We start from the raw sequence: 576,716 nt of genomic DNA, 5'->3' as shown, positions 1-576,716 counted from the left end.
GTTATAGCATTTTTAATTTCATTCTGGCTATTTTTTACTTCTTTTATCTCTGCAGAAAGGGATTCTAATCTATTATCGACTCCGGCTAGTATTCTTATTACTGTGATTCTAAATTCTGGTTCAGACATCTTGCTTGTATGTGTGTTGGTTAAATCCCTGGCTGTCATTTCTTCATGCTCTTTCTTTTGGGGTGAATTCCTTCGTTTTGTCCTTTTGAAATGAGAAAAATAATTGAGGTAGAAAAATTGAAATAAAAAAATAAAATTAAAAAGTATTGAAATTAAAAATTAAAACACACACACACACACACACACACACAAATCCAATAGATTATGCTAGATCCTAGGTGTGTTTTGGTCTGGGTATTGAAAGTGGTTTGACAGATTAGAGGAAAAAAGGGGGAGGAAGGAAATAATTGAGAATTTGAAAAAATGAATACACTGATGTAGACTAAAATGAGATGATTGTGGTAAAATAGAATTTGAAAAAAATATACACAAAAGTAAATAATGTAGAAAAAAAAATATTTTTAATAAAAAGTAAAAATAAATATGAATTTTTTTCATTTTCTGTATTTAAGAAAAAAGAAAAATGAAAAAGATAAAGAGATAAAAAAGAAAAAAATCATTTGAAAATTTGGAAAAGTGATTATACTCTAGTAGACTAAAATAAAACAATGGAAGTAAAATAGAATTTGAAAACATTTACACAAAAGTAAAAAGTATAGTAATAAAAATTAAAGAGATTTTTAATAAGAATTGAAAAAAATGAGTCTTTTCTTTTTCTGTATTCAGAAAAAGAAAAGAATGGTAAAAGAGAAAAAGGAAAAAGGAAATAGAAAATTGAATAGATGAACCTGTTAACAGATTGAAGTAGGACTGAAATTGCTTCGTTTTCCCCTAGAGGTCAGTCCATGTAGCTCTTTATAGTCCATAAATTAAGCCGACAGTGAGACTCATGTTCTTGAAGAGCGAAGTTGGCCCAGTTGGGCGGGGCTCAGTGTAACAGCTCTGCTCTCCACTAGGTGGTGTTGCTAGCCTACTGGGGCAGATTGTTGCAGGGCTTGTAACTGTATGTGCGCATGCGCAGGAGCAATGAAAATGGCGCCACCCAGCTACCCAGTCTGTTCTTCTGGATCAGCAGTCATGCACCTGTCCTCCGTCTTCAGCTCTCGTCCACTCCCCGCTTTTTCACTCTCCATGACCAGGTCCCAGGCAGCACCTCTCTCCCAAGCCTTGTCTAAGATGTGGCTGTTTTGCCCTGCCCCCTACTTCCAAAGAACTGCGGCTTTGACCCATTCCGCCCCTCTGCAGGAGGGTCTCACTGAGCAATGGCCGAATATCAGCTGCACCCAGGTATACCCGCTGGGCCCTGTTGTTGCCAGTGCCCCAAGGCTGTGGCCAGGTGCCAGCACGTCCCAGAAAATGTTCACGAGACAGTGTAGCAACAGCGTCTCAGGGATTATGGAAAATCACAACACACATCTGGCACCAGGCTTCACCCTTAATGACCTTGTTCCAGCACCAGAGAATGTCGCTGCCTTCTGGGGTCTGCTGGGACCAGGTGGCTTCAACAGTCTCTACCAAATGTCCTTCCAGCAGTGGAACCACTTTTTCCATTGTGTCCCGAGAACCTCCTGGGCCCCACTCTGTTCCTGGGGATTTGCCTTTCCCACCAAAGCACTGCCAGGTATAGAGCTGCGGAGTTACAGCCTCTGTGCTCCCTTTGTTTACAGGGAAGTCTTAATGGAATTTAAACCCTCTCCTTTCTCCTTTCTTCCTTTTTGGTTTAGTCCCTGTGGCTGTTTCCAATTTTCTACTTTATCTCCAGCTGCTTTTCGGGAGCGGTGCTTTTCACATATTCTCACCCCTTCCCCAGTCTCTGTTCTCTCTCCACCCACAAAAGCAGTTCTCTCCCTTTTGGGGCTTCTTGCTCCCTAAGTTCAGCTCTCCATACCACGTACCTGCTGAATTCTGTGGTTCAGATTGTGCAGATTGTTGTGTTAATCCTCCAATCAGTTTTCTAGGTGTGTAGGATGGTTCAGTGTTGGTCTGGTTGTATTTTATGGATGCTAGACACACAAAAAACTTCCATGCTGTTCCACCATCTTGGCTACTCCCTAAAATTCTTTTTACCTCATTTTTTTAAAAAATTTTTTTTCAACGTTTATTTATTTTTGGGACAGAGAGAGACAGAGCATGAACGGGGGAGGGGCAGAGAGAGAGGGAGACACGGAATCGGAAACAGGCTCCAGGCTCTGAGCCATCAGCCCAGAGCCCGACGCGGGGCTCGAACTCCTGGACCGTGAGATCGTGACCTGGCTGAAGTCGGATGCTTAACCGGCTGTGCCACCCGGGCACCACTTTACCTCATTTTTTAGAGATTCTTGTATAATTAAAATTTTTCTTCCTACATGTTATAGACTCATCTTGGGGGAAATACTCCTTTCACTATTTTCAGGGAGAGAAACAGATGTAAAATTCTTTCTACTCCATTTTTTAGAGATTCTTGTATAATTAAAAAAAAATCTTCCTTAATTTCCCTAAATCATTGCTTATGTTTTAATTTCAATGTCTTGTTGACTTTTGCAATCCACGAAATACAAGAATCTGCTGAAAAACTGACCAACAAAATGAATTACTGGTAACAATATTTTGATTCATTTTGTTATAACAAAGATTTCATTTATGCTTATTGTTGCTCACCTCCACAAAAATCAGTCAAAAAGAAGTCAGGTGATCCTGTTTATTTTGATAAAAACCTATCTGTAACTTTAAAATGTCAGCTGTATCACTGAGTGGTCATACTTGGTTGAGTTTGGGTGTTGGGATGCCAAGAAACACAACACTCTGAAAAACAATTGGAAAATGTCATGAAATATTTTAAAGGCAAATGAAATGGCACCTGTGCACAACCAAGTGAGGATAAAGATTCGCGGAGCCTCTCAACTGTCCCAGTATAGCTTCCGTCTATACTTGCCCAGCTAAAGTTACAGAGCTTGGTGTGAAGGCAGACCCAAAGCTGACTCTTTAGCTGCTCTGATTGCTGCCTTTGGAGACAGAAAAAGTTAAGAGCCTAATCATTCTCCCTTTTAAAATGTAAGCAAGGGGGCCCCTAGCTGGTGCCTAGGTGGCTCAGTCTGTTACGTTTCTGACTCCTGATTTTGGCTCAGGTCATGATTTCACAATTCTTGAGTTCTAGTCCACGATGGGCTCTGTGCTGATAGCACAGAGCTTGCTTTGGGATTCTCTGTCTTCCCCTCCCCTACTCAAACTCCCTGAGCTCACTCACTCTCTCTCTAAAATAAATAAACATTAAATAAACAAAATGCAAGTCAGATCCTGAATCCCAATCCCCCTTACCTTATTAGAATGCAAACCCGAGTTCCCCATGACTTTGCAGGTGGGTACCTCTCAGACATCATCTCTTATCCCTCTCCTACCTCCCACTATAGCTTCCACAATTCTCAAACATAACAGGTAGGTCCCGTCTCAATGACTTTGCAATTGCTATATCCAGTGCCTGGAATTCTTTTCCTTAGTTACAGCTTCTTAGTTTGCTTCCTAAATATCCTCAGTTCTCTGTGTCACCTTATTAGAGAGTTATTTCTTGAACATACAGTTTAAAACAGGATCTTCTTGCTCTCGATCACTGTTAGGTTCCCTTGCATTATTTTTATTAATAACCTTAATCAGCACTTGCATAGGATGTATTATTTGCTTATTGTCTCTCTCTACCAGAATTGAAAGCTCCAGGGGAGTGGGGACTTTTTATTATGGTTTTTCCCAGAACTCTGCCCCTGGCACGCCATAGGATCTCAAAAGACTAAAGGAATAATTAAACGAAATCAAGGCATTTCTTTTTTACTTCAAATATCCAAAGTGATCAACAGAATGGCTTTACTGCTTAAGGACCAGGAAATGGAGGTGAAGGATAACAAGGTCAGTGAAGGAAAAACTTAGGAGAGCATCTCAGAAAGAGGAGACATCAGACAGAACCTGTGACTTGGGTTCACGCAGAAAGAATAAACTTGGCAGGTATGCTATGATCACTATGTTAGTTTTCAACTTGGTGGACAATTTTTTTCATTTACTTGTATTGGCCCCCTGTTTCCTCTTTTGGAAAGATTTAAGCTTTATAATCCTGAAATTAAACCGATACCATCTCATTCTTAAATAGAAGCACCCTCAACAGGCTTTGATTAGCTCTGGAAACCCCTATTTAGAAAAGTACTTTTGTGTGCTATTTTTTAATACAGCACCCATGTAATGGCTTTTAACTTTTTAATATAGAAAATGCTTAGTGGAATAGATCTAGAACAATCTGTTCAGGAAAAAGAAATGATAAGCTAGCTAAGAATAATAATGCAAAAGATAGAATGTGGTGATAGCATGCTATTATTTGCTTAAGGATCTCTGAAAATCATACTTCCTTCATTTTTTTTGTCAAGCCAAAAATATGCCTACCATTATCAGTAACTGCTTATCTCTATTTTGTATGTTTTTATGAGTAAGAGAGCTACCTTCTGACTTGCTGTTCTATTTACATTGTGCTGAACTTAGGGTTTTCAATCTTCCTTTACAGAAACAAAGAGTACTGGTATAGATTTCTGCTTTTAGGTTTTTATCCTTTAAGGCCGAGGTACATACATATACACAATGAATTAGTTTTCTCATAAAATGTAATATGTATTTCATGTTCAAGCTTGTTCCTTGTTCTTTAACATTTTATACACTATCTTAAATGTATAGGTTATCAGGAGCTTAATAAAAAAAAGTGACAAATTTTCCTGAGTTAAACGAATGTCATAGACCTATGTATTAATTTCCATAATTTAAACTACATATATCTGGACCTCCTCACTTTGATTCACTGGATTCTATTTTGCAGTATCATGATTGAAATGAGCTTTATTTCCATCATGATTCACCACCATGAGGACATTTAAGGGCAAATCTTATTTCTGATTTCTCTGTAAGGCATGATAATACAGAGTGAATTACAATCGATTGAATTCTAAACATAAAACACACACAACAGATACATTTAGGTTTCAGATGCGCACAAATTCACTATGCTTAGAGTTCAATGACATTTTAATGTTTTCTTTTAAATGAAAAAATTACAGTCTTTGAATTTTTCAACACTAGATGTGTTGGTAATGTCCTGGTCACTTCTGTCTCCAATCAACTTTTATTGTATGACTTGTCCTTACTGTAAGGAAATAACTTATTTTTGCAACCACAGTATTTAAGCTACAGCCTGAACACAGATTGGATATTTGGTGATCCTGCTTGAGCTCTGCTTTGCTAATTGAATAATTTCCTTATTATTACAAAACTCAGTCTGTTTCATGAGAAGGGAGTATATTTCTATATCTGTTAAGTGAGAAAGCATTAAAAAAACCAAACTTAGCCCTGATGTTGAAATTCTTTCTAATTAAGGAAAAAGAAATGGCCTTTGTTATAAATGTTCTTAGTTATTTTTTTTTTAATTCAAGTTCTTGACTGGAATTAAGTGCATTTTAAAATAGTAATAGAGTAAAAAGACATAGAATGGACATTAAGTAATTCTATTAAATCTAGCTACCTTTATCACCTAATGCTTTTAAATAGCTTTCCTCTGGCCAGAAACAAAAGAAAATTATTCAATTTTGTTCCCATTTTTTTCCTAGGGAGAAATTTCTTCTAGAGTAGAGAATACTACATAGATAATGTGTCCTAGAGCCTTCAGTAACAATTATTTGTGTGCCCAGCTTAATAGTCAGTTCTAATGCCCAGCTCACTTTTCCCTTTCCAGTTGTTTAGATATATTTCATCAATTTTACCTCAAAAGAGGTATAATATTAATAGATTCAATTAATTAGCATTTATTGTACCCTACAAGGGACCCCCCCCATAAGGCAGATGCTATTATATCTCCTTTTTATACAGAAGAAAATTAAACTTCAAAAGATAAAAATATGAGGGTGAGTGGAGTAAGCAAAATTTTAACATGGATCTGTCTTATTTTAAGCCTACAATTAACCATTTGTTATTTCTTAGGGAAAGGAAGTCATATGTATTGATTCCCTTACTTGGTGTCACGTATTATGCAAGCTAGATTATGCTGTTATTTATTCCTCAACATAGAACTACCTAAAATGAATATTTGATAGAGCTATTGTACAGAGGGGCAGTCTGTGTTCCAGGAATCTGAATTCTCCTCCCTTAACTATACATGCAATCTTAGGAAACACATGTAGCCCCTTCAGGAATCAATTATTCTCTAAAATATGATATAGTCTCTATCTACGAAACTTAAAATATCTAGGAAATTCCTCAGCAGTTACTGCCTTTGCACCTAAAGTCTCCTTCATAATCCAGCTCCTTTGTCTTGTGCAGATTCCCTGGGTGGGAACGAAATAGAATTGACAATTACATCTTTTCCCCAACCCCAGTGTCAGTCTCTCATTTTGGTAAAACCCCACCAAACCCCCCTCCCCTTAACTTCAGGGCTCTGGGGAATACACACGTGCGCATGCATACACACACACGTGTGTGTGTATACACACACACACACACACATGGATCCTTCCTCTATAAAAGTTTGAGATGCACGTTCAATATAATATCCAGGTTAACTTCCAGCTTTTGTTACTAGTTCTATGCTTGATTCTCTAGAGACACCCAGATGCTTCAACTGAGGTAGTTTATTTTTGAAGTGGATATTGGCAATGACATCTTGTTAAAGAAGTGTCCTTGTGTGTGAACCCCCAGCTGAAGAAACAAAATGAAGAAAAGGGATTAAGAAATTCTGGAAGCTCAATGTCCCTAAAGGCAAATTTGCAGAAATGTCTGTTAAGAGAGAACAAAATCACAAGAGGTTTATACTCAATAGCTTTGCTTTCCTTTTCTGCTTCTGTGAGGCAGAAGGCATGATTTAGCAGAGCCAGGAACAGGGAACTTAAAGTAAATATTTCATCTTGCTCTTTGCAGAGAAGTCTTCCTGTGATGTAGGAGGGATGATAGGAGGAGAAGCCAAGAATGACATCCAAGATTGACCTTTATGCCTAGCTGTGCAGAATTCTAGGAATATTTCAGGGCATGTTCACAGGTAGAAGAAAGGACATAAGAGGAAAGAGAAAAGCTGGAAATGGAATAAAAGGTAGAAAAAATGGAACTGTGAAGAAAAGAAAACCCTTAGAAATTATAGACAATGTAGAGAGCCTAAGAGAAGTTAAAGTTGGTTAAACGGGGGTTCTCTTCTCCACTCGGGGAAGGAGGGAGGGGTGTGGAGTTATAAAGAGGAGTTCTGATTCCACCAGCAGTAGTTACAAATTTAGGAAAGTTTTGCTTGTGAATCTGGAGGTGAGGAGTTGGAGGTGGCAGGGCAAGCTGTGTCCGGTGGTCCAAGAAATGTTACCGAGACATCGAGGCCACCTGGTGGCCAACTTTCATTCTAACTGGTTCCTGTTTCAGGGGGAGAGTTCCAATAGCTTGTCTTTGTTGTTTTATAATAAAGACCTGAAGAAATGAGGTCACTGCCATTGCCTTCCCTGACGACCTCCCATTTATGCTCTCTTCCAAGGCTCCTTTATGGGGAGGGGTGGTGCTTATCTCAGTTAGGTACTTGTCTTTCACAGAAGAGAATAGAAAATCTCTTCATGAGGATGGCATTTGGTACTTTCAGTTACATATTATAGGATTATTCCTGTTTATAATTGATCAGGTCATCTTTAAGTTTTTAATATGCCTATTTGATTTGCAACCCCAGGCGGAGTTAAGCACTCAGTTTTTCTTAAAAGACATTCAACAACCACGTGGCAGAACTTCACTTTTTTCCCTTCACAGTATGATTTAACAATATGTTTTCTCATGACTACTCGGTGCTAAAGGAGTCAGGCAAGTGACTCTGTGTCCCACACTGAAGAAATTTTACTTTGAGAGAAATGGAAAGAGGAGGTAGAGAAAAAGCGTAAAAGAGAACTCCTTGCAACTCAGATCTTTATTGCCTTGCTCTCCAAACCTTGGGACTCAACAAGGCTGTGGATTCACAGAGCTGCTGATAGTATATAACAAGCTATGTCTTTATTCTTCCTCCATGCCTTCATGTTGTTAATGGGAAAAGTCACCATGGTTAGTGGAAAAGTTTGGGACAACCAAGTTGATCTCAAATAACCAACAGTACACTCATTCCTTAAAGCACTGGGAGTCAGAGGTACAGAACTAGGTTAAACTGATGTAGTCACAGGGTCTGAAGGCACACTCAGTTCTTTTCCTCTGTGATAACTGGCTCATCCAACTAATTCATGAAGACAGGATCTGCCTCCTGAATTCTGACCCTCCAACACAATCACAGCATAAGAAGATGGTAAATATATATAAATTTTTATTTAACTTCTTGCTTCTGTCAAAATGTCCCTCTTACGTTAAACTTTGTTTTTATATTTAATAGCTCTATTTGAAGAGTGCTTCATGGGCCCCCTTTTCCCCCTTAATAAATGGAAGAAGTGTGTAATTGTCAAGAGAAAAGAAAAGTATAGATGAAGAAGAGATACATAGGATTGGGCTCACATCCATATATCCCTGATTGAAGTCGATAGTGCCATTAATGTGTTACTGTTGATTTCTAGATATAGCCAGTTATCAATTCAAATATGAAAGGACCCATGTAAAGGGCAATAGTATGACTATATCTTTGGTAGACAGCATTTCCAAAGAGATGAAAAGTAGTGTTGCAGCGTACAGAAAAGTTTTGAGTATTTGAACTCTTCTGCTTTCTTATCTAGTCCTTCTGCAGTGTAAGGGAGGCCCCACTTCATAAATTTTACATTATTGGTTTTTTATGTCTAGTATGATTTGCTTAATATTGTCCTCAATACTCATTTTGTATTTGGCTATATTCTAGGCAATACAATATATAAAATGACATTTTTGATGTTAATTTTATAATTCGTACTGAAATAAACTAATATTTTTTTTAAAAAAAGGCTACCACTCAAAAGTCAAAACCAGAAAGTTGAAGGGGGAAAAAAACCCAGTTTTCTGTAATGTTCAGTATTTCTCTCTCCCCTTTCTCTCTCACTCTCGCTCACGCGCACATAACAGCAATACATTCTATCTCTTATTCTACACTAAAAGTTTAGGAAAGCAATAGTTGAAAGAAAGTAAAATGTAAACAATATAATACTTCAAAGAATTCAAAGCACCTTTGTATACAAACTTCCACTTCTAGCCTGGATGGAATAAGAACTAGGTTCAGCCTCTGGTTATAAACATAGAAAACTGGATAAAATACAAAAAACAAACAAAAGACCACTTCTAACGTTTATTTATTTTGAGAAAGAGAGAGTGAGTAGGGGAGGGAGAGAGAGTCCCAAGCAGGTTCTGCGCTCAGAGCCCCTAGGTGGGGCTCGATCCCATAGCCACGAGATCATGACCTGAGCTAGAAACAGGAGAATGCTTAACTGACGGAGCCATCCAAGTGCCCCAAATATTTTTAGACTTCAGGCAACAGGCAACCCATGACTGTGACTTTTAAGAGGTGGGAAAAATTGATGTCTTACAGTCTCCTTAGCTTCCTGCCTAGAGGCAGTTTCTGCCCACCAGGGAGCAGAAACCCAGAATCCAGTGGTCTTAGGGAGTTGAGGAGACGGAAATGGGAGCTCAGAGAGGCTGAGGTGGCTGGAGATTGCAGGGTAGAGTTACAGAAAGGAGAGTTATAATACAAAACGGCTCCAGATATCTGTATTAGAATCACTGTGAATCTTGTTTGAGCACTAGCCAGTGCCTGGGAGAGTAAACCTCCATGACATCAGACAAAGAGCAATCTGGTTATAAGCAGAATAATTCCTAGAGCTCAGAAAAGCTGGGGTATCATTTGAGGACCAACCAGTCATGGTAAAGAGTCCTCAGTAATCACTTGGTGGCATTCCATGGAGATCCCAAAACATCATACCTCAACAGTAGAGCTAAATTATCTCTGGATCAGAAGAACTGAATACCTTTTCTATCAAGGCTTGAAAACAAGACTCAGTGCAATCAAACTGGTCTGCCAGTTAACTGACAAAATATTCTTTAAAGAAAGACAAAAAAAAACCCCGAAACTCACCAATGTAACAATCACAATGCCTGACATGCAGTCAAAAATTAGACTGAGAAGCAGGAAAAACGGACCCCCTAACCAGGAGAAAAAGTTACTTAATAAGGAGAATATAAGCTTCATGAAGAGTGAAGTCAAAACTATAGAAAACAGAACCCAAGCAACTTCATGCTCATATTTCACTTTGGACCTGACACAAATCAATTAAGTCACAGTACAGTATTAGTTAACCCTATCTGATAGATGAAAAAACTGAGTTGCAGAGAGTAAATGAATTGCCCAAAGGATACAGGCCCAGTAGTTTTTAGAGTCAAACTAGAACCTGGGTGTCCTGAATCATTAATGTTCTTAAGTAGATGGTGCCATGAACATCAGTTAAAGGAGACTGTGTGGATGGTAGCAGACCATAACACCTTTTCCTAGATCATTCATAGGGTAAGGTATCCAGAAAAACTGAAGGTGTATGTATATGCTGTGTGTGTGTGTGTGTGTGTGTGTGTGTGTGTGTGTGTGTGTGTGGTATGTACCTGTGCGTATGCATTGCCACTGTGCTGGGTAGAGCGTATGATTTGACACGATAATTACTCTTACTATCATAAAGTACATTTACCAATGCCGTATTCATACCTTAGCGTTATTACCACCCTAATAAAGATGATTATTCCCGTGGAACTAGGACGGAGTCTTCCCCAATGCTAAAGGCAGGGTTCTAAAACATTACTCTGAAAACATGACAGGAGAATAAAGCTTTTAGTTTGATAACCAAAAGCCACTCATATGAGGCAAGGTCGGTATAACTCAGGAAAGAGTTTAAAATTAAACCTGTATAATTTAGACTAAGTAAGAGGGTGACTATCAGGTGTGTTAAAGGCTACTGTAATTCCAATGCTTCAGAGTAGGAAACTCTTCTGGTCAGTATTGAACACTTTTTTTTTTTTTTTGCCTATTTTGTTTATAACACTTTTGAGTCTTAAGTTCTATGGAAGGGATGCAAACTTTGGAGTTTCACAGTGGTTTTCATTATGTTATACTGTACTCTAAAATATATAGCAAACTTACTATCGTTCTTATGTTACATTTAGAGAAGTATCACAATGCTCTCTTTTTATGCCGTACTCTACAGTATTTACCAGCTTTGTATTCGTTGCTGAGTTAGGTTACATTTAGAGCACAGGAATGGAAATGCCCCAGATGTGCAAGGGACAATATAAGGCCCCACTAATTTGAGAACTTTCACATAAACACATATAAAGCATATTGTGTCTCTTCTTTCTCGAAGATGCACAATGCCTGTTACCCCATAGTAAACATTCTGCCGAACTGTGCAATAAGTTTTCATGCATCGGCAAACTTCTCAGACCTTGTTGGAGTCTGATTTTGAAAAATGACTATTAATAGCCTGCAGGGATACTATTCTCCAGAACCTATTTTGAGAAAACTGTTCAAGATGCTCACTTCGGGGGTGGCTGGGTGGCTCAGTAGGTTAAGCGTCTGACTGGTAGTTTTGGCTCAGGTCATAACCTCACAGTTTGTGAGTTTGAGCCCTGCATCAGACTCCAAGCTGATAGTGCAAAGCTTGCTTAGAATTCCCTCTCTCCCTGTCTCTTTCTCTGTCTCAAATACATAAATAAAGATGCTTACTTCAAAGCTTTGGTGCAAAATAAGACCTGTGGCATAAAAACCCACATTTATAACTTATTAATTATTTAATCTTGCCAAAACTCGGTTTCTGTATACAAAAAAAGGAATGCTAAGTGTCTCAAAGATTTGTGTGAGAATTTAAATTATAAACTTCATTCCAAACAGTATCTTGCACAGATTAAATATTCGATAAATATTAGCTGTAACGGCTAAGATTCAATGAAATAAAATTGTTCAGAAAAACTTTCTAGTTAAGAACAGTGGGTTATGAGGGCAAGAGAACTTTGGAAAAATTCAGAATGAAAATACATATCACTCAAATGTTCAAAAGAACGGGTAATGGGTTAATTTTTGTTCACTTGACTCTTTTCACATCTCAGCTAAGTTCATTGTACCTCCCAAGGTAGTTGGCTCTCCCAGTTTTAAGAAGATCTCTACCAGTCTTTTGAGCAAAGTAGATTTTTCTGTTACACGAAACCATAAAATCTGTCACTTTGAATAGAAGTAGTAAATGACCCCGAAGCAGTAATAAAAAAGAATGTTGTAGCTTGAAATGTCTGTTTCATTTACATTTTAAATGTTTTCAAAACACCTATTTTTAAAAATCTTAAAACCCTGCATTAAATTTCTCTGAAAATTAATCCTTCAGTAAAATGTTGAGTGTGAATCTAGTGGTTGAGGATGCCTTTCACTCAACTCTTTGACTTTACTTGACATTGGTAATATCCAGGAAATAATCGTTTGAATATTTGAAGCCACAATTTATGAAGTGGCACTAATTCACATAGAGGGCAATTTTAAGATACTTCTTTTCTAATAATAGAAAAACAAAAATTGCAGAGAAATTTGCTGCATCCTTACCTAAGAACAGCATGTAAACATAGGTAATTAGAGTGCTATTTGCCAGAAAACCTTCCAAATTGACTTTCTTCTTAAGAATAGGATTGTTCTTGGGGCACCTGGGTGGTTCAATCGGTGGGGAGTCCAACTTCAGCTCAGGTCATGATCTCGCAGTTTGTGGGTTTGAGCCCCGCGTCGGGCTCTGTGCTGACAGCTCGGAGCCTGGAGCCTGCTTCGGATTCTGTCTCCCTCTCCCTCTGCCCCTCCCGCCACTTGTTCTCTGTCTCTCTCTGTCTCTCCACTTCATCTTAGCCAAAAGGCTGAGAAGCAATCTCTGTCTATCAAAAATGAATAAATGTAAAAAAAAAAAATTAAAAAAAAAAAAAGAATCAGGTTGTTCTTAAGGGCACCTGGGTGGCCCAGTCAGTGGATGCCAGACTTTGGCTTAGGTCATGATCTCATGGCTGGTGAGTTCAATCCCTGTGTTGGGCTCTGTGCTGACAGCTCAGAGCCTGGAGCCTGCTTCAGATTCTGTTTCTGTAGCTCTCTGCACCACACCCCCCCACCCCCACTCATTCATTCTCTCTCTCTCTCTCTCTCTCTCTCTCTCTCTCTCTCTCTCTCTCTCTTTCTCTCAAATATAAATAAATATTAAAGAAAAACAAATTTAAGAATCAGATTGTTCTTACAAGATTAGCCTTAAACCCAGATAAATTTATATTTGGCCTCAACTCCCCAACTTTCAGACTAGGGATTTGAGCAAGTTGTGACTTACTTGTCTTACCTATAAAAGGGTAATTATGCTGCCTCCTATATGAGGCTGTGGAGGTGAGAAATAAGATTATACATGTAAGGCTTCTAGCAGAGAGCTTAGCAAGGTGTAGGCATCCACTGGGTTTTAATGATGTCCCTTCCCATCCATAAGCTAGCAACATGAAATATTTTTAAAAACACATTCTTTAAAAATCACGTTATGACATCTTTTCATTCTTTGTCATCACATAAATGAAATGGAAAAAGAATATCCCCATATCTTTTGTGGCCATTCTGTAAGCAAGCAAAATGCTTGTCTACCTACCTCGGTCAAACACTCCTTCCTTTGGAAGTATTTCTTCACTCCCAGCCCTGAGTGAGTCGATCATTCCATCCTCTGGATCCTGGTGGGACTCACTTCTTCTAATCATTGGGTTTACCCTGTACTTGCCCTGTCATTGATATTTTTATGTCCATGCAATTCTGGCTGGCAAAAAAAAAGGGGGGGGGGTCATTTATAAGGATCATTTTCTAGTTAGCCAGTTCTCTGTTCATCAGAACTCAAATGGCCACTGTAAGTATATTTTTTAATTTTGTAAATGTTCATTTATTTTTGAGAGAGACAGAGAGTACAAGTGGGGGAGGGGCTGAGAAAGAGGGGGACGCAGAAGCTGAAGCAGGCTCCAGGCTCTGAGCTGTCAGCACAGAGCCTGACACGGGACTGGAACTCACAAACCATGAGATCCACATGAGATGAAGTTGGAGGCTTAACCAACTGAGCCACCCAGGTGTCCCGGCCACTGAAACCATATTAAATGTAGTTGCTCATCCTGGAAGCCAGGGCACAAATTTTATGCAGACTGTAATATAAAACACCACACAAATCTTTTCTGTGATCTTGGATCACTGCATGTTTTTATGAAAATCTACCTGGTCTGGTTTATAGACCACTGGGGAAGAGTCGAATCAGGCTACAACCTCTTTCTATACCATTGTGTGAAGAGTGATGGGCTGTCCATAATGCAATGGCTGCAGGGGCACCTGGGTGGCTCAGTCGGTTAAGCATCGGACTTCAGGTCATGATCTCACAGTTAGTGAGTTCGAGTCCCGTTTCAGGCTCTGTGCTGACAGCTCAGAGTCTAGAGCCTGCTTCGGATTCTGTGTTTCCCTCTATTTCCCTGACACTCCCCACTCCTGCTCTCTCTCTGTCTCAAAAGTAAATAAACATTAAATATTAAAAAGATAAAACAACTGTAACACACAGTAAGATATACATGCTACCTTCGAACTAGTACACACACACGTTTGTACATGCATATTACTGGAGTAAAAACTTGACAACATGGTACTTTCTTGTATAACATTTGAGGGATTCTGCTTCAATTCTGTTCTCTTTTACCCCATTTGATTTTTTTTTTGATACTGGTTATGGAAATTAATTTCATATCATCTCACAGAATTAGAGAGTGCTTAAAGGCATATGAAGTAACATTCTCCCCTCCTCCAACAAATTTTAGTAGCATCTTCAATAGATGCCTTACTTTGGTAATGGTCTTCTTAATAAAATACCTGGATGTTGAAATGTTAAAAAATCAGATAGTAGAGGGGCGCCTGGGTGGCTCAGTCGGTTAAGCGTCCGACTTCGGCTCAGGTCATGATCTCGCGGTCCGTGAGTTCAAGCCCCGCATCGGGCTCTGTGCTGACAGCTCAGAGCCTGGAGCCTGTTTCAGAGTCTGTGTCTCCCTCTCTCTCTGACTCTCCCCGCTTCATGCTCTGTCTCTCTCTGTCTCAAAAATAAATAAACGTAAAAAAAAATTTTAAAAAAATAAAAAATAAAATAAAAAAAATAAAAAAATAAAAATCAGATAGTAGAAATAAAAGGCAGCTAAGATGTCTCTTTAAATGAGAAATACTATGCATCAAGGCCATAGTTTTCAAAATCATGATGCTGCCTTCTAATTTTATTCATGACTAGTACCATCATGGCCACCAGACATCTCCCACCCACATTACACCAATTATACGTTTGTTTTTACAATGAATGGTCACTTCATAAACATGATGCACGTAGGTACACTTTCTGTGCTGTTCTCCACAGACAGCTGGGGAGGAAAAGTCTGATTCTTTACACAAAGTCTCCTTGTTGTCAGTACCTATGGTCTGTAGTTTCCAGACAGGGTGTCACCCCAGCAGTTGGCAACAAGGTATGGGAAAATGTCAGACTTTGCTTCTCAAGTTAAATGAAGTATGCTGCTTAGTGCAGTTCAGTGCCTCGATGGCTTTGTATGTGGGCTTACCGATGATGGGACAAGAATATCTTCCCAGTGTCAAGGGGGCAAATAGAACTTTGTGTGAGAAAAGATTAGATGCATAGCAGAAGGTAGTAGAGAAAGATAATGTCTGAAAAACTATCAGTGTCCTTCCTGAGCAGAATTCTAGGCTCTATAGAAATCGCATGATGCCTTTTCAGCTCTATTTCTTTCAGGGGAGCAAGAACAGCCTATACTTTAGCCTGATGACATTTTCCTTTAAAATAGTCTAACTCTCTTTGCTCCGACTTTAGCCTTGTGATAGAATGATTTCCCGTGTAGATGATTTCTAACGTAGACATTCTTTGTGGAAAGAGTACGATGAACATTCTAATTCCTTGGTAGTTTTTTATCGGTATAGGTTGACGCAGTAAAGTCTTGGCTTGTAAATTGAAGACCACAGATGTTGAAAGAAGGTAAATTTTAAGAGCATTTGGAAAGTTTGATTTTAACAGAATTAATAGATTTACAGATCTGGAAGCTGAGAACCAGAGGATGATGTGACTTTCCAAAGCCATGGATTATAAGTTCATCCACATTGAGATAATGTTCCCATACTAGATTACTCCACATAAATGGAAATAATTAACTCTTTTCTCACATCAGATTATTTCAGTTTCATTGGGGGGGAAAAAGTGCCACTTCTGAACATGAAAATCTGAGATCCACTGCCCCCCCACGCCTGCCATTAAAACATCAAAGGGTAGCCAGTAGGCACAATTTGAGCAACCAGAATTTTCCACTGGGGTTGGAGAAATCTGAGTTCAAACCCAGCTGGGTGACATTAGGAAATTTGTATAACTTATCTAAACCTCAATTTTCTTATTTTTTAAAATGGGAATATTAATACTACATTAATTATACCTAACTCATAGGGTTACTATAATGATTTAATACATATGCAACAGGTACCCAGTAAACGTTAGTTATTAAAATACTTCATATGCATTATGTCTGCATTCCCTATACATGTAAGTCTGAGACTAGGTATCAGTTATTATTTTGGAGCCCAGGTTTGAAGGGTGGGTGGGACTAAATTCTCTACTGTAGCAGTTCTCAAAATGTAGCCCCCAGAAGAGCAGCAGCAGCAGTCCCTGAGACCTTGTTGGAAATGCAGATTTGCAAACTCCATTCTAAACTTCCTGAATCAGACGCTCTTGCAACGGAGTCCAGGAATCTGTGTTTTCAAAAGCCTTCCAAGGGATTCCGGCACATGCCAAAGTTCGAGAGTCCCTGGCTTCCTAAAATCCGACAGAGTGGAGGTAGAGATGGGTAACAGGTGGTGAGATCAGATCAAGGAATCCGATTTGAAGCAACTTCTAATCCAAGAGGACTAGGCAGCCATTACAAACCAGCTGTGGAGCAACCAATAGTCCCAAGGTGGGGAGGGGTTGGGAAGACAAAGAACGATGCTTTATTTAGGTCAGGAGACATTCTGTCTCCAGGCACTTCAACACAGAATAGGTGGGGAAAAAGATAAGGGCTTGTAGTTGAAACTGCTATCCCAACTTACCTTAAATCTGTTAATTCTGTTAAAATCTAACTTCCCTTAAACAGATTCTACATAGAACCACTATTTTGGGTAAATCACAGATCCTGTCAGACTAGAAGTTTGTAGAGCTAGGCTTTTGTGCCTAGTGATTTAAAACTGTAATGCTTCTGGGGCGTCTGGGTGGGCTCAGTTGGCTGAGCGTCTGAGTCTTGATTTTGAGGTCATGATCCCAGGGTCCAGGGATCCTGTCCCATGTTGGGCTGCGTGCCAAGTGTGGAGTCTGATTAGGATTTTCTCTTCTTCTTCTTCTCTCCCTCTCTTTTTACTCCTCTGTACCTCTCCCTTGCTCTTACACTCTCTCTCCAAAATAAATAAATAAATAAGTAATCCTTCATAACTTCCTTCTACATTCTTGGGATTTCAACAGTTATTCTTAAAAAGAGACTTTACATTTCTCAGCTCAGTAACAAGGGCAGAAATACCCCACTTTGGCCTGGTTCAGCCAAATCTGGTTCAGATTATTGGCCAAAGATGCAGCAACCACAACAATCAATAGTGGCTTAATTTTTGAAGAAAAATGCTCAAAGGGGATGCCGTAAAATTATGTGCCCAGCTGCATCCCCTGGTAGGAGCATTGGTGTCATTACTCCGTGGTCCCCAGACATGTGGTATATTTACACTTTGCCATTTGTGCACAAGCAGATAATGTTCTGCATACAGAAAACAGATCTTCTGTCCATTCTGCACAACACTGCATGGTTACTCTAGTGAAGTTCTGTTCACTAAAATATGAACCTAAAATATGCAACTTCCTGCAGACAGAATTTAGTCCCAACTCCTTTACCCAAAGGCTTGAGCCCTGGCCACCCAGTTCTGTCTCCCACTGCTTTTCAACACAGTCTGTGGATAGAGCCACTTGAGACTCCATACATTTCCATCAGCCCTCTGTCCCATTCCTATGCTGATTTTTTTCTTTTCCACCTAAGTATTTTCTATCCTAATCAAGCCACATCCTTGATTCTCTTCAATTAATTCACCCACCCAATCAGTACTCACTGTGTGCATAATCACTATGAAATACTAGTTACTGAACTGGAGAAGTCTTGTTTCTGCTTTGTTTTGCCTCACAGTCTAGCGGTGGGAGACAGACAAGGTGACATAAAGTTCCAATATGGTGTGAGAGGTTTATAAGCTCCTTGAGGACAGGAACTCTGTCCTGTGTCAGGGATATTATGCAACAACCCCTAGCACTCCTATGCTGCCCGCATAGCTAAGACTTAAATTAAGGTTAATATTGAGTTGAACTGATATTGGACAACAGTAAAATCCTATTTGAATTTGTCCTTTGTTTGGGAGGAATAGCAAGGAAAGTAGAATATGTAAGGAAGGAATGTCTTTTCTGAGAAATTGTGCAATTACATGAACTAAATACAAAGGGGATATAAAGATAATGAGAAAGCATTTGTGGGCTGACTCAGGAGAACCTCAAATAAGAGGTTCTCAGACAGAAACAGGAATTCCCAGAAAGCATGGTGGAGGACAGTCTCTCAAGTCATTCTTTCTGGTTTGGAGTCTCTGGCTGACCCTACCCTATTCCCTTGAGGGAAACCCACTCCTGACTTCATCTGTCTTACCCCATGACCAAAGATCTTTGACTTTCAAATTGCTTCTATCATTTCTGGAAATGCTCAGTGTCTCTTGCACAAATGCAACTTGATGTTTTGTGGCTTTATCGGCCACACTGTTGACTGGATGGTAAGAAATTATATTTTGCACAGTGGCTATTGTCACATTAGAGGTCCTTACTTTCTATGATCATGAAAATGAGTACTAAGATTCCCAGGACTTAGAAATCAATGACACAAACACATTTTCATTGAAAAGGAAATAAATTCTCTTCTGCATACCCTTTGTCATGGGATCACATTTATTTTCCCTGTGGATTTTCAGATAAAATAGTTATTTAAGGACATGTCTTGAGGATATGCTAAGTTTACTGGTATACAAAGTAGTTACAGGAAATGATTATGGCATTGATACTGTGGATTGTGCTAATGCAGATTATTTAGGTCTCATGGAATTTTGTGGATCTGATGGACTTGGAAATTTTAATTTTGTCAGGTAACTGGCGAGGATGATTTTTCTATATAAGGAGGTAGGCTGGATTTTTCAGGTCAACTGGAGTTCTGTTTGCAGATTCAAGTAGAGATACCACCTTCCCCCAGAAGTGCTGCCTTGTAAACAAGCAGAGTGGGTGATGGTCTTTTTAATGTGGTCAGGATGAGAAGGCCCACATCTCTGGGATTATCTTCTACTAACAGTGTGTGCCTTGAATTCTGTAGTTGGAGGCTGAACTCTTTATTTGGAGCTCTCTGGTAACAGGACAGACCCAACTTCCAGGGTAATTTGAAGTATAATTTGTTACTGGCCACCTACAGTTTTTGTTAAAGGAAAAGTCCATCAATGAGGTATTGTAAGGAATGAAAAAATAGACATTAATTACATGCTTTTTATGTATATGCCAATCTACATTTATCTTTCTTAATCGTTAACAAAAGTCATGAATTATATACAGTTGCAAGGCTGGCTATGAAATGCTTCCTTGCAAACTGGAAAAGGCTCCTGGAAACCTGGAAAGACAAAGTAATAGGGCACATGGTTTAGTGAGAGGAGCACAGGCTGGATTTTAGTGTTAACTCACACATTTTTTTTTTTGTGGTACACAAGCTTCCCAACTGTTCATGATCCTCTAGAAGTAGGTATTATTACCTAAAACGAGAAAATAGAAGCTTGGGGTTAGGCTAAGTATCTTTCCCAAGGGCAAATAGCATAGCAAGTTAGTGGTAGAATCAGGATTTGAACTTTGACCTATTAGTTCAAACTTGTAATTCATTTCTTCATCTTCAGAATTGGAATAAAATGATATTTATCTTACATGATTGTCAAGAGGGGTTAAAGAAGATAATTTATATATATATATATATAACTTACATATATATAAAGAAGATAATTTATATATATATAAATTATATATATATGTTATATATGTTATATAAGTTATATATATATGTTATATATATATATATATATATAAGTGTTTTACACTATACCTACTACATGATATTATATTATAGTATGCTACCTTCCATACATGTTTGGAGTGGCAAGGATATATATAAATTATCTTCTTTATATATATATAAGGATATATAAGAAGTGGCAAGGATATATATAATTATCTTCTTTATATATATAAGTTATATATATATATGTGTTATATATATATAAGTGTTTTACACTATACCTACTACATGATATTATATTATAGTATGCTACCTTCCATACATGTTTGGAGTGGCAAGGATTAATAGCTGGTTCCGTAACCTCTAGTTTTGGAGATACCTGAGGATTTTCTTGTTGGTCATTCCTCCTTGTAGGATTAATTCAAAGCCTTATTTATCTATACCATATCCAAGATAAGTGAGAATCTGTCCAATGACGAAGTCCTAGACCAAGCACTTACACTACCTCATCCTTGAGATGGTGTAATAAGTAATGTGAGCTGATAAGAATTCAGGCAGTCATTTGCATAGGTGTGAATGGGGAAGGAACCATTCAGCTGTTTTCTTCCCTGAGTTGAAGGGTCCTTATTTATTCAGTCTGTCTCTTGTGACCACGTGTCCCAAATATAAAATGACTGGAATGTCTCATGACTGGGGATCATGAGACCTCCACTCCACTGTTGCTATGCATGCTTTGTTGTTTCCTGTCTTATCTTGTATACTTAGGACTGAGTGATGCCCACTTGCCTTGAGAGTTTGATTGTCATCTGAACCCAAGACCACCATTTCTAGTAAGGCAGTGTGGCATTAAACTACTGTGCAGAGTAGTTTATGATCATGAAACCTCAGAAGACAGAAGAGGTCAGAAGACAGGAACAGAAGAAAACCTCTCTGAGGGGAGAGATAGGTCCTCAGATACACTAAGAAATGCTCTGTTAAGAAAACAGAACCATGCTGGCTAGAGGGAAGCCTAACAAGGAAGCCCTTGGGACCCTTAGCTGTGCATAAGCAAAAGGCATTTAGCCCAGCAGACCCTTACAAGGGCCACTTTTATGTTGGCTGGATCTCAATTGCCAACTTTAAATCTTTGTATTTGAGAGTGTTCAAACAGTGGAGATAGAAAGCAATATTCATTATCTGCTTACTCTATACCTGAAGTTGTCTTTGGTGCAATCACTTGATAGTATCAAAAATCCAAAGCCAGATAAACCATTTTTTTAGGTGAGAGTGCTGAAGTTCAAGGGCAATAAGTATATTGCTCAAGGGAGGACAGAGGAAAACATAGAGTTAGTATTTAGGCCTATGTTGACTAATTGCAAAGTCCTTGTTCTTCCTATTTTACCATACTACTTTAAAAATCATGATGTCATGATAAGGATATTAACTTTTGCAGATAGTGTGTTTTATCCAAAATATCTATACTCTTGTATAGATAGTAGTTATTAAGTACTTACTTTGTGCTAGGCATTGTGCTTTTAAAAATGTCTCAATTACTGCTCATGACCTACCTGAGAGGCAGATCCCACTAATCACTTTTCACAAAGAAGTTACTGACCCGGAAAAGTTAATTATCTTGCCCAAGATCACACACACCATGAAGTCACACAGCTAAATAATGGTGAAGCCATATATACAAAAGCATCCAGGATTCCTTCCACAGTTGGAATATGAATTCCCGTAGGGCTAGAACCACATTATGATATATGTACACCTCCCAAGGACTTTTAAGATAGTGGACACTTAATAATGGTCATTGAATGGACCTTCTATAGCTTTCCCAGGAAGAAAAAGTCTGAAAATGGGACTGGTTCACGATATGTAACAGAAAAAGACTGGAAACAACCCAAATGCCACCAGTAGAGTATGGATTAAATAAACTGGGATGCTCAAATAGTGGAGGTACTGTGTAGGCTGACAGAAATTAGGAACATTTCTCTACATTTTAAGGGAGCTGTTGTCAAGATATATTGTTAATTAATATTTTTAAAAAATCAAGTTGTACAAGAGTGTGGATAGTGTGCTGCCTTTTGTGAGACAGGCATTTTGATATGATATTTTAATATGATTAAAACAAAACCTAATAGGGGTATGTGGTGACTCAGCGGTTAAGCATCTGACTTCAGCTCAGGTCATAATTTCATGGTTTGTGGCTTTGAGCCCCATGTCAGGCTCTGTGCTGACAGCTCAGAGCCTGGAGCCTGCTTCAGATTCTGTGTCTCCCTCTCACTCTGCCTCTTCCCTGTTCTCACTGTCTCTCTGTCTCTCTTTCTCTCTCTCAAAAAGAAACATTAAAAACACACACACACACAAAAAAAAACCCAAACCTATAAATACATTACCCATAAGGGAAGGAGAAAACAGAGGGTAGGGGCAGGGATAAAAATTAGATTTCTCTAAAACTGATTATACCTTATTTTATAGTTCTGAAATTAAAATCATGCTTATATTTTACACAATTGAACAAAAGTTGTATCAAAATCAACCCCTAAAAATAATGATTATAAAAACTTGAAACAAATGAATGACACCGTATATTGAGTATGTGGCAGTGACATCGGGAGAGTTCATTTCAAGTGGCTATAAACCATAGTGTTTTGACTGTACATTCTGTGGGGGAAAAAAAACCGCAAAGAAATTTTAAGAAGCATTCAGGAGGTTGGTTGATACTGCAAGTATTTTTATTGTTATTTTGAAAGCATTGTATATATTGAACTAAAGCAAATAATGAATTATGTTAATGTTTTCAGGAGCCAGGATATTTTCAGAGGAAGGGAAATATGATTGAATATGAAACCAAGGAATTTAAGTAAAAACGCTGGAATCCTTCATTTGGATTGGTGAAAATATCACTCTGAACTTAGGAATGAGGTTTATTTTTCTAAAATAATACGTACTTTCTCACTTGTTTTGTTAAAAAAAAAAAAAAAAAAACTAGAAGCAGTGAACACCTGGAAACAATGAACACTCCTGGTGCCCAGACTGTGGTTTAAAAATATATATTTCCATTGAAAAGAACCAAGACTTCTCAGAACACTGCTGATTCCAGGTCTCAAGCAGGAAATGTACAAAATGTGTTTTGACCATATTGTTGTGTCTGAAAAGCAAACGATCACAAAATCCGGGTGGTGTCAAATGAACACAGGAGCAAACCTGAAGGAACCCCCATCGGCTGGTGTTGGGAGGGCTCAGGAAACAAATATTACTTGCTGTGAATTGAACATGTTAAATAAAATATTGAAAACTCAATGAATTTATGATATTAAAAAAAAATTAAGGGCACCTGGGTGGCTCAGTCGGTTAAGCGTCCAACTTTGGCTCAGGTCGTGATCTCACGGTTCGTGGGTTCGAGCCCCTTATCAGGCTCTGTGCTGACAGCTCGGAGCCTGGAGCCTGCTACGGATTCTGTGTCTGCCTCTCTCTGCCCCTCCCCTGCTCACGTTGTCTCTCTGTCTCTCAAAACTAAATAAATGTAAAAAAAAAAAAAAATTAAAACCCAGTGGTCACCCTTGGAGTTCACTAGGATACCAACTCATTGTGCTGAAAATTGATTTAAAAAAAAGTCTAGAGCATTTATTCTGCCTTTTCTCTAAGGACCAGATTTTAAGGCAACCAAACAGCTGATAAAAAACCGTTCTCCTTCACAGAGGAAGGAGAAACTATAGGCTTAAAACAAAGTCTGTCTTTGAAATTCCTAATAAAGTAATAGATTCAGGCAATGATAATTAATGACTGCTAATCAGTAGGTGGAAAGTGGGTGGGGATGAGGTGGGGTTAGAATAGATGGATGGGACTAGCGGCCTGAACCCAGGGATCTATCTGAGCATTACTGAAAGTGTGGCATCCAGACATTCTTTCTTTCTTGATATGATATGATGGGAAGAATGTAGCACCAAGTAGAAGAAAAAAAAAAGACTGAATCATTAATCGTGAACTTGCAAGAAACATGGCAGATAAACATGTTGAAGACACCATGAAGATAGAGTCAGCCAAATCCAAAATGTGAGAAATTGGAAGACAAATGACCCAATTTCTTCAACAAATACATGGCATAGAAGGGAGTGTTAGAGATCAAAAGAAACCTGAGAGACATATGAATGAAAAGTAACATTTGGTTCTCATTTATTCTGTGATTCAAACAAGCCAAGTATCAAAATACATTTTTTTGAGAAAATTGAACACGGTCTGTACGTTAGATGTTAATGAATAATTTATTAATCTTGTTAGATATGGTAATAATGCTGTTGTGTTAACATAAGCATCGCTGGCAAGAGATACATATATACTCAAGCACCTGCACGTAAAAATGTTTTGCTACCTGGGATTTAAAATTCTCTCAAGAAATTAAAATTCGGGTAAGCACAGGGAACGATGAAACAAGAATAGCAGAAAGTGAATAGTTGTAAGCTAGTGAAGAAGCCCATGAATTCATGGAATCTCTTCTTCTGTGCAATGTATGAACCTCTCTGAAATAGTTTGGTGCCTTTGGCTATTAATATGAATGTAACTTTGTATAGGGTTACTATCACTAAAGAAAGAAAGATGCTTTCACAGGGATTAGGTTTTTGCCGTGGTTTGTATGTGTGTCTATAGAATATTAACATGTCCTTGACGACACATTTGCAATCATTGTTAGTACAGTTATACAATAATCTTTTTTCTAATTTTACTTCTCCATATTCATTCCTTTGAGAAATAAATTTGAGTAACTGCTATGTGTTAGTCACTGTCCTAGGTACCACAGATAAGGAAGTGGACTTGAGGTACAAGGTCCTTGCCTTTGTGGTCATTAAACCAACAGATAAACACAATTATTTTAAATAAGAGATAAGTAGAAGGGGGAGTTGGGAGGGGTGTGCAGTATTAGGATAGTCAGAAGAAGCCTCTCTTGGAAAACTAAATTTGAGTGGAGTCCAGAATGATATGGAAGCAGCCAAGTGAATAGATAGGGAAGGAGTTCCCAGCAGAAGGCATAGCAAGCGCAAAGGTTCTGGGGGGAGAAATCTAGCTTAGGGTGTTTGGGGGTGCGATGGGGGGGCAGCTGAAAGAAAAAGAATGTTGGAGGGTGAAAGAAAACAGAGATGGGACCTTAGTGGTGTTACATGAGGTTAAGGAGAAAGTGAGGGCCAAGTGGATATGGTAACCTGGCATCTCTCTTGGCTGACATGGTCTGCCTGTGCCCTGCTGTCTCGCTGTGGTGACCAATAGGACCTCTTTCCTCTCACAAGTGTCCCAGAGCAGAATCCAAGTGATCTGGTCATTCTGCTTTGATTTTAGACTCTAAGTGAAACCATGATTTTTGACTAGAGAAGACGGGATTAACGTTTTGAAAGAGCACTGTTAAGTGTTGATACAAACTATCAAACAATTTGCCCTTGTTTAAAATACTAATACAGACGAGATGACCTTTGGTTTACTGGGCCAAGAGAGGTGATTTTCCAGGTGTCCTCCCCACTTGTTTTCACATGGTCACATAAACACAGAAGTTACCAAATAAACATGGACTAGATGCAAACACACATCCATTTACTTTTTTCTTTCTCAAGGACCATGGAAAACTATAGAAATAATATTTTGTAAATTTCCTTCTACTAAATGTTTCTCCTTCATTTATATCTATAGAATTAAATCAGTAGCTTAATCCTTTTCAGAGAATATGGCACATCCACTGTTGAGGTGATATGAGAACTTAGTTCTAGTAGCATTAGATTAGGAAGAAGCCATCCTAAATTCTAGATGTTTGACTGAAATAATCAGGGTATATCTGTTAGGTCTCAGTTTTACCAACTACAAAATGGGGGTGGAGAGTTTCTCTTCAGATCTGCCACTTTCAAGATAGGGCTATGGATAATGACTTGAACATAGGAGCCAAGATAATGAGGGTGGGGGGAAGTGAAGGTAAGGGGCAGGGGAGGAAGAGGAACTGGATGGGGAGGAGGCAGAAGAGAAGTAGGAAGAAGAAAGGAGAGAGGGGGAGGGAGGAGAGTGGGGAGGAAAGGAGAGAAGAGGGGGAGAAATGGCAGGAAGGAGAAAAGGAGAGGGAGAGAAAAGCTTGGGAAGGGATTTGAGATTGAGGCTTAGGAAGTGACAGAGATTTTAGTTGCACACAACAGAAATTAATTTGGTTTCTTTAAACAGAAACATACTTTATCCCCAAGTGAGCTTGAAGGTTTTAGCCAGGAACTGACTCAACTTTCCACTGCCCAACATCAAGCCAGGCAGAAGTGGTCTTATGTAGACACTTAAGCCACCATTTCTAGGCACAGACTCCGAATCACCTACAGTGCTGATACTCAACATGCTGGAAGCTGACCCAAGGTCTTGTCATCCTAGCCTGAAGAATGCATTTTGCATGGTGGTTCCCACACCAGCATCCCCTAGGATAGCATCTCATTGGCATATGCCTGTGTCCTGGCTTCAGGAACACTGAGGAAGTAATTTTTCAAGTTGTTTTCAGGGAGAAGGTCTCTGCCTCCCACCAATACTCATAAGGAAAATTCTCCCCACACAAGAAGAAGATTGGATGCTAGGCATAGCAAAAATAAATGACAAGAAGGCTAGATTGCATTCAGGGATATATTAGCTTAGTGGTAAAAATGTATTGCTATAAAAATAGTAACACAATAATCTAGAATTAGGTAACAAGTGTCTCATTTATGATATCTTCAAGGGATCCTTTAGTCTGGTGTCAGGGAGAGGACAGAAGCCAGCAAACCCCTTCCTCGTCTCCACAGCAAGACTGAAGACACCAAAGAGCTCTTTAGCTAAAAGCAGCTCTAGAAGACCAAGGCCGGAAGCTCAAGTTAGGCGGGGAGAGCCCCAAGGCTCTGGGGCGCTGGCTCAACTTCCACTTTAAGTTTCTTGTCCTGAGAGAAACAGGAAGCACACTTCCTTATCAGCCAAAGCAGAATGAGTCCTTGTAGAGAACCCCCACCCCTGAGAGTGAACTTTGCCCTGCCCAAATATGGGTGTGGAGCATGTTTGTGCTCTAATGGAATCATTTACAGCAACCCAGCTGGGAACCCCAAATCTCATGTCCTTGATATTCCAGTCTGCAGTTCCTTTTTGCCAAGCCAAAAGGTGACTTCTAGAGGCAAACATCACCATAAAAACATTTTCAAGGGTACAAAACCAGACTGACTCTCTGACATTTTGGTGTAGCAATTTAGTCATTGTGATCTCGCCACTCAGAATAATTTCTCTAGACCTAAAACTCAATTTTCTTTTAAAGTAATTTATAATCATGGAAACCACACAGATCCCTGAGGTCAGGGAGCCACGGAGAGACCACATCCTTTGTTTTCATTTCTCAGCTCCAAGTATCTTAAGCTGCGCATTGTGCCTGGTTCCAAGATGTACAAATCATCCCGAGTGGCTGGGTTGTGTAAGAATGTTTCAACTGGCATGGTGCCTGCTCCATCAATACAAATGGCCTCGCTGTTTTCTCATTAACCAAATGATGGTCCTGCATGGCTCTCAAGAAACCATGTCTATCCCTGAGCTGGAAGAGGAAGACTTGCAAACGTGTTGCGCTTGAGAATCGCCTGAATATGAAGATTGGGTTTTGCGGGAGCTGGCCCTCTTGCTCTGACACCTGGGAGCAACTTCATGCAAGGGAGGGTCCAGTGGCTGAATATCGAACAGTACATGCTTTATCAGAGCACCTGCTCTCATTTCCTCTCCAATGACAGATTGGGCAGCACCCTTGGATTAGCCTTTGCCTGCCTCCAGCACAGATGTTCTCTCTCGGACACAAATATGAGCCTCTCCTTCCGCCCAGAGATCGGTGTGGTTGCCTGACAGCCGTTACAGAATCTCTGGATGTGCACATAAACAGTGGCTTGAGTCACACCTGGCTGTCCATTCTTCTGTAGAAAAGTATCATATGTGTAGAGACTTAGCACAAGTCCAGTAATGACAGAGTCGATGTCAAATGCCAGCAGTTTAATGAAGGTGTTACATGGTATGGTTTATTTCTGAGTTACAGTTCGCTTGTTTTCCCCAATATCAACCTATGCAATGAAGAATTCCCTTTGAAATTTAGAGATTCATCCTTAAAGGGGATGGGAACAGGCCACTTATAGCAAAAGAGTTCAGGTTTGAATTGTGTGGGTTGACTTTGGGGTTTAAAAGTTTAAAACTTTGGGAGGAATTTTCATCAAAAACCTCTTGTATATGTGAACATTGAGCTAAATTTAAAGATAGGTGAAAACTCCAAATTTTCTTTCTTTTTTGTTTTGTTTTTTCTTGGTTTTATTTCTTGATTTGAGTTTAAAAAGCTTGTTTGGAAATGTGTACCTTGGCAAGTCCAGGGAAGTCTTGTATTGGCTAACAGTGAAAAAGATTAATGCTGAAGATGTTGAGCACTATTACTTTACTCTTGGAGCTTGCTGTGTGACTTAAGCGAAATCAGTGACCTTAGAATGACTACTGTTTTATTGTGGGCAATTGTGGGATATGACATATGGGAGCAAAAGAAAGAAAGGGGGAAGAGACTGAGAGGCAAAGAGAGAGAGGTGGAGATTGAGAGAAGGAAGTGTTGGCAGATATTCCAGAATGGCAGTATGGGAGATACTCTGTTTCAAAGATGTCTTCATCCTTGGAAGGCCAGGTAGGACCAAGGGAGAGTCCCTAAAGGGAGGAAGCATTCACTGTCCACCTTGGACCAAGCCAAGCCTTAGGGAAGAAAGGTTTTCTATTTGATCTCTTTCTCCAACACAGCTGAAGTGGTTACGTGAAGTCTAAAGAACTGTATTTCTTGGAAAAAGAGATGGGAGTCAAAGTGGGGTGTGGAGCAGCCTCCACTAGAGTCTAGGCCTCTTGCTCAAGCAAGAGTTTTTCGACAAGTCTGGTTCATTTTTTGAAGGTGGGATAACAGCAAGGGATTTGTTCCTGAAAGTCAAACTAGTAAAATTGTGTGTGTTCGCCAGGAGTCCTTCATATACCAAAAGCAGAGCACCAGAGTCCCAGCAGGAAATCAGTAGTTTGGGTTCTTGGCCTCAGTCATGTCTTCAGCAGGCAGGTAACACGCTTTTGGCAACATGCGTGCCTTAAGTGCACCTGCCCTATCTTCCAGGGACTTGTGTAGCAACTATTACCAACATAGACAGAATTCTTGATTGAGTAGAGAAGCATCAAGGAAGCTTCTCACCTCGTGATCTGTAGGTATAAATATATATCCAGAATGGAAGCACACAGCTGAAATAGAGCATGTCCTTCCTGAGTACATGACGCAGATGTTGAATGCTGAAAAAAGGCTGCAAATAAGAAGTCAGAATCACAGACATGTGGGAGGGGCGACACAACCCCTTTTATTCTGCAATGAATACAAACGGGTAAAGGATTTGCTTTGCCTCAGATGCGAATGCCAGTTCTTCTACGTTGATATGCAGTTGTTTGTTGATTTCTGTTCTAAGCTCTAATAAATTTTCAGAATGTTTGGAGTCCCTTTAGCTTTAGACTGTGTGGTGTAACCAGAGGTTTCAAGATGAAGGGCCTTTTGTGTCTTCCTTGACTCACCCTATTTTAAAGAAGCCAAGCTAACATTTTAGAATTGGGAGATTTTATCTAAAAATCTGGATTTCCATCTTCCCTTGAAAAATTGGAAGATAGGGAAACAATGAACTTACACGCTTCCATGTGACAATGATATCTTGGACTGAGAAGCAGCTGACCCCATTAGATAGGACATGAGCTTTCTAGGACAGGACAGATTTGATCACTTGTTCTGTCCAACACTGAAGCTGGAGACAGTTATCAATCATTACACTAGTACAGTCAGGTTTTTGTTGTTTTTTCTTTTCTTTTCTTTTCTTTTCTTTTCTTTTCTTTTCTTTTCTTTTTTTCTTTAGAGAGGACAAAAGCACGTGTGAGCAGGGGAGAGGCAGAAGGAGAGAAAAAGAATCCTAAGCAAGCTCCAGACTCAGCATGGAGCCCAACATGGGGCTCCATCCCATGACGCTTGGACCATGACCTGAGCTGAAATCAAGGGCCAGATGCTCCACCAGCCGAGCCACCCAGATGTCCTTGTTGTTGTTCTTTTAGCACTCGAAATATTTCTCTGCTGCTCATGTCTCTCTCAATTATGGGCTAACAAATGCCATGCCATGCCAACTCCCCTACCTGTTTCAAGAAAAACAGAGAGTATTTTTTTTTTCCAGGGGAATTACAAGATGGTTCTACATGTTTAATAGACAAGCCTCCCCTTCACTCATTTTTCACTTTGGTCCCTGCAGGCATTTGGGTTTTTTAAATCCTGAGGCAGAGTTTGTCATAGGTTGTATTTTATCCTTAAACGCCCACTGCGCCCTGGAATGACTACAATCAGATAAGTTGTCAAGGTGGCATAGAATATCACCGTGGGCAGGAGAAAGTCATACCCAGCACTCAGGGACTTTGAATGGGTTTTGAGTTTCTTCATGCCCTTCGTAGTCCCTATATCTTAAATTACAGAAGTGTGTTTACATTTTAATGGGGCATAGGAGTCCAAATAATACGGGCTCAAAACAGTGAAATTTTCGACTTAATACGTAAAAAAGAAACTTACATTGTCCTCACTCAATACCCGTGTACTTGTGCCCTTAGCATTTGCACTGGGTACTTAAGTACAGAATAAGAAAATGGAAGGATGATGCAAGATTTTCCATTTTCACGTTAATGAAAGTGTGGCGTTAGTTTGTTGGTAGAGTTGAGTCAAAACTCCTTCGACTACAACTTCTCTGAAAGGTATGGGATGATACACCATTTCAATTGTTAAAATTTTTTTTCTGTAAGAGTTAAATCCTCTTGTTTCATGCCATTGTCCAAAAGCTTTAAGCATTTTTTTTTGGCCACGTTAAAATGACTATATAGTATATTCATTATAATTTTACAGCCTGGAATATAAATAACTCCCATGTAATCTTCTCTGATAAAATATTAAAGAGATTTAGATTAAGGTTTATGTTGGCTCTGCCCACCAGAAGATGAGCTGGGAAGATCAAAGGGGACTTTTAGAAGTAGGAAAAAGACTAAAAGGCAAGAACATTCCCTTTCTTATTGTTTAAAATCTTAAGTTAACACGTGAGCCATGAGACAGTGTATTTGTGTGTGTGTGTGTGTGTGTGTGTGTGTGTGTGTGAGAGAGAGAGAGAGAGAGAGAGAGACAGAGAGACTATGTGCCTTGTATCCATGGCCATTATGTGGAGGGGGTGCCTGTGGATGTGAGGCTGGGTCAGTGCAGTACTTACAGCACAGGTTATTTAGCCCCGTCTCCAACAGTGCCGCGTGTATATTGCTGTTCATCTTGGAAATACATGCACTAGCACGGGGTTCTGTTTCTGCAGTGAACTGTTCATATAATGTATCACTTGTCTCCGCCAGACCAGTAGAGTGACTGCCTTCCATTTTCTTCTGTAGTGAGTACAAAGGGTGGCTTTCCTCCAGCCTCTTTCTTACTCTTATATGATCTCATTTGCTTTCCGTTTTTCTTGTTTTGAAGCTTAATGCAGATTAGGCCAAAGACAATGATAGTGCTATATGTGCTACAAAAGTGTGGACAGAAAAACATACATTGTGTTAGAATGTAAGTTTACACAAAGACTAGCAACTTCAGGAATTTGGTTAGTTAAGAATTGGGGGCAGGCCAGCCAAATAAGGGTATACAGTCTGGGTAGGGCCCTCCACCAAGGGCAGGGGTTGGGACTGAGACGCAGCCCTGCTTTGCTTACCCAGTTCCCTAAAGCAGGGTACTTGAGAGAAGAGAAGCCTTTTTCCTTTGCATAAGGGTGTTTCTGTTGCCTAGCCATTTCTGGGGACGGGCTGCATATGCTCAGAGGGTCACTTTTCTTACTCATCTTTCCAGAGGGAGCTCTTTTTTTTTTAATGTTTATTTTATTTATTTTGAGAGAGAGAGAGAGAGAGAGAGAGAGAGAGAGAGAGCGAGCAGGGGAGGGGCGGAGAGAGATGGGAAGAGAGAGGACACCAAGCAGACTCCACTCTGTCAGCACAGAGCCCAGTGAGGGGCTGGAACTCATGAACCATGAGATCCATGAGAACCACAAAAGTGCCCTGTAGGCTGGAGGTGTTCCTTAATTAGTGAAAGTCCTTTAGTATCTTAGGGGACGCCGTTGACTGCACACCACCTTGGGGAACGGGGCTGATGTTGACATGAAAGTGCATACCTGGAAGAAAAAGGAATTCTGAAAGATAGTATTGCTTCAGGAAATGTTTAGAACACTTAGTGATGGGGCAACATGGCATGTTTGGAATATGTGGCCATAGGGATTGTGCTGTAATGATCACACACAGCCCTGAGTCCGTGAAGGAGTCCCCTCTGTGCATTACAACCACTCCTCACAGCCCTCCTGTCGTGTTGTCTCCCATCAGCCAGCACTGTGCCTCCCGTAATAGGGGACATCTGGACCTGGACAAGGTCCGGGAAGAAATGTGCTCCAAATTATATGCTGAAAGGTAAAAAGATTGCAAGTTGGATCCTGTGAATTAGGCAGTCGCTGCTACTAATAGGTACTTTTAAAATGTAAAGACTGCTTTTTGTGATGAAGTCATTCTGCAAAACATTATCAGGTGAATGGGAAGGAAAATGAGAAAATGCTCCACTGTCTCCACCCCCCATCAAAATTTTGGTTCTCAGTAGTGTCAGTAACCTTCTGAGGATTCAGAACTAACGTTAACACCTGCCTCAGAAAGTGTAAGCGTCCAAGTGTCCTTTTCTCATGTGCAGGTGACCCAGCTTTCACATCAGTATTCTCAGTGGCTGGAAATACTCATGCATGCCAACTTTATTTGGTATGCTCTAGAAACTAGGATGGGGAAGGAGGGGATTACAGAGGTTCCAGACTGAAAGCAGGCCCAGTCTTTCTGGGGACACTGGCCCAGCTCTGGTCATCTGTGCCAATACTAGTGAGGGCTGTTTGTCCTTCCTGTGTACTTCCTGGAGTACAAAAATATGGCCAAAAATCAAGGCAAGTTTTCTTCCGAATCATACAAGTGCTTCTTTGAGAACTGTTATAATAGCTAAAACAGTCCAAGTCCTAAAATGGGTTTGGAGCAGAAAGCTTCTCTGGAACAGTGTGTTCAGAAATGTGTTTTTAATTGTAAAACTGACCACCTACATCTTCTGTCCTGTCCTGGGGAAGCTGAGGAGGAAGGGGTGGGTCGGGGGTGTTGAGGGGGGTAGGTGACCTGGGAGAGGACAAGGGAGGGACAGACTTCCAACTATCACAATGCTCAAAACCTGAAGAAAGACAGGGACTAAAAGATCTATACGAGTATGTGTGTGTATGATGGGAAGTGTGGATGTGGGTGGGAATTTTAAGGGGTAAAGTTAAAAAGCAACCTGTAAAGAACATTTTGATGTCAAATGGGGAAATTTGAATATGGATTTTATATTAGCTAATAATAGAAAATTATGACATTTGTGAAATGTGATAATATTATTTTGAACATATAAAAATAGTCTCTTCTTTAAAGACGTAAACTAATGTTTTTTGTTTTGGAGTTTTTAGGGTAGAATTTCATATATGCAATATATTTTATTTATTTATTTGAGAAAGAGCATGAGCAGAGAAGGAGAGAGGGAAAGATAGAATGAATGAATGAATGAATGAATGAATATCTTAAGCAGGCTCCACATTCGGTACAGAGCCCAATGCAGCGCTCAATCCCATGACCCTGGGATCATGACCTGAGCCAATTTCAAGAGTCAGACACTTAACTGATTGAGCCACTCAGGTACCCTTGCAATGTATTTTATTTTGTTTTGTTTTATTTTATTTTATTTTATTTTGTTTTGTTTTGTTTTGTTTTGTTTTGTTTTGTTTTGTTTTGTTTTATTTTTCTTGCAGTATATTTTAAATACTTGCACAAAAAAAGTAGTAATCAAAACAAATTAGGATAAAAAACAGGCTTAATAAAAAAAATGCCAGTTATTAAAATGTAGATAACTGTAGCATAGTTGAATTTTGTAACAATATGTAGATACGTAAACCAGAATTGCTAAACGTTTTAGTAAAGTAAATTATATCTTGAAGAAAGTACCGTAGGAAACAGCCATCTGGCAAAGGAGTTAGCAGAGTATAATATCTTTAGGCATGAGGGTTCTGGTCTACAACTCCCCACACCCCGTGCTTTGCCCCAAGCAGCGCTCACAGCGGTGGATGTCTGTGAATGAATGGATGAAGCCATCAGGACATGTCTGGCTCTACTCTCAATCCCTTCAGCCAGCAACCACATCTCATAGGATCTTTCACACATCCTTTCCCATCTTGTTTCACCGTGTCAGTTGTAAGTGAAGTTTCAAAGCTCTTTACCTCTGAAAGCAAAATCAGAGGTGCTGCTGAGTCCAAAGAAAAAAATCTTCCTCCTGGCGTTGTTCAGGGGACGTATAGGTCAGGATTCTGTGGGCAGAAATATTGATAATAAGGCCTCTTCTCTGTTTGGGCTTCTTACGCACCTCTAGAAAGCATATATTCTCCATGAATGAAACTGCTTGTTAATAAGAATTGCACTAAGCCTCTTATTTTAATTAAATCCAGCATGTAATGGTTTTCACCTGAAGAAAAATCAACCAGAAGGTGGCATTGAACTCACTCAAGTCTCTGTCCTTCAGCCGTACTACAAGTAGTCTAGTAAGTCTTTGTCTTTCTTCCTTCTTTTCTTCCGCGGGTATTTACTGACGACCTAGTAGTGTACAAGCCCACTGCCAGATTTTGGAGGGGAAAAAAAAAGGAGCAAGACACATGACCTTTGCTTTCACAGAACTTAACGTGTGCTAAGTGATTCTGCCAAAATGCAAGGTATCATTTGTAACACTTATTTCTGACCCCTCATTCATTCCTATATTTTTAGTTAGCTTGAACCTTATATTTTGTAAAAATTGGAAATGTTTTTATTGAGGTTAATTCTTTCTTCCACTCCCAGTTTCTGGCCACTGGTCAGAGCAGAGGAGCCAAAGTATCACAAGATGAGCTGCTGCTGTTGTGTTTCTGGGCCCTACAGGAAGTGGGGGTTCTGGATGCAGCCCAAAGAAGCCACTCTTTTGTAAGTCTTCCAGATGTAGCTTTGCAGAAGAAATAGATTGATTTGAAAGCTGTGGTGACCAAGGGACCACATCACGTATCCAGAATGAGCCTAGAACTGTAGAGTCTTGCATTAAACACATACCAGTACAGAGGGGATTCATTACAAAATCCTACTTTTCGTTGCCATTATTATTTTACTTTAAGAATGTATGGAACTTCCCTGAATTAGAACTCCTATCCTTACCCTAACAGATGAGAGCATGTTGCATTTGAAAAATCAGGACTTGAAACACACTTAATACATCCTCACTTTCAATACTCCGGTCTCATTTGTGACCATCATCCTCCATGGTCCCTCTTTGTAGAATTCAGTCCAATATGACTCCCCTGGGCAGGCCTGTTGGTTAAACTGTCAAGGATCTGCATCACAGTTGTTGCTGTAATATGCTCCCTGTGGTCAGAAGCCCACTGCATTTTCTACAGGCCCAGTATGTATATGGTGCTCAGTGGATGCTGAGGGGATTTGCACGTGCTAAGGCTTTTACACGTGCATGCTTGTCCTTGATGATATATAGGTTCATAACTTTGCAAACAGTTACATAGTTCTATATTATACATGTATATTTTACATGCACATTCATATAATAGAATGGAATACAGGGGTACCTGGATGGCTCAGCTGGCTAAGTGTTCGACTCTTGATCTCAGCTCAGGTCATGATCTCATAGTTTGTTAGTTCGAGCCCTGCATTGGGGTCTGTGCTGATGGTCGAGAGCCTGCTTGGGATTCTGTTTCTCCTTCTCTCTGCCCCTCACCTTCTTGTGTGTATATGCATGTTATCTCTCTCACACACAAAAAAAATAAACTCAAAACAATAGAATAGAATAGAGCAATAAAAATGAAGCTGTGTAACAATGTACATTTTTCCTGGTGGTCAGAATTGCATTCAATTTTCCTTATGTACTGGTAGCAATGTGGTATTATTTATGAATCCTCTAGGAAGTTGTTAGGAAATTCTACAAGAATTTTTCATGAATCCTGAGGTCACAGACTGCACTGGAAATTCTAGTACATGTAGTGAACGGGAGAGAGGAATTCCTTTACTCATTATGTGATAAAGTGACCTTGTTAAGAAGTTTTAATCAAGAGTACCAAGTGTAAGAGTTTTACTTTCTATCCTGAGCTTAGTTTTACAGGGTATAATTTGTCAGTGTGTTGCTGTTAGTTCATCACCAATAGTTGTAATTAAGTTATGTTAAATATTGACAAAATAAATTACATCACCTCTGTGGGGGCAAGGAGAAAAAAGTATTATTCAAATTACGTTTTATATATTATCATTCATATTTTGTCTTGACTTCTCTTTTCCAATTCTTGATTGTATATGCCAGTTAGCATTTTTAAAGATACTTCACTTAAGACTGGAAGAGAATATCAAAGGATTGAAACTCTCAATTGCCTTTCAAATTTCATTTTTATTCATGTTTGCGGAGTAAAAGATGGCTAAAAGTGAAGGATGGGAGTGAGGGAGAGGGAGATGTAGGAAGTGCGGAAAAGAGAAAAGGTGGGAACAAAGATGGCTTCTATCAAGAGTAGGAAAGCATGCAATTCTTTTCTCAGGGAGCTTCTTTGTGACCCCAGATTTTTTTTTTTAATTTTTAAAATATTTATTTATTTATTTTGAGAGAGACAGAGACAGCCTGAGTGGGGGAGGTGCAGAGAGAGAGAGAGAGAGAGAGGGAAAGAGGGAGAATCCCAAGCAGGCTCCACACTGTCAGCATAGAGCCAGACATGGGGCTCAAACTCCTGAAACCGTGAGATCGTGACCTGAGCCAAAACCAAGAGTTGAGTCAGAGGCTTAACGGACTGAGCTGCCCAGGTGTCTTCCCCCACTCCCCCAGACTGCTCTCATCATATTTTCATTAACACAGTAGCTTGAAAAGGATAAGAATTCACATCTGAAACTGACACTTGCTTTCTTGAGTCAATTCAGTGGCTGGGACCTAGGTTTTATACTCAGATAGCTCACCCAGATGAGCAGCCAGTTTCCTGAATATTGTATTGAGGACTTGACTTCTCTCTACATCACCTTTGCTCTTATATATCATGACTCAGATGACCAGGAATTTAAAGTTCTTCACTATCCCAATAACAAACCTGACTTGCTCACAAGTCCTTATTTCCACTCTCAGATGACGTCCACTATTTATACTTGAGGATAACTCAGTCTCTTTCTGTTTACAACAGCGTCTTGGAGGCAATTGTATAGTCACTTCAGGATATCACCTACCCAATTGAAGCTGGACCTCCCAGGCAGAGCGGTTTCCTTCTCAAGGGTTTGCTCTTCCTTTTCCCAGTGTGGTATCTGGACAAGGAGAGAAACTTCACAGGAGCAAGGGTAGGGGCATCTCTGCCCATTACTCTTTTGTCCTCGCTGGCCTCTGCCCAGATGATGCATTCTGCTGTCGCTCTAAGAGTTGCCGTCTCCTTGCCATGTATCTGTTGCTGACCTGCGCCATTCTCCTCTTCCCCCCTACATCCCACAGAGATGTGCAGCAGTATGAATAATTTGGAGAAGAAAAAAAACTGACATAAAATTTTTAAATTTCAGCTTACCACAACTCATTTGGGTTTAGTTTTATCCTTCCCACAAGTTTTTTTTTTTTCCTTTCTTTTTTTTTTAAGCAGAGAACAGATGGCTTCTATATTGAGGGGATGATAGAAACAGGACCCTCTTATTTTCTTGTTTAAATATCAACCAACAGAAAAATGCTAGTGTTTCTTCCTGTAAATAAATCAAAGTTATATTTGTTCCCTAACCAAAAAAACTGTAAAGCATTTAAGAATTGTTTACAATTATACTCATAATTACACAACAATGCATATAAAATACACTACTTCACTTGCTCAGTAATATTTATTGAGGCTCTACTATGTCCCCCGGGACATTAAGATAAATTAGATCCCACCCTTACTGAATTACAGTGTATAGGCAGAAAACAGTTGTCAAAAACACTATTAGAATAAAATATAATGAGGGGCGCCTGGGTAGCGCAGTGGGTTAAGCATCCGACTTCAGCCAGGTCACGATCTCGCGGTCCGTGAGTTCGAGCCCCACATCAGGCCTGTTTCCGATTCTGTGTCTCCCTCTCTCTCTGCCCCTCCCCCGTTCATGCTCTGTCTCTCTCTGTCCCAAAAATAAATAAAAAAACGTTGAAAAAAATTTAAAAAAAATATTAAAAAAAAAAGAATAAAATATAATGACTGTTACAATAGGGGGACATATAGGGCTGACAGAGCCCTGGGCAACGGGAGCACAATTTGAAATTAGAAGGCCAAATAAGACTAAATCTCTCTGTGCTGACAAGAAAATAGCATGTGAGAGGCCCTGAGACTAGAAAGACCATACAAGAGAAACCCGTTGCCTCGTCACAGCTAATGAATAGTTGGAAGCCAAAACAGGACTGGATAGAGGCCAGCACAGGACCCTAGGGGCATGTTTAGGATTTGGGAATTAATCCCAAGGGCGTTGGGAGACCATTTATTAGTTTTAAGTCAGATGTTTATTGAAACCAACAATCTGGCTGGAAAATGCTTTAGATTGTAGGAGGTCCTGAGTGGCTATGGGAGATCAGCAATTCAGGTGACCGCTGATGGCAGGAGACAAAAAGAAGAATGTATGGATTCAGGAGTCATTCAGAAAGCAAACTCGACAGGACCTGGTGATGGGTGAGATCTGAGAGGGATGCAAACAGAAGAGTCCGTGATGGCCCCTATTCCTCCCTCTGGTACATGGTACACCATGTAAGGGAATGGCAGACAATCAAGAAAGAAAGAAAATTGGACATGGGGAAGAGAGAACGAGTCCTGTATTGGCTATATTCATTTTGAGGAGTCTGGTGGTATCGATGTGGTTATTTCCAAGAAAGAATGGGCTGCATAGGACTAGCACTCACTAAGGAGAACTGACTTGGAAGTGCTTGTTGAAATCATCCCATATACTTGGGAACTGGGAACAGATGTGATGGTCTAGGAGGAAGATAAAAAACTGAAGAGGCCTAAAATCAAGGCCTGGGGAAACATGACATTTAAGGAAAGACTTTGAGGGGGAAAAAAGGCCAAAATGAGTAAAAGAAGAGCATCAGAGAAGCCAAGGAAAGAGAGAGGGAGTGGTCAAGTTGTCCAACGTTGCAGAGAAATCAGGTAATACAACTTTCTAGAAATGACTGTTGGCAACTTTGATGAGAATTTTGGTGGGGTGCTATTACCAGAAGACCTTTTCAATGAGATCTAGTGAAGAAATGAATGGAGAAGGGAGTGGGAAAATGTTCACTGTGGGTAGCCACTTATGGCTGTCAATATGCTGTGTTGACATCTGTTCACACGGCTTAAAACGCTTGCCATGGATAGAAGAATGCAAGCTCTTACAGAAGACATAACCTGACAGGCATTCACTGGGCCCCACGACTGGGCGCTGAGGCAGGCTGAATCGGTAGAGACCATTTCTCTGAGTGCAGCCAGAGAGAAATCTGGACAAACGTTGGGCTTGTCTTTCCCTTCAGCCTCCCGGCTTGAGTATTCCCAGGGCTTGTGCGGGCGCTGCTTTCACACTAACTGTGCTCTTAATGCTCCACCTTTGTGCCAAGCGTGTTTCCCAGCCAACCTCAGAGCCAGCAGCTGATGAAACACCAGGCCAACTGGGATGTCTAGTAAGTCCGGCTCTTTATGGCCACAATGGCAGCCCTTCTGGCATTGCCTGGGGCTTTCACTTCATTGTCATTTCAGCAAGTGAAATAAAATTCTAAGTAGTCTAAAGTTCCCAAATAGAAACTGAGCCTGCTTTGGGTTTGCAATGAGGGCAGACTTTTCAAGGGGAGCCTGACCACTTAAAATAATTTCTGAAACAAAGTCGGCCTAAATAGAATAAATAATTGTGTCCTTCCATATAGATAGTTTCGAACTGCCTTGACTCTATCATGACCAAAGATGTATAGGATTGTTTTTAAATAGTCTCCTAAGGCCTAACGTGTTTCAGAGTAAATGGCCTTAAATACTGGTGTTCAAAAAAAAAAAAAAAAAAGATCACATCTAAATTAATCTGAATTCCATGAGGGCTTTTTACAAGTGACCTTTTGCACATGTGAAATGTCTGCTTTGTTTTTGCATTTTTAACAGCCTGTTTGAACTAGATGGCAGGCCAGCCCTTTTTCTTGGGGACAGCATTACTGTCAGGCTGGCCCTGCACAACCGTAGTCTTTCAGTCCGACACCCACACTCCTCGCTGAATCGCTCTCCTCAAAAACAATGAGGCAATTCATTGTCCAAGTGTCCTCCAGGGACAGAAAACATCAGTCCTGAGCTGAAATCTTCAAATAAGGGAGGCTTTCAGTGTTTGTCTAAAACTCCCTTACCCACCCGCAGAAACAACAGAGACCATTTGCCGTCTGGGAGAGTGGATTGAGGGAGAAGAGAGGAGGAAAGGAAAGCAGAAACTGATATTTATTCATCTGATTCTCTAAACTAAACTCCAAAGCAGTATTAATCACGGGCAGAAGCATGTCTTGTTCCGACAGTACATGTGACAGTTGGCTGTGGGGCTCTGGACTGCATTTGAATGGAGTGGAGGGAAGTCCCAGGGTGTCAACACTTCTTCATGCCTTATCATGTTCAAAGTGGATTAACCTTAGGGAGTAGTGGATCTGTTTCTGTAACAAGTTGCAAAGGCTAATTGTGCCCTTCCTGCACCACACGAAGGAAGGTATTGCTGCCATTGAATTAGAAGCCTTAATGACTCAATGTGCTGAGCTTTCTTCATTCCTAGTATGGGGAGGAGAAAAACTCAGCACTCAGGCTTGCTTTTTTGGAGCGCCCAGAATAGGTCATACACATTTCCCAAGCATTTAGGCTCCATTTAGTCCTGAATCTTAGTTTGTGCTTCAGTATACTAGTTTATTATTATTGCCTACTATGTGTTTATCTTTTCCACGAGACAGTGAACCTCTCACGTGAAGAACGTACATTTCCTTACGTGTGATCCACAATTTTATCCTCAGCGCTTGTGTTGGGAACTTTATAGGTGCTCAACAAATAGTTGCTGACTGAATGAACATTTTAAACCTTCTCCTTCTGGAAGAACCTAGTTGATAGTTGGCACTAAGCAGATGTTAATAATCTGGAAATACTTTTTTTTTTTTTCCTACTTGCCTACTGATGTTTACACTATTTCCTGAGGCCAGACGGGAAAGGCGATCACATTTTGTCATTCTCTGTAGGAGAATGACTGACTAAAAAACAATCACTTGGTACTTCATAAGTCTGAGTACCATTGTATTCACCTTTTTCTTTTTAATCAACCGCCTTGAGACATGTCTTTACCTGAAATTTTCAAAGCAGAAAGGACCTCAGAGTTTGCCTAATCCAACTAGCTTGTTTTGCCTGTGAGAAAACTGAGACCTACACAGATCATATGACTCGCCCACAGTGTCCTGGTGACAAAGCCAAGACTAGAATTCAGGTCTCACTCCCAGGGACTGTGATACCAGGGGCCCACCTTTCATTTGCACATGAATAACAAGCACTGAAGCATGAAATCCCTCCCCCAAATCCCCAAACTGCAAGTCAGGACAGAGCCAGGGCTAAAAAAAAAAAAAAAAACAGCTTATGATATCCTGGTTCTAATGAGGATCTGTGCATTTTCCCTATGTCTTCTGTGAATACCATGCACACCGTATTCTGTATGTGGTTCCCATGATGAATTAGAGAACTGTGGAATATCAGGGTTGGGAGGGATTTTAGGTCCCTCTCGCTGGGCCACACCCCGCCTTAGTTTTGGCTGTTACACCTCCAGGGCCTGGACTCTGCCTGCACAGCTTCCTGTTCTCAGCGCGTTGTTGGACAGATCTAATAGCAAGTTCATTCTTTAGACCACACTTATATTTATGCTACTCTCCCTTAATGGTTCAATTTGTATCCTTTGGGACTAGGGAGAACAGATCAAAGCCCTCTTGAGTATTCCAGAACAACCACGATGTGACGAAATTACACTGTCTCCTTGTCATCTCTCTTTCTGGGTAAATATCGGTCTCCTGTATCCTTATTGTCATAGGAACTAGGGGACCCAGTGGTAGATACAAGAATGACTCAAAGCCATTTAGTGTATGAGGCGGACACCGTATTGCATCGGCTAATTCAGGAAATTATGAGATTAAAAAAAAAGTGTGGATGACTGCAGAGAGCTGAGGAAGCAGTCATAAGATTGACCAAGTGTATGTACGAAGCACTGAAAATTGAACATTTGGCTAACATCTTCAGTTTCCTGTGGCTTCAGAGACAGAACCAATAAGGCCTGATGTCTGTCTTTAGTTAGCCACCAACTTACCTTTTAACAAAACAAAAGGGCCTGTAAACTGGAATTAGAACAAGGGTGGAGAAGTTTATTCAAATTTTGCTGAGCATCCAAGTTGAGGGTTGAGCAACAGCCAAAAGAACAAATCTGTAGAGCAGAATAAGGCATTAGGGAACTCTTTTATACTTTGGGAGAGAAAATAAGGTATGAAAAGATCAGGTAATTGTGAACTTTTGTAACTGTGTACAGAACTTCAACAAAGGGCAAAGTTTCTTCCTCTAACTCACCTCTCCCGAAGTCTAAACGTATGATATCACCGGAAGCATTATTTGAATGATACGTTTTCATTCAAAAATACAATTAAAGTAGCCGAAAGAGATAAGATTGCTTTCAGTAGGGTAAAAAATACATTGGATCATTGCCCCTTTTGGAATTTTTCTTCAAAAGGAAAATTGTTTCCAGGCAGTCTGGCTACCACTCCTGATGTCATTCCTTCTGAAAAAAAAAAAAAAAATCCATTTTCTTTTTCTTTCTCTCCTAATGTTTTGGACTCCTAATTCATTTTAACGCAGTTTTTGATCACAAAAGTAAAGAAATGATGAGGCTCACTCTAAATCTAATTCTGGGGTGAAGTGAAGAATGTACCTGCTTTGTTTCTGGAAGCAAAAATAGTCAAGTCAACAATCTTGTGTACATAGTTTTCATAATGGTGTTCTCCATTTGTAGGAAAATGGCAAATATTTCAGTCTCACATCTTAGGTTACATTTAGATGATATTCTTTGTAAATGGTAAATCAACTGTCTGTACTAAGGTTTTTTTTTTTTTTTTTAAGATTTTATTTTAAGTAATCTCTACACCCAGCATGAGGCTCGAACTTATAACCCCAAGATCAAGAGTCACATGCTCTACCAACTAAGCCAGCCAGGTACCCCAAGGCTTTCTCTCTGTCTTTTTTTTTTTTTTGTCTTTATTTTTTAATGGACTTCATTTCTTAGAGCAGTTTTAGGCTCATAGAAAAATTGAACGGAAAGTACAGAATTCCCATGTACTCCCTATCCCCACACATGTACGACATTGTGCTAGAGTAGTGCATTTGTTAAAATCAATGACCCAGCACTGACACATCATTTTGCTTTATTTTTAAACTGTGCTGTGCCATTGAGCACTTTGGGTAGACTCCTAACTCAGACTGTGGAAACAGTCTGACTGTATTAGTAAAATTTTATATTCCAAAATATTCAATGTTGTTGCTTACCTTTATTAAAATTAAATGGATCATTACCAAGAAACATCTAATAAAACTGAAGTCTGATGCTCAGGTAGTTCAGATTTTTCATTTTTTTAATCAGATATCTCATACATTAAAAATCAGTTATTGTTGTCCATCACATCAACAGGCCTAAAAAGAAAAATCATGTAAGTAGATGCAGAAGAAACATTTGACAAAAGCCAACGCCCATTCATGATAAAAACTGAGTAAACAAGAAACAGAGAAAAACTTCCTCCATATGATACAGAACATATACAAAAAATTTCCTCAATATGATATAGAGCATCTACAAAAAACTTAAAGCTAACATCGTACTTGGTGAGAAACTCAAAGCTTTCCCTCTAAGGTTAAGTACAAATCAAGGATCTCCTCTCTCACCACTCCTTTCCAGCATTATACTGGAAGTTCTAGGTAATATAATTAGATAAGAAAAGAATATTAAAAAGATATAGATTGAGAAGGAAGAAATAAAACTGTGTTTGTTTGCAGATGACCTGGTTGTTTATGTAGGAAATCTAAAAATAATTGACAAAATAACTCCTGGAATTGACAAGTCATTATAGCAGGGTTGCATAATACAAGGTTAAACTACAAAAGTTAATTACATTCCTATATCCAGCAATGAACACCTAGAATTTGAAAATTTACATTAACCATTTACATTAACACTTAAAAAAAATTACTTGTGTATAATTAAGTAAAACCATTTACATTAACAGTTTAAAAATTACTTATGTGTAAATCTAAGAAAATTTATAAGATCTATATGAGGAATACTTCAAAGTTCTGATGAAAGAAATAAATAAATGCAGAGACATTCTATGTTCATGGATAGGAAGACTCAATATTGTCAAGATTTCACTTCTTCCCAAGTTAATCTATACATTCATTTCTATTCTAATAAACATTCTAGCAAGCTATTTTTTTGGATATTGACAAACTGATTCTAAAGTTTATATGGAGAAGCATAAGACTGAGAATAGCCAACACAGTATGGAAGAAGAAGAACAAAATGGAAGGACTAACACTACCCAACTTTAAGACTTACTGTAAAGCTACAACAATCAAGACAGTTTGGTATTGGTGAAAGAATAGACAAGTAAATCAATGTAACAATATAAAATCCAGAAATAGACCCACGTCAATATAGTCAACTGATCTTTGACAAAGGGGTGAAAGCAATATAATGAATTAAAAAGTAATCTTTTCAACAAAGGGTGATGGAACACCCTGGACATCCACATGCAAAACAAACAAACAAACAAAAAAGAATTTAGGCATAGACCTAATACTTTTCATAAAAATTAAAACAGAGCATGGACCTAATTGTGAAATGCAAAACTATGAAAGTCTTAGAAGATAACATAGGAGAAAATCCAGATGAGCTTAGGTTGGAAATTAGTTTTTTAGATGCAACACCAAAAGCATGATCCATGAAAGAAAAATTGATAAGCTGGAATTCATTAAAAATTTCTGGGGTGCCTGGTGGCTCAGTTGGTTAAGCATCTGACTCTTGGTTTCAGATCAGGTCATGATCTCATGGTTTGTGAGTTCAAATGTTGGACTCTGTGCTAACAGCACAGAGCCTACTTAGGATTCTCTCTCCTTCTCTGCCTCTCCCCTGCTTACTTTCTCTCTCAAAATAAATAAACTCAAAAAATTTTTTTCAATTAAAAATTTATGCCCTGCAGAAGATAATGTCAAGAGAATGAAAAGATAAGCCATGGACTGAGAAAAAATATTTTCAAAAGATGTATCTGGTAAAGGATTAATATCAAAATATATGAAGAACTCTTAAAATTCAACAAGAAAACAAACAGACTAATTACAAAAAAGACCTTCATGGACATCTCACCAAAGAAAACCAACAGAGGGCAAACGAACATATGAAAAGATGGTCCATATCATATTTCATCCACAAAATACATATTAAAACAATGATGAGATAACCCTATACAGCTAATAGAATAGCCAGACTCCAGAACACTGATGACCAACTGCTGGGGAGGATGTGGAGGAAATCTCACTTGGTGGTGGTGGGAATGCAAAATGGTACAAGTACTTTGGAATACAGTTTAATGGTTTCTTACAAAACTAATTATATGCTTACCATGTAATCCAGCAATTCTGCTCATTGGTATTTATCCAAAGGAGTTCGAAACTTATGTCCACACAGAAGTATGCACAAGGATGTTTACAGTAGCTTTGTTCATAAGTGCCAGAACTGTTAAGCAGCCAAGGTATACTTCAGTAGATGAATGGATAAAGAAACTGTGGTATATTCAGACAATGGACTATATTCAGTGCTTAAAAGAAATGCCATATAAAGACATGGAGGAACCCATGCATATGCAGGTGGGAGTATAAGGGGTATGTGGAAAATCTCTGTACCTTCTCCTTAATGTTGCTGTGAACCTGAAACTAATCTAAAGTATCAATCTGCTTTTAAAAAGGCAATTCGTGTATCAGTGCCGCTATGCTTGTATAGTTGTGTGTATGTAAAATATGCTAATGATGTAATAGGCAAGTATGACCAGCTGTAACTTTTTTTTTTCTTCCCAAAGAGGATTCTATTTCTAGAATGAAGAGGCATATTTTAGAGTGGAAAGAACTTGAACTTCCAATTAAGGTGGACATGAGTTTGAATGTTAGTTTCAACCCTTAGTTGGTAGGTGACTTTGGATTAATCACTTAGCCCTGCTGATCTTCAGCTTCCAATCTGTGAAGTGCGGATAACCAAACCTACTTTGCAACGTTGTCATGGTGAGGATTAGCAAAAATGTATATAAAGCCCATGGCATAAGCAGGCCCTCACACTGTTAGGTCGCCTGAGGGCACTGACTCTGGAGCCAGACCAACTATTTGATCTTGGGCAAATTATTTAATTTCTCTATGTTTCTGTTTCCTCACCTGATGATTGTGGTAACAACATATACTTCATGGAGCTCTTGTGAAAACTAAAAAAAGTTAGCAGTCAGGTTATGTAAATTCCTTACAACAATGCCAGGCACATAGAAGTTAAATAACGTCCAATGTAATCATCAGTATATCATCGTGTAGTGGAGATGTCTAAAGGGATGAAACTGTGTCCATCATCTTCATACCCAGAGAAAGATTTGTGTCAGTGTTGCCCACTGCCAGTCCAATGCTGGACTTTTCTTCATTTCTTGTTTTTCACCTGCCTTTGAAATCTAGTATGTTTCTTTAAGTAGTTTAGGTCAGTTTCTTCATTTAGAACTATACAAAGTGTACTTGTTTGAACTAATAAAAATTTGTCTTCCCTAATTTCCACCCCCTACCCCCCCAACAGTGGTTAACATCAAACTAAAATACTAAAATTTGTTTTGCATGTACCAGTGTCTTGAAACTGGTTAGAAATAAGACTTCCAAGTAACCTCTAAAATGGTCACATTTTCTAGTGAGCTATGATACTGTGAAAAAAAGTCATTAGATCTGGTGTTAAACACACCTGAGTTTAGTCCTTATTTGCTGTGTGATGTGAGGAAATGTCTCTAATTCTTTGTGGTCTAAGTTCATCATATGGAAAAGGCATGATTGTGGAAAAATGAAGTAATGCATCTATGATAGTTCTGTACATTCTGGAGGGACAAAAAGAGATGTATACCTGATCATAACTTTTGGTGAAGAGTCTAGTAACATTTACAGTTCTTGAAACAACCTGCTTGAGTTCACATCTTGGCTCTGCCGCTTACTAATCTGGTGACATTGTCAAGTTAATTTAACATATTTATGCCTTAATTTCCTCATCTGTGAAATGGAATAGCAATGGTACCTACCTAAGGGAGTTGTCGTGGGAATTAAGTAAAGCCAATCGCACAAAGATTTTAGCATAAGTTCTGCTAAAGCAAGCTCTCAATAAATGTCAGCCACAATTATCATTTTTAGGATACATAATTTAAACACATACAATCACTGGGGCGCCTGGATGGCTCAGTCAGTTAAATGTCCAACTTTGGCTCAGGTCATGATCTCCCGGTTTGTGAGTTCAAGCCACAGCCTGGAGCCTGGACCCTGCTACGGATTCTGTGTTTCCTTCTCTCTCTCTGCCCCCCCCCCACTTGCATTCCATCTGTCTCTCGAAAATAAATAAACATTACAAAAAATTTAAAAAAATACAACCGCAAGACAATAATATAATGTAAATGCTAAAAATCAGAGAATAGAAACATCCAATGCCAGAATGAGAAACACTGGCAAAAACATCTACATTTTGTAGAAGAATTCCATGAAGAATATGCATCCCATTCAAATTTTGATGTGCTAAACCAACTGACTATTGCACCTCTCAGAAATTTATGAATTTTCTGCATCTAGAAAACTTTGCAATAGTAGAGTGGTGTTAGATAAGTTCTCAGTCTCTTGGAGCTCAGATAGGTGTCTTTTTAAGGGTGGAAGACAAAGAGAAAACCCAAGCTCTGTCTGGGTGGGATGATTTTGAAGTTTGCTAAAGTGAGAGCTGTGGAGTCCTACTAAATGAGAGTCACTTTACAAACAGACATGAGATTAGAAAGTGACTTTTATGTCAAATATTTTTAACTCAACACAGGAAATAATTATTTAAATTATGTTGTAAAGAAATTAATATGCTGGTTTCCATGTAGTTAGGAAACTGGAGTTGTTCTTCGACCAGTGGTTCTTCAAGTGGGATAATCTTATTCTATGCCATATGCTATGAAAGCAAACAAGAGAAGGCAATAGGAAACAAAACAAAACAAAAAACCCACTTTTATGTTCAATTCTTTCCAGTATTCAGTATTTTACTTAGGGTTTTTAAGTGAAAGATGCAGATTTTTAATGTTTCTACTCTAATGGTAGTTAGCAGTTAGTCCCTTTTTTGTGGCATCAGATTTATAGCCTGTGTTCATGCTTCAGTAAATCCAGAATTTGAACATTTTACAGCAGGCTCCCCTTTTTCCCTTAACATAAAGATGATCGTCTCTGCAGCTATGACAGCTGTCAAATGGAAAGAAACCTGGGGACTCTGAGATCATTGTGGCTGAAAAGAAGTTGTTTTTTCCTACTAAATACCGAGAAGTATTAATCAAAGAATCACTGCATTTGAAGTAAATCAAACGGTCTGTATTGTTGTGCGTGTCAGGCTACCGAATTTTAACAATTTTATCTCATGTTATTTTGCTTGTAATTTTTAAACCCTATAAAAGGAACACATAGTTCCCATGAATATTTTTAAATTACACAATACGTAACCTAGAAATAATGGCTCAGAGAACAATAAGTTAGGTAAACTAAATAGAACTGAGACTGTACAGAGAGTAGTAACATCCATCCATAGCCTCACCAGATTAAGAACTGTGTCACCCATGCATGATCATGTACCTCAATCCTTTCCCCTTTCCCACCTTCCGTACCACTAATTTTTACTTCTCTGAACACTTCTATGTATGTTCATATTCCACAGCAACTGACACTGTTGCTTCAGGTGCTTTTAAGCTGGATGTGAATGGCATCATGAGTTCTAAGCACATGTCCCATTTTTCCATCTTGAAGTTATTCTTTGGTGCTCTTAAGTACTATTCCATGATTTCACTCACAGGTAATTTACATATCGAAAAATGTGTACTTTCCTAAGTTCTTCATATTTTACTAGCTATTGCTTTGTTTTCTTTCCTCATAATACACTGTTAATTGGTTAATACTTTTAGTAACAGCCCTCTGTCTCCTAGTTTGTGGCTCTCATGGATATTTTAGGCAGCCAAATAATGCAGGTATTGAAAAGTTTCCTCTTTTCCTTTTCAATTTCTGTGTCTCTGATTTCACTGGAGTTCCTTCTTGCTCAGGCTAGGACTTTGATTACAGTTTTGAAAAGGAGCTGTGGTAGACGATAGCCTTTTCTCATCCCTCAATTTAATTGCTTTTGCTTCAGAACTTTTCACCATTATGCAGGGTTTGTTTTCTAGAGAAATGAGGAGAGATTTCTTCATTAACTGTTGATTTACTAATAGTTAATTGTTCTTTTTACATCAATTTTGTAAGTTGTCTTTCAAGACAAGTATCCCTTTTATAGGTATTCAAATGTATTGACATTCGCATAGTATTTGATGGTTTTTAAAATCTCTGTCTATGGTTCTGCCCTCCTATTTTGGTTCCTTCTATTATGTGTTTTTATCTTTCTTTTTTTTTTTTAACAGATTTTGCTGGACATTTATCTGTTATTAATTTCAAAGAACCTGATTTTTATGTTGTTAGCTATTTTTATTTTTTAAAATTCATTGATTTTATTTGCCTTTATCTTTACTATTTATTTCTTCAGTTTACTTTAGGTTTAACCTATTTTCAATCTTGATTTTTTTTCTTAAATAAGGGTATTCAAATCCATTTGAGGTTTTCATCTAAGAACTACTTTAAAGTTGTATTCTCAAGTTTTGATATATTTTATATTCGTTGTTTTGTTGATTGTAAATAGTTTAAAATTTCCGTTATGATTTCCTTTTGCTTAACTCATGAGTTACTTTTAAAATACATAATTTAAAAAATTGTCATTGTTTTCCTCATTATTGATTTGCATGTTAATCACATTATGATAAGGAAGCAGTCTTTATATTAATTTTTTAAATATATTAATACTTTTGAAAACTAATAAGTGATTATTTTTGGTTAGTGTCTAAGTGTGCATAAAAATAATTTAAATCTTCTATTGGTGAAGTCATGGATCTCTTTATTAGAATAATTTCCTCATTGTGCTGTTAAGCCTCTATATTTTTATTAATATTAATTTTATCTTTTGCTTTTTAAACAGTTGTGTTATATTTTCCCACCATGATTGTAAAATTTGTCTATTTCTACTTACAATTATAGAGGTTTATTTGGATCACATATTTTGAGGGTATGGTTTCAAGTGTGTTCAAGTTTATCATTATCCTAGATTTTCATTTGATTTATTGTATCAGGTAGTGCCTGTCTTTATTCCTACTAAATCAAACACTACCAGTTTGATTTTTTTTTATTTTTTTCGACATTAATAGAGTCATTAACTTTCTTTTTTGTCTCAAGATTGCATCATATATATTTTTCAATTGCTTTCCTTTTCGTTTTTCCCTTTTTTAGGTATGTTTCTTGTAAGCTACATATAGCTAATATTTAAAAACTCCAAACAGAAGACTATTTTTTAATATAGGAAATTGTACTCTTTTTACATTTATTATCATTGATTTAATTTATGGTAATTGATTTATTACAATTACAAATCAATTTGAATTTTTCTACTTGTATTTCTATCCTCTCCTTAGTATATTCCACTTTTTTTTTTATTATTTTTTGAATTTAGAGTCCTGCAAGTTGAATTCTTAAGACCTTCTTTAGTTCTATGCATTTTGCTTCTTCCATTTCTTTTTCTTTTTTTTTTTTTAATGTTTATTTATTTTTGAGAGAGAGGAAGCAAGCGCGTGAGACAGCATGAGTGGGGGAGGGGCAGAGAGAAGGAGACACAGAATCTGAAGCAGGCTCCAGGCTCTTAGCTCTTAGCACAGAGCCAGACATGGGGCTTGAACTCACAAACCACGAGATCATGCCCTGAGCTGAAGTTGGATGCTTAACCAACTGAGCCACCCAGGTGCCCCCCATTTCTTTTCTTTTTCTTCCTCCTCTTTTGTTTTCTTTAATGCTTTCCTTTTAAAAACCCAAATATTTTTTTCTTACCTTAAAGATTTTGCATTTTCTAGGATTCCAATTAGTTGATTCATGGACTCTCTAAGTTGGTCTTTTTCATCTCATTTTTTTCTTACGTTTTGTTCTCTATGGTAAAAGTTTTGTTGGGTGTCCTTCCCTAGCTCTTCCAGTTACGTTTGTAGTGTATCTATGCAAACTCTCTTTGATTTTTGTGTGACTCTATCTACTACATAATGGTGGTCGTTTTTATTATTATATTCTTTTCTGCTCTCTAAGACATCTTAGTGCCAGTTTTTGTTTTGATTCCAGTCTTGTGTGTGTGTGTGTGTGTGTGTGTGTGTGTGTGGTTGGTTCTTTTGCTATGCCTGTTGATTTTTGGTTGCCTGCTTCTGTTTATGACCTAAGCCTTGGGCTGCGGTTCTTCCGCTCTGGTAGGTATAAGTGTCTCTAAGGAAGCCCCTCAGGGCAGAACATCCCTACAAAGTCAGCATATAGGGCCTGGCACGTGACTGGCAGTGTTTGCTTTAAGGTGAGAGGGGAGCTGGTCAGCTTTCTCATTTGTGACACTAACACTCACACTAACATTTTGGCTTTTGCTAATTGTTCCTATCTTTCTTTAGATAAGGCTTCTCCTTTCCCGTGGAGGAAAATGAGAGGCCTCTGCTCACTTAGATAGGAACAGAGGAAGAAAAGGTAGTAGCTGACTGGTGAAGCTGTTCCTTATGGGGACTTTTAATCCCCTGGTTTGTCTTGGCTGCACTTGGCTGCACTCTGTGGCCCCTGGTGGGAGCTCCCTCTATAGCATGTTCTGTACTGTTTGCATTACTTTTCTGTCATGCTTCAAAATCCTTATTCTTTCCTCTTTGATGACCCCGGCCTAGGTTACTTTCAGTGTTATGGGTTTCTCATTTTGTTTTTTGAATACTTCTATGTTATCACCGATGGGATTCTGACAGGAAGGAGAGCTGGTGTGTGCTCAGTCCACCATTCTGAGCTTCTTTCTGTTATCATCATTCTTACTACTACTTTTGTAGCATCTAAACCCATTTCCCCCTGTTTGCACCTGCGTGCACAGAAGGAAAGAAACCGTCTCTTGTTTTAGGCCCTCAGCTCTACATTAGTTCACAAGGCCATCTGTTTTTACTGCCCTGGGCGCTAGACCACCTGGGATCCCCCCTACTCTCTCTGTCCTTCACCATGGAAATACCTTCATCTCTCTAATCTTTCTTTTTCATTCTAGTGCTACCTCCTCTTTTGCTTTTTATTCTCATCCCAGCTTGTCAGAGGCTGACCCTCCTTCCAGATTTTCCAAACACTAAAAACTCCGTGAGGTCTGACTCCTATCTTCTCTTTTCTGGTGCTGCTGTGACAGAGGTCATCAACCATCTCTGCTTTACCAAATCCCAGAGACAAATTTGAATCTCGGTGTGACCCTGTTAATGACACCAGACAGTCATTTTCGCCCTGGGGCTTCGAAGCAAACCACTGATCCACCAGTGGTCCTCCGTCCTGTCCTCTTTTACTATTTTTTCCAGTTTCTCTCTGAAGCTCCATCTCCTACTACTCCTCACACTTTGTTACCCTGAATCCATTTTGGGCCAATTGTTCTTAAACATTTTGGAGTGCCTGAGTATTTTCACGCCTTCATCCCATTTCATTGTCATAACTTTCACTTGGGTGCTGATCTTCCTAAGTGACACCTGATAATAATATCACTGATAAAATGTATTGTTGCTCATCCTGGGCCAAATCCAATGCCAAGCATTTTACATGTATTATCTTATTTATCCTTCGTAATAACCCTATGGGGTATTATGATTTCCATTTTATGGAAGAGAAAACCGACACTTTGTAAGACTCAACTTGCCCACGTTACACAGCTAGAGGGTGAAGGAACCAGGAGTTGGATCAAGTCTGTTTCACTGGAAGGTTGTACTCTTATTCTCTGGGCTGTTTGCCCTCACAGCCCACCTCATTTTTTTGCATTCATATCATGGAATTCTTAGAACTCCTTGGCCACTAGCATTTGTTGATGCCTGAAACGGGCCTGATTTTCTGCACTGGTCTGTTTTTTCTTAAAAAGTCACAAGTTTTCCTTTACACATTTCTTGTAATTCAGTGAGTCAACACAATCTCCGGTCTTTGTTTGCCGTTTCTCCCTCTTCTTTTTTTTTTTTTTTATAGGTTTTGTTTTTTTTAAGTAATCTCTATACCCAATGTGGGGCTTGAACTTACAATGTCCAGATCGAGAGTCACATGCTCTACTAACTGGGCCAACCAGGTGTCCCGCATCTCTCTTTCTTAATAAACACACATACTCATAGACCTTTTCTCCTAGGCAAGTCATGTTTAAAGTGCTATTAACTTAAAAAAAAACACCAGTTGCATGGTGCTTGCAGGCCAATAAAGGTAAGAATTAAAATGGTGATGGGGGGCCTGTGTGGCTCAGTCACTTAAGCATCTGACTTTGGCTCAGGTCATGATCTGGCAGTTCACGAGTTCAAGCCCTGCATCGGGCTCTGTGCTGACAGCTCAGAGCCTGGAGCCCGCTTCAGATTCTGTGTCTTCCTCTCTCTCTGCCCCTCCCCTACTCATGCTCTGTCTTTCTCAATCTCTCAAATACAAATAAATATTAAAAAAAAAAAACAGTGAGACAAGTTTTAAAATTAATTTAGATTTATGCTTTGGTCCTTCACATCCCATGCTTTCATGAACAGAAAAGAGAGAAAGCCTCTCCAAGGACCTTGAGAAACAAGAGAGCACATCGAAAGTTTCCCATGTAACATTTTCTGGCAGCAATTCTTTTTCAACCGCTTGCTGCTGTTGCTTGGCCCCTGGGCTCTGTGTCAGGTTGGCCGCAGCATCCCCGTCTCTTAATAGGGAATCTCAGACTGCGAGACGTATTTGCTCTCTCCAGTTCCCAGATTAAATTGACTCGAAAGTCACCAGTAGCCAGTGTTGGAAACTCTCGGGAGCTCCACCTGGATGCCACCCTCCCACAGTGAAAAGATCCTGCTGGGCTTTCTGGGCCAGCTGTAAGCAGTTACTCATGCCCTTGACCTCTCCGTCTCCGGAAGGTGCCCAGGCCTAACTCCAAAGGGACCTAGAATCAGACCAGCTAACTGCATCACACGTATGTTTTGTCTTTCTGTTCTGTCCTGGGCCCTTACCTATGCCTTTCTTCTTTTTGTTTGCCAGCCCACAGTGGGTAGCTGTGCACTGTATCACTCCTGGGGTTTCCCATGTACTTGGACTACAGAGAAAGCAGCACCCTCTAGAGCTGTGCACTGGGCTGGTCTCTCTCAGAGGGCTGGTCTGCCCTGAACGGGAAGCTTGGTGACCGTCTGTGAATTAAGAAGTGGAGAAGACTGTGATGGTTCTCTGCTATGCTGCATGACATTTTGTAGAGTTCATTTTGTCAAGGAATGTGAATTACTTTAAGTGGACATATAAGGCTCCCATTTTGACAGTAGCTTTATTAGATATACCTGGATGGATGGAATCATAACAGTAAATGAAATGCTTGAATTTAGAAATCCTCTCTATTAGTCTTTAAAATACTCCCTCATGTTAAAAAAAAAAAAAGGTATATTTCAAATTCAAAAGTACAAGCACTCTGATCTTGTGGGTGAAATAAGACTAATTATCAGCTCATACCCCAGAGATCAGAATGGAAGATAAGTTTCATATTTCTTTGAACACTGTTTATTGTTTTAATGAAAATCCATTAGAATTACATACAGAACTATATATGGTGATAGGTCTGTAACTTTGTCCTAGATTTTTTGATAAGCAGATGTTCATTTGAACAGCCAATGTTCATTCATCAAGTCATCCATTCATAAATGTATTCATTAAAAAAAAATTATTGAACACAAAGCATAAGAGACTAAGAATGATCCCTGTACCGTGGGCACATCATGTGCTTTACTTATCCTGGTCTGTGTTTTACCCCTGAAGGGAAATAGCTGGGCGAGATTAGGGCTTTTCTCACTATATCTCTTGAAACACAGGCAAGCCCCTCAATAGCTATTCTAGGTTAGCTTGTTGGAGGAAAGTCCTTGGAAAAAGGACCTACTGTCTGTTAGCATATATTTGAACGTCTTGCAAATGTGCATTTGATTAGGAAGACTTGTTTTCTTTTTCTGTATTCCCTTCAGGCCTGTGCTTGCTCTTTCAAATAAAAACGTATGAGTGGGTACATGGCCACAGCATCCGTGTGCCAAGTTCAATTAAATGTTAGCTCAGGCTCAGATGCCTCTGCCCTGTACATGTGTTCACACTGCCTCGGAGTCATTGTGCAATAGAGCAAGTGAGTGAGCGGGAAGCGTGCCAAGTCACGATAACATCTTTTACAGGTTTTATCAGAAGGTTTTGTGAGCTTCTTGTCTGACTTTCATTTTTGTGAAGGGGAAGGTGAGCAGATGGCAGATGTTGTAGGGGATTTAACTTTGAGATAAAAATGAACTACCTCCTGTGTCCAATGTCTAGATTAGAGCAAATTGAAGAATATTCCTCAAGGGTGAGGCAAAGTGGCAAATAAAGATCGCTGCTTGCAACGGCATATCTTTGTAAAATTGTGTACCTTTAGCAAAACAGAAAAGTAATGAGATATTGGGAGTGATGTGACTGCAGATGTCACCCATAGTGTCACTCCAATATTCAACTTCTTGTGTTCATCAAAACTGGCCCACTGCTCTCATTTAGTGATATGGAAATTATAAAAGTTACACGTTTGGATACATTCAATATCTTTGTACTAGAAAAATAGCAATTCTGGCTGTTTTAAAAAACTGGAGCCCTCTGTGTGATTTTTCTTGAAAAAAAATGATTTAAAAGTTTGGAACTAAGTATGAAATAGATCCTTTTATATGGATAATTTAATAATTTCTTCTGATTTTCAAGAATTCCCTAAGCTTAGGTGTGTGTTTGCAAGAAGTGAATGAATGGAAGAATGTCCCCATTACTGTTACACACCAGGCAAAAACAGTAGAGCAAGGTGGCTTTTTGTTGTCACTTCTAAAAGTTTGGTATGGTAGCAAAAAAACAAAGACAGAAAAACCAGTGCGATTATCATGATTTACAAAGGAATACTAGTGAGCACCAACAATTACATCCGTGACCCTAATTGACACATAGTAGCTCCTCATTAAGTAAGTGTTGAATGAATGAGCATTCACAAATGTAATTCCTAATGGGATGAAAAGGAAAAGCCAAAAATACAGCAATCAGGGTTTTAGAGGTGGTTTATTCAACCAAAAATGAACACAATAAGAATCCATATCGAGAATTTTCAAAATATTTGAAAATGAAGTGAGAATAACAGTGAGTTCACTAAAAACCTTGGGATTTTTTTTTAGGATATCCAAAATAAAGTTTCATATGTAAAGACAAGTTTTGAATAGCTAGACTATAATAATGATTATGTTATATATCTAGTGTTGGACCAAAATAGGACATATCTGAAATTAAAGAAAACCCCAAACACTTCCTATTTCAGAGTTGAGTTAAGGAAAGAAGGGATGTAACAAAATCTACAGATGAAGCAATAGTTAAATGTGATTACTTGCATTCTGGCATAATGTAGATAGTAATCTCCAGGAAGGCTATTGGAGAAAAAAAATGTATTTCAGAATTGATCATAGAAGAATATCTGTAAGGAAATTGAGGTTATGGAAATAAATAAAAAGAAAATACCAATTTATAGTGAGTAGTTTTCCTCCCTTGGGAGAATTAACCTTTCCAAAAAGAACCAGTGAAAGATGAATAACAGAGGCACTGATGGAAGTTGGGGGAAACATTTATCGCATCTTTAATAAGTAATCATAAAATTTATGGCTGTAAGGTGTAAATGCAAAATTCATCTATTTCGAAGTCTTGCTTTTAGCAAATAAAGCAGCTTCATGCCCATTTTACAGATGAAACTATTGAAGTCTAGAGAGATTTCTGATTGGAAAAACAATAGGGCAGCTTTTGAATGTAACATTTTCTTCTTCCTCTTCTTTTATTATTTTTATTTTTTGTATTGTTTAGAGAGAGGGAGAGTGAGTAGAGGAGGGGCAGGGAGAGAGAGGGAGAGAGAGAATCTCAAGCAGCCTCCATGATCAGCGTGGAGCCCAATGTGGGGCTCGATCCCACCACCGGAGATCATGACCTCAGGCAAAATCAAGAGTGGGACACTCAACCGACTGAACCACCCATGTGCCCCTCTTCTTCCTCTCCTAATTTGAATTTTATTTAGAGAACTGATTGTCAAAATGTGATTATCAACAGCCATTAAAAATGTCAGGAGATTGCTTTATCGTTTTGTCAGCTCTTGCAATCTTTTTTAACTTAACGTTAGTTAGATAGTATAGGATGTGCTTGGTGGTTATCTGTAATTTTGCAGGAGTGTTCTATATTATCACTCCATCTTGCTGTGACCCCTCATTTCCCTTTCAGGAGTCCCCTGCACCCCTTTTACTCTGTGTGGTCTTGGTGGCAGTTGGTGTCAGCCTCCCACAGTGAACACCCCACGTGCCAGATCTCCCTTTTCTTCCTGTATGCAGGGAAACAAGGAAGAGTTCAGTGCCTTGCCACGAGGCCCTTCACAGCTCCTGGGGTCTTTCCTGTTTATTGATCAAAGCTGCTAGCCTCCCCTTCTCTGATTCCCCTGTAGTTTATCAATAGATTCCCTTTACCTTAACTAGGTTAGCCAGAATCATCTTTTTTTAATGGTAATTTATTTACTTTGAGAGAGAGACAGTGCAAGCAGGGAAGGGGCAGAGAGAGGGAGAGGGAGAGAATCCCAAGTAGGCTCTACACGGTCAGCGCGGAACCTGATGTGGGGCTTGATCCCATGAATCAGGAGACCATGACCTGAGCTGAAATCAAGAGTTGGACACTCAACCAACTGAGCCACCCAGGTGTCCCTAGCCAGAATTGTTTTATGATGCCTGCAACCAAGGACACTAAGAGTCACAATATTTGTTTGTAGAAAAGACAATGGTCACCTTCTCAAAATAAAATTAATCCTGTATATCTTGGACAGTCTTTAGTGATATTTTAACCAAGTCACACATTTTTTGAATAGAGAAGCAAGGTTTTAAGAGTGTTGTTGGCTAAACTGTGTCCCTCTCCAAAAAAAATATTCATACAATGAAGCCCTAACCCCCTGTTCCTCAGACTATGAGTGTATTTGCAGAGAGGGCCTTTAAGGAGGTAATTAAGTTAAAATGGGGTCATTAGGCTGAACCCTCATCCACTATGACTGGTGTCATAAGAGGGGATGAGGACACAGAAACATCAGCCAGATGTATGCACAGAGAGGTGACCGTGAGAACACATGGAGAAAAGGCATCTGCCATAGAAGGAATGTTTGTGTCCACTCTCCAACTTCATTTGTTGATACCTAATTTCTTTTTTTTTAAATTTTTTAATTACATTTCTTTATTTTTGAGAGGCAGAGAGAGACAGAGCATGAGTGGGGGAGGGGCAGAGAGAGAGGAAGACACAGAATCCAAAGCAGGCTCCAGGCTGCAGGCTGTCAGTCCAGAGCCCGACACGGGGCTCGAACCCACAAACTGTGAGATCATGACCTGAGCCGAAGTCGGACACTCAACCAACTGAGCCACCCAGACCCCCTCTTGATAGCTAATTTCTAATGTGATGGTGTTTGCAGATAAGGCCTTCCAGAGGTGATTAGATCATGAAAACAAAGCTTTTGTGAAAGTCATTAATGTCCTTACAAAAGAGACTGCAGTGAGCCCCTCTGTCCCTTCCTCCATGTGAGGATACAACTAGATGACAGTCCTGAAGAACCAGGAAATGGCCCCTGACCAGATACTGAATCTGCCAGTATCTTGACTTTGGACTTGCTAGCCTCCAGTACTGTGAGAGATAACTATTTGTTGTTGAAGTCACCCTGTCTGTGGTGTATTTATTACAGCAGCCTGTGCTAAGACAGTGTCCATCTGTATGCCAAGGAGAGAGGCTTCAGAGAAAACCAAACCCGCTGACACCTTGATCTTGGACTTCTCACTTCTAGAACTGTGAGAAGATACAATTCTATTGTTTGAGCCCCCCAGTGTTTGGTATGTTATTATGGAAACCCTAGTAAACTAATACAAAGGAGTAATATGGCTTATCCAACTTTATACTTTTAGCCATGGCAAATGTTAGACCCAAATCCAAATCTAAGAAGTCCCTGTTCAGTGCTTATGCTGATCTATGAATGCAGCAGGAAGCTTGGGTTCTGTAGTTCATGACTACCGTCAATGTTATTTTGAGCAGTATGTCAGTTAATTATGTGATTGACTAGCAGTCCACTTAAAACTTCTGGTTATGCTTACCAATCTGTAAAAATGGCTAAATCTGAGACTGAATGCAAGAATCACTTATTAGTGTCCACACACACACACACACACACACACACACACACACACACAAATGGCTGTCTTTTTTTCAGATTCTCAGCTCACAGGGTTTCTAAAAGTCTATTAAATCTGGATAGAGATTTGTTTTTTAAAACCCACATTCCAGAGTATGATTCAATGGGTCTTGAGAAAAGACCACACTCATTTGTGATTTTAAAAATAAATTACACGCTAAGCTTTTACCAAATAGTTCTACAGCTTCTGCCAAAGTCCATAATCAATCTTTTTAACTCATTTTGTAATTTAAATGCTGTTAAGTTACCAGAGGAATAATGCTAAATATGAATACACAAAAGAGAAAGGAAATGTAGCTTAGCCTTAATTCAGTGGAAAATGAGGGTGAGTAAAAGCTTCTCTGGGGGAATAAATTGATTCAGTTAAGTCTTAGTTAAATTAATCCCATTAGAGAACCAAACACTCTCCAGTGCTCTGGAAAAAGTAACTTTCTAAATTGTCCTCTAGCAATTAATATAATATAGGGAGGTAAACACATGTGTTTACTCATAGTTTTATCCATTTTAGTTCAAAGGAAGCTTAATCAAAATAACCTTATAGTTAGTACTGTCCTAGAAAGAAACTCAGTATCTGGGGTATTACTGTCAGATGAATCACCCTCAGAAGTTTATAAAAAGAAATTTCCCTCAAAGCCATCCTCACAATTGAGGAAATAACCTCATTTAGTCTCTTACCAAAGAGAGTCTCTTAATTTTCCCAAAGGTACTTCAATAATGAAGTGCCATCAGTGGGACAGGTGTACTTAGGAGAAGAAAAGCAGGACTTTTCTTCAGTGGATTAAGTGGAAAAGAGAAATGTGGCCATGCGATGCCTTGACAATTTCTGTAGGAATTTTGAATTCATGAGGACTTGAACATAGTTCCCCAGAAAATCAAAATGGATGATGTGTCCTGATGTACATATGAATGTAGTCTCCTTGGAAATTAAAATTAAAACTTAGAAAGCAATACCATTTAAAATAGCATCAAAAATAGGACATTTTGGAGGATAAATCTTACAAGTTTCCTCAAACTTTTTGACACCTTTCTCTTTAGACCTTTGTTCTTCATCCTCTAGAAGCCTTGTGACGTGGTTCAAGACTGAGAGAATAAAAATGGCTCCATGGATTCACTCACAAGTCAGATTTGAGAAACTGAAACGGAAGAAAGTGGTTTTGTAAGGTGCAAGTTGTGTTTTTCATGAGCTGCGGGAAGTTTGAGAATGTTACACAAGGTAGGCAGTTAATAGGTGTAGTAAGTCTGCCTTCAGAGGACTACCAGCCCCACAGCAGTTCACTGGGAGCCAGCGGGCTCCAAGCGTGTACCTTTTAAGGGCCCTTTCCTATTTTTCAAACCACTCTATTCATAAGCATTACTAGAAAAACCATTTCCGGATCAGTCAGATTCAAACAGAGGTCTCTTTTAAACATTTTTAGCCATTTTTATTCTCTCACGTTTGAGAAACAAAAAACAAAAAACAAAGACAAAAAAACAGAATTTATGCTGCTCAATAGATCAATTGAGTGAGGTTTCTCCAAGCTTTTTATCACCTTTCTTTTCATACCCCTGTTCTTCATCCTACAGCAGCCTCATAACCTGGTTCTCCTCTTATTTTACCAGCTCAGGACCCCAACCAGGTTCAGTTGTTTAAATAGAGCCAGGCCAGATGCCCAGGTGGCTCAGTCAGTTAAGTCTCCAATTCTTGATTTCTGCTCAGGTTGGATTTCACAGTTCCTGGGTTCAAGACCCGTATCAGGCTCTGTGCTCACAGGGCAGAGCCTGTTTAGGATTCCTTCTCTTTCTCTCTCTCTCAATCTCTCTCTCTCTCACTCTCTCTCTCACTCTCTCTCTCTCTCTCTGACCCCCCCATGATCACTCACTGGCTCTCTTACTCTCTGGCTCAAAACTAAAAACAAATCAAAACAAAATTTAAATATAGCCAGATCACAACCCTCCTCCTCCTCCTCCTCCTTAGCTTCAGGCAATTTTGCTAGCACTGCCATTTCCCTTCTACTACTTGTCCTTTCCTGCCCTCCACCTAGCCCACCTACCTAGCCCTAGTCATAAACCAATCCAGTATTTTAAGTGCTTGAATTCTGGGGGAGAAAGCACACCACCATGTGGCTTGGTGCAGCTCTGGATGCCCACACCCGCCTGGGCTGCAGCCCTTCTGGCCAACCACTCATGTGTTTCTAGTGAGTAGCCCCTGCTGCCTCTCACAATGGCAGGTCATAGCCATCGGGGAAAATTCAGCTGTCTGTTGCCTTCTCTGTTGCCCTTACACCCCTCCTCCCTCTATGCAAAAAGGATACCAAGAAAGTTGGGGTGGACTTTAATTCAGGGTCAAATATTTTTTTTTAATCATTATTTATTTATTTAGAGAGAGAGAAAGCATTCGAGTGAAGGAGGGGCAGAGAGAGTGAGAGAGAATTCTACCCAGGCACAGTGCTGTCAGCCAGGAGTCTGCCGCGGGGCTGGAATTCACCAACCATGAACTCACGACCTGAGCCAACATCAAGGCTCAGACACTCAACTGACTGAGCCACCCAGGCACAGGGTCGAATATTTGAATTGGCAATATCTTATAGTTTCCTGGGCTTTGATCACTGGAAGGATGCTCCAGGAACTGTGCCAAAACACAGGAGAAGAGGAGGAACATTGTTGATGCTAGGTGGGAGGAGCTGGTCTGGAGGGATTACAAAGATAAAACCTTCCTCTACAGCCTTGAGACTACAGGCTTCTCCAGTGAGGGAAACAGGAATGCAGACGCACGGAAGCTTAGACACAAGCATGTTTAGGGAGTTGAGCAGTGAGAGCAAAGACCCGGACAGTAGGAAGAGGGGCAGGAAGAGGTGTGGCTGCAGTAGGTGGTGCCAAACTCAGAAGCCTCCTTCATGCCAGGCGAGGGCATGTTCACCTCATCCTAGAGGAATGGCTGTTCAAGAAAAGTTCAAAAGGATGCACAATAAGTTTCTTTCTTAGAGGAACAGGTGACAACCATAGGACGACAGAGTGGGAGGCTGGTGGCAAGCAGCAGGACTGGCTACAGGGGCATCAGGCTGGTGCAGGCACACAGGGCCCACCACCCTGTCCTCAGAAGGCTTCCTAATAGAGATTTAAGGCTTTGTGGTTGGTGCCCTGATATTCAAAAAGATAATGATAACTTGAATAATGGATTATATGCAGTGGGCTTGCCGCCTCATCTCCTATGCATCCTTCTCCTGCCACCTCCCTGCCTCCTGGGGTTCTCAGCAGCCGCCTGCTCCCCTGGCCTCTGACCTCATGAGCAGCACTCAGCCTATCCTGCCAGGCCTGGCATTGTTGTCCCCACACCTCCACCTGGCTTCCTCATTCCTGTGACCTGGGTCGGGGGTGGGGAGGTGGGGGGGTGGGGGGGAGGGGGGGTGTAAGGCACAGAGGTGGGGAGGTCAGAGGCAAATGTCTCAGGGCATTTTGGAGCTGGACAGGGCAGCCAGGGTCACTGCCCCGAGTTGGAAGAAGCAAGACATGTTCAGCAGACATCAGATGGGGTGAGCCTCTTGCTCACTCCCAATCCAGGTACCAGGCAGTTCTCATTGTGGAGGTTGGAGTCTCTTGAAGGTCACTTATCCACGGTGAGGAGGCTGAGAAGGAAAGGGAGATGCCTAGCTTGACCTCTCTGCCCCTGGCCAGGCACAGCTCATTCCATATTGCCAGCGGCATAGGGCTTGTGGTGTGTCGGAGGAGGGACCCAGCAGCTTAAGGGGGGAGGGCGGCGAATGTGTATGCACCCAGAGGTGATGGTGGGGGGTAGGGTGCCTGTGAGGGTCAGTGTTGGGCCCCGGGAAATATGACGTTAAATAGCACATCTAAAACACCATGGTGAGTCAAGACAGACCATGAAAGAAAGAATCATGCTTTATATTTTAGTACCTTTAAAGGCACATTTTCATTTTGCATTGGGCCCCATGCATTATTTAGCTGACCCTAGGAGGAAACTGGTTTCCCTGTTGCTGTGGTCCAGGCAGGGCCAAGAGTCAGAGGAATCGAATGATCTTCTCCCTCTGCAATATGTCTCCTGACTCTCCCGGGCTCGGCTCCTCCGATACTTTGAGAATGCCATTATGCACGCTGTGTTATATTTAGAAGTTCTCAGTCATTTCACCTTCTTCCACTAAACTACGTGCTTCTTAAGAGCAGGAGATTATTTTTCTGACTAAAGAAGGTATGATCTCAGCCTTCAAAGAGAACAAAATAATGAGTCCTTAAGAAGAGTTATTGAATAACAGAAGAGTGAAGATGATGAAGGACATCATGGAGGAGTGTGTGTGTGTGTGTGTGTGTGTGTGTGTGTACATGTGTCGGTTTAGGAAATACTTGTAATCTAACAGTGGGTCAGTGGAATTAGGGAAGGTCCTGCCTCACTTATGTTAGAAGTCTATATTTTAGTTTTGTCCTGATGGTAGGTACCTAATCAGGGAGCAAGTCAAGATAATTAAGATGTTAATGATAAAGCTTCAGTCCTTCCTTCTTGTGGGTTAAGAGAAAGTCCACTGTAAGAGTGCTTGACAATGTGGATTCCATATTTGGCCCTCCGTCTTGTTTATGCCCAAGTGATGATCTCTGGCCGGGCTACAAGTGCCAGGCCCTGCGGAGGTTAATGTGTGTCCTGCATGGAGTGTTGGAAGGCTTATTCTGATCTTCAGAAAGATGCCTGGTGCACAGAAGGCCCTACCTGAGTTAACTAGTGGAGATTCTCTGGCACACAGATGGCACCACGTTAGATAACTATGCTGTGACCCCACCACCCTGCCCTTTGCTCCATAAAAGCTGGGAATTAAAGTCCCCAGATTATGGTGGAGCATCATCTGCCTCCATCATCTGTCTGCCCACTGCCCCCTGTCAGTAAATTACCCTGAAAAAGTTGTATAAACTATACGGAGTGCTTTGTCTTACTTTTTTGTCTTAAAACGCCTTCTCAGTCTGGAGGATACTTTACTGATCCACCTGCCCCTTCTTACAGTCCACATAGCTTGAAAAAAGTTCATGTTTTATTTTTTTATATTTTTTAATGTTTATTTGAGAGACAGACTGTGATTAAGGGAGGGGCAGAGAAAGAGGGACATAGAATCTGAAGCAGGCTCCAGGCTCCGAGCTGTCAGCGCAGAGGGGGATGTGGGGCTCGAATCCATGAACCATGAGATTATGACCTGGGCTGAAGTCGGACACTCAACTGAGCCACCCAGGTGCCCTGAAAAAAGTTCATGTTTGAGGAACTTCTGGGAGGAAAATATGTGCTGCCTTCATAATCAACCCAAAAAACAGAAAGCTGAGGGAAGAAAGGGAGGAGGATTGTCTCTTTTGAGACGAATATTTCATTATTTTTGTATTTGGGATGATTATTATCTTCCTATTACTTAGAATTTTAAACAATTAAGATACTACCTCAGCAACAAGCATAAAATATTCTGACAAATTAGTTCCTTTGCTCAACACATTCCCCGGAGCCTTATCACTTATTTTGTGGCATTAACTAGTTTCCTGTTGAACCAGGAAGGATATCCAAATGGATATCAAGAGGATTTCATGTCAGTAGACAACAAATAGTAAGAAAAGGACAATATTTGAAATTCTGGTGTAGTTAGAGAAATAGAGAAAGACACAAGGAGGACCCAGGAAATTTTGCCGGCAAAATTTTTTTTGGGCCGAAGAGAGTATGGCAAAACCTCAGAGAAAGACACATTAAGTCGCTGTGCGTATTGGAACCCTAAGGAGGAATGGAAAGGGGTGAAAACACTGTTACAGAGCCTAAAAACCATTTCCTGGTCTCGCTACTTATATCTGGGAATCTCCTATACCATAACTATTGAGTTTTTTTAAGTCATGTGGCAACATGTAGGAAAGATACTAATTGCCATGGATACATAACAACTCTGTGACTTTGGGCAAGTTTTGACCTCTTGAATCCTTGATTTCCTTATCCATGAAAAAAGACTGATGATAATAGTATTTGCCTCATAAATTGCTCTTAAGTGGTAGAAATAATTAAAGCATGTAAAAGACTCAACTCAGAGTCTGGCATGTGTTAAACACTTATCACATGGTATCTATTATTATGAAAGGCAAGAATTAGTGAGAAAAATCTCAAAATTGCTTTTTTTATGGAACCGAAACTGTAGGTTTTGAGTCAGTTCTGTAATGATTAAAAGCGAAATGGTTCCACTTTATTTTCCAACAGCTGTATATCTATCTTCCTCAACATTTTTTTTTTTTTAATTTCCAATAGAAACTCAGTAACGATATGCAAGTTCCTTTTTCTCTGAGGCTTTGTGTGTATGTGTGTTCAGGGAAACAATATACTTGCAAGTATTTCTGACTTATTTTTCAACTAAATATTTACACATTTATCTTTCTTTTAAGTTTATTTCTTTTGAGAGAGACAGAGAGCATGCAAGTGAGGGAGGGGCAGAGAGAGAAGGAAAGAGAGGGAATCCCAAGCAGGCTCCTCACTGCCAGCTCAGAGCCCAATGTGAGGAACTCAGGAACTGTGAGATCATGACCTGAGCTGCAACTGAGTGAGATACTTCGCCAACTGAGCCACCCAAGTGCCCCTACACACTTATATTTTAAATAAACATAATAAATGGCAATAGTCTCAAACAAATGACAGGATTTTTTTTTTTTTTTTTTTTTAATGAAAAAGAGGAAGGATTGGCTTTCAGATGTTCAAATGAATTTGACCTCACCAGGCTGTGGTCTCTCCAAACAAGTCGTTCCTTCCCGGGTCTTTGACTTTGAGAGTGTTCTCCAGTGAAGCCCTAAATGCAAGAACTTTAAGACTCATGCCTAATGGGTGTGTCTCTTAGAGGGAGCAGGTTATAACTGAAAGCTATTTATAAAGAGAATGAAAACAGTTGTGTTTCATGACTGCTATTGTTATTTAGGGGTGGCAAAATCAGATATCAGTATTGTGCTTGGAGAAAGAATGGAGCCTCTTCTGAAGTGTCAGGAGAGCTACTAGAATTTTAAAAACACCTGACCCAAATTCTTGCAGAACTAAATTCTTTGTTCTTCTGTATATTATAATTAAAATGGAAGTTGTAAACTTTCCCAAAGGCCAGTGTAAAAACTGATGTTTATCACTATAGCTACAAGTGACAAAAGGCTGTAGTTTATGGAAAATAAAGGCAATAGCCTTCCTATATGCTTTTGTGATATTAACTAATTAGAAAAGGGAGGGGTCTTATGTTATATTTATTGTATTTTCTAAATTACCCGTGATTTTTCAAAATCTGTTTTTCTTTTCATCACGACGATGAGAGGGCTGTGGTTTTCTTTTTCTAAAATGAATGTGTGTTTATTGCTGATGTTTTTGTAAACACAGAGCTGAGGGCTGGGATCCATCTTCTTGTAATTCACTAGGTGCAGGCTTTGTTGTCCTTACACGGAGTGCCAAAACTGACATCACCATCCTGTTCTCCTAGAACTCCAGCTGGATGAACTGTGGGGCATGTGCCCTGACCTCATGTTCAGCATCAGGGTCAAAGCAAAGAGAGGTCTGACAAAGATTCTGTTGTAAGCCCGTTATGGAAATGCCACGATGATGCTCTATCAAGCTCAGTGCACGTTGCACCAGCTCCCACCCCTCTCCTTCCCAGTGAGGTCCTGTCTTAAGCTTTACAAAATGCAATTCAGAAGGGTGACGAAGGGAGGAAGAATGAGGGGGAAATGTCAGAACAGTCATTATTCTTGTTACATCTAAAGTGGTGAATCTTATTTTTCCTGTTTATATAATTGCTGCTGTCTAAGATTGTTGAATAGAACAGATCTAAATGTCACATTACATATATGTTAATGGAAACACATCGTGTCCAAAGCATTGGCTGTGGAAGTAGAAACCAGGAGTTCTCTAACCTCTTCAGACTCTGACTGCTATATATTATTTGAGGACCCCTTAACACATGCTAACTCTGTCTCATTGGTTGCCGAGAGCTTATCTGTCTGTGTATAGTGTCAAGACAGAGGAAACTGTGCCCTTGGAATCCTTCCTAGCTTCAAAAGATACAGTGTCAGAAAGAAAAAAAAAAAAGAAAAAGAAAAAAAAAAAGAAAAAAGAAAAACTTAGAAACAAGCAAAGAACAATAACTGAGTGTTCTGTTAGGGTTACCTCTCCCTTTGTAGTCATCAAACTTTTACAGCTCTGATAATACAGAGAATTTTATCTTTAGAAATACAGATGTATTGTGTATGGCAGAACTTAATTATTTCCGGGTGGATATTGACAGTTTCACATCTATCTGAATATTCATTTGCACATTCCTGTATATAGAGAGGACCTCTATATATGTGTACTAAGGTTTCTTCTTTGACTAGGTTGGGACATATTCTTGGTTCCCTCAGTAATTAATGAGTTAGATAAAATCTTTTACATGCATTTGCTTTATATTTGTATGACAATCATGATTTTACCTTTTAAAATAATCCTTTAGCAAGAACTTTAAATAGTTGATAGGCTCTCCATTCTTTCTTTGCATTATGAATTCGCAGGTAGAGAAATCCACCACAAATTTAAAAATGTTGATTTGCTTAATAGATTTTTTATTAAATATTTGTGTCTTTGGTATTCAAAGATAGTCCTAAAGATAATGGGGTGATGTGCTAATATGCTTTGCACTCTGCCAATCTGGGATCATTGGTCCATAAAGATTTGAGGTTACCTGGCAGCAGGGGTCAGGGCTGGGGATACTGTGAGGAACTCTGGCTAAAAGTGCTGGTGAAGCATTCAAGTCAGTGTTGCTCTGGAAAGAAAGGAAGCCTCTTAAACTTAATGGCGAATTAGGCTAGGTGAATAGCTCAGATAATTTTTAAATTGGTTCAATTGGATTGTAGCAAGAATGCTTCTCTCTCTTTCCTAATATAATGCCGCCCTAAATGGTTCCCCACATTACTGTTTTGTCTCATGCTTGACTCTGAAAACAGAGATAAATATTTGAGGAACCTTAAAACCAATAAAATAATAATAGATGTCATTTATTGGAAAGCCGTATTTATAGACACTTTGCATTTATTATCAGAGTTATTCCTCACAGCAGCGGTCTCTGGAAAGTATTATTATCTATATTCTATGTGTGAGAAAACCAGTACTCGAAGAGACTAACCTGTCCCAAAGTATCCATCTAGTAAGTGGAAGAGCAGGGATTTGTACCCTTTTTTTGCTCACCTGTGAAGCCACTGGGTTTAGCCATCATGCAACATGGGGTCTGTGTTGCTGGGCTCTCGAGTTCTACTTTCTGACTCTGAATACTGGTTTGACTGCTTCAGCTCCCCCCAGTATCGCAGGCATTTAGGAGATGAATAAAAGAGTATCAGAGAAGAAGACTGAAAGGGAAAGGTCTGAAATACAAGAGGAGAACCATGACTGAATGTGGTCACAGAGGGAAGAAGGGAGAGAATTCTAGGAAGAATAGAATGATCAACTATATCAAATAGTATTAGGATGTCCGTTAATATAATTAAAGTGAGTTTGTGTCAAGCAATATGAAGTGATCATTGGCAATCATTGCCAGAAAATTTTAGCAGAGTGGAGACAGAAACCAGGTAATAGTCTCCTAAAGGTACATAGAATGTGAGGATACAGGAAAAAAACATTGAAGACACAAGGGAGGGAGGAGATGCTGATGAAACCCCCTTGGAGACCTTACACAAGTAGAAAAGACCGTGTAAAGGAGGGACAGATGCAGGAGCCTAGACATCAGAAGGGAAAATACCTGGGAAGCTTCAATTTCTTTGTGAAATAGGAGAGACGTGTGCTTTTCGAGAAAGAGGGTAGGATGTAGGGGCGGCAGGGTAAATGAAGGACAACCAGTTTGTGTATGGTTTTGATTTGTCACTGTGAGGAATGCCAGAGACTACTCATTATGAACATATAAATAGTTGACCAGAGAGGGCTGCAGGCCAGCTGTCACTGGGCATCTGGAACAGTGACTGCATGGTGGTGTGATTTCTCCAGGAGGACTTGGGATCCCAAAATATTGTATTGTATTAACATTAGAGGTAGGAAAGTAGGTGAAGTGTGGAAGTGAAATGGTAGTGGTAGTAAAAGTAGTTCAAGTGAGACAGGAGAAGAAGGGATGTGGTCTAGGTGTATTTATTCATTTATTTAAAAAAATTTAATGTTTATTTTTGAGAGAGAGAGACACATACACACACACAGCATGAGTGGGGGAGGGACAGAGAGAGAGGGAGACACAGAATTTGAAACAGGCTCCAGGCTCTGAGCTGTCGGGTCAGACACAGGGTTCGAACCCATGGACCGTGAGATCATGACCTGAGCCTAAGTCGGATGCTCAACCAACTCAGCCACCCAGGAACCCCAGTCTAGGTATCTTTAAACAACTGAGCCTGGTTGGGGTCCTTAACTGGTACTACAAATGGAGAACCAGTTCTGAGGGCTTCTGTAGGAAGAACAGGGGCGATGATGGAACATCTTAGCTCAGATTTCATCTAAAGTGCAAGGTGAGGCATGCACAAGACAGTGCTGATGAAACAGTGAAAAACTCTCTCTATATCTCAACCCTGAAAATGCTAAAGGAATAAATTATTAAATACTAATTTTTCATTCTAATTGAAGCCATTTTAAATAGACTTCCCTTCCAGCTGTTTCTGAAATAGCATTAGTGTCTAGAGAAGTGATAAAAAAGGAGTGATCTGTAGGAGTTTCTGATTATTTCTTTCTAAATTTTAGATTACTGCTAGCATTTTAGTCTGGGCTTTGTTTAGAGGCAATGCAAATTATCTACCCCACACCAGGAAACGTTTAAATAATTCTTGCAGGTGATGTCTTTATAGAATCTTCCAGAAAGTATGAAAGAGTGAGAAACCACCATGCAAATCTCAATGAATGTTTAAATTTGGAGATGGATAATTTGTTTTATTTCTGGACTTGAAGAGGGTAATAGAAGTACTAGTTTTCTATTGATGTAGGGAAAAAGAGCTCCTTTCCAGTCACATCTCTGATTCTCATGTTAATAGACGGTAAGAAACAAGGGGGAGGGGAGTAATTTTGATAACTAAATAAAATTAATTTACTACCAGTTGTTCGATTTTTGTGTGTTCAGTACTTTTTAGCCCAGTGTTACCTAACTTATGTGTTTAAAAAAAAATCATGAAAGCTTAAAACAATTTGAAAGTAATTTGTTGTTAGTTAAGGAGAGGAGATGCGCTCTCTTCTTTATTCTCGTTTCAGCCCTTGAATGACTCCGTATTAATTCATTTTCTGTTAATAGAGCCCATAAATAAAACAAAATCTGGAACTTAATATTTGTTGAAATCAGCCAAGAAAATGAGACATTGGATTGGCTTGTCTTGAACTTGCTTACATTCTCTCCTCCTTGAAGAAATATTAAGTTAAATCATCTACTTGGAAAGCTTGTAAGAGAATCTGAAGGGAGAAAAGGCAGCAGGGATCACAGTGAGTGTTAATGACGGACCCTCTGAGATAGACTTGGCAGTGCTGTCTGCAAATCCATCGTGAGTCATAAGGCTAATGTATGTACACAAGCCTATTAGGCTTTTGTCTCTGTGTCAGGCTCAGCATTTTCCTTTCCATTTTTCTATCTGGAAATACTATTAGTTGGCTAATGCACCTTGCTAGAGAGGCAAGAAAGACCTCAGGGATTTGGGATATGATAATGCCTTTGATCATGGCACAGATAATTTTTCTATGCACTTGGCCTCAAGTATAATGGCCTAACCCAAAAAGACTAACTTTTGAAAATTATTCTTTTCTTTTCTTTTTTTTAAAGTTTATTTATTTTGAGAGAGAGAAAGCATGTGCGCAGTCACACATACATGCGTGGGAAAGGGACAGAGAGAAAGGGGAGAAAGAGATTCCCAAGTAAGCTTCCCACTGTTGGCACAGAGCCTGACATGGGGCTCCAACTCATGAACCTTGAGATCATGACCCAAGCCGAAATCAAGAGTTGGACGCTTAATCAATTGAGCTACCCAGGAGCCCTTGAAAGCTGTTATTTCCAAGCTTTTATTTTATCTCAATATCTTGAATTATGGTATTATAATTTTAATCATCTGTTTCCATATTCAAACCCAAATGAAGAGGAAAAAAAATCCAAGAATCATATCAGAGCTGAGAAAAGTTAGATGGAATTTAAGAGCGTTCTAAATACTTAGTCATTTTTAATTACTTTAGTAAGGGGTGCCTGGGTGGCGCAGTCGGTTAAACGTCCGACTTCAGCCAGGTCACGATCTTGCGGTCCGTGAGTTCTAGCCCTGCGTCGGGCTCTGGGCTGATGGCTCAGAGCCTGGAGCCTGCTTCTGATTCTGTGTCTCCCTCTCTCTCTGCCCCTCTCCCGTTCATACTCTGTCTCTCTCTGTCCCAAAAATAAATAAAAAATGTTGAAAAAAAAAAGTCTTTAATTACTTTAGTAATACTTTTGTAATACTTCATTTTTTAAATTGTTTCGCAATATTTTAAAATTAAAAAAAATTTAAATAGGGCATTCCTTTTCTTAACAATTTGTTTTTTTGTTTTCTAATTAATCTCCAGTGTGTGTGTGTGTGTGTGTGTGTGTGTGTGTGTGTGTATAGTAACCACCTGGGCTGAACCGTACTTTAGGTCAGAACTACATCAAGAAAAGATGGTTTTCTTCATTTTCTGCTTTCCTCATTATTAAACTTCTTCTTGGTACTCCCTTAGATGCAAATGTTATATAATCTTAAATATCTTAATACCACTCTTGAATTAGTATATTTGAACAATAACATATTAATATTTTATTTTTTGAGAAAACCTATGTGTTCCGGAAAGTTCTATTTTAAAGATTTCTCAAAGTTTATTTTTTTAGCATTTTCTCTGTGTGGCTGCCCCATAGCCAGGCCCCTAGCAGCTGACTGCTGTTGGTCCTGATGCAAAATGTCAGGTCATTTGCTGGGAGTCAGGTCAGTAGGGCGGGGGGACTCTGGAAATGAATTCAGAGCCCTAGAATGCATGTTCTCATTTTCTCTCATGTCCTCTATTTCTCAAGGCTTCTAGGTACAGACTCTCAGAAAAGAAGAACCCAGGCACTCCTGGGAAAGCTCTGTCTCATCATCTCCCTCCTTTCAGCTGCTCTCTATGCAGGAATTAACCTGTTTTGTGCAGCTGAGCTGTGCTAAATGATCCATAAATCATGAGACACAGCTGGGGGGGGTGGGTAAAGAATTCTCTTGCATTTAAAATGCTTGCAAATAGGTCCTTAAGAGTTGTCCAGAAGACAACTGGAATTAGTTGCATATATATGTATGTGATATGTATAATATATATATATCATATATTATAGATTTTATATATATGTATATATACGATTTTCAACAAATAAAATTTTGCATATCTCCATTTTATTACCACATCTTCAGGGTTTGAAAATCTTCGTCTCCCTTTCAGCAAAATTCCTGGTGTTTAGGAACATATGAACAGATCCCAAGCTACTTTCTACATAAAAACATATTAGAGGCAGAACTGAAAGACATTTTACAAGCCAAGACCCAGCCAGGCCCTGGAGTTCTCTGTTACTCTTTTCACCGTTGATAACATCGTCCAACCTGAAGCTGCTTGGAGCTGCGTTCAACAGCTCTCGTTTTTCAGTGTGTGATGTTATCAGCTTTACCAGGGAAGCCAAAGCCAACAATGAACACTCAGGTCTCGGGAGACCAAATCAGGATGGACTGTGCCTAGACTCTTCTGTGAAAATGTGCGCATCTCTAATTACTATGAATTCTGATTGGTTTGCCAGCAAATATTTGTTGTTAAAATTGTTTACAGGTGATTTCCATCACTGGTTTCAGGAGAGCAGAGACAGGTGGGACCAGCACAGTTTCTGCCGCCTTTAGCAAACGCTTCTGTGATGAAAGATGACAAAAAGTAATGCAACAGCCTGATTCTCTGGAAGGAGCTAGTCACAATGCCTAAGGGAAAGCATTCACTAACTCTTTTCTCATGAAAATTAGCCTTTGTTCAGAGCAGGAGAAGAACAAGCCAGGACTTTTACTGAGAGGAGTAGTAAATCAAGCCTTGGGCAACCCAAGGAACAAAGTTACAAGAAGGGCTCACCTCCTCATTAGGGCCTGCGACACTACCAAAAAACAAATCATTTTCTCCAGTCCTGGCTCTTTGCAGAAAGTTAATCTACTATTCCAATAACATCATAGAGAGTAACATCAACCTGGATTGTAGAAGAAGGTTTTAATCACCTGAAATTTTCTTGCGAATTGGACAAAAAAACCTTTCTCAGTCACCAAGTAGATAGTAGCAGAGACAGAGCTCAGCCCCCAAAGCACCACCTGTTATTGCCACAACAGTACTCTCTCTTTTCCAAATACCTACCACAATCAGATACACTGAACCAGTCAATTCATTACTGCTGGAAATAAAGAAGTAGCAAGCCACCAATCCTTACTTGTAACTTGAAACATTTAATATGACATCTGGGTATAGACTGTGTCTCTTTTCTCTTAATTCTGATATCTGTTCTTCCCTTCACTCTAGATTCATGTTTCATTTTAATGGGGTTCTCTGCAGCCCACATTTTCCTGTTTAAAATTTGCCGCTGACAAGTAATTGTGTATAAATGTAATAACAGGTATTCGTTGTGACAACTGCATTGAAATAATTTTTATGACAAAATTACTTCTAAATTATTTTTTGGTAGTGCATGGATTTTCAGCTTCGTATTGTATAATTTATACACGGAATTGGATTATTCTGTCATTTAAAAAACAGGGGAACAGGAGACAGAAGGAAAAGATCAAATAGATTAATTTAAAGAGGTTACATTCATATGACCAGAATAGTTTTTTTTCCCTCTATGTAAAAAAACACTTTAATGACGTTACTTCTCAATACAAAACTCTAACGCTTGGGGGCGCCTGGGTGGCGCAGTCGGTTAAGCCTCCGACTTCAGCCAGGTCACGATCTCGCGGTCCGTGAGTTCGAGCCCCGCGTCAGGCTCTGGGCTGATGGCTCAGAGCCTGGAGCCTGTTTCGGATTCTGTGTCTCCCTCTCTCTCTGCCCCTCCCCCGTTCATGCTCCGTCTCTCTCTGTCCCGAAAATAAAATTAAAAAAAAACGTTGAGGAAAAAAAAAAAACAAAACTCTAACGCTTGAATCTCTTTAAAGTACAAACTATTTATATTGTCTTCAAGTTCACTATGTACATGCCCACGTATCTTCCCTCAACAGCTCTGCACAATTCGCAGCGCGAGTATGCCTCAGACCTTTTGTCCTCTTTCATTTCGTGCAGTTTCCTTCCTTTGCAGTTCTCCACGTTCCTCTCTGACTATATGTGTCCTATTCTCCAAGTCTCCCCTTCATAGAGAGCCTTTCTTGCCATTTCTCTCCTCTAAAGCTCTTACTTAGCATAGCTACCACTTATATTAGAGATTGTTAGTAAATCCTGTTTTGTTTAGAAAAGTAAAATGAAGATGAGAGAAGTTAGGTGATGTGACATGAAAAATTTCTGACTGAGCTCATTAAGAACCAGGCTTAGTTTAATTGAGCAAGCAGGTATTGGAGTCTTACAATATGGAAATCATGAGATTTCTAAGAGCATCTGGGATGCCAAGTGAATTAGATAATCCATATCCCTGAAAGATGATTTACATACTTTTGCAACAAGTCACGCTATCCTTAAAATAAAAGAGTAAAAGGTATTGTCTGATATCTTCTAGCTCTAGAAATGAATGTCAAGGGCTTTTTGCAGACTTCAGGAAAAAATTTATATCAACACCAAGGAAAGATGGCAATGGTCTATTTGCAAACAAGCTTGGGAAGTTCACTTTTCTGAGAGTCCTTCCAAATGTGCATATGGGTTCATGTGATGGTCAATTCTATGTGTCAACTTGGCTAGTCCAGATTATCTAGATATTTGGTCAAAAACATCTGGATGTTGGTTTGGAGGTATTTTTTTAGATGAGATTATCATTTAAATCAATAGCCTCTAAGTAAAGCAGATAATCCTTCATAATATGAATGGGCCTCATCCAATCCGTTGAAGGCCCTAACAGAAAAAGATGGATTCCTCCCCTAACCCCCAAAAAGGGCATTGTGACTGTAGCTGCCTTTTGATTTGAACTAAGGCATCAACTCTTTCCTTGGTCTCCAGCCTGCTGCAGATTTTGGACTTGTCAGCCTCCACAACTGCATAAGCTAATTCCTTCAAAGAGGTTTTCTCTCCCCCCCCCCCTATTGGTTCTGTTTCCCTGGAAAACTCTGACTACTATGGCCAAGGTCCCTTTCAGCTCTATCTCCCTGTGATTTATAAATAAAATGGAATTTCTCCTTTGAATCCATGGATCAACCTTGTTTGTATAAAAATCTTTGTCTACATTTATTATTTATAATTAGTTTGCATCCACACTTCATTAGAGAGATGAACGTTTTCAAGATCCTTGATACGTATTTGGGTTATAGAAAATATCATAGGGTTTTATGACATGCTCCCTGCATTTATAATTTTTGAATTAAATAGCACAGAGAAATAATTTTAGAATGTGTGTAATTTGCATAGCCTCATTTATTTTACTTCTCCTTCTTCCTTCTGAAGTCCCCCACAACCTTTCATTCTATGCCTTGAGATGGCATCAGTGCTAGTCTATGAATATCAATTTTTTTCCCCATAGGTCTTAATCTTCTTGCTTGTTGTGGAAAAGAAATCACTGTCTGAAGCCCTTCATATGAGAAATTAGTAGCTCCTAAAATACTGCTGGAGCAAAAGGGAATTTTCCAGCCACATCTGCAGGATAATATACCCTTGCAAACAGTTTAATTCAGTCCTCCTAGACATTGTACTTTTGTTTTTACTGAAAACTGGCCTGAACGCACCCGTGTTTATCAATGCCCTATGCCATGTTTCTCTCTGATTCCCTATTAATAGGGCTTAGCTTCATCCATTCTTTTAATTTTATTCAGCAAATACTTACCTAGCTCCTAGTAAGCACTGGAGATAAAGCATGGACCGGGTAGACTTTTGTCTGCACTGTGCAGCATGCATCTGGGAGGAAAAGGAGAATGTCACTACCAAATGCATCAAGCTTGGGAAACTCAAGTCCGAAAATAAGAAAAAAAAAAAACATGAAAATATATGGAATATGTGGGATTACAAAGTCGGGATGTGTAACAGACTGTTTACTTTCTCTTATGTCACCCAACATTTCATATCTTCCAGGTTTCTGTTGACCAGAGTCGCTGCCCTAACCCCTACTGGTCAGGTTGGAAGACAAGCCTTAAGGATGTTACAGGTAAGCATTTTGGACACAGAGCTTTCAGTGGCGATATCAGTACATTTTGAGAGAAGTGTTTTAAATTACAAAAATAATTATGTGCATTATAAAAACTTAAGAAAATAGAGAATCAGTTTTAAAAAATATAGTCTAACATGAAAAGATGCTCAACATCACTCATCATCAGGGAAATACAAATCAAAATCACAGTGAGGTACCACCTCACACCTATCAGAGTGGCTAAAACGAACAACTCAGGAAACAACAGATCCTGACGAGGATGTGGAGAAACGGGAACCCTCTTGCACTGTTGGTGGGAATGCAAACTGGTGCAGCTGCTCAGGAAAACGGTGTGGAGGTTCCTCAAAAAATTCAAGAATTACCTTACGCCCCAACAATAGCACTGCTAGGAATTTATCCAAAGGATACAGGAGTGCTGATTCATAGGGGCACATGTACCCCAGTGTTTATAACAGCACTTTCAACAATAGCCAAATTATGGAAAGAGTCCAAATGTCCATCAACTGATGAATGGATAAAGAAGATGTGGTTTATATATACAATAGAATATTACTTGGCAATGAGAAAGAATGAAATCCTGCCATTTGCAACAACGTGGATGCAACTGGAGGATATTATACTAAGTGAAATAAGTCAGAGAAAGATATATTATACGTTTTCACTCATTTGTGGAACTTAAGGAACGTAACAGAAGATCATGGGGGATGGGAAGGGGAAAAACAGTTTCAAACAGGGAGGCAAACTATAAGAGACTCTTAAATACAGAGAACAAACTGAGGGTTGATGAGGGGAGAGCAGGGGAGAGGGGAAAATGGGTGATGGGCATTGAGGAGGGCACTTGTTGGTATGAGCAGTGGATGTCATATGTAAGCAATGAATCACGGGAATCTACCCCCAAAACCAAGAACACACTGTATACACTGTATATTAGCCAACTTGACAAAAGATTATATTTTAAAAAGATGAATAAACATTAAAAAATTAAAAAAATATGTATAGTCCTTGGAGAAAGAACCACTCTTAACACTTTATTATAATAAACAATGTAATTAAATATGTATATATTAAAGCAGATCCTTAAAAAAATCAGACTCCCATCCCATATAGTATTTTGTAGTCTCTGTTACTTAAAATTATGTTGCAGATTTCTTTTCCGTCATGAAGTCTTTTTCTCGAACTTGACATTGAATGGCTGCACAGGTGCCCTAATGTACCTGACCCATGCACTACTGTTGGACATTTATGCTTTCTCCATTTGTTTCTCTCATCACTGCATCTCTGATCATTCCCTCAAGATAAAGTCACTGAAGTAAAATTGTCGGGTCAGAGTGAATGCACATTTTTAGCATTCTTTTTTTTTTAATTTTTTTTTTAATGTTTATTATTTTTGAGACTGAGACAGAGCATGAATGGGGGAGGGGCAGAGAGAGAGGGAGACACAGAATCAGAAGCAGGCTCCAGGCTCTGAGCCATCAGCCCAGAGCCCGACGGGGGGCTTGAACTCACGGACTGTGAGATCGTGACCTGAGCTGAAGTCGGACCCTTAACCGACTGAGCCACCCAGGCGCCCCTGTTTTTAGCATTCTTAATGTATACGGCCCGATTGTGCCAATTCACGTTGCTACCAACAATGCACACAGACCCTAAAGAGGTCATATTAAAAAAAAAAAAACAAATGCAAAGCAAAGGCTGGCAGGTAAGATGAACAGGCATGTGGTGCCAGTGCTAAGCCCTGCCAGCCTCCCACACGAGCACTGCTGCCTTTGGAGAAGGTGGTCTCTATTCCAGTCAGAACTGGCTCTGTAGGTTGTCTTTAAGCCCATGTTTTGATGAAGCAGCTTGGAGGTTTAATGGGTATTTTACAAGCAAGATTTGGGCATTCTTCCAATTCTGGCCAGTGTTTATTCAGTCAGCCAAATCACCTTCCTGGCACAAAGCTGCCCAAGTCAAAGACTCTTTTCCCTTGCAGGTGTCTGGGCCTCTGTGTTACACGTATATCGAGCTTAGAAACCTGTCTTTCTTCTGCATTTTCTCTTTTGTTCCAGGATGCAGAGAAGGCATGCTCTCCAGTTCTGTTCTCTTACAGAGCCTCTGCAATCCTGTCAGTCTTCCCCATGGGATAGGTCATTTCCCTGCTTACCACTCTCCAGTGGTTTCCTGTGCTATTTAGAATAAATCGAGAAGTATCCACTCAGTCTTTTACCCTGATCCTAGCAGAGCCCCATTCAAACATGCACTGCAAATATTTTAATCCTGTGTATCTCATGCCTGCAAGGCCTCAAATGGAGGTGCACGGGTTAGGGATCAGAAGTCTCTCTCTCACTATCAGAGGTAACCTTTAGATAATCTTGTGCAAATTTAGCATTGTCCCAGACCCTATGTTTACCTTACAATACCTTAAGGAATTCAATTCACACAAAATTCTTTAGGTTCTTTAATTCTTTTTTAACTTATGTGAAGGAAGTTTTACATTAATTATGCTTTTTTGATCTCATTTCATTTACTATTTACCTACTTTACTCTCTAATTTCTTACATAAGATTAAAAGATAGACTTTATATTTTAAGTATATTGTTTTTAAGTCCCAAACAAGTTATCTGGCACATACACAAGCCTTCAAAACAGATTTAATTTTCTCTCCAGGAAGCTCTCTCTCCCTCTTTCTTTTTCTTTCTTCCCTGACAAGACACAAAATGAAAGAAACCAAAAAGCATGTCAAAATAATGAAGGGGAGAGAATAATAATATTCTTCCTTTTATTATTTCTTAATTGAAGAATTTGCTACCTTGCTTTCTATATTTCCATTTCCAAATTTGATTAATTGGGAAACTCATCACCATAACAGCTGGAGAATATTCAGGGGGCATGAAATTTATTTTTTGATCTGGGTTCTGCCTGCTAATCATCGTGTGACTTTTGGTAGACATCTGCAATACTGTTTTCTTGTAAAAGAAGTTTTAACTTGGTGTCCTCTAAGTCTAACAGTGTCAAGGAAAAATCAGTTGACTTACAAACTCGAGTTATTTTATTATTATTATTATTATTATTATTTTAGCTTTTATTTATTTTTGAGAGAGAGAAAGAGAGTGGCAGCAGGGAAGGGGCAGAGAGAGAGGGAGACACAGAATCTGAAACAGGATCCAGGCTCTGAGTTGTCAGCACAGAGCCTGACATGGGACTCGAACCCATGAACCATAAGATCATGACCTGAGCCGAAGCCGGATGCTTAACTGCCACCCAGGCGCCCCTACACTCGAGTTATGGTACACATATTAAAAACAAAACAAAACAAAACAAAACAACAACCTTTCTGATTATCTCAAAAAATAAAAATTAAAAGACCCAGCTCTCAAAAGTAAGAGTAAGGATCAGGAGCTCTGACAGCACTGGTCCCACGGCTGTGAATGGCAGCCTTTGGCTGGACATGAGTAGTGTCAGCTCCATCTTTATGGGTGTATTCTCTGCATTGGGCCACACCTATTTTTGTTTGGTTTTGGTCATTTATGGCCCTGAAGATGTGAGAGTTTGCTTGTCCTTGATGATACGATCTCCCACGTGCCTTCTTCCTCTGACACCCCCGGGAGACCTCGCTAATTGCCCCATGTTTTTCTTCTTTTCTCTTCCATGTCACCATTTGAGAGAGCCTGGGACTATTCTGTGCTTTCTGGACTACGGTCCACATCATGGGTAAAGACTGTCTTTACTATGTGTACAAGTTGAGGTGAGAAGCTTGAGAGAAAGAAATGGGAGGTGGGGTGGGGTGAGGATTGGTGACTTGAGAGGAAATGGCAGAGTTTTGGCTTTTCTCCTTCATGTGTCTGAACAAGTTCATGTTGACCTTGCATTTAATTTATAAAATGGCACTCAGTTAGAATAGGTTAAAAAATCTGAGTCCCCCTCTAATTTTGGCTGTATTAGGAACTGGAGAATGTTTAATAGCCTTATTATGAAGAGGAAGTACAAAAGGGAGCTAAAATTATATTTATGTATTTGTTTTTTAAGAAAATCACTTGTGTGTATGTTTTGGGGAAAGCAAAATTGCAGACAGATTTGGAAAAGATGATTACTAATCAAAAGGTGGATGGTTTTCAAAAACAAAATGGGAACAGGGGCTCCTGGGTGGCTCAGTCATGAATTCACAGTTCCTGGGTTCGAGCCCTGCATCAGGCTCTATGCTGACAATTCAGAGCCAGGAGCTTGCTTAGGATTCTGTGTCTCTCTCTCTCTGCCCCTTTGCTGCTCATGCTCTGTCTCTCTCTGTCTCAAAAATGAATAAACGTTAAAAAAAAAAAAAAGTCATGTCTTCCATTTATAAATAAATAAATACATACATACATACAAAATGGGAATGACTGGGACTGGCAAGACTGGGGAAAAAACTGGCAAAGACACATTATGCTACACTGTCCCAGCAGCACAAATGTACTAATGGTGAAATTAGACTGTCTGAAAGGAAATGAAGGTCTTATCAGAGGAATGAAGAAAATTTCATTTTTGTCTTCCCCAAGATTATCAGCATCATCTGTGACTGATGACGAAGGACGGCTTAACATCCTCCCTGAGGAATCATTGCCAATGTGCTCTTTGGCCCAAACTCACGTGGACTACATGACAAAGACATAATTTTGCCCTAATTCTTAAAAGAGCAGGAAAACACTGACGTGATCCGTTTGTTTAATTCTAGAAAATCTTTCCCTGAAGTCTGTTTTTACACTGCCAAACTGAGAAGGGATGTCTGAAGGAGTAATTAAAGGCTTGAAACATGAAAGCAAGAGAAAACCTTATTGAAGTCTGGGGACTTAGTGAGAATAATGGGAACCAAGGGAAATTTAGATGGGCAAACACAATGCGGTGAGCAAGTATCTGTCAATATTGTACAAGATGCTCAAAGTTGGTGCTGGTGACAGCCAGTCGGCTCCAGTTTACTTTTGCATAATCTATGCTAAGCAAATAAGCGTTTTATACAAGGCTGCCAGAGGCAAAGTAAGGTCTGTTTGGGACTCTGAGAGTTTGGGCTGTTCCCTCTTGATTACAGATTGGTGTAGGTAACACATTAAATTCCTTTCCTTAGAACTTGTACATTTAGCACAGTTAGATAGAGTTATTATTTGTTATGACCCGAATATATAAACTCTTTTTATGTTAGTTTTATTTTATTTTTATTATTTTTTAATGTTTATTTATTTTGAGAGAGAGCGAGCCAGTGAGTTGGGGAGGGGCAGAGAGAGAGGAGACAGAGACTCCCAAGTAGGCTCCACGTTATCAGCACAGAGCCCATCTCAGAGCTCCAACTCACAAACCTTGAGATCATGACCTGAGCCAAAACCAAGAGTCTGATGCTTAACCAGCTGAGTCATTTATGCACCCCATATAAACCTTGTATTTTAAAATTACTATCCTATAGGGGCACCTGAGTGGCTCAGTTGGTTGAGCGTCTGATCTCAGCTCAGGTCATGATCTCGCGGCCAGTGAGTTCGAGCCCCGCATCGGGCTCTGTGCTGACAGCTCAGAGCCTGGAGCCTGTTTCAGATTCTGTGTCTCCCTCTCTCTCTGACCCTTCCCCGTTCATACTCTGTCTCTCTCTGTCTGTCTGAAAAATAAATAAATGTTAAAAAAAATTAAAAAAAATAAAATTACTATCCTATAATGCTAATTTGAAGGTACATACACTAAAATTCTGTAGGCAATCTCAACTGGACGTAGTCAAAACTGAAGTCATTCTTTTTTTTTTTTTTTTCCCTATTTCACTGCTCGATCTGTTTCCCTTGTCTTTTTACCGGGCCTTCCTCTTCTTTATAACCCATTCACATTTGCCTGATTCAGAGACTGTTTCTCAACCTTGGTAGTTCTTGCGTGAACACACTCAGGTTCATGGCTTTAGTAATATATTTACGCTGCCTTCTACATTGCTAGCTACAGTGCCCACCCAACCCTTGAAATTCACATTTGTACATTCAACTGCTTACCCAACATCTGCACTTTTCTATATCTAATCGTCTCAGTATCTAATAGATAACCTCAAAGTTTACATATTTTGAGAACCATTGACCTAAACTCCAGCTTAGGGAATTTGTTTCTCTAAAACTGCTAGGGATGCAATAAAAACATGCTAGCTATCTATTGAATGCAGTAGTAAACGATTGCCCTAATCTCCCAAATCTGCATCTTACGCTAAATCTGTTTTGTTTTTAAGTATACTGCTGTATATCCAGCTAGCCAAGGTAGAACACTTACAGATAGTCTCCCTTCTTCCTACGGCTCTCGTTCCACATCAAATCAATCAGTAAGTCCTAATTCTACCTGAGAAAATCATCTATAATCCGTTTCTTTCTGCTCCTGCTGCCACTGTGGATTCTTGTCTTCCTAACAAAAATATTTTACTCTCTGTTAGGGACTACATTGTGCCTGTACCACCACCAAATTTATATGTCAAAGCCCTAATCCCCAGTGCCTCAGAATGTGATTACATTTGGAGGGCCTTTAAAGAGGTAATCAAATTAAAATGAGGCCACTAGGGTGGGCCCTAATCCAATCTGACTGTGTCCTTATGAAAAGGGGATATTAGGACACACACAGAGACATCGGTGATGTGATGAACCTAGGAAAGGTTATGTGAGGACACAGCAAGAAAATGGCCATCTGAGAGCCAAAAGAGAGACACCTCAGGGGAGGAAACAAACCTTCCCAACACCCTGACCTTGGACTTCCAGACTCCAGAACTGTGAGAAAACAAATTTCTGTTTTTTTAAGCCACTTAGTTTGTGGTATTTTGTTATGGCAACCATAGCAAACCAATACATCTCCCCTCAGAAGATCCTCTAATTGCCCTTAACAAAACACCGTGTCTCTTCTCTCTTTCTCCTTCCCTATCTGTATGGATAGATACATAAGTATAGATATAGCTCCACTCATCTTAGGTAGGTGACAAGAAAAATACCTGTAAATAGAGATCTGAAGGATAAAACGGGATCTCACCCATCTTTCTGTCCAATCGCTATGCTGCTATGTGATCTTTCTTAAACATCCTAATTATAAATAAGCATGTTACCTCACTGCTTCAAGAAACTTCTGGCTCATTAACTGACAGTAAGTTCCAATGTCTTAGCATTGTATACAAAGCCCTTTACATTTTGTTTTTTCTTGACCTGTTTTTCCAAGTCCCTGTGATCTATAGCCTGAGAAAGAGAACAGAGCAAAAGGCTGAAGGTCAGAGAGTGACAGCGATGAGCGAGGAAGCCACAGGTGATCTTCCCTGTTCTGAGCCATGTGCCAGGCACTATTATACGCCTTTTATACATAGACTCTCACTTCAATACCATGAAACACAGATTATGTGACCTGCTCAGGGTCTCGCAGCAAATGAGTAGCAGAGTTGAGATGTGAGCCCACACAATCCAGCTATGCTATTCTGCCGTTTGCACACTACTCTTTCCAGGATGCTTCAGTTGTTGTTGATGTGTGTAATAAAACATGCTTTGTTTCTTTATTAAGATAGCTCAGATTAGTGTCTATTACCAGCAGTAAGGTAGAGTAAAAACCTTAAATAGCCTAGCTTAAATGTCGCATTATCTAGGGGGGGGAAAGGAGGCAAAGTTATGCAACCCTCCATTTTCTTGCTAACGCTTTCCACTTACCTTCATAATAACCCTTATCAAATCACTCGGTAATTGTTTGTCTCCGGGTTTTTCTCCAACATCTTGTACAGCACATAGTAAAAACTAAAACAAGGGATAATTATTTTTCTTCTCCCATACCCTGTAAACACCTCTAAGGGAATTGCTACATTGTGCTGTTAGTAAATACCCTCTGATATGCACTCTTGATGAATGGCTGACTCAGGTAATTAATCAGAGCACATTGGCAATTCCATGTTACTAGTAATCATAAGTAAAGATTGCATTGCTTGCGGGGGGGGACAGGGTTGGAAATAGAACAAAAAACCCAAAGAGAAATTTTAAGGGCTTTCGTTGGATTATCTGAGAATTCTGCTTCCTGCCTGGAAAACAAAACTATAATAGCTGATAGATTCTGAGACTAGTTTAGGAGGCGTGAAATCAGGATTCCAGAGGACTAGGGATTTCTCTCATTGCATCTCACTTTCTTCCTCTTTCGTCTTATTTTTTTCCAGATTGTACCTATGATGTTCTTAAAGGCAAAAAGGGTGGTTTTTTATGGTTATGATAGATACTGAGGGCCTTGTTTTGCAAACCTGCTAGATAAAGGATTACTAACAACCTTCCTTTCTGCTCATTCTGATTTTGTTGTCAGACTACAAGTTCACAAAGATTGGCTGGGAATTGAGAATTCCTGAAGTTGTAAATAATTTTGAAGCATAGAGGTCCATTGCAGTTTCCATGCTAAAACTTCCAGTTACAAAAACAAAAAACAACAACAAAAAAAAACCCCAAAAAACAAACACAAAACAACTACCCCACCCCAATTCGAAACATGCAGCTTTATAGATTAGTGGAAGCGACTATTTTTAAATGTGTAGAAAGAAAACATAGTAAGAGGAAGAATTGTTTCCTGGAGCTGGTAGAATTTTGTTATCAGCATTTCTAATTGAATAAACCAAAACCCCCTCCAGGTTGTTTTTTTTGTTTGTTTGTTTGTTTTGTTTTGTTTTGTTTTTTACTTTGTATTCCTTGTAAGTATTAATTCTGTAAGAGAAAGTAGGTTTGGATGCTAAAAAGAAGTAATATAACCTGGTGAATTCCAAATAATTTTCCCCATCTTTGTCTCAGAATATACATAGATATCTCATGTATGGAAACATAAGGAAAATATTAGAGAAGGCAATTCTATGAATCCTAAGTATTTTATTTTATTTTTATTAAATTAAAAAAAATTTAAATAGTTGAGTATAGTTGGCACATAATGTTACATTAGTTTCAGGTGTACAACTTAGTACACATCAGATCTGACAAATTTATATATTATGCTATGTTCGCCACAAGTGTAGCTACCGACTGCATTTTCCTGATGATGAGTGATGTTAAGCATCTTTTCATGTATCTCTTGGCCATCTATCTGTACGTCTTACTTGGAAAAATGTCTATTCGGGTCCTCTGCCCATTTTTAATCAAATAATTTGTTTTTTTGGTGTTGAGTTATAGAGGTTCTTCACAGATTTTGGATATGAGCCCCTTATTGGATGTATAATTTGCAAATATCCTCTCCTATTCTGCAGGTTGTCTTTTTATTTTGTTGATGGTTTCTTTTGCTGTGCAGAAGTCTTTTGCTTTGATATAGTCCCGATAGTTTATTTTTCCTTTTGTTTCCCTTGCCTGAGGACACATATCTAGTACAATGTTGCTACGACCAATGTCAGAGAAATTATTGCCTGTGTTCTTTTCTAGGATTTTTATGAGTATACAGGGGGTTGAGGCCTGAAAGTTCTCACGTTTAGGTCTTCAATCCATTTTGAGTTTATTTTTGTGTATGGTGTTAGAAAGTAGTCCATTTAATTCTTTTACATGTGGCTTTCCAGTTTTTCCAGCTCTGTTTATTGAAGAGACTGTCTTTTTTTTCCATTGTATATTCTTGCCTGCTTTGTCATACATTAATTAACCATATAATTGTGGGTTTATTTCTGGGGTCTCTCTTTTATTCTGTTGATCCATGTGTCTCATTTTGTGGCACTACCATACTGTTTTGAATACTACAGCTTTGTAGTAAATCCTGAAATTTGGAATTGTGATGCCTCCAGTTTTGTTCTTTTTGGCAAGATTGCTTTGGCTTAAATTCTAAATATTTAAAGCAGAGGGTCTTACAGTAAGAATATCTGATATCTCTATTATCACGGCTCCATAGATTAATGCACACATTTGCCTGTTATCCCACAAAAGCACAAGTTGCTTTTGTTTTTAATAGCAGATGTTTTTTTTTTTTTTCCTATAACAATTACAAATATATCAAGGATGCTGATACTGTGAATGCTACTCCAGGACAGAGTATAACAAATTTTTGAAGTCTAAAATAGCATGAAAACAAATGTTTGCAAATGTCCTCACAGAAGTTCTTAGAAGACAGGTAAAGACCTCAGTCTCTGCATCCAACAGAATTTCGACACATGGAAATTTTTATTTGGGCAACTGTGACTGTTATTCCTAGAAACCAAAGGGAGGCCTCATTAACCAGTTCAGCCACATTCCCAGAAGCTAGGGCTGCAGAGCCAGGTTCACCCTCCAAGAAATCTCCACCTGTGGGATAATTGGTTCCATAGATACTTGTGTAAAGTGACTGGCTTCAGTTCCAGAGAAAGTACCATTGATTTGGATGACTGTACCTTTCCTGTATCCTTTGGATAAATTCCTAGGAGTGTAATTGCTAGGTCTTAGGGTAGTTCTATTTTTAATTTTTTGAGGAAGCTCTATACTATTTTCTAGAGTGGCTGCACCAGTTTGCATTCCCACCAACAGTGCAAGAGAGTTTCCCTTTCTCCTCATCCTCGCCAACATCTGTTGTTAATTTTAGCCATTCTGACAGGTGTGAGGTGGTATCTCATCATGGATTTTACTTGTATTTCCCTGATGATGAGTGATGTTGAGCATCTTTTCATGTGTCTGTCAGCCATCTGAATGTCTTCTTTGGAAAAGTGTCTGTTCATGTCTTCTGTCCATTTCTTCACTGGATCATTTGTTTTTTGGGTGTTTAGTTTGATAAGTTATTTATAGATTTTGGGTACGAAAACTTTATCCAATTTGTCATTTGCAAATATCTTCTTCTATTTTGTCGATGGCCTTTTAGTTTTGTTGACTGTTTCCTTCACTGTGCAGAAGCTTTTTATCTCCATGAGGTCTCAATAGTTCATTTTTGCTTTTATTTCCCTTGCCTCTGGACACATGTCAAGTAAGAAGTTGCTGTGGTTGAGGTCAAAGAACTTGCTGCCTGTTTTCTCCTCTCGGATCCTGATGGTTTCCTGTCTCACATTTAGGTCTTTTATCCATTTTGAATTTATTTTTATGTACAGTGTAAGAAGGTGGTCCAGTCTAATTCTGCATGTCTCTGTCCAGTTTTCTTAGCACTGTTTGCTAAAGAGACCATCTTTTCTTCCGTTGGATACTCTTTCTTGCTTTGTCAAAGATTGGTTGGCCATATATTTGTGGGTCCATTTCTGGGTTCTCTATTCCATTCCATTGATCTATATGTCTGTTTTTATGCCAGTGTCATACTGTATTGATGATTACAGCTTTGTAGTATGGGTTAAAGTCCGGGATTATGATGCCTTGAGCTCTGGTTTTCCTTTTCAACATTAATTTGACCAATTGGGGTCTTTTGTGGTTCCATACAAATTTTAGGATTGTTGGTTCTAGTTCTGTGAAGAATGCTAGTTCTATTTCTTCCAGTTTTTCTGTGCTTTTTAAGCACAATATAAACACACACCTGTATACATTTTTAGAGTTGAAATTGTATTATCGATGAACTTTTTAATTCTGATTTTTATTACATCATATTATTACCATTTCATCCTTAATCATTCTTCATATTTTAAAAAATTGCTACGTGGTCTAAAGAATGTGTCTCAACATTTGTGAGGAATGAGTGTAGATGTTTTGCCGAAATAAGACCTAGGCAGGCGCCATCAACTGACTGATATATGAAGCATATGCACCCTGTCCTCCAGTGATGATGTCATGCTCTCTGTGACACTGAAAAGTAGCACTTCTGGGAGTCAGTGTAAGTAGATAAAAAAGACACTTGGGGGCCTGGAGTTGAGAGGAAAAGAAAACACTTACAAGGAAGAAGACTGACAGAGAGAGCCAGAAAATCAATGCTTAATGCTTTGTCAGCCAGTCCAAAGTATTTTTGGCATTGAGAGTTCTGTCCATTATTAAGAACTTGAAGTAGTGATACATTTCTGTGAGCTCTGGCATCCTTCTCTACCTACACACTTGAGCAACCTCAAAGAGATTTCCAAGTAAATATGAAGGCAAAGATGGATTATCTTTATTGTGATGGTAGCTAGTATTTCCTGAGTGCTGACTATGTCCCGGGATTTGCTCTCTCTTCTTTCCACCTGTTAACACATTTAACCTTCATGATGATTCCATTACACAATTTCTACTTATTATCCCACTATCCTCATATTACAGAAAGAATAAAAGAGACACAGGGAAGTTATACAAATTGTCCTCAGAAAATGAGATTTAAACGTAGGGGTTCAGAATAGATGTGTATATGTAGTTATTTTTTGTACACATATGTACAATTCATATACTACTACACATATGTGTGTTTCATATACTACAGGAGTATGTATGTGGTTTTCCCGTTGGTGTCTTTCCTAACCTGGTAAAACCTTGCCTGTATTCCCTTCCAACTGCGGTCCAACCTTTTTGTCCTCTGTTGACGAAAATGTGAGAACTGCGCTGATTGTAGCTAGCTTCCTCAGCTCATGTGTTTATCACAGCCCACTGGAAGTGTGTTTTTCTTCACACTGTTCTATTAACAGTTCTCTGTAAGAGCACTAATAGCCCTTCCAGTTGCCATGGAGACTTTTCTGACATTGGACCTCTTTGTAACTTTTAAGAGTTAGTAACTTCTTCCTACATATTTTCTACCACTTCGTTTCTATATTACTGAGAATTCTTGTTTGTTTTGTAATTTTATGGTATTTATCTTTCTGTTTAATGTGTTCTTTCACTTTGGACCCTTTACAGTTGACATTCTCCGGATTTTTATTTATATCCCACTATTTTTCTTACTCTGCACATTTTCCTTGTCTAATAGCATCACTTTTGAAGTGTCCATCTTTCATCTTGATGGGATAATTCTCCAGCCTGTAAATTTCCAAAGCTGGATGCAACTCTGTCCACATTTACTGAGATCTGCTTATGTCAGCAGAATGCCCCCCTGAATGGCTGATAGGCACCTTAAACCTAACATGTGTAAAGCTTGACTCATCATCTTTTTCTCAAAACCTGCTCATCCTTCCATATACTCCTCTATCTATCTCACTTAACAGTACTATATTCTACCGATTACTAACTAGAAAGTTAGCACTGTTTTTATTTTCTTGTTTTTCCTGTTTCTTTCCTAATATTACCCAACTCTTTCCTAATATCACCTACAGACTTACTCTGCTGCCAAAAGTACAGCTTTCCTATGAAACCTTGCCTAAGCTGAAATGGAATGAAGTGAAGAAGCAATTACCATTAATTTATACAGAATTTTTTTTGAGCATTACCAGCCAAAGATAATTTCTCTTAGTCTTTTTTGATACCTTAGGTCACATGTTGCTGACGGATGCACAAAATAAATGGAGTTGAAACACAGATGCTCACAGACACAGTTCAAAGCTATGGTGGTTTGATGATGAGATGCTGAGGATATTTCCCAGGAAAGGAGCTGAGCGGGGCCACTGTCACCACTCCTCAGGGTGCATGTTATCTCTAGACCAGCATCTGCAAAACAAACACTGAGTGCTATTTTCACCTTTTGCCTTTTTCCATAAAAATGAAAATCCTTTTTGGATTTCTCTCAGAGAAAACAGGTACTAATGTAGATCTCTCACTAAAGTAGAGTGGTGTAACTCAAACTTTCAAAAAGCTGAGAGTGCCTGAATGGACTTGTGTCACCTTGACTGGTGGAAATATAGCTGGGCAACAAGGGAATCCATGGTACCACATGTCTTTCTGAATCTCTCAGTGTCTCACTTGTACTATCCCCTCACTGATCTCTGCTTTTCTTTGTGTGTTGGCTACCTCCTCTCTGGTAACCCTGGGCTCACAGCTTCATGTGGAGAGGAAAATGGCACTTTCTCTCCTAATTCCAAATCTAGAAGTGATTTTTTTGGCCAGTTTGTACTATATTTCCACTTCTTGGCCCAGTTATTGTGGTGGAAGTATTGGGTAAGAGGGTAAGAGGCGTTAACAGATTTTGATCCATCCATGGAGTAGCCATTATTGGTGATAAGAGTGGGTGGCTCCAGGGGTGGGATTCATTCTCCAAATGAAGAAGCTGCCTTTTATCAGAAGAATCAGAGAAAGGGGTGTTGCACAAACAAAAAAATAATAAAGAAATTACTTCCATTTCTCTTGTTCATCTTTTCTAAATTATTCTCCTAAATTACTGTTATGATCCCTTTCCTTATCTGTTTGACTCCAAGTCCTGTACTGTCCCAATCCATTTTCAATACAGAGACCTGATCATACATAAGTAAAGAAGTAAATAACTAAACAAGTGCGTATGTGTACATGCACGTGTGCATGCACATGTGTGTGTAACTGTTACCTACCTATAGCAAACCCTACAAAGTTCCATTCTCCTCCAGGTTAAAGTCCAAGTTTCTCCTTATAGCCTCCATGACTTCTAGCCCCATACCTGGTAATTCAGTGTCAAGTATTTTCACTTCTGGTTCTAAACATCATTCTGCAATAATGCCAAACAATGTTTGTTTTTGCTGGATGCAGTAAGTCTTTCCTTTGCTTCTCTGATCAAATTGCCTTCCTTCTGCCTACCACGCCTGTTTTTATATTTCCTCTGCCTGACACTTACTCAGCCCTAAAAGCTCAACTCCTGTGTTTTCTCCTGGATATCGCTCTGACAGGTATTGAAATCCCTTATAACTTGTTGCATATTTGTATTATTCCAAGCAAATTATTATGTGTTTATCATTACCCTCCTCACAATAATGCAAGCTTCCTGATGGCAGGAAACTTGAGTTGAATTACCTTGGTATTCTCCATGCTAAAAAACTGCATGAAAAGTGTTAAACAGCCTAGAAATACTGGGAAAATGAAATTAAGAATGAAAATACTACAAAGTCAATTATATGATTTGTTATTTCTGAAATATCTGGTAGGATTCTACTCTAACACATTTATCAATCACATTTTTACCCACTTAAAATCATGTTACTGTTTCCTAATTACATCTATTATATTTGACACTCAGTTAAAAATCCTTTTATTAAATGGTTTGTTTTGGAAATTGGATTATCTGATTATTTGAATTTTTTGAATAAGTAAAAGATTGCCAGAATCAAAAGTTATTCTGTCTCTTCAGAGAACATTGACCAAATGGCATTTTTCTTTGATTCTGTCATTTAATTATCCCCAAAGTATCATATTTTCATTTACATAATACTATACTTGGAAAAGGTATTCGATATTATATCTCTATAAACAAAATGTTAATATTGGAATTCTTTCAAAAATAAATCCTTTAATGAATCTGTATTCATGAAATTTATTTCTTAACCTCATTTGACTAAATTGGCCACTGTTTTTCCACTTTCTTTTATGATGTGTATCTGACTTTTCTTCCTTTTGTTCATGGTACACTTTCTCTATCTCCTTGGCTTCTCCATTCATTCAATTCAACAATTATTTTCTGAATCCTTTCAGAGAGCTGGTCTCTCTTTCAGAGCCTCTGTTCAAGAGTTACTTTCTCCCTACATGTCCTTGTTTACTCCCATGGGATCATTGTTGTACCCAACAGAGACCTCTCATCTGAGCTCCAGTGCCATATATCCATTTGCCTATTCCACATCTTTACTTGGATTTCATACTGCTGTCTCTGACTCAACATATTCCAAATTCCACACTCCCCATAATTTCTTCCTCCCTATCAGTGAATGGCAACATTGCACAAAAAATATGCAAGCCAAAGCACTGAGAGTCATTTTTATTTCTTCTCTGTCTCTCCCCATCCTGTCAATCACCAAGTCCCATTGATCTTGCCCACTTGCTACCTTTGTGATCCATCCACTTACTTCTTTCTTCACTGCAACTTTTGCAGTCTAAGTCCCCATCATCATCTTTCTGCACTACTCTAATTTGCTTGTAAATAATCCCTTGCTTCTTTTTAAAAAAATTTTATTTAAATTCTAGTTAGTTAACATATAATGTAATATAGGTTTTAGGAGTAGAATTTAATGATTCATTGCTAACATATAACCCCTAGTGCTGCTCTTCACAAGTCCCTTTTGCTTCTTTCCAATCTATTATTCACTCTGTTGACCCAGTGATCTTTTAAAAAACATTTATCTGATTATGTTACTCCCATGCTTAAAACTCTAAATGATTTTCCATTACCTCCAGGACAAGTTCCAAAATATATTTCAAATGGCCTACAAAGACTAGCTTTCCTCTCCAAGCTCATCATTATTTCTCTTCTGGATTCATCTCTGCATCAATCCTGAAAACTTTTTGTTTCTCAAAGAGTGCTCTTTTCTGCTTCAGGGTCTGTTCAGATGCTTTTCTTGTGTTTCTGTTTATATCAAAGGAGAAATAAAATAGCCGTGTAGTTAGAAAACTCATGCAGTACAATAATCTGTAGAACATAAAAACAAGTCTTTCCTCTTCCTCCCACCCCTACCACTCTTACCAAAGCATCCAATGTCATTTTCCTCTCGTATATTTCTCTAAAATATATGTGTGTGTGTGTGTGTGTGTGTGTGTGTGTGTGTGTGTGTGTGTGTTTGGAAGAAATGGGGGAGAAAAGTTTAAAATCTGGAAACGGACTGCCTGAATTCAGGTTCTGTCTCTGCCACAAAGTAGGTGTGAGATCTTGGTCAACTACTTATCCATTCTGTGTCTTAGTTTCCTCATGTATAAAATGGGAAACTAATGGAATCTACCTATAGGTCGTATACAGTTATGATCTCTCCAAATATTAGTAGTTTTCTCCACTTATTTACTGTTTATACGTCATTTCTTTCTTTTGTAGATGTGCTGTTGCTAATATTTCTAGAATAGTATACATAATGGATGTACGTAATGGAGTTATTAGTGGGCATTCTGGTCTTGTTTGTGCCTTTAATTGTAATGCTCTTTGCCATTAAGCTTATTGATGTTGATTGATGCTGACTTTTGGGTTGAGAGAGGTACTATACAATAATAACTATTATTATTTTAAAAGTATTTTTATTCTATCAAGGATGTTTAGGAATAACTGATTTTGAATCTTGTCAGATGTGGTTTGGGACCACTTGAAAGGATCATATATTCCCCTTTGGACCTATTAGCATGATGTTGTTTCACAGAATTTCTAACTTACATACCATTATTGCAGATATTTCAGTCATAACCCACTCACCTTTTTTTTCTTAATCCTGCTGTATCTTTTACATGGTCATAATAAGCTAGAAAATGATAAAATTTATTTGTGTTCCAAAAATCACTTTTAATATTTAATTACTATATTTAATCAACTTTCTGAGTATTGTCTCTTTCTCCTACAGTTTCTCCTTCCTCCATTTTTCTTTGTTTGTTCATCCCCTTTTCCTGTCCAACAACTATGGTTTGTATGGTATCGGTGGCAGAGTCCTCTCCCAGCATAGCTCACAATGGGCACTTAGCAAGTCACTCCCAGTAAAATGTGACTCAAGAATATATGTAAGCACATATACAATATGCCTTTAGCAAGGAAGGTAGGATGTTCTAAAACGATGTAAGATTTGTTAAATGCCTGCTAAGTTTCAGGGATATTGCTGAATTGCTAATTTCAGGGATATTGCTGGAAACACAATTGGTGCTTATGTCATGGTTTCCACCTTAAAGGAATCTTAGGTTTGGTGAGAGGCTCATAGGCAAGTACAATACACTACAATAGCATGTTACCCGGACACACAGGAGGGAAACCACTGTCTGGGAAAGACCTTGGGGTGCCCAATGTTTAGTTGAGTTCTGAAGGACTAACAAAGAACCACTTTCCTGGTTTGGAAAAATTGACAATGATTCCAAAACAAAAGGAATTTGGTATTAAATTCTAGAAAGTGTAAAACATAGCTAATACTCATAATTTTTCCTAATGTCAAATTTCTGGAAGAAGGAAAGTTAATGTTTTGAGCTACCTCATGATAAAGTGAACAAATAATTACCACTTTACCTGTAGCTAATTGGTGGAAGCAATGTCACATGGCATTTTTAAATCAGCCCCAAGTAGCTTTTCTGCCCTAAGATCCTAATTTTAGGGCATCTTTATGTAAATTTTGGAGATAGGGTTCTTTTCATCCTAGGAAAAAAAGAATACCAAGTAGAATGGGAGACTAAATGATATACCATCAGCTGTTAGAGCATATCCAGACAAATGGCTATAAGTCTTGAAGTTACCCGTTGAGGGACGTTAAATGAATTTACTTGAGTACTATAAGTTGGCATTCCTTACTAGCAGCAATGTACTGAGTACTGATGAGAGTGATGGTGGTAATGGAGGCGAGTAGATGGTTCTGGTAGTGGGGAATTTGTATAATACCATCCTTTTGAAAATTGCTTTAATGGATGCACTGGAATTAGAAGTTTGAAGTCATAAGTAACTTTTGGCCTCAAATGATATTGCTAATTTTGTCACATATCTGTAAGATTTTATCAGAAATGACTTTTTGATATCTCAAAACAGATCAAATTTACTCTTTAAGATAGAGTATTTGATACCTGTATAAAAACGTGTTGTAAGCTCCAAAGGCAGTTCAAAAATTGGGGCAATGTCAGCATTATTGGATGAAGTACTTAGCCTCCTGGGATGACTGTTTTGAATAGAAAAGACACTCAATTAGATGCTTCCATAAAATTGCTAGTTTTCCTTTGTGCCCATTTTTCCTGTTTATGTGGTAGGAGAGTCCCAGACTTTTATAGATGGATACATGATCACATGGAATAAAGACTACATTTCCTTATCTTCCATCAAGCAAGATGAGGCCATGTCACTTAGTTTTGATCAATAGAATATAAGCAGAAGTGTCACATGGCAGCCTTGAATCTTCATTAATAGACAATCATCATGCATCCTTTGTCCTTTCTCCTTTGCCTCCGTTGCCTTCCTGTGGGCTGGAATGCTACAGAATTTCTGGAGCTAAAGTAGCTGTTTTCCTCCATGAGGGGACTGTGGGATTGGAGGCCGTATAAGTAGTAGAATAACAAGACAGTCCAGGAACTTAAACATTTTATGGAATTGAACCAAGTACAAGTACCAGACTGCTTGCCTTCAGGCTTTTATGTAAGGAAAATAAGCTCATCTCTTCTGTAAGTTACTGTCTTTTAGGGTCTCAGTTACTCCAAAGGAACTCCATCCTATACGGTCTGTGTGAATCAGTTCTATGGGAGCTGTTCAGAGTATATTATTTTATAGAGTCAAAATGTTGAAAAATAACAGTGAAAAAGAAATATATTTTATCATTTAACAAGCTCTGTTGTCCTTTACAGTCATATCAATGTAGTATCATGTAAATATTAACTCTCAAGAAAATTTCCAAATTGGGAAGATATTTGAGTTCCCTGAGGTTGGCCAGGGAAGGGAGTATGGCAAAGAGAAGGTGCATTGCAGATATCCTACAAACATTAGGAGAGGGCCTGAGGCCTCTTGCGGTCTGTCTGAAAAATCCCAGTGTTGCTCAGACCTCATCTAGGACTTCTGCACAAATATTTGGTGCCCACTGTGTCACAGGTACTATTTTAGGAGCTGGCTCTAATGTTATAACTCCCATGGAACTTACATTTCAGTGTGTGGACCTCGATGATAGATAAGTAACCAAATAAATAAATACTAGGTGAGAGGGGATAGGTGTTAGGAAAAAATCTAAGGCCAGGTTAAGATACAGAGCAGAATTGAGTGTGTGCTGGGGGTGATAACTTGAGAGATCGTCCCTCAGTCTGGAATAAGGTACACATTTAACAACCACATACTTGGGTCCATTGTTTTTAATGTGTTCCACCTCCCGCTCCCTCGTAGGTGAGCACATGTGGACATGCCAGTGACCTCCTCGTTCTGGTCCCAGAATCATAGCCTTGTATCCTCCATGGGGCTCGTATTCTATGATGAGGAAGATGAGTCAGTCTCTCTCTATCTCTCTCTCTATATATATCTATATATAGATATATCTATATATCTCTATCTCTCTCTATATATATATCTATATCTCTGTATCTTTATATCTATAGATCTCTCTCTCTCTCTCTCTCTCTCTCTCTATATATATATATATATATATATATACATATATATATATATATTTTTTCTCCCCGTTTCAGGTTACTTTTTAAGTTCAAGCATACAGACTGACAATAACATTTAATTTATAAGAGCCCAACCTAGGTTCAAATTTCACTTTTCATATATTATCCCAGAGATGATACTTTCAACTTCTCATTACTTTTCTCAACTTACAGCCTATATTTAAGCAGTCTTTTAACAATGGAAAAGTAGTCCTGTAGAAACAAAGCATGGAATTCAAGGTGGGGAAAGAACGACGTGTGTATACGGGTCATGTCTTCCCACTCACTACCCAAATGTCACTGGGCAAGTCACCAAGCTCATTTCTGCATTTGTACAATGAAATGAAATTCACAAGCTTCTACAGTTTAATGAGCTTCTCCCTGTGAAGAATGGGATAACTATAAAACCCTAGACCTTGTCAGTTATTATTGTATTTACTGTCTGCTCACAGACCAGGGCATTTTAGGCCATTGAGATTCCCTGAAGCTCCTGCAAAGACTGTAGGCTGAGAGAAGGGCAGTTTCTGGTAGACAGAGTTTGAGTAAGCACATATTTGTTTAAACTTGTTTCCTTAATTTACTACAATCATTACTCCCTGCCAGTAAGGGCATATTCTCAACGTTCTCTGAATAGTTGTAAATTAAAGGGAAATTTGGAGGGATAAGCTCATCACAGTATTTCATCTTCAAATATATATCATATATTAAAGCAAATTAAAGAAAACCTCTAAACACAAAATTAGAAGGCAATGCCAAACCAGTAGAAAAATTGGACACATATGACAAACAAGGCTAATGATCCTTGTGATAGAGGGAACTGTCAGAAATCAGTAGGAAAGAGCTAAATGTCCTGAGAAAGAAAAGCAAGTATCTGAATACACAACTTAAATAAAAGATTAGCCTACAGGTAGATGAGAAATTTTCATCTCTGTTGGTTATCAAAGAAAGAGATTAAAAAACAAACAAACAAGGTTTAATTTTCTTTATGTTGACAAAGATTTTACAAACATTAAAAAAAATAAATCTTACGTTTTTTGGTGAAGAGAGAAATGGAAATTCTCATACACTGTTGGTGGTAGGTATACAAATTCGTATACCTGGGGAAAATGTCGTGATATGAATAAAAAGTCATGAAAGTGTGCCTACGATCAGAAAGCCTTGAAAATGGAATTCTGTTTAATTTCTTTTAATTTATCTCAATTTCTATTAATTTAGTTATCTATTAATTTATCTAATTAGAAATGATCAAGATATGCCCAACATTTAATGTATTTTGATATCTGTCAGAGTATTACTTAGAATAGGAAATTGTAGGAACAATTTAAATAAGTAACAACAGGGGGCTGACTCAATAAATGAAGCAATGAATAGTAAGACCAATTAATGGTCTGAAATTGTTTAATGAATTTAAATATCGTTTAATGAAAAACATGTTAGAGTGTTTATGCACAACATACGCTCACTAAATGAATACGTGCAGAGACACATTCCAAAAACAATGGAAAAGTAAATCCAGTGTTTTTTCTTTGGCTTGAATTATAAATATTCCAAATTATCTGCAGTGGGTATGTGTTACTTTAGAGTTGTATATTAATCCCAAGGGGCAGAATTTATTTCTCTAACAAATTATTAAAGACTGGAATCCTAAACTAGGGTGGAAAATTCAACTCAACTATGCAACACTATCGTGTTATTTTTTCCAACTGACTTCCCTTTTCTGTTAAACCTTTATGCCTCCTAACCAGCCAATGTGAGTTTGTTGTGGGTCATGGGAGGTTAAACATTTCCAGTGAAATGCAGATAAACTTCTCCTGGTTTAAGAAGTCATTTTTAGATTAATATTATGCCAACTCAAAGATCAGACCATTTCTCCCTTCTCAAGGAGTCTCTCCTACCCATTATCCTTCCCCAGATGTTTTCAGAACGGAGAATGAGGAGGATGATAGATGGGAGGAGGGGGTCTGAGGCAGGCCCACCTATGGACGTGTCGTTTTATTCCACTGGTTTTGGGTATTGCCTCTGTTTTAAAATGTAAGTTTTATTATTTAGGCACAACGAGGCTGAGGCCAACAGACCAGGAGACAAGTATCATTGAAAAGATAGTTTGTAACTCACTATTCCCAAGACAGGGACACTGCATACCATGTGGGGAGCCTCGGGGGGCAGCAGCCGGCTCAGCCATGGGGCAGAGGGAACAAGGGAAGAGTGTGGGCAAGAGGCTTTGTGGTTTCCACATGAAGGAATGGATGGGTGAGCAGGCTTAGGGTTGGCTGATTTGGGTAATTTCAACAGCATCTGGGTGCAGGGGCTGTCCCTCAGTGTTTGATACCTAGCTCCCGGGTGATTAGGGAAGGGGATAGTGGCCTGGATGTGAGAGATCCATAAAGGAGATGGTTCAGGGCACAGATTCTGCACTGGTTGGTGTGCATATGAAAGACACCTTGCAGGCCACCCAAGTCTTTTAGTATCTCTAGAAATTGGTTAGCCCTGGGAGGAATAGTCTCTTCCAGGTCAGGAAGAACCCAGGTGTCAGAAACATGTGCTTAATACAGCCTCCCTAGACCCCTCCCTATTTTACTTCTCCCTTCAGGCCTCCAAGCCACTGCCATCCGCTACCAAAGCACTTGATTCAGTCACAGGGTCCCGGCTCCTGCTAATTTCTTGTCTGGATTTGCCTCCTTTGGTCTCTAGCCCTCCTGGCACTTTTACTTCACCCTGCATGGGCATGTGGCAACCAAGGAATCTTCTGGAATCCCCACACATCCACAGGAAACCAGGGCCTGAACTCAGCCCTCTCTCTGCCTGAACACTCACAATTTTGGTTATTTTGCTATGGTCCAGGGCACACTAGGGGCCCTGCTGTCCCAAAGTCCCAAAGGCAGGATGACATGTGCATCTCTGCTTTGGAAATTCTCTTCAGCTGTATTTTGAGGGAACAGTTATTCAAATCTGATTTCTTGCCTTTCTTCCTCTCCTCTTGCCTTTCCTTTCCCATTCCATCCTTCCCAGTTTATCTTCTCCACACACAAGGCGAGCTTCCTCCTTCCTGCTTTAGTGAAACTTTATTTACCTGATATCCTTGTTCTCCCTACTCTATAAAGGCAACTCTGGTCTAGTCACAGTAGGCTGGTTTTTTATCATGGAGATTGTGAGAAAAGCAAGAGCTAGGTTTTGCTAGTGATTAACAGCACAAGGGTTTAGCATATTAAAATATTATCCTTGCTATAATATGTCCTTAGTAAATGTGACATTCCCACAAAGGACATTCAGCTCATGTATATACCTTCTCCCTTCAAACAATATCCTCTTAGACCCTATTACTCTGATCTCTTTAAGTTCATCTGGCTAAACATGGCACTGTGCAAATTCTCACCTTTCTCCATTGAAAGTTGTTATTCCTTCCCCAGAATGCTTATCTCCTCCTAGTCCTAGCTCAATCCTAATCCCTCCTGGTCACCTCCTTGGCCACTAGGAAGCTTAACCAAAACTGTAAGCACGATTTACCCCCAAATGGCTTAAACTTGGATAAGTCTTGCAACCTGGGGATGGAGGAAGTCAGCAGCTGCCTCAGATGAGAGCCAGCAGGATCATCCCATCCCAAAGCCCCCACCATGCCCCCAACCTCACCCAAGTCATTGTGCAATCTCTGGCCCTCAGACACCTGAAACAAGGACAGAGGTACAAGAGAGCACAGGAAGCATTTTTGTCCCCTGTGATCTTTGCAGCAGGTGGTAATTCCATTCAACTCACCATGGGTTCTCTTTTCGGCTCAGCTATGTTTTCCTTCTCTGAAACGGTCTCTAAGTGTGCCCTAGGCCACTGAGCTGCTGCCACTGAAATTGGAATTCCTATATAAAAATAATTCTTTAGAAGTACAGCGTCCAAGCCAAGGGACTAAAAAAAATGCTTTCCAAGCCTGACCTCTCTTCCACCTGCTTGGTTACCCTACACGTGCTTCTGTACGTAGTTGCTCTCAGGGAATCTTGACTCTCAACTGAAAATGACATGACTTCAGAATTTGGGTCCATTTTTGGTGTGTATATATTCTGACCTCTACATGTTGTGGTTTCAATACTCGCATATTAATATATACATGTAAGATTGCATACTATTATTGTCTGTAACTTAAAAAAAAACTGTCATCGGTATACACATATCTCTAGCCACATCTAGTGAAACTGCATAACATCAAAGCTTAAGAAAAAAATAAATCTCAGAAAAGACTGAATCCATCTGAAGGAACAATTAGCTTGAACCTTGGAATCTTTACATGGTTAGCTATCATTCCAGAGTTAGAGTGAAATGCAGATGTAGAAAGACCAAGAGAATTGACCATCCATGACACTTACTGAGATAGCTACTAAAGGATGTAACTCAATAACAAAACTGAATCCTGATGGAATGACTGGAATGCAAGTAACAATAAAAAGAACAGAAAAATTTGAGCATGTTGGCAAAAACCATACACTTCTGTGTATTCTTAAAAATGTAAAATGAAAGAATTAGTCAATGAATGTTGAATACATTAGCCAATGAACAATTGGCTACCATATGCATATATTTTTAACCAGTTTGGCTTTTGACTTAATTTTGTTACTGTTTTTAATTACCCTGAAATCCTATATTTTTGTAAATCTATCAGTCTCCTCCCTTATAGTTTTTTTTTTTAATTTTGCTATCTTGTTTAGAAAGTCTCATTTACACTCCAAGGTTATAAAAATATTTATATACACTTTCAAAATGTATATTGTTTTTCCTATTTACAAACATTAAGAGGTACATAAATATATCAATGTAGGAAAGAAGATTACAGTTAGATACTGAATTGAGAACAGGGGACATGTTAGATAGAAAATCGTAATCTTAAAGAGAATAAGGCTAAAAGGAGAAGAGATGTCAAAGCCTTGAAGCTCCTAATGAAGACTTTAAGTTTACCTTGAAAGTTGATTGCAAGGGCATCAATTAATTCTTCTGGTATACTGTCGTTCGTCCGAAGAGGAACAAGTCCAGCAGCAATCCTACTGCCCTGATATTTTTAATTAGAGACTGAGAACATCACATATAACAAGACTTTGTGGTTTTTTTCCCCAGATATTTTAGATTGAATTTGTAAGTGCTAGAAAACAGTTTAAACATATAATAGAATTACTGGGTTGGAAAAACTTATGATGACAGCTGATTGAAGCAAAAGGTTAATTTTATTAAAGGCTTATGTAGCTGTCTGCCAAAACAAAACAAAACAAAACAAAACACCAAAAACCAAAACCAAAAATGTCCCTTTTATCTTCAGACTATATTGCACCCTTTTCAGTGTTAACTATAGGCCACTTTCATGCATATGTGGAACTACAGCAAATTAGAATACAGAATATAGGGGAGGATTTTTTCCCAGATTTCTCATGTGTCTCTTGATGTATGGTGTTTACACTGTGGTCTGGAAAAAACACAGCCTTTGAAGCCAGATGGTCCTAGATTAGGGTTGCCAGATTTAGCACATAAAAATGCAGGATTCCTAGTTATGTCTGAATTTCAAATAAATAATGGATAATTTTTTAATACAATTCAATGGGTAATGAATTGGATCCCAGCACCACCTTTCCTGCTGTGTGACTTTGAGAAATTACCTAATCTCTCAAAATTCAATCTTCAGATTTGCCAACTAGGAAGAATAATAGCCGCTTTTTAGGTTGTTGTTAGTCTTGATATGTATGCAAAAGGCTTGAACAATATCTAAAATGTGATAGATGCTTAAGAATCTGTCCCCTCTTCTGAGATTCTATCCAACCACGTGGAAATAGCTGCAGTTATAAATTTATAATCCCTGATGTCAAGAAGTACATAAATCATTAATGATTAATGAATTTTCAGGTTACCAGCCAAGATTTTAAGGCACTGTTTAATTAATTAACTAATTAATTAATTAATACTCATGTTGCCCTTCTTATCTCACAACTAGCATTAATAATCTTCTGGCCCTAGCACTGGGAGGATGTATGGAGGCTTGATGAAATATTTCAATATTAAATTTAAAATGTCCAGAATAGAATTTTTGATTTCTCCATTCCCATCGAATTATCTTGTAGATTTTCCAATTTGAGTAAAAGGTACAATTGTTTATCCAGTGCTGAAGCTAAAATCTAGGAGGAATTTGGCCTGATCCCAATCAAAATACAGGTGGGTTTTTCTATAGAGATGCAAGGAATCTAAAAACAAAAAACAAAAAACAAAAAAACCCAAGATAATTTTGATAAAGAGCAGAGCACACCTTGTATCTAAATCCTGGTTTCTAGGGACACCTGGGTGGCTCAGTTGGTTAGGCATCCCACCTCAGCTCAGGTAATGATCTCATGGTTCATGAGTTTGAGCCCCGAGTCTGACTCTGCCAACAACTCAGAGCCTGGAGCCTGCTTCAGAATCTCTCTCTCTCTCTCTCTCTCTCTCTCTCTCTCTCTCTCTCTGCCCCTCTCCCCCTCTGTCACTTGTGTGCATGCGTGTGCACGCTGTCTCTCAAAAATAAACATTGAAAAATTATGAACAAATAAGTAAGTAAATAAATATTGGTTTCTAATAGCATTCCTTAGCTTTCCTTGAACCGGGGCAGGGTATATACTAGATAAGCCTGGAACATCTTATAGGGCCAAAAGGTCAAAAGTGCCCACCCAAAAAAAGAAAGAAAGAACAAAAGAAAGGAAGGAAGGAAGGATGGAAGGAAGGAAGGAAGGAAGGAAGGAAGGGAGGAAGAAAACCTCAAAAACAAAAATAAAAACAAACAACCAACTCTACATCCATGGGTGTTTGTCCAAGTGACCTAGGAAGCAACTGAAAGAGCTCCCAATAGCCAAAGCTGGAACAAATTGAGCAAGAAGATAGTGTTGTTTTGGATTATAACCTAAATGATAAGATAAATATTTATAAGTTCATACTAATATAAATAAATAAGTGAATAAATAAATAATGAGGGATAAGAGACAAAGCTCACTTGGAAAACAATTCCAAATAATTTATGTAAGATATTTTGTCCTCAAGGAGGTGGAGCCTAACTCCCCATTTCTTAACTATAGGCTGGTGTAATGACTTCATTCCAAAGAGTACAGTCTGGAAACAGGGGAAAAGAATAACTGTCTTAGATCCCTGGTGGGATCTAACAAAAGTTACCCCAACCAGGTGACCAAGGTCATTATAAATGATGATACCATATAAATTACATAAATAAATAAATTATATTGGTAAATTATATGGATACCATATATCCTTGATCTAACATGATGAAAATGGCACTTTACCTCTGTGGTCTTCCTCCTCCCAAACCCATAATTCCAGTTTAACCATAAAATGAAAATCCAGATAAATTCCAATAGAAGGGCATTGTACAAAATTTATAATTAATACTCCATGAAAATGTTAAGGTCATTAAAAATGAAGTCTAAGAAACTGTTCCAATCGAGTGGTATATAAGAGACATGACAAGTAATTGTAATGTGGCATCTTGGAACAGAAAAAAAAAAATTAGGTGAAAGAAAAATTAAGTCAGAAATACTAGGTAAAGAATAAAGGATAGAAAATAGTTAATAGTGTATCAATATTATTCAATAATGGTGGCAGGTGTACCATACAAATGTGTTAATAATATAGAAAACTAGGTGCAGAGTGTATGGGAACTCTGTGTACTACCTTTACAGGTTTTCTGAAACTGTGGTACACAGTAAAATCTATTTAAAAATTAAGAACAAGAACAAAGTAGAAGACGGACACTGCCTGATTTCATGGTTTATTGTGTAACTGCCATAAGCAAAACAGCATACGATTAGTGTAAGAATAGACATGGTGATCAATGAAACAGAATATGGAGGCTATAAATAGACCCACATAAATATGACCAATTCATTTATTACAAAGATGCCAATGTAACAGGGCAAAGATAATCTTTTCAAAAATGTTGCTGGAACACCTGGCCATGCATATCAAAGAAAATAATCTTGGTCATTACTTTATACCATATACAGAATTAACTAGAAAGAGATCACAGATCCATATAAAAGCTAAAACTGTATACCTTTTAAAGAGAAAATCTGGGAAAACATGCTTGAAACCTTGAAGTAAGCAAAATTTTTAGGACAAAAACACAAGCTATATAGGAGAAAGCAATATTAATTGAACTTTACCAAAATTAAAAAACTTCAAAAAACATCATTAGAAACTGAAAAGGCAAGACATAAGTGGGGAGAAAATATTCACTCTGTGTATTTGTATCTGACAAACATTAGTCATCACAAAAATGTAAATTACACACATAGTAGAATGGCTAAAGTTTAAAAAGACTGATAATACCAAAGGTGGACAAAGCAACGTTGAGGAAGTGACATTTTCAAACCTTATTGAATGGGGATATCAAATGGTATCATCACTTTGGAAAACTGTTTGCCACTTCCTCATGAAATAAGACCTATGACCTAGCAATTCCATTCCTAGATTATTTATTCAAAATGAATTTTAAAGTGTTTTCTAAAGAAGACTCATACACAAATGTTCCTGGAATCTTTGATTAAAATACCCAAACACTGTAAAAAGCCACAATGTCCATCAACACATGAATGGATTGCAAATTATGTTCTCTAGCTACAAGGGAATAGTATTCTGCAATGAAAAATAAACTCCAGATCCACGTAACAATATGGTGGAGACTTGAACACATTTAGGCTAAGTGCAGAAGCTAGACTCCAAGAGTACATACTTGTGTGATTCCATTCAAATAAAATCCTAGAAGAGAAAAAACAAAATGAGAGCCACAGAGAGCAGATCAATGTTAATTAATTAAAACTAAAAATTAAAAGGTCAGTGGAAACTCTTAAGAGGTGGAAATATTCTGTAGCTAAAATATTCTGTGGTGATACACAATTACATTTGTCAAATATCATTGGACTGTGCATTTACAGGTGGTGTGTTATATTATGTGTAAACTATACCTCAGAAAGTGGATTTAGAAAGAAAACTATATATACTGTATATTTAAGTGTGCAGTTATGGATCCAAATCACAGTTCTGCTACCTACAGCCTGTGTGACTTTGGTCTTGTCCCTTAAATCATCTTCATATGTCCGTATCTCCAGATGGGGCTAGCACTGGTACTCGTCTTGTTATGGGAGTTAAATGCGTAAATAAATGTACATAAAGTGATTAAAAGCTGCCTGGTACAGAGTAAGCTCTAACTAAGGAATAGCTGTTCTTTTTACTCTTGATTTTCTTTTTTTCTCAACATCCTCATTCAGGAACAATGGTGACAAACCCTATCACTTTTACTCCCAAAGTACATACCGTCTTTCTTCATTTTTTCCTCCGAGTGTACATAGCCCTTTAATTTGTCTCTTCACGTGAACGTTGGTCTCCTTTCTCTGCAAAGTGGTTTTCAAAAGTATGAATGAGCTCATATTACATTCTTGCTAAAATCCTTCAATGGTTTTCCTTGGCACCTCAAAGTTCCAGATTTCTCGACACCCAGGGGCCCTTCCGGAGAGCCTGTCCGTGTACCTTCCACCTCCTCCCTAGTCACCAGGCTCCAGCTCTACTGGACGCTTTTATTTTTCTATTCTTGGAACTCACTAAATTCCTTCACGCCTGGGGCCTCAGCACCAGCTGTTCCCTCGGCCTGGAATGCTCTTCAAGTGGATCTTTGAATGACCGACTCTGATTTTTCAGTCCTCAGCTTGAAAATGCTACCTCTTCAGAGAATATTTTTCAGACAACACACATTTTAAAGGAGTTGCTCCTGTGTGGTCGCCATCTGCCATATTAGCTTTTTACATATCCTTTACTTGTTAAATTTTTTTTATTGTTTATTATTTTTGAAAGAGAGACAGAGACAGAGAGACAGAGAGCAAGCAGGGAAAGGGCAGAGAGAGAGAGAGAGAGAGAGAGAGAGAAGACACAGAATGGGAAGCAGGCTCCAGGCTCCGAGCTCTCAGGACAGAGCCCGATGCGGGGCTTGAACCCACACACCGCAAGATGGTGACCTGAGCCAAAGTCAGACACTTAACTGACTGAGCCTTCCAGGAGTCCCATATTCTTTATTTTGAAACAATCACAAACAGACAAGAGGTGGACGAATGATACAAAGAAATTTTTCCCTAAGCCCCTTGAGAGTAATATGCTGACATGATGCTCTTGTCTCTCTCCACTCTTTCAGTGGGTATTATCCACAAACACGGGCATTCTCCTTTGTGGCTCCAATATAACCAAGTCAGAAAATGAACATAAACACACTACTGCTGTTTAATTGTTTTGCTTTATTCGCCTTGTCCCAATAATATGTTTTATAACGAAAGGATCCGGTTCAAAATCACATATTGCGTTTGTCCTTAGTTGCTTCAAACTGGAAGTCCTTCAGTCTTGCCTTGACTTTCACGACCATATTACAGGCCAGTTATCTTGTAAAATGTTCCACAATGGGATTTGTCTGATATTTCCCTGTGATTAGATTCAGCTGTGCATCGCTGACAAAAATATCACAGAGCTGATGCTGTATCCCTCTCACTGCTTCCTCCCAGGTGGCAAAAGGGTTTGATTCTGCCCTTTACAAGTGATGTTCACTTTGATCACTTGATTAACGTGGTGTCTGCCAGGCTTCTCCACTATAAAGTTCCTTACTTCCCTTTGTAGTTTGTAAGCAGTTTGTGAGGAGGAGCTTTGAAACTCTAGATATCATTTCCTTGTCAGACTTCCAATTTTTTTTCACTTGTTTATATGAACTGATGGTTCCCTATCTTACTCAACATGTTTTCCCCCATTGCTACCGTTACTTATTCTGATGCTGAAACTGTCCCAAGTTTGGCTAGTGGGAGCCTCTCTAGGTTGACTTTTTCCTTTTGACATATTTCAGTCATTGTTGCGGTGTTTCCTGGCTTTATGGCCTGATGAGATGTTCTGGGCTCATTTGTACTTTCCCTGCCCTAGCCGTAGAATCATTTCTTTTTTTTTCAAAGAGCCCTGTTTCCTTTCAGTGGGAAATGGTATTTCTGGGTTCTAGGTATGCTAATTGCTATTGGAGTTTGGTGCCTGAGCCCTCTCAGAAAATACATGAAATACATATATATGTGTATAATACTATATTATTTACATCACAAATATCTGTTATATATCATAAATATATGTATTTCTACACATATCTGTTTATTTCTGTATTTTTCTGCACATATACTAAAAGTGCTAACTTTTTCAATCCAGTCTAACTGATTCGGATTTATTCTAGTTTTCCCAGTTTCCGAATTTATAACTCCCTTCTCCAACAGCTACAAATCTGGCTTCTATTGTTTTTAGTCTATGTTCTCACATGATGAATCCCCTGTAGTAGTCATTCTCCAGGGTCGTCCATCCTGCCTCACTGCTGCGGGTGTTTTCAGTCTGCTCAGGCTCTAATGATCCGTACTACCCTCCTCCACCCTCTGCCCTCCTCCTCTGTCCTATCTGATAGCTTTGGTATGACGGGAAGAGAAAAGAAAGAAGTAAAGGAAGAGGAGGCCTGTTCTAGATTCTTCATGGCAGGCAGCCCAATATAATTTCCCCAGTTTATTTCTTTTCTCCTTTGTGGTATGTCTCTCCCAACTAGAACATCAACTCTGCAAAAGCAAGCAACTTTTCTGTCTGGTTACTAAAAACTTTGAGCTCTTGGAAGGCAAGAGGTGAATATTTGTTTCTTCTACAGCGCATGAATACGGGGTTGAAAGAAACCGTGCCACTTACTTTTCTTTGAATTAGTACCACTTGGGGCTCTATCACAATGCAGATAGCAATCACTTTAATTGCATATTTCATATTCAAACAGGTTGTTCTAGACTTGTAGAGGCATAGTTTTAAATTCTCACACTGTAATTATGTCAACTTTGGAGTTACTGCCATCAGGATAAAAACACTTCTCCTTCTTGGTGTTCAATGATAATAACTAATTATTTAAACCTTTAAGAGTATCTTACCTTCCCCCCAAAATTTATTCAGATACATAGGTTTATACGTCAGTCAATGGAATGTTCAGAAGTTGATTCGATTGAAAATTTACTTTGTGCACCTATATAGTTTCTTTATGTATTTTTCTTCATCTAGGTGATATACATATTGTCATTTTGATAGGATTGTAGCAAAGAAAAAATGACTTAAATATAAATTATTTTCTATCAAGGAGACAAATAATTCATACCTAAAGATGTTGGCTTACTTCTTTTCCTTATTCCTGGTATGATATCTTCCAGAGGGACATGCTTTTGATTTGGAGACATTCTGCATGCCACGGCATGTGTCGTGTGCTATGTTAGTTGCTAAGGTAACTGTATTTTCCTGAAAATACCAAACTAAACAGGAGCCTGAATCATCAGCGTGCAATTTGCTGCTATAATGTTCGTTGAAATTTTCCTTAGCAGTCAAATAAACATGTAATGCTTAGATCATTTGGGGTCCTTTCTCTGACCTCTCCTACTCAGGTTTTGACATTCAGAATAAGCACAGAGCAGTCAATTACATAAAGAGGTCTAAATATTTTCTGAATTAGAACTCACATAAATTCTCAGGTTCCACTAATTAGGGACTATGTGATCATTTCATCTGGATTGGACATATTTTTTCAATCTCTCTGCATATGAATTGGCTAAGCAAAATTGCAGAAGAAATTAGATTGCAAGGCATTTAAGAGGTTAAACTGCCCCTCAAAGCCTTAACCTGTTTTTGTAAACAAATCGATATAATAAGAATTGAATCTTTCTTTTTGAGGCAGAACCCACAAAACATAAGCTCTTCTCTTTAAAATATCTTGGTAAAATAGTATAGAGACTATGTGTGTTGATAGCTACACAAATGTATTAATTCATTTGACAGTAATAATTATGAAAGTATTTTTTGCTGTAATCGGTCTGAAAGTTTTTATTTTTTCCTATAGTTCATACATTTCCTAATTTTGCCTCTTTATTCCACACATTAGCAAGTTTGTTTTAATACATCTTTTATTCAGTGAAGCAATTTAATAAGATATATGGAATTTTACACATTTGGGGACAGTAGTCATGAAACTGATGAAACCACACATTGTTGACTGATTGCTGTTATATGATGCATACCTTAAAATTTTTAATTTCTCTCGTAGCTTTTTTGATTCTTAATGCAGTTTTTATCAAGAATTTCAGCTTCACTTTGAAACCACAAAAATGCATTTTAAATACAAATTTAGGTTTAAGAGAGAGCACAAAAACATGTTTTTAAAAAACAAAAGTTTGGGGCGCCTGGGTGGCGCAGTCGGTTAAGCGTCCGACTTCAGCCGGGTCACAATCTCACGGTCCCGGAGTTCGAGCCCCGCGTCGGGCTCTGGGCTGGTGGCTCAGAGCCTGGAGCCTGTTTCCGATTCTGTGTCTCCCTCTCTCTCTGCCCCTCCCCCGTTCAAGCTCTGTCTCTCTCTGTCCCAAAAATAAATAAAAACGTTGAAAAAAAATTAAAAAAAAAAACAACAAAAGTTTTTTTTCAGGAACATTCTCACACCTGATCCAATGACAAAGAAATCTACCTAAATCAGAGATTTGCACTGTCTCCAGAGTCAAATGGTCAGAATTCAAATTCAGCTCTGCCATTTGTCTGTAGGAGGGCCCAGGCTAGCCAGTGAAAGTATTCATTTCCTCATGAGTACTTTAGGGATTATAATAATGTCTACTTCTTAGGATTGTTGGAGGATTCAATCAGACGACCTCTGTAAGGAAATCAACATGGTGCTTGACACATTATAAGTGCTTAGTAAATGTTACCTGCTATCATTTCTATTATTATTATCACATTAGAATGAGAAATTCATTTAAAGTTTCTTGGGTTTTTTTTTTTTTGTATGTTGAGTGTAATATTTGAGCCTCAGATGTTGTAGATTTCATTAAGTGGTATTTTAGCTTCCAATAGGTGTAAACCTTATCTCACAGCACTTGGTGAGGCATCTTTTGGTGAAAGGATAATACCAGTTTCCAAAAAAAAAACATGAGGGTTTCAACCAAGTTAATTTTTGAGAGTAAATCTTGGCGCCTCCTTTAAAATGACAAAGCTTTCTAGTTTGAATTTGTTTACTAAATATTCCCAAGTCTTTGTCAAAAGGAAATATTAGAACATAGGTTGACATTTGCTTGATGACTCACATTGCCCCTTATGAACTTCAAGCAAAGTGCTGCAATCCAGCATTGCTCTTGGGGATTTTGGAAGTCCATGGGCAAGTATGCCCTGGACAACCGCGATTTTCTGTTTGGTGTTTCCTTGGACTCTTCCTCACTGTCAGCTGGCACTTGTATGCCTTTAACAGTTCTGACCCTGTCTCACCTGCAACAGAGTACTTCGGAAAGAGACCATGTTGCCAAAGGAAACAAAATGCCCAAGCAAGTAGAACATGCGGTAAGTTTATATACCATAGTAAACCAGTTGGACCCAGGATAGCTGCTTTGCTCCCTATAGGGATTCTGTGCCAGAAGGTTAGAGTTTGGAGTAATTCTAGCAACAGGCTAAATGAGACAGTTTACAATGAAATGTAGAGGTCTTGCGTTACTTGAACATAGGGATGGGATATTGATGAATGTGTCATTTAGTGGGGAGGCTGTAAATGCTTGTCAAATCTGCTCTGTCACTTGGAATAAAAGTGAGTCATGTATGTTGCATAATCTGTTTTTCTTGTGAGTCATACTAGTTCTCCAGAAATGGCTTCACCTGCTTTCCTTTGGAAGCTAATCTAATGGTTATTTTAGCTACATTTACAGTTTCTGTATTTTGACTTACACTAGGTAGTCTGATGCAGAAATTAGCTAATTTGAAGCTCCTTTTAAATTTTCTCTTGATAGGGGTACCTGGGTGGCTCAGTCGGTTAAGCCTCTGACTTAGGTTCAGGTCATGATCTCACAGTTCACAGGTTTGAGCCCCCTGTTGGGCTCTGTGCTGACAGCTCAGAGCTTGGAGCCTGCTTTGGATTCTGTGTCTCCCTCTCTCTCTGCCCCTCCCCACTGTGCTCTGTCTCTGTCTCAAAAATAAATAAACATTAACAAAAAAATTTTTAAGTGAATTTTCTCTTGATAAAGGAACTTCTTTTATGGTTTTATTGATTAGATTCTTTGTTAATCGAAAACATTACATATAGAAGTTTATTGTCTTTTTGGATGTATAATTTTATATTAATTCTAATATTTCACTTCTTTTTGGTAATAAAAATGTGAAGATATATTATCCTTAATTTATATGTATTACTCAACCATGTTATCTTATTTTGTCACATCTGTTACTTTTGATAACCAAGATGTTATTTATTTGATTCAGTATTATTTCTATTTATTTCAATGTCCTTAGAGCCTAATTAGTTAATGAAACAAGTGTCCATTATGACCTTCTTTTTAATAATTTTTATATCATTAGTGGTTAGTAGAATGTCTGGAATAGATTAGATGCTCCACGTATGTTCTTCATTAAATAAATGAATGAATGTTAATACCAGGCTTAGTGTTAACTTGGCTATGACATCATGGAGAACATGAGATGCTTTTGTTGTTGTTATTGGTGGTGATGTATGTTTGCTGATCCATCTCTATATTCACTGGTCTTTTTGTAATTTGTTGAAGTTTTATGGGATATGCTTATGTCAGTATGGAGGAATGCAGAAAGGGCTTAGGTCCGTCTGGCTCCCCCATCATATGTCTCGCACCTCACTTAGTATCAGATACATGATAGATGCTCAATAAGTATTTCCTAATCTGGATGGACTGATTCAGAATGCTCACTCTACAATGATGAATGAAGAAGTAGCATTCTAGTTTATTTGCTTCTGGTGAAAGCTATGGGTACCACATTCACCTGACTGCTTATGTTTCCATCTACAAGTTCATTATCTTTGTAATTTCTATGTGACAAGACAAAGACCAACTCTAATTGCTTTCACTATTGTGAGATGACTATGAAACGTTCCTTAACTATATCAGGCTACTTAAAGTATACGGAAGCAAAGCCTGTCCTCACCTACAGCCCTAGTCATTCAGACTGTATCAATCCATGGCTTAGAACACATCCTCTGTTCAAAAATCCAGTCATTTCTGCTAGTGTTTCATGTGTTTAAGATATTCCATCACTAAGGACATTGTTTTTTGATAGCCATATTCTTTGTACAAGTATGAAAACTACAGTCTTCAAGGCCATTCCGGTGTTATCCATGATAGGTCAATCTTATAGTTGACACTTCTGATGGCAAACTTCGAGTTACAGGAATCCCTAATGTCTTTCTTACTTGCTGATTCAAAAAATGACTTTAACAGTGTATAGATTTGTAAAATAATATATTTTAAAACCAACCATCCCCTTGTTGCTTGCTACTTTTCATCCAAACTCAAAATTTTAAACTCAACATCTAGTTCCAGTCTAACATGTCCATGCTTCCTTCTTCACAACCATATTGCTTAAAATACTTTTTGTTAGATGATCACTAGGCGCACAGGGGAGAAGGTATGTACAAATGATGTATCTATGGAGTATATAAGGGTCGGACAAAGCACCATCAATAATATAGATTATAGGAGCTGGGAGAGACATGAGAAAGACTATGGAGAGAGACTTTACTCAACAAATATTTACTGAGTGCTTACTCAGCATAGGCACAGGTACTTGTGGTTCAGGATGAAAAATGGATCCCACATCCTAATCCCTATGAACGTTACATTGTATGACAAAATAAAAGGGTCTTTGTAGACATGATTAAATTGAGGATGCTGAGATGGCAGAGATTATCCTGGATTATCTTGGTGGGTCCAGTATAACCCAAGTGTCCTTATAAGGAAGAGACAAAGGGAGATTTGACACAGAGATGGCATGTGAAGACAGAGCAGGAGATTTGATGATGTTGGTCTTGGAGACTGGACCACGGCAGGCACAAGTCAAGGAATGTCGGCTGCCTTTCCTTGAAGAAGACCAAAGAGGCAAGAAACAGATTCTTCCCTAGAGCTTCCAGAAGGAGCAGAGCACTGCCAACATCTTGTTTTTAGTCCAGTGGGAATGATTTTAGATTCTGGCCTTCAGAACTGTGAGATAGAAAATGTTTTAAGCCACCAGATTTGTGGTAATTTAGGAAACGAATACAGTGCCTAAACATATCAGTGCAGAGAAAAAAAAAGACACAAATATGGCTCTTCACTTACTGAGTGTATGCCTGTAAAACATAGGGGAGAAATTTATACCTACTTATGTACTATGTGCCAGGCAGGTAGGCATTTTATTCACATCTGTTCAGTCTTAATATAGTAGTTGGAATTTAAATGCAAAGCTACACTTGAAGAGTATATGATTGGCTGCTGATAATAGCATTTGCCACTGAGGGCATAGGTTTTGCAGATTTTTTGTTCTTATTCAAAATGGTTATCAAATTTCTTGTTTCTTTAGCCCATAAGCTTAGATTGTCCTAAGGCTATCAACTACTCTGCAATACATATTAAGGAAAATCTAAGACACACCTTAGCCTTCATAAGAAGAAATTATTTCGATTTGCCATCATGTGACCAACTGCAGCCAATCTATAAATGCTCAGAAGAAAGTAGAATTGGTAAGAAGCCATCACCCAAAAGACTAACCCACCACCCCTGGGGGGCTGGAATGGATGAGGTAAAACACCAAGGGTGGCAGCTATTATGTGTTTTCATCAGCTCCTATGCCCAGCCAGGCTGCAGTGCTGCTCTGAGGGTTCTCCTGAGAACATCAACCCCAGGGCAGTTGCCATAAACTTCTGAGGCCACGGGACTACTAGTGATCATCCTAAGGGTACACAGTGGGCAAAGAAAGATCAGAACATAATTTGATCCTCCTGTTCTCTGCTGCTGCTAGCTGTCATCAACCCCTGACTGCAAGCTCACTATCTCCCTGCTTGAACAACACATACCTGTTCCAATAGCTTTCCTTCTCCCAGTGGTTTTCTCCCATATTTGTCTGTTATGTCTTGGGATTTTTATTTTCTTTGTCCAGTGAGATACACAAAAGAGAGAGGATGGTTCTACGGCCACCTCTCCAGGGGAGATTAGACATGTACATCATGGGCACCCAGCTCTCTCATTACCATCAAACCTGCTGGACCCATTGCCAGAAGGTTTGTTTCTTATTGAGTAGCTAAGACTTATCTAGTTTTGTAGGAACCTGCAGGTTTCAGGAGCCATATGACCACTTATTTGTTATCTGTGTGTAACCTGAAACTCCTCTCTTTTTCTCTCTGCTGATTCTAGAAAGCTGGGAGATAGCATGGACTCTTGTGTTTTTTCCCCCTAACTTACAACTCATATGCTGAATTTTCTGTGCAAATGCTAAATGGGTTGGAGGAAAAAGAACTTACTTTAGTTCCACTTTCAAAGCTCAGAAATTAGTGTTAAGCAGACTGAAGCACCTGGACAAGGAGATGAGTACAATATCTGAGTCAAGCCAAATAGACTTTGATAAGTATGTGAACGTTGGGTTGAATCTCATCAAGTCTGAAAAAACACATTGGAACTGGTTGATTCCAAAAAATAGTGCTCCAAGGGCACCTGGGTGGCTCAGTTGGTTAAGTGTCCAACTCTTGATTTCAACTCAGGTCATGATCTCACAGTTCGTGAGTTCAAACCCCACATGGGACTCCATGCTGACAGTGCACAGCCTGTTTAGGATTCTCTCTCTCTCTCTCTCTCTCTCTCTCTCTCTCTCTGTCTCTTTCTCTTTCTCTTTCTCTCTCTCTCCCTCTCCCTCTCTCCCTCCCTCTATCCCTCCCTCTCTCCCTCCCTCTATCCCTCCCTCTCTCCCTCCTTCCCTCTCTCCCTCCCTCCCTCTCTCCCTCCCTCTCTCCCTCCCTCTCTCCCCCCCCATCCCACCCCTGCTTGCACACACACTCTTTCTGTCAAAATAAATAAACTTAAAAAAATAGTCCTCCAAATAGTCTTAGTTCCAGGCTTCAACTTTAGCATTTAGATTTTTAAATTTAGCAATTTTATTTTGTTCAAGTTAGGCAAATCCATTTGTCTTGCTTATCAGCAAATGTTAATCAGTTCACCAAACTTGCAGAATATTAGGAAAAAATAAGATTATATGTGCAAAGCATTGAGCACGGTGCCTGGCACAAGAATTTGATGTATGTAAACCGGGATTATTAAGGGGGGTGGTGAAGATCCAATCGGAATGATGTATACAGGTGCTTTGTGAAAGTTATAAATGCCAATTATTATAAATTTGTTATTCTTACTCTGAGAGGGAATATTCAGTGTATTCAAATGATAAATTCTTGTTACTTGAATTCATGTTGTTTTAAAGATTCAGTCTTGTACTGTTCACTCCATTACATTAGAACTTATTGTCCTTTCTCTTTAGATAAACAATGGTAATGTGTTCAAATTAATCCAGTTGGAATTAATTAAATTAGCCTATTGGAAAAATAACATATCAGGTGCATTTCTGAAGACTCCATCTCAACGTTAAACATTTTCTTAAGAAATTAATACAATCAGCTGATGGTTGGTCTCATCTGACCATCTGGGTTTCCACACTAATTGCTGCTGATGAGTTGCTCTTTCTGTTGAATTTTTAAGTTCAGGTAGAAACAGCATTGTGTTCTTTACCGTTCATGCTTCAGTTCACACTCACTCATTAGGGAGAATTCAAGCAGATAAAGAAAAATTAGCCAAGGTGTAATTTTAGGGTGTGTCCATATACTTTCATTACAAAATAGGTTTAGGCCTTAAAAGTTAAATATTTCTAGATAAACTGAATTAAAAACATATACAACCGTTAAGTACAAGAAATACAATTCCAGGTGTGAGCCTTTTGCTGTAATCAGTGGGTAGCTAAGATCTCTTTCTTGCGTAGGCACAGCAGGTGTGGTCCATTCAATAAACACATTAGCAAATATTTTATGAGTGTTTTTGCGCTCTGCTGTTGATATTGGTGTTGTAGAGGAAACAGAAGACATACGAAAGAAGGTAGGAATTCTGAAGTCATAAGACTTAGCTGAAGGCCTAACTTCACTGTCTATTAAATAGCATATCATATTCTTCAGCTGACAATTAAGGAGACTAATTAACGGAGATGCTGGGATCAAATAGTGTCTGTGAGAATGCTTGGTAAATATCTGGAGATTATTTGTCACAATCATTTCGAGACCTGGGAATTGAAGAGCTTATACATTAACAAAGAAGGCATTATTAAATGTAAGGTAACTTTCTACCATCAAGTGCAAAATTGGTGGTATGGACTACTTCTGGTAACATTTACAACCTGGACCAGAGTTTCATGGAGCCAGTGAAATTTTAACTCATAGTTTTCATGTCTCAGTAAATACCACCTTGGGATCAGGTTTCATATTCTCTTCTCTCTCAGACCCGTATCTGATCCATCAGAAAATCTTGTTGGCTTTATTTTCAAAACGAACCTCAAGTCTTTTCACGTTCTCCCACCTCCACCATTAAGATCCTGGTCCAACTTTCCATCATAGCTCTCCAATAGCTCCCAACTCTCCAATAGCTTCTCAGATATTTAGAAGAAAGTACAATGCTTAGGGAGGGTTGAAGGCTCCCTCTTACCTGCCCAGCATCTGCCTCTGCAACTTTCTCCCCCACAACTCCTGCCTCCATCACCGGCTCCAGTCTCCTTGTCACACTCATTTTCCTGAAATCTCAGTCTTTGTGCTGGCTCTTCTCTCGGACTGGAATGTAGAATTCTACCTTACACCAAATATAACGACACGGATACAAAAGGTAATTCCAGGTGAATCATGAAAAGCAAAACGGTTTACGAGAGGAAAAAACAATCAAGAGTCCAGAAAGAGATATAAGATAATACCGTCATCACCTTGGGTGAGAAAAATTCTATGAAATAGAACACACCCGGAAAACACTAACGGAAAAGATTACAAATTGGAGCGCATGGAAATAAAGAACTTGTGTCCCTCAATAGATACCACGAAGAGAGTGCAAACAGCACATCACCAGCTCTCCAGGTGTGTGCACTTCTCTATATAGGTTTTATTTTTACACACTCACACAGACAGGCTGTGAACTTGGAAGGGTGACTTAAACAACTACCTGGTGGGGTGGACAGTGAAGGGAGAAGTTAGGGACAGAGGGCACACGACCCATCAGGCTACTTAACGCAGAGGGGAGAAGGGCATACGGAGGTCCACGGAGGCAGACACTGTGGCATTGCAGAGAAGGCAGTGAGGTGCCCTCAGGTTGGCCCCCATCTCTGCAGCCTCTGGAACTGTGCTGAAAGGCACACTGCTATCCGCTATGTGTGGCGGGCTATTTTGAGATAATTCAAATGCTTTATACTCCGTATTCTCTTCAACATGTACTTCTTTCTGTAAAAGTGCATTCCAAAAAGCTGATCATCATTAGATACAGTTTTACCTTTTTTTTTTCCTGAAGGATTGAACAAAAGTACATTCTCATGAAATCTGATGAAAATACTAGGTGGTAATCCCACAAGGCTGCTTTTCCATGCTGATTAATTAGTTCAAGTTTTATCATCTTTAGTACATATTAAAACTGCTAGTAGTTTAAGCATTAAATTAATGATGAAACCAGTCCTTGACTTTCTGGTTAGCTTTGGTTGAGAAGAACTCAGTATTTCACACCCATCAGGACTTGGGCTCTAATATTATATCACCATGAGTAAAACATTATACCAAATATGGTTATCTTTCCCTAAAGTCAAGAATTTCAATTTGTTAACTGCTGGAAATAACTCATCATAGTTTCTAAATATCTTGACTGTGCTTTAAAACAAAAACGACTCACTGTAAATATTTAGCCAGTAATTATTAAATAGATCAGCCCAGCATGGCTGTTCCAGCTGGAGGAGGAGAACAGATTTCTTGCTGCTCATATTACTGTATAAACCATTCTTTAAGTAAGGCTGAGAATAATGGTACTGATTATGTCTGCTCCTGGGATTCATTCCATTCTCACAACGCACATGCCAGCTGAAGTCCACATGAAGTCCGAGCTCAAGTGAAGTCTGCAGTTAAAGTTTTCAGGTTATTTCCAACACCTTAAGTTTCGTTTGTAGACCTGCGTAAAGGGGAATATTCCTTTTGCAAATTAAAAAAAAATACAAATAGATAGATACAGATATTTGGTGACTTAGATATGTGGAGTGGTCTACTTCTAGTGTAAATTTTTTAATGTTTATTTTTGACAGAGAGAGAGAGAGAGAGCGCACACATACACGCGTGGCAGAGAAAGAAGGGACACAGAATTCGAAGCAGCACAGAGCCTATGCCGGGCTCGAACTCATGGACTACAAGGTCATGACCTGAGCCAAAGTCAGACACTTATCCGACTGAGCCACCCAGGTGTCCCTACTTCCAGTGTAAAATCTAGCTCATGTGCCAAGGATAGGGCTACCCATGCAAAAGTGATAACTTTGCCATGCCTTGATTACTAATCACGATCTATATTTCTTTGTGTTCAAAAATATTATTCAAGTGCATCCATGCATACTGTCCTCTAAATAACTTTATCTATGCAAAGTGGTTTTTAATGTTATTGTAAGTTTTTCCTTAAAAAAAAGTTATCAGAAGTCTAATATTAAAGGTAATTTACTCATCTGCTTATAAGAATATCCATTTCAGAGACTATTTAAAATATAAAGGACCATAAAATAATGAGCTTAGAGGGTACAATTTATTCTCATTTTTACATTTCTCAAGTATTTCTAATTTTGAAGTATATGCATTATGGATTTTAATATTTACAACATTTTCTTTACATTTACACCATTTTTCTTAAACTTACCAAATGCAGTAGTTACTGCGTTTCTTGACTTTTTTTTTTTGAGGTTGATGTATAATAATTAAGTTTTGTTCCATTCTGCTTTCCAAGAACTTTCCTCATTATCCAAATTTAGGAAATGAAATTTTAGTTTAGACCACACCATCAAGAAGTATCTACTCTTTGCTCTTATGTGACAGATGACTACCCCAAGAGATATGATTCAAGTTTTCCAAACACTTGATCATATTGTAAACATATTCCAGTTTCCAGTTATTTTACTTTGTTTATTAAAAAAATGGATCGGGGCGCCTGGGTGGCTCAGGCGGTTAAGCGTCCGACTTCCGCTCAGGTCATGATCTCGTGGTCTGTGAGTTCGAGCCCCGCGTCGGGCTCTGTGCTGACAGCTCAGAGCCTGGAGCCTGTTTCAGATTCTGTGTCTCCCTCTCTCTGACCCTCCCCCGTTCATGCTCTGTCTCTCTCTGTCTCAAAAATAAATAAACGTTAAAAAATTTTTTTTAAATAAATAAATAAATGGATCGAAGCAGACACATTGTCACATAAAATTAACTTCTTACAAGAAAGGAGGGAGACACTTGATTTCTGTTTCCACAGCCTCACTCTAAGCTGCTATTCATTGGGTTGCTTTGTCCTGGCCTGTGAAAAAAACAATGTGGAAATGGTCGAGGACAACTCATCACTTTAGCATTGAAATAACTCACAAAGAGAGCACCTGGGTGGCTCAGTCGATTAAGGTCTGACTTCAGCTCATGTCATGTTCTAACCATTTGTGAGTTCAGAGCCACACCAATCTCTTGGATCTTTAGTTAAAGCCCCGGCACTATCTCACAGTTCATGAGTTTGATCTCTTCGTCAGACTCTGCAATGACAGCATGGCACCTGCTTGGGATTTTCTATTGCTCTTTCTCTCTCTCTCTCTCTCTCAAAACTAAATAAACATTTTTTTAAAGAAAAATAAATAAGACAGAAATAAAAACCAAAGTGCATACAATGCATCTCAGTGTTCAAAACACTTCTGCACCCATTACGTTTTTAACATGCAGCACATGGTCCTGTTCTAACATGACTGGCATCACATGTAGACAATAATTGCCTGTGAAGGGTGCCTGGGTGGTTCAGTCAGTTTGGCGTCTGACTTTGGCTCAGGTCATGATCTAGTGGACCATGGGTTCGAGCCCCGTGTTGGGCTTTGTGCAAACGGTTCAGAGCCTGGAGCCTGCTGTGTCTCCCTCTCTCTGCCCCTCTCCTGCTCGTGCTCTGTGTTTCTGTGTGTGTCTCTCTCTCAAAGATAAATAAACATTAAAAGAAAAAAATAATTGCCTGTAAATAGCCATCTTGGCAACAGGAAGAATGCAGTAAGAAAAGAGGATGGGGTATGTTGACTGCGTAACATTAAAAAGGTTGTCGGTCCCATACTATCCCAGAGAATTTCACTGAAGAGGTTGAGTCATTTTGGGGATCCATAAATGTGATCCATTCTATCAAAGCCTCTCCACTTTCCCCTGGCTGAGCTTGAACACAGACTTCAGGTTTCCTCTCACTCCCAAGGGACTTAATCTATATTAGAGATAAGACCCCTAAGAGAAGCAAAGGACTGACAAACTGAAGCTTTCCTCCCTAGTACATGGGTGACTTCACTCATCAAACATGGAAACTAAAAAGGAGCAAAGGAGGGCTTTTGCATACCCTTGCCCTTTGGTACTCTGTATTTTCCTTATTCAGTGTTCCTCCAGATGGTACGCTCTTTGACAGGGGTTGTAAAGTGCCAAAGCTTAGCATAGGGCCAGTTATACACACTGACCATTTAACAATTGTTTGAGTTAATAGTGAATGAAATTTTAAAAGTAAATGTAATATTAAAATAAATATTAATATAAATGGATCAAGGAAAAAGGCAATTGTCATTGAAGATATGATGAATCCATAGAAAAAAAGACTATTTTTTGTATATTCAATAATATTAATCATTACAAAATTATTCACATGTAATATTACAAACTATTTTTCTGTAATATTTAATATTTAATAACAAATTTTCTTTAATAATTTAGCAAATATGAAAAACAAATATATAATATTTGAACTATCTTTAAAAAAGTTTTTTTAAACTCCAAATTGTTACTTCTCTCCTGTTATTATCCCCTATGAAAAGGAATTTGGTGGGGTGTCTGGGTGGCTCAGACGGTTGAGCATCCAACTCTTGATTTTGGCACAGGTCATGATCCCAGGGTCATGGGATTATGGGATTGAACTTTGCATCGGGCTCCACGCTGAGCATGGAGTCTGCTTGGGATTTTTTTTTTCTCTCTCTCTTTCTCTCCCTTTGCCCCTTCTTTGCTTGTGCGCTCTCTCTCTCTCTCTGTCTAAAATTAAAAAAATAAATAATAAAAAGGAATTTGGTGATATTTTTTAAATAATTTCCATGTTCATTACTCTTTTTTAAAAAATTAATAATATATCTTATTTCAATGTAACTAAAATGTAAGTAAAAATGTAAAAAAATAAAAATATTAGATTTTTTCATACTGTCTTCAAACCAGTCTTCAAACTTTAAGAAAACATTTTATTTTTATTTGTGTATTCATTTGTTTTCATTTGCTTAATTGAAGAACATTATTTTTTATTGAAATATAGTTGACATACAATGTTCTATTAGCTTCAGTTGTACAAACACAGTAATTTGACAATTCTATACGTTATGAAATGCTCACCACAGTTGAGTATAATTACCATCTTCCCCATATTTCACTGATTCCTTTACCTTCCTCCCCTCTGACAACCCTCAGTTTGTCCTCTGTTTATGAGTTGGTTTCTATTTTTGTTGGGTTTTTATTTTTTAGATTTCGCATATAAGTGAAATCATAGAGTGTCTGTCTTTCTCTATCTGACATTGTACTTACCATAATAGCTTCTAGGTCCATTCGTGTTGTCATAAATGGAAAAATCTCATTTTTTATGGCTGAGTAATATTACAGTGTGTGTGTGTGTGTGTGTGTGTGTACACTATTATCTTTTTAATCCATTATCTATTGATGGACATCTAGGTTGCTTCCGTATTTTGACTATTATAAATAATGCTGCAATAAACATAGAGGTATGTGTACCTTTTCAAATTAGTGTTTTTGCTGTCTTTGGGTAAATACCCAGCAGTGGAATTACTGGATCATATGGTATTTCAATTTTTAATTTTTTTGAGGAACCTCCATACTGTTTCCGTAGTGGCTGCATCAATTTACATTCCTGCCAACAGTACATGAACGTTAACTTTTTCTCTACATTCTTGGCAACACTTTTTTTTTTAAAAGATTATTATTTATCTTGAAAGAGAGAGAGTGGGGGTAGGGAGGGGCAGAGAGACAGATTCCAAGCAGGCTCCACATTCTTAGTGCACAGCTCAACATGGGGCTTGATCCCATGAACTGTGAGATCATGACCTGAACTGAAATCAAGAGTCAGATGCTTAACTGGCTGAACCATGCAGGCACCCCCTGACAACATGTTTTATTTCTTGCCTTTTTGATGTTAGCCATTTAACTGCTATGGGTGATATCCCATTATGGTTTTGATTTGCATTTCCCTCGTGTTTAGTGGTGTTTAGAATCTTTTCACATGTCTGTTGTCCATCTATTATGTCTTCTTTGGAAACATACCAATTGAGGTCCTCTGCCCATTTTTATTTGGATTATTTGGGGTTTTTTGGTGTTGAGTTGTATGAGTTCTGTATATATTTTGAATATTAACTTGTTACTGAAAATATCTTCTCCCATGTGGTACGTTGTCCTTTTGTTTTGTTGATGGGTCACTGTGCAAAAGCCTTTTAGTTTAATATAATCCCGGTAATTTATTTTTGCTTTTGTTTCTCCTGTCAGAGGAGACATATCCAGAAAAATGTAGCTAAGGCTAATGTCCAAGAGATTATTGCCTATGTTTTATTTTAGGAATTTCATGGTTTGGGGGTCTTATGTTTAGGTGTTTAATCCATTTTGAGTTTAGTTTTGTATATGGTGTATGAAATTGGCCGAGTTTTTTCTTTTGCATGTAGCTGTCCAGTTTATATTACCGTATTAATAGAAAGTACAGTGTTTGGACTATTCAAAAGAAGTTTTCATACTAATACCCATTGTTGGTGAGAGTGCAACGAAAGATATCCTTATGTATTTGTAGAAGCACTTGATTTTTTTAATATAATTTATTGTCAAGTTGGCTAACAGCGTGCTCATGGTTTTTGGGGTAGATTCCCATGGTTCATCACTTACATACAACACCCAGTGCTCATCTCATCAAGTGCCCTCCTCAATGTCCATCATCCATTTTCTCCTCCTCCCCACCAACAACCCTGTTTGTTCTCTGCATTTAAGGGTCTCTTATGGTTTGCCTCCCTCCCTCTGACTAATTTTTTCCCCTTCCCTTCCTTCATGGTCTTCTGTTAAGTTTCTCAAGTTCCACATATGAGTGAAAACATATGGTATCTGTCTTTCTCTGACTGACTTATTTCACTCAGGATAATACCTTCCAGTTCCATCCATGTTGCTGCAAATGGCAGGATTTCATCCTTTCTCATTGCCAAGTAGTATTCCATTGTATGCTAAACCACATCTTCTTTATCCATTCATCAGTTGATGGACATTTAGGCTCTTTCTAATTTGGCCTTTGCTGAAAGTGCTGTGTAGCAGCATTTTAAATGGTAGAACCATTTGGGGAGCAATATGATAGGAATCAAGAACAATTTAAATGATATTATTCATCAGGTTAAACCCATACCTGGGTATAGAACGTAAGGCAATAATATAAGATTTGGAGGGAAAATATCAAAAATTCTTTCACTGTAACACTAAAAGAAAGATAGGAAAATGTAAGCAACTTAAATGTCCATCTATGGAAATATAAATTACTTATGGTACACCAAAAGAATAAACTATTAGGCAGCTTTTGAGGATGAGAAATATGAAACATGTACAGCAATAGAGAATGTCTGTATGCTATTGTAAGTAAGAAAAGCAGAGGTCAAGGCTGTGACCACATTGAGATAGCAATTATGTGAATATAAAGCTTGCTTGATGCCAGAGTCCAGAAGTATTTGTGCAGAGAGGAGAACAGTTTGATTATGTAAGTTGCTATGACTGGGAGAATAATACCTCTTTCATTAGAGTTATGTTCATGTTGCTATAAAGTCGCTTAAAACAGCATGCATACCTTCAACGAAAAAGAAGGGAAACTTTCCAGTACTTTCTTCACATTTAAGAGCTGTTACAGAAATGACGGTAGAATGGGCGAGGACTAGATGTCAGGAACCTGAGCACCATCTGTGATCTTGGGCATGCCTCCCTGCACCTCAGTCACAGATCTGAAAGATGAGCCAGTTTAACACGGCTCCCCTAAAGGATATCTGTAGGTGTTTAAGTAGCCACTTTCTCTTTCCAATTAGGTTTGTGTGTAGGGCTCCACAATTTTTGGCAGCACCGCCGTATTCTCTGTTTTTGTAGGAAAGCGCAGTGCGTAGGAAAAAAAGGTCTATTAGGCGAGTCAAAGGATGATGTTCCCTGAATCTTGAGGATGTCATCTAGCAAAAGCAGCATTCTAACAGGAGTAAATGTCGTCAGTAAGAGCTGCAAGATAGTTGGAGACCTGTGTAAAGCTGGCAGACAACTACGGTGCGTGTGGTGTATGAATTATAAAACCACTCTGCAAATGCCTCAAGTCCGGTTAGAGTAGGTGCGTTTACTTGTACTCATTATTTATTTTATTTTATTTTTTTTTACGAAGGAAAGACATTGATACTAAATTAAGTTTATTATGGAGCAGTAGGATTAGTGCATCTCAGTACTGTTTAATGTATACAAGAAAATGCACCTTTTACCACTAAGAATATTGAGCTTAATTAGGACATATTTTTACCGCTTAAGTTGATTGTTAGTTTTAACATAACAGTGTTCTCTAAACTAACAGCATTACAGCCTAAAAACGTATCGTTTGCTTTTAGCTGTAACATGTAATTTGTAGTTAAAATTTTGTTCTCTTTCCTCTTTGAATATGTGATAGCTGATATGATTTACCTTTTAATTGCCTGAACATAAAATATATTTGTTTTTTTCTTTTTTTTAATTTTTAACGTTTTATTTATTTTTGAGACAGGGAGAGACAGAGCATGAGTGGGGGAGGGTCAGAGAGAGGGAGACACAGAATCTGAAACAGGCTCCAGGCTCTGAGCTGTCAGCACAGAGACCGATGCAGGGCTAGAACTCACGGATGGCGAGATCATGACCTGAGCCGAAGTCGGCTGCTTAACCTACTGAGCCACCCAACGCGCCCCTAAAATATATTTGCTAATTCATAAATATGTGCATATATATGTATGACATGTACATATACATGTATGTGCATGTTATATATGTGTGTATATATATATATATATATATATATATATATACACATATATACACACACCTGAGATAAGATCATTTTTAAAGGAACTAAAGAGGTTAGGAATGAAATATTTAAAGGGCACCTTTACCAAACTTCTGTTTTCTGTTATATTCATCTTGAATGAAGTCAAAATTGATCACTATCTTTAGCCAAATAAATTCAGATGAAATATAACCATCCTTTAAAATATATCTCCCAAGTGAAAGGTGAACAACAAAAAGTCTTTTCATCAATTTTAGGTACAGAATGTGCTGGGGAACAACTCTGGGATTAGCATGATTACAGTCTTTCATTACAAGTCAGAGTTGATTAATGTCTCCTAAAATTCCATGTTAACCTAAAACCTTTGCAAAATCGTAGTTCCTAAATGGAACCCTAATGAACCTACTTAATGTCCTTTCTGAATAACCCTTATCAAGTAATTCTGACAACACTGTATTTATATGTTACTTTGTAATTCTACATGGATTTACTTGGAAAAAAAATGGTACTTTCTTTTTCACAAGGAAACTGGGTTAAGCTTCTGTAATGGTTGTCATTCTCAAAAAGAAATTCTGCTTTCTGATCTTATAGTTTATTTTTGATGGTTAATTTAAATTCTTAATTATGCATAGTGTATTATAATTTTCTGATAGAAATATCTAATAATTTCTAATATTAATCCATTATGGTATTTATTTTTCACCAAATACTTACTGCACACTTAACTATACATCGGCATGTACCTTCAATCGTTCATTTACAATGAATCTTATTCCTGTGTAATTTACATAGCATGGGATTTTTATTTAAGATATAATTCTATTACCATAACATTAACCCTTTTAAAGTATATAATTCAATGACTTTTGATATACTTACAAGAGTGTACAACAATTGCCACTAACAATTTTTTCACTATTATTTTGAAAAGAAATCCTGAATGCTTTAGCCATCACTCCTTATTCTCCTAGCCCCATAGTTCTTGGCAGTCAACATCTATTTTGTGTTTTTATGGATTCTTCCTATTCTGGATGTTTCATATAAATCCAATTACACAATATGTAGCATTTCATGTCTGGCTTCTCTTTCACTTAGCGTAGAGTTTTCAAAGTTCATTCACATTGCAGCATATATCAGTAAATATATGCTGAACAATATCCCCATGTATCAATATACCACATTTTGTTTATACATTCATCATATGAATTGTTTCCATTTTTTGCCTACTGTGACTATGCTGCTATGAACATTCATGTGTAAGTTTTTATGAAAACATATGTTTTTAATTCTCTTGGATATGAATTGCTAAGACATATGATAATTCTGTTTAACCATTTGAGGAACTGCTTGACTGTTTTCAAAAGCAGCTGTACCATTTTACTTTCCCAATACCATATATGAGGGTTCCAATTTCTCTCATCCTCACCAACACTTCGTATTGCCCATGTTTTTGATCATAGCTATCCTGGTGGGTGAAATAATATCTCATTATGGTTTTGATTTACATTTGCTTAATGACTAAAGATGGTGAGCATCTTTTCTTACACTTATAAAACATTTGTATGTCTTCTTTCAAGCAATAGCTACTCAAATGATCTGTTTATTTTTAATTGTAATTGTTTGTCTTTTTATTGAGTTGTAAGCATTGATTATATATTTTAGATGATAGATCATCACCACACATATGATATGCAACTATTTTCTCCTATTCTGTGAGTAGTCTTTTTGCTTTCTTAATAGTATTGTTTGAAGCACAAAATTTTAAACTTTTATGGTGTTCTTTAATTTTTTTTATTTTGTCAATTTTATTTAAAACGTCTTTTCTAAGAAACCATTGCCAAATCCGAGATCATGAAAGTTTACTCCCATGTTTTCTTCTAAGGTTTTAATAATAGTAGCTCATATATTTAAGTTTTTGATCCATTTTGAGTTAAGTTTTGTATATAATGTGAGGAGTACAGTTTTATTCTTCTGCATATAGATATCCAGTGGTCCCTGCAGTATCTATTGAAAACTATGTTTTTCCCTGTTAATTGTTCTGGCACCCTAATAAAAAATCAAATCCCCATAAATTCTGGGTTTATTTCTGGCTCTAATTCTATTCCATTGATCTCGGTGTCTTGTCATTATGCAAGTACTACTGTCTTGATTACTGTAACTTTGTAGAAAGCTTTGAAATTGGGAAGTGTGAGTCCCTGTGAGTGTTTGTTGTTGTTGTTTTTCCAGATTGTTATTCTGGGATGGTTATTCTGAGTCCTTTGCACTTTCTTATGACATTTAGGAAGAGTTTATCAGTTGTAAAAATTGCAGCTGAGATTTTGATAGGAGTTACATTGAATTGTTTGATCAGTTTGTATATTATTGTCATGTTAACAATATTGAGTCTATCAGTCTAAAAACATGAGAGAGCTTTCTATTTATATAGGACTTCTTTTATTTCTTTTAATAATGTTTCATACTTTTTAGCATATACACATATGGCATTCATTAAACATATTACTATGTTAAATATATTCCTAAGCATTTTAATATTTTTGGTGCTATTATAAATGAAATTGTTTCCTTAATTTCACTTTTGGATTAGTCATTGCTAATAATAAAATATAATCGATTTTTGTATATTGATCTTATATCCTGCAACCTTGCTGAACTCATTAATTAGTTCTAACAGCTTGTTGTTGTTGATGATCCTTAATATATTCTTTATAGGGGTTCATGTTTTCTACAATTAGAAAAGAAGTTTTACTTCTTTCTTTCTAGTATGGATATCTTTTATTTTTTCTTCTTACCTAATCGCCCTGGCCAGAACCTCCGGTGCTGTGTTGAATAAAAATGGTGACAGTGAACATTCCCTGTTCTGTTTCTGATCTTAGGGGGGACGTTTTGCATCTTTCACCATTACTCATGATGTTTTTCTAAGGTTCCCTTTATAAGGTTGAGGAAGTTTTCTTCTATTTCTAGTTTCAATCATGAAGTGATGTGCAAATTGTCAGTATAAGAATTCTGTTATAAAAGAGTTCTATGTTATAATTATATAACATAACATATATAATTATGTTATTCTGTGTAATATTGACTAAAGTTTCCCAGCTGCTTCCAGGACAGCCAGCCAACTGCCTAATACAAGGTTTTTCCCATTCTAACTCAAGCCTGTCTATCCACTTCACTTGCCACATCTCACTTTATGATCCATAGTCTAGTCATAAGGAATTCCTACACAAAAGGATCACGTGCTCTCACTTAATTCTGGCTCTGCATTGATGGTTACTTGCCTAAAACACAAACTTCTTTCTTTTTCCTTCAAGGCTCAGCACAGGTATCAATTTTTCTTCATTAGATCTTCATCCTATAGCTTCCCAGAGCTTGCTTACTCTGTCTGTCTGTTTATATCACCTCAACTCTACTCACATAATATGTCCAGTTGTCTAACTTCCAGTAGACTAGAGATTTTCTGACATGATAGTCATTATCTGCATGATAGATGGTACAGAGTGGGTGCCTAAATTAAATAAATAATTGTTAGTTTTAATATGAGAAGTAGCCTCTGGACTACTGTGAAAACTGCAGCTTACTTGTAGAAAAGGCTTTTAAAAAAAAACTTCCATTGGCTCATAGCAAGGTAATTCAAACTTTTGGCACTTGAGGATAACTTAATGGGCTTTTGAAACACATCCAAACCACAACATTTGGATACATTTTCAAGGATATATCCAAATTTGAATTATTAAAGCACTATTTTAAAAATTAACATCAATGATAACACAAATTATAAAATAACATCAATTAAAGAGAAAATACCATGTGTAATCTTGCTGTAAGTTATCTATAAATCTTAAAGATAGAAAACTTGAAGGTAGAACCAAGTTCCACATTACCATTCTGTTTTATTTTTATTTTAAATTAGAAACTTCTAAGTCACAATGGCAATATATTAGAGAAGGCAGCATATGTTTGATGAATCTGTAAGACAGTTCTAGATCATGGGGAATTTTAGTCGGACAACTCACCACAGACTACAGACTACTTTTCAGTACCATGTTAGATGTTAAGATACAAACATATCCCCTTGAAGAAGGTATAAGATGGAAATAGAGGCAAATAGAGCCGTGAACCCATTTCATGTTGTATTGCAACAGTAGGTAAAATTATAAAATATACCTAATAAAGGTCATCTCTTTCTTTCTGTGACAAGGGTAAAAAATCATCAAGTATGGGAAAAAATCAGTTATTAATGTGGGGCAATCTATTAAGAAACCCTAATGCATATACTCAAGAGTAAAAGTTGTTATGTTTCCTCCCTGAAGTGATAGGTTCAGGTTATCCAAGACAGTTATAGTATACGATAGTGATTAGGGTTGGGGCTCTGGAGTCAGTTTACCTCCATTAGAAGTCTGGCTTCACTATTTTTCCCCTTGTGACCCATAGCAATTTGTCTATATCACGTTTTTAAAGTGGAGATAATAATGGCTTCTACTTTAAAGGCAGGGTTTTCTTTGCTTACCTCAGATTAGGTAAAAAATGTAATATGCTTAGGATATGTCTAGCACATAGCATGTGCCCAATAGCAGGGTGACTAAGCAGAGAGGAAATGGGGAAAAAATCCCTGTACCTTTTCTCTCAGTCTCCCATCTCCTGCCTGTGCTTTCCAAAGGCCAAAGTCAGTACAAACCAGCTGCAAGACTTGGGGACTTTCTTGGAATTCTGCTTCCCACAAGTATATGTTGTTCATACTTGCTATACATTAGCCATCTGGTCATTGCCTTATTGTTAATGCACATCTTTGCTCTTCTGAGTTGTGGATTCCTTGAGGATAGAGATAATACATTTTCCACAACTGACTCTCAGGGGAACTTTAATAAATAGTATTGAATTAAATAAATACTGTAAGAATAATATATATTCAAATACAGAAGAAGGCAGAGGAAGGAGAGAAAGGCTTTCAGGAGTAGCAATTTTTGAGATGGACAATAAAATATGATTTCTTTTGCTTTTAAGGTAATTATCATTTTTTTCCATAGCTATATGTTTTTTTAAAAAAAACAATACTACATGAATATTCTCTTTTAGTAAAGAAGCATTCAAACAATATAAGCGTGTAAAATAAATAATAAAATTTCCTTTTACTAGACTCCAAATCCCATTCTGCTAATCAAAAATAACTAATTTTAACAAATCAACGTGAATTTCACCTAAATCTTTCCATTGAGAAACACATGTGTGTTTATGTGTGATATGGGTGTGCAAGTATTTAATTACATAGTGTGTATTCTTATTTTATATAATTTGGTTCACACTTTCTGTGGCAATGTTCTGTGTACTGATTCTTTCCTAGAAAATATATCTTGGAAATCTTTCCACCATATAAACAATGCTGCAGTGTATATACATGTATTTACATACACTTTGGAAATAACTTCCATAAAATCCTCTAAAATGGAATTGCTGGGCATAAAGTTATGCACACTACAAATGATAACATAATGGGGAGGAGTCTAAAGTCTTTTTTGTGCTTGAGATTTTCTCTTGTGTCAACTGAACTTCAATAAAAAAAAATCTCTTAAAATATATTCTAGAAACTTCTATCATTTTCTAACAAAATGATAAAGTAAATTAATGTTTTAAGTGACCAATTATCTGTCTACAGAGAATGATTGAAATTCCAGTTAAATAAAGGCGCAAAGAGAGATTTATTGTTGGTAAATTGGTATTTTTAATGTTACCTATTTATCAACTTGTTCCCCCAAAAGGACTTAATGCCCATGTGAGTTTCTAATTTGCAGTATAATGAAGGCTTAAAGGAAAAGATGGATGAATATGGTTACAAAATAAAAGATAGCGTTTACCTAACCTTAACCTTGTTCATAAACAAGCCAAGAACCATGTTATGTTTTCAGAACACAGGGTTGAACTGCCTTTTTGAAAACATTATGAGAAGAAAACAGAGGGCTATGTAAGCTAAAATTATGAATGTCTAGATTGGATTCCCTAAAAGCAGAGCCTAAAACAGAGCTTCAAGTATGTACTTTCTCCCTCTTGGGTTACCTATTCTATGTACGGTGGGGAATAGTCCCTTGCTTCTGTATTCTAAGTGTCCACTCCTGTGAAAGATGCCATTTTTACACATACTTCTTAATTAGCTTATATGCATCAGTTTAGAAACCGGATTTTTTAGTCCTAATAAACCTTCTGGTTTTAAATAGCCCAGTTGAATCACACCCCCCTTTTTTTTTTCCTTTGGTGGCCGGTTAACAAATGGTGTTGTTTCAAGACCATGACCATTTAAAATATAATGCTGAAACACAAGCCAGTGGTCAATTGAAACTTCATTTTGCTGTAAGCAAAATTATTTTTTGCCTCTTCATCAGAATTTTCTTCCTCACAGTGTGTTTGGGTAGCATTTTTATCAAAGAACCGTGAATAGATGTACAATTTCTATAATAAGGTATTTCACTGAGGTGAGATTAAACAATATGGAAGAAGTATGTTCCTGTCCTGTTGGAGGACCCAGGTATTCACAAAGACTGGCCAGAGTCTGCTTTTACTTGAAGAGCACAGTGTTGTACTGTGAGAACTAAATTATTCACTGCAGTAATCATTGCAGGAAAAAGCTGCTAACTGTAACTAATCTTTCTTTCCCTGTGGAACAATGCAAAATTCAACTTTTGCATTCAAAGCAACTGGCAGCAAGCCTCAAATGTGTGGGTTTTACTTTCGCTGTGAATCTCTTTGCAGGCTGTAGTTACTGTAGGACACAGTGTCAATAGATAACAAATGACTTCAAGGAATGATACAAATCTGACTAAAACTGCCCCAGTTTGTGCCACCAACAGTCCCACATATGTTGAGGTTTTGAGTAAGAGGCATGATGTGATTTCTTCCACTCCTAGTCAGGACACAAAATTCAGGTCTCAGTTGTGACCTCTTGACGTTGACGGATGCTAGGTCTTTGTCCTACCTCAACTCAACTGAAATAATATGATAGAGCTATGTATAAGTGCATTTATTTTTCTTTTTGGCAGACTTTCTAATTTTTGCCAAATTTGACTCAATGTGTTTACAACTACTGATGACTAGAATTTAGTTGTAGTTGCTTATTTACTTAGGGAGAAAAACAGATCGAGGAAACTTTGTAGGTAAGGAGCTTTTGTTTAGAAAAAAAAAATCTGTAAGTCTGTTACTTCTATGCCCAAATCAAATATACTTGAAGTATAAGAACCTAGAATGTGAGGCTCACTGAATGGAATATTACTTTTAAAACCTAAGCCTTAAATTTTAGAACATGTTCCAGTGATTCTCAGAAGGCATTCTACACAGGGTTAGCAATTTAGCACCTGACAGTTTCCTTCTGTTGACAAGTGACATATTGAGAAGGAAAGCATCTCCTGGTAAGCTTATCTAGGAACCTATGTTCCTATTTTTTTTTAAATAAATAGCATCCCAAGGAAAGCATTATTATTTTTTTGGATGTATCATTATCGCATACTTACTCGATTATTTATTGTCATAACGTGAAAATTTTCTTCATTTTCCAAATTCTTCTTAGAGAATAGAACCTTAGTGATCTTGCATTAATCTTTTCATTAGGTAATTAATTAGACATGTACTATAGTTCACTTGCCTTTTAACTGTGTTTACTAGGAAGCTCTGTGCCTACTTTTGTACTTAACTATGTATTTTCTTTATCCTAGATTGTCATATAATCATTTTACACATCTTGAGTCTGTCATTACTCTGATCCATCATTTTACTCTTATTCTGTTGGTTATATTTCATTACTACAAATAGTATTTTTTAAATTGGATCAACTAAAACTATGGAGAGGGAAAGAGGATGGTGGGAGAATGGAGGAGAGTGAAGCCAGAAATGCAGCCAAGCTTTTATTTGATTCCTTTTTAAAAGTTTTTGGTCCTACAGATAGTCATTGAATCCTAGTATTCAAAGGTTGCCTGGGGGCACTGGGTGGCTCAATCCCTTGAGCGTCTGACTTCAGCTCAGGTCAAGATCTCACAGTCTGTGAGTTTGAGCCCTGCATTGGTCTGCGTTGACAGCTCAGGGCCTGGAGCCTGCTTCAGATTCTGTGTCTCCCTCTCTCTCTGCCCCTCCCTGCTCATGCTCTGTCTCATTTTGTCAATACATAAATAAACGTTAAAAAAAAATTAAAAAAAGAAAAAGAAAGTTTGCCTGTTGTAGCAAAAAGCACTACCTGCTGCTAGAGGAAATAGCATGGTGCTCGAACATCAGATTGGGCTTTATTCCTTGTAAATGCATAAAAATACTTGCATTTTCTTTGAGTCTCTGCTAACTTGACAGAAAAATAAAATATAATGCATTTGCTTAAAAACAATGCATAACACATAATGGTCATTGATGGCTGAACATCATTTAGATTAATTTATTACTTGTTTTGCTTATACTCCCTGGGCTAAAAAATCACAGAAACATATTAACATCTATTAAATCTGCCCCTGGCGAATTCTTCTGAATTTCAAGTTCTAGCAATAATTGGGTAGAAGAAATGGTTGAGACACCTGCCTCTCTTCCTGTTGGGATTTTAGCATTCACCCCATCTACCATCTGCATTTAGTCTTGAACTTTCTCCCCTGGGCCATCACCTAGCTTTTGCCATTCATTTTGCTTCCCCAAATTAATTTCATATGGCCAAGAGGAAACAAATACCCTTTGCAAACATGTGGAACTTTCTGCTCTGTCTCCTGGCTTGTTTTAGTTAAGGTTGATATTGGTGATCTCTACTAACATCTTTTTCCTGGCAAAAGAACGACTTGTCACTTCAGCCTTGAACTGCCTATAATCTTTTTCTCTGTTAACCTGGCCCAGCTCATGTTCTTGTTGGCTTCAAAGTAGACCTCATTTATAATTTTCCTTGTAACTTTAGTTTCCTCCATCATCACTGGAATTGTTTGCAAGTTATTTCAAAAATTTTTTAATAAGCAAAAAACAAAAACAAAAACCCCACAGAATCTCTCACTTACCTTGGAAGATATAAAAATTTTTGACTGGTTCCACAGCCTGTATCATTTAAAAAAAATATTTACCGCCACTACTTACTATATATAAAGGATTAAATAAAATCTTTAAAACATATTTGAACACTCAACCAGTCAAAATACAGATTTTATTTCCTAATACTTTTGAATTTATGGTGCCTTCTTACTTTTACCGCTTTGAAAAAAAATGTTAACTGAATCTGTAAAAAAATGATTTTCTTTCCTATATGTATATCATCTTTATATCCCTTTAGTGAAATGCTTTCCTTATGATTGCATATTACTGAAATCATGCAGATAATGCTCCCTAAAGCAGTCTTAAGGTTTGTAGACATTGAACTGCTGCTATAAATTTAGTTGTAAATAAATAGTTGTTAAAAATTTAGTTGTTGTAAATTCATTTCAAATTCATCCCCCCCCCCAACATCTCACTAAATAATAAGTTCATGGGTCTCTTTGAAGGAGAACTTGCCCCAGAAATAGATACTTTTTATTAGGAAGGCTTTGAATAAATAGGTAACTATCACATTTGGAAGCCTCTTCTCTAAGGGTAAGATATCCTCCCCGCTGCCAGGAGTCTTTTCTTTCTTTACACTTCACTTCCTGTCCAACCCCATATTTAAGTTATCACGAGCTATGAGCTATGGGGGTTTCCTTCACCACACATCCAGGGCATGGCGGGGTCTTATCATCCTCACCCAAGTTCTCATCTTTCCTCCATTGTTTGATTGAAATGCCTCCTACGTGACCTCTGTGCCTCTTTCCTACCTCCCTTCTACAATGCAGGCTTACCACAGCAGCAAAGCAAGCCCTTAAGAAACATTTGCCAGATCATGTCACTTTCCTGCCAAAACGCTTCTGTGGCCTCCTATTTCAAATCCTCCTATTTCAAATCCAAAGTCCCAGCAATAAGCAATAAGACTTCCATCACTTGGGTTGTCTGCTAGCTTTCCAACCTCTTCCCCCACCGCTCTCCCCTTTGTCCTCTGATGTCTGCACTCCCTGGCCTCCTTCCTGTTGACTAAATGCACTAACGCCCCTAGTTCTTTCACTTGCTGCTCCTTTTACAAAAAAAAAAAACAAAAAAAAAAAAACAAAAAAAAAAAAAACAAAAAAAAAAAAAAAAAAAAAAAAAAACAAAAAAAAAAAAAAACAAAAACATTCTCCTTGAACAACCCGTGGCTCACTCTCACTTCTTACACTTCGCTGCTTAAATGTTATCTTATCAGTGATGCCTTCCTAGATCACTCTGTGAAAAATAAAACAGCAAATCAACCAGCCCCCTCCTCCAACACGGTCCTTCCCGTCACTCTATCTTTCTCCATTGCACTCATCGTTATTTGACATACTGTATGTAGTTACTAGATTACCTTTTCTGCTCTCCAGAATGAAATCGCCATAATAACAGGACTTTGTTTTCTTCTTTGCTGTTTCCCCAGTGCCCAGAACAATGAACGGGACTGTAAACGTCAGTGCTTGATTCTGTATGTTAAGTGAATGAACAGGTACACGCATAGGTCCTACTCTGTTGCAGCATAACATACTCTTTATTGGACGCCAAGACATTCCATTAATTTTGCAACTTACTTTTCGTCCGATTTCTGCAGAAGACAGGCCTCTGGTTTTCCCAACTTCTTCACTGACTTTCTGCCTCAGAGATTTTCTCGGCTTACAAATCAACCAGGAATAGCAGGCGATGTGCTAAAATGCGTAGGGTAACACTTTAATACTTCTCATCAGTCAGATTAGACAGTATGCTAGGACAGGTGGAATAAGCCTATTGACGGGTAACTATTGAACACGTGCACTGTGTTACTTCTGCTAAAATGCGATTTGGTATTATTCATTCCTTTTCATATCTGGTGAGCTAGTCATGTAAATGTCATCTTACTTATTTCTCTCTTTCAGTCACACATGGCCGGATAGACACGGTTTGCATTGCTGAATCTCAGGGCGAGATGTGTGGTAACTTAATAATATCGCACATCAGCATATAAGTATTAGACACCCTCTGACACTGATTTTCTTTAAATATTTGTTCAACAGAACTAAAGGTTGAGGCTGGGTTCCTTGTAAAAAAGAAAACTGAATAGAGTCAGCGTCCAGTCGTTGGCACGTGTAATTCTCCTAAGCCTCCAAATGGCACACAAGTGGGGCAAAATAAAAGTTTTGTTTTTAGTTTTTGCCTAGCTTCTCAGCAACACCTTGTGGGATCTCACCTGTCCCATCCCAAGTAACTTTACAAAATAGTCCTTTTATCATCATATTACATTCACACAGAGTGGAGTTCTATAAATACGCCTTCCCCAACAGAGAACAACGTTTGTTCTGTGCCCTTATAGGTTGGTGCCCTGGGCAGAGGCCCAGCTGACTCACCCCTTAATCTGGCCTGGTCAAGATCTTACAATTCTACCTGCTACTATTTCGGAAAGGAGAAGAACGTTGTTGTTCTCACCTGAAATGATATTTTTAGCTGTATTTCAATTGAATCCAACCTTCAGTTTTGCTAATTAAATAAGCCCTTTAAAATAACAGTAATTTTTGTTATTATCACGGGCAGAACTCAAACTTCCAAAAAGAAATGCTAGAGACTGTGTTTTTTTCCCCAAATCTGAATTAACATTTAAAGTGAAAGAACATTGTTTAACTAAGGATTGGTTAGATAATAAATGAGTCGGTCAGATTTTACTGTGGTTTGTTGTGTTTTGTTCTACATTTCAGTTGCTTTTCCTGTGCAGGTTCTAAGTGTCCTCTGGGATGGCTGTTGAGGAGTTTTATTCTTAGTCCTATGGGCCCTGCGGGGAGGAGGTTGTGAGGCACTCTATGCTGCAGAGAGGTCTGTAGAGACCTTTGTAGACATCTGCAAAGGCAGCAATGACTACCTAGGTTGGTGCCTGGATCGTGCAAGAGCAGGGAAGGACAGCGAGACAGCCAAGGTCCAAACCCATGGAAGCCCAGCAAGCTTAGCAGCTACATTTTTCAGTTTCAATACCACCATTTCCAAGCAATGGAGAGTTTCAAAGCAATAGATTTTTGTCTATTTATGCCTTTCTTGTAATTGGCAGGGAGTAGATTTGATAAAATTGTCTATTTTACCTCTTTATGCCTTAAATGAAGGCAAACAGGAAAAGGAAGAGGTTAGTTAACACCTGTTAGTACCATGTAATTGTGTCTGGTATTGATTAGGGTCCAGATGGAGTCTCTGGGTCCTCCAGTAAATCCTACACCACTGCAGGAGTCCTTGGTACAAAGGTCCAGTGCTGTTTCTCTGCATTCCACGTTCTTTAAAATAAATAAATAAATAATGTTTATTTATTTTTGACAGAGAGAGACACAGAGTGTGAGTGGAGGAGGGGTGAGAGAGAGAGAGAGAGAGGCATACAGAATCCGAAGCAGGCTCCAGGCTCTGAGGTGTCAGCACAGAGTCTGACGCCGGGCTCGAACCCACGAACTCCGAGATCATGATCTGAGCTGAAGTCGGACACTTAACTGACTGAGCCACCCAGGCGCCCCAAATATTCCACATTCTAAAATTAAATTACTTTTGCGAAGATAACCCAAAAGTCGGCTGCCAGCGTCCTTAAATCTCTGAGCTTCCTGGGGCTGCAATATGCTTTAAGATTTTAATAAATTTGCTTCCAATCCCTTCTAATTGAAAGGTAGGAAGACTAGCATCCCACCAAATATTTGTGACTACTTAACAGCTTTCACCTTTCACTTCCACTGAATTCTATCTTTCCACTTTACATTTTTTTCACCTTTTCCACATTTAATCATCCCAATGAAAAGTACCTCACTTCCTAATGCCTTCGGGGAATACCAAGACAGTAACATTATACCACTCCACTTCATTTCTGGGTCAGTTGATTGATTTTTCTCTTCACAAGTTGTTTATTTTCATGCTTCTTTGCATGCCTATTTTTTTTTTTTTATTGGTTGCTGGACCTCGTGAATTTAACCTTTCTATGTCTGAGTATTTTCCACTTTTATTCTTCATGTGGTGATTTGGAGAGTTTGGTCCTTTTGGGCATTGCTTGTGAGCTTTGTTAGATGGGATGAGAACTAAGACTAATATTTTCCTAATGATGATGGAAGACATTTTTCGAACTCTAACCAATGCCCCTAAATTATGAGGTGCTTCTACTTTGGCTGTTGGGTAGAGAGAGGTGCTATTCCTGGTCTTGTATGGTCTCTTTCTTGTGGTTCTTTCCCTGAGATCCCATTTATGTGCTGATCACTATCTTTTGAACCCTTCAGGGAAATCTTCTGCTGGTTTCCAAGATTTTCATTCCCTGCAACTCTCACTACCCAAATATCTGATAGTCTGCCTTGTAAACTCTAGCTGCCTTGGCTCTTCTGGACTCAGTGTTCTGTCTCCTCCATTTGGGATGGGATATTGGGCTTTGCCTGGATTTTCTCTTCCATTTGCCTAAGCCCCAGGCATGAAACTGGGGCAGTTGTAGGACTCACCTTGTTTGTTCCCAACTTGGAAGGATCACTGTCCTTTGTTGTCTGATGTGCAATGTCTTTTGTGCCATTGTTTCATCCATTTTTTTTTTATTTTTAGTTTCAGGCATGAGGGTAAACCCAATTCCTTCTATCTTGACTAGAGGCAGAAGTTCTTTGAGGCTATGGTTTGAAATTAATCTTGTGAAACAACTACTCATTCCCTTATTCACACCCTCTTTACATATAGGAGAACTCAGTTCATGTGTCATTTTTTCTGGTTAAGTTTTCTTAATCTTTCTCTTACCCCCCACCTCACTTCTAGGAAATAGAAGAAACAATATATTGTTTCTTCTCTGATTTGGCATTATTTTATTCTTATAGCCTCTTAGCATTTGTCACATATTTATGTATTCTTTTTCAAATATATATAGATCCTATACTGTTTTGGTAACTAAAATATTAACAAATCATTTTTCCATTATACTATTTTTAACTGCATGAAATCAACAAATTTTACCACAGCTAGTGAAAAAATAACAAAGACATTTAGAAAGTATTTTTTAGTAAAAAATAATGGATCAAGCGTATGTGTTTACCTCCTGAATCCTTGCCAAAGAAACAATAATGAGATGTTAAAAAGGCATTTACACAGTAATCAAGATGGCGGTATGGTGGTAGAGACTCAGACACATAGGTTAATGGAGAAGCAGAATGAGATACACACAAATATACTCAATTAGTTCTTGACAAAGGAGCAGAAGCAATTCAGTGGAAGAGAGATAGCCTTTGCAGTGAATGATTTGATAACAATGATTTCTCATAACATCCATTGGGAGAAAAAATAAGTAAAAACCTTGACCTATGCTTCACACTTTTTACACAATTGGATTCAAAATGGATCTAGAACTATAAAACTTCTAGAAAAGAGTGTAGGAGGAAGAACTACAAAATCTGGGACTGGCAAAGAATTCTCAGACTTGACACCAAAAGCAGGATCTATAAAAGGAAAAACATACACAAGGTCTCTTCAATATTAAAAAACCTTGTTCTCTGCAAAAGACCCTGTTATAAGGATGAAAAGACAAATTACAGACTGGAAGAAATTATTTGTGAGTCAGTTACTTATCTTACAAAGACCTTGTATCCAGAATACTTAACTCTCAACATTCAACATAAAAAAAAACAAACAAAACAGGTACTTGTTGTGATGAGTACTGAGTATTGTATTGTTAAATCACTCTATTGTATACCTGAAACTAACATAACACTGTATATTAATTATACTTCAATAAAAATATCAAATAAAAACAAGCAATCCAATTGGCAAAATGACATGCAGAGACATTTCATCAAGGAGAATATACAGATGACAAACACACATAAACATATTTGGCATTATGAGCAGTTAGAGAAATGCACATTAGAAGTATAATTAGATGTCACTGCATCCTTACCACAAGGCTAAAATAAAAAAAACAAATAATGACAACACCAAATGCTGGTAAGAAGGCAGAGAAATTTAACTGCTCATATATTGCTGGTGTGAATGTACGATAGTACAGCCAGTCTGTAAAATAGTTTGACAGTTTCCTTTAAACCTAATAATGGAGTTACCATATGACACAGCAATGGAACACTTGGGCATTTATCCCAGAGAAATGAAAATTAATCTCCACACAGGAATTGGTGCACAAATATTCACAGCAGCTTTAGTGATAATTGCTAAAAACTGGAAACTACTCAAATGTCCTGCACATGGATGAATGGTTAAACAGACTGTGGTACCATCATAGCATGGAGTACTACTCAGTGATGAAAAGGAATGAACTACTAATATACGCAACAACTTGGATGAGCCTCAAGGAAATTATGCTGAATGAGAAAAAGGTCAATCTTGGAAAGATACATACTACGTGAGTCCATTTATGCAACATGTAAATAATGTAGTTACGGAGATGGATGGCAGATTAGTTGCTGTCAGGATTTAGGGGTCGGGGGAGGGCATGAGTGTGGCTATAAAGAGGTAACACAGGAGAGTCTTGTGATGGTACAGCTGCATTTTGATTGTGGTAATGGTTACCCAAGCCTATATATGTGATAACTTGCATAGACACATACACAAATAAATGCACACATAACTGATGGATTCTGAAAAGCTCTGTGGTTTGTGCCAGTGTTAATATCCTGGTTTTGATATTGCATCATAGTTAACATTGTAAATGTTAACAGTGGGGGAGGTTGAGGGAAGTATGGATAGGACTTCCCTGTACCTTTCTTGGCAATCTCCTATTACTCTGCAATTATTTCAAAGTTAAAAAAGACAGTGACGTATAAGAACATAGAAGAACACACTGTAGATAATAGCAACACAATTTCAAGAATTTGGATTTTTTATAATGTTTTTAATGTTTATTTATTTTTGAGAGAGAGAGAGAGAGAGAGAGAGTGCAGAGGAGGAGCTGAGAGAGAGGAAGATACAGAATCTGAAGCAGGCTCCAAACTGTCAAAACAGAGCCTGACGTGGGGCTTTAACTCATGGACCGTGAGATCATGACCTGAGCCAAAGTCGGATGCTTAACAACTGAGCTGCCAGGTGCCCCAGAATTTCAAGAATTTGTAAGGAGGTGACTAAAGAGCATCTGAGCTAGTCATCACAAAAGAGCTGAAACCTTCACAGAAGTGTTACCCAATTTTTTCTTCCGAGCGACCCCCCGCCCCCACCCCAGCTCTCAGCAGCTGATCACATCAAATACTTCTGAAAATAGTAGACCATGTAGTTCTGAAAGCAGAAGACCTGGTGGAGGTCTGCTTAAGAAACTGGCAGACGCCTGAATTATACTTCAATAAAAAATATCAAATAAAAATAAGCAATCCAATTGGCAAAATGACATGCAGAGACATTTCATCTTTGTAAGAAGGGCAAGTTCCCAAAAGATTTCTGGAGACATTTAAAAGAGGGTCTTTGAACATTGTCGGGCGTGGAAGTATTATACTAAGCATAGGGGTTTAAGAAGATTCAAGGTAGTTTGGAGTACTGAGTATAATTCAGAATTTGGTTCTCTTAACCACCCTTACTCTTCCTTTCTCCCATCTAGGATAAAATAGGAGCCAGCCTTTACATTATTTTTATTTTTATGTCTTAGTCCATTTGGGCTGCTGTAATAAAGTGTCACAGACTGGGTAGCTTATAAATGACATAATTTATTTCTAACAATTCTGGCGGCTTGAAGTCCAAGATGTCAGCATTGTTGAGATCTAGTGAAGGCTCTCTTTTGAGTTGCAGACGTCTGGCCAACTTCTCACCGTGTCCTTACGTGGTGGAAAGGTGAGGGATCTCTGGCCTCTTTTATAAGGACATTAACTGCATTCATGAAGGCTCCACCCTCATGACCTAATACCTCCCAAAGGCTCTACCTCCTAATACTATCATATGAGGCATTAGGACTTCAACATGCCAATTTGGGAGGAAACATTAAGACCTTGATAGTAAATGAATATTATTCACTGCTGAAACAGCAGTGTATGTTTATTGGGTTTTCATTCTCATATGACTTTTTATATTAAAGGTGATTACTACTATATTATATTTCAAACTATTTACCTTTTTATGTAGTTACCACTGATTACTTTTTGCAGATGCTCTAATAGATCTGTTAAATGCCAGGCAATACTTTTCCAAAGGCTCAAATATTTCAAATCGTCTATCAATCCCTGACATTTCAGTTTTATTTTGCTTGCTGATTTTAACTAATGATCTGTCTCCTACGGATATCTATTTCTTGCTTTAATATAAACTAATAGCTTTTTAGACTTAAAATAGTCATGCCAAAAGTTTCGTTTCTCATCTCCTGTGAGGAATGAACTGGTCCCTGAATCCCTTTTCTTTCTCTGTCCTGCTTTCCTAGCTTCTTTTTTATGAATGATAAACCTCAGGAGCTTCCTAGGACACAGGGTATGAGATCCAAGGTTTCAGATTATTACAGATCTGAAAATACCTTTATCCAATCCTCCCATGTGACTGATATTTTTACTGGCTAGAAAATTAGAGGCTTAAAATACTTTTTCATTAGAATTTTCAATACTCTTATTCATCTGTCTTTTGGATTCTAACGTTACTAGTCTGATGAATATTTGTTACTAGTCTGATGAATATTTGTTTTGTGAGTGTTTTAAATTCTACCCTTGAACCCCAGGTGTTCTGAAATTTCTTAATACTATGCCTTCGTGTGGCTATTTTATGTCATGAATTTTACTGGACATTCAGTGTGCTTTACCTTAAAGACACAAGCCCTTCAGTTTGGGAGATATTTTTTGTTTTATCTATTTGATCATTTCCTTTTCTCTCCTCTTCTTTCTCTATGTTTCCTAATTGGATGTTGAGCCACAGAAAATAATCCTCTAATTTTCTAATCTCTTTATTATTATTTTCCATCTCTGTTGTTTGGGTTACTTTATTGAGGCTTGTGACTTGGAGTGATTCTTTTTTTATTCTGTAGTTTAATTTCCAATTTGTTTTTCTCTGCTTGCCTTTCATAAAATAGTTTTCTGTTCTTATTTTATGGATGTGATATTATTTGACCTATGTATCTGTTTTAACTGGGTCCTATTTTTAGAAACGTTTGTTTGTTTTGGTTTCTCTTTGTCATGGGAAAGGATTTCTTATGTATGTTACTCCCTCAGTAAACATATATATGATCGAAGTGCGAAAAGCTTCTAAGAAGCTCTGAGTGGTTGGAGAGAGGCCTGGGGCCGGGGACAGGATTCAACTAGCCTGCTGCACTTACAGTAAACGTCTACGTGTCTTTGGGCAACTCCTAAACATCTAGAGGTCTTTTATCTTGGGCTTTCGATTTTTTTTTTCCCCCACAGACTATCTTCCAGTTTTCTTCCAGACAAACATAAACATGGCAACAATTACTCTAAAAGCAGAGCAGAAGAAAGGGGCTCTGGGTAGAGAAGGGGATGTGTGTAGACCAGTTTTATCATCCTGTTTTCCTCCTAAACCTTTATGCTTCTTTGTGTTCCCTGATTCCTGAAAACTTCTCCAGAGACTAAACTTTTTTTTTCTTTTTCCTTTTAGTGTGCTTGTTTTGGAGGAGCTTTGAGACTTCAAACAGTCTTTGAGTAGTCAGTCTTTAAGACTAACTTCCACTCTCCACACTTACTTTCCCACATACAGAGACTTGGGGGATTTGTGAGGTAAACGAGCTCATTTTCCATCAGAACCCCCTTGTGCGGTCAATTAGCTTTGGACATTCTCTGTTCTGCTATGTCAATTATCTCTCCTCCACCTTATTCTACTTTCAAAAATTTACTCTAATGGTTTTTCTGGAGTTACAGTTTCTTTTTTTCCCTTTGTCCTTATTAGTTAAAATATGTTTCATTATTTAAGCCATTTTTGTGGTGTTTGGGAGAAAGAGGAGATAATCACCTGCAGTCAAATCTTCACATTTAACCCAAAGTCAGCAAATGCATTTTTAAATGTTACTAGATGTATGTTAGCTTCTTATCACTCTGTGTTTTCTTAACCATACATACTAAATGAACATTGATGTTAACTGAACATTATATAGGTATCAGGGGGAAAAGTCCTCATGCTGAACAAGTTAAAAAAAATTCCTGGTCACATGGATGTTCTGGGTAGGGGTCACCAGGGAGGAATCCAGAAATCTTTGGTAGAATCTGCATTGTAAAGGAGCTAAATTGACAAATTACAGGCTCCCTGCCTTGCAAAGCCATTTCCTATTTTTTGCGACAAGCCAGAACTTCATAGTAGGTATTACTCAACCTTGCTTGTAAATTCATAATGGGTCTCATCTACTTAGCATACTGTCATTTAGTCCATACTTAAAATACTAACTGCTACAAGGAGTAAATGGACAATGCATTCAATCGTAGATTGATCTTTGTAATAAGAATTTATCACCTTTTTTTTTCTTAAGGCAGAAGAAGCAAACCCTAAACCAAATTGCCTATGGCATAAATTGAGAGATCTTTCTGAGCAAACAGGAATTTATTTAGACTCCTTTACTTAATGTAGCATAAAAGAGCAAAGCTAATGAAATGCAGGAAATGATTTTCATCATGAATGAACTTGTTAGCCTTGTATCTTTTTCTGAGTTGAATAAGAAATGTAGGCCATTAAGTATTTCACTTTTGGAAACAAAATAGGATATCACTCTTCATATTTTCTATATTCTCCTGTGAGAATCATTTTCACTTTTCCTGAAAGAAAAATTCATATATATGACTCATTGTTTGCATAATGATTAATAAGGTAGTGTAAATGATACTTGTGTTCACATTTGTGGCCCAAGAGAAAAGTCTATTAGAAAGCTGTCCAGTGAAACTGCTTAGAAAGAACTCAATTCCAGTGGATTTTTTATTTATTGGATTTGAATGTATTAGTTTAAAAACCAATAAAAAATTAGGCAATATTTTATCTGTAAAACCAAGAGATAGAGGGCAAAAGTAGGGAAAAAGTGAAGCCAAATGACAGCAAAAGTGTTTTTTTAAACTTTTTTTTTTTTTCAACGTTTATTTATTTTTGGGACAGAGAGAGACAGAGCATGAACGGGGGAGGGGCAGAGAGAGAAGGAGACACAGAATCGGAAACAGGCTCCAGGCTCTGAGCCATCAGGCCAGAGCCCGACGCGGGGCTCGAACTCACGGACCGCGAGATCATGACCTGGCTGAAGTTGGACGCCCAACCGACTGCGCCACCCAGGCGCTCCCATTTAAAGTGTTTTAAATGGGAGATGTAAGGGAACAAAAATTGTGCTGGCCATTAGGCTATCATAGACTGAGGCTCCAGCCAGAAGCCCGTACCCCACAGGGGGAGGCTTATATCTTAGTATGGGGAAATCTTAAGAACCTCCATCATCAGCTCCTAATCTGGCAGACTCTATTGTTGCCACCATAGTAGGTATTTCCACTCTCTCTTCCTTGTTAAGAAAATCTTTACTTATCAGACTGAGATACCTTGATAATAGGAAACCTGAATTTCTCATCAAAGGTGGCCATGATACCTCAGCATAAGGGGAGTTTTTCTAGAGTGTTTCTGGGAAAGAATTTTTCTTCCTGATGAGAAAAAAGTAAGAGAAAAAGTCTTTTCCTGTGCCATTCAACCCCTTGCTCTGTGCATTTAACCTGCAGTAGGGGTGACATGGTCAGAGCTGCTGCAGCCATGTTGATCCCATGAGGGATGGCCCAGAGACTGACTGTTAGCTTTGATATAATTAAGCTGTTGGATCAAGGTTGGTAACTGCTTACCACAAAACTTCTTGTCAGAAAACTAAATTCCTAAGTATTTAAGCCACTGTTTAGGTTCATGTTATTTGTGGCCATTAGCAATCCTAACTGATAATGCCTACCTTCCCTTCTTTGCCACCTTGTTTTGCTACTTTTGTCACTGCTCTGTACTCTAGCCATATAGATGAACTTGCATTGCCCAAGGTATACCTTGCTTTCTCATGTTTCTTTGCCTGAGCCTAGCAGCACCATCTGACTGAATGCCCTCTCCCTTCTATTACCCTGTGAACTTCTATTCACCTTTCATTTAATTGTGTTTTACTTTATGAACTTTCTACTGTGAAAGCTTCCTGTCTGTCCCCAGTATCCTCTCACCAAACATGCTCATCCTTTGTTTACCCACTGCAATCTAAGCAGAATATACCTTCTTTATTGTTCTGTGTGTTCAGGCCACACTGATTTCTTTCTGTTGTGCAAATACACTGCAATCATTCCTAACTTACAGCTACTATTCTTACCTTACAGCTACTATTCCTCTATGCAGATATAGAATCCAGCCAAGTATACTCATGTCCTTTGGATATACTTACATCCTTATATATGAATTCTCTCAAATGCTGAATGAATGGAGGGAGAGAGATGACAGGCATAGAGATTGCACCAACTTTCATTTTTCTCTCTGGTGAAGAACACATGCTTATTTCCAAGAAAGAATCTGTTTCTTATGAAAAAGTAGCAACCCTTGTGAGATCAATTCTTTGTGAAGGAGATTGATACCTCTATAAACCGAGGACTTAACTTTCAGCAAACTTAAGAGTGCACTTATTAAATTTAAGTATTCCTAAGAACACTTTGTTCCCAGAATCTACAAATTAGAAACCTGAGAGGTCAAGCCATTGATTGTTTTGTATTTTAATGGAAGGATCTGTGAACACATTGCTCTCCCAAATATTTCTCTCCATAATAGAGATGGGGACACCACTCAAAAATTTTATGAGCAATCATTTTAGTCAGTGGGATTGTGGGGTGAAAACTGGGAAATAATAATTAGAAGTTTGGTTTCAGTTAAAATTAAATCTAACTCTCCTTAAAAGTTATCAACATAAATAATGTTCAAAATGTCTGTGTGTTGGGGCATCTAGGTGGCTCAATCCATTGAGCATCTGACTTCTGCTCAGGTTGTGAATTCATGGTTCAGTTCTTGACTTTGAGCCAGGAATCTGGGCTTGCTGCTGTCAGCCTATCAGCATGGAGACTTAGGCTCCTCTGTCCTTGTCTCTCTCTCTGCTCCCCCCTACCCCAGTCACACTCTCTCCCCAAAAATAAATAAAGCATTAAAAATTTTTTTTTAAATGTCTGTATGTTAAACAACAAAGATTCAAATAATACAAATCAAACACCAGGAGCAAAGAAGGAAAAAATAAAATAAGAAGGAATCCTACTCATTTGCAGAGACAGAGAAACTGTGAAACAGGAAATGGTTCTGAGAATTCTTTAGCATTTTCCTCTTTGTACAACCTCCTCTAAATACAGTGACCCTTCCTGCCATTAGTCACCCTGAATCTGTCTCATATCAAACATTTATAAGGGGAATTAAAGCAAAAAGCCATTGGTAAGAAAATTTCTTCTTCCTCCTTCCCCCTTTAAAACGTCTGTTTAAAACATTATGTGTTAACCACTAAAATAATCTACTTCAAAACACATATGTGTTTCAAGATAAAACTTGAATCAAATGCAATTTCCATTTGTCGGGAAGTTGAGATTTATACTCCTCAACGTTGTGAAATGTTTAGACAAAAATACATAATATTTTTTAAGCACTAATGCATATGTTGAAGTCAATGTCCTAGAAGATTGAGAAATGGAAAGCTACTTGTGGGCAATCTCATGAGTAAGATTGGATTTGTGAGGCTTTAGAGCATTAAGAGCATTGAGTAATGGGGTAAGAAACCACGTGAGCACTACAAGCAATGTACGTGTTGTGAGAGTGGGATCCTCACAGCCTGATACTAATGAAACCATAGTACAAGTTCAAATAGGTCACTGTGGAAGAGAAGGGGATCTTTTTTCACCACTGGTATTAGAATATAGAAATGCTCTTATGATTTCAGTGTCACCTTTGCTGACAGTGGTGAATCAGGTCATTAAAGGAGCATGTTCATCACCTGGTTGTTGAGATTCTTGGGGTCTGGCTAGATTGGAAGATGTAATAGACTTCACAGGGTCATTTCGTATTCATTGCCTCCCTGTCTTTTTTTTTTTTTTTTGCTTTAAATATACATACGTCCAACATCTTTTGCATTGTTTTCTTAGAGAAAAGTATCTTTGGGGATTCATCCAACAATTAACTTTATGTGTCATTAGGATAAAGAAAGGGCGAGATGACCTCTTTAAGTCCTTTCTGTGTATTTCCAAAGTCTTTGCCTTTTGAAGAGAAAGTGAAGTTTCTCATCTTAAACGTTCAGTAGTTCTACTTATCCTCTGAGTTGCTGGAGCAAAACTGTACAAAAAATGAAAACACATTTCTTCAGATCACATCAGCCAGGTCAAGAGCATTATAGGGTAATTGATTTGGATCTGTTATTGTATTTAGTACATGGATTCTTTTAGCTCATTGCTAAGTGTTACACTGTGTAAAAATGGGGCGGGGAAAGTCTGAAATTTAATCTGGAGAAAAATATTAAAAATAAAACAGAAACATATGCAAGCAAATGAAAAGGGATTTGTAGTTGATGAAAATCTGGACTCATTTGCTGGGCCATGTTGTATTGTTTCTGATTCTACATATTTGTAACGCAGAAGCCATGACAGATCATTTAAGAAACCTGAGAATAAGAAAAATAGTGGAATTATGAATCATATTTTCATTGGCATTCTAAATTAAATTTTTATGTTTTGTTTATATTATGAATAATGCTCATATTCATGGTAACGCATTTTCTATATGAAGTGCCAAGCAAAGAAATTCATCTTCCAAATATTATAAATATATGATTATTTCCATCAAGTTAAATAATTTTCAAAAATAAATGACATTTATTTTCTTATAGGATATTTTATTAACAGAGCATCCTATGTTTCCACTGGTTGGGCAAGATAAATTTGAATTGCCATGATATAAATTTTGTATCAGATTCTTGTGTATTAACATACATGGTTCATGGGGGTATATATTTAGTTTACTTTGATCTCAAAAAGACTTCTTTAAAAACAGAAATTCCAAATTTCAATGCATAATGATGACATTAATGATTGAGAAGTTGAAAACTGTCCATGGTAAAGCACAGACAGATTTTCACATCTATTTATACATATTATAGTTACATTAAAAATTAGTCCTAAGTTTTCATTGGACGGCTCCTTTCCTTTTGTCAAATTAAATAAACCAAAAATAAGATTGTTTTTGATGTTTAAGATAGTCCTTGCTGAGATATGTTAAAGTGAACCTGTTTATTTCTGTAGTAGTTGTTAGGTTTCATGTCAGAACAGAGGCTGCAATGAGAAGAAGAAAATCAGAACTGTCCTATTTCTTGCTCCAGCTTCTCAGTTTCTCCAAAGTATCATCCTATCATCTTCCTTTCCCTCTTTTTTCCATCATTCCATCATGTTGGTCATTGGAAGGGAGGAGAAAGAATTGAAAAGAAAGCAATAAAATAGGACTAGACCAAGAAATGTGAAATTTCACCTCTTTAGAAGTGGAGGTGACATAATTCAAAACTCCAAGCATTCATTTAGTGAGCTCCATATACCAGGCAATAAGAAAAAAGGCCCCATGTGCCAAAAAGGACATTAGTTCCTACTCTGCCTCTCCTCTCCTATCCCCCCAAGCATATGTTACAAACATTCCATATTGCTGGGTCGAGAAGTACCACATTCAGAAGAACGACCAGGAACAGCCTTAGGGAGACAGAACAAATGAGGTGGGATTTTGGCAAGCCCTACCCTCTGCTTTGCTCATGTCCCCTTCCTTTCCTTGGTTTTTCCTCAAGTAACCTGCATTTCCAGAGAGGCCTGGATGCCCCTCAGCTTCCCTTTCTCTGCCTCATTTTTTCATCAACTCCCCAAATAAACCTTGTCTACAGACCATCTACTAATGATCTCCCCACATGAATAAATAAACGAGTTAATGGATGTTAATGTGTTACTGTGTTTTCTAAGAAGAATCTTTGTGGGAAGATGTTAAACCAAAGAAATGGCTAAAATAATGAGATCATAATGAGAAGCTAGAGCACTGATGTTGACAAAATGTAAAAATATATTTCTTTGATTTTGAGGAACCTCTTAAAGCCCAACATACTAGAGGTCACATGCTCTCACACATGGTTAGAGCTATAGAGTGGGGAGCTTTTGTTCTGAATAGCAGAGGTCAGCAAACTATTACTCTGTGCCAAATCCAGCCCCTTGCCTGTTTGCATAGATAATATTTTACAGAAACACTTTCACATCCATTCTTTAGTGCATTGGCTACTTTCATGCTACAATGGCAGACTCAAGTAGTTATAACAGAGACCATATGGCCCACAAATTCCAAAATATTTACTGTCTGGCCCTTCTTTAAAGTTTGCTGATACCTACTCTATGGGAATACCAACATTGAAAACTATAGCACATCTTTTTATTTCTTTTTCATTTCCTTTCCCCACCCCAAACTTTTTAATTTATTCAATTGCAGAACAGAGCAATTCAAACTTTTAGTTTGAGTACTTGGCAAGGAGATGTTACTTAAAGAGCTAAGAGTAATGAATCATGGTCATCAATATCTTCAATTCCTGCTACCTGTACACTATAAATATAATTGAAAGGGAGTTTGCAGCGATTGCCTTGCTTTGGTTATCTAACTCCAAATCAATTCTTCTTGGGTTTTCTTTAATCACTTCTAATTGTCGGTGATTTAACATCCTAGGAATTTACTCCTAATAAAGTACAGAGAAATGCATATTTTCTTCTTATCTTACACCCCTAATGCATCATGTACATAAAGAAGGAGGCATAGATATTTAGAGTTTATAAATATTTTCATGATGATACACAGAGTGTAACAAAAAACCTGGGCCATTGCTATTTTGATTGAACTTTAAAATTACAATGTGGCCGATAATATTTTTAAGTATTAAATTTTCTAGTCCATTAGTAGCCCATCTCCCATTTTTGCATTCCCCAAAGCATGCTTCCCAGAAAGTGTTCTATGTAAGTAGGTTAAGAGATGAAAGGGTGAGGAGGTTAAATAAGCTTGGGAAAGGCGAAGTTAAAATGGATGTCATTTACTGCAGGACTTCTCAGAGTGTTTAGTATGAAAATACTCATTGGTAATTGCAAAGAGAAGGTAGAGTGTGCTTTTTTTTCTTTAAGACATTTATTCATTCACCCATTCAGCAAATGTTTCTTCAGTTGTCTGTTCTTTGTGAACCACTGTTCTAGATGCTCCAAAGAGAGGGGTTCAAAAAGCTCAAGGGTTATGGAAAATGTGACGATATCACATGGATTTAGAAAGTTTGGGAAAGAAGTCATGAGGGAGAGGAACTCTGAAGAAAAGTGAAGTTGTGAGAAGCAGAGTTGTCTAAGGGAGACGCCTTCCCATTACTAGAAATATACGACTAGCAGTTGCACATAGATAGGAGCCAATATGTATTAAATGGATTTACCTGAACCACATGGACTGAAACCATTGCAGGAGCATAATGAAATCCTCCACTTTGAGTGTAGCACCTTGTATAATGGCACATCTGCACACCACACACTAAAGTGTGAAATAGACTTTAGTGCTATTTGTGTAGCACTTTATTATTAACCTGCTAAATACCGAACTATTACCGGAGTTTTGTTGCTTCTACTGGATTTTCCCAACTTTAATTGGATTGAAGGATTTTTCTTCAGCATTTGGTGACTGTCAGTGTCTTTGATCTGTTTTTCTGGAGTTGCCCCCCTCATGTCCTTTTTACTCATTCTAAGGCCTTCATACAAACAAAAATAAAACACTGGAATTTTATTCTCAAGTGTTGGCTCAATTTAATACATTAGTGGTGGTGCCCAGATGTTTTTGCGAGCTTCCTATTGCTAGTCTCATAATTTATCCAAATTGACTGGGGAGTCCAGTGTTCTGTTTAATTGACTGTTCTATTTAAGGAAGAGCTGCTATGCCATACATCCATCTGACTGGGTGAGCAATTTGCATGGGATTAAAATGAAATATATCCAGTGTTGAACTATGTTTAACACATTTATACTCCACAGGGACCTCTCCAGACACGTATTACCAACTGCCAAATCCACATACTTCCTTGGACGTCTAATAGGCATTTCAAAGTTAATGTGTCTAAAACTGATTTTCATCCCCCCTCATCCCCAAACCTGCTTATCCATTTTCTCCACACCAGTCCACTAGTATATTTTGTTGTCTCTGTTTCAAAAATATATCCACTCTCAGATCCCTTTCGTAGCCTTTGCTGCATTCAAATAGGGACCAAACTCTCTCATCTGTCTTTCAGGTAATGGTAAAATGCTCCTACATATTCTCCCTATTTCTTTAAGTCACAACACAGCTCCCACAGTGGTTGTGTTAAGGTTAGATTATGTCAAACCTCTATTCTGAGCGTGCTAGGGGCATTCAATGTAAAACATTATTTTTAAGTGTTTTTTTTTTTAAGTTTTTATTTATTTATTTTTGAGAGAAAGAAAGAGGAGAGAGAGAGCATGCACAAGCGGGAGAGGGTCAGAGAGGGGGCAGATGATCTGAAGCAGGTTCTGTGCACAGCAAAGAGCCCAATGTGGGGCTTGAACTCATGAACCGTGAGATCATGACCTGAGCCTTAGTTCAATGCTTAACCAACTGCACCACCCAGGTGCCCCTAGAGGCATTCAATTTAATTTGCATCAGAAGCAGGATCCTCACAATAGCCTTCAAGAGCCTGCTCCTCATTGTTACCTCTCTACCTTATCTTCCACTCTGTTCCCTCAATCCTTCTGTTCCAGCCATTCTGGCCATGTTGAGGTTCGCCCATTATGCCAGCTTCAGACCTTTGCCCTTCCCTTTCTGTGTCCAGAGCACTCTTTCCCTACATCTGCACGGGTATTGTTTCTTCAACTTCAGATCTTTATTCAAGTATCAAGTTTTCAGTGAGACATTTCCTAAGCACTCTCTAAAATGTCAATAACCCCTAACTCTTCACACATCTTACTCCTCTTCACTATTTTATTTTTCCCCACTGCCACTCATCACCATCTAATATACTATATATTTCTTTTCTTTGTTTATAGGCCGTCTCCTTCCTGTAGATTTTAAGTTCCATGAAAGCAGAGAATTTTGGTTTGTTGTTCAATGCTGTGCCTGGTACGCGGTGACAGTCAATATATATTGAATAAATGATTTAAAAATATGCTTTCCTTAATGATTCAGAATTTACTTTGGATTTTTTTAATGTCTGAGAAATGTCTATTATGAGCATGAATTATATCATGTCATATGCAAAAGCTGTATGATTTGAACTGATCTCAAAACAAGCAGTGGAATTATTAAACAGGCTAAGGAATTTGTGCCAAGTGAGGCAGCTACAAAGTGGCAGAGCTGGCTCCAAATATAGGTCCATTTGATGCAAAAAATGCACTTTCTCTATTGCCTCTTCCGTAATAAAAATTCCAATGTATGGATTATCTACAATGAGCAAAGCCCAGTGAGTAGAAGGCACTTGATACACACACACACACACATACACACACACACACACACACACATACACACACACACATATACTATATATATACACTATATATATATATACACTATATATATATACTATATATATACTTTATATATAATGTGTGTGTGTATATATATATATAAAGATTCTTATATATATAATGTTTCTTATATATATATATAAAGTTTCATATAAAGTATATATATGTACTAATTCTTTTAATCCATAGTAATTTTATGAAACAGATACAAGATTCTCATTCTACAACATAGTGGTTACCAGTATGTCCAAGGTCAGACTACCTGTGTCTGTTTCCAACTTCGCCACTCACTAGCTATGACCTCAGATCAGTCAACATTTCTCGGCCTCAGATGTGGAGTGTTCTCAATGAGAATTCTAAATGAGTATTCTAAAAGTGGGGGGAGAAATTCTGGGTTTTCTGGTTGTTTACTTGAATTCCAGATAAAAATAGCTTTTGGCTATCATAGGGCATGATCGTGCTTATTTGGGCACACATGGCCATAATTTTTCCTTGTTCATTTTTATCACCTTGTGTTGTACACCATCTTTTTAATAACCTTGAGTATTTCTGCTAGCATTGAAGCAATTTAAGGAAAAATACCAAAAATCTACATATATGGCCAGATGAACCTGATAAGGAGTCTGAATAATTTTATGATCCAATCACATCATTAGAAAACTGAGCCAGCCCACTCACTTGCCTTTGTTGCTCAACTGTGATTGTGGAAACAACTTTACTACTCTCTTCTTTTTTTTTAAATTTTTAAATATTTATTTATTTTGAGAGAGAGAGAGAGAGAGCAAGTGGAGGAGGAACAGAGACAGAAGGAGACACAGAATCCAAAGCAGGCTCCAGGCTCTGAGCTGTCAGCACAGAGCCTGAAATGGGGTGCCAACTCATGAACATTGATATCATGACCTGAGCTGAAGTCGGACGCTTAACTGACTGAGATACCCAGGTGCCCCTCTACTCTCGTCTTTGATTCTTCCCCCTCTTCCTCTTCTTCCAACTGGCCTACTCCTTCGCTTTTATTTGTTTTCATAGACTACATTTATATGAGTCCATATTCACAAGGTGCAAAACAGTCCCTAGAGCAACTCTACTTCCTTCCTTCCCCAGTCTTGCCTGTCACCCTACGGTTCACCTCTTCAGATACACCTAATATTGCCAGTTTCTTGCATTCCCTCCCAGAGTGAGTCTCTACGCGACCAAACAAATATATATATTTATTTTTTTCTTTGTTATATATATTTATATTATAGTTATATATTACATGCTCTACAGTCTGCCATTTTAACTTAACTCTATTTCTTGGAAATTGTTTGCTCTTACCATAAAAGAATTACTGTGTTGCTTCATAGGGTTGTAGTGAATTCCTATAATGTTGATACACCATAATTTATTTAGCCATGTCCTTCTAGACAGACATTTAGGCAGATTATAATCTTTTATTCTTACAAATAGTAAATTGCTTTACACATATTTCTTGACTGATTAATCATTTACATCTTAGGCTTAAGGCACCTTGGTAAATGATTTTATAGGTCTCAGTTCACAAGGAACTAGGCATACTTATATTTTTGTATATAGTGCTTTGTATTTCTTTAAAAGAAATTTAATATGACTTACAAAATAAATAATAAAATTTAGTAAATAAATAAATAGAATTTAGTAAAATAAAACAAATAGGTAGAATGAGAAAAAGTCATATGGATCTATATGGAAGGGTCCTATATACTAGCTCTAAAAATTCACCACTCTCAACATCCTTATTTTTTATTTTGATCTCAGTGCTATTCACCTAAAGAGAATGATACTTCTTATTAACAGCATCTTTCAGTTCTCTACTAATTTTAATGACACTGTAAGGTCAAGAAGCAATAAGATGTTATAATTGCCTAACCACGGTTGTATGCAACTGGTGACCCCACTGAGCAGAATTGTTAGTTGATTGGTTGTACACAGTTTATTAACTTAAGATATTCATAATCCGCAAATGCACAAAAATCTGAATGCGGCATAAAATGATAATTTAAAATTTTCAAAGTACGAAGAAAGCAAATGTGTATTCCTCAAAAGTTGACCTTTGAAAATCAAGAATCATTTATATGTTATAGTATTATAAGTATTAGTTGTCATACCTGACATTGCCTGATATCACGCTCAGTGCTTTACGTGATTGCCTCATTTCATCCTCTGAACAACTGTGTGAAGGTGGCATTATTAGCCCTTATAACAGAGGCAAAAATTAAGACAAGTGGTTAATAACTTGTCTTAAGTCAAAGACGTATAGCCTGCAAATTGTGAAACTGGTGTCCAAAGCCAGATCATCTCATTATGAAGTACACAGTTGTAACAAATGCACTCTATCACCACCTCCTGTTACATTCTACTATTTCCTGGAAGGATACATTAGTGTCACAGGTAACTTAGGTCTCCATACACATTATATAGAGGGATCTCTGTACTCTGGTACAGTGGTCCTTTTAGGGGCCTAGAGGAGAATATTAGATATTTAATTCACAGTTATCATTTATCTTTATCTTCCTTTTATCAGGGAAGTGAGGATTTATTAGTATTTATTATTTGCTTATCAATATTGATTGACACTGGCACCCTTGCCAAGTCCTTATGTCAGAAGGTTATAGTCACATATGCAAAACAGCCTAAGGGAAAATGGAAAGAGTTTGCACCACTATGCAAAGGGCTGGAAAGTGGCATCTGCCTCTTCTGTCTCTGTCTATAATAATGAATTTTTGTTTGTGTGCCTGGTAAACAGACTTATCTAATTTAAACTAAACTAATTCTCAGCAAATGGACTCGTGGCTTCAAAAAGCTCCCTGGAAGGAAGTTGTAAATAGAAGTTAATACAAATAATGAAAACAAAGGCAAAATACAAGAAAATGGTAGAGCAAGCCATTCTTCTACTGTTTGTATAAGCTCTTCCTTCATCATATGATGAAATAACAATGGTGATTAATGATATGTCTCAAGGTGTCAACCAAAAAGTTGAAATTATCAAGAAGACCATTGAAACAGAAATTTTCCGTACCGCTGTTAATGAAAAATGTCATCCTAAGTATATGCATTGTCTTTTCCAGCAATTCATGATGTTAAATAGACAGTTTGATTAGCAAACTTTTTAAACTTAAGCACACTATTTATAGTGACAACCAAAAGACTTTTTGCTTTGTATAATTAAAAGTCAATAATTATTCATAATAGGGTTATCTCTTTCTTATAACATTCTATATTTATGCATGTTTTGTATTGAACAAAAATTTCCATAACATCAGACACATCTATAATTTATAAATAAGTTTGAAAATTATGTGTATTAAAGGTACATGCTAAAAATGCTTGGAGATGGGATGAGCAGTGAACAAGTTTGGAAAATACTCCTTGGCAGATGGCAATTTTAGGCTAATAGTAGACCTATTGTATATACCTTTCCTTTTCTATTTGTCACCAGTTGAGCTGATAAACTGAAGCCTTGTTTGGCACATATTCTTTTTTAGGTTTCCCCAGAGTTTTTAAATAAATTTTGAGTAAGCTCAGGAAAATATAGTTAGTCAGTTGGAAAATTATCAAATATATAATGCTCTTTTTGTTAGAAATCAGGCCCTTTGTGGGCTAGTATCCAAAATCTATGAAGAGCTCACCAAACTCCACACCCGAAAAACAAATAACCCAGTGAGGAAATGAGCAGAAAACATGAATAGACACTTCTCTAAAGAAGACATCCGGATGGCCAACAGGCACATGAAAAGATGTTCAACATCGCTCCTTATCAGGGAAATACAAATCAAAACCACACTCAGATATCACCTCAGGCCACTCAGAGTGGCCAAAATGAACAAATCAGGAGACTATAGATGCTGGAGAGGATGTGGAGAAACGGGAACCCTCTTGCACTGTTGGTGGGAATGCAAATTGGTGCAGCTGCCCTGGAAAGCAGTGTGGAGGTTCCTCAAAAAATTAAAAATAGACCTACCCTATGACCCAGCAATAGCACTGCTAGGAATTTACCCAAGGGATACAGGAGTACTGATGATGATGCAAGGGGCACTTGTACCCCAATGTTTATAGCAGCACTCTCAACAATAGCCAAATTATGGAAAGAGCCTAAATGTCCATCAACTGATGAATGGATAAAGAAATTGTGGTTTATATACACAATGGAATACTACGTGGCAATGAGAAAGAATGAAATATGGCCCTTTGTAGCAACGTGGATGGAACTGGAGAGTGTGATGCTAAGTGAAATAAGCCATACAGAGAAAGACAGATACCATATGGTTTCACTCTTATGTGGATCCTGAGAAACTTAACAGAAACCCATGGGGGAGGGGAAGGAAAAAAAAAAAAAAGAGGTTAGAATGGGAGAGAGCCAAAACATAAGAGACTGTTAAAAACTGAGAACAAACTGAGGGTTGATGGGGGGTGGGAGGGAGGGGAGGGTGGGTGATGGGTATTGAGGAGGGCACCTTTTGGGATGAGCGCTGGGTGTTGTATGGAAACCAATTTGACAATAAATTTCATATATTGGAAAAAAAAAAAGCAGGCCCTTTGTTAAAGCCCCAGATTAGGAAAAAAAAAAAAAGACCTATTTTTTTTTCTTCAAATAAGAATGAATGTAGTTGTAGATTTTGTTAGAAATAAAGCCATTAAAACACTTTGGCAGGCTGGTTTGTCCATTACTCCTTTCAGATTCTCTCGGCCCTTCACAGAAACCCAAGTGTCATTATGTAAAAGAGTAATCGACAGTTCCAGTGACAACAAAGATGCGTTAGCAAGTTTTAAAAGTAGCTTAATCAGACTGTACTCTATATTTGCCACAGGACCCAAGCTAATAACATTATTTTGAAACATGAGTTGAACTGCCAGGTTTAATTTAGTTAGAATAATTTATATTATAGAATAAATACTCAGTCATTTGCTAATGTTACTGGAAGTACCTCCTTTTAGCATGACCCCTGCAGAGATCAAGACCTGGTGAAATATATGAGAAAACTTGCATGGAAGTATTAACGACATATCCTAAACAAGTCTACCCTCCAGTAGTCTAGTCGGGTCTGAAACAGCAGTGACAAGGCTATTTCCTGTAGCCTTTCAACATGGGTGTGTACCTGTAGCAGTTAGGAGCACAGTCTAAGTCTAGCAGACCAGGATTTATTGGCTGTAACACCTCCGGAAGAGTTACTTAAACTACCGTGCTTCTGTTCCCTTATCCTTGAAATGCAAACAATAATAATACCTTCCTCATATGGTAGTTATGGAGGTTATTCACTGAAATAATGCAATTAAAGGGCTTACCAAGTAGAAGGTTAGGCATGTGGGTTTATATTCAATAATTATAAACTTATTGTAAATAATTCTTATGGTAAGCATGATCAACCAGTGTCAAATTGTGATGTCGTACTTAGCATTGGGGCTTAATTGTGCCTTATTAGGGATGCAAAATCTTTCACATGTGGTAATATCACAGAGGGTAAAAGACCTCCACCAGGAGATATTAGTTTAAGTAAGGAATGAATAATTTCAAAATAAAATTTCTTAGCATTCAATGGACTATTTCTTCTAAAACTCTCCTAAAATTAACCAACAACTAAAATGATTTATACCCAGTGACATTGTCATGTATAAAAAAGATCTCTTCAATGAATGAAATTTAAAATAACTGGTCTAAATTTCCAAAATGGGACTGTCTTTGTGATGTCTCACCTCTTCGTTTTTGGGTTTTTTTTGGTATGTGTCCTAAATCAATGTCACAATAAAAAGAATGAAGCTAAAAATAAATAAAAGGTCGGGCTGTAGATGTGGGGCTTATTCTTGTTGTTTAAATAATATATCACCTCTCGAGTAATAGAAAAATGTATTGATCAAAATTAATGAACTTCAAAGTCTAAACTATCATATGAAAATATGGATTATAATCTCTTGTAAAATCCAAGTCAATGGAATTCAACCAACTGCCTCGAGGTGGATAAGTTGTATCCTAAGCATTTGACAGGCTTTATGCAATATTTTTAAATAGTGGCAGCAGCTCAATTAACCAACATGGATGGTGACACCTTTGTAAATCTTTTCCTGTCCCTGATGCTTGTGCTCCACTTTGTGTGTGTGTTTGTGTTTAATCATTTTTTTTTCTTATATTCTATACTCTTTTCATTCTGAAAATGAGAACTGGCATTTTTAAGGTAGAAATTTCCAGTGAGAGGCATGCCTCCTTATTAGTTTGAAGGAAACACTGTCCTTGAATACCACACTAAGAGAAGACAAAAGAAACAAAGTTCAACATGTACCTTTCTTCTAGACTTTTTCCTTAATGTGTATCTTATTGATATCCAGGTGGGAAATCTAGAGTGATAAAATATCAGATGTAGTAAATTCCTAGGAATACTAATAGGAAGTACAACAGTATCCCTACCAAAATGCAGCTTTTGTCCTCTTTGTCTTTTAGTTTATATAGAAGGTGGGTGGAGCCTTCCTAGTTTTGCCATACCCAGGTGAAGCTAAGATGATCCCCTTAGTAGTACCACTGGACAATTTCGCATTCTCATTGCCTGGCCTACCAATGGTTTCCTAGCCAGGTTCAGTGCCACTGGTTTCTTTACTCTGTCATGTACCTTAGAAAAAACTAACTCTGGTTAATAGATTTCACTCCCTGCACCAGACATAATAACTTAGTTTTGACTGCTCAGCAGTTGAACGAACGCATCATCTTTTGAAGGAATCTCACAGTATGGTGAGTTTAGTGTAATATGTGGAAAGGTAATGTGTCTTCCCTCCCTCTGGCAGCTGAGAAATAGGTGAGTAACCTATGTTTTACTAACCAAATGTTCCTGCTCACCACTTGGAATCTTGAGTAAGTGGTATAAAAAAGAAAAGGCTATTTAGAAGTTACCCACTTGGGCATCATAGTCCAGTGACTCACACCAAATAACCAACAAGCACAACTCGACTATACCAGGATCTTCCTAATGATATTGTTTTATTTTTATGTTTCCTTGATGATTCCTTTTGTCCAGACTTTCTTGATTCTAGACTATTTTTGAGTCTGTTTACAATATTATTTATTTTATGGGAATCTGTGACATTCTTCCAACAAGTTCCTTTGTTAAATTTTTTTTAATGTTTTTATTATTTATCTTTGAGACAGGGAGAGACAGAGCAGAAGTAGGGGAGGGGCAGAGAGAGGGGCACAGAATCTGAAACAGGCTCCAGGCTGAGATGTCAGCACAGAGCCCAACGTGGGGCTCAAACTCACGGACTGTGAGATCATGACCTGAGCTGAAGTCGGATGCTTAACCGACTGAGCCACCCAGGCGCCCCAACAAGCTCCTGTGTGACTTCAGTGTGATCCACCTATATTTGGTCTCTGTGTTTCTAGATGTACCTCTAATTATACCCCTCAAGAAAAATTATGGTATGCCACACTGCTTACGATCCTTCTGTTCTCTGTCCCTCTGCCAAGCTACCTCCTGAAATTTCTTCTATTCTGCAAGTCCCGACGAGAATTCAGCCATTTCCAATTTGGAATTACTCTCTCCTTTGCCAATGAGGAGGCTACATAATATAGTGAAAGAGAGCCATCGTCTTGGACCCATGTCTGTGCTGTTCTATTGCATTTAATTTGAACTCTACACCTATCTTTCTTCCAGGGTAATATTTCAATTTATTTAAGGTAGTGCAATTCAACAGTTATTTTTTTTTAAATGCACTCATCCAATCAATATTATTCCCTGCTTCTCTAGAGATAAGGCTAGTAAAGCATTCTTTGTGATATAATAATGTTTAATGTATCAAATTTTAATTTTATAAAGTAAAAAGTAACTCATAGTAAGCACTCAGGAAGCACCTGAGGTTTTTGGGCAAAATAGCAAAAAAAGATGAGACTTTTTTTTTCCTCTCAGATTATTTGAAATAAATTCAATCAGAAGTCCACAAGGGTTTGGTATACTTTTTAGTTTTCTGTTAACCTTAGGTCTGATTACTTACATTCAGAAAAGAAATCTAATGAGAAATGACAGTCTATTCTATGAGCACCTGTGATATAGTTTCAATGAATTATTTTGTTACTTAAATTAACCAGGGCCATTTTCTGTTGTTACAACCAGAAGCCAAATCCTAAACTGAGTTTCTGCATAAGATCCTACTCGAAAGCCACCTCGTTTTATCTTATAGAGAAAATCAAGTCCACACTGATTAGTTTGTCTTTCAAAACCACCACACGTGCCTGAAAAAATACAGTCGTTGATGGTGGCACTGTAAGATCTGACAAGGCAACTAGAAATCCAAAAACCAATAATTAGCACTGTCAATCTTCTTTCACAGAACTTTTGTTACCATTTTCAAAGCTAAATGACAGCAAGCCTTGATGACCTTTGCAGGAAGAGGAGATAAATAATAAAAGAATAAGAAAACAGAAGTGTGATCCAATTAGGTGTATCAGGCTATCATTTAAAAATATTCAAAATGCACAATCTCTTAGAGAGTTGATTTCTAGTTATAAAAATTATTTAGTTGAAGAGTGAAGTTTTGGCTCTGTGTTGAGAACAAGCTCATTGGGCCAACTCCCAATCCCCATGTGATGTTGTTGTTATGTCATACTGTGCTGATGTAAAGCAACGCCAGGGAGTGTCTTTAGAAAACTCATTATCATATAGTACTATTAGGATAGTTATTTGCTTCATGGTTTAAAGAAAATGGTTCAATCTCATAGCGCTGTGTCATCATTCTTCTCTACCCAACAAATTCATAAAACTTAATTCCAGGCAGTAAGAGTTGAGTAGTCAGTATGTATAGGGTAGGATAAGATGATGAGTATGTCATCTAGATTATTAGGTTGGTTTTCATCATTTCTTTTGGTTGATTTTGGACTCTCCTTAGATAGAAACCCTATCTTAAAATATTCCAGTTTGGTGAGAATATGATGATAGCCCTCCCATCTCCTGCTTACCTACATTTATGAGGAAGTTAAATTGCTTTGGATTTAACTATTGAAGATTGAAATACCTATCTCTGTGGTTAGCCTAGCTGCAATGCAATTGTTCCTGATGGGCTTCAGTTACAAAACTATTTACATAATATTGTGTGCTAAAGACTGACAAAGAATATATAAAAGCGGAACTTTTTGTGGTATAGTAGGATAACAAGGATTTCTATTCTGCAACTTCTCAACCTGTTTTTTTTTCCCAATACCTTGACTCCCTCTCCAGCAGTTAGTTATCCTTATGAAACTATTAGGGGGATCCATGAGCTGAAGGTCTCAGATGTCTGACTTTGAACTAAATGTCCTGGTTTTAAAATACATATTTATTTTAATATGATATATTTAAATTAAAATATATGTTATTATGTATTACACTATAGACCATACTGTGTTATATAGTATAAATATGCTATTTACATATTAAATATAAATGTTTAATATTATTAAATATATATAAAAATATATACATATATAAGTACCTTTTTAACTAAATAACTTTTTTATCACATGATTATATGACAAAGGCATGAAAAGAGTGAGTTGGGTTGGAAAACATTTTCTTTTCTGAAAGAGAGATAAAGAGAGAGTGCTTGTGAGAGCATGAGTGGGGAAGGGGCTGAGGGGAGAGGGGTAGCAAGAATCTTAAGCAGGCTCTACACCTAGTGTGGATCCTGATCTCAGGACTATAAAATCATGACCTGAGCCAAAATCAAGAACTAGGTGCTTAATTTGGGTGCCCCAAAACATGTTTTAATATAGATTTTTATAAATGAAAATCTATGTGCCTTTTATTATTTGTTCCATATATTTTACCAAGTTTATCTGTTTTTTTCATGGAAACCATTTAGAACTCTAGAAATCAACTGAGCTCATAGTTGAAAGCCACTATGAAGTCAGGAAAAAGAAGTTACATGGCCCTGCAGGGGGGAGCTGCACATCTCAGTTGATTTACTGGTCATATGACCTTTGGATTTGTTCTCCTCCTCTCTGAAGAAATGGTACTGGGCTAAAAGTTTCCATATTTTCCAAAATTTTGTCCTGATAAGGATCACCTAAAGTACTTGTGCTTGTTGAAAGTGTAAGTTCCCAGACTTGTTCCAAACCCACTAAGTCAGAATTCTCAGGACAGGGCTGGAAAGCTGTGCACTTGGGAAACAAAGCATTGAATGACTGTAACAGCCATTCTAATTCAAAAATTCTATGATTCTGCTAGTGCATCTTTGATGGTAAGATATTTTAACTAAAGCTATGGAGTTTTCATTAGAGAGAATGGGAAGGGAAAAATTCTTTACAATGAAAATGATGTCGAATTTGGCATTTTTCATGAAAAATTAAAATAATTTTATAACTATTTAATTAAATAATTTTATAATTATAATTTTATGATGATGAATAGTTAGAAGTTAAATTTTATCTGAACTTACCCACATCTTTTCTTATTTTTTCTTTTATATTTTTTAGTGTGGGTTGCTTTACTTTTGACATTTTTTCTTTCTTTTTTGTTGCATCTTTGCTTTTAAAAATCTGATCACTTATGCTTGTAAAATCCCTGAAAGGGATGCTGTAATCTTTCTTTTAAGTACCACATTATGGATTTTCTGCAAAATTTTGGCAGAAATTTCTCTCTAATTAACAGTAAAGTTGAATTAACTTCTCAAAGGAAGATGGGCCATCTATAGTCTTTACTCATTCAACAAATATATATCATGTGCTGTCAAGGGGACAAGTTTATCTTGGCCAATTTGGGGATTTCCTCTATTTTTGCTGGGTTAGTATTCAGTTTTGAGTTTTGTGGGAACTGGGAAACTGCTACTAGGCTCTAAATGACATCCACTCAAATTAGCATTTTCAGAAGCATCCATTGGCTTATCTGGAACTTAGTTATCACTTGTCACATGTTACCAGTAAGATGTCATTCATTCTTGGTATCATGGCTCCCTCAAGGTTGATTGCTGCTGTCCTTATTTCTTTTCTGCCCCTCCTGTGGGCACAGAGATCTTTCTGCAGCTCCTGAGGCCCAAGAAATCTCTGGAAACTTGTTTGGGGCTCCATATGACTAGATACCCATATAACCTATCCTACAGTCATTTCTTCCTTGGAATCTTGTCCCTGTTTCTTGAATGTCTACCTCAGAAGTAATGTGAAGATTCCTTTTATTCTCAAATCCCACAAAATCACCAGGAATTTTTACTAAAAACTATCTTAGAATGTTGTTTTTCATTTAACATCAGTTTCAAAAGCTATGTAGGTGAGGTATAGATGCAATGTGCTACACTAACCCTTATTTGTAATATGTGATGAACATAAGTATATACTTTTCTCTATCTAAATCCTAATTGTAAAAAAATGCTTTTTAAGTACTTCTTTCTTGAAATGGGTAACTGAATATTTGTTCCCATGAGAACATGAATTGCTAATTGGTTGAGTAGACTTTCTAAAGCTTTATTCGAAATATTTAAATAATTTCATCATAGTTTAAAGATAGCAAAAAGTGATAATATATGCTGAGAGGATAGAAATCTGAAGAATAATCAGGTGGTTTCAGAATAGAGAAAGGAGAAATGAATTTCGCATACAAACTGAATATACAAGTATCAGTTTAGAAACTATTTACATAATATTATTGTCTACCTATAAAAAGGTCACTGGTGTTCTGGAAAAAAATTGAATATTATTTCATTTGTTCTGTGGCTTATTTTGTACTTTGTATAGTTAAGACTTTCCTTTATGTTATTTGTCTTTTTATAAAGATTCATTCTGTCTTCCATGATTTTGTTTTTTAAATTTTCTTTTTTAACGTTTATTTATTTTTGAGACAGAGAGAGACAGAGCATGAACGGGGGAGGGTCAGAGAGAGAGGGGAACAAAGAATCTGAAACAGGGTCCAGGCTCTGAGCTGTCAGCACAGAGCCCGACGCGGGGCTCGAACTCCCGGACTGCGAGATCATGACCTGAGCCCAAGTCCGATGCTTAACTGACTGAGCCACCCAGGCGCCCCCATCTTCCATGATTTTGAAAGTGATTGTTTTACTCTTTCATTTCTTAGAAAGTTCCTTGACATTTCTTTTGAAATATGAACTTTTATTTCATATCTTACATCTTGTTTGTAAGACCAGTTTTTAACTGACATCAAGTTTTTAACTGATCTAAGCAATATAATGAGAGCAACGAAAGGCCACAGAGCAAAAATTGTGTTCCTTTTCTATCTTTCCCTTTAGTTTTCCCCATGCTGAAGGAGACATATTTCTTTTCTTTATTATTTTTTTAATTAAAAAAAAATTACTGTTTATTTTTGAGAGAAAGAGAGTGGGGGAGGGGCAGAGAGAGGGAGACAGGATCTGAATCAGGCTCTGCTCTAACATCAGAGAGCCCAATGTGGGGCTTGAACTCACAAACCATGAGATCATAACCTGAGCTGAAGTGAGATGCATAACCGATGAGCCATCCAGACACCCCTAAGGAGGAGGCATACTTCTAACAATAGCATGTATTCTATTTTTAAACATAATATTATAACATAAGTGCTTTTTATATTACCACCTGGTTTTTTAAAATATATTTCTAATGACTACATAATATATCAACAGTTGCTTCCCATAATTTAACCAGTTCCAGCATTGTTAGATCGTTAGCAATATCCAGTTTTGATACTAGAAAAATTTTGTAATAAAAAGCTCATATATACATTTTTGCCAAAACTGAAGGGGATGATATTACTGGTCAAAGAGAGCTACTAAAGTGTTTTAGGGCTCAATGTAAAATATTTCTGAGCTTAATAACTTCATAATTAAACCATATACTGTAAAGCCTTGGTTTGTGAGCATGATTTGTTCCAGAAACATGCTTGCAATCCAAGCACTTATATATCAAAGTGAATTTCCCCACAGAAATAATGGAAACTCAGATGAGTCATTCTACAACCCCAAAAGAATCACATAAAAATTATTACAATAATATAATACAAAATAATAAAGAAAATACAAAATATAAAGACAAATAAATTAACCTGCACTTACCTTTGAAAACCTTCATGGCTGCTATAAGGGAGATAAGAGAGAGGAGGGTTATTGTGTAGGACAACTCTATCTCTAATGGAATCACTGCTATCTATTGGCTCAATGGAATCTTTTTCTTTTCGTGCAACTTTAACAAGGAACCTATCTAATGGCCTAGAAGGAAGCAAAGCATTCTTAAGCCTACTCTTGTATGGAAAAGCAACAAACTGTCCATAAGTGCTTTGAAGTGGTGAAAAATACACAAGTGCCAGCTGTGGGCACCTTCCAATGTTCTGAAAAATCATTGATTTCCGCCAAACACCATGGCCTGAGAGCAAGCATGTGAGCATGGGAGACAGTCACCCACAATCCTGCAGCGAGGGAGACAGAGACAGACACAGAGAGAGAGAAACCATTGGCTCAGTTGTGATCATGTGACATTCTGTCACATATGACTTGTATTGCAAGACATTGCTTGTTTATCAAGTTAAAATTTATTTGAAATGTTTGCACGGTTACTCGCAACCCAAGGTTTTACTGTATTTTGAAGTATATCAATTTCAACATATACCAACCGGAATACTTTATATGAATTTCACAGATATAAAGTGATGTTTCATTGTTTTAATTTCCATTCATTTGATAACTATCCACAAAAAGGAACTAATAGTATCTCCTACTGAGTAAATTGATACTGGCTTTGTTGATACTTAACATCGATGTTAGTGTAAAAATTCTTGTATAGAAAGGTGAGATACCAAAGGGAATTAAATGCATGTTGAAACAAAGTGTATATACAGTGAATGAATACCATAAAATTATATAAATGGGTTTTGTTTGCTTTGAACTCATTTTTTATATTTGAAATTTTTCCTAGGCAATTTTTCTAGTCAAACTTAGATGATTTTTTGCACTTACTTTCATTTAAAAATTATATATATAATTTTCTATTGCAGCATCTTTTTGAAGTATGGGTAAAGTTCAGGTGATAAAGTTGGTATTATTATGATAATTTTGATGCCGTTGGGATTAGATACCACAACATTGCTGTCCATCACCTTAAAAGTGAACATCTTAGTTTGGCCTTTATGCTAATTTTTAATAAATGCTTTACCTCACAAATTGCCATTTAGTATCGGAAAGCTAAACTGTCAAATGTCAGAATTAGATTGGCTTGACTGCCTAATTAAATACAGATTCATCTGGCAAAGTGTTCTCCTGCTCTCATATTTCACTCTAATATCCGCTCAAATTCAGAATGACCCCTACATGGCCTAAACTTTAGAGCAAAGACAAATAGACAAATATACCATGCTCTCCTGTCAATTCTTGACTTGAGAAAAGAAGTGTCAACTTAGCATGTAAATTGGAAGACTTAAATGGGGAGACAGAAGTATACCCTCAAAATGGGACTGTCCTAAACTGACATGACTCAACTATGGAGGGCCAGAAGTCACCTGTGTCTCACTCTCTCAGTGATCCCCACTTTTTTCAGAACTCCTGGTACAACACATTGGGAAGGAAGAAAAAGCAGTGCCTGTTAGCTCTAAACATACTCCCTTAGTGACATTGTTCAGAAAGTGAGAAGCAGCTGGAGAGGGGAGAGGACGCTCAGTCAGAATACAGGACTCCAGCTCCAACCCTGCTATTCGCTCGTGGCGTGGGGAAAGCAAAGCCACTCCAATTTTCTGAGAGTGAGTTTCTTTCCCTGAGAAATGAAGGAGTTGGTCTATATGAGCTATGTGATGCATCATGGTTTTAAATTTCTGCGATTCTCTGATCATATTTGAACATTTTATTTCTTGAGTGCTTTGACTAGCTTTCTGATATTGTGAAAATCACAGCAAGGCTGACCTTCATGTATGGGCAGAATAAGCTTAGCTGGTTCTTTCCCAGGCTAGCTGAAAGTTGAAGGTACCAGGCAACATCATTGGTCTGAATAAAAATTTATCCTGTATATTATGCGCGTAAGAGGGTGGGTATTAGAGACGGCGTGGAGACTAAAAATACTTTTGAGCTGTCAAAAACAGAAGTTACCCTGTAGATAAGATATCAAGTTGAATGGCACCACTAGTAAGATATCTGTTACCAAGAAGGCCAAGCTCAGTGTTCTGACCACACTCAGACATGCGCAAAGGCTGGTCTCTTCCTCTTAAACTGCTAATAGTGGCGGTGTCTGGGTGGCTCCGTCGGTTAAGCCACCGACTTCAGTTCAGGTCATGATCTTGTGCTCCGTGAGTTCGAGCCCCGTGTCGGGCTCTGTGCTGACAGCTCAGAGCCTGGAGCCTGCTTTCTGTGTCTCCCTCTCTCTGACCCTCCCCTGCTCATGCTCTCTCTGTCTCAAAAATAAATAAATGTTAAAAAATTTTTTTTCAATAAATAAAAATAAACTGCTAACAGTGGAGGCAGTGCCACACAGAGATAAGGCATTTCCATTGGATGTCTTCTTTGTTGGGCTTTGGGCTGACACTGTACTTCCCAAAGTCAATTATATTTTTCAAAATACACAAGTACTTTGCATGTAGGTAAGAAAGCACAAATTCAGTATCTGGCTTAAAATAAGTAGTTTCAACATTTTATTGAAAAGTGCAAAGTACTTCATCCAAACATATTTTTCCTTCCTTTTCAGTGAGTCAGAGTGTCAGGGGGGAGAGATAATAATCAATGTGTCTGACTTACAAGCAATGACTAATCAAGAACTGTGTAATTGCTAAGCTGGCATAGCTTTTTTGAACAAAATAAGGCATTTTTATATTGATAGATATGTTCAGTTTCTATCAGATACAATGAGTGAAAGTTGAGTATTTGTTTTAAAATGAGTATAGAATCTGTTTATAACATGTGAAATTATAAACCACATGAAGAATAGCAAATAGTAGGCTCATCTTGTACCATATTTATCCTGTCCTACTTTAGTAATTGACCTCTACTAGGCTTTTTTTTCCCCATTAGAGTCTATTCCAGTGAGCCATAGAGGATTTAGGAGGATTTTTCAAAATAGATACAGCATATCATGCAAAGAAAATCATCCACTGAGGGCCTAGGGCCTACTGGGGGCTTGGTACTACTTAGATCCCAGAGCATTAAAAGAACACATCATAATAACAATAGTAGTATTGTGTTAAATTAATTCAGGAGACAAATGTCGTTTTATATTTCATATAGAAGAATGAACTTATAATTTTGCTCTTCTGACTAGCATAGGAATGTGAATAATTTAGTTAACCTTTTGCTGCCTTGGTTTCTACTTTTGCAGAACAAGTTTCATAGAGTGAGGTACTATATAAGCTTTTTATGAAGATTAGACGAAATCAGCATGGAAAGCCTTAAAACTGGCACATATTAAGATTTCCATTAACAGTGCCTTTACAATAATATGAGAAAAGCACACATTTTATGGCTAGAGACCTTATAACCTTAGCTTTGCCTTGTGCCAGCCTCACAGTCTTGGGCAAACTAGTATACCTTACTGGATTTAGTTCCCTAATCTGTAGAATGAGTTAAAAATCTCTAGCATGGCCCATCACATCAGCTCTTCTGTTCATCTGGAAGTCCATTTATCTACGAATCAGTTTATCCCATTTTAAAGATTTCCTGGATTTAATTTCATATTTACATAGAGCACTAAACATAAAAACATACTTTAAGGTGTTCATCATGCATTCAAATTTGGAGATGATTGGTAATAAAAACAGATTCAAAAGTAAAAGAGAAAGTCTAGCATGCAGTATTGCTTTAGTCATAATGCATGGAAAGCCCTGACTCAGCACTCAGTATGCGCACTTAGTAGGTGTCAGCATGTGCATAAATTCATGAAAGTGAAAACATGTCATTATATAAAGTGTGTTTAGATTTTTATGCCCCAGAATTTTAAAGTATTTTATTTTATTTTAAATGCTTGTTTATTTTGGGAGAGAGTGAATACACACATATGTGCCTGAGCAGGGGACAGGCAGAGAGAGAGGGCGAGAGAGAATTCTAAGCAGGCTCCATGCGTCAGTGCCCAACCTGACCCAGGGCTTGATCCCACCACTCTGGGATCTGGGATCATGACCTGAACCCAGATCAAGAGTAGAATGCTTAACTGGCTGAGCCACCCAGGCGCCCCTGGAATTTTAAATGTGATTGTATCTTTTAGCACATATAACATTTTTCTACAATTTAATAATGAGGTAAAAATGAAATAACCTAATCAAAGTGGACTAATTCTGTGTTGAAACACTTCTGCAGCTGAAAAGGAAATGGATGAGGGTTTAGCTTAATGATTTCTTCCCCAAAGGCTTCTCTTATATTTATTAACATATCTACAAAAACAAATGGGTAAGAAGAAAGTGAGGAGTCCATTGACATACATTTCTTCGTATCTGCATTGTGGCCTATTGCTTCAAATGGAAGGTTGGGGCTTACGGTGCTCAGTGGCTAAGACTCTATTCAGGGAGGAAACATGCATCATCACACATGCTGCTCTGCACACATGGTGTGGTGTTTAAGGATGTTCCCTTTGAATTGCACTTGATGGTATTACAAATTTCCAAACAAGTTCACTGATTCGAATGGGGGCCATTTCCTTTTTTCATCTTGGCAAGAAACTCCTCAGACCTGTGGATATCCCTAGAAATAGACACAATTAAGAAACATGGTGTTCCTACACCATTGTAACAGAAAGAGCAAAACCCGCCTAATTTATAAGTGTTACATTTCACTGAATTTGTCCAACAAATTATATTCATACGTGATTCTGAATTTATTTTCTCTAAGGTTGATTCTCAAACATTTTTAGAACAGGGGCCACTTCAGCAAGGGCAAGTGATATTTAAGGCTAGTAATGAATGTAATGTACCCTCACTTCTCATTTAGAATAGAACAATTGTTCCTGATATTCTGCTGGGTATGTTATATTTTGTACCTTATTAGATCCTAACCCTAATTCCAGATTTTCTTTCTGCTGATTGATCCAACTCATCACTACCTTGTTATCTGTCACGAAACCCCACTTGGTGGTGATCTCTATTTTACATATTCCCATCTCATGTAGATCTTTTGTTGCTTACACAATGTCCTCAGCCTAGCAGTTCTGCTCCTTTAGAAACACTTACACAAATGCCACATTGCCCTTTGGCTTTGACAACCACAGGGAGCTCTCCTAATTGTTCCAGCTGCAAGGGAGCTTCAGTGAGTTCCTGGGATGCTTTTCTTTGGAAGCTTTATTACAATTTCTACTGCCTTGTCCTTGTACCTCACTTATTTGTGCACACATCTTATCTTCCCACTGAATTGTAAGCCATTGGGGAATAGGAACAATGTCTTCTGTTCCTTTTTTCTAGCATAATCCTGGCATATATATGGGCAGTCAACATATAAATGTTAATTGGTGAATCCTTCAAGCCAACACAACATTTCTTTAAGAATAACTTTCCTCTTGATAAATTTTGATTCTCCTGAAGGGAGTTATTAAAATCTCCCTTAGGGAGAAAGACGTTTTCAAATATTCCTTGCTTATACCATAGGTTCTAATATAATCAGTTACACAATATACTACTTCCCTGTCCAACTACCATTTGTGAACTATGTGGAGACAAAAAGTCAAAATGAGTTTAGAAGAAATGATTCTGAATCTAGCCAGACTTTAAAAAAAAATTTTTTTTAAATGTTTATTTATTTTTGAGAGAAAGAGAACATGAGGGCTAGAGGGACAGAGAGAGAGAGGGAGACACAGAATCAGAATCAGGCTCCAGGCTCTGAGCTGTCAGCACACAGCCTGACGTGGGGCTCGAACTCACAAACCATGAGATCATGACCTGAGCTGAAGTCGGACGCTCAACCGACTGACCCACCCAGGTGCGCCTAGCCAGACTTATTTTTTAGACAATTATAAAATGTGTTTGAAATACTCCATTTTTAAAACACCATGAATTTCCAAATTGGGAGTAACACCAAAGTAAGTATTTGAAAGTGTTCTGCCCTGGATCTTGAAAATGGGTTGAATAGTAGTATTTAGATAGTAGTGTTGTTTTAGCGTGCTCATTTCCAAAATGCTATGTTTATTTTTTTCTTGTTAATTAGAGAAGAAGTAAATGCAACTATTTTCTGTCTCAGAACACTTTTGCCTGTAATTCTGGAAAAATCTCATTATATTTTTGTGTTACAGATTCAAGAATAAATCACTGTCAAAAAAATGGTAATGAGCACATTACCAACTTTGTCACATTTAATTTGGCTTTTCTGCTATCATTTTTCATCCCAAAGAAATAATGAAAGATTTCAAACTCAGCAGAATTCTTTTGCAAAATCAATGATGTGCTTTTTGACCACCTTTTCTGGGTGGTCTAATGATATAAACATCCAGATAGAGTGAGGAGTTCTGGATTTTACTGTTAACTTTTTGCCCCAATTTTTTCTTCTCTTATATATTTTTGGAAATTGCACAAAAGATTTACCCTGTGGTTGAGTTTTCACCAATCTGTGTTATCAAAACAATAATGTCTTATGATTTTATTAAGAGTTTTTACACAAGATGTGATTGATGTTTATATACATTTATCCATGTGTATTATGTTTCAATGGTCCTGTGGATTTTCAGAAATGTTACACTGCTTTACTAGTTGCTTCTTTTTAAAATTATTTTTAAGTAACAAGAAGAAAATGTGACTTTTTCTGTAAAAAAATATTCTCTGAGTATTTTCTAAGATTCTTGCTAATTAAATTCAGTTGCTCACTGTTCCTTTATTATAATAATTTAGTTAAATCTAATTGGGAATGCATTTCTCACACTAGAAAGAAGCAAAAAACTACTAATAGAAAGTTCGAACCAACCATGGTATCACTACTTTAAATGAGAAGTTAAGAGAGAGTTTAGTTTACTTTTCTTTTTAGGGGGGAAAGATGATGACAAACTGAGCACTTTATATTTTAATAAGAAATGCAATTGTTAATCATTTGTAGTCATGTTTAGAAACTGTGTAGAACTTGCTTACTTGCCATGGCTATAGGAAGAGATTTTTTAGAAAGAGTAAGAACCCACTTTGGTACAATGAGTATTTTTTGAAATAGCTAGAAGGGTTTTCAGTAATCAAACATTATAGGGTAAGCTCTATTTCAAAGCAAATTTCTTTATGCTGATAGAGCCTGACATTCTTTACAGAATGAATTTATTTTTTTTTTCAACATTTATTTTTGGGACAGAGAGAGACAGAGCATGAACGGGGGAGGGGCAGAGAGAGAGGGAGACACAGAATCGGAAGCAGGCTCCAGGCTCTGAGCCATCAGCCCAGAGCCTGACGTGGGACTCAAACTCACGGACCACGAGATCGTGACCTGGCTGAAGTCGGACGCTTAACCGACTGTGCCACCCAGGCGCCCCTACAGAATGAATTTAAATACACTGGTTACTTACAGGAAAAATAATAGTGAGAAAATAATTTATGAAATTTGTCACTAGAGACATACATAGTCAACATTACATGACATTTTTGAAAATACTGTCTTCTATATTCTAGAGCTAATGGTTACTTCAAGTTTCATGGACTTCTTTGTTAAAGTATGTTTTGGTTACAAAAAAATGAGAGAAGAAGATAGAGGGGAAAAAAGTATGATATAAAAGTATTCCTAAGAATTGATTAGTTTAAAAAATAACTCTAAAAAAATTATACTAACTCTATGTGTCATTCAATATGCTGTTGCACAGTCTTACGTGGATTAAAGCAGAAGTGTAGCAGAGTGAAACGGAAGAACCATGGTTTTAGAATTCAACAAAACTTGGATGAAATTCTGGCTTTGCCTCTTCTTTCAGTACCATGAATAATGTTATATAATCATAAGAACTTCCACTCGCTAAATAGTGAAAGAGACTAAATAATAGAGCCTGAATTTGGTTTCTTTCTCTGTATAAGATGGAGATAAGAATAATTTCTTTAAAAAGTTATTCTACAAATGAGAGATCACGAATACATTTGAGAGAAAATAGAATACTTGGTATCAATTGTCATGATTATTAAAGACCAGTGGAGAGTTATATTTTTGAACACTTATGTCCCTGTTAATTTCTCTGGTTTTCCTTCCTGGACACTCATGTTTATTGATGGAGACTATTTATCACTTGATAACTACAGATTCTTTCCAAAATTACGTTAATGAGAAGTCAATACAGTAATTTTGATAGTAGAAGGAATCTTATATGCCTGATCTTCAATATAATCTAATTATTACCAAAGTATCAAACACTTTTAAGATATAAAAATACTGGTTAATGATGATAATGTTACATTAGGAAGTCATATAGAAGAAGTACTATTGACTTTTTCTTATCACGTAGCTTTGGAAAACTTACTTTTCCCAGCACACACAGATTTACATTCCATTTTTGCTTTGGAGGATTTACATTTGTACTTCCCCCACTTTTTTTTTATTGATTTTTCAATGGACCATTTTTGAGCCATTGATCTCTTCTTTTGTGAATGGAATGTATTTCATAAAATGTGATGAAATTTAAGAGTAATAATAAAATGCATATCTCACAAATATTAAAAGTAGAAACACATAAATTCATTTTGTGAATTCACATTGGAATTTACATTGACATCCTCTCACACTGAAGGATTATCTTTTCATGTCTCTTCATCATGGGGGGGGGGGCAATATATTGCCAAAATATTGGAAGAGATTCTGCAGAAATCTCTAGATATTCTAATTTTTGGAATTAGAATATTTCCTAATATTTACTAATATTTACTAATATCCAAATAAATATTCCCTATTTGTTGGAACTCTGAATTATTGGAGTCGTCGAAATTTTTAGGAGCTGGGGCACCTGGGTGGCTCAGTTGGTTAAGTGTCTGACTTTGGCTCAGGTCATGATCTCCTGGTTCATGAGTTCTAGCCCCACATTGGGCTCTGTGCTAACAGCTCAGAGCCTGGACCCTGCTCCAGATTCTGTGTCTCCTTCTCTCTCTGCCCCTCACCCACTCGTGCTCTGTCTCTCTGCCTCTCAAAAATAAATAAATGTAATAAAAAATTTAAAAAAAGAAATTTTTAGATGGAATTTGTTTAAGCAGGTAGGACCTCTTTAGAACGTTAATGTTTAGCCATTTAAGCTTACATTTGATTTTGCTATAATTTCACTCACAAAAGAAAAACCAAACTGTTTTATTTTGGAGTTAAGTTTGTAAAAGACATTTCATAAATGTCATGGAGTTTTTAGAAGAGCTTAAACATCAAAACACGAATTATCTATATGGGAAAACTTTTATGAGCGTTGTCATTAAACAGAAAATTCACAATGAGATTTTAGCTTAATTTTTTAAGAAAACACCTATGCTTTTCCACATAAGATACTAACTCATTGACAGTCAGCCATACCTTTGCAATAGTATGAATGATTTCCAGTGGTTGTCAGTGTTATGCCCAGAATTTGTGATTCCCAAAGACCACCAGGGAGCTGAGTCCGATGTAAAAGCAAAAGAGCCTTTATTCGATCTAGCTCGAGCTCAATCCCCTACCTGCACTGACTCAGCGGTGAGATACTGGGGAGACAGAGAGTTTCAAAAGGACAAAGGTTTTATCGGGGCCTAGGGGCAGTTGGTGAGGTAATAGCTGTGGCCTCAGCCTATTGGCTGGGGAAGGGTCGGAGTCCTGTTAGGCAGGTGAGTGGTAGGTTACTCAAGGGGAGGAGGCGTGGTCAAGGTGAAGGACACAGAACAAGATGGAGTCGGCCAAGATGGAGTTGGCCGGCGTAGGCCCGCCTTTTCAGTCAGCAGTTGTTAAAGGAAGTCATCCATATGCTTTTGACTCTTTGTGCTGTGAAATTAGTTGAATAAATATTGTCTTTTCATGCAACTAATTATGAAATGGAATGTAAATGAAGAAATGTAGTTTCTTTTTCCTTTATCTATTAAGTTCTTTTTCTCTTCTTTCTTCCCTGCAAAGAGTTGGAGCTGTAGGTTAAACAAGCAAAAATTAAAAAAAAATAACATCAGAAGTATGTCTCCCAGTGTGTAATTGGCTTGGAGAGTAGAAAACAATAGAAATGTTAAGAGTTCTAAGGTTTTATCTTCTTCCTTGTCCTTTACCCAGGCTGCTCACCCAGTGCCGGAGGCATGGTTCATCCCTGTGGCTCCCGCAACTTCTCAGTCTCAACACCAGAGGCTGGATCCTGTTTCTCTGAAGGTATTTGTACTCAGAAGAAAGCTGGGAGGAGGGATCTATTGATGCGTAGAATGCAGGTCTTTTGGTGTAAGGTCAGCTTCTGAGTTAAAAGCAAATTAGTTACCCCTCCAAATGTCATCAAGGCTAGTCGCTATGTGATGGCAACTTCCTGTAAGCCATTGTCTTTGGCCTTCTATAACTGAAACCACATCAGCTGGAAGAGAGTTAATTTGAACTTTAATTATATTGATGACAAAATTAACCTTTCAGAGAGATGTGGAAATTGAAGCTCTGATACCAGATTCAGTATAAAAATCTCTGTCATTGAAGACAGCTGAAATATTAGCTGAGTAAAGCTTTAGAAGTTACTTCCATTATGATGTATCATAGAAGTAAATGAATTAAGGAGGCAAGTGTCTACTTCAATATTATGCAATTTTTTACTGGAGGCTAGGAAAAAGAAACATATTTTCATTTATCATAATTATGGACAATAGTGAAGACTATTGTCCTAAATGGCTCCATTGCCCAATCTCATCAAGAATCGTGCTACAGGGGTGCTCTGAGAAACAATTTTTTATGTAAGGCACCAGTTGGTCTGGGGTAGCACAATTTAAAGGCCAATAAAAACTAGTCTGACTCTGTGACATTCTGTCATCCAGCCACAAGATGTATTTTATCAGAGGCAGCAAATAAATATCAATAGGATTTGTTTAAGCTGGCACTGAAACATAGTTAGCTCATTTATCTCTTCAAGTTATGCCCAGATCAAATACGCTGAGTGAATTATTATTGAATGTGAACTAAATTATGGCATAACAAGGAAGATCATATTTCCCCAAACATGTAATCCATCACTGCACTGTTAGATACAGTGTACTCCACTTAAAATAAATCCATTCTTCAAGATCTACTCGTTAAAAAGGACTCTACTTAACAGTAAGTGACATATACCAATGTGGGTGGCGGTAAAGAGGAAGCCCAACCCCTGACTTTTCCCATGTTTAAAGTCACATTGCTTAAACATGTTTAAAAATAGAAACTTAACCAAGAAGTTACATTATTCTTGGTTTAGATTTCAGTTGCACTTGGAAACAGATGCATCACCATAGATTGAATTTAAACATGTAGTTTAGAGCAGGGAAAAGGGGGAAAACTGGATTCAGTGATATTTTCAATAAAAAATATGAAAAAAATCATAATTGTCACTAAAATATATAAAGAGAGTCCATTTTGGTTAATACATTCATGAATCTCAACACAATCTTATGGAATCCTAGGGTTATGTGGAAAAGAATTTATGAAACTTAAAGCTAGCAACCCAGTTCTAGAAACGTTTCTTATTCTTTTTTTTTCTCTGACAGAAAATTTCCTTTAAAATAAACACAATTGAGAGATAAGAAACAGTTCTCAATGATTAGCTTTTAATTTATGACCTTTAAGTTGTAAAAGAAACTTTTGACAGGAACTCTATTTAGAGTAGAGAGATTCTGTCTTATCTTGACAGGAAGGAAATGACCCTCAGTCTCCACCTTCCCTGGTGCCTAGCAGAGGAGATACTGTATGTGGAAGTTCTGAGAGTCTGGAAAATGCTATATAAATGTTATATTTGTTAAAAAATCAGACAATCCATAGGGTGCATTTACCATTTTGCGATTCTACTCCCCATGATTTTTTTTTCTTTTCCCTACTTATTCCCAAATGAATCAAAGAAATTTACAAAGCTGCCTGATGCTAATGAATTGCAGTTTCTTCACCTGACACGGGTAAAGGAGCCACTAATTTAACACAAGGTGGCAGTGCAAATGCTTATCTAGCTCTGTTCTTCATGGGCTGTCAATCCAGTTTCAGGATAGCCCAATACAATAATCATAGAACAACTTGACTCCTTCATTCATTCAGAGAACTTTTTTTCAGGGACTTCTCTGTGTGAGAAACTTTTCTAGGGGCAGAGGAATCAGCTACAGACCAAACAAGAAAACAAGACAAAACCAAACAAACTCTGCTATCATGGAGCTTACGTTCCATTGCTTAGGTATTTTATTATCTTCCAGGAAAGATTCTCTCTTAGGTGAAAATACTCAGTTTTTTAAGTGGTCTGCCCTTTCTCTGCTTCTTTCCATGAGATACTAACCTGGCATGTAAGTGGAAGGTATGTGCTTATATGGCCTCATACAAAGATAAAGTCACTAGTTTTTTTAAGGGTTTTTTTTGTTGTTGTTGTTGTTGTTTTGTTTTTTTTTTTTTTAGTGTTTATTAAGTATTGGTCTCAGATGCGATGTCTCTTGTCTATTTAGTGAGACAGTGAGAAAGACAAGTCAGCAGGTAAATACATTACAGTGGGGTTAGCACTGTGATAGAGACATTATAGATAGGGCTACCATAGTGCACCGCCCCAGGAACGCCATTCACATAAACCGTGGTGAGAATAGTGCCCCCTAGAGTTATGCAGTGCATGACCTGTGCAGTTATGTGTGGTGGCCCTGCTAACAGCACAAAAGAGGGATATGAGATTCAGGCCTGGGAATTAGAAGGAACAAACATATACAGTGAGACCCGAACAGTGGGCTGAAGTTAGCTGGATAAAGGTGGAGGAAGGTGAGGAAATTAGGATGAGATGAACAAGCAAAGAATGAAAGAAGTTCACTTGAGCTGGAGCGCTGGGTTAGAAGAGAAAAGAACAATGAGAAGCGGGGAGAAGGAAGGAGGCAAACATAATATAAAGGACCCTGTAACCCTATTGAGAAAGCTGACCTTTATCCTAAGGACCAGTGGGCACCGTTTAAGATTTTAAGCTGGGGAGTATATCAAAGGCAGATTTGCATATTAGAAGCATTGCATTTGGGATTTACACAGTTAGATTTGCTTTTTAGCTGCATTGCAGTGTGTAGATGGGTAGTTAGGAGAATGTGGCAATAATCCGGCCCGAAGCCAAGGAGGCCTGAGCATGGTTCACATTTGGCGTGGAGAGAGAAGGCAGGCTGACATAAATATTTGAGAAGTGGGGCTGAGAGTATTTTGTGGATTGGATATGGGGACGGAGGAAGAAGGAGGAGGTAGGGATAGTGTTCTCTCCAGCTCCCAGTAATGTGTTGGATGGCTGAGCCATTCTCTGAGAGAAGAACCTGAGGCCGGCAGGGAGAGAGGACTGGAAGAAAAGATGGGTTCAGTCCTTCACTTGTTAGGTTAAAGTGACTGGTCGGCATCCAGGTGGAAATGTGTAGGGAACCACAGTGACTCACAGCTCTGATATCCAAAGAAGCATCTGGGACAGGAAGATAGAGTGGAGAAAAGAGGATAAATTTACAGGCGTTAACTAAAACCATGCTAATGGGTAGAATTTCCAAGAGAGAAATGGCTGTACATGTCTTTTAGATTATTGCAATAACTTGATAAAACCTACCCAGAAAATGCGAATATATAAAACATATTTTGCATTTGGCATTTATGAACTTCTGGAACTGGGAGCAATTGGTAGTTTTCATCTGTCTGCCTTTACTGCATATATATGTAACCACAAGTAAGAGCATTGAATTGTGTGTTTTATAAAGGGCGTTTTATAAAAGGCATCATGCTGTCCTCATTTCTTTGACTTGCACTTTTTCATTGACGTAATGATTTCAACACATATGGATCAAATTCACTTAATTAGCTGCTTTATGGTATTCTCTGTGAAAATAAGACACCATTGATCTAGTCTCTTATTGATTGGTTATTTCTAATGCAGCACTTGTATTAGGAGGCCATAATGAGCTTGCCTACATATGGTACCTTGTGCACCAGTGCAAGAGTCTATCCCAGGTATATACTAATAAGTTGCTAAGTCAACACTTTTGAACACTTATTACATATTTCCAAATTGCCCATCTCAGTTATTTGACCAATTTATCTTCCAGTCCACATTATATGAGATTTATTCCACATTTTTCCCAACACTTGTCATTACCAGGATTTTAAATTTTTGACAATCTAATGAATATGCTATGCTTTGCTGTTGTTTTTTAAATTTGGTTTAATTTGAGTATTCATGTTCATTTCTGAGCATAAACATTTCTCATTTGCTTATTGGATCACTTTCCCTTGGATCACTTGGCCTCTCAATAAATGGCTTTCTCCATTTATTGATTATGGTGGAATTTTTATTGATATAAACTATATATTATAAATAATTTTTTATTCCTTATATATGAGGCAAGTAAATCTTTCCATTCTTGTGCTTGTTTATTTTTTATATTTATTTAAGTTACCTTTGGTAAAGCAAGCCAGTCTTTTATGTTACTGTTTTTCTATAGTCTTCTTTTAAAGAAAACTTTTCCATGAGATAAAATTATAAATATAGTCCCTTAAATTCTCTTCTAAATATTACTGAATTTTTGCTTTAAGTTTTGGTCTTTAGGCCATCTGGAATGTCTTTGGGCTAAAAGGTAGAGTTTTGTTTTCATAATCAGAGCAACATTTTAAACAGTATTTTTAATAATAATAATAATTTAAACAGCATGTCCTGAGTGCGCTATCCTCTCCACCAATCTGTAATGCCATTTCTGCAGATTTTAAGATTCTATATATTCAGGGGTCTCCATTGTGTTTCATTATTATATTTGTCTATCCCTCTGCCAATACCAACATTTTAATTACTGCAACTTTAAGTCTTAATATTAAACATAGGGCTTCTTGAGACAGATTTTTTCCTTCTCTTCCAAAATGTATTGGTTATTCTTGGCCTTTCGTTCTTTTGTGTCACTCTACGATTGCCTCATCAAATTCCATGAAATTTCCAGTGTGGAATACATTGAATTTGTAGATGAATGTGGGTACAACTATTTTGTTAAAGGTTTATTTTTTTTTTAGTTTATTTATTTTGAGGGAGAGAGAGAGAGACAGCAAGGAGGGAGGGGCAGAGAGAGAGGGAGAGACGGAGAGTCTCAGGCAGGCTTCATGCTGTCAGTGTAGAGCCCCACATGGGGGCTCGATCCCACAGACCGTGAGATCATGACCTGAGCTGCAGTCAAGAGTCAGACGCTCAACTGACTGAACCACCCAGACTCCCCTAGAACTATTTTTTGTAATTAAAAAACATTTTGAAAAAATATACACTTGAAAATAAGAAGTGCTCAAGGCTCGACTGCTATCCTTGGGGAAAGGGCACATTCCTATTTACCTTTGCACCAATAACACAGTAGTCAACAGTTGCTGAATAAATATTTTTTAATTAACTCTCAGACTGAATAAAGAAATGAATGGAAGTTTCTTTATGTTTTTATTAACAGTGAAGCTAAGTTATATCTATAAGAAATGACTAATAAGGAATAAGGACGGCTTAATTTCTTGGTTCCTTAATTCATTATGATAGACTCCCATTATTCCTACTGACAGTGACAAGAAAATGTCTTGAAAATTAAATTTATAAGAGGTTTTGTCATTTCCTTCTAAGGAAGACTTTGACATACAGGTCATGAATCTGAGAAACAGCTTGCATATATTCGTCCATGCAACATCTTTTATTGGATGCCTACTAAATTCCAGGTACTGTTTTAGGTGCTGAAGATAAAGCAGTGAGTAAAAGAGGAAGAAAAAAAAAATCTCTGCTTTCTTGGGGCTTGCATTCTAGAGGAGGTAGGAATTAAAAACTTAATAAATGATTCAATTACATTGTGTGTTAAAGGTACTGTGTGCCATGGGGAAAAATAAAGCAGGGTAGAGTTGGTGTTGACGGGAGTGCACTTCTATGTAGGAGACAGGGGTAGTCCTCACTGAGTAGATGGCAGTGACCTGGAGGAAGGGACAGATAAGAAACATCTGGGTATAGTATTTCAGGTAGAGCTAGTAAGCAGTGCAAAAGTCAGAGGCAGGGCCTTAGAAGAGTAACAAGGAGCATTGTATCACTAAGCAGAAGTGATCAGGGAGAAGAACAGAAGGAAAGGAGGATTGGGGACATCGTACCGGCTTTGTAGGCCATTGTGAATATTTGACTCCTGGCTGCATAATCCTGCCTTCTAGTGAAAACTGTTCAAGATCACTATTATTTTTTTTATGTTTATTTTATTTTTGAGAGAAAGAGAGACAGAGCATGAGGGAGGGGCAGAGAGGGAGGGAGACACAATTCAAAGCAGGCTCCAGGCTCTGAGCTGTCAGCACAGAGCCTGATGCAGGGCTGGAACCCACAAACCGCGAGATCATGACCTTAGCCAAAGTCAGATGCTTAACTGACTGAGCCACCCAGGCGCCCCAGAGCACTGTTCTTTTAAAGGAGGTTTCATGCTTTGTGTCCACTAGGTCATTGCTTTTACAAAAAAGGTTTGCTCACATTCTCAAAGAATTTTGAAAATTTTTAACATTGTACGTATTTTTAAGTTAACTGGCTTCTAAATCTGTTTCATAATTATTATTTTTTTTAACGTTTATTCATTTTTTGGAGATGGGGAGACAGAACGTGAGTGGGGGACTGGCAAAGAGAGAGGGAGACACAGGATCTGAAGCAGGTTCCAGGCTCTGAGCTGTCAGCCCAGAGCCTGATGTGAGGCTTAGACCCACAAACCATGAGATCATGACCTGAGCTGAAGTTGGACACTTAACCGACTGAGCCACCCAGGTGCCCCTCATAATTATTTTAAATGACAGCAAAGGATACAACTTCTGGTATATTGTAAATACTTAAAGTCAACTGCTATATCACCCTTTGAAATGTGATGGACTCCTACTGCCTTTGCAGTTGGTGACATGGTCACAACATCGTCCTTTTAAATGATACATAAATAAAACTCTTTCCACAGTTGCAAATTTTACATGATCTCTATCTTTTTGAATTGCTGTTTCATTCCAAATCCTCTGTAGTTTTATCTTTATGTAATATAAACCTGTGCTTTAAAGTCTTTTACTGATTATCTTAGCATATTTTTCTACATCAAAAGTATATATGTAAATTGACATTGAAGGCTTTAGTACTAGCAATAGCAGTATTTGCTGTGACCGTAATGCCCTGAGTGTTAAAATATATTTTCAGGATTAAGTTACATTTACAGTAGTAAAAATATATAATTAATCAAAACAACATAAATAGGAAATAAGTTTTAATAGGAAATATTTAACATAAAGTATAATTTCTTACTGCAAGTGGTTTTGACATAAGTGGGTTTCTTCTTGAACAGAGACAGGTTTAGTGGGGCACCTGGGTGGCTCGGTCGGTTAAGCACCTGACTTAACTTAGGCTCAGGTCATGGTCTTGAAGTTCATGAGCTCAAGCCCCACATTGGGCTGTTGATGTGGAGCTTGGCTGGGATCCTCTGTCCCCTTCTCTCTCTGTCCCTCCCCCACTCATCCCCCTCAAAAATAAACATTAAAACATTTTAGGGGTGCCTGGATGACTCAGTTGGTTAAACATCTGACTTTGGCTCAGGTCATGATCTCAGGTTTGGGAGTTCCAGCCCACATAGGGCTCTGTGCTGACAGCTCAGAGCCTGGAGCTGCTTCACATTCTGTGTCTCCCTCTCTCTGCCTCTCTTCCGCTCACACTCTGCCTCTCTCTCTCAAAGATAGATAAACATTAAAAAAAAAATTTAATTAAAAAAATTAAGTAAAAAATAAAAATAAAACTGAGACAGGTTCAGGATCAATTTCATTCCTATTTTTCCTTTTCCGTTTTGTTTGAGGGAGAAGGCAAATGCTGAGAAATGCATTCACGTAAATCAAATACACGGGAATAAAAGGATTTTTGTTAGAGCAACATTCCTCAATTCTTTAAATTCCTTCAGAATTATATGTCAGAATCACATAGCAATGCATCATAAATATTTTCAATGATCTGTCAGTGGGGAATTTATTTGGATGCTCTTTCAAGTTCATTAAAAGCAAATAATTGGTCACTCACATTGCAGAAAGAGTTTTTAAACCGAGTCTTGAGAGCAGTTCACTTTCTAAAAACCAACACCAATATACTGAAATGTTCCTTTGTGTGACAGATTTTTCTTCCCTGAGACAATGCATCATAGTAAGAGTCAAAATGAAGAGTCAAAAAGAGTCAAAATGAAGGACAGTTATAAGGAGAGCAGTTCAAGTGGGAGAAGGACAACTGTAAAAGGGGAAAGGGAAAACGATAATCCTCTTAATTCAGGAATGTTCACAGACAGATCAAATTTAGGACAAAGATTCACATGGAAGATTAGGATCCAGAGTATGAGTTTCTTAAAGTATCTGTGACTTGTTTGGCACCTGGGGAAACATGTAACCCCGGGGCTATGCATATGCCAGATGAAGACAATTGCATTGAATCATCTTCTTTCCATACTGAGGTAAGAACACAATACCAGTCATATCACTTTAGATTATTCTAGAAGTGGGGTAAAGGTTGTCCTAAAGTGGTAGGAAAATGGTGTGAAAGAGTTAATGCAGGAGTAATGGAAGTGATTGCCATCATTTATTGTTACTGTAAATACTGATGTACCATCCCAGAAATACAAATCTAGTAAACTGATACTTCCTGCTAATCAAACATTCCAGCAAATCACAGTGAAAGTTATGCTGCTAATGTAAAATTATTTTCAATCTTGAAGCCAAATGGACATTGTTTCAAAAATTTGTTATTAGAAAAGACTGCGTCCTTTACCTCAACTATTCCATTTATTTTCAAACATTACCTTGTAATGCAATTATGAGAGTAGAAAATATTCTCTTAGACCAAGTATATTCACCATGCTTCAAGAAATCGAATCTAGAGGAAAATGAGAAGCTTTTCTAGGAAAAACAATATTGGAATAATTTCCTAATAGACTGAAACAGAAACTGATTTGTATATCAAATGTAGACAACCTTTTGTTCCCTGGTTCTTCCTTAGGGTAAATAAAATGCCACAGCCAATGGGAAAGCCCGCGTAAAGATACTTTGATATCTCTAGCTAATAAGGTATTGTAATGCATTATCACTCTTCTACACTATATTAAAATTTCATTAAGCAGACCGAAATCGTATCCCTGCCCCCTCTTTTCTTTAGTACCTATAGGAAAACGTAAGTACCTGTATGCACTAACTCTTCATTCCCTGTTGTGAAATTTTGCTGGGTCAGGGTCATTACACTCCCTAGGCACCCTCTACACGCTAATTCCAGCAACCAAGCATGTTTCTTCATGCCACGGGGCATGGCTGCTTGCAGCGATGTGTTAGTGGCCAGTGTTTGTCTGCAGCTACCAAGAACCTCCTGACTCCATGTATACCTGTCATGGAAAAAGAGTGCGAGAACACTGTAGGGGGTGATACAGGGTCTACTCTCTGAATATATTCTGAGTAGATGACAATTGCCTTTCATTACAAATATCCCTGAGAGCAACTGTAAGGATCTTTCAAAACAGAATGACCATTGTTTTTAAAAGCTCTACTCAAACTGTGCTTATCTGTCTGTGAATCTTGACTGTATAATGTGTGTGTGAGAGGGTAGAGAAAGAAAGGAATAGAGCCCAGAGTGGAAGTCCATTCTCCACTCCGTCAAATCCTACAGCTTTCTCAACCTTGTCCTCCCCTGCCACCAGCTAGTCTCTCCTCAAAGAACCACCAGAACGTCTTGCTCAGGAATTCCAAAGTTCTCCTGAATTTTCCTTAAAAGTGCTATTTCTGAGTTTTATGTAGTCATTTTTTTTGAAATTTATTAAAAATAAAACAAATTTTATAAAGCAGCTCCATTTTGGAACCACTTAAGGAATGATAGACCTTTAAAAAATTAAAATTAACTATTTTCTTACTTGAAGCAGAATACTGTCATAACATATATCATCATAACTCTATTATAATAAATGCTACTGTAATAAAATACAAATACCTTAATTTGGCTTATCTCGCCCTTGGGGCTTGAATCCTGAGTCTCTCTCTCTCTAGTACACATCACCATTTTCCCTCACCCTCACAACTTTCCAGATACACTCTCCTCTTTTGATTTCTTCATTGTTGCCAAGGTGCTTTTGTTCTCAGGCCAGGATTATCTCCTTATTCCAGAAATCTACCAGCCATACCTTCACTTAATCCCCACTCTCTTTTATGCCCTTGCTTCCATGCTGGCGTGCCGAAGAACTTTCCCAAACATCCCTTTTAAAAGAGTTTCCCCAACTACTCTTTGTCTAAGGAACTCTATTTCTTTTATATAAATGATGACAACCCGAATGAGTTCACTAATTTGTGTGTATGTTTATCTTTCTCTAAGGGCCAAGGGCCTCATTTGTCTCGTTCACTCATAGATGCTCAGCATGTAGAATCATACATGACCCAAGGCAGGTGGTCAAACATAGTGGTGCATGACTGAATGCAAAATAAAATTATTAGACCGAAGCTACAAAAGAATAGTTGGTGTAAACAGACAAACAAAAATGTATCCAAATTTGACAGTGTATTTTCACAGTGCTCACAAATGTGTTTTACATATATTTAAATCTGTTCTCTTATACAATAAAACCTTAGATTGTGAGTAATTTGTTCTGTGAGTACTCTACAACATGAGCAAACTTCTAATGAATATTAACTTGGTAAACGAGCAATGTCTTGTAATGCAAGTAACACATGATGCTAAATGTCACATCACAACTGAGCCAATGATTCTTCTCTCTCTCTCTCTCTCTCTCTCTCTCTCTCTCTCTCTTTCTCGCTCTCTCTCTGGGATTGTGGATGATCGTGTCCCATGCTCAGTGTCAGGCCATAGTGTTTGGCAGAAATCAGTGATTTTTCAGAATGTTGGAAGGTGCCCACAAATGGCACTAGTGTATTTTTTTTTTTTTTGTCTCTTCAGAGCACCTATGGACAGTCCTTTGCTTTTTCATACAAGAGTAAGCTTAGGAATGCTTTGCTTTATTCTAGGTCAGGCTGCCCACAGATATAGACCCTTTCCTCTTCTGCCTTATTGCCAGTTCCGTTATTTATACTATAGGACAAGAGTTTTTGAATACTGTACTGTAGTCAATATCCATGAAAGGGTATACAATAGCCCCCATGAAGAAAAAGATTCCATTGAGCCAATAGATAGCAGTGATTCCATTAGGGATAGTGAAAGTCATCCTACACAGTAACCCTCCTCTGTCATCTCCCTCACACCAGTCGTGAAAGTTTTCAAAGGTAAGTGCAGGTTAATTTGTTTATTTTTCTTTATATTTTGTATTTTCTTTATTATTTTGTATTCATTATAGTATTATAATCATTTTTATATGAATATTTGGGGGTGTGGAATGAATCATTGAGTTTCCATTGCTTTTTATGGTAAAATTTGCTTTGATACACAAGTGCTTTAGATTACAAGCATATTTCCAGAATGAATTATGCTCAGAAACCATGGTTTACCATATTGGGATATCTGTCTCCTGCTCTGCAGTGTTTATACATGTCTGTCATCAGGATAGCACCTTATGTATGCTGCCATAATGAACATGGCCTAAAATATAGTTCCTGATCCAGCAGTTTAATGGAAATCTATTTGAATGGTCCAGCATTTCATTAGAAAAGGTGCACCTCTACCTTTCCTCATTTCAATAGGCTCTGGTGTCTATTTTTCTAGCTTCATGTTCAAAATATCTATCTAGAGATGGCCTTCTAGGAGGAGCATTGATAGATATTTTCAGAAAGAACTTTGACATGGCATAATGATTTATGCTTCTTGGTTTGAGTCAGGAATTTCAATACCTAACTGCGTTGTGTTACTGTTGTGGAGGGAGTTGTCGTGTTTCTTTTTCTTTCTTTCTTTATTTTTAAACTTGCAAGGCTAACATTAACCAAACGTTTCCTTAATTTACCCTCCCTTATGTGATGAAGTACATAAAATTCAACTTCAGACTGATGGTCTAATGTCCCCTGTGGCTGTTAATAAGTAGAAGGGCATTATTATGGAAGATAGGGGATTTTGCTTGCCTGTTTTCCAACTCTTTTGGAGAACATAAATCTCTCTCCCTCCTCCTGATGAAAAAAACTCATGGCTTTGTCTAAGTCTTCTCATGCAAGTGGCTCTTTTACAAAAAGTGTTCAAATAATTACAGATCTTGGGGATTACAAATTATTGAGTCAAAAATTGTGCTTCTAAAGTAAGTGTTACCTATGCCAGCTTCATTAAATTTTCACCAGGGACTAATAGCTTAATTTGGGCTTCTCTTTCTTTATGTAATTTTGGAACATTGTACTCTTCACGGGGCAATGCCAGCAAGTTGTTGTCATTTTTATTTTAAAACCAAAGGTATTAGTTATTTTAGAAAATCATCTGTCATTAAAGGCTTAGGGCACCTTATGAAGTCATAGAAGAGGTGCTTTTGGGGGGCTCTAAAAGATGAATCTCTGAATGCCATATTACTTCCTAGCAAGTCAGAGGTTCTCAAATTAAAGTAACTTCAGTATATTTTAGGGTTGTTAGCCCAAATTGGCCTCTCACAATCTTTTCAGTAAAGGCTGAAAAATTAACTACATAGATTTCTTTTTTCAGTAGGCTTGTAATATTTTGTATTGTGTTGGTGTCAGAGAAAGATTTTTTTTCACTATGTAGTTGATAATTAGAAGTGTTTGGATTACCAGTATTAAGAGTTTCACTTTTCCTTTCTTTTAAATTTGTAACATCAAAATGAGAAAAGAATATAAATATAAATTTTTACATTTATATATTTATATTATACATATAAATATATATTTATATTATATATGTAAATATATATTTATATTTTATTATATATTATTTAATTTATATATATACTATTTATATATATACATATATTTTTTATTATTTTAGAGAGAGAGCTCACACACTTTTTCATGCATCTACGAGCAGGGGAGGGGCAGAAGGAGAGAGAGAGAACCCCAAGCAGGATCCACACTCAGCAAGGAGCTGTTTGGGGTTCAAACCCATCACCGTTAGATCATGATCTGAGCCGAAATTGAGAGTCTGAAGCTCAACCGACGGAGTCATCCAGGCACCCCTATTTATATTTTAAAATTAACTTTTTAAACACAATACACCTGACTTTACTTACACAATTAGTCATATATGCTAACCCAAGGTAAACAGACATAGGCTATCGTTAATATGACAACAAAGCTACAGCTTTGTTTTTTTTTTAATTTTTTTTTTAATTTTTTTTTCAACGTTTATTTATTTTTGGGACAGAGAGAGACAGAGCATGAACGGGGGAGGGGCAGCGAGAGAGGGAGACACAGAATCAGAAACAGGCTCCAGGCTCTGAGCCATCAGCCCAGAGCCCGACGCGGGGCTCGAACTCACAGGCCACGAGATCGTGACCTGGCTGAAGTCGGACGCTTAACCGACTGCGCCACCCAGGCGCCCCAGAGCTTTGTTTTTTAAAAACGGTTCTTTCTGTGGCTATTTTCATATCCTTTCATTGTACTTGCCAGTAGTTTTGAGACTTTAAGGTATGTGCAAATATATAAACCATAGGGATGTAGAAGTTTTCAAAGTGTTACCAGTTTTAGCATCCAGCCTGAATTGCTGAATCCATCTGCCCTGCCCTTAAGAGAGCCTTTATTATCTAGTTTCTCACTTGATCCTAAAAATTTTCTTGATTTGTGCTCAAAAATCAGGTTTTTTCAGTGACTGAAAATTATTATTTTTATAAATCCTCTTGTAATCCTGTTTTTTTTAATCTTTTAAAATATATTCAACTCTTTAAAAGAGTGGCTAAATTTATATCAGCCATATTTCTATGTGTTCTCTTATGTGATATTAAATGGTTTTTAATTGGTGTGTAGTTTCTACTAGAAACTGTACACAGATGAAGGCTTTCGAAAGGCAACACACAGAGTAACTAGACACTAAATTGTTCTTAAATGACATCTCTATTCCTTCAAAATACTTGAATAAAATTACATATTAAACAATGTCCAAGGTATAGAATTAATACAGTGATAAAAATGCCCATAGTGTTTGGTGCTGCATTCTGTGCTTTATACATGCAATGTAGACAATGACCCTAGATAACAACTATTATCCCCCATTTTCTGGGTAAAAAGACTAAGGATCAGAGAGGATGTTGTCAAGGTCTCACAGCTGAAACCAACCAACATCAAGATACAAACCCAAACCTTCTGACTCTCCACAACATAGTACTGCCTTCCTTATAATTTATTTAATTCCTCTGTTCAAGGAGATCAAAGACCATGGAAGCTTAAAGATAGATAAGCTAGACACTCCTGTCCTATCCTCCTTTGAGAGCCTGGTAAGTAGGAGAGAATATTGTAATTTGAGTGCACTGAGAGAATGAGGGGGAAAGCAATGACTCCAATCGTACAAAAAGAAGGTATGGGGCAACCAATTTAAGAAGTGCTTCTTTGTGCTTGTGAGGTCTTAAAAGTACGGGAGTTGGGAAATGTAAGGTATTTTACAAAATATCTATTAGTTAATATCAGGCTATTATCGATGCTAATTTCATCTCTGTAGGAGTGCTGACCACACTGACTCCATCTTTGGTTCTCCACCTTGTTCAGGCCCATGAAATGACCTCCCTCACAAGGCGCCAAATATTTCAGGCCTCTTGAAAGTTGACGTGTGCCCTGACCAAAATGCTGGAAGACTTGTTCTGATCTTCCCTGTGATGCCTGGTGCACAGAAGGCCCCACTTTAGCTAACTAGTAAAGATCCTCTGGTGCACAGATGGAACCACTTTAGATAGCTACCCTGTGACCTCACCACCCTGCGCCGTGCTCTATAAAGTTGAGGGTCAGGCCGGGTAGAGAATATCAGCAGAGAATGGCTGCTTAGCACAGCCATTGTTTGTTCACACCATCTCTCCTGTAAGTAGCCTACCCTGAATAAAATGGGAAAGGGTACGAAGTAGCTTTCACTGTTTTGCAGTCTCAAAGTGCCTTCTCAGTCTGGAGGATACTTGACTGACTCTCTTCCACCTTCTCACAATTGGTGAAACAGGAGACCAAAAGAGAGACCAGCCTTGATGAGGGAGCTTGAGGCAGACTGAGGGCGAAATACAAGCTAGCACACCTCCCCCTCACCCCCACCCCACAGGATATGTGTGATATTCTTCAGGCACTCTTGGCTACCTAAGGACAAAGGAGAGGAAAGAAAACAAATGGCTAACTGATCAAGATCACAGTCATATAGGACATGGGTCTCCATCAGTTTTCAAATGTCTTGGTAAATTACAACAAACAAACAAACAAACAATGTTATCAGTAGCCTGATCTTCAGAAACCTAATAGGCTCTGTTTCCTCAATATCACCCCTCAACACTGATATGGGGAACAAAGGCAAAAAGGAAATGGCAGGTAAAATTAAATTTCCTCATAACCTGCAGCTCATTGACAAATACTTGAGGTAAATACAGAGTATACCATTTCTCCAGGAACCCCCTACTTTCCTAAAGTTAATGCCTTACTAGAGGGAAAACAATCTTAGCTTGATAATAGCAAGGCCTCAGGTATGTTAGGAGTCCTCTTTAGCATTTCAAAGTCCCTCTGGAGGCTTCCCTTTGACTTTACCTCCCCAACTCCATAGTATAAAACCAGCCATCTTCACAACCCCAGCACAGCTCTTTCTGCCAAGCGGTCCTATACCCATGCTTTAATAAAACCGCCTTTTTGCGCCAAAGAGGTCTTCAAGAATTCTTTCTTGGCCGTTGGCTCTGGGCCACCTCACCATTACCCCCAAACCTCATCAGCACGAGTAACGCACTGTACTGGGAGGAATGCCCATTGTCTGTGTTGGGCGATATCTCTAGCTGGCCATCAACCTTAAAATGGGGACACTTGACCAGGTGTTTTGAGCATTTTGGGCCAGTGTATAGGTATGGGGATGCCCCCAAGATGCCCAAAGGATGGTTAGATATCCTATCGGAGATGATGGGGAAAAGGAAATGGAAAAGGGAAAGTGAACAAACATTCACAAAGGTGGGTTGGCCATTGATCTGTGTGTCACAAGATGTTTTGGGAAGAGTATTATCAGTAAGGAAAGAATTAGAACAGACTAGAGAAGCATTGGCTTTGGAAAAGGATGTGTGAGCCGCGTGTGCCTCTGGTGAGGAACATTATATCTAGAGGAGTCTGGCAGCAAGAGGAACACTTAGAAACTATGGCATGTGGAAAGGCAGGGACCCCTGGGTGCAGACTATGGCACCAAAGTGAGGACTGCTCTATCTGGAGAAAGTGGGGGTCCTGAAGTGTGGAGGAGGATGAATTAGAGGCATGCCCTTTGATTCAGGCAAAAAGACCCAGCCACTTTTGAGCCTGGAATGACCTAGAAGAAATTCCCACCAGTAAGAAAATGACTATGAGGGAATATTACACAACTGAATTAGTGGAGCTAACCAGCCTGTTTAAGCAGAAGGGTCAAGAAGGGGAGGCAGTGCGGGTGTTAAGACTGCGTGTACAGGGAGAGATGGTCTTCTGAATGGGTTTGGGAAGTTAGAAATGGCCTCTGTCACTGCTCAACCTGCTACGTGGCAGTCACGGGCAAGAATTGGGGGTGCTTGGCTAATGTGATTGATTGGATAAATGCTAGAATTAATATAACCTGGCCTAACAAAGGGGTGTTCACTCCCCTCCCTTGTGCTGGACCTCTCTGGAAGAAGTACAAGAAATTATTAGGTGAACTGGGAGTGAAATATGTCACTAATGCCCGCATTTTTGAGGCCAGGATGAAGAATTATTTCTCTATTGCATGAAAGACCAGATCTTACAGTTGGCCCCCAGGGCCATGGAACAGGACTTGCATTATCTATCCTTGACCTTGTGGTTAACTGACCCATTGCTACAGTAACAGCCATGGTAGCTGCCTTAAGTGAAACCGAAAGAATCCATTATAAGGGAAATAAATGGGTTGATAAACAGGGGGAAAACAAAGGATCTTGCCAATGATAAAATGGAAAAAAAAAAAAAGCAAGCCTGTTAAGTTCTTTCCTAAATAATTCTAGCAAGATCCAATATTATCTGGGATGCCAAGAGAAAAATACAACCCAATTCAGTCTTGCTAAGTTACGGCAGGCGTTACCTAAGGGAAAACTTCTTCTCCCTTGAAGGAAGGCGCAAAAAAGCCAGGTGTGTAACCAAGTGCCTCTCTGCTAATAGAGGAATTTCAGGGGTAGTTACCCCCTATCCCTAGAGACTAGGGGTTAAGCCAACATTGCCCTCTAGTGTGTGTAATAGGGAGTGACTGGAGGCCCCATGTTGAATTAACCATGTATTGGTCTCCTCACAGACCACACTAATAGACACTAGAGCTGACTGCACACTTATCTATGGACACCCGTCAAAATTTGTGGGAGAAATAAAGACTTTTGATGGTTAGGGGGAAAAATTATCAAGGTCAAGCTACTCTCTACCTACAGCTCAACAGGCTTCCTTCCCACTGTTTTCCAGTGCCCTTTCCCCCCATTTCTGAGTATATTTTAGGCCTAGATGTTCTATAGGACCTGGATTTAATGACAGTAATGACAGGTGAATTCAGGTTGTGTATCCAAATAGTGAATTCCCTCATTGTGGGGTCATTCCAAATGGGAACCTATTCAGTTTATGGTCTTGGGGGGCAGTAAAGGTAAAACAATATAACCTGGGGAATATAATGAGATTACTGCCATCATTAAAGAATACGAAGAGGGGTGGCAGTAATTATGCTTGCTTAGAGTCCATTCAGCACTCTTAAAGAAACTAAATGGGACCTGGCAAATGACAATAGGCTACAGGTAATTCAATAGTTATGCTGCCCATCCATATATTAGGTTCTCAGCCTTGAAAGGCTCTTACGGTCTCAATCTGAAATGCCTTATGAGAAGCTCCAGTAAAGCACATTTTGAAAGAACCTAAATGGCCAGTCACTATTCTTACTGCACTTAAGAAAATAATTGGGTCAAGTTTGTTAAAACTGGATCTGTTTGGCAAACAACTTAGTTTTACTTTGGCTACCTTTGATAAAATGATGGTGATTTTAGAGAGGGAAAAAAAATTATTTCAGTAACACACCCTTATGGCTGCTAAATTCTAGTTGTGACTAATGGTCCATGAATGTTTATCATTTACTTTGAAAACTAAGCTGCGTCCTGTGTTCTTCTGGTTTCCTTGCCTATCTGGCTATTTTTCTACCTGATGGCTTGCACACTACAGGGTTGACTTTGAAAGCCCACCTGTAGGACCAGCTCCTGCTGTGGGACGACTCTTTCACCCAACTGGCCTAATTTACGTTGTAATGAAATGTGGGATAAAAATCAGTCTAAAACCATACCTGAGAGCTCCAAAATTATGACCGGACAAAGGACTGGGGCTCAACTTTGTACTAGGCAATATCTACAATTGGATGCAAGGCAGTTTCATTCGTTAAATCCTCATCTGCACCCCTTTTTAGCAGGAAGTAGCTAGAGCAGTACATCACCCTTATTCCTCAAGAATGAGGAATAGTGAAAAGCTGGGGTGGTATTAATCCCATGTTGCTGTTTATATTGCTACTGTGGCATAAGGATACAAGTCACCTCCTGATATCTGGCTCTAGGGTCATTGCAGAATAATGGCTCCAAACCATTGTATAGGCCATAAAGATGTTGGGTGTGGAGTGTAGGAGGGTAGGACTCCATCATGGCCTTCCATCTCACTCAGGCCTGTAAAATGACCACCCTCACAAGGGGCTACAAGTTTCAGGCCCCATGGAGGTTAATATGTACCCTGATCAAAATGCTGGAAGGCTTGTTCTGATCTTCTCTGTGATGACTGGTGCACAGAAGCCCCTTCAATAGCTAATAGCTTCTGGCACACAGACGGTGCCACTTTTGATAGCTACCCTGTGACCTCACCACCCTGCTCCATGCTCTATAAAGGTGTGGGTTAAGGTGTAGGCTGGGTGAGAATAGTGGCAGAGAATGGCTGCTGAGCATGGAGATCATTTGTCCCATGATTGCTCCTGTCTGTAAGTTACTCTGAGTGAAACCATGAAGGGTATGGAGTGGCTTGTATCGTTTTTTGGTCTCAAAGTGCCATCTGAGTCTGGAGGATAGTTTACTGACCCTCCTCCACCTTCTGACAGTCTCTCATGTATGTTTTAGAATAGAAAATAGGGTTATTGTCAACTGACTTATTTTATTGTGCTTGACTAAAACTGTTATGTGATTCATTTTAAGATGTAAAATGAAGCACAGTTTTATCTTCCTGATCTTTACTGGGCTCTCCTCTCCCTTTCTCACTGATTATATACTTAGATGGTGTGTGTGGTAGGTTGAATAATGGTCCTCAAAGATGCCCTTGTCTCGTTCCCTGGAACCTGTGAATGCTATTTTATGTGGTGAAAGTGACTGTGCACATGTGATTAAGGATCTTGGGATAGGGAGATTGTTCTGTATTATCTGGGTGGACTCTAAACTTAATCATGACTATCCTTGCAAGACGAAGGCAGAGAGATTTACTTACAAAAGGAAAAGGAAATCTGAGTGCTAAAGCATCATGGTGGCTTTGAAGACAGGTAGGGGCTAAGCGCCAAGGGATAGAGCTCTAGAAGCTGGAAAAGGCCCATGTATGGATTTTCCCCTGAAGCCTCCAGAGGGAGCACAGCCCTCCCCATACCTTGATTTAGTGCAGTATAACTTTTTTTGGACTTTGGACCTGCAGATCTGTAAGTGGATAAACAGGTTATTTTAGTCCACCAAGTGTGTGGTTATTTTTTAGAGGAGCCATAGTAAACTAATACCTGTGGGGTTCAGGAGTGGAACAAGTTCTAAGCTAAGTGATCACTATGCCCCATTGTCCAATCTACAACTCAGTAACAGTTTACACCATGAGAAGTAAGAGTGAGCATTCACCAGGGATGCTGGGAGGAGACAGCACAATGCTCCCTCCTGCTAAATGGGATCTTACAGGATGTGAAATCAGTAAAAGCTGAGGCCACTTAATGTTCTCAGTGGGAAACCTGCATCTATGTGAAGGCAAAGGAGACCTGGAAGAGATGGAGGAGTGGTGAGAGAAAAGAGCAAACAAAAATAGAGAGCAAAGGCGTGGGACAGAGAAGGGGGAGGAGAGAGAGCAAGAGCTACTTCTTCTGTACTTCTTAGTTAAGTGAGGGAATTAGCTCTCTTAAGCCAGTCTGGGCTAAATTTTCTGCCTTTTGCAAGTGCAAGTGCTCCTTTGGACACATATTTTAGGTTTGAGTTGGAGGTTTATTTATTTTATTTTTATGACAAAGGGCAGTTCAATTGTATGGTAATGTGTACTTCACTATGTAAATATAATTAGGGGCCACATCAACAAGCACACCTTACATATTTGAGATTCTAAGCAATAAATATTAGAATTGGCCAAATAACCCTTAGGGATACAGCTGGGAAGACAAATCCTAAGGGAGGGAACTGATTTCATTTGGCAGAATTACAGCTCTATGTAGTTAGGGACCCTTTAGTCAAATTGTGCTGTAGATTTCTCCTACCTTAGGTAGGAGACTTACTATTCACTTCCAAGAAATTTTTTTCTTGCAAATAAAATAATGCTTTAACTACCCTTGTCTTTTTTGTGATATTAAATATCTGCCTAGGAATTTGTTTTGCTACTGCTTATTCAATCCCAGAGTATGTAATGATCATCTTTCGTTTTTCCCCCACTTACCACCATCGTACAGCACTTTTTCTGCCATGTAAACCCAAATACTGCAGTAAAGAATTAAAATGCCACCAGCTGATGATGCATTGAAACCTGCCAAGTTTCTATGGTGAAGTAAATTACTTGAGGTGAAGGTATTAGAGATGTGCCACATTAGTGAATAGACAGGAAAGTTGATGCACAGACTATGCCTACAGTTTTAGTAGAATACAGTCTTGGTAGGGATTTTTTATTAGCCCCAAGAGATGATTGTTTTAAGTAGGAATAGTGAGAATGAAGTTGTAGAAATGTCCAAATAAAATTTATTTTTCTTTAAAGTTTGCTTGAAAACCTATGAGGCAGTCACTCATGGACATCTCTTAATTTTCCCAGATCATTTCTTACTCTAAATTTCTGATGTCTTAATCTGCTTTGCAGAATGTATGATAGCTAGTATTAGTAAATGGCAACACGTATTCCTCCCTGAAAAAGTACAATAAGTTTTTTGTTCTAAGTCACCCATTTGCTGAGACAATTCTTCATAAAAAAGTTTACAATGTAGCAATCTATTTTTTTCTGTCAAAATATAACTGCATATTAATCTAATACACTATCTAGACAAATCATGACTGATGATAATGTGGAGGTATCCTATGAAGAAAGGGAGGAGCCTGGCTAATCAATGATCACACTCAAAGGTGGTTGGTAAAATTACATTTACACTATTTTCCTTGAAAAGATAGAAAAGTATATTTTTACTATAGTACAATTACTCTGGCAGGAGAGACGGGACCCAAAGTAGTTGTGGTCAACTACTCAAAACCATTTTATATCCTTAAAAAATGAAACCTGGCTGTGCTGAAGTGATTTGCTTTCTTGCATTAGGTGATAGAGGTAGATCTTCATGCTTTCTTTCATTAAACAGAGAAATAATATATGGTTTTTCATAATACTTTAAAGTTACCATTGAATTATCAAACGCCAAGGTAAAATTTATCAGGTTCATTTCCACATGGTTTTTTGAAACATTAACTTGTTAGTTTCTGGAAACCTGTTCTAAGTTTGGTAATTAAGAACTCTTTCACTTGGCAATTATGAGTGTAGTTTCAATATTTTTTTTCTGGTGCAAGTTTGCATTATAAATAACTTCAAATGATAAATGAAGAATCTCTAAACCACCTAAGAAATAAAGACCTAATCTATAAAACTTAATCCCCAGTTGACCCAAATACAACAGAGTACTCTTTATATATTAAATAGAAGAGTAAAAACAACATATTATGTGATTAAAATAGTAGCCAATAATACATCACTGACACATGTTGCATTTGGAGACACAATTTTAAAAAATACTTTATGTATAATGACAATCTGTGAAACTACAATGATTTATAATAACAAAATTGATTCCATCCTTAAATTTTCAAAATGCAATTCTTTTAGACTTTCTATAGCTAAATTAATTCAAATTCTTTGACTAATACACTTTTATGCAATCTGAGAAAATAGATAAATCACTTATTAAAAAATGTCAGGGGGTTGTTTAATTATCTTATAGATTAGATATGTATTCTTCACAGTCTCTAGCCGTTTCTATTTGTATAACCAAAGTTGACATCTATGATGATGGACCCTGAATCACTGAATATTGAATCAACAGAAATAAAATTACTTGCTCTACACAGTGTATTAATGTTGATTTAAAAAATAAATCACCAGGGAGCCATTAATGCAAGCAGGTACAACAAATGCAGTACTCAAGGATGAATAGTAAAGTCTATCAAACCTTAATCCTTCTCCCCCAGGGGGTGGGGGGATGGGAGACCATTTCAACTCTTGAAGCTCTTTAGATATTTATTCCAATATTCGGTAATGTTTATAGTGCTGATTTTTCAACTGTTTATATATTGGCTTCTTTTAGGTATTCAAGATTTAGCTCTCTTAAAACACCACTCTATCCCATGTTCTTTTCCTTATTCTCCAAAACTAGTTATACTATATTTTTAAATAGTTTTCTAATCTATCTTTATTAGGTGTATGCAGTTTATCCCCATTTCCAATCCTATCTTTTACAAATTTTCTCATTGAAATTAATAATAGACCTATTTTTGTGTAAATTACTATGTATTTATGGAAAACAATTTTTCCTAACTTTTCCAATGTACATATCAAAGACTAGTTTTTCTAAATATTTGCAAATCCAATAATGTATTGGTGTTACTGATTTTTCATATGCATCCTCTTTGGCATTCACCTATCCTTACTGCTTGAAATGAGACTGATTTCTTTCTGGGTCTGGTATACATCTGTAACACTGGGACTTTATTTACTATCCTCCTCTGTTAGATCACCTCCTTCCCGGATCCCGTGTTTTCCCCTACCCTTGAATGATAGTTTAGCTGGGCATAGAATTTAGGATTCCAAAACATTTTCCTTCAGAATTTTAGGATATTGTTTCTCCTTCTTCAAATAGTTAGTGTTGTTACTGGCAATACCAGTGATGTTCTAGTTTTGGTTTTGTTTTTTTTGTTTTTGCATATATTCTTTTCCCCACCTCTAGAAACTCTTAGGAACTTCCCTTTGTACCTTCTTTTCTAAATTTTCACAAAAGTGTGACTTGATCTTTTTTCCATGCTTTGAGCTAATTCATTAATCTCTTTTATTCTGGGAATTCATGTTCTTAAAATTTTTCCCTCTATTTTCTTGAACGCTTATCATTTGAATGTTGGACCTCATGGTTGAGCCAAATATTCTTTTTTTCTCCTTTTTTATAACTGTCTCCCCTCTGCCCAGCCCATTCAGAGTATATTTCTTTGATTTAACCTTCTAAACCCCCTCTTGGAGTTTTCAATGTAGACTTGTATTACTATTAAATATTTCATGTATTTATTATTCTTTTTGTGGTATTACATTCATTTTTTACGGTTACTTACTGAAGATGTTAGAGTTTTGGAGTATTCCTTAAAATTTTAGATTCTTTAACTATCTTTGTCCTTCTCTTTTATGTTTGCTTTGATCCATCCCTTTCAGACTGAAGGCATTCCTCAAATGGTTGGAGACTCTTGACTATATATTCAGTTTTGAAATTGAGAAATATTTATATTTAGAAATACTTATTTTGGGAAAGGAATAGGGTTGAAAGAAGAGCCTTTTGGATTTGAGACAAGAATTTGTGAGTCACATGTTTAGAGAGTAGGGTTGGGAGTGTGAGGGAAGTTATGAGGGTATATACGCTTCCTGAAGATGTGCTTGCAAAGACCCCAAAGGCCCATCAGTTTATATGTCCTTTCTTAAATAATCTTCATGGCCTCAAACATGACGTTACCCTTTTATTTATCATGCAGTCTCCTAGTTCAGTTTTCAGAGCTGGAGGTTGTCAGGGAGGGGAGAGTAGTTGGAAAAAATGATTTCTTCCCTGTGCAGAGTAAGGGAGAACACCTGGAATTCTCAACCTAGGCTACTCTCCTCCATTCTGTATAGATTTTCAACTTATCCCTTGTTCTTACCCTCTATTTTTGTAGTTGACACTTCCAATAATAATGCTTTTAAGTGATAAATTCACTCCTTTCCTGTGGAAGTTCCTCACTTGAAGTTAGTTTTATTTTCTCTAAGTCAGTTAACATCACTGCCATAAACTTACTTAAATCTTTCATCTTTTAATGTCTCATACTTTATTCTTTTCACCTTTTTTGTGTTAAGATTTTTTTTAACCCTTTAAAACTATTTTAGCAGTGTATTGGAAAGGAAGGAAGTGTCTGCACTGTTTAAAGAAAATCCTCAAAAATAAGGTTAACAGTTGTCGAGTTTTTGTAATACACTTCTGAATACATTGTTACTCCTTACTATTTTTTTTTTTACCTTAATTTCAGTGTAGTTAACATACAGTGTTGTATTAGTTTCAGGTGTATAGTATAGTGATTAAGCAGTTCCATGTTTTACTGAGTGCTCATCAAGATAAATGTAGTCTTAATCCCCTTTACTTGTTTCACTCATCCCCCCCAACCACCTCCCCTCTGGTAACCATCGCTGTGTTCTCTATAGTAGAGTCTGTTTCTTGGTTTCTTTCTCTGTCTCTTTTTCCTTTGTTCAGTTTTGTTCCTTAAATTCCACAGATGTATGAAATTGTATGGTATTTGTCTTTCTCTGATTTATCTCACTTAGCATTATACTCTCTAGCTCCATCTGTGTTGTTGCAAATGGCAAGATTTCATTCCTTTTTTTTTTTTTTTTTTGGCTGAATAATACTCTATTGTGTATATATACCACTTATTTATCCATTTATCTATCAATGGACACTTAGGCTGCTTCCTAATTTGGCTATTGTAAATAATGTTGTAATAAACATAGAGATGCATATATTTCTTTGAATTAGTGTTTTTGTATTCTTTGGATAAATACCCAGTAGTGGAATTACTGGATCATAGGGTAGTTCTCCTTTTTTAAGTTTTTGAAGAACCTCCATACTGTTTTCCACAGTAGCTGCACCAGTTTTCATTCCTACCAACCATACACAAGGGTTCCTTTGTCCCTACATCCTCACCTATACTTGTTGTTTCTTGTGTTTTTGAGTGTAGACTTCTGACAGGTATGAAGTGATAGCTCATTGTGGTTTTGATTTACATGTGCCTGATGATAAGTGATGTTGGGCATCTTTTCATGTGTCTGTTAGCCCTCTGGATGTCTTCTAGGAGAAATGTCTGTTCATGTGTTCTTCCCATTTTTTAATTGCATTATTTGCTTTTTTTTTTTTTAGTGTTGAATTGTAGAAGTTCTTTATATGTTGTAAATACTAACCCTTTAATGCCTATGTCATCTGCAAATATCTTCTCCCATTCAGTACATTGTCTTTTAGTTTTGTTGGTTGTTTCCTTCACTGTGAAGAAGATTTTTATTTTGATGTAGCCCCAATAGTTTATTTTTTCTTTTGTCTCCCTTGTCTCAGGAGACATATCTAAAAAAAATGTTATGACCAATGTCAGAAAAATTACTGTGTACTCTCTCTTCGAGGAGTTTTATGGTTTCAGGTATCACATTTAGGTCCTTAATCCATTTTGAGTTTATTTTTGCATATGGTGTAAGAAAGTGGTCCACTTGCATTCTTTTGCATGTAGTTATCCAGTTTTCCCAACACTATTCACTGAAGAGACTTTTTTCCCATCGCATATTTTTGCCTCCTTTGAAGAAGATTAATTGACTATATAATTGTGGGATTGTTCCTGGGCTTTTTCTTATGTTCCATTGATCTATGTGTCTACTTTTGTTCCAGTACCATACTGTTTTGATTACTATAGCTTTTTAATGTAAGAAATCTAGAATAGTGATACCTCCAGCCTTGTTTTCCTTTTTCAAGATTGCATTGGTTATTCAGGGTTTTTAGTGGTTCCAGAAGATTTTAGGATAGTTTATTCTAGTTCTGTGAAAAATGCTGTTGGTATTTTGAAAGAGATTGCATTAAATCTGTAGATTGCTTTGGGTAGTGCCAACATTTTAACAATGTTTGTTCTCTTAGTCCATGAGCATGGAATATCTTTCCATTTGTTTGTATTGGCTTCAATTTCTTGAATCAGTGTTTTATAGCTTTCAGACTATAGGTCTTTCACCTATTTGGTTAAGTTTATTTCTTGGTATTTTACTGTTTTTGATGAAATTGTAAATGGGACTGTTTTCTTAAGTTCTTTCTGCTGCTTCATTATTGCATAGAAACGCAATGGATTTCTGTGCATTGGTTTTTGTATCCTGCAACCTCTCTAAATTCATTTATCAGTTCTAGTAGTTTTTTGGTGGACTCTTTAGGGTTTTCTATATATAGTATCATGTCATCTGCAGATAGTGAAAGTTTTACTTCTTCTTTACCAATTTGGATGCCTTTTATTTCTTCCTCTTGTCTAATTGCTGTGTCTGGGACTTCCAGTACTATGTTGAATAAAAGTGAGATTAGACATCCTTGTCTTGCTCCTGATCTTAGGGGAAAAGCTCTCAGTTTTTCCCAGTTGAGTATAATGTTAGCTGTGGGTTTTTCACAGTAGGCCTTTATTATGCTGAGGTGTGTTCCCTCTAAACCTACTTTGTAGAGGGTTTTTATAATGAATGGATGTACTTTGTCAGATGCTTTTTCTGCATCTATTGAAATGATAATATGGTTTTTATCCTTTCTCTTGTTGATGTGATAGCACTTTGATTGATTTGCAAATACTGGATTTGTAAATATTTACCCTTGCATCCCCAGAATAAATCCCACTTGATCATGGTGCATGATTTTTTAAATGTATTATTGGATTTGGTTTGCTAATATATTGTTGAGGATTTTTGTATCTATCTTAGAGATATTGGTCTGTAGAGGTGTGTGTGTGTGTGCGTGTGTTGTGTATGTGTGCATGTGTTGTGTAGTGTCATTATCTGGTTTTGATATTTGGGTAATGCTAGCTTCATAGAATTAATTTGGAAACTTGTCTTCCTTTTTTATTTTTTGGAATAGTTTGAGGAGAATAGGAATTAACTCTTTGAATATTTGGTAGAATTTTCCTGAGAAGCCATCTGGTCCTGGGCTCTTGTTAGGAATTTTTTGATTACTGATTCCATTTCATTCTTGGTAATTGGTCTGTTCAAATTTCCTGTTTCTTCCTGCTTCAGGTTTGGTAGTTTATGTGTTTCTAGGAATTCATTTTTCCTAGGTTGTACAGTTTATTGGCATATAATGCTTCAGAATCTCTTAAAATCAATTGTATTTCTGTGGTGGTGTTTTTTTTCTCTTTTTCTCCTCTTTCATTTCTGATTTTGAGTCTTTTTTTTATGAGTCTGGCTAATGGCTTATCAATTTATTTTATTTTCAAAGATCTAGCTCATGGTTTTGTTGATGTATTCTATTGTGTTTTAAATTTTATCATTTATTCTGTTCTAATCTTATTTCCTTCTGCTGGTTTTGAGTTTTATTTGTTCCCTTTTTTAGCTCCTTTAGGTATAAGATTAAATTATTAAAAATTTTTCTTGCTTCTTAGAGTAGGCTGGTATTGCTATAATCTTAACTCCTAGAACTGTGTATGTTACATCCCACAGAGTTTGGACCATTGTGTTTCATTTGTCTTGATGTATTTCTTTTTTAATTTCCTCTTTGATTTCTTGGTTGACCCATTCATTGTTTAGCAGCATGTTACTTAACTTCCATGTATTTGTGCCCTTTCCAGATTTTTTCTTGTGGTTGATTTCTAGTTTTGTTGCATTGTAGTCAGAAAAGATGGATGGATGTAGTCATAAAAGATTGTTTTATTTGATTTGTTCAGACTTTGTTTTGTGGCCTAATATGTGATCTAATCTGGGAAATGTTCCATGGGCACTTGAAAATAATGTGTATTCTGTTTTAGGATGAAATGTTATCAATATATCTATTAAATCCTTTGAGTCCAGTGTGCCATTCAAAGTTACTGTTTCCTTGTTGATTTTATATTTAGGTTATCTGTCCATTGATGTAAGTGGGGTGTTAAAGTACCCTACTCTTACTGTATTACTATCAATTAATTCCTTTATTTTTGTTATTAACTGTTTATGTATTGGGATTCTCCCATGTTGGATACATATTTACAATTGTTATGTCTTTTTGTTGGATTGTCTCCTTAATGATTATATGATGTTCTGCTTTGTCTTGTTACACTCTCTTGTTTTAAAGCCTAGGGTGCCTGGGTGCCTCAGTCAGTTAACATCCAAGTCTTGATTTTGGCTAAGATCATGATCTCACAGTTCATGAGATCAAGCGCTGTGTTGGGCTCTGTGCTGTTGGGAGCCTACTTGGGATATTCTCTCTCTCTCTCTCTCCACCGCTCTCCCAAAGTCTCTCTCTCTCTCTCTCTCTAAATAAAGATTTTAAACTCTATTTTGTCTGCTATAAGTATTCCTTCCTCAGCTTTCTTTTAACATCTGTTTACATGATAAATGTTTCTCTGTCCTCTCACTTTGAATCTGCATGTGTCTTTAGGTCTGAAATGTGTCTCTTGTAGGCAGCATAAAGATAGGTCTTTTCATATCCACTTGGTTACCCTATGTCTTTTGATTGGAGTGTTAGTACATTTGCATTCAAAGTAATTATTGATAGGTATATATTTACTGCCATTTTGTTACTTGTTTTGTGGTTGTTTCTGTAGAATTTCTGTGTTCCTTCTTGTCCTCTTCTCTCACCATAAGTTGACTTTCTTTAAATTATACTAGAATTGCTTTCCTTTTTTTGCATATATAATACTGGTTTTTGATTTGTGGTTGCCGTCAGGTGTGTATATAATATCTTCTACATATAGCAATGTATTAAGTTGATAGTGCTTAAGTTTCAACCCATTCTTTTGTCCTCTCTTCCCCATGTTTTAGGTATATAGTATAACATTTTACATCCTTTTATTTTGTGAGTCCCTTGACTGATTTTTACAAATATACTTATTTTCAATGTTTTCTTTTCCTTCCTACTTTTCTTTTATTTATGGTCTTTCCACTCAAAGAATTCTCTTTTACATTTCTTATAGGGCTGGTTTAGTGGTCATGAACTACTTTAGCTTTTATCTGGGAAACTCTTTATCTCTCTATTCTAATGATAGCCTTGCTGGAGAGTGTATTTTTGGATGCTGTTTTTTTTTTTTTTTCTTTTAGCACCTGGAATATATCATGCCACTCTCTTTTGGGCTGCAAAATTTCTATTGAAAAATCTGCCAGTAGCCTTATGGGATTTCCCGTGTATTTAACTGTCTTTTTTTGCTGCTTTAAAAATTCTGCTTATCACTATTTTTTGCCTTTTTAATCACTGTATGTTGGTGTGGACCCCCTTGGGTCGATTTTTTTTGGCGGGGGGGGGGGATCTCTGTACCTCCTGGATTTGGATAGTTGCTTCCTTCCATAGATTTGGGAACTTTTTAGGTATTAATCCTTCAAATAATTTTTTTACCTCTTTTATCTCTTCTTCCAGGATCGGTGTAATGCTAATGTTTTTATTCTTGATGGAGTAGCTGAGTGCCTTAAGTCTATTCTCATTTTGCATAGTATTTTTCTCTCATCTGCCCAGCTTGATTACTTTCCGTTACTCTGCCCTCCAGGTTGCTAATTTGTTGTTCTGCTTCTTCTAACCTTCTATTTATTCCATCTAGTGTATTTTTTTCATTTATTGTGTTCATCATCTCTAATTGGTTCTCTATATTTTCTATTTCTTTTTTTTTAAGTTGATTTTTATTATTTTTGAGAGAGTGCACGCATGAGGGAGGAGTAGAGAGAAATCCCAAGCACGCTCTGCATTGCCAGCATGGAGCCCAGTGTGGGGCTCGAACCCACAAACTATGAGATCATGACCTGACCCAAAACCAAGAGTCAGACACTTAATGGACTGAGCCACCCAGGGACCCCTTATGTCTATTTTTGAGAAAGAGCCAGGGTGGGGGGGCAGAAGGAATGGGAGACAAAGGATCTGAAGCGGGCTCTGTGTTGACAGCAGAGAGCCCAATGCAGAGCTTGAACTCCTGAACCATGGAGATCATGACCTGAGCCTTAATCGACTGAGCCACGTAGGCACCCCCATTTTATGTTTGTTTATTAATAGTATCCCTTATATCCTCTGCTCTTAAGTCCAGTGAGTATCGTTATGATTATTTCTTTAAATTATCTATCAGTCATGTTACTTAAATCTGTTTCACTTAGTTATCTTGTTGTGGTTTTACCCTCTTCTTTCATTGGGACATAATCATTTGTCTCCTAATTTTGTCTAATTGTTTGTATCTATTTCTCTGTGTTAGGAAAGTCAACTATGTCTCCTGCTATTGAAAGTATGGGCAGGCATACACTTTTAACAAGGTAGCTCTGTTCCTTTGCCAGAGGAGTTGTGCCTCCATCACCAAGACCAGAGCAATCTGAAGCAATCCACAAAGTGGTGAACAGTGCCCATAGCTTTTGCATGCCAGTCCTCTTTCACAGGGGACTTGTTACCATTGCTGATACTCCTCCATAAGAGGTGACCAGCCACTGCTCCCACCAGGACTGAGGCCTCACAAAGCGTGCAGTTGGGAGATGCAGTGTTGGCAAGGTTTGCACTGGTCTTCTTTAGGCAAGGAACTGCAGTGCTGGGACTGAGGCAAGCCTGGCTGGAGGTTCAGGGCTTGGTATAACCAGGTTTGGTAATATAAGCTAGCACTGTACTCATTCCTTTGGTGGCCATATTTATGCTGGGTACAGGAGAGGAAAATGACACCTGTCAGCTCCTTTGTTCCTACAGGAGTTTCCCAGTGACTTGGTTTATCTAGGACCCACTTGGTTATTAGTAAATAACTCTCCCTCCCATTTGTCCCAGGTGTTGTCCTAACTGCTGCTTGTATGCTGTTTCTCCATGGGCTATTGGTTGGGTTATCTCTTTAAGGGCCAAGACTCAGCTTCCTACTGCCTTTCTGGCCCTCACAGAGCTGAGGTCACTGATGTTTAAAGTTCCAGGCTTTAAATCCCTCTGGTTGTAAGAACTCATGAAATTTGGCCCATCTGGTTTTCAAAGCCACATGCTAGGGAGATTCATCTTCCCTGAGCAGGCTCACCAGTGTGATCATCTTTTTCTCTCTCTTCTCCTTGCCCACAGCTCCATTTCTCCCACAGATGGCCCTTGAGTCCATTTAGCTCCCCACTATGTGTCTGCCCTTCCTGCCATATTAGATGTGGCTTCTTTTCTACCTTTAATTGTGAAGTTCTTCCAGTCTTCATTTTGTTTTCTGGTTATTTATATGGAATGTTACCTAAGTGTATTGGTGGGAGGAGGTAAGCTTAGGGTCCTCCTACTCCTTGATTTTTCCAGTACACTGTTACTCTTAATTCTTCTATATCATTCTATAGTTACTTAAATTTAAATTTTTTATTTTGATTTAAAAATGTACATTAGCATTGTAATAAAAATGTATTGAAAATATATTAATGAGAGGTCAAAATATAGATGCTGTTTAATTTATTACATATGACAAATATATTTTGAATACACTAATTTTTTTACAAGACAAAATAAGATATTACCTAAAATAAACATCTCACTTTTGACTTTGCTTTCATCATAAACAGTTTCTTTTATATATTGGCTTTAGCAAAATAATTGAGTTTGCAAATTTCAGGAACTACAAAAGAAGTATAAGGATCCATGTAAAACAATAATTTCTCCCCCAGAAACTGATTTTCACTGTTCCCAAGATGCTTGGAAAAAATTTGGAAGAGTTCTCATTTAGCTATTGGATATTAAATCTATCCTTTTCTCCTCTTCTTCACTCCCGGGGTTCCCTAGGGTGCATATTGTAAAGCAGGGCTTGTTACATCAGACAAAATAATAAAATAGAGGGGATAGAATCTGAAAACTTAAGAAAACAAACTCCTGAAAGTATAATCATTACATATCATAGTGAAGTTTAATGTATGTATACACATAAGCATTTTAATAGCTTTGAATATAAAATGTCACATAAATATATACATAGGGTATATACATATCCTCTTCTATATGTATGTGTACGTGTATATACAGCTAGCCCTTGAATAATACAGGGTTTAAGGGTGCCAGTCCCCTGCACTGTTGAAAATCCTTATATAACTTTTCACTCCCCCGCCCCAAACTTAACTAGAGCCTTCTGTTGACTAGAAGGCTTTCAAATAACAGTTGATTGACATGTATTCTGTATATGTATTATGTACTGTATTCTTAAGCTAGAGAAAGGAAATTAAGAAAATCATGAGAAAATAAATCTACACTACTGTATCGAAAAAAATGCACATAGGTGGATTCAAACAGTTTAAACGTATATTCAGGGCTCTATAGTCTTTCACTGCATCAGTTCTTCACAGGATTTAGAGGATAAAAAAGCTGAAAAGGCAAAGAGGACATTAAAAGGAAGAGTAAATGTCATGAGGGAAGCTTGAGAGGCCAGAATTAACACAGAACGCACAGGGAATAGAACAATATTGCTTTGACAGGAGGGTAGGTTTTAGAAGGGAAGACTTGGGCTGTAGTAGAGGTTTTAAAAATCTCAACCTAATAGGGATAAATGTGAGTCCTCTGAACATAGAAAACACAATGAAAGTCCAATTTGGGGAAAAAATGAAAAATATTTTTGCTGCCTAAGTTTCATATTATCTACTTGTTGTGTTTCAAAAGAAGTAGCTTATACTAGAATTGTCCAGAATCCTTGTTACTATGTATTAATGTAGTAAATCATAAAAATACTTAGGGAACACTTTTATGATACATGCTATATAAAGAGTACACAACTGAATATAGATTCTCAAATACCTAAACATTTTGGGTCAAAGAGCAAGGTTTTAAAACAGCCTTCCTTAAATTTACACAATGTTGGTTTTTCCAAGTAGCTTAAAGTTTAAGTCCCTTTTTTAATTCTCATTATCCCAAGAGATGGGTAGAGATAGAAATTAATAATCCCAATTTACAGACAAAGAAACAGTGCACAGGGAGGCTAAGTGCCCATTGTCACACAGTAGGAGAGTTGAAGCTAGAATCCAAGATTGGTTGTACTTCTTAGACCTTCGATGATATTTGTGTACCAAGGGTTTTGAATTCTAAATAATATTCATTTTTATCATTCCTGCAAAGTCACTCAAATTTAAATTAAACATACTTTGTTAGTTGTCTGCATTTAAAAATTTCTCAAGACATAAGAGTTATACTGGAAGTTCAAACTGCTGAGTTTGGAGAAGCAAAATTTAAGGGCTATTGGAATAATGGAGAATTATTTGGTGATTATTGGCACACTCTGTGCATTGAGGATAAAAAAGGGAAACTTCATTTTCACAGGGTTTACATTAACTATGAAGCCTCAATGTCTTTAATTGCTGTGAAGTAGACATATACATAATACTGACATTCCATTATGGAGAAAGAACAAACACCACCTTGAGATCATGGAGTTGCTTATGCTAGCTGAAAGAGAAGGTAGTCGTGCAATTTTAGGTTCCTTTGTGCCCCATGAAGAACAAACCAAAGAGAACCAATTCGTGAGTCTCTTGTTAGCCTTCTTAATGGGGAATATCATAATGGGGAAGCCATTGGAATGGCTTAGTACCATAATGGGGAAGCCATTGGAATAACCCTCATATCTTCAATATCTTGAGCTTCATAGATCCCATTTACTCATATTCCAGAGTCTAGCAAATAAAATACTGTGTTTTGATGCTTATTTTCTATATGTAATATTTTCTCTTTGTATATTCACTGTTGATAGATGACCTTTACAAGTACTACTTACATATGCATTTATTACTATTCCCCAACTAACAATTTGCATGGCTTTGAAAATCAATTTCTTACATTTTCTTTTTCCTTAAACTTTCTTTCTCTTCTTCTCTATGATGTGGCTTACCCATCTTTTCTATAATGTGGTTTTTCCCACTTGGCACGTCTTCCTGTCTCCTTCACTCATTTATAGGTTTCTACATTTCTGCTGTCCCAGAAGGACTTTATCCCCATAATTAGGACGTTTGGATCTTTTCTTTTCCTTTTAATAATACCCGATGATTTTTTATTTAAACCTCCATCTTGCCTGCTTCTCCCAGATCCATGCCTGTGACTTCTCCAGTTAGTAATCTCAGCCATCTGCTTCCCAAATCTTTTCCTGTAATGCATTCCCTTATTAGGAGGGACTTGATCCTTACATGCTTCTTTTGGAGAACTGCCATGTTTTCCTATATTGGTTTTAATTATGGGTTTTGGGGGTTTTTACAAAGCGTTCAGCATAATAGGCCTGCTTTGCTCTAGTTTTGTTTCCTGTATCTTTTAGATGAATTTTTTTTCTACCCTCATCATCAAACTGAGCAATTTCTGTTTTGGGGGTATTGATGTACTTTGCGATTTTCTGTATTTAACTTGCCTTGTATTCCATTTTAAATTTAGGGTCTTTGTCTTTGTTTCAATGTCTTTATCTCCCTTTTCTACTCTTTTGTCTCTTTTTTGTTTCTATAAAGACCTGATCATTTGTTAGAGAACTACCTTTGTATTATTCCCAAAGATCAAATTAGCAAAAATGTAAAATGCTATGGACTTTCACAGTAAGTGCTCACTATCTGCTCTTATTTTTTATATTTATGTTGGTGACAACTTTGAATAACCACTACACCCAGAGCCACTTGGCTTAGCTTGCTCTATTTTCAAAAACTATTTATAAATTCTCATTATGTTCACTTAGCAATTTCCCATTTATCTTGGATCTTTCTTATATTTTCCATATAATTTACATTGCTCTGTTTGGTTTAACAGTTCTTATTACAACTTCTTGTATAAGTTATTAATGTGTTTTAAAATTCTTCCTGTGTTTTTTATCATTTCATCTTTGTCCTTTAAATAAATTAGAATAAATACACATTTCACTTCTGAACCTTAAATTTTATTTTTTTTAACATTTCATTTAGGAGTGCATTAAAATACTATATATCCATGCCATCTTCCAGGTTGGCCTTTTTCTGTCTGAAAGCTTCTGCAGGGAATCCTGGGAAATAGTTTTTGCAGTAAGTTAAAAGATAAGAGCTTTATCTTTTTCTGTTATTAGAAAGAAAATTGTTTACCTGATTCAAAGTCTTTATTATAAACCTAGTTGACGCACCTTGATACCTCTTAAGGAAATTGTGCTCCTTTTGTCCCCTTAACGTGCCTCTCTGTATTTTACATGCTATCGGGTCAGTCTTTCCTGTTTAGTAATGCCAATGCCCCTGGTTTTCTTTCCTTTGCCTTTTCAGTGATGGTATTGTCATACCATCAAGAAAATGGTAAGATATGTGTATATGTATGTGTACGGGCAGGAAGGCAGGATACAACCCTATAGGGTCCCAATTTAAAATGTACATATAGGTCTATATTCACACAAAGGAAGGGAGAAAATCTTTGAATAAGTAGATGTTAACACTGTGCCATATAGTATGATATTCTGCATCTTTTCTGTGTGTGTGTGTTTGTGTGTGTGACTTACCTGCATTATCTACAGAAAGTAGATATGGGAAGAAATCCCATAACAATCCTGTTCTTGGGAAATTAGTTGAAACATTTTTATTAGAAGTGAAGTACTTCTTTAAATTGAGTTTCTTAATGTCATCATACTTGTAATTCTAATAGTCTCCCATAAGCCAACAGTACCAAAGTCAGTTCAGCCAGTCTACAGAAAGAATTTAGCTGAAGCCATTGAACCAGGAAAAGTTTCCTCTTTAAAAATGCCATCACATCACATAATTCTGGGATGTCAAAGTCTGACAATAATTAAATTCTCTCATTCTTGGGGCGCCTGGGTGGCGCAGTCGGTTAAGCATCCGACTTCAGCCAGGTCACGATCTCGCGGTCCGTGAGTTCGAGCCCCGCGTCGGGCTCTGGGCTGATGGCTCAGAGCCTGGAGCCTGTTTCCGATTCTGTGTCTCCCTCTCTCTCTGCCTCTCCCCCGTTCATGCTGTCTCTCTCTGTCCCAAAAATAAATAAACGTTGAAAAAAAAATTAAAAAAAAATTCTCTCATTCTTTCGTACTGTCACCATGGTATTAAGTTGCATCTTTCCCAACTACATTTTAGATTATCTCTAATGGTAATCAATAATCCTTCTCCAACTTCCTTCCTTTGCAGTCCTTCTTGCTTTATTTCCAAGCTTTTTTTTTTTTAATATTTATTTTGAAAGAGAGAGTGAGCAGGGAAAGGGCAGAGAGACCACCATCAGCACAGAGCCTGACATGGGGCTCGATTTCACAAACTGAGATCATAACCTGAGCTAAAACCAAGAGCCAGACACTTAACTGAGTCACCCAGTCACCCCTCTTTTTCCCAAGTTTTTATTTAAATTCCAGCTAGTTAACACAGGGCAATATTTCAGGTGTAGAATTTAGTGATTCATCACTTATATACAACACCTGGAGCTCATCACAAGTGTCCCCCTTAAACCCCCTCACTTATTTCACCCATCCCCCACCCCCTGGTAACCGTCCCAGGGGTATACCATCCCCTCTGGTAACCATCAGTTTGTTCTCTATAGTTAAGAGTTTGTTTCTTGATTTGCCTCTTTGTTCCCCCCATGTTCATTTGTTTCTTAAACTCCACATAAGACTGAAATCATACAGTGTGTGTTTTTCTCAGACTTATTGTGCTTAACATAATACTCTCTAGCTCCACCCACACCATTGTAAATGACAAGGTTTCATTCTTTTTTATCGCTGAATAATATTCTTGTGTGTGTGTGTGTGTGTGTGTGACACACACACACACCCCACATCTTTATCCATTTCTCAGTCGATGGATATTTGGCTCTTACCACACTTTGGCTAGTGTTGATAATGTTGCCATAAACACCGGGGTGCATGTAACCCTTCAAATCAGTATTTTTGTACCCTTTGGGTAAGCTCCTAGTAGTGCAATTACTGGATCATAGGGTAGTTCTGGCTTTGGAACAGCCATACTGTTTTCTAGAGTGGCTGCACCAGTTTTCATTCCCACCAACAGGGTAAGAGGGTTCCCCTTACTCTGCATCTTGGCCAAAATTTGTTGTTTCCTGTGTTAATTTTAGCCATTCTGATAGGTGTTAGGTGGTATCTCATTGTAGTTGTGATTTCTCTTTCCCTAATGATGAGTCATGTTGATCATCTCTTCATGTGTCGTTTAGCCATCTAGATGTTGTCTTTGGAAAAATGTCTATTCATGTCTGCTGCCCATTTTTTAATTGGATTGACCTATCTGATAAAGGGTTAGTATCCAAAATATATAAAGAACTGCTTCTTTCTATAATATATATGCACACACCTACATAGATGCTTTTTCATTTCAGACTGCTCCATAACCCATTCTGAGACTGAGTTATTTTCATTACATATTGTAACTTTAGATTCTAATTTATCCAAATTTGTAGGCAGTTTATAAATCCTTAAAAATTTCTTTGATGAGCTTTTCTTTTATCATTACCTCCTTTCTTCTTCTCCTCCTCCTTCTTCAGTCTCTCATTGCCCAAAGATTTTCACCTCCTTTCCTGGTAATTCCTTATATCACCATATGCCATATTCCTCATATTCGAATTTTCTCATATAACCTCTTAACAGTATTAATATATTTAATATTTTATATTTCCATCTTTGGGATGTTATATTCATTTTCTTCAGTCTTTACCTCCATCAGAAAAAATACACAAGTTCACTTCCCTCCACACACGTTACTTCTAAGAATCTCTAACCAAAATGGTATTTTGTGAGGTAAGGAGAGTTTGTCTCCTCTCCTCATATACTAGCTGATTTACAGACCTATCTCTTAGTCATCACATCTACTCTGTTTCACTTTGTCTTTTCTCTTCTGTGGCCAGAGTGTCAACTGTGTTACTTCCCCCATCTGTTTATGCTTATCCCATGCCCTTTCCTTCTCTTACAGCTCCACATTTTGTTCCTGCATTTATTCTGAGATGTTCCCAGCTTAGTTCTTTCATTTCCCCTTTCATTGATTGTAACATAGTATATAACAGTGTAACATATAGCATGCTCTTGGGTGAATGCTGTAAGGATGATTTCCATGAAAGCATGATTATATACATACAATTCTTTTTTCTTTTTTTTAATAACTAAGATCGTCAACCTTATCATCCTTCCCTAAACCACTTTTCCTTAGTGTCCAAACACTAATTTCATTTTCACTTTCTAAGTCTATCTTTACCACCACCCTGAGTGTCCCCATGCTGGTAATCCTCTTTGGCTGTCTCTCAATGAAAAGTACTTGGTCAGTAGTTAAGCTCCACTTCCCCTTGCCACAGTGATCTTTCACACATACCTTTTCCCAATCCAAACCCTTACCAGTCTGCCACGTTGACGGGAGATGCTAATCTTTCATGGTATCTTGCTAAAGTAAATTAGAACATACCCCACAGCCAAAATTTCATGCCTATGGAGAATGAACAGAGCTTTTAGCCATGACTGGTTAATGCAATCACCACAAAGTTTTTCCAGCCTTGCTTCCTGCTTTCTCTCCAGGCACTCATTCTCTAAACCAAATTCAATTTCTCTGCTGCTCTGAAGCACACGTCAAATTTCTTATTTCTGGGGACTCAAATTACTGCAAATAAGTCCCTTGCGCTCTTCCCAACTCAATTAATAATTAGGGTCCCAGTAGTAATTACCATGACTTGGGACTGGTTTCCATGATAGAAGCAGAACCTCATAATTTATCTTTGACTGAAAGAAGACTTCCATTTTCCTAGCAGGAATACAAAGATTTTCTTCCTTTCTTTTGTATTTTTCACATGTTTAGTGAAGGCAAAAATAAATGGCACAGCCATGTTTTTCTGCCTTCTGCCTCCTCCTTTCTGCTCAGTTCCTCCATTTTCTCTGTAGATCTTCAATTGGGTGCTTTAATGGGTAGTTAACTATCTCCTTCTCTGCCAAAGCAGTAGGCACCCAGGACGTGCTCTCACCAATCTTCGCGCATGGTTTTCTCCATGAGGCTCTGCATGGCCCTAGGCACAACCCTCCAGCTTGAGACTTTGGAGTTTGCCTGTCACAACTGCCTTTTCTGAAACCCTTGTTCTCCTCTTTTTCCTTTCCTACCCACCAATCACATGCATGGTGATATTACATTGTATACCAGAGATAATTTCTTGAGGCAATCACATCCACTCTGCCCACATATCCCCTCCTAAGAGAAGTGGTTTATCCTTCTCTTTTCTTGGAGTCACTTAGCCCTAGAGGGAGGCTCTGGTCACTTAGCCTGTCCCTTCTCCTCCAGGTCAAAGTGAACTGGACCATGTCAGTCCAGATTGTTTCCCCAGGAATTTATGATTGGAAATAACCCTAGGCTGTGAATGTAGATGTTGCATTATGTCCACATAGGGAAGAAAAAAAAAAACTTACCAACAGAGAAAGGGAAGTAAAGGAGGAAGGAAGAGTAAGAAAAACAAGTTGAATAGAAAAAGGCAAAGAACAGAGACCTCATGGCTTTGGATGAGTAGGAAATGGGCAAAATCCCTGTTTTTAATTCCTATGCCCACTTCCATATAAAGCTCATACTCCTGTACCCTTCCCACAGAATCATAGCTGCTTTTAGTGGATTTGGTTTCTTAAGCTCAAATGCCCCCTTACTAAGATCTATCCCTTAAGGTAAAAATAATGGTAGTATCCTAAGTAATGATATCCATCGTAAGAGCATTTATTGTGCATTCACTATGTACTAGGCACAGTCCTCAACACTTTATATACATGATCACATTCTCATAGATATCTGTGGTATAGGAGTTGCTTGATAGGAACATTGACACAAGACAGGTTTGGCCATGTGTCTGGTTGCACAGCTGTTAAGTGGCCTTAACTGACCTTTGAACCTAAAACCACATGCTATGAGCTAATACATAAACCATTCTAAACATGACCTGGTACGTGTATGCCAGAGTTCAAGATTGCTAACCCCTTTAGGTGTTTTAGTCACTGGATGGGAGCAGCCACAGTGGGAAATTGGCATGGCAAAGAAACGTCAGGCAGGTTCATATAAAGTCTGCTATGCAAACTACAGTGGTTGGATGAAGAGCTTAGACTTCAAAGGAACTTGTTAGAAAAGCAATCCTGGGCTCCACCCCACACCTAAAATTGTATTTTATAAGATCCCCCGAGTGGCCTGTATGCACATTCAAGTTTGAGAAAATGTGCTAAGAGACTCACAGTAAATGTTGCCAATGAGCTAAGATGGTATTTTATTTATCTGGTTACTAGAACGACGATGCAGTCTCTAAGATAAATGTTAAGTGCAGTATCAGGTGTCTAGAACTAAAACTGAAAGATGAAAATCAAAACTAAGATTTCAAGGTTCTGCTAAACCCTGTCATTGAAAATACAAGACTTGATCAAGAAGTAACTATTACCCCACTGGAAGCTTTAGCTAGTCTTTTTTGGTTGGCAGCTACAATAACTGTTTCTGTATTGGCTTTTATTTTATTCCATTTTATTGTTACAGGGGATGGGTCTATTTCACCTTACTATGTTGACTCATTGGCTGCTTTCTTTGGCCACCCAGATAACTTTGCAGAAAAGTATCCAAAGTTTGACTTGTTGTAAGATAATTCTCTGGGCTTAGCTCAGCCTGCCAGCCTTTCTACAGGAATCTAAACTAAGAGATTATTAAAAAGGATACAATGCTCATCTACTTAACATTGGTTCACACTTTTGGCCATGGCTGGGGAAAACTTACAGACTTTGCAGAATTCCATATTCCAAAATCTGAAATATAAGTGACAACGACTGTTATTAACTTTAATCTTGAAAAATGTGTAACACCCCCGACATCACAGATCAATATCCCAGAAGTGATCCAATGGAAGATGTGACTTAACATGAGAAAAATGGGTATTTCTTGACTTGTCCACATTATTTTCATTCACTTGTTTAGAATTTAGCTTATATACTCAAAGTATGGACATACCAGAAGTCAACTTCCAAATATCGTCCCATTCTTATCCTTTGCACTACCATAGAAACCCTCCATTGGTCCATCATGTTGTAAGATTTCAGATATGGGTAAGTGGCTCTAAAGATACTGGCATACCTGCAGACTTTATGGACATGCCCTTATGAAACCAGAGAGGTCAGAGACAAAAAGAGCAAAGGGAGTAATTGTCAAGAAGGGTAATTAGAGAAAGACTGAGGCTACAAGCCACGACAGGAGTCTTTTATTCTGGATTAAGTGAAAATTGTTTTAAAAATATTAAACAGAACTTGGGCCTAGGGCTTCACATGGATGGGGATAAGGGACACAAACATTAAAGAAGTGAATATCAGAAAAGAGTGCCCTTGAATACTCCTAACTTCTGGGAGCAAAATATTTTCCAAAGGACCCAAGACTCAGGGGGGCTGTTATTTTGTAGGTTCCTGCAAGTGGTAGGACTGAGGTGGAAAAACCTGGCTCAGTGTCATCTACCAAATGGCAGACATTCAATAGGGACATTACTCTGACCACAGATCAGGTAGGCTATGGCCTCGCCCCACCTTCCAGACCGCTTTATCCACGCCTGCCCCGTGTAAACCTAAATAATTGAAAAGCAATGCTCTCCGAGATTTTCAAAGGTCTCCACCCAGTTCAGTGCATGTACTTTGCTTTCTATTCTCCCCCCACCCCCACCCCAACACACACACACATAGAATTTCCCCTCCTGCACCTCTGTCTTCCTCTGTCTTTGGTGAGGTCTCTCTGGTCTCTTGTTCTCTCCTCTTCTCATGGTTGGAACAAACTGGATGCCTTCTGTTCTGTGTCCTACACCCTTGCTGTGATTTTTTAAATGAAATATATTTCAGGAACCCTACTCACAAGCACATAATTGACAAAAGAAGCTGGGCCCTCCCCAACACAGTACAACCCTTTCATTCTTTCTCAGTTTGCTCTTTTTCCACTTCTACTCCACCATTGCCCCCTCCTGCTTCACTGGAAGATCTCAACAGTGAATGCCTTAGACTTTGTCCTTCTATTTCTTTCTGCTGTCGTCTTGGGGAACAAAAAGGTCTTTCCTAAGGTATATCTCAGAGGCATGTGGATGGCTCAGTCAGTTAAGCCTCTGACTCTTAATTTGCCCTCAGGTCATGATCTCAGGGTTTGTGAGTTTGAGCCCCATATAGGGCTCTGCACTGACCATTCAGAGCCTGCTTGGGATTCTCTCTTCCCCCTCCTCCTGCTCTCATGCATGCTCTCAAAAATATTTTAAAAAGTGATCACATCTTAGTTACTATACTTAGAAGAATCTCTTAGAGGATTATCTTATCTCCTAAAATCTCATATTTCTCAGCTTCAACTTGAAAGTTGGGAGATCTTATCTTTTGTGCTTAGAAGTTTCTGATGCTTATAGCCTTCAATTACAATCTTTTCAATGATCTTTCCATCCTCAATGATTGTGTGATGATCTGTGACTTTAAAAAAGAGAAGAGATTCCTCAATGATAGTTATGACACTCTTTGTAAACACAAAAAGGGCAGCCTTTTAGTTTGAGTCCAAGGCTCAACAGATCTGGCTTCTCCCTAAATGTCTGTCCTTCTTGTTTTGTATATAAACTGTTGGCTGTTTTTTAAAAGCCTAAGTAAAGATGTAGAACACTTGAGAAGCTTCTGGAACACTCTTGGACTATTATTAGTTTTCTTTGTTCCATCACTGCCCTGTACTTGTGGGTATTTCATCACAGAACAGTGGTCAAATGTACGGGCTTTGGTGAAAGATAGCTTAGTTTAAATCACAGTTTCTACTCTGGGACTATGGATGAGTTACTTAACCGTTCTGCCTTTGATTCACCATTTGAAAAATAGGTACACAATTGTCAATCACAGAAAAATGTTAGGAATTGAAGTCCAAGATAATTCTTTTCAGGTATGTATGCATAGTACTGACTATATAAGAAATAGATATTATTGCTATTATGTTATTATATGGCTATGTACTTTGCATTTCCAACTACATTGTAAATCCCCTGAAGTCAGGTATTTGCACTAATCAAATACAACATAAATTTATACCAAATGTTTGAGGCAAGCCACTTAAAGGTATGAAAAGAATATGCTCCATATCTTTAAGGCATTCATAAGAATCAATAAATATTAACATGGTCTTGGGTTTTAGAGGTATTATTTTCCTTCATTAAATCTAGTTTCATGCATTACATATAATTCGAATACATATAAATTATTCCTACTAGTTCTGAATTACAATATAACAAATATAAACATGTAGTTAGATATGCTGAATGCAAATGCAGTATTGACAACATTTACATTTTGTATGTAATTTTTAAAAAGTCTGTGGTGCACTTAGGACAACTCTCCTCCAAAATCCTAGTCCAGTATTTAATGGTATTTGGACTAACTGTACATTTCAAAACACATTATGAGCTTAACGCATTTGACACAGACTTTAAGTGAGGTTACATACTGCTTATGTTGAAATTAAAAATGCAAAGGAGTTCGGATCTATTGAGTACCAATGGAATTCTTAATGGTTTGGTTTTCTTTGCTTCTCTCTTAATAGAATATCACCCCAATTAATGCCACCTAATCAAACTAAGATGAAAATGTTTGATGTTAAGCCTCAGAATTAGAGAATTGTATCATTTGGAGACTGGAGTAAAAAACTAAAAGACAAATTGACCCCCCTGATTTTGTAGATGAGAAAACTGAGGCCTGAAACATTCCTTTCAATTAAGACTGTTTTCAAAACAACATTCATGCCTCTCAAGTTATTTACTCTAGTTTTATCATTTATTTTCATGCTGTTTAACTCAAAAGACCTGATGGTCCTTTGGAGGAACACATACTCAGAAAGGCCCCTCTGAGTCTTGGTGGGGGGGTAGCGAATTTCCCTTTGTGGTATCAGAGCCAGGGGCTAGTGGTTTTCCTTTGGGTATTTTTTAAGACAACACTATCATGTAACATCTGGAACCAGAAAGATATCTTTATGGTATATATTTTATAGATCTTTTCTTCTTAGATTTTCTTTTTCCTCTAATTAGTAAATGGCTAAGAAGTGCTAGATTCCTGTGTGAGCCCCTTTAAACATATGCTTGAAACATTAGTAATTCATTTTGCAGTTACACTTAAATACAATTTGGAAGTGCGCTGTTTAAAACTTTGATACACTCAAGCCATGAAAACGAGTTTTTCAAGAGGTGTGATACTTAAGGAAGTCCCAACCTACATTGCCAAGGTATTTACAAGGGCTCATTGTGACTAATCACTTTAACCTAAAGGAATAGGATTGGTCATAAAACCCCCAAATCATACCTTAATTACTTGGGAGTTGTAATGGACCTTTACCTCTATCTCTATAAAGCTGTACTTAACATATTTATTTCTAAAATAATAAAGCGCTGCCTCTGATCTTTAAAAGTACTGGACCGGGGTGGGGGGTGGAATTTGGGGAGCTGGTGTTGCCCGTCGGTGGTAGGATTCAAGGTAAAAAGTGCGAAACAATAAGAAATACTGATACTCTGCTTATAAGGTCCTTTTAGAAATTAAGTTACCAATAACCTCAGTTGATTCCAACTGGGTTAATTTAAAAATATTGAAATAGACGCTAAGAGGCAGACTAGAAGGACAGAAAGACTCTCCCTGCCCCCCTCCCAACCCTCCCTCCTTCTAAAGCTCTCACTCTCTCCGAGTAGCAGGTTCCAGCAAGTGCCTGGAATCTAGTCTCTTTGAGGAGAGGAGCACTACCCCAGCAGGGCGTTCCCAGCTGGGGACTGAGAGCTGCTAGGAACCTGCAGACACCTGGCGTGGTTCTTCAGGGCTCTAGAGACTTCTCTCTTGGGCTGTACGCAAAGGCTGCGAGCAGTCAGAAGGGTTTCCTGTGTGTCAGCAACTTCACTTTGCCGGATAGCTGGCGGAAGAGCGAGGGAGCACTCCCGGGCCAATCGCTCCCCAGCAGCCAGTCGGACCCGTGCGCCCCCTCGCCGCCTCTGGTAGCTGCGGAGGGGGAGAGGCTGAGCACGGTCGCTGGGTCACGGTGAAGCTCTCCACAGAAGCCTCTTCTGACTCCAGGCGGACGCCCGGGAAAGCGCTGTCTAACCACGGGTCGGGCTCCGCCAGGCACGCCCCTAGCCTCCCGGGAGCGGTCTCACCCGGGTGCCCAAACTCCACCCACCCTCGCAGGGAGCCCGCCTGCCCCCTGCACTCACCCGAGCGGGGCCTTGAGGAGGGGCCGCGAGCTGCACGGAGGCTGAACACAACACAGAAGCGCACGGCTGTGCGGTGACGCGTGCGCTCCGATGGCCCCCAGAGGCTGAGCACTGGGGGCCGTGGAGGAAACGGCGCAGGGCCCTGAAATGAGCTGCTTGATCGCAAGGTAGGGAGAAAAGAAGATGCCCAACCCAACTTGATCTTTGGGGACAGCAAGCTGGGGAGTGCCTTTGTCCCCCACTGAGTGCGGCACTGCGAGTTTGGCTCGACCTCGGGCACACGCGCTCTGAGCTCTCCGGTGCGGACTCGCGGCCCCTCGGGAAAGCTCAGTCGGAAAGTTGTCGGTGCCCCGTGCGCCCTATTGCATAACCTCAGCACGGTGGCCAGGCAGGGAAGTTGGTGGCCCGGCCGCCAGCCCAGCTTGGTCTCGGCGGCGGGGTGGATTTCATGGCCCGCAGGGCCGGAGCCGGCGTGGGCGAGCCCGCGTGTGCCCCCTCCGGTGGGGATCCCGCGCACCCGCTGCCTTCAGCTCACGCGCTGTTCCGATGCTCGGTGCGCCCTTGGCCGCTGCCGCCCTCTCACCGCTGCTTGCCCCTAGGAGCCGCCGCGTGAGTCTGGGAAGAGAGAATGACCGAGGGGCCGTTGCCGGCTGTCCCCAACGGGACGGACGCTACCTTCCTGGCTGGCCCGGGCTGGCCCTGGGGGAACAGCACGGCAGCCTCCACGGCTGCGGTGGCGGCAGCCTCCTTCGCCTGCTCGCTGACCAAGACGGGCTTCCAGTTCTACTACCTGCCGGCTGTCTACATCTTGGTGTTCATTATCGGCTTCCTGGGCAACAGCGTGGCCATCTGGATGTTCGTCTTCCACATGAAGCCGTGGAGCGGCATCTCCGTGTACATGTTCAACTTGGCCCTGGCCGACTTCTTGTACGTTCTGACGCTGCCCGCGCTCATCTTCTACTACTTCAACAAGACAGACTGGATCTTTGGGGACGCCATGTGTAAGCTGCAGAGGTTCATCTTCCATGTGAACCTCTACGGCAGCATCCTGTTCCTAACCTGCATCAGCGCGCACCGGTACAGCGGCGTGGTGTACCCCCTCAAGTCTCTGGGCAGGCTCAAGAAGAAGAACGCGGTCTACATCAGCGTGCTGGTGTGGCTCATCGTGGTGGTGGGGATCTCGCCCATCCTCTTCTACTCGGGTACCCAGGTCCGGAAAAACAAAACCATCACCTGCTACGACACCACCTCAGACGAGTACCTGCGAAGTTATTTTATCTACAGCATGTGCACGACCGTGGCCATGTTCTGTGTCCCCTTGGTGCTAATTCTGGGCTGTTACGGATTGATTGTGAGAGCTCTGATCTACAACGACCTGGACAACTCGCCGCTGAGGAGGAAATCCATTTACTTGGTGATTATTGTACTGACTGTTTTCGCTGTCTCTTACATCCCTTTCCATGTGATGAAAACAATGAATTTGCGGGCCCGGCTGGATTTTCAGACACCAGAAATGTGTGCTTTCAATGACAGGGTTTATGCCACTTACCAGGTGACACGAGGTCTAGCCAGTCTCAACAGTTGTGTGGACCCCATTCTCTATTTCTTGGCAGGAGATACTTTCAGAAGGAGACTGTCCCGGGCCACCAGGAAGGCTTCCAGAAGAAGTGAGGCCAACTTGCAATCCAAGAGTGAAGACATGACCCTCAATATTTTATCTGAGTTCAAACAGAATGGAGATACAAGCTTGTGAAGATACAAGAATCACCGAAAACCCACTTCTGTAACATGGTAGGACGCTTAATACAGCCAAATGCTTTCTTCCTTCCCCTTTAAGTGTCTAGTAAGTTGAGAGAAAAATCAGTCCAAGAGACCAGGAAGTTAAAAAACCAAGAAAAAACAAGAGAAACACCCACCCCCACACTTAGCATGTTGGGGGTTCACTTTCAAGGCCTCTGTTTCTAACTAAAAGTATGTAAAATAAAATTATACTATCCTAGTTAAACATTTACTTTCTCATCTGCCCTTAGAATTTACAAGCCGTTCTGCTTAAATGCACTGAGTACTAGCCCTATTTTGATATTAATAATTTCTCTAAGAGATGTCAGCTGGGTGTCCCTTTGGTCCTCTAAACATAGGTGGTGGCTGGCTGGGTTTCTTTGGAGAATTGAATAGCAAAGTCACTTCTTTTAAAAACCTAAAAAGTGATTATTTCCCATTTACTTGTAGAAAACTGCTCACTGTTAGGTGTTAAATGTTGGTGTTAGAAGCCTGCATAAATTACCTTACAGGTAAATTGCTTTGGGAACAATCAAAGTTCATGTACGTTCCGTGTAAACACTGAACTCTTAGACTTCCTGTGATAAAGAACATTTATTTGTACCACTGTTGTGCAATGCCTTAGGAGTTTGGGTTCCAGTACAAATGTTCACTCATAGCTGTAAAAACAATGTAAAAAAAAATCACAGATAAATTACAGACCAAGGTTGAGGAATGTTGGACAAGACGATGATGATATTATCAGAGGGAGATGGTTGACAGTTATTCACAATGCAAGGTTGTAAACATTCTCAAATGAGGGAGTGAGGAAAAGACAACTTTTTAGGACGTTAAGTGGTGTAAAGCTCTTTTTTTGCCTCTTAAAAATAATGGGAAAATGTGATTTGCAAAAAAGGCAGTAGGCTTTGTACAATTTATGTTGATAGAATGAAAAGCTGTAATTATTAAATGGATCTTACATCTTCATATTTAAAGGGGAAAAAAACTGCAACTATAGGGGAAAGGGAAACACAGAGAATTGTATCTATGGGCTGCCTAAGGTACCATACCACTGAAAAGTTCTGGAAACTACACATCAGGCTAATAGTTTAAGAGAAAACTACTGGTCGTTTATTTCCTCTGCCAGGCACAAATGAAAGCTTCAGTAATTTTAATAAGTTTTCAATGAATATTGCATTTCTAGCCACTGAATCAGGTCAAATTCTGTATGATGGACAATAGTTAAGGTGAGGGAACACAATTTCTAACTTGTAACAAATCTAGCATCAACAGAATTTCTGTCAAAATTAGCCTCAATGAAAGCCAATCTTATAGCTTGCAACTGTTGGTGAAATAACTTGTTTGAAAGCATTTGGTAAGTAAAGCAATTTGGAGGCTGTCTCCAGGCAAGAAGCTGTGAGATGTAGGGACGGGACAATGGGGGCTTGATTTCAGTTGTTGTAGTGCCCGAGTAGCCTGTGCATTTGTGAGACATTCATAGACTTGCTTCAGTTTATCCAGTCTCGGGCCACTAACATCAATGAAGAAAAGCAGTGTTCAGCCTTGCTAAAAAGTGCTTTTTAAAAAAAAAAAAAAATATATATATATATATATGTGTGTGTGTGTGTGTGTTGGTTAATGCACAGAATTACAGAAGCCGTATCAAAAAGAAACCAGGTAGATGTCCTACCTCCACTGCCCCAATTTTGAGGAAGGAAGTTAGCCAAGGTTCTCTTGGTTAGGATCCTCCAAAGCATTCACTAAGCACAAGATTAATATCACTACACTGACCAAGATGGAAATTTAAAACCCTGTATCAGTCTTGAACTCACAAGCTAAAGGTATGCATTTGTATAGTATTTCCTCACCATTCACTTCAGTTTTCTTTCTTTCAGGTCTTGGGATGCCAGCATGGTTGAATACATGTTCCACACATTGTTTCAGCTCCCAGAGAGCTTTCTTTTGGACTGTGGATCCAGTGAGGTGGCCAGTGCCTGGAAAAGCCCTTTTACTTCTTGGCATGTTTTTTCCAGTGTTTCTTCTTCATACATCACACAGTAGACAATGATAACTTGTGAATACATGCCAAATAGTAACAAGAACGATCTTGCCCAACCCCTTCTAGGCACAAAGAGGTCTCTGGGAAGAATCTGTCCTAATGGTAAAAACATACAGAGGGTCAAGACTATTGGCTAGAGATCTGATAACGTGATGATGTAAGCAGGTATTTTAATGGTAAAGGCAGAAATCTATGGGCGTTTGGATGAAAGCACTGCCAAAATTACCGAACTAAATTTCACACTACAAAACTATTTTAATGCCAAGTTGAAGGTAGTTTATGGCTTACCAGTTGGCATCTTTGACTCTTTAAACATCACTGTACACTTGGATTAAAATGATAAAAAGACAGACCTAGAAGAGATACAGCAAAGGGTAGCTTTCAGAATTAAAAACATGACCTCACCACTCAGCCAACTGTGGAACTCTTGACCCATTCAATACCATTCTCCATGGATTAAAAAAGTTGGATGATATCCATCTGTTGGAACCTCAGGGGATGTGGTAAAGCCTGAAAACTACAGCCAGCCAGAGGTACATGAAATCTGCTACTGTATTTTCCAGGACTCTTTGATTCCAGTCCTTGGCTAAAAATTCTCACAAAGTTCACCAATCATGATGTGGACCTATGACCCATAAGTTTTCTCAATCGACTCCAAACAGTACAGTAAACTGCCTTTGGATACAAGAGATGTCCGTGCTCAGAGCAGCTGGAATTGGACTAGTGAAAATAAAGATATGTAAGTAGTTAGGAATCTACTAAAGCTTTAACTTAGCTGGGCACAGTGTAACTAACATAGTATTTATGGATGAAGCTCACAGTCCTTCAGTTGTACAGATTGGAAAACTTTTTTGCAAGATCAAATATGCTGATGTAAGATTATATTTATTATGATGTATAAGAGGTCACACTCATGTATTTTACATAATGTGTTGCATAGATAAAATGAATTACTGTATAGTATGCTTTTCAAATATCAGTATCTTGAAATGTTCAAGTCTTAAGATTTTGATCTAAAATATGAATGTTTTATGATAAAAGTGGTTAATTTTCTCTAGAAATGCTTTTGCATGTTTACCTTTTTATTTAGGGTTCTATATATACACACAATTGGGTGTCAAACTCTCATAAGCTCAATAGCAAATACAAAATATCTTTGCCAGACTAAGACTTACTGTCTATATTTTATATGACATAGTCAAGTTTCTACTGTCTTTAAAGAACATTTAGAATTGTGCCCCCAAATATGGTTGAAGCTTCCATTTCTAATGCAAAACCTTGTCCTAAATTCAAAGTAGATCTTACGTTTTAGAAGTCTGGAGGAATGGGCATTACAGATATATCAGAATTTAAGGAAAACCTAGGGAAATCGGGAGAGAAAAAGGCAGCTGGTGCAATCAGTTACTGTCCTCAGTTCTGCTTACATTTTTGTGTTGTAATCGTGTACTCTTAATTACTTTGAGATGGAGTTTCTAAGTAACACACTACCACCAAGTTCAAGACTGCTATTTAATGTTTTAGGTGTTCAGTTGGTAACTTGAATTTCAAGTTTTATAGTGATAACTGTGTATGATTTGGCTGCTGAATTGTTACAATTTTTTATTATGTTGTACATTGTATCATACACATCATTACAAATTAATATGAAGGGGAATATATGTTACATATCAAAATTTGTGACTTTGAATTCTAGTATGTTTTTGTGTTTTTGCAGAAATGTTTATTTTTATATTATCTGTGAGTTTAACATAGTTGGACTAGATTTCTTTGTGATTAGTAGTTTCATTGAATGAGCAGTATGGAAACAGTGTTACTTGACATTTTGAGCCTTCTCAGGTTTATCTAAATCAATGGTAGCTTAACATATTCCAGACTAACTGTATGTAATTGTGTTTTTAATAAAAGGAATGTATATTTCCTATAATTTTGCATGCGTGAGTGTACAATATTGTGTTTGTATATGTGTTCTAAGGCATGCAGTAACTTTGTATCTGCTATTTATAATAGGAAAGCTTTGATATGATCACCATCAACAGAATTGAACCTACTATAGACAATTAAAACTGAAAGTCTCAATAAAACTATGAAATGTGATTGGATGGCTTTCATGTTATTATTATAGTGTTAAAACTCCTAAGTTTCACCAAACTTTGACATACGCTATGCTGACTGACACAGTATGTATTTCTTAAGCTGTGGCCTAGGGAAATGTCAAAGAATTCTGGTATAGGCTAATGTATAAGATTATCATTATTTATGTTGAGGAAAAATACAGAATCAATACCTATCTTCATACTAGTTTTAAATGTTAGCTATAATCTTTTCTCCTTTAATTTTTAATCCATGGAAGTGATAATACTAATAATTCTTTGTGGTTTCTGCTTATCCATTAGCCTATATTACCTGCATCTTTCAATTTTATTAAAATATATGTCGAGTCTTGTATAGTGATAAAGTGTAGAGTGGAAGGGAAGCATGATTAAACCATTACCTTTTTTTTTCCTTGGCAGAGAAGGTAAGTGCACAATGGTCCTGTGTTGAGTTTTCTGGTTGTCTGCTGAGACAGGTGCCCCGTCACAGAATCCTGTGGGTAGTAAAGTATAAATTACTTGCGGCTTTAAAGTACGGTTTTAACTCCTTAATGAACTATACTAGAATCTTCCCTTATTAAAATCAGCTAGGTAGAGTTTTGTGGGTGTGTATGTTTATTTAGTGCATACACAGAAATAATACAGAAAGTCATTTTTTTCTGATTTAAGAATTTACCACGAAGCTGTGAGAATGTTTTGATTTTCTTTTTTTTTTTAATTTTTTTTTCAACATTTTTTATTTATTTTTGGGACAGAGAGAGAGACAGAGCATGAACGGGGGAGGGGCAGAGAGAGAGGGAGACACAGAATCGGAAACAGGCTCCAGGCTCCGAGCCATCAGCCCAGAGCCTGACGCGGGGCTCGAACTCACAGACAGCGAGATCGTGACCTGGCTGAAGTCGGACGCTTAACCGACTGCGCCACCCAGGCGCCCCAGAATGTTTTGATTTTCAAAGTCACGTTGGGATTAGAGTCAGAGAACCTTCATTCCCTGTAAGTAAATACTCCTGCTTTTAAATTCTTTTATTTTAATAAGCCAAAAGTTTATGCTCTTTTCAGAATGCTGAGAATTTTGCCCCCAGATATGGTCAGAGTTCCCAGTTCCAAATGTAAAAAAAAAATTCAAAGTAGATCTGTTATGGTTTAGAAGTCTGATGGGATGAGGCATGAAAGATACAACAGATGTCACTACACATCCATACTGATGTTACTCCCATGCTTACTTGCTTTAACCCTATAAGGTTATGCTGCTTTGGGGTGTACCCTGGGGACTGACATCTTCAACTAGCATAGTTGCTGGGACAGATCTGTGGATGCAGTCAGGCCCTGGGGCTGAGCAGCTGACAGTATTGCAGCCCCTTAAAAATAGACCTGGATAAAGGTGTAGGACCACAGGAGTCATGTGGGGCCAGTGAGTACTGCACACAGGGGAAAAATGCACTGCCTTTCCAGATTACCTGATGAGGAAAAACCACCAGTATCAAGGTGGGAAATCCTCAATCCACTGAAACAGAGGCCGTGGAGATGATATGATTTAATCCTATCACCTTGGTTTGATGGTGAGAGTACAGGTTTCCATTCAAAAGTGGAGCAACAAGGAACTCAGGATTCTCACTCCTGCTTGAACATTCCTTCCACATTGCAGGACTCTTCAAACTGTAGATTTTGACCCGTTAGTGGGTGATGATGAGCTCTCTTTAACAAAACAAAACAGACCAGACTCTATTACTCAGTAAGGCTTTGTGATTTTCATTTCAGAAACACATGCTATATTGATACAAGTAACATGTTATTTGTATGCACTTGTGTCTTGGGTCACAGTGGGCATTTGATTTCTTAGAGGTCATTTGATTTCTCTGAGGACCTAGTCAAAAAACATAAACTACACTACTCAGTACAGGTATGGGGTTACAAGAATAGGGTATGAGAGATTTTTTTTTTCAAAATGACTTTTAAATAAAGAGGGACTTGGTTGTTAATTTTGTTATATGTGTCCTCTTTTTACAATACTTCCTAAGACCACATTTGGAACTCCCAAAGAAACAGCATTCAGCTTACATTTTACATCTAAGCTTACATCAGCAAGGAGAGCTATTTGTAGCATAGATACTATAATTGAAACAGATGTATGTAAACTTTGAAGCTTAGCTCTTCATACTAGTCTCAGTGGTATGAAAAGTTAACAGTAAAACAGTAAATGTCCACTATGTTCAAGAGTAGCAGCTTTGCACTCAAAATGTCTTATGTTTGAACCAAATTCTACCACTTATTACTTGTGTACCTTGGACAGTTGCTTACCTCTTCTGGCTTTGTGTTCAATTATAAATTGGGCATAAAATGGCAGCTCAAAGATGTTGGGAGAATTACATGAAATAAAAAAATGCAAGGCACTTCACAATATACCCTCAGTAAATGTCAGGTATATCATTCTTGAGGCTGCTAAGGACTTTGCCACCCCATATGCTGTTTTGTTGCTGTTGTTTGTTTCTATTACTATTTTTATTTCTGTTATATTCTTTCATGCCGTGGAGACTTTGTGGGTCTCCTAGAATTTCTTGTTGTGGACTTGAGTGCATATATTTTCTTTTGGACTCTCCATTGAATATCTGAGGTCAGGTAATAAGCAAGTGTTCAACTTTTTTGATGTTTTGCATTGTGATATACACCGTGTGGGACAAAGATGCAAATCAAAATGTGTGCAGCTAAAAATATATCAACAAGAAGAGTATGCTGACCTTTTTAGCTGGGCTTCACCTCTCAGATTCAGTCTATTTTCACTTGCCACAGTCCAAAGTCTGATCTTCAGTTTTGCAGATACAGAAACTTGATCTCAACAGTTCATCTAGAGTTCACCAACTCTGGAGCACTGACTCACACCAAGAAAACTGACAAGAGAATCAGTTACCAACCAGAACACCAGTTTATGAATATACCATGGCTACATCCCAGTCACAATAAGACATATGCCTGTTGTTCAATTTAATTATAGATCAAAAAGTTGCCTACAGAGCTTAAAATAAAAACACAGAGGTGATATTCTTGAATGGCATTTTCAGTGAGAGAGATAATCTGAAAGAATTGCCTATCCCTGAAGACACTGGTTATAATAATCAGTATCCATCCTGTATATGAAAAAAATCTGCCTCGCTGAAATAGCTTAGCATGTAGATTTCACATTTGCTTATTTTCTCTTAAAATCAATCACCATCATTATTACTACTTTCCTTGCAAAATGTAGTTTAGTAATATCTCCCTGTTGTGGGGTGGTGGTATTTAAGCCTGCAGTGCTTGCTAAGTTGGAGATATCTAAAAGATATGCAGTCAGAAACATACACTATGTCATTACAAATGCCATTCCGAAGTTCAGGACAAAGTTGTAGCAAAAGATAGAGGTTTGGAAATTGTCCATTCACAAATGATAACTACGGGGAGGGGGTAAACCATAGGCCTACCAACATTGGGATGACAGAGGAGAATACTGAACAGAAAGAACTGGAATCCTAGAAGATTCACAACAGCCTCCTGAGGAAATCGGTCTCAGAAGAGAGTTTCAGTGAGGAGGTAAGTCTGTGTCACTTGTTACAGAAAGGACTATCAAGAGTCTATTCGATTCATAAAAACAGTAATTATTTCTGATCACTGAAGTGTTTTGGTGAAGAGATTGAGGAAAACAAATTAGTACTTTGAGGAGAAAACAGAGACAGAAAAAGCTATAAAGAGACATTGCTTGATAATGCCAAAGGGTAAATGTCCATGGGGGAAATTGAAGTAGATGGATGACATCAAAAGGACAAAGGGGAGGAGCACCTGGGTGGCTTAGTCAGTTAAGCAATCGACTGTTGGTTTTGGCTCAGGTCATGATCTCATGGTCCTGAGTTTGAGCCCAGGATCGGGCTCTGCATTGACAGAGTAGAACCTATTTGGGATTCTCTCTCTCCCTCTTTCTCTGCCCCTCCCCAGCTTGTGCCCTCTCTCTCAGTAAATAAAACTTAAAAAAAAAAAAAAAAAGAAAAAGACGAAGGGGAAGGTGTAGTCTAGGGAAGGAGTGGATGTGGGTACTGAAGTTGAACACCATCATAGTAGAGGACAGAAGTTAACTGTGAGGCTAGGGCATTGGCTGGGTCACTAGGTGATAGGAATATTATAGGGCAAAAAGATTACAGGGTCAGATATGAAGGTTGGCGGATGGCAGCAATGAGTAAGAGGGCAACTAGCGGGAGCTAGAATACCTATCCCTTCTCTAGTGTGTAAAGGTGGCAAGATAAAAATGGCCTCTATAGGGAAAATGAGTAAGGGAGATATTTTACTGAGGAGTTGTTAGCAGCTTTTAGGAAGAGATGGTTGTGAGTATAGAAGCTTCCTTTAGAAGGAATTGTGTCTCTAGAACACAGTCCCAAAAAAGGGAAGAGATATATATGGTCAATAAAGGGTAGAAATGGGAGGAGAGGGGAGTGAACTGGAGGAGAGTAGTTTTGTGACAAGGAAACTTGTACCAAAGGGGTCATATTAGACCATGAGGACAAAAAAGGAAGGTTGTGGAAAGATCGAATGTTTCATTAGGGTGTAAATAACCAATATTCCATTAGCAACTTTGGCAATAAGCTTCCCCATAGTCAAGACAGATTGTTCTCAAATTGATGGAATTGGGGAAAAGGGAATGGATTAGCCTTAGGCATTGAGAGCTGTGCAGTGTTTTAAAACATGACTGCAAATTCACTGCCGTTTCTCTAACAACTGTGATGTAGGGTCCCTCTCCTTGGTTCTGAGACAGTTTGTGGTTATTTTGACCAATAGAATATGACTTCTAAGCCTGAGTCATAGAAAGCTACATAGCTTCTGCCTTGTTCGGAACATTCTCTCTTGGAGCTCAGAATTACTATGTAAGAAGCAAACTACCTTGTGGCCACAGGGTGCTAAAAAGAGAGGTGTAGGGGTATAGGTGAGGGGTGTGGGGAGACAGAGCATTCACAAGCCAAAGAGCCTCTAGCCATTCAAATCCTACCAGCCCATATACCAGACAAGTATGTGAAGAAGACTTTGATCCAAATACCCTGCTATTCTAGTCACTCCTAGCTGCTCGAGTCTTCTCAGCTGAGGCCTCAGACATCATAGGACAAAGACAAGGCACCTTGGCTGAGACTTGTGTGAAAACCTATAAGGAAAATAAAACCATGGTTATTTATGTCTTCTGGGATAGTTTGTTACACAGCAATAGACATGGCCTAAGACAGACTATAATGCCAATGTTGTGTCATTTCCCACAGTCAGTGTTTTTGTTTATCCTCAGGTAGGTGTGGCCAGGGTAGAGATGGGGCTGATTTAGGAATATATGGTGTATTCCCAAGCAGGAATGACATTCAATTAACGCACAGGAACAGACTAATGGATGTTTGGTGAGATGTCCATTCAGATTGGTTAAAGTTTGTGCCTAATCATGAGAAAATATTTTTACTATATCCCTTGCCTCCAAAACAGTGACATGAATATAGAAGGTACTTAGATTGGCACAAAAATGTCTGTGAACAGAGAACAGTTAAGAGGTGAGTTTTATCAATCTGTGAGTGTAAAAGGATTTCACAGAGAAGAGAATTTTGGCTGAACTAGAATGGGCTGAGAAAATATATTCATGAAGGCATATGTTACACAGTTGGGTTTAAAGGCAGGATGGAATTTAATATCCAGGAGGAAGAAGGGAAGGTATCAGCCTCGTTTTTGTTTGTTTTATCTGGAGGTTGGGGTATGAAGAAAACAATGAGCAAAGGCAATGGGTTGCAAAGAGGGTGGCCTTAGGTAGAAGAAAGGGAGAAAATAGACTCACTATGGGCTCAGAGGGTGAAACAAGTTAAGGTTAACTAGGCAAAATAACACCGCAGAGTGAAAGAACAAGCAAAGAGGTTTGAATTTACTGTATTAGGCAATAGAAATCCATGAAAAATTTTAAATTCAGGAAATGGCCTTGCAGAGAATCTGGCAAGGGAGGCAGCAACCTCCTAAGACACTGTTGCTCCCAGGAGGGTATTCAAAGACCGGTGGTGGTGGTGGTGGCAGTGGAAGGAGACAGAAGCGTGAAATACTTTGTAGGAAGAAATAACAGCTGTGGTGTGTGAGTGCAATGGAGAAAAGGAAAAGCCAATGATGACCGAGGTTCCATCTGGAGAATCAGGAATAATGGTGTTAATTCTGATGGAAATGGAGTGTTGGAAAGGAAAGCAGAGGTGTACAAAACATGAATATAGTGTGTAAACCTTGAGGTCTCCTCTGCAAGAAGCATTCCACTTATTTTTCTATGCTTCACCTTAATGTTTTGAGCCTCTCTTCGCTAATCTGGCATAGTTGTAATTTCACATTGTTCAGTTCTCCTGCCCTTTTTCTTGAACTTGTGACTTACATCCATAAAGGCATCGAATTGTTGAAAGGAGGGCATCTGGTACACACTGTCATCTCTTAACATTGCAACTCATGAGGTGACCTATGTATGTGCAGTATTCTGTTTAGTCACCCTTGTCGCTATTCACAAAAGCCCTTCATTTCTGGTTCTGTGAGCAGGTATCACGCTCTTCTTGGGATAACAGTGTCTTACCATTGGGATCTGGGAAGGCATGGAGTAAGTATCCCATGAACCCTCCCAGTCCACTTCCTTAGATACACTACAAAGCTATTTCTGTTCAGGGGTTTTATGCCTTCAGAAAAATGTAAAAGGAAAATCTTGAAACATTAAAAAAGTACCAAGGACATGGTAAGCAAAATTATGGGTAAAGAGAATAGATTTTTCTTCTTTTCAATTTTCTAAATAAACTTTGGGACTTAAAGCAAAAATTAGTGTTTGATTTGGTTCTAAATGTATGTAGACAAAATATTTAAGATGATTACTTTTTAAATGGGGGAAGGTAACAAATAAAGAGAGGTAAGGCTCCTATACTTACTTGAACTGGGAAAATGACAACAGTAAAGGGGGAAAGTTATCTTAATATAATAGCTACAATTACAACTTAAAGTAGTAATACAAAACAACACATTCAAAAATAATGTCAATGAAACAAAATGGAGTTCTAAAAATATTCAAGTAACCCACAGAAAGGAAAAAAGAAAACAGAGAAATGAAAACCACAACAAAACAAAAGACAAAAAAAATATGATAGAATTCAATCCTAACCTATCAATAATAACATAAAATGTAAATGTGTCTACTAAATACACAAGCAAAACAGATTGACAGACTGCATTAAAAAAAAAAACAACCTAACTTTATTCTGTCTGTAAGAAACTCACTTCAAATATAAGCAGATTGAAAGTAAAAGAATAAAGGCATATAAACATTAATTAAAGAAACACAGGAGTAGCCATATTAAAAGATTAGAAGAAAGAGCAAAGAAAATTGACAGCAATGGATGTTGTAGAATGATTAAAGGGTAAACCCACCAAGGTATGCACCAAAACAACACTGCAAAATATGTGAAGCAAAAATTGATAGAACTGAAAAGAGACAAATTCAAAAATATGGTTGGAGACTTCAACATCCTTCTTCCAACAATAAAACTACGAGACAGAATATCAGCAAGTACATAAAACTCAACAACATGACCAACCAACAGGTCCCAAGTGACATTTATAACAGAACACAGGCTTTTTTCAAGTGCTCACGTCCTGGGTCATACAACAAACCTCAAAAAATTTGAAAGAACTGACATTATATGGAATGTGTTCTCTGACCTCAGTGGAGTCAAACTAGAAATCAGAGAAAGATAACAGGAAAATACCTAAGCACTTGGAAATGAATGACACGCTTTATTTTTTTAAATTTTTTTAGTGTACCCCTTATATATATTTTTCTCTCAAAAATAGAAAAAGACAGAGAGAGAGGGAGGGAGAGAGGGAGGGAGGGGGAGAGAATGAGAATGAATCAGAGGGCAAACTGGCGAGAAGCAAAGAGAGACAGAGACACAGAATCCGGAGCAGGCCCCAGGCTTTCAGCTGTCAGCACAGAGCTGGACACGGGGCTTGAACTCACAGAACACAAGATCATGACCTGAGCCAAAGTCAGATGCTTAGTTGACTGAACCACCCAGGTGCTCCACTGACACACTTTTGAATAATTTATAAGTAATCCGTGCATCAGAGAGGAAGTCTCAAGGGAAATTTAAAAAAATAGATTGAAGTGAATTACAATAAAAATGTAACCTATCAAAATTTGTGGAATACAACTAAAAAGCATCTAATAAAAAATTACAGAGGCACCTGGGTGGCTCAGTCAGTTAGGTGTCCAACTTTTGATTTCAGCTCAGGTCACGATCTCACAGTTCCTGAGTTCAAGGCCAGCATCGGGCTCCGTGCTAACAGCTTGGAGCCTGCTTGGGATTCTCTCTCCCCTTCTCTCTGCCCTTCCCCCAACCTATCTCTCAAAATAAATAAATAAACTTAAAAAAATAAATAAAAGGCAAGCTTGCCTTAAGAAAAAATTACAGCTAACATTCTATTTAATGCTGAAAGACTGAATGTTTTCTCCCCTAAGACGGGGAACAAGGCAAACTTAGCGCTAAAGCAGTGCTGAGTGGGGAATTTATGACATTAAATTCTTAACTAGAAAATGGTAAAATCCTTAAATTAATAATCAGAGCTTCCATCTCAAGAATCTAGAAGATCCAAAAAGAATAAAAAACAAGAAAACCCAAAGCATTCAGAAGGAAGGAAATAATAAAGAACAGAAATTAATGAGATATTAAAACACACGATCAATAGAAAAATATCAATGAAACAAGAGACAGGTATTTGAAAAGAACAATGTAAATGATAAATCTCTAGTAAAACTGACCAAAAAATACCCATTATCAGTATACTGAATGAAATTAGTTATGGCTGAAATTGTTGCAGATATTAAACAAGTAATATGAGAATTACCAGAAACAACTTGACACACGAAAATTTGGTATCTTTGATAAAACTCATCCCCAAATACAAAGTTATCACACTCACCCAATATGAAATGAATCATTTAAATAGCCCTGTAACAATTAATGAAAGTGAAATTGTAACTTAAACAGCCCCCCAAAAGAAATCTCTAGGACTGGTAGTTTTCACTGGAGAATTCAACCAAATATTCAAAGAAAAATTCATATGTATTCTGAAAAATTTCTTCCAGAAAACAGAAGAAGAAATACTTACCTGTGTATTACATGAAACTAGTGTTACCAATGATACCAAAACCAGACATACAAAAATAAAACCAAAAAACAAAAAAAATATAGAAGAGTACCCCTTATATATATAGTCACAACCATCCTTAACAAAATAGTAGCAAGTAGAATACAAGAATAAAAAAGAATAAAAATATTTTAAAAATATAAAAAGAATTATGACTGAGTGTGACCTGGGATACAAATCTGATATTTATTTATTAAAATTTTTTTTTAACATTTATTTATTTTTGAGAGAGAGGGAGAGACAGAGTGTGAACGTAGGAGGGGCAGAGAGAAAGGGAGACACAGAATCCGAAGCAGGATCCAGGCTCTGAGCTGTCAGCACAGAGCCCGATGCAGGGCTTGAACTCACGAACTTTGAGACATGACCTGAGCTGAAGCCAGACACTTAACCAACTGAGCCACCCAGTCACCCTGCAAATCTGATATCTAAAATGTCATCTATGTCATCATGATACTAACAGACTGAAGAAAAATCACATGATCACATCACTGTTAAGGAAAAAGCATTTGACAAAATACAATATGTATTAATGATAGGAATTCTCAGAGAAATCGGAACAGAAGGGAATTTACTCAACTTGATAAAGAGCATCTATTAACACCACCAACAACAACTACAGCTAACATTAGCAAATGGAGATGGAACTAAACAATGGTAACATGAGGGCTTTTGTGGTGATGGAAATGTTATATATCTTGACCGTGTAATGTCAGTATCCTGGTTGGACTATCCTACTACAGTTTTTCAAGATGTTCCCATTAGAAGAAACTGGGTAAAAGGTACTTGGGATTCCTTTGTATTATTTCTTAGCAACTGCATGTGAATCTATATCTCAAAATAAAAAAGTTAAATTAAAAAAGAGAGAGAGGGGGGTTGGGTGGCTCAGTCGGTTAAGTGTCCGATTCTTGGTTTCAGCTCAGATCATGATTTCATGGTTCCTGAGTTTGAGCCCCATGTTGGGCTCTGCACTGACAGCATGGAGCCTGCTTGGGATTCTGTCATCTCTCCTCTGCTTGCTCTGTTTCTATCTCAAAACAAATAAGAAAATTTTAAAGAGAGACAGAGAGAGAGACTGAAGGAGACTAGGCATATCTAGAAATATGTATCCGTCAACAGATGGATGACAAAACAAATTGTGGTAGATCCTTACCATGGAATGCTATTTAGCAACAAAAAGGAACAGTTTACTAATACATACACCATGGGTAAATCTCCAAAATGCTACACTGAAAAAAAATAAGCTGTAAGAGTACATTCTAGGTTATGTATATAAAATTCTGGAATAGGCATAACTAACCCAGAGTGACAGAGAACAGAGAAGTAATTGTCCAGGGCCAGAACAGTGTAGGGATGAGGAATTGACTACAAAGCTGCACAAGGGGATTCTCGGGGGATGCGTTTGACTGTTTCAGTGTGTGTTGCGGTATCAACATTTCAGTACTCAAGCTCTATACTTAAAAGGAGTACATTTTATTGTATGCATATAATTACTCAATAAAGTTCTATTTAAATAAAAAGAGAGAATAAATAAAATTGAGATATTAGAGTTGATACTCAATTTTTGTTTTTAAATTGGAAGCTGTAGCAAAAGACGAATACTATCAGGAATGTCTTTTACACACCGTGGCAAGATTCAGAGTAAGAGTTTTTAACAGAGACTCTCAAGGCTAGGTAGATTTGGAAGTGATGATAAGGTCATGAGAAAGAGAAGGAGTGAGTCCCTAGGAGAAGATGGAAGGCAAGATCTTGGCAAATACACAGATTTCAATGGCTGGTCTTCTAATAGCTTGGCACTGTTAACCTCAGAGTGGCGTGTACACTGAGAAGCCGGGGGTTAAACAGTCACCTTTGGGTGAGGGAGGTGTGGAGAGGGCAAGGAAAGCAGAAGGCCCAGTGAGATTGATGTTTGCAAATGCATGTAAATTATCCATGGGCTGGCTAGGTTTTAACTCATGGTACCTGTGGAGACAGACAGCCAGGGTGGGACTAGAATGGCAAAGTCGAGCTTCAAACCAGAGCCATATATCAAGAGGAAGCCAGAGAGAGAGAGCTTGCCAGCAGTGTGCTAAAACTAAGGCTAAAATGAAGACATCATGCTAGATTAAAAACTGGCCCATGAGACACAAAGTGACTAGATCAAGAGAGAGTTAGGGGAGGTCAGGAAGAGGAGAGAGTTGTAACAAAATCCATCCTGCCATATCCTGTCACAAAGCTCAGTGGTGACACTTGTGCGGAAATGGAAGCTTGTTCCTTATCAGGGTCTGGCATCAACTTCTCCCTAGTTTGCCAGTCAGCTTTGCATCAAGCAGATAGTCTGTCCACTTTTTAAAAAAATTTTTTTTTCAACGTTTATTTATTTTTGGGACAGAGAGAGACAGAGCATGAATGGGGGAGGGGCAGAGAGAGAGGGAGACACAGAATCCGAAACAGGCTCCAGGCTCTGAGCCATCAGCCCAGAGCCTGACGCGGGGCTCGAACTCACAGACCGCGAGATCGTGACCTGGCTGAAGTCAGACGCTTAACCGACTGCGCCACCCAGGCGCCCCAAGTCTGTCCACTTTACTAGGTTGACTTGTGAACCCATACCTGTCAGTTCATCACTGGGTCTCCATATCCTGGAATGTCATTTCAAGACAGGGCTCATCAAATGCCTGAAAGATGCAAAGAAAGGCTAGACTTTGCATGCCCTTCTCTTTCCCAACCTAATTTCCCAACCTAATTTCCCTTGGCCAAGCTGAGAAGAATAGGAGTGATTTACCATGTAGAAGCTCAGATATAGAGGAATCTAGTTGCCAGATGGGCCATGCAAGATGGAAATTCATCTTATGAATGAGGTGAAGATGAGGAAAATCACAGCATAAGGTCAAGGCTGTGATATGAATGCTTAAGTCAGGGGACAATATTTTATATGTTTAAGAGTGAGACTCAATTGGATTCAAATTCTAGTAAAGACAATTATTAAACATGAGAAATTGGGCAAGATACTTCATGTTTCTGAGCCTCAGTTTTCTCATCCAAAAAATAGGGTTGGTAATACCAATCTCATTGTATTACTACGGGGCATAAATGAGGTCATTTGTGTAAAACTCTTTGTACAATTGCCTGGCACTTAGTGGTCAATGAATGGAGAATGCTGCAGTGTGGGGCTGGGAATCTGGGAAGGGAGTTGGACAGAGGCTGTCTGAGGAGGTCAACAGAATCAGCTGCAGGGGGAAGGAAACCTGAGAGGCTTGGTGTCCAACCAAAAGGACTCAGCTGAGGAGGCCAGGACAGACTACCCAGGGAAACAAAGAAGGGAAGGAGGAAATAGAATGTCTAAGAAACCCAGAAGGAAGTACTGATCAGCAGGAGCAAATGAGGAAAAAGAATGAGCATGGAGGGAGACAAGAGCTGTAGGCTTAGCAATAAGGAAATGATTAGAGTGGAGGGGAAGGCAGCCAGAGGGCAGAGGGTCAAGAAGGAAATAGAAAGGAACAGTGTGTTCTCAGGAACAAAGCAAGAGAACCAGTTGCTGTGAAAGATCAAGTAGCAAAATGTAGTGATTCTGAAGTGTAATGTTGTTGAGTGTGTTTCTTTGTTTATATTGTTGTTGTTCAAGTCTCAATTCTGAAAGAACAAGCAGACCCTGGTTGCCAGGATGTATTACTCCTGCTGCTTCCAAATCCAATTCTGGCAAGCGCAGTCATTCCCCATGGTATTCCTGTTAGCATTCATACCGTACTCATTAGGACTTGAAATCTTTTCAGCCTTGTCAAATTCCATTATATGGCACAACAAATCTTAACTTGTGGATTCTAGTGTTTCTTTTCATATCAATTCAGTTTTAAAATCAACTGCCGAGACAAAGAAAAACAAATATCAAATGACTTCACTTATATGTGAGATCTAAAAAACAAAACAAATGAACACACAAGACAGAAACAGACTCAAACACAGAGAACAAACTGGTGGTTGCAGAGGGGAGGTTGGCAGGCAAAATAGGTGAAAGGGATTGAAGGTAAAATTTTCACTTAGAAAATAAGTCATGGAAATGTAAAGTACAGCACAGGAAATACAGTCAGTAATATTTGAATATCTATGGTGACAGATAGTAACTAGACTTATCCTGCAATCATTGCATAATGTATATAAATGTTGAATAATTTCATTGTATACCTCAAACTAATATTGTGTGTCAACTATAGTTCAATAAAAAGTGAAACAAAATAAAGTATACCACAATTTAAAAGCCCCCCCAAAATAAAGCCAACTGCCAAAAGTAATAATCTTTTGGTGCTCTTATACTGAAGTTTTTCTTCATAATAAGAAAATTATCACCTTACTAGGTGTTTAGTAATTAAAGAAGTAAACCCTTCTTGTACATTTAAAAAAAATTGAAATGATAATACCGGGTTTTTTAGTTCATTTGCATGTAAATTTATAAATTTTTGCATTATTGCAAAATTATTGCAATAGTCCATTGTTTTATATATAGTTACTTCACATCAAAAACATCCAAGCATTTCTTTTGATCTACCTGCCTACAAAGCAATAAAATAATATTTAATACTGTATCTAGAATATCTATATATATCTAGAACAAATATCTAGACCTCCAAAATTTCTCTCTTTTATACAAACAATTATTTGGGGTAAAAGTGGAGTTGATAATAATTATATGCAAGCAATTATTCTGTGAAACAGCCAATTACACCACTTGAGCAATGTGAATTTCCCACAATGCATTTAGCTCCATATTACTACAACTATGTCTTCCAATATTACTTACAATTTAATCTGCTTTGTCATGAGAAACACCCTCAATTAATTATGCTTTCATCTTTTTTTTTCTTAAAAGATTCTTAAAATACTACATTACCACCCAATAGCAGCTGACTATTCAGTACAAAATATAATATGAAACTAAAACAAGCTCATAGTTTACAAATCTATAGCAAATAAGAAAAGCTTACATTGTATTTTAGTTTTGTTGGCAAATTGTACTTGATGCCATTCAGAAAAATCTCTCAAATTCTCTGAACATTAATGTATCTCAGGGATCTCTTTGACCTTTTGGGGAAACATTTTTTTTAAATAATAATTATACTTGAACCTATTTGCCTAAGGTCTGTACATTTTTAACAATGCTATCTGTAATTTACCCTCATTTTTCAGCATTACTCTTCCTTGAAAAATATTGCAAAAAGATGAGGAAATTAAACTGTAAAGAAAATTATTTACACACTTGAAACTAATATATGTCAACTATACTGCAGTTGAACATGTTTTTATTTAAAATTTTTTTAAAGATTCATATATGTATTTCGGTGCATGCTAATTGAGGCATGAGGAAATCACAACTTGAGTGGGCACCATTATGAATGGCCAGAAAGATATTTAGGAGGCATGATCAACAGGATTCACTGAATGTGGAGGAATGGGGAAGAGGGAACAGTCTAGACCTCACATAACGTCCAAATTTCTAGCCTGAGCGATGGATGGGGTGAATGGAGGAGCCATGCCAGGCCTGGGAAAAGGGATGGGGGAAATCCTCTTTTGATTAATTGGGTCTCAAAATAGAATTCTAATACATAAAATTTTGTGTTTTCCAGCCCACTTATTTTCTTTTATTTAAAAGTATTTTGTTGGAGCTCCTGGGTGGCTCAGTCGGTTGAATGTCTGACTTCAGCTCAGTTCATGATCTCACGGTTCATGGGTTCAGGCCCCACATCGGGCTCTGTGCTGACAGCTCTGAGCCTGGAGCCTACTTCGGATTCTGTGTCCCTCTCTCTCTGCCCCTCCCTGGCTTGAATTCTGTCTTTCTCTCTCTAAAATAAACATTTAAATTTTTTTTTAATAAATAAAAGTATTTTGTTATAAATAGGACAAGATTTAAATATTCTGAAGAAATACTGGTTAGAGGGCAATTGAAATGGTCATAGGATTGCTAAATATATTGCTAGAGTCATCTGGTTCAGAATCGGGCCAAGTATCCAATTTTATCAAGCAAAGAAATCATCCTTTATGCATTCAACAGATAGATTTGTGAGTGCCTCCAGCATATCAGGCACCATTCTAAGAGTTGGGACATAACAGGGACGAAACAGACACAATCCCCACTCTCATTCTTTTTATAAATGACTATAAAAATACACATGATGAGTAAAAGACAATGAAGATAAATTCATCTCAGCTCATTACAAGTGCTATGAAGAAAAAAAAAACATGGTAAGCAACATAGTAAGAAGAGAGTGACTAGAGTAGGGAAGAAGAATAGGACATGATGCCTCTGAAGGGTTGGCATTTGACCTGAGCCTTGCATAGTGAGAAGCCAGCTGTGGAGAAATAGGGAAAGACCTTTCAGACAATGGACTTCAGACTTCCTAGGTAGGGGCAGCAATCTGGTTGGAAGAACTTTGAGGGGACTTTTTTGGAAGTGATATTTGCATAGAAAACACGCTCTATTTGCCTACAGTGCATATTAATTTGAGATGGAAGGAGTTGATATTTAAAAAAAAACACACACACAGGTGACTGACTGTACCCTCTTTATACCCACCAAACTACACTTTGCCCTACCAGCAGTCCAAGCAGAGAGAATAGCACAAATCAAGGCACAAAGGCAGAAACTAGTTTGGCTCTCCCAGGGACTGTAACATGTGAAGAAACAGAGGGATGGCTAATAAGAGAACGTGCTCAGGAAGAAGGGGAAGGAGGGCATATCACACCTGGGCCGGTAGACAACAGAAAGGATGAGAAGGTCTAAGCAGGGATGTGATGGGGGGGTGTTTCTGCTTTATATATTAAATCCTCAACTCGTCATCTGGTACAATTACTATTAGCAGTAGTCACTGATAGAAAAAAAATCATTTAGAAAGAAAGAAAAGCAATAGGTTTTTATACTTTCAGTCCTTTTATATAAAATACTCACTGTCTCAAAATGGTCTCAAAATGGCATTTGCTGATGCTGAATGATGTACTTTGACTCATGTCCTGGAGAGATATTCTGTTGGTCATCTATGTAATAATAATACTCTTTAGATGTGTTGAACTTTTTTTTTTTTTTTAAGATTTGTTGAACTCCTGATTAAAGATAACTGGTATAGTTAAGGCCGAGTTGGAAAAACATTTGGAAAACAAACTATATGATGGGTGAAGCTGTGTATTTTCCTGAAGACATTGGTAATTCTCTTCCATGAATAGTACCAAATATCTGATGATATTAAGGGATTTTCTTTGGGGCAAGGTAGGAATATTATATTTTAAAATTGTTTCTTGACTTTTTTACAAATATGGGGAAATCTCTCATCTGCCCTATCAATTTCTGATCCTATGTACAAATAGGGATGAACTGCCTAGGAATGTCATGATGATTTTCTAAGAAAAAATTGGAAAAATATCCAATATAAAAATATTTTTAAGTTTCATAATCTGTAACAAGTGACAACATGATCATTAAATGCAAGAGCTTTTTTTTTTCTTTCATTCTTTCTTGAAAACTCCAAGCCCAGGGACTTTTAAGGGTGGAAAATGTTTTAAAAGTGTGGTTAATACTGAGTACTTAAATTAACTGATTGATTAGACCACTGATTAATTAATTCATTCTATAATTACATACCTACTGCTATTGTGGATGATATCAAAGAAAAAATAACAGTTATTAAATGTATCATCTATATAATCAAATTATTTACAGCCTAGTTGATGAAGCAAAGCAGAAACATAAAATGTTTACAAGCAGGAGGACTGATATGAGGCAGAAGAGATATCACAAGGCAGTACAGATTTGGAATGCCAGATAGCACTACAGATCATTCAGGGTGGTGGGAGCCTTAGAAAGCAGAGTTCCCTTGTTTGGACTCCCTCCTGTCTGGACATTTTCTCAAAGTGCACAGACAGATTTCTTCAACAGTATATAGCCCACTGAGGTCAAATAAGGGTTAAAGTTTACATTTGAACAGCAGAAAATATACAGGTCTTAAGCTGGTTAGTTACACCATGACTGTTCTATAACCTTAAAAGGCAATGTTTTTACACACTAATCAAAAAAGATCTTTCATTTATTCCATGCTCTGTTATTTTCCTTAGTGAACAGACACTTTAAATTGCATACTGTAAAGCTTCTGAAAGAAGCCTTTCAGAAATCTATCATAGTCTTCTCTCCTTCGGATGACTAGATCCTCCCTCAATGTTCTTTCCTGCCGACTCAGAAGGCACCCATAGACAAGCACTAAGAAGATTTATTTAAAAGAAATTTCAAAGCAATTTCTGACCAATAAGCTCCAATAGAGGTATGCATTGTCTAAATTGATGTTTTTTTAATATGAAATTGAGAAAATATAATAGTGATGTTTTGTAACTTGCAGAATTTTAATTTTTTTTAAATGTTTATTTTTGAGAGAAAGAGACAGAGCATGAGCCAGGGAGGTGCAGAGAGAGAGGGAGGGAGACACAGACTTCAAAGCAGGCTGCAGGCTCTGAGCTGTCAGCACAGAGCCCAACATGGGGCTCGAACTCACCAATGCGAGATCATGACCTGAGCCGAAGTTGGACACTCAACTGACTGAGCCTCCCAGGCACCCTTAAGTTGCAGAATTTTAAAGCTACACACTTTATTGTAAAATTGTAATTTTAGCTCTTTTTTCTCCACCTCCTCTCCCACAAAAACTTAGTCCTAAACCTAGGTAGAGAAGAGCAAGGTAGGCATCTGTGCCAGTGGCCCAGATCAAGATACCAGAGCCCAGCAGGCTAAGAGGGCATTTGGTCTGTAGGAAGTTGGCTTGGAGTGAGGTGTAAAACCTAAGGAGGATGAGGAGGGTGTACATAGGAGTGTCCCGACATGGCCCTATCAGGATCAATATAGAGATCTGAGTAAATAATGGTAGGGACCAACTACAACCCATTGAATAATGTAGGAAACAGTAGTCCATCAGGTAGAAATAACTGAATACATTTAAAGTTTGGTGAGAAATGGGTTAGTGACTGAGTTTCAAAGTACCAGCTTACGAAACACTTACCAATTGCTACAAGGAGAATGAACTTTATCTGGAGAAGTTTTGCAGACTCCATCTTAATATGGGCATCAAAGTGAGCTTCTGTAGTAATGGAACCAATCAAAATTGTGTGCCATCTGATAGAATTCACAAAGAACACGGCATTACCTCTGTCATATTCCTGCTGAAGATGCACAACCTGGATCTCATCATGAAGAAACATCAGACAAACCCAAACAGAACATTCTACAAAAGAGCTGGTCTTTAAATTTCAAGTGTCAAGATCATTACAGCAAAGAAAGACTGCAAAGATTGTCCCAGAAGAAAGAGACTAAAAATATCTGCCACCTAAATATATCCTATGATTCTAAGCTGGAGCCTTTTATTACAAAGTCGTTATTGGGACAATTGATGAAGTTTAAATGGGATGTGAGGATTAAAAGTTAATTATGTATTTGTGGTAACTCCTTGAATCCAATGATTGTATTTTAGTTGTGTAGGAAAAACGTCCTTGTTTGTAAGAAATACACATCACAATGTTCTAGGGTGATGGGACATCAGGTTGGCAGTTTGTCCTGAATGATTCAGGAAAGAAAAATTTATTATGTTGTTCCTTTCAACTGTGGCTTGAGATTGTTTAAGAATTAAATTTCCTTTTACAATCAATAGCAATCCTTTAATATTAATTATATACATTGTTGCTATAAATATATTTAAACTTATTCTTCATTTTGTCTTTATAAATGCATAGGAATTTAACTAATTTGAGCCTGTGATAAAGGCATCTATCCAAAGAGTTTTAAATATAATTTTAACTCAGAATCAGAATAATAACTAACATTATCAAGTGGTCATATGTGAGAGGATACTTCCCTATAAATATATATATATATATATATATATATATATATGTATGTACACACACACACATACATGCATATATGTGGATAACTACATATTTATAATATGATGCCCATAACACTATGTGTTAGGCATTATTGTTAGACATAAAATAAGTAAACTGAAATCTACAAGGTTAGTCATACAAGTTGTTAAATGAAAGGAATACAATGTCGTGTGAAAATATATCCCAACTATCTATGCTTATAAATCTCTTTACTTACCAGCCTTTTAAGGAAGCTTGGCTTTCCCTAGAATTGTGCAGGGCCCAGGGCAATTATGCCTCTACAACCACTGTACCCTGCTACTCCCAAATATCAGTGTTTCTAAGAAATCTGGTTAAAAGCTGTATCTAAAGAAACTCACAGTGGAAAGAAATGATACAAGGACAACACCAAGCCTCCTGTAGGTGCAGATATGAAATAACACCCCTCAAATGAGTTACGAATGGGTTGATTTATTCATCTGAACTTTAAGTCTCTTTGCCATAAATGCACTAACATAGCATTTCCCCTAATTAACAGCCTCCCTGATTCACTGTCCTAAACCTAAAGAAGTCCCAGATGAAGGGACCCAAGCTAATCCTCACCTCCTCCTAACCACCCTAATTACCGTAGTGATATGCATTTACAGTGACTGGGGGAAAAGGCTACAAGGAAGAGAAACATTGATTATCTTTGCAACTTCAAGTCTAATCTGATTTAGAAACTATGTATCAGTTTAACTTGAAATAAGCTAAGAATGAAATATAGGCCATAACATAGAGTCTATCTAGAAATTCACATACCAGTAATTGATAGGTTATTTTTTTAAATATACTTCCTTGGGTTATTATTCCTATTTTGAATGTAAGTTTCCTGTGATAATTTTTTTTGATAAAGTTCAGAATAGTTTTATTTCACTAATATAATCAGGAAAAAAAGGTACTTTGCTCTATAGACTGAAAGTGTCCCCCATAAAATTCATATGTTGAAGCTAAATCCCCAGTTTGACTATATTTGGTGATAGGGCTTTTGAAAAGAAATTAAGGTTAAATTAGTTCATAAGGATGGGGTCCTAATTCAATAGAATTGTAGATGTGATGAGAAGAGGCAAAGATTCCCCTCTCTTGTCACAGGCACACACCAAAGAAAGGCCATGTCTTCACACACTGAGAAAGTGGCCATCTGTAAGCCAGGAAGAGAGTTCTTTTCAGAACACAGCCATACCCCCTGACTTCAGACTTCCAGCCTCTAGAACCTGAGAAAATAAATTTCTGTTGTTTAAGCCACTTAGTCTATGGTATTTTGTTATGGCAGCCCAAGTTGAGTAAGACATTTCCCAAACTGACCTTCTACCTATGGAGATAAATTCTGTGTAATTGTATTTAGTACTTAGTATCACTCTCAAAAGCTACTGAGATCAATCCTTCTTTTACCAAATCTTCATATTCCTTATTCTGTTCCATAAGAAACATAAATTTATTTCCTTTTGAAAGAACTGACACAAATTGCTATCAGAATCCTAGCTGATGCAAAAAGCTTCATAGTGCCACAGTTGAGAAGCTGTGCAGTATTTCAGAAGGATGGTTTTAAAGCTTAGAAAGCAGGAGTTACATCTGATCTAGTAAGTGAATTAGCAAGATGCTAATGAGATTAGAGAGGGGATATGCCTGGTCCAGTCGCAACTGAAGAGAAGGTTGGCTAAATTTCCTTTCAACACAGAACATACTAGATTCTGATTCTCAGACACGCAGAGCTTGGGAAGTGGGTCATCTTTTCAGACTGGGTTAGTTTGCCAACTGATTATTTATTACTCAAGTATAATAAAAATGACAAAAAAAACCCCTCAGACTCCAACATTAAGCAATTGACAAGGTCTGTGTGCTAACAGTAAAGACTTACTGTGGGGATGGGTGTTAACGTAAGTGCTCTGTGCCAGATGCCCAAATTAGAATCCCAGCTTAGTTAGACTCCTACTTCTTGTTATTAATCTGATGCAACCTTTTGGAGCTTCAATTTCCTCACCTCCAAAATGGGATGATAGTACCAACTACTAAAGAGTAAATGAGTAAATTCATGTAAAGCCCTTGGCAAAGTCCCTTGCATATAGCACTCAATAAGTGTTAGCTACAGAAACAGTAGGACCAACTCTGTATGTGAGTGCCTACATATGTATAACATGAATGAAACATTTTTTTTTTACAAATTACATATAATTGACTTTATAAATTTGTGTAGATACAGAAAATACTGCTCCTACCTCTATATCTAAAGAACTCATTCCTGTCCTGTAAGTGATTTTTGAAGATGGAATATTAGGGTTAGATGTTGTGCTGGTTGGTCTCCACTTGCCCATCCAGAACCATTCCCCACTCTTTCCTGCCTTACTATATCCCAGGACATTGACCTCTACTCTCTTCACACATGGTTTCCAGCATTCTGCTCCCTGTGAGTTTGGACAGTGGGAAGCACTGATAGGAGACTGGAGGTTGGAAGGAGAAAAGGATCAGAGTGTATTCCTTCTTCCTACCCTCCTCATTTCCTCCCTCCTCCCTGTTTCCTCCCTCCCCCTCTCTCCATTTCCTCCCTCCCTGGCCAAGATTTTAGTTCTCTATGTGTTCCTCCATGTAAGGGGCCACCCCCTCACATGGCCGATACCTGGTCTGTAAATCTTCCTTCTCCTCATCCCTTCTGATTTAGGGGTGGTAACACCATCCCACTGTTTCTAGTCCCTCAGTAAGGAGACTATACCACCCCCCACTCCGGTGTCTGTTTATTAAACATTATTCAATGATTGGGGTTTTCCATCTGCCTTGGGTGCTGACTCTAGTTTGCCTACATATTTATCTAATTTGGTAGTGCTACTGGAGGTCACCTTTAATTGTCCTGTTTCTACATTATATATTCTAAGGTTTGTTAAAAAGTTTTTTTTTTTATTTTGAGAGAGACAGAGGGTGAGCAGGGGAGGGGCAGAGAGAGAGGGGGAATCGCAGGCTCCATGCTGTCAGTGTGGAGCCTGATGTGGGGCTCCAACTCACAAAACTGTGAGATCACGACCTGAGTCAAAATCAAGACTCCAATGCTTAACCAGCTGAGCCATCCAAGTGTCCCTCTAAGTTACATATTCTAATTACGATATACCTATTTAGAATCACCAAATAAGTTAAATGGAAACTATTATAAAAGCCCATATATTTCAATATTTGCTCCCTTACAGCAATTCTTTCTTTGTGTTACAGAGATTTTCCTAAAAAAAAAAAAAAATGAAAGTTATGTAATGGGTTAGTACCAGTCAAGAATAGGTCTGGATACTGACTGAAGGTCAATTCTAAAACAGAATGTCAGAAACACAAGCAAAGCCTTAAAATGGGAGTATAGCATACCCACTGGCCCTGTCTTCAAAGTTAAAGAACCAAACAACTGACTCACCCAATTATTGGCACATCATGGATGACATGAAACTCATAGATCTGTAATCTCCTTATAATAAGTAAGTTATCCCAATCAATTATTGGGTATTTTTCATTTGAAGAAGTAACTTGGATAATACTAGTAGCTAAGCATTTTTGGATTTAAGAAATAGAGATGTGACAGATTAATTATTTTTTTCTTTTTTAAAATGTTTATTTTTGAGAGAGAGATGGAGAAACAGAGCCATGAGCAGGGGAGGGGCAGAGAGAGAGTGAGACACAGAACCCAAGCAGGCTCCAGGTTCAGAGCTGTCAGCACAGAGCTGGACATGAGGCTCAAATTCATTAACTGTGAGATCAGGACCTGAGCCAAAGCCAGACACTCAACCGATTGAGCCACCCAGGCACCCGTTAGTTTTTTTCTTCTAGTATGAAGCCAAGAAGCTGAATTACTACTATCCTAGAAAACTGAAGTAAACACAGTGAGTTGAGGAAATAGTATAAAACTCAAGTATAGACCCTGTAAGAATGTGACTTATCAAATCAGATGGTTTGAATCCTTCTATAGAGTACTTAACAAAATTCAGAAGAGAGATAAGAGCCATGATATTTGAAGACTGCATACCACTTTGGTGGGATTCCGACCCCACCCTTGCCCTACCAACAATGAATAGAAAACAAAATCTCTCTCAGACAGTAGCTAGAAGGACAAAAGAACTTGGTTCAGCTATATTAGGAAGAATCATTAGTATTACTCACATTACAGCAGGAGAAACGTCTAAACAGAACTGCTTAATTATGAGCAATGTGAAATGCCATGGCAAATAGGCAACCATATTGTAGCAAATAAAATAAAATGTGTGGTGAATAAGAAAGTATGCAGGACAGGAATGTAACTTTCAGAGGAAAAATAAAGACCCTACATGTAAAATGAAAAAACAAAACAAAACAAAAAAAAACACCTCAAAGCACAAGAAAACTCATCACAAAGATCTCACTTTAGAGAATTAGTAAGAACACACATTCACGAGCTCAAAGATAAGATGATGAACAATAAAAACAGAAAAAGAGGAAGCTTGTAGATTTAGGAAAACAAAAGTAGACCATAAATATAATCACAGAAATAAATTAAATAAGGCAAAGTATAAAATAGAGTTTACTAAAAATTGAAATAGTGACCTAGAGGAAAGATTTGCGATGATTTTCGTTAATGTACATGAAAGAGGCAAACAAATAAAATAAATAAAGTAACCATAGGAGGGCTAATGGATATTGAGGACGAAGAAAATCCAACATAAGGATATAAAGCACTCCTGAAATAAGGCATCTGAACGAAGAAACGCAGATGCATCCAAAGATAGAAGGATTTTTTCCTAAAATGAATTCACTCAATCTATGTACACACAATGGGAATAGTATTCACCAAAATGTAGTGAAGAGTACTACCAAATGGCCAAATTCAGAGTTATTTTATTTATTTACTTTTTATTTACTAATGAGACACAGAGCGTGAGCAGGGGAGGGACACAGAGAGAGGGAGAGAGGGAGAATCACAAGAAGGTGGTCAGTGTACAGAGCCCTATGTTGGGCTCGAACCCACGAAAACATGAGACCATGACCTGAGCTGAAATCAAGAGTTCAACGCTTAACTGACTGTGCCATCCAGGCACCGCAGGAATGACTTTAAAATAATTGTGTCATTTTCACTTTTCTAACATTTAAGGTAAACATGTTTCATCTGTATTAAAAAAAAAAAAAAGATAGGACTGATTTGCCTAGAAAATTAGATTATATATTAAAGCAGAAATCTTCAGTGTGTACCCATTTCCCTTCAACCCTCCCATGTGTTCCAGCTGGTTCCCTACCACCAATATCCACATTTCTGTGCCCAAGTGCCATCCCTCTCAACTGTGGAAGCCCACTATGTGTCTTTCCACATTGAGTATGACCCAGGAGTGTGGAGAGATTAACATTCACCCCCAACAGCCCTACATCCAGTCTCCTTGATTTCAGGGGGAATCACTGAGACCTATGTTTTGTACCAATTCCCAGAATTTCTCCAAGAGACCAACTCCAGTCACCCACCATAGAACCAAATTAAATAGTGTGCTCTTTTCTGGCTATTTTCCCTTCCCTCATTGTCCCACTCCCCTACCACTGTCCTGTACTCATGTCAAGTAAAGGATTTGCACTCAAATCATTGTCTTAGGATCTTTTGGAAGAACCCAAAGTGATATGTACATCATGTGCCAAGTAAAATAATAAACACTGGGATTTTCAAAAGTGCCAAAATGATTCTGGATGGTGAGGTTGTTTTGTGTAGTTTTTCTTCATTGTAGGTTTAAAATTTGTCAATTATAAAGAAAAACAACTATAAACAAAAAGAGAAGCAAAAGATACAGACTAAAGTAAACACTGAGGCAGACATTATCATTATAAATTAGTAACCAATGACCATAATTAAGCGATACCCTAAGTTATCAGCACATTCTGCCACGTAAAACCATTTCCTTTGTGCAAAACAAATTTTACATGACAAATCTGGAAGGCAGGTACCACTGTACCTAGGTCTGTATCTGCTTCCTTATTTACCTCTCTTCTCCTATCGATTGTTCTGATCCTGTTAATCTCTCGGCATTGTGCTTTCACCTTATTATACCATCACATCTACTTCTGTGCTTTCTAGTGTATTTGTAGCAACACAGTTTAATTTTTAAAAGCAGCCTATATAGAACCATAAATTTGGGAGAATAGTAAAAAATCTTGAGCCCTATTTATTCCAACTCAGTAATTTTATAAATTGTACCCAGAATTGCAATGAGGTTCATTCAAATTTAGCTACTTAAGAGCAACTAGGCCCAGAACCAAACCAGGTCTCCTGAATTCTAGTCCAATTATGTTCAAAACACTTCTTCATTCCAAAGCTCCTTCTAAACCTATTTCCCTAACCAGGTGCTGGTAAATAATGATGTAAGGTTGATAGCAAACAGGCAGGGAGGAAGAAAAAGGCCATCAGAGGCAAAAGCAGTAGGGTAGACCTTAAAAAGAGGAAGATGACAATGGCCTACTCAGGATTTGACATGATTCACTCATTGCTGCTAGACGGAAATGGGTATTGTCTGATGGACAGAAGGGGAATGATTATGCAATGAGTAGCAAGTCTGAACAGGGCTAAACCAAGCACATCCATCCGTGTCTGACCAGTTTCTCTTCTAGGGTAAGGTTTAGCTACAGTTCTTGCCGCAACTTCCCTTCCTCTCTGGTTCCAAAAGTTCAAGCCTCTGCAGTTAAAAACTCAAACAAAACAAAACAAAACAAACACCACTGCAGCCACCACCACCACCACCACCACCACCAACAACAACAACAAAAACAGAACACAACCCACCCTTCAAGCTTTCAGATATTTTCAAATGGAGTTCATAGAAGAAACGCTTTTTCCATCATCTTAATGTTATTCTGAAGTTGGAGTCTTCAGAAGTGATTGCCTGCAAATTTAAGATGGGAAAACAAAATCACAGTTCCTAAGTTTTATGAAGGACAGAGAAAGGCTAAAATTAAGGTATCTCCCATTACCGAATTTTTGTATATTTTGGATGTGGGACTTTTATCTATTTTTTTTTTGAAGAAGAAAAATAGAAATAAAAGTAAAAATGTATTATAGGACATTTAAGGTCAAAGTCATAGAAGTTCACATGTGATGATGGCATGGTTGTAGTTTGCTCCCTGTCGCAATCTTCTAAAACTAAAGTTTGAAATCAAAGTTCTCATGTCATGTGTTCATGATTTATGCTCACAAATTGTTGAATTATGTATTATGTACATGAAACAGTGCTAGTCAATATGGGCAGTTTAGAGATTAGTAAAACTAGATTCGTTTAGTAAAATTAGATTATAGGAGTTTATACTTCTATAGAATATAGTTAGCATAAAAAAATAAATGACTATTAGATTTGCTTTATTAAGAAACTCAAACTTTCATGCTAGAGAAAGTCACATCATCTGATTACATGCAGTGCGCTTCGTATCCTTCCTATTTCCCTTGAGTTTGTTTAAATTCTTTGTTTTAAAGTTCCAGTCTTCATTTAACCAGGTTGACTTGAGTTCAGGGAAGAAGTGAAAAATCCATCTTCAGACAAAAACATTAACAGAAGAGAATCCTTTTTGAGGTCCCCATGCTGTTGGGTGCAACCCATGCGAGGTTTTCTTGTTTTTTGTTTGTTTTGTTTTGTTTTGCTTTGTTTTCTGATGAGAAGGTAAATACTGCAGACCAGACCTCAGAACTTCAAGTCCATATTCATGCCCTACAGGTGAAGTTTTTATTCCTTTCCTCACCTTGAGAAATCTGGGTTTGCTTTTAATGAACTAACTACAGATATTTCTTTCAAAAACGAAAGTGCCTAGTGTGAGTACAGAGGAAGATGTGATTACTTCTATTTTTTTTTTATTTTTTTAATTTATTCATTTGTAGAGACAGAGAACAAGCAGGGAAGGGGCAGAGAGAGAGAGAGGGAGAGAGAGAATCCCAAGCAGGCTCCATGCTGTCAGTGCAGAGCCCAGCGCAGGGCTCAATCTCATGAATTGTGAGATCATGACCTGAGTGGAAACCAAGAGTCAGACACTCAACTGACTGAGCCACCCAGGAACCCCAGAAGTGATTACTTCTAGTTGGAGAATCAAATGAGGAAAGTTTATCAAAGGCTTCAACATTTCAGCTCAGGCTTGGAGAAGAATTTCCACAATGAGTATGTGGGAGGGACAGTCCAGTCTGAAGCAGTCTTACTTCCTGATTTGGGCCATTTCTATGTTCACTAATAAAAGATAAAGCAGCAAAGTACAAAACAGAGTTCCAACCAAAAATGAATTAAAAACTCAGGAACAGAAGAGACTTAGAACAAGCTTTTAGAGTTTTCTGTGAATATGAATTATCCAGGGTACATTTTCCCAATTATCATGGCTGACTTAAAGTTTGGATATTATCCACTGCTTTATTTATGGCACTCCTTCATATTTTTCATCTGACTGGCTTTATAATATCATAGAAGCTCCTGAGTAAGTCACCTTAACTTAATCTTCCTAAAATTTAAATGTGGAAATCTTAAAAATAGGAAGAAATGCTCTTTAGTGAGTATGTAGTTAAGGGAAGGAGATGTTAATAGGTTATTTGAATGATGAGATACAGTGTTTCCTTTGGATAGAAGAGAGCTTTCTTGAAATTTAATGTTTTAAAATTATATCTATCATATGGGATTTTTATTTTATTACTATCAAAGTTTAGCTTTTTGCAATCTTTTCTCCTTATTTGTTGCACGTGTATTGGCCTCCAGTTATGTATAAGGCAGGCCTATGATGATATACAGACTTTCGTAGCTCTTATTATCAGAAAAACACCAAGGAATACGGACTTTACATATATTAACTAATTTGCTCCACCATCCCTATGAGTTAAGTACTTTTATTATGCTCATTTGATAGTGGGGAAAACAGAGGCATAATTGACAGAGATTTCATTGTTAATAATTAGAGGAGCAGAAATTCAAACCCAGTTTTCTTTGCTCTTTTCACCATTGCACAAAAGAGCCTTCTATAAAATCAAGACTATCATTATAATAACTGGCATATAGTTAAACCCGATTTTACAAAATACAAGTTAGCCCACTCCTAATGAATTTTAATTTGTACATGTAGCTGAAATCATAAACTGAAGGAATTTAACGTGATACATCTAAATACCTTTGAAAGGTAAACATAAGCTTAAGCATTTCAAGATGTACACACCAACATTTTAAGAGGTGTCAGTTGATGCATAGTTCATTTACTTATTTAAAGCTGGCAAAATAGTTCTAAAAGCTCAGTTGTTTTTCTGAGCCTTTTTTAGACAATGCTTAGAACATATGCTCTATAATGTGCAATGTAAATATTATTATACATGAACTGTCAACCCTGAACTAAATCCACCTTGCTATTGTAACTGTTTACCTTTGCTCAGAATACATTCACTCTTAACCATGATTAATATGGCATTGAGTTTATAGCCAAGAAAACAACCTTTCAATTAAATGTTGTGCCAATAGAAAACTAGAGATCACTTTATAACAATTCTCTAAGTTCTACTTTCCAGTCTTTACTCAACTGTGTTGCTAGAATTAGAGGAAGAAGTAAAAAATTCATCTTCAGAGCAAAATATTAAAGATAAAAGAATTCTATTTTCTCCATCATTTAAATGAAAAAATAAACAATCCTTTCAGGCACCTGTGTGTTTGACATTGTGTGGACAATATATAGGGAGGAGAGTAAAGTACGTTCCCTTTTTCTTTGGATATTTGGGACTGGGTAGATGCTCTCAACATTAGTCCTATGGTATAAAGTATGTGTTTTGAAATACAGCTGGTCAGACAATTACTTTCACTTTATCTTAACTGATCTGTGGTTTGCCTGTCACACAACCATAGTCACTAGACAGGATCATCTTTTATTGTGTGATACCTGCTTGTGTAAAATATTTTACCCTTTGTGAGATTGGCAATTGCAGTGAATGGCTGTAGCTAATGCCTAACTTCTCATCACCATCAAGGTATCTTCTCTGTGTTGATTCCCTTCCATTTGCTGTCAAGTCAACCCTGCTTTCTTTTTGAGTAATGTAAATTGCCACAGCGAATTGGGAGATACCAATTTCGGTCCTAATTTTGCTATAGATTGTTCAGCTGGCCTCTCGTGTGTGTGTGTGTGTGTGTGTGTGTGTGTGTGTGTGTGTGTGTGTGTGTTTTGTACTTGCTTCCTTCCCTTTGAATTCAAGGTATCTCACAGGAGGATCATCAATCAACTCATTAAAAACTCTCTAACTGGAGAAGTTTCAGGGGCCTTTTAGTAATTACAGACTTGAGACGTGTACAAATTGCAAGCATTTAAACTTTTAAGACTAAATCACTGAACCAAATTAGCATTTATAGGTTCAATATTACAGGGTGAGTTCTGGTGGAAAAACTGCCTTCAGTTCACGAACATACTGGGTAAAACCTCAAAATTCTGAGTCAGTATCAGTCTTTTTATCTAACGTTATTCTGTTCCTTGAAATTCTGGTTGTCAAAAGTACTTTGTCTTCATTTGTGACAAAGACTGAAATATCTCCTAAAAGACAGAAAGATCTTTAGTTCTTCCTGTATCTACTCACAAAGTTGGACAAATACATAAAACTTTATCTTATCATCCGGCTTCCGTTTTCTCTTTTAAATTACATTGCTAGTTCTCTCCCTCTACTACCAATTACACTAAAGGAATCTAAAAGGTGAACAGAAAAATTCCTGCGAGAGAGAATCACTCCAGGGATCTTGGAATCTATTAATATCAAGGTGAAGGGAGACCTCGTGCTTCTCTGTGATATTAGCTTATAACCCTTACCTACAGTCTTTCTGCTTCAATAGAATATACCAATAATTTGTATCATGTATGAAAGTCCATAGTAGAGATTAAAACAATCTACATGAATTTTTAATAACTCTTCATATTGCCCTATTGCAACAAACATTTAAAACATTAACAAACAATCTGAAATGGATACTGCTAGGGACTCTTCTAGTAAGTAACCTATATGGGAAATGATATTAAACCAACTACAAGGCTATAAAAAAAAGTGTACAATATTCCAAAGCTGTGAAAAGTAAATTAGACAGCTTCAGTCTTGGCCCCAACTCTTGGCTTTTTATTTCAACTTTTATACCTGCCTCTGTAACTCTTAATGTTGATAACTTTTTGGATTCCACTCCTGCTATTTTGGAAGTTGTCTCCCCTGCCTGTGTTGAGTTCCATTATCTCACAATCTTGCTCATCTTAACAGGCCAGTCATTCACAGGCCATTATTTTCTGTGAAAATAAGCAAAGAATTTGGAAATTCCCTAGTGCGTCATGGACATTTCCAGATAAATGTCTCACAAGAACCTTAAATTCAAGCTGTTCAAAACTGAACTTGCTCTCCTTCTAAACAAATTCCATCATTCTCCTGACTTCTGTATTTCTGACCATGCCACCACCCTTCTCTTGATTACTCAAACTTCTCTTCCTCATTCTCCTCATAATATCAAGTCATTAGGTTCTACTTCAAATTTCTAACATCCTTTACAGCTTTTCCATTCCAAGCTCAATAGCCTCATAATCAGTTTCCCCACCATTAACTATCATTATTTCAGTTTTATGAACCACCTCCCAAATAATTATTCTAAAGAACAGATCCAATAATACTACTTCCTTGATAAGAAATACTTAATGTTTCTCACTGCATACCAAATTCACATAAATTGTCCTCTCTGGCATTCAAGATCATCCAAAATACATCTGTCACTTACTTACCATGTCTTAAGCACTGATGCAGATGTTATACCCTCACCAAGCTCAACACCCCTATCTTTTCTGAAGAGACCTGGACTTTGGTTCTTAGGTGCCTTTGCTGTTTTCTCACTGATAATGATCATAGACTCTTCTGTTCAGACATTACTCTCCAATAGAGCTTTCTGTGAGAATGGAAATGTTCTGAAACTCTGTGCTGACCAACATGGTAGATAGAAGACACATGTAGCTAGTGAAACTTTGGCATGTGGTAGGGCAACTAAGGAATTAAATTTTTAAATTTATTTGATGTTAGTGAATTTAAATTTAAATTTCAACATGTGTTAATGGTTACTAAAGAATAAAGGACCAGATCCTGCTCCAATCCCTCTGAATTCTCTCCATCCTACATGTAAATGTGAACTTTCTGTACTTTAATGTCTCCCAATGATTTCATTGATTAGAATAATTCCTTCTTGAACCCTTACAACATTCCAGCTACATCTTTTCATAGCTTGTATAAGAGAATATGGGAAAAAAAGTGATTAAAAGTCTGGATTTTGGATGCACAGTCTAATACTCTACCTGTGTCACTTGGCCAATTGACCTAACTTCTTCAACCCTCAGTTTCCTTATTTGATAGTTGTAATCTCATAGAGTTGTTATGAGAATCAAGATTAAGAGTGGAATGCTTATGGGAATGCAAGCTGATGCAGCCACTCTGGAAAACAGTAAGGAGGCTCCTCAAAAAACTAAAAATAGAATTACTCTATGACCCAGCAATTGCACTACTAGGTGTTTACCCATGGGATACAGGTGTGCTGTTTTGAAGGGACACATGCACCCCATGTTTATAGTAGCACTATCAACAATAGCCAAAGTATGGAAAGAGCCCAAATGTCCATCGATGGATGAATGGATAAAGAAGATGTGGTATATATATATAATGGAGTATTACTCAGGAATCAAAAAGAATGAAATTTTGGCATTTGCAACTACGTGGATGGAACTGGAGGGCATTACGCTAAGTGAAATTAGTCAGAGAAAGACAAAAATCATATGACTTCACTCATATGAGGACTTTAAGAGACAAAACAGATGAACATAAGGGAAGGCAAACAAAAATAATATAAAAACAGGGAGGGGAACAAAACAGAAGAGACTCATAAGTATGGAGAACAAACTGAGGGTTACTGGAGGGGTTTGGAAAGGGGGATGGGCTAAATGGGTAAGGGGTACTAAGGAATCTACTCCTGAAATCATTGTTGCACTATATGCTAACTAATTTGGATGTAAATTTAAAAAAATTAAATTTAAAAAAAGGAAAAAAATAAAATCTTAAAAAAAACATATGACACAGACTGAAAAACAATAAAAAAAAACAATTAAAAAAAGAGTGGAATACTTAGCTTTGCTTCACTGTAAGCATCTGTCTGCAAATCACTGATCTATTCCTTAAAATTATGAATGCAGTGTCTAGTGAGTATCCACTCATAACTTAGGATGCCAAGATGAAGAAGGTACAGTTCCTCCATTCTTGGACTCAGAGGCTGCTGTGGAAATGTTTCCTATCTTTCCTTCTGGATTTTGAGCCCTGAAGTGCAGAAATTATGTTAATGTTTATGGTCTACTAAGAGCCTTGTACAGTATCTCCTACAAAGGAGACTATCAATAAAAATTTATTTCTCTACTTAGCTCTTTCCCCTTTTTAACATAGGTAGAAAATTTTGTACTCCAATGGCACATTACTCAATCTTGTATTACAGTTCCTTGTGTGAACATTTTCTCCCTCTTGCCTTTATCCCTTAAATACTAAGTAATCAATATGCATTTGAGGCTACTGGCTGTCTTATTGCTTCCCCTCTCCCATGCTTACTTTGAAATATTTCTCTGAGAAGTAGAATGTCCTCTAGAGGCTTGAGAGTAAATTAAACAAAACTTAAATGTCTTTTTTTTTAAATGACCTCACACCTGTCAGAATAGCTAAAATTAACAACTCAGGAAACAACAAGGATGTGGAGAAAGAGGAATTCTTTTGCACTGTTGGTGGGAATACAAACTGGTGCAACCACCCTGGAAAACCATATGGAGGTTCCTAAAAAAATTAAAAATAGAACTACCCTAAGACCCAGCAATTGCACTACTAGGAATTTATCCTAAGGATACAAAAATACTGATTCAAAGGGGTACATGCACCCAGTGTTATAGCAATGCTATCAACAATAGCCAAATTATGGAAAGAGCCCAAATGTCCATCAACTGATGAATGGAAAAAGAAGACGTGGCACGCGTACACAAACACACACACATACACATGCAGACACACACACACGCACACACACTGGAATGCTACTTGGTGACCCAAAAGAATGAGATCTTGCCATTTGCAACAACGTGGATTGAACCACAGTGTATTATGCTAAGCAAAATAAGTCAGAGGACAGACATCATATGATTTCACTCATGTGTGGAATTTGAAAAACATAACAAATGAACATAGGGAAAGGGAAGGAAAAATAAGATAAAAACGCAGAGGGAGGCAAACCATAAGAGACTCAAATACAGAGAACAAACTGAGGATTACTGGGGGGATGGGGTAAATGGGTGATGAGCATTAGGGAGGGCACTTTTTAAGGTGAGGATTGCATGTCATATGTAAGAAATGAATCACTGGGTTCTAATTCTGAAGCCAATACTACACTGTATGTTAACTAACTTAATTTAAATTAAAAAATAATGTTCTGAGAATTGCTAACACATGGTATATCATTTTAAGTTTCTGTAGATTGCAATGCTCATACATTATAGTTACAACTTCATGTTGCTAATAATTGAGAATAGAGCATATTTCATATGCCTTTTATTTAGTTTACTATATAATAGCCAATGACTATTTAGCATACGCCCATCACAAAACTTACTTGTTGAAAGATTTTTGATGAAATGGAGTTCTTTGCCTACTCATGGGGTTTTTTTTTTGTTTTGCTTCCTTCTAAATTTTATTTTACAACCATAATTTCTATTATTTGCCTGTATAGATCTCATTTTTATTGCCCATATTGAAGCGATCATTTTGCTCTTTAATATACCAAGTGATTCTGAATCAAGGAACTCTGTTAAAGGGTTTGTTCTATTTTATGATTAAAAGTTATTCCTGATTTTCCATCTCATAATAGGAAATAAATTGTGAAATATAACCACCACCAAATAGTTTCTACCAGACAAAATCTCTTTAAATATAAAGGGGAAATGAGATTGACTAAAATTTTAAAGAAGTGAAAGTTATACTTATAAAAATAAATATTGAAAGTCATGTTTCTTATGCTTAAAGCCAGGAAATAAGAAGTATTGAAAAGCTCTGAATATAATTGCAGTCATGATAAAGCATAACTGGATAAGTCTAATTTTCCTTATAATACTTTGTTAATTAGAAGCATATGAAAAAAGACACTTAAACACCAAGTAAGAATTTTAGGTTGAGGTTTGGGAAATATTTAAATTCTTAAAATTTTTTACCATGTCTAAGTTAGGTTTAAACCAGGTAGAATGTAATGAACTTTGAGGTAAATCAGTGGTGCTTTTGTAAAATCCAATTAGTGGTTCATGGACTTGTCTGAAGCTTTGCCTCTTCATTCATATTCTTCGTAGAAGATAATTACACATAGACAAAGCCCTACAATCCATCAGGTCGACATTTGAGAATAAATTGCTATTAAATTACAATGCACTTTTGTCATATTTGCTGTAATACACAGGATTTATGTTGTGTCATAAATTTCTCAAGCTTATGTTTATGGCACTATTCAACAGATTGGATGTTTTCCATGTTATTAACTAGGTGACTTTCCAGAATGTTAGACTCTCTTTTCTAACCCTTAACCACAAAACCCTTAGTTATGTAATAGTACAGAATTAACAAAAATTTGTCATGGAGTGATCATATAGATAAAAGCTGATAGATTTCTGTTTTTAAGTTGCTCTTATGATTCTTTTAATGGAAATGTTTTAAAGGGTATATTTTCACTTAGAGATTGTTGAAAGGTAATTTTTTTTTCCTTGACATGGGAAACTAGAAGTATATAAAGGATATCTTAAAATATTGCACTGAAATTTAGCAGGGAAGTGACTTAAAACAAAACAGGTGGAATTTCACCAAATATATCTACCTCAAAAAACTCTTCATCATCTGTCCAAGTTTTTATGTTAAGCTAGACCCTTAACCATTTATTGAATTTGATTTTCTGATGCATCTATCTCTGCATATTTTCCTAAGCTTATTTTCCTAAATAGATTTAAAACTATCTCAAAAGCTTATGGAGCTTTAATGCTGCAAGAAGAGCTTATCTACTGCTGTCCCCTCCTTTCACAGAGGATAAAATAGAAACAGACATACAAATAAGGCAGTCTGGTCAAAAAATAGATCTTATGTGTGTTACCTCCCACTTGTGTCCTACTTTTGGAGGGTTCTGTTTACAAGCTTTTAGCCTCTCAACTGGTGATGGGTCTAGATTTTGAATAATCTCTTTGTTTGATTTCTATTTTCCTTCTCCTAAGAGCTTACCCTCTGAATACATTTGACTATCACTCTTGAATATTTTTTTCCTCAGTAAAATTACATTCTTCCATTTCTTACAATCAATGCGACAAATACTATTATTTTTCACATTTTTTAAAAAATTTATTGTTTTGTCTCCAAGTTTGTAGCCCAAATTGTATCAGTTAGCTACTACCATTATGTGCTACATAAGAAACTATCCCAAAACTTGGTGGCCTAGAGCAACAAGCATTTATTTTGTGTTCACACACCTGCAAGATGATGGAATTTGGTTGGTGTGGACTGGGTTGGCTGGGCTGGTTGCCAAACTCTAGATTAGGTCCAGATCTACTCTATGGGTCTCTCTTTCCTCTAGAGCTGGCTATCTAAGTATGTTATTTTCACAGCAAAATGCAAGACTGCATCCAACCTCACAAGCACATTGCAAACGTCTGCTTGCTTCATTGTGTCAGCATCCTGATGGACAAAACAAGTCACATAGCCAAATCAACCATCAATAATACAGGAAAGTTATTCCTCCCCAAGAGGCAGATGCATTGGTCTGGGAGGGAACATTTGCTGAACAATAATTTAACACACTAGTTCTGGAACTACTCAAACTATACTGATACAACGTCTTCATCAGGTATATTCAAGTAATTTTCAGTGAATACTCACTGCACACCAGCTGTGTGCTAATACTATTCAATCCTTTGTTTCTGCAACTCTCCACTTTGTGAAGATGTTTTGATCTAAGAACTCAGTAACAACCTCTTGGGATTTCCTTCTAGATGGATTGGATGTACAGAATTGGGTGGAGACTAATGAACACTGGAATCATTTTAAATTCATTGTTAGAATTTCACAAGCAATGTTTAAATTAACTGTTAGGAAAGACAGGACTGGTTTTTGCATAATCCTTCCCATAGTAGAGATTTTAAGAGTGTGAAAGAGAAATGGCCTTGCCCAGGGAAACTGATCCATGTAGGCTGGCTCAGCAGTTGTGCAAGCCCAGAAATACTACACTGTCAGTATCTTTTGTGATCCAATGCCTGCATATCTCACACCATAGTCCGCCTTACATTTTGTCTACACTTATTTCAAATGCATGTGTAATTGAATACCCATTCTACCACTGTTCAATTTTTGGCTCAGTTTTCACTGACCCAAATAATATTTATCACTGATAAATAATGATGTGAGAAACATCTTTGTTTATAGATGGTCTATCTCTGATTGTTTTTTAGACTAGATGAGAAGAAGAGTTTTTCAATGGCAGGATATAACTTCTTATAAGGCATTTGTCACAGTGCAACAAAGTTCTTTATGCATGTTAATCTGTTTTTTTTTGTTTTTAATTTTTTTGCGCTATACAAATGGAATGTAACTTCTATAAATTCTCCTTTCCTATGTGGCCTACTAAATTTGTTGACCTACTTCTATATTTAACTGATAATGATGCTTATCACCAATCTTTTATACCCTAACTTTCCCATTCTTAAAGTTTTAAATTTTAGTCATCTTTCAATTGTCTACACAATAGTTTTAATAGTGTGAGTAAAATGTATTGGAAATGCTTGCATATTTGGAAATCTCTTCTAGCACTCTACGTATATATGAACATTGCTAAGTACAACCTCTTCCTTCATGATGATGTACATGTTGCTCAATTTCCAGCTGACATTAATTTTTAAGAAAAGAAAACTGAGGCCAAGCTAGTTTGTTTTCTTTCATGAGTGACTTGCATTTTCTGTCTGGATGCTTTTAAGACTTTTCTCTTTGCTATTCAAAAATGTCCCTCACATTTCATCAATCATTTCAGATAGAAATAGTCCTCTTACTCCATTCCAGAAAGTAGCATTTAATTACATCTTAGATAATTGCTACTGTTTTAGTTGAAAACAACTCCTTACAAGTAGTTGAACCAGTTTAAAGCTCTTCTCAACTCACAACCCATTCACAGTCAAGACTCAGTTGTTTAGGAAGGGCCTATAGCTATGGCCCCAGGGGCTCTCTCCTCAACACTGAGACCTCTTACTCGGGTCACCCTTCCCACACACTTGTACCTGGGTTCTGCCTTCTGCCTAGCCCTCTGTCACCTTTGCTTCAATGAGGCAGGCTGACCCACATTCTGCTGGAGGCCCACCTTGTTTGCCATCTCACTCTTGGTTCCAGTGCCCAACTACAGCTGAAAGCAGGCCTATAGGAGGCAAGGCCAAGTCTACTGTCTCAGATATTTCTTATTCACGTCAAAAATTCAGACACTCCCATGAACCAAATTTCCTAAATATATACATATGTATGTATGTGTGTGTATGTATGTACATATGTATAGATATACATATACATGTGTATATATATATGTGTGTGTGTATATGTATACATATGTATGTATATATAATATATACATACACACACACAGACACACACACACACACACACATATATATATATAATAAATGGAATCAGTAGTTTTGGTTTATTTGTGTCCATTATCTTCCAGAAAAAATTTCCAAACTATTGAAAAGTTAATTCAGAGAAATAATTGGTTATTTAAAAAAATCAGTTGAATTCCAACAACCAATTTCGTCCACTTACTAAACAGTTGCTAATTTATAAAAAAAAAAAAAGTTTATTATTTTTTTTTTTTGAGAGCAAGAGAGATGGTAGGTGGGGAAGGGGCAGAGAGAGAGAGGCGGACAGAGAATGCCAAGCAGGCTCTGCACTATCAGCATAGAGCCTGACATGGGGCTAGAACTCACAAACCATGAGATCATGACCTGAGCCCAAATCAAGAGTCAGACGCTTAACCGACTGAGCCACCCAGGAGCCACTACTAATTTTTTATTTCAAATGATCCATTTAAAGGGTTCATTTCGTGGGTGCCTGGGTGGCTCAGTCTGTTAAGCATGTGATTCTTGATTTTGGCTCAGGCCATCATCTCACAGTTCCTGGAATCAAGCCCCAAGCTATCAGCACACAGCCTGCTTGGGATTCTCTTTCTCCCTCTCTCTCACTGCCCCTCCTGTCCCTCCTTCTCACAATAAAAATAAACATTGAAAAAACTGTTTCATTTCATTAAAAATTTTCAAATTGCTTTCAATGTAGAGTCACTAGCAAAAGGACCCTAGCAACCACCATAACTCAATAGTATATATTCTCACTGATTATTCAAATATACCATGTTTAAAGACTAGTTTGATTCAATTCTTCACAACTTGAATGTATAGCCTTGGATTCTTGCTATTAAGGGTGTCATTGTAATTAATCAATGATACTTTATATAAACATAGGATTTTAGTTATTAGGCTCAATTTTATGTGGTTATATACATAGCCTCTGTATGCATTCATGAATATCTATGTGTGTGTTTAAAGGAGCTCCAAGTATACTGATAATTTAAAATTTTAAATTTCTTGCCTAAATTTTGCAGTCATGATACTGTGTTTCAGTATTTTAAGTAATCAACTTTCTAAAAATAAAATGAGGGTCACTTAATTTATTCTGTTTATCATGTACATACTTAACATGTATATATATAAGTAACTTTTAAAAGTTCAGTACTTACAATTCCAATTTCCTTAAAGTGATTACATATATGATGTATTAATTATTAAATGTCTTATTATATAATGAATATAATTCCTTTCCTTAGCCAATACAAGTACCAACTATGTACTTTCCTAGATGCTCAGCAACCAGTAGTAAGATGACGAAGTTCCTTCATTCATGTAATTTTCATTCTGGTTTATGAAAATGTAAATATGGGAACAAATGTGAAATTGTATATATAAAAATACATAATTATACACACACACATATAATTTCATTAGTGAAAAAACTATGAAGAAAATCATGTAGACACTTCTCACTAGGAAAATATACTTTTAATCTACCAAATACTCATGGCAAGGAAAAATAAAGGAGTTGTGTTTAATTTTCAGTCTGCTTTGCTTGTAAATGATTTCTAGCTCATTTATTTTATGAGCACTTGGATGTCCAATCTTTTCATTTAAAAATAAATGTTACATAGCTACTCCACTTAGTGTTTTGATACAAATGTATCACTAAAGAAAGCTACCAAACAAGGGAATAAAGCAAGAGTAGAAAGGAATAGGAACGCCTGGGTGGCTCAGTAGGTTAAGCTGCCAGCTTCAGCTCAGGTCATGATCTCAGTTCGTGAGTTCAAGCCCTTCATTGGGCTCTGTGCTGACAGCTCAGCCTGGAGCCTGCTTCAGATTCTGTGTCTCCCTCTCTCTGCCCCTCCCCCATTCACATTCTGTCTCTCTCTCTCTCTCTCTCAAGAACAAACATTAAAAAAAAAAACAGAGAACTTTCTCTGTAATGGGCCTGATAGTAAATATTATAGACTCTGTGGGCCATATACTCTGTTATCACAAATATTCAACTCTGATATAGCATGAAAGCAGCCAGAGACAGCATGCAAATGAATGAATATGACTGTGTTCCAATAAAACTTTATGTACAAAAAAATTTTTTTAAGTAGAAAGGAACATAGAAGAATGACAAAACAGCCATAAAACAAGTTGAAAAAGTGTATTAAATACCTGTCTATAAATAATGATTTAGAATACAAATGGGCTAAATGCTCCAATCTAAAAACACAGAATGGAATGTTAACATTTGGGGGATCTGAGTGAAGGCTATGCAGGGATTCTTTGTACTATTTTGAAATGTCTATGTATTGAAAACAATGCTGATATTAAAAACAAAACAAAACAAAAGGAATGGAGGCTTGAGGGGAAGACAGTGGAGTAGGATGACCCTAATCTCACCTCATCCCACAGGTACACCTAGATAACACCTACATGAGTGTAAATAACCCAGAAAACAACCCAAGACTGGCATAACAGACTCTCCACAGCTAAACATAGAGAAGAGGCCACATTGAAAACTGTAGGGAGAGTGGAGACAGGGCTTGGACAACTGACCTGTGACACTATCCATAGGAGGGAGTGACACTAGAGGCACAGAGATGGGAGAGAAGCAGAACCCACACTGGGAACAGAGGACCCACACTGGAAAGAAATTCCCATAACATTTGGCTTTGAAAACCATAGGAGGATTAACTTTGTGAGTTCTTACAATCTGGGGCCTTAAAAATCAGCTCTTCTCTGGAAGAGCTAGAGGGTGCTAGGAAACAAATTACCTGATTTTCAAGAGACAACAGAACAAACAGCCTAGCTAAGATGCAGGATAGAAGCAGCAGGTTGAAAAACACCTGGGGTATATGGTAAACAGACTTATTTACAAATTACAGAATGCAGGCTGGAGGGGCAGGCATCTTTATGAGACTTCAACCAAGAACAAAAGAGCTGGTAGGTGCCATTTCCATCCAATGCCCCCAAGCCTAGATACATGGACACCTAAGAGGCCCAGCATAGCATAAACACTCTCCACCTAGTTTGCTAACAGCAAGCCTCACCTTCACACTCTTCTGCAGACCGCCCCGCCCCCTCCAAGGCATCCTTGACAGGAGTTCTTTAAAGCTCTTCATTTCCCCTCCTACAGCAGACCCCTGCAAACCTCATGAATACCTTGTACCCTAACCCCATAGTCTCATGCAGGCCCTCTCCATCCAACATGCCCTTGGCAGGAGTCCATCCAAAGTGATACCACAGTGTGGCAGTGGGCAAGTGGCCCTGACAGGGACCAGCACCACTCTAAAGTGACTCCTGCCCCAGGGAGAGAAGATAACTACACATACCGGTCCTACGGCAGCTCCAGCAGTGGGCAAGGGGACAGGCATCATGTCTGACTGCAGGCCCCACCCACCAACTAAAGCTTCTCAGGGGACAACACAGGGAGAGAGTCCTGCAGTTCAGTTTGACCAAAGCTCTGACAAATGCCTGGTCTGACCCAACTCAAGCCTAAGGTTGTCCCAAACTGGCCCATTAACAGCACAGGGACCAATCACTGCCCATAACAGGCAAAGAGAACCATTGGAGATGACTAGACTGAAGGTAAGTGCAGCTCAGCCATAGCTGTAGAGTACATGCAACACACATAGAAGACACCCCTGAAGCAAAACAGGGGACGCTGCACTACAGGGCATGACAGGACCTCTTCTTCATAAGGTTACTATTTTCAAGAGCAGCAGTTGTCACTGACCTTCCTAACATATAGAAACAGACACAGAGAGTTAGACAAAATAAGGAAACAGAGGATTATATCTCAAGTGAAAGTACAGGACAAAATCACAGCAAGTGACCTAAACAAAATGGAGATAAGTAATATGTCTGACAGAGAATTTAAAGTAATGATCATAAAGATACTCACTAGACTTGAGAAAAGAGTGGGGGACCTCAGTGAGACCCTCAACAAACAAAAAACATAAAAAAGAGCCCAACAGAGATGGCAAAATTCCACAACTGAAATTAAAAATATACTAGAGGGAATAAATAGACTAGAGAAAGCAAACAAATTGCTCAGTGACCTGCAGTACAAAGTAATAGAAAACAATCAGCTGAATATTAGAAAGAAAGTATATAATAAAAAATGAAAATAGATTAAGGGAACTCACAACACCATCAAGCATAATAACATTGACATTATAGGGATCTCAGGAAAAGAAGAGAAAGAAAAGAGGGTAGAAAATTTAAAGAAATAATAGCTGAAAACCCCAAATCTGAGGAAGGAAACAGAAATCCAGATCCAGGAGACAAAGAGAGGCACCAACAAAATCAAGCCAAGCAGGTCCACACCAAGACACATAGTTATTAAAATGGAAAAAAGTAGTGATGAAGAATTTTGCAAGCAGCCAAAGAAAACAAAGCAGTTATATACAAAGGAAATTCTGTAAGCCTATCAGATAATTTTTTGCAGAAACTTTTGCAGGCCAGAAGGGAGTGGCAGGATATATTCAAATTGCTGAAAGAAAAAAAACCTGCAACCAAGAATAATCTATCTAGCAAGGCTATCATTCAGATAGAAGGAATGACAGAATGACAGAATTTCCCAGACAAACAAAAGTTAAAGAAACTAATGACCACTAAACCAGCCCTACAAGAAATGTTACAGGGACTCCTTAAGTGGAAAGGAAAGACCATAAGCAGGAGTAAGAAAAGGAGGAAACACAAAAGCAGTAAAAATAATCACATGTATAAAAATCAGTCAAGGGATTAATAAAATTAAAGGATGTAAAGTATGACACCATATACCTAAAATGTGTATGGAGTAAAGAATGGGTACAAATTTAACTGACCATCAACCTAGTATAGACTGCTATATGAAGAAGAGTTTATATACAAACTTAATGGTAACCACAAACCAAAATCCAATAATGGATAGGCAAAAAATAAAGCAAAAGGAATTCAACTATATCACCAAAGAAAGCCAACTCATAGTGAGGGAGCTAAAGAAGGAAGGAACAGAAAAGAACTACAAAACAACCATAAAATAAGTAACAAAATGACAGTAAGTACACACCTGTCAATAATGCCTTTCAATGTAAATGGACTAAGCACTCCAATTAAAAGACACTGGGTGACAAAATGGATAAAAAAGTAAGACCCATCTATATGCTGCCTACAAGAGACTCATTTCAAACTTAAGGACACATGCAGATTGAAACTAAAGAGATGCAGAAACATGTATCATGCAAATCAAAGTGAAAAGAAAGCTGGGGTAGCAATACTTACATAGGATAAAATAGACATTAAAACAAAGACTGTAGGAAGACACAAAGAACACTACATAATCACAAAGGGAACAATCCAACAAGAAGACTTAACAATTGTAAATATTTATGCACACAGCATGGGAGCATCTGAATATATAAAGCAACTATTAACAAACATAAAGGAAGTAAGCCATAGTGATACAATAATATTAGGGAACTTTAACACCCCACTTACATCAATGGACAGATCATCCAAACAGGAAATCAATAAGGAAACATTGGGTTTGAATGACACATTGGACCAGAGGGTTCTAACAGATATATTCGGAACATCTATCCAAAAATGGTGGAATACACATTCTTTTCAAGTGCACATGTAACATTCTCCAGAATAGATCACGTTATACCACAAAACAAGTGTCACCAAATTCAAAAAGTTTGAAGTCATACGATGCCCTGTGTTTTTTCCAACCATTATGGAATGAAACCAGAAATGAACCACAAGAAAAAATCCGAAAAGAACACAAATATATGGAGATTAAATAACGTGCTACTAAACAATGAATGGGCCAACCAAGAAATCGAAGAGGAAACAAAAAAATACATGAAGTCAAATGAAAACAAAAACACAATAGTTCAAAATCTTTGGGATGCAGCACAAGCTGTGCTAAGAGAGACGTTTATAACAAAACAAGCCTATCTCAAAAAGTAGGGAAAATCTCAATAAACAAACACTTGAAAGAGCTAGAAAAAGAAGAACAAATCCCAAGGCCAGTAGAAGGAAGAAAATACTAAATCTTAGAGCTTAATAAATGAAATAGAGACCAAAAACAAAACAAAACAAAACAAAACAAAACAAAACAAAACAAAACCCACAATAGAACAGATCGATGAAACCAAGAGCTGGTTCTTTGAAAAGAAAAGCAAGATTGAAAAACTTTAGCCAGACTTCTTGAAAGAGAGAGAAAGAGAGAGAGAGAGAGAGAGAGAGAGAGAGAGAGAGAGAAGTCAAATAAAATTAGAAATGAAAAGAAATAACACCAAGAAATATGAAGGATTATAAAAGAATATTAAGGAAAATTATATGCCAACATGTAACTTTTCATAGTATTCCCTGATAATTGCTTATATTTCTGTGGGATTGGTTGTAATAATTCCATTTTCTTTCATGATTTTATCTATTTGGGTCATCTCCCTTTTCTTTTTGAGAAGCATGGCTAGAGGTTTATCAATTTTGTTTATTTTTTCAAAAAACCAACTCTTGGTTTCATTGATCTGCTCTACAGTTTTTTTAGATTCTATATTGTTTATTTCTGCTGTGATCTTTATTATTTCTCTTCTTCTGCTGGATTTGTGGTGTCTTTGCTTTCGTTTAGGTGTGCTGTTAGATTTTGTATTTGGGATTTTTCTTGTTTAATGAGACAGGCCTGGATTGCAATGTATTTTCCTCTTAGGACTGCCCACGCTGCATCCCAAAGCACTTGGGTTGTATTTTCATTTTCATTTGTTTCCATATATTTTTAAATTTCTTCTCTAATTGCCTGGTTGACCCATTCACTCTTTAGTAGGGTGTTCTTTAACCTCCATGTTTTTGAGGTTTTCTAGACTTTTTCCTGTGGTTGATTTCAAGTTTCATAGCATTGTGGTCTGAAAGTGTGCATGGTATGATCTCAATTCTTTTATACTTATGAAAGGCTGTTTCGTGACCCAGTATGTGATCTATCTTAGAGAATGTCCCATGTGCACTTGAGAAGAAAGTATATTCTGTTGCTTTGGGATGCAGAGTTCTAAATATACCTGTCAAGTCCATCTGATCCAATGTATCATTCAGGGCTTTTGTTTTTTATTGTTTCTCTGTCTAGATGTTCTATCCATTGTTATAAGTGGGGTATTAAAGTCCCCTGCAATTACCACATTCTTATCAATAAGGTTGCTTATGTTTGTACTTAATTGTTTCATATATTTGGGAGCTTCCATATTCGGTGCATAGACATTTATAATTGTTAGCTCTTCCGGATGGATAGACCCTGTAATTATTATATAATGCCCTTCTTCATCTCTTGTTATGGTCTTTAAAGTCTAGTTTGTCTGATATAAGTATGGCTACTCCAGCTTTCTTGTGACTTCCAGTAGCATGATAGATAGTTCTCCATCCCCTCACTTTCAATCTGAAGGTGTCCTCAGGCCTAAAATTGGTTGGAGCATTTAGTCCATATACATTCACTATTATTATTGAAAGATATGGGTTTAGAGTCATTGTGATGTCTGTAGGTTGGAGCATTTAGTCCATATACATTCAGTATTATTATTGAAAGATATGGGTTTAGAGTCATTGTGATGTCTGTAGGTTTCATGCTTGTAGTGATGTCTCTGGTACTTTGTGGTCCTTGCAACATTTCACTCACAGAATCTCCCTTAGGATTTCTTGTAGGGCTGGTTTAGTGGTGATGAATTCCTTCAGCTTTTGTTTGTTTGGGAAGACCTTTATCTCACCTATTCTGAATGACAGACTTGCTGGATAAAGGATTCTCGGCTGCATATTTTTTCTGTTCATCGCATTGAAGATCTACTGCCATTCCTTTCTGGCCTGCCAAGTTTCAGTAGATAGGTCTTCTGCTAGTCTTATTGGTCTCCCTTTATATGTTAGAGCGTGTTTATCTCTAGCTGCTTTCAGAATTTTCTCTTTATCCTTGTATTTTGCCAGTTTCACTGATATGTCATGCAGAAGATCAATTCCAGTTATGTCTGAAGGGAGTTCTCTGTGCCTCTTGGATTTCAATGCCTTTTTCCTTCCCCAGATCAGGGAAGTTCTCAGCTATGATTTGTTCAAGTATACCTTCAGCCCCTTTCTCCCTCTCTTCCTCTTCTGGAATTCCTATTATACAGATATTGTTCCCTTTGATTGCATCACGTAGTTCTCTAATTCTCCCCTCATACTCCTAGATTTTTTTCTCAGCTTCCTCTTTTTCCATAATTTTATCTTCTAATTCACCTATTCTCTCCTCTGCCTCTTCAATCTGTGCTATGGCCACCTCCATTTTATTTTGCACCTCATTTATCGCATTTTTTTAGCTCCTCATGGCTATTTCTTAGTTCCTTGATCTCTGTAGCAATAGATTCTCTGCTGTCCTCTAAGCTTTTTTCAAGCCCAGCAATTAATTTTATGACTATTATTCTAAATTCTTGTTCCATTATGTCATTTTTGATCAATTCATTAGCTGTTGCTACTTCCTAGAGTTTCTTTTGAGAATTCTTCTTCTGTTTCATCATTTTGGGTAGTCCCTGTGGTAGCTCCAAACTGCAGGGCACTTCCCCTATGCTGCCCAGAGAAACTTGTGTTGGTAGGCTGGGCCACAGTGAGACCCGATGGATGTCTGCCCCTAGTCCACTGCTGGGACCACAGTCAGACTGGTGTGTACCTTATCTAAGGAAAATTATATGCAAACAAATTGGACAACCTAGAGGAAATGGATAATGCCTAGAAACATATAATCTACCAAAATTAAATCAGGAAAAGAAAATTTGAACAGACCAGTTAACAGCAACAAAATTGAATCAGAAATTAAAACAAAACAAACAAAAAAACCTCCCAACAAACAAATGTACAGGATCAGATGGCTTCATAGGCAAATTCTACCAAACATTTAAAGAAGAGTTAAAACCTATTCTTCTGAAACTACTCCAAAAAATAGAAGAGGAAGCAAACCTTCCAAATCCATTCTATGAAGCCAGCATTACCCTGATATCAATACCGATAAAGACACTATAAGGGTGCCTGTGTGGCTCAGGTGGTTAAGCATCTGAGTCTTGATTTTGGCTCAGGACATGAACTCGTGGTTAGTGAAATCAAGTCCCACATCAGGATCTATGCTTACAGTGCAGAGCCAGCTTGGGATTCTCTCTCTCTCTCTCTCTCTCTCTCTCTCTGTCTGTCTCCTTCTGTCCCACCTCCATTTGTGCTCACCCACAGTCTCTCAAAATAAATAAATGGGCTTTAAAAAAAAAGGCACTACAGACAAAGAGCATTACAGGCCAATATCTCTGATAAACCTAGGTGTAAAAGTCCTCAACAAAATATTAGCAAACCAAATTCAACAATACATTAGCAGAATCATTCACCACAATCAAATGGGATTTATTCCCAGGATACAAAGGTGGTTCAGTATTTACAAATCAATCAGCATCATATACCATATCAACAAGAGAAAGGATTAAAACCATATGATCATTTCAATAGATGCAGTATTTTTTAATAGGATTGTTTATTACGATTTCTTCTGAATAGCAAAAATGGTAAGTGAACTGATTCAGAATAAAATTTATTTAGAAATGTAAAGGAAATGGATTGGCTTCATGGCAAGAAAAATGCCAAGTGGAAGATAAGGGACATTAAATAATAACTTACTGTGTCCTATGGTTACAGGCTGAATTGTATACTCCACAAATTCATAGGTTAAATTTCTAAATCACAATGTAATGCTATTTGGATACGAGCAACTTGAGAGGTAATGAAGGTAAGATGAGGCAATGAGGGTGCGGCCCTCATGACAGGATTAGTGGCTTCATGAGAAAAGCAAGAAAGAAGAGAGAATTCTTTCTGCTATATGAACAAACCGTGAGAAGACTGCCATCTTCAAGCCAGGAAAATCCAGCTCTCAGTAAGAACCAAAGTACTTAGGACCTTCATCTTGGACTTCCTAGTGTCCAGAACTATAAGAAATACACATCTATTATTTAAGTCACTCAGTCTATGGCACTTAATTATAGCAACCAAAGGAGACTAATAGATCTACTATTAGTAGATGGTGGAGATGGTGGAAAAACATACAAGCAGGCTTAACCAAATTATTAAATAGTACAATACAAGGATGGTAGGATAATTATTGTGATATTAATTTGTGTATTGTTTCTCCTTCTTGAAATATTAAAAATAAGTTTTACTTTCCTACATATAACCAAGCATAACTTCATATTCTGTTCATCTTCACCAGCTTTTATGTACCAGGGCCCCAAAGTGTAAGTTGTTAGGCAGGCAAAAAAAAACATTACCAGTTAGGTTTTTGTTTTTAAATTACAGAGACACTAGTGGTGGTAGTTTTACAGAGAGGGCAAGGAGTCTGAGCACTGAATACCTTGATCTTGGGGACCATGCAAGTTTTAGGCTGGGGCACTGAATATCCCAGGGGCAAACAGAAAGGACTGCAGGGGCACCTGGGTGGTACAGTCGGTTAAGCGTCCGACTTCAGCCAGGTCACGATCTCACGGTCCGTGAGTTCGAGCCCCGCGTCGGGCTCTGGGCTGATGGCTCAGAGCCTGGAGCCTGTTTCCGATTCTGTGTCTCCCTCTCTCTCTGCCCCTTGCCCGTTCATGCTGTCTCTCTCTGTCCCAAAAATAAATAAACGTTGAAAAAAAAAAAAAGAAAGGACTGCAGCCTACAGGTTCTTCCTCAAATTCTTTCTATTCAGTATGGGCCCTCTTATACATTTATCCAGCCCTGGAGTGGGGAGTGAGACCAGTCCCCTAACAATGACTGATATTGGGTTTCTAATTCACAGTTAAAAACACTCAAGTCAGATTTAACATGATTTAAAAAAAATAAATAAAACAAGAGAATTTTCTTGTAACCAGTAAGGTAAAGCAAATTCATACCACATCATGCAAATTGCATACAAATATGTGAAAAGGGTTTTTAGATGCTCTCCCGGGCATGATCTACAAATTCACCCTAGAAGTTTGGGAATTGTAGGGAGAAACTTCTATAAGGTAGTGTTTCTCAATTCTGCTGTAGCGGCACAGAATTCTCTTGAGAGCTTTTATACTAAATGCCCAACCACAGCCCAAACTAATTAAAGAATCTTTGGGCATGGGATCCAAGCATCAGTTCTGTTTTGCTTTGTTTTTAAACCTCTCCAGCCACTGCAGAGCCAACATGAGATCTACTGACTCAGACTATACTGAGCCATGTGACAGTCAATAGTGAGGCCATAGGACAAGGAGAGGCAGTGAGAGTGTGCATGCTATGGACAGATGAAACTGTATGTGCAAAGGTCTGAGGCATACAATTGAGGAAGATGCTTATGAGGAGTTACAATTTGAGTCAGTGGACTCTGTTGTACATTTCTGGAGAGGTAAGGGAGGTACTGAAGGATGCAGCTAGACAGGCCCAGTAGAATTTTGGCACATCCTTGCTGCCATGCCAAGAAGCTTGGCTTTTATCCTGTGCAGTCCACTGGAACACTGTACTCAACTGGCTAGGGAGTTGTCAAATTGGATTAGCATGTGAAAAGGAGCATTTCAGCAGCAGCTTTGAGAAGGAACTGGAGCTGGAGGCAGATAACACCAGTGGTAGGGAGAACAGTTGGCATTTAAGAGAAAAAGATGGTGCAGCTGTATCCAGAAGTATCCAGAATGGATAAGAAAGAAGTGTGATAAATATTTAGGAGGTTAAATTGATAGGGTTTGGATTGAAAGGTGGCAGACATGAAAATGCATTTGTCAGATCTCCCGCAATGTGTGGAGGGTAACTGACCAGTGCCCCCAGGTTCCAGCCCACCAGATCAGCCACTTTATTCATGACAAGGCCATGATTCTCAATGTTGCTCCTAGCCAATGAATGAACATGGTTGGGGGTACTGATGCAAGCCATTCCTGTAACACGCAAGACTCCTGCAGCATACAGGACACCTACAATGAGAGACTTCAGCTGGAAGACTCCTCCTTCACCAGCTTTAACCTTTGTCTTCCTGCCTTGTCCCTCTCCTTTACAAAGAAGAAATTTTCTTTACAGTCTGAAGGATTTTCCTATTGACTCCTGCTCCCCTCCCTTTATCCTTCATAGGTATTCCCCCCAATAATCTTTTTTAAATTTTTTTAAATTTATTTATTTAAATTCAAGTTAATTAACATATAGACATATAGTGTAGTATTGGCTTCAGGAGCAGAACCCAGTGATTCATCACTTCCATACAATACCCAGCGCTCATCCCAACAAGTGTCCTCCTTAATGCCCATCACCCACTTAGTCCATCCCCCATCCAACACCTGTCCAGCAACCCTCAGTTTGTTCTCTGTATTTAAGAATCTCTTAATGTTTGGGGCACCTGGTTGGCACCTGTGCTGACAGCTCAGAGCCTGGAGGCTGCTTCGGATTCTGTGTCTTCCCCCTCTCTCTGACCTTCCCCGCTCACACCCTGTCTCTATCACTCAAAAATAAATAAACATAAAAAAGATTTTAAAAAAAGAATCTCTTACAGTTTGCCTCCCTCTGTGATTTTCTTATTTTTCCTTTCCTTCTCCCATGTTCATTTGTTGCGTTTCTCAAATTCCACATATGAGTGAAATCATATGATCTTTCTCTGACTTATTTTGCTTAGCATAATATGCTGTAGTTCCATCCATGTTGTTGCAAATGGCAAGATTTCACTTTTTGAGCACAGAGTAGTATCCTATTTTATATATATATATATATATATATATATATATATATATATATACACACACACACACACACACACACACACACACACACCACATCCTCTTTATCCATTCATCAGTTGATGGACATTTGGGCTCTTTCTATACTTTGGATATTGTTGATAGCACTGTTATAAACATTGGGGTGCATCTGCCCCTTCAAATCAGCATTTTTTTATCCTTTGCATTAATACCTAGTAGTGCAATTGCTGGGTCATAGGGTAGTTCTATTTTTAATTTTTTGAGGAACCTCCATACTATTTTTCAGATTGGCTGCACCAGTATAGATTCTCACCTACAGTGCAAAAGGGTTCTCCTTTTTCTGCATCCTCACCAACATCTGGTGTTTCCTGAGTTGTTCATTTTAGCCATTCTGACAGGTGTGAGGTGGTATCTCATTACAGTTTTGATTTGTATTCACCTGATGATGAATGATGTTGAGAATCTCTCTTCATGTGTTTGTTAACCATCTCAATGTCTTCTTTGGAAAAGTGTCTATTCATATCTTCAGCCCATTTCTTCACTGGATTATTTCTTTTTTGGGTGTTGAGTTTGATTAGTTCTTTATAGATGTTGGATACTAATCCTTTATCCAATATGTCATTTGCAAATATCTTCTCCCATTCTGTTGATTACCTTTTAGTTTTGTTGATTATTTCCTTTGTTGTGCAGAAGCTTTTTGATGAGGGTCCAATTGTTGATATTTGCTTTCATTCTCCTTGTCTCTGGAGACATGTCTAGTAAGAAGTTTCTGTGGCTGAGGTCAAAGAGGTTGCTGCCTGTTTTCTCCTCTAGGAGTTTGATGGTTTCCTGTCTCACACTTAGGTCTTTCATCCATTTAAATTTATTTTTGTATATAGTGTAAGAAAATGGTACAGGTTCATTCTTCTGGATGTTGCTATTCAGTTTTACCAGCACCATTTGCTGAGAAGACTGTCTTTTTTTCCCCACTGGATATACTTTCCGGTTTTGTTGAAGATTAGTTGGCCATACATTTGTAGGTTCATTTCTAGGTTCTCTATTCTGTTCCATTGATCTATGTGTCTGTTTTTGTGCCAGTATCATACTGTCTTGATGATTATAGTTTTGTAATGCAGCTTAAAGTCCAGAATAATGATAACTTCAGCTTTGGTTTTCTTTTTTAACATTACTTTGGATATTCAGGGTCTTTTCTGGTTCCATATAAATTTTAGGATTGTTTGTTCTAGTTCTGTGAAGAATGCTGGTGTGATTTTTATAGGGATTGCATTGAATGTGTAGATTTCTTGGGTGGTATAGGCATTTTAATAATATTTGTTCTTCCAATCCATGAGCATGAAAGGCTAGAAAGGTCTGAAATACACAACCTAATCTAACACCTAAAAGAGTTAGAAAAGGAACAGCAAATGAAGCCTACAGCCAGGAGAAGAAGGGAAATAATAAAGATTAGAGCAGAAATACATGATAGAGAAACAAACAAACAAAAAGACCCAATAGAACAGATCAATGAAACTAAAAGCCGTTTTTTTGGAAGAATAAACAAAACTGATTAACCCCTAGCCAGACTTATCAAAAAGAAAAGAGGCAGGGCCCAAATAGATAAAATCACAAAATAAGAGAAGAGATCACACCCAACACCACAGAAACACAGTTAGAAGACAATACTATGAAAAATTATATGCCAACAAACTGGACAGTCTGGAATAACTGGACAAATTCCTCGATACTCACACACTACCAAAGTCAAACAGGAAGAAACAGAAAGTTTGAACAGGCCCATAATCAGCAAAGAAATTGCATCAGTTATCAAAAATGTCCCAACAAATAAGAGTCTTGGGCCAGATGGCTTCCCAGGGGAATTCTACCAGACATTAAAAGAAGAGTTAATACTTACTCTTCTCAAACTATACCAAAAAAAAAAAAATAGCAATGGAAGAAAAGCTTCCAAACTCATTCTGTGAAGCCAGCATTACCCCACTCCCCCAATAATCTCTTTCACATTTTATCCCCTCTTGGTGTCTTCTTCTTGAAAGATTCAAATTAACACTATACTATTTGTGAGGATGTGAGAAAAGGAAGGTTTTAGGATTTTAGCACATTCAGGTACAGATTTCCCGTAGGGAACCACTTATTATGAATCAGAACTGAAAAAAGAGGTCAGAAACACAGGTATACGTTTCAGAGTCATCAGGGGCAGTTTGCACCATGGCCATGAGTGAGAAAATCGAAGATAATAGATAACATGAATGAACCAAGTATAAAGCGAGGAAAAACCACAGAGGACCCTGTGGAGGAGACAGAGAAATGGCTAAAAGATGGGGAAAGGCACACGCACGCACACACACACACACACCATTCTATACACAAAACAATGGAGAAAAAAGTTTGAGTAAAGGTCAAGAGCGAGTAGGGGACAAGTATGTTAGGAAATAAAAAGATTCTCTTGCATCAAGTATGTTAAATAAGCTAAGGGTTGTTAATTGGGGTGACTGTGGAAAATGCCCAAATGCAAAATATTTAAGAAGGAATGGGACGTGAGGATGCCAGGCAAGAGCATTTGAAGAGCTACCGTGTGGAACAATGGGAAGAGGTGGGATGTTAGTTGGACAGTCTGGGTGTTCATGTTTCTTTCGAGATGGAGGAGAAGTGAATGGATTCACAGGCAAGCAGCAAGAAGCCAGAGTATACAGAATTCGAGATAAATGGTTTGGAGTTGTCCTAGAGTATTAGAGGGGATTAAATTAAAAACACAAGTGGTAGAACTAAGCCTCATCAAGCTGAGGTCATGGCTCCCTTTACTCTGAGCCAGGTAGCAGATACCTTTCAAGGTGCAATAGAGGGAAATTAAGACTCTTCTTAGGGCAGCTTCAATTTCCTCTCTGAAGGATAATGCCTAGAGAGAAGGTGGTACTGAAAAGGGAAAAGCTTAAGTGCTTTTTGTAAAGGAGATTTTAAAAGGTGATTGTGGTCTGGGAGTGGCATGTCGATATTTAGGATTTCAGAGCTCCCTAATGATGAGATTGAGAAGGCACACTATAAAAGCTGGAGAAGATGAAATCAGAAGGCTATACTGGATGGCTTGTTCATATGGACATGATTCCCAACAGCAATCAGGGTGGAGGAAAATGCTAAGGCAGCTGCAAAGTTGTCAGTGATAGCAGGATTGTGATTAGGCTGACCAAAAAAAATAAGATGGTTTAAACCAATGGTCTAAGTCTTGAAACACCATGAGCTTCTGCAGAAAGATATAAATTAATAGTCTACCAACAGCAGTAGACAGCTGGTAGAATGCTATCCTTTCATCTCCATCAGGGAAAACTGAAACCTTAGAGAGGAATGGGAAACTTCCCCTTGAGATAATTGCAAAGTATGTCCTCTGCGTAGAACCAGGTTTCAGTTAATAAGTGTTATGATAATGATAAAAATGTTTATTGACACATTATATTCTAGGCACTGCTTCAAATATTTTCATGTTTATTAATTTATTTCTGGAAAGCAAGGGGTGGGGGTGATCTGTGAAAAAGCTGAGGATATTAAAGTATTTGTTTCTGATGAAATAAACAAATTCCAGAAGGTAAAAGGGAAAGAGTGACAAGGTCAGCAATGAAAGGGCAGAGGAACATGCAGAAAAATGTGATAATTAGAACATTAGTTGTATTGAGAGTTTGGCCATGAACAGAGTCTCTAATCTTGTTTTCTCACAGGTATCTCCAGTGGATTCCCAAGAAGGATATAAAATGATAACAAGGACTAAGAAAAGGACTAAGATGACAGTTTATAAGTAACTTGGGTTTCAGCTCTAAAGCTTACATGGAACCCTTCATGTTAATGAGATACAATGGATAAATGAGCCATAATAATTCGTTTCGACTCTGGCTTAAGACCCGGACTAAAAGCAAACTACCATCATCTACTTGGCTCTTTTTTCCATAGGTTTACACTCCTATCTCAGAAAATGATTACAAACGGAGAGGCCCAGGGACCAAATCTTTTCTGTGTTTTGATCTACAGGCTATTTTTAAATTTTAATTAATTCACAGTATTTAAAAAAATCATACTTTACATAATGAAATAGGAAGGAATGGAAAAAATAAAGTTCCAGTATAGTACCAATTGGCTATGCTGAGTAGAAGCTAAGGTGGCCCACTTATGCCAGTTGCCCAAGACTTTTCCAATTTTAGAACTGAGAGTCCAACCCCACCTTGGAAACCCCATCCATCACAGGTACACTGTGACTGTTGAACACTCTTTTTTGATTGATGCAATGTGCTTTGGGGTTCACCAGAATTACTACCCGACCAGCATTAATTTTCTGGCTGGTTTCTGTAGGTTTCAGGCTTTCTAGATTTCGGCCAATCAAAGGCTGATGAACAGGAGGTTTAATTCTCCCGCTCCCAGGCAGTACCTCCCACAACGGAAGTGACTGACCTACTTAAAGAATCTTAGAGGAGCATAGAAAGAGAAGCACTTTATGTAGGTAAGTGGTTATAGAGGATGAATGCTACAGGCCAGTCCACAAAGTTTGTCAGCTTCTAGCCCATTCATTTATTATGCATTAAGGCCCAAGTTCCATAATGGCTTTCTTTGATTCCTCAGCTTCTTGTGGGTGGACCCAGGCAGGAAGAAGCCTTGTTTCTCCATTGTGGTTAGAATCTGCTTCTAAATAGCTAGACTTTTAGAGTTTGGGGGCAGTGGGAAAGAAAAGAAGATACAGATGCAGTTACTTGGTCTGTTTTCCCTTGGAACACTGAGCCTAAAGAATCAGCTTGGAAGCAGAGGACGCTGGCAATTGAGGGCTGCCTTCAGCTGCTGGGGCTGCCATAAGCCTGAAGGTCAGTGTGTTGTTGGTGTTGGTGAAGATGTGATTGCACAGGATTCCAAGACCTGCCTAAAGGGGTGTCAGCTTTGGCTTATGAGCCAAAAGAAAACAAACTAAAGTTAGGGTTCTAGAAACATCCAGCCCCAGGTACTCTGAGAGATTAGTGGCAGTTCTAAGACCTCTGCTTCTACTGATTAGTGACTTCTCCCCATCCAATTGCACTTTCTGAAATATACTGCACTGTCATTATATAGCAAATACAGCATCCACTGCATCATTTAGAAGTAAAAATCTAGGCTTTTACCAAATGGATTAAATGTGACTTTATTTCAAATGAATTCCCTGATGTGTTAAGAAACATGTGGTATTTTAAAGCCATCCTTAGAACCGTCCCTTAAGTATAAGTGTGGGTGCCACCCCTGACATAAAATATTATCAATTGTATAAATAATAATTTGTATGAAACAATAGTTGCTTCAGGTCAAGTTCAAGAAGTCAGGGGATACAGTAGTGAAGTAACAGCATACAAATGCTGTTGTGGCCATGTAATTGCTATGACACACTCTCTTGCTTCCCTAATTCATGGATCTCAAGAGTTTAAGTTTGGCTGCATTTATTACCCGTAACCCTTCCGGCTGTCAGGGAGGCTCTCTGGCCACTTTCAGGATACCTGCCACTTTGGAACCAATGCTGTGGCACTGGACAGTGATTTTCTACTAGGAAAGAAACTGAGATACCATAGTCTACATGGGCTCTCCCAAGGAAATCAAGGGCTCTCCCAAGGAATCAAGAGTACCTTGATTACGGAGGTGATTTTGAGGGAGTGATTCAGAAAAACAGGATAGATAGTAAAACTCACTTCATAAAAATGATTATTTTTTAAGCAAGTTAGAACCTAGAGAGTGACAGGTAATCTATCAATATTTGTTTAATTAATATTTACTGAATAAATTATTTGGCCTTCGGTCAAGTTTCAAATTTCTGGAACCAGTAATCATTTTAGTGTGATTAATCTGAAGTGTGAACAAACTAAAGTTGGCAAAGTGTCTTATTAGAACTATTATTTTTCTGCTTTTTGGAACAACAACAAATCTAGTTGCTTCAATCTATTACTCCTCTAAGAAATCCAAAACAAAGTCCCTTCTCTTTAATATTACTATGTCAGGTTAGTATTTAGCAACAGTTGTGCTATTTTTTTCCCTCTTTTCTCATAATGTCAATATTATTAATGGGAGATTAAGACTAGGTAAAACAGCATCAAAATGACACCAATTGGGGTGCTTGGGTGCCTCAATTGGTTAAGTGTCCACTATGCAAACAGAGCACTAAACAACGAAGGTTCAAAATACATTAAAATAAGCTGTTAGAGGCAAAGGAGATATAACCCAATCTATAATTATAGTTGAGGACTTAAACACCCCACTATTGGCAATTTGATAGAACTAAGGGGAAAATTAGCAAAGGTAAGGAAGAATTGAATAACGCTATCAACCAATAGGATCTAATTGGCATTGAGAGTACAATCCAGCATGCATGAGAATACCCTAGTCCTCTCCAACCCCATCCAGTTTCAGTCACCTGCAGTCAACCATGATCCAGAAGCATGATGTTACTGATGTAACATCAGAAGGCCACAGAGTAGCCTACAGCTACATCACAATGCCTACATCATCTACCTCACCTCATCCCATCAAGTACAGTGTGATATTTTGAGAGCCAGACAGACCACATTCATATAGCTTTAATTACAGCATATTGTTGTAACACTTCTATTTTATTATCATTGCTCATCTCTTACTGTGCCTAATTTACAAATTAAACTTTACCATAGGTAGGTATGTAAATAAAAAACATAGTATATGTAGATAGGGCTCAACACTATTTACAGTTTTAGGCATCCACTGGGATTCTTGAAATACATTTTTCACAGAAAAGGGGGCTATTGTATACATTCTCTTTAAGGGCTCATGGAATATTCATTAATATAGAATATATCCTGGGTCATAAACCAAACCTCAATCAATTTGAAAGAAATGAAATTATAGAGAGTGTGCATTCTAATAATAATGGAATCAAACTAGAAAAACAGGAAAACAACAGAAAAATCTTCAAGCACTTGGAAATTAAACAGTATATTTCTAAACAAGCCATAGGTCAAGGAGGAAGTCTCAAAGTAAACTTACATATATAGATAATTGAATGAAAAGGACTATACAACATATCACAATCTGTGGATTCAGATGAGTCAGTGCTGAGAAGGACATTTGTAGCATTAAATACCCATATTAGGAAAGGAAAACTACATAGGCAACTCAAGTATCTAGTCCCTTTGGCAGTTACACCTTTAAAGATACATTAATAAATTTGTCTTTTTGCATCAGTCTCCCATTTTGTTGGTTCTAAGTTTTAGTGAGAGGCATTATGTAATGAGTGGTTGTTATGATTTAGTTGATATTTAGCCAGCTTCCTCCTGTGGTCATTTCAGTTCTTTCCACAGTTGCCACATAATCCTGAAAATCATTATGGATAGAACTGACATCAGCTACAAAATTATTTTTTCTGGATAAATTCTTAGATATGGCAAGTTGTTTCTTTCTTATTTCAACAAATCTTCTGAAATTCCAGTCAGAAACCTTGTTAATTTTTCCACATTTATCTATTATTCTGGAGTTTAATAGTTACCATTAGGATGGTAATAAGTTTCCATTTCTTTTTAGAGTATGGGTACAAAGTAACTGAATGTGTTTGAGTGTAACTTGAGGTTCAAATACAAATAAATAATGTGATCATTTCCAAAGGTATAAAACCTACAAATTTTTGCAACACACTATCAGCCTGCTATTTACAATGACCTCTTGATATTCAAAAAGATTTAAGACATATTCTAGATAAATCAACAATAACATCTTGATATTTATACCCTGAAGGGATAGTGGGGAAAAACAAAAGGTAGAAAGAACATGCATTTTGGTCTAACATTTGCAAAATCTCCCCAATACAAAGGTATTCTTTTTAACTTTAATAAAGTAGATATTCAAAGCCATTAGATGAAGAATAAACTTGGAGTCTTCATGTAATATTATAAAAAGTGGGTTTTCTCCTAAATAACTCAGAAAATTGCCTTGGCTATTATAAAAGTTCTCTTGTAATGCTCTATTCTGGTCTTTTATGAAAGTGCATTTTCTATATATATGTTCTGGTATTCATTCAGCAAATGTATTCTAAGAATAAAGTTTGATTTCATACTAGTGGAAATTAAAATGTTTAAAGATTATAACACAATATAGAAGGATCAGTTATTAATAAACAGCAACCAAAAAGAAGCCAAATATTATACAACTAAATAGTTGTGAGTGAAAATCCATTATAACAAATAAAATATAATTTTCTGCATAATCAAGATATTTTAATACCCAGCTAGAATGCATTTTAAGAAGCATTCAACTAGATAGCATTTCAACATAAGAACATACACTGTACAAACCCTTCTAGATTGTTTTTCAGCTCAAATTCACAAACACTTACTATGTACCAGTGCCATGCTAAAAACCTTGTGTTTTATATAATTTCATCCTCACAATGACCCTACATACGTAGACTATTATTATTTTGTTAGGGAGGAAGAAACTAATGCTCAGAGAGTTTGTGTAACATGCTCAGTACCACATTATTTGTATTCAATCAAATCCAGGCAGGTAGTTTCCAGAGCATAAGCTGGTTTCTTTCTCCAGTAGAGCTAATACTCTTGATCTGTCAAATAATCCCTAATTTTATTATTTATCAACCGTTCACTACGTTATTTTGTCTAATTCTAATGGAGAATAATTAACAGTTTATTTTAAAAGGCTTTTTCAAAGATGGATTAAAGAGTCTTGTTTATAATTTGGGAAAGAGAAAGATGGTACTAAGAAATAGCACTGGAAACCACTAAAATGTTATTACTAGAATGTTGCATCTGTTCCCAGTAAGAAAGAGTTCATCTGCAGCCTGTGGTTCATGTTAAGTCTGAGAAAAGGAAAATCTTTATCAATTTGGTCCTCACACTGGTTTGGAAAGTGATTTACAGTATACTTCAGTGATCCAGCACCCAGCTCTCCTGACTCACCATCAAGGCTATCTACATTGTTTTATACTAGAGTTTAGAGTTACACTGTATCATTTCTCAAGATCGCTACATTATGCTCAAATTATATAATCTGTGATTTGTGTAAACATTCAGAGATAGAGTCTGTACCAGCTTTTAATAAGGGGGAAGGAAATAACCCCTCTCTCTCTCTCTCTCTCTCTCTCTCTCTCTCTCTCTCACACACACACACACACACACACACACACACACACACACACACACCTATTTAGAGTATAGTATCAGGCTGCTTTTCTATTCCTGTTATCTAGAAATAGCAGAGGGACCTTGGGTGCCCTGGGCAATTCTCAGAGGCATACCCAGTAGAGGTGAATTTGGCTGCCACACACAGTGATTCAACAATTTACCAGGAGAGAATGTGGAGAGATGAGGAGGATTTTTCATCCTAGGTTTGGGTAAGTAACATTTCTCATTGTGCATACATAAAGAGATATCTACAGTTAATTTTGTTCTTTATTCCTTTTTAATGTTTATTCACTTTTGAGAGATGGAGAAAGACAGAGCATGAGTAAGGGAGGGGCAGAGAGAGGGGGAGACACAGAATCCGAAGCAGACTCCTGGTTCTGAGCTGGCAGCACAGAGTCCAATGTGGGGCTTGAACCCATGAACCGTGAAATCATGATCTGAGCTGAAGTCGGACACTTAACCAAATGAGCCACCCACAGGCCCCAATTTTGTTTTTTATTCTAAAGTTACTAATGTGTGTAACTGGCTGGTTTCAGACCAAAAATTCCATTTGCCTTGAGAATATAGAACATGGAAACTGATTTTATAAGCTCATATCAGAACTAAAATTTAAATTAAATGGTGATTATGACAATGTATTTGTATTACATGGCTAAAGACATGAGAATTTTTTTGGTTGTTAGACATGTATTCTATTTAAATCTAATATACATCTGGGAGAAAGACTAATAATTTTGTTAATCCAATTTTACAGAAGGGGAAGAAGAGGCAACAGAATATTAAAGGAAAATTCCTTAAGCCATGCAGCACAGTGAAGTCTATGAGCAACATTGGTCTCTGAAATCAGACTGCCTCTCCAAACAATTCCCGTTTTATTAAAATATCAACTCTTCCTCAGATTGGCCGATTAAAAAAGCAAACGTTATATTAATTCTATTGGTCTATCAAATGAGTCAATGCAGCTGTGAAATGACTCCGTGAAAAAATGACAGCCAGTGGCCTTTCAAAAATAACTTTTTCTGAGAAAACTTGGGGCTTCCCGAAGGTGACTGTAATCGCTCAGGGACATGACTTACTTAGGGGGAAAAAAGTTCAACTCTCAAAGAGGAAAATGGAAATCAGTAGTGCTGAGAGAAAAAAGAAAGACTTTCAAAACCTGATTCTAAATTCCTTTCTGAGATTCACATGAGCACTTTAGCTCTAGAACAATGTTTCCAGAAACACAATCTATCAATAATGACATTTATAGGTCAATTACTATTACCTGGGGAATTTGGCCTACTCTTATTTTACAGTATATCTGCCAAAAGAAAATCATATATGGCATGTTTTGACTTGGCTCTAAGCTTTCTAAAAGACTTTCTTTCTTTTTCAGCTGAAACTCTGAAACCTACCTGCTACCCTTTTGGCCCAGAGCCAGTTCATCACTAAATCTACACTGTGCTGTGCTTCTCTGTATTCCAGCCAGCCTCCTATTTCAGACTTTGGCACAAATAACAAAGTGCTGATAGTGAAGCCACGAAATGTTAAGATGAGGTCATTGGGGAGGAGGAGTGTGGAACTTCTTGGTAAAGCCTGGAAAAGGCCAAATAAGCAGAGAACATTCAATTGCTGAAGAACCAAAAGGCAGATTCCTTGTAGCCACTATGGTGACAAACCATTCTCTTCACGGTTGGTAAGACAACTTCCTGGTCAATAGATTTCTAAGGCCTACTTTCTGTCTCCTAGGAGATAGGTCACTGAGGACTCGCTTCATTATTCATTAATGTATTACTTTACCCATCCCTTGCTACTTTAACCATCCATTTAAGAATAATTTTATTTTTAATATATACAACAGTGCTTGTAACAATTTAATGGACAAATTACTTGGGAATCTTGTTAAAATGCCATCTCTGATTCAGTAGTCTGGGGTGGGCTCAAAATTCTACATTTCTCCTAAGCTCACAGGTGATACCTATGATGCTTCTCTAAGGACAGGAGAGATATAAATCTATTTCATTTCCCTTTCTCCTACACCAGTGTTTTTGACACTTGTTCATAAAAAGCAAATTGTTGGGCCCAACCCAGCCCTACTAAATCTTGAGGTTGGATTGAGCAATCCTTGTATTATCAAGCCCTGTAGGTGATTCTGATGTGTGCTTAATGACCTATAGTTCCTAAAACCTGGCTGTATATTAGAATAACTTAGGGAGCTTACAGGTTGAATTTACCCCATAAAAAGAAATGTAGAAGTCCTAACTCCAGATGCCTGTGAATGTGACCTTTATTTGGAAACAGTCTCCCCAGGGAAGAAGACTATGCAGGGAAAGGGCACAAAGTAGAGTGATGCAGCTATAAACCAAGGAATGCCAAGGACTGCCATCAACTAGCAAAAGCTAGGAGAAAAGCATGCAACAGATTCTTTTCTAGAGGCTTCAGAGGAAGCCTGGCCTTGCCAACACCTTGATTTAGGACTTCTGATCTCCAGAACTATGAGAGAATGAATATCTGTCTTAAATCACTTAATGTGTGGTATTCTGTTACAATAGCCCCAGGAAATTAATACAGAGCTTTGAAAAACAAAAGAATGCATACCCCCTTACCAAGTAAATCAGGATTTTTGGGAAAGTGTCTCTGCATGAGGATTTTAAAATCTCCCCCAAGGGATCCAATAAGTGATCAGTGTTGAAGTCCACAGCTCTAGACATTTTTTAGACTTAAATAGATTGAGTCAAAAACACTATGTGCAATTGTATATCAGTGTAAGATCATGTGTAAGTTTTTTTTTTTTTAATTTTCAATGTTTATTTTTATTTTTGAGAGAGAACACATGAACAGAGGAAGAGCTGGGCGGTGGGGGGGGGGGGTGGGGGGTGGGGAAGAAGATCCGAAGTGGGCTCTGTGCTGACAGCAGTGAGCCCAATGTGGGGCATAAACTCATGAACTATGATATCATGACCTGAGCTGAATTCGGTCAGAAGCTCAACTAAGTGAGCCACCCAGATGCCCCCATGTCTAAGTTTTTTTAAGTATAAAAATCAGTTATATAGATAAATATACTAAGGTAACATTTATCAGTTTGCTTAGGGAAATACTGTGATTAGAATCACCTTATCAATCGCCCATTAATAAGTGGTTCTTGGGCCCATCTCAAACCTAATGACTGGAGTCTCCTGCAGTAGTGTTTGAGTAGTTATCAAGCTCCCTTGAGGTAACCCCTGTGCACACTGACCTTTGAGAGCCATCCATAAAGAGGTGACTGGGTAAGCCTGAACTACTAGGGAGAGCTTTCCTGAAGATGAAGGGCCTGGATGAATGTAGGAAGAGAGCACAAGTGAGCAATGTTATCAGTTGGAACTACTGAGAAACTTAGCTGCTGGATCAAAGGAGCATTCTAGAAGCCAATGAACATCAGCTAGGGCTGGTGAAAGAATGGAGAATTTTAAAATGCAGGTGACAAAGGAATACAATTGGCATTACCCAGGAGCTGAGAATTAAAATGCAGAACCTTGGGCTTACCTCAGCCCTATTGAGTTAGAGACTGCATTTTAACAATATCTCCAAGTAATATAAATGTACATTAAATTTTGGGAAGCATTGTTCTGGTCCAGTAAGAAAACCTGTCAGAAGTTTCTAAGCAAGGACATGATATCATAAAATTATTCATGAACGAGCTTAGCTTAGTGGGGATGTCCAGGGCAAATAGAAATGCTTACAGAACTTTCCTGTAAACATTTCTTCAATGATGGAAATGTTCTATATCTGTGCCATTCAATACAGTAGCCACTTGTGTCTGTTGAGCACATCAATGTGATTAGTGTGACAGAGGAACTTAATTTTTAAAATTTTTATAATTTAATTAATTTAAATTTACATTTAAATAGCCACATGTAGCTAGTGGCTCCTGTATTAGCACAGGCTTGAGGCTACAAATGTGAAAACTAGTTAGGAGGCATTGGTGGCCAGAGGGTTCTCTGGGGCACCTGTGGGTATGACAATGTCATATGGAACCAAGTGTTAGTTCTGACGCAATTTTTATATCTGTTTAGAAAATATAGGCAATCCAATTTTCTATTGAAGAAATGAATTAATGACTGTTTAATTATGCCAAAATTATTTTTCAATTATAGAGGATATAATTATCCTATCTAGGGCTTATCTAGTGCTTATGTCCATTGCTTGCTTCTTTCCTTTCCATTTTACTATTTACATTTCTTAGTTTGTCAATATTGCCATAGGGTCAATAGAGAGAAGAAAACTCATGTTGCAAGAGATCTGAATGCTCAAGGAGAGACACCATTAGTTGCCTGAAATTTTGGGGTTTGTTTAATCAGTTCCAAATGTCTGTTGCTCCCAAAACTCATTGTCTTTTTCCTTCCTAACAGGAGACGTGTGAGTGAAATGTCCTTAATTCTTGTTGGTGGGTTTGTGTAGTGTACCAGTACTGGATTGAGAAGGTATTTGCTTGTAAACGGGGATTAGACTCTCAAGGTTTTAGTAGATTTGTGTATAAATAATTATTGAACATATAGACACAGTCTCCACTTGCAGAGTCCAAAATCTGTTAGGAGGCAAAATGCAAAGAGATAACTTCAGCAAAATATTGCTCTTACAAACAGAAATAATGATTTTGGCATAAAAGAATTCAAACAGGACAGGGAAGACTTCAATGGAAGGAAAAGTTTTGAGCAGAAAGTTGAAAGATAAATAAGCATTCCCCAGGTAAGATGGGAGTGGATTGGGGGAAACATGAGCATCCTAGGGGGCATGGAAAAGGATGGTGGATTTAGGGAAATTCTGTATGTCTGGAACAAACAGTGTAAGAAATTATCTTGATTGATGAATATTTAAGTCAGGAGCTAGATTGTGAAATAAATATTCACTGAGGAATTCTGACTTTATCTCACTGGTGATGAAGGGCCATGGAAGGTTTTCAATGGGGATTAATAACCAGGTCTTTGTGTTTAATATTTTAACATGGACAATTTACTGCAGTGCACAAAACTAGACTCAAGAAGACAAGTTACAATGGTATTGCAACAATCCAGGTAAGAGATGATGAGACCCTAAAGTGAGAACAGAACCATTGGATGGGGAGAGGAATTCTTGAGATGAGTAAGAAGCTAAGAAAATAGTCTAAATATCAAGTAAGATGAAGTTTTTAGCAATTTTTTTAAAAAGCCATCCTCTAATGAATTGCTGCACTGGCAACATAGAGCTGGCGATTGGATGGGGGTGGAATGTGCTTGGACTTGGAAATCAGAGAAGTCTACAGCTGAGACCCAAATCCATCACTTCTCAGATGGGTGACTCATGGTCAGATACTCAATCTGCCTGAACCTCAGTGAACTCAATGTAATTCCTGAGCTGCAAGACTGTTGGAATGTTTAAATAACATATGAAGAATACCTGGCACATGTGGATAGCTAATTAACAATAGCTTTCTTTCCACCCTTTTTTTCAACTCTAAAATCCATAACAATGAGGCTTTAATATATATATATATAAAAAAAGACAACTTTAGTTTTAGGAGTTTGTGTGGTCCAAGACTGTGACATAGAACCAGACCAGCCCTCTTCATGGCACACACTAAATTACACCTATTAATAGACCAAATCCTCCTGAAAAACTGAGGGCTGACTGAACAGTTTCAGAACAACCATTCATAGAAGAGCAAGAGAGACAGAGACATATAACAAAGGGAAGCCCCACCCTCAACTGTGAACTGCAGTGGGGAAGGATAGCACTGAGGGACCCAGAACAGATCCCTCTGTTCTTGGGCACAGAAATTAAGCTGTGGTTTAAAAGAGCAAGTACCCTATCACTAAGACAACACTATGAGTCCACCAAATGTATATGAAGCTGCAGGAACACTATCCAAGTCAGAAGGACTGGAGAATGACATGGTTTATGTTTCCACTCAATGTTAAAAGCCTAGGCCAGAGGAGTCTGGACACCATAATGGGTTGGTCTGGTTCATCACAGCTAGTTTGTGACTTCAGTGAGCCCAGGGTCTGAAAGCCCATGGAAGCTTCTGTGGTACTAGGGCACAGAGAATAAGCCACTTTAATTTTTTTAATTAAAAAACTTTTGAATTTCATTTAATTTTTAAAATTTGTCTTATTTTGGGTTTTTTTGTTCTTTTGTTTTTCTTTTTTTCCCTTTTTCTTTTTTTTCTTTATTTTATTTTACCATTACTATTTACTCTTTTCTTCTTTCTGTAAAAGCCACAGTTTAAAAGAGAGTAACTAACATATATAGCCACACTCCCGCTAGTCAACCAGCAAAAGAACCAAGCACACATAGCCTGCATAGGGGACATCATACACAAGACTACTCCTTCAAATTTAGGAGAAGTAGTCATTCTACCTAATACATAGAAACAAACACAGAAAGCAAGCAAAACGTGGAGACAGAGGAATATGCTCCAAAAGAACAAGAAAAAAATACTCATAAAAGAACTAAATTAAATAGAAGCAATATGCTTGATCAAAAATTTAAAGTAATGATCATAAAAATACTCATTGGGATAAAAAGTAGAAGAACTCATGGAGACCTTCAATAAAGATATAGAAAGCATTAAAAGAAGTAATCAGAGTTGAATACAATAACTGGAATTAAAAAAAAAACAACTAGACAGAGGTGCCTGGGTGGCTCAGTTGGTTAAGCCTCCAATTCTTGATTTTGGCTCAGGTCATGGTCTCATGGTTGTGAGACTGAGCCCCAAGTCAGCCTCTGCACTGAGCATGGAGCCTGCTTGGGAAACTCTCCCTCCCTCTCCTCCTGCCCCTCCCCTGTTCATGCCCTCTCACTCTCTCTCTCAAAATAAATACATAACATTAACAAAACACACTAGAGAGAATCAGCAATAGATTAGATGATGCAGAAAAATGTATTAGTGATCTAGAAGACAGGGTAATTGAAAGCACACAAAATGAACAAAAAGAAATTTTTTTTTAAATATGTGGACAGATTAAGAGATCTCTTAGACAACACCAAGCTAACATTAACATTATGCGTGTCCCAGAAGAAAAAGAGAGAGAAAGGAATAGAAAACTTATTTGAATGATTAACCACTGAAAACTTCCCTTAACTAAGAAGGATATGGACATCCAAGTTCAAGAATCATAGTGTCCCAAACAAGATGAACTCAAGGAGGTCCACATCATCACACTTAACTAAAATATCAAAGGTTAAAGATAAAAAGAGAATCTTAAAATAAGCAAGAGAAACAAAAAGTTACTTACAAAATAAAACTTACAAGGTTATCAGTTGATTTTTTAGCAGAATCTTTTCAGGCCAGAAGGGAGTGGCAATATATATTCAAAGTGCTGAAAGGAAAATATATACAACCAGTAATGCTCTATCTGGCAACGTTACCATTCAGATTTGAAGGAGACATAAAGCATTTCCCAGACAAACAAAAGATAAAAGAGTTTATCACTACTAAACCAGCATATGAGAAATAATAAAGAGACTTCTGAAAATGGAAAAGAAATGGCCATGATTAGACATATGAAGATTATAAATAAAAATATGTAAATTATGAGAATATACACATAAAAATGGAGAATAAAGTAAAAATGGAAGAAAGGGGTGGAAAAGGAAAGTTTTTTTCTTTTCTTTTCTTCTTCAGAATAAATTTGAACTTAAAAGACCATTAAATTAATATAGACTGCTATTTACTTAGGATGTTATATATGAAGTGGATGGTCACCACAAACCCAAAATGTCCACAAAATTTTTGATGGATTAACAAAAAAATAAAGAGAAAGAAAGCCAAACATAACACTAGAGAAACTCTACAATCACAAGGAGATTAAGAGAGAAACAAATAAAAATTACAAAAACAGGGAGAAAACAAATTTAAAATGGCAGGAAGTACACACCTATGATTGATCATCTTTATTGATGACTTTGAATGTAAATAGACTCTATACTCCATAAAGAGACATAGGGTAGTGTGATAGATTAAAAAAAAAAAGACGCATGTATATGCTCCCTACACAAGACTCACCGAAAGACATGTACAGACTGAAAGTGAAGGGATGAAGAGACATTCACCATGCAAATGGAAGTGGGGAAAAAAAGCTAAGATAGCAATACTTATATCAGACAAAATACACTTTGAAACAAAGACTGTAGTAAGAGATAAAGAAGGATACTACATAATGAGAAAGAAATTAATCCAACAGTAGGATATAACAATTATAAACATCTCTACACCCAACACTGGAATGCGTAAATACATAAAGTAAATATCAATGAAAATAAAGAAAAAAAAGTGATGGCAACACTGTAATAGTAAGAGACTTTAACACTCCACTTATATTAATGGATGTATCATCCACTCAGAATCAATAAGGAAACGTCTTTGAGTGACACAGTAGACCAGATGGACATAACAAATATATACAGAACATTTCATCTATAAACAATAAAATACATACTTTTCAAGTACACATAGAACATTCTCCAGAGTAGATCACATATTAGCCATAAAACAAGCCCCAGTAAATTTAAGAAGATTGAAATAATACCATGCATCTTTTCTAATTACAACAGTATGAAACTAGAAATCACAAGATAAACCTGAAAACACATAGATATGTGGATAAACAACATAACACTAAACAACCAGTGAGTCAATGAAGCAATCAAAAATTTTTTTAAATACATGGAGACAAATGAAAATGAAAACGCAATGGTCCAAAATCTTTGGGACATAGCAAAAGGAGTTCTAAAGGGGAAATGTGTGATTATATAGTACTATCTCAAGAAATAAGGAAAAGCTGAAGTGAATAATCTAACTTTACACCTAAAGTAACTAGAAAAAGAAAAGCAAACAGAGCCAAGGTGAGTAGAAGAAAGGAAATAATGAAGATCAGAGCAGCAATAAATGACATAAAAATGACTAAAAATAAAAATAATAAAAAAAAAATCAGTGAAACCAAGAGCTGGTTCTTTTAAACAAAATTGTCAAACCCTTAGCCAGAGTCATCAAGAAAAAAAGAATCCAAATAAATAAAATCAGAAATGACAGAGAAGTAACAACTGATACTACAGAAATACAAAGGATTATAATACTATAAAAATTATACACCAACAAACTGGAAATCCTAGAAGAAATGGCTACATTCCCAGAAACATACTCTTCCAAAAGTGAACCATAAAGAAATAGAAAATCTGAACAGACTGATTACAAGCAACAAAATTGAATTGGTAGAAAAAAAAAAAAAACTACCAAGAAATAAAAATCCAGAACCAGATGGAGTCACAGGTGAATTCTACCAGACATTTAAAAAATATTTACTACCTATTCTACTCAAACTATTCCAAAAAATAGAAGAGGAAGGAAAACTTCCAAATACATTCTTCAAGACTAGAATTACCCTGTTGCCAAATCCAGAAAAAGATACCACCAGAAGAAGAAGAAGAAGAAGAAGAAGAAGAAGAAGAAGAAGAAGAAGAAAAGAAAAAGAGAAAAAGAAAAAGAATGAATCTACAGGCTAATATCCCTGATGAACATAAATGCAAGAACCCTCAACAAAATATTAGAAAATTGCATACAATACATTAAAAAGACCATTCACCACTATCAGGTGGGATTTATTCTGGGGATGCAAGAGTGATTTAATAGTAATCAATCAACATCAACTACCCCAACAACAAAATGAAGAATAAAAACCATACAATCATCTCAACAGATGCAAAAAATAAAAAAAGCATTTGAAGGGTACCTGAATGGCTCAGTCGGTTAAGCATCCAACTTCCACTTAGGTCATGATCTCATAGTTTGTGAGTTCAAGCCTGGCACCTGGCTCTGTGCTGACAGCTCAGAGCTTTGGATTCTGTGTCTCCTTCTTTCTCTGCCCCTCTCCCACTCACGCTCTGTCTCTGTCTCTGTCTCTTTCTCTCTCTCCTTCCAAAATAAACATTAAAGTTTTTTTTTTTATTAAAAGAAGAAGCATTTGACAAGATTCAACAACTATTCATGATAAAAATTCTCAACAAAGTGGGTTAAGGGGAACAAATCCCAGCATAATGAAGGCCATATACAGAAAAACCCACAGCTAACATCATACTCAATGGTGAAAAGCTGAAAGCTTTCCCTCTAAAATCAGGAAAAGACATGGATGTCCACTCTCACCACTTTTACTCAACATAGTACTCAAAGTCCTAGCCACACCAATTAGACAAATAAGAGACATCCATATTGGTAAAGAAATTAAACTGTCACTATCTGCAGACATGATGCTAAAACTAGACAATCCTAAAAGACATTACCAAAAAGCTACTAGAAATAATAAATAAATTCAGTAAAGTGGCAGGATACAAAATAGCTAGAAATTGGTAAGGTGTTTTTACACTAATAATTAAAAGGAATTTTTATTTTTTTTATTTTTTATTTTTTTATTTTTTTTAATATATGAAATTTATTGTCAAATTGGTTTCCATACAACACCCAGTGCTCATCCCAAAAGGTGCCCTCCTCAATACCCATCACCCACCCTCTCCTCCCTCCCACCCCCCATCAACCCTCAGTTTGTTCTCAGTTTTTAACAGTCTCTTATGCTTTGGCTCTCTTCCACTCTAACCTCTTTTTTTTTTTTTCCTTCCCCTCCCCCATGGGTTTCTGTTAAGTTTCTCAGGATCCACATAAGAGTGAAACCATATGGTATCTGTCTTTCTCTGTATGGCTTATTTCACTTAGCATCACACTCTCCAGTTCCATCCAAGTTGCTACAAAAGGCCATATTTCATTTTTTCTCATTGCCACATAGTATTCCGTTGTGTATATAAACCACAATTTCTTTATCCATTCATCAGCTGATGGACATTTAGGCTCTTTCCATAATTTGGCTATTGTTGAGAGTGCTGCTATAAACATTGGGGTACAAGTGCCCCTATGCATCAGTACTCCTGTATCCCTTGGATAAATTCCTAGCAGTGCTATTGCTGGGTCATAGGGTAGGTCTATTTTTAATTTTCTGAGGAACCTCCACACTGCTTTCCAGAGCAGCTGCACCAATTTGCATTCCCACCAACAGTGCAAGAGGGTTCCCGTTTCTCCACATCCTCTCCAGCATCTATAGTCTCCTGATTTGCTCATTTTGGCCACTCTGACTGGTGTGAGGTGATATCTGAGTGTGGTTTTGATTTGTATTTCCCTGATAAGGAGCGACGTTGAACATCTTTTCATGTGCCTGTTGGCCACTAAAGGGAATTTTTAAAAAGACACCATTTACAATTGCACCAAAAAGAATAAAATACCCAGGTATAAACTTAACCAAAGAGGTGAAAGCTCTGTACTCCAAAAACTATAAAACACTGATGAAAGAAACTGAAGATGACACGTCAAGATATGTCATGCTCATGGGTTCTAAGAGTTAATAGTGTTAAAATGTCCGTATTTCCCCCATCTACTGATTTAATGTAATCCCTATCAAAATACTAACAGCATTTTTCACAAAACCAGAACAAATAATACTGAAATTTGTGTAGAGTCACATAAGACCCTGAATAACAAAATGAATCCTGAGAAAGAACAAAGCTGGAGGTACTACATATCAGATTTCAGGATATACTACAAAGATATAGTAATAAAAACACTATGGTACCGGCACAAAAACAGACACATAAGATCACTAGAACAGAGTAGAGTTCCCAGAAATAAACCCACCATTTTATGGTCAACTAACCTATAACAAAGGAGGCCAGAATATACAGTGGGGAAAAGACAATCTTTTCAATAAATGGCGCTGTAAAAAGTGAGATAGCTATTTACGAAAGAATGAAATGGGCAAATTCCTCACATCATATACAAAAATTTCTCAAAATGGATTAAAGGCTTAAATGTTGGACTCAAAACCATAAAAACCCTAGAAGAGAACAGAGGCAGTATTTCTTTGACATCAGTTGTAGAAGCATTTTTCTAGATATGTTTCCTAAGGCAAGGGAAAAAAAAAAACAAAAATAAACTTTTGAAGCTACATCAAACAGCTTTTGTACAGCAAAGGAAACCATCACCAAAACAAAAAGACAACCTACTGAATGGTAGAAGATATTTGCAAATGATAGATCTGCTAAGGTGTTAGTATCCAAAATATAAAGAACTTATACAACTCAACATCCAAGAAAAACAAACAATCTGATTTAAAAATGGACAGAGGACCTTAATAGACATTTTTCCAAAGAAGACATCCAGAGGCCAACAAACACATGAAAAGATACTCAACATAAGTCACCATCAGGGAAATGCAAATCAAAACTACAATGAGAGACTCCTGGGTGGCTCAGGTGGTTGGGTGGCCAACTTCGGCTCAGGTCATTATGTTATTGTCCGTGAGTTCAAGCCCCATGTCAGGCTCTGTGCTGACAGCTCAGAGCCTGGAGCTCAGATTCTTTGTACCCCCTCTCTCTCTCTCTGCCCCTCCCCCACTCGCGCTCTGTCTCACTCTGTCTCTCAAAATTAAATGTTAAAAAAAATTAAAAAAAACTACAATGAGGTATCTCCTCATACCTGTCAGAGTGGCTAAAATAAAAAGAAACAAAAGGTGGTGTGGATGTGGAGAAAAAGGAATGTTCATGCACTGCTGGTGTGTATCTGACCACTGTGGAAAACTGTATTGGCATTTCTCAAAAAATTAAAAATAGAATTGCCATGTCACCCAATAATTCCACTATTGGGTATTTGCCCAAAACAAATGAAAACACTAATTCCAAAAGATACATGTATTCTCATATTTATTGCAGCATTATTTACAGTGGAAAAGATATGGAGGCAACTAAGTGTCCATGAATAGATGAATGCATAAGGAAGATGTGGCATATACATACAGTGGAATATTGCACATACCATATAAAAGGATGAGATGGGCCATTTGCAACAACATGGATGGATCTAGACGGTATTATGACAAATTAAGTCAGACTGAGGAAGACAAATACCATATGATTCTATTCATAAGTAAAATCAGACACAAAACAAACGGATAAAAAACAACAAAAACAAAAACCAGAATCAGACCTATAAATACAGAGAACAAACTGATGGTTGCCAGAAGGGAGAGTTTTGCCATGACAGGATTTCAGTTATGGCATGAGTAAATCACAAGAATAAAAGGCACAGCACAAGGAACACAGTCAATGATATTGTAATAGTGATGTAATGAGACAGAAGATAGACCTGTGGTGAACATAGCACAATATAAACTTGTCAAATCACGAAGTTGTACACCTGACATGAATGTAACACTGTGTGTCAACTATACTTAAAAAAATAAAGAAGACAACTTCTCTTTTTAAATTGGCAGTCTGAAAGCCTAAAATATGTTTCTGGGGTTTTTTTTAATAAGCAATTTATTATTTGTTTTCCTGGTATGATCAGGCCCAGTGCACCACTATTTGAGATCTCCAAGTGACAGCTATGTTAAATGTAACAAAATTGTAATGTTCATAAAGCTGACATATTCCAATCAATATGCGTGTTGGACAAAAAGTTGGATTCAATAAAGCAGTCCAATGCTACATCTATTGCCAAGTGGATTATAAACAATTTCTGATAATAACTGAAAATCCCCAAAGTGAAAAGTTATGTCAAATCAAATGCTGTGCAGAAAGGTTGTTCTTCATCTTCTGAGATACTTTTAGAAATTGCTTTGAGTTAAATATGTCCCTCTGTGTAAGATAAGTAATTATCAAATACACCAATAGGAAAAGGCCGTAAAAGGGAGATTTAGCATTGATGCTTGCTAGCATCACTAGTAAAAGTCATGTTGATGCAAACTTTCTATAGGAGTCCAGGCTGCCAAGAACATTTTTAAATTATAAAGCTAATAGGAAAATTTTGTTTTCATAATATTTATCTAAATTTACTACTGTGGAATATAAAGTAGAAGAATCTCTTGGAATTGAAAGCATAATTCTATAGTTAAATTTGCAAAAACAAAGACTAAAACAACAAAGGAAAGCCTACAAGAATCTTACTTGATAACAGTGCATACAAAGATGTACTTAGAAATAATAAAGGCGAAAAAGTTTAGTCTTCAGACTACTGATTCTGAGCCGGAAATTATCAAACTATATCCAAAATTTTACCAAACACTATGACTTGTAAGGACTTCTTAGGACATGAAACTGACAGTTTTTAGTAACCACTTTGTGCTTGATACTATGAGGATTACTTCAAATGCATTATCACTTACAATAGTCACAGATATCTTATGTGCTGGAGTTATTTTGCATGGGGGAATACTGACCTGCAGAGAATTTAATTTGCCCCAACTCACACAGCTAAAATGAAGTTACATAATTTATACAGCTTAAGTGATTTGCTCAAAGTTATACAGGATTTGAACTCATGGCTACCTAGCATGAAATTTCTGCAATCTTTATTATCCAGGATAAGTTCTTTTGAAGGCTCAGTGTCATCACCTGAAAAATTGGAATAGTGACTATTTCTGGGTGTATTCTTCAGGATTCCGATAGGAAATCAATGTACACCCAAACTAGGCAATTGATGATTCTAATAAAGGGGCTATTTACCAGAGTGTGAGAAAACATATGAGAGAGGGACGATGCCCTGAGCTAGGAATAAGAAAGAGCTCTTACTACTCCTTAACCTTCAAGGGCATGGAAGGAAGGAGGAAAAGTTCTAGAGAGCGCTTCTTGCCATGAGCCAAGGATTTCAAAAGGAAAACAGAGCCAGTGATCCTCTCAATAGATGCAGAAAAAAACATTTGACAAAATGTAGCATCCTTTCTTGATAAACCACGTCCCCCCAAGAAATTATATAGAAGGAACATTCCTCAACATCATAAAGGCCATAAATGAAAGGTCCACAGCTAATATCATCCTCAATGGGGAAATATTGAGAGCTTTCCCCTTAAGGTCAGGAACACAACAGGGATGTCCACTCTCACCCTGTTGCTCAACATAATACTAGAAGTCCTAGCCCCAGCAATCAGACAACAAAAAGAAATAAAAGGCATTCAAATTAGCAAAGAAGAAGTCAAATCTTCACTCTTCACAGATTACATGATACTCTACATGGAAAACCCAAAAGACTCCACCAAAAAACCACTAGTACTGATACATGAATTCAGCAAAGTTGCAGGGTTTAATTTCCATGTACATAAATTCGTTGCATTTCTATACGAAGCAGCAGAAAGAGAAATCAAGGGATTCATCCCATTTACAACTGCACCAAACACCATAAGATACCTAGGGATAAACCTAAACAAAGATATGAAAGACCCATACACTGAAAACTATGGAAGCTTATGAAAGAAATTGAAGAAGACACAAATATATGAAAAAAAAACATTCCATGCTCATGGATTGGGAGAACAAATATTGTTAAAATGTCTATGCTGCCAAAAGCAGTCTACACATTCAGTGCAACCCCTATTAAAATAACACCAGTATTCTTCACAGAGCTAGAACAAACCATCCTAAAATTTGTATGGAACCCAAATAGCCAAAGTATTGTTAAAAAAGAAAACCAAAGCTGGAGGCATCACAATTCAAGTTTTTAAGCTGTATTACAAAGCTGTAATCATCAAGACAGTATGGTACTGACACAAAACAGATCAATGGAACAGAATAGAGAACCCAGAAATGGACCCACAAATGTATGGCCAACTATCTTTGACAAAATGGGTAAGAGTATTCATTAGAAAAAATACTGTCTTTTAAGCAAATAGTACTGGGAAAACTGGACAGCAACATGCAGAAGAATGAACCTGGATCACTTTCTTACTCATACACAAATATAAATTCAAAATGGATGAAAGACAGGAAACCATGATCTCACAGTTTGTGAGTTCTAGTCCTGCATTGGGCTCTGTACTGACAGTGTGGAGCCTTCTTTGGATTCTCTCTCTCCCTCTCTGCCCCTCTCCCATCCACTCTCTCTGTCAAAAGAAAGAAAGAAAAGAAAGAAAGAAAAGAAAGAAAGAAAAGAAAGAAAGAAAGAAAGAAAGAAAGAGAGAAAGAAAGAGAGAGAAAGAGAGAGAGAGAGAGAGAAAGAGAGAGAGAGAAAGAGAGAAAGAGAGAAAAAGAAAAGATCTCTTACAAATATATAAAATGTATGAAAGACCTAAACATAAGACAAGGAAACCATCAAAATCCTAGAGAACACAGGCAGCAACCACTTTGACCTCAGCCGCAGCCACTTCTTACTAGACAGGTGCCTGGAGACAAGGGAAATAAAAGCAAAAATGAACCAGTGGAACTTCATCAAGATAAAAAGCTTCTGCACAGCAACGAAAACAATCATCAAAACTAGCAACCAACAGAATGGGAGAAGATACTCACAAATGGCATATCTGATAAAGGGTTACTACCCAAAATCCATAAAGAACTTATCAAACTCAACTCACTCAAAGGACAATACAGTAAAGAAATGAGCAGAAGACATTAATAAGCAATTTTTCAAAGAAGACATGCAGGTGGCTAACAGACATGAAAAATTGCTCAACATCACTCATCATCAGAGAAATAGAAATCAAAAACTACAATGAGATACCAACTCACACCTGTCAGAATGGTGAAAATTAACAACTCAGGAAATAACAGATGTTGGCGAGGATGCAAAGAAAGGGAAATCCTTCTGCACTGCTGGTGGGAATCCATGATGTGCAGCTACTCTGTAAAACAGTATGGAGGTTCCTCACAAAAATAAAAATAGAACTACCCTACAACCAAGCAATTGCACTACTAGGTATTTATCCAAAGGATACAAAGATGGTGATTCAAAGGGGCACAAGCACCCCATTATTTATAGCAGCGCTGTCAACAATAGTCAAATTGTGGAAAGAGTCCAAATGTCCATTGACTGATGGATGGATAAAGATTTGGAAAGTATATATAAAAGAATATTACCCAGTGATCAAAAGGAATGTAATATTGCCATTTGCAACAGCATGGATGCCAAGTGGAAAAAGTCAAGCTAGAAAGACAAATATCATATGATTTCACTCATTATGTGAAATTTAAGAAACAAAACAGATGAACATAGGGGAAGGGAAGTAAAAATAAGATGAAAACAGAGAGGGAGGGAAACCATGTGTGGATACTGAATAGTCAGACTCATCCACTCGTTCACTAGTTAATCCAAACTTTCTAGCCTTGCAGCATGTTCAAGTCCAATTTATGCCTCCATAGAATTATAAAATATTTCCAGTCAGTAGTCTAATAATATCACACACCATTTTGTAGAACAGTGACTATTAAATCTAAGAATGCCAAGTTGCTAACATGTTGCTACATAGCCTTATTTACATTGCCCAGATAAAAGGAACCTGTCTCTACTCTTTATCCCTACATGAATGGGAGTTAGTTTGATGCACTTCTCATAGTTACCACTCAAGATACATTGTGTGATTTAAGATTGTCTTAGAAGACTGTAATCCTGATGATTTTATTTCCCATTCAGAACGTATGGAGTATTGTCCTTGGAGACCTATATATGTAATGGTGCACTCAGGATGTATTGTGAGTGAACTGTAAATACATTTTCTAAGTCTACTAGCCTGGTAGGAAATCAGATCCAGAACTGTTCTCTTCAGTATGTTTACAGCTGGAAGAGTTCTTCCCCTGGAGAATTTAGAGCTGATGTGTGTATAACGGCCATTTCATACACTCAAGTTTCATACATTGTAAGGAAAAATAGGGCTCCTTCAAGGTTTTTCCTCTGAGGGATTATTGCACAAAGAATCCTCTACCTCTCCAAGATCTGGGAACTAGAAACATTTATCTGAAATGCTTTCCTGCGAAGAATAATGACATGCTAAATCTTATCTTAATATTTAGAATCCCTCAGGTTTTTGAGCTGGTAATAGTCTAGGATTGTGAATATCATTTAGACTTATAGCCTGAATTTTCACTGTTAGTTGTAGCCAGTGATCCCAAGAATAAAGAGGTATTGTCACCAGACCAAATGGGGATGGCTCTAGTCACTCATGACCACTGCTCTAAAAACAATGAGAACAGTCTTCAGAAATGGCTGCATTAGCATTTACTTCGTCCTGTGTGGACTTCAAACATTGAGAGTAAAGTGAAATAATTTTGGAGTTTCCCTTTAAAAATTTCTATAGGTAATTATTTTCCTAATTGAATAATTCTTCAGTAACACTACTGTCACTCACCAAATGCTCTGTTTTCACAATTCAGCTTTTTGTAGAAAATGACATATACTGTCATTCCCATAAATCAGAGCTCCCAACCTTTTCTGAAGAGTAAATTATTTATTCTCCTAAATATTTGACCTCACAGTAAAAGAAATGAGGCTGTTATTCATAAAATCAATAAGTGGGCAGAGAAATGCCTGGGGAAGTGTTTGTGTATAATAGCTACCACTCTGCATTTGACCAGGAAATTGTCATTGTCCAGTTGGGGGTATTGTTTTTTTTTGCTGTGATAATAGATCATATTTTCTATTAATCTTATAAGAAAGTTGTCTCTTTTCCCCTCTTCCCAAAATTACATACCCCACACATCTATCTCCTATTCCTGAGGGGAGCTAATATAATCATAAAACTAGAATGTTAACCTGTGTATCATGCCTCAAGCCTGTCAAACTCCTCAAATGCCTCAAGACTGTCAACTTCCTGTCAAATGATTGTTTATTCCTTTCTTCCAGTAATGGGAAACTCATTACATACTATCATACTCCCCTCCATCTAGACAACTCGGTCTTTCAAATCTCATCCCTATGTTGATTCAAAATCTCCTTCCTTCTTTTGAATTTGTCCTGACCCTTCCATAAACAGAGATGGTTGTCTTCCTCATTGTCAATGCTATATGGTTGGCACTTACTATGTGAAAGACATTGTACTATCTTATTTAATTCTGTCCCAAACATTGGAAGGCAGGTATTGTTATCTCTACTGTGCAGATGAGAAACTCTTGAGACTTTGAGAGGTAAACTAATTTGACTGATGTCATCTATCAAAGATGACAAAACTGGAATTTGTACACAGGCTGTCCTGATATAGACTGAATTTGACATATTCGGTTCCAGAAAAATTCTGTTTTGTAACTCCAAATCCATATACTAGACTCTCATATGTATTTAATTGGAAAATTCAAAGGACTTTTTCATCTTCAATGCAGCTTGACCCCTCCATGACATCCAACACTGTTGACTGATCCCTGACCTTCACCCATCATTGATGTATCAGTTACTACCAAAATGATATTTATAAGCAAGAACTCCCTAATTCCTACTATAGGACTATTTTCAATATGTTTTTATTTAGTTACACATTGGCGGCCCAAACTGAAAACTTCTAGAAATAATTCTGTTCATTCTCCCTAGTCAACACATGTAGAAACCTATGTGTCCTTTGATCTCCTCCTCCTCTCAGTGCTCAGTCCAACACTCAGTTAGTATTGAAGACTTGGCCTAGTTCACCTTGGCTAATGACAAGTGCTCCAGCGGACCATTGAAAGAATATATTTCATGACCATAAGCAATAATATTTAGTCCATTCCTCATACTCTAAGTTTTCACTCTTAGCCAATCTCTAAATATAGATACTTTATATACTTCTCTAGATATAGTCTCTTTACATGGATGTATTTATGATGTAAAAGTATTTTGGGTAGAGTAAAAGGTTTTTAATATTATTTCAATTGGCTTTTTACGATTTCTGCTTGTTGTTCAGCATTATTATACTTACTTTCTCTGCATATGCAGCTATTTAAATAAATGAGCATTTAAATGTTACTTTTAATTTAACTGTTAATATTAAATAGAGAAAGAGGAAAAATTATGCCTTTAAGAGCAGAGAAAGTCTTACTTATTTTTATATCATACTACCTAGAGGTTGTATTAAATATCAAATGTGGGCTGAAGAATAAAAACTAAAAATAAAAATGGTTGAAAAATTAAATAGATTAGAACAACTCTGCTGAGATAAATTCCTGAAATATATGTTTGGTGTATGTTGAACAATAATTTAACATGGAAATTATCCAAATATGAAATAACTTGAAACGAACCCGTCTTCCAATTGTTTCCTCACATACTAGGCAAGTGAGGCAGCCTCTATTATTTGTGGTTCCAGGCTTTCAGCTCATTCATTTTCAGTTAGTCATTCATCTACTGGACAGACAATTATTAACCCCAGGTCTTCAACTAGTTACTTGGGTCAGGCCTTCGACCAGGGACAGTGCACTATCAAGATGAGAAAGCCCAGCAATGCTTCCTGCCTTTCTTGAGCTTATGAGCAGGGAAAGCACACAAATATAAAATTTCACAGTGAAAATTCTTACAAAGGAGAGTTTTATTGCCCTCAAAGAGCATATAATAGTGAGATTTAAACCAGTAAAGGCAGGGTTCCCAAGGGAAGTGAAGAATGAGACATGATCTAAAGAAGGAGTAGGAGGAAGCCCAGGAGAGTCCGGGGAATTGTAGGTCACAAAGAGTGGAGTGGCACAGGGTCAAATGACATGAAGAGGACAGAGAGGTGAGGACTGAAACCTTCAGTAGGTTTAGTAGCTGCTGACCTTAGCAAGAGAGAGTCTGGTGGGGTTTTGAAACAGAAGCTAGATCAGATAGGCTAAGGAGTGAGTGGGGGACAGGAACTGGAGACAGGGTGTGTATATGGTTCTTTCAAAAAGTTGGACTGGAAAGGGAAGAAAGATAACAGAATGAGCCAGAGAAACTTGTGGGGTTAGGAGTGATTGTTTTGTTCCTCAGTCTTGTTAATGAAAGAGGCCTGAACATACATAAATCTAGGTATAGACTGAGACAGTGTCTGAATAGATTCAGAGACAAGTCTTTGAGAGTGTCAGACTTCTGAGGAGCTGGACGGAGAATGACAGGAGAGAGCAGCAGAAGATAAGATCATGTGTTTCATATCAAGGGTATGGGAAGTTTCTGATAGTTTCTATTTCCTACATAAAGCATGAGTGGAGTCATGCAGTCACCAACTAAAATAGGATATCCGGGGTTGGAGGTGAGGGTTAGGCAATGGAGGAGATTTGAAATGAAGGGGTGATAGATGAGAGTGAGTTAATGAAAGGTAGGAAGACTGCCACAATTGAAGGCTTATCTGAAGTTGATAATCCTGAATTTCTCATGGCACACATCTTTATGTCTCAAAATAAAATGTTACTTTTACTCTCCCACCACTAAAAATATGAGTTACATTGTACAGTACCTGTACAAGGCTATCTCTTCAACCTCAAGTTTTTTGAGTTGCAATCTGAGATTCTCCTTTTCTCACTTTAGACTACATTTTTTTCTTAGGAATTTTATTTAGGTTTATAATTTGCAATACCGTCTACAACAGAAGTGTCCATGGACTTGGTGTAACCAGCCAACTAATTTGTTTTGGCTCAAAAAGTGATTTTTAAAAATCTTAAGCTAGTTAGAGCTTATAATAAAATCCAAGTTTCTGTTTTCTCTTAAAAGATTAAAAAAACTGGCTGCACTGACCCCACAGTCCCACATCAACGATCTATTGGAGCAGAGTAACAGCTGCCCCCCTCAGATTGGGCATGCTCTCTCCAGCTCATGACAGTCCCCCCCCATTCATTATTATCCACTTCACTCACTTCCCTTGCCTAGGCAGCAACCATGACCTGTAGACGTTTGAGTTTACGATTCTCAATTTATAAATTCATAACTCCCAAAGATTTAATTTCACCTCAGACAGCTCTTTTGTATTTCAGCTATCAACTACCAATAGTTGACTGGATGGTCTTTGGGTGACTGAAACTCAGTATCTGCAGAGGTAAGTGATCTCCCAAAGTTGTCTCCTTTAACTTATATCCTGGCTTTGTATGACTACTCTGTTTACCGAACAAAAAACCTGGGAGTCTACTTTCCAAGTACTTCTCTATTCTATTTCCTTCCTCATTTTTATTGCTATGACTTAATTTCAGACAATCATATTTCACCTGAGCTATTAAAATAACTTAACCAATAACCTTTACTTTCTCTTCTCTTCCCATACTTCCTCTATACGGCCACAAGATTGATTTTTCCAAGCACGGTATCTTTTCTGGCACATTTATTTGAATTGTAGCAAACTTCTCATAATTTTTTCAATGTGTTGGCATACTTCACATGTGCATCTTGCCAGTTGCTGTTCCCTCAACCTGAAATGCCCTCTGCTTCTGTCTTCTTGGTGAATCCCTATTCATCCTCCAAGACACAGCTCAAATATCGCCTCCTCTGTGAACCCTCGTTGCTACAAAGGTCATTTAGGCAGAGCCTAATGGCACAGCCTTTAATACAGTGCTCAGGAGGGATCTGCTTACATTCAGACCTACCCCAAGTAGACCATGAGCTTGAGGGTAGATACTGCAGCTCTATAATCCAGTTATATTAATTAGTGCTTAATTAATCAGTGCTTAATTCCTGGTCATCTACTAGATATTTAAGAAAATAAATTCTTAAATTCAGAAAAACAGTAACATTGTAATAGGGAAAATCTGCCTAACCTTAAAAGGAAGATTACCAATCTATCACAAACTCTTTAACCTAATTCACTCTACAAAAGTTAATCTTAAGACTCCAACCAAGAGGACGTAACATTCTCTAAAAATATATTTTTTTTGTAGGGGAGTGTTCCTAGTATATGAGAAATGTGGGATCCCTCCATCCTACTATGTATTAAAATAAATTTAAAAATGAAATGTAAAAAAATAAGCTCATAAAAGAAAGAAGAATATATTTAGAAGAGTAGTTATATAATATTGGTGAGGGATTAGCCATTCTGACCATCACACTCAAAGCAGAAAACACCAAGTTAAAAAATGGGTAGCTTTGAAAATGGATAATAAATGGGTAGTATAACTATGAAACTTCTATAATTAAAAAAATTAAATTAAGTAACAGTCAGGAGAAAATATTGAAGACTTTTATGACAGAAGAAGGTTTATTTATATTCTTAATATATAATCAATTGAAAAATAAAAAGTGAGGTCTCTCTCAATTAAAATGCATTAGCTTAAGTCAGAAGAGTTTTTTATATGCTACATGTTTCTCTACTATCATCTCAACTAGTGTTTTGCCAGATATCTGATTCTCTAGATAGCTAAGGTATTTAGGTACTGGTATATCTTTGGTTTTGGTTTTTACTTCTATGTTTTGAGCAGTTTTGTCTGAGACAAAGTTACTGTTTGATACCTTTTGGGAAAAAAGTATAAAAGTGAAGATGTTTAGTCATTTCCCTCTCTAGATACCATGCACACTGTTAAAGGGAAATGAAAAGAAGGAAAATGACACTTTTTTCCTTGCTTCAGTTCCCACCTGCCTGTTATTCGATTCACAGAACTTTGGGGAAGATTAATGATACAGTTAAAAGTACCATTCTGAACATACTTTTTCCTAAAGAAATCTTTTCAGAGCTCTCTTCTCTTTGGAGAAAAGATTGCATATAAGGGAGAAGTTTATTTTAAAAATTTTATTTTACAATAAAGTCGAAAAGAATAAGAGTGAAAATGATAAATGTTGTAATAAACACGTAAGTAAGAGAAGGATGGAATCTTAAGAGTCAACCAGAAATACAAAGGAGCTGTGTCCCCCCTGTTGCATAATTTGTCAGACTAACTTCAGGGTATTGCTCTCAGCTCAAGGTTTGGATTAAATTTGTTTTTCTTCACAGAGTCTACATTTCTCCTAACAGAGGTTTGCATCTATGGAGACAGTTTGGAAACCTCAAGCATTAGGATTCTTATGCTGCTTTTCTCAACACATTCTGTGAAAGGACACAGTCCAGACCAAGGTTATGCAAGTGAGAAAAATAAGAACCAGAAACTAAAAGAAACTATCAAGCCTGATTACGGATTTTTAAATTAAATGTATTGTTCAGATTAATCTGTTCAGAATCCTTTTTAACATTTAGAATTCAATCATGTATAAATTACCATGGATATTATGGTTCCTGATTATAATGTGATATATATTCAATACTGGATTCAGAATAACAGGCAAAGCCTTACAGAAAAGGAATGTAAATGAGTGTGTGGATGGTACCCACTGTAGTCTTACACCTGTCTTCATAGCCTGGAAGGATGAGATTATATTTCTCTCTGGGATATTCTAACCCAATATCTCTCATAAATAGTTGTATTTTTATTCTTGGGACTTAAATTTCGGCATGTTGAGTTTCAAATATGGCTCAGTCGGCTGAGTGTCCGACTTCGACCTTGGTCATGATCTCGTGGTCCATGAGTTTAAGTCCCGTGTCAGTCTCTGTGCTGATAGCTCAGAGCCTGGAGCCTGCCTCAGATTCTGTGTCTCTCTCTCTGGCTACCCCTCCCCCACTCATGCCCTGGCTTTCTCTGTCTCTCAAAAATGAATAAACATTAAAACAATTTTAAGTTACAGTGAGTATGCTAAGTGAAATTAGACAAAGACAAATATCATATGACCTCACTCATATGAGGACTTTAAGAGACAAAACAGATGAACATAAGAGAAGGGTAAAAAATAATATAAAAACAGAGGGTTACTGGAGGGGGTGTGGGAGGGGGGGATGGGCTAAGTGGGTAAGGGGCACTAAGGAAGCTACCCCTGAAATCATTGTTGCACTATATGCCAACTAATTTGGATGTAAATTAAAAAAAATAAAAAATAAGACAATAAAGCAGTTTTAAATTACTCACTGTAAAAGAATAATTTATTCCCTTGTGACTAATTTAGAGGTGAGATTTCACACATCTTCCACCATTTAGAAACCAGCAACCAACATGGAATTAAACCAAGTATCTTCGAGTGGTGAATGCCATTGCTAAAGTTATCATAAAGCCAAAGCACTTTAAAGAAGAGATAAAATTTTCAAAGTGGAAAATTCCAGTTGTAGGAAGTCAACAAATTAGAAACAAGAACATAGGAGCAGAGAAACAAACGCCAAAAAAAAAAAAAGACCAAAAAATTCTAATATCTGCTAAAACTACAGAAGCAGAATATATTCGTACCATTTTGTCCCAACAAAAGAAAAATCTTTTATTCCTTCATACCTCAGTGGAGTCCCAGGTCATTACTAAGGGTAATAGGTTATGATGGTCTTGAGTCATTCTCTGAGGGAGAGAAGGAGTGATTAAATTCAGCATCCTCTACTGGCAAAGCAATTTGGTATGTTATACATCAGAAAATAGTTCTGATGCTTCAGTTATCTGGAAAATTCATCTTTATGAACCAGTTTCCTGGAAGCGCTCAATAAATGGAGCATCATTGCATATAGATTTGTTGAAGGGTTTGGCAAAACCCTTCAAGTTATCCATTTAGAGTAAACGGCTCAGCATAAGCATCCAACTCCACATCTTTTAGTTTTATGATACCTACTGTTTTAATTTTAGGCTTGGAAGATTCAGTTCTTAAACCTTAATGGGATCTTCCTTAAAACATTGTTTCAAGTTTAAAGAATAGCCCTTGAGATTGATTTTGCCTAGAGCTGGGAGACAGAGATGTATGCCATGTTTTCATCAGATGCGGCAGTAACCCGACTTTTGAAAGCCTTACCTGGTAAACATTAACAATCTCTCCCAGCTCAGGGTAGATGTATTTGACTCATATGACTCATCAAACTGTTATTACAGCTCATACGCAGTTTAATTATACTTTGATCAAGGCACTGACTCCCACAGAAGCTAGGGAGGCATGAATTATCATTATAATTCTCCTTGTGAGAAATTGATATGGTTTACTTCTCTATTTCTCCATGACACAGGATAGTGGCTGAAAGTTAGGGAGTGATAAATCATGGAGAAACTGAATTCAGACTCCCATCTCAAAGAATTTTAGTTGTTTTAGTTGTATGATCCATTTTCCTGTGATTTGTCTGTTTCCAGAGCCCAACCTGCTCCTATGAGGAAGGATTACCCACTGTGTTCATCCCTAAAGCCAATATCTGACATTCCATCTCTGATTACTGTCCCCTTCTTAGTCCTCCATTCCTGGAGATTATAGTTTCTTATTATTAATCCATTCTGCCTGAACTTGGGCAACTGTTTCTTATATTTTAATAAGACATATACCATCAAGTCAATGGTCTGACAAACGTGCTATGGTCATGAAATACTTTTCAATGATTTTGTCAATATTTGAACTACAAAATTAAGAAGTCATTAACTTCTATATTAAAAAAAAGCCATTAACTTTTAATTTCTGCTCAAGCTTGTTACTTGACTAAAAACTTCTCATATTAGCTCATGTGACATTCCCATTACTCATTATAATCATGTTTTTAGTTCTTGCAGCCATGATTCTTTTAGTGGCATTCCATTTGGCACCTTTCAAATTCTTCACCAAAAATAAACTTTTGTTCTCTCTTTAGTTTCTTTTTTATTGGGATACATCCCAGTAATTTTTAACTATAACTTATATTCTTCTAAATTTTTGTGTCACATTTCCATTAACCTTTTAAATAATAAAATTTGCTTCAAATAAAATGTTATTTTTACCAACTTGTATTTACTTAACCCAGTAACTTAATGAGTCTGTCTGAAAGGTCTCTGTTTTCCTATTTAGCAACAGTTCCCAAGTTCTAATCATATAGGTTGTTTTTCCAGCTAGTTCCAATCTGCTTCATGTCTTCTTGATACGTCTATTCTTTGGCTTGAATTTAGAGCCACTATTCTTGTTGAATAGCACTGATTTTCTGTCTCTAGTACCCACCTTCAAATTCTGTAGCCCAGGCCCCAGCAGAGTTCTGCCCAAGTGTTCCATTCATCCACTAATTCATCTGCATTAATATTTAACAAATACATGAAATTCTACTATGCTCCAAGAACTGTGCTGGACACTGGGAAAACGTTACTGGGAATGATGGACATAATCCCTTTCATTAGAGACCTTACATTCCAGGGAAGAAGACAGGCCAAAAGCAAGTATACATGAAGAATAATTGGGCAGATGACAAATTTTATAAAAGAAGCAAACAAGTAGCTAAGAAAAATGTGGTAGAGAGTGTTCAGAAATCCTCTTTTTATAGGGTGGCTAGAGATGCCAGTCTCATGCAAGACGACTTCTAGCCATGTAAGGGCATTACAGATAAGGGAAACACCTGTGCAAAGGTCCTGGAGCAAGAGAACATTTGGGTATATTTAAGGCGCTAAAGAAAGCCTCGTGAGAAAGGTAGGAAATAAAGATGAGGAGCTACGGGATATATACCTCAAATAAGTTAGGGTTCTGACCATTGTCATGTGGACTACAGCTCCAGGGCTGAAACACAAGGTCCCTAGGCAAGGAAAGCACCTGGACTTCAAAACCAAAAGGTATGGCCAAATTTGGGGAAAGTATCTTTTCTTCTTCAACAGTGAGAACAACAACAAAAATAGATATCTCAATCAATTATCTTGTCTCTTGTGGTCCCTATGTTAAACTAAGTATCCTTATGAGAAATACTAGAATTAAAGATTTTCAAACTGGAAAGGAATTTGAAGCTTGTCTGCCACAGTGTTTTTATATTATATCATGGAACAGCCTTTTAAAAATAATTTCACAGTTTTATCTAGACTTTGTTTTATTAGATATGGTTATGTTTGGTTCCAGGGAAGATGGCCAAATAGGAGGGTTTTAGGCTCGCCCTGTCCCAGAGATATACCTAAAAAACACCTACATCAGTGTAAATAACCCAGAACATGACCTAAAGATTGGCCTAACAGACTCTCCACACCTAAATGTAGAGAAGATGCCACAATGAAGAGAGTAGGAAGAGCAGAGATGCAGCGGGGAGCCAAAGTGACACTTGGGACCATGTGCAGGAGAGAGGGATGCTGCAGGCACTGAGAGGGGAGAGGAGCAGACCTCATACCGGGCACCCCGAGCACAGGGAGACTTGCACTAGGAAGACTAATTCCCATAATGTTTGGCTTTGACATCACAGGGGATTAATATCACAAGTTCTAACAATCAGTAGGGCTTGACACTAGAACTTTAAAAAACGAGTGTGCTTGGCTCTTTGAGAGCTAGAAGTGACAGGAAACTGAATCCCTGCCCTTAAAAGAGCACAAAAAACAGCCTGGCTGAGATACAGCATAGAAGCAGCAGTTTGAAAAAAGCCTGTGGTATACAGGAGGGAGATTTGTTTACTAATCTCAGAGCATATGTACAAGGGGCAGGGATCTTTGGGAATTTCTCCGAGAACAAAAGAGTTGGCAGTGGCCCTTTTCCTCTCCCACCTCCAAGCCTAGCTATATGGACATCTGTGGGATCCAGCACAGTGTGAACACTCAGCATCTAGCTTGCTCACCCAGCTAACAGCTCATTCTCCTGTGGACCTGCCGCCTCCAACACATGCTTGGCAGGTGTCCATTCAAAGCAGTGCCATAAGCATGGCAGTGTGCTTGGAACAGGAACCAGCACCATTCCAAAGTGACTCCTGTCCCAGGGAGAGGGGAAGATAACCACAGTCTGAGTGGACCCCAGCAGTGGGCTGGTGGCTAACGTTTAGTTTGACTGCAGGTCCAGCCTAGTAACAAAAGCTTCTCAAGGGACAATACAGGAGAGTGCCCTGCAATTTGGTGCTACTGTGTCTCTGACAAACAGCTGGTCTGCACTCAACTCAAGCTCAAGGTGACCCAGATTAGCCCACTAAAAACAGAGGGACCAAACTCTGCCTACAATAGGCAAAGAGAGTGATTGCAGATGATTGGACTGAAGGCAAACACAGGTCAGCCACAACATTAGGTGCACGCAACACACATAAGAGACACTCCTGAAGTGCCAGGTTCTGGTGAACAGGGGACATTACAATGCAGGACACTATAGGACCTCTTCTGCATAAGGCTGCTACTTTCAAAAGTGGAAGATAGAGTTGACTTTCCTAACAGATAGAGACAAACTCAGAGAGTTAGACTAAATAAGGAGACAGAGGAACTGGTCCCAAATAAAAATAACAAGACAAAAATCATGGAAAGATCTAAATTAAACAGAGGTAACTATATGCCTTACAGACAGTTTAAAGTGATGATCATAAAGATACCCACTGGACTTGAAAAAAGAGTGGAGGGTCTCAATGAAACCCTCAATAAAGAGATAGAAAACATTAAAAAAAAAAGAACCAGAGATAAAGAAGTCCATACTGAAATTAAAAATACACTAGAGAGAATAAACAGTAGACTAGAGGAAGCCAGAAGAGATCAATGATCTGGAAGACAAAGTAATGGAAAGCAATCAAGCCAAACAGAAGAAAGAATAATAATAGTAACCAATGAAAAAACATTAAGGGAATGCAGGGACTCCAACTGTAGTAATATTAGCATCATAGGGATCGCTGAAGTAGAAGTTAGATTTGAAGAAGTAATAACTGAAAGGAAACAGAAATCCAGATCCAGGAGGCAAAGAGTGTCCCCAACAAAATCAACCCAGGGAGGTCCACACCAAGACAAATACTAAATAAAATGGCAAAAAGTAATAATCAAGAGAGAATTTTAAAACTAACAAGAGAAAACAGTTACATACAAGAGAGCCCCATAAGACCATCAGTTGATTTTTTAGCAGAAAGTTGGTAGGCCGGAAGGTAGTGTCCTGATAGATTCAAAGTGGCTGAAAGAAGAAAAAAAAAACATTCAATGAAGACTATTCCATCTAGCAAGGCTATAATTCAGAAAGAAGGAGTTTCCCAGAAAAAAAAAAGTTAAAAAAATTTATTACCACTAAACCAGCATTTCAAGAAGTGTTAAAGGAACTCTTTGGGTGGAAAGGAAAGACTGTACGTAGGAATAAGAAAAGTAGGAAGCACAAAAGCAGTAAAAATAAGTATACCTATAAAACTCAGTCAAGGTATTCACAGAATAAAAGGATATAAAGTATGACACCATATACCTAAAATAAAAGGGGGAGAGGAGTAAAAAATTACTGTTTTTAGAATGGGTTCAAACTTAAGTGACCATCAACTAAAGACTTCTATGTGCATAAGATGTTATATAAATACCTAGTGGTAACCACAAATCCAAAGCCAGTAATAGATATACAAAAAATAAATCAATAAAGAGAAAGGGATCCAAAAATATCACTAAAGAAAGCCAGCAAACCATGAGAAAAAAAGCAAGAAATAAAGGGAGAAGAACTATAAAACAACCATAAAACAAATAACAAAATGGCAATAAATATATACCTATCAATAATGGATTTGAATGTAAATGGACTACATGCTCCAGTCACTCTGACACAGGGTGACAGAATGGATTAAAATGTAAGACCCATCTATATGCTGCCTACAAGAGACATTTCAGAACTAAAGACATATGCAGATTGAAAGTGAGGGGATGGAGAAGCATTTACCATGCAAATGGAAGTGAAAAGAAAGCTGGGGTAGTTTATGTCGGACAAAATGGACTTTAAAACAAAGATTGTAACAAGAGACAAAGAAGAACACTATGTAATCATAAACGGATCAATCCAACAAGAAGATTTATGCAAACATTTATGCACCCAACATGAAAGTACCCAAATACCTAAAGATACTAAAACAAACATGAAGGAAGTGATAGTAATATATAGTAGGGGACTTTAACACCCCACTTATATGAGTGGATAGATCATCCAAACAGAAAATCAACAAAGAAACAGTGGCTTTGAATGGCATGTTGGAGCAGATGGATCTAACAGATATATTCAGAACATGCCATCCTAAAATAGCAGAATATGCATTCTTTTCAAGTGCACATGAAACACTCTCCATAACAGATAGCATGTTAAGCTACAAAACAAATCTCAACAAATTCAAAAAGGTCAAAGTCATACCATGCATCTTTTCTGACCACAACACTATGACTAGAAATCAACCACAAGAAATATCTGGAAAGAATAGAAATACAGGTTAAATAACATACTACTAGGGGCACCTGGGTGGCTCAGTTGGTTGAGTGTCCGACTTCGGCTCAAGTTATGATCTCACGGTTTGTGAGTTCGAGCCCCACATCGGGCTCTGTGCTGACAGCTCGAAGCCTGAAGTCTGCTTTGGATTCTGTGTCTCCCTCCCTCTCTGCCTCTCCCCTGCTCATGCTCTGTCTCTCTGTCTCAAAAATAAATAAAACATTTTAAAAAATTAAAAAAATAACATACTACTAAACAATGAATGGTCAACCAATAAATCAAAGAATAAATCAAAAAATACATGGAGACAAATGAAAATAAAAACTTAATAGTCCAAAATTTTGGGGATGTGGAAAAATCAGTTCTAAGAGGAAAGTTTATAGAAATACAGGCCTACCTCAATAAATAAAAATCTCAAATAAACACCAAAAGGAGCTAGAAAAAGTAGAACAAACAAAACCCAAGCCACAAGGAAGGAAATAATAAAGATTAGAGTGAAAATAAAATTGAAATGAAAAATACAATAGAACAGATCAATGAAATCAGGAGCAGGACTTTTGAAAAGGTAATTGGTAAATCTTTAGCCAGATTCATCAAAAACAAAAACAAAACGAGAATGAGAGAGGAGTCAAACAAAATCAGAAATGAAAGAGAAGTAACAACCAACACCATGGAAACACAAAGGATTCCAAGAAAATATTATGAAGAATTATGTGCCAACAAATTGGACAATTTAGTAGAAATGGATAATATCCTAGAAACATATAACCCAAAAAAATTGAATCAGGAATAGAAAATTTGAAAAGACCAATTACCAGCAATGAAATGGAATCTTAATAAAAAACAAAACAAAAACCCTCCCAACAAACAAAAGTCCAAGACCAGATGGCTTCACAGGTGAATTCTACCAAATATTGAAAGAAAAATTAATATCTATTCTTCCCAAAGTATTCCTAAATATATAAGAGGAAGGAAAGCTTCCAAATTCATTCTGTGAGGTCAGCATTACCCTGATACCAAACCCAGATAAAGACACTACAAAAAGAACTATGGGCCAATATCTCTGATGAACATAGACGCAACAATTCTCAACAAAATATTAAGAAACAGAATCCAAGAGTACCTTAAAAAAAACATTCACAATTATCAAGTGGGATTTATTCCTAGGATGCAAGTATGTCCAATATTCACAAATCCATCAATGTGATATATCACATCAGCAAGAAAAAGACCAAAAACCATATAATCATTTCAATAGACACACAAAAAACTTTTTGACAAAGTACAATGTCCATTCATGACAAAACCCCTCAAAAGAGTAGATTTAGAGGGAATATACCTCAACATAATAAAGGGCATTATGAAAAATCCACAGTTAACATCATATTCAATGGGGAAAAACTGACAGCTTTCCCTCTACACTCAGGAACAAGAGAGGGATGTCCACTCTCATCACTTTTATTCAACATGGTACTAGAAGTCTTAGCCACAGCAATCAGACAAGAAATAAAAGGCATCCAAATTGGTAAGGAAGAAGCAAAACTTTCACCAACTGTAGATAACATGCTTCTATATATAGAAAACCCTAAAGAGTCCATCAAAAAAACTACTAGAAATTATAAATGAATTCAGTAAGGTCACAGGATACAAAATCAATATACAGAAATCTGTTGCATTTCTATATACTAATTAAGCAGCAAAAAGAGAAATTAAGAAAACAATCCCATTTACAATTGCACCAAAAATAATAAAATACTTAGGAATAAACTTAAACAAGGAGGTAAGAGACCTATACTCTGAAAACCATAAAACACTGGTGAAAGAAATTGAGTATGACACAAATGGAAAGATACTCCATGCTAATGGATTGGGAGAACAAATATTATTCAAATACCCATACAACGCAAAGCACCTACAGATCTAATGCAACCGCTTCAAAATACAAACAGCATTTTTCACAGAACTAGAACAAGTAATAAAATTTGTATGGAACCACAGAAAACTCCAAATAGCCAAAGAAATCTTGACAAAGAACAACAAAACTGGAGCTATCACAATCAAAATTTCAAAATATACTACAAAAACTATAGGAATCAAAACAGTATGATATTGGCCCAAAAACAGACACATAGATCAACAGAACAGAATAAAGAACACAGAAATAAACCCATAGATATATGGTCAATTAATCTTCAACAAAGGAGGCAAGAATTTGCAATGGGAATAAGACAGTCTCTTCAACAAATGGTTGAAGTAAATTGGACAGCTACATGCAAAAAAAAAAAAAGTAACTGGACCACTTTCTTACACAAAAATAAACTCAAAATAGATTAAAGGCCTAAATGTAAGACGTAAAACCCTAAAAATTCTAGAAGAGAACACAGGCACTAATTTTTCTGACACCAGCCATAGTAACATTTTTCCAGATGTCTGTTGAGGTAAGGGAAACAAAAGCTAAAATAAACTATTAGGACTATGCCAAAATAAAAACCTTCTGCACAGTAAAGAAAACCATCAAAAAAACTAAAAGACAACCTACTGAATACAGGAAGGTATTTGCAAATGGCATATCTGATGAAAGGTTAGTATTTAAAATATATAAAACCTTGTACAAGTCAACACACACACACACACACAATAATCCAATTAAAAATGGGCAGAACATACAAATAGACATTGTTACAGTCAATTAATGTCTAAGTTGATATTTCTATTCAGTCTAGTGTTTTCAAAAATACTAGTTAACATTCTTAACACTGAATTATGGTTGACTGGGACATAAGGGTTAAAGAGAAGGTTTTGAGAGATCATAGGTAGGCAAAACACTTGGAAGGTCACTGGAATGCTAGGTGTGGCAAGCCATGCAGAAGAGACCAACTGACCACAGAACCAAAGAAATTCTGACTATTAATAATTTTATTCTGTGGCTGGCCTAATTACCACACATTATAATTATTTCAATGTATGCATTTTACTATTTAACCATTTCTGCTTGTTCTTTCTTCATGCACCAGTATTCCAAGAATGCCTTGTTTTTTTTGGTATTTATACATGTGTACTTGTAATATAGATAGATATATATAGATAAGTGTATATAGATATATGTATATATGCTTATACATATACATACATGTACACACATACATGTACATACACATATGCATATACATGTACACGTGTGTATGTATACATACATATATATGTATACATATATGTATATATATACACATATCTCTCTATATATATAATATATATTATATTATATTATATTATATTATATTATATTATATTATATATGTTGGTTCTTTTTTCTATTTTTTTTTAATGTTATAGGGATTTTAAAGATGATAGTACTGGTGGACATAGTTTGTGGTGCTTTACAAATCCCGGTATAAAAACAGAGAAAATGGATAGCAAAACCCCAAACTCAAAGAAAACATTTAGAATACCTGGGAAACAAGATGTCCCCATGAAATCAAAACTACAAGTGAGTGGGGACAATCCACCAACGGTCACAAGACCCGAATGCTATCAGCAACTCTCTGCAGGAAGCAGCAATGGGAAGCAACATGGTGTTTAACAACAGAACTATAAAATAGCCACGAGGGATCCACCAGGAAGTACAGTGAGTCCATTTGGGAACAACAGCTCAAACTGTGAAGGGTTTTATCTGCTCCAGTGGCAGGGAGGTGCAAGAGCCTTGTCTCTGAACTCTGACAACTGCCGCACTTGGTTCTCTTCCAGAATGGATCCAAGTCTGAGCAAAATTGCTGAGAATCAAAATGGAAAAGCATACAAGAGGAGAGACAATAGAAAGAAGATCCTGATAAAAGTGGCAGGGGAAAAGAGTCATGGAGAAAGAAATGTCTAACACATATAAGTATTTGAATCCTACCTTCCAAATAGGAATAGCTTTTGATTTCCTTTATTCCTGATGTCACCAACAGCTCAACACTATGCTGGAAACATAATGTTCAGAGGGAGGGTTTTCATAGGTCACACAAGTAGTATTACTCCTCACACAAGTATTACTACTCACACAAGTAGTATTACTTCACATAAATGCATGTCTCCAACCAGTCCTAAGTCTATCACTATCTCCTTTCTAGTGGTAGGCTAATTTATCCTAATGAGCTCTCTAAGAAAGTTGTAATTTGAAGTTTTCTGCCTTACTAAAGTTACCTCTGATCTGAACACCATACTTTGGAAGCTCAAAGCTTTATTTCTGACCCTAAATATGTGTGGCCAGTTAAAATCCAGGAATTGAGCTATCAGGAATTGGCAGATACCCTCAGATCAAAGCAAAGTCTAGATTTGGCTTAACACTCTATGATCAGTCTTTATTCTTTGTCTGGCCTCTGAATGTTTTCATTACTAGAGCTCAGACTTACTTATAAGCTCATTATATTTTACCTAGCATTTTAGGTGTTCTACACCTGGAAGAATTTCTCTGAATATTCACTCTGACAAATTGCTTAAAATAAAAACTGTGTTTATCTATTTGCCATTATGTATCTCATGGCTTTAAACAGATGCCTCCTCAATTGACATCTTAGTCTGTCTGACATCTTAGTCTGACATCTTAGTCAATCTGTCTGAACTCCAGATTCATCTAACTACTCCCAAACTCACTCCACATACAGTCTTAACATTTCAGTAAATGACAACTCCAAATTTTGCTCAGGCCCAAAATCTTGTACTAAATTCTTGTCTCCTGACCTTCTCTTCCACCATTCATGTCATGCATTAGAATCTGTTAGCTCTACCTTCTAAACATACCTAGAATTCTATCATTTGTCACCGCCCTTACTATGACTACCATGATCCAAATCAACACGCACTCTCACCTGGATTATTACAATAACTGGTACCCTTTCTTCTACTTTTGTCTTCTTTCAGTCTCTTCTCAATGCAGCCAGAGTAACAATGTTGAAACGCTAAGTCAGGCCATGTAACTCTCTGGCTCAAAAGTCCCTGGTGGCTTATTGCATGCACATTAAAAATGTAGTTCCTGGGGCACCTGGGTGGCTAAGTTTGTTAATCATCTAACTCAATTTCAGCTCAGGTCATGATCTCACATTTCATGAGTTTGAGTCCCCCATTGGCTCTGTGCATCGGGCTCTGTGCTGACAGCATGGAACCTGCTTGGTATTCATTCATTCTCACTCTCTCGCTCTGTCTCTGTCTCTTTCTGCCCTCCCCCATTCATATGTTCTCTTTATCTCAAAATAAATATCCTAAAAACTCTAGTTCCTTACAAGGACCTATAAGATTTCATCTAATACCTGTCTAATACCATTACCTCCTACTGTACTCCTTGTTTATTCTGCCCCAGACACATAGATCTGTTTCCTATTCTTCAAACACACTAGAAAAATCAGAATCTTTGCACTGGTGTCTCCTAGATCCAAGGTTTTCTTCCACCAGATATATCCACGTGGCTGCTTTCCTTATTTCTTTCAAATCTTTACTCAAATGTCACTGTCCATCCTCCTTAGATGAATCCCCTGCTCTAGCAGCTCAATCCTACTTAGCATGTTTTATTTTGAATTGTACTTAACATATTCTCTCTATACTATATAGTGTAGTTATTTCTCATCTTCCTTTCCCATCTCCCCATACTAGAATATAAGCTTCATAAGGTATGATGTATTCACAGTTCTTAGAAGAGTTCCTGGCCACATTAAAAGCTCTCCATAAATATTAGTTGAATAAATGGTATACGCAAGAAAACATTGTGACACATGCATATATACTTGCTGTGTAAATTTAAATAACATTACCAAAAAAATCTTCTAAAGAGATTATAACTGTAATAATGAACATAGCAAGCATGTTTCTGAAAACAAAACTCGTATTTTAAGTCTTTTCAGAAGCTTCAAATCTAGTTTTAAAAATTTGGGGGTCAATAATTTTGCTAATGAGTTAGAGTATTTCCTCAAGACATACTTGTAGTACTTGGGTCACTCTGCTAAGGAATGGTAGTTAAAAGGGAGTTCTCTGGAGTCACCTCACCTGGGTTGAAATCCTGACTCCTTCATTTCTCAGCTACATGATTTGGGCAGCTACTTTGTACCTCTGACTTTGAGTTTTCTCAGTTGTAAACATTTGTGAACTCTCCACTTAAGTAGTGGTTTTTGTTCTGATCATGTCCTATTTGTTCATCAGGCAATACTATAGCCCTTTGCCATTGAATTTCTTTATCTATAAGGAACTTGCATATTTTCAATGGCTTGTTTGATCTACTGATGATTGGAATTGAAAAGTTATTAGCTGATGTTAAAGGTCATAAGAGGCCAATCGCTCATCTCAAGAAGATAGGAAGAGACATCCAAGTACAAATATTTCCCAGTTAGGAGAAAAGTTAACAGTTGGCCAGTTGACACCTTATCTCATAACACCTTTGATAGTTGAGTCATTTGGTTGGGAAAAGAGGGTAAACTGTTGCAATGAAGAGGGTATTTTAAGTTATTTGTAGAAGTCACTGACTGATGATCATTCTTTGTCAGATTATGCATCCTCTGAGCTAGCAAAACTACAAGAGCTCTTAATAATAGGCTGTGAGAACTATGAATTAAACTCCTCTACAATTCTGTATGTCAGACTTGTCCTTGACTTCTACACATTAACATGGGCACTCAAAGGGCCAAGTCTGCCAACCTGTTATCAGAAACACACCATACAGCCAAATTAATCTTGAAAGACTTCCATCAAACAATACATTTCAAATTATTACATTTGAAACATCTTAAGTAAGACTTAACTTCAGTTTTTGATCAATATTCATTGTACTTTCAGAAAATCAAGATTATCTTTGAAATAAGTATGTGTGGATATTTATTATCTGTTTATTTGATTTCTATCTCAGTTTTCAATCTAGAAAGTTCAAATTATCTCAGTTAATTACTAATAGATTTCCAGGGATATTAGAATACTCCTAGATGATTGCTGATACTTTCTGTCACACAGTATATCATCTATTTTTCATTATTATCCTTCCTGTTGGCTTACTAGCTAGGTTTAATTGCTACATTTTTACAGCAGATATATTAGCATTTTTTGGTATAAATACAAAATGTAGAATACCTTTGAGCAGCTCATATAACACTTGTGCCTTCAATACTGGTTAATGGTTACTGAGATGATCTTTGAAACAAACTTCATTTTCACATGGTAAAATATTGCATAACCAATACCGTTTCTCCTGGCCTGTGCTGTTGGGACTTAACAAGGTGTCACACTTGCTTTAGTGGATTTTTTTTTCAACTTTTTTTTTTTTAATTTATTTTGGGGACAGAGAGAGACAGAGCATGAACAGGGGAGGGGCAGAGAGAGAGGGAGACACAGAATCGGAAACAGGCTCCAGGCTCTGAGCCATCAGCCCAGAGCCCGACGCAGGGCTCGAACTCACGGACCGTGAGATCGTGACCTGGCTGAAGTCGGACGCTTAACCGACTGCGCCACCCAGGCGCCCCGCTTTAGTGGATTTTTTATAATGTCATTGAATATTATTGAGTAAATAGCCTACCCCATCTCTTTCCTGGTATATTATGAGCCACTTTCAACCTGTCAGCTTCTAAGCTATAATCCAATGCACAAGACTGCTGTTTGCCTGTGGGGCATTTTTCAGCATCTAGCTTTATTTGAACTTACATGGACACAATAAGACAACGTTAGCTGCAGGGTACAAAAAGAAGCAAAATACTCGAGCAGTACAGATGAGAAAATACTATTTTGATTCCCTCTGTGTACCTGTTTATGGCCACTAGAGGGGTCTCTATTAATCAGCACAACCTTCCTTCCCTAACACTGCTTAATCCTTAAGATATTAGAACCTGATCTTCCTATGGCTTATTTTCTCCCACTGAAGCATCAGGTTGTACTTTCATGATTTATGGATTTTTGGAAGCAAAATTAGCCACCCCAAACTCCTTTGGCTTAGACAGCAGGACATTTATTAACCTACTGAACTCTGTTTCAATATGTGTTATACTTATATACATTGCAATGATAAACACACATACAAAGACACACATGCATAGCATATACATAGATATATAATCATACACATCAACAAACATGAGATCCCATTCTGATGCCATGGACAGCTGTCAGGATATGGTTTTACTTGCCATCATCTTTTCTGAATCACAACCAAGAAGGTAAAAATCTAAGCTGGTGCTTCGATGATAAGGTGATAAGTTGTATTAGAAAGGATTCTTCCCATAGCAAGTAACTAAACTAGCCTAAACATATAAGCAATCTACTGAGTCCTGTAATGACAAGTCCAAGAATAATGCTGGCTTTAGATAGGCCTTAATTCAGGGGTTCTAATGAAGTCACCAAGGCCCGATTTTCTGTGTCTCTGAACTTGGATATTTTCAATACAGCGCATTCTCAAGTAAGCTTTCCTCTGTTGGGATCTAGATAGCTTCAGAATTTATGTTTCTTCAAATGAAACCCTTGCTATTTGCAATGACATGGATGGAGCTAGAGAGTATTATGCTATGTGAAATAAGTCAAAGACAAAAACCATATGATTTCACTGATATGTGGAATTTAAGAAACAAAAGAAATGAACATAGTGGGAGAAGAAAGAAGGCAAATGAAGAAACAAAACTGATGTTAACTGGAGGGAAGATAAGCAGGGATAGGTGATGGGTATTAAGGAGGGCACTTATAATGAGCACAGGGGGTTGTATGTAAGTGATGAATCATTAAATTCAATACCTAAAATAATATTCTACTGTATGTTAACTGGAATTTAAATAAAAACTTGAAAAAAGAGAATTTATATTTTTTCAGCTTCAAGTTCACAAAGTAGAACTTTTGTCTATTAACAGATAAACATATTGAGACTGCTTACTGTTCAAATGTGGATACAAGTAAATCCCCACATCAATTACTCTAATTACTCAAAATGCTAATTGGCTTAAACCAACCTAAGGCTCACTCCTGAAGGTGAGGGTGTGGAAAACCCTATTCAAACCACATGGCCTGAAAGGAAGAGGTTTCCCAGAAGAAATGGAAGGGTATCAGAAGATGAATGAGTAATTTACTAGAGCCCTGTTCCTGGTAACCACTACCGTTTCTTTTGTTGTCTCAGGCTTATAATTCCTGTAGAGTTGGCATGTTCTCTCTGTCAATATGGTAATGAACCACTTATCCAGTGGTCAATCCAATACATCATCTCTTCTGAGCCAGGATGAGGCAATAGAGTCAGCAGAGAAACTTGGGATGGGTTGCTGCCCTGGCAACAGTGATTGTTGCCACAAATGAGTTAGGGAATCAAGATTACCAAGGAGTTGAATTTCAGAAAACAAAAACAAAAAACAAAAACTTGTCATTTCTTTACAATTAGTTGAACCATCTCCCAACTTTCCCTTTGGATGACTAACAAAAGTCATTTTTATGGTTACAAAGACTCATTTCTACAGAGCAAGATAAGGCATATAAACCATTCTAGGATGTAATGATGGTCCATACTTTGGACTTTGTGTATGTGTACATACTAAATGTGGCAGATACACCTTCTTAATTACTATATTCTTTGGATGTATTTTTACATATATCTCATGCTTTCCTATAATTTTGGCATTGAAATTTGTCACACCAAATAAATCATAATAAAATTACATCTAAGTTAAGAATTCCAGGGGCACCTGGGTGGCTGTCATTTAAGGGTCCGACTTGGGCTCAGGTCATGATCTCATTGTTTGTGAGTTTAAGCCCCGTGTCGGGCTCTGTGCTGATAGCTCCAAGGGAGCCTGGAGCCTGCTTTGGATTCTGTGTCTCCCTCTCTCTCTGCTCCTCTCTTGCTCACACTCTGTGCCTCTCTCTCTCTCTCTCCTCTCTCAAAAATAAACGTTAAAAAAATAAAACACCAATAAAATACCAATAAAGAATAAAACACCAATTAAAGAGTGAATTCTACACATTCATAGACTTCATTTTGCCTCCTATAAACAGTTGGTGACTACGTTTTTGTGTTTAAACCTGTCTGGAGAGAATCTATTATCTGGAAAAGGTAGGTTTGTCCAAAAGCCAAAGGCACTCCCTTTTTAATGTGCCATCAGACCTATTTCTGGGAGAACTACTCACACATACACACACACACACACACACACACATGCACATGCATGTGTGTGTAAATATATGTGTAAATTTAAGAGACTGGCAGGGAGAAATTAAGGATCTATATTTATGTCTTCGCTGTTTTAAGAGCTGAACGGGGGACAATGACAATTATGTCCAGACAACAGATTTATAGATTTAAAACATCCTGCCTTTGTTTTCTCTACCATTTATAGTTTTGATCCTCATAAGACTTTGTGGCGAAGGGGATTTTGGTGAGTAGATGAGCATAAACTTATTATTTCAGTAGAAACCTATCATTATAGAAAGCCTTAACTGGAGCTACTGGAAGCAATGGTACCCCACATTCTCTCAGATTACTTAAGTAACACAGAAGGAGGGAAAACTGGCTTTCTACACAGACTGGAGTGCATTTCATAAATGGAGCCGCCAATGGCTAAGACTGACCCTCAGCCTTTTCTGCATTCAAGTTGGCAGGCTTTGCTAGCTTGGAATGACTCCTGGTGCATGTCATAACCAAGCATGTTTAGCCATTTGTGTAGCTAAGCCTTTGTGTCTAAACCTGTTGGGCAGAATTTTGTTTCTTGGAAATATCTCTGTGTGCCCTATAAACCACACCCTCCTTATTGCACATGTGGAAAGGCTTCTAACAATTACCGGAAAGCTCCTGGTGATATTCTCACACTGGGAGACATGAAACACTGTTAGATGCATTTGAGTAAACATTTTATGAGAGCAGGGATAAAGTTCTCCCAGAAGATTATCTTTGTCAAATTTTGACACATAAAGAAACCCAGAAAATAACCCTCAATATTGTTTGGATATCAAAAGCACATGTCCGCAACTATTCTCTCTCTCCACACAATAGGCCACTTCAGGCAGCCACATCATTGCAGATATTTATGTGGCAGAACAAACTTCTGGACCTTTCTGCCTCTGGGGCCTCATCTCAACCAATCCCTTCTTCTAGCATTCCCTCCAGCAACACTGAACTAGTGAGAATTCATTCTTAACACAAAAATTAGCTTGGGAAATAGGAGGAGGAAAATCACTTTGCCAAGTTCAACCAATTCAATTTTGATAAGCTAAAAGCACCTTAATGATTTATCAGTAAATAAATCCTCGGAAAACATAGATCTATAAAGATAGCACTGCCTTTTTTTTTTTTTTAATTGCAGATGAGCAGAGACCACTTCATTTGCATGTGAGGGCTTTAGACTTTTGTACACAAGCATGGTGTGGATTTTACTAATTCCATTGAGAATATTCACATATACATGATGTGATTTAATGACTACTATGTTTCAGGCACTGGATTGTGAAAGGGGTGGGGGGAAATGCAGAGAACTCACTAACAGAGGAGATGGGCACATGCAAAAAAGTGTAATACAAATGGCACTAGTGATACTGTATTTTGTCATATGCAATGTGTCAAGTGCCATGTGCAGGTAAGCACAAGACTCACAGGCATACAGAAGAGGGAAGAACTTAATTCTGCTTGTGGATAGAGATAAGAGATTTCCAGAAAGTGACTGATTTCAGAGTTGACATTTGAGCTAGCCTTGAGGGTTGAGTGGATAGAGATAAGAGATTTCCAGAAAGTGACTGATTTCAGAGTTGACATTTGAGCTAGCCTTGAGGGTTGAGTCACAGTTCACTAGAAGCAGAGGAGAGATATTCCAAGAAGAGGAAGCAATCAAACAAAGGTTCAGGGACAGAAGTGTGGGCATGGAATTTAGGTGTGAAGGGGCCCTGGAAGTGGCCAGGATAGAGCTGTCAACTTCAAGTAGGGCATAACTATGAGGTGCCTATAGGCCAGGCTGCAAGATATGTGGCCCTGGGAGCATTAGAGAAGTGTCAAAAGCAGAATCCTGTCTTCTATTTTAGAGATTCTTGGTGATAGTCCTCATGGGAAAAACAGTGCTATTCTTCACGTTACCATTTACATCTTGGCTTTTCAGTGTTCCATTTTGTATTTTGAGCGATTCAAAAATTTGTAGATTTGGTGTGGTGTGTGCGCTCTGGGCATCTGCCTGGCTTTCATTGGAGTACCTAGGAAGCTCCTTTCTTTAGCTCCAGTCAGACATAATCTACATCCTCTATTATGGTGTGAGTGGATTTACTCAAAAAAGACATTTCCTTGGAAAATGTTTTATAGTCATCTTATGGCTAAGAAGAAAGACGCCATTCTTAAGGGAGATCTTGAATTAAAGTGAGACAGTTGGTCTACAAGCACAAAACACATTTTGGGTAAAAGAAAAACAATCTGTTTCTGCACTTTGAGTACCCTCTTTCATGGGCCTCTGCTGTCCTGTTGTTGTGATTTGATTCTTCCTACAGAGACAAGGCACTTAGTAGGAAGGAACTCCCGTAGTCCAGACATCTCTTCATTCCTTTTGATGGGGCAAGAAGAATCAGGGTTTTCACACAGAGCTAGAAAATAATACAGAGCCAGAAAATAATAAAATGCCATGTCTATATTGGTCACAGGCATTATATCTATGCCTTGCCAACAGCTATTCCAAAACCAATCTGTCATTTTGCCTTTGTTGGAATTCAAACACTTAATTTCTTAATTATATTTCAGCTATGGTTTTATTTCAGTGCCACTAATGGATAAATGATTCAGACAGTGGAGACGTTTTCATCTCATCACATTGGGAGTAAGGATGACAATACTTGCTAATTCTAACAAAATGAACATTTAAATATGCAGGAAATTACAGCGTGACTGAGTACTTTATAAAGAGAAGACTGTGTTTCAGTCAGAAATAATTGAAAACTCAAAATATTTCTATTTTGTTGCAAATTCATCAATGAAAATATTTTTTATCACATTTGGTTAATACATAGGATACATGTTTCTTCCAGTTCTTTTAGAAAAGTTAGACTCCTGTTGTTGTTATTATTATTATTATTGGAGAAGGTGAATTTTGCTTACCTGTGTCCTAATGATATCAAGGTATTTCTATATTTAGTAGTGTATTGTTGTGGAGGACATAATATGACCCACCATGCATTAAAATGGTCTGTTTTAAGATTCCCCATAAATTCTTACTTATATATGAGAAGATAATATAGCACTACACAATTAGGCCTATCAGAGAGAAAAGTACAGAACTAATATTTGTGAGAAATCAAACAAAGTTTATACCAGATACTTTAAGTATTACATCTCATGTTATCTTTGACCACATTGTGATACAGATAGTATCCTCATTTGCTATTCAAGAAAGTGAATCTCAGCAAGATTAAGAAATTTACACATAGGTACAGTCTACCTGCCAGCAAACTTCATCTTTGCAAAAATTTTTTATCAGAAAATGAAGTAATCAGAGATAAAAATGCATTAAAAAGCATGGTAAGAAGGCCTTATTCTCAAGCAGAGAAGGGCAGGAAAGATAGATAAAATCGGGGCACCTGGGTAGCTGAGTTGGTTGAGCATCAGACTTTGGCTCAGGTCAGAATCTCAAAGCTCTTGAGTTCAAGCCCCACGTCAGGCTGTGTGCTGACACCTCAGAGCCTGGAGCCTGCTTCGGATTCTGTGCCTCCCTCTCTCTCTGCCCACTTGCATTCTGTCTTTGTCTCTCTCAAAGATAAATAAACATTAAAAAAAAAAGATAAAATGACTGAAAAGGTGAGATTGCTAAATACACAATTTAGGATGTGAAAGATGTTCAGAAATTCTTGAATCCACAAAGCCAACAGAGTCTGAAATCAGTGATTTATCAAAAATCAAAAAGCTGACAAGTGGCCATACAGAGAACCAACTCCCAGGGATACCTCCAATTGATTAACAAGCTTTGATTAAACATTTATTGCACACGATGCACTGGGCTGAGCTACAAAGATGGAAAAAAAGTATATAGCACATTGCAGGGAGATTCAAGCCCCTACCTTGGGATGGGACAACCCCAAGCTGTTCATGGATCACCTCACTGCCAGTGTTGGGGTCTTTCTCAACCAGCAGACTTCTTCCAGGGGACCTAGTCTCAGAGCAATTGCCTATTTATTGTACTATGGTACTTAAATATTTTCTAGATCAGGAGTTTCCATAACCCTGTAACAATGCTTATGGTTGTGTTTGGCATATTGGCCCTAATTTTATTCATGTGTTTCTTTGAAACGCATGTCTCTGCAACACAGGTTTTTATTTCAGTGGGCCCCACTAGGACGATTACAAATATGGGTATGCACATTTACTACTGTCCTCTAGTGGATAGAATCACAGACCAGCTTCCCAAGCACTAGTTACCTTCTTGTAACAAATCTGGGAACAAACCATAGAATACTTTCAAAGCTTGGTGAACCTTAGAGAGCATTATAGTATGATCACTACAGTCATTATCTCCTCCAGGGACCTTATAAGCTACTTGGTTATTATTTTCATGCGTGAGTTCCTTCCTCAGAAGTTTAGGCTCTATGGGGGTGGGAAGCCCGAAATCATATCTACAGGAAGGTATGAAGCCACTGGCGGCCAGCATTTAATTTCAAGTCAGAAAACTGGGGAGACAAAATTTGGATTCAAATCCAGGTGTCTTCTCTCACTGCTGTGCGTCTTCCATCAAGCTGCCCCTCTTTTCTTGTCATGCCATGATGTCCCTGCCATAAGAGACTTCTCTGTTAACATTCCAGTACAACTTCTAAAATCCAATTATCTTATGAGTTATCAAAACAACACAAAGTTGGCTTTCATGCCTCGATGTGGTGTTTAAATCTGTTTAATTCTTGATAGAGGCTTTTGAATGGATATGTAGCTTGAAACATCATTATCCAAGTGGGAGGAATGTTATTTCCAAAGCTACCATAAACTTATTTCTAGCATTGAAATGACAACATTACTTTAAACTTCTAACATCCTGGTGATATTTATAGAAACTAGTGAACATGGGTCCATCAGACATTTAAAAGCTGAGTTATGTTTATCCTACCAATTTATTTGTGCTTCAAAATAACAGACAATCCAATGCATTTTTAACCACATGTGTATCAAGACTTGAAATTCTTGGTTTTATTTTTAGCAAGAACATGTAAATACTTCAATTGTCAGGTTTCTTATTTGTAAAGCTTTCTCTCAGATTTTTGTCAAATTTAACAAAAATAAGGTTTTTTAAATGCTTGGCTCCCTTTGTGGAAATCTTAGTCTCTCTCCATCCAGTAATCCCAATACCACCAAAAATTCACTCTAAAATGCAAAATATTTAATAAGCTTGTTTGTCATCATTTTTAATATACTTTTTGTTAAAAGCAAATTATTAAGTGCACTTAGTGTTTTACTAGCTCTGCTTAAGAAAACTAAGCAGCTTATGATTTTAATTCTACTAAAAAATTCAAAGTGGGGCAACCTGGGTGGCTCCATTGGTTAAAGTGTCTGACTCTTGATCTCAGCTCAAGTCATGATCTCACAGTTCCTAAGATAGAGCCCTGTGTGGGGCTCTGAGCTGACAGTATGGACTCTGCTTGAGATTATCTCTCCCCTTCTCTCTCTGCTCCTCCCCAACTTTCACACCCGTGCTCTCTCTCAAAATAAGCCTTAAAAAAATGAAGGGGTGCCTGGGTGTCTCAGTTGGTTAAGCGATTTGGATCAGGTCATGATCTCATGGCTCAGGAGTTCAAACCCCGCATCGGGCTCTGTGCTGACAGCTCAGAGCCTGGAGCCTGCTTCAGATTCTGGGTCTCACTCTCTCTGTTCATCCCATGCTCACACTCTGTCTCTCTCTCAAAAATAAACATTTAAAAACAGTTAAAAAGTACAAAGTACTATGCATAAATTAAGCATATGATTTTATGGACTGTTGGGTTTTCTTTTCCTTTGTCACCTCTTTTTAACAGTATTTACTGACAAAGAGGAGACATGATCTTTTTAATGTATTCTCTAGCATTTACTATACTCGTTTATGAAAGTGTTTTCCCCCTAGTCATTTACTTTCATTAACTACAGAAGTTAGCACAAATCTTAGCTGTTTAAATACTTTATGAATTTATATTTAGTCACATCAGTCCTTGTGAAACTTCATGCCATTTATAATACACTTTAGCGCATCAGGTATTAATACTTGTGAATGCTTACCATCAAAAGATTTTCCATTTTATTGTTTAGGAAAACAGCCAGAAGATAAAATTTGTTCAAAGGTCAGAATATGATGTACTCCACACTCTGTTTCAAATGGAACTTTATAAACTCCAGAAAAGCCAACATAGTATAAATCAATTTTGAAACAGGTGGATTTTTACCCTTTTGCCCTGTTATATCAGCCCATCAAGAATGAATTACCCTCACACCTGAATTTTGCAATCTAGTGAGCAAGCCCATTGTTGGAAAAAGAGCTGCCTGTGACATTTTGTGATTTAGTTCATTCATACATGTTAGCCCCAAAATATTTACTCCTACAAAAAAAAAAAAGTAAAAGGAAATTACATAATATTAAAGGTTAACTTTCTATTCACAATCTGAGACCTTAAATTTTAATCCAGGTGAATGTGTGACCATATGTCTAGATGGGTACCTGTTGCCGAGAGTAATTATTACTGGCCCTTCAATTCTCAAAATTGTCTCGGTTTTAATGGCAAAAGTTTTCCCTAATTTGGGGTAATAGGCTTATAATGTGCACACAGCATGTATATTAACTTGTATAAATAAATGAACTTTTCTACTTCCAGGATAACAGTGACAGAAAATGAGAGCGTGCCATACTCATATCCAAAATGAGAGGTCGAATGGATTTCAGTTTTATTTTTGTCTATAACTCAGTAATATTACTTTTAAAATTCAGTGGAATTGAATACTTCTTTTTACAGAAACCATTTATTCCCTAGTCTTTGGTACATTTTCAAGTGCCAAACATTTAGTAAAAACAAAGTGGAAGATTAAAGTTATCTGTAATCCTATTTCATAAAGGGAGTTCTTGCCCCTATTTCTCTATCACTAGATATCTATTTAAACAAAATTAGGATTGTACTGCTCGTAGTTTTATATCCTTTTTTTCTCACTTATCATATAATGAATATTTTACTGATTAAGTATTCTCTGAAATATAATTTCAATGTCTACAAAATGTTCCAAAGATAGTACACATTGCTGTTTACTTAACCCCTGCCCTAACACTGCTCATTTAGGGGGCTGCCAAAGCTTCCCTGCTGTATAACTGACTTTCTCAGCAGTTGCTTATACAGAACATTAATTAGAGTAAATCTCTCCTTACATTTCCTTGCTTGGGAAGCAAGACAAAGTACATAATATACTTTTAAGACCATTCATTTCAAGATGAAATTATACTGGGATTTTTTCTGATGCTTCAAGTTTTAAGGTTATTCCCGTTTCCTCTGTATTTTTCTTTGCCTTATTGGATAATGTACAGAGAATGATCTAACAGACTTCTCCGTATGGATTCCCCATAGGTATTTCAATCTCAAATGCCCAAGACTGAACTATTACTCCACCAGATGTCTTCATCTCTCCTGTGCCCCGGGTAAAAGGAACCTTCCCAACTGGAACCCTGGGCGTATCTAGCGTGTTGTTGTTCCCTTAGCGATCATTTGCCCTCTCTGTGTGCCCCTGCTCAGGACCACATCATTTCTTGCCAGGACCACTGCAATAGCTTACCAAACTGTCTACCTCTGGCCAAAAGTACGCCTTGTTCATCCTCCTCAGAATCAACACGATTGTGTTTCTGAAACTTAATTCTTAATAATCATGTCACCACATTTAGAATCGTCAGTGACTTTATTGCCTACAAAGTAAAACCTGAAGTCCTTTAAATGGTGTGGAAGGTCGGTCGTGATCGATTTCTTCCTCCTTCACCAGCTTCGGTCTCCTGCCCTTGTGCTGAGTAACGTCAACACTGGCCCCACAGTTCCACCAGCATTCCAAGCCCTCTCCTGCATTTATTTTTCTTTCTTTCTGGCATCCCCCTTCCCCCCTCTACGCCTTTAAAACTCCTACTTACTCTTTAATTGGGAGCTCAAAATGACAACTCCTCAGGAAGGTCTTCATACTTCTCTGATATTCTTAACACCATGGTTTTCGCATACCAATTATAATACCCACTGTTTATATTAAAGTAGTTTACACTTTCATCTTGCTATCAGGGGCCGATGCTTAGCAACGTGATGACACATGGTGGACAAGTAATCATGCATGCCGAATGAATGAATGGATGACACAGAACTGAGGGAGAGTTGAGGACTTGATAATTTAGCTGTCTCAGACATTCAGGAAATAACTTAAGCACATCTAGCAATGTTAAACTCACTGTCTCTGGAAACCACTCTTTCATTTTGAATTGTTATAGGTAAGTGTGCTCTAATGAAAATGTACTGCAAGCCACTTAAAGTCATTTTAAACTTTCTAGTAGTCATGTTTAAAAGGGAAAAACAAGGTGAAATTTTATGACCATCTTATTGAACTCACCGTAACCCTAGATGTCAATGAAAGTCAATATAAAACGTATTAATAAGCTATTTTACATTTTTTATACTAAGCCTTCCAATTACGTTGTGTATCTTTAATTCCCAACCCATTTCAAGTTGGACAGCTTTTTATTTTATTTTGTTAAGTTTAGTTATTTTGAGAGAGAGAGAGAGAGACAGAGAGAGAGAGAGCGAGCGAGCATGCACAGGGGAGAGGCAGAGAGAGAGAATCCCAAGCAGGCTCCAACCTGTCAGCAGAGAGCCTGATGCAGGGCTGGATCCTATAAGATGTGAGATCATGACCTGAGTCGAAATCAAGAGATAGATGCTTAAGTGACTGAGCCACCCAGGTGCCCCATAGGACAGCTACCTTTTAAGTTTTTTTTTTTTTTAATGTTTTATTTATTCCTGAGAGACAGAGAGAGACAGAATGCGAGCTGGGGAGGGACAGACAGAAGGAGAGACACAGAATCTGAAGCAGGCTCCAGGCTCTGAGCTGTCAGCACAGAGCCCGACATGGGGCTCAAACTCACGGACCGTGAGATCATGACCTGAGCCAAAGTCAGACGCGTAACCATCTGAGCCACTCAGGTGCCCCGGACAGCTACCTTTTAAAAAGATATTTGATCTGTATTTTAATTTCATAAAATTTACATTAAAAAAGTAGATTCTCATACTAAGTTGTTGCCAACTTATTCAAAATTTTCCCAATAATTAAGTACCCCTATAAAGTAAAATTTAAATTCATTACTATTGAATAATACTGAAAAGTTCCTCAAATTATGTTCATATGTTCCATAGGCACATGTAGCTAATGGCTACCATAGACAATGTAGTTCTAGATGTTACCTCTCAGAAGCCAGTCTCTCTCATGCGGTATTTTTACTCATCATTTCTACCCTTATACCCTGGGACAGAATTCTATCTCCAATTCACATGTCTTAACAGGCAACTTATAAAGAACAGAGGAGACTTTAAAAATAAGCTTGCTGTATATTTGATAAGAGTACCATTTGAAAACCTTAGGCTTATTTGCCAGATGTTGTCAATTCCTGAGTTATTTGGAATACTATTCAAGCATCTCACATAGTTTATAGGGTATTTATCACAAATTTCTTTATGTCAGGGACCTAAGTTTCTGTCATTCTTTCCAAATTTGCAGATACTTGTTAAAAATAACTAACTTAGAAGATTTATCATGCATATCTTTACTGATAGAGTGGCCTGAAATAAGCTACAGTCCACATGCCTTCAGAAAAAAGAACGCCTGATGTGAAGCGAGCCCCTGTAGACCCATAGTTGAAACGCCTGTGGGTATCTTGGAAAAGATTGCAGATTCGGTTATGTCACAACAGCTTTTAGCCAGTCCTTTGAGACTCAGGCAAACTATCCTTACTTGAATTGAATCTGAAACCCTGAGAGATTGAAAAAGAGGTCACTGTGGAAGCAGGTGGGCTTTGGGGAGCCCTGCTGAGGCAATATTGAAGCAGTCCTCAGTGTCTATTTCTTTCTCCTTCCTTCACCCTTTTTTTCCCTCCCAGCTTGTCCACCTACTTAAGATCCTTCTCTTGAGTCACTGGACAGTTGCTTTAAGAATTCTGACTACTTTTCTAGCTTTGCTAACTTCCAAGGTGGGACCAATTAGGTAATAAAAAACTCAAAAGCAAAAAAGAGAGAAAGAAAAAAACAACAAGAGTGCCATTTTAAACCCCTCTAGTCTCATCCAGATGCGAACAATTTGCATCTAGATACAATTTGCATAGTAGATAAATGATCTACTAGCTGTAGATTGGCTTTTTATAGTAGTGATTAAAAGAAATGGTACAGTATGAAACAGATGCATATTTTTGGCGAGATGCTACCATGAGAAAGACCATGAACCTCAGTAAGGAGATTGACTTTCATGTCATAGGTAGACGAAGTAAAAACAAATTTCATAAATCTAATAACCCAAAAAGAGAAAAAAGTCTCACAGACCATACTTGGATTTTTTTTAGTATTTATTTTTGAGAAGGAGCAAGCGAGTGGGGGAGGGACACACCCCAGAGCCTGACACAGGGCTCAATCCCATGAACCCTGAGATCATGACCTGAGCTGAGTCTGGCATTCAACCGACTAAGCCACCCAGGAGCCTCAAAACAAACTTGGCTTTTTAACTCTGTTCTTAATTCTTTAATTCATTAAGTTTAAAACTATAAACAATAAACTTAAAGAACTTCATTTAAGGGCCACATAGTAAATATTTTAGGCTTGTGGGCCATGAATAGCCTCTATCATCTGGTCTTTATTCTGTTTCATTTCAAAACCTCTTTAAAATGTAAAAAAAAAAAAAGTTTTTAGCCTGACAGCCATACAAAAATAGGCAGGCTGTAGTTTGCCTGCAGTTTGCTCACAGGCCGTAGTTTGCCTGCAGCAGATTTAGAAAACTATTTTGTGCAGATATCAACAGGACATGAAAATTGTGAGCTGCATTATTGGTCCACATTCTGTTCCCATTCAGTGTTCATCATGAAATATTACATGTTCTGATAAGTTAAATGGTATGGCAAGTGAAAAACAATATCTAATGATGGAATATTATTCAGCCATTAAAAAGAATAAAACCTTGCCATTTGAATGACATGGATGGAGCTAGAGAGTATAATGTGAAACAAAGTAAACCAGAGAAATACAAATGCCACAGGATTTCACTCATATGTGGAACTTAAGAAACAAAGCAAATGAACATGTGTGGGGTGGGGAGGAGGAGAGGCAAACCAAAAAACAAACTGTTCACTATAGAGAACAATCTGACGGTTACCAGAGGAGAAGGGAGTTGGAGGAGAGTGAAATAGGTGATGGCGATTAAAGAATACACTTGTCATGATGAAACACATATAGAAAATTTTTAAGCAAGCAAAAACAATCTCACTGTTAACTAGGAAAAAAAAAACAATCTCACTGTTAACTAGGAAAAAAAAACTCAGCTAATATTTGTTGAATGTTTTCCATATGCCAGATAAGTTACTAGAGTTATATTATTTATTCCTTATAATAGCCACCGCACAAGTTCAGTACTATTATCTCCATTTTAGACATGAAACTAAGGCACAGATTAGTGACAGAATTTCTTCAATGTTACACATTTTAAAGAGCGAATATGAAAACGCACATTGCTTAGAATCTATGCACTTTTTCTACCAAAGGTCAAATGGTAACATTTTAGTTTTTACAGCTATACAGCAGGTCATGTTTACTCACCTCAGTCAACAGAGCACAGTAACCGCTGCGAACAGGGATGGCTGTCTTCCAGGAAAACTTTGTTTGCAAAAACAGGCAGAGAGGTCAGACCCTCAGACCCTAACAGTTTTCTGTTACTCGCACCAGGCCAATTCTTCTCGTACCTGAGTGTCCTAAGAATCATCTGACCGTCTTTTAAAGCACAGACTAATTCATTACATCTGGGAAAGGACCTGGGACTGATTTGTTTACACATCCCCAGGTGATGCTGGCACTGCTAATTTATTGACCTTTGAGTAGCAAGTTTCTGGATCATGGTGCTACACTTCCAGGTAAAGCAAGGTTCTTAAGAAGAATTGATTTCTTAAGTCACATTTTATCAATTACCTTTCCAAAGCTAACATTTATCGCACACTTAACATATATCAGATACTGTGCCAAGCATTTTGTGTACACTTCAAATAAACCATTAACCCTGTTGTTTAAGCCAGACGCCTGCATACCATTCTTTAGTGGACTCTTTACCATCCGTCAAGTCTCATGTACTATCCACTGCTTAATTCTACTTCCAAAACATACTTCAACCCATCCTTTTAAGAATCTACCACCAGGGCGCCTGGGTGGCTCGGTCAGTTCATACGTGAGATCAAAATCTCACGGTGCTCGAGTTCGAGCCCTGCAACTGGCTCTCTGCTGTCAGCACAGAGCCTGCTTAGGATCTCCTGTCTCCCTCTGTCTCTGCCTCACCCCTGCTCACTCACTGTCTCTCAAAAGTAAATATTAAAAAAAAAAAGAATATACCACCTCCACCCAAATATAAATCTTAAATCTTCATCTGGACCTCCACAATAACCTCTTAATTGTGTTTGTTGTTGCCAAATATGATCCCCTTCATCAGTGACACACATTTAATGAATGTTCGCTAAATGAATGGGTAGGTTAATGAAACTCTCTGGAGTGGTCTCTCCAGGAGGACAGGATTTTTGCCTTGTTGTTATTTTACATAGGTCTTGAGTGTCTATATGGTACACATTTAGTTAATGTAGTATTAAATATCTCATTTACTATGTATAAAACTCTAAGACTTTGAATACTGATATTATGTCCATTTTATAAATGAATAGGCTCAGTAGTTAAGTAACTTAATCAAGGTCAAAAAACATTAGTTGATAGAGTCATACTTTGAACACAGGTTTTGTTTCCCAAGCATATACTATTAACTTCCGTTCAATGGTATATCACCACACACGGAAAAGTCTCGATTAATAGATCCCTGAAAGCTACATTAGATTTTTAACACATCATTATTTACAACTTATTTGCTGATATTCTTAGCAACTTCTATCATGGCCCATTTCTCTTCTTCCTTGTTTACTGGCTTATAATTCTGTCTTTAATTCTCCAATAATTTGGGGAATACTTTTTGTACATTCAATAATACCATAAATGTTTTGAAGATAAGATGAGTCTTTTGTATAACCCACACCAGGCTTGGAGCAAGCCATTAGGTAAAATGTTTGTTGAAATACCTTATATTTAGCCTTTTATTATTGTGCTTTGCTAGCATGTTGCTGTGACTTCTTAGTAATTTTTCCCAAGCTTCTTCAGTCTTGAGGGAAAATGATCTCTTGCTATGTTCTACTCTAGCTGTTAGAAAACAAAGATGATCTTTGAATTAAGAAATGGGGAGTCTGAACATGTGGATTTTGTTTGTGTCTCAGAGCATATGTGTATTTACTGAGCCTCATGAAATTGGGTCTTTTTACTTCAACAGATAGAATCCTAACTCTTCAGTACCTGTGTATTTTGGCAACTTTGCTTCTGAAGCATCGTTCAGCGCACTCAGAACAACTGGTGCTTAGAGAGACATTAAAGAGATGTTAAATGCTATTTAAGGTTTTGTGGGTTCGGGTTCTTTTTGTGTATAGAAAAGTATGAGACTCTTGAGACATTAACCCTGTTGAGAAGAAAATGGAATATTTGAATCGCATCAGGCTACAATGCTTACTATAAATTAAGGCATTCAGGGCTCTCCCATGAGAGTGGTAGATACAGTGTTACCATGACTATAAACCTATGTTCTACTCCAGCTGGATGGCAGAAAGGCAGGAGGAGGGACCAAAGACTGTTAATATAATTTATGTGATATATAATGTATCCAACAAATGATAATGACATATTTTCCACCTCAGAAATCATTACACTCACTGTGATTCATGAAGTAGTAAAGGCAGGAGGGCTGGCCAATCTGTAGCACATGTGTGGCCATGGCTTCCTTCCATGCCTAGAGCAGTTGTCATTTATTGATTACATTGCATTTTTCTTCCAAGCCCAAAGGGGGCCTCAGAATTAATTTTTTTTTTCAACGTTTATTTATTTTGGGGACAGAGAGAGACAGAGCATGAACGGGCGAGGGGCAGAGAGAGAGGGAGACACAGAATCGGAAACAGGCTCCAGGCTCTGAGCCATCAGCCCAGAGCCCGACGCGGGGCTCGAACTCCCGGACCGCGAGATCGTGACCTGGCTGAAGTCGGACGCTTAACCAACTGCGCCACCCAGGCGCCCCTCAGAATTCTTTTCAACATGGCCTTAAAGCCAGTCACTTCCAAAATTAGTGTTGGCACCACAGGTTAACCCAGAACTATAGAATTATTAGTTGCAAACGGGAAGTGGAAGAGCATTGTTAAACATAGGCAGATACAATCACTGAGCAAAACGAAGCAATTAATCTGTTAATACCTCTCCTTATGCTCTGTGGTTATCAAAGTTGATGGTATGCTGAGCACTCTTAAGCCTGGGAAACTAATACAAATGCTAACGGTTTGAAACTCTCGTTTAGTCACTTATATCCTGTTCCTCATATGAAAAAGTCAAAACTGGTGAGTTTATGTAGGGCATGGATTCTGTATACCAATGTATGCATATGTGTATATTTACACTGAAGTATAATGAAGTATAATTAACATACAGTGTTATTTCAGGTGTATAAAATAGTGATTCAACAACTCCATACATTATTTAGTACTCATCACATAGACATACTGTTTAATCCCCATCACCTATTTCACCCATCCCCCCAGCCGCCTGCCTGCTGGTAAATATCAGTTGGTTCTCCATAGTTAAGAGTGTGTTTTTTGTTTGTATCTATTTTTCTTAGCTCATTTAGGTTCCATTTAAATGAGAAAAGTCAATCATATGGTATTTGTCTTTCTGACTTACTTCTCTTGGCATTATACCCTCTAGATCTATTCAAGATGTCACAAACCCCAAGGTCTCATTCTTTTTTATGGCTGTGCAATATTTCATTGTATAGATACCAGATCTTCTCTATCCATTCATCTATCAATGAACACTTGGGTTGCTTCCATATCTTAGCTATTGTAAATAAAAATGCTGCAATAAACATAGGGGTGCATATATCTTTTTAAATTCATGTTTTCATTTTTGAGGAGTAAATGCCCAGTAGAATTACCAGATCATAGGGTAGTTCTATTTTTAATTTTTCTGAGGGACTTCCATACTATTTTCCATAGTGGATATACCAGTTTACATTCCCACCAACAGCGTGTGAAGATTCCCTTTTATCCACATTCTTGCTGACACCTGTTATTTCTCGTCATTTTGATAATAGCCATTCTCACAATGAAATTATATCTCATCGTGGTTTTAATTTGCATTTCCCTGATGATGAGTGATGCTGAGCATCTTCTTATGTATCTATTGGACATCGTATATAATCTTTGGAAAAATGTCTACTCAGGTTCTCTGCCCATTTTACTTCTAGGTTTTATGGTTACAGGTCTTATATTCAGGTCTTTAATCCATTTTGAGTTAATTTTTATATACGGTATAGGATAGCAGTCTAGTTTCATTCTTTTGCATGTGACTGTCCAGTTTTTCCGACATTATTGAATATACTGTCCTTTCCTCATTATGTATGTCAGCCACTTTTGTTGTAGATCAATAGGCCATATGTGTCTGGGTTTATTTCTGGGCTCTATTCCATTGATTTATATGTCTTTTTATGCCAATGCATATTGTTTCAATTACTATGGTTTTGTAATGTTGTTTGAAATCAGGGAGCATGATGCCTTTATCTTTTTTCTTCTTTCTCAAGATTGCTTTGGCTATTTGGGGTCTTGTGTGGTTCCATATACATTTTAGGATTGTTCTATTTCTTAAAAAATAGCATCAGAATTTTGATAGGAATTGCACTGCATCTGTAGATTGCTATGGGTAATACGGACATTTTAACAATGTTAATTCTTCCAATCCATGAGCATGAAATATCTTTCCATTTATTGGTGTAGTCTTCGATTTCTTTCAGTGTACAGATGTTTTATCCTCCTTGGTTAAATTTAGTCCTAGGTATTTTTTTGACGTATTATAAATAAAATTGTTTCCTTAGTTTCTCTGATAGTTTGTTAGTGCATAGAAATGCAACATATTTTTGTATATTGACTCTAAAAATTCTTTAGCTTTTATTTAAATTCCAGTTAGTTAATACGTAGTGTAATATTAGTTTCAGGTATACAATATAGTGATTCAGCACTTCCATATGACACGCACTGCTCACCACAAGGGTACTCCTTAATCCCCATCACCTATTTAACCCATCCCTACCCACCTCCCTTCCAGTAACCATTAGTTTGTTCTCTATAGTTAAGAGTCTGTTATGTGGTTTGCCCGCTCTCTTTTTCCCCCCCTTTAGCTCATTTGTTTTGTTTCTTTGGATGCCTTTTATTTCTTTATTGCCTTATTGCTCTGGCTAGGACTTCTAATACTATGTTGAATAAAAGTGGTGAGAGTGGGTATCCTTGTCTTGTTCTGATCTTTAAAGAAAAGCTTTCAGCTTTTCACCATTGAGTATGATGTCAGCTGTGGTGTTGTCATATATGGCTTTTATTATGTTGAGGTACATTCTTTCTATACCCACTAGGTTGAGAGTTTTTATCATAAATGGATGTTGAATTTTGCCAAATGCTTTTTCTGCATCTATCGAGATGATCATATGATTTTTATCCTTTATTTTGTTAATGTTGTATTTCACCTTGGTTTGCAGATGTAGAGCCATCCTGCATCCCTGGAATAAATCCCACTTAATCATGCTTTATGATTCTTTTAATGTATGTGTTTTTGAAATGAACTTTTATACATTATATAATATATTCCTTTTAGTGTCTGGTTTCTTTTGTGCAATGCATTTATTTATTTATTGTTTATTTTGAGAGAGTTTGAGTGAGTGGGGGAGGGGCAGAGAGTGAGAGAGAGAGAGAAAGAATCCCAAGCAGTTCCTGCACTGTCAGCACAGAGTACATGGGGCTCAAACCCACAAACCATGAGATCAGGACCTGAGCTGAAACCAAGAGTTGGTCACTCAACTGACTGAGCCACCCAGGTGCCCCTCTCCTATGCAAATTTAGGTATGAACAATTCATTCACTATTTTTCCACTGAAGGCTGGGTTCTCCAAAGACCAATGCGGAGAAGCTTGCATTGCAATTGCAATGGGGATTGCAACATGCTAGTTACTGCTCCATAAGGAGGAAAGAAGATTGGGCAGAGAAAGCAGTTGAACTGTGAAGCAGACCTGACAAAGGCTCAAGTGAAAATTGCCCATAGAGTGGCCTGCGTTGAGCTGAAATGACTAAGCATTTACTCCTCTCCCTTATTCAGTTCCCAGATAGGGGCTGTGCGAAGGGCAAGCCCCAGGCAAAGTAACTACTTGCAATTGAGGCAGATGCTGAAAGAGGTGAACAGGTGGAAGCTGCCTGCAGACTGCATTGTTTGTGACTCATCAGTCAATCCTAGGGCAGGATGTAAAAAAGAAAAAAAAAAAGCCTGAAAACAAATTATCTGAAAGTGGGATTAATATCACACTACATTGGGGTAAGTGAAAGTCTCTTTTTCAAGTTCCTCTGTATATAAGAAACATTTTATAACCTGGATCTTGGCAGCACATCTTGGTAATATATTACCATATTTTTGCTGTGTTATATTACATTCCATGAATCTAGCTTTACAATAGGTCTTGATTTATGACAGTTTAAGTGTACAGGTTTACACTTCAACATTACCTTGGCTATTAAACATTTTTTTTACATCTCCCAATGCATTTTGTTTTAATTTTTTTAATGTTTACTTCTGAGAGAGACAGAACGTGAGCAGGGGAGGGCAGTGAGAGAGAGGGAGACCCCGAATCTGAAGCAGGCTCCAGGATCCGAGGTGTCCGCACAGAGCCTGAAGCAGGGCTCAAACTCACAAACCATGAGATCATGACCTGAGCTGAAGTCAGATGCTTAAAAGACTGATCCATCCAGGTGCCCCTCCCTATGCATTTTAGAATTACTGGCTGCAACAAGCTAGCACCTAGGAGATCTGTCAAGGAAAGGACACAGAGGCTGATGAAGATAATGAACTGGATCTCATCAGGAGATAAACGGAGACACCTGGCACTCACTTCCCTCACTGAACTCCAGCACAACTTAAATGTTTTTGCTGGCTTGCATTAGCAAACTCATTATAGCAGGGTTTGGTTTGCACGGTAAGTAGTTTGTAAGTTTTGTAGCTTGGTGTGGTATTGTTATAATGTATAGGAATATTCAGATAGTCAGAGTTTGTATACTAAAATAAACCTATATTTCATGTAATACACACACACACACACACACACACACACACACTTCGAACTCTAAATTTGTATTTTGTGAGGTATTCCTTACTGTATTGGGAATATAATAAGATGGTGATTAGTAGTACATTTTTTTATTTATTCTGGTAACGTAGCTTTGGTGGAAATTGTCAACAGAATCCTACAAAACCCAAAACAATAATGAACATCGTTAGCCATTTCATGCCTCAGTGCCTACAGCTAAACATGTACTAAGTAAAGTTAATGATGGTGCAGACTGCCTTTCTACAGTGTCATTTCCAGTTGGGGAATGTAATTACATTTAATTGAGTTGAAGCACATTATTACACTGAACCATGCCTCTCTTGATTCTAAATAAGCAATCTGGGGTATTTTGTAACAGTGGAAAAATGCTTTCAATCTGAATAGAGAAAAATTTAGTATGGCAGCCAATGTAGGTTTATCTCCAATTATGGACAATTAGGAAGAATCTTTGGTATTAGTAGAAGGAAGTTCTGACAACTGATTAAAGCATAGGTCAGGTTAAATTAAAAATTTATGTAAAGTACACAAAAAGCTGAGCAAATGATATGAGGGGAAATGTAGAATAGTGAAAAAAAAAGTGATTAGGGAAAATGAAGTCCTGAAATCTCAGTTCTAAAATCACAAACCACTAGCTGTATTTGGAGACTATGCCCAGTTATTTCATCAATGAAAGAGGTGGTCAAAGTGCACCTAAAAGATCTCTTCTCACAAAACTTATTGATGTACGCACAATTCATACTTAATGTGTCCTGAGAAATAGATGACTGTTATCACTTACATTACTCCAAAATACATTATTTGAGGGAAAATTTAAATGTCATGATAGTTCTGTTTTTGGTAAAATAAACATTTGACTCTTCATTTCTTTTGCATTGTTTTTCACAATATCACCTTATTATTTCCTATTCATGATTATGCCAATTGCATTTCACTGTAAGTACACATCCTCAAAGGAGCAAGAATATACAAAGGGGAACATGCAGTCTCTTTAACAGATGGTGCTGGAAAACTAGGCAGTTTCCTATGCACAAGAATGAAGCTGGATTACATTCTTATACCATCCACAAAAATAAACTCAAGATGGATTCAAAACCTAAATGTGAGTCCTGAAACCATAAAGCTCCTAGAAAAAAACATGGGCAGTAATTTCATTGACACTGGCCACCGAAACATTTACCTAGAATGTCTCCCGAGGCAAGGGAAACAAAGGCAAAAACTAAACTACTGGGGTTACACCACAATAAAAAGCTTCGGTACGGTGAATGAAATCCTCCACAAAATGACAGGCAAGTTATTGAATGGGAGAAGATATTTGTAACTGATATATCCAATAAGGGGTTAATATCCAAAGCATATAACGAACTTATAAACTCAATACCAAAAAAAAAAAAAACACAAAACAAAAACAAAGAATCCAATTCAAAAATGGGCCGAGAACCTGAATAGACATTTTTCCAAAGAAGATGTACAGATGTCCAACAGACACATATCAAAGATGCTCAGCATCACTCATCAGGGACATGCAAATCAAAACCATAATGAGACATAACCTCACACCTGTAAGAATGTCTATTATCAAAATGGGGAGAAATAACAAGTGTCATCGAGAATGTGGAGAAAAGGTGGCAATGTAAATTGGGGCATCCACTATGGAAAAGAGTATGGAGGTTTCTCAAAAAATTAAAAATAAAACTACCCTATGATCCAGCAATTCCACTACTGAGTATTTAGCCCCTAAAAATGAAAGCACAACTTCAAGGAGAAATGCCCCCCTATGTTTATTGCAGCATTATTTACAATAGCTAAGCTATGGAAGCAACCCAAGTGTTCACTGATAGATGAATGGATAAAGAAAATGCAGTATATAAATACAATGGAGTATTACTTAGCAAGAAAAAAAAGAATGGAAACTTTCCATTTGCAACATCAGTAGAACCTTGAGGGCATTATGCTAAATGAAACAAGTCAGAGAAATGTAAGTATCATATGGTTTCACTTATATGTGGAATCTAACCAAACCAAACAAACAAAAAACTGAGCTGATAAATATCAAGAACAGACTGGTGATTGCCAGAGAAGAGGGGGAGCTGGGCATGAGCAAAATGGGTGAGAGGGGTCAAAAGGCACAACTTCCAGTTATAAAATAAAAAAAGTCATGAGGTTATATTGTACAGTATTGTGACTATAATCATTATGTATTGCATATTTGAAAGTAGGTTGTTATTTTATTTCATTTTAAAAGTCCTTACGAGGTTCAGAGAATTTAAAAATCTTGTCCAAGATCACACAGCTAAAAAGTGGAAGAGATTGCTCTGATATCCAAATTATTATTTTGTGAATCCATTTACTTTTATCTCCATGCTTTGTAACTTATATTATCCAGTCATCCAATTCAAGTTTGTTTCTTTTTTCTGTTACTAGCAAGATTTTCTCTTGATTTCAAGCTAGGTTTTCAGACCAGGAAGTTTTCATGTTTCTTTTTACTTTTTCTTGATGAATGTAGACACATGTATAAGTTTTGAAACGTTTCCCTAATGAAAATATAAATTTATGCTACCAGCCTCTTTGAGCATTACTCAATGTAAAGCATACTGTCATGAAATTTTTAAATGTCATTTTGAAATGTGGATTCTAGCAGGGGTATGTGCCTTTTAGGAATCAGATAAAACTATTTTAATTATTGATAAAGTACACAATACTACAGATTACAAGGTAGCAACTTTTTTAAAAGTAATATTCAGACTTCAACATACTCTCTCAAGAAGGCTTCCAGTAGATTTTCTAAGTCCGAAGCAGGTAAGAAACAAAGAACCTCTGTCACTCACAACGTGTTACCAATACAATCAAATGAACAAAGTTTAACATAGACAATCCCTAGATTTTGCTTTTTTGCTCATTTTTTTTTAATTTTTTTTTCAACGTTTATTTATTTTTGGGACAGAGAGAGACAGAGCATGAACGGGGGAGGGGCAGAGAGAGAGGGAGACAGAGAATCGGAAACAGGCTCCAGGCTCTGAGCCATCAGCCCAGAGCCCGACGCGGGGCTCGAACTCCCGGACCGCGAGATCGTGACCTGGCTGAAGTCGGACGCTTAACCGACTGCGCCACCCAGGCGCCCCTGCTCATTTGAGTCTTGCCAAACTAGAACAAACAAAACCTGATGCTCATCACCTTTTACTCTTTCATTTACCAGTTTTTCACATAAACCATTATTGAGCTGATCAAGCAACTTCCAATCACAACTTTGCCGTAAAACAATTCTACTTCTACTCAAGCCCTAGAAGTTCATTGAAAATGAAAGCAGTTCCTTCCTATATAACTTAAAATGTTGAGCCTGAAATCCTATTCAAATGTCTAACAGAATTCTTTACTTAACTACTGTACAACTTGGACTACAAAGAGCTTGCATAGATAAATTATTTCACCTGACTGCTAACAATAAGAAACATGAAAATTACAAGTCATATTAAAAAGGAATAAGCTATTGCATTGAAAGAAGAGGCATTAACAGAGCTAGTTTTTAGAAATAGAATATGTTGAAGTCAGGGAATTCCCCCAAAACAAAATGTTGTGAGGAAGCAGAAAAAATATGAATGGGAAGTTGGGGAATAGTTACATGGTAGGACAAAAAATGTAGGAAAAGCTCACAACGGAAGTGACTCAAATGGAATAGATGGTCCAGCCAAAGCTGAGTGTGCATGGATCTCTTCCCCAATGAGAAAACAATACAAACTCTCCAGAAGAACAAAATTAAGGAGACTGACAATATCAAGTGTTGATGAGAATATGGAGCAACCATAACTCTGATACACTGTTAGTGGGAGTGTAAAGTGGTACAACATTCTGGAAAAAGTTCTTGCGGTTGCTTATAAAACTAAACCTATACTTAGCCTACAACCCAGAAGTTACAACCCCAAGTAGTTACCAAAGGAAATAAAATATTGGTACCAGAATATTCACATCTGTTTTGTTTCACAGTAGACAAAAACCAGAACAGTCCAGCTGTCCATCAACGGGAATAAAAATAAACCACTTACACATAGAACAAAATGAATGACTCTCAAAAAACATGCTGAATGACAAAAGCCTTATAGAAAAGAAAATACATACTGTCATACTCTTTCATTTAATTTATTAAAAATCCTAAAACAGGCAATATTAACCTATAATTAAACAGCCAACTAAAAAACAGAATGGCCATGTCCTGGGAGAGATGGAGGAAATGGAGCTTGACTGAGAAGGGACATAAAACAAATGTATAGTCTGAGAGCAATGTTGTGTATCTGGAGAGAAATCTGGGTTGTATAACTGCATGCATTTTTCTGAAATTTATTGAATGATACCCTTAAGATTGGTGCATTTCATTATATGCAAAGTTTATCTCAAAAATTTAAAAAGCCTCTAAGTTAATTTTGAGTGCTGGTTAATGATATGCATGCCAAAGTGATTAGGGGTGAAGTGTACTGATGTCTTCAATTTACTGTAAAATGCATAGAAAATTGGGTCAATGATTAGACAGGGGGATGAAAAGGTGGATAGATATGTAATAAATCAAGCAAGGTAAAATGCAAATTGTAGAATCTAGGTTGTGGATATATGAAGGGTGCGATATAAAATTCTTTAAACATTTTTTGTTTGAAGTTTCTCTTAATGAAATGTGGAGCAAATGCAGAGATTAATTACCCACTATAAAATACTATCACTTCCTCTCCTGCTTTGATGAAGACAAAGACCAGTGGTTTTCTGAAATAGGTAGAGTATGTAGGTCTTGGGTACTGAGAAGAGAGGGCTCAGAAAGTGAAAGCAGATGGGGGCTCAAATTGCAGATGTTATGCACTTGTATAAATAAATTAAGCAATTGCTTAAGTTCTTTGGGCGACAGTCTCCTTCTGTTCATATAAAGATAATACTTTCTACTTCATAGGGCTATTGGGAGGATTAAATTAGATGATAAAAGGAGAAGATGATAGCTGTGTCTTCAAGGCAGATCTGCCTACAGTCTGAAGCATTGTAGATTCCACCCACCATCTGTGAATAAGCCAAGGGCCTTTCCTCCCCCCCCCCCCTCAATCTTAACCCAATTTCCAGCCTCACTCCTTTAAACACAAGACTTCCAGATAAACATATTATATTTTCTAATTTGTTTGAAATGATATTTAGGATAGTAATTTCCAACCACCCCATTGGATTAGTGTATATCCCTGTACATTCTACTTCTAAGAATAAAAATGTCTGGCAAAGAAACATGTATTATTTCTTGAAATAGGGCTGCTACTATACTGTTAAAAGTAAATTATTTTATACAAATCTGGGCCTTGATATAATTATATGCTGTACAAACAAACCTTCAAACACATAAGAGCCTGGATGACAGAATTCTGAACGGACTCTCATGCACATATGTTTGTAGCTTAAATCATCTGGACTGAAAAATCAGCCTATCTGCTACCACCTGGTGGTAGTTTACCCAAATACGAGCTGTAATATTCCTGTATTTAAATAAACACCTGATCAATTCAACTCTCAATCTATAAATCTAAAACGTGTTGCTAACTCAAAACGCTGTGGGAGATCTAATTTTTTAAGCATATTTCCAGATGTTTCATTTACTTTCCTTAACACAGTAAATCATTATCACATGGAAGATCCTTTAAGGTTTTTGTATAGTATTAACCAACCTTATCTCCCCTTGTTTTCATTCACACAATGTGTGCTCCAGCAAAATTATCTACCTGCTGCTTTTCAGTCTGCCCCCCTCAACCCCCAGCTAGCAATGTTCTTTCATGCCCACCTCTGTATGTACAAATCAAATGTTCTCATGTCAACTCCTCCACAAAATCTTTATACTTTATCAAACAGAACATACTCTCTTCTCTGATTTCCTGTAGCAATTCACTGTAGTGCCCATCCTCACAGTAGGTCACACTTACACTGGGTTACAGTTGTTTACGTACTTCACCCAGCTTTTAGGAGATCACAAAATAGAGAATTGCCCCCTAATATTACATACAATTATTTTTGTAGTTCACAAAGAACACAGCATTTTATTTTTTATTGTTTATTTTTTGTAAATTAGTTGTGAAAGAGAGAAAGCAGGAAAGACAGAGTGCAAGTGGGGGAGGGCCAGAGAGAGGGAGACAGAGGATCCAAAGTGGGCTCTGTGCTGACAACAGAGAGCCCCATGTGGGACTCCAATGAACCAACCCTGAGATCATGACCTGAGCCGAAGTCAGAAGCTTAACTCACTGAGCCACCCAGGTGCTCCTAACATTTTAATAAATACCTAGTAAGAGGCAGTTTAGAATCAGTGGTTAGGCTTTGGGATCAGACTGTGTTCAAATCCCAGATTACCAGTAGTAACTTCACTCTGTATTTTTAAAATGGTACAAACATGATTAATTGGAGAGCTATGTGGAAGGCAAGGTATCTGTATTTTCCGAACATCAATAGCTCATAGTATTCTCTTAATAAGTATTTAGCACATACTTTTGAATAAATTAATTAAGAGTGTTCCATAAGACTAATTACACAGATATAAAGAATAATCTCAGCATACATATGTGTGTATATACATACACACACACACACACACACACACACACACACCTCTCTCTCTCTCTCTCTCTCTCTCTCTCACTCATACACACACACACACACACACACACACACACACACACACACACACATTGCACTATAATATTACCTGGACACAATCCTCACATTTTGTGTGATATAGCCAATAGATAAGTAAATCAGTCAGGAGAATCAGATCAAAACTGTGAAAATCCAAATTCCACATTTCAGACCCACATTGTTCTAGCTGAATAGAAGTTAGCTCTCTAGTTATTGTTTTACTGCCTGTGTCTGATTCTTTTTAGGGTCTGTGTTTTAGTTGCTTTTTTTCCCCTCATCCCTGGACCTAATTATGTCTTATGTGGACCTAATTATCTTTATCTGGACCTAATTATGTCTTATGTTTACTTTGTTTTGAATTGTGATGTTCCTGCTTAACTTCCCATCTTTCTATTAGCAGTTTTAAGTATTTGAAAGAAAGGTTTTTTTTTTCTTTTTTAAACACAAATATTATAGAACACTGAGAGATGGGGACATAAGTAAAAACATTTAAGAATTTAAAGACAATGAAACCTTGAGATAAAAGCAGGTGTAAAAATGAGTGAGACATCAGTGTCAGGTTCTTAGGGGTGTTGCTAAATTATGTTCTGTCCAAGAATATTTTATCCAATTGAATTTAATTCAACACATATTTACTGATTTCCTACAATGTGCATCAAAATGGAGGGAATAGAAAGTTAGTAATATGTCACCTCTAACCTCAATAATCTAGTGCAGGAAGTGGAGGGGGGTTAGGAGAATGGCCATATGCAGAAATTTCTACAATATAACGCTAAACGTAGAGGAAAACATAAGAACACCGCAGATGAGATGCTCTTCAGGTTCAGAGCAGAGCACAGTAACATCCAATTGGAGTAATTCGAGAAAAAAACCTTCCTTTAAAAAGGTGACTATTGAACTATGAGCAACAAAATAAATATAGCATTTGATTTTTTCCCCAACAAATAAATATGCTGGAGTCCATACTTATGCCAAGATATATTTGAATACATAAATAAATGAGGTAGCTCTTCCTTACAGACTAATTCTGATTAATAAATATAGAGGGAATGGGGAATATATAAAATCAGAAAACATCACAGTAACAACTGATGTAAGCAAAATCCACTGAGGATGTTAAAATCAGTGGGTGAAGATTTGAGGAGAAATAGCATACTATTATAGTCTCTTCCAAGATATATAATAAAAGGAGAAATAGTAACTGGAGGACCTTGAAGACACCACTCTAAGTGATCAAGGTTGACATCTCTTGTAGTTAAGACATATCAACATCATGTACCCCCTGATATGATGCATTGGAAAGGACACAACATGGCATTTGTGGTATTCTTGCCAAAGATACAAAAATTTTATCATGAAAAAAACATTATATGGAAAAAATTGAGGGAAATTTTATGAAATAACTGATTAGTACTGATCAAAAGTGTCAAGATTATGAAAAATAAGGAAAGACTGAGGAATGGTCACAGATTGGAGTAGACTAAGGAGCTATTCAAGTGAATGAAATGTGGATCCTGGAACAGAATCTGATTTTCTTCTACTGTTTTTGAATTGTGAGTACATAATTTGTGGTTAAGGAAAATTCATTTAAAAAAATTATGTATTTATTTTGAGAGTGAGGAAGCATGGTTGGGGAGGGGCAGAGAATGAGGGAGAGAGAATCCCAAGCAGGCTCTACGCTGTTGGCATAGAGGCTGACATGGGGCTCAATCTCACAAACAGTGAAATCGTGACCTGAGAGGACATCAAGAGTCATACACTTAACCAATTGAGCCACCCAGACACCACTAAAGAAAATTCCTTTGTCAATAGGGTTGAGTTCCTCAAGATAAAGGACCATAGTTCACTTAATGTCTACAGCCCATTAGAGTGCACATGCTTCATATCACTTCTCAATATTTATTGAATGAATGGTGAGAAGGGGAAATAGATACAGCAAGGGGCTGGAAATGAGGAGGCTATTGAACTAGACAGACAAGGAGGGCTGAATTTGAACTGAGGTGAAAGATGATGTGGATGGGATAGCTATGAGAGATACTGTAAAGGTTGCATCTAGAGAACCTAATAGATGATTAGCTTGAGGGCAGAAAAAGTCAAGAAAGTTTCACATTTTTGAGCCTAAAGGTAACTCAGAGAATAGAGGAGAATATAGTATCTTTAACAGAAAATAATCTTAGACAAGTCCCTAAAACCATAATTTTGATGCCCTAATTTTGGCTTAATAATTTTTACAGGCCAATTCATCACTGGACAAAAATTCACAGCTGGGCTATGTAACTCATGTGTATATTATTGGTAAAAGACTAACTCTGATATCAAGAGGCATGGAAAATGATTAGCAAATTTGTGAATTTTCATTCTCTTAGCATTACTATTCCTAAGGATAAGTTTTTTTTTCTAAATACCCTTAATTTTTTTTAGCAGTACCATTATAACTGAAATTAAAATGGATACCTAAAAGTAGGTTGCTGTAACAAAATCCTTAAACATGTGACATTGGCTTTATGACTAGTAGCTAGCATAGGCCAGAACAGCCTCAAGGAGATTGCAAATTGTTCCCTGGGAAGACAAAGGACACTATTATTAAAGACTGATGAAAGCATTACCCACATTATGTAATGACAAAGTTCGGCAACATTCTTACCTATAATAAAGAAGATGAGTATATTCTTTTTTTAATGGTTATTTTGAAAGACAGAGAGGAGGAGGGGCAGAGAGAGAAGGAGAGAGAGAGAATCCCAAGCAGGCTCCTCACTGTCAGCACAGAGCCTAACGTGGGGCTCAATCTCACGAAACCTGAGATCATGACCTGAGCTGAAATCAAGAGTCAGATGCTCAACCAACTGAGTCACCCAGGCGCCCTGAATAGGAGTATATTGTTCATAAAACTGCAAATGTGGCTAGGAACATTTCTAGGCACTATTTTTAAAGTGCCAAATGTTTTCCTTTTAACTGTGTTTGGTAAGATAAAAATAGATGAACTGAAGAAAGACTTGTTAGGTTTTCAAGTAGAATATGGAAGAAAAATTTCCAATCCCAGAATTACTAGTTTAGAAAATAAAATTTGTTGTCATTCCCCAAATCCCAGTTCTCAAAATATACTCAAAGAAAATTAAAACCTGAAGGGAATGTCAGAGCCCAGCCAGTAAAACATGGCCCCAGGGTCAAGATCAGTTCGGGGTATGGTTGTAAGACCCTTTGTTGGGACTTCAGAAAAATGTAATGGAGTACTTTGTATACCATCTGAGCTAGACTACACAACTTCTAAGAAGCTAAGAACATGTCTTACAGACCCTTTCAATTAAAAAATTGGCCCTTCGGGGGGCGCCTGGGTGGCGCAGTCGGTTAAGCGTCCGACTTCAACCAGGTCACGATCTCGCGGTCCGTGAGTTCGAGCCCCGCATCAGGCTCTGGGCTGATGGCTCGGAGCCTGGAGCCTGTTTCCGATTCTGTGTCTCCCTCTCTCTCTGCCCCTCCCCCGTTCATGCTCTGTCTCTCTCTGACCCAAAAATAAATAAAAAACGTTGAAAAAAAATTTTTTAAAAATTGGCCCTTCGGGAATCATAAAGACGTGATCCTTATATTCTTTCTGTTACAAAAAAAGTGGGGAGGGGGGCTTTTAAGACTCTTGAAGGTGCTTTCCCATAGCTTAAGGGATAGAAAAGCCTGCTGAAAGGAGTATACAGGTATTGTTTTTGTCTAATGAAGATTTAATTTGATGCGCAGAAGACCTACGTTTCTTAGAATTATACAAACTTGAGTCAAATGGTACAGAATTGAAAATTGAGGGGTCTCTGGAACCCCCACCAATACCCTCCTATGGACTGGAAGCAGACTGAGAAGCTACTCCACTGTAAATGTAGGCAATTTATTATGGAAAGAGAAGGATGCTTCAGAGGATAGAGTGAAGAGTCCAAGGACCAGGGGGAACCCAAGAACCATAGAACAATAGAATTCACTTGTAGGGAGCAGAACCTCCCTGGAGTCAGAGGAAATGGCAACATGTGCCCAGCTGGATTTGAAAATTGCTATGGACTGGTGACTTCTAAGGGCCACCTAGCTATCTCCCTTTTTCAACTGGGGTATCTATTGCAGTTGTTCTGTGCTTACTATCATTTTTAAGTTAGGAGTGTGGGCCACAGATACTTTGTCTGTTAAAGGTCTCTGCAACCGAGGATCTGTACCTGGAAGAGCCCCATCCACACATGCACCAGATTTAGATGACCAGACTACATCATCCTGGACTTTGAGCTCTGTCATAACAGTATGAGGCTTTGGGGGTTTTAAGGAAGAGGGTATTTTTCATGTAGGGTCATGGACTGTTGGGGTCAGAGGACAAACTGTGGCAGCTACTTTCCAAAGATGGTCCTCAACCATTTCTTCCCTTTTTGAATGCATGTACCACTCTTTATAACAAGAGGTAGAGCTAATTTTCTATCCCCTTGAATCTGGGCTAATCCTGTATCAGGTTTTGACCAAGAGCATGAAGCAGAAATGCCATTCTTAACCTTCCAAGCCCAGTCCTTAAGATCACTGACAGCTTTTACTTTCTGCCTCTTGGAATCCCCCAACACATGGAGAGGTCATGCAGAAGAAACAAGGTATTCTATGGCCTCAGCTGAGTTCCTCAGAAGAGCCTGCACTGCTGCCAGCCATGTGAGTGAGCAGACTTATGTTCTAACTCAACCAAGTATCCCAGGGCTGTGGCCCAAACACCATTCCATGAAACAGAAGAACAATTAAGCTGAATCCAGTTAAACAAAAGAATCCCAAAGATTAAACAAAAAAAATTAGGGGTACTCGGGTGGCTCAGTCGGTTAAGCAACCGACTCGGTTTCAGCTCAGGTCATGATTTCACGGTTCCTGGGTTCAGGCCCCACACTGGGCTCTGTGCAGATGGTGCGGAACCTGCTTGAGATTCTCTCTCTCTCCCTCTCTCTCTGCCCCTCCTGCGTCTTTCTCTTTCTCTCTCTTAGAATAAATAATTTTTTTAAAAATTGTAGCTTTAGGCCTTTAAGTGTTAGGGTGATTTATTATGTAACAATAGATAAATGAAAAAGAAATTGTATTCTGAAATTGGATCTTTAGTCTATAATAGATTTGCAAAATTCAAACACGTTTATTGAGACCTATGTATTCATTTTCCATTATTAAAATCCTATGCAAAGCAAAACCGTAATTATAAAAATTAGCATAAAAGTACAAATATAATAAAATCATATAATAAAATTACTTGTGACCTGCATCTCCCGAACTTCATTCTTCAGTCAAAATATATATAAGCTCTCTTTACACCAGCCTACAAACTATTAGAATTTAGTTATCTGTTGTTTGCACTGTGCTGAAAACAAAAATTTATTTTCCTGAGGAAATTTTACTTATAAAGAAGTTCTAAATTCCTTCATATTAAGTGCTTTTTGCTCATATTTTGTGTATATTTTATATATAGTTTTATATAGTTTACAATGCCCGATTTACGAGCTGGGTGACTAGACTAGATGTTGAGCAACTTATGACATAAAAATGATGTACAACATTACTGTTTAAATTCCGAGTTTGTAACACCTGTATTTCCCCCATATTTTTCAGTTTTCCATATTTTTTAATACAACATCATAGGGTCACCTACCCTGTCGCTCTTGAAGTGTAATGACTCAGGTCCTTTATATCTTCCAGAGCTTGCACCTAAGTAAGCCACAATAGAAAAACACCAGGAGAATGGGATACAATTCTTCTTGGCCTTTTCTGTGCTACCACCCACCAGACATAGGAGAGGTTTTGGCCTAACCCTGTCAGAGAGATCGGCTGCTTTAGAAGTTGAAGAGGCAGAGAAAATTGGCACATGACCTCGCACCAGGCCAGAATTTGCAAGCTCTATTTCCAGGACGAGTCAAACCTAGCTTCAGAAAACAAGGCTACCTGTCACAAAGTATGCCAAGCAAAAGCCAAAGTAGAAGAAACTTTAAATCTAACCCCAAAAGTAAGTTCACAGTGCTAAATACAATGGCCGATGGCCATTTTACTGAACCTATGGGCAGTATTTCCAAAGCCGATCTGTCCATCCTCCTTGAAACACTTTCTCCACTTGGCCTGGAAGATAACCCTCCCTCTTATTTTTTTTTTTCTCTTTCATTGGTCACTGGCTGTTTTATCTCAGGAGAACGTGCTGATTTCTGCTCTTGTCCTGAACTTCTTAATATCCACGTGTCTTAGGGCTCAGCACTTGGTCCTGTGTCTTCTCTCGCTCATTCTCTGTTATCTTATCCAGTTCTGTTGCCTTAAATACTTTCCCACAGACTGGCAATCCCCAAACGTATCCCCAATCTCTAGCACTGACCTCTCCCTGGAACTTCAGACTCTTAACCACCTCCTGCTTGAGATCTGCATTCGGACAGCTAACACGCATCTCAACCTCCTGTGTCCAAATTGAGTGAGAACTTGGTCTCTCTACCAAACTGTCCTTCCCATGTCAATAAATGGCAACAATATATTTCTAGTTGCTCAGACCCAAACCTCAGGGTCCTCCTGGATTGCTCTCTTTACCCTAGTCATCCCATTCAAATCCTGGGCAAATCTTGTTGGCGCTTTGGTCAGAATATATCCAGAATCTGACCACTTCACGCTGTTTTCAAACCAGCATCATCGCTCCCCTGGATTATTCCAATAACTTCAGAGTTGGTCTCCTGCTCCCACCCTGTTCCCTCTACAGTCTGTTCTCCACACAACAGCCAGGAGGAGGCGGTTAAACTGTAAGTCTGTCAGTTCTCTTTCAAAACCTTATAATGGCTCCCCACTTTGTTCAGCCTTAAAACCTTGCATTGGCATTCACGACCCAATGTGGTTTGGGCCATCCATTACCTCTTTGATTTTATATCCTATTGCTCTCCCCCTGGATCATTCTACTTCAGCTGCACAGGCTGCCTTGCTCTTCCTGGGACTTGCCAGGCATTCACTTGCCTCCTTTCTTGGGCACTTGCTATTTTCTCTCTTTGGAAACCTCCTCCCCTAGATACCCATGCAATTGCTCTCTTACCTCTTTTAAGTCTTTGCTCAAATATCCCTTTTTCAGCATGGCTTGTCCCAGTGGTCCTGTTCATAACTGCAACCCACACCAGATTTTGACACTCCCTATTCCTTTTCAAGTTTTATTTTTCTCCATAGCATTTACCACCTTCTAGCATCCTGTGTAAATTACTTCCTTTTTAACTCTCTGTCTTCCCCCAGCTAGAAAAAAAGAACCCCAAAGGTGGAGATTTCTGTTTTGATTTTTTTTTTCATTGATGTATCCTTACCTCTTAGAACAACCTGACATACTGCAGGTGCTCAATAAATACTTGTTAAATGAATGGTGATTCCATGTTAATGAAAGTTCTTTATCTCATTTTTCCCTCATAAATTTATCTACTAGCTGCTCAAGAAAATATGTGGGGAAAAAAATGGTCAGATTTAGGAAAATAAGCCTCTGTCTTTATAGCATCTTATAAAATGCCAAGTTATTGCTGGAAATTTGGTGAGCCACACTGAAAACTGATTTAAAAGAAAAAGAATAAAATATACAATGGAAACTAAACTACAAATGCTGCTTCTAAAATCAGCCTTCAAAATACTTTATATACGTAAAGCCATTCTATTAACAGTCCTGGCCTCTCCTCAGGAAACAGCCTATTCACAGCCTTACACTTTCTGTCTCAAGAGAGTTTCCTCAAAATGATAATGCAAAAAAAAAAAAAAAAAAAAAAAAAAGAAGAAAGAAAATAAAGAAAAAAGACAAACAGAGTTTGACATTAACTTAGATTTTCTCTTAGCAAAACCTAATCTGAGTTTTTTTTTTATCAACTGTTAGTATCTTAACGGAAGATGTTTTAATATCAGGCCATGAAATGAAGGTTAAAAGGCTCTGCAGAAGGCACTAAATGTTAGCTCTTTATTTGGCTTTTCTGAACAAATACTTGATCACCTACGGTGACTGGACCTGAAGACTTCATGTGCCAACTTTGGGGCTCAAATCTCTTTTTCAGGCACCCCTGCACATGGACTACAATACTTTCCATGGATGTCTAGATCAGTAAACATGGCGCTTTAGCATGGAAATCCCTGTGGGGTTCTGGAAGTCCTAGGGGATGAAGAGAGTGAGTTGATGAATAGAGTCTGGGTTTTTCCCAAGGAATATATTCACCCTTAGTGTCTAGATATGTGTGTGCCTTGCTGAGTGGGGAACAGCTGGGTGGCGGTGATATACATATTTATGGTGGTCTTTCCTTTTTATTCCCTGTGGAATAACTTTGGTGAAAGTGTCCAACCATCTAGAAAATCATAATAATTTGAGTTTAAAATGTCTAACATTTGAAAAGTAGACCTTTAGAAAACTTTTCTTTTTGGGGGAAAAAAAGGGGTATCTCTTCAAAGCAAATTACTTGTTTTGATAAAAATACATGTGGGTAACTTCTCATTGAAAACAAGTAAGTGTTGCTCTCTGGCTTCAGACCTTCCTCAGACCCACTTCCCAAATACGCCGGTTCCTTGTGCTCCTGTGGGAATCTCCAGAACTTGTATGCTTTCCAGACCTACATCCCAGGATGCACGGCCTCCCATGGTGTTACCTGGCTGGTCCAGAGTCTCCAGCAACAGCAGTGCTCCATTTGTGGAGCTCTGAATTTTTCCAAATTGACTTTTTTTTTTTTTTGCATCTAATCTGGTTTAACTACTCATTTTTCTTTCTAGGGGTTAGAAAGAATGCTTTTTTTTTTTTTTGGTTCAGTGCATTACATCTGTCAATCAACTTGAACTTTGACAAGGATCTTCTGGAGACACAACTGGGCCTAACCTAAAGGAAGAATCCTAGCACAGGGGATTTAGGTGCCAAGAATTGATGTGTTACAGTGAAAGGAACATTAGATTAGGAGTAAGAAGACCTGGGCTCCAGTCCCAGTGCCATTACTTATTAGCCATGTGGCCTCAGCAAGTCACTTAAACTGTTCAAGCATCTGTTACTATTTACCCTATTTGATGTGCTGGAGTTGAGACTAATATAATAATATATTCAAATAATATTATAGAGTTCTTTACAAACCTAACACCATATTATTGGCTGTATGGATGGATTTGAGGGTGCAGCACTTTTGGTGACCTTCACATCACATTGTCTATGTGCTGCCTACACCACCCACATTTAGAGCTGCACCTATGTACGTGTGTCAAAAAATAGACTTTGAATAACACAAGTGATTGCCATGATCACGGAGGAGCTATTATGAAAAATATTACTTTGATTAAAAATGTCAGTTTTGAGAAGCTTTTAATATCTTCCACCACTGCTCAACTGACATCAATGACATTTCAATATTAGTTCCTAAAAGTTAGTTTTCATTTATATCTTTATTTAACTGAGCTTTGCATACTTCCAATTTGTAAAAGACAATGGCTTTCAGTAATACTTTAGCTCACAAAGAAATATGTTTGCAAATTAACACATCAATTTCTGTATATTCTGGACAGATGTGAACATTTTCCTAATTGTTGAATTCTTGGACATTTTATCATATGGATCCTAATAATACCACGCCCTACTTATAGGACTAAAGAGTACTATTAAGTATTAAGATTTTCTTCATAAATTAAAGTGTGCATTTATTTTTAATTATTTCCAAAGAAGGTTACCATTCGAAATTAGGTCTTCCATAGTAATTCCATGGTAACATTGGGATTTTAATGTCCGCCTCAGAAAGTTAGAGGATTTGTTACAAGACCAAGAATGAATGGCATTCACTCACTCAGCTATTATCTACAGAGCATCTTTATTTATCGGATTCTTTGCCTGACACTGGGCATGTATCAATGAATAAGACAATTAGTTTCGGTATTCACAGAGCTTACATTCTCCACTATAAAAAATATAATCCCAAGTGAATATGTAACCAAATGAACTCTCTGAAGCCTTGGATGAGTAGGTGTGTATTTATGTGTATATACAAATATATGAATGTATGTGTGCACACATAAATGTATTCTATGCTTTCTGAAGCTGAGATCAAGTGTATTTTAGGATAAAGTAGGAGGGGAGAAGGGGGTTATCAGTTCTCACATATAGAAAATATTCCCTTAGGGATTTACAGTGGCAATAAAAGTTATTGAGTCACTATAGTTTCCCCCCATCTCGAAATTCCATCCCCCTCCCTGAGACTCTCAAACCGGAAACCCAACACTTTCTCTCAGCACAATAGTTAATGATGTGTAAGTAACCATGTGATATTGGAGTGAAAGTAACCTCAAGCTCTCATCTTAGAAGGCTTGGATTTCATTTCTTTATGAGAAGGACCTACTAGTTGAAGCACCACTCCCATAATTTAGGATGGTATGTCAGTTTCAGGTTCTTCACTCATCATATAATTGCTATTTGAGTTTTCAGATTTAAATGTCAGCTCTACCTTACCACTTCTCTTCATCTGCCATCTCATTTGCCCCCTTTCTCTGTTTCTAAACCACATGGAGCTCCTTTTCTATCTGTATCATCAACCCTTTTCATTGGCTCTCTACTCCTGATTGCTATAAAATCACTTCTCATCTTTCTCATCTCTTCTTCTGTTTTTACCTCCAGATTTTCCAATGCCTAATATGAAAATGGCAGTTCATTCTCCTGAAGATATGCATTATCAAAATAATGCAACTGGGTAACCATTCTTTAAAGAGACCACTGACCAGACTGTAAGTCCCGGTACCCTCCCCATCTGACATATTTTGGCTGGTTTCAGGGCACAGATAACAAATGGCTCAATGAATGCCAACTCTACTGTAAATAACTCTTGTTAATCTTACTGACAGTGAGAAAATAAGGTTGTCAGAAGGCAAGTTGGAATCCCTAAGAACAAATAGTCCTAAACATATTTTTGAGCCATATTACTTCCCACATTATTTTTCTTAGGCTCAGTTTTTCTTATCATTTAAGCAAATAATTTCTAAATCATACGGTATTTTATAGTTTTGAAAATATTTTCTCATATATTATCTCCTAAGAGATATGGATGATGATGGTCAAGACAATGACAATAATTAACTACATCTATTTCCCACAGCAGCAACTTGTGAACCTGTATGACTTGCCCTTGGCAGTCCGCCTAAGTAGCGGGTTAAGAAATGAAATCCCAACCTTTTAAGATGAGAGCTTGAGATTATTTTCACTCCAATAGCACATGGTGGTGCGCTAGCTATTTATACATCTCTCAGGTCACACTATCTCAAATATAAGGTAACGCATTAAAATCCATCTCTTGTCTAGTAAATGGAATCCACCTTTATTGACCTGTGTTGTATCTGATGAAGGCAGTAATTATCAAGAGGAGAGATGATGGAACCAAGCTACCTGGGTTCAAATTCTCCACTCATCTACTTCCCAGCTGCGTAACTTTGGATAATTTAGACAATTATCCAGTCTCACAGACTGCTTTAGGGATTAAATGATATGATTCATATTAAATAATAAATACTATCTGTCATTGTTATTATTGCAAGAGCTGGTAGTATATCTTCTGTAAGCTTTCTCGAAAAATTAGCACTCAATATGTAAGTCTCTTGGTAGATCCAAACCCATGACAATGTCAAGTAGAGTCCATTGATAATTTAACTGATGTATATTAATCTATAATATAGAATACAATAATTTACAAGTCCATTTTAAAATTTTAGTTAATTAAAAAATCATCTATCCCTATAAAACAAACAGGCAATTTCATATTTTGAAACCAAACGCATAGTGGCAGCCCAGTAAGGATATGTCCAATTTTGTCAAATCTCTCTTTCTAGAATCTTCATTCTAATTATCTCCTAACAATAGGCCTTTGAGGAATTGTTGTTAGGCACCACAACTATTTTGACTATGGCATCCTATTTTATCATGACTCTGTGTTATGCATAGTAATAAACCCATGTGGTCAATTAGGCCAGAAATGGTGACTTGATGTTGACAATGTCGCATGTGTCTCTTCTGGAGTTACTACTATAAATTTATATATGTAATAAAAATGTTTTATCTATGCTAATGCAAACTAAAGATATTGCTTTATGAAATCATTATGATCCTGACTCATCTTCTGATCTGGACTCCAGAATTCCTTAGTTGTATTATTTAGGGCAAGTTGATTTTTCTGAGCTGAGAGTTTTTATCTACAAAATGGAGATATTAACTTTACTAAAATCCCTGGAGAATTACCTCATATTTCAGATTTGATTATGGATGTAAAAAAGTGTTAAAAGCTGTAAAATGATACATAAATATATGGCTTCTATTGGTTTAAATGTGTGCAACAGAATTATTTCTAACATGCAGGTCAAGTTGGTAAGTAGACCTCTTTCCTTTTATTTCTAACTTCCCAAAGTTACAAAGAACACTTTTTCCCCTTTTAAATAAATGCCTTCTGGTGGCATTTCTTTTAAGAGCAAAAAAACGAAGGTGCCTATGGCTGCCGGAAAAAAGATATGGTCATTTTTTTTCTGGCTTTCTTTATCTTTTCCACCCAGAAGGCTAACGAGAAAACTGGGTGCTCATGCTTCATCATGCTTCCATTTCTGCACATTTTAGAATGACTTGCTATCACTCCTGGCTTTTAAAGCCCGAAGTCTACCCTAAAGATCTGACAAAGAGAACTAGAAATATTTTGAGCTTGTGAATAGACTCCCCCAAGTGTTTTCATTTCTTGATCATCAAATTGGAAATGATTGGCTAGACCAATTCAATGTTTTATTCTCTGTGGCACTTAGCTCTATAACCCCAAGGTTCTGGGGAGAGTTTCTATTAATAGCCCTTAGACATTGCATCTAATTTACATTGCTTGACTTAGCAATTAGTTATACTTGTCTCCGTCCTTTAGCCCAAATTTTCAGTCTTCAACTATGGCAAGACGAACATCAAGAAATCATTTTCTGTTAGGATTCAGTAAAAGAGAGCTAACGCAAGAAATAATTGGGTAGTAAGCAGCGTTTGTCTTCTGCCTATTCTTGAATCAGTAAATGGTTTCCTGGAGAAAATTTTGAGTCTTGGATAGTTAATTCTTGATACAAAGCCATTTGCTGTGTCTATACATTTAGTCTTTGAAAGTCTCATTTAACCCCTTGTAGTTCTCCAATTCTGACATTTGGCAACCGGAACTCATGTTTTCAAATGACAGAAAGGGGCCCTGCTCTCTTAAGCAGAAAAGATTTGTATAAGACTTTTAACAAAATTTCATAGAGTTAATGGAAAGCTGGAGACCAAAGTTTGGGAACCAAATAAGAACTAGGATAGTATCAGAGAATCATAAAGAACAAGTAAAATACCGTCTGTTTGTTTGAACTGTCTTAACAGGAAGCTACAAGCTTCATTTGCTCCAGATTCGATGTTCCAGGTAGAAACATTTGATTAGACTTCAGCTTGTCATGTTCCCTTATCACTTTGTATGGCAGGGAAATGCTGAAAACATAGTTGCTTCTTAATAAATGTTGAATTAGTTATGTGGAATTTAAGATACAAAACAGATGAATGTAAGGGAAGAGAAGCAAAAATAATATAAAAATAGGGAGGCGGACAAAGCATAAGAGACGTAAATACAGAGAACAAACTGAGGGTTGCTGGAGTGGTTGTGGGTAGGGTGATGGGCTAAGGATGAGCATTAAGGAAGACACTTGTTGGGATGAACACTGGGTATTATACATAGGGGATGAATTACCGGAATCTACTCCTGAAATCATTATTGCACTATATGCTAACTTGGATGTAAATTAAAAAATAAAAGAATAATAAAAACATAGATAAACCTTGAAAACATTATACTAAGTGGAAAAAAAAACAGTCACATATTTTATGATTCTCTTTCTATGACATATCCAAAATAGACACATCTTTAGAGACAGGAGGTAGACTATTAGTTGCCTAGGACTTGGGCAGTGATGGATTGGTGGGTGGGAGCTAATGTGGGGAGTTTCTGAGATAATAAAAATATGATAAATTTGGTTGTGATGATGGATATACAATTCCGTGATTATACTAAAAGACATTGTAGTGTACCCTTTAAATGGGTAAATTGTATGGTATATGAATAAAGCTCTATCTCAATAAAGCTGTTCTATCTCAATAAAGTTGTTTACAAAAAGAAAAGAAATAGAAAAAAAGAAATATTGAATGAGTGAATGAAGTTATTGGATTTGTAATCATAAAAATATCTTCTGCTTGAGCCACTCCTAGTTGCCAAGACCACATTCTGAATTGCATTTGATTTTGTCACACTTTCAAAGGGCTAATGTGAATCATAAATCATTTTTTTTCTGTCTCAATTCAGTGGGTCATTATAACTAACTCCATTTTATATCAGCCCTTGTTTATCCTCTTCCAGAAGGGAGGAGGCTGGACTGAGCTACTTGATACTGGCAAGAGGCAGTATGTAATTTGTTAACTTAAAAGGTCTCATTTTTATTTTCCTCAAAGGTCTCTTCAAATTTCATAGGAGTAATGGGCACAAGAAGTAACAGGAAAGCATTAAGGAGAACATTCGGAGTTTATTAAGTGGGTTTGGAATAAAAATATGTATGAAGAGAAGCAAGAAGTATCCGAAGTTGATTTTTTTAATGGTGTTTTGCTCTATCTCAGTGAGGGTTCTGGGAGTAGATCATCCTGTACCAGACACTCACCTTCTACCTCAATCAGACTTGCTGTTCACACAAGCCCAAACTGCACCATTTATTTTGAAAAAATATACTAAGCCTATACTGAGTTTTATCCACAGTGACCATTCCAGATGACTGCCCCCTGGTGAGAGAGACAAGACATTTTCTCTTCTCCATTATGTACTATCACCGGGTGAGTTCATTCACTCCTCAGGCTCTAAGTACTATCTCTGTACCAATGACTATCAGCTTCTTATCACCAGCCCTGAAACACTCCACAAATTCAGGCTCATATTTCTAGCTGTCTGTTATCTCCAAAAGTAACATGGCAAAACCAAACAAAAACAAAAAACAAAACAAACAAAAAAGAAAGTAACATAGCAAAGCAAACTCTTGATTTTCCCCCACGTGTGCTCTTTCCTGACCTTCCAACCTCACCAAGTTCTTTAACCCAAAGAAGTATATATAAAGAAGTAGCTTCTAACATCAAAGACAAACTAGATTTTGTCAGTTCTCAGTGTCTAAGGGCACACACTTCTATGCCTGCAATATGACAGTATGATTAAAAAGAAGAAAATAAGGGGTTTTTGAGGAGTAGCATTAAGTCTGTATCCCATGGTCATTTGCCAATTTTCACCCCAATTTGTACTCTATCAAGCAGAAATAAATACATGCCCGTCTATATAAAATCGGTATTAATTTTATGTTTTAAGTTGTTTCTTGGGTGTTCTTTCAATTCAACTATAATTTTATGCTATCAGAAACAAAAACAAAAATTCAATTTTGCCAAGTTAAGATGGAAAAAGTTATAATAATACTGAACTGCCAGAGAAACTGGGGGCTCAGTCAGTTAAGCGTCCAACTCGATTTCAGCTCAGGTCACTATCTCAAAGCCTCTGTCAATCTCAGCTGTGCTTTCAGCACAAACTCTGCTAGGGATTCTCTCTCTCTCTCTTTCTCCCTCTGCCCCTCCCCCAGCTCACGCACTTTTTCTTTCTTTCTCTCAAAATAAACGCTTAAATAAAAAACAAAAAGGAACAAAAAATAACACTGAATTGACATTCAAGAAATATGAAACAGTGAAACTGAGAACTACATGTAAGATGTGAAAATTTCTTAAGAAGGGATAGGCCCACTCCTCTGACTTAGTTTTAATAATATGCCATTTTATGCAGGATTGCTAAATATTTGTGTAGGCGACTTAGAATGACAAATGCTAAAACATAGTAAGTGCATGTTAAAGGGTAATCAAATGCCGTTATCAAGACAGGGTGGTATTGGCAAAAGAACAGACAAAGCAATGGAACAGATATAGAGTCCAGAAATAGACCCACATAAATACAATCAACTCATCTTTGACAAGGGAGCAAACGCAATAGAATGGAGTAGATAGTCCTTTCAGCAAATGGTGCTGGAACAAAATTCACAGGCAAAATAAACAGAGACACAGGTCTAACACCCTTCACAAAATTAACTCAAAATGGGTCACAAGCCTAAATATAAAATGCAAAACTATAAAACTTCAGAAGATGTTTTCTAGGAGAAAACCTAGAGGATCCCAGGTTTAGCAGTGACTTTTTAGATTGAACACCAAAGTTACAATCTGATAAAGAAAGAATTGATGAGCTGGACTTAATTAAAATTTAAAAATTCTGCTCTGTGGGAAAAAAAATGTCAAGAGAATGAAAAGACAAGCCACAGACTGGAAAAAATTTTTTGCAAAAGACACATCTGATCAAGGACTTTTATCTAAAATATGGAAAGAACTCTTAAAATTCAACAGTAAGAAAACAAACAGTCCAATTAAAAAATGGGCCAAAGACTTGGACACCTCACCAAAGAAGACACACAGATGGCAAATAAGCATTTGAAAAGATGTTCTGCATTATGTGTCATCAAAGAATTGCAAATTTGAACAATGAGATACACACCTACTAGAATGATCAAAATTCGGACATTAACACCACCAAATGGTGGTGAGGAGAACGAGAGGAAGGAGCATGGCATAAGAAGAACTCTCATTCATTGCTGGTGGGAATGCAAAATGATAAAGCTACTTTAGAAAGCAGTTTGATGCTTTCTTACAAAACTAAACATACTCTTACCATATGATCCAGCAATTGCACTTCTTGGGACCTACCCAAATGAAGTGAAAGCTTAAGTTCACACAAAAATCTGCACATGGATGTTTATAGCAGCTTTATTCATAATTGCCAATATTTGGAGGCAACCAAGATGTACTTCAGTAGATAAGTGGGTAAAAAAAAAAAAAAAGCTGTGGTACATCCAGGCAGTAGAACATTATTCAGCCCTAAAAATAAACAAGCTGTCATGCAGAGAGGAAACTTAAATGCAGATTACTAACTGAAAGAAACCAAGATGAAAAGATTACATACTATATGATTTCAAATAGAGGACATTCTGGAGGAGCCAAACTAGGGGACAACAAAAATACCAGTGGTTTCCAAAGATTCAGGGAATGGGAAAGATCAATAAAAAGAGCACAAGATTTTTATGACCGTGAATTAGGACCATGAAAATACCCTGTACGATGCTATCAAGGTAGATACAGGTCATTATAAATTTGTCCAAATCCATAAAGTATACAAAACCAAAAACGAATCCTTATGTAAACTATAGACTATGGGTGATTGTATCAATGTAGTTTCATCAGTTATAACAAATGGACGACTTTGTGGTGGATGTTGGGAGGCTATGAATGAATGGGGCAGGGGATATATGGCAACTCTACCTTCTGCCCAATTTTGCTATGAATCTACAACTACTCTAAAAAAATAAAGTTTATTCAAAAATACAAGGAAAAATAAATGTTTAAAAAGTCGTCAAGTAAAAAATTATGATGATTGCCATTTTTACAATTCCTGTTTATTTTTGATAGAGAGACAGAATGCGGGTAGGGGAGGGGCAGAGGGAGATGGAGAGGTAGAACTCCAGGTTCAGAGCTATAGGCACAGAGCCTAAAGCCAGGCTCAAGCTCATGGACCATAAGATCATGACCTGAACTGAGGTTGGATGCTTAACTGACTGAGTCACCCAGGCTTCCAGCCATTTTTACAATTAAATGTCAGTTTCTGTGGTGCTAAAACCTTACTTATAATGATATAAAACACTAGCATGGAAAATATTTGAATGCTATTATGCCCCAAATATAAGCTTTTTAGTAATTCCTGGGCACACTACTTTTTCATTGAAAGTAATCTTAATAATTGCAAGTATTAGATACAGAGAAAAATTTACATTTAGCAGACTGCAAAGAGTCATTATTTAAAGGATGCACAGATCAAAAAATAAAATAATTGGTGGTGTAGGCTTAAGTTAGGCTTCACTACTTAATATTTAGGCTGTCTTATATAGACACAAAAAATAGACAACAAAAAATTTTTGAGCATTTTTATGTGCTTATTTTTTTAAATGTGGAAAAGAAAAAAATCTTATGGTTTTTAAGAGACAAATAGTATGTAAAATTAAAAACCTCATAAATTTTGTATACCTAAATATAAATGGAATCGAATCCCTATGAAAGAAGTCTTCATGCTGGAAGTAGGATTTCAGCTACATTTTTAGAGTTGTTAAGATGACCAGAAAGCAAGAAAATACTATGCCTGCTGTCAGAATTGTCATAGGATATGATTATATGCAAGGAAGGAGCTTCTAGAAAGCAGAGTCTTATCCCCACCCCTGCCTTTTCTCCTCATTCTTTCCTCTACCCATTCTAGGTAATGATTTTATTAGTTTGCTGTTTGGCCTCCATGATTCTTTAGCACAAGAGAATATGAATATGTAGCCTTTTCTTCCCTCTTACGCTCTCTATCCTGGTCTGCATCTTGGTCTTTTTGTTGGCAATCTATGCTGGAGCTCAGCCTGTATCAGTAACTAGATGTGCTCTGCATTCTTACATTTGCCTAATAGTTCACTGTGTGGATAGACTATAACTCACGTAACTGGGTGCTCCCTCAATATACAGTTGGGTTTTGTTCTGATCTTTGGCTATTAAAAATAATGTCACAATAAGCAACCTTATAAATATATGATTTCATACAAGTATAGGTATAATTGTGGAATAGAATTCCAGAAGTGGTATGTCTGGGTCAAAGGTAAATACATCTTCAGACCTAGAGGACATTGCCAGGTTCTCTTCCTTCGGGCCTCTTTCTCCAAAACCTTGGTAATGGAGTATGTTCTCAACCTTGTAAATTTTTGGCAATCTGAGAAGTGAGATTTCAGTGTGGACTTCCTATTTCTCTTATTAGTAAGTGTTCTGTTTTTTTCATTTACTTCTGTGAATTGGCCATCCTTGCCTCTTACCTCTTTTCTATTGATTCAATGGTCGCTTTCTTCTCACTTTCTAGGATTGCTGCATAAATTAGGGAAATTTGTCTTTACATCCAGCGTACAAGATGCAAATATCTTCCCTGGAGTTTTAATATATATTTTGCTTTTGCTTGTAATATATATTTTGCTTTTGCTTGGAATATACATTTTGCTTTTGCTTGGAATATACATTTTGCTTTTGCTTGGAATATACATTTTGCTTTTGCTTGGAATATATACATTTTGCTTTTGCTTGTAAGGTTTTCTTGCAACATGAAAGTGTGTGTGTGCATGCATGTGTGTCCAATCTTTTCTTTTGTGGTTTATGAATTTTGAGCCATAATTGAGACAGGTCTTCCTTACTCGATCAATTTAAACGAATTCTCCCATGTTTTCTTATGAAAAGTCTCGATTAACTACGAGTCCTTTTCAACGTTTATTTATTTTTGGGTCAGAGAGAGACAGAGCATGAACAGGGGAGGGGCAGAGAGAGAGGGAGACACAGAATCGGAAACAGGCTCCAGGCTCCCAGCCATCAGCCCAGAGCCTGACGCGGGGCTCGAACTCGCAGACCGCCAGATCGTGACCTGGCTGAAGTCGGACGCTTAACCGACTGCGCCACCCAGGCGCCCCACGAGTCCTTTTCAGAACATAGAAATAGCGATTGCAATGCCAGTTGAGTCAGAGTCATCATTTCCAATTAACAAGTACTGAGCACTTACAGAGAAGGTATCAAGCACCATTTACATACAATGACTGGTAAGACTCCGGCCCAGTCTTTGAAGTAGCTATAGCCTCATCTTGCTCTGCTTTGGCAAGAGGCAAAGGGCTTTGTTCAGAGAACTTTAAGAGCTCAGATATGTAATATTTAGCCCAATTGGTGGTTGGAAGGAATAATGCTGCTTTATAATTCTGGAAACAGATCATGAAAAAGATTACTTGTGAAAAGGGGGGAAAACCTAAATCAACACCATGTATGAACTGTCCACAGGTTTTTAAATGGATAATTTGTATACTAATTCAACAATTATTTCACATGGTACATATAACCATCACTATAAATGGGATATAGGATAGCTTAACTTATATTATGGATCTTATTCTAAACCTATTTTAGAGCATGGTCTTTGTCTGTTAATGGGCTAGATAATCTTCTTTTGACATCCTAATTCTTTCTCTGATTTAGATTATTTTTCTTTTGAGTTTCAATCTGATTTGTTCCTTCTTTAACAGGAGCCATAACTGTCTATCCTGCATCAGATTTTCTGCTTTTTCACTAGGGAACATTAATGTTCAATAACCAAATTTACTCCTGAACCAACCAGCAAGAGAGGGCAATTTAGCTGCCACAGATTTATAAAGCAGCCATTTCTGCTCATGATAAATGCATAGGATCAGCGACAGAAAATGAGATAGTTGGTAAAGAAAGCTAGTTTCTGGAAAATAGAAAACAATGTGTTCAAATTTAGGCATGTGATGATTATGAAACATTCATGTGTCCAGTATCAGACCTGGATTAGCTCTGCCTCAGTGTCCCCTGCTACGCTTGTCAGGGCTGAAACTCATCCTCCTCAAGGACATTGCTCTGTTCTTACCTCCAAGAGGCCTTCCCCAATCCATCTGCATTCTAGTCCTCCTCTCCCCATTTCACCACTTTATTTGTTGACTGAATTTATTCAGATCCATAATTATCATGTTTGTTGTTTGGTTGTCTGTTGCTTCCCTTCGCTAGGTTATAAGCCCCATGAGAGCTAAGACTAAATCTGATTTGTTCCGTGCTCTATCCTCCTTGCCTGTAACAGTGTCTGGAATGTAATAAGTACTCAGTAAAAGTTTGCTGAATGAAGTACAATACACTGTGATCAGGTGTTTTCCTTCTCCAGATGACATACACTCTTAACTAGCATAAGGCCACTGTTCCCTTAAGAGAGCTCTAATATCTAATAAGATTATGGCAATATCATCAAGTTTCAGTTGTGATAAAAATGTCATCCTGGTAATTTTTTTCTGTATCACCTATGGGAAATCCTGAAATATAAGTCCATGGCTTAAATTACAACAGAAGTTTTTTGTGACAAAGTGTGAATTTAGGTGCTCCTTCAATTTGTCCCATCTCTTTGGGAAAAAAACTCAATAGGGGACAGGTTTTACTCTATGAATAACAAGCAGCATTTAATGACAACAGACAGAATGGGAACGTTATTTATACTGCAGTTACCTGAATTCTCCAATGATAACTTCTACTTAATTGCTGTCAGCTCAGCAATGCAGACTTGGGAGAGCAAGGAAGCTCTGGGTTACTGCCATTTCTGCTTTTTATTTATATATGTGGAAGATTTGCTTAACTTTTTGAGCCCCCAATTTATCATGCAAAGTGACAGTGCTCATTTCTTTGAAATAAATTCCTCAGACAATTTAAGATAATGAATATAAAGGCACAACGTATTTTAAAATATTCTCATGCTTACTGCAAAACAAATCTGAAAAGTTCATCTGCTGACATTTAGATTAGGAAAGAGACAAGATTCAGTTCCATCTTCAGACATGACAGTTAACTTTATGGATTACAAAGTATGTCATTCTAAAATAAACTTTTTCAAATTGATTCTAATGGTTTGTCATGTTTACATTGTTAGTGAATGTCAAAGGCATGATGTAAAAAGGATTCATGAATTTTCCCACAGTGAAGACTTAATTTGGCAGGTGTGTTTGGGCACCAGGTAGGAATAGGAATAACAAATTAGAAAAGATTTCATAGGGAAGGTCGGAGTTATTACAACAGATTTTTTCTGTTAATATCATATTTTTATATATTGCTTGGACTCTCTACAATATGTATTTTGTAATTTTCAAAAGAGAAACAAATTTTAACAAAGAATATAGCATGTAAATTATTCACACAATTTACTTACATAAATGTTTTTAAATTAAGTAATGTTACAAACATTTAAAAATATAAATGCCAAGAATAAAAATAACTCTGCATGGAATCACATATTCATTTTTTTCTTCCAGTCACGATAAGTATTTATCTGAAAACTGAAATGTCTGACAGTTTGTTGTTTTTTTTTTTTAGAAGTTTGTGCACAATCAGTTTTGAACTTGTTACTACAAATTATATAGCTCAGTGCTTTAATCTGCTTCTGTTAATTAGGCCCCTATTTTAATTTCTTTGGTTTCTAGAAGTCCAGGAAAACTATAAACAAAGAAGAAAATGAAGTAAATCCGTAAAAGCTGGATAGGGAATACTTAATCCAAATAAACCTAATATGCTAGAGTTCCAGATGCCGATAAGCCCTAAATCTTCCTGATAATGTGCAGTTTTTACTAAATTTGCAATTTTAGCACGTCAACTTTGACATCCAGCCAGAATTAAGTACTATTTGGAAGCTAACAAAACAGGTAAATCTGCATGGACTCAAGTCAAGCATACTTTTCAGAGGTGGGACATGAAGGATAGGGAAAATGTGGTAGTGCTACTTGAAGGAAAACAGAAGGCTTATCAAAGTAGCAGTCTGTCTAACATAGTGATACAGGCAATAGACCACGGTGGGTGTGTAGGGAGCTGACGAGAGAGCATAAAGTTTCTGAGAAGGACAGAGGTAGACAATTATAAGACGGTTGAAAATCTAGACTAAAAAATCCTTAGATTTCTTCTCAGACCTATTCAATGCTCTAGGAATACATTTTACATAATTTTGCTCTCATTTTATATGAAGCATGTTGATTCACAAAATGCATCCATTAGCCAAACCTAAATTTTAATAATCTAAGAAGAAATCTACAATGTCTCCCACCTTGTATCCTGAAAGACACAGAGCAAAATTTTTCTCTCAGAAAAATCCAGTATCCACAGTGAGAGATGTACCTAGATAGATTTCTGTAGCCACTAAGAATCTAGGATAGTTAGTGTTCATTATTTACTGCTGTAGGACAGAGCACACCAAACTTATTGGACGAAAATACAGTTATTTATGCTGCTTGTGAATCTGCCTTTTGGAAAGAGCTCGTGCATTGCCAGCTCTAGTGGCTGGAAGACCAGAGTGACTCAAGGGCTGGGGTAAGATTATCTGAAGTCTCATCCATTCAGTGTCTGGGGGTTGATGCTAGCTCTTGGCCAGGACTTCCCCTGGGGTTGTTGGCTAGAACGTATGCACATGTCATCTCCCTGTGACTGACTGGCTTCTTCATCGAACGATGGCTGGGTATCAAGAGCCACTAGCCCAAGAGACAGGTAGAGGGAGCTGCCAGTTTTTTGATCTTGGAGACTGACACTGGCACTATGTCACCTATGCTGCATGTTATTAGCCACAGAGCCCAGGATCAAAGGCAGAGACATAGCCCCCCACCTCTCAATTTGAGAATCTAAGACCATTCTCAATTTGAGAATTTAAGACCATTCCCTTAAGAGTAAGAGTTATTCATACCTAATAGACACCACTGTGTTGAAACTGCTCAAGTCTGAGTTACGTGGTGGAAAGTCAAGTGCTTCACTGAATTTGGAGACCCTTCACTTCCAAGCAATCTCCAAAGAGGTGTTACAGGGGCTACTTGACACTTCTGTGCATTAGACATTTAACTGGAGTAATGGAGACTAAAGATGCAACAAGTATTATTTATGTGAATGGCACAGAAAACCAGAAACTCGCTTTAACTCTGAAAAATTTGAGTGCTGGAGCCAGGCTTTACTCTATGCAACCTGCACACAGTGCCAACATCCTTATTCTCTCAGGTATCCAGACTCTTTGGCCAGTAACTCTCCTTCTAAACATTCTGAGCCTCACACTTGTTCCTCCCATTTCTGAGTCTTGATTCCTGGATACCCTGAGGTCATAGCTGCAAGTCATTTCTGTAGACCAGAGAGGTGGAATTGTCACTCAATTCCTTCTGTTGTTCTCCCCTTTCTCCTGTAAGAAACACTTTCCATTCCACCCTCCACCTTCCACAAAGGCATTAACAAGTTTCCTTTTCTGGAACCCTGTCACAAAACTTGGCTCATATTACCCCTCTGACAGTAGGCTCATCCATTCTTCCTAAGAATGATGTGAATGCACAAAGACACACTTGAAGTAACTATGGACTGTACAGGTGAACAGTTCTTCCTGTGCATTATATAGTTATTGTCAACAGTTATCTGTGTATGATCAATATATAACAGTAACATTACTTTTCCTCTTGGCTTAGTCTTTTTGTTTCTCTCTCTTCCACCCACTGACATCATGTATGTCAAATTATTCCTGGACTTGTGTTTACTTATAAAGTTTTTAAAAAATATATTTTTGAGAGATAGAGAGCATGCATGCATGCAAGAGTGAGTGGGGGAGGGGCATGGAGAGGGAGAGGGAGAGGGAGGGAGGGAGGGAGGGAGGGAGAGAGAGAGAGAGAGAGAGAAGGAGAGAGAGAATCCCAACCAGGCTCAGCACTGTCAGCACAGAGCCCCTCTGGGGATCCATCTGATGTCACAAACCGTGAGATCACAACCTAAGCTGAAGTCAAGAGTCTGATGCTCAACTGACTAAGCCCCCCCCAGGTGCCCCTGCTCTAGAACTTTCACCAGCCTTTGGCCTTTTGTATCACTGCATGGAGGCAGATGCCAGCAGACTTCCTCAGTATCATCCAGTTAGCTCATTTTATCTATTTCCTTCACTAAACGATAACCCACACAACATCTTTGCCTTAAATAGTCAGTGAAGAGAAATAAGTGGTTAACAACTTTGACCATCTGATAACAAAGCAGCTAATATGGTTTTATTTCTCATTGCAAAAAGAAAATTTATTGCCTAGAGACACAGAAATAATGACAGTGGAGTCAAGGAAGGACTAGAAGGCTGTCATCAAGTAACGTAGGGGAAGGCTGTCAAGAGAGATCCTGAACGTGGCCTTCTGCCCCTCCCCCTTTATGCCTACAGTCTCCCATTGGGCACCCATCTATCTGTGACTTTATTCTAGAAGGTACTACTGGTAACAACAAACATCCAGAATTATCTAGACCTTCATTCCTCTTTATGAAACTACCTTCTTAGTGCTTTTCTCTGAGTTTGTCCCAAGCCAACTGGCCAGAATATTTCCCATGTGACTTACTTTTGTCTGGTGGCTTCCCTCTTTCCATTTTCTGTAGTTTAATATCATTGGTTACTTTGTAAATAATTTAGTAATGTTGATATTTTTGAGAAGCATTTGATCTTTTACAATATTTATAGGCTTTGGGATAGTAGCAGCAAATGTAAGGTTTTTATTAATGAAGCAGAGAATTTGAAACACCAAAACTAGTTGTTTCATTAAAACTTCAGGGTTCCTATTTCCCTGAGTATGATTTGATTCCCTATCATTTTCATCCTCTGAGTTGTAGGGGGATTCCGTGGCTTCTCTGATGAGCAAGCAGTGGAACCCAGCTGGGGGCAGAATGTGATGACAGGAATGGCAGAGGTCTAGTGGTAATCTCCTCAGGTAAAGGACAGAGCAAAGAAATTGGCAGGTGTCTACAATTAATTCCAAAGCTTTTGTACAAGCTATAATTGAATTTTAAATCTCATGCTCAGAAGAGTCAACAACAGTGTGACATCTATCAATAATTCATTTCTAAAACTTTGTGTAACATATCCAAGAGAGCACTGGTTTGGAAATGAAGAAATATGAATTCTCATCTACTTTTAGTGTTTACTTAATTTGACTTTTAAGTCTTACTATGCTTCAGTTTTCTGATATTTAAAAAGGAGATGCTTCCTATTTTTAGGAGATTCATGCTTATACTTTGAGTGAATTACAAGGCAGTTGGTTATTTTAGTATTTTATAAGTCACTTGTACTTCATCTTTGAATCCATTATTCCTAATAAAAATTCAAAAATAAATTTCTGGGAATTATTACACATGTGTATTTTTTCTTATTTCACAATTGGATATAACACTTTTCCACACTGCCTGGTTATTAAAATTCATAGATAACAAATATTTAAAATTATGATATGGTCAGTGTGTATTATTTGCGGAGGTACAACTATACCATCTATTTGTTGAAGACATCTTATGTGATTGTTAGCAGTTTTATTCACAAAAATAGCAGTTTTATTCACTGGTAACAATTAATGAATTAGTATCACCTGACAAGTGTTGTAAATGAAGGAACAAAATGCAAGTAAAATGGAAAGCATAACTTTTCTTTCAAAGTAATATAACCCACACATTTTTGGCAGAATTTCTTAACTCTTTCTATGATAAAGTTGACTAGTGCTAAAGAAATGTACCTGGATAATATTTATTCTTGCTTCATGGATGTAAGGTCTCTGACTAACTAATCCGTTCTTCCCAAGAACAGGTACAACAACAGAACTTCAAGTAACTTAATACAGTGGTCTACAGAGGTTTTGTATTCTAGTCATTACGCGCACACATACACACACACACACACACACACACAATTATTAAGTGGTATGAATGATGGGTTTAAAGACAATGTCAAGATGCAAATTTAAATACATTTTCTTTTCATGACTCTTGCTATAGCATCAGTGTGGTCCCACTTTTTAAATACATTGATGTTTCATTTTTACTATGAATAAATTAAACTTGTTGATATCTACACCAGATAGAACTGGATTTTACCACCTATGGCAGAAAAGAAAATAGTAAGTGAAACAAGATAGAGATTATTTTCCATCTCACATAAAGTACCTCTGGAGGAAGACAATACAGATTTTATGAAGACTTTGAAAAATTCAGAAATCCAGGCACTTTGCCATTCTCTGCCCTCCCTACTTTGCCCTCCCTACAAGGGCGATGCTTGTCCTCATGTTCCTGTTCCCGTTTAACTGCTAGAGCTCCAGCCATCTATATTTTCATTCCAGACAGCAAGATGGAGGAGAGAGAAAGGTATAACCATTCTCTTGTAGGAAATTACCTAGAAGTTACCACCAACTTTTCAGCAATCATCCATGATCAAATACTGTAGACTTTTCCTAGGTACTAATATGTAAAGTTAAAAATAAGGGCTCTTTTACTAAAAAGAAAGAGAGAGAATAGATATTGGGAAGCCACTAGCAATAGCTAATACTGTGCTTTTAAGCATGTTTCCAAACGAATCGATGTTAAAAAATAAACACACATGTGGGAAGAAATAGATCTCCCTGAAAGCACTCAGTGACCCTGCATCACTCATTACATTTACACAAATATTCATTGATATGCCCCTTAAATATTCACTTTATAAATTTATTTCCCAGTTAAAAATAATGTGCCTGATAATAAAATCACTTTATGTATTAAACAACATTTTAAGGTAGATTCTCATAGTAAAGAATATAGAAAACCACATAGGTCATAAAACTTGTCATGCATAATAAATTCAGACTACAAGAAAAATGATAAAGATCAACCAGATAAAAAGATCATGAATCAATTTCTTACTTGTAAGAAACTGTATTATTTTTTTGGTCCAAGATGGAGTTAAATCTGTGAATGTTCATTCATTGTTCTGACCTCAAATTCAGAGTTCACTAATATTTTGGGGGAATCTATGCATTAGAAACTGAGCAAGATGCTTTCAATTATGATTTCTCATTAAAAGTCACACAATTCTTGGGGCATCTGGTTGGCTCAGTCAGTTAAGCGTCTGACTTCAGCTCAGGTCATGATCTCACAGTTTGTGGGTTTGAGCCCCACATTGGGGTCTATGCTGACAGCTCAGAGCCTGGAGCCTGCTTTGGATTCTGTGTCTCCCTTTCTCTGCCCTCCCTCCCTTGCTCCCATTCTGTCTCTCTCTCTCAAAAATAAACAAAAAAAAAATTTTTTTAAGGCAGACAACTCTGGAAGGTGCTATTAGACTATGTAGCTATTGTAGAAATACAGCTGAGAACTTGGCTACATTGGCCAAGGTCACACATTGGACAAGTAGTAAAGCTCAAATTCAAATCAGACTCCCTGACATCATGTACTTTTTTAGCCCTTGGCCAAACTGCCACTCCAATAATTGATTCTAATGTTGAGCATCTGAAGAAGAGATACACATATAAACCTAATAGATTCAAACTATAAAATAAAATATGAATGTCCGAAGTCTTAAAACATTTGATATGCAATGAACTCATGTAACAAACAGCATCTTTGCTGTGAGTGGCCACAACCCTGAATGCAAATATTGACAGGTTGAAAGAGAGGAAAGCACTTTTACCACAGGGGCTTGAAACAATCAAGAATAAAAATACATTATCTAGTATTTCTCATTTAAGGACCCTGGAAAGTTATATTAAGCCCATAGAGCAGGGGTTAACACACTATATTTGTGAAGTGCCAGATAGTATGTATTTTGGAGTTTGTAGGCCTGTACAGTTTTGACCATGCACATATTCTGTTTTTGTTTTTTGTTTGTTTTTTTTGCAATATATAAAAATATAAAACAGATTCAGGCCATACAGACCCCCCTTGGCTGTAATCTGCCAATTCCTGCATAGAGAAGTCATTATTCTTGCATTCAAAGTCACCGCAAAAAATCAAATGCTTTAGTGGAGAGAAGGTTGAGAAGAAAACTAAACTTCCATCTAACTCCCAAGTGGTAAAGATAATATATGAACCATAATATTGACATGAAGGGCTCCAAAAGAAGGCTTCCTTCTGCATTATTGGGGTGCAATACTGGACCCCTTTAACTCACATCCCAGTGCAAACATAGCAGCTGCTCTTGTGAATCATCCACTCTTGCCTGGATTTACACCTATACATAAACAGTATTCTCCTGTTACGCATAAAGATAGATTCAGACTTGGAAAATTAAGCTACTTACTCAAGGTGAGATACATTTTAAGCAAATGGGTAATACATTAGAGAACTAAAAAGACATAATCATATGGCCATTCTATGTTTCCTAACTCAGAACCTACCTTCTTAGAGTAGTATATCACTTTCCTAGTAAATATGAGTATTTGGGGAAAGCGTGTTTGATTTTCTAAAGATTTCCAAGATCACATTTTCCTGAACTTTCAACTTATTATGACACATATTTCCGAAACTTTTTTCAAGGATTGATCCACTAAGTAAGCAGCTGCTAGAGAACAATCTGATTTATGTACTGAAGCCTTAATCTGTCTGGATGAAGATAATGCAGTCACAACATCTCTTGTTTTTCCTTTATTCAATTTACTGGCAAATCAATAGCTTAGTGGAGTTCCCGTCTGCAAGCTTATCAAACTTTGAAGTTGAAAGGATTCCATTTACTTTCAGATTGGGTGCTGACTAAACTGAATGTTCTATAAGCCTCCAAATTTTGAGCTCTCAATGAGAGTAAATTTCTTGGTACCATCTGAAAAGCTTTTTCTTAGAGCATGATTGTGGCAACAATCAAATGGATTATGGGCTTGCATCAGTCCCCAGAGGTAATTGTTTGATTGTAATGCAAGGTTATTTTAATTATTGCTAAATTCTCTGTGGCTGAAATCACCACAGAGCTCCCACTATTAGCAAATTACTTATGTATTTCATCGTAAAGCTCCCAACTATGGACATTATTTTCCTTACTTTTAAACTGAACAATTATGGTCATTAGTCATGAATATAAAAACCCAATTATGAAGTAATTATACTTCCTATGGTCACTCAATCGTCTCAACTGTGAATCCTGTTTTCTGGCTGTTAGACCTAACAGCCAACCACAACAATGAGCAAGCCTAAAGTAATAATAAAATCAGATCTATAATGCCAGTGAATGTAATTATTCCTCTTGATTCTAATTTGTCTTTCATCTAAATGCAAAGAGCCAAAAAGCTAATTAACTAGTCCCAGAGGTAAATGGCAAGATCTTTCAAGTGGATAGTTCATGGGCTTTTTTTTTCCACCTTTGGAAGCCAACTGCTTTAGTTTCAGAAAATAGGTAGCATACAAGGCATAAATCTGACCATTTATAAAGGACAAAGCAGCAGGAAGCTTATTGATATTCTTCCCTTTTTATTTCCTTCAAGCTCTAGGCTTGACAGCCAGTTTTCCTGAGAATTGATTGCTTGTACAAAAGATGAACTTGAAACATTTGGCTGTTGATGGAGAAAAAAGTGATAAAGTATGAAAGCCTGTACTTATGTGCTGATATTGAATGAAGCTCATAGAAATGAGTTTCAGACTTAGTATTAAATTACATGTGTTGACTTTATGCCCGCATGAAGTAGTCATTTGCTTTAGATTACTATTTCCTTCCTGTGGGGCAATCTTGGGGAGGAGTGAACTTTCGGATGAGTGTCCTTAGAGTTATGGTAATACATGGGACATGGCCAGGGTGACTCAAAGGGGCAAAGCTGGACGTTCATATTAAATAGTCTTCATTCTGTTATTCATGCTAATGACCCCACACAGGAAATACAGACACAGACACTTAGATTTTCCTGCATGCCCATACAATTCCTCCAACCAGAAGGGTAGAAAGCAATGTAACAAAATGCTTCCTATGCAGGACATTGTGAGACCTCAAAATGGAACGGAGGTTGGCTTTTCTGATAATGCAGATTTCACCTAATTCCTACATTTACCTTCTCTTCCCTCTAATATACCCTAACTATAAATCTAATCAACCCAGGTCCTTTCCATATTCCTTGAGGGCATTCAGAGCCTCCTTCCATGTGACCACTGTCTTCTAGAGGGAGTATAAGTAGAGAAAAAATATGGGGCAGGAATCCATACTTTGAGTCCCAGGACAGTCTCTTCATAACTCAGATATTAGGAAAAGCCATTGATTTCTCTGGCCTCAGTTTCTTCATTTGCAAAATGATTTTAATGAGCATTATGATCCTTTAAAGTTCAAAAACTGAGTTTCCTTATCAAGATGTCTTTCGTGCTACGGAACATCACCTCAAGACCTGTTCTCCACAAATTTGTGCTCACATAACCCCCAGTAGACCCCCAATTCAAGGGTCACTTAAGACCTTTCCTCCTTTAAGTCTGCTCTACAAAATCTACCCACCCCTGTCCACATTTCCAACACAAGTCTTCTCTGATTCCCTAGTCAGGGTTAACTTCTCCCTTACCCACCTCCACCTTTTATCCAAGTTATCTCTAAATATGTTTATCATCCCTAGTAAATTATGAAATCAAGAATGAAGGCATGCTACATTTTATATTTGTGACCCTAAGCCACTTAGCACAATGGAACCTCATTAATATAGCCATAGGTAAAATTAATATAACCTTAGGTAAAATTAATTCATTAAAATTTGACCCTGGTGTTATGCATTAGTCAAAAAACATTTATTACATTTTAAAAGATGACTTTTCCAGCATATAAAATACAAACTATTAAGGGAAGATTGAAAACCATAGGAAAGAATGTACAACTGGCTCTTAAACTCAATGATAATAAAATAAATGCAAATTGAAACTCACTGAGATAACCATTTTTATCCATTAGTTTGGCAAAAGTCAGATAGTTTCATAAGATTCTAAATACTCGAGTATTTGTAAAACCACATACATGCCAAGTTCTTTATTGCGGTATTGTTTGTAAAGTCAGGAAGGCTATAAACAAGCGCCCGCCAATAGGAGGCTCGTTAATGTTAGAAAATGGAGGAGGGTCAGTAATGTATCCTCCAGAAAGAAAAGACACTTTAAAAAACCAAGCAAGCCACTCCATACCATTTACACAGGTTTATACAGAGTAACCTACTCACAGAAGGTATCCAGCGGGTGAGTGGGCAGGTAGATGAACAAGGCAGTACTTGGATACTCTCCACGCCTGTCCTCTGCCCCCATAGTCTCTAAAAGCCTGGACCTCAACCCACAGCTTTTATATAGGGAGAGGTATGGTAATGAGGTCACGGGGTAGTTAGTTATCTAAAGTAGCACCATCTGGCAGGAAAGGATCTCTACTAGTAATCTCAACTGGCTCCACCTTTTGGTCAGAGGGGGGAACAGATGGAGAGCCAAAGACGGAGTCGGTGTCGTCAGCGCTCCTACAGTTACATAAACTACATATTCACACAAAGAACTCTAGGCAGCTGTAAAAAGAATGAAGACATTCTATACACTGGAGGGAAGGGGCTCCAAGGTATATTATTACAGCAATAAACAAACAAAAAAGCAAGGTGCAAATCATTATACAGGGTGTGTTCCTTTTTGTGTAAAATTGGGAATAAAGGAATATTTATTTTTATATGCTGTATAGAAGCTCTCTAGAAGGATACATAAGAAGTGTATGGAGTCAATGAAAGGAAGGAAGATTTTTTTGTGTGTATACCTTTTAATTCTTGATGATTTTTGAATGAGATATATATATTTGCATGTAGACGTTCTAGCACCATTTGTTGAAAATACTATCTTTACTCTATTGTATTGTTTCTGCTGCTTTCTTAAAAATCAGTTGACTCTATTTATGTGGGTCTGTTTCTGAACTCTCTGTTCTGTTTCATTGATCAATTTGCTTAATCTGTGCCAATAGCACACTGTCCTGATTATGGAAGAGATTTTTGTTTATATGCATACAATAATCAAAAACATTGAATTGGTTCAGAATTTATAATAGCACTGTAAGTTTATATCTAAGGAGATAATTTCAAGGCTCACTATAATTATGTGTTTCATTTATTTACCAAATTTTACTGAGTGTCTACTCTTTACTACTTTGTATTATATGTACTCTGTATGGTATTAGATGTTAGAGATACAGTGGGAAACACAACACATATGATTCCTGCCCTCATGAACCTTTCAGTTAAATGAAATATGGCTCATTTACTTGTATTATACCTACTTTTTTCTAATATGTCTATGTAATTTTATGGAACTGAATTATCTCCAAAACAAGAATGATGATCCAGATGAATCAGTGGGGTTATGTAGCTAGGAAGAGATATTTTGTAGCCTTGCCAGTCATAATAAGAAAATAAAAGCCCATTAACTCTATTCCTACAACTCCATGAGGCCTATCTGTAAGAAAACAGGCTATAGACACATGGCTCATGGCTCATAATTCCCAAAATCTCCCCAGAGTTAATCACAAAAGTTTTCCAATAGAAACTGGTTCCTAAGATTGTGTCCTCAAAGTCCTCAACTCTAAACACAAGGAATGACTAACCAGGGGACACCAGGCACTATCTGGTTTCTGAAAGACTGAGAGTCACTGATATACATGATATCCACCATACACACAGAACAAAATTACATGCTCTCTAAATGTGAAGAGAGTAGTGAACAGATTGAAGAGAAGGGAAAAAGTAACCTATATATGAATGGAGAATGAAAAACACTAATATTTTGAGGAAATGATTGAATTTTCTTCACAACTTCCTGTGTGAAATATTATACCATGTATTTCCAATGGATTCCCACTTTCTCAATTATACAGTTTAGATGTCACATTCCATTTACACACAATCTTGATAATTTCCTGGGAGACTAATTTTGTTTTATAGTCATTGTATCTCAGGATTCAAAGAGAACTCTTTTGAGTCAGCTGGTATAAATTCCCATTGTATCCAACTTACAATAAAAATATTTTATGATACATTTCTTCTTTTTTCTAGACATCAGGCTAGAGGCGGGAATACAGACTGGAAGAGAATATGGTCTCTATCTTTGAGAAACCCATGGCCCAATGAGAAGGGGGACACACCTGAATCCAAATAATGAAAGCAATGTGGTTTCATTATGCAACTATTAGGGTTTTCTTCTGAATATGTCATTTTTCCTAGAGAGACATATTCCAACTGTGGGCATGGTAGAGGTTCCCATGGCTTATAGTTGGAGCCCAGACTATATGATCCAAGCAGGAAAAAGCAGTCCTCACAACTTATAATTAATCCCCCATTTATGCACGATGGCTATCTCCACTTCTGTCTCCTTTCCACGAGTCATTTTAGGTCTGTAGTGGGCAGACCTACTTCTCACTGATTTTTAGGCCTTATCAGAACCTTGGGTTTCATTTTCTATAGACGTCTAGGTTAGTAATAGTGCATGTATTTCATTTTTAGCTTCAGAAACATGAGGCCCTCTCATCTGCTACTACTTATACTCAGATGTATGCATTTTAAATTTTTATGGTGATTTTTAAGCCTTAAGAAAGAAGTAGAAGTAAACATCCATCATCAGTCTGCCATTTTTATTTAGAAGAGCTGGTTCTTTTCTAAGTGCTAATAAATTATGTTTTTGGTAGCTACTTTAGCACTTGGCCACAATCAACACCTCTTCAATCTTTAGTATAAAATTTTATTTGTTTGTTTGTTGTTCATTTATTTAGGATTTTTTTTTTACATTTGTCAGTCTCTAGCCTTCAGGAGTAGGTTCCATTGCCATAGATCAGTCATTGATTCAGCAGTCTGCCTTAGGCACAGCTTCTCTCAGGTCCTGGGATTGAATTTGTCTAGGCATGAGGACAAGAACTCACATAAGTGGCTGCATATTCTCCTGTAATGTCTTCACCCAGCTTCGAAATCTATTCCCTATTGCCAGTATTTGAGCTGCAATTTCCATTTTTTTAATGTTTATTTATTTTTGAGAGAGAGAGCACAGAGGGGCAGAGAGAGAGGGAGACACAGAACGTGAACCAGGCTCCAGGCTCTGAGCTGTCAGCACAGAGCCCAACGCGGGGCTGGAACTCAGGAACTGTGAGACCATGACTGGAGCCCAAGTGGATGCTTAACCCACTGAGCCACGCTGGTACCCCACTGAGCTACTATTTCAGACCAAAAATCACTCCCCTAACAGAAAAGATGAAAAGCAATGTAGAAATAAAAGAGCTCTACTTACTCTTTGTCATTTTCATTAAAATTAATAATTTTTTAGCCCCAACTAACAGATTATAACTTACTTATTCTCTTGATTTTTTCTGAATATAACTAAATAGTGCATGTTGCTCTTCTAGCACTTTTGGTAATATCAGGTCATTAGAGACACAGTAGTTGGCATGGACTGTCCTGAATTAAGCCTATAGGTTTTGGAGTCTACCTCCATTTGAATCCTGCATCCCTCACTTACTAATTATGTGACACTGAGCAAATTAATTAACTTTGTTTCCTCATCTGTAAAAAGAAGTTGATGGCATCTGTTGCACAAGGCTTTTGTGAAATTCTAATGTGTAAACATATAAAGCACTTGGCTCAGGACCTAGCCATTCACAAAGAGAATAGTTGAGAAGGGTTCCACTAAGAGTGCTTACGGCCTCAGATATCTGCGCATACCAAAGCAAAGAACATGGGAAATACACAAAGCACGTTTGGAACACACGCTATCAAGAGTTGATAAGTAACACTTCATAGGCTTCCTTGAAGATTAGCGGGATTAGATTTATGGTACAATTGTGGTTATGGTAGGGTAGTTTGCTCTATCCAAGCTCTACTTCCTCCTATGAAAATACATTCCTCAATACAGCCTCTGTGCCTGGCAAAAGCTGATCCCACTTTCATCATCAAAGGTGAGCACTGCATAGTTTAAGCCCATCAGCATGTGCCATTTGCCAGCTAAAACCGATTGCCTAGAGTTGGGCATGTGACCCACTCGGACACTGAGACACAAGAAAACGTGCACTGGGGATTTTGAAAAAAATAACTTTTTTCCTTTTACTAGAAATCCACAGAAGAATCCTTACTGTTAGGTGTGAATATGGCCACTGGAACCAGTTGAAAGCCATTTGTAACACTTTAGGATAACTAAGCAGTCCAGTCACTTGCTAAGTTATTATTTGCTAAGCTACTGGATCAAGCCTTTTCTAGAACCTAGACTAATTCTTGATTTTATTTTACATAAACCAATAAGTTGTTTTTAATGCTTAACCTAATTTGAGTTAGGGTCTCTGTAGTTGGTACCAAAAGCATCCTAACTAATACAATAATGTAATAGTATTGTCTCCTCAAAAGAAACAGAGGCAAATAAGTACTGTTTATGAAGAGAGAATGTATCTCTGTGTGTGGAAAACTAAAACTGTATGCATAACAGAGAAGCAGCTTATGTTAGAAAGGACAAAGGAGACAGAACAGAAGTGCTATGTTTAAGTAAGCGATAGGCTGTCCACTCAGAGGAAAGAAATGGACACTTCATTTATGTAACACATCACTATTTCCAGTCAGCCAACTAATAAATATTTCTGTACATGGAGATTCCCAGCTGAGCTTAAAATTACATCCAGGTTGCTAGTTACGTGAGACAGATGACCTCCTGGGGTATACTGTCATGACTTTATTTGAATTGAATGAAGAAGGGCTCCAAAGAGGAGTTCTAAGCAATAGAAGAGGACTTTTGAAATATCTGTCAAGGATAATAAAGGAAATAGATGTTTTTAATGTATTTATTTTTTCTAGCAATGAAGTACAGGGGCAATATGCTGAAGTTACATTTTGAAAAGTTACTGTGTGGAATTGTCAGAAATTTTTTATAGTGTTCTGCTTTATCAGAAATGCAACATCATATAGATCAGAGGTAATGGACATTCTACTCTAATGGCCAAACATAGCTGAGTGTGGGCATGATGTGAACACTAAAGGTGTATAGGGTGCCCTCTAAGTGGGGAGGGCAGTGGCAGGGTGGCATCCAGGGCTGCAGCTGAGTCAACATTCAATAGAGAGTCAAGACCAGGCTAAGTCTGGGGCCAGTTTGGATGGGAGTTGTCCTACAGAAAGGCCAAGGAGAACAACCAGTAGAGATTGTTACAGTAGTCTTATACTTTGACACAGAATTAGAAACAGTTGGATTGCTTGCGAAGTGACTCATGGGTGAGATTACAGAATTGGGGTTTTGCTCCCTCATAAATCTCTCAGTAGTGTCGGGGTTAACAGGACTGAGTTAATGTATGTGAAGAATTTAGAAGTGCACAGGGCAAGCACTATAAGCCGTTAGTTATTAATATTCTTATTGTAGGACAAAACATGCTGAATGTCAGAGAAAGAAAGTCCTCTGGGCTGTAGGCCTGGGCCTGTTATTAGGCTAAATCTTCCATAACCTCATCAGATTCCCTCTCCCTCAGAATTGCCACTCTTTAGCACCGGGTTACTTCTTCTGAAGCCACTAATTCCACAGGCAAAGATATGAGTACAGATAGATGGAGGACCAGGCCAGGAGGGGGCAAAAGGTCACTTATTTTTAAATCTATGAAAGACGTTTGGCCATACACCCTTTGCAAGGCCTCAGATCTTAGGCCTCTTGGTCTTGAGCTGCTGGGAGTGCCCTGAAGGTGCAATGCATTATATCAATCTGGGATTTTTGGAGGGAGCTGTGGGGTAAGAGGTTGTGGGCACCGTGCAGGGAGTTGGCCCAGACCCCAGATCTGAGCCAAAGTAGCAATATCAGTCAGTATCACCTCAGTCCCTTCTAAGGTCCTGGTCCACTGCAGGCTCTCAGGACAGATCCCATAGTGAAAATGGGGTGGTGGCAGACTTACCTTAGCTGGAGCATGTGGGGTATGGAAGGAAAGATAAAACCAAAAGCTGCAAGTTTGGAAGTGCTTGTTCTTCCCTCCAAAAGAAGGGACAAAGCCTGGAAAAAAAGAAGGGTGGTACTGAATGGAGTTTGAGGGACTGTGACCTTTACAGAAGCATTCCACAAGGACGGCACTTCCAGAGAGCTTAATGATTCAAGTGACCATAAAGCATTTTTTGTCGTTGGCAATACATTTGCATTTCAGATAACTAATCATGATGGTAGAGAAAAAATCTAGAAATATTACAAGTATATAAATTATTATACACTGAACAGTCCATGTGATTTAAAGTCAGGATGTCCTGGCCTAGGAAAGAGCAGCCAATAGGTTCAGGGTCAAATTTAAGGAGTGAGAACTCCCCACCCTCACCCCTTCCACATCATCTGCCTATGACTAGGGTGCTGAGGGGCAAACCTTGCCTCCAGCGGTGGACTGGCAGAAGTTGATAAATCCAGCAAACTTGATTCTAATCTGATTTTGACTCTATCCTGAAGGAGAATAAAACCAGGCAGCTTTGATCTAAATGACTTGTTTAGGGTGACGGCTCCATTCAGGTGCTACTTCAAAGCCTATTCCTGGTGGCCCAGAAATCCTAGGGCTCCCAGCTTGAGCCCATTCCCATCAAGGGAGGAATTCTGGGACCTGGTTTTCTCTGAAGTATGTTTCAATTAGCGAATCAAATACCCTATTATTCCCAGGAGACCTCCTAACAAAGAGTGGAACTCTCTAGGAACTCTATGCCCAAGGTGAGAGACAATGGCACCAAAGAACAGATAAACTGCATTACGATCGATAACCCCCTCCTCACTCCCATTTCTTGTCATTTAGGTAGGAGCTTCAACTACTTTTCTCCACTGAAGTTACAGGGACAAAAATAGCCACCTCCCTTTATTTATGTAAGTTGAAGAAGAAATTCAGAGTGGGTTTTCCTTCTGGCTACCACATGCCTTTGGCATAATACCTTGACACAGAAAAACAGTGATGAACTACACATGTAGGATCAGCCATTAGGCCTTCCTACATAACGTAAGTATAATGCAAAGTCATAAGAAGGGCGATGAGGGCCAGCGTTTGCTGGTGGACCGAGGAAGATTTTAGCCGCTTTCTTGTGTGTGAACTGTGGCCGGAGAGAAGCGTTATTTGTGTGAAGCAGTATACCCGACTCCTGGACACTGACACCAATATGCAGAGGTCTGAGTAACAAATGGCTCTTCAAGTAGGGCCCTGGTGAGCCCTGCTCAATCCAGGCAGAATCAGAATGAGGAGAGGCAACTCTAGGTATGGGGAAAGCGGTCAACAAAACCAAGGGCAGGAGTCAGGGCAGGATGAAAAAAGGGAAACAAATGTTGAGGGAGAGGTTTCCAGCAGAGATGGGCCTGGGGACTGTAGGTGACAAGTAGTCCAAGAGAGATGTGCTAAGTAGGGCGCCTGGGTGATACAGTCAGTTAAGCATCTGACTTCGGCTCAGGTCATGATCTCACTGTTCCCCAGTTGGAGCCCCATGTCAGGCTCTGTGCTGACAGCTCAGAGCCTGGAGCCTGTTTCAGATTCTGTGTCTCCCTCTCTCTCTGCCCCTCCCCCACTTGCCTTCTGTCTGTCTCTCTCTCAAAGATAACAAAATAAATATTAAAAAAAGAGAGAGAGATGTGCCAAAAATCCAAGGCTAAAGTCCAGTGCCCAGGGCAAGCTGGATAGAACAGAAAAACCAGTCCTAATTCTTTGGAGAACCCTGGATGAGTTATTGTAGATCCCTTGATTGTGAAGTAACAAACTAGAACCTTCTCCAGGGTTCTATGTGTGTGTGTAACTTGCTAGTGATAAGACCCTTTTGTTATCATTCCACGTAAGTATGAGAGTTACACATAACACATGTGCTTCTGTTGCTTTCTAATTAGTCCATGAACATTAAGGTGTTGGCCTCAATAGAGTGGACATGAGCGATAAGAACTGCCTTTTAAAAAAAAATGTTTTATTTATTTATTTTGAGAGACAGGGAGAGAGAAAGGGAGAGAGAGAGAATCCCAAGCAGGCTCTGCACTGTCAGTGGAGAGCTCGATGCAGGGCTTGAACTCACGAACTATGAGATCATAACCTGAGTCAAGATCGAGAGTCAGACGTATAACCAACTGAGCCACCCAGGTGCCCCAGGGTAAGAACTTCTTTTAGGAGGAGAGTCTGGAGTTCATGATACTTACCCTCACATGCTCAACCTTATAAAATCCCACATTCCCAAATGCCTTATTCCTATAAACTTCCGCCAATCCAGATAGAGGAGAAGCAATAAGGGACATGTACAGTAACCATTTGGAGTCCTCAGATATCGGAAAGAAGACAATAAAATTTAGTGCCCAAACAAGCTCCCTACTATCTCAAGCTTGACACTATGACCCTGGGTAATTAATCATGTAAGCAAGGTCACGATAGAGATGTATGTTCTCTGCATAGGGATCTCAGCTACAAAGTCAAGAGGCTCCTTCCTTAACAGTGAGGTAATAATAAAGTAAATGTGAGTAAGGCCAAGTCAGAACATATCTCTCAGGCTTTGGAAGGGGTTTGTGGCTGTGTCAGGCAGCTGCCGAAGTAACTGCAATTATGGCAGTAAAACAAAGTCCCACAGCTTAGGAGAGGTTTCTAACAAAAAGCAGTAACAAAAACAGTGAAAACTCAAGTGTCCTTAGTCTGTCCCAGGCATTATTCTAACCCTTCACATGTGTGCTATTGACACATTCAATCGTCTCAACACTTCTGTGTGGTAGCACTATCATTATTGCCATTATACAGGTGAGGAAACTGAGGTACAGGAGGTGTATAACCTGCTCAAGGGCACACGACCAGTGAGTGTGACCAAGTCGGGATTTAAACCTATGTAGCCTGGAACTACTGTGCACACTCATATCTGCCACACTGAACTGTCTTACTTGTTCACAGGCCTGATGCAGAGAGAAACACAAATGCAAACACCCACTAGAATTTTCTACAGGTATCGGTCATAAAACTACCAGTGAGATGACTTGGGGGAAGATTACCTTCATCGAAAATTACTCGGGCGTCTGGGTGGCTCCATCATTTAAGCGTCCAACTTTGGCTCAGGTCATGAACTCATGGTTTGTGAGTTCCAGCCTCATGTTGGGCTCTGCGCTGACAGCTCAGAGCCTGGAGCCTTCTTCCAATACCGTGTCTCCCTTTCTCTCTCTGCCCCTCCCCCGCTCACACTCTGTCTCTCTCTCTCTCTCTCTCTCTCTGTCAACAATAAACATAAAAATATTTTTTAAACTATTATTGACACAGCAAAAGAGATGATCATAGAAACTTTATGGATCCCAAGAATATGCCTGGGAAGTTGGAGGCTTTTGAAAAAACACCCATTGGCAATGTTTATAGCGGTGCTATTGACAATGGCCAAAGTATGGAAAGAGCCCAGATGTCTATCGACACATGAATGGATAAAGAAGATGTGGTATGTACACACACACACACACACACACATACATACACAAAGGAGTATTACTCCAAAATGAATGAAATCTTGCCATTTGCGATAACGTGAATGGAACTAGAGGGTATTATGCTAAGCGAAATTAGAGAAAGACCAATATCATATGACTTCACTCATATGTAGAATTTAAGATACAAAACAGATGAACATAAGGGAAGGGAAGCAAAAATAACATTAAAACAGAGAGGGGGACAACACATAAGAGACTCTTAAATATAGAGAACAAACTGAGGGTTGCTAGAGGGTTTGTGGGTGGGGGGATGGGTTAAATGGGCAAGAGGCATTAGGGAAGACACATTGGGATGAGCACTGGGTGCTAGACATAGGGGATGAATCACTGGATTCTACTCCTGAAATCATTATTGCACTATATGCTAACTTGAATGTAAATTTAAAAAATAAATAAATAATAAAAAAAGAAAAAACACCCATTGAGGCAATGGGTGTGTGGGAGGTGTCTGGTGAGCACAGCATCTAAGGTCTCTCCCATGAATTCCACACTCTACAGTGAACTCAAATGTAATTCGCTCTTATCTACTCTCTTCTTTTAGGTGACTAATGGCTCCATAGTACCACAGAATAAAACTTAAATTCCTTGGCATGACCCACAAGGTTCTTTATAACCTGGCCTCAACTATTTCCTAACCACACCTTCCAACATTCTTCCCTTGTATCACAAACCCCAGCCACAATGAACTTCTTGCATATGGCCTCAGACACATCATGCTTTTCATGACTCTGGTTTCCTCATAATGAGGTCCAAAGATCATCAGCACTACAATCAGTTGGGGGTATTTTTACAAATGTTGACTCCGAGGTTCTACTGAAATCTAATTCCTGGGCATTTAGCCAAGGAATCTACATTTTAACAAATTCTCCAGGCAATTTATTTTTCACGTACATTAATATTTGCAAGCCACATCTCAATCCTTATGGTGACACCTCTGTCCTTTCCATCTGCCCCTTCCACGGATCAAATATCATCTCCTTAAGAAAAATTTTTTTAACCTTCTCTTTCCTCAAATAAAATGGACCCTTTACCCCTTCCGTGCCTCCGCTTTACCCTAGTTATACTTGTACCTGGCATTTTCTGGTACTTATTGCTTTTATTTTTGTGACCTATACTTTGATTTCCTTGAGCATCTTAATTCAGTTGCCAACAAGCTTTTATTGAATGCTGGTGGTCCACCAAGGGAGGAAATGGCATGAAGACTCCCGGAGTTTGGAGTCTGATGGTGGACAGGAAAATACAATCACAGTGAAGTGTGCAAAGTGCTAGGAAAAGCAGAAGGTAGGGTGTGTGGAAGCTACAGAGACACGTAGACTGGGGAAGCAGGCCAGGGAAGCTTCTCTGGGAACCAATGTCTAAGTATCAACTTGGAAAGGAATATTTACCCAAGGGAAGGAAGAGAGAGTATGCCAGCTAAAGAAAGATGCACCATAGCATGTGTGTGCGTGCGTGCGTGTGTGTGTGTGTCTGTGCGTAAATGAGAGAGAACAACTCAACATGTCCTCCATAATAACCATATGTATCTATATCTGTGTGTTTTTTCCCTCAACCTTTCTCCTTCATAAATGAAGCCACATTAAACGTATTTACCAGCTTTGCAGAAAATAGATCCTTCCTAGAACTTGTCAGATGGACCCTGGAGCCTCAAACCCAGCAGCTTGTGTCTTAATATTTCTCTCTTTCTCCTTACCCCACACCCTCCATTTGTGTGTGTGTGTCTGTGTGTGTATGAGTGACTGAGTGATGAGTGAATAAATCCATATATAAACAATTAATTAAAGTATTATTATGTAGATGATGTAGACAAACATAGAACAGTATAAGAGAGCGATTTTTAGGGTTAAATTTTCCTGGGTTCAAATTCCAGCTTTGTCAGTTTGGGCTAAAACTTAAGGCAGGTTTATATAATCTGCCTGAATCTCTTCATTTATATAATGTATGTAATAATATTTATCCCATAAGAATATTATCATGATTATATAACAAATAGAAAATGCTTAACATGATGGCTGATATACAGCAGGCATTTTTAAAGGGGTGGTAGTTACTAAGGACTTGACCTCCAAATCTCAGCTACGCCTGTTACTAAATCTGTGTGGCCATGGGTAAGAGAGTGATTTAGTCTACCTTGCTTTTCCCTAAAAACTTATTTCCATCCTGCATGTGAAGATACACAAGACCCACAGCTTAGTGCCTGGCACTCAGAAGGCACTGAATAAATGATTGACAGCTACTGTAATTATTATTACCACTTTCCATTACAAAAATATTTTTGTTTGGCACTTATGCCATATAAATATGTTGTCTACGTTTGAAACATTAGCATTCTGAAAGAAATTAGATAATTTTTTAGCTGTAAAAAAACCTTTATTCTAGAATACTAGAATATTCTAGTTCTAGGATGGTTTCCAAAACCACAGCCAGTTACAGGTGACTACCACAAGGTGGCTCCAGATCATTTCTGTTACGTACCAAGTATTAATTCACCTGTCTGAAAGAGTTGTTTTTCAAGAAATACTGTGAGAACAACTGTGTTTTTGTTTGTTTTACCAAGAAATATGGCATTATAAAACAAACTCTCTTTCATTATTTTCTGTTTTTCTTCCCATGTCCTCGTTAAAGTTAGATACATTTTCAATTTAAAAATAGTTGTTCAGACCCGGCCCTACATATAATTTAATCATTGTTGATGCTTACTTAATCAAATCATCTTGCTATATTGATATTACTGTCTGAAATTAAATTTTTGGTCCTTGGTCATTTAAGCTTGTATGCTATTTTTTTATGAATAATACCAAAATTTTACTTAATTATTAGGGAATATTAGTACAAATAACTTTTTTTTAAGTTTTCACTTAGAAGATTGATTTCAGGACACCCCAATTTTTGAGCTTTGCTTTTCAAAATAAATAAAATGTATGGGGCTTTGAATAAGGTTTTTGTGTGTGTGGTATTTGCTTTCATAGCTCAAGATTCCAAGTGAATCTGGTATATTTATTTAAGAATTAGTATGGAAAGTTACAAGTGCAGCAGAATCATCAGTGTATTTGCTCTTAGTACTGCCTCAGGGGTGCTTTTGCTTGCTCTGGAATTTTTTTCAAGTTGAAATGCTACAACCATTAATTGTAGGCAAAGATGTTTTCTTATTGATCTCCCTGTAGCGTGAGTGAGACACTGACACTGCTGTTAAATCCTCCTCGCAGGCTCACCGCTCCGAGTTTATTTTTAGCATTTTGTTTCATCTAGAAATTGAGTTTTGTGGCTTCTCCTTCCTGGAGACACTACTGGCTTATACTTAGCTTACCTCCAGGACTTCTGGATCAACTGTGAAATGTTTCTGACCCCAAATTTTCACTTTTACTTGGCTCTATTAAGAGATGTGTATCAAGGGCACCTGAGTGTCTCAGTCAGTCAAGCATCCGACTTCGACTAAGGTCATGATCTCACAGTTGATGGGTTCCAGCCCTGCGTCAGGCTCTGTGCTGACAGCTCGGAGCCTGGAGCCCGCTTCAGATTCTGTGTGTCCCTCTGTCTGCCCTTCTGCCGCTTGCACTCTGTCTCGTGCATTGTCTCAAATATAAATAAACATTAAAAAAAAGAGGTGTATCTTATGCCCACAAATTTAATAATATACAATACTTTACATTAACAACTGCCCCCTTCCAAGTGGGGTGATCGGAATGCAACACAGACACACGTGTGCGTACACACTTACGTGCATAAGCACCTTTTACGTGACGTTTTTATTTTATATCTATGGATTGTGCTATCTCATTTACGTCTGGGTTTGCACTTGGAGTCCATGCAGGACCTGTAGAGAAGCCCTGTAAGCCAGTTTGCCACAGCTGTAACCCTTCTCTTCCAACGGTCAGCTTCATTCATCCATATATTCTGACCAGACCCCATGCATTTGACGTGATTCCTGCCTTAGGGATTCTGAATCAGGCCAGGAAGGACAGGGGCACACAGGCAAAAAGGCAGACAGGAAAGAGTTTGTCTTATGAATGGATGATTAATTCATACATTAGAGGCCAGCTTGGCCCTAAGGGCATTAAACAGGACTTTAGGATCTCATGGTCAGAAGCATAAATGAGCTAAAGGACTTTCCACCTGTGCTTTCGTGACTCTCATTTTTCACAGAACTTAGAACAGAAACAGGCATATGTCATATGGAAAACCAGCATGATAATGAACATGAAATGGTTAAATATTAGAACCCAGCGATGGTGTTCTCTGTAGACAACTCAGAGGGCAACGGAGAGTCAAGTTTTTTCATGCACTGGACGAGTTGCTCAGGTTGCAACAAACCTGGAAGTTGTTGGGCTAAAATCCAGAAATGGATGAGACTTTCTCAATGAGGGACCAATCAGAGATGTGGAATGCTACACAAATACAGAGATATCATTCCTGGAGAATAAATAGGGCAAGCATTTTGTTAATATAGCTGGGAGCAAAAGAATGTCATTAAGCCCTGTGAAATTCTGAGTACAGGTAACTGTAGCCATAGACAAACATTACTTAGACACTAACTTGTAGTAATTGCTGATGAAGAGAACATTCTCTGTAACTGGTGATTAAGTCAATGATATAAAAAAAAAGCAGCCTAGCTGGGATCAGTTAAGGATACCAACCCAGAACAAAGAACAAACAAGAGGCTAGAATAGATAGTTTGATCAACTTAAGCGTTTCTCTGTTGTTCACGCGGATGAGTATGTGTGCAGATAAAATACAGTTTTAAAACATACTTTTTAAAAATTTCTTAACATTTATTCATATTTGAGAAAAATAGAGTGTGAGTAGGGGAGGGGCAGAGAGAGGGAGACACTGAGTCTGAAGCAGGCTGCAGGCTCTGAGCTGTCAGCACAGAGGCCAACGCAGGCTAGAACTCAGGAACCACGAAATAATGGCCTGAGCTGAAGTCAGGCGCTTAACCAACTGACCTACCCAGCTGCCCCTAAAACACACCTTAATTAACCTAGAAGAACACTGATATTCAGAATTCTCAACGCAGTCCTTCTTTTAAGTCCATTATCAAATACCTCCCAGATGCATCAATGGGAGAAAACTACACTTACCTCACTGAGATTTTCTTGTCACGTTATTCTTGGTCATGGGTGGCTTATAGCCTAGAGACTCTACACATCAAAGAGCAAAGTTGGCAGGGATAGGATGAGAGGAGCGGCACAAAATTTAAGGTGGCACTCACCCTCAAGGTCCTGCAGGGGCAGAGTCAGCACCTTCACTGAGGGCCACCTTAAATGTTGCATTTGCCTCACCTGACTTGTCCTCCTTTGAGCTTTATAGGTTCTCTCCACACATTTGCCTTTTTCATGAAGTTCAAGTGGGGCCTATTTGGTGTTGTTGCCACTGTTTTCAGGCAAAAGCTTGGCAGGAAACACTGGACTCTTCACCTGCATCTTTGCCAACATGTCTCCTTCCACCACCAGCTGTTCTACGAGACAGAAAGGCAACTTCAGCTGTCTTATTCCACCCACCCCAGCAGCTGCTGGGACCTGTTCCAGGCAGCACACAACAGGTGTGTGCGTGTGTGCGAGCATGAGGGGGTGAGTGTAAGTGTGTGTGTGGTGTATATGAGAGACATGCCTGCCAGGCTTGTGATGACGTAACTCAAATATAAGGTAAAATTTCCCCCAACAATTATAGAAAAGGAATGACCGTATAGATATGGGTCCCTACACAATCTCTAATGTTATGGATCATTTCCATAAGCCATAAAATACTGCCTAGGACAACATGTCAGCTAGAAACTACCCTGCGGTGTCTTTTCTACAATTAATGTCAGTTTTGATGTTTACAAAGATCATATGCCAAAAAATTAGTATTTAAAAAGGCAAGGAGGATGAACAATTTCAATATTTATTTCTGGAATTGAGTTTATGTTTGCAAGGTTTGGAGGCCATCAGATATAAGGCTGTTAAAGATTACTTTAAAAAGCAAGAGTGGTTCAGGGCACGTGGGTGGCTCAGTTGGTTAAGGGTCCAACTCGGTTTCAACTCAGGTCATGATCTCGCACCTTGAATTGGAGCCCAGGATCGGGGTCTGTGCTGACAGTGGGGAGCCCTGCTTTGGATCCTCTGTCTCCCTCACTCTCTGCCCCTCCCCCACGCACACACATGCACACACACCCTTTCTCTCTCTCTCTCAAAATAAATGAATACATCTTTTAAAAAAAAATCAGAAGTGGTTCTTGCATTATGAGGATGAGGAATATAAACCCAGAAGAATAAAAATTAAAATAAAACTATACTAATGTATGTGAATGGGAACGTCTAGTGCCAACATTGCACATACAGTCATAAAAGACTATCTCAGAGCAACTGAGGCACAGGTGATGCTGCTATGATGCTTGGAAAGTATTCTACTGACAGGGGCACCTGGGTGGCTCAACTGGCTAAGCGTCTGACTTCAGGTAGGTCATGGTCTGCTGGTCGGTAAGTTTGAGCCCACATGGGGCTCTGTGCTGACAGCCTAGAGCCTGCTTCAGATTCTGTGTCTCCCTTTCTCTCTGTTCCTCCCCCACTTGCTCTCTCTCTCTCTCTCTCTCTCACAAATAAGCAAACATTTTAAAAACTTTAAAAAAATACTAAAAAAGATGCTAATGTCAAAGATGCATTTGAAAAGGTTGAATTTTTTTTAAAGTGTGAGTGGGGAAGAAAAAACATTTCTAAATTACTGTATTTTAATAATATGTAATTTATTTTTTTTTAAATTTTTTTTTTCAACGTTTATTTATTTTTGGGACAGAGAGAGACAGAGCATGAACGGGGGAGGGGCAGAGAGACAGGGAGACACAGAATCGGAAACAGGCTCCAGGCTCTGAGCCATCAGCCCAGAGCCCGACGCGGGGCTCGAACTCACGGACCGCGAGATCGTGACCTGGCTGAAGTCGGACGCTTAACCGACTGCGCCACCCAGGCGCCCCTAATAATATGTAATTTAAATACATGTGTGAATAAAGTAATAAATTCTGTAAGTAGACAATTCACTGTTCCGCCAACATCCTTTGAAGTTTACATTGTCATAATGGACAAAGGCTTATTTGGGGGAATCTTCTCATTGAAATAAATAATTGTCTATTTTTAAATACATCCTGCTATGTATTATGTGGTATTTCAAAATGAAATTTTATTCTTTTCAGTTCTGTATAATACCATAACTGCTATTTAATATACGTATTTTCAATGTCTTACCTCCTGGGGCTGCATTCTGTGTATATTTCTAAGCACACTTTTCCTAATGTTTTATTTTTTTAATTTTTAAAATGTTTATATTTATTTTGAGACAGAGAGAGAGAGAGGAAGAGAGGGAGAGAGAGAGAATCCCAAGCAGCCTCTGCACTGTCAGCATGGAGCCCAATGGGAGGGGTTAGATCTTATGGACCATAAGATCATGACCTGAGCTGAAATCAAGAGTCAGACACTTAACCAATGGAGCCACCCAGGTGCCCCTTTCCTAATGTCTTAAAATTTTCTTTCCAACTGCATTTAGTCTTGAGTTCATTCTGTTTGTTATTTTGTCTATAATAGTATTTTTCCTTTCCAAAGTTTTTACTTGATTCCTTTACATATGTTATTGCTTTTGGTTTCATAATCTTTATATTAAGACTGTTATATTTTCTCTCTCTGAAATATCTTGTTAAAATCTTAAACATACTTGCTTTAATTTTTCAGATTGTTCTGTTATTTTCACTTTATTCAGAGTGATTATCTACCCCAATCTTTAACTTTCTTGGTTATCTTTTCAGTTATATTTCTGGTGTACTTTGGAATTTTGGTTTTCAAGCTCATTTTTAGGGAAGTTTTTTTTCCTCCCATGTTCTTTACTTGTTTTCTTATGCTGTCTGTATATTTTTAAAATTTTTTTAATGTTTGTTTATTTTTGTGAGAGATAGCCAGAGTGCAAGCTGTGGGGGGGGGGGGGTGCAGAGAGGGAGACACAGAATCTGAAGCAGCCTCCAGCTCTGAGCTGTCAGCACAAAGCTTGATGTGGAGCTCGAACTCATGAACTATGAGATCATGACCTGAGCTAAAGTCAGGTGCTTAATCCACTGAGCCACCCAGGCATCCCATATGCTCTCTGTATATTTACCTTTCCCACTAATACATCGCCTAGACGACTGGGAACACCAGTCCAGACTCCGAGCTTACTCTGAGCTCATCTGTATTTGTATTGGAACAAATATAGATGAAGGCACTGTGTCAGTAGGCAGGTGAGCATGAGACCTGGGTGCCGGATCATCTTGGTTAAGTAACTTTATATAAGCTGTAACCCCAGATGTTGGTCAAAAGCTGTTTTTCTCTTCCTTTCATGGGCTGGGGTGCTCCTTACCCCAGGCCTCTAATTCAAGCAATAGGCAGACTCTGGTCTCCTGATCATCTCACACTGCAGGAGTTAAAATTCCAGCCATTCTCTAGCTTTTATTTCCAGAGCTTCTGCCCCACTACTTTTCCATCAAAGTTACTGATACTGCTTTTGAGCAATGCTGCATCTTTTTAACTTTTCCATTTACGACTGTCACTTTTATGTGTTTAAATGAGGAACAAAAGGGTCTCAGTGATGAACAGCACCAACAAAACAGTTTGGGTGGCATTTTTTTTTAATCAAAAGGGGCAAAAGGAAAAGATTATTTATACCCAAAGCAAATCAAGTTTTCTCCAGATATAATTAAAATCTAGAAACATATCTTATTCACTGCTGTATCTCTAGCTCTTAGAATGTGCTAGGCACACAGTAGGAGCTTAATAAACATTTGTCAACTGAGTGATTTACTGTTCATCCCTAAACTAGTAAGGCAAGCAAGAGGGAAGAAAGAGAGGAATATATAATTAGCACAGGATAGGGTGCTGTTGCCTTTGACTCATAGTCAGTGGAAGTGACAGTGTAAATATATAGGACACAACACACGATATAAGACAATCTGCAATAAATTTCTCAACTGGATCATGCCAGCTGTAAGCACCATGCTATTGGATAAATTTACAAAGTATTTTCAGCCATAATTTTGATTGGAGCATAAAGCAGGGAGACATGTAAATAATTGTCACAAGTTTTCAAATTGGAAGGAGGGTGGTGTAGGGAAGAAGAGAATTATTCCCTGCTTTACTTATTATATTTAGTTCCCTGTGGCCAGAAGGATGTGGTCACAACTTTGGAAAAATAGTGCGTATCTTGTGAAACAGTACAAGGTCACTAAAGGGGACAGTAAATGCCAGAGGTCAATTTTTCAGAGCTAGGTCTTTATTAAATATGTAATTTCAGAAGGTAGAAAACTTGCTTACAGACCTGGGTGAATGCATCACATCACAATTCCTTTCAGAAGAAAGACTTTTATTAATAAGCAGTGTTTCCATGGCAACCATAAAGGCAAATCTCGCTTTGTGTATATTATATCAACACCAATAACAACAGGCACAGGTTGAACAAAAGTGGCAGGGGAGCAGAAGCTGGGGAATTTGGAGCCAGAGTGAGTAAAGAAAATGACAGCTCAAAACCAGAAGCTTGTAACTTCAGACCGCCTTGATTCATTAGTACTGTGCTTGAAGAAAGCAGACTTTAAAAGCTATTTTTTTTCAAAGATACTTCCCCTCCTCCATCCCGTTCAAATCAAAGGTGAAAGAAACTATCATGCCATTTTTTTAAAGAAAAATAAGTGGTTCAAATTCTGTATATTTTTAAAATCAGTGGGCATTGACAAATAAAGTGGATTTAAATTTAAAAATTGATGACTTTGACATTGGCCACACACAAAGAAAACGAAAACCAGACATCTATGCCCAAGCTCAGATAATGAATTAATGCAAGAGGAAAGCTGTACTGTTAAGGGATTTCTTTTCACACTTAAACACATACACACACACACAGACACACACACACAGACACACACACACACACACACTGTATAATGCATGTCCGTGGAGCACAAAGATGTGGTATTACTGAATCACTTGTTAGTGGATGCATTACTAACAATAAAGGCAGTGCATCAGTGAAGGATGGCTGCTTTACTTGATGAATGGAACCTTATTTTTACAGCTCAGCTTACTTTGCGGCTAAAAATAGGTACTATAAAATTTTTAGTTCACTTTTCTTAGGGACGTGGCAAAATAATTTGAATGAAGATAATAGGATTATCTACAATACTTTCTAAGTATACTTTTTATTTTGAGATAATTATATATTCACATGTAGATGTAAAAAAAAATAACACAGAGATACCATGTACCTTTGACTCAGTTTTCCTCCAATGATAACCTACAAAAACATACTACAATATCAAAACTGGACATGGACAGTGATGCAATCCACAGATCTTTTCCAAATCTCCCCAGTTTCACTTACATTGTGTGTATGTGTGTGTATTTAGTTTTATGTAATTTTATCACATGTGTAGATCCTTGGGTCTACCAGTGTAGTAGGGACACAAATGAATTCTATCACCACAAAGATCCCTGGCATTGCCCATTTGTGACCACATCTACGGTCTTCCTACCTGTCACCCTATCCCTCACCACTGACAACCACAAGTCAGCTCTCCATGATTTTTGCCACTTCAAAGATGTTATGCAAGTAAAATCCATAGCTAACCTTTTAGGGTTGGCTTATCTCCACTCAGCATCATTCCCTGGAGATGCATGCAAGTGGCTGTGTGTATCAACAGTTCATTCATTTTTACTGCTGAGTAGTATTCCAGGGTATGGCTGAATTGTTTACCATTTACCCGCTGAAGGATATCTGGGTTGTTCCCAGGCTGGGGCTATTAGAAATAAAACCACTATGAACACTTGTACACAGATTTTTGCATCAATACAAGTTTTCATTTCTCTGGGCTAAATGCCCAAGAGTGCAATTGCCAGGCCATATGGTCGTTGCATGTTGAGTTTTATAAGAAATGACTAAACTGTTGGCAAGAGGGTTTGCCATTTTACATTCCCACCAGCCATGCATGCATGAGTGATCCTTTCTGACATAATTTTAACAAGCTAATTAAAATAACTATCGTCTCACCAGAGCAAGGGAATTAAGACTGTTTGCTATTGCCAGAGGTTTTATGTTCAGTCTGCCTGGGTTCAAATCCTGGCTCTGCCACTTGATAGCTGTGTGATCTCAAATGAGTTATTCTTCCACTCAGCCTCAGTTTCTCTATCTGTAGAATGGGAATAATAATATACCTATCTCATAGGCGTGTTCTGAAGGTACAATTATTGTTGGATTTATTATTATTTATGACATAATTGCAAAGACGTATATATGAGGTTAATGAAAAATACCACACACTTTATTGTGATAGTCTAACAAGGTATAAGAAAAATATTCTGACAATGTCTCTAAGCTGTGATTTAATGATGGTTTTACACATAAATTCTTTCAGACTTGGAATTTATTACATTACTGATCACAGTGAAATAATGGCAAAATATGTTTTCAAATGTAGGACGGTAACAGAATAACCTCTTCAAAGTCATACCAAATTGTAAACCATACTTTCCTAAGCCCGAGGTAAGAAGAAATTAAATTTTATTGAAAGTTGATTGGATGGACAAGATGGCTCTACTGACCAAATGGAAGCAAGAAAAGGAACAGGATGACTGAGGTGCCTCCGTTTCCCCCTGCTAACCCTTTCCAGTTAACTACTTCTTGAGAAAGGCAAAGAGAAGAATAAAGTGTTTACTTTTTTTAAAATTTTTAATGTTTGTTTAATTTTGAGAGAGATAGAGAGCAAGCAGGGGAGGGGCAGAGAGAGATCAGGAGACAGAATCCCAAGCGGGCTCCGTGCTGTCAGCACAGAGCCCGATGTGGAGCTTGAACCCACGAACCATGAGATCATGACCTGAGCTGAAACCAAGAGTTGGATGCTTAACCAACCGAGCCACCCAGGTGTCCCTAAAGGGTTTACTTTTTAATCTTTTACCCCCAAAAAGCCATTTCAAAGGAAATGATTCAGATCTTATCCTAAAAGAGATGACCATTTCAGTTTGTTTTGTGCTGCTTTTGTTTTCGTGTCTGTGTGTGTGAGTGTGTGTGTTTGCTGAGACACAACACAGTGCAAACAGCTATGACTTTCAAGTCTTGCTATTTAGATGTAATCCAAGTAATTGTATATTTACTAAAATCAACACCTCAGATAACTTTGAAAATATTTATCTTATTTTCTTTCTTAAAAGTTTATTTATTTATTTTCAGAGAGACAGAGATAGTGGAGTGGGGGAGGGACAGAAAGAGAGAGGCAGGAAGAAGCCCAAGCAGTGGGAAGAGAATGACATGGGGCTTGATCTCACAAAACTGGGAGATCATGACCTGAGCTGAAATCAAGAGTCTGAGGCTTAACTGACTGAGTCATCCAGGTGCCCCCTATTTCACTTATTTTCATCTTTTATCTGAATTTCTTTTAATAAACTTTTTTTTTTACTTCCAAGAGACCGCACACCAATGGGGGAGAGGGGCAGAGGGAGAGAGTGAGGGGGAGAGAGAAGGAGAGGGAGAGAGAGAATCTTAAGCAGGCTCCATGCTCAGCGCAGAGCCTGACATGGGGCTCGATCCGACAACCCTGGGATCATGCCCTGACCTGAATTCACGAGTCATACGCGCAACCGACTGAGCCACCCAGGTGCCCCTATTTTTAATTTTCACTTCAATTAGAAGTGTTTGTTTTTATTTTTTTGGCGGGGGTGGGGGTGGTTTCATACTTAGATTTGTTTTCCAGAAAATGAAGGTAGACAGCTAAAAAGTAGTTTCATTTAATTATGTGGGAAATACACGTAGTAATTGGAACTCACCATTCAGTGTGGAAAATTCACTTTTGGAATCATCTCCTGGAATCAGGAACCTGAGATGGGAAAAACAAAGTGAATTTGGATTAACATTTATATCACTGTATAAAAATATGTGAGCACCACTTACAATTAACCTCATGCTTATTGCAGTATGGATCCTGTGTGCTGACGTTTGGCTTACTTATGTTTCTGTTTGCATGAAAGAGCATCTGAGAAAGTTATTAAAGCTTAGTTTTGAACAGTCTATTAGGGGCATTCTTGGGGCACCTGGATGGCTCAGTCGGTTAAGCGTCCGACTTCGGCTCAGGTCATGATCTTGCGGTTTGTGAGATGAAGCCCCACCCGGGCTCTGTGCTGACAGCTCAGAGCCTGGAGCCTGTTTCAGGGTTTCTGTTTTCTTGTCTTTTTATTGTTCTCTATATGGAATGTAGCTCCTCCACAATTGAAAGTTCACCAAGTACATTCTGTTGGACTTTTTTCAATGTGTCATTTGTTGACTTTTTTTTTTTTAATTTTTTTTTCAACGTTTATTTATTTTTGGGACAGAGAGAGACAGAGCATGAACGGGGGAGGGGCAGAGAGACAGGGAGACACAGAATCGGAAACAGGCTCCAGGCTCTGAGCCATCAGCCCAGAGCCTGACGCGGGGCTCGAACTCACGGACCGCGAGATCGTGACCTGGCTGAAGTCGGACGCTTAACCGACTGCGCCACCCAGGCGCCCCTGTTGACTTTTTTTAAATGCAGGATTATCTCTCTGATTTATTAAGACAAGACTTGTATTAATTCTCCTTTCTAACAGTGTTTAAACAATTTCTGATTATTTATCTCTTCTATTCCATTTGCCTGTTTGAATGAAGATGTTTTCACCTGCAAGTAACAGAAAAATAACCTCTCAATGGCTTTTGAAAGGAGGTTCTTTATTATCCATGTAACAAGAAGTTCAAGGTAGAGCAGCCTCTGAGTTGGTTAGCTTAGTTGCTCCTGTAATGTCAAAAATGCCCATTTTTTCATCTATTTACTTTGTCACCCTTGATATGTGAAGTCATTCCCCTCATGGCCACAAGATGACTGCAGCAGCTCCAGATATCACATTTTCAGAAACCAATGTCAAAAAGCAGAAAAGAAAGCGTTTTTCTGGATGGATGGATGGATGGATGGATGGATGAGAAACTTTTCTGGAAGACCTCTTCTCTGTGTCATTGGCCATAAACTGGTTACATGTCCAACTCTAAACCAACTTCTTGGATGCAGGCAATGGTACAAAAATGACAAGCTTTCAAGCCAAAAACCTTGGGTGGACTCTGACTGAACCTCTGAGCCTCAGGTTTTTAAGCTACCCAATTGTCTTCTTTGTGAAGATTACATAAATTAATGTATAAACAAGACAACTAGCTCATCAGAGAGATACAATGTGTATTAATCTCCTTCTATTCCTGAAAATGTGCAGAAAGAAAGAAAGAAAGAAAGAAATTAGCAGATAATGCCAAGTAATATGAATTTTAGGGATTAATAGTCTAGATTTGCTGTATTCCATTTCAAACTCTGCAAAGAATTCCTGACATGATTTTGAAGAATCTACAATACCAATGCTTTAATGCAAAGAATTCTAATTTTGTTATTTAAAATCATTTGTAAAAGTTGCACCACACGTTTAAAAAATCTGGGGAGGTGAAATATCTATGCAGAACAAGATATACATGGTCTCTCAAATCCTATAATGTTTGTCTCCATTTATTCATTTTGTTTCAAACAGGCTAACATAATGTTTATACAGGGTGCTGGATGTCTTTCTAGGTGCTGGGAATTGAGCAAAAACTGAGAGGCAAAAGTCCCTGCCTTCTCCAAATCACCTCCAAATTCTTGATTATACGAATGAGTGTTGATTTCTTTAATAAGTTTCAAATTAATGCCTTATCCCTGTTTCATTATACTCATTTCTTTTTTCCTGTGTGGGAAATAAAACAAATTCCAACTCTTTTAGTTGCCTTCCTTCACTTAGCCACTAGATGGCACCCAAAGAATCTATTTCCTTCCAATTGGCAGGAGAAAATGCACAAGTAAAACAGTAACTCTTCCCAGTGTAAAAGGGACAAAATCTCTGCTCTCTGCTCACTTTTTATTTTATTTATCTGTTATTTGGGGAAAGATGCACAGATGTTTTTCATTATTATCTGGCACTCACAGTAAATTTTAAAAATAGTCTTTCAAGTCCACTACAATTTTGTAAAGGCCTTTCCTTCACAATAAGTCATTTCTATTCCTTTATCTTATACAACAGCAGTTATTTATTTTGCCCTTCTCTCTTATTCTGATACATACACTGTTCTGCTTCTTTAGAAACACTTGAGTCATTCTCTTCTCTCGGGAATTAAAGAATTACCAAATGTCATCTTCTACTCCCTGCTGAACATTCCACCACAACTTGCTGTCAAAGAGCATTCTGGAAAATTCCCCATTGCACGTCTGCCTTCCAGCTACTTTGGAGTTTTCACAATACTGATATCTCCTTTAGGTATTCACGCCATGCTGGAATCTAGGGAACCAAAATATGTGTGTTAGCTCTCACGAAAAAATATTCATCATTTCCCAAGCACTGTTCAGGGAAGGGGGGAAAAACAAAACACTGGAAAGAGAAATTAATTTGGCTGTGAATCAAATTCCAACTGAAGGATCACAAAAGTTTTTTTTTCCCCTTCTGTATTCTGTACTAAAACTTGGAGGAAAATCTTTTGCCTAAATAATTAGTTAAGGAATAACTGACAGATGACCTATTAAAATTATTTTTTATGGGTATGATCTTGAAATATAGGGGCGCCTGGGTGGCTCAGTTGGTTAAGCGTCCGACTTCAGCCAGGTCACGATCTCGCGGTCCGTGACTTCGAGCCCCGCGTCAGGCTCTGGGCTGATGGCTCAGAGCCTGGAGCCTGCTTCCGATTCTGTGTCTCCCCCTCTCTCTGCCCCTCCCCCGTTCATGCTCTGTCTCTCTCTGTCTCAAAAATAAATAAAACGTTAAAAAAAATTAAAAAAAAAAAGAAATATATATGTATGTGCATGAATTAATGTGCATTTATATGTGTGTGTGAGAGTACACACACACACACACACAAAATGTTGCTCTTTGTCAACTCCACACAGTGTCACAGTCACTCAACTATAGGAAAAGAGCCCTTCAGGGGGCCCACCTTTACAGGACTTGAATCAGGGTCTTTGATCCCTATTCCTAACCAGTTATTTTTCTTTCCTAAGTATTATGCCCTGAGCTGAAAGCTCACCTTTTTCCTATTGTATACATGCTGTAATTAAGGATGTTCTTCACAGACAAAATCTGCCCTGGACCCAGATGTTGATTCTCCTACTCCTTCTAAATTGCGCAGCCTTGCCTGAGGCAGAGGTAGAGTTTCCATACCCATTTATTTTACACTCAATATGCCCTACATCTTTGCTTCTTTTAAATGTTTATTTGTTTTTGAGAGAGAGAGAGCGAGCAGGGGAGGGGGAAAGACAGAAGGGGACAGAGGATCTGAAGTGGACTCTGTGCTGACATCAGAGAGCCCAATGAGGGGCTCAAACTCACGGACCATGAGCTCATGCTCTGAGCTGAAGTCAGATACTTAACTGACTGAGCCACCCACACGCCACTGCTTCTGTTTGTTTATTTATGCTATCCAAAATATCTGGAGACTGTGGGATTGACTTACACTCGGGTTTTGAACATATTCATTAGATTTAATCTTCCCGTTAGTACTGTTCAAAGTGATCTTTCACGAACTGGCAATCAGACCCTAGTTCATGTATTGGCATTCAAGAAAGGTAGGTCTGGATTCTTGAATTACCACCCTTGGGAAGTTTGACCCTTTGTATGGCTATGGCAGCTAAGTGATCTTCCAGTGCATGGGGAAGGAATTAACAAACTTATGTTCAGTGTAAAGCACTGTGTTGGGTATGCTCATGAACATGGTCCCAGGAGCCAGACATCTTGGACTCATGATTCCTGTTCTACCCTTTATTATTAGCTGTGTGACCTTGGGGAAATGATTTAGTTTTGTGTGCCTCAGTTTCCTCATCTATACAATGGGAATAACAGTCATAAGCTCCTCCAGTTTTGTTGAAAGGATTACCTAAATGAATGCATATAAGGCATTTAGAATGGTGTCTGGAACTAAGAACATGCTAAAAATTATACTCTTGTTTTGACTATTATAGTTATCGCTCAGGAAAAAAGCAAATTTGTGAAAGAGGTGTTATTATCATCATATAAGACAAGAAAACTGAGGCTCATGCAAATTAAATACCTTATCCAAGGTAACAGAGCTAGTAAATGTTAGAACTGCAATTTAAATCCAGATCAGGTCCATCCACGTTGCTACAAAGGGCCATATTTTGTTCTTTCTCATTGCCATGTAGTACTCCATTGGAGAGTGTGATGCTAAGTGAAATAAGCCATACAGAGAAAGACAGATACCATATGGTTTCACTCTTATGTGGATCCTGAGAAACTTAACAGAAACCCATGGGGGAGGGGAAGGAAAAAAAAAAAGAGGTTAGAGTGGGAGAGAGCCAAAGCATAAGAGACTCTTGAAAACTGAGAACAAACTGAGGGTTGATGGGGGGTGGGAGGGAGGGGAGGGTGGGTGATGGGTATTGAGGAGGGCACCTTTTGGGATGAGCACTGGGTGTTGTATGGAAACCAATTTGACAATAAATTTCATATATTGAAAAGATAAAAAATAAAATAAATCCAGATCAGGTGACTTCAAGTCTTGAAGCCCATTTGCCAGGTAAGGAATATTTCTAGTGATAGCTGAAATTACTGCTTCCAAAGGCAAGAATTTTTATCATTGGATACTTCTGACAAGTAATAGTAACAGTGTGATGATGACTTATGAAGCAACTATTCAGCCACCATTTGTTAAACCCTTATTAATACCAGTTGCTACACGTCGCACTATGCATACACTGTTGACTCATTTGATTATCATAACAACCCCCCAAGTTAGTTGTTATTTTCCCTACTTATCAGACAGGGAAATTGAGGCTCAGAGTGGCAAATATCTTGCCAAGCTTAGATAATTGGTATGTGGTGGAACAGGTATTTGAACCCTGACTTTGGACTCTATCATTTGTGTACTTAGCCACTTTCTTGAGCCTCCTTTCACTGCTTCTGGTTTTCCCTAAGGATGCACAGAATAGGGCACTTAGTTCTCTATGTCAAGTTAAACCTCTGGGTTATTTGGAGAAAGAAACAACGTCTTGCCATTTCCTAGGTTAAACATTCAAGTTCCTTCAACAAATCCAGACTGGTCATGACCTCATTTTGAGGCCTTTTGCTACCAAAGTCCCTCTTCTCTGAATATGCCATCTACCTCTTGGTCACTCAAGCTGTGATGTCCTGAGCTGTACCCAAGAAAAGACGGATCCACAGGAGGCCAACTCTGACTTCTGCCCAGAGACAATAAGTGATTCTAAATAAGTCCATAAAGACAATTCACCATCGTTTCAGTATTGTGGTCTGTTTTCTGTTTTCAAATCTAATGTTATAAAGGAGGTCTTGTTTTGTTTTTTAAATCATTTCTACCCTGTGGTCTAAAGGTAGCCTGAGGTAAACCAAAAAATTAATATTTGACATTTTTGAGCTAATTTCTTCACAAGCACTGTTTTGTTCAACGTTAGTTTTCTGACCTAGCAAAACAAGTAATTTTTAAAAAGGGGGAATGCATTTTCCATCCGGGTGGGTTGTGGATAATCAAAGATGGTTTTGGCATATTGATAGTTATGTGACGGATGAGAAACCTGTTTTTGCCTGATATGCATCTGCACAAGTAAAGGCTGAAACATCCAACTAATATAACTCCTTCCATTTCAGAATACATTTTATTGATTTCTCTTCACTTCTTGAGGACAAACAAGTTTCACATCCACATTCCATGGTCTTTGTTTCTACAGAATAAGTGGCTGCTGCTCAGACAATTTTCCTCAGCCCATATGAATTCCCTTAATTGAAGATGTTTACATTTTATATTATGGAGAGAAAAATCTCTGCAATAGGAAGAGTTATGTAGTCTTCCTGTTAAAATTGTTAGCTTCATTATTTTTAAATCATATGCAATTGACTCAAACTGCTTTAGAAATCGTCATACGAATAATGATGAAATAACTCATAGCTGAAAACAAAGAGAGTCATCTTTGGAAACTGGGAAGATGTGTAGTAGCAAAAGATACCAGGATGGATCTAGAGATCTTCCCGATTCTTTCTTATAACCCCTTTCCAAGATGATCAGAGTGTGGGATACAGGGAATTAATCTGTCTTGCTTATCTTTTCATGAGGACTTCCACCAATCAGGGAGAGAAATATATCCAGTAACAGAAGCAGTGAACAAAAATTACACTAGTGGGAAGGTTGTTTAGTCTCTATACCTTATCTAGGCCAACTTCAAAATATCACTAAATAATAAACTCTAAATTACTAATAAAAATCTCAAGAGTTTCTAGAGCGTGATTGGGAATTAAAGCTTAGCCGCCCAGATTCTGACAATAATTTTTTTGTTTGATACTTGAATTCCAACTTGGATTTTAGATTTGTTTTAAAAATTATTTTTGTAGGGCACCTGGGTGGCTCAGTCAGTTAAGCATCCAACTCTTGATTTTGGCTTACGTCATGTCATGATTTCATGGTTCATGAGTTTGAGCCCCACATAGGGCTCTGTGCTGACAGTGTGGAGCCTGCTTGAGATTCTCTCTCTCTCTCTCTCTCTCTCTCTCTCTGCCCTTTCCTGACTCTCTCTCTCTGAAAATAATAAATAAAATAAAATAAAATAAAATAAAATAAAATAAAATAAAATGATTTTTGTATGAGAAACTCCAGGCATCATTTCCCAGTACCAACTCACCCTCCTGAACAGAGTATTTAGTTCTGGGAAAAATGTGTGACTTGACAAGAGCCATTGAGAAAGAGTGAATCCAGGGCTTGGGCAGGCACTCCAGTCTACTCCAGCAATGAGGTATGAGGTCCTGCTGGGAGAACCAAGGGCTTCTGGGAGGCACAGAATTGCCTAAAGCCAAAACCAAGACTTGAGAACACACAAAGGAGAAATAGAAACTGGGACAACGGTGATGTATCTTAAGGCTTTGGAATAAGTTCCACTTCTACCTCTAGACTTCTTGGCTACACGACCCAATGAATTAATTTTATTACTTATGTCCCCTTGAGTCAGTTTTCTATAGCTTGTAAATAGATCAGCTTTTCTTGAGCTTTAGTTTCGTATCAGGTAAAGGGATGTTAATATAATCCCCTTTGTCAGGTATTTGTGGTGATTAAATCAGATAACTTTTGTAAAGTATGCTATGTGCTGACCATGCAGCAACTATTTGAGCCCGTTTCCTTTTCATTTCCTCTTCCCATCTTACATACTTCTGGGCAATGGTGAGTCAGACCAATGCACCATTGATCCAGGGAGTTTTCAGAAAAGGGTGTGGTACTGCATAAAGACTGAGGTCATTACAGGCTACAATTCCCAAGGGCTCTCTCCTCAGGCCTGATTCTACGGTACTATCTTTTCCAGGGAGCTTTAGTGGTCAGCCAGGTCGGTGTAGTTCTGGTGGAGCTACACTGACAGTTCTTTGGGGTAAGTGGTAGAACAAGTAGCTAGACAAACTAGATTTTTCTATAAGAAGCACATCATAGACGGGCAACCTTTAAACACCAATGGATACTCTGTCTTCCTAGAATATAAAATAAATCTTGAGTACAGATTTGACACAATAAATCTTGAGTACAGATATTTAAAGATGACCCTCATTTTTGATGACAAAAAAAATTAGGGAACTACAGATTAAGGAGATGTCCAGTCTAAATTATATTAAATAGTTCCATTTAATTGTGAGGTAATTTTTTCATTCATTCTACAATTGTGGAACAGAGAGCAACAAGCTAGTTCAAATCCTTAGTTGATAGATAAGAGAATGGAGGCCCCAAGGGGTGATTTGCTCAAGCCCCCGACCAACCGAAAGCAGACCAATGGAAGGGCAGTATGTCTACTGTCTTTAGACGAGATCGGGTGCGTTCAGGGTGGCATGGCCATAGACATGTCTACTGTCTTTAAATAGATTGTGCTCCAACCGCCCCAACCCCTGCTTAAGAGCCTCCATTTCACTTTCCATTGCAAACAAACCAAGTGTCTGGCAGACACATACACACCCATCAAGTCTAACAAGCGCAGCCAGTTTTCCCAAAGTTCACACAAGTATCACCAGTGACTCAGCATCAGGTCTCATGAACACATTTTCCTATTGCTGCCCATGGATCAAGCAAGGCTTGTTAACAGGGCCTGTTCTTGGTCAAAGTCGAGAACAGAGTTGGTTTCTCAACCTCATTGCTATTGACATTTTGGCTTGGCCGTTTTTTGTTCAGTGGCAGAGGGTTAAGGGGGGAGCTCCTGGGGTGTGTTGTGGGGTATTCAGCAGCATTCCTGGCTTCCACCTGTTCCCTGCCAGTAGCACTCCTTCAGTTTTGACGGCTAAACATGTCTCCAGATATTGTCAAATGTCTCAGGGCAAGAGGTAAGGACAAAATCAACCCACTGAGAACCACTGCTATGAGAAAAGCCTTTTTGCACTGGGCAGTCCTTAAACCACAGGGTTTAGGTCCTTCTCTCACAGGGTGATCCTAAATGCAGGAAGAGGAAAGATTTGCACACAGACGTGAAGTACACTTGGGATGTGGAATACATTTTTTTCAGGCAAGTTACCAAATTGTCAGGCTTCTAGAGCCAGACTTTATTTCCTTACATGATAGTATTTTAGGTTGAGAGCAAAGACGAAACCTAAAAGAGTCTGATACTTTGTGACTACCACAACAATAAGAAATTGCACATTAAATAAGAAAAAAAATAATAGGAAGATAAGTCCTATAATGCAAGGGAATGACAATAGGGAGTGCACAGGAAGTAAAACATTGAAAAGTGCACATACAGACTATCTCCCTTCAAAGTCCTGGTCCTTCCTTTCTCGTGGCTGTTCTTACAGAAGGAGCACACAGCATTCTTTCTCCCGAGAGCCTCTGCCAAGCTCCATAGAGCTATGGGTGCTGAACTCAGAAAGTGGGATAAGCCATAGAAGAGAAGAAGGATTACAGTGAGATACAGAAATATGGGGAAAAGCAACCTGAGAGGAAGCAGGAGAAAAAATACAAAATGGGAAGTAGGTATAAAGCAAAACTTGACAGAAGATTCTAACCCGAGTCCCAATAAAACCATCGTTAGGGGCGCCCGGCTGGCTCGGGCAGAAGAGTGAGCAACTCTTGATCTCAGGGTTGTTATGTGGAGCCTCACACTGGCTGTAGAGATGACTTAAAAATTTAGACATTTTTTTTTAAAAAAAAAAAAACCAAATTTTCAAAAACGTAGATTTTTCCAGATTGGATGATTTTTGTGGAACTTATTCAAAGTATTTCTTTTAGAAAGTTGTGCGTCAAAACAGCAAGTGTGGGGGCGCCTGGGTGGCGCAGTCGGTTAAGCGTCCGACTTCAGCCAGGTCACGATCTCGCGGTCCGGGAGTTCGAGCCCCGCGTCAGGCTCTGGGCTGATGGCTCAGAGCCTGGAGCCTGCTTCAGATTCTGTGTCTCCCTCTCTCTCTGCCCCTCCCCCGTTCATGCTCTCTCTCTCTCTCTGTCCCAAAAAAAAAAAAAAAAGTTGAAAAAAAAGTTGAAAAAAAAATTTAAAAAAAAACAGCAAGTGTGTTGCTGTGATTTAGAATACTTAACTATGTCAAATTTATATTAGTAAATCTGGTAGAACAAGAAATAATACCACAAACTGTATCAATCCCACATCATCAGCCCTTCTGAATATCATAACGTTCCTGCTGCTATTCCAAGCTGTCCTTGGAGATAGCAGTAGCCCCACCACATACAAAAGGTTTCCTTTCTGCCTTCATAATTGTCCAGGACAACGCATTCTTACATTTCATTTTTAATCATCTAAAGCTTTTCAGAGACTCCAGAGTCCGCCTTCAATAGTGCCATAAATGAGATCCAAGATTTCTAAGAGCCTTATGTTTCTTTCTTCTTGTGGTTGATAACATGCTGTTTCTGCCTTGTACTGGATACCAGATGTGGAGCAGTTAGCATAAGGAGAGGAAAATAAGAAGGCTATTCATGGGAGGGCCAGATTCATAGGAGAGCAAAAATAATTTCCTCAAACCAGGAAGCCTCTTTCTTAAAAACAGTATCCATTTATTTCAAGTGCTGAGATAAGGCAATTTAGAATGATTTTCACTTTGGCACCAAAATCTTAAGTAGAAAACAGTACTAATAGAAAAGGATTGGATGGCAATTCTTGCCAGAGAGAGGGGGGGACAGAGATGCAGACAAAACAATAAAAACCTTCCAACTCAAAAAATTCTTCAGAATTATAAAGCGGGTTATCAATATGCTCCCATATATGGAGAGTTATAGAATTAGTAATGTGATAGTATTTTTATTTATTATTATTATTATTACTATTACTACTGATGTTGTATTATTTTTTTAAAAAGCTCCTGGTTCAGTTTGTGTGCATAAATAATGAAGATGTATAACAATAAAGGCAAGATAATAGAGACCATAAGTTAACTATTTCTGTAAGTACAAAAGCATCTCAGCGGTTCCCAAACCTGGCTACCTATTCAAATCACTCCAGTCCTCCCCTATAGGTCCTTATTCAATAATTCTTAGATGAATTTTGTAACTCTATACTTCTCATGATCTTTCTGGATGATTCTGATGCCTTTTCAGTTTAAAAACCACAGGAGAATTCAAGTTAAGAGACAGTTTTTAAAATACCCATATATTAGATCAGCTGTATTGGGAAGAGAATTTCTAATTTCTAAATAAGCCCATCTCATCCACAGCAGGGCCCTACATGCTCCTTCCTCATGTGCTGTTGACTTGTGGGATCATATAAGCCTGTGCAGAGCTGATGAACAGTGTGGACCAGCACTCTTAGAAAAACACACATGCTCAGCAAAGTCAAAAGTTTGCACACAATTTTTGGGAGTCGGTAGACGGCTGAAGCCCATTAGAGCTACGAACCCGTTTGAATGATTGCCCCTGTGATTTGTGAGGGTTCATAGTTCAGTGGCTTCCCCTCACGTTTGAGCACTTAAGGATAGCCTGTGTGTTTTTTGAAAGGACGCTGCTCCACTTTTGAGGCCAGGGTTAAGAAATAACCAGGAAAGCCATAGGCAGTAATCTGGATTACCACATGAGCCTCTAAAGTGGCCTCTGCCTCTGCTTCATTCCTCTTCAGCCCACAGGTCTGCAGGAGTAATTTTGTCAAAGTGAATTTCTGAGTATATCCCGCCCATGCATGACACTCTTCAAGGTCATCCTATTGCTCTAGAGATGGTTCAAGGTACACTCTGTACTAGTCAAAGTCAGCCTTCTGCCTGATACCACCTTCTGTTGTTTTCATTTGCTTGTACTGCAGCATCACCTAGGATGCATTTAAAAATACCAATGAATGTGCACTACCCCTTGACCCATTACTTTAAAATCTTTGAGAGCAAAGGGGAAAGAATCCAAAGAGGGTTTTAGTATGAAAGGAGGGAAGGAAGGAAAGAAGGAAGGAAGGAAGGAAGGAAGGAAGGAAGGAAGGAAGGAAAAAGAAAGAAAAGTAAAGAAGTGAGGGAGGAAGGCAGAGAGGGAGGGAGAGAAAGATAGGAAGGAAGAAAGAAAGAAAGGAAGGGAGGAGAGAGGGAGGAAGGGAGAGAGAGAAGGGAAAGAGAGAGAGAGAGAGAAAGCAAGCAAGCAAGCAAGTGGGGAGGGAGGGAGGAAGAAAGGGAAAGAAAGAAAGACCAGAGGGAGAAAAACCCAACTCCTCAGGAGACTCAGTTATGCAACGAGAATCATGAGTCTCTACTGGAGTCTTGAATATCTGAATTACTGAATTACTTGCAATTCCAGAACCCACCTTGCTGCATCTGGCCTCTGAGCTTTTTCTGTGTTCTTCCTTCTGCTGACAACAGTTTTCCCCTCCTGCCTCCTTACTAAGCTTAACTGCCATTTCTTATTTCTGAAATAAAAATCCCCTACTCCTCCCCGAACTGGATTCGTTTTGCCTCATATGTGCCCACTGCTCATCTCTATCTGACTACATTCTAAGCTGTTAAACAGTAGTAGAGAGGCTTGATATTTGGGGTTTGTTTTGTTTCCAGGGCTAGAACCAGAGCTGGGCACTAAACCTGGCACATTAAGTAGCCACTTAATAAGTCTTTGTTGAATAAGCAAGGATTCAGATCTGCATGTTAGCATATTCAGATGACACCAGAGTTTAACGATCCTTTACTAGGAAGGACATATGATACCTCATATGATACCTCGACATGGAGACTTGATAGGGTAGATGCGATTGTTTTCTGTTTGCTCAGGTCTACCTTAGAAGACAGTAGCCAGAAAGGGAGACTCCACAAATCTTGGTTTAGTGTTCAAACCTCCCTTTTTACTATCTTTCTATGACTTTGCCTTGGAAGACGCTATTAAATCTTCCTAGCAACTGAAAAAGTTAGAAATACTGTCATTTGTCACCCAACTAACATTAGTTATCCAATATGAGTTATTCCCTGAAATGAGTCTCAGTCTGAGAAATGTGGGTCTGCTTGGTCTGTAGATGGTGACCAGGTAATGCGTGTTAAAAGCTCTTAACTACTCTTGGTCTGAAGTTTCTCTAAGAAGACAATTTGATATTTGTTAGGGTAAATAATTTTGTACTACTGATACCACTCTGGATACTTTATCTTGGAATAGATAATAACAGAAAACTTTAAGCACACTCCGTATGCCATGCACTTTTCCAAAGATTCAACATGTATTAACGCCTTTAATCTTTACAACCCTAAAAAGAAACTTCCATTATTATCTCCATAACACAGATAAGGAAACCGAAGCACAAAGAGGTTGTTTAACTTCCCTAAAATTACATAGCTACCGAACAGAAAGGCCAGGAGTCAAATGAGCCCATGTTTTAGCCCCTCTCCTGGACTGCTATTCAAAAGACAGAAGTACGGTTACAATCTGCTTATTTTATAACATGTGTATTTAATCAGAATCCATACCTGCAGTTGGATTTCAGATTTTTGAAGAAGTCAAACTTCTCACTGGCTTACCTAAATAGAAGCCTGGCTATTGTCTGTTTCGGTTTTGTTTTGTGGAAATAATGTAACAATATGTAACTTTTCACAGGCTGTATGATCTGTAAATAAAAGCCCATGTTTCTGTGGCCTATTCTTAAATTTTCAGATCAAGGAACACTTTTCATTCAATATTCACAACAAAATGTTTCTTCTTCTTCCTAGCCAGAAAGAGACAGTGAGAAAAAGAAAGAAGTTAAAAAAAGAAAAAAAAAAAAAAGTTGAGAATGGAATCTGTAAAACTTTCGGAGACTAGACATCTAAAGAGAATGCCCCACTGATGTTTCCTTTAATTATAAGTTTAATGTTATGATATTTTTGAGGCCCTGTGTATCAGTTACTGTGCGGGATGCTAGGGATTCATTTGTGAATAAAGCTGGCAAGGTCAATTGCTAATTAACAAGTAAAGATATCACAGAGATAATTTTAGATGGTGATAAGTGCTGAGAAGAAAATAAAACAAGGTGATTTGATAGACAGTAAAAAAAAAAGTGAGATGTGAAATGAATCATTTGGAGTAGAGATTAGTTAAGGGTTTGGTTACAAATAAAAGCATATCTCACTTTCTGTGTTGCCTTTTAAGTTTTACATGAAATTAACTTTTCACCAAACTTGAAAATTCTTTCTGCTTTTCATATTCTACACTTGTCATACAAAAATGTCAATCAGACTTTTTTTTATTTTGTTTTGTTTTTGTTTTTACCTTCCAAATACAATCAGATTTGCAATTTGTGGGAAATTTATCTCTGAGATATTTGCTGTCTGTGAGTTTTTCATGGAAATGTTTCTGAATAGAAGTACTTCCCACATTGCCAATCTAACTGGGACCTAAGAATAATTAAGTGAAGTAAAACAAGAGAATGGGGATCTGTGTGTAGATATTGCTTAATTTTATTTACAGATCTGAGCTAATCCTTGAATATCACTGTAATCCTACCAGAAAACAGTAAATAAGAGTGAAACCAGTGGTGTTTCATTTCAATAACTCATGAATTCACAGCTTATATGATTAAAATATGGAAAAGTAAATTTGTACGTGTCTGTAGCTCAATGTAAAATTTTAAATGTACTATCCCGGAGTTTAAGCTTGAAGAATTGAAAATAAATCTGCTGTGATCTGTCTTATCTTCAGTTATTTTATATCAGTATTCCTTCAAACCGTGTTTATGAATCAAAACTACACCTTTGTTAAACATTTGATGTTTGAGCCACTCCCTGAAACAGAATTTCCTTTTTGGGGTGTCTGTTGTTAATTCTGAATGGTACTAGGCAAACTTTTGGCTATATCCAAACACACAGCTTTCACATTGCTCCCTTTTGGAAGATGCAATATTATATATATTTCCTGTCTTTCAAATAATAACAGCAACATTATAAACAGCCCCTACCTTGTCATATCAGGAAGGAATCATTCTCTTCAGTCCAGTAATTACAGCGTGCATTTTGTGAGACAGCCTTTGAAAATGGCTCATAATGCTTCCATTTTTTCCCTTGGATTGCAATATATTGTTGGTCATAAAACCTATGAGTTCTGCCAAAAATAAAATTGCAAATTGAGACTGTAGATGGTTTGCCATCCAATCTGTCACTGTTTATAGTTACTACCATTAATTTTAGTCCATAACTAAGGCTAAAACTCTGTATTGGGCTTCTGACTGGCTGAGTACATATTTGTTTGGTACTTAGACTATAGGATATACATGTGGTACTCTTACATTTGAATGCTTATTGTCTGAAAAACAGAGATCGCTAAAACTGTAACATCGGACGTACCAAAGGTCTATATAATAACATCTTTCGAAGATTCCTCTTTCAGAAATCAACCAGTATCACTTACTAAGATTTTCAGGTTGTAAAATATACCAAGAAATACCAGTTAGGTAATACCTTCTAATTCGGCGCGTTTTCCTACCCACCCAATTATCTGCATCCTACGTTAATACGTTAAATATTTCAGTGCCCAGTCAGGAGTAGAGAAAAGCCAAGACTTGGACCCAGGAATGTGCACTCTGAGTGCCAAATTAGAATATGCCTGAGCCAAGCTGTTTATCCTCAGACTTCAAAGTTAGGAAATGTGCATTGCCTTAAAACCTTTCTAGAATTCAAGATCAGTAAATCCTGGAGATCAGTTTGTGATATACTGGCAGGGAGGTCTGAATGGTAGGTTTTAAAGTTTTACTTATCACCTATTTTTTTAATGTTTATTTATTTTGTACGGGGCAGGGACAGAGAAGGAGAGAATCCCAAACAGGTTCTGCACTGTCAGCACAGAGCCCCAACAAGGGGCTCAAACCCACGAACCATGATATGACCCGAAGGAAATCAAGGGTCCCATGCTTAACTGACTGAGCCCCCCAGCCTCCCAACTTATCATCTATTTAAAAAGGAAAGTAAGAGGGGCACCTGGGTGGCTCATTCGATTAAGCATCTGACTTGGGCTCAGGTTACGATCTCATGGTTCTCGAGTTCAAGCCCCATGCCAGGCTCTGTGCTGACGGCTCAGAGCCTGGAGCCTGCTTCAGATTCTGTGCTTCCCTCTCTCTCTGGCCCTCCCCCACTCATTCTCTCTCTCTCTCTCTCCCTCTCTCTCTCTCTCTCTCTCTCTCAAATAAATAAACATCACAACAAATTAAGGAAAGAAAGAGAGAGGTAGGGGGTGGGTAGAAGAAAGAAGGAAACAAAGGGGAAAAAAAAGAGCTTTTCTTTGGTTGTGAAATGTGAAATTGTTCCAAGCACAGGACAGGTTTCCTTCTAAAAGGCATGCTTGTTTCCCAGATGTCTAGTGAGTTTTCTGTATGGTTTCTGCCCCTCCTGTCCTTAATCTCAGCGCTCCAGTTTTCTCATCTATAAAACTGTATGTGTGTGCGTGCATACATACACGTGCACACCCACACACAAAACATATTTCAATATTCTTATATGGATTAACTGAGACAAGCTATAAAAAGGGGCTTCTTTTCTTCCTTTAGTTTCCTTTCTAATGTGTGCATTTTAATTCTATTCAAACTAAAATGGGGGCGCCTGGGTGGCTCAGTTGGTTAAGCGGCCAACTTCGGCTCAGGTCATGATCTCGCCGTCTGTGAGTTCGAGCCCCGCGTCAGGCTCTGTGCTGACAGCTCAGAGCCTGGAGCCTGTTTCGGATTATGTGTCTCCCTCTCTCTGACCCTCCCCCGTTCATGCTCTGTCTCTGTCTCAAAAATAAATAAACGTTTAAAATATTTTTTTTAAAAACTAAAATGTATCTGTGCATTATTTTGATAACAGGGACCTCATTACAGAATGATACTGAATTAGGAAAAAGAGATTTTGCCATGCTACTCTATCCTAGGACCATTGTCCTCTTGCTATAGATTTCCCAGACCAAATAAGAGTTCTTCACATCAGGGGCCAACTGGATAAATGCCAAATACCTTATGGAGTAACCCTTTCCCAGCTTTTCTGTTTTAAATATGACCTATATATGTCCATGAATTTAAAAGTGATTATTCCAAGGGCTTAAGAATAGTTTTTGTTTTTAAAATAGATAAATCAAATTTCAATAAGATACTGTGTATCAGAAACTTAGCTAGATGTTTTCAAAGTATGATTATTAAGAGAAAATGTATTTTATTATATGAATTCTTTAGGTAAATGGTAGTACCTTGGGATAAGGCAACCCTATCCATTATTATGAAAAATTTTCGATTACTAACTGCCCAAACTTAGTTGATCTGTTTGTACTGACTCCAGCATTTTTTAGTTAATTTAATCTGAAATCAGAATAGAATAGCATTGACAGTTAACAGCAATAACAATTGCAGCTAACGTTTCGAGCACTTACTACGTGATAGGCACTGTCCTAAGCAACTTATGTGAATTATCTCATTTATGCTAACAACTATCCTGTTATTCCCTTTTACAGATGAGACAACCAAGGCTCAGACAATTAAGTAACTGTTGCAGAGCCTTACCACTGTTTTTATGACTTTCTAGAATTAATCCATTATTAAAAATTTTAAGCTATTATCTAGGTATATCTTTGTTAGGAAAACAGTTACTATTCTGATTCTTCACCAGAGTCAAGATAGAGATTTCATTTAGAAGTTGTTTACAGATTCAGAGCAGTAGATTAATCCTTTTATATCCCCCACAGTTATTCAGTTTACACAATTCTATTTAAATAAGAGGCAGATGATCAAATCCAGGGTATTGGGTAGGGCCTCTAGTACATCAAAATCTTTATATGACAGGAAAAGTAAGTTAAAGTTAGTAAAGAGATGAGTCAGTTAGATGGTATTCTTTTAATGCAAAAGTTTTCTCAGTAGGAATAGTAGTGTTTCTCATGTCATGTCTCTTCTGGTTTTACCTTATACATCCTTTGTAAGACAAGGAGCAATCATATAATGTGTAAACTGAGTTTACTTTAGAGAGAAGAGGCCTTTTTCTGTGACTGGTTTCCAGGAAGTTCTAGGCAAACCAAATCTCATTGATACAGATGGAAGTGGTTAGGTTAAGACACTGAACGGGGACAGACAATTTTGTAGTACAGATCTTCCATTCTTCAGGAATTTCATATATTTGAATCATACTTCAAAGACCAGGATGACTTACTGGTGGAAATAAGGCCAGTATTCAGGCTTTCAGTCTCTGTTTTGCCATGGAGAAGGGTTTGAAAAGGCGATGTAACAGCCATCTCTATTGCAATTCACAGAAAAACTCAGAGGATGCTAAGCTGTGCCAAACTTCTTAGAGTCTTTTCCCTGCCCTGATTTTATTTTGTCTGTAAATTGGGAATAGCTCTGATCTACCACAGTGGTGAGCTGAAAAATGGTCAAACGGCTGCAAAGTGAGTCTGCTGGTACTACCACGTGTTTTTATGATAAAAAGCTATCCTGAGATTTCAGTGTTGTTTTCAAAGTAAGCCGGTGTATACTGGTAATTTTCATCACATCCCTGGAGGGAGCATTCTTTGCCTCTAGGCGTCTCTATTATAATTATATGATTATATATAATTATAGGCACCTATAATTCCTGTAGGGCAGCTGTTCTCAAACTTTTCATGCATCAAAATTACCTTGGAGAGTTTGTTAAAGTACAGATTGCTGGACAGCACCTCTCAAGTTTATGATTCAGTAGGTCTGAAGCGGGGCCCAATAACTTCCATTTCTACCAAGTTCCCAGATGCGGCTGCTGCTGGTCCAAGGACCACACTTTGGAGTCACTGCTCTAGAGAATGCTGCAGAGATATATTTGCTGGGGTTATTACAACCATTTGACGAAATCCATTTCAATGAGCCACTAGATTGAATGAATGCCATAGACATGGCTTTGCCCTCTGCACAAAGTGGATATGGGCAAACAATAGAGACACTATTTGCTAAATAAAAGTGGCAGCTCAAAAGAGATTTCATTGTAAAATATTAAGAGCATATCAACACCAAGCCCCTTAGGTAATGAAATAAAGACCATCGAATGGAGGTGGGTTAGGAGTCAGGGTAGAGAGGGAAGTTTCTAGGCTTCAGACTAATTTATTTGTCAGCTCTTTAGTATTTATCTAATCAATCCTAGAAGACCATGTGTCTGAAATTAAAGACAACAGGAAATAAGGTGATATATAAGATTCCAACACGAACTGAGGCAAATGTGTTTTCTGGGGTAAAGGATTCGTCTTTATCTCTGTCTAGTAGGAAATAGCCAGTTGATGACAAGAATCATAGAATTAGTGTTATCATCCAATTTTTTAAATAATTTGGATCTGTAAAAGGGCTCTACTTTTCTCAAGCTGAAAATAGGTTAATTTATGTTCATTTTTTTTTCTTTATAAAAATGTTCTTGTACAGAAGTCTCAATATGGCAGGGTGCCTGGGTGGCTCAGTCCATTAAGTGACCTGACTTTGGCTCAGGTCATGATCACATGGCTCGTGGGTTCAAGCCCCGTGCCAGACTCTGTGCTGACAGCTCAGAGCCTGGCGCCTGCTTCAGATTCTGTGTCTTCCTCTCTGGCTGCCCCTCCCCTGCTCATGCACTCATGCTCTCTCTGTCTCTCATAAATAAATGTTAAAAAAAAAATGAAGTCTCAATATGGTGTTATCCTAAGATCTTTGTAATATATAGTTTCACACAGTTCACAAAGTTTTCAAGTGCATCAAACCCCATATTTTTTCATAAACTCCCCTTGTAATAATGCCTTGAACCAACATCTCTGAAAAGTTCAAAGCTCTTGATATATCTTTATATCACTTATTCTGAAAATACCCTTGGGAGGATGCAGACAAGGTATCATTAAACCCATTTTACAGAGAGGACAACTGAAGTCCAGACTGCTTTGTATCACCTAACAAATTAGTGGGGCAGAGTTAGTTATTATATACTTGTGTTAGAATTTTAATATCCTACCTTCAGTTTGAAGCTACATGTTATGTGTTTTCAGAATGAAAGTATTCTCTTTCTGAATAAAGGCTTTGTAAAATGCCAGGTTACTAAATTGTAACTGATCTATAGCAACTCTTTCTCTAGGTCCTACTATCCACATATTCTTGTTAATTCTGTTCTCTGTTTCAACAAACTTACACATACTTTCCTGGTTTTTATAATGATATTTTTATGACTTTTCTCTTGTACAAAATAGGCATGTAATTTAACAATTTAAGAATATATTAAAACTTAAAACATTGAAATTAAAATCATCTCTTAAACCCATCACTCAGAGATATCCACCAATGCTACCTGGTAAACATCCATCCATTTATTTGTCTATAAAATCCTTTACGACAGAAAAGGATTTTTCTAATATTTTTTATATCAGTCCTATAAGCTGAACTTCTTTCTATGTGATTAGTACTTCTTATGAACTTCCTTCTGATAAGACTGAAAGACATGCATAAAAGTAAACAATCATGAGGTTTGATGAACATTCACGAAGTGAACATCCTTATGTATCAGTCTGAGACCAAGAAACCAGCATTGATAGAACTCCTGCGCTCACCTGCAGTCATGACGCACTGTAAAAGTTAAGCAGTAGTTATTTTTGCCTCATTTGAGCTAGATATAAATGATATATATGCTCTTTTGCATCTGGCTTATTTTGTCCAGCATTGTGTTTATTAGATACAATCGTGCACCAACTCTTATTAATGGCTGTATGGTATACTATCGGATGGCTTACTATGACTTGACCAAGGATGAAAGCAAAAAAAAAAAAAAAAGTCATCTATGAGACATTTAAGCTAATTCTAACTCCTCACTGTCATAGACAAGGTTGTTATCAGCATCCCTATTGGCTTGTTCATATTCTTATACAATCTGTGGGATAAGTTCCTAGAAACGGCAATGCTGGTTGTAAAGATATCACAATGTTAAGATTTTTGAAGAGTATTGCCAGGCAGCCCTTTAGTGTGGTAAAAATATATTTCCAACAGTAACATGTGTGAGAGCCTGTTTCCCAATATCCTCTCCATCACTGCACATTACAATTTTCTTTCATCCTTGTGGTTTCTGAGGGTTTTTGGTCTCAGCATATTCTAGCTATTAATGACAATACTTCTCAGTTCAAGTTCTGAGTTATTTCAGAGAGATAAGGACCAGTTTTTATTTTTCAAAACTAACTTATTCTTATATACAATGATATGCATATGAATTGGGTTTTTTGTTTAGTGTAATACTCTTCAGTTAATCATTCTATATTACAGGATTCTTTGAATATATACAGCCAACCTAGCTAAATATTTCATTTGTCAAATATGTATTGTTCCAGGGTATGAAAGGAAATATAAATACTGTGTTCTTTATGTCTACATTTTAATTGCTTTCTATTCCCTTAAATCTAGAGATTTATTTACTAGTCTAAGTAATAATTATTGTCCCATGCTTTCATAACTTGAAGTTTTCTTCCGATAAGTCATTTTTAAGAACTTTTTTGTTATTCTAAAAGTAATATATGATTGTTTGAAAATGCATATTAATTCAAAAGAAAATGAAAATCGTCTGTATTCCCTCCTCCTTATTGTTTGTTTGTTTGAATGCCTCGTTGTAGTCTTTCTTATGTACATTTAGAGAACTATTGTTCACACACACAAAAAAATGAATTACACTTACTGCACATGCTGTTTCCCTCATAATACATTTTACCTATCCAATCTTCTCTTGACTCAAATAATTTTATTCAATCAATTAGGGTATTATATATTTTCTCCAGGGTGTTCTGTAAACACTAAACAGTAAAGAAGGTGAGAGTTCCTTCTTTAGATGGAGTTGTCTCTTAGTTATTGTGTTTGGTGTTGAAAGAGTCCTGGCATCCTGGCACCCAGGGAGCCCGAGTGAGAATGTGTTTCCTGATGTAATTCTCTAGGCTCTATCTAGGGCATCCTGTCCCCTTAGCTGGCTCCTAGCGCCTCTGCCAGACCAAAAGGAAAGGATCAGCTCCTCCTTCCTTTCTGGTCTTCCATGTACATTTCAGCTTCCAGCCACCAGTCTTGAATGCAGAGATATGTAATTTTCTTAGATCTTTTCTAAACAGGCTACTTCTGGAAAGTAGTAAAATGGCTACATTTGTTTCCCAGAGGGTCAATGTTGTTTAAGCTTCTATTACAAGCAAGCTATGCTTATCAATGAGAAGTGCTGTTTCCATTCATAAAACGTATGAGCTGATGGTCCGATGTTAGTTAACTTAAAAATATATATATGTATATATGTGATCACTGTATAGAACATACAGTTTTAAATTAAGTTAGTTAGGATTTGGAATGAGCCCAGTAATGTTCTAATAAAATATGTGTGCGTGGTGGGAGGCAAGGGGGAAGCCTATTACTATACTTCCATGGCAGCATAATTACTTACAGGAATATTACTTTCTAGTTAACCTATCAAGGAACCAGTGTATATTTTTAGGGTCTTATTATTGTTTGCATCTTACACACTTGAGCAGGTAATCCCAGAAGAGATAACAATTCCCTGATTTAACCTTTTGCCCAGGATAAGATAAGAAAAGTAACTGTTACAAAACTTAGCTTCACCCAGGAGGAGAGGATCAACTGTGTGTGACTTATTCACCAAGCCCAGTCCGTGTTTAGGTATCTCAGAGTACTAAGCATGAGAATATGTGTTTGAAAATTTTGTTGTCTTCATCCTTCAGCTCAGTTAAATCCACAAATCATTAGGTCCAAAACTAAACTTGAGCTGAAAGGTCATTGCTTTTTTCCACCAAGCCATCTAACCTCTAGTTTTAGAACAAGTATCAAACCATCTGCTTACCAGGAGGCAGAGGAGCTCAAAATCCATTAACGCCATATGTATCAACAGAAGTGTGACTTCAGAGCCTCAAATGTTTTTAATTTTTCTCCCTCATTATTATCTGCCAGAAACTTAGTTGGAATGCTTTCTCTTTCCTTAAAATGCATTGAATTTCCATTTAATTATGCAAGTCTCCCCTCTTATTAAGTAATTACGCACATTTTCTCATCTGTGTGTCTATATTTCAGAAGTAACTACTTCATTTTGTTGGCAAAAACAGGAAATTAACCAAAAAGGGGGCAATAAGATTTTATTTTCAATTTCCCTTCTTTCTCCCGAGGGGAACTAACACATCTTCCAATGCATCACAGCATCACAAGATAAAGATGCTGACTCAGTCTCTTAAATCATCCCTGGAGTCTACAGCATAGCGCCTAATGAGAGAGAATTTGCTGTACAAGAAGTTATTTTATTAAATGACTGAAAAATAACCTCTCCTCTTCCAAAATTGCCCTTAGCGAAATAACCAAAGTCTGAAACCAAACCCTCCCATACTTATCCCAAAACACAGGGGAGGACAGACAACACAAATTCAAAAGGATGAAATGGCTACTTAGTTTGAAATTATACTTTGGACATTTCACCAAAAATGCGACATTAACTGTGGCCAACCTAGGGAAGTAAAAATGTTCACCAACCTAAAGACAAACCAAGCACATCTTCAAAGGACAGGGAAGAAAATAAAGCGGGAACATTTCAAATGAAGTTTACGATGATTGTGTCTAATTGAAATGGATGCATATTTGTCTTAATAATTCTTTGCACTTGTGGCTTATAAAACATAAGCATTCTTATCCTTACAACAACACTGAGAACGAGGCAGGAAATAAATTACCTTTCCAAAATGACAGATGTGGAGTCTGTTATTCAGGGAAATCACATGACTTGCCCAAGGTCCAATGGGGCAAGTCAGTGGCAAATCTTCTGATTCTAAATGAGCCCTGCCCTACTGCCTTCTTAAATTAACTGATAGAAAAATGTTTACATAGAAGTTCTTAGAACACTGTAATGACTCAGCTGTACTGTTTGGAACGCAAGGAAGTTAAGAATTATTGGAACATATACTCTCTGTAAAATATTAAATTCAAGTTGTTAGTTTTAGCCTGCTACATCCAAATCTTTCAAAGATGCTTACCTTCACATATTAACCCCAAATATGTAAGTTCTTCTTTTGTTTATGGTAACATTGGTTGATTGAAGTTCCAGCTGATTTTCCTTTTACCTGCTGGTAGAAAAACCCAATGGGAATAAAATAAACAAGATCTGTATATTCTGAACACTCAAAGATAAAACTTTGAAATCATTGGGGCGCCTGGGTGGCGCAGTCAGTTAGGCGTCCGACTTCAGCCAGGTCACGATCTCGCGGTCCGGGAGTTCGAGCCCCGCGTCAGGCTCTGGGCTGATGGCTCAGAGCCTGGAGCCTGCTTCCGATTCTGTGTCTCCCTCTCTCTCTGCCCCTCCCCCGTTCATGCTCTGTCTCTCTCTGTCCCAAAAATAAATAAACGTTGAAAAAAAAAATTAAAAAAAAAAAAACAAAACTTTGAAATCATTAACTGACCATGAAGTAGCATCACCCTGAGGTTTGCAGATTGCCCAACTAACTACAAAACAGCTTCCTAACTTCTCTCCTGCTTCTTCCCTCTCCCCATTCTCTCCCCACTTTATATGGCTGGCAGATTGTTCCAATTGTAGTTACCTTTTGCAAATCTTCCTTTAGCTCACTAAAAAAACCCAAAAAACAAAAAAAAACACACAAACTTTTTATCCTGTTATTCAAGATCTCTGCAAAATAATAATACCTACCATTTATTAAACAACTATTACAGAACAGATAATCTCAAAACAATCCCAGGAAATGCATGATTAGATCAAGTTTAGAAATGGGTAAACTGAGGCTGAGGGTGGTCAGGTAACTCACCCTGAATTGGACAGTGATTGAGGCCTAGCACCAGTGTCCAAACTCAGGCCTGTCTAACTACAAAGACCAGACTTTCTAGATTTGTTTCCGACCCCTGGGACACACATAGCCTATGTTACCATGTTACCATGAGCCTACAGTGCTGGACTGGTGAACATTCCTGGTCCTGTCACAGTTCTGTGCTGTTGCCAAGATAGTTTTTCTATCTGGAATGTTTTCCTCAGTGCTACTGGCTGTAGGGATGCTATTAGTTCTTCAGAACTAACCTCAAACATCACCTCTTCCTTGAAGTCTTTGCTGACTCTTATCTCACGTGAACAATTCCCGTTCTTTGGACACTTTTAGGTCTTTGTATAATTCTTACGGCATTTACCTTATTCTACTACATCAGCGATTTCCTCGTCCTCATTAAAATGTATCTGGCTTCCTCCCCCACCATTCAGTTTACTCTTTCATCTTCTCAGCTGCAAGGATTTTGGTGTGAGCTATTGGAAGAATGGAGATGCCATTTATTTTAATGCATGAAAGTGTTTGCTTTTGGACATGTAGAGGTGAAGATATCCATTAGGTTTAAGTTGGACCTAAAAAGTTGGTAATTGTCAATATGCATAGGCTATGTAAGCCCTAGTCCTGGATAAGTTCTCTTAAAATAGTGGTTCTCAAGCCTGTTTGTACATTAGAATCATCTGGTAAACTTAAAAATCCCAAATCCAGGCCCTACTCCAGGCCAATTTAACCAGAATATACAGTGTAGGATCCAGGCATCAATATTGTCTTAAAACTTCCCTGAATTATATTAAAAAAAAAAAAAGAGGGAGAAAAAGAAAGAATAAATTGCTTCCAGTTAGTACTCAGCTAACAAGTCCAAACAGCTAGGACTTGACTTAAATGTAGTTCATTATAATCAGCAGAATGTTTCTCACGCAGTGAATTTGTTCCACCCTGACAAAAACTTGCCTGAAAATCAGAGTTGGACTTGGGAGTTTCCACAATCCTTCCATGCCATTCTCCCAAATTCTCCACTGCTTAAAAATCTGCAACTATGAATTATTCTCTCTAGGAAGACAGAACACAGCAGAGAATATTGACCACCACTCATTCAACAAACATATTTACGTACTGGGACACTAGTGTTGTTTCAAGAGACTGAAAGATAAGACTTAGGCTCCGCCCCAGGGGCACTCTCAAGCTAGCCAGGGAAGATGGACTTGTAAAGAAATAGGCATAATCAATTGAGCTACATGGGGGTGTAAAAGTAAAATGGTTAGTCTTATTGGTGTGGTGGGGACCAGCTTCAGCTTTGCAGAGGAGGTGAAGCTTGAGCTAAATCTTGAAAGATAAACTTGTTGATATTTGCAGGCCAACAAGGACAGATTGGGGAAGATAACCCCCAGGAAGGGGGGGGGGGGTGTAAGTAAGGGAGCGTAGTACGTTTGGGAAACTGCAAATAATTTGGAGCAGTGAGTGTGTCTGAGTGTGCAAGGAAGGATGACTGAGGGTGACAGAGTTAATTAGAGAAATACCTAAGTAAGGAGGGGGATGGGCTTTATAAATCGAGTTAAAGGCTTTACACTTTCTCCCGGTAGCTTCCTCCTCCAATCTCTTACAGCATGGGCAACAGGAAGCTACTAAATGAAAGCTGCTTAACCAGAATCGAATTTTCCAGCAAACCTTAGAGAGACACTTCCTATCTCCTAAATTACCTTTCTAATCTTTGGAAACCAGGTGTGGTCAAAAGGAATCTAGTCATTGCCCTTCTAGGTAGATATGCAATTTCAGCAAGGGGGGGGGGGGATGGTATCAGCTACACAAGCACTGGGATTCTGTTGTTTGACCCTTTCAGCACCTCCCTCCCTCCTCATCCTTCTCTATTCTCTTTCAGTTGTTGAACAACCACTTGCCCCAGGTGGTCTCTTACCACTGGTTTCAGAGTGATGGCTCCCTCCGACTCAGGGACTCTGGCTGGGAGTAAGTGAGGAGGGCCAGGCAAGCTGTAAGCACTTTTCAAATCACTGGGACCACTCCCTCCACCCCCCTCCAGGGCTGCCTTGGGAAAACTGACTCTGTCTGTACATTTGTGTTAAACTCCATTGCACCCTAAAGTACCACTACCCACCCACCCCCTCAAAAAAAAAAAAAAGTTGGTGACATGTTCCGGTGTGCTAGTAGTATTCAACCCTCAAGGAAGAGGGAGGAAAGCAACAGGTCTCAAGTTCCTCCACCTGGAGATAGTTCCTCCTTTGCAGACAGTGCTGAAGAGGTGGTAGAAGCTGCTGAGGGCAACACCTGTTCAAGACATAAATCCCAGGCTATTCTCTCACAGGCAGTCTTATTGTTTAAAGTGCAATTTTCCCTGCCTTCTTGGGCTCAAATAAGAACGTCAAACTTCAGCTGCCTTGTGGAAAGAGGGTGAGGCCCTTGCTCTTGAAGGATTGTCTCCCCCCTCCTCCTGTGTAGAAACACCTGATATATAGGTTTCATCTCATTCTGTTTCCATCTGGAAGGCAGGAAACCTCTCATTTTAGCCTCAGTCCCGCTGCTTGACTTAGTGATCTTGGCAAGCCACTTAACATCTAGATGCCATAATAGCTTTTTTTCACCAGGAGTAACACATGCCTCTTCCAAACCCTCTGAAATGTTAGATAAACCCAAATGGAGCTTTGTGGAGAAAATAGTGAAAATGCATACACCCGTTGTAATCAACTAATTCATCTCAAAATTGTTCTTTTAAATTTTCTTTTGAAATGGAAAAAAACATATATTTCCTATGAGAAATGGTCTTTTTGGATAACTTTTGGGAATGAATACACCATAATTGTGTAAGGTGTTAAAATATTTGTCAATTCCAAATTAAAAACTGCATTAAAAATGGCAATTTTGGGGGGTGCCTGGGTGGCTCAGTTGGTTAAGCATCAGATTCTTGATTTTGGCTCAGGTCATGATCTCACGGTTCATGAGATCGAGCCCAGGGTCCAGCTCTGTGCTGACAGCGCTAAGCCTGGTTAAAATTCTCTCTCTCTCTCTCTCTCTGCCCCTCCCCTGCTTGCACTAAATAAATACATAAACAAACAAACATTAAAAGGATGACAACTTATCAAGATGATAAGTATTTACTGCTCTTGTCGCTTTCCAAAAGATAAGGCAAAACAGAATTCTGGGAAGACTGAGATCCTGACCAAAAGGTTTGAAAAATATCTGTCTGTATTTCAAACTACAAACGAAGTCATGGCATGTAATATTCCACTAATATGATACAAATGGATGATTCTTACCTTATAGCTCAGACGTGTTTTAGGTGTACTTACTCCTGCTAAAGACAGATCCCTTTCCGAAATTACCTCTCAGAACACAGCAGTCATGTTCCTACAGCTATACAATTAATCTACTTTTTACTCAGACCACACTGAGGCTGTTCTTAATGACAAGAAAAAGGGGCAGAGGGGAGCCTGTCAAATAGGATTATTCAGAGGAAAGAAAACTAAATGGATTCAGAACTGCAACCTATCATTATCTTCTACAAGTTGTACTGGAAGGACTAAAAAACAAAATAGCATTTTATCAAAACTATAAATCTAAGGAGGAGACACGACTTCTGGTCTTTTAAAAAAATATGTTATTTTAACTGCCATGATTACCTGGTAGTTTAAATGGCTCGCTATGAAAGGTATTATATAACAGCATTAGGTGTGTGCATGTGTGTGCCTGTGTGCGTGTGCGTGCTCGTGTGTGTGCTTCCTGACGGCACTAACAGCTCTCTTCACTATCAGGCATGAAAGGTCAAGAGTCACTGGGAATGTCAGATGTTCTCAGCTGGATAACTGATACCTTGTATATGTCTCCCATTCATTTCTAAATACATGATCAACCATTAGCAGACAAATCTTCAAATGACTGTATAGATTCAGGGCTCTTCTCTGTTTTATAGTTTAAGAAACTGAAAAAGGTGATTTGCCCTTAATGTTGTAAAACAATCTTTTTTTCCCCTTTTGCCCTCTTAGACACCTAACCCTAATACTCCCTCCCCTGGATGTATACCACACTGATGTCATATGGCTAAAAAGCCCAGCAATAGAATATATTGTATAGTAAATCATAGCATGTTATCAGGGTCTTAATGCATTACTTTCTTTTGCTTTTTAAAAGAGAAAGGAAGACAACACAAGTAAATTGACCTTTCAAAATAGAACAACAGGCACTTTGGCACCTGTATGAAAACAGAACTAGTACCCTCCCAAATTACATTTTGTAAACATCTACCCTCTCTGTACAAATCGTGATGACCTTGTTGCCTTAAGCCAAAATATGAGTCAACAATAAGATGAGAAATTAAAGTTATATCTCCCAACTCTTTATCCTGAGTTCTTGCCATCAAACTAATTCATGCACCTTCCTAAATGATATTTACAATGAAAAAAAAAAACAGATTGATTTTTGGAATTATTGTAAACCAGAGATAAATCCGGAGATCTTCAGTAGGTCCATGCTGGAGTTGTCCTATAATAAATAGCTGTACCTATACTGAATAGCTTCTCGTACCTATGATAAATAAGTAACTCCAGACTGTTGGTGGCATATTTTGACCCAAGTTTTTACATTTAGCCTTAAGAAGTTCACTCACATGCTCATCACTATAAATCTTGCAAATGTATCCTATAGACTAACCTACTTAAATATGGGAGTGAAAATGAAGGTCCTGACAATAACTTAAAATCTGACTTTCTCAATTGTTAAACGCTGAAGCAGGGGGCAAAAATTAAGCCCCTGAGGAGTTGGGAAAGAAGCAGAGAGTGGAGGGGAAATTTACTGTGTGTCTCTGAAGCAGATTGCTGCAGAAATTTAGTTATCATGGTTTTATAGGGAGAACTAATGAACTTAATTTGGAAAAGTAAAATTGGGAGAAATCAGGCAGATCCACAAATCATAGTAAAGTAACATACATCTTAACAAGTGGGATGCGGCAGGGCTCCATGCCATCTATCGCTCTGATAATGAAATGCCATTTAGGATAGAGTATAATTTCAACAAAAAGTTGAAATAAAGGATGGATGGCTTAGGGAATTCCAGAAGGTGCTTATAGACTTTTATGTATTTTTATTTATTTATTTATTTTTTAATTTTTAAAATTTTTATTTTGAGAGAGGGCACGCGAGGGAGACGCAGAGAGAGAGGGAAACAGAGGATCTGAAGTGGGCGCTGTGCTGACAGCAGGAAGCCGAGGTGGGGCTTGAACTCACAAACTGTGAGATCATGACCTGAGCTGAAGTCAGACGCTCAGCCGACTGAGCCACCCAGGTGCCCCTAGACTTTTATTTTTAGATTGTTCATTTACAGAGTTCAGATCATTATTTGCTGCTAGTTATTTGCTCACCAAGTAGCCAGTCATGGAAAGATAGGAAATAATGGTTTCATTTGAGGGGGGGTGGTGGTGGGTGTGAGGACAGATCATAGAAGCCTTCATTGTGTGTTAGCAGGATGCAACAGGGATCTGAGTGACCAAGGAGACCGAAAACAGGCTGCAGAGCTAGATGACCACTAAAGAATAGTGTTACAGCCCTTCATCCTCCCACTGAAGACTTCAGACTGAAAGGAAAATCTTAGCTGAGAAAAAGAAATCTGAGTCTTTACAGCTATGAGGTGGGTGGGGGCGCTATGCTGAAGAAACACTGAATCCCAATGTTTTAAGGCACCTGATCATTTTAGTCCCCTTCATTATCGTTTTCTAAGACTAAGTGCTCTTAGAACACCACTTGAGGCTGTGTTGATGGTAGACATTTCTTGCATCAAGTGCTTTCCTGGTGACATGGTTTGGGGTTTGTTATTACACCAATCTCTCCAAACAATTTGCTTCAATTTATGACACGGAGTGTTACTTTACTAGCTAATCATGTATGTTCATTCATTCATTCATTCATTCTTCCATTCTTTTGTTCTATAACATCTATACATACAGGTAGGCACTTTATGTACTTGGTTCCAGTAAAATGAAAGAAAATGACAGAGTTCCTATCTCCTCAAAAGCTCAGAATCACAGACAAAATGTTCACACATAATTATAAGACAATGACATACATTATGATTTTCTATAAATGCGTTGGGCCTCTCCCTTCTCTCTCTCTTGTGTGCATTTAAATTTTCATACTGTGTTCTATTGTTGAAATGTAATGCTAGAGCTGATATGATTAAACTAGCATTCAAGTCCTGACACCACCACTTCCTGGTCTTGTGACCTTGAGATTTTGGTGGAATTTAGCCTGTAAACCATTTCACTTCTCAGGGCCTCAGTTTCTTCATAAGAGCTCACACTTAACTGATGGTTTAGTATGAGTTAGGTACCTCATGTGTTTTACATGTATTAATTTATACAGCCTGCACAACCAACCCATGAAGAGCTTGCTAATATAATCCTTATTTTACAGATGAGAAAATTGTGGTACCAATAGGCTAAATAATTCACCAAAGATCATACAGCTTGACAAGTTTTGAACACTGGCCACAGCATCTGTGCTCTTAATCAGTGATATATACAGCCTCTTCAGAGTGCTAACAGTAAGGTTAAAATGAGAATATATATGGGAAAGGGTTTTAAAAAGTTTAAGCATATGAAAGAAAAAGTGTAATTAAAAACAAATCTTTTTTAATGTTTATTTTTGAGAGAGAGACAGAGTGCGAGTGGGGGAGGGACAGAGAGAGAGGGAGATACAGAATCTGAAGCAGGCTCTAGGCTCTGAGCTGTCAGCACAGAGCCTTACGTGGGGCTTGAACTCATGAACCTTGAGATCATGACTTGAGCTGAAGCTGGATGCTAAACCGACGGAGCCACCCAGGGGCCCCCAAAAAGTGTAATTTTTAAAGACTTTTAAATCCAAAACTCTGTTGGAGGAAATCAGCTAACATCTGTAGTGTCCTGCTTGTTTACTTAGCAGTCTTTCCCCTTCCTTGGATAAAGAGCATGTTCATTTCTTTCCTTTACACTCTGTCTCTCTGTAGATTAGGTAGGAATGGTTCTACTCCTGCCTCCAAGCATGAACATACTGAAAGCTGGTTATACACCTGTTCTGGGCCAAAAGTAGTGGCGAGCCAAAGTCAAATCCCAACACCCTCCAAACTCCAAAGTCTTGGAAATGCCTAACCTTAGAAAACACTACAATCAGAAGCCTTTGCTTTGCCTCCTGAAGTCTGTCATGAGACAGCTGCTTGGCCTCAGCTTTCTCAACTAGAGCAGCCCCCCCAAGTTTCTGTTTCACTGATGGCCAAGAGTCAACAAAATTACAGGTCTATATAATGTTGTTTACATGTAGGTTGTGTCCAAAAACAAGGAGAACGTGGACATACTTTCAGGCAACCACATTTTCCAATCACCATCCTCAGGCATGACAGGGAGGAAAAGGGGGATTGCTAGCTAAAGGGCATGTCCCACAATCTCACCATCTCACAGCCCTCTGAAGGGACATAGCACTTTCAAGGTTGGTCCAATGAATGAAGCCATGTTGTCAATGGCTGCAGAATTACAAAGACCAGATCTCTGAGTCTACCTCAAAAGAAGACTGAAAGTCACCCTCTGTTTTGAAGTTCGGTGGGTGTAGTCAGGGTGCTCAACATAGTCTTGATAGCATAGACCTTATTCTGCAATGTAATTTGGCTAAAATTGACATCCACACATACATATCATGATGGAATTCATGACCATTTTAGGCCCACAGAGTTCCTACTCATTTAACTATCTAAAGGGAAAATCATTCCAAAGAGCCAAGACAAGCCAACTTAACAGAGATTTCCTGGAATTTCCTTCCAGCCAGTGGTCCCTTCTAGCTTTATTTTTTTATGATTCAATTACCAGTACCCTGCCATTTGCTCTCATCACCCTCTTTCTCTCACTCAGCTCCCTTCTTTTCTTCAGCACACTTCAACTTGGTAATAGATGTTTTAGCCTCTGTGCCAAGAGCAAGGTTTAAGGACAAGGGCAAAGTTAACCATGTAGCACCAAATAGGATTCTCTGGACTCTGGAAACTGCCATTGCACCAAGTGTACTCGTTCCTCAGAGTGATTATATCATTAGCTGGTGCATGAAAAGCCTATTTGCAAACTTATAGGCTGGAATCCAGTGAAACTGGGAATACAGTATATAGATCCGGTGTTTTGTTTTGTTGTGTTTTAACCTGTAAGATTCCCCAGGCACTCTGCTACATTCCAGTCAGCTGACTAAAAGCAACATCTTCCTTACTTCATTGACTCAAATTCAAGAATTATGACCTCAAAGATCTCAGATGTGGTTTCCTGTATATTATAGCTACTAATACATTAAATATTATAAAACATTTTTTCTATTTTCTCCATAATTTAGGTTGAATTGCTTGCTCCTAAACAATTATTTAACCAAGGGTCTATCTTTGTTCAGGCAAGGCTTCCCTCTGTCGCAGCCCACATAGAACATCTGTATGCAACCTGAACGTTCTCAGTGCTGACAGCCCTGCCTCTCCCCAAACTGTCACCATCTGGCCATCGGCTGTGCGCACGGCTGAGAACCCACGCATGCACATGCGCACACCAGTCTTTTCCCTGGAAGGCTGTGAGCTCAGCATATCTCCCAGATTCTTGCCCAGTGACTCAACTGAATCTAAACTTATTTTTTCCTCACTGTTCTTTCACCTAGCCTTTACAATTATAGTTCCACCTATCAATAAAAACACAAAATTTCCTTTTAATTACAGAAAACATTTTGAATTTGTCTTACCAGCAGATTGAAGGTAAAATATATATACATACATATTTTTTCCATGTGATTTGGTATGTCACATCATGGAAATATCAACAAGTTCTGCTAAGAATTATGATATTTATACTTGGAAAGTAGTCAATTTCAACTGTCACTTTAAAAACAAAAATCTGATAATATTGCTTTAATCGGACACTTTAATTTCTTCACCTATTTTAAAACAATGTGCCTGCTAAAAAAACATAATTCCTTTTGCAGCTTTATACAATTGCTTTTTAAATTGTACATGAAAATTAAAATGCCATTTCTGCCATCTCTTTATTAATTCAGCCACTAATCTTCCTTAAGTAACAGGCATCTGGTTCAATTAATTAATTAGTTATTTTGAGAAACATTTATCAGTGCTTACATTAGGTCAGCATCAAAAGTATAGAGATGTCTTGGGTGCCTGGGTGGCTCAGTCAGTTAAGCGTCCAACTTTGGCTCAGCTCATGATCTCACGGTTCATGAGTTCAAGCCCTGCATCAGGCTCTGCATTAACAGCTCAGAGCCTGGAGCCTACTTCAGATACTGTGTCTCCCTCTCTCTCTACCCCTCCCCATCTTCGTCTCTCTCTCTCTCTCTCTCTCTCTCTCTCTCTCTCTCTCTCAAAAATAAATACTTTAAAAATATATAGAGAGAGATGTCTAAGACATGGAAACTGCTATGGACCTTGCAGGCTGGTAGTTAAGCAAACACATCCAATTCAGCTCAGAAAGTAGAACTATAGAGACAAAAACCCTTCAGAGATTTTTCAACCACTTTGGTCTCTTCTAAGGCAGAACTGAGTGCCTTTGAATTCAGATTTAATTTATTAGTACAATAAGGGCTTTTTGTCCATACATAAATAAGTGCATAAATAATTTTAAAACCCTCTTGCCTCACTGATACAATTTCTTTTCAAAATGAATTTTATTTTTCTTTAATTTACAGGTGATTTCCATCCATGCAGTGGTTCTTGACTTAGGACAGTTGATGCAAATATATGTCAGAATGAGAATCACAAGAGGCGGTTTTTCAATCTTTATGTGATCTCTCTATTCCAGTGCTCACTGACTTCAGTGTGCTCTCTCTAAAAAGATAGATTGCTGGGCCCACCCCCCAGAGTTTCTGATTCACTAGGTTTGGGGTCGGGCCTAAGAAAATGCATTCCGAACTAGTTCCCAGTGATGCTGATGCTGCTGGACTGGAAACCCAGCTTTGAGAACCACTGCTCTTTCCCATTAGACTATCAAGAAAGTGGTTGCATTTTATGAAATCTCCCAAATTACTGTGACACTCATTTCTTACCCATTAATCAACTCTGAACTTTTCTCCACCAATCTCACCAAATCCTTTTTCACATTTGGTGTTTATATTTCTCACATGAAAAATGTCTGGTCATGTCTTTTCTTCTTCTTTTTTTTTTTTTTAATGACACCAGTTTCTGCAGATACAAAGCTACAGATTAGCCTTGATCCTTTACATACTATTGGTTATTTCTTAGTGCAATTCTAAAATAGCATCTGTGAAGTTATTCATCTATATGTCTATCAGGGATTTAGGCAGAGAAAATGGTAACAGTATCATGAACACTACTATGGAAGTTAACAGGTGCCATGTTTACATGGTTCTAAGAGCTCCATATATGTTAGCTCATTTATATCCTCTCAACAACCCAATGAAGTAAGTACTATTATCATCACCATCCTAAAAAGAGAGAAACTGAGGCCCACCGAGGTTAAGAAGCTTGCCTCAGGTCACCCAGCTGGTGAGTGATGGGGCCCAGCCTGTCCAGTTTCAAATCCAGGCACCTAACCACTCTCTTTTCTACTGTGACCTGGAAAGGTTGAAGCTCTTAGTGATATTTTTAAATTTTAAAACCTTTCTGAATTTCCAGAGATGTTCAACAATTACACTATAAGTATATTCTAAATTTAAACAGTCTCACCATGAAGCAAGAAATAACTCAAATATTTTTAAATCTCCTGACTCTTCCTGACTACCCATTCCACCACTGTAAATCAAGAGGGCTCCACTTCCATTTATCATATGATAGATAGATGGATTAATGGCTAGTGGAAAGCTAAGCTCTCCATGAATTTAGGGAAACAAAAGAAAAGAAAAAAATCCTAATACTCTTCAAGTGAGGTTATCAAAACTTGACCAAGGCTAATTAGAACATGTATACAACTCTCCTGTGATATTATTCAGATATGACTTATGGCAGAATAAGGTTTTGTTCTTCCATTTTTCTGTTAAAAAAAAAAAGCTCTAGGGCACCTGGGTGTCTCAATTGATTGAGCATCTGACTCTTGATTTAGGCTCAGATCATGATCCCAGGGTCATGGGATCAAGTCCCGTGTTGGGCTCCACACTGAGTGTGGGGAACCTGCTTAAGATTCTCTCTCTCTCTCTCTCTCTCTCTCTCTCCCTCTGCCTCTCTCCCTACCACACGTTCTCTCTTCCTCTCTAAAAATAAATAAATAAATATAGTTCCTCAGAGAGGAAGATTAGTAAAAATAATAATGTGTTTGCTATTTGGGAGTTTCCATTGAAGATATCCATGAAAAAAACATGTCACATCAATCAACTTATACAGGAAATGTTCCATAATTTACTTTAAGGTGAATCCAAACTCTGGGTAAGTTTTAAAAGGTTGAAGACAAATAATACTGAATTTCACCCCAGATTTTAATACTCAAACTCATCCCTTTTCCCCTGGTTCCACTGTGGGAGCCTGAAGACTGTCTCCTTCCCTCCCACTCCAGGTACCCATCTTGAAGGTTCAGCATGTAGGGTGTTGTTACCACTTAGACCACATGACACTATCTCTTCAAAACATTTTTTTTTTAATTTTTTTTTTCAACGTTTTTATTTATTTTTGGGATAGAGAGAGACAGAGCATGAACGGGGGAGGGGCAGAGAGAGAGGGAGACACAGAATCAGAAACAGGCTCCAGGCTCTGAGCCATCAGCCCAGAGCCCGACGCGGGGCTTGAACTCCCGGACCGCGAGATCGTGACCTGGCTGAAGTCGGACGCTTAACCGACTGTGCCACCCAGGCGCCCCTCTTCAAAACATTTTAACAAATGAAATTCCCTTGGCTGAGTTGTATCAAATATACTGTGCTGGAGTGCCAATGTCTGAAATTGTAGCTTAATTTTGATCTCCAGACAAGAAAAATGTGATTAAAAGATTAAAATTAATGTAATATAATGTATTTTTTAGAGATATTCTTTTACAACCCATGAGGTTTCTTGAAGAAGAGATAGTTATTGTTCTTGACATTCAGCATTTCTAGTTAACTGAATTATAATATCTTAGAGTTTAAAGACAAGGCATGATTTGAATTAATAAAATCACAAACACTTTCAACCACAACTATTATGTTTAAGTGTCCAACAAAAAAAAGTCAGGAGCCCAGATTCTAGACCTGCTTTGGCCACTGGTAGCCATGTGACCTATAGCAAATAATAACCTCTCAGCCTCTCAATTTCCACACCAGGAAAAAAGAATGTATAACCAAATGTGTAGAATATCAGAGACCAGAGGACTACAATAAAGATCGATTGATCCCCAATCTAGGGTTCTGGGCCAGCCAGGTGAATGATGCTTTTCAATAGATGACAATGAGATATTTCCCTTATAGGAGTTCCTCCAGAGACCCCTGGAAGGGGTACAAGGTTACAAATTTGCAAAGGAAAGAAAGTAGATGTAACATGGAAAACATCACTCATAATGAACAACTTAAAAAATATATATATATGTATATATGTGTATATATAGATATAGCTCCCTCTATTCCCATGCTACCAGTAGATCTAGCCTTGCCTTTGGCTTCACTGTCTCTGTTCTCTTTGACAGTTACTTGATGCTTGTAATCTTTCAACCACACAATGCAAGTACAATGCAAAGATCAACTGCAAACTGAAGTCAAAGCCTGGGGACAACGATGATCAGGGGGAACTAGAGAGAACAATTTGATTAAGGACCAAAGGATTAAGGAAGTCTTTGGGCCTTGATTATTTTGCACCCACTATGCCTCACACCACCCCTCCCCCATTCAAAATGACCCTTCTTGCAAACTTCAAAATTAAATGTGAGGTGAAGGCTTGTCGGAACATCAAAATAAAACAACATTCTTGTCACTCTATTATTCTTTGATGTATGCAAGTACACATATACCCTTAACTACAAGTATAACTGAAATAAATAAACTCATTTTCATAATTATAAACTTCAGCTTTCAAGGCAGAATGACCTCTGATTTACATGGACTCACTGTAAATGGCCTTTTTCTGGAATCAATTATCCTTGTATAATCAGCACTGCCTATGTTTTAAAATGTCTGATGGAAACAATAAATTTTACCACAGTCAACCTGCACAGGTTAACTAAAGTATCAAATTTCTTTGCCTTTGGCCAACAGTATACCCACCCAGTGTGGTAATCTTGGATATCTTCTACTGATCAGAACCAGTGATTAATATGTTTCATTAATAAAAATCTGAGAAAGGATTTATTAGTCATTAGATGCAACTTGGTTAGCAAAATTTTCAAAATATAGGGCCCATGGTGAGCGAGTGAATAATAAAGGTGGTCCTTAATATTAATGGGTTGGGATTCAACAGCATACAGCAACTCTTAAATTTTACAGAAGCAGAAACTGAGGCCAAATGAGGTTGCAAGTTGCCAAAATCCCCTTCCAACTCTGAATTTTTATTTGTCTAGTGAATCTACATTCCTAAGCCTTCTATATATTGTAAGGCTTAATAAATCTCACTGGTGATAAGTATATTCAACCTCAGTTCCTCATGGTTCAACTAAAACCCATTTCCTCTGTATGTAAACTCCATTCCATCATACTTTAGGAAAGGGATTGATTAATTAAAACAATCTCATGGCTTGTGTTATAATGGGCTAATGTTTAGGCATGGTTACCTTAGCTTAGTAATCTCTACTAGTAAAACATATTTATAAAAACATTTGTAACATATGCATTAAATTCCCTTCGTAGAACATGTGGCTTTAAATAATGAGGGAAAATTTTGGCAAAAGCATTTTGTGTTCTGCCAAATCCAGGACAAAATGGTTTATGAAATTTAACTAAGGTTAAAGCACTAGTCCCTGCTTTTTTCTCTCTGAATTCTTTGCCTGGAGGACAAAGCTTTTCTTAGTGTATAATATCTAAATTCTCAAAGCAACTTTTTGTTGTTTTTTTCCCTGTTATCTGGAAAGATGTAAAAGAATGTTAATTGAAAACTAAGAAATAAGGAAAATATTCGTTCAAGTGGTTTCATGTTTAGTATCATTAAGGGTCTATTTAGAATCACATACTTAATAATATTAATATAGTTTATTTTTTATGAGTCATCTCAACATTCCCAGAGAAAATTAAAGATTAAAATCAAATAAAAAGGGGCGCCTGGGTGACTCAGTCAATTAAGTGTCTGATTTGGGCTCAGGTCATGATCTAGCAGTTCATGGGTTTGAACCCCACATCAGGCTCTGTGCTCACAGAGCCTACTTCAGATTCTATGTCCCCCTCTCTCTCTGACCCCACTCCCCTGTTTGTGCTCTCTCTCTCTCTCTCTCTCTCAAAAATAAATAACACCAAAGTAAACTTTTTTTTTAATGAAATAAAAAGTACCACCTAACATGCTGCTCTGAGTGACCCAAGCCATTTGGATTATACCCATATATATCTTGAATTCTATTTGACCCCAAAAGACTTTGAGTGGGAAAGTCCCCAACAAACTGGCTACCACGTTATAATGAAAAATAAATCTCAGACCCAGTTTTACCATACATGTAGACAATCATTTAACAAATACTTAATAACTAGCAGCTTCTAAAGCTTGAGGATGTGCCAGCAGAATTCTTTAGGTATTCGGCTTGGAAGTTTACTCTGGATAGATAAAAAACAAAAACAATACCAAAAACACACGGGCAGGATTCTGTCCTAGCTAGGGACAGCCAGTAAACTGCAGAACCCTGAATGGACACAAGATCATCTAGGAGTCCAGCCTTGGGCCCCTTCATTCTGGAACAATTTTTGGGATTCACCAGATTCATACAAAAGTAGAAAAGTGTTTCTAAAATTCCTCAGCGATCCATAAATACCTTTAACATCACCAATGATGGCCCATTTCTAACATTCATGATACCTATAAATAAACCATGAATTTCCCAGATAAAAACCACTTCTGACATTTAGTATGCTAATTAGCCAAGTCTCAGGTGTTGAGATGCAGATAGCTAAAGCACTTGTACCAGTTCGCTCTGAAAAGTGGCATTTTCTGATAAATTGCTTGCCTCCTGTCTCTGGAATCTCTATTAAGGCAACTGACTGCCCTTTGGGTTAAAGCTGAAACCAATGGACACATATATGCTATTATAGCATCTATGCTGGAACATTTTTAAATAGATTACAGATTTCATAAACAAGCCTTTATTATTATTAGGCATTTTGAGATCGCACAGAAAGCAGTAACCAGTGAAATCACAAAAGGAGAAATTCTGTTTCGAATTCTCTTTGCATTTCTAAAGCTGTTGGGTGTTTTCTAGTTCCGAGCTGATTTTCTTTTCAGCATATACATTTCATTTTACCATCAACCTTTACCTCTATAAATTGGTGTATATATGCATGGTAGGGGCTTGAATAGTTAATTTACTTATATGTTAAACTTGGAGTTTATTATATTTTGCCTTAATTCCTGCTGATTTAAAGCACTCACAGCTAGAGATGGTTTTATAAACAGAATGGTCTTTAAAGGAAAAGGAATGTTACTGTGCTTTTCTTTCCCTTTTTAATGCTAGTTGCTAAGCATTAGAATTGTGAAAACTATTTTTATATTTAAAAGCATTTTCATTATCTAGCTCCTATGAATTCCTATGTACACAGAGGCATCTACTGAAATAGCGAACAGGCTTTGACACTGAGTCGAGAGAAATAACCATTATGGCCAGTCTTTTTAAAAAAGCGTATTCCAAATTCGCATTCCAGAAAAGCTAGGAGAGCCAGAAAGAGGCGATTTAAATGCTATTGTCCTTTAAGCGTGTAGTGTTAGGGGCAGTAACCTGACATTCGTCCAGTCATTATGTGTCAGGCCATGTGCCAAGTACTTGACATTCACTATTTTATTGGATACATTCCCAATCATTCTATTAGGGATGGCAGCACTCTACAGTTGTTAAAAAAACAGGCCTTGGAATCACGAAGATCTGGGTTTAAATCCCAGCCCCCATATTATCTCTCTGGGATCTTTACCAATTTGTTTTCTCTGGGCCTCAGATTCTTCATTAGTAAATGATACTATTTACCTTATGGGGCTAGTGCACACGCATATGTGTATGCACACACGTGTGTATTCTAATGACAGGCATATAGTCATCACTGAAAAATGTGTCTAGTTTCTTATTGTTAATGAATTAGCATTTGTAACAAAGAAATATAGGTTAAGTTGTGTTCCTCCCAAATTGTGTAGAAGCTTTAACCCCAGGACCCCAGAAGGTGACTGAGTTTAGAGATAGGGCCTTTAAAGAGGTGATTAAAGTGAGGCCTTTGGGGTGGACCCTAATCCAATCTGATTGGTGTCCTTAAACAAAGAGGAAATCTGGACCCACAGAGAGATACCAGGGGCATACGTGCACACAGAGGAAAGGCCGTGTGAGGACACAGTGAGAATGTGGCCACCCACAAGCCAAAAAGAGAGGCCTCAGTGGAAACCCAACCTGCCGACACCAATCTTCAACTTCCAGCCTCCAGAAGTGTGAGGAAATAAATTTCTGTTGTTTTGGCCACTCAGTTTGTAGTATTTGTTATGGCAGCTCTAGCAAAGAGATAGAAACTATAAACACAGTTATCCATATATTGGACATCAATTTAATTCAATATTTTAAAAATAAAATACTGCATTATCAAACAATCCCAAAGTAGACATAAACATGAATTCTCCTGAGGGAAAAAAAAAAAAAAAGGAATCTTACCTGAGTGACAGAACAGCAAATGGGATACATTTTAAGGAGCCCATGTAAAGTTTATGTAAGTAGAAATGAAATGAAATTTTGAATGAAATTTAATATGTCAGCATTTATTCATTTACTGCATATGTATTTATGAGGCATCTATAGTGCATTCTGTGCTGAGCCTAGGTGATAAATAAACTTTTCACAGTCCCTGCTCTCAAAGAGCTCAGAGGTAAACAGTAAATCATGCATTTTTGTAAAATTATCCCAAACTGCTCAAAAAGGTGGTGAGTTATGAGGTTTCTCATTGCCCAGAGGTATAAGGAGAAGGAAACTTAGAAGTCTACATAGACTTTTCTATGAAGGCATTGATGCTATGAACCAGCCTGGTCCACAAATGTCAACAGAATTATAATAATATTAATCGCGGTATTAGGAATAGAACAACATACTCTTGTGAAAAGCTACAAAATCTTTGCATTTTGTAGAGGCCTCTATTGCCTCTACCTCCAAATCCTTTTTTAAAATACACCCACGTCACTCCCTGTCTACTCCCACCACCCTGTCCAAAGCCCTATTGTCTCCTGTCTGGACAACCTTGCCCTTCTACAGTCCATCCTTCACAGAACAGCGGGGTCATTTAAGTCCTAAATCTGATCATATCATTCCTGTATTTAAACTAGAGCAAAGATTTCCTATTTTCAATTAGAAAAAAAAAAAGAAAAATTCAGGTCCTTTACCTTGTCTGTAACGCCCCCTGTGATCTCACTCCTGCCTACCCCGCAGACCTCATTTTCCAATCACTGTCTTCCACACCCACTTCCTTCTCTTTTGTAAGCAAGACCAGCTTCTCTCCCTTCATTGTAAGGCTTTTTCATTAGATATTCTCCCTCTGCCTGGAACTTCCTTTCCCCAGAGGCTTGCCTGCCTGACACATCTTCTCTGCATTTCAGTTTAAATGTAATCTGCTGAGACGAACCTCTTCTGAGAACACAGTCTAAAGTTACCCACCTGGTACCATATATCAGTCTATTTTATTGTTATCATAGCACTTCTCCTTAACTAGTATTTCCTTATTTGTGTTTTGTTTTGGTTTTGCTGAAGAGTTTATTTGCTTGGGTTTTCTTGTGTCTCTTTTCTGCCCACTCTAGCCCGTCTAGAAGGTGTGTTCCCTGAGAGCCAGGACCTAGCCTGTCTTGTTCATGGCTATATCCCAGGTCCCAAAGTGCCCACCTCACAGTGGGCACTCAGCCAACATCTTTTAGTCAGGGTATTGATGTAGACACAAATGTATGGCAATCTATTCTGGAAAGGTAAAAGGCATTCAGTGGCAGAAAGGACACTTTGCATATTTAAAGTGTGCTTAGTGTGAGGGGCAGCCTGGGTGGCTTAGTCGGTTAAGTGTCCAACTTCAGCTCAGGTCATGATCTCGCAGTTTGTGAGTTCGAGACCCGAGTCAGGCTCTGTGCTGACAGCTCAGAGCCTGGAGTCTGCTTCAGATTCTGTGGCTCCCTCTCTCTCTGCCCCTCCCCCACTCACACGCTGTTTCTCTCTCTCTCTCTCTCTCTCCCTCAAGAATAAATAAACAAAAAAATAATAATAAAAAAATAAAGTGTGCTTAGTGTGAACATGGACTCTGGACACCGTTCACACAATTGCAGTGCATTAGGCTTAAGAGGGGCACTTCTTAACAGATGTAGTTTTAAGACAAAAATAACGACCAATAAACAAAAGCGATGACTACTTCTCAAAAGACAGTCCAAGTACATGGATTCAAGTGCTTAGTTTCTTGGAGATAGAGCCCTTGTGATCAACTGTGCTGCTGTTGAGGGTAAACACCAGAATGATTTAGGTGCTGGATTCCTGTTTGGAAAGAAATGCTTACTGTACACAGATCAGTGAGAGGCAAACTCCAATCCTGAATTCAGTTTTGGGAAAAATCAACATGAAGAGCAGCCTCATCCTTGGCTACTGGTGACAGTGATAGTCTATTAAGTTTTCACTCCATTCATAAAACTGACTAGCTTGTCAAATTTCTGAGTTGATCTGAATTGGATTAAAGGTAAAGGCTTATGAAAATTTTCACATTTCAGGTATTTAATTGATTTGCCATGGGAGACTAATGTGCTAGAAGTCTTAAAAAGACTAGGTTAGGATCTAGAACTCCTGGGTTAACTTTGTTATAATTATTTAATTCCACACTTACATATTGGAAGATACAACTTAGAACAAAATATTCAAAATGCACATTAATCAGCAAGTTGGTTTTTATTCTTCTATATTTTTAGACGTTAAAAATTTGACAATGAACATGGATGGCAGCACTCCACAAGAGAGATTATCTGCAACGAAAATTAATGCATTTGGTAATCCTTTACAAATTTTGCCTCCATTGCTGAGAGACTATTTCATTACATCTAAACAAAAATGTGCAGTTTAAAAAAAAATCTTATTTTTCCACTTTCTATCCTCCTGGCATAAAACATGCCATTCTGATTTAGTATATATGTGCTAGTCACCCTGACTCACCTTCTTCTCTTTACTGGAAAATTCTTTTTAGTGTGCTCTTGTACATTTTTGTTGATTTCACAAACATTTTCTTAGAATCTACTTTATTTTTTAAAATATTTATTTTTATTTATTTATTTAGAGAGATGGAGTGCAAACAGGGGAGGGGCAGAGAGGGAGGGAAACAGAGGATCCTAAGCCTTCTCTGTGCTGACAGTAGAGAGCCCTATGCAGGGTTCAAACTCACAAACCATGAGATCATGACCTGAGCAGAAATCAAGAGTCAGACGCTTAACCCACTGAGCCATCCAGGCGCCCCAGAATCTACTTGAATATGGCATTGTACTAGGTATCGGTTTACTCATTTATTAATTCATTCACAACTAATGAGACTTTTCTTTGTTCCAAGCACATTTCTGGATATTAGGGATAGATAAGATTTCGCTCTGTCTCTAAGACAGGAGCCATCTAGAAAAAAAATCTTACCTCCTCACTCATTGGTTGTTGTTTTCTTTCTTTTATTTCTTCATTCAGTGGAGATTTTTAAGTTTTTTAGCATGATTTATAATACATATCATACATAAATTTATGCTATTGAGGGATTTTTTTTTTGTTTAGATATTTGATTTTGTCTCACTGTCACAGACATCTTGAATATGGAAATTTTAATGTTGCTACTTCTGCTATTTATGAACTGGTGCATGAAAATTTAGTTTTGTCCCTGAACTAATATGACTTTCCTGTGGGTGACAAAGGCAACTCAAGTGTATAAAGGAGTCATGTTCTGATAGCCTACTGTAGTTAGCTATCCAAATCAGAACACATTTCCCTAGGGGTGCTATATTGCAAGCCTTAGTGTCACTCTCAGGCCAGTTTCAAAACCTACCTAACCCACAAGGTAATTCAAATACATTAGTAACAGCACAGGCATGAGTCCTGGCTTCTAGAAGGAAGTCATTTGGAACAGAAGGAAGATTAGAAGCAAATCCTGACTTTCCTAGTCACAGAGACTCCCTTAGGTAATATTTGGAAATAATAAAAAAACAGTTTTTTAGAGCAGGGGTTCTCCAACTTTAATGAGCATAAAAGCACCTGAGGGTTTTGTTAAAACACACCCTCTGCTTTAGGAGGCCCAGGGTGGAGCCTGAGATTCGGCTTTTCTAACAAGCTTCTGGGTGATGCCAGAGTGGGGTCCTCAAACCATACTTTGAATGACAAGATCTTAGATTACCATAATGAGTCATGAGACATCTGTACTTGCAATCCCTCTGCCCAACCCCCCCTTTATTGATGGTTCTCCCAATTTACTGTGACATCCTGTTGTCTCTCCTCTTAAAATATTTCCTACTCCCAAATTAACCAAAAATCCCCCATCTCTACAAATAAAGATTTCAGCTAATGTGTAAGAGATAGCTACCTAATTTCAATCTCTTTATCTTCATCTGACTCATGTCACATTACCCCTAAAAATGTGGATTGATTTTTAAGGGGGGGGTGCCCTAACAATGTGGAGGCTCCAGGTGGGGCAATTTGGAATGTTGTATAAAAATAAAAAAAACAAAAAGCTCAGAGTGCTAAAGGAGGGATATTTTTGAGACAAGTCCTGGCCTGGAGCCATGTGCAGTCATATGCCTCAGGGCTCACTGCCCCAAAGCTATCCCTGTGTCTTACAGGAAGTTCCCTTCCTCTACTCTTAGACTGACAAGGCCTTTGCAAGCAAGCTGACTACTTATTTATTATTAAGCTCTATTTTAAACAACTGGTGTTTATCAAGCATCTACTTTGTACAAGGCACTGCGATAAAGCTGTTACTTGTACATACATAAGCTCTCAGGGGACTTATGGTTTAATAGGGCTGAACTTTTACCTAATTCTTTCCTTAGAGCAAACTAAACTCTGCATCTGTCCTTGTTGACTCTCCTATTTCCTAATATCCTTACACAGAGCTGGCTGTGAACTTTGGAAAGTCACTAGCTTTTGGAGGATTTGGATTTATAGAACCTTCCAATTCAAGCACTGGGGTTCTAATAATATCACTTCTGTGTAACTTTTTTTGTGTCTCCCCCTCATTCTTTCTGGTCTTTCTAATGCCTATGCCCTCACAGACCCATCTACAATGCTATTTTCCCTGCAGTTTATTAGATTTGCTACTTCTTCACAAAGTATGCCCTTATATTGTCCTGTATCAGTCTTTTTTTTTTTTAATGTTTATTTATTTTTGAGACAGAGAGAGACAGCATGAACGGGGGAAGTCAGAGGGAGAAGGAGACACAGAATCCAAAGCAGGCTCCAGGCTTTGAGCTGTGAGCACAGAGCCCATCGCGGGGCTCGAACTCACGGACCGTGAGATCATGACCTGAGCCGAAGTCGGACGCTTAACCGACTGAGCCACCCAGGCACCCCCATCCTGTATCAGTCTTATGTCAATATCTGTGAGATCCAGCTCCTTTGACATTTCAAGTTCAAATTTATTTGGAGTCAAAAATTTAATAACCTAATGTGGTCTCCAAATGTTTTTTTTTTTGTATATTTGACTAGTACAGTATTAACTCATGAAGAACAAAAATGAGAATGAAGAGGAAGAAAAGGGAAATGAGACTAGATCCAGTAGATGCTTACCACACACCACAGGACACACTATTGTCTTAAGTGGGGACCTTCTACCTGCTCGATGATGGTCATGCCACCTGAAGGTGTTTGAGTTTCCCAGCCTCTGCACTAACTATACTCCATACTAAAAGAGGATTGACCAAACAGTAATTTGTTCACCCACTTCTCTGATACACTTTAAAGGAATTTCTGACACTGTCTCACTCTGGTGCCACTATATATGTCAAGTCTCTCATTTTCCAGCATTCGATATCAGAATTTTATCTAGACAATGGTATTAAGATTCTCCAGAGAAACAGATGAGGATATGTACAATAGGATGTATACGTATACAGAGAGAGATTTTATTTTAAGAAAGTGGCTAACATGATTATGGAGGCTGGCAAGTCCACCATCTGGAGGGTGGTCCATGTGGCTGGAAAATGAGGGAAGAGCCAGTGTGGTAGCTCAGGCTGGAAGAACATCTATAGGCAGAAGTCCCTTTTGAGCAAGGAAGGTCAGTTTTTTGTTGTATTTAGGCCTCCAACTGATCGAATGGGACCTATCTAGATTATGGAGGGCAAAAAGCTCTACTTGAAGTCCATCAATTTAAAAGTTAATTTCATTCAAAAACACCCTCACAGAAACATCTAGAATGTTTGACCACATATCTGGGTTCCTTGGCCCAACCAAGCTGACACATAAAACTGACCATCACAACAGGAGCAAATGTCAAAAACAATCATGTTCTATTAAAAATACTATGGAAAAACGTCCTCATGCGTAACAAATATCCTAATGTTTCTCAGGACTGATCTGACCATAGTGACTTGAACATTTTCTTCAATGTGACTGTTCTACCTAGATCCCACTATTTATGCCCATACAACCAGGAATTATCAGCTTTATGAGTGGGAAGTGTGTGGGGGGATGATGGAGAAAGATAGGTAATATAGTCATTTTGGGAAAGATTAATAGATATTTCTTCCTTCCATTATATAATTAAAGGATTTTATTCCAGTTTCTTTCTGGGCAGTCTTCACTCTAGAATTACTAGAAACATTTAAAAACTCTTTAAACTCACATTTCATGTAATAAAACCATAAAGCAGAATTTTTGAACAGAAGCACTCATTCTCTTTTTGTATATATATTTACATATTGAACTCCTAACAATTTCTTATCCCTTCCATGTGAAGAAATTTGTGAGACATTTTTGCTTAACTCTGGGTGGTCCATTTGTTGTTCTGTATTCATTTTGCTTGTGATTTTGCTAATTAAAAAGTATTTAATCTTTAAACTTGCATAAAGTGGGAGAAATGGCCAAGTTGACATCAAAACGCAGATCAAAAGTATTGACTCTCTTATTTCTCTTTAAATCAAGAATGAGAATCGACGTTACACTCAAAATAAAATTATCATAGATTGTTCTTTTACATATTCTGGTGGGATTTTTTGAATAAGATAATTTGGATAAAAGAAATCATTGCTTTGTACATGTGTCAGTTTATACGAAATAGTTATCACAAAGCTAACACTCAGTTTTTAAGTATAGAAGAGGTGATTAGACTGTGAACAATGAAAGTCTATGTTTATCATATTTTTAGTGGGATAAAACTTTGATCAATGACGTAATTAGGAAGTTTGTGCCCCATATACTGGCTTAAAGAGAGATCATTACCCTATTCACAACGGTCTCTTTTTGTAGAGGTCTTATACCCTATTTTGAAGTTCCAACAACTTTACATCTTTATTGATACAGTTTTGCTTAAAAAATTAATGTTTCTGTTTTCACTGATTCATTTGCAGTAAGAGTACGTTTTACACCCTGTGGTAGGAGGGGGTCACACAGAGGACAGTGGAAGTAGGGGAGAAGGCTCTAAAAATCCATCAAGAAATGAGCACAGCACATGAAGATATGAGTACCAGTACTATATGTTTTACCAAACAAATGCCCTGCCTAGGGATAACTGTCTTTCTACAGACCCCATTATATGATCCTCCCATTCAATCCTTGTGTTAGACCTTGATTACTTGTCTGGATCACACATGCATTATAGAAACCAGTGCTAATATGCATAGAAATGTGGAGGTTCTCCGGAAGTTTTATGATAACAAATGGTGCCATGAGCATCTCTCATATATTCATTGCCAGGAAGAAATGCATGGCTTCTTTTAAACTCTTCTCTAGTAATTATGTACTGAACAGGAATGACTTCTTTACATGTCTGCTTTGCTTCTAGACTGTAAACTTCTTGAGGGCAGGAGCTAGACTGTATTGATCTTTGTTGACAGAGAAGCTAGCTTTAGTACACTGCTTGCACAAAAAGAAGTTCCCAATAAGAATGGCTGAACAAGGGGCACCTGGGTGGCTCAGTAGGTTAAGCATTTGAGTTCAGCTCAGGTCATGATCTCACGGTTTATGAGTTCAAGCCCCACATCGGGCTCTGGGCTAACAGCTCAGAGCCTGGAGCCTGCTTTGGATTCTGTGTCTCCCTCCCTCTCTGCCCCTCCCCCCTCAGGTCCTGTTTCTCTCTGTGTCTATCAAAAATGAATAAACATTAAAAAAAAAAAAAGGAGTGGCCGAACAAAGCACTGGATAATACTCTCGTGTACACTCTAGCATAGGTAGTTAATGATAAATGATTGAATAATAAATAACCATAAGAAATAGTATGTAACCCTCAGGCTCAGTTTTTCAGGTTAATTTTCATTTGCAAACACATGACTGAGAAATTGTCCTCTTTTTTCCCCCTTTTCTTTTTTTTTTTAATTCAAAAAATAAAATGTGCTATTTTGAACTTAAAGGCAAAATACTCACTAGGGTTATTATCCCATCCTTCATACCATTCCACCAACCCTGTTTATTCCCACTGGGATAAAATTTGAAAACTCCAAGAAGCAATTTGAAAAAAAGTAACAGGCAATTTTCACGGCTCTAAACTGCATATCAGAGAGTATGATAAGCACAGTAATCAATTAAACCTGATAATAGGGACACAGAATTTATACTATTTTTAAAATAATAATTACATTATATCTTCAAAGCATCCTTTCTTCCTCACATTTTGTAACTTCCTCACATTTTGTCCATTTGTTCAATGGACTTTTCATATAAAGTCCATTAAGTAAAATTATTCCTCCCCTATTGAATATGGGCAGGAAAAATTTTCCTTATTTTCCCAATAGGCCAGATTTGTGCTGACTATGGTGTAAACCAGAAATGGGAACATCAATGCAATAACGTCTCTGCAATGATTAACAGTAAAACTTTAAAACACTCTTCATAATAAGGTTTGGATTAGGTTAAAGTTCTCTTTTCTCAATAAAACTACCACGCCTTATATTCCATTCTACTTTATAGATTTTGTAGAATGAATGCTTTGATTCTGCCTGCGCATCTTTCTCCTTTTAAATAAAGGAGCAATGAAACTCTTCATCCGTGTATTATCAGGGATTTAAGAGTACAATTAATAGTAATAATAGTAATAGTAATAATAATAACAGCTTACACTTGCAAAAGGTTTACCAGATGCTAGCACTGATTTAAGTGCTTTGCAGGTATCAACTCACTTATTTCTCAACACATTCTGTCAGATCAGTATTATTATTCCTCTGTTACTTGTGAGGTCTCTGAAGCATGGAACGGGTTAAAACGTGTCCGAGGTCACTACCAAGTAAGTGGCAAAGCTGGGATTTGAATACAGGAAATTGGTCTCTGAAGTCTATTCTCTTAATCAGTATTAAGTAAAAATTCTAAAATAAACCATATGCTATAAATATCAACACTATATAGGCAGGGATTGTGTCTGTTGGGTTTACTTTTCAATACACTGTCTTACACAGTGCCAGGCACATAGTTTCATAAAAGATTATAAAATGAATGCCAAAGTAATACAGGTACATTGCAGAATATTCATAAAATGCAAATAAGAAAAAAATTAATCTGCAATCCCAATATATTGCGTTTTGGTATGCATCATTTCATTCTTTAATAAACATATGCCCTTTTTTGCATCCATACACACAAAATATCATTCTTTATTATATTTGTAGACTTTTTCACTTAGAATATTTCCATATCAAAAAGTCCTTTTCTGCAACAATAATTCTTCCCTTCTACAATATTAGGTATTCTTGCATGATTAATTTTAATTTATATTTTGTAAATAAAGTCCATCTTGATGGGAAAGTCATGCTCTTTCTATATATTTGGGGTTGTATCGTGTTAAAATATAAGGTATTCTCATGTTTCCCTATCTGTAACACAGAATTTGTTGTCTAAAATTCTAACATTAGTAACATTTGATAGGCAATCTGGTTCTTAGTAGACATAAGAATGAGTAAATTAAATGAGTATACGCACGAGAGTACATTTGTCAACTAGTAAGGATGTGATATCTCTTCACGTGTCTTTGTTTAGATGTTATTATACAGAGGATTTATCTTCTGTTTTGTTTTGATTCTTTGAATAGTTTTGTATTAATTATGTTGTTTTCAATTTACAAATTACACCGTCTTAGTTCTTTTGAGATCTGAATTTAAAAATGCATGTCAAAAGTATGACAGCAAATTTATACTCAGCCTAACACCAGCTAATTTCAAAGCATGGCATTTCTATTCTAGAGCCAGTGGAGTATTTTTGTTAACAAGAGGGATAAGAAGAAGCCAAAATTGATATGCTTTTTTTGATGAAATGTTCAAACATTCAAGCTTCAGTACACTCTGTTACACAGGCATGATGGGTTTTCAGGTCTTTTTTAAATTTAATTAGTTGAAAATGGAAAAGTTAATTACATATAATTATAACTTTGCTTGAGTATAGGACTTCCATAATACAGTAGATAAAAAAAATGGTTCTTTTACTAATAGGTGTGCTGATTTAGTCTACAACATCCCAGGAGGGGTTTTGCGGTAATGTTTTAGATGACTTTATCCTAGCTCTATAGACTTGTCAACCAGCACATACAAGATATTTTTAACTTAAAATAAACAACTATATTTTCTTTCTGATTTGAGTCTTATTTTGTGACTATCTCTTGATAACCCCAAATCCTTTACATATCTTGGCTCCTATCTTTTACAAGCAACAATTTCATAGAAACCTTCAAGGGACAATGGGATTATGGACAGACTTTCTTACTACTGTGCATATGATCAAAAACAAATAAGCATCTTCAAAATAAGATTAGTGTTAGGCATATAGAAAGTTTGCTTCATAAATATACAGGACATTTCAAAAAGTTACCAAAAAATTCACTAGTTAAGACAAATATTTTAAGTACAAAAGATATTTTCCAAACTCAAACAATGTAATAAATCAGTAAATTCAATGGCTTTTTCCTTGATCTCCACACTTCCTAAACTTTGTTATACTTGACTTATTATCTACTATTCTTCTTCCTTTTTTTTTTTCCCAATTCCCACATCGTAGATATTCAACGACATAGCAATTTTGGATTCTTTGACTTCCTACTTCCTGCTTCCTTCTTTCCTTCACTGTCTCCCAAGTCCCTTAACTGTAGGCCATTCCCAAGACAGTTTCCCTGTCTGCACTCTCTCACATGATTTCTCTTAGACAGTGAGACAAACTCTGTCTTGGAGCTATCTATGTGTTATTTCCAGATTTTTCTTTCTTTGATCAGGCCCCTATCACATCATCCAGTCCTTCACTACCTGGATATTCAAGAATTACCTGAAATTTTAGCCAGTCTCAAGTGACATAAGAGCAATCTATAGGAAATCTGGAGGGAGACTTCTAGAGAAAGTGAACAAAATTGGTGTTTTTGGAAGAATAGCAAATAGTTCCGTTTGTTGTAAGTGTGGTGAGAAAGGAGAATGGAAAGGCATAAGATTGGAGCAATAATACAGGGCCACATTATTTGGCATCTGATGGGCTATATATTTTATGAAGCCTTTGGATTTTATTCGAAATACGATACCTTTGGAGGTTTGAGGTCATGGAAGCAGCAGATTCTGTTGACACTTTTAAATAATCACTTTGCTGGGTAAAAAAAATAGCAGGAAAAGCAAAGACAGGTATAGGGAGAACAGCTAAGTTGTATGCCATTGTACACTTCCAGGTAAAAGATTAGAAATGAATGCATAGTAAGAGTCAAGGCCAGCCCACGAATGCCTTCTTAAACCATAATATGGGGAACCTGGGTGGCTCAGTCTGTTGAGTGCCTGAGTCTTGATTTCAAGGTCATGATCTCAAGGTCATGAGATGGAGCCTCTCATCTGGGATCCCCACTGGGCATGGAGGCTGCCTAAGATTCTATCTTTTCCTCACCTTCTGCCCCTCCCCCACTCGTGCACCTGTGTGCACTCTCTCTCTCACAAAAAAAAGTGTGTATATATATATATTTATATATTTATATATACTGTATGTATATAATATATATAATATATAATATATAATGTATATAAATATATACTATATATTACATATATAGTATATATTATATATAATACACTGTATATAAATATATATACTACATATTATATATAATTATATATTATCTATAATATAGTATATAATATATACTATATATTATAATATATATAGTATATATAGTATATACTATATGTATAGTATATATACTATATATACTATAAATACTATACATATAGTATATACTATATATACTATATATATACTATATATATACTATACAATATAGTATAGATAATACTATAATTATAGATAATATAGTATATATAATACTATATATAGTATAATATAATATACTATATACTATAGTATATATAATATACTATATACTATAGTATATATAATATACTATATACTATAGTATATATAATATACTATATACTATAATTATAGATAATATACTATATACTATAATTATAGATAATATAGTATATATAATACTATATATATAGTATATATAATACTATAATTATAGATAATATAGTATATATAATATGATATATATTATATAATATATAATATATACAATATATAATATATATAATTATAATATTATATATTATAATATATATTATATTAATATAATAATATTATGAGTATATTAATATAATATTATGTAATAATATTATAATAAAATATAATATAATATTATATAATATATAATAAATATATATTATATAATATATTATATATTATATAATATAATATATTATATATAAAATTATATAAAATATATATTATATATAATATTATTATATAATATAAAATATATATTAAATATATAATATTATATGATAATATTATATAACATATAATATAATACAATATAAAATATATAATATAATATAATATTAATATATATAGTATATATATGGAGCTATTTAACTTACAGTGAAAAATAAAGAAGCACTATTTCTATAATGGTAATGAAGTATGAAATAAAACAGAAAATAATACCGCTTAATACGGTTTATTATTAAAAGCTGGCTTCATTAAGAGATTTGGAATTAGGTAGAGATTTATAAAATGGTTGTTGGGAACTTCTAAATACTTTCAAGAGCTTGAGAGGGCAAAGGAATAGTTCTTAGTCATCTTTACTCTTACTTTAAAACTCATGACTTTCCCCTGTAAGAGTGTGGGGTTTACTGCCATGATGAACATAGCCTTTGATATTACAAAGGGAAGGGGAGAATCTGAGAGAGAAAAACATGGTAAGAGGTTTTTTCCTGAGGTAAAAGAGAAAGAGCTGGAATAAAGCTGAGAGAGGAATGCAATTAAAGAGGATGTTGTGTACATAGCAAACACCAGCTAAAGTGGAGTTAACTGAGCTCTGAAAGGTGGGAGATAGGAAAGAGGGAGACCACAAAATGTGCCTGGCCCACCTAAGTGGGAAGAAAGAATCAGTGTGAAAACAAAACAGAACAAAACAACTTTTCAAATGACTGGATGATGAGCATCTCACAGTTTGGGGGATGAGAGGTGGGGGACCCATCCAATAAAATATATAAATGGTAAGTTTAGAAGATAGGGTTGTTAAAGTAGAAAAACCTTATGCTGTGAACTAATTATCAAGAGATTGCCCTTGGAGCTAACAAAGACTAAAAGATCCTTCCTGAGATTTAGGGGACAAAAATTATAAATGTGTTTACTTAAACTTCTTTCAATGGTGTCAAGGAATTTCCCACTCTAGAATATATTGAGATATTAACTACATCTATTCAGGCAGGTGATAGTTTTCTGAGATCTATTGGCAAAACACTGTCATGCTTTAATTTGTGAGCACTGTTTACTCTTATGAAATAGGATATTAAGGGGTATATAATTCTCAGTTATGTGTTCTTATAGAAGTAGTCTCCTTTATTATTTGATAATATATTCCAAAGTTTATACCTGCTTATATGTGTGTGTATGAGCAGAAAGATCATGCCACATTATTTCTGGACAATGGTATCATAATTTCAACACGCCTCTATTAATGATTTCACTGGAGTTGCACTTCAGGACTCTACATGTAAAACTGATCATGAGAATTGAACTCGAACCTATTGATATAAGGCTATACTCTATGAAATATCACATGTATTTTAAATGTCACTAATTCATACTCCCTTCAATCTAATTCATTATAAAACAGACAAAAAGATAAGTGCATGATAAAAGAAAAATACATGCATTAGCATTTACAACAGTAAGAAAATCGATAAGGTTTTTAAATAATATACCAAAAAAAAAAACTCTTATATTTTTATCTTCCCTGGCCAGAGAAATTATGTTAACAGCATGCTAGCAAGAATCATCCTAATTTTTGCAAACACAATTTTTACTGCAGTGTAGGCAGGGCCTTAAATACATTTCTCACTACTGCATCTATTTTTAATTTCTAATTCAACATGGAATTCTTAATTCACTGTCTCTAAATTGCAGGCTATTTACAAAGGCTTAGGTGAAACACTATGCTTTTACTGGGTATTTTATTTTTAACTTTTCTCTTCCCTAGGAATAACACAAAATGGACCTCTTTTGGAAATGTGATAAGGATATAGCTGGTGCATTTTTCTTCTGCAATATTCAAAATAGATTTCCTGCATCAGCAATGACAGTGTTCTCTCAACCAAGCAAGTATCAGCCAAAGTACACTCTGAACATAATGCACGCAGGGTTAATCAACCTCAATATATAAAGGGTAAGCTATGTGAAGTGATTTCAAAACAACAAAAAAATTCTTAATAGTGTTTAGATATTTTGAAAAATGTTGGTCTCTCTCTGTCTCTGTCTGTTTCTCTGGAAAGTTTGCATGTCTGGGGTTTAGATTTCTTGTTGTTGTTAAAAAGAAATGCACAACCACTTGGTAATGTGCAGTGTGGCTTTACTTTTACTCATCATGACCTTGAACAACAAGATTCTACCTACTTACAAGGTCCAAGTATCACCCACGGGACAAGGGCAAAGTTTCTTGTACACCATACAAAATGTGCATTTTCATTTCTCCCCACAGACAAGTATGAACTTTGAATAGTTTCCATTGCTCTCCCTGTAACCTCAGAATGACAAGGAAGCAGCATCCTACAAGGAGATGTTACAGTAAATGTTTCTTCAGAAGCTTTATAGTGATCTCTTCCAATAATATAAGCCATGAAACAACAAATACATTATTTATGAGGTGTTAATATTTATTGTATCTTAAAAAGTCACCACAGAAACCCAATCTTTGGTGATTATAGCAAGAATAGTTATTACCTGGGGGTGAAGGTGGCTAGTTGCTGACAGGAAAGGAGCTGAGGGAGCTTCTTATTATCTTCAGGGTGGTAGTTGCATAGGTGGAATCCTATGTACAATTCATCTAGCTATACAGGTAGGGCCAGTGCCCTTTATGTATATATACTTGCTTGGTGTGGAGAACACTGTCACTGCTGATGCAGGAAATCTATTTTGAATATTGCAGAAGAAAAATGCACCAGCTATATCCTTATCACATTTCCAAAAGAGGTCCATTTTGTGTTATTCCCAGGGATGAGAAAAGTTAAAAATAAAATAGTAACAGCTTAGTGTTTTGCCTAAGCCTTTGTGTGTGTGTGTGTGTGTGTGTGTGAGTGTGTGTGAGTGTGTGTGTGTGCACACGTGGGAGTCATGATGTATCATGGCCAAAATTTAACAAAAAAACTTTAGGCTTTGATGAAAATCAGACACAAGTGTATTACAGGGACATATTATTCTGACTCAATAGTCAGTTCTTAATACCAATAAATAATATTTGATGGAAAGTCTATGTTATGTTTGGATAGAAATGCATTAACCGATAGTAAAGTAATATCTGTTAAAGTGAAATCAATTTTCTTTTTTGTTCAACTCTCATTTGGGGACAAATTAGATATTTATTCTATACAGTATCATAGCCTGCATTTCTTAGCCTCTTCTATCCACCTTTTTGTTGTCCACACTCACTCTTCAGCAACAGAAAAGCTATTCTCTTTTCTCAGTAAGGGCGGTCATTTGCCCTTTCTTTAAAAAGGACAAAGCTGAAGCTGAACCACAGAGCAAAACCTTCAAGACTCTAACTCTGCTTTCTGAGCTAGGAGTATTAGGAGAATCTAGGCTGTGTGTAAATCAAAAGGTTTAGGGCTTAGAAAGAGCCCAATGAGTTGTTGTTTTCTTTTTGCTTTTCTGTTTATTTTTTTTTAATATAGAAAGTAAATTGGGCATAAGCTAGGAAAAAAGTTATCACCTATGGGAAATTTTTTGAAATGTCTGAGAAAAAAAATCATCACAAATCCCCTTTAAGTATTTCTGGTTGTTTAAAACAATTCTCATCACCTCTTATTTTGATTCATAGGCCTTGTTCCTTTTTTTCCACATGGATTTGGGGAATTTACAGTTTCAGAAATGTGTTGAGCATATTTTATGAATTGAGTGATCTTCTAACCCAAAACAAAATGAATCCTGCCATGCCAATGTCAACAATCTTCTCTAAAAGATTTTAGAATCTTGTTCACAGAGACAATAAGGCCTTTTAAAAAAGGAATAGCAAAAAACAAAAACAGGAGATTTTTTAAATTTGTGATTTCTAGGGAGAGGATAATGCTCCAAAGTTTTATAAAATGAAGGGATGGGAGAGAGGCAAGCCCTGAGAGAAAAAGCCCATGCTACATTTTAATTATTGGCTATACCTTAACACATTTAATTTTGCCTCTAAAAATTCTGAGGGAAGATGACATTCCCTTAATCACCTCTATCAAGAAGAGTAAAAAGAGGTAATTTTTGTTCAGAAACCTCTGAATGAATTTAGTTACAGAAATTACTTTTAATCTCATCACTGTTATGGTCCTGTTTGTTACAATTACCATTGGTGAGTTTTTATAGTTAGGTAACTGGTCATCCTCAAGGCCACCTCAGAAAAAAATTGGTAACAATAAAATAAAGGCAAACCTCAAAGCATAAGAGACTTTTAAAAACTGAGAACAAACTGAGGGCTGATGGGGGTGGGAGGGAGGGAAGGGTGGGTGATGGGTATTGAAGAGGGCATCTTTTGGGATGAGCACTGGGTGTTGTATGGAAACCAATTTGACAATAAATTTCATACATTTTTTTTTAAAAAAAAAAGGCAAACCTAAGGGCATGTGGGCCCATAATGATTTCTGGTAGTTTACATACACACGTACACACACACACACACACACACACACTCAACTACACTTGAAATGAATATTTCAACCTGCCCTTTTAACTTTCTCAGTCCTAAAATTACGGCTAAAAAATAACCTCTAAGATGAGTTAAATGGTTGAGGTAAGCATGTTTGAATATTCTGACCTATTTCTCTGTAACCTCCAAAACTCAGCTGCTTAAAACAACAGTAAAAAGTTGTTATCTCATATAGAGTCAGGAATTCAGGAATTGCTTAACTGGATGGTTCTGGCTCAGTGTTTGTCATAAGGTTGTAATAAAATGTTGGCTGAGGCTGTGGTCATCTGAAGGTTTGCCTGTACCTACAGTATCCTTCTCAAAGATGGCTGCTGGCAAATTAAAGGCTTATTGTTGGTGGGAAGCCTTAGTGCCTCCCCATATGGACCTCCACAGAGAGTGGATGAAGCGTCTTCCTGACATGACTGCTGGCTTCCTCTGAGCAAGTAAACCAATAGGAAGCAAAGCGGAAACTGCAATGACTTTCATGATCTAATGTCGAAAGTTAAAGTCCACGATCTGAAGGCCCTGAAACAAGTTATCTGCCCCCTCCCTCCCATACCTAGCAAACAATGGTAGAACAAAGAACACTCCCCTTGGAAAAGGGGGAAAACTGGAGGCACAAAAGGGATAACTGGTCCATTAGAGTTCTGAAAAGAGGCCAATATTGGAACTGGAAATTTCCATAGACATTGAATTTGAAATTTCCATATACATTGAACACTCCATTATTTCTGCAATATCCTATTGGTTACAGAGGTTAGACCTATTTGGTGTGGGATGTTGGCCACTACCTCGGCAAATGGCAAAGCATAGAAAACTCTTATGAAAGCTTACCATTTTCAGTTGCTTATGTTTTACGTTAAGAGACTTATAGATTGTAACTAAGTAAACTAGTGTGGCTTGTGTGCTACAGCAACTGTTAATGATACCTAGGCAGTAGTTTTAGAATACCTAAAGGAAGGATAACCAATGCTTAATTAATAGAATATATCCCTTGTCCTAGATGTGTAATTTACCATACATGGGCACTGCTAGCTTTCTGTCTATTGGCTGAACAGCTTCTTGAGAGAAGTTCCTTTATCATGCTTATTAGCCACCAGGAAGAAAAATCTCACAGCTATGACAATATGGCAAGCTGGTTAAGAGCATTGTTTTTGGCAGCAAAAACTTGGAATCACGGACCTACCAGTTACTAATCATGTACCTCACTAATGGGGAAATGGAAAAGATGAAATGAAATAATGTATGTAAAGCACTTAGCACACTGGCTGGTCCAGAGTAAGCCCTAATTATTATTTTTATTACATAAAATTATGGAGGGACACCTGGATGGCTCAGTCGGTTGAGCATTGAACTTCAGCTCAGGTCATGATCTCATGGTTCGTGAGTTCCAGCCACACATCCGGCTTGCTGCTGTCAGCCTGTCAGAACAGAGCCTACTTTGGATCCTCTGTCCCCCTCTCTCTGCCCCTCCCCTTCTTGCTCTCTCTCAAAAACAAGTAAATATTAAAGTAAAATAAAAAATAATGGAAATTATCTGTGTATTTCACTACTCTTCGGGTCAAAGTTTTCCATTTGCAGAATTAGGGGGCTGGACTCAATTTCTCAGGTTCCTTACAGCCTTACCAGCCTACGGTTTTTCCAGCTGAGTTACCTACCACAGCTTTTTTTTTTTTTCATAATAATCACTTGCATTTACACAGCACTTTTAACTTCAAAATCTTTTGGTATCTCTTATCTCTCTTGGTTTTCATCATCACCCTGTGAGGCAGTGGGCAGGGTAGGCACTATTATTCTCATTTGACTGATAAAATGAGATACTGAGGGATTTTAACTTGCCCAAGTTAGTTAGTCCAAGTTGCAAAGTCAAAACTACAGGAATCTGGCTCAGATTCTTTTCTCTAGGCAACATGGCCTGTCTTAGTGTTTAATGTACTTTACTTCAGCCCAGGAAACATGAAAAGCAGTTAAAGAAATGCCCAGAAAAGACCATAGACTTTGAGTATAAATAATATGGGTAGTTTTAATCAAACCCAATGGGAGATAGGATGTGTATTATATCTCATTTGTCCACACCAATCTGAGAAGATCAATTTACTATGCACCTTGACTCCCTCACAACACACCATGATGTTGTAATATGTATTGATACGATGCTGTCATTTCCAAGAGCTGTGTGTAACTTTTTAACCACAGGATATGAGTAATTACTCAGTTCATCAGCTTTCTTCCTTTGCTGTTGATTGTTTCCAGTTTCAGCCAAGGTTTTTACATTAAATGGATTAGCTTCTTGACTATTATAATCGGTTGCCCTATTTGAAAATCAATGGCTAGAAAACATGTCCAGAGGAAATAAAGGGCATGTAGTTGGTGAGCCTAAAATGGATAATTAAGGAGTGGTATAGAGTGACGCTGGAAGTGGATAAAGAAAAGGAGCTGGAGGAAACGTTTTCAGCAGCCTGTCTTCTGCCATGTTCCTTCCCTGAAGTGCGACTCACGCTAATTTACCAGGGCATTGAGCCAAAATGTTGGTCAAATATTGACTTTTCGTTAGCAAGACTATCTGGTCACACCCTAGTTCAGAGTAACAAACCACCAGCACGGTAGGTGAAGCTCCATTACTCTGTATTTAGTCAAAGAATTTACTATCTTCTTACTTCCTGAACCAGAATACCATTTCTATTTTCACAGTATTTATTTGATATGGTCTTCAATCATTGAATTCCTGTGAATGAGACAGCTTTCTTTCTAATCTTAGAAATACAGTAGACAAGATTCCAGCTGAAATTACCCACTAGTTAGGAGAGGGTGTGCTCAATTCCAAAAGAGAATCTAAAAAATTTGAATCAAAAAAGCCTCACCAAGTCACTTCAACCTTCTGAGTGTTGAGCTTCAGTCTCTGTGGAACTTTCTAAAACTTATAGTTATGTTATAAATATATATGCTTATGTAATATACAAATATATTTCTTTTGTAGATAAAATATTTATCATATCAATGTACTGTTTATTATATAAATCTCATGTATAGATCATACACAAGTAGAATATTCATGTGTTTGTATAAAAACAATAAGATCACCCAGCCAACATAGCATTCTTTCAAGGGTTCAGTGTCAAGAAATGATGTGCTGTTGAACGATGGAAAATTTTTTTAACAAGTTATTGAAATGTCTGGGCTAAAAATTTAGTTTAGGTCATAAACTTCCTTTAAAACATTTATATAAAGTTAAATGCCTGTTTATAAGGAGCTCTTGATTCGATTTTATTTTCCCACTGGGAAGTTTGGGTGGAAACAACTCTAACAAGCTCGCCTGTTCTTAAAGTCTTAAAATGAATACTTCCTCAGGCCCAACTGAAATATAGTCAATTTATTTTGAAGACCTCTAGATTTTTTGTTTTCTGAAGAAAAGTTTGGACTCTTTCGACACATGCAAAAAAATGTTTTGTTAAAAAAGCTTTGGGAATGACAAGGTTTGCTCTCTGCTTGTTAGACCATGGGTGTCAGTCCAGGATTTCACAATCTTCTTATGACCTAGCTCTCTATTAGTACCTTCATTGGGAGTATGTGTAAATGGGGGCACAGTATATTCTGCCTCTTTGATAAGGAACAGCTATGTACCTCAAAATGAGTACCCACCAAATTTTTGGGAGGCTTCCCCCAAACCTCAATTACAAGGAAGTTACAAGAAGCCAAATTTCTAGTTCCGCACCTGGGGTCTTTGCCTTGCCTGTAAGCCTCTTGTGGTTGTGACTTACATTGCTTTGACTTCCTTTTTAGCAGTTCCCATTGCACAGTCCTGGGGGGCACCAAACTATAGCTAATAAATGCTTGAAAATTTCATTTGGTTCCCTAGACTGATAAGGGAAGGAGCCAAGAGAGACCTCCAGGCCCAATCACAGTCCAGAAATAGAGCCTCAGGGCTGGACCAGCCTGTGTTTGTCCTGTGACATCACTGGTGAATTTTAGCAGACAAAGCTGTAACATAGTTAAAACGGAGCAAACCATTTTATTTCAGTTTTATTCGAGGTCTAGCTTTCCTGTGATTGCAGGCAGCACTGACAAGTTCTTTACTATTTTTTCTGTCTCACATATAATTTCCTGAGATTGCATGATAACAAAGACAGCTGCATTATTACAATTTAACAAAGTTATTGAAATGTGCTAGAAAGAATATTTTATAACTTTTGTTTCTTTTTTACATTTAAGATGCAAGTTATAAAATATAAATTATTTTCTTTTTGCTCAGTTTTTATTAGCTTCTCATATATTTTTCAGCATTACTTTTTCCCAAAAGAGAATAGCAAAGAAGACAGTTTAAATGACAAGTATCTGTTTTTCACAGTTGTGGCATATGGCCTTCTCTAGAGGCTATGAAATTTGAGAGAATTATTCTCCCAAATCCCTTTCACCTCCTTACACATAAATGACTGCCTAGACCACGTATGGCTGAGTGTTTTCCATTTCCTGGGCATGTCAGCATATCATTCAGAAATGAATTTCCCTTTCAGCCAGTCAGCAAATGTGTAAGGAGTATCTATACATAAACTATTTCCTAGGAAGTAAATGACTAGAACACTTTTCTCTTGACATCTTCTTAAAAATGTTACAGGTCTGTATTGACCAACAAAATGAATGAAATTGGGGCGATTTTATGAGACACAGACGGAAGAGGTCTAAAATATTGTCATTGCTAATAAAGAAGCATGTCTGGCAATGAACAAAACATGTCAGCAGGAGAGAGTGTAATTTTGCATTGATTTTACCACATTGAATAAATTAAAATATAGGGATGTTTAAGCAGAAGGACCTTGGGTAATTTCCACTCTCTTTCTGTTTAGGTTTGGTCTACTGGGATTTGGAGTAAATGTAAATCTGTACTTTTATTTATTTTTAAGTTTATTTATTTATTTTGAGAGAGGCAGAGAGTATGAGCAGGGGAGGAAGAGAGAGAGGGAGAGGGAGAGGGAGAGGGAGAGGGAGAGAGAGAGAGAGAGAGAGAGAGAGAATCCATAGCAGGCTCCCAGCTGGTCAGTGCACAGAATGCAACAGGGACAGGCTGGAACTCACAAACCAGTGATATCATGACCTGAGCCAAAATCAAGAGTTGGACGCCTGACTGAGCCACCCAGATGCCTCTAATTCTGTACTTTAAATTATTTTTTGAGGCCTCTTATTGGAGGCTTCTTATTTTATTTTTGTTTTGTTTTGTTTTGTTGTAGGAGGTTTTGTATTATTTTTTGGCATTAGATATATGCTTAAAATATATTTCTTCATTAACTCCATAAATGAAATAATTGCAGAAAATTGATCAGAAAAAATTTCAGAAAAGAAAATATTGAATGAACTCACAGTCCTATAAAAGATACTACTTTCAAAATTCCCGGGGCGCCTGGGTGGCACAGTCGGTTAAGCGTCCGACTTCAGCCAGGTCACGATCTCGCGGTCCTGGAGTTCGAGCCCCGCGTCAGGCTCTGGGCTGATGGCTCAGAGCCTGGAGCCTGTTTCCGATTCTGTGTCTCCCTCTCTCTCTGCCCCTCCCCCGTTCATGCTCTGTCTCTCTCTGTCCCAAAAATAAATAAACGTTCAAAAAAAAAATTAAAAAAAAAAAAGAAAAAAAAATTCCCTTAAAACTGACATCTGGTAACCATTGTATTTTAAACATATTTGAAATGAAGTCCATCCTTACATGTTTCCAGAGGCTTTTCTTTATTTTCCTTTTAATGGGCAATACCAACCTACCAACTGTTGTACAATAAGTGTTTTGGAACATATTTAGTGTCTTTAGCAATATTACTTTACAAGGGAAAAAGGTGAATTTAGAGAATTGCATTTTTAACACCAATTTAATTAGCTTCATCCTTTTTGCCCCCTTGTAAGATTAGAAGACACGGCATTCCATATAGTCTACTTCCCCTTCCGATTCTGCCCAAATCCTCAGCTGAAGGATTTCTACCTGTAACATTTAAGATAGGAAAACTAATAGGACAATGGAGCCCTCAAGTTGGTGGGGCCATTATGAGCCCAGGAAATATACTTATCCTGGTAACACCACATCTATGAAGGTTGTACATGAAGTAAGAAGCAGAGTCAGAAAAATCTGCTCATGAAGCCATTCAGACTCAACAGAGGCATATCTACTAGGAAAGTAACTTATTGGTTTAGAATAGGGGCTAAAATGTTGGGTGTGCAATTAAAAAAAAAAGATCTCTGAACAGAGCTTGGTAGACTGACTCTCTTCTACTTCTGGATATTGGGGACCCTCAGAGACCATTTCTCCATCTTAGAAATGGCCTGGGACATGCTACCAAATTATGGGTCTCAGGTTGTTTTTCCAAGATTCTAGGGTGTATACCGACTGCGCCACCCAGGCGCCCCTACATTGATGATATTCTTGTACATTTTTTATTGTGATATAGCTTTTTTATGGCAAAGCCCCTGGTCTTAAATGTAAAGTGTGGTGGGTTTTACATAGGTATATACACATGTAACTATCACCCCCAGATCAAGATACAGGACACATCCAGCACTCAGAAAATTTCCTTGAGCCCCTCTCAGGCAATCCTATCCCCAAACGTGAACTTCTAGCCTGAACTCTATTCCCATAGTTGAGATGATCATATTTTAGTTGGTTTGTCTTGATCTCATCTACAAAAGTGTTTTAGTCTCATTTAAATACCAATTTTATTGAATAATAAATTAATTTCAGGAAATTTTCCTGTAAAAGATAACCCTGACCAGACTATGTGGAGGCTATCTAAGTAGAAAAAATTAATATGTTTAAAAACTGCCTTTACAACTTTTTAATGCTGTATCTCTCCCTGGTTTTAATGCTCACTGACCTGCTTGCCCACCCCCTTACCTTGTAGCTATAATAAAATCTGAGGAGGGAAGAATTGGGCTGGTGGGTACATCTAGAGAGAGATAAAAATCAAGAACAGTTGAGAGAAATGAAGGAGAGAAACCTGTTTAGGAAAGTAATTGGTGATAATATGGATTAGGGAGGCAGAGGAGTTGAAGATCTATTGCAGAGACAAATTAGTAAAAAGGGAACTATTGTGGGCAGAATTTAATGATTCAAGGATCCATAGAGCACACCAGTCCCAGTGAGCCAGCCAGTTCATATATTGGTCAATATCTGCTTAATAAATTTTTGTTGACCGCATCATAGGATTGCTTAAGCGCTATAGTATTGTGTTGATTTAGCATCTTGTCTTCTCAGAACTGTCTTCCATGTGTGTTGTCTAAGCAAGCTTTGCCTTTCAATCTGAAACATACTAGAAACTGTTCTCTGGCTAACCTGCTAGCTAAAGCAGGACTGGTTAATGTCGATTGGTCTACTATGGACAAAGATATCCTAATAAGGAAACTTTAGGGCCCCCTTCTTGTAAGCTAATAGAAAAATACAATGATCCATTTCAAAATAATGGTTTAAGTGGTTTTCATATTGAATATATATGGATTAGAGTATTCCAGCTATCAGGGCACCTGGGTGGCTCCGCTGCTTAAGCGTCTGACTCTTGATTTCAGCTCAGATCATGATCTCACGGTTTGTGAGATTAACCCCTGCATCAGGCTTTGTGCTGACTGCACAGAGCCTGCTTGGGATTCTCTCTCCTTCTCTCGCTGTCCCTCCCCCAATCACACACATGTGCACGCTCTCTCTCTCTCTCTTTCAAAATAAATAAACATTTAAAAAAATAGAGTATTTCAGCAGACTATTAGCATATGGTATAAACAGTTAAGGGAAAATATTTTGTAAATAAAAGCACAAAGTATTTTTTGTTTCTCCTTTGGACTGCTTCTTCTTTATAATGATAACATTTCTTCTAAATTCTACTTTTTCAGTAGAAAACTTGCCCCTATTAAAACAAAATTAAAGCAGACTTGGTTCTTTGTAATTGTTTTACACAGAACTCTCTAACTTCCAAATTTATTCTTGGGATGGGCTAGAAATAGCGCAGGTCAAATTGATGCCATAAAGTAGATGCAATACCAAATCTAGATTTTTTAATAAATCATGAGTATCCCAAGCTAATGTAATGAAGTAAGGGTTTGCAAGTAAATCAATCTGATAGTTTCCTCTTCTTAAATTAAAGTTAGGTTCAATGAACATCTTAGTTAAATAGCTAGGTTGAACTTGGTCGAACAATAGGTGAAGTGAACATCTTCAAGAACAACTTGGAAGGAAAGAAAATGTCACAAAAACTTAACATGATCATTCAGAGCCTGTACATGTGTAGGAGAAGAAATTATTCTATTTCTTTGACTTAGTGATTAATGTTTACAAGCTCTATTGAACTACTTCTCTTCCAATGCTTGCCTCTGTAATTACTGCCCAGCCTGTAAACACCTGATGTTTATGAAAAGCACCCCCTCCCCATTTGCCATGGGATGAATCTGACTGTAGTAGTCTAACTTTCGTCAATATCAGGAAGGGATTCTCTTGTATGATCACAGAACTAACGAAAAAGTGGCGAGATCTGATATCTCATAGGTGGCAAGGAGATGGAGGCAAAAGAGAAAGCACAGAAGGTACTAAAGGAGAGAGAGGAAATGTAGATAAGCTAACTCTTCGTCAGAGAAAAATCTTTAAGGGACATATCCTGATGCAAAAAGGAAGTGATTAGAGAAAGTCGGGGTTAGACACATTTAGAAAGAACCTCAGAGGTCCTGAAATCTAACCCCAATAGTCAGTGGGTGTGGGCACGTAAGCAGATTATGTCATAACAAATAAGAACAACTGTAAAGGTCTTCCTGCCTTTCCTGAGCCAGTACCTATTTTGGGGTCACTTTTAGAGCTCTCTTGAGATCCCCTGAGGCAATAGCTTTTCCTTTATAAGTTCTACATTCAGGCCAAAATATTTCCCTCCTTCCTCCATTGACACAGGGGCAAGTGAGGGAAGGGATACATATAATTTGGGATAACCTTCTGGTACCATGTCATTCATAACTTACTAGAATGTTGCCCCAAGGATACAGTGTATGAAGCTTGTTAAAGGAAATTCTTGCAAAGAGCTCAGGTGAAACTGCCCTGCCCACTCCCTGTGACACACAGTGTGGTGTGTGACAGAAACCCAGGATGGTTAGGGAAACCATGACCAAGCCTTACCAAGGCGGAAGCCAGCAGGGAGGAAAACCCCAACGTGTTCCATCAGGTCAGCAGTCAGTTTGGCTATAAACAAGTAAGATTGCAATGTTGTGAGGTAATCCTGGTCTGACTCACTTCTATCAGAACCTCACAGGCCGTTTTCATTAATCTCCCATTGAGCAAATAAAATAGTTTCACAATAATGCCATATTTAAATGTTACGTCTCTGCTCATCTAATCCTCTTCTTATCCTTTCCTTTATTTACTTTCCTTGAAATGGATCCAGTTATAATACAAAGTGACAGAAAAGAAAACAAGGGAGGAAACTGTGTAGTCTTCCTCTATTGACGTCCACCCATCCCTCTACCTGAGACCACTTTCTTTTTTTTTTTTTTAATATTTTTTAATGTTTATTTATTTTTGAGAGAGAGAGCAACAGAGCATGAGCAGGGGAGGGGAAGAGAGAGAGGGAGACACAGAATCTGAAGCAGGTTCCAGGCTGTGAGCTGCCAGCACAGAGCCTGACGCGGGGCCAGAACTCACGAACCACGAGAGTGTGACCTGAGCTGAAGTGGGACGCTCAACTGATTGAGCCACCACGCGCCCCTCCCTGAGACCACTTTCCACAGGAGCAGTTACTTGGGGCAATCAGATAAGAGAGAATAGTTAAAGCACCTTAAAGCTGAAGCAACCTTCAAAATCACTGTATTCGGTTCACTACATTTCTAGATGAGAAACATCAAGGTCCCAAAGAAGAAGAGTAACTTGCCTAAATGACACAGGGAGTTAGTGGAAGATCCTGAATTAGAATTCCAGTCTTTCGATTCCTAATCTCAGACTCAAAGTTTTTAACGCTGAAAGAGGACTCAAAACTTATGGGGCACAAGACTTCTCAAATTCTACTAATTTTTTGTTCCAAGAAAGTCTTTACTGAGATTGTAAACTAGCAACATTGGCAATGCTTTCAAACTGAAAAGGAAGAACCCGTGTTCCATCCTTGCTCCCAAAGCTTCTCCTTTTGGAGGAGGCCATGGGAAGAACACTTTTCCAAAATGACTTGAAAACCACTAATGTTTCCTGATGCTTTTATTTTACTAAAGGAGAACTGTGAGATCTAGTAAGGCTGAGTGATACGCTCACTCTCCAGGATATTCAAGTGGAAAAGTCAGAGCCCAGAGAGACAGCCCCTCAGGTTTTAAGCAATTTAAGAATTCAGAATTAAAGTTGAGTTTTGAATTTATCTCCTTGAGGCCAAAGAAAAAGGGGAAACATGATTCACACTGTCCACAAGGAGAAAAGGTACCAATTGCTTAAGAAGTTACCGTGTACAATGTCACCAACCCTCCTCTCCTCCCTAAAATCAAACCCAGACTTCTCAGTACTGTACATCTCACAAGTTGTACACTCAGCTGAAGTGTGAACATCTGAAGTGAGGGTACAGGCAATCACCCTACCCCTGAGTGTACATATATGTCTTTCTTATGCATTTTAGCTTATAAAATTCTAAGGCCATGAAATATGTGTAAACAAATCAAAGATTTTTCTCAGTTACCCATCATTCAAAAATGACTGGCCAGATTGCTTTTATGAAACTTGGAGAGTATATGTGGGATGGTCTGGTTTCTATTATATGCATACATGAAATTCACTTTAGGGGTCCTAAGAATTGTTCAAATTTATAGCCAGTTACCTTCTTGCAAAGGCTCTGGGTGAAGCTTCCCCCACTGCTTCCCCACTGAACACTAGAGATAGACATGCTCTTTGCATTAAAAAGGGGCTAGGCACAGACAAAACAACCCACGGTTTTATGAACATGCAGCAAAGCTCAACAGAAGCCGCAGGGATACATTTTATTAAACCATGGCCAGTGAGTCACCTAACAGCACCAGGTAGAGCAGCTAATATTCCATATGTTTAAGTGAATATAAATAAAAATCACCTAGGTAGATGCGGCTCTAGCCTTCCTTTAGCATGACCTGCTTCCCAACACAGCTCCACAACAGAGTACAACCCATTAGTCAGATTTCACAGGAACAGGATCAAGTCCACATTCATGCCATTATTTAAGTGAGAGTATAGTTTTCCTCTTCATGAAATTGCCTCCCAAAATAGTGACTCCCAACTATGATGCTGAGACACTATTTTGTGATCCTAAATAGCAATGTTTCCTTGGCATCAAGGTCACTGTACTCCCTAGACTCTATGGGTTTCATAAAGGGCAGGGAAGAGTGGAGCCTGAGTGTGGGTAATGGAAAGACATCTGAGCATAGTCTCATTAGCACATGGGACAGTATATTCCCCACTTAACGTTGGAAAAAAGGGCCTCTGGAAACTTAGGTCTATGCAGGAAATCTCTTGACTCTTAATCCAGATTAAAAGACACATGTCTGTGCTACTGACTCTGGCTAATTTCTAAGGTTAAATTGCTAATGAGTAAGAACTCAAGACCTCTGACATTGCTAGGAAACAGATCAGCTCCAAATAATAGGGAAGGTGTGGGAGTCAGGCCTCTAAATGAGCAAAAAGAGTATACTCAGTGAAAGGCACTGCTAGCCGGGAAGGAATTTTCTTGGACATGGAAACTGAGATCTCTATTCTCTGGGAGTTTGCATTCGATCCACAACTGAAACCACAGTGGAATCACCCACCTTCTATATGGTTCTAGCATGCATCATACTCTGGAAGCCTTCCAGAAATTAGAGAACTCAAAGTAAAATTTAATGTCCATAAATAGTGCTGTTCCTGTTCTATGAAGATACCTTTGTAAGGCGTTTAAAATATTACAAATGGCTTCTTTTGATTATAATAAGAAATGCCCCCCCCCATTCTGCCTCACCTATATAGAGCAATATGGAAATAAAATAAGGCGCTTTGTCCTAGAGGCTGTAGTCCCTTTGATTTATAGTCAACAAATATTTATTATACTTCTCTTAGTATACTTGCTTAGTGATCTGGGCATAATGGAGATAGACAATGTCTTTGTCCTCAATAGGCTTATAAATAAATAAGTGAATTAATAAATTAAAAATCATAATTACAGATTGAATAAACAGGCTGATTAAATTAACATGCTGGATGTTGAAACGGCCTACCTGAAAAGGTGACAAACTATTCCTGTGAAGAGCCACGTAGACAGTGGGTGGACTATATGGTCTCTGTAGCATCTATTCTACTCTTCCCTTATAACCTAAACATAGCCATATACCCTATATATGGACAGCTTGGCGGTGTTCCAATAAAACTTTATTAATAGACCCTAAAATGTGAATTTCTTATAATTTTCACATATGATAAATAGCACTTATTTAACTATGAACTATTTAAAAAGGGTTAAAACCTTTCTTAGCTTGGTGAAGTATACAACGTCAAGTGGAGGGTCAGATTTGGCCTGTAAACATGCCTTGCTATGGTCTGAATGTTTTGTTTCCACCCAAAACTCATGCATTGAAATCCTAATGCCTAATGTGATGGTATTCGGAAGTAGGGTCTTTAGGGGGTGCTTAGGTCCACCCTCATGAATGGGATTAGTGCCTCATTAAAGACAGCTCCCTAGCCCACACAGATCTCCCTAGCCCATTCCAATATGTGCAGACACAGAGAGAAGTCAGCAGTGTACAAGCTGGAAGAGGGTCTTCTCCAGAACCCAACCCTATTAGCACCCTGATCTTGGACTTCCAGCCTCCAGAATGTGAGAGATAAGTTTCTGTTTTTTAGAAGCCACCCAGCCTGTGGTACTTTGTTAGAGTAGCCTAAATGGATTGGCATGCCCTTTGTGTAAACTCCTGACTATGTGATTCAGGGAGAATGGAAACAATTAACTTAGGTAGAGCTCGGTATAGCTTCTCTGAAAAGGTGACATCTCAGTGGATGAGAGGAAACCAGCTGTGGGAAGAGCTGGAAGGAGAGTATCCTGGGCAGTGGAAATAGCAAATGAAAAACCCCAAGCAGTGAAAGCCCAGAATCCCCATGTTGTACTTTGGGGTTTATTAAGGAATGAAATATTTAAGCAAAAAAAACCAAAAACAAACAAACAAAAAAACAACAACAACCTAAAAATAGATGTCTTATTGCACCTGTGGTATTGATCTCCAGTCATTTGTTGATAAATGTTGTCAAAGGGATGGCATAAATAACCATGAAATTTAATGAAACTTCACATTCTCTGTGATCATCTCTGGCAAAGAATGACGAGTTGATTTTTTTTTCTTTTGTTTATGATTACTTGGCAGAGTAAAAGGGGAATCATTCAAAATCTGCATGTCAATTAAATTGAATTATCCTGTAGAAATGGTAGACATTTTTCATTGAATGTTTTTACTGTACGTCTATGTCATTGAGTTCATAACCATATGTTTGCCAGCCAAATGTTATAATTCACTTGGGTAGGCTTTGTACAATGAGATTATGTACAAAGATGAATAAAATATAGTTAGTTGTATATGCATTTAGAAGTCTATTCATCAGTGTTTTACGTATATATAAAAGGCTTTTATGTTACCGCAGACTTGTAACCTGGCCATCTGGATAGTACGATTGGAGAACATCCATAAAAGTGAATGATGAAAAGAAATGTCCAAATACTGTTTTATATAGTGTTTTTTTTTCTGAACCCATATTTCATTTGTGATTTCAAAGCTGGCATAGAAAAAGAAAAGAAAGAAAAAATTACTTGCAGAGACACCTTATGTGGAAGAGAGATGATTATTTCTGTCTATATTTTAAATCCGTGACAGAACTCCAAATCTTACCCAGATGCTGGTAAAGGGGAACATTTTCTTCATTTTAGAAATAATACCCAGTGAACACACCCATCTGTCTGTTGTAAGAAAATTTCCAAGTCACATGTTTATCAAGAGAGCCCAAAGTGTTAGTGAGAGCTAAAACACGCCAAGAACAACAACATCAAATATCAAAGAAATTAGTGGGCAGTAGTTTTTAAAATGTATTTCTGGTGAAAATGGTATGTAGGGTGTCTGTTACATACAAAGTACTTCACAATATCAAATTTATGATGTTAGAACAGTGCTAAAAAAGATGGCTAAGAGATTCATCTCAGATGTGAAATAGAAAAATGTTGGATGAGATCATTAAACACTTGGTACCCGTTTCAAATTTTCACCAGGTGAATAAACATATCTTAGTTTGCAGAACCTTTACCTTTGTTAACCTGTATCATTGAATAGTTAAGGATGTGGCATTGTGTGGGAATTTGAGTGTTTTAGGTTTTACAATGGATTATGACAATCTTTAGATATAATTTTAATTAAATTCAACAATCACTTGTCTTACTCCCCGTAGGGTCCGAAATATGAAGATGAGGAAGAATGAAATATTTTCCCGAGATTTCAGGTCCATTAGAAAAAACAGTCTCAAAGAGCTCAACCTTGAAGCAGAGAAGTTAAATGCTATACTAAAGGGAGAAAGTGTACAGGGAGCAGAAGGAAGGAAATGGTTAATTTTGAAGAAAGAAATCGAGGATGTTTCATAGATGAGCTGGCATGTGAGCTGGGCTGGCAACAATGAGGATACAGGGGAAAGCATCCGGCCACAGCCATTCTCATCCACGGGAAACCACCTATAGGTTTTGGGGCAGGAAGTGCTCCGATCAGTTCGGATTTGTTTCTGTTTTTCACGGTCTTAAAAAGTTGTAAAATGGAATAAACTTACAGAAAAGTACATACCTTATAAATGTTTGGCATCTGGCTTTTTCTGAAACAAATTCTTATATAAGTGACTCTTCTCCTACCAAGGGGAAAAAAAATAAAGCATTAGTGCAGAATCCTGAAATTCCGGAGTCAGGGCTGACTTCATGGGGGTACAACATGAATGAGTGGTGGCATCAGGCTTGGCACTGAGCAGGGTCCCTCGTTTGTCTGAACACTCTACTGTTGCACCTTGAAATTCTTAATAATTTTGAACAAAATACCCCACGTCTACATTTGCACTTGGTCCCACAACTTAAGTAGCCTTTCCTGTCCCCAACCCCTCATTTGGCAACACATTCAAATGTATGGTTTCCCGCCCCCCCCCCCACCCCGGGCTAACCATTAGTTTTTATTTTCTTTATATAGTTTATTTCCTGTTTACACAAGAATGAACAAAATACTTTAATTTTTTATGAACATTTTGTAAATAGTTGGGTATTTGGTTGTGTCTGGCTTTTTTTCACTCAACATTTTGTGGTAAAGAATCGTCATATTGTGATTCATTCATTTTCTCAGTTACATTTCTACTGAGCTCTATCTACTAGATTACACAAGATTGTTTGGCATGAGGGGAAGAGCAAGACAGGGAGCAAAGAGACCAGCAAATGAGAGGCTGGGCGTATTGGTAATTACAGGGTGAGAGACTGGGACCTATAAATAATACCACAGGAAAATCTCTGCTCTCTAGAAACCAGTATTTCAGAACCCTCAGACTTTTATTTTTTTTATTTTTTCACAAATTTTTAAAAATGTTTTTACTTTTAAAACATTTTAAAAATGTTTTACTCAAAAAATGTATTTTTGAGAGAGAGACAGAGCATGAGCAGGGGAGGGACAGAGAGAGAGAGAGAGAGACAAAATTCGAATCAGGTTCCAGGCTCTGAGCTGTCGCATAGAGCCCAACACAGGGTTTGAACTCATGAGCCATGAGATCGGGACCTGAGCCGAAGTCAGATGCTTAACCAATGGAGCCACCCAGGCATCCCAGAACCCTCAGACTTTCAGAACTACTGCAGAGGCAGAGCAAACTTCAATCCAAAGCAACAGCAACAATAAAACCCCGCTTTGGGGCAAAGAAGCAGGTCCTGAGCATCTAGCAACAGATGACAGTGAAGTTAGTTCGACAAACCAAAAATTATTGCCAGCATGCTATGTTGGCCAAAAAATAGAGTATTCTAATTATACACACGTACACACACACACACACACACACACACACACATTTATATGTATACACATATATGGGTGATATATACATTTTTATAATTCCCATATATACTTTTTATGGAATAAACAAACTAAGGTATAGATGTAGCATAGACAAAAAATAAGAAAGCAACTTTTTAGAATTTTTTTAAGTTTATTTATTTATTTTGAGAGAGAGTAAGCCCAAGCGATGGAGGGGCAGAGAGAGTGAGGGAGAGAGAATCAGAACCAGGCTCTGCACTGTCAGCACGAAGCCCTCTGTGGAGCTCCATCTCACAAACTGGGAGACCATGACCTGAGCCAAAATCAAGAGTCTTCAGCTTAAGCAACGGAGATACTCAGGCGCCCCAAGAAAGTAATTTTTTAAAAGGAAGAGGAAAAACAGCAGAGATGACCTGAGGCTGTGTGGCAAAGTTGGCAGGAGCTGTGCCGTGATCCTGGCGTCCGTGATTAGAAATGGATGGAGGAGGGCAAAGGGGCGAGGACTGGGGACAAAGCAAAGTAAGGCCGGATGACTCTGCAGAGTGTGTGGTGAGTGGGCACTTTTATCATGTACCCCTTATATCCATGGTTGAGGGTGTGTTCTCTGAGTGATGTTAAAATCACCAGAAGGCTGCTAGTGGAAGACAGGATCTATTTACAGCAATATTTTAGTTAGTCGGTAGCCCACTGAAGATATATCAGACACTACAGGTTAGCATTCTGGAAAAGACATTCATTATTAAACACTTAACTAACAAAACCATCCCCGGTGCAGTAGAGTGCTAGGGCACTGCTGTGTTCCACAACATGTATTCCATGCTGGCACGAGGGAGAAACAAAAGGCAGAAGCATTTTTAAAAATTGTGCTCATCTGAAAATAAAAAGGAGTTCTGAGAAGGGTGACCATGTGAAAATGGCTACAAACAAATAATATTTGTTGAGTTTCCTATGTTCTTATGCTGCGGGAACTGCACTGGGCAGATATATCCCCAGTTTACAGATGATGCCATTAAAGTCTAAAGAAGCTGTATTAGTTACCTTTCGCTATACCACAGATTATCCCCAAATTTACCAGCTTAAAATAAGGAACTTTCACAATCTCACAGTTTCTGAGGGTCTGGACTCTGGGAGCAGTTTAGCTGAATGGTTCTGGCTCATGGTCCGTCCTGAGGTTGCAGTCAAGCTGTTGGCTGGGGTAGCGGTCATCTGAATGCTGGAAGAGGATGTTAACTTCCAAGTTCACTTTCTGAGTTACTGGCAGGCCTCAATTACTCACAGCAGTTGGAGTGAGGACCTCAGTTCCTAGTCCCACAGGCCTCTCCATAGGGTTGTCTGGATGTCCCGAAGATGTGGCAGCTGACTTCTTCTAGATTGAGAAACCCAAAAGAGAACCCAAGCCAGAAACTGCAGTCTTTTATAACTTAATCTTAGAAGATAACTTAACCTTTGAACTTCTATCATGGTCTATTGGTCATACAGATCAACACTGAAACACTGGGCAAGCGGAGTGACTATTCAAGGGTATGAATGCCAGAAGGTGGGAATAGTGGGAACCATTCTGGAGACCAGCCACCACAGAAATTAATTATCCAGTTTCACATCTAGAAAGTGACTGAACCAGATTGTGAAAATACGTATGTCAGACTAAAATTCTAATGCTCTTTCTATTTTATAGGAGTTGTTGAACACCAGGAGTCTAATTGTTTTGTTTTGTTTTTTGCAGATTTTTGTGTAAAGTTGGGTTACCCAAAATGTTGTATCATATACACAACCAGAGTTGAAAACCAATAGGCTTTGTAAATGTGATTTTCACTGAAAAGATAAGGGATTGTACTTATCTCTCACCAAGTATTTATTGAACAGGCATGAAAAATGATGCGCAAATTCAATTGCCTGAAAAATCCTCAGTTTCTGGAGACCGATCTGATGTTTGGGGTAAACGCTGTAGGCTGACTTACCCAACACCATTCTCTATTTATTTCTCTCTTGTCTCCATCACTGTAAAAGGTGGAAAAGTTAAATGAGAAATTTTCCAGGCTCCTTTGCAGCTAAGAGAGCATTCAATGCAGTACTGGACAAGGAAATTTAAATGGAAGTCTCTTGATGCTTTTGTTTCTTAATAAAACAGAAGGTCTTGGGGCGCCTGGGTGGCGCAGTCGGTTAAGCGTCCGACTTCAGCCAGGTCGCGATCTCGTGGTCCGTGAGTTCGAGCCCCGCGTCAGGCTCTGGGCTGATGGCTCGGAGCCTGGAGCCTGCTTCCGATTCTGTGTCTCCCTCTCTCTCTGCCCCTCCCCTGTTCATGCTCTGTCTCTCTCTGTCCCAAAAATAAATAAATGTTGAAAAAAAAAATTAAAAAAAAAAAAAAATAAATAAATAAAACAGAAGGTCCTCCTTGTACATCCTTGGCCCCGCCCTCCCAGCTCCACCTTCTTCCTGCCACAAAGGCAGACTTGATCTCTGTGTCTCATTTCTCCTTACTGAACTATTGAACTAAATCCGGAAGAACTCCAATTCCAGACTTCTTGCTATGTGAGAAATAAACTTTTATTTGTTTAGCCTCTTCATCCCTTAGTTGGGTTTCCAGTTAAGTGCAGCCATAAGTATTTCTAATTCTTTCAGTGTGAGGCAACTTTAGAAGACATTAAAAATAAAATCAGCAAATCCTGAGGGAAGGAGGGGGGGTTAGAAAAGTTTTGTGGCTTGTTAAGAAAACTTAGTTCTAAACAATTTGCCATGTAACCTAAATTCCTACATTATACCAGCCGAGGGATAGGACAACCACAGTGATGTATCTTATAATTATTATTTTTCCTTAGATTCTAACAACAGTGTGGGAAGTTAATTCTTTGCAGATACTGCTATAAACTTCTAGGGGTATCTCTCATGCCCTTTCCCTGACTGCTCTGTGGGTTGGACCATTTTCCTTTGCTTCTGTGTCAGCTCACTATATTGAAGTCTTTGCTGCAGCTGCAGCTGCCGATGCCCAAAGTGACTGCTTTTTTCTGCTGGTATCCACTGAGGATATGCGCTGCCATAGAGGTCCATCCCAGGACCCTCTGCAGCTGCCGTAGCCACCAAAACTGCAAGCTCTGGCGTCAAATGTTGCAGAAGCTGTGGGCCAAATGCTGCTGGCACCTTACCATCTTAGTGGTCCAGAGACTTTGCTATTCTATTGCAGTCACTTTCCCCTAGGGAGTCTCATCAGGGCAATCCCAAAAGGCAACCTGAGAGGTAGACATTCTATTGGCCAGACATCTCCCTTTCTGATGATTTCTGCTGTCCTTGAATCGTATTTATGAGGCTCAACCATCACTTCTCTTACTTCAGAGTAGTGCATTCACTGGCCTGATTTACTGTCCTGGACCTTCCTCTCCTGGCTTGCACACACCTTAGGTTCAAGCTATAATTCTTGAAAAAAAGAAGAATAAAAGTCACATAAATTTGGCCTGATTTAACTTGTAGCTTTATACACTAGTAAAGTGTATCTGAATTAAACATAATAAAAATAGGCTATTTAATATTTGGGAAAGTACATAGCACAGTCCCAAAGCATCCTAGAGGTCACCTGTTGCTTATAGAGCACAAGTAACACATGGAAAGTCAAACATAGTCTTGCTTGTCCAACCCAACCTCTTCACTCCATTTTAATTTACATTTAATGAAGGATCTTTCCAGAACCGCAGGCTCACCAAGGATAACAAAACTATTCTGTTTTACAAAATTATTCAGCTTACCCAGAGGAAATACAGTGGTATCTGTGGACATTATTTCTATCTTCCAGCCACCCAATATTAAGCCCCTGGGTCAGCCTATACAAAACGTGTTATTCAAGATAGGGCCTTTTACTCCATATGAGGTTTAATGAGAAAGTCGATTTATCAGACATGTAATTTTCAGAAATTCCTATTCCATTATTACAATGAATATACAATTTTAAATGTTGCTTATGCCTGGTATTCTATTCTATCAAATGCTGAGAAGAGTTTAGAGAAAATTTTAGCCTAAAACCATGTCAGCAAAAGTATCTTTTTTTTTTTTTCCTGATAAAGAGTTTGCAGCCTTGAGAATAATTCCTTTCCCAAACACAGTAGGAGACATGGAAAGAGTCAGGGGCAGATCTCTTATAAGCCCCAGGGGAAACTTAGGGCAAAAGAGACGGAAGCCTGGGTGCAAAGTGACAAAGACAGCACAAATGTGTTAATGATGCAGAAGTCACTGCAGGCTTTGAATGGTGCTGACACATCAAAGGGCACTGTTTGCCACAAAGAGGAAGATCATTTCTGGATAGGGACAAAACCATTTGGGAGAATACAGCAGAAGCCCTTGATTCACTAGTTAATTGTGCACACAGGCTGCTGTGTTCTGCCGCCCAGAGGTCATGAACCTGAACATGCTTCATCCCACCTTCTGGACAAACAGGCAAATAACCCCAATCCAGGCTGTCCTCAGGGACTTTGTCAAGAAAGGGACTTCATACATGAGAAACAAAAATTCCCATCAAAACCCACTAAGTAAAAAGAATTCTTTGAGAAATAAATACTTAAGATATTTGTCTCATTCAACTTTTCATTTCTTATCTATAGAACACCAGAAGCCTACATTGAGCTTTAAGTTAAAGGAGCCACGAGAAAACTAGAACTCGTTTTCCACATTTTAAATAATTCTATAATAAAGACAAGGAAACTGTAATAAAACATGATGGGCTTGGGGGGGGGCAGCAATTTGTTATTTTTACTTTATTCCTTCTGCTCTTTTATACATTCCAAATTCATTACATACGAATATATAGATATAGAGATATAGCTATATAAGAACATGTATTAGGATGTATATAATATATATATATATATATATACACTTATCTAATGAAAATAATAACTGTTTTTCTTATTGTGACAGAACACCCTATACAAGTATAACATTTTCTAGACAAATATTCCACTACTCAAAATGAATCATTTTCTGAGCTTAGGTACTCAAGGTTTGATTTTAATTTAGGACACAATAGAAAGAAAAACTCAAGAGACTACGTAGGTAAGGCAGTTTTATTGAGTTCATTTAATTTCCCATTAGTAATGAAACTTTTAATCACATAAGTCAGTGGTTTTTGTGTGTATTTTCACTAAGGTTGGCAAATGGGAGATACTTGGCGATTTTATAATTGTTTATTTGTATGTATTGATACAAAGCCCTCAGGAAACTTAACAGAACCTGATCGGACAGACTTAAGAAGAGTTATTACGATCCTTCTTAAAAAAGAAAGGAAAAAAAAAAAAGCCAAACTGGCATCTTCACAAATTCATGTAACCCAAATTTAGCAGCCTAGCGAATTCATGCTGTGTAGCTGCACAGTCACTGTTAAAAACAGTTTCATTTCTACCCTGATTCCCAAACCTACACCTGACCTCCCTCCTTTCAGCAGGTGCCTTGCCATTTTTATTCAAGGAGCAAAGGTTGTTTGTAACTTGAACTTTTTCAACTGTTTACCCTCTCAACCCCAGTTCAGGTCTCTTGGTTTTTCTTGCCTGTTGGAGAGAAAGGATGTGTCCAGCATTCCCACAAGGGTCCTCAGACTCCTCCTCTGTCCTCTCCTCAGAAACTTCCCTTCAGTGGACATCCTATTGCTTAGATTTCAATCTCTCCATCTTTACTGATGCTTCCTTTCCAATTAAAAACTGAAAGGTGACCATAAAAAATGAAAACTTAAAAACTCTAGGAAAAAAAAAACACTAGTTAAAATGCTTACCTATAGATGGCATCCATCGGCTATAACTACAAACATGATGAAATAAACCTCTACTTTCTATGTTAGAGGACAGGTAGGTACTTATGTTCTTGAGGACTTAGAAGGTTCATATTCTAACAAACCATCTAATTCTTTGAAGGCCCAACCTCACTGTCACAGAAGCTCAGCAGTCCCGCTGTGTGAGCAAAGGCCAAGGAATGGTACCCTTGTTTATGCAACATACAGTGTCAATGGTTAAGCAGTCCCTACCTGGTAACTTTCACATTAGATTGTTTTCTAGAGATGCCTTTTCACATTACGTGCAAAATTAAGTCTTCTTCAGAGAAAGGGCTTATCCTTGGACACTTTGGTATCTTTCTCCAAGATAGCACTGTTTTAGCTCTTCCATCCAAATAAAGGTAGACTCTGCTCATCTTGAAAGTCATTGTTAGGGGCACCTGGGTGGCTCAGTCAGTTGAGCATCTGACTTTGGCTCAGGTCGTGATCTTGTAATGTTGAGTTTGAGCCCTGCATTGGACGCTGTGCTGACAGTTCAGAGCCTGGAGCCTGCTTAAGATTCTGTGTCTCCCTCTTTCTCTGCCCCTCCCCCACTCACACTCTGTCTCTCTCTCTCAGAAATAAACATTTTAAAAACTATTTTTAAAAAGTCATTGTTATGACTCAGAGAGACTGAAACATTAGTATACATTTTTCTAAGGCTCTAGGAAGCATTACATCTCACCAAAGATTAAAATAATCTTTTACTACAAGTGGAGTCTGGAAAAGGAATAAAATGTAATTCATATATTCATCAATACTTATTGAGGGACTCCTATATAAGCACTCTATCGGGTGCCTATATAGACACAGGTGGCTCCAAAGTTAAGCCTGATATGGACTCTGCCCTCAAGGAATTCACATGGTGCTGGGTGACAAGACACAAACATGTAAACAATTATGGTACAAGATAGATAATGATTCATGCTGTGAGGTCAAGACATCTAAGATTTCATAGGAGGAAGTGACCAGCCTTAAAAATGTGTGCATCAGCAATATCCTTACTTCATTTTGAATCCTAAAACCCTAGTGCAAATCTTTCTGTGGAGATCATCTGAATGTAATAAAAAATCACTATTGAAGAATCTCTAATAGAAATTATTTGAATTATGGCACCTTTCTGGTACTGGAGGGGCGGCCAAGATTCAATAATACCCGTCCACAAGGCTACCTAAAGTCCTGAGGATGTGGTTTTCCAGATTCTTCTAGATGGGGCTGTCAGGCTACCCAGGGCAGGGTAGTAATTGCCATGTATTTATGGGACACTGCAGCTTTAAAAGCATGTTTCCATCCATTATCTGTTAATTATTATCCCTGATGACAGTCTGGCACCATGTAAAGGGCAGCCAGGACACCAGGGTTCTAATTCTGCTCAGTTCTCTCTGATGCAAAACGAGAGGTCTGGTCATTTGTTTGTCTCCAAGGTTCCATGTGTAGCTAGGTGGGTAGGGCATATTTTATCATCATTTTATGGTGATGGTTACAGGGAAACTTAAGCCAGTAGAGCTCAAGGGCTCTGCCCAAGGTCCCAGGTAATAATTGATAACCAATTCTTGAGATTAGACCTCAGACCTGTGGACAAAGTATTTTCTACTATATCACGCTCTACTATATCATATCTGTGGGGAAGAGGACAAAGAGAGGCCCACATAGCATTTAATCTATGTATTTAAGTTATAAATCAAGATAATGAACTGTTAACAAAATGTAATCTCTGCTCTCACCCTGGAAAAACACTTCTTTACAGGGACCTGGATGGCCAGGTGTGACTCATGAATTCCTGAACTCTTCCAAGGAAGAGGCTGGAAAGTGACAGGGAAGGAAAGCTGACTCCACTGAGCCCCCTTCCTGCACCCGGTAGGGGCCCAAAGTGCCTGGGAGTGCACACCTCAGCCCCCAGGTCCAAGCACTGTCCACACCCAAACAAAGAGCCACTCCTGGACACAAGATAGAGTTCAAAGGCCCAAACAAATTCTGGAGGAGGGTTTGGTACTATTTGGCCAGGGGATTCCAGAATTCTGACTCCCTGGAGCATGGTCTAGAAGAGGGTTCAAGCTCCTTGACCCCGTGGGAGGGGGCATTACCAGAGAACCACAGGGCTGTAGGCAGAGGTCCCTCTTGCTTGGGTCTACAAGACAGTCTGATCACACTACCTGAAGACTGAACCTAAGAAAGTGTAAACTCCGAGATCTTTCTTGTGAGAAGGTAGTATGGCCTAGTAGTTACAAACCAAGTTCTGCAGCTGCACACCTGGGTTGGGATCCTAGCTTGGCCACTCACGAGCTGTGACATCGCAGTCAAGTTACTGAACATCCTAGGACCTAGGTGTCCTTACAATAGACACCATAATAATTATTATGTAGAGTATACGAGACCTGTAAAACCTCTGGCAGACGTTAAATGTTGGGTACATGTTGCAGGGGGGGGGGGAGCGGTTCTCTTCAGCTGCATTAGGTGAATGTGCCTCTGAGAGATTTTTCTGGAGAATTACATAAGCATACTTACATCCAGGCTCTCCGATAATCAAGGTTAAACCATGCTCTCCACTAAACAGTGGGGGCCAGGGGCAGAGTGGGCACCACCCACCCCACCCCACCCAACGCTTCGGCTGCCGCCCACGTCCCGCCGGATCCGGAGGCAGGGGACTTCATGCAGCAGACGCTGCACGTTGTGAGCTACAGCCAAGGAGCTCTGGTAATGTTAACTCGAAAACGTGGCGTGAGTCACTGCGAGACTAAGGAACTGAAACCAAGCCTTAGCACACAGCCTGCTTCGTCCGTCTGATGCGCAGGGTTACACACCAGTGGGAAGTGGCATCGGGTTTAAAAAAAAAAAAAAAAAAAAAAGCAGGGCACGGAGCAGGGGTTGACGCAGCTCAGCCCCCTCCTACCCGCTTCACTTTGGCGCTCACGCCAACTTCGCTGAGTCTTCTGACAGGTCTTGACATCTCTCCTCCGCGAGCAAAGAGGGAGACTCAGAGCAAGTCGAGACATCTCCCGCGCACCTCCCGTGAGTGCGAGCCCAGCCAGATTTGCAGACCGCCCGCCCAAAACGAAGATGTTTTATAAGGGCAAGCCCGGGCATTGCTCCACCCCTCCCGGTGACACCAACTCAAAGAAGCCCATTTCCACACCTAGTCCCCCCACTTCCCTGCCTGCAAAACACTTGCAAACTTTGCCTTTGCTTGTGGACCAAGAACTGTAACCAGACCTTTCTCCTCCCTTAAGGGACGGTCGTGACTGGACATCGAGAAGTCAGACTCTCTCGAAAACACCAACAAAGAACTATATTTAGCTCTGAGCTCTCCGCCTAAATTCCTCTTATTTTTTCACTCGGAGCTTCAAAACGACTAGGTTGGGGAAGTGGGAGGAAGAGGGCGGAGGAGCAGCAGAGAAAGAACAGCTGTGCCTCCGCCTCTCAACTCAATCTCTATAAATAACCAATCACCAGCCTAGACTACTTTTTAGCCAATGAAGCAACCCAAACTGGTAAAACCTTGGCGCCAGCCAATGGAGGAACAGCTAGGGGTGTGAGATTTGCGCCCCGGAACCAATGGGTCCCGAGTCTCGGAGAGGTAATTTGAGCTGGAGTGTGGGTGTGTGGTGCAAAAGCTTCCTATTTCTAAGCCCGAAAACCTGTTCTGCCCACTGAGCATGCCCTGACTAGCTTCGGGCGCTGCCACTTTTGGGATCGGGTTTCGGTCCGACCTCCGGGTTTCCGCCCCAGCCGAGTGGGAACGTGGGTGGGACCCGCCAAGTCCCAGCCCGCTAGGGCTCCGGTCGCGAGAGGCGTATCCTTTCCCTGTTGGGACAGCATTTCCAGCCTAGAGTTCCCGTTTTCTTTGTCCAGGAGATGAAGCGCAGGGAGGAGTGGCCAGAGGAAGGCCGAGTAGTGCTTCAGAGGCGGAGGGTTTAGGACAAGCTGTGCCTTGGGTGGAGGAAAATGCTCCGCCCTTCACTCTCCTACCCAAATGCCCTTTGGCTTTCCGGCCCTGAGACGCACAGCCTCTGGGGCCTCGGAGAGCGCAGTCCATGAGCTTTTGATAACGGGAGTGGCCAAGAGCACAGCGCACCCCATTCCCGAGGCGGCCCACCGCGCCCACACGCCTCTCGCGCCGCCCTTATGCACGCACCTATCCTCCCACACTTTCGTCTTCTCACCTGAGCCTTCCCAGCACCTCACCCCGCGACACCTACACACTCCCACACATCTCTCAGCCAGCTCCTGGACCGCAGCCTCGCCGTCCGCTCCGACAGACTCAAATCGCTAGCCCCACCCACAACTCCGCCCCCGCCGGGCCCGCAGGAAAACCCGGAGAGGCGGATCCGGCTGGCGCGGCCGCCGGCGCACTGGGCATGCTCGCCAGGGTGGGGAGGGCCGGGCTGCGCGCGGCGAGTAGGAAGCCCTCGCCCCGCGGAGGCTGCGGGAGAGAGCGCGATGGGCCGCGGCGGTGGGCGCACGCTCTACGGGGACTCATGCCACGCGCGTCCCGGTCCGGCGCGCAATTAGCAGCCACCTCCGCAGCCCGCCGCCACCGCCTCTTGGCCCTCCCGGGCGGCCGCGGCGAGGAACTGCAACCATCGCCTCGCACGGGCTGCCGGCATTGTCCTCCCGGTCCGCCGCCAAGGCTGCCGCTGCCGCCGCGGGCTGCTGCGGGGCCCCGGACCCGCGCCCCAGGGACGCGCCGCCGCCTTCGCCGGCCGGCTCCCGGCACCCTGTTTGGTGAATTCTGAGCCTGGCGCTCCCAAGCCACGCTCTCGTAGCTTTTTCCTGCAGAGCCGAGGAAGAGGAGAAGTCCAGCAGCCGAGCCCAGGCTTTCCCCCGCGCGCAGCCCCGACGGGGCCGCGGCAGGCGCGGCGAGAGCGCCGACGGAGCCATGAGAGAGTACAAAGTGGTGGTGCTGGGCTCGGGCGGCGTGGGCAAGTCCGCGCTCACCGTGCAGTTCGTGACGGGCTCCTTCATCGAGAAGTACGACCCCACCATCGAGGACTTCTACCGCAAGGAGATTGAGGTGGACTCGTCGCCGTCGGTGCTGGAGATCCTGGACACGGCGGGCACGGAGCAGTTCGCGTCCATGCGGGACCTGTACATCAAGAACGGCCAGGGCTTCATCCTCGTCTACAGCCTCGTCAACCAGCAGAGCTTCCAGGACATCAAGCCCATGCGGGACCAGATCATCCGCGTGAAGCGGTACGAGCGTGTGCCCATGATCCTAGTGGGCAACAAGGTGGACCTGGAGGGCGAGCGAGAGGTCTCGTACGGCGAGGGCAAGGCCCTGGCCGAGGAGTGGAGCTGCCCCTTCATGGAGACGTCGGCCAAAAACAAAGCCTCTGTGGACGAGCTGTTCGCCGAGATCGTGCGGCAGATGAACTACGCGGCGCAGCCCAACGGCGACGAGGGCTGCTGCTCGGCCTGCGTGATCCTCTGAGGCGCCCACGGCTGCCGCGCGCCGGCCGCGCTCTGCGCACAAAAGCCAAACGCACCCGACTCTAAATGTGATTCCTCTTCTTGCTTTGAGATTGGAGACGACTTTGCATTGGCCGGGGTGTCCCGGGAGCCCGGCTGGCCTCTACGGCCGGCGTCCCCTGCCTCCGCCCTGTGTCCGAAGGGGTGTCCCGTCCTCACCATCCGAGACCCGGTGGAAATGTGGCTCTTGGCAGCATGTACGTTTCTCATTGATTTTGGTTGACGCATATTTCCCCCGTTTAAATAGCCGTTAGGGCTCTGTATTATTGGCAGCTTGACACCAGCAAGCGAAAGTTTCAGCCTGGAAAAAAATGGGGTGGGGAGGAAGAGGACGGGGAGAAGGTGGAAAGGGAGGGGGGATTTTTTTTTTTTTCTTCCAACAGCCCTTTTCTAGTTCCAAGTTTTAAATACATGGAAGGAAGTCCGGGAGAACCAAATGAAGGAGCAGGAGGAAGGGAAGAAACTTTTGTTTTTTTCCTTGTTTTCCAGGAGTAGCTGGAAATTGAGATCGGGTTCCTTTTCTGCCAGCTTGGAAGGGCAACCCTGTGACTGATTGTGATTCTAAGGATGTCTATGCAAAGTTGGATTCTTGTTACAGTGTATCCAATCTGAAGTATGCACATCTGAACTGGGACTGTAAACACTGATGCCAATACAGTGTGGGGTGCCAGAAAGTGTCTGCTGATATTTGTGGAAAAAAAAAAATCTATTTTGTTTACCTACTGTATCAAAGGGGAGTCTGGGGGAGAACGGTAGTATTTTTTTTTTAATCAGCTGTGAAAAAAAATGTTACAGATCTGCACATTTTTTGTGTGTACTATTTGTGTGTGTGTGTGTGTGTGTGTGTGTGTGTGTGTTTAAGTTTAGCCTTTTGTTCTTTTTGGTTGGCAGTGACAGGTTTTGATGACTAGCTCTTTAAAATACAGTACAAAGACTTCAAAAATGTGATTCAGGGCCCCCAGCACCCCTGTGTCTGCAGAGTGCCTTCAAAACTCAGCTGTTCCAGCCGGTGCCAACCTGTGAACTCCCCACCATGTCCCAGAATCTGCTATTCCCCAAACCACTTCCCAGTTTCCTTTCTGTAATCTTCCTGAAGGAGCCAGGACAATAGGGCCTGTTGTTTGGTGAATTTTAGTATTTCCAGCCTTTAAAATGTAATTTCCATGTCTTGCAATGTTTTTTTTTTTTCTTTCCTTTTTTTTTTGTTTTAATTTTGCTTCATTTTGTTCAAATGTTCAGGTATTTAGCTCCCCTTTTATATTATTTTTTAAAAAAAAATTTTGGTTATCTGTTCTAGGGTGTTCCTCCAGAAGCAAAGAGCAAAATTTACTGTTGTGATGTACCAAGAGAATTCCAAGTAATTGTAATTTTTAATTCCAGACACGGCGTTTAATCATTGTCTCTTCGTTTTAAGACTTTTAATACAAATGTCATTTCTAAAGAAACAAACCCAAAACTATTGTTTGTGTTTCTGTGTTTCACATTCAGTGATTTAATAGAGGATCGTGGCCGAGGTGGATAGGGGCAGGTGCATGATGTCCCCCCCACCCCCACCCCATGGAAGTATCTCAGTGACAAGTTGGGTGACATTATTCCCAACTCCTTAAATATGGGAAAAATCATAAAGGTCTAGGAAGCCCTGGGGATATGGCCATTACCATTTACTATAATATAAGCAGGATATTGCATCTGTTCTGCTGACATGGTGCAGTTTACCTCACTATAGTAGGGAAGGGGAGAAACCGGCTGCTAATACTGCCTTAGATTTGGTGACGTCACCATCCACCTGACCAGGCAGGGTAGCGCTTTTAACTTTTCTTTCTTCTCCTTTTCTTCTTTAGCGCTTTTAACTTTTCTTTCCTTTTTCTCCTTTTCTTCTCTTCTTTAATGTTTTGTTTGATTACATCACATCCCAAGTCAAAAACACGTTTGAGGAAGAGGACTTCCCATTCTGAATTCGCACCCAGTAGTGTTTTCTGCAGTACATTTGTATGGGTTGTAGACAGTATCTCAACACTTAAGGTTTTGATTTGAAAATAGATCATTAGATTAAAAAAGAAGAGAAAGAAAAACTAAGACAAACCCCTTACTCATTAAACTGCAGTTTGTGTACCATTTTGACCTGGTGACATTTTCTAACAGTAGGAGGCAGTGTGAGTTTCTGACTCGAGTTTTGTTTTACTTAGAGGCCGCTTTACGAATATAACCTCTAAAGAATAAAAGATATAGAACTAGATATCAAGAGCCCATTATACATCTTTGCTGTGTGAAGTGTAGCTGAAGTCTTCTGAAGGGTCTTTTGACAGATTTATACTGTTGGGGAAGCCAAAAGAAGTTCCAAGCCACAGGCATTTACAAAGCTGTACTAACATCTTGCCTTAAAAATGTGCCCTTGACCAGGTGACCTCTCACTCACTCTTCCAGAGTGGAAGAGGAATAGAGAGTTTGCCTGTGATGGTCCTATGGCCATTTTTTTTTTTCATTCTTATGATCTCCCATAAGTTTAGAATCAGACTCAGTTGGACGGCAGTATGTATACTGTAAATAGAAAAGGAAAACAACTCAAATTTATGTATTGCAAATATTAAGTCTTGCATTTGAGTAAATTTAGTCCTTCGATAGGTCTAAAGTGTTGAGATTTCTGAAGACATATACCAAATACTATGTGAAGGAATTTTTTAAAGGCATTTGGTGACTTTCTTTTTGTTTTGTTTTGTTTTGTTTTTTAGAAGCCTTTTGACATAAAGTGCTGCCAACTATCTAACTTAAGACATGTATATAGTCCTGAAAGGGAATATTTGAACATGGAAGTTGGGGAATGAATTAGCTTGCTGGGTGCATTAATCATCTTCACACAGGATTTAGTCACTTGCATGACTAAATTCTTTATGGGTCTAAGATGCCAGGGCAGAAGATTTTAATATGCTTTTACTGAGTACTGTAAAATAAATGCTTTTTGGATTCTCAATGAAAGCAATTTTGTGTGTGCCTGGAGCAGAAAAGTATTAGTTCTGAGTTTTGTAGCTTCTTCCATTATTTTCTTGACAAAATCGGGAGACATTGGGGGCATTGTTTTAAAGAATATGTCGGTTTATTTGGCTACCAAGAACCCCTTGTAGTAGTATGGTGTGAAAAGATAAGAGCATTTGTTTCCATGGAAAAGTTGGGCAGCCTTGAGAGTGTTCAAGGAAATGAGGGAGCTTGCTGTGAGGCCATCACCTGCCCAAGAGAAACTGGGTGAGAAAGGAACCTTTATCTTGGAGAGCAAAAGTTAACTTTTTAAACTTGACCCCTGCTGCTTTTTAACAGCTTTTCCTTTTGGTCCCTGTCATCCAAGCTTTATGTCATTTCAAAGTATTATTTTTGTCCTTCCTTGGTAATAGTCTTAGAAAAGTTGAAGGTATCATCAGAAGTCTAACATTGTCACGTTTGGGAGTTACGGTTCCTAAGTAAAACAATTTTCCATGTTGTTAACTGTAGAAATAGACTTCATTGAATCAACGTTTTAGGATCAGATCACTTTGGGGTTAGAATTCTTTAAATCTGTGAGACTGCGCACTTTTAACCTTTCTGTAGGAGGGGACCCTAAAATGCTTCATTTTTTTGGCCTTTTCTGGTAGTTTCAAAAGTGTTTTCACCAACATATTAGTGTGCCTTTTGAGTTATAGTTCAGTATTCCTCCCAGTAGGATGGGAAAGTGAGAGAACACTGCTTGTAGCAGCTGGTCTTGAGAAATAGTTGCAAAATGCCTGGACCTCCACTATCACAAAGTGTGTATTCATTTTTACAATAGCTGGAATGAACCATGTACTTATAAAATAAACAAAGACTTAATTTAGAGATCACCACTGTCAGTTAATTGGGAAAAACTTGCTAATACAAATGTCCTTGTGAAAATGTAGCAAATTTTTAAATACTACTAGTAGAATGTGGTATTTTTTATTACACTATTTTACTCAGACTTCTAGGAATAATTGAGTGCATTTGATTGAACATGGTACTAGTTCCAGAAAATATATTTAATAACAATGGATTATGATGGTTTGAGAAGGCTTCAGGACTATCCATCCAGTCCAGAGGTTTTTAAACTTGACTGCATATCAGAATCACCCGGAGGTTAAAACAGGTATTGTTGGGTCTTTCTTCTAGTTTCTTATTTAGTATGTTTCAATATAATCTCATAATTTTCATTTCTAACAAGTTTCTAGGTGATGCTAATATTGCTGTTCCAGGGACCACACTTTGAAAACCAATAAACTAGTCCAAATTCCAAACAAGTGCTACATCAAGAGCCATGTAGACATTTAGGGACAGAGACCCAGGTCATACATTTTAGAGTGCTGCCTACCATAAAGTCACAGAATAATCTTGACTGAAACTTATAGCTGAAGAGGGCATAGACCATTTACAGTCAGACTGTTAAACTGTGGAGTGTGGAATGGTATAACCACAATGCAGATAGAGTGTGTGACCATTTTCATGTTATTATGTAAACAGTTTGGCTGTGGTTTTCAGTGCTAACCTCAGAAGTTGCCTAAAACAAGAAGGTAATAAGAATAGGGGCATGGCCTCAGTAATCAGAATCAACGTTTCTTCCCCTCGAAAATACTGAAAAGAATGTCTTAGTATTTGTTGTCTCTTTGTTTCAAGATTAAAAACCAAGGCTTTTAACTTTCCACATATCCTAGCAAGGATTCTAAAAAGAAAAAGTGAAAGAAATACTAGAGAATTTAAGTCTTCGTGTCGTGGTGAGCACATGTTTGTGTCTGTATGCTTGTACGTAAATACGTGCACTCAGTTTCTTAGATGGACTTTCCAGGAATCTGTTGGTTCATTGTCCTATAGTTACAGTTATTCATTCTGGGACAGCATATACCATAAACTGCCATGCATCTTGTTTTCTTATGCATCCCAATCTTTTGGAACCGTGACCTGTTAATCTGGTTTGTAAATTGGAGGGGGGAGTTATTTGTAGACTTCCTTTGGTTTTAAACAGACACCTTTGAGGAAATATTTTCTCAGAATAGGAGAATAGAAAGTATGTGCTTTTTCGTCCCACTGACTAAACTCACATTTTTGAAGTAAATCATCTGACAAAATTATATGTGGCTATGTTTATCAGGGGTTTGAATATGTTTAGTTGGTTTATTTGTGGCAATGGCGCAAATGTAACAAAAACATTGCTTTTTTTAACAGAAAAGAGAAAGATTAGTGATGCCTTCAGAATACCAGTGACCAAAAAAGGCCTGAGATTATTTCTTGATTGTTAAAAATATCTTTGCAGTGGAAGTTTGTAAACATAGCTGCAACTGATTTATTCATTATTCAACAAGTATTTATTGAGCACATACCATTAGCTGTGGTGTAAGGACTAATGCTTAAATAGGAGGGAGCCAGGCAAAAGAGCAACATAGTCCTTTTATCACGGCCAGCTGTGAAAATAGCATATATTAAACAATAGGAGTATATGCAGAAGTTCAGCTCCACATGCCATCAATTATAATATAATACTGTGAGTCTGTCTGGCAGGCAAGAGAATAGGCAAATTTGTTGAGAATTGGAACTTTCCTTTAAAGGATATATGGATATTGCAAATAAAAATGAATCCCATGAGGTTTGAGTAACTAATAGTTGTTTTGTTGCATGTGGAACTCTGTAATTTTGTGCATCGTTTCCAACTTCCGTTTTGAGGTTAGCTAAATTTGAACATTTAGAAATAGGAGATCAGTTTGCTTCCATATTTTCATGTCAAAGGGAAGAAAGAAAAATGGAACAAAAGACATGAGATTCGTTGTTACTGTTTGTCAAAAAAAAAATTAAATGAGCACACAAAAACAAAATACAATTGAAATTATTTTCTTTACAGAAAGAAGAAATTGTTGGCACACAGTCTTGGTGTTCTTCATGAGAAGAAGATTCAGGGTAGGGTATCTCTTTTGTAGGAGATAATCTAAAAATGTGTGCCAAAGAATTAAGCTGATGCTTTAAGTTTGCTAAGGGTATAGTGATTTTCTACAAAAGCTCTTGTTCTCACGTCTTTGGTACTTATTGGAAGAAGGCAATCAACTCTGAGAAGGAAGTGTTGGGCAACAAGCTGTAAGAGGTGACAATAATAGCAATTATTGTAAAATCATATAAATTGAAGGGAGTTGTAACTATTAACCTCCTGCAGTTTGCAAGATGATTTCTAGTGACTGTTTTATGTAGACTATCTCCTGAATTAACAAGATACTTTTTCAAATGTGGAAATTTAGAGAATTACAGAGAGCAGAATAGTTCATCTGAAGGTACTTCACTGCGTATTTTTTTAATCTGATTATAGGACCACTTACGAGATGCAAATTTATTACTTATAGTTTTATAGCTAAAGCAAAGGTCTTAATATTTTACATCTGACCATTTGTAAAAAGTTTCAAAATTTGGTTTTAGTCATGAACTCAGAATATTTTAATGTTCCTTAATATTATACATTTTAATATAATATTTTTAAACATTCTCTTCAAAGACTAACCTTATATTGAATTATATCTCATTCAAGAAAAGAGCCTCCAAGGAAATCTGTACTAGCATAATTCTATATGAACATACATGTCAACAAAATATGTTTTAAAATGCATTTTAGACAGTTTTTCATTCTACATCCATTGTAAGCGGGTAAGGGAACTGCAGAAGTGTATTTCTAAGTTTGATTTCAACATCGTCTATCCTCTAGTAGAAAAAGGCTTGAGTTTGGAGTTCTTTACTCTGAATTTGGCTATCTTAGCTTTACTTCATCATAGTACTTGCTGTTTTTCTTTGTGTATACCATTCCATTCATCCACGTGTGATTCGTGCAAATGGTTTTCTCTGTCACAAATGTAATCTGTATTAATTGATATAAAAAATCTAAGAACTGATTACCTAATGACTATATAAATGTGTTTTCTGTGTAATAGTGTAAAGAGAGAAGTCTTTTTCACGCTATGTAGTCCAGACTGAAACAGATCCAACGAGTTAGAAAAAACTGCCGACTAAACAGACATTACCTTCAGGTTTGGGTATAGAGCCTGTGTTTCGTTTTAAAAAATAATGAAGGAAGTTTTTAAAAAAATGCACTCAGTCATGGGAATGTTCATTTTAAGGTACTTGGGACTGCCTAAAAATATTTCCAGACTATCTCTTCTTCGTCACTGTTGGGCAGAGGTCAAAAGATGAGAACCCAAATGCATTCTCTTATTTAAAGGGAATCTTTTACCTTGAAAGGCAGGGACAACAATAAACAAAAACCTAACCCAAAGAACAAGACTTTTTCCTACATTTTTGTATAAACCAGCACTTATTTTATTATTGAGGAAGCATAAATAGTGGGAAGGGTGATAAAGTATTTTCCTCAGTCATTTTGGTAGCCTTCAGCAGGTGGTTTGGTACCCTTGACGTTAAGGCAGGAGAGTGTGATGGAGCTGAGAGGGGAATCAACCGCAGGGCAGGCTGATACGGAAGTGTTCCACATCACACCCGCACTCCTGCCTGCCTCCAGTACAGAGCGTTTCCTCCTGTTCAAATTTGTGATTCATTGTGACTCAGGATTTACTGAGGCTTAGTTCTGCTACTAGCCAAGGGTGAAGAAGTCTATGGGATGGCGTGGTAATGCTACTGTAATAAATTTGACTCTAACTCAGGGTTTCTCAACCTCAGGACTATTAATGCTTTGGGCTCGATAACTCTTTCTGTGGAGGGCTGTTGTCCTGTGCATGTTAGAATGTTTAGCAGCATCCCGGCCTCTACCCACTAGATGCCAGTATAACCCCCGCAACCCAGCTGTGACAATCAAAAATCATCTGCAAACATTGCCAAATCATTCGTTGGGGCCAGGGGCATAAAAGCCCCTGGTTGAGAACCATTGCTCTGGACTTGTCCACGTAAAAATGGAGGAGGCAGGCATAAATCAGAGGAGAGAAAGGTTGGACCTATAGTAAACTTAGAAGACTTTCCTTACTCCAAGAAACTATTGTGAAATCCAAGCTTAAAAAAAAGGGGGGGGGATAATCACTTTGATCAGCTCATTAAATCCATATGAAAGAGACAAACACAGTATTCAGGGATTAAGATTTATCGGGCATTTTACTTACCTGGAAGGAAGGTTTGCTCTGGATGGGGTGATAAACTTGGATGGTCAGAGAGCACCTCAGGGCATGCTGACAACTAAGTAGAGGAACCTGGATGTATAGGAGGAATCCTGAAAGGGAGATCAAGGGCAACAGTGTTTTAGTTTTGTTTGGGGTCCCTTAAACCTCCATCGGGAGACATCTGGGAGGTGTTCAGCCTTACTCAGCTTCCTCCACTTCACCTCACAATCTCTTCCCTGTTTATCCAGGCCCCTATTCAACATCTGGACTCCTCACTTTGGGGGAGAAAGGATGTGTTTTATGCATCCTGTCCCTCTTTATTTTGCCTTACTATTCCTCCCTCCCTCCCTCCCTCCCCCCCTCCCTTTCCTTCCTTCCTTTTTCTTAGCTACCTTCAGAATAAATGACCGTGTGTCCAGGGTGGACTCCTGCTGGTTAACTGCACGCACCTACTTGTGTCCAAACCCCTTAGCCGGGCTGTCAGGAAGGAGACGGCAAAGGCAGTGGTGATTGCTTTGTAATGAAGTGCCTCTGGAATCTGGAGTCTCAAGCCAGCACATATGCTTTGGCTGCCAAACCCTGAAACACAGCGTTAAGTATCCTGTCAGCAAGTTCATTAATGTGGAATTAACTCAGTGACCACGGATATTTGATTAACTCTGAACCAGACATGGTTGTTTTTGTTCTTAAGTTTTAAGTGAAATAGGTATTTTCAAACCTGTGCAATATACCCCTAAAAACTTTAAGCAGCCAGCCAATTAGACACCCTACCTGGTGGGACAACTGTGAATCTCCATTTCATAGCGGGCACACTTGGAAACCTACCATTCCTAGTAAGTAGGAGACATAACAGTTTTGTCACTGAGCGAGAACAATCTCCAAGCCCATCAAAAGGCTCCAAGCAGCCAGAAGGGGCTCTGTAAGAAAGGTAGGCAGTAAATGAAATAATTCTATACAATAAAGTACTGTTTGGTGAGAGTGGATGAGTGATTTGGATGCTTTACAAACTTGCTTCCCAAATTTAGGAATAATCTTGTATTAGAACAAATGGTGTTAACAGAAATCCTTCATTCTCTGTAGTATCTTTGTATTAAGTCGAAAACGGAAACATCAGATTTAATTGGCAATGTGATCACAATTTAGATAGAGAGAACAGATTTGGTTTATCTAAATTTCCTGTTTTTCTTATACTTGGTTTTCCTCTTTTATAATCATCTGTGCTGTTCTGCAACATTTTTTTTTCTTATCTCCAGCTTTTATTGGCTTTGCGGAGTGTTATGTTTTCTGTCTAATTAAAAAGTTTATAATGATAGAAATATTCAGTTATGAATCATTATAGCCAGTAGCCAAGAAAATATATGTGTTCATAAATTTAAACACATAAATTAATTGTATAGGATCTTTTTGCAATGTCATTATTTGTGTTTACCTTTTATAGCTTAGAATGATTTTCCAATGCGATGCTTTCCATGGAAAGGAAATTCTCCCTTTTCTTTGATTAATTACCATTTGACTCCTGTTTGAAAAAAAAAAGTAGTAATTATTAAAGTACTATCATGAAGGCTCTCTAGTTTACATTTTGTAGCAAATTACTAACAACTTTTCTTTTTAACCTTTTCCTCAAAGAAGTATCATTTATGAAGAGGAAAAAAAAGCATGAATGGAATTACCCAAAAGTCATACAGTAGTTATTTGGATTTATCATGGCGGTGGTGATTTTGGCAAAATATTTGCCCTCTTAATTACAAGTAACATAATTGATTTGTACTAGCCTATAGGGAAGCATCAAAAATGCATGCACAGTGGGACTATAGTGCCATTTTGCTGTTAACAATTTTGGATGCTGTATAGAGTAATAGCACACTAGAAATAAATAAACAAAATGTTGGCTTCCTAGAAAGTATTTCTGTTTAGTCATTTTAAAATGCAATTTAAAAACTCTATGATGAAAATTTTTCAGCATGATATCATAGTGCCAAACAGTGAGAATTGCCAGTTTTTACATTACAAAAATTTTCCAACCATCCAAATTCTTTTTTTCCCCTTACTTCCCAAGTGTGGCTCATTTTGACTATTAAACACAGTCTTTCATTTGCCAGAGAATCTGAACAGATTTTGTTGTCTGCAATTAATTCAAAATGTCGTTTAAAGTATTACATACCCGGAACCTGATTTTTACATTTCTACTATCAGCATACAAACTTTGTATAGAGTCTGGCTTCACTAAGCAGTAGGACATTCTATCAAAATAATCAAATAAGGAATATAGTAGAGAAAGTGAGCGAATTTTATGATTATTGTCCATACCAGTGCCACTGAAATTTCATTTCCTTATTCAATTTGTGAAACAGGTATTTTCTTGGCTATTCTTTATATGCATTTTAGAACAAAAATAAACTATCTGTAAGCTTGCTATTTTAAAAATTGATCTTTCAGAGTATTTTGGTATTATTCTTTAAAATATAGTTGACCTGATTAGAGCTAAAGCTTTTGCCCAAAATACTAAATCATAGTTCCTATAGCAACCATAATTTACTCTCTTATATAACTCCCTGATTCATGCCATGGTTAATATATGCAATATAACTCTAATTAACTTTCATCTTTCTTTAGATTAAGTGTGTGGTTTCCAGAAATAGAAGGTGGAGGAAGGTGGAGATTGATGCTGTGTTTGTAGAATCTGCAGATTGAGAACAGGAAGATTGCTAAGTAATAGAAGGAGGATTTACTTAGGATTTCAACCATAATATTTTACATTTTGAATCGTGAAAAGAAATTATATTAAAATGCACATTTAAATTCATGATGTGTAGTGCGCATGAATGAAGTTTTTTAACTGATATTATAGATCTTGAATGTAGAGTCTCAAAAAATAATTATCAGAAAACATAGTTAGAATACTGTATTATATAAGATGATGAAGTGAAATATATATTTAAGTAGTTATTTTATTTTCGCTACCTGTAAACCATGAAGAATGCATTCATGTAGTCAATTACATATGGAGCACCAAATAAGCACTGTTCCAAGAATAAGATTCCATCTATGCCTTTAATACATGTAATATGTTTATATACTAAATTTCATTGATTTCCTTCACTAGAAGTTAAGTCTATAAAGGCAAAGACTCATTATTTTATCGCCACTGCCTAGAAGAGATGCTGGCATTCAACACTCAGTATTAGTTGAAGGAAGGAAGGAAGGAAGGAAGGAAGGAAGGAAGGAAGGAAGGAAGGAAGGGAGGAAGGGAGGAAGGAAGTTAGGAGGAAGGAAAGAAGAAAGGAAGAATTAGTCACAAGGGGGAAAGGAAGTAAGTTTGACTAGAACGCTAAAAATAGGTTACAATTACCAGAAAAGGTAGAATACTTAAAAATTCTGCATCAACTGTGGACATATATTATAGAATGAAAACGTGTGGCCTATTCTTTTATTCATTAACCCTGAAAACTTATAGCTTGGAATAAGAATGCTATTATAGTGTTAATGGGACTCAAATTGTCTGTAAAGTTGTCAGGAGCAAAGTCAAAAGAGTTCCAGACAGAACTTTTGGGAAATTAGTATATCTTGTTATAAACCTGTGCCCTGCTTTGCATTCGTTTCCAAATGCAGGTATGCCTTGGTTTATGCAGTGGATATGATTATCAACGAACTATATATAAATTTAATCATATTTAGGGTAAAATTAAGAAACTTACTTTTTAGTGGACCCACCTCTGAATCATTTGAAAACAGATAAATTATTCTAGAATACAGATAACCACTAGCTAAAAATTTGAATTTCTTTTTTTTTTCAACGTTTATTTATTTTTGGGACAGAGAGAGACAGAGCATGAACGGGGGAGGGGCAGAGAGAGAGGGAGACACAGAATCGGAAACAGGCTCCAGGCTCTGAGCCATCAGCCCAGAGCCTGACGCGGGGCTTAAACTCATGGACCGTGAGATCGTGACCTGGCTGAAGTCAGACGCTTAACCGACTGCGCCACCCAGGCGCCCTAAAAATTTGAATTTCTATTATCCCATACTGGATTTTTCTTATGTTAGACATTTGTTTCTTAAATTACTTTATCTTTTTATTTGAATACCTGGAATTTTATTTTTCAGAATGGCAGACTCTTATTATTAAACTTAGTAGAGTTCACCCCAGTCATGTTTGCCTGGATTTTCTGTAATCATCTCTGTGTCTTCCTAAGGCTAAGAAGTTTGCTGAAACTCAGGTCTATCTGGACTTATTTTTCTATAACCGATACTGAATGGAATTGCTTTCTAAGCAATAGTTTCAAAACTTTTCAAGAGTAATTCATTTGAGAGAGAATCTAGAAATATGCAAACTAATAGAAGCAAATTGAATTTTCATACTATAACATGCTAAAAATAATTTTATTTATTACCCTTTAAGATTTTTAAGATGTTTCTTTGTTTCTTTGTGTGTGTCTGTGAAGCTGGGGAGATCCCAGCCAGGTTGAGGACTTCAAATCTCATTGTTCTACCAGCCATTTGCCCCCCCTGAAACCCCTCAGTAAAATGGTTTGATTCCCCTCCCACCCAAAAATATTTCTCTGTGGGAAAAATATGCCATTTAGAAAAAGAGTAATAAGAAGGATATGCTATGTTGTGTCTACCAAAGACTGTTAGTAGTAAGTGTTCTCATTTAGGAAAATAGTTTACATCTAAATATTGTAAATATTATAAACATACAGGCATATCTACTTTAGACTTGTTTTAGGCTTCTTGTTAAATTTTAAAAATACCATATAACTTAACTGATTTAATTCCTTACTCCCAGCAAATGCTATCAGCTTTCTGTTAGCTCCACAAGAGGTCATCCATGTGCCCGGTAGGCTTTGCTCTGTGCCACTGATTCTCAAAGTGAGATCCCCAGACCAGCAGCTTCAGCATTCCCTTCCTAAAAATGCAGGTCCGACCTCAGGCCTACTCCATCACAAACTCTAAGGTTGGGACTCAACAATCTGTGTTTTAGTGCACCCCCCATATGTTTTTATTCCTGGTGAAATTCCAGAACCACTGCTCTATGGGAAGGAAAATCTGCTATGAATGGTGCCTGCTTTATAGAAAAGATAAGACATTAGCATGCATGGGTGGCTCAGTCAGTTAAGTGTTCGATTTCAGTTCAGGTCATGATCTCGCAGTTCATGGGTTCAAGCTCCACGTTGGGCTTGGTGCTGACACTCAGAACCTGGAGCCTGCTTCAGATTCTGTGTCTCCTTCTCTCTCTGCCCCTCCCCCGCTAGTGCTCTGTCTCTCTCTCTCTCTCAAAAATAAACATTAAAACTTTTTTTTAGAAAAGACATATACACAAGTGAAAGTAATAACAAGGCAGCAATAATAAAAGGATGACTTTTGCCATAAAATAGTCATAGGTGTAATTGGGATTTCCGGGGAAAACAGATTACTTTATTTTGGAGAGGATATCCCCAATCATTCATCCACTCATTGAAGCATTCTAGATTCTGGGGCTAAGAAAGACCAAGTCTTCGACCTAACTCATTAAGTCTTTGACTTAATAGGTTATTCTACTTACTAATTCACAGCTAGAAAAACTTTTGAAATCACAGAATCCAACACTCTCCAATTTGAGTACATCAGAATCATTTGGCTGGCATATTGCTAAAGCCCACATCCAGACTTTCTAATATAGTCAGGATAGAAGGCCTTGGAAATAGCATTTCTAACAGATTCCCAGGACATTCTGTTGCTGTTTGTCCAGGTTCTCAACTTGCAAATAACTGATGGAATCGATCCCTTCAAGTTAAAGATGGTAATACTAATGCCCTGAAGTATCATTTGACCAGCAAAGTTAGCCAATGGCTAAAACGGAAATAAAACCAGGTTATCAAGTCTCAATTCATCATAACCTCCAATGCAGACTGTCTCTACCGACGCCCTGAAAGAGGATGCCTGCATGACCTTGCAGTGATTCTAAGAAAAACTACAGGAGTAGAGAACTGATAATTTGGTGATATTTCATCCAGCTCTTGTTTATGCTGTATTTTGACTCCTTATCCAAAATCAGCCATGTTATTTACACCTACAATCCCAATTTTGAACCACCAAGCATTCTATTTTGTGTATAAAGATCTGATCTGTATATAAAATCAACATTTCAGACACAGTATCATTTTTAAAAGGCAATTCTAAAACTTACTAATATTATCTTCCTGATAATAGGAGGTTCCCCAGAACAAAGGTCTTCTATTACAAAAGCACTTTACTCTGTAAGTAGTACCTCTTTAATAGATGACCAATTATGGAGCTAACAAAACTTACCATGTTGGCTAAGAGTTAAGGATTAAAATATGTACTGGGAGACAATTAATGGAGATCACCGGCTATGAGTTCTTGGACTGCCGATAATTCACTTCTATTTCAGAAGCATGAGTGCTTTATCCATAAATCCACGATTAAGTTCTCTAATTCTGTAAATTAGAGAAAATATATTAATCTCCTTTTGAGTGGTGATAAGGATAGGTCTCCCCCAAATTTAATTAATCTACTGTGCATTCTTGAATGATTACAAGAAAAACTCAGACCCCTCAGCACAAATCATGTAATTGCATTTTAAGTGATAATGTGGAAAAATTGAGCATGGATGAAGATAATCTATTTTGAATTGTAATACGGCTTCCTCTGAAAACTTCAAAATCTATTTTTAATTGTATTCACTTTAAATGAAGTCTTGTAGGAAAACTCTTTTGATTACCTGAAGGTTAGCACTGAGGAAGGACTAGAAATGAGGAAGAGGAAGGGCAGCCAGATGGTAGGGCAGCCTCAGTGGATGAATCCTTGTGGATATTAGAGGGATGATTTGCTTAATCCCATTGTGATTAATGGCCTATCAACAGATAAGAGCATGTTTTAGACACTTGTTTCACATATACATACACACACACACACTAATTTCCTACTACTGAATCAATGTTACACACAAAGGACAGAGGAAATATCTCTGTCTCCAAGTCTCTTCTTCCCTGTAGTTAATATCTCCTTTCTCCCATTTTGTCCAGTCGGGTATAGAAAATATTCAGACTCCAATGCAGTTAAATCTTAGGCACTTTCACTTGTCACAGTCATCATCCAGTCCCCCAAATTAAAGAACAGCTGTTCCGACTCTCATGGGTAGGACATGATGAGCCTTATTTCCTACTTCCTGTGGAGCTCCGTTTGAACTATTTCTGATTCTCTAGAACTTCGAGTAATCATCCACTCTTTAAAAGAAGACAAAAACTCAGTATTACTTTCTTGAGTAATTTGGATGACCATTTACTGCTTTCATGCTGAGGAGAACAACTGGTTTCTTTTGTCCCTAAATACTGCATTCTTAGATTTACCTGGAAAAGTTGGTTCAGTGTAGATACCATGTGCTCAGAAATAGCACAAAGTTGTTCTCTCTCTGTGGAATAAAGCTAAATAATTGTGGGATCTCTTTCTTGAAATAAAGTGTTAATGCCTTCAATAAGCCTACTCGGTAGAAAGCTAGCTGTTTTCTAGTGCAGTTGACTCAGTTTCCTGAAATTGGTTTCTTGGGCTCCAAAACAAAACAAAACAAAACAAAGCAGAAAAAGAAAAAAAGAAGAGAAAAGAGAAGGTAGGGTGGAGAGAAGAGATAGTTTAAACTAAAGCTGTAACAGATCTCTAATAGGATTTATTTTCTTCTTCCTATTTCTTCTAAGGGTGGAGGTTTAGGGGAAATTACAGTTTTAAAGTGCCTTTCAAGCTCGATTTCCTAGCATTTAAGTAGATAGAGTAACTTCATCACTGGACAAACTTAATTTCATTATTGATAATCCTAAGAATCAGATGTTTCTAATATCAGTGTACCAAGTTGTTTTACTGTCATGGCTCAATCTTTACCATGCACATAAATCACTCTTACCACCCTCGGATCTTACAAACAAGCAGGTTCAGAGTGAGTAGGTCTGAGATTCTGTGAGTCGGACAAGTTCTGTGATGATGCTAATGCTTCTGGCCATGGATCCCACTGAGCATCTCAGAGTATGTACAGAGCAACACACGAGTGACTTTTATAACTAGGCATCTTGTTCTTTTTCCTATCTGTTTTGATTTACATGCACACAATTTCTCAAGATAAAATAACGTCTCTGGAGTTCACAGGTTGCATTGTAGTAAACAGGATTATGAGAAAAAGCTTGAAAGAGAATTGTTTTTCCCAGTAAAAAATTTGGACTTAGGTGATATAATTCTTTTCAATAATGCGAGCAAGATACTAAAAGCCTGGCATCTCTTAAATTAAGAAGTTTGAAAATGTGTCTAATTCCTAATGATTCATTTTGACTATCCTGAATTCTTCAGTTCTCATTGAGAAATAAATGTCAGTACTTAGAAATTTAGTGTCACTCAAAAGCAGGTTCCATTTTATGAATATTAGTGAGTGATTTTCAGACTAAATTGAATTTTAGAATGTTATGTTTTAAGTGTCGGGATATCAACCAAATATGCCACAATTCAATGCCAGCTTAATTGTTATAATATTCTTTTTTTTTTCCTCTTAATAAAACATCCACTTGAGAGGCACCTGGGTGGCTCAGTCGGCTGAGTGTCCGACTTGGGCTCAGGTCATGATTTCATGGTTCGTGAGTTCAAGCCCCACATCGGGCTCTGTGCTGACAGCTCAGAGCCTGGAGCCTGCTTCAGATTCTGTCTCCCTCTCTCACTGTGCCTCCCCTGCTCACACTCTCTCTCTCAAAAATAAACATTACATTTTTTTTAATGTTTAAAAAAATTTTTAAAAATCAATTTGAAGAAATATTAGGCACTCAGGAGATTTGGCACACCAGTGAAGGAATGGCATATTTAGCATCTAATTTATAATAAAATTGTTGGCCAAAACCTTACAGATGAGAGTAAGTCATTTAGGTTATGCTGTTCATATCTACATGGTGATTTACGTAAAGGTAATAAGCATCAATGAAATTTTACAGTTCTTTTAGAATTACAGATAGAATTTTGAGCATTACTGATATAACATAATTTAAGCCAGTAGAGCTATGGTTATTTTTCATTAATAATTTACATAAACTTTAAGTTTTGAATCTAAATTTAAAATGCTTTGTAATTAAGGAATTTAAATTTAAAAATAACTAGTTTCCATAATAGTTCAGTCTCGCATGGTAATACATAAGTGATACACTGCTCCTTATATTCTCATTGAAAGATGTTTACATTGTAATAGAAAACTAAAAAAAATCTCATTGCTGCATAACATAGGTTTTGCATACAATTGAAAGACACATTTTAAAAGATTTTAATTGTTTTATTTGGGGTCTATTTGAATGTTCATGATTGAATTAAATCTCTCTTAATATAGATATATATTTTCAATGAGTTATGAAAATATTCATTTCTCCCTATATACATATCTCAGCTTTTTATTGAATGAGAAGTTATTTTGTATGTCATTTAAACTTTGGGTGGCTCCTGTGCTGCCTTTGCTAACATTTAAGTGGTCTTCAATTGGATTTCTGGCTGATTTACAGACATATTTATTTATCAACTGCAACGATCAGTTGCAATGGTTTATTTAGCACCCACTACGTGCCAAATAGTTGACATATATAATCTCCTGTAAGTATCAGAATAATTCTACTTGTAGGTAACATTCTTCTTTTTCAAACCCAGAGAAGTTAAGTAATTTATGAGGCTGTCCAGATAAAAAAACACTTAGTTGGTTTTCTAATATATCTGTTCTCCGTCTTCCAAGATTATGTTCTTACTCTCAGGTGCCTCCTGTACTGATGCTCCTGAAATGCCAACTAATTTTAAATATTTACCTACAAAGAATATAAATGTGATTCGTGTCACTACTATTGCAGGAAAAAAAAAGTTATATTACATTCTAATATCAGATCATTGGTATGTTGTGTAGTTTTGATTTTCCCATTCTATTGTTTTATTCTGTTAATTAAAGATACTTATTTTTATTTTTTTTCTCATTATGCAATCCTCATAATAATTGTTTTAAAAATTCTAATCCAATGTTGGTAGTTCATCAGAGGCAACATGAATGCTGCCTCTGAGTCTCTGCCTTGGATATAGTTACTAGCATTTCTTCATGATTTTATTTTCTAGGTTTTTTTTTTACTGTAAGAGTAAAGAATGTTCATTGTAAAAATAATTCCAACATTAATTTATAAGTAAATAGATTCATTTGAAGTATAATTTCTCAAATGAAACCACTATGTTACAACTAACTTTTTTATAATTGTTTCTGCAGTTTCCTCTTCAATACTTTCTTTTTTCTTTAAGTTTATTTATTTTGAGAGAGAGAGAGAGAGAGAGAGAGACATAGCATGAGTGGGAGAGAGGCAGTGAGAGGGAGAGAGAGAGAGATTTGCAAGCAGGCTCTGAGCTATCAGCCTGATGTGGGGCTCAAACTCCCCGACCCTGATACCATGACCCTAGCTGAAATCTAGAATACAACACCTAACCAACTGAGCTACTCGGACACCCCTCCTCTTCAATACTTTCTAAGGATAGAGTTTTTTATCTTGTTTATTTATATAACCAAGGGTGAGCACAGAGTGGCAAGGAGAAAGAATACAGATTATAGCTGATGAAGCTGCTTATATTTTCCTGTTGATTACTCCATTCTGTTCATCTCCATTTAAAATCTAACTCTAACTTGTTACACAATATACTCCAGTGAACAAGGCCTTTTGTAAAACCCTGCCACCATGTTTGGGTAACAGTTGAAAAATGGTGAATGAATTAATTTACCTATGAATTAATTTCTAAATAAATGAGTTTTTACTCTAACATAGATTTTTTTGAAGCAAACAAATCACTTGTCCAGAAAGGCATCTCTATAATTTTTTTTCCTAAGGAAGTTTTCCACATACTTCTACAACTCTTATTCAAGTAATTGTGGCTTAAAGCATAGCTAGAATATTTACCCAGGAGTTATGTCTGCTTTGCAGAAGTAAAACAATCACCTAGCATCATATGGCTGTGAAGGAGAAAAAGGGGAATGCAATCTAGTAAACATTGTTCAGCAAATTACTTTGTTTACTGACTATCAAACACATTAATCCGATATGCTTTTATTCTTTATTCCCCCATTAGTTTGTTAGACAATTGGTGTCATCATCCTGATTGAAGGAAAATAATGTTTGTCCTATGTTCACTTAGGCAAGATGCCCCAATTCTGGCTCTTAGTTTAAATTTACTTCACTGCTTAGGGAATTCTTTTGCATTTATTAGTGGGGCTTTTTACTTTTTTTAACTTTTATTTTTTAAAATTGTTTTAATGTTTATTTGAGAGAGAGAGAGAGAGAGAGAGAGAGCAGGGAAGGGACAGAAAGAGAGGGAGACACAGAATCTGAAGCAGGTTCCAGGCTCTTAGCACAGAGCCCGACGCGGGGCTCAAATCCACAAACCGTGAGATCATGACCTGAGCCGAAGTCAGATGCTTAACCGACTGAACCACCCAGGTGCCCCTAGAATTTTCTGACCTATATCATCAATGGAGTCACTGTTAGTTTCCAATAATTATTTCAATGCAACAGAAGTGTCCAATTGTTAATGCTTCAAGCACAAACCCTTTCTAAAAATGAAATTGAGGGGGTCACCTGGGTGGCTCAGTTGGTTGGAAGTCCAACTTCGACCCACGTCATGATCTCGCGGTTTGTGCGTTCGAGCCCCGCGTGGGGCTCTGTGCTGACAGCTCAGAGCCTGGAGCCTGCTTCGGATTCTGTCCCCCCCCCCCACCTTCCCTAGTCATGCTCTGTCTCTCAAAAATAAAAATGAACTTGTGGGTGCCTAACCATCTTTAACAAAAGTGCTTCCTTGGCCAGAGTTAAAAGATAGAAGTCCAATTTTTTAATAAATACACTGGTAGAGATTTGTAAATGTGATTGGGATTTTTAATTTTATTACAGGAAGCTTTTCATTTATTCTTCTGTCGAATCAAACTGTAATGTGTATATTTTAATTAGAGCATAGCATCAGTTATACTTTAGGTTTAAAAGAGTAACAGGAAGTAGCTTATAAAATATTAATTTTAAGAACTCAACCCATTCAAGCATTTCCGATTTTTAAATAATTGCTGTCAAAGTCAGATAATTCTGAAAGATTGCTGTGCAAATGGCAGACATAACCTGAAATAACACAGTAAGATGAATATTGCAGTTCCAAATACTGGGAAGCACAACCGAATGCATTTTCTTAGTCTGCATGGAGAAATTGTTTCTAATAGCTTTAAAATAGAAGTCTGAAATGCAGGTATATTTAACAGGAAGAGTGGGGTCTAGCTTTTGGAATTGAATATTCACAGGAAAATCTAATTTTACAAAATCTAAAATATGATTCTCCCCTGAAGGGTTGTAATACATCAGTGTATCCTACCTAATTATTTACCATTAGTGGTTGCAGTTATAACAGTTTGAGGAATGGTTACTTTGTTTTCCTTACAAAGCTACAAAGCCAGGATGGGGGTGTTGGAGGGGTGATATTCAAGGCTGGCCATTCTTATTCTCACTCATTTGCATTCTGATGGACTCTCTTGAGAGGAAAAAATAGGAATAGAGTTACAATGAGCATTCCAGGAACTTAGGAGTGTATCTGCTGTGGGAGCATCATTACTTCTCAGAGTTTCGGCAGAAAAAGGGCAGAGAACTATGGTCACAGTGAAAGTTGCTTTTTAAGCTTTATTTATTTTTGAGAGAGAGAGAGAGACAGAATGTGAGCGGGGGAGAAACAGAGAGAGAGACACACAGAATCTGAAGCAGGCTCCAGGCTCTGAGCTGTCGATGCGGGGCTCGAACCCACCAATTGTGAGATCATGACCTGAGCTGAAGTCAGGCACTTAACCGACTTGAGCCACCCAGGCGCCCCAAAAAGTTGCTTTTTAAATCAAAATGTCCTATTGTGCAGAAAACAATGGGAAGTGGGATAAATTTTACATGGTAAAAATAAATGCTTACCTTTCCTTTTGATTTAATTACCAAAAATAGGCTTGAACCATCCCCATTTGGCTCAGAATAAAGAATGGGCCTTGGATAAAAGAAACACCTCAAATTTTTATATACTTTGGGTGAAAATCAACAAAATTTCAGAAGGATGAAGAGGATTTTTAGATGTGCCTTACGCATGCTGCTAAAGATAACAAGAAATATTATCCTTAGCTCTGAATTCTTTACTTTTGAATATATTTTAGAATTTAAAAATTGGGGGAGAATTGTATTACAGACATAGGAAAAATTATCTGGAGTGAAAGACAAAGGAATGGGGCTTTTTATTGTGTGCTTATGAGGGTATGTGTCCATGAACCCACAACTACAGCATCTGAATTAGATTTCTGGAAAAAATGGAATGTGTAGGAGGCCTTTATAACAGTACAGTGACATGACCTGTTGCTTTCTTTTATGAGAAATGACATGTAATTCCAGGCTAACTTAGGGAATTTAGAGCATTATCTTGAGCTGTTTTACTGCTGGAATCTTTATTAATAAGCTTCTCCTTCTATCGTTTCTCAAATACTCAGATTCAGTAGGTGCAGAAGGGTATAGCCCTCACTTTGACTCCATAGGAAGGGCCCCAGCAGACGTATATCAAATCAGGAAAACTCAAACCTATCCTAACAGCTGGTAGCAGGGTTTTCAGAAAAGAAGCACACATTATTTAATTACAGAAGATGATTTATTCATAAGCATTAGGAATATGAAATAAATTCAATTTATGAAGATTGGTTTCTTACTCGGTGCTGTTATGTGCAATAAGATATAAGGTTAAGTGGCTTATCCGCAGTGACTTGACCTTTCTCTTTATTTTCATTATCTTAACGATTTGATTTCATTAAGGAAACATTAAACAAGGCATTTTATGGTGAATACCTCAGGCCTGGCACTTCAGAATTCATCTCTTTGGCTATTAGTTGCAAATATATTAAACCCTACACCAATAACTCCTACAGCATTTAAAATTTTCATTCAACAATTCTTGAAGGTTCACTTCATAGCAAAGTCATTTGTACTTTACAAATTACGAAATTTTATCAATATGTTTTATTTTTGTGGTGGCAGAGGGTAAAGGGTTTAGAAACCTGATTTATTATCCATATCTTGTATTTGTCACTAAAAGCAAGAAAACACATAACATGATCTTTGTCCTTCAATGTTACAAAACAAATGATGTATTAGGAGCGCAGGTGGTACTACAGTCTGTCTTTGTTTTAAAATGATTTCCTACCTAATAACTTATTTGAGCAGAGCTCCTAAGCAAATTTATTTAACACCAGATAAACCCTACCCTAAAATTTATAATACCTACATTGATTCATTTTTTTCCTCCAAATATTCCTTTTCAAAAATTTTAAATAATACAAGAATAAATCTGGTTGGAATCTAGGACTGAGATATATAACCCTTAACATTTTATTAATTACTTGTGTTATTTCCCAGGTCTGCATTGACATAGACACAGATTCAGGGACCAACCCACCTGCAAATTGGCAGATGATAGCAGCAGGAAAAAAAAAGTTGATTTAGGGCTTATAAAGTCATGATGTTAATTTTAAAAAACTGAAATATTTATTAAGCTAACATAATTTTTAAAATTAAATTAGTGTCTGTGGTGCCATCAAGTTTACGTATTGCATTTTCAAGTTTTATTAATTTTTAGGTCACTGCTTTTCAAATTAGCTTTGAGAAAATAATTTAACTTCATAATTTTGTTCATTTATTTGTTTGGCCTTGACCATAGCATTGCTGACAGTTTGCAAATGACCTCTCTTTTTTAAAATATATAATTTTATCAATATTGAATAAAGAAACAATTATGGATGACTCATTTATCTATACTATTTTTTTCCCTTAACATTTAAGCTGTGACTTGGCATTCTATTATATTTAATTTTAAAAATACCTTTTTTTCACATGGATTTAAGTATTAATAACTGTGTTTTTCCAAAATTTTTAATTCATTGACTGTGACTTATGATAGAGTTCATATATTTAAGTATCAATAATTTATGTCAGCTCTGCAGAAAAGTGGCTTGAAATAAGTGATGTGGCATTGTTCTGAGTTGAATTGTATCCTCCAAAATTCGTTATATTGAAGTCCTAACTCCCAGTACCTCAGAATGTGACTGTATTTGGAGATAAAGTCTTTAGAAAGGAAATTAAGTTAAAAATTTGGGGCGCCTGGGTGGCTCAGTCAGTTGAGCGTCCGACTTCAGCTCAGGTCATGATCTCACAGCTTGTGAGTTCGAGCCCTGCTTCAGGCACTGTGCTGACAGCTCAGAGCCTGGAGCCTGCTTCAGATTCTGTGTCTCCCTCTCTTTCTGCCCCTCCCCTGCTTGTGCTCTCTCTCTCTCTCTCTCTCTCTCTCTCTCAAAAATAAATAAACATTATTATTTTTTTTTAAATTAGGTCATTAGGATGGGCCTTAACATAATTTGACTGGTGTCCTTATGAAAAGAGGAAATTAGGACACAGAGGTGTGAAGACACCGAGAGATGAACCTTGACAAGCCAAGAAGAGAGGTCTCAGAAGAAACCAATGTTGCAGACCCCTTGATCTGAGACTTCTAGCCTCTGGAACTATGAGAAGAGAAATTTCTGTTGCTCAAGTCACCTAACCCATGGTACTTTGTTGTGGGAGACTGAGCGAATTCATACAAAATTTTAAGACCATCTTTAAGAACAAAAAATAAAAGATGAGTCACAATGAGAACTGGGATTACAAAGTTTAAACAACATCATTTCCTTGTTTGTTGCTGTTACCTGCATAACCATCCAATGTGAGAGTCAAATAATTTGAAACCCAGATTTGTGTAAGAAGCATTGAGGAAGAATACGAACTTGCTGAAAATGTACAGTGTAACCCAGTCAAAACACACATAGAAGTTGAAATCAGAGACTGATGTAGTGATAATAAAATAATCACTAATGTGTATCATCATGTGTTGCCATGTGCCGTGTAGTTTTCTGAATGGTTCACATGTATCAGGTCTTGTAACCATCACAAGTCTATGAGACCTATATTACAGTTATCTTCATTTTACAGATGAGGAAACTGAAGCCAAAAAAGGGTAAGTGACTCACCAAGGGCATACAAGTACTAAAGGGCAAAAGGATTTGAACCCAAATAATCTAGTTCCAGGATCAATGCTCCGTTCAGTGTCTTGTGTTTCTGTTGGTTCCTCTTGTAGTAGTCTCTGCGAGCTGTGATGAAGTGCCATGACAGAGACAAAGCAACTGCAGAGGAGGACACCTGAACTGTAGCTGTATATGCCCTTCTGTCAGAGAAGACTAGGGAGCCTGCATCCCCCAAGGAATGGTGTAAGTGAGGGGTGGGGCAAGTAACAGTGTCCTGTGCTACCGGGGTCCTTGGGAAAGGTTTCATTTAAGGATAATACAGTCCTGCTTACTTCTCAGTGTGGCGGGTAAGTTTGAGAAGGTCACACTAGAGGTAGGGAGATGAATCACAAATTGTTACACGTGGCCTGAACTAGTGACTGAGTCACCAAAACTAGAAGCAATGATGCTGAGAGTTGCTTAAGATGGCTTTCAAGCTGGCCAGAGAAAAGCAGTGATTTAATCCTTCCCAGTCTCACCATGAAATGTACAGAATCAAGAGTGAAACCTAATGTAAATTATGGACTCTGGATGATAATGATGGGCCAATGTACATTCATAGATTATAAAAAATGTACCACTGGGCAGGAGGAGCCAAGATGGCAGAACAGCACGGAAGTTTTTTTGTGTGTCTCACGTCCATGAAATACAGCCAGACCAACACTAAACCATCCTGCACACCTAGAAAACTGATCTGAGGATTAACACAGCAATCTGCACAACCTGAACCACAGATTTCAGCAGGAAGAGAAAATATTCATTTTTATTTTCAATTTTTATTAAAAATATTCTTCTTTAATTTTTTTCTACTATATTTTTTACTTTTGTGTAATTTATTTTCAATTCTATTTTACTTCTATCATTTCATTTTAGTCCACTTCAGTGTATTTTTTCACGTTTTCAAATAATTTCCTTTTTTTTCTTTTTCTCCCTTTTTTTTGCTAATCTATCAAGCCACTTTCAACCTAGACCAAACACACCTAGGATCTAGCATCATTTATTTGATGTTTTTGTGTGTGTGTTTTTAATTTTTTAATTTTAATACTTTTTTCATTTTAATTTTTTTTCAATTTTAATTTTTCTACCTAATTCTTTTTCTCCATTCAAAATGATGAAACAAAGGAATTCACTACAAAAGAAAGAGTGGGAAGAAATGACAGCTAGGGAGTTAAGCAACACAGATTCAAGCAAGATGTCTGAACCAGAATTTAGAATCATGATAAGAATACTAGCTGGGGTCAAAAATAGATTAGAATCCCTTTCTGCAGAGATAAAAGAAATAAAAGCTAGATAAAAGAAATAAAAAATGCTATAACTGAGCTGCAATATAGATTGGATGCCATGGCGGCAAGGATGCATGAGGCAGAACAGAGAATCAGTGATATAGAGGACGAACTTTTGGAGAATAATGAAACAGAAAAAAGGGGAGAGATTAATGCAAAAGGGCACAATTTAAGAATTAGAGAAATCAGTGACTCATTAAAAAGGAACAACATCAGAATCATTGGGGTCCCAGAAGAGGAAGAGAGGAAACGGGTAGAAGGGTTATGTGAAGAAATCATAGCGGAAAACTTTCCTAATGTGGGGAAAAAAACAGACATCAAAATCCAGGAAGCACAGTGGACCCCCATTAGATTCAACAAAAATCGACCATCAACAAAGCCTATCATACTCAAATTCACAAAATACTCAGGCAAGGAGAGAATCATGAACTATGCAAGAGAAAAAAGTCCTTAACCTACAAGGGAAGACAGATAAGGTTTGCAGCAGACCTATCCACAGAAACTTGGCAGGCCAGAAAGGAGTGGCAGGATATATTCAATGTGCTGAATCAGAAAAATATGCAGCCAAGAATTCTTTATCCTACAAGGCTGTCATTCAAAATAGAAGGAGAGATAAAAAGTTTCCCAGACAAACTAAAGGAATTTGTGACCACTAAACCACCCCTGCAAGAATTTTTTTACAATTTTTTTAATGTTTATTTATTTTTGAGAGAGATAGAGCACAAGAGGGGGAGGGGCAGAGAGAGAGGGAGACACAGAATCTGAAGCAGGCTCCAGGTTCTGAGCTGTCACCACAGAGCCTGACATGGGGCTTGAACTCACAATCCGTGAGATCATGTCCTGAGCTGAAGTCACACACTTAACCGACTGAGCCACCCAGGCACCCCAGCCCTGCAAGAAATTTTAAGGGGGATTCTCTGAGGGGAGAAAAGATGAAAAAATAAATAAGTAAGTAAGTAAATAAATAAATAAATAAATAAATAAATAAATAAATACCGGAAGATTAGGAAGGACCAGAAAACACTACCAGAAACTCCAACTCTACAAGAAACATAATGGCAATAAATTCATATCTTTCAGTACTCACTGTAAACATCAATGGACTCAATGCTCCAATCAAAAGACATAGGGTAACAGAATGGATAAGAAAACAAGGCCCATCTATATGCTGTTTACAAGAGACCCATTTTAGACCTAAACACACCTTCAGATTGAAAATAAAGGGATGGAGAACCATCTATCATGCTAATGGTCAACAAAAGAAAGCCAGAGTAGTCATACTTATATCAGACAATCTAGATTTTAAAATAAAGACTGTATCATGAGATGCAGAAGGGCATTATATCATAATCAAGGTGTCTATCCAACAAGAAGACCTTACAATTGTAAACATCGATGCACCAAATATGAGAGCACCCATTGATAGTAATACCATAATAGTAGGAGACTTCAACACCACACTCACAGCAATGGACAGATCATCTATCAAAAACTCAACAAGGAAACAATGGCTTTGAATGACACATTGGGCCAGATGGACTTAACAGATATATTCAGAACATTTCATCCTAAAGCAGCAAAATATACATTCTTCTCCAGTGCACATGGAACATTCTCCAGAATAGACCACATACTGGGACACAAATCAGCCCTCAGCAAATACAAAAAGACCAAGATCATATCGTGCATATTTTCAGAACACAACACTATGAAACTCGAAATCAACCACAAGAAGAATTTTGGAAAGGTAACAAATACTTGCAGACTAAAAAACTTCCTTCTATAGAATCAACAGGCCAACCAAGAAGTTAAAGAGGAAATTAAAAAGTATATGGAAGCCAATGAAAATGATAACACCACAACCCAAAACCTCTGGGAAGCAGCAAAGGCGGTCATAAGAGGAAAGCATACAGCAATTCAGGCCTTCCTAAAGAAGTAAGAAAGATCTCAACTATACAACCTAACCTTATGCCTTAAAGAGCTGGAAGAAGAACAGCAAATAAAACCCAAAACCAGCAGAAGACAGGAAATGATAAAGATTAGAGAAGAAATTAATGCTATAGAAATAAAAAAAAAAAACAGTAGAACAGATCAATGAAACCCAAAGCTGGTTCTTTGAAAGAATTAACAAAATTGATAAACCACTAGCCAGTTTGATCAAAAATAAAAAGGAAAGGACCCAAATAAATAAAATCAAGAATGAAAGAGAAGGGATCACAACCAACATAGCAGAAATAAAAACAATAAGAGAATATTATGAGCAATTATATGCCAATAAAATGGGCAATCTGGAAGAAATGGACAAATTCCTAGAAACATATACACTACCAAAACTGAAACAGGAAGAAATAGAAAAGTTGAACAGACCCATAACCAGTAAAGAAATCAAACTGTAATCAAAAAACAAGAGTCCAGGGCCAGATGGCTTTCCAGGGGAATTCTACCAAACATTTAAGGAAGAGGTAACACCTATTCTCTTGAAGGTGTTCCTAAAAATAGAAATGGAAGGAAAACTTCCAAACTCTTTCTATGAGGCCAGCATTACCTTAATTCCAAAACCAGATAGAGACCCCACTAAAAAGGAGAACTATAGACCAATTTCCCTGATGAACATGGATGCAAAAATCCTCAACAAGATATTAGCCAATCGGATCCAAGAATACATTAAAAAAATTATTCACCATGACCAAGTGGGATTTATACCTGGGATGCAGGGTCGGTTCAATATCTGCAAAACAATTAATGTGATTCATCACATCAATAAAAGAAAGGACAAGAACCATATATGATCCTCTCAATAGATGCAGAGAAAGCATTTGACAAAATACAACATCCTTTCTTGATAAAAACCCTCAAGAAAGTAAGAATCAAAGGATCACACCTCCAGATAATAAAAGCCATGTATGAACGACCCAGTGCTAATATCATCCTCAATGGGGAAAAACTGAGAGCTTTCCCCCTAAGGTCAGGAACAAGACAGGGATGTCCACTCTCACCACTGTTATTCAACATAGTATTGGAAGTCTTAGCCTCTGCAATCAGACAACACAATGAAATAAAAGGCATCCAAATGGGCCAAGAGGAGGTCAAACTTTCACTCTGCAGATGACGTGATACTCTATATGAAAAACCCAAAAGACTCCACCAAAAAACTGCTAGAACTGACTAATGAATTCAGCAAAGTTGCAGGATACAAAATCAACGCAAAGAAATCGGTTACATTCCTATTCACCAACAATGAAGCAACAGAAAGAGAAATCAAGGAATCAATCCCATTTACAATTGCACCAAAAACCATAAAATACCTAGGAATAAACCTAACCAAAGGGGTGAAAAATCTATACACTGAAAACTGTAGAAAGCTTATGAAAGAAATTGAAGAAGACACACAAAAAAAGGAAAGATTCCATGCTCCTGGATAGGAAGAATGAATGTTGTTAAAATGTTGATAGTACTCAAAGCAATCTACATATTTAATGCAATCCCTATCAACATAATACCAGCATTCTTCACAGAGCTAGAACAAACAATTCTAAAATTTGTATGGAACCAGAAAAGACCCCAAATAGCCAAAGTAATCTTGAAAAAGAAAACCAAAGCAGGAGGCATCACAATCCCAGACTTCAAGCTATACTACAAAGCTGTAATCATCAAGACAGTATGGGACTGGCACAAGAACAGACACTCAGATCAACGGAACAGAATAGAGATCCCAGAAATGGACCCACAGACGTATGGCCAACTAATCTTTGACAAAGCAGGAAAGAATATCCAATGGAATAAAGACAGTCTCTTCAGCAAGTGGTGCTGGGAAAACTGGACAGCAACATGCAGAAGTAGAACTTGGACCACTTTCTTACACCAGACACAAAAATAAACTCAAGATGGATGAAAGACCTAAATGTAAGACAGGAAGCCATCAAAATCCTCAAGGAGAAAGCAGGCAAAAACCTCTTTGATCTTGGCTGCAGCAACTTCTTACTCAACACATCTCTGGAGGCAAGGGAAACAAAAGCAAAAATGAACTACTGGCACCTCATCAAAATAAAATCTGCACAGCAAAGGAAACAATCAGCAAAAACAAAAGGCAACCAACAGAATGGGGAATATATTTGCAAACGACATATTAGATAAAGGGTTAGTATCCAACATCTATAAAGAACTTATCAAACTCAACACCCAAAAAGAAATAATCCAGTGAACAAATGGGCAAAAGACATGAATAGACACTTCTCCAAAGAAGACTTCCAGATGGCCAACTGACACATGAAAAATGCTCCACATCACTCATCATCAGGGAAATATAAATCAAAACCACAATGAGATACCACCTTACTTACCCCTGTCAGAATGGCTAACCTAACAACTCAGGCAACAACAGATGTTGGTGAGCATAAGGAGAAGGAGGATCTCTTTTGTACTGCTGGTGGGAATGCAAGCTGGTGCAGCCACTCTGGAAAACAATATGGAGGTTCCTCAAAAAGCTAAAAATAGAACTACCCTACACCCCAGCAATTGCACTACTAGGCATTTATCCAAGGGATACAGGTGTGCTGTTTCAAAGGGACACAAGCACCCCCATGTTTATAGCAGCACTATCAACAATAGCCAAAGTATGGAAAGAGCTCAAATGTCCATCAGTGGATGAATGGATAAAGAAGATGTGGTATATATATACACAAAGAATGAAATCTTGCCATTTGCAACTGTGTGGATGGAACTGGAGGGCATTATGCTAAGCAAAATTAATCATTCAGAGAAAGCCAAATATCATGACTTCGCTCATATGAGGACTTTAAGGGACAAAATAGATGAACATAAGGGAAGGGAAACAAAAATAATATAAAAACAGCGAGAGGGACAAAACATAAGAGATTAAATGTGGAGAACAAACAGGGTTACTGGAGGGGTTGTGGGAGGGGGGATGGGCTAAATGGGTAAGGGGCATTAAGGAATCTACTCCTGAAATCATTGTTGCACTATATGCTAATTTGGGTGTAAATTTAAAAAAATAAAATTAAAAGAAAAAACTGCTGGGAAGTTGTCAAAAAAAAAAAAAGTACCACTTAGGTACCAAATGTACGTAGTGGGGGAGACTGCATATGTGGGGATATATAGGGCAGGGGATATATGGGAACTCTCTGTAACTCAAAAACATGATCAATTTTGCTGTAAATCTAAAACTGTCCTAAAAAATTATACTGTCCTAAAAAAAAAAATATATATATATATATACTTATATGTGTGTGTGTGTGTGTGTGTGTGTGTATATATATATATATATATATATATATATCTCACTGATTCATTGTTTTTGTATTGATTCATTAGTTCCACAAATATTTATTGACTGCCTACTATGTGCCAGGTACTGTTCTAAAACTGGAGGATAAAGCAGCAAATAAAACTCATCAAATCCCCATTTTCATGGAGATTATGAGGAAGTCAGACAATAGCAGATACATATGTGACACTGATAGCAGTAAGTACCATCAAGAAAAATTAAGCGTCTTAAAGGGATGGAAAGGGATGTGGGTGGTAAGGAATCTTTTGGATGATTTTCAAGGATCTTCTCTTTTGGATATCTTTTCGATAGGTGTTCAGGGAAGGCCTCTCTGAGAAGGTGAACTTTGATAGACACTGGGGAGAAGTATGAGATGCTGAGGCACACAGAAATCTGAGGACAGAGAAATTTAGGCAGGAGAGAAAATACCCTGAGGCTAGGAAAGGCTTGGTGCCTGTGAGGAACAGCATGGAAGGCTTATGAAGCCTGCAGCTCTGTGAGTCATGGGAGAGCATGGGAGACAAAGTCCAGATCATGCAGAGCCTGGCCAGCGGGGTGAAGATATTGATTTTATTTTGACTGTGATAGAAAACCACTGGAGGGCTATGAGCTAGAAAAAAAAAATGATCTGACCTAATTTACACAATGGGGGAACACGAGTAAAAGCAGTCTGGCTATTAGATCCTGATGGCTTGGAATAAATTGAAATTGATGGGAAGTGAATTGAACCCAAGATGTACTTTTAAGGTAGAACCAAAGGGATTTGCTGATGAACTGGACAAGTGTTGAGACCGAGAATCAAGGATGAGACTGACGGTTGGTTCAAATAGGTGAATGGTGACATGGGGAACACTCAGGGACAATTAAGTCTGGGGGGGAAAACTAGGAGTTTGGCTCTGCTATAGGTCAAGATGCTTATTAGACATTCAAATGGAGATGCTGAGGAGGCAGCTGGCTGTATGGAGTTCAGGGAAGAGGTCAGGCCTGGAGATAGATAGTTGAGAGTCATATGTGCATCCATCACCCAGGCTGGGTGAGGGTGTGAAGAGCTGAGGCCTGAACTTTGGGTTTCTCTAACCTTGAGTGGAGAATGGTCCAACAAAAGAGACTTAGGACAGAGACACTAGGAGATAAGAGGAAATCCATGTACACATATGCAAATCACACAGCAGGTCACCTGCTTTAAAAAAAAAAAAAGTCCAAGTTGCAAATACCATAGGAAAACCATTAAAATTATTAACACAAGAGACTGGGATATGTCAGGTTTTGGTGTATCCAGCAATTAATTTATACCTGAAAATAGGCTCCCCAACCATCCTTTTTTCCCCTGTTCTACTCTAGGACATAATTAAGCTGCCATTTTTTTCCTCAGCTACTAGAGAAACTATCAAAACCTGAACCGTTTTCAGGTTTAATCATGGATAAGAAATGCCAACACAAAGAAGAATTCATGAGTATGTGAATATGACAAGTTGTGAATAAGTGAATGTATAAAAACGAAATATGTCTTGACTTACTGGGAGGGCCTTACTATTCATTTTTTTTCTTATTCTAAAACTTTTATTTATTTATTTTTTTAAATTTTTTTTTCAAATTTTTTTTTCAACGTTTATTTATTTTTGGGACAGAGAGAGACAGAGCATGAACAGGGGAGGGGCAGAGAGAGAGGGAGACACAGAATCGGAAACAGGCTCCAGGCTCTGAGCCATCAGCCCAGAGCCTGACGCGGGGCTCGAACTCATGGACCACGAGATCGTGACCTGGCTGAAGTCGGAGGCTTAACCGACTGCGCCACGCAGGTGCCCCTCTAAAACTTTTATTAGTGGTTGCACATAAGAATCACCTAGAGAGCTTTAGAAAATACCAATGACCATCCCAAACCAATTAAATCAGAATTTCTAAGACGTCAACACTTTTTACATTTTTAACAACACTCCCCAGGAGGTTCTAATATGGAACCACAGTTGAGAATCACTGTCTCCATCCATATATCATTTTATATAGCTGTAATTATTATAATAAGTACAATGTTTTTTATCCTTTTTACTTAATATTATATCACAAATATTTCTTTTTTTTGCATAATCTTTATAACTTAAGATTTGCATAATATGGTATTAATATACTATCATATGTTTATTTATTGTGCTATAGTTAAGATTTAGATTGTTTCATTTAATATTTTGAGGCATATTACACTGCATTTAATAATTATTCACCTGCCATATTGTATTCTTAAGCAAAATACTAGAACATAATATGTATATAGATCATCATATTCATATTGCTTTCCAAAACTTTAAAATGATTTACAATCCCCTGGAGTATTTGGGGAATCAGGTTCATCACAAACTCATCTATGTGGAGTATAAAGATTTTTTTTAATTTTTTTTTAATGTTTATTTATTTATATTTTATTAAAAATTTTTTTCATGTTTCTTTATTTTTGAGAGAGAGAGAGAGAGAGAGAGAGAGAGAGAGAGAGAGCACATGTGGGGAGGGGGCAGAGAGAGAGGGAGACACAGAATCCAAAGGCTCTTAGCTGTCAGCACAAGGCACATGGGGCTCAAACTCAGAAACCACAAGATCATGACCTGAGCCAAAGTCTGACACTTAAACAACTGAGCCACTCAGGTGCCCTGAGATTTTTTTTTTCTTTTTTTTTTTTTTATAAAAATCTTTTTTAACGTTTTATTTGTTTTTGAGACAGGGAGACACAGAGCATGAACAGGGGAGGGTCAGGAGAGGGAGACACAGAATCTGAAACAGGCTCCAGGCTCAGCTGTCAGCACAGAGCCCGACACGGGGCTCGAACTCACGGACCGCGAGATCATGACCTGAGCTGAAGTCGGCCACTTAACCAACTGAGCCACCCCGTGCCCCTTTTGTTCTTCTTTAAATAGAGTAATAGATCATGTTAATGAGGGTGCTTTGCCTTGCAACCAACTTAAAGTCCCTTAAAACACAAAAGAGAATTATTTTCTTATGTGACTAAAGAAGTTCAGAGGTGATTTGAATTTGAGCAGTGATAAATGTAGGTCCTCAAATAATGGTTCAGGATTCAATTTCTCATTCTTCAGAGGTCATCATTGCATGCTTCTTGATTGGCTTTATTCTTGGGCAGGGTCATTTATCCTGCTACTGTAGATTTTTTCATAATCCCAGCCAGTGATTGGGATTCATTCTGATTGGCTCTGGCTAAATGCATCATTGTGGCTTTTGCTACTAGAATTTGGAATTCTCATATGCCTCTTTTGGATTCAGGTTTGAGGTTACCACTCCAGAAGGACAAAGATTCAGAATGGCAGGGGAGAGGAGCTCTGGAGACATGCCAGGCTATAAAAAACATGTCTGCAACATAGATTTAATATGATATTTAACTTTTCTCTAAACATCATTCAGGTCAATGTTCTTATATTGTTTTCACACCATGTTTAGGGTGTTGATATAGCAATATGTATGTCATTCTTTTTGAAAATTCATTTATGTAACTAAAGTACTAGAGTAATAGAGTATTTATAAAAAGAAAAGGAAATGATTTTAAGAATCAGGCCTTTTTTTTTTAAGGAATATATAGATACTCCTTTGATATCTGCAGGTCAGGCTTTGGCTCAAATGCTTATTTGTGAAAGTTGAAATGGAGACTCCTACTGTTCCATGTGATAGTTCTTTGGAACATCTTGTGCTTCCATTAGTCATGTCTCTGTTGAATTTTAGGAAGGGGGAATATTCAGCAGCTCCCAAGAATGTTGCTTTTTAATTTGTTAGCGTTTTTTGGCAAAGATAAGCCATAACTTTAAACAGTTCACCACCGTAATTTTAAAGTTTGCAAACCAAACGAGCAGTCATCAATAATGGAAGTTGTTTCAGTAATGCTGAAAATTATTAATCATTTATTCAAGGTGACAGGGTGTAACACTCAGGCCTAAAATATGCTCATCCGAAGGAAGGATGAGAAAGCAATATAGCAATCCCCCCCCAGAACCAGCTTATCATTTATATGGTGTATACAAGGTACAGAGCAGAAAGATGGAATTTATGTTCATTGCTGAGAGCAGTGCATATATGTTATAGTCTAAAATGTGATAAGGTCAAGATTATATCAAATTTTATCTATAGTGATACTGAAACATTTGGTTACATAAAAAATATTGTATACCAAGTTTTATACGTGCTTCTTTTTGTTTTCACCTATTAAAATTAATGTGATCTCTAATAGCAGCATGCCATGTTCCTATGATACAGAAGGTGCATTTTAATGTGCTATATTAATAAGAATACTGCCTAGGAAAGGTTTTTGTTATGTTTTTCTTTAGTGTTGACAAATTGAAGTCATCTGGTAAGACAAAGAGTGGAAACATAGCAAGGTAGAAAACACTTATAATATGACACTGTATAATACTTTGAGATGACGAATCATATTAATTTTTTATGTAGGCTGAAATTACCTGATAAAATATATCTGCTACAGATAAATACACAATCAAATGTATAGATTGATATTCTTAAAAATTGATGTTCATAGTAATTTGGCTTTTAACTTTAACTCATAAAGTTTACCTTTAATTCATTATATATTAAAGGTAGTCCAGAGACTAAAATCTCTAAAAATAATATTGGTATTCATTTACCTAAGAATGAAGACATTCTTCACACTTAGAATTTGTAAAAATGCTTTTGCAACTATTGATTAGATACAAACTTGTCATTACATATTAATTTCTAGATCTTCAAATCATTGGGCCCTTCTACACAATCTGTCCTTGCAAATGTCCCATAGTGGACATAATATTTATAGATGATCTCTACATTTCTATAATTCAAATATGGATTCATTCTTGCAAGTTGTGTTTTCCTTAATTTATTCTTAAAATAAGATCTAGTACTTACTGAGTATTTCTATATGCCACTATTCTTCCAAACAATTTACCTGGATGTTGGCGCTATTTTACAAATAAGTAAGCTGAGTCAAGGGAAGTTAAGTTGACAAACACATAGGTCTTAAGTAAAGGCATTCTGGCTATGGGTGCAACACTGTATGACCTCTCACGAAGCCTTATGTAACCTGAAGAGTAGAATTTCTCTCTCCTTTGTAAGAGTTAAAGTGTTCACCTATAGTGATGTCACAGAGTGGTAAAAGAGCTGTCGAGATGGCTGAAGCTTTTTTCTAGGACCCCAATCCATGAACTTTGAAGGAGATGCCAGGAAGTAGTGAAGTTTTGACTAAATTTTCCCATAAAATGTGAAAACCTTAGAAATTTGTCAATGACTGTGTCTTTTTAAAAGTCAACATGATGGGGCGCCTGGGTGGTGCAGTTGGTTAAGCGTCCGACTTTAGCCAGGTCACGATCTCGTAGTCCGTGAGTTTGAGCCCCGCGTCGGGCTCTGGGCTGATGGCTCAGAGCCTGGAGCCTGTTTCCGATTCTGTGTCTCCCTCTCTCTCTGCCCCTCCCCCGTTCATGCTCTGTCTCTCTCTGTCCCAAAAATAAATAAACGTTGAAAAAAAAAATTTTAAAGTCAACATGAAAATTAATTTTAGTTATTTTTATTGACTCAACGGTAGTAAATCTTAAAGCCTTCGAAAATTTCTCCTAGCATGGTTCTTACTTTGTTGAAGAATCACACAGATGTTATCAAATTTCCTCTGTCTCTCTTTCTTTCTCTCTGGTAGTATGAAATACAATAACTACTAGTAAGCCCAATTTGGTGTCATTGCCTTGATTTGTGCTAAGACACTAGCACAAAATTTTTCCCAACTATTTTTTTTTTATTTTTGGCATCTTCAGTTTAAATATTGACATAGTAAAAAGGCAAATAATGTTTTAGTATTATTATAAAAATAGTTTTGGCTTCATTGAGGCCCTGAAAGGGTCTCAGAGACCTGGAGGCTTTGAAGATCTCACTTTGAGAATCATTGCTCTAAGGGAATATTGTTTATATCACACACATCACAGATATTTGATATTAATTCCTTTAAGTAAACATTACAACAGTGCCTACTTTTCTGCCTTTCACTTACTGTCATAAAAGTTAATGTTTACTTTCAAAACCATATGCATAACTGGAAGAAGTACTTCAAATAACTGTCCAGTTATGCACTGAAAATCTTTTCTTGATATGAAGAAGAGTACATTTTTAAAAAATATTCATTATCTCTATGATCTTGAGCAAGTTGCTCATTTATCTGTGGCTTAGTGAGGCAGTTGGCTTAAATTAGTGATTGGCAGGGAAATACTGTCTCCTGAGGGGTTGTGCAAATATATATATTGTGGCATTTTATTCTACTGAATTTGTTGTTGCAGTTGGGAAGGGGGATCGCTGGCATTCAGTACCCCAGGGTCAGGGTTGCTAAATGACTTCCCAGCCAGTGAGTCCTGCTTAAATAAGTCCCAAATGCCAATAACAATGATACCATCTTTGAGAGAAACACTGTAGCTTTCTATAGTCAAATGGCAAATGCCTTACTCCTCCAGGTGGAATACATTTCAAGGAACAGTAAGTGTTGTGTCAAAGGAGAAGGGAAATGACAACATATTGCTAGAGGGATATGTGCTAAATGGATAAGCCTGAGCTCGCTCTCTGTCCTTGATGGTAGAAGAGTTGAGAATGGAAGGAGGTGAGATTGATGGCATTTGTGAGAACACCAGGCCTTCCTTGAGGCCTTTCACCACCCCAAGCTCTGGGTAGTATATCAAGATGATTAAGTCCATTTTCAAATATGTGATAATATAACTGAATTAAATGTTCCAAAAGATATTGTACTTATGTTTCTTTATCATGCAATAGAATGCAGTACGAACAAAGTTATGGAACAAATGAAACTCTTATTTTTTTTTCCATACACTGACATAAAAAATCAGAATAAAAGAGATAGGTTTACTATTTTCAGATTCATTGAATTTTATTTATTTACTTACTTATTTATCTTAAAACAATCTACATTGTTTTAAAATAGGAAATTTATATTCCAGAAAGGGAATAGACTTTGGAATCGATTCCAAAAAGGGAATCACATACTTAGTGGCCAAATGAAATGGACTCCCAATAAAAACAAACAACTGGAGTTTAAAAGAGTATGGCTGGACCAGATATTTGGAATTTATCTGCATTTTAACATTTGAGTCACATAATACTTCTCAATTATTGAGAACTTATATGAGTGAAGCTCAAGTTTTGTTGCCGTTGTTTTTTAGTTTCAGTGTCTTATAAAGCCCAGCTTTTTAAGTTGAAGTGACTATCAGAAGGGATTATTAATTAAAGCAAGAGGTGTTAACATTTTATGCAATTTTATCATGCAACACTCTTAATCTATCTTTGTGTGTGTGTGTGTGTGTGTGTGTGTGTGTGTGTGTGTGTGTGAGTTAGCTAGTTAGCTGGGAGCTTAAACTCCAGCCTCTTTTCTGCTCTAGTATTGTGGGTTCAAGATCCCTAAGACATTATTTACCAAAGGACAGAGAAAGGCCAAAAGTACTCACTTAGTTTCTGTTTCTTTGGTTGCCTTGGTAAAAGAAGTGATTGAGGAAAAAATTTTAAACCAGAAACTTTTCCCTAATGATTATCGTTTCTACTTATCTAGTATTTAGTACTTTAGATCATGCCCCTCTTACTCCTCATTTTATTAGTTATAACAAACTGACCAATTCAGTTTGCTTTTGAAATCAGAACCAGTAGATTACAATCCTAGCTCTGTTTTCATCAGCTCGGTGATGTGGGCAAGTTTCTTAAGCTTTCTGGGACTCCATGTTTTCATTAGAAAAATAAGTAATGATGTATATTACACAACTATCGTGAGGATTAAATTATTTTCAACTTATAAATTGCAATGCTTAATGCCTGGCAGAAAGTTGATACTTAATAAAATAAAAACTGTTCTCCTTTTTTTAGTTCTTCCTTAAAAAAGTAACACTAATAAACACAACACTTCTGGATACATACTTATTTTAGATTATTTTTACTTTGCCCTAGTTTTGATCTAGCGTTCAATTCCTTTGGAGATCTTATTTTATATTTTGGTAGAGGCTTTCATAGATTTGAAGTTTGGGTCTAGGTAATAATTACTGATGTTGTTCCTCTTCTGAAGGGGAAAAGCTGTGGAAAGAGAGTGTTTTCGAAAGAGATGTAGTTAAGGTGGCTCCATAACTACCTAGGACTTCACGCAGCATCTGACATACAACAGGGCTCTTAGGAAATACTTGCTAAATAATGTGTATATTCCATGTCTGCTGTTCTTTGCACGGGGAACCTCTAAATGTGCTCATGGGCAGGGTAAAGCCTCTTTTCAGGGTTTGGCTCAGCACTGGACATTTTTTATTAACATACTTTTATGTGACTATACAAATTATAAATGTATGATGATAAAACACAAGGAAGAACAAATAAGAGCTTAAAAATAATCTACAGTCACAGTTCTCAGTGTTGTAACTACTTTAACATAGACATGATTTTTAAGCAAAATCAGGACCTGAAGTTTAACATCATATCCCTACATGACTACTTTTAGGGACAAATATATGAGAGCTGGCTACATTAAATCCACACTTTGAAATTCACGTTTTAGCATTAGTGAGACAAAATGAAGTTTAGCAGAAAATTCAAAATGGAAATTTGGGCAGTTTTAAAGCAAACAGAATTCTTGAGAACCCAAAGTTTTCAAAGGATTGACTACTGTTTTTAATAAACAGTAACATTTAACAGTATCTTATTTATAATTTCTTCAAGTCCATATTAACACTACTTACTAAACTATTATTTTTATGAATTACGAAGTTGCCTAATACTTTGAGCCTATTTATCTGGAGGACTGGTTTCAGTTTTCAATCATTCCTAACCTTGAATTGAAGTCTAGAATCCCTCTGCCATAGAAAAGAAACAGAAGGCAGTGGACAGGACACCAAAGCTTCACTTGCTCGGCTCCCAGCTTTTAGCACAAAATCTCTGTCTACACAAGTGGTGTCACTCTTCCTTTCACCTGCTTGTGAATGTGAAGACAGACAGGACCACACCAGGTCAACCTGGTTATTGACTTCCGGCATCTCACTTCAAAGGTGACTGGGATTCACCCAACTGTCTCAGAGATGTGTGAAAACCTTGCCCTAAGGAACTCTGTGGCCAATAATAGGTTGAATTTGAGAGCATTGCTTTGAAAGTTTATGAAGACTTCCCAGGGCAAGGAGAGGTTGAGCTGTGACTCCAGCCCTCTCCACTAGCATTTGTAAACATTCTTTTAAATCCTGTTGTCAAAATTTAAATATCACCTATAGTTTTTCTAACAATAGTAAATTATGAGAAGGAAAATCTTGCCTTTGACTTTTCAACAACACATATGTACCTTTAACATTCTAAATTTGGTTCCACCCTGGTAAGGTCTGCTTGGTTGAATCAACTAAAAACTTGCACCTCTTCACATATTGACTTCTAGAACAGCTTGCATGGCTGTTGGTGTTAAGTGCCTATGTGTACACAAGACTCAAAGAAGAGGTAAAAGCATAATTAGCCTTTATTGCACTAATTCTGTGATTTAAAATTTGCTTGGAGGTTCTCTTAAAAGTTTTCATACAATTGGTAGCTATTTAAGAAAAGCTCAGGTCTGTAATTCTGTGCACTAGGCTTAACGTTAAATTTTCATTACTTTCTGATGCCAATATTGACTATTTTTGTAATTAAATCCAGTTTTCACTTCCCATTCCAAGCCAGGCAATCAAGCCAGACAAGTTTAGCCTTCTCTTCCCTTACTTTGAAAAAGAATATTTGGTGATCCCTCAGTTTACTCAATTATTTTCAAATGCTACGGTTGACTCTCATCCCGTCCCTGTCTCATGAGAATATATACAAAAGTTAATAATGGCAGCAAGAATTGAGGTTTATAATTATAGAGAGTACTGACCCTTGGAACAGCATTTTCAAAATGATCGTTCTTTACTTTTCTTCTAAAGTTAAAGATTCCAGTAAAGAATGAGAATTCTGGCCTTGCTCATCCACACAAAGACCTCAAGAAGAGCTGCTCTGTAATCATCCTATGTGTAAAATAGCCCTCCCAAAGGAACTCCAGACCATCATTGTTCTCCCCTGTTTCTTCAGTAATTGATTCAGGAAGCTTACTTGAAGAATGGGGTTTTCCACTCTATTATCACTACCACCGAATATGTTACACATGGATTGTCAAAAATTTGAATGCAATAAAATGAATAGCAATACATCTACAATGAATATAATTTAGTCCTTCGTGATGTAGAATTTGCAGTTGTGCAGACCTCCATTATGAACATCAAGGATAATTATGTTGTAGCTATAAAAAATATAGGAAATGGACTGAAACAGCCTTCGTCTTTTAATACTCCGCAAGTTGTTTGAAAAATGGAACGCTTCTCTCACTCATTTACTTGTCTCATATATAGGGGAAGACATAGGGGAGTGAGGAATTGGGAGATGATGAGCTGAGGGCGATGGGTGTGTGGGATGTAGATTTTATTTTGTAAATGTATTACAAGTATAAAAGAAATAGCGACAGGAGCCAGCCTCCACAAGTATCCACCATAAATGTAATCAGAGGCAGGGACAGAAAGCGTGACAGTGAGTCGTGTTATATGGTCTCTGTGATGAGACAATGCCAACTTGTTCTCTTCTTTCCTAGGGAGTTCGAGTTGAACAATAAGTGGAAGACTCTCAAGCTTACTCACCAGGTCATGACTTGACGGTTAACTTGATCTCTCTTGTCACTTCCTTCCACCCCACAGGGATTCCCTGCCTCCCTTGGAATTTCGTGCCGGCTAGACTATGCAAAGATAGACACTTTGCAGGGCTATGGTGCAGGGTGTCAGGTCATCTTGAGTCATCCCCAGCTTCCCTTCAGGCCCGCTGATTCTCTTGGGAACGTGGCAGGTGATGAGCCAGTGTGGCAAGGTTTCCCTTCTCTAGATCCCCAAGTATAATTTTTTTTTAATGTTTATTTATTTTTGAGACAGAGAGAGACAGAGCATGAATGGGGGAGGGTCAGAGAGAGAGGGAGACACAGAATCCAAAAAAGGCTCCAGGCTCTGAGCTGTCAGCACAGAGCCTGACTCAGGGCTAGAACCCACGGACCGTGATATCATGACCTGAGCCGAAGTCGGACACCCAACCGACTGAGCCACCCAGGGGTCTCAACTAGATCCCCAAGTATAGAGGGGAGAGCCAGCCTTGCAGCTTCTGGGCCCCGCTTTGCTCTGGGTTAATTCCTCCCCATTCTGTTTCAAAATGTAGTTAGGGTTTATCCACTGTGTTGCCAGAATTACCACTTTTTGGGGGCAGGTAAATCAGGTATTTCTTCTCACAAGCTGCAGCTTCCTGCTGGGTTGAGTCCTCCTGGAAGGCTTCATTTCCTGCTGAATGCCTGATGAGAGGTGCTGCTCACAGTGAGTCCAGTTAATAAATAGCTCCTCCAGCTGAGACCATTTGTCTGAGGGATATTTCCATCAGTTACAATTGGATCCTGAAATACTTTCCTGTCGTATGCTACGGTCTCCTTGAGCACTAGAAAAAAAAACTTTTTTTAAAGCTCTGTAGTTTTAACGATAGGAGGAAGCCTCCCTCTAAATGAGCAAGACTCAGCAGGTCTGGCAGAGCTAACCTTGATCCTTCCTAGCTGGTGTCTTATTGCTGCTTCTTGCGAAGCCTCCTTTCTGTTTTTTAACCTGGTCTCTTCTTTTATGTTCACTTATTTCATTACTTGAAAGGAAATAGCAAGACCTGGAAACTCCAGTCCAGTCATGCTCTTGGACTCCTGTCTTGCCCTGCGGTCTCTTTTGATCTAAATTTCTTTCTCACTATTACATGCAGTAGCTAAGAAGCCTGGGGACTCTGAAATAAACCAAGGGAGTGTATGAGGACGTGTTTGTAAGTGCGTGAAGCCAGGTATGTCTCCCATATCACTATCTGATCTCAGGCTGGCTAACTGCAGATCTTGCGGCCTCCCTCCCCAAATAGAGGTTTTATGGCCACACAGAAGTGTGAGTTCCTACATTTAATTACCACATATGGTGAGTTAGAACATGCTCAGCGCTGATTTCACACTTGCGAAGCAATTGAAGGATGGTCCATTCTTAGATATTTAATTGCCTCACGGCTGGAGAATAGGTATTGCCACAGGCTGGTTTCACAAAGAAAAGCCACTGCCCGGATGCTCTGGTTTAGGCTGGCCTCCTTTTCTTGAGCAAAGACAATGTGAAGTCCAGCCTGCTTTTGTAATACCATGTTTGCTATCATCTGTATTTTTTGCTTTCTCCACTGCCTGTTAAAACACACACACACACACACACACACACACACACACACACACACTTCAAAATTTAAAAGAAATGATATTTAGGTTGGAAATTGACCACACAGTATTCAGGTAAGGAGGACATATGTAGCATTCTACTACAAATACTTATGCAGTTTTATACTTTTCATATGCATGGTTTTATTTGGATTCTTATGAGTGGCTATCTTTTTCTTAAATCTCTTAAATTCATTCAATAAAAATGTTGGCAGCTATAATATGCCAGATACTAGAGTTTTAAATTTCATATCTCATAATTGTTTTTTTCTTATTGACTTTCATATTGTGTATTTAAAATCATTATTTTGAGTTTGTGCTTATGTACTATTTTCAAGCTGAGCAATTTTTACTTTCTTGAAGAATTCCAAATTACAGTTTATATTTTTATTTGCAGTATTCAATGGAATCAGTGATTTCCAACTCACTTAAAATTCTAGGTTTCTAATCAAATTGATTTGTTTTGTAGTATTTTATGTGGTAATTAAAATGTTTCTTTGATACACACTTCAGTACATTTTGTTGCTATGGATTCATTTCTCACATTTACTTCCTAAGCCTAAGAAAAAAAAATTAAAAATCAAGCCCAGAGTATTTCCATTCTGGATGAAACCTAATACTTTTTAAGTTCTAGCTTTTTTTACTTAAACCAGGAGATGAGTTGTTAAAGGACATGATTGACCTCCATGATGTCAACTTCAAAAATCAATCAGGCCAAATACCATTCCCCATTAAAAGAAATGAGGGCTTTTTGAGAATCGCTGATTCCTTGACAGCAGCAGCAGTAAAGGTACAAGATGAACGGGAGATTTTTTTATGCCAGAAATAGGGAAATTCTCAAAAAATGATGAAATATGTCAAAGGTACAAAAAGACAGTTTGAATGAGTTCCCACAGGCCCCATCGAGGACAATTTGGGCATTAAAAAAAAGAGGGGTGCTTGGGTGGCTCAGTCAGTTAAGTGTCTGATATTGGATTTCAGATCAAGGGGTCATGATCTCCAAGTTCACGAGTTTGAACCCCACAACGGGCTCTGTGCTGACAGCTCAGAGCCGGGAGCCTGCTTCAGATTCTGGGTCTCCCTTTCTCTCTCTGCCCCTCCCCCACTCTCGCTCTATCTCTTTCTCTGTCTCTGTCTCTCAAAAATAAGTAAACATTAAAAAAAAAAAAGAAAAAGAAAGGCAGAGGTGCATTAAATTGAATAAAACAAGAATTCATAGGTCCAAACTGATAATAAATACATAAGGAAAAATACAATGCTATTCCTTACTACCTGGTAAACAGAGAAGACTAATAAATAAAACGGAGTTAAAAATTTGCCATTTTGCAACCTTCCCAGTAAAATTGATTCAAGCTAGGATAATCAATAGATTAAATCTAAGGGAAGGAAGTTTGATGAAGAACGAGATATTTACATAGTCTCAAAATATCTCTCCACAAAGTACTTAATAATTATAAAGGAATAAAACAGTGTATAGTGGGGAAACAGGATGCCATCTTAATCAAGTGGATTGACATTAACATCACCAATAGGAGGCAAAGTTACATCCAGTGTTTCCAAATGTGAAACCATGAGAAAGACACATCGCTCGTGTAGCAATCCAACCAAAAATGGCTAATCTGAATTCAATCATCAGAAAACCAAATCCTTAATCAGTATATTAAATGAAATAACTGGGCTGTATTCATCAGAAATGCCAATGACATGAAAGACAAAAAGACGCTGAGGAATATTGCTAAATTATATGAGAATAAAGAGACATGACAACTAAACACTGCATGTTATCCTAGACAATATCCTCAATTGAAAAAATATGTATAAAGGAGATTGAAACAATTGATAAAATTGAAATGTGGGCTTTAAAATGTTGTATTGATATCAAGAGTCTTAAATATAATAATTGTACTGTGATTATGTAAAAAGTATATAGGATATTCAGAATAAAGGGGCAAGACATGTGACCTACTCTCACAAGAGTCAGAAAAAATATGTATATTTTTTAAAGGTTTAATATGTAATGTAGATGGGTGAAAGAGATAAAGAAAATGTTAAAAGTTGGTAAATCTCAGTAATGAGTAATCAGGTGTTTTTGTAGTGTTTTTGCAACTTTCCTGTAAGTTTGAAATGATTTCAAACACAAACTTAAAAGGAAAACAAACAGAAGAGAAACAATAAGCCAACCCATTTTTATAGAATGCTTACTATAGCCCCATTACTCTAAAAAACAGAGGAACTAAGAAACATCAAAGTCTCCATTAGAATTTTTAAATCAAACGTGAGTAAAGTATACTACCTTAGCACATAAAATTATTAATCAAGTAACTCTTATGTAATAATATAGTAAGGTCTGTATTCAAGTTATGTAATAAACCTTCATAAGATAGGAAGGCACATTTATTTATACCATGGACATTCTCTGATCATATGAAACTACAGGGTTCTAAGTTTTTCCTAAAGTCCTGAAGAATCAAATTTATTATCTGGACTTATTATTACTGTATTAGGCCATGTATCTATGTAGTAGGAAAACATTGCCCTAGATCTTGTGACACTTAATTTTTGGACCAGTTCTGTCATTTAAGAGCTGTTTGACTTAATCAAGTCAGTTAACTGTGTGTGGCCTCCGTTTCCTCACCTGTGAAAGGAGGAAGGTGAACTTTAGGATTGCTGAAAGCCTTTTCACCTTGAAAGGCCTATGATTCTACACAGAATGGAAACTATAAGAGCTGATGAAAATACTGGATATATTAAATATCCTTTGATAATCTGCAGTTAGAATGCAAAAGCAAATGGTCAGACTTCTATAGAAGTTACCCATTTTGATGCTAAAAACACTTTTATTTTTCCAAGTGCTCCCATACCTTTCATTTTATATGACATTCATGGGAAAGCTGCTGTGAGATACATAAGGCATATTTCATCAATCCAATTTTTCAGGAAACAAAACAGGCCCTGAGAGGTGACCTTTATATCTGTAAATAATATTAATATTTCTTTCTTGGTTTATCAACTTTAGAAATTTGGATTCACATAAAATGAGACAATTAATGCCCCATATACTTCCCTCCATCTCTGCCCAATTACATACCCCAGCTTTTTACATTGTCAATGTTTGTATCACTTGCGTTCTTCTACATGGTTGATTACTCTGTGTTTTGCCAATAGATTCAGTCAAAAACAATTTTTTTAAAGTAAAAAGCTTTTGGAATGCTATAATAATGTGAGTATTATCACCTAAGGCAGAAAGTAGCATGCTTTGGCCTATAAAGGAGATCTGAAGAAATGGGTGATTTTTGTTTGTTTCAATAAATTGAATTATTTTCTAAAAAATCACTGTAAGACAATTACAAGCCAATCTTAAGAGAAGTCATATAGCATTACTGTGTTCGAAAGTGTTCATCAACACGATCAGGAAATGTGTTTATATTAATATTTGAGATTTATTTAATTAAAGTCACATTATTTCAAAATTCTCCAGAGAAATTATGGACTACTGAGAATATATTCATACCCCCTAAATATCTGCAAATGCCACTTTGAAAAAAAAACTATCCTAAATCATCCAGCACTTTTTATTATTTATGCGTTGTAAAATCCCTTAGCATAAATCTCCAATTCCCACAATATATTCCATTTGTGTATGTGTGTTGGCGGCGGGGGGGGGGGGGTTATGCTTATATTTGGTAACAGTGAATTAGAATAAAGTAAATAAGTGACTTCAATATAGGAATTCTGATATCCTTTAATATTCCAGGGCATAATTTGTCTCATTTGTTTCTAGAACATTTGTATTTTTCCCCCTTTGGAGTAAACCACAAGGGCTAGTAGTTTATATGTTGTGAAATAAATATTCCTGTCTAATACAGTGTGGGGGTTGGGAAACAAGGCCAATATACAAAATAAATCGCATTTGTCAAATGAACATTTCAAATAAAAAATTAAAAAAAAACTATCACAAGCATGGTGGATATATCTGGCACATAGAGGATGCTCAATATTTATTGAATAAGTCTGAAATTTGTCTTTCAAATGCATTCTTTTTGTTTTTCAATAAATTTACATTTCGAAATTAAAAGGATACATGGAGATCTAACTTTGTGTTAATAAATCTGTATTCTTTGAAGAAGAATATTCCAAGTATTAAGGTCAAATTGATTCTTCTTTTTCAATTTACTAAATATCACACAATATTATAGTTTGTTTCCTATTTAGACCATGATTTCTTCATGCATCATGTCAGTTATTTGAAATTTCTAATTAATTTTCTTTTTCTTGTGGATAGAATTAGAATATGTTTAATCTTGTCAAATATCATCCAGTTTATCAGTAAGAATATTTCCTACAGTAATATTTTCCACTTGAGGACTTATTCTTTAGAACCTTCAGATTTCTTGTTACTATTTGGATTGTTGATTTTCTAAGCTTGCTGAACAGCTTTCATCCAATAATTATTTTTCACAAATTTCTAAGTCAAGTTCATTTTTTTCTTGGCTGCCATGACCTTATTTTTCTTGGATTACTTTTTCTTTTGCTTTAATATATATCTCCCAATATTTTTCCCCCAGAAAGTATGCATAGGAGATAAAATTTTCTAAGCTCTCGCATGCTTGAAAATGTCTTTGGACTGGAAAAATAATTTAGATAGGTATATAATTCTAGTTTCAAAAGAATTTTTCCTCAGAACTTTTAAGGCATTTTCCATTATCTTCTAGCAACTGATTTTGTTGGGGAGAAGACTGACACCAGTCTGATTCTCATTTCTTTATAGATAACCTGTTTCTTCTCTCAGAAAACTTTTGGCTCTTATTTTTTGACATGGTTAAGTTTCAGAAATGGTGCCTGTGTGGGGATCTCTGATTTTTCATCACTTGGTGATCCTTTTAAGTTAAACCATTCATTTAGTCAGCAAAGTAGAGAGACTACCTTTATGTACCAAGCAGCCGCAACAGGAGCCTTAGCCCCTCAGAGGTGAGTTATTCAACTTCTTTAGAGAAAACAGCTTTGGTTTGAGCTAACTTAGGGTACACATCACCCCTGCACGTGGATGTGGGAGTAGAGAATTTTGGAAGACGGACTGAATAGCTTTTCTGTAGATATTAAACCAATACCCTTGATTTCTGCTTCACTTTCTTCTGGATTCTTGCCAATTCCCAGCTTGAACTTCCAACTTTCTTCCGTGCAATTTCTTAGTTGTAAATTCCTTGGCTTCGGTTTATAACAATTTAACTGTTATTGAGCTGTGTTTCTGGAAGTGTTGTAGGTGCTTCACATGACTTGGCCAATCCACACAACAACCGTATAAGGGAGGTCCTATAATTATCTACATTTTATAATGAGGAAACAGACTTGTTCAAATTCATACAGATTATGACTGACCGAGATGACATTTGAATCCAGACAGTCTGTGATCCCATCCCCCACACATCTTGGAGAAATATATAGAAATCTTTGAGTCCCTGATCCTGGGATTTATTATGAACTTCTTTTCTTTCACATAGTTTTAAAAATAGGCATTTCTGTGGAATGTGAGATGTGAAGGCCTCAAAGAGAAGGCATGTGTTCCGTCTGCAACCTTTAATTGAAATCTATCCATACTTCCTGAAATGCTAACTATACAAACCCTGCTGGCCAGTCTGGGTCTGTGTAGTTGCTCTGGCTGGGAGTTTATGTAGCACCACAATGGCGGACAAGGGGTAGCCAGAGGCTTACTTCTAGAGGGAACACTGCTTTGGTCACTCATTCCCATTGCTTTAACTACCTTCTTCTGTTATGGCTGGAAAAACCTCGTGTTGACAGAACCTAAAGATGCAGAAGAATTTCCTTACTCCTGGCCCTGCTCATTTCTCTGATTGGTCTGGTCTAGGCCTGGCAGGCAGAAGGCCGATCACCAAGGGAAAGGAGCACGAGAGCGGAAGGAAGGCAGGAGTGAGAAATGGAATTTGTGTGGGAAGCTAGGCTTGGCTCCTGTTCCCTAATGACTGCCCCTAATATGTCATGTGTTGCTCTAGGTATTCTACATCTATCATTCTATCTAATTTTTATAATAACCCTGCAGCAAAGGTATTATTATGGCAGTTTTATAGATTAGGACACGAAGGCTTAGAGAGATTAAGACATTTGCCCAAGGTTACACAGGTAGTATGTGCATCTAGCTTTAAAGTCTGTGTCAACTCCATTCTGTCATGTTTTCTCTTGATGCCTGAGTATTTGGAATGGAACTGGTGTTTGTGCATGTTCACCCTCCCTCCTTCTCTCTCAATACACTCATACACACACACACACACACACACACACAAACACACGCGCACATATGAATTAACCAATTCAACTAATACTTATTGGACAGTTATGTACTAGGTTACTTGGTATAGTCACATGATTGATATACTCCCTTCCATGTGTCAAATCATGCCTCTCAAGCATACCATGATGTAACTGCCTAGGGAATATGGGGACCAGGTATGGGATCTATGCTCAGGTGGGTGGCTGCCTGTAGATCAGGCCTGGAAATGCTAGAGAAGAGTCCTTTGCAGAAGAATTCCTCCTCTGCTACTGGGTCTACAATTCTGACTCAAGGTTCACACTCATGAGGCGAAATATTTTGCCACATTAAGAAGCACAGGACCTTGTTAGGAGCCCTTATCACCTTAGTGTGAATGAAATTATGGGATTTCTTCAAAATGATAGTGCAATGTATCAAAAAATGGTCACAAATTACTTATGTCCCCATAGGCATGTCCCTTTACAAGGAGACTTTTACCATGCCTCTCATCAAAAGGCTGAGTTTATTTCTCTCTACCTTGAAACTTAACTTGGCCAGGTAATTTCCTTTGGCCAGTAGGACATTAGAAAAATGTAGTGCAGAGGACATAAAAGTGCTTGCAACTAGAATTTGCCTACTGCTGCAGGGAACCCTTCTGCTCCCATGTGAATAAGCCTCCTTGAAGATGAGAGGCTATGTGAAAAAAAGGCCTTTGGTGTCCTAGCTGTTCTTGCTGTAGCCTCCGACAAGAGGAGGAGACCATTTTAGATCACTGAGCCCCAAATGAGCTAGCTTAATGCAAAAGAACTAGCTAGATGATTTACAGGATTGTGAGACAGAAATGGTGGCTGTTTCAAGTCACTAAGTTCTGTGGCATTTTATTATGAGGCAACTGCTAACTGATTGTATGTATAAAGATAGTCATATATATTACATATAGTTTATATTATATATTACACCACATATATAGTCATATTATATTGTAGACACCAAGGGAAAGACTGAAGGAAAAAGGCCTTGATTAAATTTGTGCACCCCTGAGGGCTCTGAATGGGTAGAGGCAGAGGATCCCTTGAGGAGAGTGACATACAGAAAAGGAGGAAGGGAATACATTAAAAACAAGCTTCACCCTTCCTCATGATTGATCTTTTTATAGCTCGAAAAAGAAACATTTAGAATGTCAGCACTTTTTCTCAGTGTTAGGGTTTTGCTGTAATTTGAACAATCTAAAAGCAAGTGGACACTTTTGTTTACTTAATAGTCCAGCACAGATAAATAATTTCTCAATATATTCATTGAGTTTCATCTTGACCTAGAACCCTGAGTCTAAATACAGCCATTATCTGAAACTGAAACATCAGAAGGGAAAGCTGACTCGATTTGTTCTCTGTCAAACTTCTGTCACCTTGTTTTAACATCCTACTATGTTAAAGAACACCAGACCCTAATGTTCTGGTTCAGTATTATACCCTCAGTTGGATAATATGCTTTTTCCCTTCTCTGCTCTGGACTGTAATGCTTTCTATTTCTTCTGCAATGTAAATAATCTACTTTGCAATCCGATCATTTGAATAGATGACTGTTGTCTTCAGAAACTTTAAGCTTCAGAGGCTTAATTTATTAATTTTTTCTTTGTTATTTTTGTGTAATGATGGTTCATCCCTACTTTCAAGGATCTTAATTGTCTAAGTAGAGGAGAAAACACATACATCAGTTTTAAAAATACGTGTAACATTGAGTCTTTACAAAATGCTGTGTGAGCACAAAGAAAGAGAAGAAATAATTGCTTTGACTCATTTACCTGTATCCTCCCTTGTCTTCCTGCTTCCACATTTGACCTCCTAAACTCCAATGTGTTCTCAATAGCCAGAGGGATTTATTAGAATATATTAGATCATATCAATTCTCTGCTTTAAATTTTCACTTTGAACTACTGACAGGTATTACAAAACCAATGGAATATGGTGGCTGCCTTTCTCTGTGACTGCACCTCAGTCACGCCAGCTCCTTTCAGTTGGTTGGGAAACCGGGCTTGCTCTCGAGAGCTTAGCACCTTGGAACTAGTGGTGTCTACCTCTGTCTCACTGTCTCCTTCTTGCCATTCAGAGCTTGTGGCTGGATCCCTGACACCTGATATAAGTAACCACTTATCACCTAATGTCATATGGCTCTGCATAACACAAACCAAGGTAGGTAGGTACCTCCCTCCTTCCCTCTGCCTTCCCCCTTTTCCTCCTTTCCCTTGTTCCTTTCCTTCTTTTCTTCCTTTGTTTTTCTTCTTTCCTTCCTTTGCTTTTTTTGCTTTCCTTCCTTCCTCCCTCCCTCCTTCCCTCCCACTCTCTCTCTCTCTCTCTCTTTCAACTCTGTCTCTATGCACTAGAATAAAAACAGTCAGAACCTCCTTCCTACCCTACCTGGTGTCTGCCTTGCAAGAGGTGTTCAGTAAATACTCTTCGAATGTATGAAAAGATGGACAGAATTCTGAATGTTGGAGGATTCACTGGGTGGAATGGGGGAGCAATGGCTTTTCAAACAGAGAAAGCAGCCACTTATTCAAAGGCATACAACAATGAACAATTCATTAGAAGTATTTTGGCGTGGCTGCAACACAGGGTGTGAGCTGAGCTTGGAGAGAGCAAGAAAATAAAAGGAGGTGAACTGAAAGGTTATATATATGTATATATGTATATATATGTGTGTGTGTACATATGTGTGTGTGTGTATATATATATATATAGGTGTGTGTGTGTGTGTGTGTGTATATGTATATATATATATATATATATATATATATATATATATATATATATTTATCTCCACACCCCAATAAATGGTTTTTCAACCTGAGACCTAGTTTCTGCATGAACACACAGGAATGCATATTTCTGACACTTTCTGACATTGCTGCCCTGTAGGAAGAGAGGGAAGTGGTCTTGAAAAAGATAACTGCATTTTGGGATGAGCACTGGGTGTTGTATGGAAACCAATTTGACAATAAATTTCATATTTAAAAAAATGTATCTTTATCAGAATTTATCAGAAGTTATCACTTCATTCCAATAAAATAAGAAAACTTTGCTCTAAAAAAAAAAGATAACTGCCAAAATTGGTCTGCTGTAACAACTCATTTCAGAGTTTTGACTTTGGACGTTTTTTAGGATAATGTTTTCACAGTTTAATGACTGAGTTGGAAGTATATTGCTGAACTCGGCCAAATATGGGAAACATGTATATCACCATTTTGTGTCATTTATTCATTTGACTCTTATAACAAATCCCTGCAAGAGGCAGCTTAATTTATGATATTTATGATGTTTTTTATTCATTTATGATATTGTATGTTTCAGCTTCATTTGTTCACTATTTGTGAGGTTTAAAAGCAATTTTTGGAGACAGGGAAGAAGATTTCATTTGCTGTGATAGCATCCTCATCTGGAAATTGGGAACAACAACAATGCTTATCTCAAAGGGTAGTGGTAACAGTTCAATGACTCAAAAGGTATAAGGTGCTCAAAGCAGTTCTTGGCATAACTGTTAGCCTTTACCATCATTAGGATTATTTGCTGCTCTCATGACGAGAAACATGGTATAACTTTATTGAAAGAATTTTACACTGGGTTCAAAAGCCTACTGTAATGTGTTTACATCTTGCTGGAGAGACACATTCTGCCATTTTGCCACTGTGGAGACATCGCTTGTAATGATGACTAATGTCATTTCTTGCATGCTTTTAAAACATAGTGTAAATGAAAACCACTCAACTGAGTTGTGCCAAACTTTGTATTTATATTTAAAAACAATACAAAGGCGAGAATATGCCAGGGAGATGTGGGGTAAAGGGGAAAAGAGAAATCTCAACAGAAAAAGCATCCTTGAGGATAAAGAGAGTGTACCTTCTCTGCAGCAGTGTGACTGTGGCGGGGAGGGGGGGTGGTCCTGCCTTTTTGATCCATTAAAGGAGCCTACCGCACTGGCCCAGGGTCTGCCCACTCCAGCCCTTCCCTTCTCCCCAGTGCTCTAGGCTGGCTGAGACCTGTGGTTCTGCAACCCAGCTGGTCTGGAGGGCAGGAAGGAAGGGCGGATCGCTTGAGATTTCCTGTCTCGCTGTGAGTCACTGATACCGAGCACTTCTTGCACTTCATTGCCTACTAATCAGAGAGCAGGAATGTGCTTCAGAGTCCAACCCCAAGCATCTCTCTGCATTGTGATTGATAACTGCTCTCCCCCCATAAGCAAGCCCAAGCAGGGTCTGCATGTACCGCTTCAGCATGCACTCCCCTCACTGTGGAGGCAAGAAACAAAGGCTCTTCATTGTGCCTTGAAAGAAGATAATGAAGTCTCTGATAAAGAACATCATATGGAGCACTTAGATGCAGTGAAAAAGGACACTCATTTTGGAGACTGAAGGCATAATTTCCAATTCTGTCCGGGCTGGCAAAGATTGTAAGCCCGTCTCACACCTACTCCCCTTCCATCCCCTGCCTGCCAGCATCGCAAACAAACTGAAGTGGAATATGGGGTTTTGAAATTCTTGTAAGTAAATGCCTTGTAAATAAAAACTTTAAAGTTATATTTGCTTGTGAAGCATCATGTGAAAGGGATTAATCTTTGTATAGCAAGTCTGTCAAGAAGGAGTGATAATAGCTATGCTACACAACTTCTAAGCCTGCTGGGAATAATAATAATAATAATAATAATAATAATAATAATAACTACTGAGGACTTGTTTTACACTGACATTAGACATTAGACATTATTGCTAATCCTTACAACAACCTCCACATGTCCTCCATTCTACCAGCTGTCTTGAAATGGATCATGTATGTGAGCGTGTATGTGACAGTGCTTTGAAAATATTAGTCATTAAACAAAGTTAATTTTATATAAAGGTATAACTATAATTAACCTTAATACAAATTCCAGGAATATTATTTTTAGTTTACAAAGATCACGAGCTTTGGAGTTACACACAATAAGGTTCAAATAATATTTTTGCCCCATAGTATGTGTAGGACTGTTGCTAAGTCTGAGCCTCAATTTCCTCCCCTGTAAAATGGGTGCAATAACCTAACTCTTAGCATTATAGCATTAACAAGGATTATGTTTGGGGACACCTGGGTGGCTCAGTTGGTTAAGCATCCGACTCTTGATTTCGGCTCAGGCCATGATCTCATGGTTTGTGAGATCAAGCCCCACATCGGGCTCTGTGCTGATAGCACAGAGCTTGCTTGGGATTCTCTCTCTCCTTTCTTTCTGCTCCTCTTCCTGCTTGTGCACTCTCTCTCTGCATCTCTCTCAAAATAAGTAAATATTTAAAGCAAACAAAAAAAAAAAAACCCAAACTCCCCCCAAAGATTATGTTTAAAAATTCTACAACTCTGTGTTTGCTACATAGTAGGTTCACCACAAATATGGACTCCCTTCTCTTTTCCATTTTTATTAGAGATAATAGAACCTAGACAAAGATCTTTAGGATCATTAGTTAGGTATTTGATCATTTTTTCTAAGTGCCTGCAGAAATACTGAGGAGGAAGAAGAGCAGGTATAAGAATGAGGAATCACAGAATATAACGGAAGAACGAGTCTGTGGCCCATTTGGGAAATAGTCTGGTTGTTCTCATAAAGTGTTTGTATTAGGGACTTCAAAAAATGTTGTGAAAGAAGAGAAATCATTAAAAATGCATATTCTTTTCCTTTTCATCATCTGATCACAACAATATAAGTTGATTCTAGGCTTGGTAGAGGTAGATTCTAGGGCTTGCAATGAACTCACTGGTAATACAAATGAATTTCAATCACGTGCCAGTAAGTGGCAGCCTGAGAAAAAAAGAAATCCAGCCTCATATATCAGGTTATTCATTAAAGGACAGAGATTAATTTGCACAGTGGTCACCACAGTGCATTAAAGAATTAGATACTGGGATGCCTGGGTGGCGCAGTCGGTTAAGCATCCGACTTCAGCCAGGTCACGATCTAGCGGTCCCTGAGTTCGAGCCCCGCATCAGGCTCTGGGCTGATGGCTCAGAGGCTGGAGCCTGTTTCCGATTCTGTGTCTCCCTCTCTCTCTGCCCCTCCCCCGTTCATGCTCTGTCTCTCTCTGTCCCAAAAATAAACATTGAAAAAATAAATAAATAAAAGAAAAAGAATTAGATACTTACAATATTTTACTTTGTTCACGAAATCAAACTTTTATCTATAAAAGCTGGGGCAGCTTGCAAAATAATTATTTTGGTAAAAAGAGCCCCTTTTCTCAGTCTCTTCCTAATTTCACATTTGAGTGCAGGAAATGATAGTAGTGCCTTTTTTTTAAATATATGTATCAGTGCACTTTCAATAAACTTCATGAAATTCTGTACTTTTTGTGGAAAATTTTATGAATGTAGAGTTTATTAGTGCATTGAAAAGGCTGCTTGTGCTCAGCAATCCTAAGAGCTATCTCAGCAAACACTGGCACCACCTGGTATATGCTGAAGCATTACAGTTTCCTTTCAGGCGAGCTTTGTGTTGACGGGAGCATTGGGTTGTTGTGTTAGGCCTCAAGACCTAGTAAGTAAGTGCCATTCTTTTCTACCGTTTTGGAAACCTCCAACACTGGGTTCTAATTATATCTGCATGACTAAAAATAAGATATACTTTGCAAAGGAAAGACACAAAAGGCCAGAATAAACATTCTTAAATAATAATAAACTTTTTACTACAAGGTTTTTTTTTTTTTATTTCACTGCATCTCCTAACAAAATTCTTACTCTGTCTATACCTGTAACTTCTCCCACTGAAATGGCTCCAATGATGGGTGCTAAATAAAAAACTATCTGACAATGACTACACAGTCCTGATAATTATCTTGTATATTATTGTTTCAGGGGCTGTGAGAGTTGCATTTTTTTTATAGTAGTTGACATTTACTCAGTAGGTATTTGATAAAGAGTTTAAAAGGCATTGTCCAGGAGTATGAGTCTGTGTCTTTAGAAAAGGAGGGTAAAAGAATGAGATGTAGTGTCTTCCTCTTTAAGGAACAGTTTATAAGATCTTAACTAATGACAACAGTATTGGTTGTAGCTTTTATTATTCATGGATGTCCTGAGGATACAACATGAAAGTATTTTAATGCTACTAATATTGCTGAGCTTAACATGAGTTTTCAATCATGAAAAGGGGATTTTCTACTCGTTAGTTCCTTGTGATAGAATTATTCTTAGACTAAAAAATAAGCTGTACATTTTTTTTTTACTTTAGTTATTTGATATCCTTGATCCACACAATGTAGGACCCACATCTGAGGAACAGAGGTTTGGTAGTGAGTCACATGGAAAAAGGCATTTGAATGTTTTTTTTTAATTTTTTTTCATCATTTTTAATTTTATTTTTTGAGAGACAGAGACAGACAGAGTGCTAGTTGGGGAGGGGCGGAGAGAGAGGGATACACAGAATCCAAAGCAGGCTACAGGCTCAGAGCCATCAGCACAGAGCCCGACGTGGGGCTTGAACCCATGAACCGTGAGATCATGGCCTGAGCTGAAGTCGGACACTCAACAGACTGAGCCACCCAGGTGCCCCATCACTTGAATGTTTTTAAGGGCAAAGAAATTTAAGAGTGGTGATATAAAATAGGCTAACTCAACTTGGTCTCAACTCTAAGAAATACTCTTTTTCCTCTCTTCCTCTTAATCTTCCACATGTTATAAAAACTAAATCTAGGGGCACCTAGGTGACTCAGTCGGTTAAGCGTCTGATTTTTTTTTTTTAATTTCAGTTCAGGTCATAATCTCACGGTTCATGAGTTGGAGCCCCACACTGGGCTCCGTGCTGGCAGCACAAAGTCTTCTTGGGATTCTCTCTCTCCCTCTCTCAAAATAAATCAATAAATACCTAGAAGCTAAATCTAGAGAGGTTTGTCATTTTCAAAATAATTGTGTTTAACACAAGAAGCCACAAAGGGTAACTGTGAAAAGTACAATTGTTTTCTTCTACTGGTTTTCCTTTTAAGTTTCCCAAATATGCAGAGCTGACACTTTTTCTGAAGGAGTTAAGATGGCAGCAAGGCCTGGGCCATAACAGACCTGGTAGTATTTAGAGAACTGGAGATCCCACTTTGATCCTGAATTCTGGATCTCCCTTCTACTAGTAACCTTCTACTTCTACCTCTTATTCCAAAGTCCATCTCCCCTGTCAGAGTGAACCTGCACTCCATGTGCAAATGCCCCATCTTCGTGCTTGGCTTTCTGACCACACAGGTATAGTCTTGGTTCCAATCAGCCACATATGACAGAGTCACATCGGGGTGCGTCATTTCTCACACTTCAGTGTACGTCAGAACCACCAAGAGGGCGTGTTGAAACAGTCTACTGGGCCTCAGTCCTGGAGCTTCTGATCCATTGGATCTGGGGTGGTGCCTGACAAGTGGCATCTTTAACAAGTTCTCAGGTGATGCTGATGCTTCCAGTCTGGAGAGCACCCTTAAGCACCACTGCTGTGGAGCAAAGAGCCTGTGGTCGAAAGCTATGAAATCTTGCCTTCATCTGATTTTCTATCTTCCCTCCACTAAAACACTAAAGTATGGTTTTTGTGCGTTGTTTCTTCATTTGTAAAAATAAAAAGGGTTGAGTTGGTAAATTCTTGCTCAGTACTTCTCATTTTTTTCTGTCTACCTCACCTGAAAATTTATGGCACAGTCCCATCAGTACAAAAGACTCATTCCAACAGCCATTTCAAACTGTGAACCTCTTCTCTGACAACATATTCTAGTTTTGTTGAAAGTATTGGGTGGAGGAAGAGGTTGGAAAAAGCACCTTGGGGAGCACCTGGGTGGCTCAGTTGGTTAAGCGTCTAACTCTTGATCTCGGCTCAAGTCATGATCTCATGGTTCTGGAATTTGAGCCCCGTGTTGGGCTCTGTGCTGAGTGTGGAGCCTGCTTGGGATTCTGGCTCTCCCTCTCTCTGCTCCTCCCCCACTTGCTCCCTCTCAAAATAAAGAAACTTAAAAAAAAATTTTTTTAAAAGCACCTCAGTTATTTCTGAATATGAAATCAAATACTTCACAATTAAATTCTTAGATCCAGAGCTTCCCAAATGATGTTTATGAGGGGTTACAGGTATACTGAGATATTGGTTCCCTTGGACCTGAGGCATCAGAGCCCCCCAGCAGTCCATCTTCAAAGGTATTCCTTTACCCTAGTACGCCATTCAAGTATCGTGACTTTTTGTGTACCATGGTATGATAGAGTTTGGGAAGCACTGTTACATAAAATCGTGGGGCGCCTGGGTGGCTCAGTCAGTTAAACGTCCATCTGAAACTCCGGTCATGGTCTCGCAGTTTGTGACTTTGAGCCCCCCGTGGGGCTCTGGGCTGACAGCTCAGAGCCTGGAGCCTGCTTCGGATTCTGTGTCTCCCTCTCTCTCTGCCCCCTCCATCTCTCTCTCTCTCTCTCTCTCTCTCTCTCTCTCTCTCTCTAAAATAAACATTAAAAAAATTTATGTCGCTTTGTTCCTTTACCTGTTCTGTAGATCTGACATTTTTCATTAATGAGGGAATAAGGGCAGCTATGTGAAAAAAAAAAGTCTGATTGCGGTGTGCTAATTTTTAAAAAAAATGTGAGCTGGAACACTGCCATCATTATTGATACATTTCACTTTGATACAGAAAGTTGACAGGGTATGGAAGAGATGATTTGATTTCCCTGAAGCCACCTGCGCTAGAGCTCTCCAGTCTGGAGCTGCGTCTTTTGTGTGGCATCCTCCAGCTGCACCCTGGGCTTTGCCCGGTGCATAACAAAGAATCAAAACACCACCGTTAACAAAAGCGGAGGCCCCTGTACAAGCATGTGCATGTGCTGTGGCTGTAGTTCAAGGATGGAGAGCAGGGAATGTTAAGTCCTTGGGTGAGTCTTTCACATTTCCTGAAAGTGTAGGCAAATCTGCCACCTGGATCTGCATCTTTACTGAAAATTCCATAGAACCCTGGATGGATTACATCATATCCCACCGTATCCTCAGAGACTAGAGTAGTTCTTGGAGCAAAACGGGTGCTCAGAACACGGCTTTGAAAGGCTTGACAAGGGACCTCTACTGTCTGGGAGCCTATATTATTTACACAGCATATAGAAGGAGCCCTAAGATGGGAAATAGCATGGAATAGAAGGAAGTATTTTACTCTCGAAACGGAGCCAACTCATTATTCTAACCAGTTCTACCTCATCAGCTTGCTACAACTCGTTTTCTAGGTGATTTACTTCCTGATTGTTTTTAGAAAAACTGTTCTGTTATCTTGATTGCTAATGAGCCTTCACATGTTTGTCACCCTCCTTTTATATAGATTTTCACAGCCTTTATGCTTGCTAAAATGTTGTCTAATTTATTGCTTACAAAATAGTTAAAGCTGACCCATGAGCTCCTTAGAGAGCTGTTCTCCAAGACCAATTGCCTCCCGCAGCATGAGAAACTACGGTAAAGCTCTGTAGTATTTTATATTAGAGCCAAAATGGTTCTCACGCAGCATGAATAAAATTAATTCATAAAAATTTACCATTTTTCTAGTAGTACCAAACTGATTTTCACTTCCAGTTAGTCAATCAATCACTTTTAGCAGAGGAAAAGTAGGTTACAACATTATGCTTAGTCTTTGCAAAAAAAATAGACAAAATCCAGAAGGGACTGAAGGCTGCTTTAGCTCTGAACTGAAGAAAAAATTTCACTTCCCTGGAACTCAATTCCATTTTATACTTCTTCAAATTTCATTTCTCAGTTTATTACTCATTGCTGATAATTCTGTGTTTGACACTGGTTGGGCAAGATTTTGAAATGGCCAACCATGTATTATTTTCATTTAAAATTGCTTCAGGCTTAAAAGAGATCACTGTTCTTTGACAGAGGAATCTTCCAGATGCACTTTTCAACAGATATGGAATTCCTTTCCTTTATTATCCACATCTGCTTTATGTAAGCCGGCCCTCTCCTAGCACTAGGAGACAACCATCAACTGATAATTTATAAATTTCTACTCTGCAGATACTCATTTGCTTGAGTATTCCTACTGTTATTCTCCTGAGTATTAAAAACAAGTGTAGTACACGCAAGACCACTCTTTGCTAGGGGCACAGTGCCACCAGCAGCACCATCATCCCCAGAGCTTCACCTATAGTGTCCCAGTACTCCATCTACTCCTTGTCCATCCACCTGTCAACAGGATCTTCTGCTCTCACAGGGCAGGGATCCTGTCATGCATTTTTGCATCCTTCCTAGTGTCCACTAGTGTATTGAGCGACACATGGGTATTCAATGAGCAACTGTGGTGTCATGTTGAATATTGAATTAAATATCTGCATATTTCTTGTGCTAATGAAGGAAGCAGCCGAATGTGTCCTGCTCTCCACAGTCTGACAGCTATCCTCGAAAGGAAGGTAAACAAAGATTGCTGGGAAGAAAAAGCCAAAGACCAATGCAAACTAGTACAAAAAAGGATTAGAAGAAAAATGATTTCTTTTTAACCTAGTCCTGTCTCTGCTGCAGACAGAAGACGTTTGGTAAATGTTTGGTAAAAGTTACAACAAACATGGTATCATGTGATTGGCACATGTACCAGGAGAATGAAGGAAAAGAGATTTTTTTGGGGGGGAGGGGGTTGTGGTTAAGCTTGAAGTTATAAGAAAAGGTCCCAGGCTTATTTCATATTATTTCTTTGACTTTGGGACTAGTAAACTTGTATATAAATGATGAAAAGGATTTCTCCAAGCCCATGACTAATTCCTAATATTAACTCAGACACTAGTTTTTATGCACATTCTCCCCTATTGTAAGCCTTGTGAGTGTCATGTGCAGGAAGTAAGACACGCAGACAGCACACAGAGGTTTTCTGTTCACTTGAGAACTATCACATGGGCTTGCTACAGTTCTGTGTGCTTGGGCTCCAGATGCTACAACCATGACCTCATATCCCTCTATATGATGCCCTGAATAGCTGCTGGTTTTTATTTTTATTTATTATTTTTTTTAACATTCATTTATTTTTGAGACAGAGAGAGACAGAGCTTGAGCAGGGGAGGGGCAGAGAGAGAGGGAGACACAGAATCTGAAACAGGCTCCAGACTCTGAGCTGTCCGCACAGAGCACGACTCGGGGCTGGAACTCAGGGACCTGAGATCATGACCTGAGCCGAAGTCGGCTGCTTAACCGACCAAACCACCCAGGCGCCCCTAGCTGCTGGTTTTTAAAAGCTACTTTTGAATCTCCTGGTTTTTATATTTATACCATAAAATCTTTCACTTTATCCATTTTTTCCCCATCCCTCCCAGGGTCTAGTGGAATAATGAGCAAATTGTGGATTTTCAATATAGAATTGAAATTCTCTAATTTAAAATTTAAAGGAAATTTTCTTTTGGGGGCGCCTGGGTGGCTCAGTCGGTTAAGCATCTGACTTCAGCTCAGGTCACGATCTCACCCACCGTGAGCTGGAGCCCCACGTCGGGCTCTGGGCTGATGGCAAAGAGCCTGGAGCCTGCTTCCGGTTCTGTGTCTCCCTCTCTCTCTGCCCCTCCCCCATTCATGCTCTGTCTCTCTCTCTCTCAAAAACAAATAAACGTTAAAAAAATTTTTTTTTAAAGGAAATTTTCTTTTTATTTTGCAAATGTTTATTCATTTATTTTTGAGCCGTGGGGAGGGGCAGAGAGTGGGGGAGAGATAATCCTAAGCAGGCTCGCCAATGTCAGTGCAGAGCCCAACTCAGGGCTCCGTCTCATGACCTATAGATCATGATTTGAACCTAAATCAGGAGTCAGACGATTACCCAACTGAGCCACCCATAGGCCGCTAAAATGTAAAAGAAATTTTGAACTACTACATTTTGTTTCTAGGAGGAAAGTTTTGCATGGTATCTATAGAACAATACTATAACTGGATAATTATTATAAATTAAATATTATAAAATATCATAAAATTGTTAGGAAAAATAGCAGTTAACCAAAAGTGGGCATTGCATACAAACACACTCAGGTCTTGGCTGTTTCCTGTAACATATCTGTCATACTTTTTATATAAAGATATATCTGTAAAAGCATTAACTACATTAAAAAAAAGTATTTGGAATTTGTTGTGTAAAAATGCTTGGGTGAACCATATGGGATCCTTAATTTCTGTTACATTGGCTTTTGAAAAATAAACTCAATCCTTTAAATAATTCTATGGAAATTACATGGTATGTTCTATATGTTGACCCTATAGAGATGACCTTGCTTGTTACCAGCACACAGGATCTGTCGTGTGATCTTACCTTGGAACTGGTCTAGTAACATATTCGTGTCTTGGCACCTCCATTTTAAGGGATAGTTTTTAATAATGAATTTTTTACCTTTATTTCAAAGGCCGCCATTATCACTGGCAAAACTAGAGTATTATATGAGACAGTCATAACTAGAAGTTTGGGACTGAGCAGGGAGCAGGCGTATTCCGTTGTGTTCACAGATCTGATTACCTGCCATTTTTCATATACAGTAGAACCTAAAACACTGTCTCCCAAGACACGGCCTGAGAATCATCTAGGAAATGTGTCAGTCATACAGATTCCCAGGCCCCACACAGACCAACAGGACCAGAGCCTCTGTTGCAGGACCTGGACATCTACACTTAAAATAGTATCCCAAGTGATTATTGTGATCACCAAATTTTCAAACCACGTAGGCTCATACATAACAACTTAAAAATATACAACTCATATTTTGGGAAAAAATATTTATATTTCATTAAGCCTCTCCAATCAGTATACTTCTGTGTCATTTCCTGCTCTCTTTGTCTGCTCTCTCCTCTTGATAAGTCTCATAGAATTTTTGAAGTATAGGTGATTGGAATTCTTTGGTTATAAGCAACCGAAGCTAATTCTGAATGAGTTAGGCTAAAACAAAGTTTACTACATTTTCTGGGGGTAACTCATAAATCTCAAGACTCACTGTTAGGAACAGATCAGACCTAGAGGAGCCCCCGATATGAAGAATAGGAGGGTCTGGTTGTATTCAGTTCCTATGTCATTTTATTCAAATTTCAAATTACATTGGGACAGCACAAGCTTTGCCTAGCTTGGCCATCTGCCCATAACTTGACCAGAGGAGGGTGTATGACTTAGGGCAACTTCTAGAACTGTATCTAGTGACCAAGATGTAGATATCCAAAACAAAATAGCAGTGCCATTACAAGAAGAGTAGAGGAAGATTTCTGTATAGTCAAAAATAGCAGGTTCAGCATAAAACATAAAACTTTAGAAGGCTGAATACAAAGTCCTCATTTTCTTCAGAAGTCAACTAATTCCTGAGAGTTAATCAACAAATACTTAGCACCCCCAAAATACATCAACCCTATATAGCACCTAGTATTCTGTGTCTGGTGCCATATTGGGTTTTAGGGATATAATAAGGAAGTTACTAGAGATCAAGGGCCACAAATTAAAGCAAACGGTAAGTGGGCTAGTTGAGATGGAATATGTTTATAATAGAACTTCTCTAATCAGGACTAAGTAGGGAAGAGCCTGTGTAAATGGACTGTTGTTTCCATTCACTAAGGACAGTCTGGTAAACATTGCTTTGCTTGCTGGGTGTTCTTATGGGGCCTTCCTTGGGGAATAGATATGGAGGCTTGCAATTTATATAGCAATTAAACAGTTATTAAGTAAATAAATTTATCTGATCACAAGGTTTTCTCTCAAGTAGGCAAGTAGTGCTCTCAAATTGTTATATTAAATTATTTATTTGAACAGACCCTATCATTTCAACCCACTTTTATTGAGCACCTAATATGTGCTAGACATTGGGGAGAAAAAAATTATTCCTGCATTCAGGGAGCTCACATTCATTTTCAGGGAGTTATTTTCTTCAGAGATAATGGAGAGGCAAACTGCAGTCTGGCTTTATATTAACATATCACAAATTCCATGATTAGCCCTTTTCTACTGGTCTTTGCACAGGTTCCCTGCCAGCAATGTTCCACCCCCCCCCCACTTATCCACCTAATGAACATCAACTCATTCTTCCTGTTTGAGATCCAAAGACTCTGAGCATGGTTTTCTTTGGCTTCCCCTGGAAACGTAAAACTTTCCTGTGACATTTTATGCCAGTACTTCCATCCTGTAGTTGTCTACCTGCCTTGCTCCCCATTAGACTTTCATCACCTCCCTTTTTTATCTTTTAAGAACCTAGGACCTTCTTAGTCTCTTACACGTGGTTTCCACCAGCATTTACATTCTGAGAATGCTCCAAGCTATGTCCCCATCTCAGAAATGTCTGTTCATTTCTGGATTTATACAGCTGCTGCAAACAAAGAATTTCCAAATCTGATCTCACTGATTACTCCTTCACGTGTTTCCTCCTATTGGAATTCTCAATCTGGGTGAAAGGTTCTGCCTTCTACCTAGTTTTCCAAGACAGAAACCTGCAATCTCCCGGACTCCCCCTTCTCCTCCTTCCGTATAAATTCGGAATTCAAGCTTTGCACTTCTTTCCACCTTACTTTCTTTCTACTCTGCCCGCCTGCTCTTCTACCTTCCCCCTGACACTTGCCCTACCTCAGGCCACCAAGATTTTTGTCAGGAGGACTTTAGCAGCTTCTAGACCAGAGCCACTTATCTACTCCTACTCTAGCCCCTTAAGATCCATCTTCCAGAGAGATAGTGGGAGTTGACTTTATAAAACAACCAATTTCTCTCACCTCTTTAAAAAAATATTTCAAAAGTTCCTGTAATATTAAGGATAAAGTTCAAGTTCCTTCACATTACATAAAATCTCCCCATGCCCATTACAATCCAGCTTCCAGATAAGCCCCAAACAGGAAGTACTATTGATGCCTCCACGCCCTCATCACCCCCCCACCCCCCACTGGGGCCTTACCAGGCAGTGAGGCTGACTTCCTACTGCCTGAGTAGAAGTCTTCCACCAACACATTTCAAAAGTTGCTGAATAAACGAATATTCCAACTTTCTTACCTCCCTGTGGATAGCTCTGAGGCCTTTGTCTTGTATAACTTCTAGGGTTCCCCAGTGTAGCTGATTTCCATTTCCCCACAGTGGTAACAGGCTTGATAAAGTAGTCTTGGTGACTGCCTTTCCTTTCCCAGCTTACTTTTCCACAGTCCTCTCCATGTTTCCTGGGGACACCTCACCCATACACTGAATCCATGGCCCTGCATCTGATTTGAGGAAGCTAAGACACCCAACATGTATTCTTTGCTTCGGCCCAGAAAACAATGGAATGTATTTGTTTTTTTAAAGCATTATATTTTCCCATGTTTCCTCTGCATGGGATGATTCTGGCTCCCGTCTCCCTAACCTGGCTAAATTTTACCCATTTCTTAAAATTATGCCCAAGCACTGCCTCTTTAAGGGAGGATCCTTTCTTCCTTCCTTCCTTCCTTCCTTCCTTCCTTCCTTCCTTCCTTCCTTCCTTCCTTTTTTAATTTATATATTTAAATTCATTGAAGTTCAGTTAACATATAGCATGCTATCGGTTTCAGCAGAATTTAGTGATTCATCACTTACATAGAACACCCAGTGCTCATTCCAACAAGTGCCCTCCATAATGCCCATCACCCATTTAACCATTTCTCCCATCCACCTCCCCTCCCACAAACCTCAGTTTGTTCTCTGTATCTAAGAGTCTCTCTTCCTAACATTGAATTGTGAACTGGAATTTCTACTTCATTGTACTCAAGCATACCTATGTCATGGCAGTCACCTTAATCCTTGATTTGTTGGTCTGACTCTCTTAGTAAACTGTGATTTCCTTGAAGGCAGGAACCAGGATGTATTTAAAGGTTCAGTCCAGCCCTCAAAATATAAGGGAAGACAGCATTGATTAAGCTCACTAAATGTTTGTTTGAATGAATGGTTTCTATTGAACAAATTTATGAATGAATGAGCAAGTAAAAAAACCAACCAGGGCAGATTTAATTTGAGGAGTGAAAATCTATTGTTGAATGAAAATTTATGCAATTAATCCCAAATTGTTTTGGTCTATTTATACTATTGTTCTTCCCAGTAAGTGTGGATAGCAATAATAAAACACATAATCAACAATTGTTATGTCTCTGACATTGTGTAAGCACATTCAAAACTTTATACACTAATCCTCCTCTTGTATATGATGCTATGATATGTTGTATTACATTATACCTATTAATATATTAGGTAGAGTTTATTATTATTATGACTTTTGTTATTTTCTTTCCATTTTGCAGATAGTAAATAATGCTCTTGCTGGGTATTTTAAAACAGGTTCTTCTCACAAACCCATGAATCTCAGAAAGTCCCATTAAGCTTATCAAGGAGGTGCAGAATAAAGTCAAATGATAGGTCGGGCTGGGAACTTCCCTTCTCTTGTCCTGCTCAATCCAGGGAGTTAATAATTGCTAGGGGCAAGCTTCTTGCTTCTTGCTTCACAATGTTTTGTAATTCAATGTAGCCAAAATACTATTATTTTGACTATAAGCTAGAATTTCCTAAAACCTGTTTCAGTTCTATTTTTTTTAACACATCCAAAATTTGGTTTCCCAAAAAGTAGTGAAATCCATTTACTCAACAAACCTATATATATTTTGTATATGCTGCATGGTGTTAACTTATGGGGATACAGATTTAACTAAGTGAGGATTCCAAACATTGGCATCATATCTTGAATAATAATTGCCCTCGCAACTTCAGGATGGACCAAGTCCATAGTCCATGGACCATCTAAGTCTTTTCCCTTCTACTGTGTCTGGAATTAAAAATAGAGATTGACTTGATCTTTGATAATTTTGTCTTTGTTTAGAGCCTTTCTGGCAAGAAATTCCAGATGCTTTACAGATATTAATGTACTTATCTTGAAATGACTGTTCTCTTTGTGTCAAAACCGAGCTTAACAATACTTTCATGTATGAATTCTTTATTGCCTTATTATTATTAGATTTTATTCACTCTTCTGGTTTTCTCTCTGTAAGAGTAAGGTTGTTTTTTTTTTTTTTAACGTTTATTTATTTTTGAGACAGAGAGAGACAGAGCATGAACGGGGGAGGGGCAGAGAGAGGGGGAGACACAGAATCGGAAGCAGGCTCCAGGCTCTGAGCCATCAGCCCAGAGCCCGACGCGGGGCTTGAACTCACGGACAGCGAGATCGTGACCTGAGCTGAAGTCGGATGCTTAACCGACTGAGCCACCCAGGCTCCCCAAGAGTAAGATTTTTGAGGAAAGGTAATATATCTTATCTATTTTTGTATCACCAAACTCTGACATGGCTCCATGCACCTCATTAGCACTCCATGTTTCTGCAATGGATGAAGAAAAATTCCTATAAAACACTTAATATAGTGCTTTTAATGTTAAAAACTAGAAATGATTTTGTAGAGTGGTTATATATAAATTTTATCAATAAAGGCACTTTACTTTGAGCAGGAACTAATCTGTGCCTTCTTAGATCCCCACTCCAGGATCTTTTCTTCCAGACATAATTTGAAGTCAGTGATAAATTCCAATTCATAAAACTAATCTCTAGTGTTACATCCTGTCTGCCTCATTCACTAGCTTTCCAACAATAATCTGAAGTAGTCAGCATGTAGGAATCAGGAAACCTTTGCTGGCGTGCTTCCAAGTCCTAGTCATCTTTTATGAGCCTTAACACTGTTAAGTCACAATGACTTAGGCTCAACCACATGAATGAAAATTCCATGATACTTTCTGCCACCATATGCAGGTCTACAATATATGAAGGGGCTATATGTATTTAGAAGTCTGTTTTCACATCAGTGCCTGCAACTTGGAGAACACTTTCATAAGTTCCCAAATCAGCCCACCAAGTCCTTTTTAAAACTTTTTAAAAAAGTAGTTGAATCATCATGCTAATGGTTACATTCAAAGTTATGGACCGTAGATTGCAGGCCTTGGTGCAGGAAACTGGGGAGTGGTGATAACGTTGTCAGAGAAGGACAAGTGTCCCTGAGTGCCTGAATAGACCAGTGGAGCAAAGCCTCCTGTCTGCAAATTCTGCGTAGCACCATATAGAGCACAAACATTTGCACTGCTCCTGGTTTGCACTGCACCTTGCCCCCCAACGGCAGGATGAAGGAAGAGAGTTGTTTTTTCTTATTTCTAGACTTATAGCTTGTTTTAGACATCCCTGACAACTTTTTCTACAGAGAACTAGATAGTAAATATTTTAGGCTTTCTCAGACCATGCAGTCTGTCACGAGTACTCAACTCTGCTGGTACAGTGTGAAAGAAGCCATAGGCAATACATAAGTAAATGAGCATAACTGTGTTACAATAAAACTTTATTAACAAATACTGAAAACTGAGTTTTATGGAATTTTCACAGGTCAAAATATTCTTCTTCTTTCAATTTTACTCAACCAGTTAAAAATGGAGAAACATTCTTTGCTGTGCTGTGTAAAAACAGACCGAAGGCTGGAGTTGGCCCATACGCCACAGTTTGCCAACCCTGCTGTAAAACAACTCATACTAACTTCAAATTTGCTAAATCTCTGTCTGCCTACTAGTCTAACTCCCTCATGTGCCCTATACTCTTATTTTGCTCTAAATCCCCTACAGGAGGACATTATGCTGAATTCTCTCTTGCTTGGATGTGTCTAACCTTTCCTTCCTGCCTTTCTCGAATCCTGGGTATAGCTTCCCACCTAGCTTTCAACAAAAATTAAGCAGCAGCAGCAACAGCAGCAGGACTGCTACTACAATTATCTTTTGAAAATACAAATATGAACCCATCACCCAAGTTCCAGCATATCTTTCCTTTGACTAAAAGAAACCATTTGATGTTTTTAATTTAGCACATTAGATCCTTTGCAACCCAGCTATCATCTACCCATCAGATCTTGTTCCTGACAAGTTCTGATTCCCTGTAGGCACAGTCACATTCACAGGGACTCCTTTGCAAATACCTCAGGAAATAACTTAAAAAAATATTCTTTGAATGTTTATTTATTTTTGAGAGAGAGAGAGAGAGAGAGAGAGAGAGAGAGAGAGAGAGAGAGAGAACATGCACAACTGGGGGAGGGACAGAGAGAGAGGGAGACACAGATTCCCAAGCAGGCTCCAGGCTTCCAGCTGTCAGCACAGAGCCTGACGCGGGGCTCAAGCTTGTGAACCATGAGATCACCACCTGAGCCGAAGTTGGATGCCTACCTGACTGAGCCACCCATGCGCCCCGGGAAATCACTTTTAAAAAACCCTAGAACCTACTTCTATTCTACCGTACAAGACAGTGTTGTAGAACTATCTGTTCATTCACCTTTTCTTCCTACAGATTGTGGTTTTAGGTGGACAGGGATTGGATTTTTTTTCACAGACACCTTCATTCTAATGGCAGACCTTAGCACAGAGGCTGGACTGCAGCATGTTCCTATAAATGGTTTAAATGTAATCCTCCCGAGGTGTTTTCACTTTTAGAAGTATATGTTTGACTAGTGCTTGCCAGAGGTTAAGGACTGGGGTAGGATGAGAAGGTTGTGGCTATAAAGAAAATGGTGGTTATATGAAGCTATATACACACAAATGAGTGCCTGTGAAATGGGGGGAAATCTCAATAAGTTCTGTAGATATATTTAAAAAAAAAAGAAGTATGTATTTGTGAATTCACGTAAATTTCTAATTGACAGAGTTTCAGCCTTTAGTAAAATAAAGTGAATGAATTTGGGAAGAAAAAAATAAATAGTTGCTATTTTCGAGTACAGGGACCATCATCACAACTGAGCGACTGCCCCCTCCCCCCCCATTTGTCCTCAGAGTCACCCTCGCCAAGGGGATCCCATGGTTTACAGCTCTTGCTTCTTTCTGGACCCAGAGGCTCACTATCACGTCCAACATTTTCGTGGCCACCATCAGTGAGGCTTCAGGTCTGAGGAGGGAAGCAGGTGCAAGAGAAACTGCCCAACTACAAGTCAATTGCAAATTGTTTGAAAGTTAATGACTAAGAGGTAGTACCTGGTGCAACCATGTTTCTGTATCTACCACATGTGGGGAGAAGAGAAGGGTTTCAAGGAGAGTGACACAGACTCTGAAATGTGTCACTTCAAGTTAAACCATTTCATTGAATGCAAAAGACTTGTAAAGATAAACAAATAGCTTTTAGCATAAAATAAATGCCAATGGTTCAGCGAAGGTCCTATCAGAAAGATAAAATTTTAAAACTTCTCTGATCTGTCCTTGGAAACTCCTCAACCCACGAGACACATTCAATCTGAATTTCAAGAAAAAAGAAAAGTAAAACTAAAAACAACAAATGCAAATTTCATTAGATATTTTTAAAAGGTTATTTGTAATTCATGAATTCGTATTGTTTTTTTAATTCTGGTTAGCAAAACAGTTTCATTTTGATTACTATTTTCATTTGGACAGTAGTCCTTGAAATTGAGAAATAGAGATTTGATTATCTATGGATGATAACCACTTTCCAAACCTGGTCTTATTTCAATTTACTAAACAGGACATTGTGGACTCATTTCATGTTCTCATTGCAGGTACTACAAATTCATTTTTAAATGGGTCTAAAACAGGGGATCAATGATGAGAACGGTGGTACCTCAAAGCAGCCAAAAGACAACCAGATGTGGGTCCCATTTATTTCTCTGCACTATTTATACTGTTGACCTATTTGGATATCATTTCTGAATTATCCAGCCCTCAACACTTTGTATTAAGTTTGGTTCTCAATAAACATTGGTTGAATATTAAATAAAGGAAGAAAATCAAGCATTTTAAAATGCTGGGGAGAAAATACATCATAAATGTAGGTGAACTAAAAATAAAGCCAGCGAACATGTTAGTTCCCATAGACTGCCAATATGGGTAGTTCTTATTTGAGGAAAGAGTTGGATTTGATAGCACAGGGGAAAAGTGTTAAGTTAAGAAAAAGTCAGGTCCATTCTTATTTCTGAGGCCCCTTCACATATCAGCCTGGATTTATTTATTAGGTTAGTTTGGTGTCCCAAGCCAAGGGAATGTACATATGAAGGAAGAGACAGCAGGACAGTAACCTAGGGGAATAAGTAGCAGGTAAGAGCAAAATTTGGAGAAAAAAAGTTGCTGAAAATAATTCTGCACTGGATACATTTGCCTGAGGGTACACTCAAATTCCAGCATTTTGGGGTCTTTGGGACATGGAAGCAAAACCTTTCCTTTTTTACTAACTTATTTCAATGGAAATGATGCTAGTATACTAATAAAATTTTGGAAAACGCTTCTTGTGTTAGGCAACACATTTTATTTTATTTTATTTTATTTATGACTTGGACTTTTTGATTGATCATTTAAATTTTAGTTAACATACAGTGCAATATTGGTTTCCGGAGTAGAATTCAGTGATTCATCACATACATATGATACCCAGGGCTCATCCCAAGTGCCCTCCTTAATGCCCATCCCCCATCTAGCCCATCCCCCACCCACCTCCTTCCATCAACCCTCAGTTTGTTCTCTACCTTTGAGCTTCTTGTGGTTTACCTCCCTTCCTGTTTGTTCCTCTGTTTTGTTCCTTAAATTCCACATATGAGTGAAATCATATGGTATTGTCTTTCTCTGATTGACTTATTTTGCTTTTTAAAAACTTGGGGAGGGAGGTGAAAGCCTAACCAGATTTTGATTAGATTAACTTCAAATGTCAGTTTAGCTTTTGTCTTGGTTCTCCTTTGAGTTGACTTCTCAAAGCCAAACCTATTTTGTGTCACGTTGGGTTAGAAACTGTATTAACACCTAGTATTTTAAAAGAATCCAGAGCCTGAATGAAATTAGAACTGTAATGAGATCTAGGGCACTATCAGTAACATTTGAATAGCTTTTCTTCAGCAGACCTGCCACATAGTTTAAATAAACTCCTCCAGAAGGTATTGTAAGATCTTTCTGGTTAAGTGCACTAAAATTCAGTTAAGTATTCTGGGCTGAGCCTTTTTTTTTTTTTTTTTTTAAACAAATAGAAGCAGAGAGGCCAGATTCCAGCATTAGCCGCCATGGCCCACTTTTGAATTCCTGGCAACTGAAGATTGTGTGATAAGTATCTTCGGCCCAAGTTACAAATTCAAAGTTTTCTTCAATGAGAGTGAAAAACAGGCACAAGGGTTTATCTTCTATCAGATGGCATGGCTGCTATCTTCAGGGCTGGTGGAGTCAATGGAGATTAGGAGAAAGGCAGGTATTTAGATAAAGAGGAGTTTATCGGGATGGGAGTTTTACCATTGGATATTCAATCTAGCTTTTAAAAATCCAAAAGAACCAGTTTAATTGGTCTTTCTTGGAATTACTATATGGTATGTGTAGGGCACTTCATGTGGTAATGATGTACTGCAATTTTCTGTAGGTCACGATCAAAAAGAAAACTTTGAAATTGATTAAGACAATGAAACTTCATATGAGCAATATCTCCTGTTTCTCTCTTTAAATAAATTCTTATTCCTGGTCTTTGTTTATATTATGGTGGTTGCTTCTCTTGTAATGTAACTCTACACAGGGTTTGAAGAAGTGGCACACCCATTTTCAATCATAAATTTTTTTAAAAGTAAATATATAAGGAGTATTGTAAAAAACTATAGCTCCTCTATGCCTAGAAACATAGATGACTTAATATATTTCTTTTGCTCTTTCTTTTCCTTAACAATTTAATTTTTCCATTATAATTGGTATGTCAGTTTTTATTTATAGACGATTACTTCATATATCTAAAGTGTTCATATTTTAATTTTTAAAACGTACATTGCAATCCAGAGAAATAATATAATATAGTTTGTTAAGATGTTTCCAAATGCAGAAATGAGTAGATAGAACAATAAGGATAATTCTATGTATATTATTAAGGAGTCTGTACAGCCTGACACAGTCATAGAAAATATTATTTTTTTCTTTGTAAAGAAGTAATTCAGAAGCACAATATATGGTGCTATTATGCTATTGTATTTTGATTAATTTTCTTTACTTCTGTACTAATTAACTCGGGTTGTAAATTTTAAGAGTATACAAAGAAAACACAGGAAGATATAACTCATCGCAGATCTTTAATTTGTTAACAATTATAAGTAGGCACTAGAGACAAATTATGATGGGCTCTCACCTCCCCTTTTTCAAGAAACTATTTGGCAAGTTGCTCTGACCCTATACCCTTTGCCAGCTTTTCTCCTAATGACCAAAAACTATTTATTCTGCCATAGTGTTTGCTCACTCTATATCAAGTCAGGTGGCTGGCATCTTCAAACTACTACTATGAGGGTCATACATATTTATTAGGTTGAAAAGATTGTCTCATATAAAAAACTAATTATTTACATTTGTTGTGTGGGAGGAAGAAGTACAGAGACATTCCTTAGCAACTAATAGAGTTTTCTAAAGTCTTCATTTTTAAATCTCCTTTGACTATCCAGCAGTAATGATTCCTCCAGGGATTTGGGCATGTTACTTTCTCATTCCTGTACACGCGGAATGACAAATAGTTAAATAACAAGTTCTACGGCAAAGTGCTGTTCTAGGCACTTTACTTATATTAATAATTTAATCTTTCCAACAACACTGAGGCAAGTGTACTATTAATAGCTCCATTTCACAGTCAGGAAAATGAGGTGTAGAGAGGTAAAATAACTTGGTCAAGGTTACTGCTGATAATGGTGAGGCCAGGATTCCCATTTGGGCAGTCTTGCTCCAGAGCCCACGTTCTTCACCACTGTTGCTTTTTCCTACATGTCAGGCACCTTAGACGCCAAGGCAGGAAGTGAAAATACACAATGCAACATGCTGTCTTCCAGTATAAAGTAAGAGAGAGAGGACTAATGAAGGAATCACATTCATCATCTTGACATGGAAAAGTGGGGAAAAAAAATGGGGGAAAGAAATCAGTCCTATGCGATCGCTTATTCAAGAGTCAGTATTTGTGCTCCTTCCTCTTGCAATTACAGCATACACTGACACTGCATGGAACCTCATTATCTCATCTTAAACAATTTCTCAGAAAATATGCCTTCCTCATGTTAGAGATATCATGGTTATCTTACACTTGAGAGCTTACATACTTGTTTATAGTAGTATGTAGTTTTGCAATTCCTTAAACTGCTTTCAGCCTTTTGAGAAAGGGGATCATTAGTCTTAAGGTCACTTCAAAAGCAGCCATCTGTCAAATCTTAGGATACGACAGAATATGGATCAGATATCTAGAGCAGGGAGGGCAGAAGAAGCAAGAGAGGGATCTGGAGCTAGAGGGCCCCATGGGGCTGACACGGGCTGGAACAAAGTTTTGTCTAACCAGTAGATTCCAGGAACACAGGAGCATGCAATGTTGTGAAGTGAAAAGAACATGGGATTCAGAGCCAGGAGGCCTGGGTCTAAGCACTGGTGCTACAAATGCTAACTCCATGAGCTCATGTGACTTATTTAACTTCTCAGATTTCTGGATTTCTTTGAGGCTACTAGGATTAAATAAGGGAGTAGATGTAAATATGCTCTGTGAACTATAAATTATTAAATACATTTAAGCTCATTTAAAAAAAAAGATGGATGGTGAACACTAAATTAGGCAAACAAACTGATTCTGAATCTCTGATGTGACATTATAGTGGTGTATTATTCAGTGGTCAAGATTCGTGATGAGTAATCCAGATCCAAGCAATAGCTGGAATCTTAGATCTCAAGGACATTTGTAAGCAGTTACCAGAACTCTAGCCATTGGGCTAGGTTCAGGCAGAAAGCCCCAGTTTTAAATGTTAAGAGGCTAGGCAAAACTTTGGTTATTTAAACAAGGAGAAACAAGGCCAGTGGCCAGACACTGGGTCATAACATTATCTGGGAGAACAGCAAGGATTCCCAATATTTGGACTACAGAGCTTTAAATCTTTTTTGACTAAATAGGTAGGGTTGAGGCTGCAGATAGGGCTCTGGCCTTGGGATATATGGGCTGCCAAATCTGGGAACCTGATACTAGTCTCCTAAACTAATGGACCACACATGATTCTTGGATTACAAAAATGGAGACAGCTTTGAGGGGGTGGAAAATGAGGACTCAAAGGTGACTTTGTGGTTTTCAGCCAGAGTGACTGGGGCCACAGATATCTCATTTACAAAGGTTGCAGGGTGGGGGCCAAAGGCAAGAAAGAAGGGACATGGGAGAAGAGTAATATTCTGAAAAGGCAGGATCATGGTTGGGTAGTCATGAGATGCTATTGATATTGGAGGCCTAGAACTCAGAAGGAAAATTAGGACCAGAGGTAGGAGTATGAGAAAGTGTTCACAGAATCCTTGTCTCTAAGCCCTTGGAAAGTGTTTCGTTTCCTGGGGCTGCTGCAACAAAGTACTACAAACTGGGTAGCTTAAACAACAGAAATTTACTGTCTCTAAGTTGTGGAGGCTATATGTCTGAAATCAGGTATAAGCAGGGTTGGTTCCTTCCTGAGAGCTTTAAGGGAGAATCTATTACATTACTCTTTCCTAGCTCCTGGTAACCTCAGATGTTCTTTGGTTTGTAGATTGCATTCTCTTTGTACATTATCATAGTGTTCCCTTTATTCACGTCTGTGTGCAAATTTCTCCCTGTTATAAGGATATAGTTATATTGAATTAGGACATGCATAAATGACTTCACCTTAATTTGATTATTTGCAAAGACCCTATTTTCACATAAGATTACATTCACAGGTACTAGGAGTTAAGACTTCAACATCTTTTTGCAGGACACAATTCAGCCCATAAGATAAAAGAAAGATGGCTCTTGAAGTCTGTAGAACAAACCGAGACAGAAGTTGGAGTAAGACCTTTGAAGTTGTGAGCATGAGGAAAGGCACAGAAGACTGAAGAAAGAGATGCCACAATCTCTCAGAAATAGAAGAAGAAATGAGAAAAGTGCAGTAGCCAAGGGAAGGAGAGTTCCTCAGAGGAAGAATAATGAATTTAAGTGATAGATAAAAAGGAAATATAGAACGAGGACTGAGAAAAGATAATTGGATTTGGTAATTAGAAGGCCACTGATGTCCATTAGAAGACATGTCTATGACCTAGTGTTTCTGAGACAACCACCATGGGCTCGATTTTAGTTAGTGTGGGCTGCTATAATAAAGTGTCATAGACTGGCTTATAAACAACAGGGATTTATTTCTCAAGCTCTGGAAGCTGGAGGTTCAAGATCAGTTGTCAGCATGACAGGGTTCTGGTGAGAGGCTGCTTCCAGTGCATAGGTTGCTAAATTCACATTATACCCTCACCTGTGGAGAACAGAGATGGCAAGCTATCTCTTGTAACTGTTATGTGGGCATTCGTTCCACTCATGAGGACCCACCCTCAAGATTTTGTCTAATCCTAATTACTTCCCAAAGGCCCCTCTCCTAAAACCATCATATGGAGGGATGGGCTTTCAAATATATGAATTTAGGAGGGACAAAAATATTCAGTTCATCACAGACTCAAGTCTAAGCTCATTCATTATCATAGGATGTTGGTACAATACTTAAACCCTCTATGTCTCAATATCCTTCTAAGTAAAATGAGGATGATAATAATAGTACCTACCTCATAGTTATGAATATTAAATACATTGTGCTTAAAATAGTGTCATGTTACTTTTATGTACCAAAAACACTATCAACAGAGTGAAAGACAACACATGGAAAGGGAGAAAATATTTACAAATCATATATCTGGTGAGAACATATATAAAGAACACAGAATATACAAATAACTCCTATGAGTCAACATCAACTTGACTGAATGACTTCATTAAAAGACTTAATTAAACAATGGGCCAAGGGCTTGAATAGACATTTCCTCAAAGAAGAAAAATGAATGGCCAATAAGCACATAAAAAATTCTCAGTATCACTAAATCAAAACCATAATGATACACCACTTCATGCCCCTTAGGGTAGTTATTATAAAAATAATAATAATAAGTGTTGGTGAGGATGTGGACAACTTGGAATCCTTGCATATTGGTGGTAGGAATGTAAAATGAGCAGCTACTGGTGAAAACAGTATAGGAATTACTCAAAAAAAAAAGCAAAAAATGGGGGCACTTCAGTGGCTCAGTCAGTTGAGCGTCTGACTTGATCTCATGGTTCTCGAGTTCAAGCCCTGTGTCGGGCTCTGTGCTGAAAGCTCAGAGCCTGGAGCCTGCTTCAGATTGGTGTCTTCATCTCTCTCTGTCCCTCCCCTGCTCACACTCTGTCTATCACTCAAAACTAAACATAGGGGCTCCTGGGCGGCTCAGTTGGTTGAGCTTCCAACTTCAGCTCAGGTATTGATCTCACTGTTCATGAGTTCAAGCCCCACATCAGGCTCTGTGCTGACACCTCAGAGCCTGAAGCCTGCTTCAGCTCCTGTGTCTCCCTCTCTCTCTCTCTGCCCCTACCCTGCTTGCACTCTCTCTCTCGCTCTCTCAAAAATAATTAATTAATTAATTAATTAATTAATTAAACATTTTTTAAAAAAGAAAAAAGAAAAAAAAATAGAAATACCAAATGATCTGGCAATTCTGCTTCTGGGTATGTACCCAAAATAAGTGAAAACCAGGACTTGAACAGATATTTATACACCCATATTCATAGTGGCATTGTTTACAATAGCCAAAAAGTAGAAGCAATGCAAGTGTCCATCAACAGATGGATAAATAAACAAATTGTGGTACATACATAATGGAATATCATTCAGCCTTAAAAGGCAAGGAAGTTCTGACAGATGGTACAACATAAACTTTGAAAACATTATGCTAAATGAAAAATAAGCCAGACACAAAAGGACAAATATTGTATGATTTCAGTTATGGGAAGTACCAGGATGAGTCAAATTCATAGAGGCAGTAGGTTAGTAGTTTCCAGGGACTGGGTGAGTGTGTGGAGGGAGAGCTGGGAATAGAGGAGATAGGGGATTATTGTTTAATGGATACAGAGTTTCAGTTCAAGGAGATGAAAAAGTTTTGGGGAATGGATGGTAGTGATGGTTGCACAGCAATATGAATGTACTTAATGCCACAAAACTGTACTCTTAAAAATGGTGAAAATAATAAAGTTTCATGTTACATATAAAAATATACATTTTACCACAGTAAAAAAAAAAAACATACTAAACTAAGGTTTAAAAAACTGTTATGAAGGTATTATCTCATGTAAGGTTGATTATAGAAGGTTTAAAGAATAAATGGGAGACATGGAAAAGAAAGTAGTGACTGAAATCTATCACTCAGCAAGTGTATGGGGACAGAACATAGGATGTAGTCCTCTGAGGGAGGGGCTTGGAAACAGGGAGGAGTTTGGGGATAGACATATATCAACCTTTATAGTCTCTTACCACTTAGGGGATCTGAAAGATTGCTTTTGAAACTTCTAATTGCTGAACCTTTATTTCATGGAAATAAAATATTAAATACACCTTTAAAAAAACAACATCATTTAAGCCATTTGTCTTTGCTTGAAAGAGATAAAAGACATAAACCTAGCTTTACACTAAGACCATCTTGTGCCAAGGGGATGTTTTTTCCTGTTAGGTGGCATATTCACAGTCTTTTTTTTTTTTTAACATTTATTCATTTTTTGAGAGACAGAGAGACAGAGCGTGAGCAGGGGAGGGGCAGAGAAAGAGGGAGACACAGAATCCAAAGCAAGCTCCAGGCTCTGAACTGACAGCACAGAGCCCAACTCAGGGCTTGAACTCACAAACTGTGAGATCATGACCTGAGCTGAAGTTGGACACTTAACCCACTGAGCCATCTAGGTGCCCCTCTCACAGTCTTAACTGTAATAAAGTTGGATCATGATGTGCCTAACTGTGGGGATAATTCTATTGGCTTAAAGTTCAGCAGGTAGCTTCCTTAATATTGACTTTGGAAATAACTGGAGTAGGTTTTACTGATTAATTGCATCTAAGTGAGTATTGTGAAAGGCTCTTAAACTCCAAGATCAAAAAATTCCGAGTAATATGAAAATTAATGTTTAGATTTAGGAATATTCCTGGCCAAAAACAGAAATGTAAAAACAATGATCACATGTGATTACCTCCAAATTCAAGACTTTGGCAGAATTATTCTGAAATTAAATATAAAGAATTAAAATAACCAAATGGGGAAGGGAAATGAAAGCTCTAAGGCTTTAATTATTTGTGTACTCTCATAATTTTGCTAAAATATCTTTTAATTGGAGAGTTAAAGGTATGTTCAGCTTCTTAGACAACTCAAGCTAAGTAAGTACAGTCCTGCCTTTTTAGTAATTTCACAGCCTTATATTTACTGAACTGTGATGTTAAAGTTAAATCCTCAAATTAGTTTTCAGAACACTGCACAGTTGTTGAAATACAGTGAAATAATGTTAAGCATTTTATTTTTAGATATAAGAGGCCATTATGTATTCAAATGTTGATACAGCTGAAACAAATTTCATTGGTCAATTCACATTAAAAAACATTTTACATTAATGTGTTTAAAAAATTAGTTTCCCTAAACTTTATCATCTCATGCTTCTTTCATTTAATAGGGAATAACAGGTTCTTTACTCCCACTCTACTTTCCTAGGATTAAGATCCTGGATAATTGTGCCAGATTTTAAATCCTAGCTAGATATAAATAGAAATTCAGATTTTCAGATGAGATTAGCAATGAGCTTTATCTTTTCTTTATATCATATACTAGTGGCTTGGATAATGGCTTCCAAAAATATTATATCCTAATCTCTGGAACTTTTATTTAGAAAATGGGCCTTTAACATGTCATTGTATTAACAATTTGAGATGAAGGGATTATCCTGTATTGTCTGTATAGGCTCTAAATGTCATGACATGTATCTTTATAGAAAAGATGCTCAAGAGGAAGCTTGAGAAACACACAAAGGAGAAAAACATATGAAGGCAGAGACAGAGATTGGAGTGAAGGGGCCACAAGCCAAAGGGTGCCTGCAGGCACCCAAAGCTGGAAGAGGCAAGGATTTCTCCCTCTAGCCTCCAGAGAGGGGACAGCACTGATGACTCCTTAATTGTAGCTCAATGATGTTTGCTTTGGACTTCTGGCCTCCAGAACTGTAAAAGAATATATTTCTGCTGTTTTAAGTCCCCCACGTGTGGTCATTTGTTTCAGCAGCCATTGGAATCTAAAACAAACATAAGACTTTGCAGTGACAATTTTTCATGCAATCGTTTAAATGTTGTAGGTGCTTCTGACATCTTCATAAAACCCTGGAGGGGAATAGTCCTATGAGTTAAATTCCAGTAATTCCATATTTAGGGACACATAAAGAACTAAAAAGAATGTTGCTGACATGAAAGAATCAATGTAAGTGGTATTCAATTGCATAAAATATTTCATTAGCCTACATAGTGTTTTTATAAGGCTAGGAGGAAATTTCATAAATGTCAGAAAAATCAACACCACTCGAGTATTTTAATCTTTCCTCCCATTCATTACTTAAAAATATTTTTCAAATTATAAAAACAGCATAATCATATTGAATAACTTTGTAAAACAGGAAAGAACCAACTCAAAATCTTCAATACAACTACTATCATCACTCTGATATAATCACTTATACTTCCTTTTTCTTTTCCTTCTTTTCCTTCTTTTCCTTCTTAACATTTATTTATTCTTGAGAGACAGAGCATGAGCAGGATAAAGGCCAAGAGAGAAGGAGACACAGAATCCGAAGCAGGCTCCAGGCTCTGAGCTGTCAGCACAGAGCCTGGGGGCTCCAGCCCACAAACTGTGAGATCATGACCTGAGCCGACATCAGATGCTCAACCGACTGAGCTACCCAGGCGCCCCTATACTTTCTTTTTAATGGAAGTAATCATTCAACACCTATACTTTAACATATTGATTTTTTTCACTTAGTGTGCAACTTTTGCTATTCTTATGTAGTCTTTATAAGTATTATTTTAAAAGATAGTTTAAATTACTATTGAGTGAGTGGGTAAACGATTACTCAAGTATTCTCTTGTCAGAACTATGCATACTACCTTCTATTTTTTTAAGGCACCCATAGATGTCATCTTTTAAAAACTCCCTTATTGGGGCACCTGGGTGGCTCAGTCTGTTGAGCGTCCAACTTCAGCTCAGAGCATGATCTCACAGTTTGTGGGTTCGAGCCCCGAGTCGGGCTCTGTGCTGACCGATCTGAGCCTGGAGCCTGCTTCCCATTCTGTGTCTCCCTCTCTCCCTGCCCCTCCCCCACTCATGTTCTGTCTCTGTCTCTCAAAAATAAGTAAAAATGTTTTAAAAAATAATTTAAAATCTCCTTTACTTAACATTAAAGAAATTGGGACTGATAGCCTAGAGTTTCTGAATCTCAGCACTGTTGACTCTTTGGGTCAGATAATACTTTGTTGTTGGGGGCTGTCTTGGTACACTGTAGAATGTTTAGCAGCATATCTGGTTTCTACCTAATTAGATGCTAGTAGCTTCTCTCTCATACAGTTGTGGCACCAAAAATTTTTGCAGACATTGCCACTTGTCACCTGGCAGGGAAAGTCAGTCCTTTTTGATAATCACTGCCATAGAAGTTCAAGTTCAATAATTGGACAATCTGATGTTAAAATTCAACATCAGTGCTTTTTATTCCACCTTCAGTAGTCTTATTCCACCATTTCTTTTCTTTTATTTTAACTTTTTTATGTTTATTTATATTTGACAGAGAGAGAGAGAGAGAGAGAGAGAGAGAGCGAGCAAGCTCTTGGGTGGGGGAGGGGCAGAGAGACAGATACAGAATCCCAAGTGGGCTCTAGGCTGCCATCTGTCAGCATAGAGCCTGATGTGGGGCTCGAACTCATGAGCAGTGAATTCATGACCTGAGCTGAAGTCAGACGCTTCACCGACTGAGCCACCCAGGCGCCCCGCCATTTCTTTCTTTCTTTTTTTTCTTTTTAATGTTCATTTATTTATTTTGGTGGGGAGAGAAAGAGAGTGCAAGAGAGCAGGGGAAGGGCACAGAGAGAGGGAGAGAGAGAATCCCAAGTAATCTCTGCACTCAGTGCAGCAGAGCTCTATGTGGGGCTCAAACTCAGGACCTGAGATTACAACCTGAGCCAGTATCAAGAGTTGGATGCTTAACCTATGAGCCACTCAGGTGCCCCTTATTCCACCATTTCAATAAGAACTTTTCAACTCATGGTGGTAAGTTGGTTGCTGCATCCCAGGTATCACATATACATTCCTGACAGGATGATGGGAGACTGGCAAATAATAACATATAAGAACACTCCTCTTAAAGAGGTAATATTTGGGGTGCCTGGGTAGTTCAGTCAGTTAGGCCAGTGACTCTTGATTTTGGCTCAGGTCATGATCTCAGGGTTCTGAGACCAAGCCTTGGGGCTTCATGTTGGGTGTGTAGCCTGCTTAAAGTTCTCTCTCTCCCTCTCCCTCTGCCCCTCCCTCTCCCAGCAAGCATTTTCTTGAGAAGAAATGCCATCCCCAGTGGCTCTGCCTACATAGTATTGGCCAGAAGTGTGTCACATGGCTGCCTCTAGTCATGAAGAAAAGGTGGCTTAGCTCAGCTTTCAGTCTCTATAATAATGTCAGGGAGAAGAGTTGTTCTGAATGGTTTTTGAATAGCCCATTCACTATATTGGCTAAACTTCCCATCCTAGTTCAGCCACTTTCTTGTGGCAGATGGGATGAGCAAGAATTTGGAAGCTGCTAAAAATGTTTTCTCATATATATGTGAAGTTTTTGTGTGCTTTGATTTATTATCTAGAAAGCACTTCATGAAACCCTTTCTAGCTGATTGATTTGCTGATGTCTTTATTCTGTTTTCTCTAAATCAGGAAAATGTATTCATATACAAGTAGTGTCATTGAAAAGACCCAATTAATTTCAGCTGGAAAGGTCACTACTTAAACCAGCAGTTCTTTACCAGTGGTAATAAATATGCCGATCAATTCATATCATTCACAGGCTGACATTTAGAAGACTCTAGTTGGTTTCATTTCCCATCCAGCAATATTCAGCAGTGATGTAAAGAGCTAAGTGCATCTGAGGAGGTAAAGGGCATGGACACATCAGATATACATGAAGGACACAGAACAAGAAGTAGCACAATTCACTAACTAAAACTCTCTGTTTCATTATTTACCAAGACTCTGAGAAATTTTGTTTAATTATGCAGTTTTCCATTTTTCTATTCAAAGAAATGTATCCTTACCCAAGTGTTTGGCCTAAATTGTCTGTCTCAAAAAGACATATGGAAGTCCTAATCCGAGCTTCCGGTGACCTTATTTGGAAATAGTGTCTTTGCAGATGTAATCGAGTAAAAATGAGGTCTTAGGGTGGGCCCTTCATTATGACTTGTGTCCTTATGAGAATAGAAGAGACCCAGACACATGCAAGGAGAAAATCACATGACTACCAATGCGGGGATTGAATTGATGCACTGATAAACCAAGAAACACCAAGGGTTGTCTGCAACACCAAAAGCTAAGAGGAAAGCATGAAACAGATGCTTCTCTAGAGACTTCAGAGAGAGCAGGGCCCTGCCAAACTTTGATTCCAGACTTCTAGCTTCCAGAACTGTGACAGAACACATTTCTGTCGTTCAGCACTATTCATTAGTGGTGCTTTGTCACACAGTCCTACGAATCTAATACACTAAGAATGGAAAAAATAGTA

The 576,716-nt window shown here is 38.0% G+C and overlaps 2 protein-coding genes and 1 long non-coding RNA gene across 3 annotated transcripts; 2 read left to right on the top strand and 1 right to left on the bottom strand.

Annotated features, from left to right (window-relative positions):
* Positions 1-104,829: 104,829 nt before the first annotated feature.
* LOC122492398 lies at positions 104,830-106,652 on the bottom strand. Its single transcript, XR_006299608.1, has 2 exons — positions 106,390-106,652; positions 104,830-105,834 (listed from the first exon to the last, which is right to left on the bottom strand). It is a non-coding gene; the product is annotated as an uncharacterized LOC122492398 (long non-coding RNA).
* Positions 106,653-222,989: 116,337 nt separating this feature from the next.
* On the top strand, positions 222,990-228,840 carry P2RY1 (purinergic receptor P2Y1). The gene is made up of 3 exons (XM_043595083.1): positions 222,990-223,096; positions 223,529-224,720; positions 226,583-228,840. The coding sequence occupies exon 2, from the start codon at positions 223,558-223,560 to the stop codon at positions 224,680-224,682; it is 1,125 nt and encodes a 374-aa protein (XP_043451018.1). The 5' UTR covers positions 222,990-223,096; positions 223,529-223,557; the 3' UTR covers positions 224,683-224,720; positions 226,583-228,840.
* A 263,249-nt stretch (positions 228,841-492,089) lies between these two features.
* Positions 492,090-499,726, top strand: RAP2B (RAP2B, member of RAS oncogene family). The gene has a single exon (XM_043595082.1). It carries the CDS (start codon positions 492,241-492,243, stop codon positions 492,790-492,792), a length of 552 nt encoding a protein of 183 aa, XP_043451017.1. The 5' UTR covers positions 492,090-492,240; the 3' UTR covers positions 492,793-499,726.
* The last annotated feature ends 76,990 nt before the right edge of the window (positions 499,727-576,716 follow it).

Source organism: Prionailurus bengalensis, chromosome C2 (assembly GCF_016509475.1).
Source record: "Prionailurus bengalensis isolate Pbe53 chromosome C2, Fcat_Pben_1.1_paternal_pri, whole genome shotgun sequence".
NCBI lineage: Eukaryota > Metazoa > Chordata > Mammalia > Carnivora > Felidae > Prionailurus > Prionailurus bengalensis.
The sequence above is the reverse complement of the archived record's forward strand: the minus strand, read 5'-3'. Positions and strand labels throughout refer to the sequence as shown.

Excerpts from the sequence above, each read along its gene's own strand:
- P2RY1 (XM_043595083.1), top strand. The coding sequence starts at position 223,558 with ATGACCGAGGGGCCGTTGCCGGCTGTCCCCAACGGGACGGACGCTACC.
- RAP2B (XM_043595082.1), top strand. The coding sequence starts at position 492,241 with ATGAGAGAGTACAAAGTGGTGGTGCTGGGCTCGGGCGGCGTGGGCAAG.